Here is a 576716-nt window from a genome sequence, read left to right on the forward strand (position 1 = left end):
TATATTTGTGTTTTTGTGTATTAGTGCTTTGGACATATTAGGGTGCCTGGGTTGAGGGTTTAATCTGCCTTTCTTTTAAGGATCCATTGTGTTTTTCTCAGGCTAGAAGGATTTTCATCCTGTAATCACCACTAGATGGCCCATCATTCAATAAAACTAATTTAAAAAACCTTCATTCAAAACACATTTTGAGGAGACTGAGGGAGAGGGAGAAAAGACAGGATAAGGGAAGAACAGTGGAATGAATCTGTCCTAACTTTCCTATGTATATATATGAATATACCACAGTGAATTTCTCTATTCCATACATCCACAAGACACCAATGTAAGAAAAAACTATAGGTTAATAGCAGAAAGATAAGTAGAGGAAAGGGAACAGGAGGAGAGAGGAGAGGAGGAAAAGGGGAAGTACTGAAAACTGAATTAGAGTAAATTATATTCCATGCTTATATAATTATGTCAATATGAACCCTAATATCATGTATAACTAAAAAGAAACAATTTTTAAAAAAACAGTTTATGGAATAAGATTTTCTATATCATGTGAGTACTGTCATCAGAATTTTTAACATGTGATAACATACCACTGTATACTGTTTTTAATATTTTTCTTTAAAGTGGTTTACTTTTTGACTTAAATATGCCTATTTCAGAAGTAAACTGGAAGACGAGTGAGGGAAAAAAAGACAGAGTTATACATAGATGAAAAAGACAATTGCACTAGAGAGAATGAGCTGCTCCCAGAATATATGGGAAGGGATAGTGGGTCTAGAGCTGGGGAACTAGGACTCAGGGGCCAAGATAAGAGTAGGCAGAAAGATGGTCTGGGCAGGTGAGAGAGAAGGGATCAAAAACTGGGAGGGAAAAGCTAGACCAGAAATGGCAAGAGGTGGGCATGGAACCTGAAGGATAGGGAAACAGAAAAATATTGGTGGAAGAAATATATGAATCTACAACAGAGTCAAGCAAACCAAGAGCTGAAAGGAAAGTGAAGCCTAAGGAAGAGGTATGGAGGAGGACACTGATGGATGACAAGGATAAAGAACTGTGCCAAATGCTGTTTGGTTGCTTCCCCCGTTTTCCATCCCCCCTCCCTTTCTTCCTGCCTTTGGAGCACATGAAAACATACTGTTTAATAACCAAGCTCCAAGTCATGGCCCAATACACCACAGACTTACAATGCCTTACCTATAGACCTTGGGACCTTGGAATTCAGAATTGTTTGGATTTGAGAAAGGTACTATAAGCATATGACAGACATTGAGTAATATACCCAGTGAGGTCTGGGACAACACTCTACTATCAAACATTAATACTTTTGTAGTGAAATGTTTGATTTGTCACACTTGGCAGGATAGATGAGCACTATGAGATAGCCTCAGAGGTCACTTTAGGTTATATTTTGTCTCCAAAAGACTTTTGATGCCAAATAAAAATAATACACACACACAAAGTCTCTTGAGTTCTAGAGCCTTTTGGACTGTGCATACTGCCACTTGTGTCTTATTTTTGAAGTGAGGTTATGAGCACATGATATATGTCATATTACTGTTGATACTTTTTTGTATGTCTGAATTATGCCCCTTTTTTTTGGAACCAGGGATTAAACCCAGGGGCCCTTAACCACTGAGCCATATCCCTAGCCCTTTTATTTTATTTTTTTTTATTTTGAGACAGGATCTCACTGTTTCTCAGGGCCTCACTAAGTTGCTGAGACTAGTGTTGAACTGCCTCAGCCTCCTGAGCAGCTGGGATTACAAGAATGAGCCACCATGCCCAGCTGAATTATGTATTCTCAAAACCTTTGAATTATCCAGGTTCACATCCTTTCCAGGAGGACATACAACACACCACTGGATTCATGGCAGGCTTACTAAATACCTATTAAATTGAATCAACTTAGATCTAGCATTCCAACATTCATTATTTGCTATTCCTGCCTTCAAAAAAGCAACAGATGCTCTTCTGGTTAGGGAATTTCATCTTGTTATGAATATAAATGAGGATTAAGCTGGAAGAAGGGTTGTATTAGGAAAAATTCATTCATTCCTTTATTTACTAATTCAACAAATTTTTTAAGGATGATTCTGAAACTAGCACTGTGTTAAAAGTTGGGAAGCCATGGGAGGCACCACATAAACACAATTCTATCTCTGTGCTAGTAGTTTATAGTCTGTTGGAGAGGATAAGCTGCTCTCACTTTTTTGCAAATGGATGGGCAGAGTGCCATGGCAAGGCCACTGAGTGCAATGAGAAATCCAAGCAGATGTGTTCTTTGCCCAATATATGGAAACTGGTGCATGCCTAGAGGGCTTAAAACAGGAACTCGGATGATGGCAGTCTCCACACTTATACCATCAATACTAGCAATCTACTGTCTCTGCTCCATAACATATGGGGGCTTGGGGCTTCGTTAAATTAGATTTCTGAGGTACCCAGAGCTTTATCTGTACCCCAAAAGGGGGAAAATTGAAGGCTGTGTTAGATGTCTTCTGGTGCTTAAGGAGTATCATCTTAGATGGCCCACTGGAGCAAGGAATCATTGTCACCTGGATGACATTTAAAAACATTCCCTGACCTGAGAGTCCCTTATCCAAACAGTCCTGTCTCAATAACCTACTTCCTCAAAGTAAAGGCTTTTCCTGGAGCCCAGAGTCAGCTGCACTTCCTGAGGGTCTTGGTTTACCTCTTCCTTGATCTGGCCTATTTTGACTCAGACTGGGGGGCTCTACTGTGATGTGAGCCACTGAGTTCTTCATTTATAACATGGGAATAATAAATAAGTTGACATGTTTAAAGTAGTTGACATATTACTTGGCACATAATAACCTAGTCCTGCAAGAGTGACATTAATCTCTTTATTGGAGTGGAGCACCTCAAGGCACAAACGCCTCTTAAAGGTCCCACCACTTCTAAACATTGTTACATTGGCAACAAATTTCAACATGAGTTTTGGACGGGACAAGCCACTCCAAACCAAAGTGGCACTCAATATATGTTATCAGTTATAATTTATGATTATCATCTGGTCAAGATGTACTTCAGTTTCAATGGATCCTAAGCATGAATCTATATCTTGAAAAAGCTGACCTAGTGGAATCAAAGGATCTGTTTGAGAAGGAGCTAGTACTCAACATTATAAATCCCACGAAGTTGCCCTCAGAGACTAGAGAAGGAGACTGGGACAGGGATGCCCTGACCCATTTCAATGAATGACTCTCATGAAGAACACCAATGATCTCTTTGTTGGTAAATTCAATGGACTACTTTCAGCCCTATCTCCTGTGAACTTTTTTATCAGGCAACATTGGCACTGTCAATCCTTCCTTCTATCTTTCATGAGACAATGTCTTGGCTTACATGGTACCACACTCTGCAGGTTTTCCTCTTTCTCTCTGCCCATGCCTTTTGACACTATTTTACAGATCCTATTTCCTTCATCCATCTCTTTACTGCCGGGGATCTTCAGCATTGTGTCCAAAAGGACTTCTAGTCTCACTGGGCACCTGTTCCCTGGGCAATCGAATCCACATTAGTGGTTTCATTGACACATATGCTGATGACTCCTATATCTCTAACCCATATCTCTCTTTTGAGCTGCATACCTGTGGAACTGGCTGTCATTCAAACATTTCCACATAGATGTCTTACAAGCACCTTAGCTTCTACTTGGTCCTAATTCAACTTACTCCCAACCTCTCCTCCACAAATGAAGGACCTCACTCCTCCTCCCGTGTTCCCTATCTGCCTCTCCCACTTGGCCTACATAATTTATGTGTAGTCAGTTCTACTTCTACAATATATCCTGTATGCACACATTTTTCTCTGTTTCCACTGTTACCACCCAGTGGTGACAAGGCCACTATCATCTTTCACCTGTAAAACAGCTTTTTCCCCCTCTAGTCTGCACTCCACACTATAGCAGGAAGGAGTTTTCTAAAACAGAAAAAAAAAAAAAACACGGTCATGTCACTTCTTTTACATAAAATCTTTTGCCTAGCTGGGCACGGAGTTGTACACCTATAATCCCAGCAGCTCAGGAGGCTGAATCCAGAGGATCATGAGCTCAAAGCCAGCCTCAGCAACTTAGGTAGTCTCCAAGGAACTTAGTGAGGCCCTGATAAAAATAAAACTAAAAATATTTTAAAAGGGCTTGGGGATGTGTTTCAGTGGTTAAGCACTACTGGGTTCAATCCCAAGTACCAAAAAAGAAGAAGAAGGAGGAGGAGGAGGAGGAGGAGGAGGAGGAGGAGGAGGAGGAGGAGGAGGAGGAGAAGAAGAAGAAGAAGAAGAAGAAGAAGAAGAAGAAGAAGAAGAAGAAGAAGAAGAAGAAGAAGAAGAAGAGGAAGAAGAAGAAGAAGAAGAAAGAACCCCCCCCCAAAAAAAAAAAAACAAAAAAAAAACTTTTGCTTATGCCTCAGTTTAGGTAATAATAATTATAACTTGTATTTATATACTACTTAGTATGTGTCAGGCATTCTTTTCAGATTTTACATTGATAACATCAAATAAAGAAATGAGGCTTAGAAACAACTATGTGTGGAAGCATAGAACTGGATCATCCAGCCCCAGTTGAAACTTAAAATAACTACCAAAGGGTTGGGTTTGTGGGTCAGTGGCAGAGCACTTGCCTAGCATGTGTGAGGAACTGGGTTCAATTCTCAGCAGCATATATAAATAAATAAAATAAAAGTTCATTGGCAGCTAAACAAATATTTTTTTTAAAAAAGAATAACTACCCAAGCCACAGATAAGTCATTCCTAGATTGCTTACCCTTAGAAACTGTGTGAGATATTCAATGTTTGTTATTTTAAGCAGCCAAGTTTGGGAGTTATTTATTACACACAGCAGCACTCACCTGTCATCACAGAAACTTGGGAGGGTGAGGTAGGAGGATCACAAGTTCAAGACCAGTCTTAGCAATTTAGAGAGACCATGTCTCAAAATAAAATACTTTGGCAAAGCGTTCCCTGGGTTCCATCCCCAATATTGAAAAGAAAAAAAAAAAGAAATTGGTTATACAGCAAAAGATAATTAATATATCACTACTATATCACCTCAATCTTCATTTTATTCATTCATTGATTCAACCAACCAATAAATATTTAATAAACACCAATAAGTGTCAGATACTATGTTACGTGCTGAAAACTATTTTTTCTGTCCACCCTCTCTAACCTTTGTCCTTCCCCATGACAGTAGTAGGAACTACCCTTCATTCCAAAAAGATGATGTGAATTTTCCTATTTCCTTTCTTTTGAGTTGCTAAAGCTATTCTTTGCCCTTTTCTCAGCCTGGCAGCCTTCTACTCTTTCTCAAATCAGGTTCCAGTATTGTGTCCAGTCTGAGTTACATGCACGTTCTAGTACTCCTTTACCACTCTGTAGAAACCTCATTTATAGCATTTACCTCACTGTAGTATAGTAGATTCTTTCCTTGTCCAGCCAAACTGAACCTTAAGGAAAATCTGTCTTACAAATCTATCCAAACCCAGTGTGCCTGCTTAAGGGTTTATATAAGGAATGAACCCATAAGTGAATGAATGTAAATTCTAGGGAGGGCAGATGTTTTTGTCTTCTTTGTTCAATGATAAATCCCAAATGCTACACAATGTATGGTACATAGAAAATGTTAAATAAGTTTTTTTATATCAGGAATTGAACTCAGGAGCATGTAACCACAGAGCCACATCCCCAGCCCATTTTATATTTTATTTAGAAACAGGGCCTCACTAAGTTGTTGAGGCTGGCTTTGAACTTGTGATCCTCCTGCCTCAGCCTGCTGAGTTGCTAGGATTACAGGCATACAACACCACGGCCAGCAATAAGTATCTTTTGAATATTGTAGAAGGGTTAATAAAGAAACAAATAAATGGAAAACAAGTCACCTTGCATTGTCTTCCACCTACCTCACCAAAGCCTACATCTCTTTAGGTAGTGCCTGATATTGCAGTGCTACTCAACCCATTCTTCCTCTCTTTTAAAAATATGTTCTTTACAAAGGACTAATTTTGCAAAGATATCCTAGAAACCAATAAGGAAATGATCAACAATACAATTATGTCAGTCACAAGAAAATAGAACTGGAGACCCTAACTTTGAGCAAAGTAAATAAAACCCAGAAAAGTATCATATTTTCTCCCATATGCAGAAGTTAGAAGGGGAAAAACAGGGGGAAAAAGGATACCATGAAAGTACAATGACAATGAGCCCCAAAAGAAAAAGAAGAAAGAAGAAAGAAAGAAAGAAAGAAAGAAAGAAAGGAAGGAAGGAAGGAAGGAAGGAAGGAAGGAAGGAAGGAAGGAAGGAAGGAAAGACCACATTAAGATACAGGAAACGACCAGGGGGAGAAAGGAGGGGATGTGGGAAAAATATTAGGGAGTGAAATTTATCAGATTATGTTGTTATGTATGTAAGATTATGAAACCCACTTTTCTGTATAATCAATATGCATAAAAATTCCCACAATGCAATGGAAACTTGAGTAAAGGATATAAACATAGTATCCATAGAAAATGAAATGAAAATAGCCTTTAAACATATGAAAAGGTGCTCAGCCACATCCATGTCTAAATTAAAACTAAACTTACAGATTATTTCCCTCATACTCAATTTACCAAAATCTAAGAGTTGATGCAAAATGGCATGACCAGCACAGAGGGTAATTCATCAATATCTGTTTTGGGGAATTTTATCTTACAGGTAGACCTTCATACTTTAGAAATAACTTATGAACAGGGCTATTCATTTCAGTTTTGTTTATAATAGTGAAAGGTTGGAAACAACCCATCTCCATCTCCAGAGAACTGGATAAATAATCTATGATACATTGGTATAATATAGCATCATGCAGTTGTTTTAATAAGTGATTGAGGAAACTCAGTACTGATAATGAAATATCATGATATGTATTATATTGAGGAAAGCAAAGTACAGAAAGGAGCCTACAATATGCTACTTTGATGAAAGGAAGGAGGAAAATATGAAAAACTCATGCATATATATGCACAATTAATGAAAGTTTACATAAGAAGTTAAGAAAATTGGTTGCCTATTAGAAGCATTGGGATAGAACAAAGAATGTGGTGTATTAAGACAGGGTGGAAGGAAGACTTCTTATTGTATCTTTTTTTAAAAAATATTTATTTATTTATTTATTTTTAGTTATTGGCGGACACAACATCTTTGTATGTGGTGCTGAGGATCGAACCCGGACCGCACGCATTCCAGGCGAGCGCGCTACCTCTTGAGCCACATCCCCAGCCCTACTGTATCTTTTTTTAAAACATGTTTTAGTTGTAGATGGACACAGTACCTTTATTTATTTATCTTTATGTGGTGCTGAGGATCGAACCCAGTGCCTCCCTCATGCTAGGTGAATGCTCTACCTCTGAGCCACAACCCCAGCCCCTCTTTTTTATTAGTTCTTTTTAGTTATACATAATATTAGGGTTCATTTTGACATAATTATCAAATCATGGAATGTAATTTGCTCCAATAGAGTCCCCAGTACTTCCAGTTTTCCGCCCCTCCTCCCTCTCCCTATTCCCTTCCCTCTACTCTTTCTGTTATGTGTCCCTTTCAAATACTTTTGAATTTTGAATCATGTGAATGTACTGCTTATTTGAAAACACTAAATTATGAGAACAGCCTGGTTTTAGCTAGTTATATATTTGAAATGACAAACTTGCTACCTAAAACACATTAATGTGCTTCTCCCAAGGACATTTGCTTTCAACTAAAGGCCAAAGAAATCAAACATGAGTAGTGATGTTTTAGCCTCAACACTAAGCCCAGTGACAGAGAGGGAGGGAGTCGCTCAGTCCTTCTAAAGTCTTATCTCCTATTCTGCCTTTATGCAGGCCTTGCATTCCCTAAGCAAAGCCTCTGCTCTGATCCCTTTTGCCACCCTGCCAATGAATTCAGCAAATAGAAATGCCAAGCTAGGATCCTATAACCCAGGGCTAACACCAGACCCCTGTCTGTTCCAATATCTACAAATGCTGGTTATGGGTAGTGCAAATGAATTTCGTTTGCTAATGGAGAATCAGAGCTTTTTGAAGAAATATATGTAGAATAAAAATGCAGAAATGTGCCTTCGGCTTTCTGGGAAAAGAAAAAAAAAAGCAAAGATAGGAAAAGAAAAGGTTACAGTCATCAACTCCAAAGTTGGAGCCGTTTATATGGTGCAAATCCCATGACCATGAACGTCTCAGAGCTGTAATTCTGTCTGATTACCCTGTGCTGTCAGGGGGTGGAAAAATCCAGAAGATTAATGTTTTGTGTGGCAATAAGGTGACAGGCCTGCAACGCTGAGTTTCTGCACCATGAATCAGGAGCCAGGCTTAGATGTTTCAAGAGACAGTGGCATTTTAAAAAGATGTGTGTGTGTGTGTGTGTGTGTGTGTGAGAGAGAGAGAGAGAGAGAGAGAGAGAGAGAGAGAGAGAGAGAAAAGATCTGTCAAACCCAGATTCATTAGTTTCTACCCCACAATGGCTGCTTCCATCCACAGTCAGGATGAAGACCCCATGCACAATTTCCCTTTTTCAGTTTCTTTAGTGACATCAGAGTATCTATGGGTGGATGGTGTGTGTATGTGAGGGGCAGGACTGAATTGTGAGAGGACTCTTTGTGTATGAACTCTAGTTTCTAACCTTCTGCTAAAAGATCAAGGCCTCAGAAACTGCTGGAAAACTGTTTTGATGGGAAGTCAACTTCAGGTAATTGCTTGTGGTTCTTTCACAAGGCAATTAGGAAAGGGTAACCTACTTAAAACAAGAACTACTGTTCACTTGGCCTATCTATTCATCGAAAGAACCCAGAATTTAAGAACAAACTTTGTAAATCTTCCCCTTCAAATAGTAATATTATCCAAAATTGAATGTAGAGTTACACTACATATAAGCCACATGACTTTGGAAAAGTTACTTAACCTTTCTGAGGTTCAATTTATCTATGAAGTGGGGATAATATATCACTCTAGAAAATTTGTTGTGAGGAAAAAATGAAATAAAGTTAGTTACAGAGATTACCTGGCATTCATGAAATAGCCATCATTATTGTAGATAATTCTGTGTTCAGAATTAACACCTCAACTTACTAACCATGTGACTTTAGGGTTACCTAAATTCTCTAAACTTCAATTTTTACACCTACAAAACAGAGATGATAATACCCTGTGAGGTAGATACCCTAAAGCACAGGTCAAGAATTAAAACAGTACCTTGCAATATAATCATTCAAGAAATGAAAGCCAGTAGGAGCAGGAGCAGTAATAGAAGAGGAGGAGAAGGAGAAGAATGATAGAAATATGCATTAAAACCACAGGAAGAGGAACGAGCATAAAAATGACAGAAAGAGAAAAGAACTCAGGAACTCAAATTTTTTTTCAAAATAAAATGATAACCTTCCTCCTCCTCTGACCAAACATCCACATTCTCACCCCCCCACACACACACACCTCTCTTGCTCAAAAATCTATGACTCCAGCAAGGTGCAGTAGCACATGCACACTGTTAATCAGAGAAGCTCAGGAGACTGAGGCAGGAGGATTACAAGTTCAAAGCCAGTCTCAGCAACTTAGTAAGACCCTAAGCAACTTAGTGAGACCCTGTCTCAATAAATAAATAAATTAGTTAATCAATGACTCCATACTCCACACATAGCCTTTTTGGATATGTATCCCATTCCTACTTATTTTCCCAGCAACATCTTTTGTCATTCTTTCTTTCTTTCTTTCTTTTTTTAGAAAAAGTAAAAAAGAAGGTTTATTTCTTTCCTAGCAAAGGAGAAATACAGAAAGGCTGTGATTCTCTCTTTTGTCATTCTGTTCCTCTATGCTATTGCTCAGACAGGAATTTCCATGCACTTTCAAACATGGAGGAATATCTATAATATTCTAATATTATTATTTATAGTATTACACGTTGTAGTTATTGAGCATTGGTCATGTGCTAAACACTTTATATGTGTTATTTTCAGCAGAATGTAAGCTCCCTGAGGAGCAAGATCATCATCTCTATTTTTCACTCTACTCCCTGGCTAGCAAAGTGCCTGGAGGGTCCTCAATACATATTTCTGGGTACATGAATGAATCTAATCTTTACAATAATTCTACAACATAGGGAAAATATTCATCCCACTGTTCAGAAAAGAAACAATGTCTTAGATACATGAAAGAAGTCATAAAATTGGCCAACTATGAAACTAAGACTCAGACCCATTATGTCTAACACCAGAGGTTCTCATCACTACTCTCTTGCCCAACTTTTTTCCGCTAATAAAAATGATTTCTCATGCCTTCATTCCTCTGCACTTGTCATCTAGAATGTCCTTTTATCTCTGTCCTTCTAATTAATTCATCCTTTAAGACTCACTTCAAATATTAGTGTCTCTTTACTCTAGTAGTCCCCCTTTATCCAGGGATCCTCAATGGTTACCTGAAACCACGGACAGTACAGAACCTTATATATACTACTTTTTCTCATATATGCATACCTATAATAGTTTAATTTATCAGTTAGGCACAGTAAGAGATTAAGAGCAATAACTGATAATAAAAGTTATTAAAACTAATAATAAAAGTTATGTGATCATGGTCTTTCTCTCAAGATATTTTCTTTATTTTCAGACCACAGTTGACTCTGGGCAACTGGAACTGCAGGAAGCAAAACCACAGATAAAGGGGATATAGCAGTTTGCTTTTTATATTATATTTTATTCTTACAAATATTTGAGGTGATTTTTCAAAATGTACAAAATTAGAAAAAAACAAATAAGTTATAAAGCCATGGGCAAAAGAAAATCAAAGTTAGGGGGAAAAATCCCAAAACTCACATAGAGTTTAACCTAGAAAAAGAATGTATGCCACAAGAATCTTCTATTCCTAGAGTGGTAGACCACAAATTTATTTCTAAGCTTTCTGGCAACTACAGCAAGGATAGACCCTTGCTTCATTACAGGACTCACAGTGTCCATAAGTTTTAAAAAAATCCTCCCTTTCAAGGGAAGCTCAGAGGGTTTTCCTGGCATTTGAAAGAACATCTTCTTAGGATTCTCAGAAAGAGAGGTTACTGTAAAAGCTAGTGGATGGCGTCCTTCAGGACCATCTTTTTTTTCCCCCCCCCAGGACTGTTTTATAATAAACTTGATAATAGTGGATTCCTCTGAGAAACCTTTCCTAGCTACCACTCCAAATCTCTGAGGCTGAAATAGGGCCCTTCTGTGTCCTTCCTTCTATCAGGCTGCATTTCAGAGAGGTTTTAGAGGACAGGTAATATGTCTTGAGCATCTCTATGCCTATGCCCCAATTTACTTATCTGTGAAATGGAGATCATAATGGAACTGACCTGCTGAGACTGTTATGAGCAAGTGAGTGAATGCATGCCAAATGCCTGCAGTGGTGCCTAGTGCATGGTAAGCACACAGTAAGTAATAGCAATTATTTTATCTGTTGAGAGCCACAGCCAAAGGGGCCCCAGCAAACTTCCAGCTGCCGGCTAATGATTGGTTCACAGCGGCCCCAGCAACATCTAGCTGATTGGCTCCTCTGTGGTGATGTTCATTGGGCTGTTTCCCTGCCCTTCAGACTGCCAGCTGATGATTGGCTCACAGTGGCCCCAGCAACATCTAGCTGATTGGCTCTTCCAGGAGCTGCTCATTAGGGGACTTCTTTGGCTCTGCCTACGTGACCCAGCCAATCAGCCTCAAGAGCAGGAGGATTGTGGGAGGTGGTGAGGCTTTTGTGGGTGAGAGGCTTGTGGGAAGCCGGTGGTGGCAGTTGGGCTCTGAGGGTTTTTTCCTGAGGAGCGGTTTTGTTTGGCGTTTGTAGTTCTAAAAAATAAAGTTAGTTTCTTTTGACAAGTGGCTCCTGAATTGTGCCCAGCCAGACTGCGGCATTTATCCTTAGCAAATACAAGGCCTGGCATTAGGCATTCAATCAATAGGTTCTGAATGAATGTATAAATGGATCAATATGTGAGCCCAGGATAGAAGCTTATGGATTCTCTTTGCCTGAAGAGCCCTTTCACTATGGAAGAAAACCATTAGTGTTGATCTGTTTACCACCTTAAGTCCTTAATCAAAGGTCACACTTCAGTGAGGCTTTCCCTAACCCTGCTACCTGAAAATATTTTCCATATCCCTTTTCCTGTTTGGTTTTTTGACTTAGCACTATCATCTAACATTTGTTTAATTATTTATCATGTATATTTGCACCTTTTCCCATTAAAATGTAAGCTCCATAAAGCCAAGGATTTTGCATGTTTCTGTACAAGAACCCAACAAATAATAAATTATTAATAAATATTGATTGAATACATACTCATATGAAATAAGAACAGGGCAGGGACTAGGATGAAGCAAGCTCTCAGTACAGTGTGCCAAACCTGCTTCTATGTGATCTTTAGAGAATATCTTCATATTTTTTAGCCCAGGCACTTCCTGGTTCACCCTAGTCCTAGCCCTGAAGTAGAGAATGACCTAGTGAGGTTCCATCTAATCTTAGGTAGTAGTGTGCTGGTAAATGTTCACAAACCAGTTCTTTTGGGGATAAAAAGCTTTGATTGGTAATATTTGCCAATTTCTGTAGTATAAATATACCCACCATGGCCGATTTCAAGCTATCAACAGATGTCTCTGAACACAGTATTGGGAATAGATGTGATCAGTGAGCTCTTGTAAGCTGGTACAGTTGGCTCCAACACACTACTGGACAGGATTCTTGAGCTTGTGCTTAATGTAACTAGGGCCAACATAAAGATCTGCAAAGAGAAATTAAGAACAACGGATGGATTAACACTACTTATCTCCACCAATAAAAATTAGCTCAGAAGTACCTATTATAAATAGAGGACTAGTAGCATCACTTTCAGATTAGAGGGATAAAAAGAGGAAATCTAGTGTTTTTGAGGACTATGTCACAATTTCTCAGCAAAGTACATGGCTTCATAAAGTAGGACTAGTATAATCCTCATTTTAAACAGATGAGGAGACAAAAAGCATAAATACATATAAGTACATATATGTATATACAAAAGCGTATATATATATATATGTGTGTGTGTGTGTGTGTGTGTGTGTGTGTGTGTGTTTATCCCAAGTTTACGCACAGCAATGACAGATCCAGGATTCAAATAGAAACTTGTATGATTCCAAGGCCCATGTACTTTTCCTTACATAGCATAATGTAGTGCTGTGGTCTCAGAATATGGTGAAATTTCCATAGGTATGTACTGAGAAGCTTCCATAGACCTCAATAGATATCACAGATTGCAGTTCATGAATTGGTCTTTGGAGTTAGCCAATCTTCCATTGTCTTGTTCACTCCTTTATGCTCAGTGGCTAGCACAGTGGCTGATCCAGAGAAGCATTCAATAAACAATTCCCTAAAGAGGAAAAGAATAAGAAAAAAAGAGAAAGGAACTAAGTGGGGGAAAAGGAAAAAATCATTTCATAGGGATTTGTGTTTATGGATCACTTGAGAAGACTTTAGACAAACAAAAAATAGCATAGAAAAGTCACCCTTTACAACTTCTACTAGATGGAGTTAAAGTTAGAAGTGAATTTATTCTTTTTTATGTTCTTCAAGAGATTCAAAAGTATGTGGAATGTGAAATAAATTTTGGGATTACCTTCACCACAGATTTTCTTTCCTAACTGTTGTATACTTTGACTATAAATCCTACTGCTCTGTACTTTCTTTTCCCATTCCAGTATGGGTGAACTCATTGAGGAATGTATTGAGCATCAGAAGAAATGAGCTGAGATTTTAAAATTCCCTTGGCTAATCTATTGAGTAGCAATTCTTCTGTGGATAATGGAATCCTGACTGAATTTAAATACTAGCTAAGTCGAAGACCCTTCAAATCAGTAGCTTCACCTGAACATATTTCATGAGATTTTAAAAAGAGGTATAGAAAGTTGTCCCCAGACAATTACTCTATTCGTGAACATATAATCAGTGCCAGGCCAAACACTGCCCAAAGTTAATTACTATGGACTCATAAAAAGGAAAAACTCCTGTCAATTGAGATAACATGGATGAACCTGGAGGATGATAAGTGAAGTAAGCCAGGCTCAGAAAAACAAGTACAGCATGATCTCATTCATATGTGAAATTTTAAAAAGTTAATCTCAGAAGTGGAGAGTATAATGGTGGTTATTGAGATTTGGGGTGATGAAAAGAGGATGATTAATGGGGACAGGGGTGAAGTTGAATAGGAAAAATAACATCTAATGTTCTGTAGTACTGTAGGGTTGACAACCATTAATTGATTATTTCAAAATAGCTAATAGAGAAGATATTGAATGTTCCTAACACAAAGAAATGATATATATCTGATCCAGGTACAGTGGCTCATGCCTGTAATTCCAGAGACTCTGGAGGCTGAGGTAGGAGTATTACAAGTTCAAGGCCAGCCTTAGCAACTTAGCGGGCCCTAAGCAACTTATTAAGACCCTGTCTCAAAATAAACAATAAAAAGGGATGGGGATGTGGCTCAGTGCTTAAGCACCCCTGGGTTCAAGCCCCAGCATCCTCCCCCAAAAAACATATATATACCAATCACCCTAATCTAATCAATTCCCATTATATACATGTTTTGAAATTATTGAAATGCCACACTATACCCCATAGATATGTACACAATTACTGTGTGTATGTGTGTGTGTGAGTGTCTTAAATGTGAAAACAAGAAAATCAATTCATCATAATTGAAAAAAGAAAAAAAATTGGGCTGATGGAATTCCTGGGGTTGTGTAGTCCAATGCCCTCCAGCAGACACAGCCTGCAGTGTGTATGAATCCTAAAGATGCGTTTTGCTTGGCATGCTTAATATTTGAACATTACTATTCAATTAATTGATAGCATTTTAAAAAGCTGGATATTTTGTGTTAAAAATACATCAGCCCTTTTAGTTTCTCTTCAAAATTTGGAAGCTCTGACAACTATAGGTATGCAATCTGACATGTGGCAATACTGGGCTGGAAGTGAGTAGCAGCTGATCTATTTGGACAGAGCATACATTCACCTCCTAGTTTTCCTCTGTCTCATTACTTCATCTTACTTGCCCAGCATTGAGGCAAGCTGCCCACTGCAGTTTATTATCTCCCTTTTCACTGCTATTTCATATTTCAGATGGACATGTGATCTCCATTTTGTCACAGAGACCAGTATACTCCACCCACTAGATTTATTTCAGTTGTCTATCTGGCAGGCTAGTCCCTTGGTCTGTGTTTGAGTCTGTAATCCCTACTGTAATGGCACAAGGTTAGTCTTCAACCTGAGGCAGAGTTTGACACTGCCAGCACAGATTGGCAAGACAAGTTGCCATAACAAGTTGCCCCTCTGCCTCAAAAACAGCTTCCTCATGGCCTTCCTGCCTGAGATTCACACTATCACTCATTTCTTAAATTAAGAAACTTAGTCTTCTCTCAAAATGAAAATATGTTGTATATAATTAACAAACCTGTGTATATGCCTATACCTGGGCAACTATTTTTTCTGTAACTTGTGTGCAAATTGTCTCTAAACAATGTGTGATATCTATTTTGAAAAGTACAGAACCCTGGAATCAAAAAGAAAATATGTTGCCTGGAAGGGGCAACATGTTATCTTGTTATGCTAGTTGCCATAAACTTGAGGTTCTGTATGAGCAGCATTTGGGAAGGGAAAAGGCTTGCTGAAGCTGGCTCAGGTTATTTAGTTAGTCTTTAGCAATAGAAAAGGTCAGAGAATGGGGGCACTGAACAAGTACACTTTGTTGAGGGGAGGGCAAAGGGAAGTACTCAAGATCTTGAGGGCATGCCCACGAAGGACAGGGCCTGGTGAGCAAAGGGAGGGTCCTGTATATAGGGGAGAGAGATGAAAGGCATTGCTCCAAAGGAGAGAGAAATACAGATAGCCACCAGCCTTTTCTGGCCAGTGGGCCCTTCAGAGAAAAAGCAAATTCATTCTTTAGAAAGGATTGCTTGGTTGTGTATAACTCACAGGTGGTGTGAAGGCCGGAACTCTATAAACAGATCCTCTTGCAGTTACCAGAGGCTATTTTTGCTCTTTGCAACATCATGTGCCAGGCAGACAGTGGCCCTGTTGGAGTGTGCAAGAGCCAAGTGACACAGCAGTTGGTAGCTCCCTAGGGAGAGGGATTTTTGTGTTTTTTTTCCATTGTGGGCACACTCCTAACTGGCCCTTCTTTATTGTCACCCTACAATCCAGACACTTATTAGCTATAGACCTTCCCAAGCACTCTGGAGCCCTAAGTGTTCCACGTAAACCCCAGGGAAGTGAGGGTCCCCCAGGAGCCAGGCAACTGTCCTGCTTCTCCAGATACCAGTTGAATTCTAGAACTCTTCCTGGTTCCTCCACACTCAGCCTTCACACACCTCACTCAGCGGGAATTCTTTTTTGCTTCTTTCTCCTGGGCTTATGTTTTAATCAGCTTTTTTGCTGCTATGACTAAAAGACTTGACCAGATCAATTTTAGAGGAGAAAAAGTTTATTTGTGGGCTCATGGTTTCAGAGGTCTCAGTCCATGGTCAGCTGGCTCTATTCCTTAAGCGCTCGAGATGAGGCTGAACATCATAGCAGAAGAGTGTGGCAGAGGAAAGCAGCTCACATGATCAGAAAGCAGAGAGAATGACTTTACTCACCAGATACAAAATACACACACAAAGTCAGGCCCCCAGTGACCCACCTCCTCCAACCACACCCCTCCTGCCTTCAGTTACCACTCAGTTAATCCCATCAGGGGATTAGTTCACTGATTGGGTTAAGGTTATCATAATCCAATCATTTCAACTCTAAACCTTCTTGTGTTGTCTGACACATGAGCTTTTGAGACACCTAATAGCTAAACCATAACAGCTTGCTTTAGGGACTTCAATTACAGTGGGCTTAGCTCTCAAGGAAATGGCAGTTTCACATACATGAAATATGTATGCTTTGGTGTTTGAGGAGCCATGTGAAGTAGGGGCAAAAATGTGACATGACAAGAGTGAAGCAGTGGAGAAAACAAGGGAAATAGATGCAGGTGGCAGAGGGACCAGAAAAGGCAGGGGAAGGACTTTGCTCTCCTTCATCTTTCATTCTGACCCCCTTCCACCTCTCTCTGACTCTAGCTCAGGCTATGGCCCCTGTACCTCTCCAAGAGCCCTCCAAATTCCACTTTCACAACATTGTTCAGAGGCCCAGATCTTGCCTCCAATTTCCTCCTACTACCTGGGCACAGGCTGCATCATGCTGATTTACAAATTAGTCAGATGAACACTCAACACCCACCTCCCCTCAGCTTTGGCAGATTGCATTTCCATGAGAGTGACAAGAAGGGTGGAAATGCTTATTATCTACTTTATTTTATATTGAAGCCAATTCTCCCAGAGCCTATACTATTCCCCTCTGTCAGTGGTAGGGACTTGGAGAGGCCACATGAACTTTTCAGGCCTCTGAGAATGCTTGGGAAATAGTAATTTACAAAAGGCAGTCCTTGATTCCTCCCATGAATTATCCACTTTGTGGATAATCTGAGAGCATTGTGATTCTCTAAGTTGGCCTCCCCTGCCTCCCAGCAGGTTTCTGAGCTGTCTTTTCCTTTGCTCCCATGACAGCCTGTGGATGTATGCTTGAGGAAGCCAAACTTGAACACTTGCCTACGCGAAATAGAAATACAGAGGAAAATTAGATGGAGGAGGGGGGCAATCCTCTAGTTCTTTCTTATGCCAACCAGAAATTATTTGGGGCCTTTAGTTAAATCCAAAAATTATGAGTACATATTATGTGCAAAGGCCATAGACTAGCATCTGGAGAGGTCATAATTTTATCTTTTCCTACTCAGGTATTTTTGATGATGGTGTTCCTCATGGGTCCCAGGGATAGAAATGAGAATATTATTGACCCAAAATGGAAAAGACACATCATTACAATGATATCTAACACTTGCATAGCATTTATTATGTGCCAGGCAGAGTTCAAAGGGCTTTATATGCATGAACTCACCCATCACAAACTCTGATTTGAGGTATTACTAAGCCTGTTTTCAAGGCAAGGAAAATGAAGTACTGAGAGGTTCACTGACATGCCTAATATCACGCAGTTGCTATCTAGGCAGTCCTTATCCAGAATTCACAGCCTTGACACACAATAAATTCCTTCTCAGTACCCACTTTCTATTGTTGTAGTTTCCCATTGTTATAGAACTACCCACCAACTGAATTGCTTAAAGTCACAATCATTTTACGTGCTCATAATTCTGTGGGCTGGGAATCCCTACACAATATCAGTGGCTTGTCTCTGCTCCATGAGCCTCGGCTTGATGGTATTAACAGTTGCTGCATGATCAGGATGGCTTGACTGGAGGTATCTGTCTAGGACCTCAGTTCTCACTGTCTGATAAGCTTGAGCTTCCTTACAGCATGGCAGTCTCAAAGTAATCAGGCTTCTTACATGGGAGCTGGCTATCCATGAAAGAAAGAGGAAACATTTAAGCCTTGTGAAGCTAGATCTGGAACTAGGCATGGCATTACTTCCATAAAATTCTACTAGTCAAAGTAAGACATGAAACCAGACCAGATTCAAGAGGAAAAAGTGCACCCAACTCTTTGATGAATGGAGTAGCAAGCATGCATACATACTGAAAGAAGTAATTAATGTAGGCCATCTTTAGAGACTATCACATTGGCTATATATAGAATGAATATACCATTCTGATTGGAATGAGAATGCAACCACTCTGGAAAGCAGTATGAAGATTTCCCAAAAAACTAGGAATAGAACCACCATATGACCCAGCTATCCCACTCCTCAGTATATGTCCAAAAGATTTTAAATCAGCATAGTACAGTGATGCAGCACATCAATGTTTACAGCAGCATAATTCACAATAGTCAAGCTATGGAGCTAACCTAGGTGCCCTTCAACAGATGAATGGATAAAGAAAATGTGGTATATATACACAATGGAGAACTACTCAGTCATAAAGAAGAATGACATTATGGTATTTACCAGTAAATGTATGGAACTGAAGACTATCATGATAAGTGAAATAAGCCAATCCCAAAAAGTTAAAGGTTGAATGTTTTCTCTGATATGTGGAAGCTAATCCAAAATAAGGTGGATTAAAACATAGAAGAAAGATTATTAGAATAGTAAAAGAGAATGAAAGAAAGGGAGGAGGGATGGAATAGGGAGAGACAGTGGAATGAATCTGACCTAACTTTCCTGTGTACGTACATGAATATACCACAGTGAATCTACCTATCCAGTACATCCACAAGACACTAATTTTTTTAAAAAACTATAATAGCAGAAAGATCATTAGAGTAGAAGTAAGGGAATAGAGGGAGGGAGGAACAAAGGGAAAGAGGAAGTACTGAAATACAGCAAGTAATATCCCATGCTTTTATAATTATGTCAAAATGAATCCTAATGTTATATATAACTAAAAGGAACCAATAAAAAAGTAAATAAGTCCTAGATCACAGAATGCTTAAACCAAAAAGCTGAGGAGAATGAACTTCATTCTGCAGGCAAGTTGGAAAGAATCCTTACAGGATTTTGGACAAGAAAGTGATGTGGTAATCTAGTGCCCAGAATACTTCCATGTATTTCGAATATTTAATAATAATTATAGATATTTCAGTAATGATTTTTTCAGACATCACATCTTCTGCTAATATTTAGTCCCTCCATCTTCACAAAAGAAAATTTGTATCTCTTAAGTAGAATGAAAGCCAAATTTTACTAGGATAATTGTTCTACTGTTTTTGCTCTACCATAAACCCAACTGAGAAAATCATTATTAATGGATTTATTATTTACCTCAATTTAAATAACTATTCAAGAAGTTCATTGGATTAGACAAAGGGGAATGAAGGAAAGGAAGGGGGAGGGGAGTAGGAAAGGCAACCAAGTGAATTGGACATAAAGACAATCAAGTGAATTGGACGTAACTTTCCTATGTTCATATATGAATAAATGACCAATGTAACTCCACATCATGTACAACCACAAGAATGAGAAGTTATACTCCATGTATGTATAATATGTCAAAACACACTCTACTGTAATGTACATCTAAAAAGAATGAATAAATAAATAAATAAATAAATACTGTTCAATAATAATACCCAGGATAACTTTAGAAGAAGGAGCTCTATTAAATTAATACCTAAAATATTTTCACACTTGGCATGGCAATTGAAGTTTACTTTTTCATTATTTTTTAAATCAATAAATAGTGTTTTAAATGGAAAAAAAGAATATACACATCAACTATATTATATGTGTTCAAATATCATCTCATATGTTGGGGAGTGCATATGTGTCCATATATGTACAGATGCACACAGACATAGTTACATATCAACAGAAGAAGTGATTTTTTAAAAATTATTTATTTTTTAGCTGTAGTTGGACACAATACCTTTATTTATTTATTTTTGTGTGGTGCTGAGGATCGAACCCAGGGCCTCACACATGCTAAGCAAGTGCTCTACCTCTGAGTCACAACCCCAACCCAAGAAATGATTTTTATAAAGCCCAAAATTGCAGCTATGTTGACTCAGCAACCATTCACCCTACTTCAAAATGTTACACAAGTATTGAAACCCATTCTCAGGCCTGGATCCTCTTAATGTTTCAGTGCTCCCTCCAGTAGCTCAGTCAGATCTCTCAGACACCAGTAATTAAAAAAACAAAAACAAAACACGATTGTTGGACAGACCCTGGGCCTTATTCCCATGGAATTGTTTCTTCTGAGACAGGAACCAGGGAAGCTTCTCAACCAAGATTTTATACGAAGGCAGTGACTCACTGGGACCCACACAGGGACAACCCAGCCTTCCTGGCAGACCTTATTGCTATCAGCAATTGAAGGTTGCAGCTGTCTCTTAGCAAGAGAGGACCAGAGCAACACAGGAAACCTGAATATGAGTCCTGGTTCTGCCTCTCTGCATGTGAAAGGGAACAGATGGGAAGGAGATATGGCAGACATTTGATCCTGAGTTATCATATCATTTTATTGCCTACAGAACATAAAAGGCTGTGAAAAGAAATACTTAGTATGTTCCCTCCTCTGGAGATAACTTTTGTTGACTCTTCTCTTCCCCTCTTCACAAATGGCAGGACCAATGGCATAAAGGACCATATACCACTGCCATTTGCAATCTTCCCACCTCAGTCTATTCAGCTCCCTGTCCTGCCACCCAGAGCTCATTCACTCATTCATGCATTCATTCACTATTTATTGAGGGCTACTATGTTCCAGGTGCAGTTTGTTCTAGGCACTCAGAATATAGCAGTAAACAAATCAAATCAAAATGCCTGCCCTCAGGGAGCTTATATTCTATTAAAAGGAAATGGTCAGTTAAATAGGCAAAATGCACAGTACATTAATAAATGCCATGGAGATAAAGAAAACAGAAAATGAGGGTAGAGGAACAAGAGTAATTGGGGGATTACAGTTGTAAATAATGTGCACAAGGGATAGCCTCTCTGAAAAAGTGACATCTGAGCCAAGACCTGAAAAAGCTGAATCTATTCTCTTAGGCTGAGAATAGCCTGTAGGAGGAAAAGGAGAAAAACAAGGAGAAAGGTTAGAGACCATGATAGATTGGATTATTGTTCTCAAGTTTTCACTCTCTTCCTGTCATATAATATATATATATATATATATATATATATATATATATATATATATATATCTCCTTGTCATGTTGACATTACAGTGATGCCTTCTAGAGCAACAATATATTTTGCCATCACAATGATGCTGAACATGGCCATGCAACTAGCTATGTCTGATGGAATGCCATTTGATAAGATGCCAGCAGAGGTTTTTAAATATGTTTGTATGATTTAGTGTAGCTTATTGTGCACCTGCCATCTGCCAGGAGAAGAATATGTCCCAGCCAGCTGCTGATCCCAAACTGAAGAGATAGAAGGAAGGGATAATAACCTGACTCTCTGCCTAAAGCAGAGCCATCCCAACTGACCCCAGACCACTAAACAAGCAAAACACGTGTTTATTGTATGCAATTGACATTTTGAGATTGTTTGGCAATATCAGAGTAATAGCTAACAGCTAGAACAGATCATGCAATAATCCAGCCAAGAGTTGATGATGTTTTAGACCAAGGTGATAGCAATGGAAATGACTAAAAATAATCAGATTCAGAATATATTTTGAAGGCAGAATGCCAGAATTTGCTAATAGATCCAATGTGGAATCTGAGAGCAAAAGAGAAACAGGCAGAGGGAATATTCAAGGACAAAATGAAAATTTTGGGATTGAGCAGCTGGAAGGAGTTGCCATTTAATGAAATGGAAAAGGCTGAAGGTGGAGCAGGCTTGTGAGTAGGGGAATATTAGAAATTCATCTTCATTTGGTCTGCTTCTTCAATGTCTCATATCTCAGTGTTCCTCCCAGACTATCTTAGATTTTAAACTTCTAAAGAGTGATGAAATCTCCACCTGCCTGAATTATTTGGCAAAACTCCAAAGCTCCTGCCCCAGATTGACCAAGTCCTGCTCTTCTACATCTAATGGTAGCTTTGAGATTTTAATGTCGAAGAGGCTTAAAGAAAACAATTTGTCTAGAAGGAGGTTAAGGGACTTTTCTTAAAGATGGCTTTGCATAAAAAGAGCATAATTTTCACTTAAATTCCATGCTAAAAAGCAAGAAAAAGAGAAACTTTTTCTAAAGATGCTTTTGTTTATAAACTGAATAAGACTGGAAAAATATCCAATTTTACATTATATAAGTATGAACCAGGAAGAAGTTCTTATAGGCAAACTCACAGCACACATTAGAACAAAATTTCCTAACAGTCAAAGGCCACAGGGCACCATTGATAGGACAACCTACTTTGTTCCAGGAACTGTGCTAGGTACTGAGAATGCAGTGGTATAGCAGATTGTATTGTTGTTTAAATTTTTCATCAACCATCCCTGAGAGCACATTATACATCTTCACTCTGTTAAACTTAAGAGTGCCTATATGACTTGCTTTGTTCAATTAAATGTGACTATGTCACTTCCAAGCAAATGCTTTTTTTAAGAGCCAAAGAATCATAATGCTATGGTCTGCCTTCTCACTGCCATGAAAACATCAATATCCCAGATACTACTTTACCCCGTGAACGTGGCTCTCACAATGAAGACACATAGATGAGAGCCACAACAAATCCATAGCCAACATGGAACATGAACAAGAAATAATTGTGTGTGTGTGTGTGTGTGTGTGTGTGTGTGTGTGTTTTGGAGGAAGGGACATTTGTTACCACAGCGTTACCTAGCCTAAACTGACTGCTATACATTATAAATGAGATAAATATGGTCAATACCTTCATAGAACATATACTTAAATGGAGGATGCAATAAATAAGAAAATAAGAGATAATAATTATAGAATATAGTATGTAGTGAAAATTATTAACAGTATGTTTTGTTTAAATTTAGCCTCTTTTATATAGGTGGTCAAGTAAGGTAGATTGCTGAGATTTGACTCATAGAACAAAGCTAACACTTTCACTCTTCTTCTCCATCTTCTCCATTTTCCTCTTCTCATCTCCCACCATCAAGTCTCTATCTTACCTTCTCCCTTCTTCTCCTTGATTTCTTTTCTAGATTTTGTCCTTTTCTCCCAGTTCTCTACATTTGCATACACAGATATATGCACACATGAGTACATTGGCATGCACTCGCACACATGTATACACACAGAAAAGTAGTACTTCTGAGATTGAACTTGATAATCATAACCCTGGGAACCCTGCTTATCCTACCAGAATTTCTGCACTGCTTTAATTACAACCATTATTCATAACACCTCACACATTTTCTGTTTTGTTGACAGTATTTGGGAAGCAGCAGCTGCTCCCTTACTTTCACATTGATTGCTACTGTTTTGCCTTGCAAAAAATATTAAATATCACATTTAAACACAAATCTTCTTCAAGACAGCTTCTGCTCTCAGCCATGCAGATTCCATTTCTCTCTCTCAGCTGAGCTCTGCTGAGAACTATCAGATTGGCTCCTCTTCTCCAGTTATTTAAATGTCTTGCTTTGATTTGATTCCAGCCTTCTTTCAAATCTCCTGACATCTCTGCTCCTTCTGTCACTGCCTTCCTCACCTGTTTCCTTTGGTCCATTTCAATATAGCCTACCCCTCCCAAGCCAATTCTCTGTGACTTTATTCATGAATCTCATGTGATTTTTAAGGACTCAGGAAAAAATACCCTGGCTTCCATTCTATCATATTGTTCCTGACAACTTCTGGGCCAATGGTGTGTATTTTTTAATAAAAAGATCATGAGTTCATTAACTATCTGATTAGATCTGTGACTACCCTTCCTAGGACAATGTGCTTCCCAACATTTTGTAAATACTTTCATAAGATTGTTGGGTTTCCTAAAACCTATTCATACACCACCTCTCTAGAGATACAGGAGTTTCCGTTGAATTTAGCTGATGAGAAAATTAGACACCTGGCCAAGAGTCAGTATCCATTAGTGGGGATGAGTAGGAAAGATTAATTCCAGAGGTTTTAACAAAGAAGGTAAAAAAAGGAGGGAGGCAAATTGGACAACCCTTAAGAAGGGTTGTCTAATTCCAATTCTGCCTCTTCTTCCACTCTGCCTTCTCCAATCTGACCTGTGCTCAGGCTCTTTCTTTATTGTGGTCTTTTCTCAGAAGGCCCGATGTCCAAGGGTATTTTACATAGCACACAAGATGAACCAGCAGGCCCAAGATTTCCCTACATATTTTGAAGTCCAGGTCAGTTCCCAAGACTGGTCCAAGCACCAGCACTTCCTGAAGCCATTCTTTTTATTGCTGAGATCTGCATGTACTTTCAACCCAAGGTTAGCCTGAGGTGTGGCAAAAATGACAATGGACAGCATCCTGTGGTGTTTAACCTCTGAATACTTCTTTGTGTCCAACATTGGGTCCATCTGGACTAGTGTTAGCAAGCTGCTGATATTTTTCTGTGACAGGCAATCTCTGACAAATGAAAAAAAAATGATGCAGGTTGGAAATGGTGTGTTTCCTGTTCTGGAAGGCATTGTAAGACTTCCTTTGATTTTCATAAATAGACAACTCTGGGATAAAAAGAGAGATATACAGAATTATAGCCAAGAGGCCAGACTGAAGGAACACAATAGAGGAGGAATTTTATGTGATTCCACAAATCTTAGTGAGGCATTAGGGAGTGTGAATGTTGAGGACAACTGGTGGAAAATGGGAGGCTATGTTGGAAAGGATGGGGGATTTAGAGGGATTTCAGCCTCCTATTATTAACTCTGTAACCTTGAGCAAGCTATTCTCCAAGCCTGAGACTCAGTTTCCTAAATGTCATAATCTGAAAGATTGATGGCCCCTTATGCTTAATTATGTTATGCATGTGCTTCCTTAAAGTTCCCATTCGATCAAGCAAGTTAGGATGGCTGCCTTATTCAAAACCCCCGTTCCCTTAGGAATACCATGGTGAAATGGTTAAGAGCATAAGACCATAGAGCACACTGCCTGTTTTGTTACTGATAGCATAATAACACAGCCTGGGAAAGTTATAAAGAAAAGAGATTTATTTTGGCTTACAGTTCGGATCCAAAGTCAAGGGGCTGTATCTGGAGATGAACTTTGTTGGCAGAGTCCTCAGGCAGTTCAGGGCAGCACATGGTAAGAGACCTATCCAAACTGGAAGTTAGAGCAGACTCACTCTCAAGTTAACCCATTACTTCATTAATCAATCACATGAATGAATTAATCCATTCATGAGGGCAGAGCCCTAATCACCTCTTAAATGTTCTGTCTGGTCTCATCTCTTAATATCCCAAAATGAGGATTAAATTTCAACATGAGTTTTGAGGAGATAAATGATATTCAAACTATAGCACTGTCCAAGCCTCAAATTCCTTATCTGTAATATGAGAATGAGAGTATTCCCTCATTAAATTGTTGTAAAACTTAAATGAAATAATGTACATTAATACATTATGATTGGGCTGGGGATGTGGCTCAAGCGGTAGCGCGCTCACCTGGCATGCGTGCAGCCCAGGTTCGATCCTCAGCACCACATACCAACAAAGATGTTGTGTCTGCCGAGAACTAAAAAATAAATATTAAAGTTCTCTCTCTCCCTCTCTCTCACTCTGTCTTTAAAAAAAAGACATTATGATTGCTGTATGTATATAGGTGACTCTATGACCAGTGTGATTCTGCAATCTGTACAATCAGAAAAATGAGAAATTATACCCCAATGATTCAAATGTATGAATTGCCAAGATCATTGTAATGTCATGTGTAGCTAATAAAAAATAAAATTAAAAAATTAAAAAAGAACCAAAAAAAAAAAATGTACATTAAATCCTTAGATCAGCTCCTAGCATATGGAAAGCACTCAGTATGTGCTAGCTGTGATTGCTTTTCTCTGAGAGTGACTCATACATATGTATATAAATATATATATAGGTGCCCCTAATTGCCACATCTAAGTAACTCTGCCCCCCACCTACCACCTCCAACAATCATAGCTAAAAAGGCTGAAGTTGATCCATGCCTCAAATCAAGCCAATTAAATTCTCTCTCCAGGAAATGTGAATTTTGAATAGAGTAAAGCATAGAAAACAGTGGAAGTTGAGTCACTCCAGTGGCACCACTTTGAAGCAGAAGCAGCAGACATGTTTTGTTTTTTTTTTTCAAGCAGGGGTGCTCTTTAGAGTCTTGTATTTTTTTTTAATTTATTTAGTACCCAATATTTAAATCCCAGGGAATATCACATAATAATTTGCAATTCTGGTTTTACTGGATCTGGCAACATTGGGCCAAATTTCTGTATGGCAACAATTGACTACAAGAAAGTAAGCTTACCCCTGCTTAACCTTCAGAGTTGGTGATACCTTCTCTCCAAGGGCATGCTACTGAGATGCTTTGGCTTTTGCTGTTCCCCAGTGCTATGGTTTGAATAGGGTTTGTCCCAGAATGTTTCAAATACTGTAAGCTTGTTCCCTTTGTGGTGGTGTTAAAGTGATAGAACCTTTGAGAGGTGGAGCCTGATGGAATGTGATTAGGTTATTGGGGGTACCACCCTCAGAAGGGATTAATACAGTCCTTGAAGGGCTTTGGTTAGTTCCCATAAGAGCTAGTTGTTACAAAGAGAGCAAACCTAGGTTCTAAATTTTTCTTGTTTCCTGTATCATCATGTGATCTCTTTCTTGCACCAGCTTCCACCTCCATGCCACCAGCCATGTTGAAGGCCTTCATTGGAGGCAAAAAAGATGGACCCATCCAATCTTGGACTTTTAGCTTCCACAACAGTCAACTAAATAAACCTCTGTTTTGAATAAAGTACCTAGCATCAGGCATTTTGTTATAGCCAAAGAAAATGGACTAAGAAATCTGGCCTTAGTGTATCCCTCTTGCTTTGGCTCCATGAGATAACACAGGGTTCTACAAAGCAATCCCTTCCAAACTTTTTACTTTTCTTAACTACCTAAAGTGCAGTCTCCATTACTTATAGCCAAAATATACTTGAATAACTGGACTTCCATGATAGAAACTTCAAATGAGCTCCCAGTGTGATTGCTTCAAAAGTGCCAGCAAATTCCATGAAGCAGTCTTCAGACAGTCTGATTTAGTTCTTTGATTATAATCACAAGTTTCTCTACATAGATCCTACATACTAATATCTGATTTTCTCAGACAAATCTAAATTCAACCACTTCATTCTATTATTCCCAAAATTATAGCTGTACTTTTCATATCACGTGTCCTAATCTGAAGGGTGAAAAATACACTCACTATATACTTCAAATTGTAATATATCTTTAATCATTTGAAGTAGTTCTGAAACATTAAAAGAGTGCATAAAACCACTTGAAATAAATTTTAAAATCTTTTTAAGTTCTATTTAAAAGTGATTTTTAATAGATATATTCTTGGACATGAATAATATTACATTATTTCCACTTAGAATGCTCTACTGCCTTCTCTAGCTGAAAAATTCTCCTCAGGCTTCAAGGCTCATCTCAAAAGTTACCTTCTAAATAAAATTTCTCCCACCCATTCAGGTAGTTTGTGCACTTCCACCAGTATGCTCCCATACCCCTTCATATACATATTTGGTGGGTACTTAGGGTTGATTCCAGGGGCATTCTATTACTGAGCTACTTCCCCAGTTGTTTTTTGAGACCGGGTCTCTCTAAGTTGCCAGACTGTCAAACTTACAGTTCTTCCACTTCAGCCTCCAAAGTCACTAGGATTATAGGTGTGGACTAATGTGTATGGCTCTCTTTGTATCATTTGATTACAGAATTTATCACATGGTAGTACAAATATTGGTTTACTTATCTGTCTCCTTCACTCAACCATGGGGTAAAACTTCATATCTTAACCATCTTTGTATCCCAGCATCTAGTCTACAGCAGATACATAACCAATGCTTGCTATATTTGTGGGTGTTTGATGTTAAGTAAATTTTTAAATTAGACTAGAAAATATTTCTGAGAAAGATGTTTCCATGGAGGTGATGAACATCAGTAACAAATACTGAATAGCAATGAATATTGGAATATTTGGAGTCATCTAGACATGAAAAACAAATGGCTTATATCACAAAAAGATGGAGCGTTTTGCACTCAGAAAATATACTAAAAGGAAAATGGATAATTATTAGGAAAAAATGGAAAAAGTTAACATATAAATAATCATATTTCCAAAGTAGAATATTTTATAAACAATATTAGTTTTGTTTTCTTTTTTGTGGTGCTGGGGATTGAACCCAGGGCACTGTGCATTGAGGCAGGCACTTCTACCAACTAAGCTATATCCCTAGCCCCAATGTTAAATTTTTGACAAATTATTTTCAGGATTTGTGCCGCAGTCTGGCTGGGCACAAAATCACGAGCCACTCAAGCAGGAACAAACTTTATTTCCAAAACTCCTGCGAATGCCACACATGCGGCCTTCTCCTGGGACACACTACACCAACAGGAAAAACCTCTTCCGGAATTCCCTCCTACCGCACTTCCCCAACCAATGGGAACTCTCTGTGAGTCCCGGGAGAGCTCCAGAGTAGCAGGTCTAGGCGGACAGCAGGGGTCTAATCTCCAATTGAATGCACATCTTAACATAATCATTATCATCTCAATGGCTTGCTGGCCTCACCTTTCAACCAAAAATGCCATGTGTCATCCCTACTTGGCTATGGCTCTCAGCAGATTTGATCAGTGCATGCTGTATGCATGTGCTGAAATATTACACTGAAACTCATTACTATGTATGATTGTATATGTTATTCAAAATTAAAACAAATTTTAAAAAGATCTTAAAGATCTTGAAAATTGACAAGAGAGTATAAAATGTTTATTTTGTATGGAAAAGTACATATGCCTCCATTTGAGAATGACTAATTGAGAGCTGGGTGCAGTGGCCCATGCCTGTGATCTCAGCAGCTCAGGAGGCTGAGGAAGGAGGATCATGAGTTCAAAGCCATCCTCAACAAAAGCAAGGTGCTAAGCAACTCAGTGAGACCCTGTCTCTAAATAAAACACAAAAAAAGGGCTGGTGATTGGGTGCCCCTGAGTTCAATCCCCAGTGCCACAAAAAAAGAAATAAGGAAGTCAAAGGAAGGGCTGGTTTGAAAGAAAAGATATGACTCGAGGCTTCATCAAGTGATCACAGGAATATTTAATGCCCAATGACAATTGCTTTCAGAGACACCTGTGTAGGAAGAAACTCAGTCTTTCCTCAAAGATTCTTCCAGTGAAGTCTCCATCTGCATCTTACTTTAAGCTTAGAACTGTGTCCTCTCATGTCCTTTTAGTCCTGATTCCTTATAAAGGACCCTTGTCATTGCTTCTGCCTTCTACCACCCCATGAAAATACTTTGGACAGTGCCCAGCTGTCCTTTGCTGGTGACCATCCTGAATGACATTGTTGTCTGTTGCAGAGAAAGGGAGAAAGAAGGTTGGTTTTTCCGCAACATTGTGACTTACTTTGTCACCTAAGTGATGAAGTGGCACAACTTATGCTCAGAATCATACAACATACTTAGCTTTTTCACATCTATTTCTAACTGGACTCAAAAAAAAATGTCTATTCAATAGAATACACATACAGATCCCATAATTGAGGTGAATACTCTAAGATGACCCGTAACAATTCCCATGTCCTGGTACATCTTTGTGTAATGCCATCTTCTTGAGTATGGGCTGACTTAGAAATTTGCTTCTAACCAATAGAATATGGCAAAGATGTTGAAAAGCCATTTCTTTTCTTTTCTTTTTTTTTTTTTGTATTGAGGTTAAACCTAGGGGTACTTTAGGATCTCACTAACTTGCTGGTAGTTTCTCTAAATTGCTGAGGCTGGCCTCGAACTTGCAATCAGTCTCCTAAGCCACTTGGGTTACAGGCATGTGTCTCTGCACTTGGCAGAGAAGCCATTTCTGTGATTGTTACCTAAAATTTTAACTCTGTTTTGCTAGCTGATTCTTTCAATTAACTATGTTTACATTATTGAGAAATAACATCTATCTTGTAGATGTCATGGCTTGCATGGTTTGATGAAACAAGCAGCCTTGTTGGAAAGACTCACATGGCAAGGAATCAGGGTAGGTTACTATTCAACAGTCAGGAGGGAACTGAAGCTCTTTGTCTAAAAACAGTGAGGAGCTCAGTTGCACCAAAAACCACAGCATTTTGGAAATAGACCCTTTCCCAGTTAGTTTTTCCAATGAGACCTCAGTCCTGGCTGATATCTTTACTTTGACTTATGAGAAACCTTAAAACAGGAGACCAGTAATAAGCCATATTCAGATTTCTGACTTACAGAAATGGTGAGATAATGTTTGTTGCTTTTAGCTGCTAAGTTTATATAACTTGTAATGCAGCAATAGATATGCCTTTTCCAACCCCAAATCTCCATTATACCTATCAATTTATGTAAACTTTATGCCTTCAGGGATCATCAGCCCACTAGTTTTTCAATCATAGTTTTGGCATACTACTTGGGTCTAAAACCTGGACTAATAAATAATCCGTTATAAATCTTTGTCAATCACTTATGAGTTGAATATCATAGCTTAATTTAAAGCTTGATTTTTACCTTCTGGCTTCTTTCCTTCTTTTATCTTGATAAATAAATTTTCTCCTAAAGTTGTCCAAGGAAGGTGAGTTATTATGTCTAGTTTTTCACAGATGTCTCTATCAAAGCTCAACTGGTTTATTCCATTCTCTTCAGTTCATAGCACTATTGGGGTCTTAGTTTTGACTTTCTAGCCTCCAAGAAAGAGGAAGTCACTCTAGGTTTCTCAGATTATCTATGTCTCCATTCTCACTCTGAGTTAAATTTTCCAATCTGAAGGTATTTCTCAGACTTATACTCTTCCCCAAGCTTACTACATTTTATGATGAATGGCTTATTTTCATATACTGACTTCTTTTAATATAGTTGGCTATAATATAATTTTTAAATCAGTCATATTCTCTCTCTCTCTCTCTCTCTCTCTCTCTCTCTCTCTCTCTCTGTGGTACTGGGGATTGAACTCAGGGGCACTCAACCACTGAGCCCCTTCCCCAGCCCTATTTTTTATTTTATTTAGAGACAGGGTCTCATTGAGTTGCTTAGTACCTTGCCATTGCTGATGCTGGCTTTGAACTCGCAATTCTCCTGCCTCAGTCTCCCGAGCCACTGGGATTTTACAGGTGTGTACCAGCCTGACTTTCTTATTTCTGATAATTGTCATTCAGACTTGCAATCTTGTAACCAACTTCAATACGCTATGCTTTCTTAGAGTGATTGCTACCAACCTATTCAGGCTTTCAATCTTGTCAGATATACTAGTTATCTGCTGCTTCAGTTATAACCTAAGTTCAACTGCAAGTGACAGAACACTCAAAATGACAGTGGCTTAACAAGACAGATGTTATTTCTCACTAATGTAAACACAGACAGTCTGGGGCTAGTGTGATAACTCCACAATCAATGGGATCTGTAATTTTCTATGTTCTTTCTCTGTTCTTCAAAACACACACCTACACCATGTACGGATTCCTACCAGCAAGAAAAAAAGTGATAGAAAAAGAAAGAAGGTTACTTCCTGAATATTTAATTCACCATATAAATATAAATTATAGTCCATTGTTCAGAATATACTTGTATGACCACTCATGGCTCCAAATACAGCTGGAAATGTAAAATTTATTCTAGTGGCTATATTCTCAGCTGAAAATTGTGAGCTCTAAACTAAGGAAGGAGAATAACTGGTACTGAGGTACAACTATCAGTCTCCATCTTAGACTACCAAAATGAACTGGTTCTAACATTTCTCAAATTTAATTTAATTCTGATTTTAGAGCTAAAAGAAGGAACTTAGAGATCATGTGATCCAACCTTCATTTCATGAAAGAGGAAACTATGATCCAGAGATTAAGTAATTGTCCATCAAGCTAGTGGCAAACTTGAAATTACATCCAAATGAATTCATCTTCCTAAAGCCTGTTGTCATTATTCAGAGGTGTGAAGAATGGTTAGAAAAACAGAGAATGGGCAGTTAAGAAGGCTGAACTTGAAGTTCATTGGGTTAGACAAAGGTCAGAAAAGGGAGGTGAGGGGGATGGGAATAGGAAAGACAGTAGAATGAATCAGACATAATTTTCCTATGTTCATATATGAATACATGACCAGTGAAACTCCACATCATGTACAACCACAAGAATGGTTTATACTCCATGTATGTACAATATGTCAAAATACATTCTAATGTCATGTCTACCTATAAAGAAAAAGAGAATAGAAAAATGAAGGCTGAACTCAACTTAGTAATGCTATCAGCAAATTGTGTCCCCTTGGACAAGTCACCTAATACTTTGTATCAATTATGTTCTCTGTAAAATGATGAGATTAACCCATATGCTACATATTACTCCTTCCATCATTAATATTCTCTGTGAGTCTATAATCTGTCATTCAATTTTTCAGTGGTGATCTATTGCTCATTAAATCTAGGTATTAGAGAGCCTCCATGATCAATCACCAACTTACCATTGTAGATACGTCTCCACCCATGCCTCTCTGCACACCACACACTCAGATTCCCTGAACACATTCCACATGTCCTTTTTGCCCTTTGCTCAGGCTCTCCTCTATTTTTGTAAAATACACTACCTCACTAACCCCCTTTGTTGTTAATTATTTCCCCCATGTGACAAGGCTTAATTTACATAAATGAGTGAATAGATAAATAAATATAGTTAAGCACTTGCTATGTGTTAGGCCTGTTCTGAGAGCTTTATAGGTAAATTAACTCATTTAATATTTCTGATAGGCCTATGAAATACACCTATTATTACCATCCCCATTCTACAGAGGAGCAGACTAAAGCACAGGGGAGTTAAATAACTTGCTGTGGCACAAACTTTGCTATATGCTTGTCAAGTCTGATTTATCTTCTTCCTAGACAAGCATTTTCCATCTTCCTTTGTAATTTGACCATGACAATGTGGCTGGATTCTAGCCAACTGGTATGAACAGAAGTTTTGAAAGTCATTCCTAGGCCTAATCCTTAAAACACCCCATGCATTCCTCCTGTCTTCTCTTTCTGTTTTGTATCATACCCAGAGGTTATATGTTGATATGATGGTATCACAAGATGGTAGAGCCTCCATAATCCAGGGTTTTTCCTTCCCTGACTATACACTTACATGAGGCAGAGACAAAATATGAAGACAGGGGATGAGGCTCCAAAGTCCACATTCTGAATATCTAGGCCACAACATCTCTTCCTCCTCCTTTGGTGACTTTTCCTATGAAATATTTTTAACATTTTCCAAAAGCTGAAATGATGATATAATAATAAACTTCCATTTACAAATCATCCAGCTTAAAACCTTATCAACTCATGGTCAACCTTATTTCAACTCATGGCCAAATTTATTTCATCTATAGTCCCACTCACTAATCACCCTCTTACCTGGCATTATTTTGAGAAGTTTCTTTTGGCACTGGGGATTGAACTCGGGGCTTCACACATGCCAGGGAAATGCTCTATCCCTGAGTCACATCTCCAGCCCTACCCCTGACATTATTTTGAATCAAATTCATCAAGAAACCATTCTATCTATAACTATTCAGTATGTATCTTTGTAAGATAAAAGTTCATTTTAAAAAAGACATCCTCTCACAAAAGACATAAGCAGAAAGCTCTTAGGATCATTAAGCATCCATATGAGGAATGTGTATTCCTTGGAGTTTGCTTGAATCAGGAAAAATAAGATCCACATATTGTAATTGGTTGATAAGTCCCCAAACTGTCAACTAACCTCTAGACAATCCCCTTCCTCTTCTTTTGTTCTTTGTAATGCATTTATTTTTAAAAATCCTGTTTGTCCTATAAAGTGTCTCATGGTCTGGATTAATACCACCTTCTTGTGTTTTTTCCTATTTCTCTAATTGGGTGTGATCTCTTCTAAGAACTTTGCTCCCCACAGTAATGTCAAGGTTTCTCATAAGACAACTTTATATCCACACTAATTTTAGCCTACTTGGTTTTTATTTGCTTATTTAAAATTTTTTTTAGTTGTAAATGGACCTGTTTTAGTCAGCTTTTTCATTGCTATGACTGAAAGGACCTGACCAGAATAACTTTAGAGGGGGAAAGTTTTATTTAGAGGCTTACAGTTTCAGAGATCTCAATCCATAGACAACAGACTCCATTCCTTGGGGCTTGAGGTGAGACAGAACATCATGGCAGAAGAGTGTGGCAGAGGAAAGCAGCTCATATGATGATCAGAAAGGAGAGAGAAAGAGAGAGAGAGAGAGAGAGAGAGAGAGAGAGAGAGAGAGAGAGAGAGAGACTGTACTCACCAGATACAAACATATACCCATAGCCACAGTGAACCACTTCCTCCAACAACACCCCATCTATCTCCAGTCACTACTTAGTTAATCTCATCAGAGATTAATTCACTGATTAGGTTAAGGCTATAATCCAATTGTTTTTCCTCCAAACCTTCTTGCATTGTCTCATACATGAGTTTTGGGGGGTCACCTCACATCCAAACCAGAACAGAACCTTTATTTTATTTATTCATTTATTTGTGGTGCTGAGGATCAAATCCAGTTCCTCACACATGCTAGGCAAGCATTCTACCTCTGAGCCACAGCCCCAGCCCCTTACTTGGTTTTTAAATGATGTGTACTTGCTCTCCTGCAAGAAGGTATAGCACTGCTATCACCCTCTCCCTATGAAACTACACTTGCTTTCTTCAGGATAGGAACTCCATAATTATTTTAGACCATTAGATTGAATCAAGGGTACATTACTGTCAGGGAGGCAACTGGGCTACAGACCTGTTGTTTGGAGACAAAACTTCATATAGGAAGGAAGGTGAGAAGGTTTAGGAGGCTCTAAAGACAGACATACACATGTTTGAGGCAAAATTTCCCAATATTCTGACTAAGTGTCTTTGGGCTAGTAATTATATTTCTATTTCTCCATATTAGCCATGGTTCTTAGTTTCAAATCAACCCCAGTTGATTTAAGAAGAAAATGGATGTATTAAGACAGCTTATAGAATAATTGGAAGGGATGAAGAACAACACTGGAAGCAAAGAAGCCAAGAATGATATCCAAAAGCATACCTCTGAACTGGCCTGTTGCAGAAATCACTGCCACCACCATCACCAACTTGAAATACTAGAGGGTACAGTTGGCATCATTAGGATTCTTGGTCATTCCCACCTTCAGGCAGAGGTGTGGAGGCAGCGTTGCCAAAATCTGGTGACTGGTAGACACTGTATTTGGTATAGAATAAAGGTCATGTGAAACCCTCTGAACGTTCTTTATTAGTGTCCTGATCATTCCACTTCATTTTGATCAAATAAATTAGAGTATGGTCACTTTCAGAAAGAAGAATTTGAGAGATTCTAGAATAAAAATCCAAGTATTGGCTTTACCATTTATTTGTACCTTAAGGAATTCCAAAAAAAAAAAAAGAAGAAGGAAAGAAAAGAGAGAGAATGAGAAAGAAAGAGAAAGACAGGGAACAAAGAGAAAGAAAGACCAATAGAAAGAAAGAAATTCCAATTCCCCCTGTGGCTCTTCAGGAATTACTTCCAATATGCAGTTTTCTCATAAGACAACTTCTGAGCATTGGTTGCAGATGCAGATGGCTCCTGTCATATAACAATTCTCCACTTGGACCCTATTCTCTCCAAAGCTAAACTGGTCAATTAGGATGATCTAAGAGATTTGTGGTTTATAAATCATTGCTATGTAGTGTCTCCTCCTCCCCCAACCTAATAAGAGTTATTAATTCATTATTTATTCTTTTCTTTTACTCAGGAAACATTTATTGCACCTCCAGGCACTGTGGTAGATGTTGGAGAGAAATTATTTTGTATTTTTTCCTTCAAGAGATAGAATGCAATCCTCCCCCACTTGAGTGTGGGCTGAACATATTGACTCAATTCTAACAAGAAGGTGGCAGAAGTAATGATGTATGACTAGTGAGACTTGATCATAAAGACACAGCAGTTTCCCTCTTGCTTTCTTTCTTGGATCACTTGTACTGGGAAAAGCTGCTGCTATGTTATGACACTAAAGAAGTCTTATGGAGGGGCTGGGGTTGTGGCTCAGAGGTAGAGAAATTGCCTAGCATGTGTGAGGCACTGGGTTCGATCCTTAGCACCTCATATAAGTAAGTGAATAGAATAAAAGTCCATCAACACCTAAAAATATATAAAAAGAAGCCCTTTGGACAGGTCTATATTGCAAGGAACTGAAATCTCCTGCCAAAAATCTATGTGAATGAGACATATTCTAAACAGATTGTCCAGCTCCAGTAAAGTTTTCAGTTAACTACAGTCCCAGCCAACAGCTTGTCTACAACCTGAAGTGATCCTAGGTCAGAATAACCCAGGTAAGCCATTTCTCTCCATAGAAACTGAGACAGTAAGTGTCTGTTCTGTTAAGCCACTAAGTTTGGAGATAATTTGTTATGCAGCAAGAGATAATTAATAAAAGATATATGAGTGCTATGAAAAAGGAAATATCATATGCTATGTAAACATATAACATGGGACAATAATCTAATTTGGAGAATAAAATCAGTTCTTATGGAGGAGTGTTTTAAGCTAAGGGCTGAACAGGAAGATGGGAATTATCCACGATGAAGGAATTAGCAGAAAAAGAAAAGTATTCTGGACAAAGAAAAACTTACATGTAAAGATAGCAAAGAGAAAGTAAGCATGATGTTTCACTTCAATGGGAACAAAGAAAAAAATCTAGAGTCAAGGAGATCAGTTAGAAGACAGTTTCAGCCATTCAAATATAGGAGGATAGTGAACTGAAATAGGGAAATAGTAGCCAACGTGGTGATGCAGGCCTATAAGAGCTACTCAGGAGGCTGAGACAGGAGGATTGCAAGTTCAAGGCAAGCCTCAGCAACTTAATGAGATCCTGTCTCAAAATAAAAAATAAAAAGGGTTGGAAGAGTAGCTCAGTTGTAAAGCTCCCCTGGGTTCAATCCCCAGTACTACCCAAAAGAAGGAAAATAGTAAGGAGTGAATGGATTTGAAAGTTATTTGGCAGTGGAGTTAAAAGATCTTTCCTTCCTAGAGACTTGTTGGAAAGAAGTTATAGAAAATCTCCTCTGATAATGATCATCTTCTTGAACAGGAAGTGAGGTCATGTTTTGGGGTATAGAAGGGAGAGACAAGGAGTTGAACACTTGGAAGAATGTGGAAAAAGTTTGATATAGCTGGAGTTTTGAGTGAGTTAATGGTGAAAATGAAACTTTAGCACTGATAGGCTGCATTGAGGTTTCAGTTGAGTTGTTAGGCCACAAATTATGGAAACACCAATGTGCAGTTATTTGATTTTCTCTATATTCAGTAGCCCTGGTGCAGGAATTGATAAGATTACTTAAAGTCAATTAAAGTTGGAGGGTTTGCCTGGGCAGGTAAAGCAATGAAGCAAAGATCTGGGAGTATTTGAGCATAGTTGGAGTGACAAACAATGGTATATGTGCTGAATAAGGAAATAAATGAATACAGGAAGGAGGATAATGGACTAAGGTATAGTGAATACTGTGGTGTGTCATCTGATTGCTTTGCAGTGAAGAACTCATTTCCTTGGTTGCTAGAAACACTGTCAGAGTCTACCTTCAGATGTGTTGCCACGCCCTTCAGGAATTGCCTTATTTATACAGTCAGATGCCTTACCTAATCACATACCTTTCCTAATGGCCCACATCCAATGACTGAAACAGAAGTACAAAGGCCTAGCCATTTTGGCCCAGCTCAGATTGACTTTTACAGGGTACAATAGCTTTAGAGCATCCCTGCAGGTTTAGCCAAAGTTGTCATTGGGCCTGCATTACAGCCCAACTTCTTCCCAATTGTTTTCATCCTCTCCCTTCCCAGCTATTAATCCTGAAAGTACTTTTTTAATAACTGAGTGAACTGGAAGGACCAAAGGGTTTAGTAACAGATGAAATGTGCTAGTGTATGATCTTAAAGGTGGAGCAATTCTGGCCAACAACAAGGATAAGGGTGTGGCCAAGAGAGTAGGTGGATGAAATGAGATGAAAAGCAGGGTCACCAATGATGAGAAAATCACAAGGATGTCAAGGTCGCCAATAATTCCCTAATTCAAAGGTTATTTTTGAGAATCTGCTATATTAATACTTTATTTCTGTGCAATAAAATACAGAGGCCTAACATGATGAATATTTGTTACCTCACAGGAATACTCACTGGAATCTGAGTATGACTCAGTTGGTTGCCTCTGTCTCAGCATGTCTCACAAGGCAGCAGTCAAGTTATTGGCCAGGGCTACATTTCAAAGCTTGACTGAAAGAGGATCCACTCCCAATCCACGCAAGCACACACACAGCTGATGACAAGTCTCAGGGCTTCTTTGGTAGTTGACCATGGATATCCTTGCCTTGCTATGTAGGCCTTTCCATGGGGTAACTCACAACAAGCAGTTGGCTTCCTCCAGAGTGAGTGAGCAAAAATATTAAAGAGGATATTCAAGATGGAAGCCACAGTCTTTTTGTAACTTAATCTCCAAAGTGACATCCATCAGTTTTGCTGCATTCTGTTTGCTAAAAACAAGCTGGAGTCTAGCCCACACTCAAAGAAAGGAATTATACAAGGGCATGAAAAAAAAGGAGGCAGAGATCATTGAGAGCCATCCAGAGACTGCCATACTTGCTAAGTGGGGGACACTGTTGTAGGTGCTAGGAAAACAGCAGTGAACAAGACAGACAAAAACCTTTTTTTTTTCTTAGCACATTCAAGTTTGAAGAGACAATGAACAAGTAAACAGAAGTATTGTTTATTATAATAAATGCTGTGAGAATAATAAAATAGGACAATGTTAAGGAATGTGGCAGGGTGACATAGAAGTAGGAGGCTACCTTTATGTAGGGCAGCCAAGAAATGCCTCTGAAGGGACATCTTGTCTGTGAACTAGGAGGAAGAGAGGTAGCTATCCATGCAAAAGTTGGAGAAAAAAATTGCTAGTGGAGGGAATGAGTTTGATGACTTTAGGGACTCACAGGCTGTCCTGGCCAGAGCAGAGTTAGAGAAGCCAAGAACACTAGGGGAGTGACTAGAGGTATGTGGGAGCCAGATCATGCAAGGCCTTGTTATCTACACATGGTGGATAAGATAGACTTTTTCCCAAGAGTGATGGGAAGCCATTGAAGAGTTTTGAAGAGATGGGTGACATGATCTTTTATGTTTTTAAGATATCACTTTGCTTTCTTTGAGGAAATTTTAGGTAGGATTTCCAAAGTGCTGAGTAGAAATCCAGAAAAGATGGCAGGATTTGGGATGCAGTAGAAGGAAGAAAAGCAGCTGTCTATTCTCTGAATGCACAAGGGGAAAATGTAGTATTTCTGGCCAGAAGGCATTTCAAAGTAGTGGAGTTTTCAATGTGAAAGTGGAAGGACAGAGGTCTGGAAGAGCAACACAGGAACATGGATACTTACCTCTCCCCATGACTTAGAAGCTGGTAGGTTGTGAGGGAATGAGCTACCTCCACTAAAAAGGTCTGCTCAGGAAGCTAGGGTTCAGTTAAGGTATCTGGAATAAAGAACATTCCATGAGGTGATCAATGCCTTCACTGGATGGTGAGGAGTGCTTTTGTTATCTGGCATCACCAACCCTAGCAAAGATTATTCAGAATCCTTCCTTGATTTAAAGTACCCTCATGTATTTGAGACAGAAGCAAAGAGACACTATAAATTCTGAGAATCTGAAGGTGAATGTTAGCAAGATAAGCTGCTTTCCGAAATTAATTTAGACTTTAGGCTTCAGGCTTTGAAATTCTAATAGGGTTATTAGCTCAGTCACCCTTCACAAATCTTGAACTGCTCTTTATCCTTCAACCTACTGTTTCCCTCTAAATGAGTCAGCTAGGGCAATCTGCCTAGGAAAATGTTATTTTCTGGCTTACTACAGCAATGACCAGAGCAACAGGAGGCCAAGCTGGAAATAAGCAGCCTCAGGATTGAATTTGGCCTTGGAGTTGGAGGTTCTTTACTCTTCCCCTAACCCAGTGTTTCCCGACCTTTTCTTTTCATTATTGATCTATCAAAGAGAATTTTAAGGCATTTTTCTGTCTAAATCCCATGGAATTTTAATTCCCTAGATATAGTGTACATATAATTATCTACTGTTGCCCTTTGGAGGGGCACACACTACTAGAATATTTAAGATCCCCTTAACCCTAAGAGATAACAGCCAATTTTCACCCTGACTCTTGTGGAACATGTATGTCCCAGGGTAGAGTGCTTGCCAGCACTGAAGTGGGGGATATGAATAAGAATGTATGCCCTAATTTAAAGAACCCCCAAGGTACCATGGTGCTATGTTCTGGATTGGAGAACTAGAGGAAGTTATCCCTGCACCTAAACCATATCAGGTAGGGAACATGTACTGCTGCCGAAGGTAGAACTGCTAATTTATATTGGAGGTCTCATTTGGAAAGCAGTCTCCTACACTTTTTTACTTATCCTTGTGGATTCCACTGGAGCCCAGTGGTTGTTCTGGGAACTGACAGCTGAGTTGAGTTCTTGGGCACCAAGGTAGACCCTACCACAAAAGTAACCACTTTGCAGTACACTATTGTTCCATGAGAAAAAAAAAAAAAAAAAGAAACATGGCATGCCTCTCTTGCCACCAAAACCCAGGAATTTACACCTCCCTGCCTCCATTCCCCTGCTGTGCCTCCTGCAGCCATCTAACAGGAAGAACATATGCAGCCCTCCAAGAGGGCTGTGCTTCCAGCTCTTCAAAGATTGTTTATTAACTGCAACATTGCAGGGCAGAGGGGATTCTGTACTGGAGAGTCAGCACCTTAGAAAGCTTTCTCTGACTAGGCTTTGAGGAAGCCTTTGGGGAGCGGTGGCTGGGTAATGAAGCTGGGGAAGGGTGCCTGTCTCCCTCACACTCTCAGGCTGCTAAAACCTAGGCAGGCTGCCACGGCCAGATGGCCTGTTATTAACCAGGCTTTGCTTCACCTGAGCCTCCTTCCCCCCTGAGCAGCAGCAGGCTGTCCACCATCAGTTGTTAAGCCTATGTTTAGATTTAGAGGGCTCAGAGAGACTGTCCTATAAAGACGACCTACTGGACCATTGTATTTTCTCATCTCCCAAGTCTGCCTGACCTCCCAACATGCTCCCTGATATGGGCTGATCTGGAATAAAATAAAATCAATGTCAGCCTCATTTCTTGGAGCTATTCTAGGCCCACATGATGGATTCAAACGTCCTGTACTCCTTTGAGCTCACTGTTTCCCTTGGAAGGACTCCTATGGGAACTGCAGGATCCCATCCATTGACACAGGTAGGAATCTTCTAGCAGGTTCTTAACTCAGACCAAGTGTGATGTCCTAAATTTTACTGTGTATCAGGGTCCCCTGGGAAGCTTGTCCAGGCAGAAACCCCAGGGATTCTGGTTCACTAGGTCTGGATTAAAGGTTAGGGACTGGGTGACTCAGATATGCACCAGTCTGTGACTACAGTTTAGAAAGTAATGCCCAAGAGGTGTCATGAATGAGCATTATGAACTTCAGGGACCCCTGACAGTCTCTGTAAATTGTGTTTTGGTGCTTTTGTCCAGGAAGATGCCACACAATTAACGGACACCATGATAAGAGAGTAGTCTGACCACACTGTGCATTTTACAGGAAGAAATAATTAGTAGACGTTGATCAACAAAGGAGGCCAGTGGGTTCCTGGGGGAGGCTGCCTAGATGAGGTGAAAGTGTCACCAACCTGAAAGAATGGCCCTGTGGCACCCAGAGAGCAAGAGCTGAGGTCTTAATAACCAAACGACTGTTTCCCCTTAGAACACTCTTCTGTGAAAGAATAAAATGCTAATCAAATCACCTTTATAAACTGCCTATTTCATCAAGATTCAGGGTTCTACTAAATGAGCTATTTTGCCCTTCAACAGCACTATTTCCTTCTCCAGTGATGACATGCTTTGCTTTTATTTTAATCAAAGTGCATGAAAGGAAAAGAAATTGAAAAGCCTATTTAGATATACATATCAGAAAAGGTAAAGACAGCTACATGTGATTCTTCTCCTTCACACACACACACACACACACACACACACACACACACACACACACACACGCTTGTGTGGGTTTGGATATAATTGATTGACCACATGGAATAATTTGAGAGACCTATGCACAAGTGTCACTTTCCCCATTAATCACTCCATCTTCATGGTCTCATTTGAGTCTTGAGCTCTGAGATTTTCCTCTTTCAAATTTTCCTATCAGAATTCAAATGCTGTAGGGACTGGAGGTGTAGGTCAGGGGTAGAGTGCTTGCCTAGCATGTGTGAGACCCTGAGTTCAACCCATAGCACCATAAAATTTTAAAATGAGCCCAGAGTGGTGATGCATGCCTGTAATCCCAGCAGCTCAGGAGGCTGAGGCAGGAGGATTTGCAAGTTCAGACAGCCTCAGCAACTTAGTGAGGCCCTAAGCAACTTAGTGAGTCCCTGTCTCAAAAATAAAAAGGGCTGGGGATTTGGCTCAGTGGTTAAGCCCCACTGGGATCAATCCATGGTACAAAAATTTAAAAAATTAAATAATTCAATTTCAGATGAAGGTTGATACTTAAACCAGGGGTTTTAAAACCTGGATGTATGGATGTCCCCTAGTCTGTAGGATTCTTTAGTATGTGTTGGAATTATCTGAGTGTGTTTAAATGCAGATTTCATGGACCCATCCATTTGCAGAGCTCTAGGGAGGGGCTCAGGAGTTCTGCATTTTAAAACAAGATTTCTAAGAGGTTCTAATAGAGGTTTTCCTTAGGTCACACTTCAAAAAAACACTACTCCTAGGGCTGGGGATGTAGCTCAGTATGCATGAGGCCCTGGGTTCAACCATCTCACTGCACAAAAACCAACCCAAACCCCACTACTCTTTAGGAAGGTTGTGGACTCCCTAAAAGTAAATGCAAAGTTATAGGTGTGCTATATGAGTATACAGTTTAAATAAGATTCTTTGACTTGAAAAAGTCCCATAATAATTAACCAGGAACTATTTTAGCAAGGAGCCAGGTGCAATGGCACACACCTATAATCCCAGCAACTCAGAGGCCTAGGCAGGAAGATCGTGAGTTCAAAGCCAGCCTCAGCAAAAGCAAGGTGCTAAGCAACTCATTGAGACCCTGTCTCTAAATAAAATACAAAATAGGGCTGGGGATGTGGCTCAGTGGTTGAGTGCCCCTGAGTTCAATCCCGGTACAAAATATATATATGTGTGTGTGTGTGTGTATGTGTGTGTGTGTGTGTGTGTGTGTGTGTGTGTGTACACACTGTGATGCAGGTATGTAGACTGAAACTTCTGGATGAAAGGAAATTTTGCAATATGTATAAAATTTATAAATAATTAATCATTTGATATTGCCATTCCAGTTTTAGGAATTTATCATAGAAATATACTTCCACAAGTATAAAGATAATCCATTAGCAAAAAAACTGTGGGAGATCTAAATATCTATCAATAGGAGATTGATTAAATAATTTATGGCAATTTAAACAAAGGAAAAGTATGAAGCTATAAAATGGTGAGTTTCCTTATGTTATTATTGAATGTATCTCTAAGATGTACAAATCTAGAGAAAAAGACAAATGCTGATGATTTGTGTGATAGGATACCATTTCTGATAAGAATATGTATAAATTTGCTTGCATTTTTGGCTGGCAACTCCTAACAGAACACATAAGAATCTGTTATCAATGGTTAGACAAGGCAGGATTGCAGGAGAAAACTTACTTTTTATTTATATCCTTTTGCATCATTTAGATCATTTGCCTGTATTAATTTATTGAAAATAAATAAAATGCTTCAAAATGAAAACTAAATCAAGCAAGCAGGTTCTGGTTGCAGTGTGAAGGATAGGTTGTCACAAAAAAAAATGAGACTGGAGTGGAGATTATCATCAGAGCAGCATGGTCCTCTAAGAGAGAAATGGGGCCACATTACTGCCACTGGAGTGGAGTCTCTGAATCTCAACTAGGCTAGGCACAATGCATGTGCTCAAAACCATCTCACATATGAATTCCTCCATTATGTTGTTGTATATAATAAGATTAGAAACACCTCTCCTCACAAGACACCCTGCGCAGGAATCCCCTCTGGATTGCACCATAGGTGGCATGGGCCTTTAACAGGCCGCCTTCCCAATGAGTCATTTGATTGGCTCAGATGTTTGAAGGAATGTCTCTGACCAGCCAGGCATTTAGCAGATAGGACTCAGAAAATAGTCTTTGTTTCTTAGATATCCTTTCCAGATCCCTGGGCCTAGAGCAGAGCTGATACTCTTACACTTCCCCTCCTTCCTTTTCTGCCCATAGCAGGCCTCATTTATCAAGCACACTGACTTTCCTATTCAACCATGATGTTGCCTCAAAACTGCTATCTGTTCTCACAAGATAGCAACTGCCTACAAAATCAGCTAGGATTGGCACATAAAACAAAACCTATTTGCCATTTGAGGCCTAGAGTAGATTCATATCCCTTGGGCCAGAGCACCCTACCAGCATATTACAGAAACCCCTTCAGGAACATCAAGACTCCAGGCATATTCTAGGCCTACAAGAATATGATCGAGCCAGGCACACCTGTAATCCCCATGACTCAGGATGCTGAGGCAGCAGGATTGCAGGTTCAAAGGTAGCCTCAGTAGCTTAGTGAGGCCCTAAGCAACTTATCAAGACCCTGTCTCAAAAAATAAAATGGGCTGGGTATGTGGCTCAGTGGTTAAGCGCCCCTGGGTTCAACTCCCTGATACAAAAAGAAGGAGGAGGAGAAGGAGAAGGAGGAGGAGGAGGAGGAGGAGGAGGAGGAGGAGGAGGAGGAGGAGGAGGAGAGGAAGAAGATCTAGCCACTTGAGAACCTTAGATACTGAGGAGCAAGTCTGTTGACCCTGGCAAAGCTAAGCCCTCAGTAGAACTAGTGAGCACGTTTGCTCTGCTGCTAACATGCAGGTGACAGGCCACAGATAAGCAGAATCCAATTAATCAGAAACCTCCCTATCTTTTTCCTTTCTCTTACCTTCCTCCCCAAACAAAAATTCATTATACTTTTAGGAAGTAGAGGAGGAAACAAACTCCTATCAGGATTTCTGTTTCAAAGAAGCACTACCTGAGCATGTCCTGAGATCAGCCCACTCCAATCCCCTGAATCCTAGTGTGACTTCATTCCTACATCTGAGTAGTAATGAGCGGTGTTCACAATTATGATCTGTGAACTTGCAAGATCCCTTACCTCAGCATAGATTCAAACAATGGCCAATATATTCATGATATTCAACCTTCCCAAGTAGTTTAAACCAGGATTTGGCAAACTACAGTCCTCAGGCCAAATCCAGCTTACCACTTCTCTCTATAAAGTTTTATAGGGGGCTGGGGATGTGGCTCAAGCGGTAGCACGCTCGCCTGGCATGCGTGCGGCCCGGGTTCGATCCTCAGCACCACATACCAACAAAGATGTTGTGTCCGCCGAGAACTAAAAAATAAATATTAAAAAAAAAATTCTCTCTCTCTCCTCTCTCACTCTCTCTTAAAAAAAAAAATTCTCTCTCTCTCTCCCCTCTCTCACTCTCTCTTTAAAAAAATAAAAAATAAAAAAAATAAAGTTTTATAGGAACATATCCATGTTCATCCATTTTCATACCATTTGTAGTTGCTTTTATGTTATAATGGCACAGTTGTATAGTTGCAACACAGACCACCCATATGGCTGGCAAAGCCTAAATTATTTACTCGCTGGTCATTTGTAGAAAAAATTTGCAAATTGCTGTTTCAAATCACCCAAATGAAGAATTGGAGTTTCCTTCTTCCTGATCTTCCCTTCAACTCCCTTCTTCCTACTGACAAATGCAGACAGAAACAGACAGATGCATGTATGTGCACATGAACACACACACACACATACATGCACACACACTTACGCAGGGAAGCCAGCATCTGGCTGGGAACAGGAACAGAATGAGCAATCAGAAGGCAGACTCAAATATTCTTCCTAGGTCCAGCCACATTTATATGGAACACAGACCCAGGGAACTGGGCCCTTTGGGTTGTGCATTTGTGGGATTAGAGTCAATATGATAAAACCACATGTTCAAAATGATGCTTTTATGTACATGTAACAGAAGGTGTGTGGTCTATAAGAGTGTCACTAAATTTAGGGTCATTTGGAAGAGCTACATGTTCCCTTCCAACTGGAGCTACTTTGAATTATCAAGTTACATTTTCAGTTGGATTTTGGGGTATCAATAGGGGTGGTGTAGGACCAGACACATAGGGAAATTTTCGTGACACATCTCTTCTTTTTTCTTTCCCCTAACTAGTTCATGCAGCAACATGAGATGATAGCTATGATGGAAATACCACTTCAGGGAAGATGACTGGACAATTGATAAAATGCTTGGGTAATAGTGGGCACAAAATATTGATTTTTTTTAGCTCCTCTCTCTTACTTGGGATGGAACCCTGGAATACATGTCTTGTGTATACCAGACAAGAGCTCTACCACTGAGCTACCCTAGCCCACTCTTTAGAATTGTTTTAAATGCATGGTGGTGCACACAGGTAATCCCAGTGATTAAGGAGGTTGAGGCAGGGGGATTGAAAGTTTGAGGCCAGTCTCAGCAACTTATGGAGGCCCTAAGCAGCTTAGTGAAACCCTGTCTCAAAGTAAAGAAAATTAAAAGGACTGAGTATGTAGCTCAGGGATAAAGCATGCCCTGGGTTCAATCCCCAGTAGAAAAAAAAAATAAGAATTCCTTTAAGTGGGCAGTAGCTGATTCCTTCAAGTGAGCAATTTGGAAGCAGAACCTAAAGTCAGCTCTCTGCCTCTTGCCCACATTGTATTAGTCAGTAAATAGTGTCCCACAATCTGCTCCTGGCTGAATATGTCCTTGTTCTCACTTCTGTCAAAATTAGCTCTCTGAAATGGAATTAAAAGGGCTGAGGTTATATCTCATGTGCTTAGTATGTGTGACGCTGTAGGTTCCATCCCCAGCACCATGTATAATAAAAGGGAAATCAAATTGAGGAATGCTAATTCCAACTGAGGTGTGAAGATTTGGGAAGGCTGAATATGTTATCTCTTCCAGGGAGATTTTTTTTTTTTTAATTGCAGTACTGGGCATTGAATCCATGATCTCATGCATACTAAACAAGCCCTCCACAACTAAACCACATCTCCAGTCCTTTTTTTTTTTCTTATTTTGAGACAGAGTCTCCCTAAATTGCAAAAGTTGGTCTCAAACTTGTGATCTTTCCTGTTTCAGTCTTCCAACTACCTGCAATTATAGATGAGCACAAACATGCTGGCTTCGATAAGACCAATCGCCTTTAATAATGGGAATTCACATAGGAAGGAAGCTACTTGGGAGCATTCTACACACACAAATATATACATATTTTTTTTGGAATGTAGTTTTTATTTTGTGGGAAGTTCTATTTATTTATTTATTTATTTATTTATTTTATTGGTTGTTCAAAACATTACAAAGATTGCAGAATCACATCGGTTACACATCCACATTTTTACATAATGCCATATTGGTAACTGTTGTATTCTGCTACCTTTCCTATCCTCTACTATACCCCCTCCCCTCCCCTCCCATCTTCTCTCTCTACCCTATCTACTGTAATTCATTTCTCTCCTTGTTTTTTTTCCCATTCCCCTCACAACCTCTTATATGTAATTTTGTATAACAATGAGGGTCTCCTTCCATTTCCATGCAATTTCCCTTTTCTCACCCTTTCCCTCCCACCTCATGTCTCTGTTTAATGTTAATCTTTTCCTCCTGCTCTTCCTCCCTGCTCTGTTCTTAGTTGCTCTCATTATATCAAAGAACACATTTGGCATTTGTTTTTTAGGGATTGGCTAGCTTCACTTAGCATAATCTGCTCTAGTGCCATCCATTTCCCTGCAAATTCCATGATTTTGTCATTTTTTAGTGCTGCGTAGTACTCCATTGTGTATAAATGCCACATTTTTTATCCATTCATCTATTGAAGGGCATCTGGGTTGGTTCCACAGTCTAGCTATTGTGAATTGTGCTGCTATGAACATTGATGTGGCAGTATCCCTGTAGTCTGCTCTTTTAAGGTCTTCAGGAAATAGTCCGAGAAGGGCAATAGCTGGGTCAAATGGTGGTTCCATTCCCAGCTTTCCAAGGAATCTCCATACTGCTTTCCAAATTGGCCGCACCAATTTGCAGTCCCACCAGCAATGTACAAGTGTACCCTTTTCTCCACATCCTCGCCAGCACTTGTTGTTGTTTGACTTCAGAATGGCTGCCAATCTTACTGGAGTGAGATGGTATCTTAGGGTGGTTTTGATTTGCATTTCTCTGACTGCTAGAGATGGTGAGCATTTTTTCATGTACTTGTTGATTGATTGTATGTCCTCCTCTAAGAAGTGTCTGTTCAGGTCTTTGGCCCATTTGTTGATAGGGTTATTTGTTATCATATTATCTAATTTTTTGAGTTCTTTGTGTATTCTGGATATTAGGGCTCTATCTGAAGTGTGAGGAGTAAAAAATTGTTCCCATGATGTAGGCTCCCTGTTTACCTCTCTTATTGTTTCTCTTGCTGAGAAAAAACTTTTTAGTTTAAGTAAGTCCCATTTGTTGATTCTTGTTATTAACTCTTGTGCTATGGGTGTCCTATTAAGGAATTTGGAGCCCGACCCCACAATATGTAGATCGGAGCCAACCTTTTCTTCTATCAGACGCAGAGTCTCTGATTTGATATCAAGGTCCTTGATCCATTTTGAGTTAACTTTTGTGCATGGCGAGAGAAGGGGTTTCAGTTTCATTTTGTTGCATATGGATTTCCAGTTTTCCCAGCACCATTTGTTGAAGATGCTATCCTTCCTCCATTGCATGCTTTTAGCCCCTTTATCGAATATAAGATAGTTGTAATTTTGTGGATTGGTTTCTGTGTCCTCTATTCTATACCATTGGTCCACCCACCTGTTTTGGTACCAGTACCATGCTGTTTTTGTTACTATTGCTCTGTAGTACAGTTTGAAATCTGGTATCGCTACACCTCCTGATTCACACTTCCTGCTTAGAATTGCTTTTGCTATTCTGGGTCTTTTATTTTTCCATATGAATTTCATGATTGCTTTATCTATTTCTATAAGAAAATGCCATTGGGATTTTGATTGGCATTGCATTAAACCTATAGAGAACTTTTGGTAATATTGCCATTTTGATGATGTTAGTTCTGCCTATCCATGAACAGGGTATATTTTTCCATCTTCTAAGATCTTCTTCTATTTCTCTCTTTAGGGTTCTGTAGTTTTCTTTTTTTTATTGGTTGTTCACAACATTACAAAGCTCTTGACATATCATATTTCATACATTAGATTGAAGTGGGTTATGAACTCCCAATTTTACCCCAAATGCAGATTGCAGAATCACGTCGGTTACACATCCACAATTTTACATAATGCCCTATTAGTAATTGTTGTATTCTGCTACCTTTCCTATCCCCTACTATCCCCCCTCCCCTTCCCTCACATCTTCTCTCTCTATCCCAATGTAGTTTTCATTGTATAAATCTTTCACCTCTTTTGTTAGGTTGATTCCCAAGTATTTTATTTTTTTGGAGGATATTGTGAATGGAGTGTTTTTCCTCATTTCCGTTTCAGAAGTTTTGTTGCTGATATACAGAAATGCCTTTGATTTATGCGTGTTGATTTTATATCCTGCCACTTTGCTGAATTCATTTATTAGCTCTAGTAGTTTCTTTGTAGACCCTTTTGTGTCTTCTAGGTAAGGGATCATATCATCCACAAATAGTGATAATTTAAGTTCTTCTTTTCCTATTTTTATGCCTTTAATTTCTTTTGTCTATCTAATTGCTCTGGCCAGTATTTCAAGAACTATATTGAATAGAAGTGGTGAGAGAGGGCATCCTTGTCTTGTTCCAGATTTTAGAGGGAATGCCTTCAGTTTTTCTCCTTTTATAATGATGCTAGCCTGAGACTTAGCATATATAGCTTTTACAATGTTGAGGTAAGTTCCTGTTATCCCTAGTTTTTCTAATGTTTTGAACATAAAGGGATGCTGTACTTTGTCGAATGCTTTCTCTGCGTCTATCGAGATGATCATATGGTTCTTATTTAAGTCTATTGATGTGGTGAATAACGTTTATTGATTTCTGTATATTGAACCAGCCTTGCATCCCAGGGATGAATCCTACTTGATCATGGTGTACAATTTTTTTGATATGTTTTTGTATACAATTTGCCAGAATTTTATTGAGGATTTTTGCATCTAAATTCATTAGGGATATTGGTCTGTAGTTTTCTTTCTTTGAGGTGTCTTTATCTGGTTTGGGGATCAGGGTGATATTGGCTTCATAGAATGAATTTGGAAGTTCTCCCTCTTTTTCTATCTCCTGAAATAGATTGTGGAGTATTGGTATTGGTTCTTCTTTAAAGTTCTTGTAAAAGTCTGCTGTATATCCATCCGGTCCTGGGCTTTTCTTGGTTGGTAGTCTTTTGATGGCTTCTTCTATTTCCTCACTTGATATTGGTCTGTTTAGGTTGTTTATATCCTCCTGACTCAATCTGGGCAGATCATATGACTTAAGAAATTTATCAATGCCTTCACTATCTTCTATTTTATTAGACTATAGGGTTTCAAAATAATTTCTAATTATCTTCTGTATTTCTGAATTGTCTGTTGTGATGTTGCCTTTTTCATCCCGTAAACTAGTAATTTGGGTTCTCTCTCTTCTTCTCTTTGTTAGCATGGCTAGTGGTCTATCAATCTTATTTATTTTTTCAAAGAACCAACTTTTAGTTTTGTCAATTTTTTTGATTGTTTCTTTTGTTTCGATTTTATTGATTTCAGCTCTAATTTTAATTATTACTTGCCTTCTACTGTATTTGCTGCTGATTTGTTCTTCTTTTTCTAATGCTTTGAGGTGTAGTGTGAGGTCATTTATTTGTTGGCTTTTCCTTCTTTTAAGGAATGAACTCCATGAAATGAATTTTCCTCTTAATACTGCTTTCATAGTGTCCCAGAGATTTCGATATGTTGTGTCTGAGTTTTTGTTTACCTCTAAGAATTTTTAAATTTCCTCTTTGATGTCTTCTGTAACCCTTTGTTCATTCAGTAGCATATTGTTTATTCTCCATGTGATGTAGGATTTTTCCTTTCTCATTTTATTATTGATTTCCAATTTCATTCCATTATGATCAGATAAAATGCATGGTAGTATCTCAACTCCTTTGTAATTGCTAAGATTTGCCCTGTGACATAATATATGGTCTATTTTTGAGAAGGATCCATGTGCTGCTGAGAAGAAAGTGTATCCGCTTGATGTTGGGTGGTATACTCTGTATATATTAATTAAGTCTAAATTATTAATTGTATTATTGAACTCTATGGTTTCTTTATTCAACTTTTGTTTGGAAGATCTGTCCAGAGGTGAGAGAGGTGTGTTAAAATCTCCCATGATTATTGTGTTGTGGTCTATTAGACTCTTGAACTTGAGAAGAGTTTGTTTGATGAACATAGCTGCACCATTGTTTGGGGCATATATATTAATGATCATCAAGTCTTGTTGGTGTATGGTTCCCTTGAGCAGTATGTAGTGTCCTTGTTTATCCCTTTTGATTAACTTTGGCTTGAAGTCTATTTTATTTGATACAAGTATGGACACCCCTGCTTGCTTCCGGGGTCCGTATGAGTGATATGATTTTTCCCAACCTTTCACCTTCAGTCTGTGTATGTCTTTTCCTATCAGATGAGTCTCCTGTAGGCAGCATATTGTCGAATCTTTTTTTTTAATTCATTCTACTAGCCTATGTCTTTTGATTGGTGCATATAAGCCATTAACATTTAGGGTTACTATTGAGATATGGTTTGTATTTCCAGCCATATTTGGTTTACCCCTAAATGTAATCTGCTTCCTCTCTCTTGTGGCTTTTAAGATTCTCTCTTTATTCTGTATGTTGGGCATCTTCATTATTATGTGTCTTGGTGTGGATCTCTTATGATTTTGTACATTTGGTGTCCTGTAGGCTTCTAGTATTTGGATTTCTTTTTCATTCTTTAAGTCTGGGAAGTTTTCTAGTATTATTTCATTGAATAGTTGCTCATTCCCTTGGTTTGGACCTCTATACCCTCTTGTATCCCAATAACTCTTAGGTTTGGTTTCTTGATGTTATCCCATAATTCTTGGACGTTCTGCTCATGATTTCTTAACATTCTCGCTGAGCTGTCTATGTTCTTTTCAAGTTGAAAAACTTTGTCTTCGTTGTCTGAAGTTCTATCTTCTAAGTGTTCTATTCTGCTGGTAATACTCTCATTTGAGTTTTTAATTTGGTTTATTGTTTCCTGCATTTCCAGGATTTCTGTTTGTTTGTTTGTTTTTTATATCCTCTATCTCCCTATAGAGTTGATCTTTTGCTTCTTGGATTTGGTTATGTAATTCATTGTCAAAGTGATTTTTCATTGTCTGAATTTGCTGTATAGTGTCTTCATTGAGACTCCAGATCATCTGAAGCATGTATATCCTGAACTCTTTGTCTGACATTCCATCAGCTGCAGATATTACCTCATCTAATGTTGAATTGACCTGTATTGTTTGCGGTCCTTTCTTTCCTTGTCTTTTCATACTGCTCATGATTCTTTCTAGCTTTGTGAAACTGTTGTGCTAATATTTTTCCCCTTATATATTTGTATTGTTCTTGTATAGTTCCAAAATCCCTCTTTTGCGGAGAAAGACAATGTTAACAGTTCCCAATATCAACAGTACATTATCTAAGCACAAGTTTTCATTATTAATATATTTATAGTTAGATTCTAAGACTACAGATATTGGTTTTAATTATTACTAAAGAATACATTCATTAGTTTCATAAAAGGTGTACCATATCTGGTGGCATATAGAAAACTTAATTTCAGACAAAGGATGTTATACTTAGAGGGAAAGGAGTGAGGGTATGAGGTTAAACTAACTTAGCACCTTTGGAGAACTCTAACCACTAGACTGGTAATTTATGGAAGAATGTATAGACTCAACCTCCTATCTGAATTTAGATAGTTACCCTATGTATATATAGCAAAGGTTAAGAGATTGAAAGTGGGATAGAGAGAATACGAATGAAAAAAAAATAACAAGGAATAAAAGAGAAATAAGAGAAGGAAAAGGAAAGTAAGATAGAAATAAAGAAAAAAATGGGGGGAGGTGGGGTATATGCAATTCCTCTATATTATATTACTTTGGTAATTCGGTTGTTCATGCACAGTTCTTGGTTTCACATATGCTGAAGTTGTGGAAGAGAGAGAAGAAAAGAGAGAAAGAAAGAGAAAAAAAAGTCTCTCAGAACACTGTTTTCCTTGCTTCCAGTAGGTGGTGTTGTCTATTCCTAGCTTGAGCCTCTGTATTCAGGGTGGTGGGTAGAGCCAGTGTGAAAGGACATCAGCTTCCACCTGTATCTTCCCTGCTCTAGTCTCTGAGGTAGAAACCAGGTGCCTGTAGAGTTGTTGTTTTGCGTTGATAGCTACAACCCCAAAAAGCTTGTGGGAAATATTTTGAGTTATCGCAGCTAAGGGTGGGGGAGTTGGAACCCGGGTACCTGGATCAGCCGCAGAACTGTGCTGGTAGCCACACCCCCTTTTTATGGGTTTTAAGGGTTGATGGGCTTCCTCCCGGCTAGCACTCGGGGCGGGGCCGGACTTCCTCCTCCGGTCTGGCTTGGCACCAGGCATCTTCCTCCTCCCGTCTGGCTTGGCGCCCTATATACATATTTTTTTAGGCAGCAGGATGGCAAGTTTGAGGGCAGCCCAAACAACATAATGAGACCTCATCTCAAAATTAAAAATAAAAAGGGCTGGAAATGTAGCTTGGTGGTAGAGTGCCCCTGGGTACAATTCCCATTACTGGAAAAAAAAAAAAGACTTTGATTTTTGGGTATGAAATGAGAATTGAGGGCAAACTGTTTAGCATAGAATCTGGAACATGCATTCTTAATAAGTATTAGCTGTCATCTTATGGATTTATTAACTAAATCTTAAAATCATAGAAATTGTGGAATGGTATTCTTCTTAATCAGTTCAGTCCAGGCTGATATAACAAATGACCATAGAGTGGGTGGCTTATGGGACAACAGAAATTTATTTCTCACAGTGTGGGGGCTGGAAGTCTGGGATAGTCTAGTTCTATAGAGGGCTCTCTTCCAGGTTGTACAGGTTGCAGACTGCCAACTTTTCCTTGTATCCTCACATGGTAGAAAAATAGCAAGATAGCTCTCTGGGGTCTGTTTTATAAGAGCACTATGCCCATTTTGAAGCTTCATCTCCATGACCTAATCACCTCTGAAAGGCCCCACCTCCTAATGTCATCACATTGAAGTTTGGAATCTCAGCATATGAATTTGGGGGGAACACAAACGCATATAACAGAGTACCCTATGAAAAGTGTCCAGATCAAAACTACAATGATAGCAAAGGCTAACACATATAAAATAGTTACTGTGTACAAGATAATATTCCAAGTAGGTTACCTGTAATAATTTATTTAATCCTCATAACCACTGTCTAAGGGAAATATTACCAATACTATCATCCCAACCTGGCAGATGGAAGAGACTTTGGCACAGAGAGGTTTAGTAACTTGACCAAAGTTACACAATTAGTAAATGGAACTGGGATTCAAACCCAGACATCCTGGCATCAGTTCATGTCATCTAACAATCCTGCTGTTATCACAGGAGATAACACAGGCCTGAGATTAAAAGTAGCTTGAGAGAGGCTGGAGTGTAGCTCAGTGGTAGATCACTTGCTTGGTATGGGTGAAGCCCTGGTTCAATACTCAGCACTTCAAAAAATCATAAAATAAAATACATGCAAAAATATTTTCAAAATTATCTTTAGGAAGGGATCATGCTATTGTCTGAATGTTTATGCCCCTCCCAAATTCATAGGTTGAAATTCTAACCTCCAGGTGATGATATTAGGAGGTGGAGACTTTATTGGGGGGGGTAATAAATTACTTGGATTAGTGTCTTTATAAAAGAAACTCTAGAGGACTAGTTAGCCCCTTTTATTGTGAGAACACAGGGCAAAGGTGCTATTCATTATAAGATGGACCCTCACCAGACATTAGATCTGCCAGTGCCTTGACCTTAGGCTACCAGCTGTTTATAAGCAACCCAGTTTATGATACAGTTGAGTCTGTATTCACAAGTTCTGCTTTCATGGATTCAACCAACTATAAATTGAAACCTTTCAAAAATATTATATCTGTACTGAACATATACAATTTTTCTTGCCATTATTCCCCAAACAATAATGTAACAACTATTTACAGAGCATTTATGTTATATTGGGTATTTTAAGTAATCTAGAGATGATTTAAAGTGTAGGGGAGAATGTGTGTAGGTTGTAAGTAAATGCTAAGCCACTTTATATAAGGGATTTTTGTGTCTGCTGATTTTGATTAAAGTTTCTAGTTAAATCTCAAGCTGGATCAACTTGTTTTATTCTCTTTCTTGGCTACTCTTCCTCTTCTCTGCTACAGACAACTGTCTTTCAGTGCATCTCACCATAAAACAAGGCAATAACACATGATTAGTTTGGTGCAAGTTCATTCCTCCTCCCGAAAATAACAAAAATGATCATGAACTACAGTTTTTTTATTAAGCACTTTCTCTTTTTTAATGTTTATTTTTTAGTTGTAGTTGGACACAATACCTTTATTTTATTTGTTTTTATGTGGTACTGAAGATCGAACCCAGGGCCTCACACATGCTAGGCGAGCACTCTACCCCTGAGCCACAACCCCAGCCCTAAGCACTTTCTCTTCTGTCCCTGTACTGCCTGGGCTGTATCCCAGCTGCTAGTAAGGAAGAATAGCAAATGCCATCAAACATAGTTATAGTTCCATGGGCCTATCCTGGGCCACCAATAAGTTCTTGCTGTTGGCTTCGATTCTTTGTGGTATACAAAACACAATTAATTTGTGGTAAGACTTGGGAGACCTGGGCTGGAGTTGTAGCTCAGTGGTAGAGTGCTTGCCTCACACGTATGAGGCACTGGATTTGATCCCCAAAACCACATAATAATAAATGAATAAAATAAAGGCACTTTGTCCATCTACAACTAAAAATATTGTGTTTTTTTTTAAAGACCTTGGGACACCTATGTGAGGGCTCAACAGAAGCATATAGTTGAGAAAGCTCTGAGAGAGACTAAGAGAATCTGTTTTCCTCTCCTTTGCAGGACAAGAAAGATCTCAGGATACAATATTCATATTGGGGATAGAGGCTGGGAATCTGGGTTGAGCTTAGGGTTATACCTACCTGGAGACTTCAGAGCTTAAGCCAAAGGTGATCTGTGAATCATTGATTAGAGGAGAAACTGAAAATGAAATCCAGGCAGACAGTCTAATTGAGATGTCAATTCCAATGGCCAGACCAGAGGGACAGAATCTGAACTCTGCAAAGCTAGGAAGAAAACCAGACACAGCAGACCAGGACAAAATAAGTCAGAGGCAGAGCCCATTGACAGTCTCTGAGCTCTTAGGATAGAGTTGCAGAAACTTTTCTCTGGGTGATCTGGCATTGGTCTTGAGTAGGTTTGACCTCTGTTCCACCACCAACAAAAGGAGGGAGTATGTGGAGTGCTTCGGAGCAAAGACTATATCATCTGAATGCCAGAATGTAAACCTCAGCTGCCATCCTAGATCACCAATAAGTCGTGCTTATTAGCTGTGTGACCTGTGGCTAGTCATTTAACCCAGTTAAGTCTCACTTTCCACATCTGCAAAAGGGAGATAACACTGTAGTTAGTACTTTTCCTATTGGGTTGACAAAAATAAGCAAAAGGATGTGTAAGTGCTTAGCATACATAAGCAATATATTTTTGTCTATTATTATTATTATTGGTACTGGGGATTGAATCCAGTGGCACTTTACCACTGAGCCATATCCCCAGCACTTTTCTTTTTTTTTTTATTTTTATTTTGAGACAGGGTCTCACTAAGTTGCTGAAGCTGGCCTCAAACTTGAAATCCTCTAGCCTCAGCCTCTCTAATAGCTGGGATTACATATGGGTGTATGCCATCATGCCCAGTTAATATTTTAAAAGGGCATCAGATTGAGTCAAAGGATAAACATAAGCCAGCATCAAGCAAAATCTGCATACTGTCCACACCCTGATTTGAAATCTTCATTTTTTAAGAGAGAGAGAGAGAATTTTTTAATATTTATTTTTTAGTTTTCAGTGGACACAACATCTTTATTTTTATGTGGTGCTGAGGATTGAACCCAGTGCCCTGTGCATACCAGGCAAGCACGCTACCACTTGAGCCACATCCCCAGACCCCTGATTTGAAATCTTTAAACAGGTTTCTTGAATAAGAGGCAAGAAGGATGCCACTACTGTCAGTCTTCTATGGCTGACTCTGTAAAGGCCACCAAAACTTAGGCCTATTGGCAGTAGGGTTGGGGATGCAGGCAAATGAAACCATTCTTTCAGCTTATCCTTCAGAGGAGATTTTCTCTTTCCCCACAGTCTTTATTCCTCCATATGAACACTTCCTGCTAAATGGATCCTATAACAGAAAAAGTTGCTGACACAGTCATACAAATATAAACTTTGGAGACCTGTTTCCCACTGTTGAGAACTTTCAGAGTTTCTCAAAGAAGGTTTGCTCACATCACCAGAAGATATAGAAGGTAGAAAAGCAAGGTGTGGACTTGGAAGCCTTGTAATTTCAGAGTGATGTGGTGCTGCTTAGGAGAGAACTTGCTAAATTGAAGTCCCTATCATATGCTGTAGGTATCTTTGCCATCCTTTCTGTTTTGCAAAGGGTTTAGATCAGTGTTTCTCAACATATATTTCAACTACCACACACATCAGAACCTACTAGAGAATTTAACTAAGAATGCAGATTCTGGACCCTGAGTTTTGATTCACTAAGTTCAGCCATTTGCATTTTAATCAGCTCTCAAGTGGATTCTGTTATTCTATTTTATTATTTAATTTTTGAACAGATGACAAATTTACATGACACTAAACTTTAAAAATATAAAACGATATAGCATGAAGCCTTCTCCAATCCCTGTCCTCAGGTGCATAAAAATTCAGGTAACCACTGTTAATTATTCATCATGAATCCTTTCAGAGTTTTTTGCCAGATACCAGTAAATGTAGGTTATATATGTGTGTGTGTATATATGTGTATATGTATATTTGATTTATAATATAGATTATAACATACAATCTATATTATTATATAGATATAATCATATAACAATTTATATATACTTATAGATTATGTAACATAATTTCATATATAGATCACTCCCCCAAATTAACATATTTTACACACTGTTCTGTACCTTTAAAAATAATGTGACATAAAGGTCTTTACCTGCCATATGCAGTGTCATGCACCTGTAATCCCAGAAACCTGGGAGGCCGAGGCAAGAGGATTGCAAATTTGAGGCAAGTCTTGGCAACTTAGCAAGGCCCTGAGTAACTTGGTGAGAACCTGTCTCAAAATAAAAAATAAAAAAGAGATGGGGATGTTGTTAAGCACCCCTGGTTTTAATCCACAGTACTATTAATAATAACAATAATAATAATGTATAAATGTCTTTATCTGTCACAAATAAATTTTTGCTAGTTTTCATAGCTGTTTAGCATTTAATTATATGATTTAACCAGACTTTATTGAACCAGTTACTTTATTTAATCACAGATGGATACATGGGTAGTTCCAATATTTCAGCAATACAACGAATTCACATAATGAATTACCTTGTGCACACATCATTTTGCAGCTATAGGATAAATTTCCAAATGGGAGTTGCTTCCCTAGTTAATTCTGTTGCACACTACAATTTAGGAACCACTGGCTTTGAGGTTGCTGATGTGATACAGCAAATGTACATTTAATTAAAACTTTATATGAAGATTTATAGAGTGGCAGGTGTGGAGAGGCCCTTAGAAAGTTTCTACCTTAGCACACCTGTAATCCAAGCTACTCAGGAGGCTGAGGCAGGAAGATTACAAATTCAAGGCCAGTGTCAGCAATTTAAGCAAGACCCTATCCAAATAAAACTTAAAAAGAAAGGGCTGGGTTTGTAGCTTAGTGGTAGAGCACTTGCCTAGCCCATACAAGGTCCTGGGTTTGTTCAGTCCCTAGTATCTAAAAAACTAAGTAAACTTCCTTGTTTTAACAATGAGGTAATTTATTCTCAGACGTGATAAAGGATTTTGCTGAAGGTTACACAACATGTTTAACAGAGCTGAACTGGAACCCAGGTCTCCTTACTTATAGGCCACTGTTCTGCTGCCTATGATTATCTTCAACAAATGTACAGTACCCTGTGCAGCATACTATGGTCTCTGGCTGGGGCAGATAAGGGCATACGTTGGAAGGCTAATGCAATGTAGCCTGTGCTAAATACCAGATATCTATAGTCATGGAATGGTAGAGTTTTATAAAATAGCAGAATTAAGCAGACAAACTGCTCTGTAAACATTGTCAGCCCTTGCCTTTTTTCCACAGAATGGAGAAAGGTCTGTGATTCCCTCTGTATCTAATTTACTATAAATTCGGAGAAAAACAAAACCTTTGGGTCTTTGTGCAGCTTCTTTAATGGGCTTCTTGGAGAAGGGAAGGTGTCACTAGTGACTTGTTACTGAAGACCAAACTCCTAAGGCAGATGATTTGGGTTTGGTAAATCCCTATAGAGGCCCTGTTCTTATTCTGTAGATCCATTTCATAATGTCAAAAAAAGACTCCTTGAGCAAATCAGGGTCTTGCAGAAGGAATAAGTGACAATTCAAAGTCCACCCTCCCAGAATCTCTTTACTAACATTATTTTTTCAGTCATCATCTGTATGAGAAGCTGGCTGTCTCTGTCATTTTGTTCATCATGAAGGTAAGGTAGAATGAAGTCTAAACTAACCACTGAGCCACACCCCCAGGCCTATTTTGTATTTTATTTAGAGACAGGGTCTCACTCAGTTGTTTAGCACCTTGCCATTGCTGAGGCTGGCCTTGAACCCACGGTCCTCCTGCCTCAGCATCCTGAACTACTGGGATTATAGGCATGCACCACTGCACCCAGCCAAATCTTAAGTCTTTATAGATCTTTTGGAACAACTTCAATCTTATTTCACTGTCTTAGCCAAATAAAGGGGAAATGCTTTTTTGTTGTTGTGTTTGTTTTGTTTTTATTTTTGACCAGGTCAATCATTCCATGGGGTCGTATGAAAAGATGAGGGCTGGTTTCTCTATTGCCTCTATTTCTGATCTCAGCTTAAGAGGAACAAATATCCTAGTTGGAGAGTTCTGGATAGACATCAAGGGAGCCTGAGAAAGTACCTTCTTTATCCCATTATCAGCCACTCTACAGTTCTAATTTTGATGAGAAAAAGACAATTGTTAAGTGGAGTGCTCCTCACTTAACAGCTTAATCAGCCATAGCCATAACAGCCTCATCTTTGTCTGGTCAGCAATCATTTGTCTCCTGAGAGAGGGAAAGAGAGAAAGAGCTTTCAGAAAGTAGCAGGTAAAAGCAGCTGAAGGAAATTAAATTGTAAATTTTTTTCTTTAACTTTCAAACATGCATAGCCTAATAGAACTGAAAAACTCCACAGCTAGGAGCCTTTCACCTGCCATCCCCATTTCCAAGCAAAAGAATGAACTAGGATTTTTGTCACTCTCAGAGGATTTAGCTGAAACTGCTGGATTATTAAAATCCTCTGACAGCTTTTCCCCAGGCCTTATGTATACATTCTAGGGTCCTAGTCCAGTCTTTCTCGAAGTATAATCCTTGGATCAAATCTATTAGAATCACCTGGAAATTTTGTTTAAAAATGTTTCATCATTTTCAAACTGGCAACGGGGACCCAAAATCTATATATTTTTCAAATTCATTGGGCAAACCTGTTATGCTGCCCTTACTGGGAAGAACCTTTGTTTGGTATTTCCAGCTACTTCTGTTCAAATAGGCTCCAATGATGTGGGCACATATAAACACAATGATAATGGCAACACATATTTACTGAGTACTTACTATATGTTAGGCACTGCATTAAGTGACTAGGGCATATTTTTGCAGGTTTAATCCTTGCAGTTACCAAGTGAGGCAGGAGATATTATCTGTATTGCAGTGATAACTAAATTGAGACTTGGAGAAATGAAGGGAAAAAGGCTATTTAGTGTCAGAAATTGGGTTCAAAACTAGCTTTATTCATTTCAAAGGCTATAACCTAAGCTGAGCTGTTGCTGTACCATTCCTCCAACGACCGTTCTAAAACTGTAAATAGGACTACTAAGTCCTATTACAACTAACTATAGACTACACCATACAAAATGATAAGATGAGGAGTTTTCTCTACTGTGAAGGAATGCAGAGTATCTCTAGCTCTGTAGCATTGTATTTATTTTGTTTTGTTTTGGTACAAAAAAACAAACCCAGGTGCACTTAACCACTGAACCACATCCCCAGCCCTTTTTATATTTTATTTAAAGACAGGTCTTGCTAAGTTACTTAGGGCCTTGCTAAGTTGCTGAGGCTGGCTTTGAACTCACAATCCTCCTGCCTCAGCCTCCCAAGCCACTGGGATTACAGGGGTGCACCACCGCATGTGGTTTGTAGCATCTTTTTATAATCATATTTTTTTTTCTTTCAAATCATCTTTCTCTGTCCCAGTATAGTATCTTTCTCATTCATTCCTGATTGCTGAAAGTAATGTGGCTCCTCTGCCTACCTTTTGGATAATGATGTTGATTTGGGTTGGTGCTCTGTTATAAAAATGAGTTAATTCAAAACATTATTTCCATGTAATAAATGCTTGATGTATGCACTGAATGCCTATCATACAAGTGCCAGTCTCACCAACTCAGTGTTTACTTCAACCAAGTTCTAGAATAGTATAGTATAGTATAGTATCTTTCTCATTCATTCCTGATTGCTGAAAGTAATGTGGCTCCTCTGCCTACCTGAGCTTTTACCTTTTGGATAATGATGTTGATTTGGGTTGGTGCTCTGTTATAAAAATGAGTTAATTCAAAACATTATTTCCATGTAATAAATGCTTGATGTATGCACTGAATGCCTATCATACAAGTGCCAGTCTCGCCAACTCAGTGTTTACTTCAACCAAGTTCTAGAACTCCCTACAATTACAAAGTCACTGCCGGATATTTGGCTGAAAACTTATGCTGAGTCACAGAAAAATTGCAATTAAAACATCCTTATTATTAAACAAATTGGGTGCCAGGATTTTATAGTGTAATTAGTCACTACACAATATGATTTCTTGTCAAAATATTAACCACTGCAGTTCAACAGTATTCTGGCTGCCATGGACCTGCTTTTAGAAACTGGCCCCTCTGAGCCGGCACGATAGCACATGCCTGTAATCCCAGCAGCTCCAGAGGCTGAAGCAGGAGGAGCACAAGTTCAAGGCCAGCCTCAGCAATTTAGTGAGGCCTTAAGCAGATTGGCAAGAGCCTGTCTCTAAATAAAATATTGAAAGGGCTGTGAATGTGGCTCAGTGGTTAAATGTCCCTGGGTTCAATCCCCAGTGCCAAAAACAAGCAACAACAGCAAAAATGACCCATCTGGAAACAATAACAAGTTGAGTTCAATAATTCTATAAAAGTCATTTATTGTTGGCCTCTAATAATGCTAAGTACATAAATGAAGAGAGTATCTTCCCTGGGTAGCAACAGAGTAAGAATCCTTAAGCCGAGTTAAGTGTGCAGCCTTGGACAGATCCTTTTTTCCTCCTGGGGTCTCATTTGAAATGAGGACCTTGGACTAAATAGCTGATAAGGGCCTTTCTCTCTCTAAACATTCATAGCAAAACCTCTGAAGTAGCTATTCTTCTGGAGTAATCTTCCTACTATTTGCCTATTTGTTAATTATACTCAACTGTTCTAATAAGAGAGTCCAAACTATTAAATGAGACAGAAGTTAATTTTTCACTCAGTGGTCCAAGGCTAGTATGGAGGTTGGATAAGATCTTATTGCTTCCCAAATTGTCAGTGTTTCAACCTGGAGAAAGGGAAAGCAATAGGCAGTGAGAGGCATGCATCTTTCTTTTAAGGGCACAGCTCTCCTTCCACTTCTGTTTTTGAGGCTGGGTACTGTGTCTCACTGATATTTCATGTCTTGAAGATAACCCTCAAATAGAAAGAAGATGGGTGGTAGACAGCAAGCAAATAAATCAAAAAGTAGACAATGGTCTTTATAACCTCCTACCGTGTTTTTCAAACTGTAGGTGATGGCATACTATTGTGTCATAATTTTCATTTTGCAGCTGTCAGATTCGCTTTTTGTTTTAATTTATAATAGCTTTGAGGTATAATCGACACAACTTCACAGAAAGTTTGGTAAGTTTTGCCATGTATATACCTGTGAAAGCATCAACACAATCAAAATAAGAATCATACCAAACACACTCCCCCACACACATACATACAATTCTCTACAAATCTTGCCTCTGCCCACTCTGACTTCTATCTTTCCCCTATCCTCAGGCAACCATTAATCTTCTTTCTGACACCATAGATGCATTGGCTTTCCTAGCATTTCACGTAAATGGAATCATATAGTATGAACTCTGTGGCATAATTATATTGAGATTCATCCTGGTTGTTTCATGTATCAATCGTTCATGATTTTTGTTGATGAAATTGTATTTCATCATATGGATATAACACAATTTCTCTATCCATTCACCTGTTGATGGATATTTGCATTATGGTCAGTTGATATCCTCAATTATTCAATTAAACAGAAACCTCATGAAAGTATTTTTTGATATGATTAATGTTTGCAATTAGTTGACTTTAGGTAAAGACATTATCCTACGTCATCTGGGTGGGCCTGATTCAATCAGTTGAAAGACCTTAAAGGTGGAACTGAGCCTATCCTGAAGAAAACAAAATTTCACCTGTGGACTGCAACTTCAGTTCATAGCCAGAGGTCCAGCTTACCCCAGTGGATGTCCCATCCTATGGATTTTGAATTTGCCTGTTCAGTCAATTCCTTTTAATAAATCTCCTAATGTGTGTTACCTACTAGATCTGTTTCTGTGATTGAACCCTAACTAATACAGGTGTTACCAGCTTTTACATGTTGCAAATAAAATTCATAAACCTTTGTTTATCATCTTCATATGGATATGTGTCTGATATGGTTAAATACTTCAGAGTGAAATGGCTGAATCATATGGTAAATATATGTTAAAGTGTGGGAAAAACTGCTGGACTGTTTTCCAAATTAGTTCATCAACTTACACTTTCACCAACAATGTATAAATCTTCCATCTTCTGCACATCTTCACCAATACTTTGTATGATCAGTTTAATTTTAGACATTCTAATATTTGAAAAATGATGTCATTGTAATTTCAATTTGCATTCTCTTAATGACTAATGATGTTAAGCATCTCTCATGCATTTATCTGTCAAATGTATAACTTCTTTGGTAATATGTCTGTTCAAATTATCCCCCCATTTTAAAAACTGGTTTATTTATTTTCTTATTGCCAAGATTGGAAGGTTCGGTACATTCTAGACACAAGTGCTTGATCAGATATATAATTTGAAAATGCTTTCTCTGCAGGTGCATGTTGCTTTTTCAATCTTTCAACAGTGTCTGTAGAAGAACAGAGGTTTTCAGTTTTGGTGGAAACAAATTTGTCAATGTATTCTATTATGAATCATGCTTCTGGTGTTATATCTAAGAAATCCTTGCCAAATCCTATGTTGTCTTCAAACTTCCAGTTTAAGATTTTTTATTTAGATGTATGATCCATTTTGTGTTAATTTTTATTTGCAAACAGGGATATAGATCAAAGTTCATTTATATTTATTTGAATATCTAATTTTTCCAGCACCATTTGTTGGAAAGACTTCCCTTTTGCTACTGAATTGCTGTTTCACATTGTCAAAAATCAGTTGTACAGGGGCTGGGGTGGTGACTCAGTGGTGGAGTGCTCACCTAGCATGTGTGAGGCACTGGGTTCGATCCTCAGTACCACATATAAATAAATAAAATATTGTGTCCACCTACAACTAAAATTTTTAAAATCAGTTGTACATATATGTATAGGTCTATATCTGCTCCCTTTATTTTGTTTCATTGATCTATTTATCTTTATGCCAGTCTGTCTTGATTCTTGTAGCTTTTATAACAAGTCTTAAAATCAGATAAGAAAAAAAAAGATATCTATACCAGGTACTACTCTTTTACTCTTCTCCCTTCTACTCTTTCTCCTTTGTTCTTTTCAAAGTTGTTATGTCTATTCTAGATCCTTTGCATGTCCATATGATTTTTGGAATCAGATTATCAAATTCCATTAGAAAGATTTTTGAAATTTTTCTTTTTTTTTTTTAATTTTTTTTTTAAAGAGAGAGTGAGAGAGGGGAGGGAGGGAGAGAGAGAGAGAGAGAGAGAGAGAGAGAGAGAGAGAGAGAATTTTTAATATTTATTTTTTAGTTCTCGGCGGACACAACATCTTTGTTGGTATGTGGTGCTGAGGATCGAACCCGGGCCGCACGCATGCCAGGCGAGCGCGCTACCGCTTGAGCCACATCCCCAGCCCCTTGAAATTTTTCTATTGGAATTATGTTGAATTTTGAAGAAATTTGGAGACAATTGACCTCTTAACAACACAAACCTTCTAATCCATCAACATGGTATAATTATAATTTATTTAGAGAATTTTAATTACTTTTTTAAAATAATGTTCTACAGTTTTCAGTACACAGCCTGCACACCTTCTGTCAGATTCGTTACTTAGTACCTCATATTTTTGATTTATTATAAAAGGTATATTTTTTTAAAAGAATTTGCAGCTAGAAAACCAGCTCTTCAAAACATCCTTGGCAAAACATTACAGGAAGAGGAAATGAAAAATAACAATGAAAACCAACAACGGGAGGTAGTACAGTAAAGGAAAAACTAATCATAGAGGAAAAACAAATCATGTTAAGTAACATACATAATCAAATATGGCTGGAAATACAAACCATATCTCAATAAAAGGTATATTTAAAATTTAAATTTCTAATTGTTGAATACTAGTATATAGAAATTCAATTGATTTTTTAAAACATGTTTTTAGTTATAGATGGACACAATACCTTTATTTTATCTATTTTTAAGCAGTGCTGAGGATTGAACACGGTGAGGATTGAGCAAGCGCTCTACCACTGAGCCACAACCCCAGCCCCCAATTGATTTTTTATATAGATCTTGTATCCTTCAAATTTGAAAAATTCACTTATTAATTTAGTAGCTGTTTTGTAGATTTCATTAGATTTTCTACATAGATTTTCATGTAACCTATGATTAGATACAGTTTTAATTTTTCTTTATTTTCTTAGCTAATTGCCTTGGCTAGAAATTCTAGTACAACATGGGAGACAAGTGGTGAGAGTGGACATATTTGTTTTTCTCCTCATCTTAAGTGGACAGCATTCAATATTTTACATAAATAATAAGTTTTATTGGGGGCTGGTGTTTTGGCTCAGCAGTAGAGCGCTCACCTAGCAAGTGTGAGGCCCTGGGTTTGATCCTCAGCACCACATAAAATTAAATAAAATAAAGGTATTGACAACTACAACTAAAAAAATATTAAAAATAATACGTTTTATTATAGATATGCCTTTTAACAAAATGAGGAAATTCCCTTCTGTTCTTGGTTAATTTTGACTCTTTATCAGTATTAGATGCTAGACTGTTTTTTGCATCTTCTGAGATGATCATATAGGGTTTTTTTTTTTACCTTTGTTAATATGGTGAATTACATTGATTTTCAAATATTAAAATATTATATTCCTAATATAAACCCCAGTTGGCTATGGTGTATTGTCTTTTTTTCTTCATAGTTTAGGATTCAATTTAGTAAAAATTTTCTTTAGAATCTTTGTATCTAAGTTCATGAGGAATATCAGCCTCTAATTTTCTTGTACCAGCTTTGTCTGATTTGAATAATGCTGTTCTCACAGAATGAGTTGGAAAGGATTCTTCCCTCTTCAATTTTCTTGGAGGGTTTGAGTAGAATTGCTACAAATTCTGGAGTTGGCTGGACCTGGAGTTCCCTTGGGGGAAGGGTTTTTACTACAAATTTGGTTTCTATAATAAATATAGTGCTATTCAGGTTATCTGTTTCTTCTTGAGTGTGCTTTTATAAATTGTCTTTTCCTTTTTCTTCCCCTGGTACTGGGGATTAAATCCTTTTAAAAAATCGAGACAAGGTCTCACTAAGTTAGCCTCAAACATTCTATCCTCTTGTCTCAGCCTCCCAAGTAGCTGGGACTGCAGGAATGTGCCACCATGCCTGGCCCATAGATTGTATTTGTGTTTAAATACTTTTTTAGTGTTGATGGATCTCTATTTAATTTATTTATTTATATGTGGTGCTGAGAATTGAACCCAGGGCCTTACATACCCTAGGCAAGTGCTCTACCACTAAGCTACAACCACAGCCCTAGATTGTCTTTTAAAGTATTTATTCATTCCCTCTAAGGTGTTAACTATTAAGGAATACATTGTTTATAATATTCCTCTCTTTTCATTTTAATATCTATATTGATGTCACTTCTCTCATGAACTAGTGATTTGTTTTCTTTTCCTGATAAGTCTGGCTAGAGGTTTATTGATTTTTTTAATCCTCTCAAAATACCAGCTTTTGATTTCATTAATTGTCTACATTTATTATCTATTTTCTACTTCATTTTTTTCTGGATCAATCTTTAGTATTTCATTTCTTCTGTTGACTTTAGTTTTCATAGTCTCTTCTAGCTTCTTAAGGAATAATCTCCAAATAACTTGATATTTCTTTTCTAATACAAATGTTGAGTGTTCTAAATTTCTCCTTAAATACTGCTTTGACAATATCCCACATATTTTAATATGTTTCATTTTCATTTTCATGCTCTTCAAAATGCTTACCAATTTACCCTTGATTTCTTCTCTAACCCACTGGTCATTTAAAAGATCTTATTCAATTTTCAAGAACATGGAGAATTTCTGGATATCTTTCTTTCATTAATGTCTAAATTAATTTCACAGCAGCCAGAGAATACACTTTTTATGACTTGACTCTTTTTAAATTACTGAGAATTATTTTATGGCCCAGAGTATAGTCTATTTTGGTAAACATTTCAAGTTCCCTTGAAAAGAATATGCATTGTGTTTTTGTTGGATGAAACATTCTATAAATGTCAATTAAATCCAGTTGATTAATGGTGTTATTGAGTTAAACTATGACCTTATTGATTTTCTGTCTACTTATTCTATGAATTATTAAGAGAAGTTATTGAAATATCAAATTAGACTTGTAGAATGCCTATTTCTCTTTGAAATTTCATCAGCTTTTACTTCATGTATTTTGAAGTTCTGTTATTAGTTACTGAGACTCTGTTCATTTTTTTCCCAGTATATTTTTTCTCTATTGTTCAGACTGGGTAAATTGTGTTGTTCTATCTTTCTGTTCACTGATAGTTCTATCCCATCCATTCTGCTATTGAGCCCATCCACTGAGGTTGTTTTTGGTTTTGTTTTTTATAATTTTGTTCTAATGTTCCATTTGGATCTTCTATATATCTTCTGTTTCTTTTCTGAGACTTGTTTTTTTTTTTACATTGACTGCAGTCATTTTTGTAATTGCTTATTGAAGGATTTTTATGATGAATGTTCCAAAACCATTGTCATATAATTCTGACATATCTGATGACAATGTTGTGTTGGAAACTACTGATTGATTTTTTTTTATATTCAAGTTGAGATCTCCCTAGCCCTGGTATAAGAAGTTATTTTTATTGAAATTTGGATATTTCAGACATAATGTTCTGAAACTAGATATTATTTAAACTTCTGTTTAACCTACTTCTTTCAGAAAGTGAAGAACTGTGTTCTACTGCTGTGTTACTACTGCTGTGTGGGGTTAATAGTCCAGATATATATATATATATATATATATATATATATATATATATATATATATATATGGTTCATTTTGGTGTAATCATGCATACATGTATTATAATTTGGTCCATTTCAATCTTCAGTAATTCCACTTTCCCTCCTCCCTCCCCTGATCCCCTTCCTCTACTCTGTTGGTCTTCCTTCTATTTGTTTTTTTTTTAAATGGTGCTGTATACATATGCATGAAGGTGGAATTCACTGTCATACATGTGCATAGAATAATCTGGTCAATTTTGTTATTAGTTCGTCCCATTTCCAATTTCTCCTCCCTCCCCCTTGGTCCCATTTCTGTACTCCTTGAAAGATAATTTCACTTGGTATAGAATTATAAGTTGATATTTTTGAATGTTTTAAATACATTGCTTCAGTGTCTTCTCATTTGTATTGTCTCTCATGAAAACTCTGTTGTCATCCTTTTTCTTTTTCTTTTCTTTGGGGGAGGGTACCAGGAATTGAACTCAGGGGCACTCAACCACTGAGCCACATCCCCAGCCTTATTTTGTATTTTATTTAGAGACAGAGTCTCACTGAGTTGCTTAGAGCCTCGCTGTTGCTAAGGCTGGCTTTGAACTCATGACGCTCCTGCCTCAACCACTGGAGCTGCTGGGATGACAGTCATGCACCACACCCGACATCCTTATTTTTCTATTACAGACCATGTTTTTTTCTTTTTCTTTTTTTTTTTTCTTTTTCTTTATTTCCTTCCCCTTTTTAACATTTCACTGAAAATGTTTTATTGGGCTTTTGGATAGACAGTAATTTATTTTCCAGGAACAATGATCCCATCATAGTTCTGCTGGAGCCAGCACATGTCCTCCTCTTTGCTGATTCTGTGTTTGGCTCCATTGCAGCCGGTCCTGAGCTTCTTGTCTGCAGTGCTAAAACCCAGCCTACCCAGCACAACATAGAAGTCCAGGTCATAGATCCCAATGCTTGGATCATATTTGATGCCCAGATCAATGTGTTCCTAGGTCCCCAAACCAAAGTTGCCAATATCTGAGAAATTAGTTTTCCTTAATTCATACTCCTGTACATTTAGACCTTTCTCCAATATTTCTTCTGCTTTGGCTCCACAAACTGTGCAGTGAACAGCAATCTTTTCATTTATTCTGATGTCAAAGGATTGACAGCATATCTAGATTTAAAAAACACAGGAGTCTGGCTGGGGAGTTGCTCCAATACCTTGGCAGCCCAAGTCAGTCTTTCTCCACTCTCCCCCACACAGATATTGAGGCAGAGCTTGCAGGTGCAAAGTTCCCACATGGGGTTCTCATTTTTGCCTTGATCCTGTTCCATGATGGAGAACAGGAAGAGCCCATGTCCTTTATCTATGTTTGAAATTTTCTCTGTTTCACCAGTTTTGAGCAAATTGATTATGATTGTTTGGCATGGTTATCTTTAATCTTTCTTGTGCTTGAAATTAGGTGAGCTTTTTGTATTTGTAGATTTATAGTTTCAATCAAATTTGAGACAATTATTTCTTCAAATATATTTTTCTCTCTCTACCTTTTCTTTCCTTTGGGCATCCAATGACACACATAAGTTGTCTCACAGCTCACTAATGTTGTTATTTTTATAAACTATCTTTTTGTGTTTCACTCTAAGTTGTTTCTATTGCTGTGGTGAACAGCTTTGAAAATGACTTTCAATGATCCTCACCTCCTGGTTTCATGTTCTTGTGTAATCACATCCTTTTGAGTATGATATGTATCAAGTGGCTTTCTTTTAATTAATAGAGGAAGGAAAAAATGATGGTATGTCTTTTCTAAGATTAGGTTATAAAAGGCCATATGCTATGTCTTGCCCACTCTATTTCTGGCTCTTCTTCTATATATGTCTGATGGAGCAAGCTGCCAGGTTGTGTGGTTCAAGTTCTCAACCGGGAGGTTTATGTGGCAAAGAACTGAAGGTGGTCTCTAATGAACAGCCAGTGATGACCTCAGATCATCAATCCAATAGCTTGTGAGGAATTATATCCTTCCAACCATAAGCATGAACTTTGGAGCCAATCCTTGCCAGGTCAAACCTTGAGATGACTGTAGCCTGTGAGAGACCATGAAAGAGAGAATCTGGATAACCTGCATCTGAATTCCTGATGTAGAGAAACTGAAATTGTAAATATTACTGTTTCAAGCTTCTAAATTTACAGCTAATTTGTTATGCAGTGATAGGTAACTCATACATATTTGGGTATTGGGGAGTGAAGCACTACTTAACAAATTCATAAAAATGTGCAAGTGGCTTTGGAAAGTGACAGTGAATAAAAACTTGAAATTTTTGAGAAGCATGTTAAAATAACTGTAATAGTCAGGCACAGTGGTGCACACTTATAATCCCAGGGACTTGGGAGGCTGAAGCAAGAGGATCACAAATTCAAAGCCAGCCTCAGCAACTTAGCAAGGCCCTAAGCAACATAGTGAGATCCTGTCTCAATTTTTTTAAAAAAACGGGCTGGGGTTGTGGCTCAGTGGTTGAACACCCCTGGGTTCAATCCCTGGGACCAAAAACTAAAATAAAATGACCCAAATTGCCTTGAGAGGCAAAACAGAGAAACTGGAGGAAGTTGGATCCTTATTATATAGTGACAGAAAGTTTAGTGACATTGTCATTTGCGGTCACATGGAAAGCAAAGCATGTATGTAATGTACTTAGTGATCTAACTAGAGATTTGCAAGCACAGTCTTGAAGAGTCTACTTGGTTTCTTACTGCTATTTTAAGTGAAATATGAGAAAAGATAGATAAATTGAGGGGAAAACTATTTAACAAAAAGGAGCTAGAAATCAATGGTTTTAAACATTCTCAGCCACTCCAGAGAGAAAACGATGCTCCAATAAAAAAATGGCTTCCTGGCACTCTCAGGAAAAATGACCTACAAATATATCTGAGTGTATGACTGTACAACCTTTTGCTAAGAAATGAGATTATTCACAAAATTAGAAGGGAAACCAGTAAAGTAGAGGAAGGGGACCAAAGGGAGGGAGGAGGGGAGAAAAAGGGGAAGTACTGGGGAAGGAAATTGACCAAATTATATGCATATAAGTATATATCACAATGAATCCCAATATTATGTGTAATTGTAAAGTATTGATAAAAATCACTTAAATTAAAAAAAGAAATAAGGACATTATTCAGTAACACCAAGGACCCCACTAAAGCAATTAAATGTGTGCTCAATTCTATGGATCTTCTAATTGAGCACTGGGGGTTCTAGAAAGCTTAAGGACATTTCCTCTCTCAGCTGGCCTGGCAGAGTTCCAAGATAGAGTAAGGTTTATTTTAAAGATTTATAGTGTGTGTGTGTATGTGTGTGTGTGTGTGTGTGTGTGTGTGTGTGTGTATGTGCGTGTGCATGTACACGTGTGTATAATGTGGTAAACCCCAATAAAAATCATAGAAACTGCAAAACTATTTTGAGAAAAGTCTGCAGAAACACTGGCATATTTGACTTAAGTGGGCACCAGTGGTACAAAATAAGGAAGCAGTTAGTCCACAATTGTATTGTCAGTAAATAGGCTGAGAAAACTACACGTCTACAGACATGTGCTACCTTTTATGAAAAAGAATCAGAGAATGAAACCAAAAGTTCAGATGTATAATCTAGCACCATGAAAAATTATCCCCAGTCCTTGAAACCTAATTAAGGAACTTCCAGCATTTTCTTGGCTGGATTTCAGAATTGTTATGCCAATGACCCTTTTGTGTCCAACTTCCACCCATTTTGTGCAAAGAGGTCTATAGCAATTATCCTATTCTGCCTGTTGCACCCTTATCTGTGGGAAGTTTGTGGTGAGGACAGACAAGTCTGACTCTTTAATTGTACAGATCTACAAATTGAGAGGAACTAGTTGATCCATGTAAGTAAGTATATCTGAGGAGACTTAAGTGCTCCTGGACGTCACTTAAAGTAAAAGAATCCTAAACATTGAGCTGATGCTATAATAATGGGAGATGAAGGAGACTAAGGAGTGGGTGAACATACTTTGCACGTGGAAGGGACATGAGTCATTGGGGGCCAGAGTTGAGACTATATGAGGTAGCTTCTGATATGACTCCTAATGACCCCTGGTACTCACATCCTTGGGTAACCCTCCCCCCTTAAGTGTAGGCTGAACTCAGTGACTTGCCTCTAACAGAATTCAGAAAAACTGAAAGGATGACCCTTCTAGTATTATGTTAATAATATATTGTAGCATTTCCCTCCTTTCTACTTTTCCTGGCTCTCGCACTAGCTTATTCTGATGAAGCCAGCTGACATTCCATGAAATTCCACATGGAGAGGATTATGTGGCAAGAAACTAAAGGTGGCTCATGGCCAACAGCCAACAAGGAACTGAGGCTCTCAGTCCAACAGCCTGTGACAAAGTGAAATTCTAACAATTGGTGAGTGAACTTGGACTTGAATCCTACCCCTCTTGAACCTTGACATGATCAAGTGCCCAGCCAACACCTTGTTTGCAGGCTTCTGAGAAACTCTGAGCTGGATGACTTGGCTACATTGTACTTGGATTTCTGATCCACTGACATTGAGATAATAAATGTGCTCTTTTAAGTGGCTGAATTTAGGGTTTAATTTGTTACTAGTAATAGAAAAGTAATAGCAGTTACTGTGTTTTCAAATTTGCTAATTGTTTTCTTCTGCAATGTTAATCTGCTATTAATTTCCTTCAGTGTATTTGTCTTATTCCTCATTTATTTTCTTTTATCAATACAGACACAGTTTACTACTTATTTCTATGTATTATAGTTACTTTCATTATTTATTTTAATGCTCAAAATGTCCCAGATTGGCCAATGGAAGTTCCTTCAAGTTCACATATTTTTTTTTTGACATGACCCCATCTGTTTTTGTTTGTTTGTGGATTTGCTTGGTACTGGGGATTAAACCCAGGGGCACTGAACTACTGAGACACATTCTTAGGCCTTTTTATGTTTTATTTTGAGATAAGGTCTCACTAAGTTGCTTAGGATCTCACTAAATTGCTGATGTTGGCCTCCGATCTGAAATTCTCCTGCCTTAGCCTCCCATATCACTGGGATTATGTGCACCATCACATCTGGCCCCCATCCTTGCTTTAAAATTCTTTTTGTAGTTGTAGATGGACAGCATGCTTTTATTTTATTTGCTTCATTTTTATGTATTTCTAAGGAAACCCAATGCCTCACACATGCTAGGCAAGTGTTCTGCCACTGAGCTATAGCCCCAGCCCCCATCCTTGCTTTTTAAAAGCACAATGAAATGTACTGGGGGGGGGGCTGGGGATGTGGCTCAAGCGGTAGCGTGCTCGTCTGGCATGCGTTGTGGCCCAGGTTCAATCCTCAGCACCACATACAAACAAAGATGTTGTGTCTGCCGAAAACTAATATATATATATATATATATATATATATATATATATATATATATATATATATATATTTAAAAAAAAGAAATGTACTAGGCTCCAGTGATCTAGCAAGACCTTGGCTCAAACTTTAAAGAAATGTAGCTCACTGGTAGAGTGTCCCTGGTTCATCCCTAGTACAGTCAGAACAAAGAAAAGAAAAAAAAAAATTAAAAATAAAAGTTCCAGACTTATGTTGTACTTTTTCTGCCACAGCCTTGGAATCAGTCATTTCCTGAAGGAACCCTAATTGTCTTACTGCAGAATGGCTTTTAGAATCCAAGATCTATATGTTATTTCATACATATACATACACACATATGTGTAAATACACATTTACATTTACCTCCATATTTAATTCTCTACCTATCCACATGTATATTTGTACCATGAGTGATAGGCTTGAATAACTCTCTCAAAAAACCCATGTCCTAATATCCAGAGACTAGGAATATGTTCTCTCAAAATGTAAAAGGGAATTTGCAGATGTGATTTAAGGATCTTGAGATGGACAAATTTTCCTGGATTACCTGAGTAGGCCCAATGTAATCTCAAGTGTCTTAGAAGAATGAGATGTAGAGATTTGACTTCAGAAAAAGATGTCATGATGCAACCAGAGAATCACTTTGAAGTGGAAGAAGAGCACAAACAAAGGCACACAGGCAGCCTGTAGCATCTGGAAAAGGTAAGCAAACACATTTTCCTCTAGAGTTTCCAGAAGGAACACAGCCCCACTGACACTTTAATTTTAGACTTCTGACTTCCACATTCATAATGGAATATATCTGTGTTGTTTTAAGGCACCAAATTTGTGGTGATTTCTTATGGCAGGAAATAGCTTTGAGTTCATATAAGTATCTCCAAGTTCAATCCAGTGCCACGAGGTTCATTCTTGTTTTATACCTTTCTTTATTTTAACTCCCTTTTGAACAGTGAAAAACCTGGCTTCCTTTATCAGAGTTCTGTATGTAATCAGTCTCCCATCTCTACTATCAGTGTTTCCCTAGAACATATTCTCTTCTCATACCACACATACCAATGTAGATGAATCTCACAAACACAATATTGAGCAAAAGAAGGCAGATACAGAGTTTGGTGGTGCACACCTATAATTCTAGTAGCTTAGGAGGCTGAGGCAGGAGGACTGCAACTTCAAAGTCAGCCTTAGCAACTTAGTGAGGACCTAAGAAACTCAGTGAGACTCTGTCTCTAAATAAAAGATAAAAAAAAAAAAGGGCTGGGGATGTGGCTCAATGGTTGAAAACACATGGATTCAATCCTCAGTACCAAAAAATATGCAAATACAAAAGTATGCAAAGTGCTTGATTTTCTTTAAAAGGAGGTATAGAATAGAAATAATAACTGATGATGGTATAAGCCAGAATTATATATTTTTTTGGAGATAGGGGGTGGAGACCAGGAGGAGTATGAAGAATGAAGGAAATGTTCAATGTCTTAATCTGGGTAATGATTACACATACACACACACACACACACACACACACACACACACACACATACACACATGTACATTGAGCTGTCAGACAACATAAAATATTTTTTGTTGAACTAGTGATTGAACATAAACTATCTTTATAAAAGCAACTGCTATGTTTCTTTTCAGAAATATTTTGTGATTATAGAAGGTAGCTGAATTTACTTCAAAAGCATCTTTCTGAAGGTGTTCCAGCATTCAAAGTTTCAATAATTCAGGAAAAATTCTGAGAAGGGCTGGGGATGTAGTTCAGAGGTAGAGCACCTGCCTAGAATGCACAAGGCCCTGGGATCCATACCCAGCATTGAAAAAAAAAAAAAGACAGTTTTACTGGGGCTGGGCATTTAGCTAAGTGGTAGAATGTGTGCTTAGTATGTGCAAGGCTCTGGGTTTAATACCTAGTGCGCGCACGTGCACGCACACAGACACACAAACACACACACACGACAAATAAAAAAATCTGAGATAGTTTAACAGTGATTTTTGTTTAACAGAGTTAAACACAGTTTAAAATTCCCTTCACCCATCATCTTTAAAATTGTCATGCTTGACAATTTTTTAACTTGGCTATAGCATTACCTCAACTATTTCCGATAACAATTTGGGAAGCAAGGAGGATCATAACTTCAAGGCCATTCTCAGCAATTTAGCAAGGCCCTCAGCAATTTATTAAGACCCTGTCTCTAAATAAAATATAAAAAGGCTGGGGACATGGCTCAGTGGTTAAGTTTGACTGGGTTTAATCCCTGGTACAAAAAAAAAAAAAAAAGGAGGAGGAGAAGGAATAAGAAAAAAAGAAAGTGAAAAAGAAAGTTAATGGTGGTAGGAAGAGAATAGAGCTCAGGAGACCTGGTTTCTGTTCTTAGATATGCTATGAGTTTGTGGGTGACCTAGAGAAACCCCCTACTTCTCTCTGGATCTCAAACTTTCTTCTAGTAAAGGAGAGCGTTGGAATCACATCCCTTGCAACTCTTCCTTGTTGCAGCAACAGTAACTGTTAGCATCTATTGACATTAACATTGTATCCAGCCAGGTACTGTGGTGACCACCTGTAATCCCAGCAGTTTTGAAGGCTGAGGCAGGAGAATTATGAGTTCAAAGCCAGCCTCAGCAATTTAGCAAGACTCTAAGCCATTTAGTGAGACCCTGTCTCTAAATAAAATATCAAAAGAGCTGGGGATGTTGCTCAGTGGTTAAGCACCCCCAGATTCAATCCCTGGTACCAAAGTAAAATAAACAAACAATGTATCCAGCCAAGTTCAGTCAGATTGCATGCAGTGAGTAATTTAATTCTCACCACAGTTCTATGATATAGGCAATTTTCTCATCATCCCTATTTACACGTGAGGAAACTGAATCCTATAAAGGTTAAATGACAGAGCTGGATTTGATTTGATTTGATTTTTGTACCAGGATTGAACCCAGAGAGGTTTATCTACAGAGCCACATCTTCAGCCCTTTTATATATTTTATTTAGAGACAGGGTGTTGCTGAGTTGCTTAAGGCCTCTCTAAGTTGCTGAGGCTGGTTTTGAACTTACCATCCTTCTGTCTCTGCTTCCAGAGCCACTGGGATTACAGGTATGCACCACTGTGCCCAGCTCAGAGCTGGATTTTAAATCCATAGTTGTCAGTCTCTAGAAGTCATATGCTTAACCAATACTTCATGTCATCAGAGCCATACTGCTTTTCTGGCTCATTTTGATAGAGACGTGTCAACCACTCTGGGCCACTCTGTTCTGTGAGTTTGTAGGAACCTGGAGCTTAATGACCTTTTTTGTGTGTGTGTGAAGTTCACTTGGAGCACACTATTGTGACATTTGACATTTACAGTGTTAGGTACTGGCTTCCTCGAATTCTTCCCACATTTCTCCTTATCTCACTGGGGGCATGATTTGTAAATAGCAGATTTCCTTTATCCTTTTTTGTCAATCTCCTCCATCTGTCTATTCTCAACAGATATTTGTGTCATCTCTTTCTTCCCAATAATTAGTTTAATATTCTTCTTATCCAAGTGCTATTTAGCATGACACACAACAAAGAAATTGGTGGAGTATTTTATCACTATCACTAGGCAATAATCAATGTTAAATTTCCCCCTTTGAGACCATGCCAGTAAAAACAAAGCCCAACAAACTTTCTGCCCCTTTGCAAATTCCAAGAATTCCTGATAAGAACACTGTGGAATCTGCTTGGTTCTTTGTCTACCACCCCTAATTCTCCTCTTTTCAAAGCCTACCCCCACCAAACACTTGACACCAATCTACAAGCCCAGTGAGCTCCATTACATCCCTAGATTCAATCCTGCACTTCAGCAAGATGAATTTAAGGGTCTCTAGTTCAATGCTCAGGTTCCAGGCAAGTCCAGCTATGATACTAAGGTGATGAGTTATCCTTCATTGCAAGTCCAGGCTCTCATAGCTTTGTTCTATTCTGGCCTTTTTTTTTTTTCTGGAGTCTTTGTTCAGGCCTTGGAAATCCCTATAACCAGGAATCTGCCCTGTTCTTTCCAGTCCTTGCCCCCACCCACTGCTTCCTTAGCAATTGAAATTCTTCTCCAGGAGCTATGAACTTGCTGCCTGTTCATCTGAATCTCTCAACACTAGCTGCTTCTGAAGCTCCCAGAGCGCTGTTTAACACACTTGTCAGGATATCTGAAGTCTTGGTGTCTTCTAATTTGCTCCACTTGCTGTAAGTAACCCTTTGATCTAGACTTTGTTACATAAAAGGACAGAGGCCAAGTACATGTTACTATTTCCCTGACAGTGTATTTTATATTAAGAACAGTAGCACCTAGAGCTTTTCAGCAATGCAGAAAATTTATCTAAACCCTGGATTAGAACCAGCATTTTAATATATGTTCTGCCTAGTGCAGTAGCTCACACCTGTAATCCTAGTGACTCTAATGAGTGGGGCAGGAGGATCACAAGTTAGATGCCAGCCTTGGAAATTTAGCATGACCCTGTCTCAAAATAAAAAATTGAAGGGCTTGGAGAAGTGTCTCAGAAGTAGACCACCCTTGGATTTAATCTCCAGTACCAGAAAGAAAAACTGTGTGTGTGTGTATGTGTTCTGGGACTATCATCTGATCTACTACCAAATCAATAAAACAGCACTTTTTATTAGTTGTTGATGAACCTTTATTTTATTTACTTACTTTTATGTGGTGCTGAGAATCGAACCCAGTGCCTTACACATGCTAGGCAAGTGCTCTACCACTGAGCCACAACCCCAGCCCCAGCACTTAACTCTTGTGATTATAAGATCATTTACTCCAGTGCAATTTAAGATTCAGGAAGAACAGGGAACTCATGTGTCTTGTTCACTGCTGTCTTTTCAGGACCTAGAACTGTGACTGACAGATGGAAGTACTTAATAAATATTTGCAGAAGGAATGAACAAATAAAAAGATGAACTTTATTGACTGGATGGCATTAGGAAAGTTTCTCTAACTCTCTAAGCCTCATCATTTTCCTCATTTATAAACTAAAGATTCATATCACTTCTTCTAGGTATGAGGGTCAGGTATAAAAATCAGGTACAGAGCTATCAATATTTATTCTGATACATTTTTTTAATTAAGAGGTGCATCCATTTTGTTTCTGGATGAGATAGACTTTTCAGCTAGTTTGCCTAATATTATGGAGGGCTTGTTCTGTATGACACTGTTTGAAGAGGTTTTGGTAGAGAGATTCATTCATCCATTCACTCATCAATTGTGCAAACATTAATTGAATATTATATGTCAGGCACTCTTCTAAGTACTGGTGAGCAGAGCAGTGAATAAAACCTCTAGAAATTTACATTCCAGGGGGGAACATAGACATCAATCAAATAAAACTATAATATACTAAATGGTGATATTTCTTAAGGGAAACAATAAAGTGGTTACAGGGAAAAGGGAGTGTTGTCAATGTATATAAGGACAAGAGAAGGACTCTTTAAGGAGAGAACATTTGGGGAGAAGTCTGCAGGAAGACAAATGGATATTCAGGGATAGCATTTTCTAGGCAGACAGATAGCTAGTGAAATGGCAACATGGGAACATGTGTGGCATGATAAAGGGATAATTGAGGAGACCAAAATGACTGGAGAATAGTGAGAATATAGAATGGTGGGGGGACTAAATCAGTTAGGAGTTTACAGGTCATTTTATGTACATGGGTCTTTACTCTGAATAAAACTGGGAGCCATGAAGAATTATCAGTGAGGAATAATGTGATTTAACTTAAATTTAAATGGCTCAATCCAGCAGATGTGTTGAGTGAGACTAGACACGAAATGGTTAAAGGCAGAAACAATGAGACCAGCAGGTGAGAGAGGATAGTGGCCTGAATCAGGTTGGTAGTGGGGTATAGAGAGGCCTGCTAGATTTCTGATGATGTTTTTAAGAAAAGTTTGACATGTTTTGCAGATGTCTTGACTGTGGGATATTAGAGAAAAAAATAAGTTAAAGATGACTCTAAGATTTTCGACTTCAGCAACTGGAAGGATAAGGGCTACCATGGAGAGATGGGAAATGTTTAAAGGAGAACCAGGTAAAGGGCAAATCAGATTCTGTGTGAACATTATCTTGGTCTATGTGTGCTGCTACATCAGAATATCTGAAATTGAGTAATTGGTAAATAATTAATTTACAGTATTAAGTCTCCAAATGGTGGAGTCATATTCAGAGAAATGCATTATTAGGCAATTTCTCAATTGCACAAGTATCACAGAATGTACTTACACAAACCTAGAAGGTAGAGGCTTCTACATACCTCAGTTAGCTACATATATTGCCACTGTCATATATGCAGTCTGTCTTTGACCAAAGGGTTGTTATGTGGCACATAACTATATTTCTCACAATTCTGGAGACTGGAAAGAGCAAGGCATTAATAGGTTCAATGTCTAGTGAAGGTCAGTTCTGTTCTTTCAAAATGGTACACTAAGTGCATGGAAGAGGGCATAACAAGGTCAGAAAAGGGCTGGGAGAGCCAAGCGTGGTGGTGCATTCCTGTAATCCCAGTGTCTTGGGAGGCTGAGGCAGGAGGATCACAAGTTCAAAACCAGCCTCAACAATTTAGCAAGGCCATAAAGCAACTTAGTGAAACCTTGTCCCTAAATAAAATATATAAAGGGGCTGGGGATTTGGCTCAGTATTTAAGCACCCCTGGGTTTAATCCCTGGTACAAAAAAAGTGGGGAGGGGCTAGGAGAGGCAGCTCTGCAAAGGATTTTTTAAAATAAGCTTATTAATTTCATTGAAAAGGATCAGACCATCATGACCTCCCAGAAGCCCCAACCCCTAATACCATCACCTTGGTAATTAGGTTTCAACCTACAAATATTGGAGGAACACATGCATTCAAATCATAGCCAATGTGTTATACTGAAGATGCTTGTTAGATCTCCAAGAGGAAATGCTGAGTAGACAGTTGGATAGATTCATCTGGAATAGAGAGAAGAAATCTGAAGCTCACATATAAATTTGGAAATCTTTAACAAGGGGACAAAATATTTTAAGAAGGAGAGTGGTTAATATGCTTAGAATGATGCTGAAATGTCTAGCAAATTAGGAATGAACACTAAGTACTGACCATTTGATTTGAAAACATGGAGAATCATTTGAGACCTCAAGAGGTGTGATTTTGGTGGAGTAATAGACAAAAGCTTGATTGAAGATAATTTAAGAAAGGGAGGAGAATAATTGGAAATAGTGAGTATAGACATCTCTTTCAAGGAATTTTGCTATAACATGGAAAAGAAATGGACAGAAGCTGGAAGGGGATGAGGTAAATGGAAGGTTTTATTTTTTAATATAGTAGATAGGGTAACAGAAAAGAAGGTCTTGATGCAAGAGAGAGATGGGAATTCAAGGAGGGTTTGTTGTTGTTGTTGTTGTTGTTATTGTTTGTTTGTTGGTCTGTTTTTTATTTTGTTTTTGTTTGTACCAGGGATTGTACCCAGGGGTACTTAACCACTGAGCCACATCTCCAGCCTTTTTTATTTTCTTTTATTTAGACAGGATCTCCTTAGGACCTGGAAAAGTTGCTTAGGACCTGGATAAGTTGCTGAAGCTGTCTTTGAACTTGTGATTCTCCTGCTTAAGCCTCCTAAACTGCTTGGTCATGGGGTTATTTTTAATTTTTGCCATTCTGTGGATTGAACCCAGGGCCTTGTACATGGCTTTCAAATGCTTTACTACTGAACTATATTCCTATCCTGGAGTCATGTTCTTAACCCATCAAGTTCCAACTTTTCAATATCATGTATATTTCAATGAAATTGACACAGGTGCATTAAAACAGGTTGTAAATCACAATCTAGAGCTTTTAATATAATTTATTAGCATTCATAACATTAATGAATATTATCACTAATCAGTCACTTATTGTTTTTCTTAAAACAGTAAAACTGTAAAAACATAAAATGTATTCCAAAGTTCCCACAAGTGGTATATTTTTTGCTCCACTTGAGTTTTTTAGGTACTGCATTAATTTTTTTATAATTAAAAAAATATTTTAGTTGTAGATTGACATGATACATTTTATTTATTTGTTTGTTTATTTTTATGTGGTGCTGGGTATGGAACTCAGTGCCTCGCAGATGCTGGGTAGGCACTCTACCACTGAGCTACAGCCTCAGACCTTGTATTAAGTTTTCTTAGGATTGTATTAATGGCATGATAGGACATAATGGGTAAGTAGGTGAGAAGAGGTGGATTGAAGGGCATGAGTTGAACTAGTAAGTGAGGGAACCAGGATTTGAACCATATATCTCTTATTCTTCTGGCTCTCCTGGGATATGCCAGCAATCCCAGCTACTTGGGAGGCTAGAGCAAGAGGAATTGCTTGAGCCCAGGAGTTGGAGGCCAGCCTGGACACATAGCAAGACCCTGTCTAAAAAAGATAATAACAATAAATAAATAAAAATGTTAAAAGGATACGAAAGGAAACAAAATGAAAGAAAGGAAACAACAAATCTCTCTTCAAAGCCTCTTACTCTCAAACTGTCATGCTATAGTGCTACTTAGACAATACCCATTAAGAATCTCCAGGCACTCAGCACTGCATTTTCTATCACATACTCTGGTAACTGCTTACCTGGGATTCAGGCCACCGTTTCCACTTGCTTTTTGATTGGAGGAAGAATTAAATCTATAAAACATAACTCTAGCTTATCTTCTGATTCCCTAAAACCTCTCCCTTTCTGCTTCTGATTTCACTTGTCATTATAGGACAAGAACTCTGTAAGAGAGGCCAGTGATTGCTTGTGCTTTTTTGTAGTGCTGATGTGATGGGTAGAGGACACTATTCTCTCCCTGCCATTTTTCCTCTGCAGACGTCTAATGTTGCTTTCACTGGTTGTTACAGCAATTCTAGAAGCAGTAGTCATTTCTGCAAGTGCTTTATCACCTGCCCAGAGAAACAGGCAAGAATATTGGCTGAAGGGAATGATAAGGAGGGTGGAAAGCAGGGAAATTTTATAGCCACCTTTTGTAACTGTAGTCCTATGTAGGGTTGGAGAACACCCAAGGGAGCCCGCTTAGCATAGCAAGTCATTTTCCCCACCTAACTTTTGCTAGCCACAGGTAGCAAGATTCAGATGTACTCTGGAATGCTTGGAAAAATTATGGGCCTTTCAAGGTGTTGAGGATATCTAACTCCAGAGAGGTGACCAGATCCAGAGAAGTAGGAGCCAATGATGGGAGACTAACAAAAATACATGCCAACTTTGCAAGTCAGGTGGAATTGCTTAAATATTTGTAGGCAGCTGGGCACAGTGATGCATACCTGTAATCCCAGTGACTTGGAAGGCTGAAGCAGAAGGATCACAAGTTAGAGACCAGCCTCAGCAATTTAGCGAGGCCCAAGATAACTTAATGAGGCCCAACCTCAAATAAAAAATGAAAAGGTCTGGGGATGTGGCTCAGTGGTTAAGTGCTCCTGGGTTCAATCCCAGATAGATTGTTTTTAAAAGTAAATGCAATTCTCTGGGCCAGAGGAAAGGAGAAATAGAAAGGGACAGGATGAAGAAGAGAAAAAAGATATAAGTAAGACTGATGGAGCAGTAAGAGATGTTGGAAAAGTATAAGAAAGAAACAGGAAGTAAAGACCCAGGCTTGTCCTGCTTATTGCTAAATACCAAGCTCCTTGACCATAGGTGCAAGCTATAAAAATAGCATATCTGCCCTCCCCACCCCAGCATGCACAAAGACACACTTCAGTGTAAAACTTAGGACTTTGAATGTTTACCTCAGAGCAAAAAGAAAACCCAGAAGCCTTTTTTTCTGCTATAAATTTAAGTTATTTCCTCTTGTCTTCTTCCTATGTTTGCAGGGCCTGCAACCAATGTAGTACTCAGCGTCTTCTTCTAAGAACCACCTTGGCTGGCCTCCATTAAAAATGTCATATATTAAGAGCTCATGTAGTGCAATTGGAGCACAATATTATGTTATTCATTTCTTAATCTAATCTACTGCCTTTAGATACTGGAAATGAGAATTAGTCAGAGTCTAATCTCTCCAGGGATGTTTTACTTTCCAGGCAAGCCTGGTCTGTCTCCTATAGAAAACAGGATGAAATCCAATATTTAGATGATGTGTCAGGAAAGGAAAGGAAAAGAGACCAACAGGGTTGAGAAAAGCCCAGAGGATGCAAATGGCCCTAGAATGGTGATAAATGTTTTTCTAAAATAAACATTTTAGGGAGCTCCCTTCTGTGTAGAGTCCACATCACCAATCCCAAGCAGATGATGTGGCTCAGTTAAAATTAGCTTCAGTGATTTCTTTGGACCCAACTAAAGGAAAAAATTTAAATGGAGGGGAAAAAAGAGCAAATAATGCCAGAGTTAGAGGGTAAAGCTCAGTGGTAGAACACTTGCCTAGCATGCATGTGGCCCTAGGGGTTTAATCCCCAGCATAGAAAAGAAAGAATGAAGGAAAGAAAGAACCAAAACAAAAAATAGAGGGAAGAATGAGATATTTTTCATGACACTTAATTTTTCCCAATTCATTCATTTCTTTCTTTCTTCTAATTTAAAACAATTGAATATTCATTAGGATATGTTTTTTGCACTCAGAATCAGAGTTATTCTGACTTTTACTTTTTGAACTCAATTATGAATTGGTCTCTTTCATTTAGAAATCTTATATATGATGATTTTCTATTTGCTGTAAGCTATTTTATTTATTTGTATTGGCTTTTTGTTATAAATGACAGTAGAATCAATGTTGGCATAATTATAAAAACACAGAATATATCTTGTTCTTATTCAGATCCCAGTACGTTTCCTTCCCCTTATTATTTTTTTTTATTTTTTGGTACTGGGGAGTGAATCCAGGAGTACTCAACTTCTAAGTCACATCCCAAGCCCTTTTATAGATTTTATTTAGAGACAGGGTCTTGCTAATTTGCTTAGGGCCTTGCTAAGTTGCTGAGGCTGGCTTTGAACTCACGATTCTTCTGCTTCAGCCTCCAGAGCTGCTGGGATTACCAGTGTGCACTACCATGTCCAGCTCCTTCCCCTTATTTTTTGAAACGAATTTCTTGTGGATATACACAATGGTGAGAGTCACTGTGATATATTCATATATATACATAGAAAAGTTATGTAAACTCTTTATTTGAAATAATTGTAGACTCACATGCCAGTCGTAAGAAATGCTGCAGAGAAATTTCATACACCTTTTACCCAATTTTATTTTCTTTTAAAAGTTCAGGTAGAGTTTATTATAGTGAATTCCTCACTCTTTGTGAAAATGGTCAAGTTCATATAATATTTTGCTGTATGACCTCTGAAGACCCAGGGAATGCCAAGGGCAACAGCCTGTCAAAGATGGCCCATTCCAAAGGAAAACAGAAAACTCCATCTGAGTCTCATGCGGTCACCGAAGCTCATTACTCACCTGTCTTGGTGACAAATTGCACCTTTCTCTACATAGAGTTTCGGCAAACTGTTCTAAGTCAGATTAAAGGAAATATCAAATATGGAAAGGAATGGAATCTATTATTATGATGTGGACTGATAGCATATCACGAGCTGTGTGGGTCACACACACGCCATGCTGTGTATCCTTTATAGGGGAAGGAGGGCATCTGGAAATGAAATCTGGAGGAAAGAACAGATGGAGGCTTGAAGAAGAGAAGAGGTGGAGGAAGGCGGCAGGAAGTAGCCCTGAAGTTTTTAAAGCTCTGCTATAAAGAATAGTGCAAAGTGGAGGAGGCTCTGAAAAGTGGCAAGAATGCATGGAGATGAACAAAGAATCGGCATAAAATATTCATTTTTGAACCTATGTTGTATACATGTGATCAGCATGCTGGGGCCTATCCAAACAAAATCGTGACTCCTGTCTCTTAATTCCTCTTTTTTTTTTTTTTTGCCTCTTTTTTCTTAGAAGCAAACCCATCAATATCTGGAGAACCCCATCCAAGAAATAACTGCTCTGAAGCTATTCAATCCCCAAGTGCTTTGAAAAGCTGATGCCTGCTATGTCAAATGAGTCCTTGAAAGAGCAAAAGCACTTCCTTATTTGAAGTAGGAAGTAAAAAAGCCAATCTTTCATGAAAGGAGGAGGTATACCCAACTGCTCAGATGACTCAAAGAATGAGACTAAGATCCTTGGCTGGAACCCTCTGTGGCCTGTTCACTTCTTTGCTCTTATCCCCAACAGTAGACACTGCACCCCTATCTACAGTCAGGTCCTCCACACCTAGCCAATCATCTTGCAGGAATGAGCCACAATTCATATGAGATTCTGGGCAAGAGGCAGAGCAGTGTATGTTCAGCTGGACAGACTCTACATTTAGACAAGTCAGGCTTGGAAACTTGCCCTTCAACTTACCTCCAGTGGGCAGTAAGCAAATCAATCAATCTCTCTCTCTCTCTCTCTCTCTCTCTCTCTCTCTCTCCCCCCCCCCCAGTTTCCTCCCAGGGTTGAGATAATTGAGCACATAACTACTTAATAAATGATAGCTGTTACTATTTTTATCATTAATAGTGGGTGTAGTTTGAGATCCAAATATAAATTTGGAAGCTGATTACTACTGCTATGCTCCCCTCCAGAATTCTCAGAAGAGCCAGGCATTATATGCATGCCCATAATCCCAGCAGCTTGGGAAGCTGAGGCAGGAGGATCCAAAATTCAAAGCAAGTCTCAACAATTTAGCAAGGCCCTAAGCAACTCAGCGAGACCCTGTCTCCAAATAATACACAAAAAAGAGCCGGGGATGTGGCTCAGTGGTAAAGCTCCCCTGGGTTCAATCCCTGGTATGATTTAAAAAGAAAATAAAGAATTCTCAGAGGAGATACAAATTCACCTGGCCCTGGGACAACCTTTAACTCACTCCACAAAGAGATACTATTATCAATAAGCCTTAGCAAATCTCAAGTCAAATTAAATCTACCTTCTTTCCCCAATCTGACTCCAAGCTGGAATCATGAATTGAAGTTTTTGGCCTCCACCACAGGGAGGGGCTGATAATTTTATCTTCACATGTAACAAGAAGGAGATAGTGACCTGAATGCTCATTTCACACAGTACTGGGGGAGGATAGGGGACTTGCCTAGAGCTGGAATGGATGTGGCCAACAACTCTCAGAATCCTCCAGGGGTTCCAAGCTAGCTTTCCCAAACTGTTTGCAGCATATTGATTTCTGACAGCGTTGCATTTCAGGAAAAGAGCAACTACAAACTGCCAGCTTGCCCACATCTCAAAATCATTTGCACATGTAGCAGATGCTTGGGTTTCTTTTTAAATTTTCATCTTCCTCTCCCTGCAGGAAAGTGTGTGGTTTCTAATAACATTCCTGCTATGTTGTGGCAGGACAGGATGTCAGTTCCACCTGAGGCTACAGATGTGAAAGGGTATACGACAGAAATTTACCCACTTGATCCACTTGGGGTAGATTTGATTTCTGCCTCTGGATTAAAACATGAATGTTTGAAATTCAAAGTGGGAGAACCCCTAAAGTAAGCAGTTATTGAGTGACTTACTTGCCAGACAAGGAGCTATCTACTTTACATACATATTATCTCATTGACCCTCACAACCACAGTGCACAGAAGATACTGTGAACAGCATATGAGGGAAAGGCTCTGAGAGGTTAAGCTACTTGCCTGGTGTTGCAAGAACTCATCATTGGCAAGAATTTGTCTCATATCTCTCTGATTTCAGGCCCAAATTATTCATATAGTTTGTTATTCAAATGCTGATTCATGAAATAAAATATTTCTTTTCTTTTTTCATTCTTTCATAAGGGGGATTAGACCCAGGGTATTCTACCACTGAGCTATATCCTTGCATCTCCCCCTTTTTTGAGACAGGGTCTTACTAAATTGCTACTATTGGCCTTGAATTTACAATCCTCCTGCCTGAGCCTCCTAAATAACTGGGATTGTGGATGTGTGCCACTATGCCAGGAGCCATATTTATTTTTATGTTAATTTCAGCATCAGGAACTTAAAACATTTCTTGCAACATTCAACCTCTGTAAAAGCAAAGATGTACATTTATGCATCCTAATGCTTGAAATATATGTAGTCTGTGAAATTTTAGCTATAAAATGTTTGTTTATACAATATTATTTGGAACATAGCAATAATATAAACATGCTTATTAAAATAAAAACAATGATAATAATAGCAAAAGATGTAAAATACAGTCAGTAGCAATGAGTCTTCCTCAGGAAGATACTAGGTCTTCCATCTTCCATGCATCTGTGACTACCTTAGCCTGGAATGAATCAGTTTATGTCTCTGTTCACTGGAGCACTTCCTTCATTACTGTATCATGGTCTAGACAGAAAAAAGATAAATGAGCTAGGAATCATGGGTTCTAAATGGCAGCCCAAATTTTAAGGCCAGTTCTTTCATATCAACTTTCCTAGTTGTTTTGAAGGAATGTTAAAGCTAGAGGGAACTTAGAGGTGAATGATTGAAATTCTTTGGTTTTCAAGAAAGAACAATGAGCTAGGTGCAGTGGGGCATGCCTCTAATCCCAGAGCCTTGAGTGGCTGAGACAGGAGGGTTACAAGTTCAAAGCCTGCCTCAGCAACTTAGCAAGGGCCTAAGCAACTCAGCAAGACCCTGTCTCTAAATAAAATATTTTTAAAAGGCTGGGTTTGTTTCTCAGTGGTTAAGTGCTACTAGGTTCAATTCCTGGTACCAAAAACAAAACAAAACAAAAGGCTGAGGCCCAAAGAGTGACTTGTTCAAGCTAGTCAAATTCAACTTGGGTATTCTCACCGGTGACCAGTCACCTCGTATACAGTAATCACCCCTCATCTGGGATGTTGATTTCTGTTTTTATCACCTACCTATCATCAAACTCAGTTTGAAAATATTACATGGAAAATTCTAGAAATAAAAAATTCATAAGTTTTAAATCATGTATCATTCTGAACAACATGATGAAATCTCATGTCATTCTTCTCTATCCTGCCTGGAACCATCCCCTTGTACAACATATCTACTGTGTATATGCTATACACCCCATTAGTAACTTAGTAGTTATCAGATGAACTATTCTGGTACCACAGTTTTTGAGTTCAAGTAATCCATATATTTTCAATAATAGCCCCAAATTACAAGAGTGGTCATGTTGGCAATTTGGAAATAATGATGGGAAGCCATAAAGTGCTCACTTTGCATGAAAAGGTGAAAGTTCTCAATAAGAAAAATATATAGCTGAGGGAAATAAAAAAAAAGTATGCTGAGGTTGCTAAGGTCTGTGATAAGAATGAATCTTCTGTGAACATGTGAAGAAGGAAAAAGAAATTTGATAGTTTTGTTGTTGCACCTCATGCTGCAAAAGTTAGGATCTCAATGAGCAGTAAGTGTCTAGTTCAGATGGAAAAAATTAAAACATACACATATAATCTCAGGATTATAATCTGAAAACATACACATTAAAATTGTGTATGTTTGAATAAGAAAAAAAAAACATAGAGGTCAGTACAGGTCTTAGAATGTATCTCCCACAGATCAGGCAGACTGCTGTATTTCCAAGTACTTGACACTGTTTTCCATCAAGGCTTTCTTCAGCTGTTTCAAGGGCAGGGAGAGTCCTGAAAAGTTCTCTGTTTTGCCCAGTATGCCTCAGCAAGTTTTTGGCTCTGCTTGAGTCCATGACATTTAACCACAGACTTTTCTTGGAACCCCTGGAAGAGAGACAACTGCTTGATTGCTTCATGATTTAAATAGCCAAATAATGCCAAATTGAATTTCTGATAACAACGTTAAGTGGTACCTTAGGACTATATGCTAGGAAAGCCTTTCCCCAATGATAATCAATTAATGAAATTAAGAGAAGATTTAACTTTGGAAGCTTGAGGAATAATTTGTTGGTATGAAGCTTTTTCTTCTACTTGGTTTGGACATTCTAGATTATAAATAAATGGTTTAATAATGTTGGTGTCTCTTTAAAATTAGTTTACCCCAAACAAATCTTTCCTGGGCTGCTACTGAAGGTTTTATTTTTTCAGTATGTACCTGATACATGGTCTTCATATGGTCTCTCTTTGAAAGCATTATTGTATTAAGATTTATGATGACTGTAAAAATCCCAGTGACTTGGAAGGCTGAGACAGGAAGATCACACGTTTAAGGCCAAGGCCAGCTTCAGTAACTTAGTGAGACCCTGGGTCAAAATAAAAAGGGAGAATGCTGAGGATGTAGGTTAGTGGTGGAGCACTCCTGGCTTCAATCCCCAGTATAACACACACACAAAGATTTAAAGATGGCAATTATCTTTCAATTTAACAAATCAGCAAGATTGCAAAGAGCCTCATGTATATAATCTCATTTGTTCGAGACACATTATTTTTTTAATATTTATTTTTTTAGTTATAAGTGAACACAATATCTTTATTTTATTTTTATGTGGTGCTGAGGATTGAACTCAGTGCCTCACACATGCCAGGTGAGTGCTCTACCTCTGAGCCACAACCCCAGCCCTAGACATATTGTTGTGAAGCAGGGAAAGGTTAAGATTTGTGCCTTTCTGCCAAATATAAGGAAAAGAATGTAAGTCAAGGTCTCAGGATTATAATCTGAATAGTTTCTGTCTCCTAACATAGTATATTTCTGAATTACTGGGTCAGATATCTTTTCAAGTAACACAGTGGAAAATAAGTGAAAATTACTGTTAGGGGGATCAAGTAGGTAAGAAGTTAGGGGTCTAAATAATGAAACAAACAAAAACTCCACCAGATACTAGGGAATCAAACAGAAAAGTTAGCTTCATATCTGGAGACTATGGGAGAATTTACAAATAAAGCCCAAATGCAAAAGGACAAACTTATAGAAAGAAAACTTTTAAAATGAAGCCAGGATTATAATGGCACACACATGCCTATAGTCTCAGCTACTTTAGATGCTGTGGTAGGAGGATTCCATGACCCCAGGAATTTAAGGCCAGCATGGGAAACATAGAGAGACCTCATCTCTTAAAAATAAATGAATAAATAAATAAGGGCTGGAGTTGTGACTCAGTAGTAGAGCACTTGCCTAGCACATGTGAGGCCCTGGGTTTGATCCTCAGCACCACATGAAAATAAATAAATAAATAAATAAAGGTATTGTGTCCATCTATGACTAAAATAAATAAATAGATAAATAGATAAGATAAATAAATAAATAAATAAATAAGTAAAATCAAGCTAGAAGATAGTATGCAAGAGTTGTAGTTTTCTACTTCTAATGGTTTTGGATTTGTTTTGTTTTTCTTTCTATGGTGGTAGGGATTGAACCCAGGGCCCTGCACATGCTAAGTGCATGCTCTATTACTAAGCTATACCCCAAGGAAACATAACTGATTAAGGAACTCTGTACATTGTGGGATCTCAAGTTTATATGTTGCCTCAAGCTTAAGAACCTAAATGGAGAGGAATAAAAATAGTAAAACTGCATCAATATGACTAAACCCATTAAAAATGATTATAAAACTGGGTGTGATGACACATGCCTATAATCCCAGCAAGTCAGGAGGCTGAGGCAGGAGGGTCACAAGTTTGAGGTCAACCTCAGCAATGTACTGAATACCTGTCTCAAAATAAAACAAGCAAACAAAAAGGGCTGGCTATGTAGCTCAGTGATAGAACACCTGTTGGTTCAACCCCCAGTACCAATAAAAAAAAAAAAAAACTTATATGGTTTCTACTATGGAAAGAGAGCTATCTTGCAGCAATGAACTTTAAAACCTTAGAAATTTGAAATATCTTACAATAATAATCAAGCAAATGAAGGTGAGAATCTGAGATTAACTTGGGGTGGAAGGGAGGAGGAAGGAGAGGGGGAATATTTGTGCCCATGTGGTATTGTTTTGGGATCAATCATCCAGGGCTTTTAGCTCAGTTTTGATTGGGGAGGATGAGAACTTTATTGAACAAAAGTAGGGGTGTACCAGGAATATTAATTCATTTTTGTTATTATAATGAAATACATGAATTATTCTAACTCTATAAAGAAAAGAGGTATCTTTACTGCATAGTTTTGGATGCAGAAAGTCCAAACAGTATGGTGAAGGATGTGGCCCCATGACATGAAGCAGGAGCTCATATGAGAAGAAGAGATCCACATGACCAAACGGAAAACAAGAGAGAATATAAGAAGCTGGGCTTGCTCCTTTTATAATAGCCCAGTCTTAGAAACTAGTTCAGTGTCACAAAAGAACTGGGGTCCTAATTAGAGTAAGATATATTCCATACTTGTATAATTATATCAAATGGGCTCTACAGTCATGTAGAACTGCCTTAAACCCTTCCAAGGGCAGGACCTCCAATAATCTAAGAACCTCCCAGTAAGCTCCCCACCTTTTAAAGGTTCTATCACCCCCCAACATCACCACATTGAGGACCAAGCCTCCAACATGTGAACCTTGGGGACAAACCACATCCAAACCATGGACCAGGAATGACCTCCTCTTGCCCAGCCCCCACCCCTTATACACATGTTAATTGTGGTCTTGGAGATCTTTCTGCAACTGAGAGGATCAGAATTCTTCCTGTGCTCCTGGAGTCCAGAAGCTGAACTCACTGCAGCACACACATTTCTCTTACACTGGAAAGCTGGATTCTGTTGCTTCCTAGATTGTGTGAGGTCGATGTATTCTAAGAGTCTTTGAACAATTCTGTGGGACTGTGGAATGAAAGCCCCCCTGTTAATATCAGCTATGAGAGAACAACTGAAACTCTAGCTCTAGAGGTAGAAGAGAAGGACTTCCCAGCAACAGTAATCCCCAGCCCCTCAAATAAATTCCTGAGCCTTGGTAGGTGCTGAGTCTGATTGGTTTAGCATGTCCTAAACTCTTAGTATTCATTTTGTGACATAAAAAAATAATCTGAGGAACCTCAAAGACAGAATGTTGAGAAAAGTTAGTCAGACATAATAGAGTACATGCTGTATGATCCTACTTATATGGCATTCAAGAAAAGGCAAAATAAATCTATAGATATAGAAATCAGACCAACTCTAACCTCTGGAGGTGGGATTGACTAGGAGGTGGGCATGAAGATCTGAGTGGTGTACAGAAGTATATGTTTGTCAAACTCATGGAGCTGTACACCAGAGACTAATAATGCCTCTTAGTTATGTACGTTAATGCTTGATTTAAAATAAAATAAAATTAGCTGGCCATGGTTGTGCATGCTTGTATTCCCAGCTACTCTAGAGGCAAGGCAGGACGATAGCTTGAGCCCAGGAGTTCAGGGCCAACCTGGGAAACATAGAGTAAGACCCTGACTCTGTTTTGTTGTTGTTGTTACTAGGGATTGAACCCAGAGGGGATCTACCACTGAGCAATATCCGTAGCCCTTTTTATTTTCAGATAGGGTCTGGCTAAGCTGCTCCAGCAGGCCTAACCCTATGATCGTCCTGCCTGGCCTCCCAGGTTGTTGGGATTAAAGGCATGTGCCATCATGCCCAATTCCCTGATTCTTTAAAACCTAAGAAAAATATTAAAAGCACTGATATCTTCATTGACAGCTAGTGAATCTACCAAAAACCTCTGCCTATACTTTCTCAGTGACATGGTCCACTGAGAAGCAATATTATGTATGGGTTTAGGTAAATGGATTTGGAGTTAGCAGATCTGGGATGAAATCCCAGTTTCAGCATTTACAAGCAGTATGATCTGAGCTTCATTTTTTCATCTGTAAAATGTGTATCATAATAACAATAATTACCTCTAAGGGTATTTTGTCATGAGGCTTAAATGAGATACTGTATGCAAAAGCTTTTGGTCACATGGTGCTAGATACTTTTGTAGTGACTAAACACATAGTATCTTTCAATCTTGGTTTTAAGAAATATTTATGTGTTATGATTTGGGTCTTAAATATCCCCCAAAAGCCATGTGCTAAAGGCTTGATTGCCAGCCTATGTTGCTATTGGGGGGTGGTAAAATCTTTAGGAGGTGGGGCCTAGTAGAAGGAAGTAGCTCACTGGGGGCATGTCCTTAAAGGGTATATTGGGCCAGGCCTGGAGGCCCAAATCTGTAATTCCATTAACTCAGGAGGATCAAAAGTTCAAGGTCAGCCTCAGCAACTTAGGAGGCCCTAAGCAATTTAGGGAGAACCTGTCTCAAAAACAAATAACCCAATCAATAAATGGGCTAAGGAACTGAATAGACACTTTACAGAAGAAGAAACACAACTGATCAACAAATATATGAAAAAATGTTCATCATCTCTAGTAATTACAGAAATGCGAATCAAAACTACTTTAAGATTTCACCTCACTCCAATCAAAATGACAATTATCAAGAATACAAGCAATACTAACTGTTGGTGAGGAGGTGGGGAAAAAGGTACACTCATACATTGCTGGTGGCACTGCAAATTGGTGCAACCACTATGGAAAGCAGTATGGATATTCCTTAGAAAACTTGGAATGGAACCACCATTTGACCCAGCTATCCTACTCCTTGGTCTGTATACCCAGAGGACTTAAAATCAGCATACTACAGTGACATAACCACATCAATGTTTATAGCAGCTCAATTCACAATAGCTAAACCATGGAACCAAACTAGATGTCCTTCAATAGATGAATGGATAAAGAAAATGTGGTACATATACACAACAGAATATTACTCAGCCTTAAAGACCTCAAATTATGGCATTTGCAGGTAAATGTATGGAACTAGAGAATACCATGTTAAGTGAAATAAGACAATCCCAAAGAACCAAAAGCTGAATGTTTTCTCTGATAAGATGATGCTCATCCATAGTGGGGTGGGAGGATAGGGAAGAATGAAGGAACTTTGGTTTGTGTAGAGGGGAGTCAGGGTAAGGGTGGGGTTGTGGTGATAGGAAGGACACAGAAAGAGAAAGACATTATTACCGTATACATATGTATGATTACACTAGTGGTGTCACTCTGAACCGTGTATGGCCAGAGGAATGAGAAGTTGTGCTCCATTTGTGTATTATATATCAAAATGCATTCTACTGTAAAATAAATAAATAAATAAATAAATTTAATTTAAAAAATAAAACTAAGTATTTATAAAGGGCTGAAGGTGTGGCTCAGTGGTTAAGTGGTTAACCCTTGGATTCAGTCCCCATTACCCCCCCTCAAAAAAAAAAAAAAAAAGAAAAGTATATTGGTTCACTGGCCGTTTCCTCTCTTTTTCCTCCCAGATGCCTTAAAGTAAGCAGCTTTGCTCCACCTCACACTCCCTGCCATGATGCTTTGCCTCACTAAAGGCCCAAAGTGACAAGGCCAAGCAACAAAGGACTAAAGCTTCTGAAACCATGAACTGAAATAAATCTTTCCTCCTTTTAAGTGATTTTATCAGGCATTTTTTTATAGCAATGAAAATCTGACTAACCCAACATCTTAAGAATCAACTTCCAGAGCTTCTGATTATATTGGTCTGGTGTGGATCCTAAGTTCAGTATTTAAAAAAAATGTCTTCATAATTCTCAAGTACAGCAGAGCTGACAACCACAGGGTTAGATATATTTACATCCCTACTCAAATGCTGCTTCTTCCTCTATGTAGTTGTTCCTGGCAATCTTAGCTTCTGTTTTTTCTCTCTTTTAAGAACTATTATTCATTTGTTTATTTCAGTACTAGGTATTGAACCCAGGGGAACTCTACTACTGAGCTATATCTCTAGCCCTTTGTATTTATTTATTTTTGATTTGGACACATGGCCTCACTAAGTTGCTAAGACTGACCTTAATCTTGTTCTCCTCCTACCTCAGCCTCCTGAGTAGCTGGAATTATAGGAGTGCAGTTCTGAACTCTTAAAATTGAGGTATCACTATCATACAGTACAATGTACAACTCTAAAGTATGCAGTGCACTGGGCACAGTGGCATGTGACTATAATCCCAGAGATTTGGAAGGCTGAGGTACGAGGATTACAAATTCAAAGCCAGAGTCAGCAAATTTGTGGGACCCTAAGCAAATTAAAAACATCCTGCCTCAAAATAAAAAGTAAAAGGGCTGGAGATACAGTTCACTCCCTGGGTTCAATACCCAGTCTCTCTCTGTCTCTGTCTCTCTCTCTCTCTCTCTTTCTTTCTCTCTCTCTCTCTCTCACACACACACACATACACACACACACGAAAGTCTGCTTGGCTTGAGTTTATACCTACTTCATGCATTGTTATCTAACTTTTCTTGTTTTTTAAATTTTTTTGGTATCAGGAATTAAACTCAGGGGTGCCTCACCACTGAACCACACACCCAGCCCTTTTTTTATGTTTTTATATTGAGTCAGGGTCTCACTGAGTTACTTAGGGCCTTGCTAAATTGCTGAGACTGGCCTCAAACTGGGATTACAGAATGCACCATCACACTGGGTTTAAAGTTTTTTTTTTTTTTAAGAGAGAGAGAGAGAGAGAGAGAGAGAGAGAGAGAGAGAGAGAGAGAGAGAGAGAGAGAGAGAGAATTTTTTAATATTTATTTATTTTTTTTAGTTTTCAGCGGGCACAACATCTTTGTTTGTATGTGGTGCTGAGGATCGAACCCAGGCCGCATGCATGCCAGGCGAATGCGCTATCACTTGAGCCACATTCCCAGCCCTGTTTTTGTTTTTTAAATATATGTATTTTTTAGTTGTGGATGAACCTTTATTTTTATTTATTTTTATGTGGTGCTAAGAATTGAACCCAGTGCCTCACACATGCCAGGCAAGCACTGTACCACTGAGCTACAATCCCAGCCCACCTTTTTTTGTTTTTAAGTCCTCTCTCTATCTGAATTTCAAGCTCCTCTAGGACAGGAATTGCCCATAGGTCTAGCACATTCTTATTCACAGAATAGAGTCTCAGTGAATCTGTCTGAAATGAATGCTAGTGTTGAATGAATGGAAGGGGGAGAAAGAGTAAGCAGATAGTGAGATCAAGACAAAGGCTTCTCTCTTTATTCTTTTCCAGTTTATTATTACTGATGACACTTCATATAAGATTGGGATTGTGCATTGTTATCTGCTTGTGGGAGATCTGCATGCATTTGACTTTCAGGTTCCATTGTGGATAGAAGAGCAGGAGTGTATGCAAAGAATAAAGTGCAGGAAGAGAAAAGGTCAGATGATCAAGTCAAAAAGAAAAAAAGCTTGCTCTGACCCATAGAGTTGAAAGAATACTAGATTTAGAGAACACCATGTTCTCCTCCTTGCTCCTCTACTATTTTGTGTGACATTAAGTCAGGTCACTTTACTTTTCTGAGTCTCAGATGGTTAGGTAGCTAGTCAGGCATGAATGAGTGAGTAAGGAAAGGACAATGAAAGAGGACTGAAAACTACAGGGAACCTTATCTGACAGGCAAGCTACTGGAAGATGGGGGCTCTTTTGTTAAAACTTGCCCCAGCCATAATTGCATCCTCTTATCATAGAAACTGCCACAGCCCCCAATTATCCTGGCAACCCAAACATTAAGACCCTCACAAAGAAAGCTTGCTGAGGGCCAGTCAAAAGGCTGATAAACTGATTAAGCGGGGCAGGAAATTGAGGTAAAAATAGGGGGACTCAATTTCCTTAAAAACTCCAATTCTGTGAGCACCACACCATCGTCTCTTGGTGGCAGTCCATGCAGTTCCTATGCTGTCAGTCCAAAATCAAAAGGTGGAGCTATGTGGAAATCTCTGGAAACTTCTCTGTAACCCAATGATTCTGGAAAGCAGGAGAAGTGTACTGTCAGAGAGGACCCACTCTCTTCCTTGAGAGGGTCCCTTCTTTCTCTTTCCTATCCCTTCTAAAAAACTCATTCCTGTTACTCTGAGCTACATATCTGAAAATTTTCTGGCATGTTCACAAGAATTGTCCTGTGTGACTGCCTCAGCTTTGGGATATGCCTATGTCCTATAACAAGATGTTCAATGGTACAATAAAGATAATGAATTCTGCTGGGTGTGGTGGCACACGGGTGTAATCTCAGCAGCTTAGGAGGCTGAGGCAGGAGGATCACAAGTTCAAAACCAGCTTCAGCAGCTTAGTGAGGTCCTGAGCAAGTCACCAAGACCCTTTCTCTAAATAAAATATTTAAAAGGGCTGGGAATATGGCTCAGTGGCTAAGCACCCCTGGGTTCAATCCCTGGTACCAAACACTAATAATAATTTATGTATTTCATATGACACAGCACTCCATAGAAGGTTACCTGGGCTCAAAACTGAGAAAGCACTTTGGCAGAAAGAATTTAGGGCATTGTCTGCACAGCAGAGAGGTGGCTTATATCACTAAGTCAGGTAGACAAGTTGTCTGCTTCAAGATTCCAACAAAGGGAGGGAGGCTGAGTTCATAGACTCATAGATTAGAGCCAGCAGGGATTTTAGAGACCATTCTAGTCCAACCCTTTCATTTTGGTTGGGAAATCATCCTCAAGGTCTCACTGAACTCAGCCTGGATTTCAGGTTCCCTTTTCACTGTGTGCCATAAGACTCTCCTTTAAAAAAGCAAAGTTTGCTCTTGTCCATGTTTACAGACAAAAAGTCTCTGTCTTGTGTCCTAGTACAGAAATGATGAGGACAATGATCTAAAGTTTTGCTTTGTGTTTTTCTAAGGTCTAACACGCCATTTCAGCTCAATTCTGGCTTGCCTTTTACCTAGGGGGACAACAATCCCCTACTATTTTTTGTTTCTTAATTTTTTTTATAGTAGTAGATAGACACAATGCCTTTATTTTGTTTTATTTTTTATTTTTATATGGTACTAAGGATGGAACCCAGTGCCTCACACATGCAAGGCAAGTGCTCTGCCACTGAACTACTTACTGCCCCAGCCCTCTCCTACTTTTTTTTTTTAAATTTGTAATTACAGATGGACAAGTATGGCTTTATTTTATTTGTTTATTTTTATGTAATGCTAAAGATCCCACCCAGTGCCTCACACATGCTAGGCAAGCCCTCTGCCTCTGAGCTATAGCCCTAACCCTCTCCTAGTGTTTATTTAGTGCTTACTATGTTTTTGCCACTCTGTGAGGTACTGTGGAGGTTTGGAAAAGATTAAGTAAGACCCTTCCCTGGCTCTCAGAGAGCTGGGCGTGGGAGGCAGGACTCACAATGTGAGAACAATGGAAGGCAGTATGTGATTCAGAATACAGTGAGTAGTGCAGGCAATAAATGCTGTAGAAGTTGGGAGGAGGGAGAGAGCTCTGGGAGCTGGTGGGGAGGATTGGGGAGAGTAGGATGTTCCCTGGGCTTTGAAGGATGGTAGGATTGTTTATTCAGATATGGGGGTGGGCACTGAATTTGAATACATGTGTATGCTTGCTTGCTTGGGAGTGCACACAGGTTCACATACGCAAAAGCACAGATGGTTAACAGGTAGCATTTAGTGGGCACTTTCTATGTACCAGATACTGCATAATTGTCTACAAAATTCAATTCATTGAAATCTGCATATGTCTGTGAATCAGATAATAGTATCTTTCCATGAATAGATAAGAAATGGAGGCACAGAGAGGCTGAGTAAATTACCCAAGGTGACACAGCAAGTAACTGGCATAAATGGGATTTGAATCCCAATCATAGAGACACTTTGCTATTTTACTTAGGTACGAAGAAAATGAATTTGTGGCTCAGGTGAGGAAATTAGCCTGGCTATAGTCATTGAGAATAGTCACTTTGCAAACGCCGGAACAGCTAGGCCAAATTCCCAATTGAAGGTGAAAGGAAAGCGAGAGATAAGTGAGCAAGAAATAAAAGATGGAGACCAGGCAGAGATACATAGGAGAGAGTTTATTTGTCAAAGCTGACAAATAAAGGAACATCCCTCCTTAGTGGAGAGAGGCAACACAGGCTTGAATTCTGGGGCTTTTATGGGGGAGGCTCAGGGATTAGTGCTAGATGGGTCCTAATGTGGATGATTAAGGGTGGGGTTGGATGCCCTTGGGCAGAAAAATGGTGGCTGTTATTTAGGATGGTGGCCCAGATGCTAAGTAAGGACCTTATAGAAGGGAAAGCGAGGAATGAGAGACCGGTAAGTGAGAAATGAAAGATGGAGACCAAGCAGAGATACGCACAAGAGTTCATTTGTTAGAGCTGACAAATAAAGGCCATCTCTCTGTAGGAGAGAGAGGCAAAACAGGCTTGAGTTCTGGGACTTTTATCCCGGAGGCTCAGGAATCCGAGCCCTGCGGGTTTTAAGGCATCGGGTTAAGGGTTGGGTTGGTATGAGGGAGTGGTGAGCCTTTCTCAGAAACACCTTTGGGCGGAAAGCGAAACCTTTTCCTTAAAATGGTGGCTGTCACTTAAGACATCCAGAAGCTAAGCAAGGACCTTATAGCAATTGAAGTTCAGCATGGAAATTGGAGGGATTAGTGGAGCCATTTACTGAATGCTATATCCTCATTCTTAATTTGAAGATAGGAACTTGAGGTCTCTGAACACTGCCCGCCATTGCCAGGAAACCCCCAGCTTTGTCCTTAATATTCCTTGGTTATGTTGCTGAGGATTTAAGAAACGCCTAAGGGGAATGAATGAGTGAGCCTCTGAAATCAATTTTTGTTTTTCTTTATTAATTAGCCACTTAAGAGAATTGTGCTTATGGTAGATACTGCAAAATACTCGGAATTAGACAAGACTACCTTGGCCATATTTGTAGGAAAACCAAACTTGGAAAGGATGGGAGGGCAATGGCCTGATAACATAATAGATAGTATTTTATGTTTTGAACCTGGCTTACAGCCCAAATCCAAGTGTTTCCTAGGCAAGGTGCCTGTGTTTTTCTGGATATTCTTCTAACTCATTGTGAGTCTTCAATAAATATTAAGTCAACATTAGGTAGACTCTGTAGAGATCCTTTTCCTACTCCCTTGTCCCAAGGAAAGTAAATGCAGTTGTGGGTAGGAAGCAGCAGTGAAGAGGGGAACCTGTGCCTCTGCATTCACATTGTCCTGGATGGCTTTTTGCAGCCGCTCTCTTGCAAGGAGAGGGAAGAAAAAGGCAAAGAAGCCAGAGGAAGCTCCTTTTCTTCCAGCTTGTCTACCATTGAAGGCAGGTCTGCAGATTGGGTAGAACGAGGTTGAAGGAGAGGGAGTGGCAGTTGGCAGATTGGGTAGAGGAGAAATCACAAGACCTGAGCAGGAGGGAGAAGAGCAGGGCCAAGAAGACTTTGTCCTAGGCACTGAAGTGTGTGTGTGTGTGGGGGGCGTAGCTGTGGCTAGAAAGGTGAGAGAAGAGGCTGTGGTCCCGCACACACCTTCCATTTCATGGCAGAAGGGAGGAAACGGGAAGAGAAGGCCATACCCACCACACCCCCAAAAGCCAAGGTTGCTCAGCTGCTCATCACTGGCCAGGCTTCCCCATTCCACCAGAAGTTAGCGAGGGCCGGCTGACTGCCTACTATGTGCCAGTTATACAAAGAATTTTCATGGAGAACAGGGTCATGGAAGGCAGAGTTAGCGAACGCAAGGAGACGAATTCTGCACGGGGTTGTGGAGGGCGGCTGTGCACGCGTGCAGTCTCCTCGAAGAGTGCAAAGTGAAGGCAGGCTGGGAGGAGGAGGAAGGAGGCGGAGATTGAGCCGCAGGAGGGAGGCGGAGGGAGCTCCTAGGCGAGGCAGGGTGGGAGGTGTGAAGGGTGGACGCGGTGGGGGGAGTCGGCGGCGGGCGGGAGAGGGACGCAGGCGAGGTGGGGTAGTGGTGGCCTGAGGACGTGATGGGTGGGTAGGGGCGAGAGGTTGCACCCGTCGGGAGGAGGGACGCGGGAGGCGGCGGCGGCCGCGAGGGGGAGGAGAGAAGGAGGGGAAGGAGGAGGAAGCGAGCGCGGTTGCTGCAGGGGGAGGAAGACCGGGAGGAGGAGCCCTGCGCGACGGCGGCGGCGACAGCGGCGGCGGTGGCTGCGGCCACCAGGGGAGCCCAGCGCCGGGGCGCGGGGAGTGCAGGAGCAGAGCGGTGGCCCGAAGCAGGGCCACGGGCCGCGCTGCCGGTGAGTGGAGCCCTGAGGGGCGCGGCGGCCCGTCCCCAGGGCCGGCGGGAGGCGCGGGAAGATGCGGCGGCGCCGGGGCGGAGTGGGGGGGGGGGCGGCTGTAGTCCAGCCCCTGGCTGGCCCGGCCTCCCGCCCTCCCGCCCTCCCTCTCAGCTTCCTCCCGCCGCTGCCCGCGCGAGGGGGGCAGGTCCCAGGCGGGCCGCGGGCTGAGGGTGGTGCTGCCCGGAGGGCGGGCGGCTGGGGCTGGGAGTGGAGCTGGGGGGCTCGGGGGTGTACCCGGGGGCGGGAGGCTGGACCGGGACGGCTCTAAATTGGCTGGAGGGGCCCGTCGGCGGCGAAGTTGCTAGCTGGGGGCAGAGACGGCCACGCGGTTGCAGGAGTAAGAGATCCCCCTGTGGAGTGCGTGAGACGAGGACTCCGGCGTCCCTGCCATCCCAGTCGCCCTCCCCGCCTGCCCGGCCCCGGAGCCCCTCTCCTAGCCTCCACGTGTCCCCTCGCTCTCACCCGCTTTGCCCCCCATCCCGCGGTTCCCTCAGGCGGCACTGCAGGGTCCCCTCGGCCCCCGCCCTAACCCTCTTGGCCTTTGGCTTCCCTAACCCCTGCTTGCTTCGCCACTGCCCCTGTTCCCCTTTTCTTCCCTCGCTAGTTACCCCTCCCTCCCCGCTTCGTTAATTCCCGATGCAATTGCCTCTTTGAGACCTTTTTTTTTTCCTCTCCTTCCTTTTAGATTGGCCAACGGCTCCTTTCAACCCTGCCTCGTTGGTGGCCACTGGAGAAGCGCGGGGGGCTCCCCAGACAGCCGTGGGGACAAGTTAGAGCCAGCACTTTACCCCGGGCCTCGCGTGTAGATTCCCTTCCCCTGCTCTAGGTGCCCCCGTGTCTGGAGAGGGGTGCAGGGGTGTGCCCTCCTTACATGTTCCAGTACCCGGGCAACCCTCTGGGCTCGTGTTCCATCTCGCTCTTGCTTCCTGCACAGTGGTCAAGGGGAACCACTTTGCATCATGTCCCGGTATAGCTACCATAGTCTCCTGGACTGGCTCTATGGGGGCGTGGACCCCAGTTTTGCAGGCAATGGGGGCCCCGACTGTGCTGCCTTCCTCTCTTGGCAGCAGCGGCTGCTGGAAAGTGTGGTGGTCCTGACCTTGGCCCTGTTGGAGATCCTGGTGGCCCTGCGGCACATCCTGAGGCAGACGGAGGACGGTAGGGGTGGCAGTGGCAGCCAGCCACAGCAGGTGACCCAGCGGCCCGATGAAGGCAAGGAGAGCCTGAGCAAGAATCTGCTCTTAGTAGCCCTGTGCCTGACCTTCGGGGTGGAGCTGGGCTTTAAGTTCGCCACCAAGACCGTCATCTACCTGCTCAACCCCTGTCACCTGGTCACCATGATGCATGTGAGTCTGTTGACTTTTTCCTGGGCAGCCTGAGTGATACAAGTCATTTGTGTGCTCAGGACACTCGGTAGTATAGAGCACCTCATCCCTATGGGAAGTGGGACCCTTAAAAATGATTTTTCCAATGAGTGGCTGCCTTTGTGCCCATTTCAGATTTGGCTTTGCACAATGTGTGGTCAGCCCCGCAGTGGAGGTGAGGAACCTTGTGTCTCAACCTGAGAACCACTGGCACTCAGGCCAGCGGCCCCTCCTCTCCCTGCCCTAGCCTGGCCTTTTACAAGCAGGAAGTCCTGCCCCAGCCAGGTGCCCTTTTTGAATCACAACTGTGGACCATGGCCCAGCCCTTTTGCCTTTGGTGATAGTTCGATTCTCAGTGGCCTGGTGACAGTCTTTCCCAAGGTTGTCACATAAGCTTCCTTGTCTCCACTGTGGTACTTTGGGGAAGTACTTTTACAGGTTTCTCTTAGTGACTCTTTTCATTGGGGAGTTTATGTTCTTGGGGGTGAGGTCTGCCTTTGAGTTCTGAGGCACTGGAGCTGCCCCAGGCTTCTACCAAGTGCTCCCTGAAACAGGCCCCAGGCCGACTCATGAACTTTGGGCTGGTGATCTCTATCTGGTGAGAGGATATTTACAATTTTCAAACTTCTCCATCTTATCACTCTGTCTCCTGTGGTTATGGTGCAGGGGTGCTCAGAAAGCTGATTTCTTTACCTCCTCGGCTTCTACCCATTAGTGATGTTAAGGAAAACAAAAGGGATTGAAAAGGAAAGTTGCCAGATACATAAAAATAGTCTGGGTGAGGACCAAGTGTGAGACGGTCTTTCTGTACTCAGCCTGTGCAGTGTGCAGAGAGATATTCCGAAGCTATAAAATCATGGAGGAGGAGGAGGAGGAGGAGAAGGAGGAGGAAGAAGAAGAAGGGGATAGGGGGAAAGCAATCTGTCTTTAGATTTCAGGCTGAGAAAACCTGGTACATTTTCTTTAGGGGCAGTTTTGAAACCCGTCATTAGCATCTTTATTGCTTTTGTATTTGTAGAAGGTTATTCTCAGGAGACTTAGACAACCATGTGTGGGGCAGGAGGTTGAGATTATTATCTCCATTTTACAGCCTTGGCAGCACTCAGGGATGGAAGGTCACTTGCCTGTAGCCAAAAGATGAATTAGCCTCTGGGATGGAAAGCAAACCCATCCTCTGGAGTTACAAGCTGTCAATCCCAAAGTGGGGGTGTCAGTGGGTGGTGGGGCAGTCCTTTGGAAGGCCTGGGCAGATAAACATGGCAGATGAGCATACATTGGCACTGTCTCCTTGTGGCTCAGATACTTGCTAGCTCTGGGTACAGTGCCTGACTCAGTTTCTCAGTCTGTAAAATGTGGTGAACGATCTGTGGCCTATTCCCATTTTGCAGATGTGTCAAGAAAGTGTGAATAGTTTTGGAATAAGGAGGCTGTTATTGATTGGGTGACTGTAATCATGGAACGGAGCTGGAGTGGGCAGCAGTATTTCAGAAAAGGTTTCTTGGAAAGTGATGCTATTCACCAGAAGTCCAGGGCTGTCCAGCTATACCTGCTGTATAAATTTGAGCCAGTCTTCTTTCCTTTTCTTTTTTTATGAATGGGCTTTTTGTTAAAGAGAGAGAACAACGTACCTCAGCCGCTGTGTGAGGCTCTCAGGACAGGAGTGTTTTTTAGGATGGCAGGTGGTGAAGGTCAGAGGGTAGCCTTTTTACAAAGGGGTCTTGAGGCCTCTGGCTAGAAAGTCAACAAAGGACTAAATTAAGCCTCACTGGGACTGATGCTGGTGTGAACATATCAAAGATAGCACCATAGTTTTTAGAGGAATGATTTTTAGAGGCTTTTAGAAGACTTGTGAGACCTAGGTATGGCATTAATTGGTTGTATGACTTTAAGGGAAAGTTGTCTTCCTGGGCCTCAGTTTTCCTATCTGTAAAATGAGGCAGAGTTGCACTTACAGCTCTTGACAGTCATGTGTTGTGATTCTTTCATTCATAAGAAGTAGATGGGAATGCAACTCAGAGCTAGTGTGAAAGGTTTTTCACCTCCTTCTGCCAAAAAAAGAAAACTAGTTTCTTCTCTGTGGAGTTTAGTTAGCCAGTCCCTATTCATCTTTTTTTAAAAAATTTGTTCTTTTTAGGTATACATGATAGTAGAGTATATTTTGACATATTAAACATACATGCAGTATAACTTATTCAAATTAGGATCCCATTCTTGTGGTTGTACATGATGTGGCATTTCACTGGTTGTGGATTCATATAGGAACATTCTACTGTCTTTCCTATTCTTATCTCTACCTATTTATCTTTTGCACTGTGTGTCTCCCCAGTAAAGTAGGCTCGACCACACCACTCTTGGACCCACATTCAGAGGATGATGATATTTGGGGGAGAGGTGGATATTTGGGGAATTGTGAACTGATTCCTGTCACCTGTGCTTTTTCTACTGTCCTGTGCTTAGTTTAAACACTGAAGCTGTAAGGTGGGGATATGAATCATGAATGGAGTCATGCTGAGGAATTTTTGAGCCTCATCAGGATTATAATCCTATGCTGATGACCCCTAAATAACTCTTTTAATGCCATTTAAATAGTGACCTCTGGCCCATGAGAGGACCTAGCCTTTGATATCCAACTTTCCATACCTTCTGTGTGGCTCTTCCCTGAAAGCAGGAACATATAGATTTTTAAAAGTTGCTGTGTGTCCTAGAAAAAATTAAAAGACGGTTGGGAACAATTTTCTGACTTGGTTGCAGCAATGACTAATGATAATATGTAAGGTTAATAATACCGTGCATTTATCTAGCATTTTACTATTTATAAGGCACTTTCATATGCATTATATTATATGGGGTTGTGATAGATCAGCTTGAGACTAGAGAAAGAGATGTTAAAATGTTTCTTATGACTGTATATTCCAAGGGGAAGATAGTATATATAAAGAAATGCTTTGGTAAGTGAATCAGCTGAATTAGGCTATATTGTAATAGTATATTCTGTGGAGTTTAGAAGTCCAGAAAAGGAAAGGGAGATGTTAACTGAAGTAAAAGGAGTAGCTTAGCAAAGGACATTTCTCTCTCTCTCTCTCTCTCTCTCTCTCTCTCTCTCTCTCTCTCTCTCTCTCTTTCTCTCTTTTTCTCTCTCTCTCTCTCTCTCTGCAAGGGATTGAACACAGGCTCTCATACTAGGCAGGAACAAGGGGCATTTCTGCTATGTGACTCCAACCCATTGACTATTTTGGTTTTGTAGAAAGGCCTTTTTCCTCAGAGTCAGTATAAGTTTGTAACAAGGGCTATATTGCTTTTGGGATAGGAACTAGAAAAGTTGGAGGGAAACTGGTTATTTTCTCCATCTCCCATTTTTCAGTCTGAAAAATATTCATTCCCAGTGCCTTGTCACACAGACCCTCATCATAGTCACGCTGCTGTCAGGTGACTGCCAACTGTAGTAGCATAAGGAAGGGCAGTACTTACGTCTGAATTATTCTTTTTTAAAATATGCCAATTTTTAAAACTTTATTTTTATGTGGTGCTGAGGATGGAACCCAACCACTGAGCCACATCCCCAGCCTATTTTGTATTTTATTTAGAGACAGATCTCACTGAGTTGCTTAGCGCCTTGCTATTGCTGAGGCTGGCTTTGAACTCACAATCCTCCTGCCTCAGCCTCCTGAACTGCTAGGACTACGGGCATTACATCACCACTCCTGGTCGAATTATTCTTGATTACTCTTCCTGCTGCTGGGTTTCTGTTTCGTCTCATCAGATTTCTCAGGGGTCCTGGGACTATAGACTTATAGAGGGTTGTAGGATTGAAGTAGTACCGGATCAACAGCTCACCTACAGCCTGAGATGTTTGGGGGTTCTCACGATCAGCAAGTATCAAGGATATCATGCCACTGTTAACACCCCTTGCTGAATATCGATGATGTCTACCAAATGTACCAGTATGCATGGCCAGTCACTCCCCTTTTGCCTATGATTTTGGCCGGTATGTGTGATAGGAAATGAATGTACTTGATTGTGCTATTTACCCCAAATCCCCTTACAGTTAGTAGCAGAGGTGGCCTGAGATATTAGCTACTCCAGGGAGAATCTGGACTTAGCAGGAAGAGATTCTATAGCTATTTAAATCTTAAAAATCATGTACAGGTATGAATATATTAAAATGAATCCCACTATTCTGTGTAATTATGTGCCAATAAAAATTTTTAAAAATCAACTGCAAAAAGTAGTAACTAATTCACAAACATGAATAAACATAAAATTAAACATCTATGTTGAAAATACATTTATTTAGTATTCAGTGACTGTTTTTCAGGCTAGTTTTATTTATTTATTTATTTTTTGAACTTATAATGACTATCAAAATAAACTGAGTTCTTGGACTTCAAAAAAATTCTATAGTTTCTCAGCAGAAGGGTTAAAATGCCAGCTTAGCGAAAAGATTAGTGGCCTTGATTTAATGGCCCTGTATCTTCCTTGAGTCCAGTTATGTTGTTTTTGTCTTAAGAACTTAATGAAAAGATCCCTTTTTGGATGTCTTGTTTAACTGCCCAATGCCTGATGGTTCTGTATGTATCTGTGCCAACAGCTCCTGGTTAGGCATTGGACTTAGGAGAGCATACCATATGCCATTTAACTCTTAATGCCTTTGTACATAAAGCCAGGTTGGACATTTGGCAAATAGTAATTGATGCCATTGACCCTTTTAATCCAAGCTACTGTCTTTTGCCAAAAATACTGAGCCCCATTCTTTTTTAGAATTGCCACTCCTATTTGACTTTCTGTCTTCATTATAACAATTAGAAGTTTGATTTCCACCAAATATGACTTATCTGCTTTGGGTTCACCATTTGATTTTCTTATTTACTTCCTCCTCTTTGCTAAAAGTGTAGAATGGCATATACTCAAAAAATTCTGAGCTTTTGGTAACATCCTTTGTAACTCAGTAAATATACACTGGTGCATTCCAGTTACCATGTGATAGATTTGTTTTAGAGAAAACCTGATGGATTTGAGGACTAGGCTTTCTCTTTTACCCTTTGGGTTTAGACCAGACACATACCTCCTCATTCCCCATCTGTTGTCTGGAGCACTGATTACTCTTCCTGCTTGGAATCAACATTGGTGGGTAATGGGTTCAATGAGGGATCCAACCATCTGCAGACAGCTTATCAGATGTACTGTGTCTGTATCATCAATCCAGGGGGATGGGAGGGGATGGTATTTATATGGGCCTTGGCAGTGAGGCATGATATTCCTTTTTAGTTTGTTTTATTTCTCCCTCATCAAAGGAAATTTGCAGAGAATTTTCCCATCTTTCACTGTTAGAGTCGTTTGGGGGTGTTCATTATAAAGAAGGGTCATGTGGATTAGTTGATTAAACGACCCACAGACAGCACTGGAATTTAAAATTATGACAGTTGTTTTGCTCATGGCTTGCTGTGGGAACCTGAGCAAATTATTTAACCTTTTCCTATCCTAGTCTTCTCTATGAAATGGGCCACATGGAGACAAAACATTTTAATCCTCTGAAGAACTATAATCACTTAAACAGAGAAGCTGGGAACCGGGGTGTGGAGGCACATGCCTGTAATCTCAGCTGCTGAGGAGGCTGAGGCAGAAGGATCAGGGGTTCAAAGCCAGCCTCGGCAACTTAGTGAGGCCCTAACCAACTTAGCAAGACCCTGTTTCAAATAAAAAATAAAAATGGCTGGGAATGTGGCTTGGTGGTTCATGAGTTTAATCCCACAGCCAAAAAAAAAAAAAAAAAAACAAAAAAAAAACAAAAAAAAAAAAACAAAGCAAAAACAACACACACATACATACAAAACAACAAAACCAAAATCAGAAGTTGGGCAGAGCTGATTAAAACTGACAGATGACCAATGCAGTTTTACTGCAGATTCTGACTAACAAACCTCATCTCCATTTTACCTTTCTCAATAGCTGCTAGAAGTCATTCCTGTAATGATTTCAGTTGCTTTTCTCTGGATTCTTGCCCATGTCTGCATACTCTTGTAATGCACAGCATGTAAAACTGGATGCCGTAACTCTTACCAGAGGTCCAGCCTGCACCAAGCAGAGAGGAAAGATTTTCTTCCCAGCCTTTTCATGCCATGCACCTGTTATTACAACCTAGTATCACGCTTGCTTTTAAATAACCGTATGTTGCTGGCTCCTACTCAGTGGGTGATCCACAGGCTCCTTGGAATTTTGTCCCTTTGCCATAGATGTACCACCTTCTCAGTCTTTGTGGGATTTCTTTTGGATCCCTTCCCTCTGTAAGTACTCTTCTGAAGATTCTCTATGAAAACTTTTTAGATGATTCTGACCTGAATCCAGTCATTTGTATCATTCTAGGAACACCTTTTGTCCTCCTTTTCCAACCCTCTGACTACTTCTTAGAGTATTGGGTTCAAGAATTGGGAATAGCTCAGTGGTAGAGTGTGCACTTAGCATGTGTGAGGCCCTGGGCTTTATCCACAGCAATACAAAAATGGATCTTTAATGTATACCTTTGTGTGTGAGTAGATAATTTTGTGTTTGGCTCGGTTGCCTGTTTTTACATGTTTCTTCATTCTCTAGTGTTAGCAGGAGCAATTTTTACAAGAAAAGGCATATAGCAGTGTAACTCCCTGCAGAGCTGAATATAATACTGTACATGTACATTAATTGTTTAATATGTGCTGGATAATGATGACTGACTGAGTGATCGAGCTGAGTTTTTACTTTTCTTTTTTCTTTCCCCTCTGGTGGCCCTGTCTGTGTTCCCTTGAGTCCTCAGGGAAATAGTTCCTGGGTCTGTTGTGCCCATTAAGAGAATCTTTCTGTCTTTTGAAATACAGGAGAGAGGCAGTCTCAGCTATAGCTCACATCTTTTTGTAGAATTTCCATCACAAAGAACTGGTTATTAAAACCGTAGCCCATTCTCACCCAAAGTATCTGTTCACTTTCATTTTAATCAGGAAATTATGCTATTTGCTCTACATCTTAATCCCTTGGGAGACATTTGGACAGGCCAACTTTCTTCTCTTGCATCTTAATATCATATAAAGAAAAAGAATGTTATTAGGTCAGTAACTCCCTTTTCCTATTTTCTCCCCTTCGGTACTTTTCAGTGGGTATCTCATTGTCAATATGCTTTATCAAAATATTCTCTACAAGAAGCACTGAATTTCTCAGCTTCTCCTAGTCTTTTGTATCTTTTTCAAATGTAATTTTTTTTTTTGTGTTGTTGTGCTGAGGATGGAACCCAGGGCTTTGTGCATGCTAGGCAAATGTTCTGCCATGGAGCCACATCCCAAGTCCCAGTCAATCCCACAGCTTTTGTTACATTGAAATATCTTGTCTCAAATGTTCTTCTCCCTGTAACTGATCAAATGGACACAAAGAAACCATGAATGTGGAGACCACTAATTGTGGAACTCCCTTTATGAAAGAAATGTTTAGAATCTGGTTAGAGTACAGATGACTGGCTTTTTGCATGGCAATTCTGAGCAGGTCCACGGTAAGGATGGGAATCTGTATTTATAACAAGCTTCTTGGTAAATCGAATGTTAGGGAGCCTTGGACCCACTTTAAGAGACATTATCTGCTAGCTGAAGTATTAGGCGGGAAGTTGGCTCAAGTACTCCTCCCTGCCTGTGTGAGTCTGGGTGGCCTATGGGCTAGGCATTTAGTCTTCTGGCAACACCATCATGTAGGTGTTAGATGGTGTGTTTCAAATTAGAGATTGAGCTCCCCCAGTTATTGTAGGGTAGGTTTTAAGATTGTTGTGGAGTATCATGAGTTATGTCATCAGTTATTTCAAGCAGGCCTCCTTTGACCCCTTTAGGGCCTTCTACATTCCCTTCCTCCCATCTCTAGGATCTGTAGGGATTAACAAGAGGCAATGTTGACACCTGGTTGTTGTAGGTTAACTCTGTTTTCAAGACTCTTGTTTGAAATGCTCATGGGAATTTATTTATTTTGGCATTTAGTCAACAAATGCTCACTGAATGCCTGTTATATGCCAAACATTGGAGCCAGGCACTGGATATTCAAAGATAAATAAGAATCAGTCTTTGCTCTTGTGTTGCTTACAATTGAAATGAGAAAGACAAGAAAACAGATCAACTGATTACAGTATTACATGCACAGTGACAGATTTGAACAAAACACAGAGGGCCAAGGGTCTTTTTTTCCCTTAGTGCAGTTAAGCAAAGCTTCTTAGAGGGGGTGACATTTGTGCTGGCTCATGCAGGAGGTATGTTAGCTCCATGAGAATAAGGACTCTTCTTTGTCTTGTGTTCTGTTTTAGTGCCTAGAACAGGGCCTGGCTCTTATACATGCTCTACAAATGTGTGTGAATGAATGAGAACAGTGGAGGAAAGAAGGGAATTCAAGGCATAAGAAACAACATGTGCTAATAAGGCATAGAGTTGTTTCCTTCTTCACAGGAAAGTGTTTCAACTGTAACCTGGAGTCATTTGCATTTTATTGCAGGGGCACGTTTCTTATTTCTCCACAAGCCAAGTGAAACTCTAGGAATGCTCTGTCATCTCTGGGATGTTGATGAGAGAACCACAGATGTTCATGAATTCTCAATAGGAGACCTGCAAGATAGAAAATTGTGTTCTCTTTGTTGTCCTAAGGAGGGCCCACATTGTCAAGGCCTGATGCATGGAACATTGAGGTTAATGAGCAGACCTTAAATATGGGAAGTTAGCAGGTATCCCACATGCAAACAAGAGATGCCTTTTAGTGGCTCACAGGATAGTTTCTGCCCTTAGTAAGCTCCATAGCAGAACTGATGAAATAGGCATGTCTTCCTTCCTTTCCTCCCTGCCTCCTTTCCTTTTTCCCTCTCTCCCTCCCCCTTCCTTCCTTGCCTCCTTTTCCCCTTCTTAACTTTCTTTTTTCTCTGAGATTGGTGCTGTCTTTTTACCTTTCTTTTTCATATTCTTCTGTTTCCAAGTCTCTCCACCTGACCCATCTCATCCAAGTTAGCCTCCTTCCACAGTATTCTTTTTTTTTTTTTTTTTTTTTTGGTACCAGGAATTGAACCCAGAGGGGCTTAATCACGGAGCCACATCCCCAGCCCTATTTTGTATTTTATTTAGAGACAGGGTCTTGCTGAGTTGCTTAGGGCCTTTATAAGTTGCTGAGACTGGCTTTGAACTTGCAATCCCCTTGCCTCCATCTCCCAAGTCACTGGGATTACAGACATGCACCAGCATACCTGGCCTTCCAGAGTATTCTGAACTCCAAAACAACCCCTTCTACAATTCAAACTGCCCATTTCATCAGAGGAGGTGTGACATGTGTCAGAGAATTGGCAGGAAAGCAATCCCATTGAAGAGATAACTGAATTGGGAATTGCACATAGACAGATTCCACTGGACATCAGGGACAGGATGAGTTTTAGAAATGGCCTTTTTACGTAAATTTGATCTCTAATTGGTGGGCTGTATTGAGTGTTTTTGAGCAAGTGGCTTTTCCCTTATTCCTTGTCCAAGTATTGGCCTCTTTTCCTCCCCTTTTCTCCTAAGCAGGAGAACTGGGGTCATTAGTATCTTTCCATCCTGTTTGCTGACCCCCAGGGTATATTAATTTAAGTCCCTCTCCAAGGTGCTTGGATGCAGTGGTTACTCTAAAGGCAAGGGGAGGACCCCTCCTCTTCTGGATACCAGTGCTCTGTGCCCACTTAGCTCTTTCCCAGCTGCATAGGGCGGGGCTTACACATCTGTCAGTGCATATTGTGTTAAAACACTTGGAACCATTGCCAACCTGAGGAGGGTTTGGGGACTTCTTGGTTGGTTTTGCTTCCTGTATAGTAGCTGCTAGAGGAAGTGATAGAGGGAGGAAGGTAGCATGAGTCTCGTCCTGGGTTGGGTGGTTCTGAGGGAAGGAAGTAGGAGCCAGGAGGTGAGAGAAGATTGGCCTGTTTGGCAGAAACAGTGCAAGCTGTGGCCTGTGGCAGGTGTTTGGGTGGATAGGGAAGTGAGGAGTGATATCATGTGCAGTGGGGAGAGAAGGTAAGGGGAAGAATGAGCCCATCCTCATTCCATCCTAAGCCCCCCCCCCCTCATCATAGAGCAGTTGTATCAACTTGGGGTGTATTTTGCCTGTGAGTTGAATTGCCTTTGCCAGTCGACCAGCTGTGTTTGCAGAAAGACTCTGGCTGACTGTGCTTTGGCTGTTGCTAGCAAAGAGACATTTCATTCAGGTACTGATTAAATAAGGCGCAGAGCCAGATTGCACATTAAGACCCTTAACTATGGCTCTGGGAGCCCTGGGTAAACACTTATTAGATGTTCTGGGCAGAACATTAGCACAGGCTGGTGGTGAGGTGTTATCTTCAGAAATCAGGTTGAGGGGAAATGGGGATGAGGAGACACTTCTAGAAAGTGGTTTAATCATCTTTTCCTAGATTAACCAGACCTAAGTTGCTGGCATGTATAGGAGGGGTACACAGGTGTCCTCATTTGCATTTACTTCCCAATTTCTTGCAAGGACTCTGCAGGTCTGCATTGGGATATAGCAAGCATCTTGACTAAGTAGGGCACTAGAAATACCCTCTTTTCATAATGCAAGTAAGTTCAGCTTAATGGAGAGTGTGTTTGGATCATATTTCCTGGGTTTGGATTTGAGCTCCATCACCATGTGACCTCAGGCATGTTATTTAATGGCTCTGAATCTCAGTTTCACACTTCTGTAAAATGGGAATACTTATAGTACTTACCAAATAGGGTTGTTATGAGGATTAAATGAAATAATTTAAATAAAGACTTGAACAGAAATTCTGGCTCATTCTGTGCACTCAATAAATGTTAGTAGGTTTTAATAGTGGTAATAGCATTGCTGTACATTTCAAGAAAGCACAGGTACACTGGGCAAGAATACAGGCTCTGAGGTGGTCACGACCTGAGTTCAAATCCTCCCGACTATCTCATAATCCTAGGCAAGTTACTTAACCTCTCAGCCAGTTTCCACATTATAAAATAGAATAATCATACTTAAACAAACCAGACTTCTTGTGAGGACTAAGTGAGAAAATTGAGAAAATATTAGGAAAGCACTTGAGATATCTGGCATACAGTGCATATGCAAATATGTTTTATTTAGCTGTGATAATGACCGATGACAGTGGTCACTGCCACTGCCACCACAATGATGATGGTAATGATGACAAATGTTGTCATTATCACTATGGGTGCTGCTACCACCAGCTTGGGTGCCTGGTATTGGGATAAAATGGTAGGGATTTGAAAAGGAAGGCAGATTTAAGAACCTCAACTAAGAAAATCTTCCCTGCCATATTTGTTTCATGCAAAGGGCAAAAACACTGGTTCTGTGATGATCTCTATTGGGCAAAATTGTGTGACCCTTTGAAGCCTAAGATCAGTTTTATGGATAATGTGAAGGTTTCCTTTTTTTTTATTGGTTGTTCACAACATTACAAAGCTCTTGACATATCATATTTCATACATTAGATTGAAGTGGGTTATGAACTCCCAATTTTACCCCAAATGCAGATTGCAGAATCACGTCGGTTACATGAAGGTTTCCTTAAGTTACCCAGTACTTTTCGAAGAATTTGGATATGGCTCTCAATGATAGGAAGCTTGGCTTATTACTGATGTTCCTTATTACTGGGATGACTCCATGGTGCAAGCTGCCTTGAGGTGGGTAGTATAGAAGACCAGTGAGTAGATGAGACAAGTAGGAAAGGTGGTTTTTGGTGGGTAGGGTGGGAATAGACAGATGAATGGGTTTACTTTTTCATTAAAGTCTTTATTTATTTAGTTAGTTTTAAGTGGACACAGTATCTTTATTTTACATTTATGTGGTGCTGAGGATTGAACTCAGTGCCTCAAGCATGCTACGTGAGCACTCTACCACTGAGCAACAACCCCAGCCCCAAAATTCTTTTTTTGTGTGTGGTGCTGGGGATTGAACCCAGAGCCTTGTGCATGCATGCGAGGCAAGCCCTCTACCAACTGAGATATATCCCCAGCCCTTCATTAATGTCTTGAGAGAAGTTCGACATGTTCCTTTGCCACCTGTTAACAAGGTTAGGTAATTATTAGAGGAGAAAGGCAGGTTATTTATTTATTGGCACTGGGTGTTGAACCCAGGGACACTTAACCACTGAGCCACATCCCCTGCCTTTTTAAATTTTTTTATATTGAGACAGAGCCTCACTAAGTTGCTTAGGGCCTTGCTAAGTTGCTGAGGCTAGCTTTGAACTTCGAGATCTTCCTGCCTCAGCCTTCTAAACAGCTGGGATTTCAGGCATACACCACTGTGCCCAGATAGTATTTCTTTATTTCTTTCTTTCTTTATTTATTTTGCAGTGCTAGGGATTGGACCCAGGGCCTTGTGCTAGACAAGCACTCTACCACTGAGATATATCCCCAGCCCCAAATGGTGTTTTTTTTGTTTGTTTGTTTTTGATTTTGTTTTTTGATACAAGGGATTGAACCCAGGCATGCTCTACCACTGAGCCAAGTCACATCCCCTGAGCTTTTTTTTTTCTCTGAGACTCACCAAGTTGCCCAGGCTGTCCTGGAACTTGCTGTCTTCCTGCCTCAGCCTCCATAGTTGATGGGCTTACAGGTGTGTGTCCCCATGCCCTGTGAAAGACAGGCTTCCAGTGGATCGATATCTTAGCTGAAGGGGATGTGGAGCACAATGGAAAATGTACACGAGGGAGCCCATTTCATTGTGTCTTTCCTTACACATCAGCAAATGGACAGAAAAAAATACACAGTGCCTCTTACATCTCTGGGATATGGTGAACCTCTACTGTGGCCGGGTAATCCCAGTGACTTGGGACGTTGAGGCAGGAGGATTGCAGGTTTGAGGCTAGCCTCAGCAACTTAGTGGGGCCTGCCTCAAAAAAAGGGACTGGGGATACAGCTCAGTGGTAGAGCACTCTTGGGTTTAATCTCCAGTACCAAAACTTGTAAAAGAAGACCTGCGGTTGTGTTTTAGAATAGACTATGCTCAGAGGCCTAAGCCATCAGACTGTAGAGGAAGGTCCCCTTTAAGTGCAATGTTCCAGGGCCTAGACCTTTTTCAGGTGACTTTACAGCCTGGGGGTGGGGCTGCTCTGGTCCACCTAGGCCACTGAAAGACCCTTGGGTATATCCCCAAGCATTGTGGATAAATATGCAGTTTCTTAGTCTTGGAGTTGAGGATTGAGAAGGCTAAGGTCATATTTTCTGTAATAATCCTGGTTTCCTAGGAGGAGCTGATTTAGAGGGCACATCTAAAACAAACAACCCAAAGAAACAGCACCTTTTAGAAATTAGCTGTGGGAGTTCAATGCTTCGAAGACCCAAGGAAGATTGCAACAAAGGGTCCTCTTAATATCAGCACTTGTTACTTCTTAGTTCGCATTTGTTAAGAGTTTCCTTTTTAAGCTCCACACACTTGAGAGAGAGAGAGAGAGAGAGAGAGAGAGAGAGAGAGAGAGAGAGAGAGAGAGTGTGTGTGTGTGTGTGTGTGTGTGTGTGTGTGTGTGTCCTGGCCCTTTATGCTTTTTGCTTGCACTTTATTCTCTGCACTCTGCAGGAATGTCGCTAAGGGTCACGTGGACAAGTGCCTCATTATCTTCAGTGCCCTCACACTTGGCCCCTAGGGCAGCCTGCGTGGGCATTGTTCCCTATTTCCTGGGCTCCCAGTCCCATGGGAAAGGTGGGCACCCTGAGGAAAGGTGTTGGTTTTACCTTTAGCTCTCTGTTCTGTTGTGTGGCAGCTCACTTGACTCTGCTTTGTAGTTCAGATTTTAGAATAGGCCCACAAGCCAAGACCAAGTGCCATTGTTTGCTTGTAGGGTTTCTGGCCAGTTAGCGAAAAGAAATGATTGATCCCCAGCCCTGTGACTGTCCTCCATAGGCAGGCCTCTTAGGAGGAGTGCTGCCTTGGGTGAAGTAGTCGGATGACCTTTTAGGTCTAAGGCTACATTAGATTCATGGAGAAGAATGTGAAGCCTGACGTCTTGCAGGGTCTCCTGACTGGCTAGGTCATGTTTGGCCATATCTCACAGCCAGTGTTGTGTTTGCTCAGATGGACACAGGTTGAAACCAGGCTAGGATCAGCTTCCCAAATTTCTTACTCCCTGCTTTGGGTCTGTCCTGAAAAACAATTTGCAAAGTACATTGTGGCCTGCACCTGTTTTTTTTTTTTTTTTTTTTTTTTTTTTTTAATCACTCTTTTGCTCAGTCGGTGGGTGAACTGGGATTCAGTCCTGGCTTCTGCCACTTGCATTCTTTCTTTGTGTCTTCCCTTGATGTAGGGTTCTGATTTTCTAGTCATAATGGTCTGTGGACTTTAAGGGCATAGACTTCAAGGATCCTGCTTACTTAGGGCGTCCCTCAGACCTGTGAACCCAGAACAGATTCAGATGTGCAAAAAAGTATCGAGTTTAGGATGAAGAACTGACTGTAATTTTTGGTTATTTTGTATACTCTGTGAAAAGTTAGTAGCAGTAGTGATAATAACACTTGTAACATTTTCGAGCACTTATTATATATGCTCCAGACACTGTGCTAAGTCTGCTGCCTGTATATTACCTCATGTGCAGCCTTCCATAAAGGTCATTTTATTTTATCTAATTCTTTGTTTTGCTTCTGGCTCAATTCCCCTTTTGTTGACTTGTAGACACAGGATGTTCTGGCAATACTTTCTCAGATTGTTGAAACAACAGAGTGATATGAAGTCAAAGCTGAAAGAAACTTCAGAGATCAGTTCAAGAGATCTCCTTCATCCCTTCTCCTCATTTTCCACTGACACCCAGAGAGGTAAAATGATTGCACAAAGTAACACAGCTAAGTTGAAACAGAGCTGAGTCTCCTGACTTCCAGATTGTGCCTGTCTATAATGCCACACCTGACTGCTTTCTATTCCAAACCATTGCAGCATAAAAGAAACTGGACTTTTGTTCTTATCTACTTAGAGAAATGAAAATCCTGTGGTTTGGGGGTTTTGGTTATGTAGAGGATCAAATCTAGGGCCTTATACATGCTAGGTAAACTTTCTTTTTTTTAAAAATATTTATTTATTTATTAGTTTTAGTTCTCGGCGGACACAACATCTTTGTTGGTATGTGGTGCTGAGGATTGAACCCGGGCCGCACGCATGCCAGGCGAGCGCGCTACCGCTTGAGCCACATCCCCAGCCCGCTAGGTAAACTTTCAACCCCTGAAATATTCTTCCTGTCCCAGAAAGCTTATTTTTTTTTTGAAAATTTTGTTCATTGCAATAGTTTTGGAGGAATGATACTGGAGATTGAATCCAAGGGTGCTGTACTACTGATATACATCCCCAACCTTCTTTCTTTCTTTTTGTTGCTGTTGTTCTTTTTAGATATACATGACAGAAGAGTATATTTTCACATATTGTACATACATGGAATATAACTTATTCTAATTAGGATCCTATTCTTGTGGTTGTATGTGATGTGGATATTTCTTTTTATATATAAATTTTGAGATAGGTTCTCACAAGCCACCTGTCTACCTGACTGGTGTTGTGATTGCTTTTTCAGTTTGGTTTTTCTGTCTCAGATTCCTCTGTTTCACAGAGGAGCCTGCTCCCAGTGCCATTATTGCTTGCAGCTTGCCTTGGGCAGGTGATCTAGGGAGACATGTATGCAAATAAGCCTATGTGTAGAGTCAGTTAGACCTGTCTTCAGATATTGGTTGTTTAGAAATGAGACCCATTCAGCAGTACATATAAACTAAGGTATCACCTCCTCCAAATAGAGACCTGCATCAAACTGTTTGAGGCTTCAGGGCAACATATCAAAATCAGAATCCAGAACATTTGTCTAGCCAAAGCGACAAGGGCCAAAGAAGAAAAAGGTCAAAAAAATATCCTGCCAGCCCAGTGGGAGAGGTCAGTTTATAATTAACTGGTTGACAAAAATATGTAGTTTTGGCTGGCCAGGTAGCCTGTCTGTGCTCTAATCTTATATAATAAGACATGTACTGTACTAGTTAAGTGTGCAGGCTCTAGATCCAGACTACCCAGTTTTAAATCCCAGTTCTGCTGCTTTCTAGCTGTGTGGCCTTGGGTAAATTAATTGACACCTCTGGACCTGAATTTTTTCTTTTCTGATGCTTTCAGAGTTCATTATTTTTTACTGTTTGTTGCCACACAAATATACCTAATGTCTCTGGGCCTGTTTTCTTATCTGCATAATGGGGATAATTTTACCATCTATTTTGTGGGGTTCTTGTAAAGATTAAACTGCATGTGAAGCATTTGGAACAGTGACATATAGCAAATGTTCAGTAAATATGAGCTAGGGTTTTTCTCATCTGTAAGATAGGGATGATCTCTACCCTTCTTTTTTTTCAGAGATTAAACACAAATCACCATCTTTTGAGAGCATGAGCAGTCAAAGCTTTATTAGCCTGATATTTTTGTACTCAGATGTTGGTGGTTATTTCCTTGGTAGTCTGGCAGAAGAGAGAATGGTGCCTTTATAAGTGCAGTTGTGTAAATGCTGGGAATGTCAAGCAATGTGGAGCCTGCTTTTCTCTCCCACTGTCCTCTAGGGGCCTTGAAAACTATGCATCCCCAGAAAAGTTGTTGGAGGGTTTGGAAAGAAAAACAAGGATTGTTATAATACTCTTCCTAGAATGCTCCTGTCTTAGTTAATGGCATTGAAGTCCATCTAGTGACCCAAGTTAAATCCCTTGGGACCCTTGCTAATATTTTTCCTCCCCTTCTTCCTCCCCTCCATCTCCACAGTCTGAGTCATCTTGAAACTGTCTTTCATTATCTCTTCCATCTGTCTCTTCCTTCTTTCATTCTTCTGCCCTGGTTGTTTTGTTTATTATTATTATCATCATCATCATCATTATCATCCTCCTCCTCCTCATCATCATCATTATTATCATCATCTATCTTATTATAGTAGTCTCCTGATTGATCATCCCTCCTCAGGGCATTTTCCTGCTCCAGCTTTTGCACAACTGCAGAAGGATACAAGCAAATTACATGTTGGGTCATGCCATTCCTTTCCTCAGAAGCCTCCAATAACTCCCCATTGCCTTCAGCAGGCATGACAGATACAGAGATGCATACTTTATGGTATCCCTGGCCAGCTATGCCAATTAGCTATAGGCATGCTTTCCCAGGGAGTACTAGGTTCAAATTTTTTTTAGCATAGCTTTCTAGACAGTCACTTATCAATTAGACAGAGCTGACAGACTGACAGATAAACCCTTTAGAGGAAATCTGAACTTCTTACACTAGGATTCAGGATCTTCTATGCTTTACTTCCAACATTTTCAGCCTTGTCTTCTAATATCTATTTTTTTTAATGTGTGTGGTACTGGGGTTTGAACACAGGGGCACTCTACCACTGAGCTACATCCCCAGCCCTTTTTAATTTTAAAATAAGGTCTTGCTAAGTTTCCCAGACTGGCCTTGGACTTGCAATCCTCCAGTGTCAGCCTCCTGGGTTGCTGGGATTACAGGGGTGCACCATTGTGCCTGTCTGTTCTAGTTCATTCTTCCATGAGTTCTTGATCTAGCCACATGCATGGTGTACTTAGAGTTTATACTGTGTTCATGTTGCACCCACAATCAGAAGTATTCTTTCTTTTCCTGTTGAAATTCTAGTCATCATTCAAAGCTCAGCTCAAACACTCCAAGTAAAGCTGTCTTCTAGCTTCAAAGCCAGATTTAGTTACTCTTGTCTATTTGGCCTGATATTATGTAATTATTTATGTAGAATGTGTGTTCCCTAAATGCAAAGTCTGATTTTTATTTTTTTTAATCCCCACAACTTCTGGTACATTCTAGACTCCTAATTTTAAAACAAAATTTAAGGAAGACTAGTCCAGTCCTTTTGTTTTTCAGATGAGTAGACTGTGAGTTAGAGAAAAAAGTCATGAGTTCATTTTCAGATTCTTTAAGTTTCAGATGTTTGAGACGTGGAAGCTGGAATGTCCCAGGGGCAAACCGAATTGTGCTTGTGGCTAAAAATGTCCATTTAGGAGACATTTGCTTAGAGAATATAAAGGAGAAAATGAGGGCATCTTAAAAGCCAGAGAAGAGAAAGAAGAACATTCTAGGAAATGTCTACTTTTGGAGGGCAGAAAGAAGGCTCAGTGAAGGAACAGTCATTGAGGTAGTAGAATGAGGCCCCAAAGTGGAAGTTGTTTCAGGCAGCAGGAGCTAGTCCTCTATGTCATGTGGGGCAAAGAGAATGAGACCAAGGAGGGACTGAGGAAAGACCTGGCCCTTATGGCCAGCTTCCCCATCCAATGTTGATAAATAGAGAACATTGAGAAATAGCCTATCAGTAATAGAATTGGTAAATTTTTGGACAGTGGAGTATTATCCTGCTTTTAAAAAAGGGAGACTGAGCTGGGCATGGTGGCATATGCCTGTAATCCCAGGGACTCCGGACTTGGGAGGCATAGGCAGGAGGATCTCAAGTTCAAAGCCAGCCTCAGCTATTTAGAAAGGCCCTAAGGAACTCAGCAAGACCCTGTCTCTAAATAAAATATCAAAAAGGGCTGAGGATGTGGCTCAGTGGTAGAATACCCCTAGGTTAAATCCAAAGAATTCTCTTCCCCCCAAAAAAGAAAACATGAGGCTAATGTGTGTTTTAACTTTGAAAGATATTCATAATATATTGTTAAAATCTTAAAAAAAAATCTAGTTGGAGAATAATAGGTGTGATGGAAACCCGTTTTCTGAAAAAACCCAACTAATTCCTTTATATGTGCATGTTTATGAACATATTATAAAAGTCTAGAAGAATCTATATCAAACTGTGCTTATTCAGAGTGATAAAGGAAGGGGGACACTCTCACTTATTACATTCATTTTTGTATTGTTTGAATTTAAGTACAGGTTAGTAATTAAGAAAAATATTTAAAGAAAGCAGGCTAGGAGTATATAGCTCAGTGGCAAAACACATGCTTAGCATGTATGAGGCCCCTTTGGGTTCAATCACCAGCACCAAAATAAATATGTCAGTAAGTAAGTAAATAAATAAATATAGAAATAAAGAACAGAGATGATTGTCAGTCTAAAGGTATAGTTTAGTAAATGAAATTCAATGGATGAAGGTAGCCAACTAACAAGAGGAGATTTGGCAACTAAGAAAACATCATGTGCCTTAGTAGCTGGTGGGGGTGAAGCCAGGCAGGGCCATGGAGAGGTTATGCTGGATTGAGGCAGTTAGTCATTGCCAGGAAGTTCTGCTGAAAGGAGAGGGGATAAGTAGAAGAGTAGCTAAGTGGCCAAGAGGCAGGCAGAGGCTGATCAAGAAAGAATTGAAAAAGCAAACGTGTGTGTGTGTGTGTGTGTGTGTGTGTGTGTGTGTGTGTGTGTGTGTGTATGTGTGTGGAGAGAGGGAGAGAGAGGGAGAGGGAGGGAGAGAGAACAGAGAGAGACTCAGTGCAGAGCTGCAAAGGGAATAGGGAGTGCTCCTTGCTATGAGGAAACATCAGTATGAATCAGGGAAGAGGGCTGTTGACATGATATGATTCAGCACTTTGAGGAGTAGGATATCTTCCAGAAAAGAGATTTCTTTTTTCTTTTTTTTTGGTACTGGGGATTAAACCCAGAAGAACTTAACCACTGAGCCACATCCCCAGCCTGCTTTTCATATTTTATTTAGAGACAGTGTTTTGCAGAGTTGCTTAAGTTGCTGAAGCTGGCTTTGAACTTGAGATCCTCCTGCCTAAGTTTCCCAAGCTGCTGGGATACAGGCCTGTGCCTAGGCTGTGGAAGAGTTGGGACATAGTCCAGAGAGGACTGGTTGATAACCTTCCCTGACTAACTGAAGGTTAAGAGAGCCCCTTTTGGGCTGGGGTTGTAGCTCAGTGGTAGAGCACTTGCATAGCACATGCAAGGCACTGGGTTTGATCCTCAGTACCACATAAAAATAAATAAATAAAATAAAGGTATATAAAAAAACTATTATAAAAAAGAGAGCCCCTTTCAAGTTTGGGGTTTGAAACTTGAAAGTTTCAAGATTGATGATTGTCAATGCTTTGGCTGTGGCAGTGTATCTTGTACTGGCTCAGAGACTATGGTGTGAGTGATTGAAATGGAATTTTTGTGACTCATACTGTCCTCCAAGTCATCTGCAGGACCTTCCAATAAGTTCGGGTATAGATGGAGATGGAGAACATGGAAGCCAGCATCTTTAACCCTGGACCTCTCAAGTCATCTGGTCAGCATGAAATTAAAAACAAACAAACAAACAAAACGAGCCAATGCCTGCTCCTCTACCTCACTCTTAAATAATTGGTCTGGGCTGGGGCCTGAAAATTGGCATCTTTTAAATCTCCTCAAGTAATTCTAATCTGCAGACAGATTAGGAATCACTAGTGCAGAAAACTAGGTTCAATATGTTATGAGCCTAAACTAGTCCCTAGAAGTGCGAATGTATGGGTGTGCACACCTGTGCGTGTTTGTGTACTGAATAACATGCAAATATAGCTGTTTCCTCCTCGGAACCACCAGAGCCTTTTGGAAGCACTGCTACTCAAATGTTCTTCTCCTTGCATGTCAGTTAACTGTATATCTGCCAAAAAAAGTGATCTGAAGGGGGCTGGGGCTGTGGCTCAGTGATCGAGCACTTGCCTAGCTCCTGGTAGGCACTGGGTTCCATCCTTAGCACCGCATGTAAATAATAAATAAATAAAATAAAGGCATTGTGTCCATCTGCAACTAAAAATATTTTAAAAATAGTGATCTTAGCTCTATGATGTAAAATTCTGGAGTTCTCTATAATAGTAGCTGCCTTTCTGGGCCTTGTACCAGGCTAGGTAAATTGACTCACTCTGAATCATATAACTTGTAGTATAGGTGTAAGTACCAAGGCCCAGATCAGCTCCTTTTTCCTATATAAAGCAGAGTGCCTGCCACCTAGGTGTTCAATCACTGTCACATGATATGACAGGTGCTTTGTTTTCTTGTGCAGTGCTTCTTTTTATTAAAATTCCAGGGGTGGCAAAATCTATATTTGAAAAATCTGGTGGGAGAGGTTTGAGGAGACCTGCCCGGCATGCAAAAAGCTTGGATATGCTAGGTACTTGGTGGCAAATCAAGATCCCTGAACATTTATTAAGCAATTACTCTGGGCCCAGCATCACACTTGTGAAATACAAAAGAAATATTTTATGCACTTTCTGCCCTAGGGAACTTATTATCAAGGCTCATTTACAGTCAGATTACTGCATTTTCTGGTGACAAGTGTATACAAAATTTATGACCAATAAATCCTAGAGGTCAAGGGAGTTTGAGTTCATGACCTTTGTTTTGCAGATAGGCAAAGAAGCCCAGAGGGAAAGCTACTTGGCCCAAAGTCATATTTGGGAGTGGCAGAGTGAGGATTTGTGTGTAAGCCACCACCCTTGAAGTCCTATTACACTATGTTCTGTCTCATTTGAAGGACAAAGGAACCTAATGGTCCATATTAAAATTTTAAGATCTGGTTTATATTTTATGCTTCCAGACTTCCTTATGGTTTGAGGGAGGCTGGGATGGGTTTTAGTCTACAACTAGGTAACCCACTGCTGGGTTAACACTGGCTCAGGCCCATGAGATCTAAGGATGAGTAATTTCCCCTTTACTGACACAGCCAGTGACTCCAGTTTCCCTGTGTCTATGATGCTTTTCTACTCCTTTTAAGAGGCTTTCCCAAGCTTAGTGTTTATGACATTTCTGCCTCAGTTGCGTTTTTTCCCCTTTTGTGAAACTTATATTAGAGGCAAGAGAGGTTTCTGGTTTTATGAGTGGGCCTGAGAGTTAATTCAGTGGAGCCCATTCCTAATGCTAATAACACCAGGCTGAATTTTTTTGGCTCTATTCCCTGTCACTTAAAATTCCGATCCAAGTCTCGGGCTTTCTTGGAAGAGACAGGTGTAATTCAAGGTAAAGATATTGGAGTTGCTCTTCCCAGAGACCTCTCCCCATACAAACAGGCTGAGGGTAATAATCACAAATAACATTTATTGAACAGTTACCATGTACCAGGCACTTGGGGTGCTATAACTGGCATTCCTATTATACAGATGAGGAAAATAAGATTCAGAGAGGTTAAATAATATGCCCAAGGTCATACAGCTAGAAAATGGATATGTCATTCTAGCTGCTTCCAAAGCCAGCATTGTTAATTATAGCTTGTATATTCCTTATTTGAAATGGCTTGTGAACAGAAGTGCTTCAGATTTCAGAGGTTTTTGGATTTGGATTATTTGCATCTACTTTATTGGTCAAACATTGTGTTGGCACACAGAAGGGTTTGGATCTTGAAACATTTAGGATTTCAGATATTTGGATTAGGAATTCTGAACCCATAACATACCTGCTAGTAGAGCCAATCATTAAAGGAAGTTGCCAGTTAAAATTTTGTATCAATGAAGATTGACAGTTTTCTGCAAGCCTTTTCAGGGAATTGGTCAGAACAGAAGAGTCTTGCACACAGAAATGTCCCCCTAGCTTACTGTGAGACCTCAAAGTCCAGTAACTCACTTTCCTTCTCGGAGATTTAGTTTCTACATCTGTAAGTGAGAGGATTGGACTATGTTATAACTAAGATCCCTTTGAGCTCTGATATTCGGTGACACTTTGGTTTATTTCCTGCTTCCTAACAGAATGAAAAAACCTGAGAATAAAATGAGAGAAAAAATACATCAGAAACACAAAAGTGGGGAGAGTGAAACAGTGTATCTTTGAAAGGTCGGTTAATATCAAATGGCTTAGCCAGTTACATGTTGGCTCTGTTTTCCTGTGGGAATTTATAATGAAGTGAAGTTTCTTTTCAGTTAGCTCCTTACCCACATCAGCAAGTACTTTTTAAATTTTTTTGGTACCAGGGGTTCAACCCAGGGCACTTAACCACTGTGCAACACTGCCAGCCCTTTTTTATTTATTATTTTAAGACATTTATTTATTATTTATTATTATTTTAAGTTGCTTAGGGCCTTGATAAGTTGCTGAGGCTCATTTTGAACTTGCAATCCTCCTACCTTATTCTCCTAGATGCTGGGATTACAAGCATGGGACACCAAACCTGGATAGAAAATACTTTTTAAAAATGGCTGTTATTTAATTTTCAGCCTTATAGTCTCTAAAAATATTTGTAAACATGGTATAAAAGCTGAAAAGTAACAGGACACTTAAATATGCATGAGATGCACATATTTTATTGTTCTATGTTAGAATTACTAGAATTTGTGTTCTGTTTTGCAAGAGGGCTTTGGTAGATGGTAGTTTCTAGAAGAGAAGCAATCTGAACAACAGATTATACATACAACTTTTATTTCCTTGCAGAATTTAAGAGCATGTAGATATACACCTAGGTCTAATGTAATTGACCTTTCAAGTTTATCTGCTTTATCATGAGAAGATCTGGTTTTGAGGAACATCAAGATTAATAATCTATAAAACCTAACTGATACTGCAGTTAGAATGGTAGTTTTGATCTTCAAGATATTGTTGTTATGATTGGGGTGTGTGTGTGTGTGTGTGTGTGTGTGTGTGTGTGTTCTCGAACCTGGAGGCCCTTATTGTGGATCACCTTGCATCAGGCAGGGGTGTAAGAGGTGACCCCCAATGCCAGGCTCTTTTCTCTCTCTTTTTTTTTTGGAGGGGGGTACAGGGGATTGAACTCAGGGGCACTCACTCAGCCACTGAACTGCATCCCAAGCCCTATTTTGTATTTTATTTAGAGACAGTTATTTAGTCCCTCACTTTTGCTGAGGCTGGCTTTGAATTTGCAGCCCTCCTGCCTCAGCCTTCTGAGCTGCTGGGATTACAGGCATGCAGCTCTGCACCTGGCTTTTTCTCTCTTTTGTTGGTTCATGTGTGTCTTCAGGCTCTCCTTGGAAGCCCAGATTAGCTATTGCCATTAGGAGGAACGAAAATTATCTACCTGGGGACAGGAAACAGAAGCTCTAATAGATGGGTCTGATGGCAGTAATGCTTGGAATATGATCATTGCCATACAGCTTTGTGTTCATGCTCTGAATGATACATCACTGGTGGTGGTGACTCAACTACCTTGGTAAGCCCAGCAATGTCACCACATGGAAGGGTTAAAAACCAGGTGGCATCTAAATCTAAGCTACCTGTGCATCCTGGAGAGGGACAGGAGAGCTGCAGAGTTGCAGTGTTTTTCTTTTCTTTCTTTTTTTAATAAATATTGCTCAGACATGCCAAAAAATGGCACCAGCATTTCATCTGAGCACCTGACAGATACTAACTTGGGTACCCTGCTGGTTTGCTGCTTTTCAGTCTTCTGTTCATATAATTACTGTTTGTATGCCTATTCTAATTTTGGCCTGTGGGTTTGGAAAGGAGAAGAATTGAAATCCTAGCTTCACATAGAGTGTCCACTATCCTTGTTTCCCTCTTCATTTTAGGAACTAGCCTCCTTTATCTATCTATCTATCTATCTATCTATCTCTCTCTCTCTCTCTCTCTCTCTCTCTTTTTTTTTTTTTTTTTTTTTGTGGTACTGGGGATTGAACCCAGGGGGTGCTGTACTGCTGAGCTCCACCACAGCATTTTTTACTTTTTTTAAAATATTTTTTTCTTAGTTGTTGATAAATCTTTATTATTTATTTATTTATTTATTTATTTATTTATTTATATGTGGTGCCGACAATCAAACCCAGTGCCTCATACATGCCAGGCAAGTGCGCTTCCTCTGAGCCCCAGCCCCAGCCCTTTATTTTTTATTTTGAGATAGGGTCTTACTAATTGCTGAACCTCACCTCCAACTTGCATCCTCTTGCCTCAGGCTCAGGTTGAATTTTAGTTTGAAGCTAATGTCTATCATTCCTGGGCCATATGCCTTTAAACAAGTCAACTAATCACTGATATCCTGTTTCTTATTCATAAAATGGGCTAAAGATTTTATTTTTCTCATTAGGTTATTGAGAGAATTAAGTAAATTCATATTTATAGTGCCCTAAGAACACTCTATGACACATAGTAGCTATTCAAAAAAATATTATTGTCTCACTCCTCTTCAAAAATGGAACTAAAAACAATAGCCTTTCTTCTCATACTTCATGAACTTCTCTTGGCACCAGTCCAGAGGGCCTGAGGTTTGCCTTTTCTTTTGATGATGAAAAATGTTCATCAGGCACTCTGGATTTTGTCTTCACAGAAAGCTTGAAGTTGTTGACTTGAAGAGTTGGTAAGATTGGGGCAGAAATCTCCAGAGAAAGGGTGTGTTCTTTTGCTAATTACTGTGCAGACAACAGGGTATTTGGGTAATGAGCTGTAAGCTGTGCGTGGGAGTTCAGTGCCTAGCCTTCAGAATACATGGATGAGTTTCACTGGCTCCTGTGACAGGTGCCTCTCTGACTCTTTACCCTGGAGATGTCTTAGAGTCCAATAGTTAGAACCTTATAGCCCTGAATAATAGCCCTATTAGCTACTTCTCCATGGTAATAACAATAGCTCCCATGTGCCAGGGACTGTTGTAAGTATTTGACATATATTAACTCATTTAATTATCATAAAAATTCTAAAAGGTAGGGTACAGAGCTTGTCCAGAGGTACACAGCTAGAGGGATAGAGCTTGGATTAGAAACTAGATAGTCTGACTTCAGAGCCTAGGGGCTTAACCAACTACTCAGTAGAGTCTCTAATTATTTCCTTTTCTTTTTTAACTGACATGTTATAATTTTGTCCATTATTGGTATCTATAAAGGAAATCAATTGCCCTTTATCATGCTTGCATCTAGAAACCTTGCTAAATGCTCTTAAGCTAATTATAATTAATTTATCTGGGGATTCTTTTGAGTTTCTGTTTTTTTTAAAGAGAGAGCGAGAGAGAGAATTTTTTTTAAATATTTATTTTTAGTTCTCGGCGGACACAACATCTTTGTTGGTATGTGGTGCTGAGGATCGAACCCGGGCCGCATGCATGCCAGGCGCGAGTGCTCACTGCTTGAGCCACATCTCCAGCCCGAGTTTCTGTTTTGATAATCATACGTATTTGGCAAATAATGAAACTTTCATCTTGTTCTTTGCAGCCATTATATATATTTGTTATATGGCTTTTTCTTACCATCATTCAGTTAAGATTTCTAATATAATGTTTAGTAGAAGTGGTTATGTTTTTCCCTCTAATCTTGTTCCCTGACTTAAAGGATGTGTTTTCAGTGTTTCATCATTATATATGATGTTTGCTGTAGATTTTTTCATTGATGTTCCTTATTAGATTGTAGAAGTTCCTTGCTATTCCTGAGTTTGCTAAATTTTTTTTTTCAAAAAATCATGAATTGATGTTGCATTGTATCAAAGGCTTTTTCTTTATCTATTGAGGTGAACATATGGCTTTTGTTTTTTAAATATTTTAGCATGGTGAGTAATACCAATTGATTGTTCAATATTAAACTGATTTTATATTCCTGGAATCAAGTCTCCTTGATCATGATGTATTATCTTCTTTATTATTCCTGGGTATGGTTTGCTAATGTTTTATTTGGTGCTTTTACAGCTGGGTTAGTGAATGAATCTGGCCCCATTTTTCCTTTCTTGTAGTCTCCCTGTAGGATTTAGTATTAAGTTTATTTTAGTTTCATAAAGTAGATTGTATAGCGCTTCCTCTTTTCCTAAAGATGGGAAAATTTGCATGAGACCAGAGTTGTTTATTTCTTGAATGTTTGCTAAAACTTTTTCATAATACTATCAGATTTGGTGTCATCTTTGTGGGATAATTTACTACTGATTTAATTTTTTTCTGCTATTGGGGATTGAACCCCAGGGTGCTGTACCACTGAGGTATATATCCAGCTCTTTTTATTTTTATTTAATTATTTTGTGCAGTGCTGGCCTCATGCATGCTAGGTAAGTACTTTACCATTGAACTACATCCCCAAATCCCTTTTTAAAAAAAATTTTGAGAAAGTATCTCAATAGTTTGAGGCTAGCATTCAACTTGAGATCCTCCTACCTTAGCCTCCCGAGTCACTGGGATTACAGGTATGCACCAACGTTCCTGGTTCTGATTTAATTTTTTTTATTGGTTAGATTTTTTTCAGGTATCCTATTTAGTCTTTTAATAACTGCTGATAGTTTATATTTTTCTGGGAATGTGACTATTTGGTCTAAACTTTCAAATTTATTGATTTAAAATTGTTAATGGTCTGTTAACTATAGTAGCAACATGGTTAAAAAGATGTTCTCCTTTTCTTTTCTAATTGTTTATTTTTAAGAAACCTCACTAGTAGCTCATGAGTTGTCTTTTTTTGTTATATGAAGCTATGTAGGCTTTGTTATTTTTCTTTTATATGTCTGTTACCTCTTTTGCTAAATTCTGTTTCTTTTAACATTTATTTTCTCCTTCATGTTTTCTTTGGCTTTTTGCCTTTTGCTCTTTTTCTAATTTAAACTGCATGCTTAGCTCATTTATTTGACTGTAAATATTAAAAGCTGATGATTTTTGGTACCTTCTACTTTAGCTATATTCCATAAATTTTGACAAGTTATAGCATTTTATTTAGTCAAGATTTTTGTAATTTGTATTGTGATTGCTTAACCCATGGGTTGCTTAGAAGGATTTCTAAAAATATTTCTAAATCTTTTTAAGCTATCCTTTTGTTATTGGTTTCTTACATAGAAGCATAATCAGAGAATGTGATCTGTGTGTTCTGTTTCTTTGAAATTCGCTCAGACTTATTTTATGGCTCAGCATGAGACCAGTATCTACTAGATCAACCTTATTAATTGTGTTGCTTTTTAATAACCTTGTCTGATTTTTTTGTCTATTAGTCTATCAGTTGCTGGAGAATTGCTAAAATTTACTACCAATTTATTTGCTTCTTTCAATCCTTTCAACTTTTTCTTTATATATTTGGAGGATACATTATTTGTATAATAAGCTAATTGTTTTGCATTTCTTTATTATATCCATTGATCCAATGTTCAAGATAGGGGTTCCACAGCAAGTTAGCCTGTGGGTAGATCAATAAGGGTGATGATATGATAACAAAAGCATCCCTCTAGGTGAAATGGGTAAATTGGATTTGGGTTTTAGGGAAGAAACACATTTAAATCAGAATTGCACCTTCTGGGTTAAAGAATTACAGTAAAATTTTAACTTTGACATTGTGAAACAAAATTAACACCCTCATATCCTCAAATGCCAGCGGCTTTTATCAACATTAAAATGGTTTTGAAAGCTGAGTTCCTTGGGGTTGGAAAGGATTTGGGAAGGGGAGCTTGATTCCGTTTGCAGTTACTTGAGACTGGCCAGACAGGGTTCAGATCCTTAGTTATTGCCAATATTTTTCTGTGGGACCTGGCTCAAACTCTGTTACCTCTGTCTCTTCTTTTTATGTTCAATGACTGTAATTATGTGAGTAACTCTTGTCCTCCTTCTATGTGACAGGAGGGAGGTGTGGAGAAATTGAGATAATAGTTGCATAGGGGTTCTAAATATTTTATCAGCTTCTCTGCTCACTCTGCAGAAAAAAATCTAAAGTCTATAGGAGACAAGTGCACACAAGGACCAAGCAACAGACATGATGGCAACTACTGTCCCTTTTATTAGATTTTCGAATGAAATCGGACTATGTGAAGCTGAAAGTCATACAGAGAGACAAATTAAATACATTTGGTCACATTCAAGTGGGAATGGAACTTTTCAGCTCTAGCTCCTTGAGCCTATGTGGTGCTGTGAAATCTTATTTTCAGGCTCTGTTAGAGCATCTCCTGATGTTGATTGCATTTCCCAAAGAAGCACTCTGAGCTCGTCATCTTCACTTAGTTCATCCTTCCCTCCCAGAGAGTTTCAAAGATGGGGAAGCAGGTGAGCTAGTTAGGGTCCTCTGTTCAGGTATCTTTCCCCTTAAATCCAACCATATTCCTTTGTCTCTTTGTTTTAAAAAGTAAACATTTTATTTTTTTGGTACTGAGGATTGAATCCAGGAGCACTTAACCACTGAACCACATCCCCAACCCCTACCCCCTTTTGGTACTAGGGATTGAACTCAGGGGCACTCAGCCACTGAGCCATGTTCCCAGCCCTATTTTGTATTTTATTTAGAGACACGGTCTCCGGGAGTTGTTTAGGGCCTCACTTTTGCTGAGGCTGGCTTTGAATTCATGATCCTCCTGCCTCAGCCTCCCAAACTATGTGCGCCATTGCAGCAGCCCCAGCCCTTTTATATTTTATTTAGAGACAGGGTCTTGCTGAATTGCTTGGGTCCTCAATAAGTTGCTGAAGCTGTCCTTGAACTCAAGATCTTCCTGTTTCAGTCTCTGTAGCTGCAGGGATTATAGGCATGAACCACTATGCCCAGCAAACCTTTTATTTTAGATTGTAGAAGTAATATAATCATGAATAAGGAAACTAAAAATATAGGAATATATAAAGGAACATTGAAATTTCCTGATAATTTTGTCTTTGTGCCCTGTTTCTTTTTAAACACCTTGATCAATGTCAAAGATTCCTCCCTCCTGAGAGATCTTTTCCTTCTAGTTTGCATTTTTCACTAGTGTGAAAAAAAGATTCAACTTAATGGGGGAGGAGCTCTAAATGTTATAGACTATGAGTGCATGAAATGATGGTCAAGGCTTAAAGGACTTTCAGTTGGAAACACCAATTATTCATCCTTTTTTTTTAAATGGATAAACTATAAAGCAGAAAATAAGGTTTTAGAAACACCCACTGTGATCCTGCTGTATTTATCCATATGGGAAAATGGGTGTATAAGAGATATAGTTCACATTAGATCACTTTTGTGAAACTGCTTTGTGAACTGTAACATGCCCTATGCATGAAAGATTAGCATTAATACTGGTATTGAATGTGGCATGTGTTCTCATGTGTTTTTCTAAACAGTAAATATCTATCTGTGGGCTGTTGCAGAAGTCACTGACAAAATGATACCCCTTGCCTCTGTTATTGTTTCCCTTTGCAATTCTAGTAGCTTATTTAATTACCCTCTTTAGCTTAATATAAACCCATCAAAAGTCCAGAAAAGTAGAACTCAACCTCAGGGAAGGAAGGATAGAAGAAATGTAACTTACTACTGATGTGCACAGATAAATAACCAGCCTGATGTAGGGAATTGATGGAGAATATAAGCATCATCCAGTATTGTCTCAAATACAATGAAGTGGATGACAGCACTCTATAAACTGTTAAAGCTGGGTAATAATGCTGAGGATTGTTGTCATCATGACTATAAAGAGTAGCTGTCACCCAGCGACTTAGCTGTGATATTCTTCCAGGCAGTTCCTGAGAGGTCCTATACAGGTGCTACAAAGTGCCATAGAAATATAGTCTCCTGATGATTGTAAAAGCCAGGCAGCTAAATTTAATAAGACATTTGTCAAGAAGATGGAAGATAATGACCAATTTTTCGTAGACAAAGAGTTGCCTGCTGAAACAAAGCATGTATTGAACTAGTTTGGAGTAGGAAGAAGCATTGCTATGACAACAAATTACTTATATTTGATTTAGAAGGAGGAGAATAGTGTGGCTTAATGGTTCAGAAAGCTCATGAGAACAATTGTTGGCACAGGTATATATTAAAATATAAAATGTTAACTATGATCTGTTAAATTATTGAGCATCTCAATGCATTTTGTCTCTTTTCTTTCTCAAACCAATGAAATAAAACATAAATAAAATTAAAGGGGGAAAAAGCAAGCATAGTTACACAAAGATTATTTCACTTTCTAAGTTCAAATGAAATACATGTGCCTTAAATGAAATTCACAGCCTTGATATGCAGAAATACAAAAAAAAAAATCATGTGTTTAAAAGAAAAAAGAAACTCAGAGACCTGTTCAGTGTTTTTATGCCATGCAGACTTGAAATTATGGTAGTTTGGAGTTTCTCATTTTGTAGATGTTTAATCTTTGTGATTGGTAGTGTGTTTATTTGAAAGGAAACCACTTGTCAGAGCATTTCCATTCCTTTGTGTTCATGCTTGAGAGAATGAGTAAACAGTCATTTGTATGAACTGGTTATATGCAGTGCATCTGGGGAAATAGGCTTGAGGCAGGTGGAGAAAGCATTGAGAATCTGGAGGAAGCCTGTGGATATGGAGGCATTCTTTTCTTTTTATCTGGGGGCGGGGTACCAGGGATTGACCTCGGGCACTCAGCCACCAGAGCCACATCCCCAGCCCTATTTTGTATTTTATTTAGAGACAGAGTCTCACTGAGTGTCTTAGTGCCTCACCATTGCTGAGGCTTGCTGTGAACTTGAGACCCTCCTGCCTCAGTCTCCTGAGCCGCTGGGATTACATGTGTGTGCCACAGTGCCCAGTGGAGGTTTTCTTTCAGAGAGTCAGCTCTCACCTTTTTCTAAAGACAAAACCAATCAGATGGCCCATGTTCACTGGGGATAGGTGTCAAGGTCTTCAAAACCAGGCTCTGTGGGTGGGTGGATCCGGGGGCACCTTGAGGGCTCTTCAGACAGAAGCTTCAAATGCTTTCTATTTACTCTCTCCCTTTGTGCCTTTCCTGCCCTCCTGTTTTTTTTTTTTTTTTTTTGGAGAATTTCAAGATGTTTTATTTATTTATTTTTTAATTTTTATTGTTGGTTGTTCAAAACATTACATAGTTCTTGATGTATCATATTTCACACTTTGATTCAAGTGGGTTATGAACTCCCATTTTTACCCCATATACAGATTGCAGCATCATGTCCGTTACACTTCCATTGATTTACATATTGCCATACTAGTGTCTGTTGTATTCTGCTGCCTTTCCTATCCTCTACTATTCCCCCTCCCCTCCCCTCCCCTCCCCTTCCCTCCCCTCTTCTCTCTCTACCCCCTCTACTGTAATTCATTTCTCCCCCTTGTATTTTTTTTCCCTTTCCCCTCACTTCCTCTTGTATGTAATTTTGTATAACCATGAGGGTCTCCTTCCATTTCCATGCAATTTCCCTTCTCTCTCCCTTTCCCTCCCACCTCTCATCCCTGTTTAATGTTAACCTTCTTCTCATGCTCTTCCTCCCTGCTCTCTTCTTAGTTACTTTCCTTATATCAAAGAAGACATTTATTTGGCATTTGTTTTTTAGGGATTGGCTGGCTTCACTTAGCATAATCTGCTCTAATGCCATCCATTTCCCTGCAAATTCTATGATTTTGTCATTTTTTAATGCAGAGTAATACTCCATTGTGTATAAATGCCACATTTGACAATAGTACCATCTCCCTGTTTTCCTGTTGTACTTCCAGAATAGGAAAGTAAAGTGGGATATAGGAAAAGCTTGTAAATGGAAGACTATTTCAGGAAGACCGAAATACTACCCTAAACTTCAAACTGTCTTTCCAGGCAAAACTCACAATTTTGTTTTGATTACAATTCTGTTGGTCATTCCTTCAGGGAGGGGGCTATGTCACAGGGTTCGTTTGGAGGAGGAAGTTTGAAATCAATAATGAGTCGAATCTTAGGCACACTTATAAATGAGGAGGAGTGGCCCAGAATCACAGCTGTTGATGAGTCATAGAATTTGCTTGGCATACATTATGAATTATATCTTCTGAAATGACCTGGAGTTCAGTGTTTTATGAGTTGGCATCATGCCAAATCATGTCCCACCTTCCTCAGAAACTTCTAAGTGTTCCCTGTTGTTTATAAGATAAAATCTGAAATTGTTAGCCTGTTCCTAAAGTACCTTCACAGTGTGGAAATGCACCTTTTAGAACAATTATCACCAAAGTAACACTCATTGTAGAAATTTGTAAGATACAGAGGTTAGAAAACTTTGTATAAAGGGCTAAAGTAGGAGGTGTTACAAAACTTTACAGGCAGTGACACAACTACTCAACTGTACCCCTGAAGCATAAAAATGACCACAGTTAATGACAATATGTAAATACACAAGTGTGGCTGTGTTCCAGTAAAACATATGTGGATCAATGGGCCACACTTGGCTCATGGACCATAATTTGCTGACTCATGATATAGAGAACAAAAACCATCCGTGATAATATCACCAAGATGTTAACATTTTTGCCAATTTTTCTCCTGCTTTCGTATTGTTTTCCATAGTTGTGACTATACTGTGTATCACCAATTTCATGCCATGATTTTTTTCATTTAACATTTTCATAAGCATCTATGTCACTGAAAACTTGTCAGAAGCATAATTCATAATGATTATATAGTACTCCATCCTATAACTAGATCATAATTTCCTGCAATTATAAATAATATTACAAAAAACTTTGTGCACAGATCTTTGTTTCACATTATTTCCCAAGTCATTTTCCTTGAAGTGGAATTATTGAGTCAGAGGATATGAATGTTAAGGAGCTAAATATTGCTTTCCAAAAAGGTACTGCCCATTTACATACCCATCATCAGTGGGAACTGAAAGAGCCTGTTCCATCTTGTCTTTGCCCACATCAGATAATCTCATAAAAGCAAAATCTTTTTAAAAAATGGCATCTAAGGGGGCTGCAGTTGTGGCTCAGTGGTAGAGCACTTGTCTAGTATGTGTGAGGCTGAGTTCTATCCTCAGCACTGCATATAAATAAATAAATAAATAAGGGGTTGGGGATTTAGCTCAGTGGCAGAGCACTTGCCTAGCATGTCCAGGGCCCTAAGAGTTCAGTCTTTGACCCTGGAGAGGGGCAAGAATGAATGAATGAATGAATGAATAAATAAATAAATAAATAAAGGTATAAAATGCAATAACATTATTAAAAAATAAAGAACATCACAGTGGCATCTAAGTTTATATATAATTTTTTCATTATTAAGGTAACTGGGAAAATATTTCAAATGATTATCAGTTATCATAGCTTATTTGCCTCCATTCTCCATAAATGTACCTAGGGTCCTAACTTTCCCCCTCCTTTTGGTCACACAGTTTTTCCCTTTCTTCCCTTTAGCTCTTTCTGTCAAGATTTCACTCATTCTTTAGTACCCATTCTAGACCTGAGTTCATCTACAGTCCCTGCAGTGCTTCCTAGATTCTCCCACAAGATATATAATCTCTGTCTTTGAATCCCCACAGCACTGTGTGCCTCTCTTAGGGCACTTATCTCTTTCTGCCCCCTGTTGTGGTTACTTGTGAAGGGGCTTTATTCCCAGGGCAGAGACTGGGTCATGTTTTCTTTGTATGGACTCCCAGACCTTAGCAGAGTGCTAAGTTAATAGACTGACTAGTCTATTGGTGCCTTGTTGAAAGGTTCCTGAGGTCCTCTGCTTGTTATCTTTTTTCCATATGTGATGTTACAATCACTTGTGATGTTTACAGATCTGGTGGATCCCTGATAAGAGATGCTTCACTAGTCCCTTAAGGTGGGCTGTGTCCCTTAGTCCTAGTCACTCCCTTGTGTGAAATCTGGTTCATCAAGTTTAACAAGTGATGATAAAAAGCAGTTTGAGTATACAGGAGGCTGCTATACTCTTGCATGTGTGATATAATATTGCATTGTCTGGGGGAAGTTTCAGTGATGATGGCAATTTTTTATATCTATTCTGTTCAATGTGTGTGGTACCACATATGGCTATTGTGCACTTGATATGTGGTTTCTGTAACTGAGGACCTTATTTCTTCATTTTATTTGATTTAAAATACTTGAAATAGCCACAGATAGCTTGTAGCTACCATACAGAATATTTAAGGGTATAGTCCAAATTTTAGTAACCTATAGTAACATTGAAGTTGTGACTGCCTGGAATTTTGAAGATGAAGGCCAAACCTTGGTAGAAACATGGAGGGAGAGAAAGGGGGAGAGAGAGAAAAAAAGGTGTGTTTGTTTCAAAGTGGAAACTGACTCCAGTGGGTGATCCATGTTGGGAGAGAAGAAAGATGGAGCCAGATTGGTAGGATGGAAATAAAGCACACTAAGCTGGAATACTAAGATGATGTTTGCGTTTGATACTAATGGGGTCTATTGGGGAACCATTAAAGATCCATGAGTGACAGATAAGAAAAGTGTTGCAAGGTTACTTTGCCCAGGCATGGGAAGCTACTAGAAGGAATGTGAATTGGTTTCTCCATTATTAGATAGGCCTAGGTAGTAGTGTTTCACAAACTCCACCAAAAGTAGCCACATCAGAAAACACAATGATTTATTTTTTGCATTAGCTTCCAATTATTGTGTGGCTCATACACCAGTGCAGAGTGCTGACAGCGGGTAGTTGAGGAGTGGCAGAGAATGGCTGCCTATGTGAGGGGAGGAAGGATAGTCTCCTCTGCTTAACCACAGGCACAAATGCCATTTGTGACCCTGGTACCTTGAAAGGTGTATCTTGAGTGGCTCTTTCACTTTTTAGAAACCAGAATGGGTATCTACTCATTCCATTCCAACTTTCCTTCTTTCATTAAGGACCAGAGGAAACTTCTAATTTTATTATTAGGAGAATATTTTTCAATCTCATTTTTAAACTGATTTAGGCTGAACACTTATATTTCTTTCTTCTACCTATTCTTTACTTCCCTCACCCTTTCCTTATTATGTTGCTTATAATTCCATCCTTGTGTCATTACTTTAGCACTTGGGCTTAATAATTAACCATCATTATCCTAAAGATCTCTGGACTCATTGTAAAGGAAAACATTTATCAAAGAGACTCCTTCTCTTCACACTTCCCCACATATCTGGCTGACTCAGCCACTCCTATTCTCTTCCTTCTCTCTACTCTCAACTCCAGGCCCACCTTGAATCAGGGAGATGGCCTAGCTCAGGAATAGGCTCCCTTTTGGGAAAACATTTTCTAGTTAACTCATACCTAGAAATCTTCATAAACACTTGACCCAGAGGAGCCTTGGGACATAGCTGACAGTTAAATATCCATGGGTATGCAAGCCTTGCAACTGAGAATCAAGTATACTTTGCTTATATTTGGTCAGTTGCTGAGAAAAAAAAAGGCAGCCTTGTGTGGGCTTCATTCACCTCATTTCCTGCTCTTAAGAGAGAACTAGAATAACTGTGACTAGCACTTTTTTCTCTTGGCATAGTGAAGCAGCTTCCTTACTGATGCCTGATTAAAGGAAAACTCATCTAAATTGCTGTGGGAGGAAGGCGGGGAAAGTACCTTAAACTGTACACTTTAAACTTTTGCAAAAGTCAGTTGTCTTTGAATGATTTCTCTGCTGATATTAGAAGAGGTTAGTAGCATAGATTTTTTTTTTTGACCAGGGATTGAACCCAATGGTGCTTTACCACTGAGCCACATCCCCAGCCTTTTTACTTATTTATTTGGAGACAGGGTCTTGCTAAGTCGCTTAGGGCCTAGTTAAGGTGCCGAGGCTGGCGTTGAATTCATGATCCTCCTACCTCAGCTTCCCCAGTTGCTGGGATTACAGGCATGTACTACCGTACTAAGCAATAGCATAGATTCTTGCAGTATATCTTTACAGTGAGATTCTGCTAGATACCTAGAGTTAGACACTAATAAATTTGAATTTTGGTTTGTCACCTGTTAGTTGTTTGAGCTTGGGCACTTTTCTTTACTTCTTTGAACTTCACTTTATCCATATGTCAAATGAGGATGGTAATGCCTGCCTTGCATAGTCTTTATATAGTGTGTCTGTATAGCAAGGTTGCTGAGACCTACCTAGTCAGGACTCAATAAAAGGTAGTTGTTATTTGAGACAGTTCATTTATGTTTGTAATAACTACAAGGTTAAGCTCATGATCCAACTCACTTTTGTCTTCCTGAAACTGAAAATACAAATCCCCAGAGCAAGAGAAGATATTGGGTGTGAGGGACTTAACAAGACATATTTTCTTAACAGAGGGAGGGTTTCTAGGTGTGAGATGATCAAGGAAAGTTCTAGAGTTGTTTTCACCAATGAGATCAAAGTTAACTACTACCTGTTTGAGAGGTTTCTGTCTTATTTCAGGGCAGAGGTGGGGATGGGGGATCAATGGATGGATGGATGGATGGTAGATCCTTCTGACAGGCCTTGTTAAGAATAGATTCCTGGGAAAGTGGCCTCTACTTTCTGCAGTGGGGTTGGGGTGGATTGTTTTTGATTCAGGGAAACTTTGTGTTTCATATTTGGGGGTCATGATCTTCCACCCTGGATATCTCTGTTGGCCTGGCTTTAAGGAAAGCTTTCTAGTTGATCTCTTAATCTTCAGAAATAACACCAGAAATCAATTACTCCATCACCTCCCTTACAAAAAAAAAATGACTGGCTTTCACTTAACAGATTTGTGCTTTACAGATCCAGTGGATCTGGATTTTGATTTTCTGTATTATCTGAGTCAGAATTTCTGAGAGTGATACATGCCATGTGTGGATGAGGGAGGGGTCAGGTGTGGCTCAGAGAGGGGGGCTTTTGTAGCACTAACATGGAAATTCATTAGGGAGGCAGAGGGGCTTTTCATATCTACTGCTACTGGGAATCTTGGCAAAGAACAGGGCGGGATCATCATGACTAACCCAGAGATAAATCACAGATATCAAGTAAAATGTTCAGAGAACTTCCTTCTAAGAGCCAGCTCAGAAGTTCTTAGATTTATTCACTTCTGTTGCTATTTCTTTTGTGAGAGTGAGAAGAAATACATTTTTGAAAAAAATTGCTAGTGATACAAAATCTGTATGTCAAATCCTACTTGATGTTTAGAGAGGCAGCCGAAAAATTCCTTTGTTAATATGAATTATGGATTTTGAATTATGATTTTTATGTATTGGGTTTGCCTCAACAATTTACCTATTTTTCAGGGTACAGCTTCCTTGTAGTGGAATGACATCTTCCTTTATAAGATGTTCAGGAAAATGGAACCAGTGTCATCGTCTCCCTTGATCTAGGGTCCCCCAGAGACTAAGACCTTGGAGTTGTAGCAGCAGCTCTATTAGATGAGTTAGCATGTAGATTGCCAGCAGCTTTTCTCTCTCTGTGTTTTAAGGAGTTGTGTACAGAGTCACTTTTCATGTTGATAAAATTATGATTTAAAACAAAAGAACTGAATGAATTCTTCACTTAGTTCCTTCTGTTAAAACCTCCTTTGCCCTATGTGCATCCACCCTCTGGAGTTACCTGCTACTGGGGCTTAAGGCCTCAAGTCCTGAGCTTAGTAGCAGCTATTATATTTCCTCTGTGGCTAGAGGTCACACCCCAAAACTGGAAATTTGGGCTCTGACTTGCAGCCTGGTTTAAAGAGAGATCATTTAAATATGTCATCTTTTCCCCTAGATCCATATAGTGAAATTTGACTCTGACCTTTTAGATAAATCACCAGGGAAAAGCAATAGCCTAAATAGGAAGTAGATCTATGAAACAACCCATTAATAGCATTACCTCATTTTGTTTTATTTTTGCTTTTTTTGAAAAAAAAAACATTTTTGAAAAAATTGCTAGTGATACAAATCTGTATGGGGAGGGAATCCAGGTGTGCTTTACCACTGACTGATATCCAGCCCTTTTAAATTTTTTGTTTGAGATAAAGTCCTGCTAAGCCATGGAGGCTGGCCTTGAACTTTGGGTTCTCCTGCCTCAGCCTCAGCTTCCTGAGTACCTGGGATTTCCTGGGATTATGGGCGTGCACCACCACACCTGGCTAATAGCATTCCCTAGTAAATGAGTAATAAATACCTTAACCCTATCCCTGACCCCCCACTAGTCCCTAGAGCCAGAATGGGAAAGTAGATAATTTTTTTGTCCTTTCTGTTATGATTTTATTTAAAGTGAATTCTCAAATCAGACAGAACACTATAGAGAAGTTTCAAAAATATGTGTTGCAAATTGCCCTTAGCTGATTTGGTTTTCCACAGTTACTATGTTCTCTTCTGGAGTGGATATCACTAATCTGTAGTAGTTAGAAATAGCTGAAAACTATAGCTTTCTATTCCACAATGAGTATGTTAAAGAACAAATTCTTCCATGTAAACATTTAATAATAATCAAACACAAAATATATATCATATGGCCTGATTTGTATACTCAGAGACATTCCAGATATTTTTTTCCAACAACCATTTTGTGCAAAAGATTCACTGGTGGTAGGTGTGACAATATTCTAGCAGTTGGATTTTGCTAAACTTTTAATTAGAAGGCACATCCAAACCCTCCATTAAGTATGTGGATGTAAGATTTCTTGGGATATCTGAGCCTTAGGTATCATCCCAAAGGGGTGAAGGACATTAGGCAAATCAGAATCTTTTATCTCATTTCCTCCAAGGGTGGAGTGACTGAATAATATTTCTAACTGATCTTTCTTGAACACCAAGCAGTTTCCCCAGTGAAATATCATTTTTAGTGTTCATTGTTATAATGAACAAGCTGTCAGAAGTGTCTCAAAGCTGAAACATTTGATTGTAGCATTTTATTCTATTTTAAAAAGTTAAAGTATATTTTACCTGCAATAAAATTTACCCCCATTTAGGCTGGGGATGTAGCTCAGTGGTAAAGTGCTTGTTTAGACTTCACAAGGCCCTGGGCTCAATTCACAGTGCTGCAATCAATCAATCAAAAATTCCACCCTGTTAGGGTTCAGTTCTGTGTGATGTTTTTGTTGTGTTTTATTTTTGCAATGCTAAAGCTTGAGCCCAGGGCCCTGTTCACGCTAGGCAAGCGTTCTACCACCAAATGACATACTTAGCTTTTTAAAAAAATATTTTGAGGCAAGGTCTTGTTAAGTTGCTGAGGCTGACTTTGAACTTGTGCCACCATGCCTAGCCAGTTCTGCAAGTTTTGATAAACACATACAATTTTATATATACTATGATCAAGAAGGAGAATACTTCCATCATCCCCAACTCCCAAATTCCTCTATGCCTTGATTGTTTTTTTTTTAATTTAATTTTTATTTTTTGGTACTGAGGATTGAACCCAGGGGCACTTAACCACTGAGCTGGATCCCCAGCCCTTATTATTATTTTTTTTAAATTAAAAAAAATTGGTAATGGGGCTTGAGCCTCGGGACATTTTACCACTAAGCTACATCCCAGCCCTTTTTATTTTTATTTTTTTTTTAATTTTGAGACAGGGTCTCAGTCAGTTGCTTAGGGCCTCACTGAATTGCTGAGGCTGGCTTTGAACTTGAATGAGTAATCCTTTTGCCTCAGCTTTCTGAGTTGCTGGAATTACAGGCATGAACCACCACACCCTGCTTGGGCTTTTTTTTAAAGCAGCTTTTTTAAGATATAATTGATGTATAGTACCCACTCAAAGTATACAACTCAGTGTTTTTTTGATATATTACATTATGAATTTCATAGATTGTGGTGAGCTGGAAGTGGTGGTGCATGCCTGTAATCCCAGGTCCTTGGGAGTTAGAAGCAAGAGGTTTGAAAATTTAAGGCTGGGCTGGGGATGTGGCTCAAGCGGTAGCGCGCTTGCCTGTCATGCGTGCGGCCCGGGTTCGATCCTCAGCACCACATACAAAAAAAAAAAAAAAAAAAAACAAAGGTGTTGTGTCCGCCGAAAACTAAAAAAATAAATATTAAAAAAATTCTCTCTCTCTCTCTCTCTCTTTAAAAAAAAAGAAAGAAAATTTAAGGCTAACTTCAGCAACTTGGTGAGATCCTGTCACAAAATAAGAAAAAGAAAAAGGTCTGGGGATATAGCTCAGTAGTAGAACACCCCTGGAATCAATCTCAAATGCCATACACACACAAAAAAAAATGATTGTAGTAAAATATATGTGATGTAAAACTTACCATTTTAAGCATATTTAATTATATAATCCAGTGGCATTGATTACATTCACAACATTGTACAACCATCACACTATTCCAAACACTTTCTCACCACCTCAAGTTGAAGCTCTTTCTTCTTAAGCATTAAGCAATGACTTTCCATTCCTCCCTCCCCAGTCCCTGGTAACGACTGTTGTATTTTTTGTCTCTATGAATGTGCCTATTCTAGAAACCTCATATAAATAGAAGCATACAGTATATATCTGGCTTGTTTCACTTAGCAGAGTTTTCAGTGTTGTAGTATGTATCAAAGGTTCATTCCTTTTTAAGGCTAAATGAGATACTCCATTGTATGGATATGCCAAGTTTTGTTTATCTATTTATCCATCAATGGACACTTGGGTTGTGATCACCTTTTGGCTATTGTGAATAATGCTGCAGTGAACATTGGCCTATAGAGAGCTGTTTGAATCCCTGCTTTTGGTTCTTTTGGGTATATGCCTAGGAGTGGAATTGCTGAGTCATGTGGTAGCTCTGTGTGTTGCTTTTTGAGAACTGCCAAACTGTATTCCACACCAACTGGATTATTTCACATCTCCACTACTAATGTACAAGGGTTCTAAATTCTCTACATTGTAACCAGCACTTTTTATTCTCTACTTTTAAAATTGTAGATGGCCTAGTAGTTGTGAAGTAGTATCTCATGTGGTTTTGTTTTGCATTTTGCTAATGATAAATGATATTGAACATCTTTTCTTACATTTTTTGGCCATTAAAATACTTCTTTGGAGAAATGTCTCTTTCTCCAAATAGACAAATTTGCCCATTTAAAAAAATACTTTGTTGGTTTTCTTTTTGTTGTTTACTTTGTAGTTTTTTTTTTTTTTAACCAGGGATTGACCCAGGGGTACTTAACCACTGAGCCACATCCCCAGCCCTTTTTTCTATTTTTTTTTCCTTTTTTGAGACAATCTTGTTAGATTGCTGAGGCAGGCTTTGAAATTGTGATTCTCCTTACAGGTGTGTGCCACCATACCCAGCTCGATTTGTAGTAGTTATTGATGGGGGGTTTTGATTAGAGATTTCAGTTTGCTAACTAATTGCCCCTCAAGTGTAATTAGGATTCTTCAGATTTTGATAGTGATGTGCTGAAAAATGTTTGAATCCCCAATTTATAGCAGTTGCCAATTTCCAAGGTCAATTTTGTGCTATCAATCTGTTTACTCAAGTAACAAAGCAGAGCTGGGAAAAGATATGCATAATCAACTCTTTCTAGCCTCTGTTATAAGGCTCCCCAGCACACCACAGAATGTCAACTGACAGGGTAGAATAAGACACACATATTTCAGTGTCTGTACTGAAAGTGTTCAGAATAAATTACATATATTATAACTAAAAAGAAATGATTTTCTATTACAACATTTTAGCTCCCTCTAATAAAAGTACAAATGGCTATAGTTTGTTGGGCACATCAGGTGCTAGAAGGATCCAAGTGTTTAATAAACATTATGAATAAGCAGAGGAAGAAACACAGCGTAGGTTAGTATATGAGGGATTTGAAACCAGACTTCAGAGCCCATGTGTTTGACTTGTGTGCCATACTGTATTCTATTCCATTATTGGGATTTATGTAGTGCTAACTACCATAAACAGAGTGAGTTGCTTTGTTCTAACTGCTTGGGTTCTTTCTTTGCTACCTTTGGTCCTCTAGCCTCTCTAAAACCTGTTCAAATTGAAAATGAAAATTCAAGCTGTGATGTACCACCTATCAACAAACTGGAAGGAGTTAAAAATATCCTTGTCCTGGTTGCAAAATACCCCCCATGTATTGTAAGAACAATTTCAGCAAGCCAGAAATGGCAAAAATGAAAAGTGAAAATCTTCCATAATCCCATCTGCTGGGGGTAATCATTATTAATAACTAGCATTTATCCTTTATTGGCTTTTTCTTTACACATTTTTATTTTATTTTTTTTACAAAATGTAATGATTCAATATGGTAGGAAAATTTTCTCTTAATAATATGGATGGATTATTTTCTATGGCAGTGCATATAACTATTTCTTTCAACAGCTATAAAATATCCCTTGTATGAAAGAAATGTAAGGGATTTTGAAAGGCTACTCTGAAAAAGGGATGATAGGTGACACATGGACAGTAAAGTTGATAACCCCTGTTGGGTACCAGCAACAGAGGCACCATACTGTCCATTTGTCTCTCCACAGGCTACTATAACTTACTGGGAATGGGAAGATACAAATCAATTAATACTCTTAAAAAGAGTTACAGGAAGTGGCTGGGGCTGTAACTTGGTGGTAGGGCATTTGCCTTGCCTGTGAAGCACTAGGTTAGATCCCCAGTACCCCATATGAATAAATGAATAAAAAATTTGTCATGACAAAGACAACAATTAAAAAGAGTTACAAGAAAACTTTTAAAATAAGCTACTCAGGCATAATTAAGAGGTAAGAGGATGACTGAATTCTTTCACATGTCTTCAGGGCTTTGAAGCTCTGGTCTTTGAAACCCTTTGGAATCTCTTTCTTCATCTCCAGTAGGCACTGTTCAGAGTTTGAGGAACATCATTTTAATGGCAGTACAACCTTTTAATTTCTCTTAATTTGTTCCTGATTTTGCAAGATGGCCACCACTAGGTTTTATTTTGATCTGTCAATTTTCAATGATTGTCAATGTTTCTTTGTTTTTTCCTTGGTCCTGGGCAGTTGTCACTAGTAGAGCTCCTGTCGACCTTATCAGGTGTGGTATTTATGACTGTTGCAACAGAAAATCGATAGGAGAATATCTGGGAGAAGGGTTAGCCAAGAATTAGTAGAATATTGACAGCTATTATTGGTTGGCTGTCAAAATAACTGTGCTTTCTTTTCTGGCATGTATCATTCCTGGGAATAAAATAATCCAAGAATGATAAGCTGTCAATTACCATCTGTTGGTTTGTGATGCTGCTTGCCTTGTTCTACTTAACACTGGACACTGACCTAACTTGGCACTTGGCAAAATTTAAAGGAAGATAAGGTGATCATAGGGTGTAAAGTATAACTGACTGCTTGCAGAGAGATAGGCTAAAGGCCATTCGTGTCACTTTATCAGGATTTGTTTATCTTATGCTGTCTTTTCCTTCCCTCTTTATCTCAGGGAGCCAGCATCATAGTGTTATTAGTTTCAAGAAGTAACTTTAATAGGGGTGATAGAGGGTAAGCTTTCAGGGTTGGGGTCATGTGCTGTCTTTTATCTTAATTAAGAAGGTAAAATTTGGGGCCAGAGGTGCAGCTCAGTGATGGAGCATTCTCTAGCATGCATGAGACCCTGGGTTGCATCACCAGTACTGAAAAAACAAACAAAAGAAAGAATGGTAAGATTATGGTTGCTTGGTGATCATGAATGACATTTCATTATCTTTCAAATTACATGCTAACCATCCAGCTTGTAACATATATATCACACTGTGCCTTTTGGTCTGTATCCCTTTTTAAGATAAACCTCTCCCGCCAGCTCTGCTATGAACAGTGACAGAGACCCTACCTTCCTGGCTTGGGTTGATTAGACTAAGAGTAGGCTACCTGACCTTTGACAGCTCATCCATCACCTGGATCAATCAATATGGGCTTGTCAAGAGCAACTGAGCCATGTGTGTTCCTTTCCTAGGAAATTAGAATTGGGAGTGTAATAGGCTAAATAAGGCAGTTTGCAACAGAGACAAGAGCCAAAAGATGATGTGGAGGCAAGCGGTCCTGATGGACTGTGTTCAAGCTGGTGCTGTGAGGATACAGATATCATGAATAAAGAGAAGGAACTGGATAGGGAAGTATAGACAGACTATTCTCCACAACCACAACAAACCCAGGAGCAGCAATCCTGTTCTGAGGCCCAGCTTTACCCTACCTAGGACATCCATGGGATACCTGTATTCTTAACTACCAGCCTCCCTTTTTCTTGAGTTGGCTTTAATAGGACTGGGTTTTCTTGGAATGAAAAAGACCAGCTCTAGGCCCCAGCTTTTACCATTGTAGATGTCTGGGTTGAGCCAACAACAGTAGTTAGTTAACTGTAAAGGTTAAATTATGTGCTGAACACTTTTCTAGGTATTATAGGGAAGAGTGGAAAAACACAAGATACCTGATTATTTCTCTGATGCTTGGTGCTGACGCCATGCACTTCAAGTTCTTGTTCCTGGCAAAACAGTGTGAATGAAAAGAGGCAGGGATCCTGACTGTTCATTTATCACCTCACAGCTCTCAACCAGCAGGGGGTCTTCTTTATCCTATTTAACCTCTCAGCCCAGTATTTGCCTTTCATTTGTTCCCCTTTCCAGTCAAGTCCTGATTATTTACGATTTAGAGAAAAGCATTAATGTGAATAATAGAAGGCTGCTCCACCTTGGCCTCTCTTCCTGGCCACCACAGAGCATCAAGCCCCAGAGATGGAAACAACTAGAAGGAGAGGTAAGAAGGCTGAAACACATTGGGGTGAGGTCAGGCAAATTAACATTGTTCCTTCTCTCATTTTGATTCCTTTCTTCTACTTCCTGTTCCGTGTTCTTTTCCAGGTACCTGTAGGAGACTGCTGTGCTGGTAATGCCAATTTATCTGATAATAGTCAAAGTATAGCATTTGCTTTTTGAAAAAAAAAAAATATTTGGGGACAAGTTGTCTAGAATGCTATTTTCTTTCATCTATTGTATCGCTCCTTCTTATTGACTCGGTTTAATGTTGGGCTCTTAGCAACTATTCTCATTTCAGGATTTGGGATCAGCTGGGTAAAATATCCACAGTAATGTTTCTCCAAGTGTGGTTCTTGACCCACTTGCCTCATAGTCACTGTGGGCACTTAATTTATTTTTTATTTTTATTTTTATTATTTTTTAAATTTTTATTTATTTTTTTAAAAAAAATTTTTGGCATTTATTTTAAAATGCTGTACCCCAAACCTATTAAACCCAGATATTGGGAAAAAGGGAGAGGAATTGAGGTGGGAATCTGAATTTTAACTCACTCCTCTTGAGGTGATATTTATGCACACTTTATGAATAATTACTGTATAGAAGACCTGAGAAGTATTTGGTAGGTAGTTCTGGGAAATTACTAATGTTTCTGGGGCACCCATTATTAGTAGAACAAGTGAGTGAGTGGGGAGAAAAAAGAGGGATGTTCCAAGGTGTTAAAAGGGGTTTTCTAAATGCACATACATAAGTACTTTTTATTGGAAGGAAGGTAAAGAAGAATAGAGATGCCACCATGCAGAATTAGATGACTCTTAGCATTCACATCTTTGTTGAGTTAATGCCTGGATAATTAAGAGTTGATTGGGCAGGGACATAGGAAAATTTTGTGTACATTAGACTTGGCTTGCATCCATGTTTCTTTCTAAAGAGAACACCCTTTTCTCCATTTTTGGCATTGTTTTTATTTAGAGTGAAAATAGCCTAACATATTTGAGGTTTTGTGGTAATTTAAGTCTGTAACAGGCACTGCATAATGTCATTCAATGGTTGTACCTAAATATAACCCTACTAATTAAAATGGGGATATTGTGTTTATTTTAAGAGATTGGTTATAGTGTTCTGTCTTTTTTTCAAACACTGTCTCTATGGAGTAAAGCAAGATCCTGTGTTTCATTGCTTTCCAGGCATTCCTAACAACTGTTGAATGGATTTTGTTCCAAAAGTTTCTTTGGAAGTCTATTTAGAATTCAGATTGCATTTTCCCATGGACACAATATTCTGCTTGTGGGTCAGGTTCCCAGAGCAGCTGGCAAAAGTCTATTTAATCAGAAGTGGATAAGAAGGGATAGTTCTGTAGAGCCTAACCAGAATTCCTGAAAGTAATTTTAATGGGGAAAAGCATCAAGGTGTAGACCTGTGATCTTAGGCTACATCCCAGCTTTATTCTCTGACCATAATTATAGGGATTTACTTTGGGAGAGAGCAATTAAGACTTCTTCACAAGATCTCCTAGGCTTTGTGTGGTCTGTTTTCTGCTCACTTCTCCAGTATCACTTCTTACCATATTTCCTTTGGCACTCTGGCTTATCCAGGCAGAAGGAACTACTTTGTGTTCCCCGAATGTGCCTTTGTAACCTCTAGACCATTTAAGCCTGTACCCATGTTTTCTCCTTTGCCTGGAACTTTCTCCCCCCACCCTCCAGCCCCCCTTAACTAGCATCTGTGTTTTAGGCTTTCAAAACTCTGGTCACAGATTTTGCTATAGTGTGATTTAGATGCTTTATGTCATTTCTCCTAGACTGAACACTCCAAAAAAAAAAAAAAAAAGGGCAAAGATGTCTCCTTTACCTGTTGCAGGTATTCCTAGCACTTAGCATAAACTATATGGTAGGTGAATGAGTGATCTAGTCCAGGGTTCTCAACCTTTTTTTTGTAGCTGCTGCAGACATGATGGATGATTTTTATGTGCTCAGTTGACTAAGCTGAGTTCTGCATCAATAAGAAGATAATATTTAAGTTACGCAGAATTTCTAACTGATAGATCTGTAATTCAAGCCTTTTCTCTCTGACTCCCGAAGACATAGCAATGCAAGTGAGAAAGGGTATCATTGTCATACAAATGAATATATATGCAAATAAATTGCAAACCTTAGGACCTTATTATTTACAATACATTAACTTGCGTCACTTCTCACCTGATGAAATATAACCAAGATCTGCTGTACCATGCCGAGAACTCCCAATCTGGCAGAACCCTCTTCTTTCTCAGATGTGGTCTCTGAAATTTCAAGAGGGCAGAGTTTTTTTTTTCCTTTTGTTTTTGTTTTGTTTTATCTTTTTGTTCAAGTCCATACTTCAGTTAGCAGCTATTCGGGGGTTATAATAACCTAGGGCTTCTGACTCCAGACAATGGCGTTTCCTTCCAGAGCCATACATTCCATAATTCAAGTCTAAATACATTGGAACAACTTATTCTTCTCTGGGTATTTGAGACTGTCTCAAATCACTTGACCAAGGCCACTACTGGTGGAATACAGGGGACAACAGGAGAATGAAGTAATGCATAAAGTGCCTTCTATAATTTAGGTTTTGTTCATTTAATGCTGGGCCTGGAGGAGAGCTAAAGGAATATAGCTTACCCAAGGCACTGCTTATAGAATTTACACATGACAGATGGCTTTTCATTATTCTAGGATTTCACATGTGTAGAGTGTAGAACATAACTGAATGCTCAGTGGGTATTTCTTGATTGTGCAATTTGCTAAAATCCCTCTGCTAGTATGTTAGTAACACTGTTTTAAATTTTCTAAACCATTTGGCATTTAATAAGCATGTGGTTTGATAAATGGTGTTATTATTCATTTAAGTAGTGGCAGTAGTTTTATGCAGTTCTGGCAGAGCTAGGAGGAGGCTTTAGATCATTTGGTTTGTAGCCTGGCCTCGCTATTGAAAATTACACATGATAGGTTAAGTATGCTTAATCCAAAAATATGAAATGTTTTGAAATCCACAATTTTCTGGACTGATTTGATCCTCAAAAAGTTTGAGATTTAGTCCTTTTTTTTGGCAACATGTGTACCCAAATTGGAACAATACAAAGAAGATTATCATGGTCAATATACAAGGATGACACACAAACTAAGTGTTCATTTTTAAAATATATTTTCTAAAGAACTAGAAGAGAGGAGTTTGAGGTATACTAAGAGAAAGAGATGATAATATCTGAGAAGATGGACATGTTAATTACCCTGATTTGACCATTACATATTGGTTACTTGTATTGAATTATCAGTACCCTGTAAATATATACAATTAGAATAATTTTGAATGGGGAAAAATGACTGTATAACACCAGGAAAAAGTTGCAGATTATGGAGAATTTTGAAATTCTGCTTTTGAATTTTCAAATTAGGAATGCTCAAGCAGTAAAGTTCATACAGTTATTCCAAAATTTGAAAAACTTAAATCTGAAACACTTTCTAGTGCACAGCATTTTGCATGTGGTGTATCCATCCTGGACCTTGAATACCTATTGCCTTCTCATTGTGGTTCTTGGGGAGTTTCTCCTGCTCAGAATAGACTCTGCAAGAACAGTGATTTACATACAGCCTAATGGATCACCTTAGAGTTAAAAGACATTCAGGAGAAAGACCCATGTGATGAGAGGAAATATCAGTAGATCAAGAAGAAGGAGAAGGAGAAAGTGCTTTTCTGGGTGTAAGCCTGGGACTGATGAGGATTGGGTTCTTGTGGTAGGTTTGTGGCTGGCGGAGGGGATGGTGTAGCTCTCAGTACTCCACCTGGCTTCTAGTAGGATATGCTCCAAGACTCTCACCTCAGGCTGTTTTTTTCTTTTGTACTGAAGAAAACACTTTGCAGGTGACTAATTTAAAAGATCATAAGCACAAAGTGAACCTGAAAGGCTTGTGAGAACAAGCACCCTCCTACCAGGCCATGTAAAGTTCTCAGAGGCTGGTGGGCAACATTATCATTATACCTCTTTTTAAAAAATCATATATATATATATATATATATATATATATATAGAGAGAGAGAGAGAGAGAGAGAGAGAGGGGGGGGGAGAGGTAGATGGACACAATATTTTTTTTTAAAGAGAGAGTGAGAGAGGAAAGAGAGAGAGAGAGAGACTTTTTAATATTTATTTTTTAGTTCTCGGCGGACACAACATCTTTGTTGATATGTGGTGCTGAGGATTGAACCCGGGCCGCACGCATGCCAGGCGAGCGCGCTACCGCTTGAGCCACAACCCTAGCCCTGGACACAATATCTTTATTTTGTTTATTTATCTTTTTGTGGTGCTGAGGATCGAACCCAGTGCCTCAAATGTGTGAGGCAAGTGCTCTACTACTGAGCTACAACCCCAGCCCCTTGTTACACCTCTTAAAGGTAATATATATCTTTGTATTCCTTCAAGCCACCAATGGTTTGCTCCATCACAGATCTGCTTGTAATATCCCTTCTTTAATGTCACTCTGAATAAACTTCCATCTGTCTGGGCTAAGGGAACAGTGTCAGTGTAACAGGGCTGTTCCCAAATTCATGCATTTCCTTTCCCCTTGTGACAGCCAAACCACCAAACTCTGGGCCATTTGCATCTGTCTCAGTTTGTCTTCATAACATGTGGCAAAATGTGTTATGGTGTTAGGTACAATTTGAAACTTCCTGGAGTGAAGCAAATGTGAAAAATGCTATAATTTGAAGCAGTTTTCAGAAAAGAGCCCCTTCTGATACAAAGGCTTTTTTTTCCTTTCCTTTCCTTTCTTCTTTCTTTCTTTTTTTTTTTTTTTTTGGTCCATTTATGCCTCATCACATTTTGTCCAATTTGAGCTCATTGCTCACTGAATTTTCCTTTTGATGTCTGCTTTCTAGAATAGTCCCTGCCTAGGAAAAAAAAGAAAAGAAAGAAAAAGGCTAACTCCGATGCTTTCAATTTGCAGCATCCCCAGCCCTTTCATCCATCTGGGAGCTTCCCTGGTTGGGAACAAGACCCAAACTCCAGGGTCGGAGCACAGATGAGGAAGAACCCTTTTGAAAAATCCAAGCACATGCGGATTTCATGTTTCATTGTCATCCCACTTTGCAATTGGGTCAGGTACATGTGGGGGAAGAGAGAGCAGGCTTGGAAGAAAAAAATGTGTTTGCAACCTCCCCCCAAAGCAAACATTCCCATTTTTTCATAGATTCCATTGAGAAGAAATCAGGTTTTTAAAGGTTTAGTTTGCTAATTTTGAGTTGCTTTCAGCTTGTAGGGCATCTATGTCAAGATACCCAGTTTGAGAGCTGAAGCAGGAATTTGATGTGCTAACATTTCATTTTTCAGTGACTGCTTGCAGAACTCTATACTTTTTCCTCTGGCTTTGAATCATAGAAGACCTATCTCTTTTGTGCTCCCAGCTTGTTGTCTTGGTTACAGACTTCGTTGGCCTGCCTTTCTTTGGGGGAATATACTGTTTAAAGAAGAATTTTAAAAATAGTGACTGAGGCCTCTTTCTCTAAGGGTACAGGGTATTAAGCAGTGTGTGGAACAGCAATTTGCAAACCTGGTTATACATTCAAATCACCTGGGATACTTTGAAATACTGAGGCCTCAAGCCCGAGTATATGAGTAAGGATTTTGAGGCATGAGTCTCAGGATTTGGTATTTTTTTTTAAATAAATAAACTCCCTAGGTGCATTCAGGATTTAGTTAGAGTCACTGAGTTTTATAGCAAAGCCAAGTAGCTGGGTTCTGGGCTATTTGAGACAGGTAGGGGAAATATGAAAACCTTTTCCATACCTTAGTTTTACCTGCCCATAAAGCTTGGCAATGTAAAGAGGCTCAGTGTGATGATCCCTGTCATTACTGGTGCATACAAAAGAGTTGCCTTCTCTTCAGAAAATATCTAGTTCCCCAGCTGGCATGGCATCTGGGCTGTAACAGTGGCTTGAGGCAGTGTCAGGGATTAAAATAAATCTTTCCAGTTACTTGAAGACGGATTATCTGTGTGGAGCAATAGCAGTTTCTCTCTCTCCTGCATAGTTTGTTCAGAACTTTCCAGAGTTTTGAACCCCCTCCAACTTTCAGCCAACTTCCTTCTCATGTCCTAGGTGATCAGTAAAATCAAACTCTGGGTTTTGGAGGGTGAAGCTGCCTTTTAATGGTGTTTTTCTAACATAAAGGCAGTGCGTGCTCATTATCCAAAAATGAAAACATTATAGGAATATGACCCATAGCAAATAAAAATCCCCTATAAGCTGCTTCCCAGAGGTAACCACTGGAAGTTGTTTCCCCCTGAGATTTTTTCCCCAGCAAATGCTAAACATTTCATATTTTATGCTGAAAATGAGATATCTATCAGTATGTACTTTTTAAAATTGGTGCACTATATGCTTTTTTCCTTGATAATCATCTTTTCCATGTTAGCATGTACATATCAACTTCATTCTTAAGAATCCCTCAGTTTTTAGAATTTTAATCACATGTGGGCACCATCCCCTTCCCCTTCCCTCCAATAATTCACTTTCTTTTTTTTTTAAAGAGAGAGAGAGAGAGAGAGAGAGAGAGAGAGAGAGAGAGAGAGATTTTTTTTTTAATATTTATTGTTTTTAGTTTTCGGCAGACACAACATCTTTGTTTGTATGTGGTGCTGAGGATCGAACCTGGGCCACATGCACGCCAGGCGAGCGTGCTACCGCTTGAGCCACATCCACAGCCCTCCAGTAATTCACTTTCTTATGGAAAGTCTCTAATTTTGCTTGTTTCAGCTTCAAATAGAGCATACCCATCTTATTGGGTCTATTTATATTTGATTGTATACATTTTATAAACAACGTGAAAGGAAGAGTGGCATGTATGATTCTCTCTGATCCCTAATCCCAAGTCTACTAGTTCTTCTCCCTGTAAATCACCATTACCAGTTTCTTGAAAATCTTGAGTGGTACCCTGTGGATAAATAAAGCAGCTCCTTTAAAGTGCTTTTTGTTAGGTAACCAAGTATATCCATGCAGCATATAGATACCTGTGTGTCTCATTTGTTCATTCAGCAAGCGTCCTGTATGTTCCAGTGACTGTGTTATATTCTGGACCTACAGTGAGGAGCAGCACTCAGCCACATGCTCCAGGAGCTTACAGTCAGTGGGGAAGATCAACATTTAACAAAAACACAGCTACATATAAATGAGAACTAGTGGTGCATGCTGTGAAAGAAAAGAACAGAGTTTACCTGCTGCTTTTCCAAAATAGTAAACGGCAGAATCTCCTTCCCTAATTTTTTAATACAGAGGTGTGGATGGGAGATGGGCCACGAAGACCCAGAAGCAAAGATTTTTTTCTTGCCAGAAGTTTTCACTGTTTTGTTCCCCACCAGATTTTCATCTTACAAAATGGCCTGTGGAGAGATAGGGTAAGTCGCTTCCCAGCTTCATCATTGTTGATCGCGTACTCCAGATGGTGAGCTGCATGAAGACAGGAATTTTATCCTGCATCTCTGTGTGTACCTAGAACCCTGTAAGAATGAACTGATGCAGGTACTGTGTAGTAGCTGCGTTTTGGGCAGTCTCATTTTATACCTTAGCAGTTCTGCAAGTAGCATGCATTCATATTCCTGTTTTAAAAGATGAGAAGACTGAGCCCTAAACAGACGTAAAAAAACCTGTCTTCTTTCAAAGTACACCTATCCCACGCCATTCCTCACCCACTCTCAGAATGCTCACTAATTTTCATCATAGTTATACAGCTAGCTGATCTGTGCCAGATGCCTGCAAACATTAGCTGGCCCATGTGACTATGACCCTGACACAGTTGGTTGCCTTCCTGCAGGGAACTGGATACCATCCCTCCTTCTCACGAGTTGGTGTAGGCTGTGTTACTTCAGAGTTTTCATGAAGAGTTTCAAGGCAACCAGGTCATCCTGTTCTAAATATTTTTCTGGGATGGAGGTCAAGGCAGCAGCATGATCCTCTCTTAAATGGGTCAGAGGAAGAGGACTCCTGTGGCTTCCCCAAAGCTCAAGCCTTTTCATGCTCACTGTGTCCTCTTCCCTTCTCTTCCAGCTTGTTTCCTGGGTGGGGCTCTGGCAAGGGAGCAGGGGCACACTGGCCCATGTGTCCTGGAGAGCTTTTCTGTGTCAGACACCACAGTAGGCACTATGGGAGGGGTGGAGAGAAGGAACTCAGCAAATGACAAATTATCTTATAGTGAAGAAGAGGTAGTACTGTCTGTAAAAATGATCATTAGAATCACAGTTCTGGCTTACTTATTTGTGTGGAACCAAGGCCAAGTTATTTAACCTTTGTATAGCTCACTTTCTGCATTTGTAAATTGTAGTGATAATATCACTTACATGATAGTATTTGTATGGGGAATATATGAAACAACACATGTAAGATGCTGACTGCAGTGCTCGGCCCACAGTAAGTATTCAATAAAGAAAAGTTGCTAGACCCTGTGGCACACACTTATGATTCCAACAACTCAGGAGGCTGAGACTGGAGGATTGCAAGTTCAAAGCCAGCCTTAGCAACTTAACAAGACTCTGAGCAACTTCATGAGACCCTGCTGAAAAAAAAAAATTAAAAGGGCTGGGGATGAGACTCAGTGGTTATATGCCTGTGGGTTCAACCCTGGTATCAAAAAAAAAAAAAAAAAAAAGGTTGCTGCCAATTGTTGTTATTATTCAGAAGAATCAGAGAGGAATCAATAGGGGTGAGTAATAGGGGGGTGAAAATGACCAAAATATATTATATGCATGTACAAATATGCAACAGTGAAACCTATTAGTCTGTATAATTAATATGCACTAATAAAAAAAGAAAAAAAATATAGTAGTTCCCTTCATACACAGTTTTCCTTTCTACTGTTTGTTGTCATCAGTCAATTGTAGTGCAAAAATAGGAAATGGAAAATTCCAGAAATAAGTGAGTCTTAAATATAATAAGTCATGTACCATTCTGCGTAGCATGGTGAAATTGTATGTTGTTTTGCTCTGTCCCATCCCGGTTTCAAATCATTGCTTTCTCCAGCATATCTATACCATATATGCTGTCTACCCATTAGTTACTTAGTAGTTATCTTAATTGTCAGCTTGAATGTAGCAGAATTGTGCCTGTGTTGGGGGGATCATATTCACATAACTTTTATTATGCATTAATAAAAATTTTTATTAAAATATAACTTTTATTAAAATATGATACAGTACATGTTCTATTTTGTTATTTTTATTGTCCTTCTCTTTCTGTACCTAAATTATAAATTAAACTTTATCATAGATATGTATGTATATATGTATAGGAAAAACACATAGTGTATATAGGAGTTGGCACAATTGCACAGTTAGACCTCCACTAGGGGTTGTGGAATGTATTCCTTCCAGACAGCGGGGCAGGGCAGCTATACATATAGTACCAGCAAGTACCAATGGTGTTCAGAAAAGGAAGAGTGGGTTTGGGTGGGTTATGCAAGGAAGATCTAGAGTGGGTGGGAAGAAGTGAAATGAAATATGTTTGATAGAGCAAATAGAAACTGGGAGGCTAAACTCAACTAGAGTAGAGACAAAAAGAAGAAAGGAACCTAATGTCTGATGTGTTCTGACTATCACCAGCTGTCCTCTCATCATGACTCATATCCCCAGCCCTTCATGGTTCAGTTTTGGATAGTCCTGTGTTACTGTTGGTATGTTGGAGGTGCTTGGGAGAGGGGAATGAATTGACTGCTCTGGCAGAGCTCGAGGACATCTGAGCTTTGGTAGAGTTGGCATGGGCCTAATTCTGCAATTTGGTTCACAGGCTCAAAGCCAAGTTTTTATCAGCTTACCCAGGGGGGTTGATTTCTAATGGTCTGAGTCACAATCCCAGGCTTTATATAAGTCATATTGATAAAGTACAATGCCAATTGATAGATTGATAATGAGAATGAGACCTATATAGAAACAGTAACACTTGTGTCTCTTAGCCCTTTCTGATATCCAGATTCCTGAAGTCACTTCAACAGGGTTTGTTGGATAATCTAAAATCAGAATCTAATGGAGTCGAAGGGTCTTGTGAGAGTCCATGTAGGGATTGGTAGGCCAAGGAGAACTGTCTGGTTTTGCTTGTCCATACATGTTTGTAGTATGACCAGAATATATGTCCTTTTCTTTGCAGATAAAAGCACATCAATAACAATTTTCTCCTAGATGTTCCTGTTTTCTTTTTTCTCTTTATACAGGGTCTCACTCTGTTTCCTGGACTGGCCTCAGCCTTTCAAGTATCTTGGATTATAGGTGTGCACCCCTGAACCCTGCTGATATTCCTGGTTTTTTTCAAATTCCATGCAAAAACTGTGTGATCTGACCATGTTATTGTCTTGAGTTTCTTTTTCATCTTCTTGATAAGATTTGGAAATTGCCTATTTCTCAACAACAATATAGTTTATAGTGCTTGTCTGAGTGCAGCAGTATTATTATTATTATTATTATTATTATTATTATTATTATTATTATTATTATTATTATTTTGCCTTTGTTCCCAAATTCTAGGTATGTTTCCAAGCAGGGCTGCCACGAACGGTTATGCACTGCACAACCCTAGGAGAGGGTGCCATTCACATAGACTATAATTGAATGGCGCCACTAGGGTTGTGCAGTGCACAACCTACACAGCTATACTCGGCAGCCCTGACATAGTGTAATCTTCTTTCTTCATCAAGGACGGGGTTTTGGGAGGAATAGAGATTGGCAGTTTGGAACTGTTTTCAGGGACTAAGTAAGGGGGATAAAACAGTGAAATGCTGTGAATCAGGAAAAGAAGAAAGAAGTACAATTATGCTTTGGAAGGTTTATTCTCAGGCAGAGGCAGCCATTGTGTGGGAGAAACTACTTACCTTTCTTCTTTCCATAAGCAATGTTAGAGAACCTACTATGTAAGGGTTGAAGAACAGAGAACAGTTTGTACAGGAGGAAGCATTTGAACTGGGCCTTGTAATAGAAGCAGGATATAAACCTTTGAGGATGAATTGGGTGGAGAGAATCCTAGGGGGTAAATAGTGGGAGGAAAGACAGAGATAGGAACTGTATAGGGTATGGGTAATGGTGAAAAATTGATCTTGGCTTGATAGAAGGTCAGGTCAAAGGGAGTAGTGAGCAGTAATGCTTATTGGGGATTAAATGATGATGAAGGAGGAAGGGGTGACTTGAAAACCACATCAAGGAGCTTGATTTTTTTTTCCTCTAGGCAATGAGGAGCATTCCAAAGTTGTGGATTTTTAAAAACAACTTTATAGATATAATTCACACACCGTACAACTCACACGTTTAAAGTTTAGAATTGAATTGTTTTTAGTATATTCATAGGAATGTATAGCCATCATCATAGTCAGCTTTAGAACATTTTCATTACCCTAGGAAGAACCTATATTATCATTTGCTATCACCCTCACAGCCTCTTCTTCCTTTACCCCCAACCCTAAATAATGGCTAATGTACTTCATACAAACTCAATAGATTTTGATCCTTGGACATTTCATAAATATGGAATCCTATGTGATATTTTTTGAGTGCTTTTTCTTACTATAATGTTTTTAAGGATCACTCATATACTATAAATCAGTACTTCACTCCTCTTAGCAGGCAAATAATATTTGGTGTGGATATATGGCACATTTTGTATATTTATTTGCCCATTGATGAGCATTTGAGTTGTTTCTTCCTTGCAGCTATTAAGAATAATGTGCTATGAACATCTATTTATGAGTTTTTGGGTGAATGTAGGCTTTCATTTCTCATGGGTGTAGAAATAGAATCTTTGGGTCATATGATAACTATGTTTAACCTGCCAGGGAACTGCCAGGCTGTTTTCTAAAGTGGCAACATCATTTTACATCCCCACTGACAGTGTGGGAGGGTTCTACTTTCTCTACACCCTCTTGAACATTTGTAATTATCCCTTTAATTTTAACCATGCTAGTGGGTGTAAAGTGTTATCTCATTGTAGATTTGATTGGCATTTCCCTGATGACTAATGATATCGAACATCTTTTCATGTACTTATTGGTCATTTGTATTTTTCTTTGGAAAATGTTTATTCATATCCTTAGCCCACTTTTTAGTTGAATTATTTGTCTTTTTACAGTTGAACTTGAAGAACTACTTATTTATTCTGGATCAGATCATTATCAGATGCATGATTTGTTAAATTATTTCTCCCAGTCTTTGGGTCATCTTTTTACTTTCCTAATAATGTCCTTTGAAGCACAAAATATTTTAATTTTGATGAAGTTGACTTCATGCTTTCTTTTTTTACTTGTGCTTTTGATGTCATATGATAGAATCAATGGTCAAATCTGAGATCAGGAAGATTTATTCCTATTTTTATAGCTTTATAATTTTTGCTGTTACATTTAGGTCTTTGATTGATTTTTGGATTAACTTTTGTCTGTGGTTGTAAGGTAGGGATCCAGCTTCTTTCTTTGCATGTGGATAATAATAACTAGCAGCATTTGTTGAAGAGACTATTTGTTTCAACCATTGAATGGTATTGCCCCCTTGTTGATAATCAGTCATATAGGTTTATTTCTGTCCTTTCTTTGTGTGGTGTGTGTGTGTATGTGTATGTGTGTGTATGGACACAATACCTTTATTTATTTATTTATTTATTTTTATGTGGCACTGAAGATAGAACTCAGTGCCTCACACATGCTAAACAAGTACTCTACCACTGATCCACAACCCCAGCTCTGGACTTTCAATTCTATTCCATAGTCTGTATGCGTATCCTATGCTAGTGTTGCACTGTATTACTGTTGCTTGTGGTAAGTTTTGAGAACAGGTAGAATTCTTATTTTCAGGCTCTTTTCAGCTATTTGGGATTCTTTGCATTTCCATGTGAATTTTCAAATCAGCTTGTCAGTTTCTACAGTCACTGGGATTCTGATAAGGACTGCAATAAATCTGTCACCTGAAAATTTTAAGAATGAGCATAACATGATCAGGGTGCTATTTTAAGACTAGGAACCTGGCAATAGTATATGAACTAGACTAAAGGAGGAGAGAGATGTCAGAGAGCTGGAGGTCACATAGGAAACTGCTGTAGTAGTTTAAGAAAATGATAGGGGCTGAATTAGGAAAACAGTGAAGTCAGATTTGAGATATATTGAAGTAGCAAGATGATAGGACAGGGGCTGAGTACATGTGGGAGGTTGAGAAAGATGGAGGTATCGAAGATAGCTCTAAGATTTGAAGATAGGCTTGGTGATTGACAATACCTTTTTTAAACTTTGTTTTGTAAATGATTTTGACAGAGAGTTGTAAAGATAATACAGATAGTTCTTATATATCTTTCATCCAGGTTCCCCTAATGTTAACATCTTATATAATTATAATACAGTTGTCAAAACCATTAATGTTGGTATAGTGCCATTAAATAAACTACATACTCTATTCACATTCCATCAGTGTTTCCACTAATGTTCTTTTTCTCTTCTAGCATCCAGTCCAGGGGCCCATGTTGCATTAAACTTTTCTATTAGTGTCATCTAATCCATGACAGTTTCCTTACTCTTTTTCATAACCTTTATAATTTTGAAGAGTTCTCTTCAGTTTCTTTGTGGAATGTCTTCAGTTTTGGCTTATGTGATATTTTATTCATGAATAGATTAAGATTATACAGTTTGATTAAAATTATCATGGAAATGATGCACTGTTCTAGATATCATATCATGGTGTACATGATGACATGTGTTATTCCTGTGATACTAAACCCAGTCGCTTGCTTAGGGTAGTATCTCAGGTTTCAAACACCACTGCAAAATTTCTGTTTTTCTGTTTCTAATTAGCCAGTATCTTATGTACAAAATTGATAATACTTTCATTACTAATTACAGCATCTGTCAGCGGTTCTTGCCTGCAAGTTATTTCTGCAGTGTTTGCCTTTTGGTGACTTTGATTTCCTTCTTCCTTTTACCCTTCGCAGTTGGAGTTCTACTCAATGGAGGAGGTTCCTCTCCTCTCCCATTATAAGGAGCAATAGATAGGGAAGAAGTTAGGGAAAGAAGATGACAAGTTCAGATTTAGGCATGCCAGATCTAAAGTCCAAAGTGACACCTACTTGGAAATGTCCAGAAAGCACTTCATACCTGCATAGAATCAACAGTTGAGGCTTTGATACTACAGCTAAGCACTAATATTTATTTTAGTGCAGAAATGTGGGAATTGAGGTTCAAGTGAAAACCAAGACATAGTGAGGGATAAAACTGGCACGGCGTCTGGAGGCCACAATGTTGAGGGCTTCAATTACTTTGTAAAGGGCTTTGGACTTTGTTCAGTAGTTTACCAATGGCAATTTAAGATTTGTCAGGAGAGAAAAATTGGGAATGAGATCCTGGCTCTGAGTGCGACTATAACATTGTATGTAACAAGAGTGAGTCATCTAATGTCCCAAATTAAATGAAATCTCAAAACCCAGTGAGTACTTCGGTTGCTGGAGAAAAGAGATTTGGTGTCTCTTATTAGAAAAGGCCTAGGAGGTAAATAGTGGGAGGAAAGACAGAGGTAGGAACTGTATAGGGTATGGATAATGGTGAAAAATTGATCTTGGCTTGATAGAAGGTCAGGTCAAAGGGAGTAGTGAGCAGTAATGCTTATTGGGGATTAAATGATGATGAAGGAGGAAGGGGTGACTTGAATACCACAGTGGTATGGATTAAGGATATATATTTGCCTTCAACTTTATAGATATAATTCACACACCGTACAACTCACACGTTTAAAGTTTAGAATGTACAGCCATCATCATAGTCATACAAACTCAATAGATTTTGATCCTTGCATAATGAAAATTCCAAGTCTACAATCGTTATCCCAAACTAGGAAGGACAGATATATTTAAAAAATCAGAATCAAATTATTATTTTTATGGTAGAATATTTGACATATATTTTCAGGGGGCCCTGAAACAGCACTCTACAATCAACTATATTATCATTTGCTATCACCCACAATGCTAATGAGTGGCAGAGTCAGCACGTGAATCCCTGTCTGTCCTGATTCTAAAGCCTGTGTTCATAACCAGTTAGCAATACTGCCTGTGGTTGGCCAACTCCATTCCTTCCTAAGGTGTAATTCAAGCAGGTTCAATCTACTCTGCAAAGTAGGAACTCTTTACTTTCCTTAATCTAAATCCTTAAGGGTGAATGGAAATGGAAGGAGACCCTCATGGCTATACAAAATTACATACAAGAGGAAGTGAGGGGAAAGGGGAAAAAAAACAAGGGGGAGAAATGAATTATAGTAGATGGGGTAGAGAGAGAAGATGGGAGGGGAGGGGATGGGGGATAGTAGAGGATAGGAAAGGCAGCAGAATACAACAGACACTAGTATAGCAATATGTAAAACATTGGATGTGTAACCCATGTGATGCTTACGGGGTAAAAATGGGAGTTCATAACCCACTTGAATCAAAGTGTGAAATATGATATGTCAAGAACGATGTAATGTTTTGAACAACCAACAATAAAAATTAAAGGAAAAAAAATAAATAAATCCTTAAGGAAAGCTTATTTGTAAGCTGCTTACACTGACAAAAGTGGTAAATTCTCAGAAAGAGGTAAACTAAGGGAGGTACTGGATTACTGAAGACCAGCATTTAACCATGGAGTTTAGGGAATATTTCCTGGAGGAAGTGCTTAATTTTGCATTTGAAAGGTAAATAAGAATTAGCCATAATAGGAAAAGGCAGGAAGGCCATTGTGGAATCATGAACCAGAACTCACAATGATACTGTCTCTTGATGTTGGAGATTTAAATTTTAAAATTAAAATTAGGAAAACAATAGGTGACTCTATAATCCTGGGGTTGTAAAATTTTCAAATTGTGATATCAAAGTCCTACGCCAAATGGAAAGGAAATGACAAATATATCTGATTACATAAAGACAAAAAAAGTTCTCTACATAAAGAAAAAAACTACCATAAGCAGAGCTATGACAGTGACAACTTGGGAAAAATGTTTGCTAAATGTCATAAGTCTGTATTAAATGTTATTAGTATGTAAATAACTCTTACAACTCAGTAAGCAATGAACATATCAGTTGAATTGTAGACAAAGTGCACAGATGGTCACATCCCAAAAGAAAAAATATGCCTGGCCAATAAACACGTTAGAAAACAGTTTAATATTTCTGGTAATCTGAGACATGCAAATTAAAACAATAAACTCTGTGTATGTTTTGCCTTGAAAAGTTTTAATTAACACTTTAAATCACCTGTTAGCCAGTTTGCAGCAGAAGACACATTCTCATTTGTTCCTGGAGGGAGTATCAATTCAAGTAACTTTTCTAGTATGAAGTTTAGCATGATAGGGCCAAAGGCCTTAAAACAATATACAGCCATGTCCATGGGTTTCACATCCAGGGATTCAGTCAATTGCTGAGGGAAAATATACAAAGAACATAATTGTGTCTGTACTTAACATATATAGATGTTTTCTTGTCATTATCCTCTAAACAATATAGTATGTAACTATATAGCATTTACATTATATTAGGTATTATAAGTAATCTAGGGAGAATTTAAATATGCAGGAGGATGAGCATAGGTAAATACTGATAGGTAAATACTATTTCATTTTGTAGAATGGACTTGAGTATACTTTCATTTTGATATTTACAGGGATCTTGAAGCAAATCCCCCACAGATACCAAGAGACAATAGTATTTCATTTGAAGAACAGTAAAGTCTCCTGTGAATGTGGACTAAGGAGATAGTATAGGAACTAAAAATGTAGACCTCACTTACATGTGCAAAAGGAAGATATTGGTTAGATAAATTGTTGCATATCCATATAATTGAATAAAATGAAGCCATCAGAAATTAGGTCATAGAAGCATATTGATAAACATGAAGTACATTCAGGATGCAGTTTGGCATCACGCATAAGACTCCCATGCTGGGAAAATAGGTGGAACCGGGAACAAAGAAGGCCTTGTCTGCTGCACATAGGATCCTGAGCTTTTTCTGTAGGTACTGGTAAGCCATGGAAGGATTTAAAATGGCAGATCAAAGCCATTTTAGACAGATCCTTGTAGCAGTATGCCTGGAGGTTGGAGACTAGTGAAGAGATTATTGTAGTGATCCTGAGGGAGATGATGTGAGCCCAAACATCTGAACATTAGGGAAAAAGAGCCTTAGGACAGATTTTGGGCAGCCCAAGGAATTAATCTTTCTTTTGGAGGATAAGGTCATATGTACTTGTCTTTAGGAACACCCAGATAACTGGGTGCCCACATAGGAGGTAGAATAGAAGTACTGGTGCTAAAAGGACTGAGCCTGAGGAGGTTGTGGGCTAGGCTAAATAATACTCTTCTTTAGATGTCACTTTATTTACTTTTCATTTAGTTCCTTCATGTCCCTTCACTGCTTAACCTGGCTAACCCCACATTGAGGATGATCTGTGCTTACTGGGCCCTCTTTCCAATTACATTTCTCCTAGTATCAGCACTTCCTCCTCTGAACAAAAGCTTTCTTATTTAGGTGCTATGAAAATTGTGATATGTTCAGTCTGGTGTTGGGATAATGAACAAGCTTATGGGAAACTGAACAATGATGACAGTGAACTCATATGACTGGGGAAAATAATAGCAAGCAGGAAAAATGAAGGCTGAGAGGTTGGGTAGGAGAGGTGAAAACCTAGAGCCATAGCAGTTCAGAGGTGGAGGATTAACTGAGACAGCATCTGGTGGCTAGATTGGGTGCTTAGGAACTAGCTGCATTCACAGGTTTTGAGGCAGGAGAACCTCAGAGACTATGAGGACCTTTCCTGGAGAAACTAAAGGAGTATGGTATTGAATGGAACCTGTGGAATTTTCTGGGGGAAAATCAGCCCCAAAGACTTAAGTTTCATAAGGATTTAAGAATTACAAGCACCCACAAGACCGGGGTATGAGGCAGATTGGCATGATAATGAGCCTGCTTTTGCCGAATGCTGAACTCTGAAACTTATCTGCATAAATGTGACTTGCTGTCTTGTTCAGTTTGTATTTGGGGATGTCTTATAGTGTAGAGTGTAGATCTTGGGAACTGTCTGGTGGCATAGGCTTGAGTCATTGGGGTGAGTCCCTGAGCCCCATGTGGTCAAGGGACTGGGCTAGAGTCTAAAAAATAATAAGCCCTGGCCTGGTCTGTCAGACGTTAGGTAGAAAGGGCATTAAACTTGTAGTTAGGATATAGAGGGGTATCATCCGAAGGTTTGTTAGAACTCTCCCTCAGTGTCTTCATTTGTAACATGGGGTTTAATAATACAGCCCTGCCTACCTACCAGGCAATGGGGAAGTGGCAGTTCTTTGTAGGTTCCCTGCTCATGCCCTTTAATTCATGGGCTGAGCTGGACAGATTTTAGCATGAATATAGAGTAGCTAGTTGGAGCTGGGGTAGGCTCAGAGTCATGCCCATCTTCCTTGTTTGCACCTAAAAGTGCCCTCTCTTCCTACTTTATTGTATCTCAAGGGATAGTTTAGTTTTCTGTCTTCTAGTCTCAAATGCATGTTACTAAAATTTGGAGGTGATTAGAAACCAACCAAGGAAGAAGGCAGGGATAATCAGGCAAGGGCTGGGGTACTTTGGGCTTCTAAATTAAAATGTTATTTTCACAAGGCTCCGTTGGCTAATAGTGACTATAGATGTGACCCTAGCATGATAGAGCCAAGAGGTTCAATGTCATAAATTTTGAAGTTGCTAAAGGAGGTCTTAAGATCACTGAAAATAGAATATGATGATTTTGGGGTTCTTTTTCAGATCCACTCTTCTGTATCTGATTTAAAGATTGTACTCTTCATCTTGGTGATGGGAATAAACAGGCAATGAAGAAAGGCCAAAGTGCTGATTAGAATGACTTGGGCACATGAAAGTAACTACTGGAAACCTCATTTAGAAGCAAGACTAGATTAGCTGCCTCTAAAGAAGTTAGCTCTGTGACTGATGGAGGATAATAGGACAACCAACTGGGTTGGAACTGGAGGCTTATTCCCTGTAGTACATTTCTGGACATCTGGCAAAGGGAAAATGAGAACCAACCAAATGGAGTTATAGGGAAATTGGTCTCCAAGAATCTGCTTAGCCCACCTTACCTGTGGGTATAGAAAAGTAAGACTTAACTGTGAGACCCAGTGTCACATTTTTACTTCTCTATTTAGCATTTTGGAAGTTTCTGGGGGTATTCCACAAGCTCAGGAAGGCTTGGCTCTTTAGAGATTCCAGAAGTACTAAGGACCTTTCCAAGGTGGCTGGGGTCCCTGTCTCCTCAGTATACTGTAGCTTCAGAGTGTAGCCTTTGATGGGCCTGATGCTGGGTAACTATGTGCAGCCTTCAACTTGGTCCTTTGCCTAAGGTGAGTAACTTTACTGCTGGATCAGGGGTAAAGAATACCAGCTTTATTTCTTTCTTGCACTGCTCCTAAGGGGGTGGGCTAGGGAGTGGGAATAAGGTAATGTTTGCATAATGAAAATTCCAAGTCTACAATCCTTATCCCAAACTAGGAAGGACAGATATATTTAAAAAATCAGAATCCTTTGAAATTTACAAAGTCAGTACTATGCAAGGTAGAATATTTGACATATATTTTCAGGGGGCCCTGAAACAGCACTCTACAATCAAATTATTATTTTTATGGAAAATATGACTGTTTACCATGTGAGGTGGAAATAAATAAGGGAAAATAATAAATAAGGGTAAATAGCCTCACTTCCATTCAAGTCATGTTTTGCTACCACCTCCGATTTGAAAAAAAAAAAATTTTTTTCATTTTGAGAGCTTTTTGCATTTGCCATTAAAGGATTGTAGACCTGTAATTATCCTTGGCTTTGTACTTTTAATCAAATTGATCCACAGGGGGAAAGGCACATTCTCTCTTGATGGCTTTTTCGTTGGAGGGGTTCTTTGCTAAGGTATTGTGCAGGTGATGGACTCTGGGTCCTGTTCTTTTTAAGACCCCTTCTCTTCCATCCTTTTTCTTCTTCTTGGCAGGCATTCAAGCTGCCAAGCAAGTGTGTTTCCTTAATAATTTTCCTTATAGAACCCCCCTTTTTTTTCTAAATGTAGACTCTGAGAGAAGGAAATGTTAAAAAAACATACACATGACAAACCCAACTATTCCATAATGCAAATAATTCACATTCATCAGAGCTCTCAACAAGATAAGGACATATTTTAGTGATTTCCTAAATATCACCTTTGAATCCCTGTAGGTAAAGGAACTTCACAAACATGAATTTCATTCTTTTGTCTGCCTCTTAGTTCTGCATAATGTCTTGCACCCATCATAGTTCAGTCCAAGATCAAACATAGAGCTTATAGCAGGGGTTGAGCTCCTGGAGCTTTTATTAAATATGCAGATTCCTGAGGTCCCAGACTTGTGCAATCAGAATACTTAATGGGAGAACCCAGGGATTTGCATGTTCAACAGCAAGTTTTGCAGCAGATTTTTTTTTTAAAATCTCTTCATGAAACATTTGAGTTATTGCCACATAGGTGAACGTCAAAGGGCTGTGGGTTTTCAAAGGTTGTAATCCAGGTTTAGATCACACCAAGTAGCAGGGAACTGATTGGTGTCTTAGAAGTACAAGATTCTTTTAGTTTGGTTTCACCTGAGAGGAGAATGAAAGAGTAAAAATCATCTAGGCATGCTTAGAAACAAAAGAATCAAATCAGAGGGAGATTTGGAACCTGGGGGTGGTATTTTGATAGGGTTGCCACAGAAAATACTCAAGTTAAATCCAAATTCCAGATAAACAGTGAGCAATGTTTTAGTATAAGTGTTCAATGTAATATTGAAGACCAACTTTTACTAAAACATTATTCATTGTTTATCAGGAATTCAAATTTAACTTGGCGTCCTGTATTTTATTGCTAAATTTGGCAGTGCTGGGTATTGATAAACCCACTTTCCCCCACGGGAGGCAAACCAGATGGCATATGTATGCGTGTTTCATGCTCAGAATCTATTTTTATATGCCCTGGGTTAAAAGCTTCTAAGACTGACTACTTGTGTCATATTGAAATTAAAGCATTGAAGAATTGAGTCTTGTCACTTTCTCACATAGACACACATTCTCTCTCACACATTTGCACACACATGCGTATGTGTGTGTAAACACAAACATGGACTTTGGAAAACCACCTTCTTGCCTTTTAAATTTTTTACATTTATTTTTTAATTCATATATCAAACCATAAAATTTTACCTTTTTAATTTTTATATTATATTTTTTGTATATGTTAGCATTTTGGTTTTTTTTGTGTTATAAAAGTGACAGCATCTCACTGTGTCTAGCATTTCCCTTGCTAACCATTCTCAATTCTTCAATTGCAGATCTTCCTCCTGGCCTGTCCTCCAACTCCGGGAGCTATTGTGGTCTTCAAGTAAGAGAAAATTGTTTTTTGCTTTATTACCATTGCTCTTCAGTCTGTTTTGTCTATTTGATAACAAAGGATGATATGCTGTAAACACCTTGGCTTATACTACCTTATCTCTGGGTTTCTCCAAGGAAGAAAAGTCTGTAAGGGCCCATGGAAACAGGAAAATGCTCTATGTTGTCATGTGGTTTTTAGCTCTGACAAATCCTTTCTAGCCAATAGAAAGTGTCGAAAATGTATGACAACTGGGGATATAACTCAGTAGTAGAGTTCCCCTGGATCAATCCCTAATACCAAAAAAAGAGCATGGAATCTGGGATGCTGAAATCCCATAACCTCTGTGAGCCTCATTTGCCTTTCTGAAAAATGGAGATGATAATAGGACTGCATCCTTGAATTGCTGTAAGGGTGAACGGATTGATCCATAAAAAGGACTCAACAACAGTGCCTCATATTTATGTAAATGTGATGAAGTAAGAGCTACTATTACTGTAGAGACAAGGCACAAGGGATATGTAACTTGTTTTCCTTTATTTGGTTTCTCTGTCTTGTAAGATGTAAAGACATAGGAAAAACAGAAAAAATCAAATATAACCCCCTACCCAAGATTACAGACCTGAGTTTCCTGTACATGATAAATATGGAGTGTACAGTTTCCTGCAGTGATTGAAAGAAGGACTTCAGCAGTTAAGCACACAGGCTAGGTTTGGATGAGCTTCCTTATTTATAGCTCTATGTTCTTGGGCAAACCTCTGAGTCTATTTGATCTTCTGTAAAATGGATAGTAGTACCTACCATAGGGATATTTTCTTCTGGAAAAAAAAAACAGGAAAAGAAATATGGTAGTGGGATCACAAAAATTAAAGGGAGATCAGTAGAGTAGAGGAAAGGGACCAGGTGAAGGAGGAAGGTAGGAAAAGGGGAAATATTGAAGGATGATATTGGCAAAATTCCAAGTGTTACATTGTGTGTATATACATAAATATGTAACAATGAATCCCACCATTGTATATAACTGTAAATGCACCATAAAAATATGTAAAAAAAAAAACAGAAGGTATGATAGGTTGTATGGCCAAGGCTTGTTTGCTTGGAAGTTTTTGCCCTCCTAAATTTATTCTTAAGAGTGTTCTGGTGGCCAGATAGCATCTTTCCCCTGAAATGCTTTTGCAGTATGATCCATCTACTCAACTGAGAAAGTGTTGCTTTATATTGAAGGACACGGTTCTTGTTTTTATGAGTTTTTTCCACATTTTTTGTGGATGCATTATAGTTGTACATAATTGTGGGATTTGTTGTTCAATGCATACAATGTAACAATATAATTTGGTTATGAGTTTTATTTTCAAATGAAAGTTAAAATGAGAGAAAAATATCACCTTAATACAAGTCCTAACTCTTAAAAATAGCAAGAATCAAATCTATTAAAGTATTTCGCAAGCAAATCTTGTTTCTCTAAAGGCAAGTTTACTTAATGAAATTATCTAGAGTCCTGGAACCCTCATTTTAACCATGAATTGTGACCATCTCACTTATCAAACCTTTTATTGGAGTTGCTAATGAGAAGCTGAATCAACTGAATTAATTTCATCTCTTTTGCCCTTCCCTGGCCCCCATTTCGGAGCTATTCGTGAGCAGTGAAATGGCCTCAAGCCAGAGGAAGGGAACAAGAAGTAAAGAGCTTGGCAGATCCTTGGATAATTGAGAGTGGTGTAAATGGCTTTCTGATTTACTTAAGTCATTAAAGTGTTAGGGGAAAAAATACCCCATTTGCTGCTTCAAAAAGCTCTTTGAAATAGCCACTTAGTCTCTTGCCTTAGGTGAGTAACTTTCTGCTGGGTAAGGGGTAATGGATTCTGATTTTAGATATTTGTTACTTGGACAGCTTCTAAGGGATAGGGGATTTAACCCTGTCACCCTCTCCTTGATTTTCCAAAATGAGCTCAATTATTCTGTGTAATGTTTTTAAAGTCACATTTATTAGTATTATTTCATTATGATGAAAGAAATAATTCATATCATAGAAAATACAGACACAAAGAACTGAATAAACATCACCCCAATCTTACTCTCAAAAGATAATTTTGGTTATTCCCTTCCTTTTTAATAATCAGAGGTCAAATTGTATATTGAGGTTTTTATTGTATCTTTTCTAAATTTAATTTAAAATTTATTTATAGATTTATGCACATGTATGAATATATATAATATGATTTCTGGATGTATTTTTTATGGTGGTTGTTTTCTTTTCCTTTTTGTGATTGGCTCCTAGCTCTATCTTTCCACACCATAATTTCCAAAGCAATATGCATTCTTTTATGTTCTTCTTCATGGACATAGGAACACACACACACACACACACACACACACACACACACACATGCACACACTCATAATTGTGTAGATTGTGGTATATTTTTGTTGTTGTTCATTGTTCATCTTACAGTTAGAGTCTTATATATACCTTAACATATCTTTTTCCACTCAATAATATCTCATGAAATCTATCAAAGCCTATTAATATAGATCTTATTCTTTTATAAAGCTGCAAATTATTTCACAGAAATAATAATTTATCTAGTCATTCCCTTATTAATGAACATTTACTTTCTTTCCAGATTTCTGCTGCTAAAATCCATGGTGAAATAAACATTATGCATGTGGCCTTATATACTGTTGATTTAAACTTGTAGATGGATATATATGAATGTTTATATATAAATATGTTTGTTAACAGATGATGCCATATTGATTTACAAATCAGGCTGTTATACTTTAATTTTTGTTTTTGTTTCTAATATATGAGATTATTATTTTCTCTATCTCTGTAAACAATATGTGTTATGATTCTTTTATAATAGGACAACCTAATGAATGTATTTCCTTGGCTACTAATGAATTTCAGTATACTCATTTCTTTTTTATTGTTCAATTAAACTTATTCTTTGAATTCTCTATTCATATCATCTGCCCATTTTCCTATGGATTATTTATATTTTCCTCAATAGGTGAGATGTCCTTTACATTTTAGGTGTTGGCCTTTTATCTGTCATTATTGTTTGCTCATGGATATAGCTATATAATTTCTTTAAATGATGTAACTTTTTATAGCTTTATTTTATTCATTTATTTTTTTATGTGGTGCTGAGGATTGAACCCAGGGCCTCACATATAATAGATAAGTGCTCTACCATTGAACCATAACTTTGGCCCACATATAATTTTTTTTACATTTTTTTCATATCCAAAGATGATTCTCTTTATAACTTCTGGATTTCTAGTCATGTTTAAGATTGTTTTATCAAAGATGGAAAACAGCTGTGCTAGAATAATATATTAACTCCTACTCTGTAAACCGAATAGCCATCTTTGTCAATCATTAAATATTTTATATACTAGGGTCTATTTATTGACTTTCTCTTCCATTTTATCTATTTGGCTTTTTTTTCTTTTCTTTTTTCTTTCTTTCTTTCTTTCTTTTTTTTTTTTTTTTTGTGTTGGGCATCGAATCCAGGGGCACTTCACAACTGAACTACATCTCTAATCCTTTTTATTTTTTATTTTGAGACAGGATCTTGCTAAGTTGCTGAGGCTCTCTCTAAGTTGCTGAGGCTGACCTTGAACTTGCAATCCCCCTGCCTCAACCTTTCTAGTCACTGGAATTAGAGATATGCACCACTGCACCCTGCACTATTTATCTGTGTTTTATTTTAATCAAAGTCACAGTGATTTGATTGCATTAGCTTAAAATATTTTTGGCTATTCTTTGGCACTTTTTCCTAAATAAGCATTTTAAGATCATTTTAGCCACTACCCACCAAACCTATTAGGATTCTAAATATAATTACATTAAATGTATAATTTAGTTTTTTATTATATTGTTATTTTAATCTAAGAAATAGTATTTTCATCTATTCAGATCTTGTTTTATATCTTTCAGTTAGATCTGTCCTTTTCTTCTTATCTAATCTAAGCCTTTGTTGATTCATTTATTCCTCAAGAACAGCTGTTTTCTCTGTTATGCATGTAATATTTTTTCCCCTTTCCAAGTGCTTCCTGCTAAAATAGAAAAATATTATTAATTTCAAAATATTTATCTTATGTTTTATGTTACTAATTTTTTTGTTAGTTCTGCTAAATTTTTATTTTTTTCTTTCCAGTGGTTTTAAGTTATTTCATTTTCTTGTTGCATTTATATGAAACTCAAAGAGCTAATTTTTTCAAAAAGGTACTGGTAGACTAGTCTGCCTAAAAGTGATTATAAATTGAGATATTTTCTGTGTTCCTCCTTATTTGCTGTTGATGTTTATTATTTTATTATATTTAATTTATTTATTTACTGAAGATATTATTTAAAGAAGGGAATTATTTCTGTATTTTATCAAATGCTTTCTTAACATCTGTTGATCATGCTGGTTTTGTTTTTTATTTAAGTTTTTTGTTGTTTGTTTTTGCAGTGCTGGGGATGCAACCTAGGGTCTTGCACATGCTAAGCAAATGCTTTATCACTGAGCTACACTCCCCGCCCTCATTGAAATTTTTGATACAATGAATTACGTTGATGGATTTTCTTGTTTTGAACTACTCTTATGTTACTAAAATGAACCCACTGTTCATAGTGCATTATTATTTTGATACATTGCCAGAGTTAATATTTTATTTAGAACCTTGCTTCAGTAAACATGAGTGAGATTGGAGTCATTTTTTTTGTATTCTTTTCATCAGATTTTGAGGATTAAGTTATTGTGATTATGTAAAATGTACAACTGAGTGCTTTTTCTTTCTCTCTGGTCTATAATACTTTATTAACCCTTAGAAAGTATGTGTCCATTAGCCAGGCACAGAGGCATATGCCTGTACTAAGCAACTAAGGAGGCTGAGGCAGGAGGATCACAAGTTTGAGACCCTGGGGCTGAAGATGTGGCTCAGTGGTTGAGCAATCCTGGGTTAAATCCCTTGTACTGCAGAAAAAGAAAAGACAGAAGGAAGAAATTATGTGTTCTTTAAAGGTCAGATGAAATTCACCTGTGAAGCCCATCTGTTCTTGGTTCTCTGGACCCATAATCACCATTCCAGTGTTTTCTGTGATAATCTATTTAAATCGTTTTGTCTCTGTTTTGGCCATTTGTATTTTGCTAGGATATTATCTATTTCTTTATTTAAGTGTTTAGCATCTTATAATTTTAGAACTCTCTCTTCATCTGTAGTTCTGTCTTCTTTCTTGGACTTAATCTTCTCTATTTTCATGTTATTTCTTCTATGTTTTAAACAGTTGGTAAGCCCTTTTTGATTTTTTGGTCACTGCATAGAATCAGGTTTTGGATCTGTTTATCCTTTTTACCTTACTTTATTTTTTAATATTTGGTTTTTGTTTTCATCACTTCCCTTTTCCTACTTTTCCCCTATTCTCTAAATGAGTATTTATTCCTTTATGTCCTTTCTGCTTTGCAGCACTGGGGACCACCTTGCACACATTCTCCTACTAAGCTACATCCCCAACCCTTTGTATTTTACTTTGAGACATGGTCTTACTAAGTTTCCCAGGCTGGCCTTGAATTTGTGATCCTCCTGCCTCAGCCATGGCACCCAGATTACTTTTTGTCTTTAATCATAATTTTCTCCTTTGTTTACTCACTGATTTTTTTTCCTTGTTTTATTTCAAACTCTTCACATCATTTTAAAATCAAACTTTGTATTTTGATATTAGTATGTGATTTTTATTATATATGAAGACTATAGTATATATTGTATATACTATTATATATAATATAATGTAATATAATATAATATAGATGCAATTGTAAAAGCAAATACAGAGAAATCTCACATAACCCTTACCTAGTTTCCTCCAATGGTAACCTTTTACAAAACTATAGTCTAATATCACAGCTAGAATATCAACATTATTACAATTTGTTATTGTAGAACAGTTATGTTAACATGAGGATCTGTCCTATTCTTCTTTAATAGCCACACCTACCACCATCTTACCTATACTCCAATCCTGACCCCAGAAAACACTTCATCTTTATAATTTTGTTATTTTTTGAATATTATATGTGAAATCATACAGTATGCAACCTTGGATTGACTTTTTAAAATTCCTTAGCGCAATTCCCTGAAGATGAATCAAAGTTTTTACAATATTTCATTTTTTAAAATACTTACTTTTTTAGTTGGATTCAATATCTTCACTTTATTTTATTTATTTTTGTGTGGTGCTGAGGATCGAACCCAGGGCCTCACATGTGCTAGATGAGTGCTCTACCGCTGAGTCACAGCCCCAGCCCTACAATACTCCATTTTAACGGGCATATATTATTCCATTGTGTGGAGATACCATATGCATTGTGAAGTTGAGAATCCTTTTAGAAAGTAGACAGCTCCTATTTAAAATAATAACTCTGCCTGATATTAGTATATGAATTTTTATTGTTTTCAAAGTATTTTGTCTTCAATTAGCTCACCTAATCCTTTAAATGATACATTATGCACACTACAAATCAAGCAGTTGGGGGCCAGGAAAGCAAGCTTACTTAGTGGCAGGGTCAGCATTCCTTTTCTTTTCCTGTTAAGGTGCATAATTAGGTTTGCTGTGTGCCTAGGCATAGTGGGAAACACCCACTATGGACTATCTCTTTTAATCCTTCCAACGAACCTGTGTAGAAATACTAATGGTATCCTTAGTTGGATCAAGGAAACTGAGGCTCAGAAAGTTTCAGTGGCTTGTGCATGGTGCCTGTGGGATTTGATCCAGTGTCTCTCTGACTCCAGAGCCCATGTTCCTAATCACTACCTTATGTTGCTAAAGTGAATATTTTCTACTATTCTATTATTGTTTAAAGGGTTAAAAGCATGAAGTCAACTTATTTACAATTCCATACAGCTCAGTGCATGCAGATGGGCACTACTGTGGTTTCTATACCAGTATCTTGTGGGCTCATTGATTAGCATTGTCTACTGTCTCTTACTTTCTGCATTGGTCCCTTGCTGTGACAGCCTTGTATGATTTTGGCAGCTTCCCAGTGAAAGCAGGGTTTAGCATGTTCTTTGTGGAGACAAGCCCAGTTTCTGCAGGAAAGGCATTATGATACATGTAGCAACTTTATGCTCCAAGCAGGGATAGTACTGGCAGTTCTTTTCTGGGGTGTGCAAGGGGCAGGATTCTCTACAGGGTTCCTGTGGTACATTTTTAAAAATTTATTTCTTACATACATGACAATAGTGGAGTGCATTACATTCATAATTATCCATTCACAGCACAATTTTTCATAACTCTGTATATAGAGTATGTTCATGCCAAATTATGCCATTATACATGAGCTCTCTTATTATTATTTTTTGCATTACAATTCTTAATACACCTTTATACCACAATTTATCATATCTCTGTTTGTATATAAGGTATGTTGACACCAAATTCGCATCTTCATTCATGTATTTTGTATAATGACGACCGTCTCCTTCCACTATCCGTGGTACATTTGACAAGGGGGAATGACAGTTTTCCAGTGTTCTGGCTTTGTCCTAGGCTGTTTCATTTATGTGTACATTAGTTGAAACATGACTTGCTAAGTTCTCTTGTTGTAGCCTGCTGCTGGAAAGGCTGCCTCAGCTTAAACCATGCATGCAAGATATGCAGCTAAAATTGGAAGGGGTTTCTATGCAGCCCACCACCACATCAGTCTTGGGAAGGATGCATCCTTCCTTTTCCTGGTTCCTGACTCCTCTTTGTGAGTGCTCATATAGCAGCACCAGAATTATTTGTTGAATTGTGTCTGTACATGCAATGCCATTCTGTGTCTCTTTGAATCTAAGCCATTTTCTTTTTAGTCATTTGGATGATTTAAATGGCTCTTTCCTGAAGAACAATCCACCAATACTTTCAACATCTAACCACAGAATTCTTTCTATTACTCAATTCCCAGTAAAACCAATGCAGTCAGCCCTTCATATCTGTGAATTCTGCATCCACAGATCCAGTCATCTGCAGCTTGCAGATATTTGAAAAAATATTCATCTGTTTTGAATATTTTCTTGGCATTATCCCCTAAACAGTAGTATATAACGACTATTTAGATAGTTTGTATATTTTATTAGGTATTTTAATTGATCTAGAAAAGATTTAGTGTACCTTGCAGCAGGGTGTGCATAGGTGATATGCAAAAGCTACACCATTTTATATAAGAAACTTGAGCATCCATGGATTTGGCATCTGAAATAGGTCCTGGAACCAGTCCCCCAGGGATAATGAGGGATGACTAAATATTCTTAGAGATAATTTTGAACTCACTGTTCTACCTCCAAGTTTGATAAAAGTTATCTGTCTCATTGACTTTTAGAGAACCTATCCAGTCCCATTATATGAATCAGCTTGCCAGACCAGTTCTTAATAAGTAAGATTTGTTTTTGAAAATCCAAGGGAGAAGAGAGCCAAGAACTCCCTTAGCTCTCTCACACATCACTTGTATCTTCTCTCTTCTCTATGCTCTTTTCCTTAGTTCTTTTAAATTTCATTATAGAAAATTTCAAACATATGCATATTTATTATTCATATGTAGTCATTTTATTTTATTTTACTTACAGTACTGGGGATTGAACTCAGGGGTGCTCTATCACTGATACATCTCCCCCCCTCCTTTTTTTCATTTTTTATCTTGAGACAGGGTCTTGTTGATATACTGAGGCTGACCTCAAACTTATGATCCTTTTGCCTCAGTCACTGGGATTACAAGCATGTGCCATCATATCTATTTTTTTCTTTTACCATTTATATATTTTATTCTCGAGATGGTTAATTCATATTCTCAGTTTTATATTGGAGTATTTTTCATGTTGATTTGGATGAATTTTACATGTATAAACGTATAAATCCTCTATGACTTTTGTAATGAATGTTTTCCCTACATTGCCTCTTAATGAATGTTCTAATGATTCATTTTATGGATGTTAGTTTTGCATTTTTTGGTGAAATTGATTGATCTACAAACCCCCTTCAAACTATATTAATTTCTTCCAATGGTTTTTACTTGAAAATATTTCCCATTTTAAGAATAGAGAATTCAATTTAAAATGTGTTTTTATAAATACTCAATTTGTAAATCCACCTAAAATTCATTCTGTGAACAGCATGAAGTAGGGATATAGCTTATATTTCCCCCTAGTCATTTATTTGTGCACCACTGAATAACTGTTTACCTATGATTATCACTATTTCACTTGTAGTATAAATCTTTACATATGCTAGGATTTATTATAGAGACTTCTACTATTCTATTGATCTCTCTGTTGGGGTTGCAACCAGCTTTATATTCTTGTTTTTGCAACAAATGGTAGGCCAAATTCTCTGCCATCTCCTAAACCTACCACTTTACCTACAGGTTTTTCTTAGGTAGTATCAACCATTTAATGAACTTAAAAATGTTTTTCTCAGGTGCTCCCCTAAATCCTACTAGGATTTTGATTGGAGTTACGCCAAACCTAATATCATTGGCATTGTTACAACATTGAGTCTCTCCATTCAGGAAGAGACATGATTTATTTTTTCATGTTCTTTTATGTTCTTCAGTTGTGTGTGTGTGTGTGTGTGTGTGTGTGTGTGTGTGTGTGGAGAGAGAGAGAGAGAGAGAGAGAGAGAGACAGAGACAGAGAGATATTGATTGATTGATTGGTTGATTGATTGTGTGTGTTTCCCACATATTTCTCACCAACATCATTCCTGGGCAGTTTGTACTTTGTGATATCATTTATTATATTTCCCAAGTAATTATTACTGGTGCATAAGAAAGGTTTTGATGTTGTATGTTTGTTTTATATTTGGCTACCATGCTTATTTCTAATAGCTTTTCAGCTTTTTCCCTTGAATTGTTTTTTTTAAATTTATATAGGACAGCAGAATGCATTACAATTCTTTTTTTTTTACAATTCTTATTACACATATAGAGCCCAATTTTTCATATCTCTGGTTGTATACATAGTACATTCACACCAATTTGTGTCTTCATACCTGTACTTTGGATAATAATGATCATCACATTCCACCATCGTTTATTACTCCGTGCCCCCTTCCTTTCCCGAACTCTAAAGGGCAGAGGGGTTGAATTATTTCGAAAAGTAATCATCAAATCCTATATGGTAACTTTGTCTCCTTTTAGGGAACATTTTTTTTTTCTTTTTGCCTTAAGCCTCATTGAATTTGGCCAGACCTTCTGGTATAATCTTAAATAGTAATAGTACTGGCAGGGATCCTTTTCTTGCTTCTGCTTTTAATGGAAGTATTGTTAGTGTTTCACATTATTTGACTCAGATAGTTAGTTTAGATTAGATGTTCTAATATTAAGTAATTACCTTAAATTATCAAATTTTTTAAAGAATACTTTTTTTTGAAGGGCTGGGGCTGTAGCTCAGTGGCAGAGTGCTTGCCCAGCATGTGTGAGGCACTGGGTTCTATCCTCAGTACCACATAAAAATAAACAAATAAAATAAAGGCATGCTGTCCATCTACAACTACAAATTTTTTAAAATACTTTTTTGATAGTTGTGGGGATCAAACCCACGGCCTTACACATGCTAGGCAAGTGTTTAGCTTGCACCTACAGCCCATGAATGGTTAATAAATTGAGCTAATGCTTTCTGGGAATCCGTGGAGTGGTTCATTTGTGTTTTCTTCTTTCATCTTCTCATTTGGTGTATTATAATAGAAGATTTTCTAATATCAGCTGTGGTAGGATTTCTAAGATAAACTTTTCTTTTCCTCTGTATGCCTGTGAGAGACTCAGATTTATCTTTTGTAACATGATTTTTTTGCCTTTTGCAACCTCCAGTTTGAAACTTACTTCTGCTGTTACAATACAAATTTCTTTGAAATTCTTTCTTATTTTCCTCAGGTTTCTTTTCACCCTTGTCATTCCTTCTCAGTGTGTTTTATTCTAGTGGCTTTCTGTACCTCTTCCAGAGTCCAGGTTTTCTTTCATACTATTGAGGATACAAATAGTTTTCTAAACTATTTCTTGTGGGTCATATACTAAATTCAGACATTCATACTACTTCCAAGTCTATAGAATGATATGCCTCTCCCTTGTGCTGTCAGAAGTTTTCATAAGAACCATACTGTTTTTTATATGTCTATGAGTATTCAAAAGAGAATTTATGCGTAGACTGTAGTATTCTCATGTTCTCTGTGGTGTTGGTTAGAACCACTTTGCCCATCCATACTTGGCATGCAGGGTGGTGCAGGTGGCTTTTAGCCCATTTCCCAGTGTCTAATGGCTATTTGTGTAGTGGGTTCTGCTGGGCCAATATGGAATTATCTATTCCTCCTACTAAGCTCTCTGATACTCTGAATAGATAATGTAAAAACCAATAGCCTCCCACATGCATGGCTACCCGATTATACTCGTGTGGGTTCTTTTCCAGGATACAACATGCCAGCATCAGTTCTACCATATTCTACTCTTGATTTGAGGTAATTGCCATTTCTAAATGGATATAGACCAATTTGGGGATTGCTGATTTTCTCCAAAAGTAATAGAACTAATGTCTATCTAGTTTGCTGATTATTAAATAAACTCTCAGTTTGTAAGTCATGAGGCTGATGGTGATGGAAGGATTTGATATCTTTCTGTCTTTATCCTGGTTTCTGGAAGCTGCATCATGAATTGACCACAGATTTTTTTCTTACTTCCTATGAGCCATGTTGTGAATGGAGATTTCTCCAAGATTCTGGCTATAGTATAACAATCAGTTTAAGTTTTTAGTGATTTGGGGAACTTTATCTTTTTCTGTGTCTTCATAAGTATTTCACTTGTGAAGTTGGGAGAGACTAGGTTAAGTGCTTGTTAGCCAATTGCTATTTTATTTTATTTATTTTTAATATATTTTTAGTTGTAGATGGGACACAATATCTTTATTTTATTTATTTACTTTTATGTGGTGCGGGGGATCAAACCCAGTGCCTCACAAATGCTCGGCAAGCGTTCTACCACTGAGCTACAACCCCATCCCAATTGCTATTTTAAATTAGAAACTGTATGTGTATTTTGGAATAGAGAGAAGTAGGCATCTTTTTTTCCCATAGAGGTCCAGATAGTAAATATTTCAGACCTCAGGGGCTGTATGAGCTCTGTGCTTGAACTATTTAACTCTGTTTATAGCAAGAAAGCAACATGGCAATATGCAAATGAAAGAATTTGGCTGTGTTCAAATAAAAGTTTTATTTACCTAAGGTGGACATGGTAGCAATTACCTGTAATCCCAGTGACTAAGGATGCTGAGGCTGGAGGATTGCAAGTTCAAGGCCATCATGGGCAATTGAGACCCTGTCTCAAAAACCTAGACAAAAGAGCAACAAGACCAAACTTTACCTACAGAAAGACCAGATGCAAAAGTTCTGTAGATGGCTGGTGGTAATATTTGCACAATAATGTAAATGTAATTAATTCCATAGAACTGTACAATTAAAAATAGTTAAATAGGAAATTTTATTTATACATATATAATTTTATCACAGGAAAAAAAAAAGGCCAAATCAAGAAGACTGTATTTTGCTGACCCTGAGTTTAAAGGAATTAGATCTAGCACACATGGAGAGGCAGAAGCTGGTTCTAGGGGATTATTTGGTACAACAGGTCAGTGGCCTTGCTAATAAGATAGAAGGCAAGGAGAGAGCATTCTTGAGTATTTAAAAGGAGTACCTTAGCAGGGCTTAGGGAATTATGGAATGTTGCAGTGCACCCTAGTGATGTCATAATTTGCTCTTTAGGGATGGAAATAACAGTGTTCTTATTCATATATTTTTTTTAAAGAGAGAGAGAGAGAGAGAGAGAGAGAGAGAATGAATTTTTAAAATATTTATTTTTTAGTTTTTCGGTGGACACAACATCTGTGTTTGTATGTGGTGCTGAAGATCGAACCCGGGCCGCACGCATGCCAGGCGAGCGCGCTACCGCTTGAGCCACATCCCCAGCCCCGATATTTTGATATAAGAATCAGAACAAGGGTTTTCTCCTCTCAGAGGTTTGGGAAACCCCAGCCACCATCACAAGTGTTCATATCAGAGGTATCATTTTTATTTTATTTTTTCTTAGTATTTGATAGACCTTTATTTTTATTTATTTAATTTTTATATGTTGCTGAGAATTGAAGCCAGTGCCTCACACATGCCAGGCAAGTGTGCTACTGCTGAGCCCCAGCCCCAGCCCCATATTGGAGGTATCTTTTTTTTTTCATTTATCTTCAATTATTCATAGTTTATTTCACATCTTTTTTTTGCATTTTTTTTACAAGACAGTCTGTTTTTTATTGGTTGTTCACAACATTACAAAGCTCTTGACATATCATATTTCATACATTAGATTGAAGTGGGTTATGAACTCCCAATTTTTACCCCAAATGCAGATTGCAGAATCACTGGAGGTATCTTTTGAATAGATTTTTTCTTCCTTCCTTCCTTCCTTTCGTATAGGGAATTGAACCCAGGAACACTTTATCACTGAGCTATATAGCCCCTGTTTTTTTTTTTTTTTTTTAATTTTGAGACAGGGTCTTACTAAGTTGCTGAGGCTGATCTTGAACTTGTGATCCTCCTTACTCAGTTTCAGAGTCACTGGGAGCATGCCACTATGCCTGGTGTAACAGAGGCATCTTAAAAGTTAGCCAGTCCTTCCTTTGTGCTCACTGTTCAAATGGTGACTATCGATGCTTCCTATAGATGATCCTGATTCCTTCCAAACTAGAAAATCCTAGCTTTTTAATTGTTAACCATAATGGAGTCATTAACCACAATCCCCAGCTTGAGTCACCTCCTGGAGAAGATTCCCACTAGTTGGCTGGAGACTTGGGTCCTTCTATCTGGAAAGAGTGCTGCCCTCCTAACCCTAAGTGTTTTTTTTCTCTCAGTGGCATACAGAGGACACTCTTTACTTCTGAACTCTAGCCTCAGTAGCCCTGAACTTGACCAAGACCTGGAAAGGGCCTATATTCCAAACATGGTCTCTCATCTTCCCAGGGCTTGGGGCTAGGGGATCAAGTTTCTGTTTAATGTTGTCCTTAGAGGAGAGTGAACTGTATCCAGGCTCATTATCCTCCCTATTCTGAAGTTGGAGGAATGATAAGATCTTGAGACTAGGGGCTGAAGAAGCTATTAGTCCTGTGACTGCAGCCCTGGGTCTGAGAAAAGCTTTGTAGAGCTTGACAGTTTCCCAGTCTCCCTGTTGGGTCTGTTATCCATGCTGAAGGAGAGCATCGTCATCACATTGTGGAAAACATTCTCTCCCTTTTCCCAGTCTCCATGGATCCCACCAGCATAGAGGGCTCTAATTCTCTGCTTGGTCTTTGGTGGCCTGGTTGCTGTTTTTAGAGGACAGTTTCACAAAGGACCAGGAGCTTCTTAGATAAGCTAGCATTTGGGACTCATTCTCTCTGAGCTGAGATCTTAAAGGAATAGATGAAAGAAAAGAGAATGACAGGTAAGGTTTTTCTGGCTTTGGGTTGTGATCAGTTTACATGCCTTGTGAACATTCATCTCTTAATGTGCCAGGTTATCCAAATTTGTGCAGCAAAGATGGGGGGCCTCATGGAGTGAGTCGCTGAGTGGTGCAGTTTGAATGGCAGTGAACTCTTCCCCCACCCTGCTCTGGGTAAGAAAAGTGCATCACAGAGAGCTGACATGCATCCTTTGCCTCTGGAAGCATACTGTACCCGCCTAGCACTAAAATCTTGAAATCTGCTCATCTTCTTGTGCACATGGAGAGGAGTGGATTTGTGATGCAAGTGGGATTATTTGGTCATGAGTATCTGCTGACTCAGTCTGGAGAGGCTTTTGAAGGAGAAGAGATGAAATTTCATCTGTGCTGCAGGGAGGAGGAGATGCATGGAGAGAGCACTGTAGGCTGGGTGTGAGTCAAGGTAGGTAAGGCAAGCTTGGGGCTGGGTGAGGGGAATTACGGTAGCCTGACATATGATAATTGCATTGCAAGGTGGATACTCTGTTGGCCTTTGGGCCACATGATGTTAGGATAGTTCAGTAGCCCATTAACTCTTTTCTAGATTCTATTTCTTATATTCACCTACTTTTAAGCAGCATGACTTTCCCAGGGAGCCTGAGATCTCTGGGATTGTCCTGGGGTCATAAGATGGACTCAGGTTGAACCTGTGGTGTGTTATTGTCTGGGAAGAGCTTTACATCTCAGCACCCCTTTTCACAGAGCTCCTTAAACCAGCTGCTCTGGAACCTGAGAGGTCTCAACTTAGTTTGGGGTGATGTTAAAAAGACACCTTTGCCTCAGAGGTGGATGCTTTTAGGCTTACCTTTGGACTGATTGCTGAAAAGGGTGTTTGAGAAACTGCCTCTAACCTGAGTAGCTTAATTAATAGCCAGTTCTTGGCAAGAGAGAGAAAGTTCTACATATGAATGTTATAGATTTAAATGGGAAAGAGATCAGGGACTTAGAGGATTAACAATTCATGGATATCAATTCCTTTTTTCTGTGGAATGTCACTCAGGTGCCTTCTTTTCATGTGTCTGGGTCCTGCCTTGAATTCATATACAGACTTAATGCTTAGAAGAGGGAGGAAGCCTTCAGGTTCTTCACAGGTCTCTCTTCATCATCTCCACACAATGAAAGCTGCCTTTCTTCTCATATATGCATATTCAATTTTGTCTTCTACAAATTTTCTGAAAGCTCTCTGAAGATTTCCAGAGCAGGGACTGATTTTATTTTTTTCTTCCTCCTGGACTGCTATGCTTTAAATGTTTGTTCACATGGGAATCACCTCCAGGTAAAAGGTTGGCAAGAGATCTAGATAACTTTTCCTATCTGGGGAAACATGGAAAATAGTACTCAACAGAGGAAGGGGGACTGATCATTTGGGGCCTCTTTTTACTTTGTCAGTCCAACCAGTCCTTGTGGAAGCCAAATGAGGAATCTCATACATTGGACAAAAGCAATTCCAAAAAAGAGCAATACAGCATAATAGATACGATTTGGGCAAGATATGTAGGAATTGTGCAGTCAGTAATGAAGAAGTAGAAATGTTTCAGTTTTATTATAAAAGTAATCCATGCTTATAGTAAGGGAAGAAGTCAAACATTACAGAATACAATAAAGAAGACAATAATTCCTGTTAATATGTTGGTATAATTTCCTCCCAGTCGTGTGTGTGTGTGTGTGTGTATCCAATTCTTTATAAAAAATTTAGTTACATGTAGATGAACACAATACCTTTATTTATTTTTATGTGGTGCTGAGGATCAAACCCAGTGCCTCACACAAGTGAGACAAGCACTCTATCACTAAGCCACAACCCAGCCCCAATATATACTCAATTTTTAGACATAAAATAATGAGTATTCTATATGCTACTTTGTAATATTTAAAAAGTCAACATATCACAGTCTTTTTACCACCTTATTATATATTGCTCTAAACATTATTTCTAATAGCTTGTGAGTATTCCATTATTTGGATGAATGTAATGTAATGTATTTAAACAGTGCCCTGTTAATTCAACATTTGGTTTATGGGATAGATATCTTTTCGAGGGGTCTTGAATAATGCAGTGAAATTTGATGGGCCAGGTTATACTTGTGCTTCTTCTACTTGCTCTGTGATCCTGAGTGAGAATTAAAGCCCCAGTCTTCACTTCCTCATTTGAAAAGAATACTATTAATAATAACAACTACCTCCTTAACTAGTTAGTGACAATTAGATGAGATGACCCATGTAAATTTCTTAGCATGGAACCTGACATATACCAACTACTCAATATATACATATATATAGCATTATCCTTGTCTTGACATTACCACTTCTGTATACCTTACTGTTATAATTTGGGGATGAAAATTGCTTTAATACAGGTAAGTACAATTCTAGAACCTTTACGATTGTGTGGCCCCATTTAGTCCAGTACAAGAAGTGAGAAAACTTTGGCTGCAACCAGGGAATTGTCTTTGTGCCCACAAGCAAAGTTATGCTAGCTTTCCTGTTGTACTTGCCAAGTTTGTTTTTCCCCTTTCTCTGTTTTTTTATGTTCAAATTGTTATTCTGAAAATTTTCAAACATAAAGAAGAGTGAACAGGGCTGTCCACTGACTGACCATATGACCTTCATCTAGCTTTAGCAGTTCTTATGCTTTCTGATCTGTGAGTTCTGAAATGCAAGATATTAGTTGTATTTCCTGCTGAATGATAGGTCTGTGTCAGACAGCTGACAACAGAAGTATACTTTCATATCATGAGCTTATACAAAAAGGAGGCCAGGGTGGAAGGACCCTGGACTTTGTATGGTAGAACAGGTTTCTTGTATTTATAATAAAAATCACAAAAAGTAATCTCAATATATCTGCCAATGTGGAAAGAAAAGATGTCCATCAATATGACAGTAGATAAGTAACTGAATGTTGTATAGTGGTAAAAATCATCTTCATTCATTGACATAAGTAACTAGAGGAAGCCATGATGAGTGAAAAGTGTGATTTGCAGAAGGATATATATATATATATATATATATATATATATATATATAGTATCATATATTTAATGATATGAAAATGAAACAGCATGACACAGTTTGTGGATACAAATACAATAAACATATAAAAACATGGATAGAAAGAAAGCATACTACTTCAGAATTCAGGTTCCTGTTGGTGGGGAGTGGGTCAGATGAATGCTATTTAGGAAGGGTATACACAGAGCTTCAGTGGAATCAATAATATTCAGGCTTCCTTAAGTGGGTCAGAGGACACATGAGTGTACATTGTATGATTTTTTTTTTTAAAGAGAGAGTGAGAGAGGAGAGAGAGAGAGAGAGAGAGAGAATTTTTAATATTTATTTTTTAGTTCTCGGCGGACACAACATCTTTGTTGGTATGTGGTGCTGAGGATCGAACCCGGGCCGCACGCATGCCAGGCGAGCGCGCTACCGCTTGAGCCACATCCCCAGCCCCGATTGTATGATTTTTAAAATACTTTTCTGTTTGAAAATTTCAAGGAAAATTATAGAGTGAGAAAGCATTGTTTAAAAGGTTTAGGATCTTGGATCACTTTGTGGGTGTGAAAGAAGAGATTGGGAGAACTGTGTTTTGCTTCTCAAGTATATGTTGAATTTTATCATATAGTAAAATTGAGTTTTTCAGTATAATTTTGTGTAGATTTCTGTGACTGCCACCATAATCAGGGAATTGAATAGTACCATTTCTTCTAAGAACTCGTCATACTGTCCCTTTAGAATAATAACCACATCCATAAAACCTGGCAACCACTCATCAGTTCTCCTTTACTATAGTTTTATTGTTCAGGGAATAACATACATATGGAACCCTATTATATGTAATCTTTTGAGAGTAACTTTGTTCATGCAGCATAATGCTGCATGAGATTTATCTAAATTCTTGCATGTATCACTTATTCACTCATTTTTATTTATGAGTAGTTTTCCATGTCTGTGTTTATCACAGTTTGTTTATTTACTCATTGAAGAGCACCTGGACTGGTTTCAAATTTTGGCTATTACAAATAGAGTTGCTAGCCTGGGGTTGTAGCTCAGTGGTAGAGCTCTTGCCTAGCATGTGTGAGGCACTGGGTTCAATCCTCAGCACCACATATGAATAAATAAATAAAATAAAGGTCCATTGACAACGAATAAATAGAGTTGCTGTGAATACTTGTGTGCAGGTTTTTGCAGAAACATGAATTTTCATCTCAGGAGGGTAAATAAATATCCAGGACTAGGGTTATTGGGTCATAGGATACGTATTTTAATTTTCTAAATTTTATAAGACACTTCTAAACTATTTTCCAAAGTGGTACTTTTATATTTTATATTTCCACCAACATGTGCAGTTTTTCCGTATCCTCTCCAGCAATTGCTATTGTCAGTATTTTTATATTAGCAGTTCTATTGATAGATGAGGAGTGGTGCTGGGGATCAAACCCAAGGCCTCATGCATGCCTGGCTAGCACTCTACCACTGAGCTACACTCCCAACCCTATATATCTTTTGGAGAGGTTTCTATTCATTTTTTTAGCCCATTTAAACAATTGAGTTGTTTTCTTATTATTGAGTTTGAGCATTATGTACTCCAGATAAAAGTTCTTTTTTGGATCCGTGATTTACAAATAGTTTCCACATTCTGTATCATTATATAGCTTGTCTTTTCATTTTCTTTGAAACTATCCTTTAGGTAAAAATCCTTTAGCTTTTGGTTAAGTTCAGTTTAACATTTTTTTCTTTATGTATTGTGTTTTTGGTGTCATGTTATTCAAATAACTGTTTGCTTAACTGAAGGTCACAGAGATTTTCTCTTTGTTTTCTTCTAAAGGTTTTATAATTTTATGATTTCTATTTAGATTTAAGACTTAACCTGTATATAAGGTGTGAGGCTTAGATTATGGGTCTACATTATTTTACTTTGGAATGTCCAGTCGTTCCAACAGCATTTTGCACTATTGTAGAAATCAAATGACCATATCAATGTGGGTTTTATACTGGACTCTTTTGTTTTATATTCAATGTGTCTATTCTTACCAAATACTGCATTGTTTTGATTGCTGGAACTTTATGGTAAGCTTTAAAATTAGGTAATATGATGTCATCTAGCTTCTTTTTCTAAGCCTTTTTCATCTATTCCTGTTTCTTTGTCCTTCCATATACATTTTAGAGTCAGTTTACCTGTATCTATAAAATATCCTACTGGGATTTTGGTCAGAATTGCTTTGATTCCATAGATCATTTAGTCGAGAATTGACACCTTTCCTATGTGGAACCTTAGGCTATTACCAGCTAAGCTATACAAACCAAGAAGTCCTATAGATAATATTTGTGGCAGCAGTTAATGGCTGTTTTATATTTTTTAAAGGCCAAATTCTTTTTCTTCTTCTTCTTCTTTAGTTATAGATGGACACAATACCTTTATTTTATTTATCTGTTTTTATGTGGTGCTGAGGATTGAACCCAGTGCCTCACAAATGCTAGGCAAGTGCTCTACCACTGAGTACTTATTTTTTATTCTTTATGTAATCTTTATGCTGTTGCTGTCATAGACGAGGTCCCAGGGGCAGGGCCAAACTAAACTCTGCTTTATCCAGCTGCTATTTTGTATTCTTTTATGTGATGGCCAGTCAGGTATAACCATAAGAGGAGAAAAAAGGGGAAAACAAAGTTTATTATACTTACAGGGGCCTGTCATGCTAAGCAGTGCCACATGGGAAAGACACCAGGATAAAGCAGTCAGGAGGCAGGAGGCAGAAGGCAGAAGTAAGGGGAAGATTTAGGCCATCTTTGCTCAGTTGCTCACCTGTTAGGTGTGGTGTAGCTGTATAATCAAGGCAGTTTTGTCATAAAGCACAGAAAGGGTTCCATTATCTTCTGACATGACCCTATGGGTATCTTAGAACTGCTTCCACACATAGACATGCACATATACCATGAAGCAAATGTAATATTCATGCCACATATTTGAATCTGAATACAGTAGTAAAAACACAGACTTGAAACTTGGGGAGACCTGAGTGTGACTTCTGACTCATTCATTTATTATCTGTGTGGTCTTGGGGAAGTTACTTAATGACTTGGAGTGACTTGGTCACTCAGCTATGAAATGAAGCTATGTAATGAATAAGGTGATGATGCTAATTATAATAAAATCTGAGTGGGAAATGAATGCGATGATGTATCTAAATATTAGCTCAGTGATTTGCATGTAGAGTGGTCAGTACATCTTGGATATTTTTGTAATTGTTAGTGTGTAAGATTTCTTTATATATTAAATATAATTTACCCTTTCATATATATCTTGTATAATTGAATTTTGAGAACCCAGAACAAGGCTTGTCTTTATCTAGGAACTTATTCATTTTGAATCTTTTTAAAAATATTTTTTTTAGTTGTCAATGGACCTTTATTTTATTTATTTATATGCAGTGCTGAGAATTGAACCCAGGGCCTCACACATGCTAGGCAAGTGCTCTACCACTCAGCCACAACCCAGCCCTATTTTGAATCTTGATGTTCATTTTATCTGTTTTATCTTTGGCTTTCCTTGGGCCCTTGGAATCAATTCCATTGTTTTCAAGATATATAACTTCGTGTTTTCCTAATGTCTAATTGGCCTTGTGCAAATGCCAACTTTCTTTTGAGGTCAATGGTGAAGCCTGACACAAGAATCTAGCTTTATCTTAATCATCAGCATGATTTTTCCTCTCTCAGGAAGAGTCTTTATACTGTTGCTGTCATAGACGAGGGCCCAGAGTCAGAGCTAAACCAAACTTCTTCACCCAGGCCTGGAATTCAGAGCACAGGGCACCCTCTTGAATGACCCTCCTGAATTGGTATGGTAAGCTGGCCAGCCTGAGGTAGCAGGAGTGATATTGCATTACTGTGCTACCTCCACTTGGGCAAGCCAAGTCCTATTAACCTATAGGACTTTTGGGCTAGCATGGCCAATGAGTCTTCTCCCTTTAAATCCATCCCCTGAAAGCATATTAAGCTTGGTTCAGGGAATGAAGGAGGAGATAGGGAGGTTACTGGATCCAAAGGACAAAAGAGCATCCCTGACTTTCTAACTGAGGTCATATTTGGGAGGGCAGAAGGAAAGAAGCCTCTGATGTAATATAGCGGGAAGGATATGAAATTTTGGTATCTGGAGTCAGATAAATCTGGATGTGAGTGCTGACTTTTACCTGATACAAGGCATTGATCAGGTCACTTCATGTCTCTGATTGTGGCTTCTTCATCAACAGAATGGGAAAAGTCATCGTATCAATATCATAAGATTGCTATAAAAAATTGAGAGGGAGAGTTTGTGTAAAGCAGCTAATAAGATAACTTGACTAGAATACATATATTTTATTGGTTCTTTTTATATATGATAGCAGAATTCATTTTGATAAGATTATACAAGCATGAAATATATCTTATTCTAGTTAGGACTCCATTCTTATGGATGTTCATGATGGTAGGATTCACTATGGTATATTCATATATATACATAAGAAAATTATTTTGGATTCATTTCACTATCTTTCTTTTTCCTGTCCCTTCTCTCTCCCTTCCCTTCATCTCTCTTTGTCTAATCAACTGAATATCTATTTTCTCCCCAGTTATTGTGGGCTAGCTTTTACATATCAGTAAAAAATTCAACCTTTGACTTTTGAGGACTGGCTTATTTTAGTTAGCATGGTAGTCTCCAGATGTATCCATTTGCTTGGAAATGTCATAAAGTCATTCTTCTTTATGGCTGAGTAACATTCCATTGTGTGTGTGTGTGTGTGTGTGTGTGTGTGTGTGTGTGTATCACAAGTTCTTTTTCATTTATCTGTTGAAGATTGCCCAGAATATATTAAGTGCTCATCATCACTATTGTGAAGCTTTGGTAATAAAAAACAGTCTGGGGAAAATAAAAAGCAGTCTTGGGACCTATTTCTAGAAGAGACCTCTATTCTTTGGGGTCTCCTGGTAATGTCTTTTATAAACAGTTCCATGAACTGTAAGGAAAGAGCCAAAGTTTTAGGGTGATTCAGTAATGTGGCCTGCCTTTCTCATGAAGGCAAACTATACATTCTGGTAGGATTGCTGTGTCTCATACACACACACACACACACACACACACACACACACACACACCCACACACCCTAGCTAGTGACTTTAAGTCTAAGAGGCATGTTGACTTAGAGAATGATGAAAGAAGCTGCTTAAATCCTGTACAGAGCCCTTATAAAAAGGGTTTCTTCCTGAGTAAATTATTTTGACTTATGAAGAATTTCTACTCTGGTGTTGGGACTGAGAAATAGTATTACTACTCAGTGTTAGAGACTGGTGGTTTTCTTTTCCTTCATCTTCTTTTTAAATTTTCTTTTGCTTTTAAGCTACAGAGTCCAGTATGTAAAACAGAGTATAGAAAAACTGGAAGCCTGCCACACTTGCCCTCCCCACCTCCTGCAGCAACTCCTAAAGTAGTTTCTAAGCATAGGGGGAAACAGTTTGCAAAGCACTACAGTTGGCTTCCTGGGCTTTTTGTCCAGGTCTCTGGGAAAAATATTTGGTTATGACTGTGTAAATAGGTGACCATAGTCTAATAAATAGGCGTCTTCCATTACAACAGAACACTTAGATACTGCAGTTCCCCTTTCCTAATGCCTCAGCAGTTGAAGCCTCTGATTGGGGCCGACAGGATGTTTAGGGAGCACAGAGCTCATTATGTAATGAAGTGTTGTAACCAGAGTGTGTTCAGGAAGTGTTTGGAGGATTCAGAGGCACTGATAGTGCTCTTCAGAACATTTCAATTAGTACAAAATATGCTGCTTTTAATTTATCCTGTGTATGTGTTTTACACAGACAGCGGCTTGTATACATAACCCCCTCCCACATGGCCTGGCTTAACCTGATATATTTTCTTCTTCTACCTCTGCATCAGGGTCTTAGTGTAACCTGGATTTGTTCTTCTTTCTCCTCCAGGTTACAGATGCACATGTTGAATGGGGCTCTTCTAGCATTGCTTTTTCCTGTGGTAAATACCCGGCTGGTAAGTAGCCACTTCTAAAAATGTTCTAGAAATATCCAAAATAGTATTTGTTCTTTCCTTACATGTCCTCATTCTTAGCCAATATGCACATGTGCTTTACCACACACACACACACACACACACACACAAACGTGTGCGCACACACACACACACACACATACACATTAATGTTGAGGGGCTTTAAAATTCTTTTTAAGTGTATATGAACACATACATTTATTTATTTATTTATTTATTTATATGTGTTGTTGCTGAGAATCAAACCCAGTACCTCACACATGTTAGGCAAGTGCTCTACCACTGAGCTACAACCCCAGCCTTGATGTTGAGTTTTAATGCAGTATAGTAGAAATTGATGGGGTGAGACTCAGGCTGCCATAAGCTTTTACAGACAGGGCTGAGGATGTGGTTCAAGGGTTGAGTGCTTGCTTGGCTTACATGAGGCCCTGGGTTTGATTCCCAGCATACCCCCCCCCCAAAAAAAATAAAGAAAAATAAATTAGGACAGACTGAAAAGACTACTGAAACTCTTGGGGAGGTTTAGTGGAAAGATGGGGGACTTAGGCATGATCTATTAGACAGAGGCTTCCAGGTATTTTAGAATTATGCTAGGAAGTTCAAAGCCTGTCAACATTTTTCTAAGGGACCCCAGGGGCAAGAATTCAATTATTTTTCTATCCACTCAAATCCATAGAAAAGTGTGGGTCACACAAACCTCCCGTGACTAGCTGGGAGAATCCCACTATGACAGGGGCCTAGGTGATAAACCAGCTTTCAGAGAAGCAGGTGCTCCATATCTGGGTTGGGAGTGACTGGGCACTGCCCTTAGACTCCCACATGTGGGGCTCCAGAGGGATTAGCTAGCCATTAGAAAGTTCAGTAAAGAAATCACTTGTAAAATCATTTCTACTGCTTTCATGACTTAAATTTATTTTAGGCATAAAAATCAAGAGTTTAATTCTTGAAATCATAAGCTTGCCTTTTGGATAGCACTTTATAAGGCTTTCTCACATGGCAGTTGTATAACATAGACAGGGCAAGTATGTTGGTTTCTTGTTTTACAGAGGAAGAAACTGACATTGAGAGAGTCACATAAAGTCCAAGTGGCAGAGTTAGAAGCAGTGCGTGAACTTTTTGATCTTCAAACCACAGATATACTTTGTTCCTTCTGAAGAATGTAATCATCCCCTCCCCGTAGATACATACACCCCTATGATACTGTACTTTTCCAGCTGCATATTATACATCAGCAGATATTAAAATGGGAAGCATTCATCTTAAAGCAGTGATTTTGAACCCTCCTTAGGCCCTGGGATCACTTAATTAGCTTGATTTCATCATTCCACAGTGTAAACATATATCAAAGCATCATTACATTTTACCCCTTAATTATATTACACCACATTGTCTACCCATAAGTGTAGACAACTTTTTGTCAATTAAATATAAAATAAAATAACAAACAAACTGGTAGAAAAACAAACAATCCTGATGCCCTGCCCTACCCTTGGAGTGTCTAAGTTCATGATCTGTGACAAAGCTTGAGTATTGTTTTCAGAAGTATTCTAGTTCATTCTAACTCAAAGCCTGAGTTGAAGGCCACTGATTTTTTTTTTTTTTACAGTGGCTCTGAAACTTAATGCCCATAGAAGTTACTTCCAGAGACTTCTTCAAAACTGAAGCTGGAGGGCTGGGGTTAAGGCTCAGTGGTAGACTTCTTCCCTAGTATACATGAAGCCTTGGCCTCATCCCTGGCACTGCCAATAAAAACACTCCTGCTTTGGTCTTAGTTCCAGAGTGGATAATATCAAAGAATGATATTATAAATAATCTAAATTGACAATATAAATCTATACTTTAAAATATGTGGCTACTTTGACATGCCACAGCATCATTCCTTACTGACTCAGAGACATGGAACAATGTTGGAGCAGAAGTTACTCTCTGCCTGTAGAGGTGACCTGCCATGTTTTCTTATCTCTCTGCCCACCTTGTGTCCCTTTTCTCAGGAGATTGAGAGGTCAGCAGATAGAGAGCTGCTTTCTCCATTTTTAGCAGTTTCATAAGATTCCAAGAAAAGGAGGCACATCAGAAAACCTCTCCTTGGACAAATAGAGCCAGTGATTCTGAGTCTGAGTGCTTCCAGCCTATAATTCTGGCTAAATAGCCTCTGTCATCTGGTGGACATCCTTTGGAGTACATATGGTGCTCTAGACAGGCCACTTTGAACTCTATTTCTAGTGGACCTTTCCCCAGTGAAAAACAAATACCATTTTCCTTGAAGAACCATTGAGCATAAGCAAGAAGTTATGCTTCCTGTTGTAAGCATAAGACCACAAAGGGCCCAGTTACGTACCTAGGGTCATTTAGGAAGCTAATGGTAAGGTTTTCATTCAGTCAGCATTTTATATGAATTGTATGTTTCACACCAGGTATGCTAATGTTTTCTTAGGCCCTTTATTAATAACAGCAGCAGCATTATCAGCTGCCACTTCTTGAATGCTTATGCTGTGCTAGGTACTGTTGTGTTTTACACAGATTAATTTACTTAATCCTTTAAAATAGACTTATGAGGCAAGGTACTGTTATTATCCACAAGATCAAGATGCCAGCAGGATTGACTTCCTTTGAGGCCTCTCCGGCTTGCAGATGGAAGCCCTGTGGCCTTTTTACATGGTCATCATCTCCCTGCATGCATACCCATAGTGACTCTTTGTGTGGCCAAATTGACTCTTGCAAGAACATCCATAAGACTGGATTAGGGCCGATTCTGATAACCTCCTTTTAACTTAATCCCCTCCTTGAAGGCCCTGTCTCAGTACATTCACATTCTAAGGTGCTGGGGGTTAGGACTTCAATGTATGAATTTCGGGGGTATGCACTTCAGCCCAGAGCACCTGTACTACACTGCACAGAGATCACTGTTTCTCCCCTGTCACCCTATGCTTTCCTTCTCTCATTCTTTCTTCTCTCTCCCTCTCCCCTTTTCTCCTGTCTCATGGCAGATGTGCTGTTATATTTGTTACATTAACAGCTAACACTTTCAAAATAAATGTCAAGCTATAGACAACTGGCTTATTAAGCAGGTTCAGGTAACTTTCCTTGACACCAAAACTTCTTTGATGGGCTATCTCTTAACTAGGGATTCTAGTTACTCTGGTAAATCTTTATGCTCTTTTTCTAAGATGAAAGCAAGCAAAACTTGAGATATCTCCATTTAAATGTGTCATTGCAGTTAGTTTTGGTCTGGTTTAGATTGTTGTGACCCCTCTTGAAACACTTTGGTCTTTAGGGCTGTTTGCTTTGCAACTCTTTGCTTGAGCTCAGATTGACTTGGTACAAGACACAGGAAGATTGGAAAGTCTTTCTTCAACCTGATGATTCAATTAGGCAGGAAGCCAGCTTTGACTTTTCTTTGGCTTTTTCCTTCTTGGCCTTTTATCTTTTTAATCCTTTTTTCCTCATTAATAAAGATGAGGAAATAAGAAAAATAGAATGAGTTTATTAGTGTGTGTGCCAATACCATTGACATACATACATTTACATACATAAAGACAGAATAAGAAGGAGTTGGATGTAATGGTCATAGTCAGCTAAGAATTTGGGGTCATCAGTGAATTTCCATTTGTGCTATTCCACCCTGCGACCCATTGGCACCAGAATTTGCAGAACAGCTAGAAAATGCCTGAGTTTCAGTTCCTTCTAGTAGACCATTTTCAAAGCTGATGTCCTAGAAGGAGGTCATTCCAATGGCCCCCATTACAAGTAAGTGTTTGTGATAGCCAGGATCATGGTGGGGTGGGATCATTTTCTGGCTTCAGATGAAGTATATTAAAAGTAACTTCCAGCAGTATGTCCTCTTGTTTCTTAGAAGGAAGAAGGACAAACACATCATGGAAATATTGATTAGTAGATTTGCAGGGAGCTCAAAGTTTGTCTAATTTAATCTTATCTTCCAGAGGGGTAATTAGGGGGATGAATAACTTGCTGAAGGAGGTATGGTGGGTGCACCTGGAATATAAGTCCCCCGACTCAGGACTTCAGAGCTCTTTCCCTGTTCTGTGACTGAGATTCAGAGTGAGTTTCCATGTTGGTGAGGCAAGATGCTTAAGAGAACGAAAGAGAACCCAAAGAGAACTAAAGAGCCTCTTCCCTTCCAAAGGCACAAACACAGTTTTTTTGTATGTGTCTTCATGTGAGCCCCTGGATCAAATCCAGGGCTTCACATGCTAGGCAAGTTTCTACCACCGAGCCATACCCCCAGCCCACAAATACTTAATTTTGTATACAATATCAGGAGGGACAAAGACTGCCACCTCTCCTTCTTGTCCCCCTTCCTCCTGCAGGCCTGTCCATGGATCTGAATTTAAGATCCCCTTTCCCAGCCTGTCAGTAGTTCATAGCTTGGAGAATAGAAGCACTGTCTACTTTGCAAATTCCTTGTTATAGCCATTTATCCTGATGGTGATGCTGGGTTCCTTATCTGTGCCTGTAACTTTGCAAACAGGATCATCTAGTCCAGGCTAAACTAACTTCTTGAAAAATAGTGAAAGCTAAGAGAGGGGAGCCGAATAAATTACCCATCTTAGATTTTTAGTTACAAGTCTCACCTTGCAGAGCTGGTAATCTGGCTCAGGAATGAAGCACTAGGCCCATGCTGTATTTGCAGCCCACTGCCTTTTGCCTCATTTGCCCTCTGACCCCCATGTCATTTTCTTCTGAATGCAGAGTGTTCTGAGCAAGAAACTTAAATACAGTGTTATCAGCCCCCTTCCCAGACCCAAGACACTAGCCTGGCCTGCATTTGTGTTTGTAGTCATTTTTCTTCTCCTAGAATTATAAGAAGAGTGATAATGATTCTTTTCATCAGGCTCCTTTCTTCTTCAAGGCCCAAAGCCTGCAGTATGTTATTATCTCATTATCAAAATTGCCCATTATTGTATATCCGTGTTGATCTATTACATTTGTTCTTTTTTATCCCTTTACTACCCCTCCTCTTCTGCCCAGTCCTTTTTTCTCAATTGGATGTTTTTTTTTTTAATGTTCCTAACTCTCAGACCCAGTGGAGGGAGGTTGGTAATACTCATGAAAATCATCTCTGATGTTCTTGGGATGCAGTGCTGTCGGCACACCTTGTCCCCATGTGTGCTGCTGGGAAAACTTTGCTGTCACTAATGCAAATAGGCTTGAGAATCTCACTTGATGCTAATTGGCACATTGAAATGTGCTAATTGACCTAGAAGAGTTATTTCTGTGACCGGCAAATTGAGCTATTTTAAAAAGTTATAGTTTAAAGTTTGGACATGAACTGGGGACAGAATGTCCCTTTGCTTTTTTGAGGGTACTTAAAACATAAAAAGCTTGTTTTTAAGAAGCCTTAACTTTCTGAAGAATTGATTTAAGGCAAAATAGTTTCCTAGCCTTCTACAAAGGGTAGTGTGTACCTGATCAGATGAGTACAATGTGTCCAAGGATGTGGAAGTCTTAAGAAGAGTTTGGGGCTCCTGGTTCAAACCACATTCTAGGGATCACCCTCAAATTTGTCTAATTACTACTTATATTTTAAGATTAAGCTGTGAAGGTGGTAGAGGTCCTGCATCCTTCAGGAACCCAATCTGGAGCACACCAATCTACAGGTTCATTTTGAGTACTTTTTTTTTTGGTCAAGGATTGTGCTGTGTATCACAGGACTGAAATAACAGCCAAGGAGCATTCCTGGCCCTTAAGGAACTTGCCGGTTAGAGAAGGTATAAATGCCTGAGAAGTTATGGCAATACAGGGTGATCATCCCTGATCCCAAAATCTCAAAGTCAAAATGGTCCAAAATCTGAACATTTCTGAGCATCAGTGTTTTTCTACTAGCTGCTAGGATTTCATAGTTTGGTTGGACAATACATTCAGCCTATCCCCTAAGTTCTCTCTTTGGCTTCATATCTGTTCGCTGTGGGTGAGTACAGTATCTTTTGCTTTGTGACTGCCCACCTAGTACATGGTAGACATTCAGATATAAGATAGATAAATTCATCAGCTAACTGAGACCTCCATTATTGCTCAGGGAAATTCTGGGTACCCCTGTCATATATGTCCTGAGATCGTGGGTATGAAGACAGAGGTGATAGATGATATTCTCTTCCAGGTGAATTATTTTTTAACCACTTAAAATAATAGTTTTCCTGATTACGACAAAAGACATTTACTGTTGAAAATGTGTGAAATACCCCCCCCAAAAAATGTAAACACAAAACCTAAAATCACTAAGGTGGTTATTTTTCTACCCATTGAAAAACAACATAAATCAAGAGGCTTTTGTACCTTTTTTCTTTTAAATGTATGTATCTTTTCCTTATAAATGTGATCTGTTCATGATACAGAACAATAGAAAATACAAAAAAAACCCACAAATATTGTAAAGCAGTAATGACTGTTACATTGTGTACTAAATGTTTTAGTAGCCTTTTTGTCTCTGCATAGATGTTAAGAGTGAATATAGTAGGCTGAAGCCATAGTTCAGTGGTAGAGCACTTGCCTAGCATATGTGAGGCCCTGGGTTCAATCCTCAGCACTACATAAAAATAAATAAGCAAAATAAAGTTATTGTATCTATCTACAGCTATTTTTTTAAAATAGACTGAATACAATGTATTGGTCAAAAGTGCCAATGCTGGAGCCAGCTTGTGATTTAATGGCTGGCTACTCTGTGGCTAGCCATGTGACCTTGGATAAGGTTTGCCTTGCTGACCTTATTTGTTTATCTGTAAAATGGCACTCCACTGAATGGAGGTAAAGTGTTACCAGATTACCATATGCCATTACATGTATGCATACATTACATGCACCAATGCCTGGCACATGGTTAAGTGATCAATAAGCATCAAATTCTCCTGTTTTCAATGATTACTAATATTATCTAAGATATTTTGAGAGAGATTCTACTGACACCCCCACCCCCCATACACATGCTGGGAACTGAACTCACGGGTGCTCTACTACTGAAATATATCCCAGTCCCTTTTATTTTTTGAGTCAAGTCCTTGATAAGTTGCTGAAGCTGACCTCGAACTTGTGATTCTCCTGTCTTAGCCTCCTGAGTTGCTAGGATCATAGGCGTGCGACACCACACCCAAGAGTTGGCATGCCCTTTTTGATATTATTTTTCAGAGATTTGGCCCTAGCTCCCTGATCTGTGCAGTGACATGAAGGGGGCTTTGTTTCTGAATTAGCCTTGCTGAGTGAGATTAAAATTCCCTGGCAGGCTTTCTTGTCCACATTGACCAACACTGCCTTTGTATTTTGCATTGGTTTCAGAGACAGCCTGTTTGATTAGGAAACTGGCCTGCCCTCTCTCCTCCCTCCTGACAGGTGAATTAGGCCCATTCCTGTTTCATTTTGTTTGTGATTAAAATAAACTGTCCAGACCTCTTGTGTTTGTCAGTAGGCCCAAGCTCCTTAGCCCGTTTAGAGAATGGCAGTAGTGGAGTCTTTTCACCTTGAGCCAGTACCCCAAGCAATGCTTCTTTATGTAATTAAAGCCTTATCTTCTGAGTGCTTTCATTCTGCCATCTGTGGACTAGTGGTTCTCAGCCCTGGTTGCACAATTTGAATCCCAGAGCAGCTTTCAACACTTACACATTTATGCAAAAGCACCCCAGGCAATTCCAATGTGCAGCCAGCACAGCTCTGCTTTATACTTTGTATGGGGCTTTGAATGAGTTAATATCACCTTATCAAACATCAGATTGTCAAATAGGACTAGTAATATCTTCTCTCTCAGATAGGGCATAGTGCAAAAAGAACAGAGGTAATGAAAGAAAGAACAAAGAGCTTTGAAAAATTAAAAGCACTATACAAACAAGTCCTTGTCCTTGTTCTTTCTTTATTCAGTTCCTTTGTTTGGGAAAGTAGATTTAACTGAGATTCAATTTACACATGATAAACTTATCCTTTTAAAGTATATAATTCAGTGGATTTTAGTATTTTCAGTGTTGGGTACTATCCCTGCTTTTTAACATTAGCCTTTTATCACCTACCTCAAAAGAAGCCCAGTACCCATTAGTACTCAATGTCCATTTTCCCCCTCCAACCTCTGGCATCTACTAATCTCCTTTCTGTCTTTACAGTTGTATCTATTCCAGACATTTCATGTAAATGGAATGCTACAATATGTGCCTTTTGGTGACTGTGACTTATTTGACTTAGCATAGTGTTTTCAAGGTCTGTCCATGCTGTAGTATGAATGAGTACTTCATTTATTTTTTAAGACTGAATAGTACTTTTTTGTATAATATACTGCATTTTGTTTAGCCACCCATCCGTTGGTGGACATTTGAGTTGTTTCTACCTTTTTTTGCTGGTGTCAGTAATGCTGCAGTGAACATTGGTATAAAAGTGTTTATTGGAGTATCTGGTTGGGGTATGCCTCTAGAAGTGGAATTGCTGTGGCATATAGTAATTCTGTGTATAAGGTTTGGAGAAACTGCCAGATGATTTTCCAGAGTGACTATTCATTTTAAAACCTCTTCAGCAGTGTATGAGGGTTCTAAGTTCTTCACACCCTTACCAACACTTGTCTTCTTTATAATAACCATCCTAGAGGGTATGATGTGGTCTTTCATTGTGGTTTTGATTCTTGTTTCTGTGATAACTAATGATGTTAAACACCTTTTCATGTACTTGCCAGCCCTTTGTATGAATTTTGAGGAATTAAAAAAACATTTATCCATATTTTAGTTGTTTTAATTTTAAATTGTTCAATTTTAAGAATTCTTTCTGGATATTAGGCCCTTATCAGATATGTGATGTGAAATATTTTCTACCATTGTGTGGGTTGTCTTTGCCTGCTCTCCTTCCTTCCTTCCTTCCTTCCTTCCTTCCTTCCTCCCACCAGGGATTGAACCCAGAGGCACTTAACCACTGAGCCACATCCCAAGCCCTTATTTTTTTTGAGACAGAGTCTCACTAAGTTACTTAGAGCCTTGCTAAGTTGCTGCGGCTGGTCTCAAACTTAAGATCCTCCTGCCTCGGGCTCCAGAGTCACTGGTGTGAGCCACCATACTCAGTTGTATTTTCATAATGCTATCTTTTGAAGTACACTTTAAATATTTTTTTGAAGTCTCATTTCTCTAAAAAAGTCTCGTTTTATTTGATAGCTTGTGCTTTTGGTGTAACATCTAAGAAACTATTGCCTAACTTAAAGTCATGAAGACATTCCTTCCAAGAGTTTCACAGGGTTAAAGCCTACATTTTAGGTCTATGATCCTTCTTTGGTTAATTTTTGTACATAGTATGAGGAAGGGATCCAAATTAACTTTTTCTGCATATGAATATCTGGTTGTCTCTGTACCATTGTTGAAAAAATTATACCTTCCCCACAGAAATATCTTGACATCCTTGTCAAAAATCAATGAAAATAAATGTAACGGGTTATTTCTAAACCCTGAGTTCTGTCCCTATTGTGAAGACTACACTGTCTTGATTGCTGTAGCTTTATAGAAAGTTTTGAAACTAAGGTATGAGTTCTCCAAATTTCTTCTTTTTCAAGATTGTTTTGACTTTTAAAGACCCTTGCATTTCCATACTTATTTGAGAATCATAATGTAATTCTCTAATGCAACCAACTGGGATTTTCATAGGGATTGCATTGAATGCAGATTAATTTATGGAATATTGCCATCTTAACAATATTAAGTCTTCCCATCCATGAACACAAGATGTTTGTCTAATTACTCAGTGCTCCTTTAACTATCAACAATGTTCATAGTTTTCACAGTCTAGCTGGTACACTTCTTTTGTTAACTTTATACCTAAGCATTTTATTTTTTTGATGGTATTATTAATGGAAGTGGTTTTTGAACTTCATTTTTGGATTGTTCATTGCTATTCTGTGGAAATACAATTCATTTTCTTTATTGATCTATCCTTTCACCTTTCAGAACTCACTTATTATGATCTAATATGTATTTTATATGTGCATTTATGAGAATTTTCTAGATATAAGGACATGTCACCTATGAATAGAGGTAGTTTCACTTACTCCTTTCCAATTTGGGAGCTTTTTATTTATTTTCTTGCCCAGTTGTCCTGTCTAGGCTAGAAGTGGCACAAACAGGTATCAACCCTGTTTCGTTCCTCATTTTAGGAGAGAAATATTCAGTCTATCACCATTAAGTATGATTTTAGCTTTGGGTTTTTTGTGGACAACCTTATTGGATGGAGGAGGTTTCTTTAGTCATCTTTTTTTTTTAAAGTTTTTTTAGTTGTAAATGGACACAATACCTTTATTTTTTTAATTTATTTTTATGTGATGGTGAAGATCGAACCCAGTGCCTCATATATGCCAGGCAAGCACTCCAGCCCCAGCCCTCTTCAGTCATCTTTAATAAATGTTTGTAGTTAGGGAACTAGGGTCGCATAATATGCTTAATATGGAGGTACCTACTCATACAGAGTATGAAATTACATAGGCTGAGAAAATGTTACTTCTTCCCTAGGAAGGCATCATCAACCTTCAAGGGTTCAAGCCAGCTATGCTCAAATTAAAATAGGGAATATTAAACGTATTTAAAAGAATAGGCAAAGCTAGGAGTTTCTGTTAAATACAGTGATACTATATTGCCATAAGTGTATTACAGCGAAATAAAGTCATACTTCAGGATGGCATACAGAAGCAGCTCAACAAATTCTTTTGATATAGTTGGTACACTCTAGTAGGAGTATTAGCTCAGGCTGCCATAACAAAATGCCATAGACTGGATGTCTCAAACAAAACCTTCTTAAATTTTGGAGGCTGGAAGTCTGAGATCAGAGTGCTAGCATGACAAGGGTGCTCTATGGAGTTTCAGTGCCCTTCAAAGTGTCTTGATATGGTGGGATAGAGGAAGAGAAAGCAAGTTTTCTAGGATTTCTTAATATAAGGGCTCTAATCCTGTGTTAGTTAGTTTTCTATCATGGAGACAAAATATCTGTGATAATCAACTTATAAGGAAGGAAATTTAATTTGGCTCATGGTTTCAGAGGTCTCAGTTGATGGTTGCTTGGCCCCATTGCTTTAGACCCATGGCCAGAGAAAGCATCATGGTGGGGAAACACATGACAGGGCAAGACTGCTCATCTCATAGCATCTAGGAATCAGAAAGAGAGAGATGAAGGGGTTCTGGTCCCCTTCAGTGGTATACTCCTCAGTGATCTTCCACTAGGCTTTACTTCCTAAATGTTTATAGGCTGATGACCAAGTGTTTAATACATGAATCTTTGGGGAACATTCTGTATCTAAACTAACAAATCCCATCATGGTGGCTTCACCTTTGTGAGCTCATCTAAAAACCTAATTATATCACAAAGGCCCCAACTCCTAATACTTCAATATATGAATCTTTAGAAGACACAAAAATTCACTCTATAAGAATAGGTAAAATAACATATACAATAGGTTTGGCATGGGAATATTTGAAATTTTAGGATTTTTTTTTAATAGGGGGAGAGTATAGAAGGTACATTTGTGATAATTTGAACCATATACTAAGAGTCTACTCATGTGCATAGAACTGAGCTAAGTTAATTGCTTCTGTTAGCTCAGGTAATTCTCACAACAACCCTGAAATGTAAGCCAATCTCATTTGTACAGAGGGAGGAAACTGAGGCCCAGAGATGTTAAATAATTCATCCACAGGCCTTTAACAAGTGAGTGGTATAGTTACAAATTAGAACCTGTTTCTTTTTCAAAGTCTATTCTCTTGCCATGATACCACCCCTGCCTTCCCGGCTGTACCCTGAATGAGTCCTTGCAATTCAAAGTGTGGTACACAGGCCTCCCCTGGGGCTTGTTAGTAATTTAGAATCTCAGGTCCCATCTCAGACCTACAGAATGAGAATTTGCACTTTAACAAGATCTCCTGAGGATTGGTATGCATCTGAAAATTTAGGAAGGGCTGGAAAGTAAGATTGAAGGAAGACCAAATGAGTGATATAGTGTACACATGATAAGGCTTAGAAAGAGGGAATGACTATCCTAATGTCATGTGTTAGTCAGCTTTCCATGACTATGACAAAATACCCAAGATAATCAACTAAAAATGAGAAAAGATTTATTTTTGCTCATGGTTTCAGTGCATGTTCCCATTGCTTTAAGCCTTTGGCAGCCCTGTATGTCATGGCAAAGGGAGCACATGTCAAAGGAGTCCTATTCACCTCATGGTAGCCAGGAAATAGAGAAAGGAGGGGCTGGAGTCCCAACATCCCTTCCAAGGGCACACTCCCAATGACCTAACTGCCTTCCACTAGGTCCTACCTCTTAAGGGTTCTGCCACCTCCCAGTAATGCCATAGGTTGGTGACTAAGCCTTCAACATATGAACTTTCTGGAGACATTTATCCAACCTTAACAGATTGTTTAGCCAGCAAGTGACAGATGTCAGATTAGCATTCAGATCTTCTGACTCCCAGACCAGTGCTCTTCCTACCTTCCCTGCCACTTAAGTGCTGAATGGGATAATTATACCAACTTATGGAGTATAGCATGATAATTTGATTACATGTATATAGTGTATAATGATCAAATCAGGGTAGTTAACATTTCCATTAAATTTTTTTGATTAACACATAATCATACATATTTATCAGGTACATTGATATTTCACTGCATGTATACAGCATGTAATGATATAGTTGGAGTGTTTAACATTTCTGTGTCCTTATCATTACTTTGCATTTGAAGCCTTTCTACTATCAAAAATTATAAATATGGGCTGGGGTTGTGGCTCAGTGCAAGAGCGCTTGCCTACCTTGTGTGAGGCATTGGGTTTGAGTCTCAGCACCATGTATAAATAAATAAAAATAAATATATAAAAGTCCATTGACAACTAAAAATATTTTTAAAAAATTATAAATATATGCAAATGCACAGAAAATGTACCAGAATGCTTCTATCACTTGGTTTCATCAATTGTCAACTCACGGTACATCTTCTGTTTAGTTAGTACAACTCACTCCACCTGAAACCCAACTCCCCAACCCAAATACCCATTCCTGGATTATTTTGAAGGATATCTCATGTCATTTTAATTTTAATGTTTGATTATGTATCTCTAAAATGTAAGGACACACATATCACAATACTGTGATCATACCTACAATAATTAATAAAAATCAATACCTGATACACAGTAAATGTTTAGTAAAGATTAGCTAAGATTATTTATTAAAATAAAGAGTAGAGGAAGGGCATTGAGGTTGGGGGAGAAGGAATGGGAAAGGGGGTAAATCGTGGAATGAAATCAACCAAACTGTGCTATGTGGCATGTATGTCAATTAATTCTACTTTTATAATATAACTATAATGAACCAATTTTTAACTTTTTAAAAAAATTTTGGTACTGGATTAAACCCAGCAGTGCTTAACCACTGAACCACATCCTCAACCCTTTTTAAAAATTTGAGACAGGGTCTTACCAAGTTGCTTAGGGCCTTGCTAAGTTACTGAGGCTGGCTTTGAACTTGTAATCCTCATTCCTCACTCTCCCAAATCCGTGGGATTACAGGCATGTGCCACATGGCTAATAGATCAATTTAAAAAATAAATTAATAGAAGGAAAACCAATAGACTAGAGGAAGAGGATCAGGGAGAGGGTAATACTAGGGAATGAAATAGAGCAATTATTTCAAAATAGAACCAAAAACATTTGGGTTACTATACAGGTGTGGTAAATTAAATTACTATTGATTGGGCTGGGGATGTGGCTCAAGCGGTAGCGCGCTGGCCTGGCATGCGTGCGGCCCGGGTTCGATCCTCAGCACCACATACCAACAGGGATGTTGTGTCCACCGAGAACTAAAAAATAAATATTAAAAAAAATTCTCTCTCTCTCTCCTCTCTCACTCTCTCTTTAAAAAAAAATTACTATTGATGATTTTTACTTAGAATCAAGAGGCAGATTTGGACCCCAGCAAAGGGTTTTGTTTGTTTGTTTTTTGTTTTTAGAAATAACATTGTGGGCAAAATTTTTTTTTTCAAAGTGGCTCAAAAAGCTAAAAGAGAATATTGGTATCAATTGGGAAGTGGAAGTATAATCGATGGGATCCCTATAATTTCTCTTCACTGTGCATGGCTTTATTCCCCTTGAGGTTCCTAGTCATCCTGATAGAAGAAAGTGCATATTGAAAGGCTCTCCTCCTTCCCTGGAGGATAGAAGAGTTGGTTAGGGTGGGATTGCAAATGCTAGAAGCTATATAGGGCAGGAAAGAGCACAATAATGGAAAAGCTGGGGGCCTCAGATTCCTGGCTCAGGAGATGAAGCCCCAGGCTCCTCTCTGAATGAGGAATGGCATGAGCAGCTCTGTATCTGGCATGGAGTTTGGGGGAATGAAGCAGTCTCCCTCTGTTGTGTTGTCCTTAGAAATTCCCCTTGCTCTGGAATGGCCTGTTCCAGGCATCAGCTGAAAGCCTTTTAATAAAAATGAAACCCAGAGGAGAAATGATAAGGTATCTGATTTTAACCCAAAGTGAGAGAACACCAGATGTTTCATTCTGTCTGAGGGTTCGAGGGAGGAAAAGCAATTAGCAGCTGCTACTGATTTAGCAACAGACACCTGCTAAATGAAAAATCTGTAAAACAGGCCAGGCTTGGCACCAGAAGTGCATACACTGCTTCTCAGGCATTTCTGGGAATTGTAAATTATGTTGGCTTAAAATGGCAGTGGCAGGGGAGGGGGTTTAGGAGTCTGAATATGCTCATCTGGACCAGAAGTATGTTTTTCTAAGAAGGCAGCAACTTAACATGCAGCCATTTGGTTTGTGGATAGAGAAGAAGGGAAGAAAGTGAGTCTCCTAGAAGCTGTCTGGATACTCTGTGCTTTTGGCCAGGCTCACAGGCTGCCTTCGGGGACCATCCCATAGGTGCAGATAGGGCTGATTGAAGAGTGGTTGATCCTGCCTCTTCACCTTGCAGATCACTAGACAGTACACCTCTCCTCTCCACTGAAGGCAGTGAGTCGCAAAGCAACAGGAAACCTCAACCCCAGGGCAGTTGCACACTATTGGCTCCAGCCACAATTTGTACATCTGCTGAGTCTATGCTTTGCTTTGGCTGAAGAGGCTTATCTACGGCCTTTGCCTTCCAAGATTCTTTTCCAAGTAGACATTAACTACTGGTCTCCACATCCATTTTCCTGAGGCCCACAGTGAAACACAAATATTGGAAATATAGGAATCCATAAGGAGGGCTTTGAGGATCTGCAGTATAGTGTGTGTGTGTGTGTGTGTGTGTGTGCGCGCACGCGCGTGCGCGTTTTGAGGAGCAGGATGCAAGGTTCTACATGGATTAGAAAGAAGGTCGAATTGTAGGTCATCTATATGGTGTTGAAAGAATTAGGCACTACTGTTTGTACCTGGTACTACAATCACTGTATATAACTGCTGTTTTGCAGTCTTCAAGCTAGACAAAGGTTAGCTGTGACTTAGGCCAAAGGGATGGGCTCTCTTCCATTTCCAGGCTTAAGCAAGGGGATGATGACAGCTTTTCTTGTGGAGCAGGGCCCAAGAAGTACCATTGGCAGATCCAATGGCCAGAGCTGTCATGAGAAAATACCATCTGGAACATTATCCCCGCAAGGTGTCTTAGTGCAGTTGAAAATGAAACTCTACTTCAAGCATGGAACCCCAAACAGAGTCTTTGTCCTTTAAATGAGTAGAACTTTAGGCAAGAATATTCATTCCAGGTATACTTGTTTATTTGGTAAGTTTTTCTTTTCTTTTTCCCAGATATGTTTTAATTTTACTTCCTTTTCCTCACAGTGCCAGTACAGGAGGGGAAAAAATGAACAGGGAGTCCAGGGCAGAGGTAACGCTAGGCTCTCCAGTTTCCAGCCAGAATTGGAAGAGCTCCACCTTCCCTAGTCAGCAGAGGGACAGTATTTCCATCAATGAGCTCCAAGAGATGGAATAACCACAGCACCAATATGTATCTTCTAACACTAGGTTGCCCTAGAAAGAAGGCCAGGGACCCTCTTTATGGTGAGGTACATCAGTTGTAATCATGGCTCTTATGAAAGCTGCCCAGGCATTCATACACTGGGCCCTCTATCTGCACTTCTGATCTACTAAAGATACATTCCCATTTCACTCTTAGTTCAAACTAGCATGAGCACCATATTTCAGATGACCTCTCCACAACAGAATTGCCTGTTTTTCTTTAGAATCCAAGAACTATATGTCTCAACTAGTTTGAGAAATACATTTGGTGATCAAAAGGAGGTTGTCTTCTTGCAAGTTGGTATTTTCTTGGATGTCCTAAGCCTTACATAGGATTTTTTTTTTCCTTCTGGACTCTGAATGAAGAAGGTTGAGGAGAGATTGAGACCCTACTCCTTTCAAATTCCCAGCCTATACAGAAGAGCCTACTTCTCAGCACATGTGTGACTGCTGTGTGTCACTTGAATTGCCACATCAGGTTGCAAACTCCAAGTTGGAATATTTTGTCCTTCTCTCTTTCTTGTACTTTTAATTTTTCTGATTCAGTGAGTATTTTCTCATTCTATTTTACTCCGAATATGTAGAAGTTACATACTCTATTCATAGATTTTTTTCTTGTTTTGGCACTAGGGATTGAATCCAGGGGCACTGTACCACTGAGCTATATCCCCAGCCCTATCTGTCTGTCTGTCTGTCTGTCTATCTATCTATCTATCTATCTATCTATCTATCTATCTATCGTGACAGGGCCTAAGTTGCTCAGCCTGGCCTCGAACATTTTATCCTCTTGCTTCTTGCTTCCCAAGTAACTGAGATTACAGGTATGTGCCACCATGCCAGCTGTACTCTCTATTTCAATTATTTTTTTAGTGGTTATACTACCAATGTTTACATAAGTACCTAAGACTAAAATCAGTCTTTACTTTTCCCCAAATAATAAAAGGACCTTATAATAATTTTTTGATAACAGCTTTATTGAGATGTAATTTTGTATGAATTATATGTGTAAAATTCACTTAAGGTTTACAATTCAGTGCCTTTTAGTAGATTGACAGAGGAATACAGCCATTTCCACATAAATTTTAGAACATTTTCACCAGCACCTAATGAAATCTGTGCCCTTTAGTATCATCTCCCTCTCATTTTATAGTCCCCTAGAATTATAAGCTATAATTGATCAAATTTCTGCTTCTGTAGATTAGCCTGTTTTGGGCAATTTATACAAATGGACTCATATAATATTTGTCCTTTTGTATCTGGCTTCTTTCACATAGCATATTTTCAAGATTCATCTCTGTTGTATCATCAATTAAAATGTCATTCCTTTTTATTTATTAATAGTATTCACCTGTATGGGTATAACATTATTTCTTTATTCATTCATCAGTTAATGAACATTTTGATTATTTCTACTTTTAGGCTATTATGAATAATTCAACTTATAAACATTTATATATATAAATTTTGGGTTGATGTATTTTTAATCCCTTTTGACATACATTTTTAGTCTCTAGGAATATATATAGTATGAGGTAGAGGCATGATCTCATTCTTTTTTGGGGGGTGGGTACCAGTGATTGAACTCAGGCGGGCACTCAACCACTGAGCCACATCCCCAGCCCTATTTTGTATTTTACTTGGAGACAGGGCTCACTGAGTTGCTTAGCACCTCGATTTTGCCAAGGCTGGCTTTGAACTCGCGATTCTCCTGCCTCAGTCTCCCAAGCCCCTGGGATTACATGTGTGCATCACTGCACCAAGCACGACCACATTCTTATATGTAAATCCTATAATATTTAATTCACCACCCTCAATTTGTGTGCTCATGTTGTCTACAGTATCATTTGGTATCATTTAGCTTTTCTTTTTTTTAATTGGTTGTTCAAAACATTACAAAGCTCTTGACATATCATATTTCATACATTTGAATCAAGTGGGTTATGAACTCTCATTTTTACCCTGTATACAGATTGCAGAATCACATCGGTTACACATCCACGTTTTTACATATTGCCATACTAGAGCTTTTCTTTTTAAAATATCAAAAGATACTAATATTTTTATAATAAAGGTACATTTATATTTACCTACATATTTATTACTTTATTTGCTCACTGCTATTCAGTGACTGGGTGTGGTTGGGAGAGTCTTCCCAAGGCTTCATGTTGAAATCTAATCCTCATTGCAAAGTTTTAGGAAATTTAATCTGACTATGGGGTTTAGAGGTGGGGCCTTTGAAAAGTGATTAGGGTTAGGTAAATCCATTAGATTGTAGCCCCATGACTGAGTCTTGATGGGTTCATAAGAAAAGAGATAAAGTTTAGACACAAACACATTCCCTGTCTCTTGCTACATGATGCTCCGAGCTCCTTTGAGACTCATCCAGCAAGAAGGCCATTGCCATATGAGGCTGTTAGACCTTGTACCTCCAGAAGCAAGAGCAAAAATAAACCTCTTCTCTTTATAAAGCAGTCTGTCTAAGGCAATTCATTGTAATAAAACTAACTGATACAATTAACATTTTTATTGCATTTCAGGCTTTCTTTCTGGTGTTACTTTACCCTTGCTAGAAGTGTATCCTTCAGAATCTCTTTAGTGATGGTTTGCTAATGGCAAACTTTTGGTGGTTTTTTGTCTAAAAATATATGTCTTCCTGCTTCATTCTTGAATGATATTTTAACTAAATTAAAAAAAAAAATCTAGGCTCATAATTATTTTTCTCTAAGCACAATGAAGATATATTTTTACTGTATTCTATCTTTCATTGCTGCTTTGGAAAGCCAGTGGTCAGTCTTAAATTTCACTCTTTTGAAAGTGTCTCTTATTTTCAGGTCATTTTAAAGATCTTTTTGTGTTTAGTGTTCTTCAATTTTACTGATATATTTCAATGTTGATTTATTTTTGTTCTGTTTGAGAGTCTTTGACTTTTTTTTTCACTTGCTGGATATTTAACCCGACATGCTAAGCATGTGCTGTACCACTGAGCTACACCTCCAACCCCTCTTTGAGCTTCTTGAGTCTGTCCATTGATAGCATTTCTGAACATTCTCAGCTGTGGTACTTTCAACTACTGCCTCTGTTCTGTTTTTTTCTTCTGGAATGACCGAAATCTGTAAGTCCATCTTACTGTCTTCCCATTTCTTAATCTTTCTTTCATATTTCTCACTTCTTTGTCTTCCTAATGCATTTTCGATAATTTCATCAGTTCTGTAATCCAGTTATTATCTCTTGTGCTTAATTAGTGGTTAAACTTATTAATTGAATTTTTATTGCAATTTTATTTAATTTTCAAACATTAAACAGTCTTTAAGTAATAATTGCATTATTTGAGGTCTTTAAAACACTGTTTCTATGATTCTTGGCTTTTTTTATTGTTAATATTATTGTTTTTACTATAAATTGCTTATTTCTTTTTCTTTAATAATTTGAGTCTTGAATTCTTCTAGAGCATATTTATCTGTCTTTGTTCTTGCTAAGTATTTGAGGGCTGCCAGTCTGGAGTCATGCTAAGTGAAATTCTCAACCTAAGGCTGTTGAATTACCCAAATAGTGCAGATTCAGATTGCAAATCCATATGAAGGCTGGCTTGTGGTTCTGTGTTTGGGGCAGATACTGTCATCTCTCTCCACTAGCCTAACTTGGTGCAAAGATTGAAGAATGGATTTTTAAAAATATTTTTAGTTATAGATGGATGTAATATCTTTATTTTGTTTATTTATTTTTATGTGGTGCTGAGAATCGAGCCCAGTGCCTCACATATGCCAGGCAAGTGCTCCACCACTGAGCCACAACCCCAGTCCCTCAAGAATGGATTTTAAAAATATTTTTGTAGTTGTAGATAGACAGAATACCTTTATTTTATTTGTTTATTTTTATATGGTGCTAAGGATTGAACCCAGTGCCTCACACATGCAAGGCAAGTGCTCTGCCACCCCAGCCCAAGAATGGATTTTCCTTAACCCTCCAGGGGCAGAAGCAATTTGTATTTCTAGTACATCTTTGCACTGAGGTATAGCTTTTTGGGGTCCCATTTTTGTGGAGGTCATCTTTTATTAGACACTTTGGAAATCTTGGGTTTTGTCTTCCATTTTCTATGCCCCAGTAGGCTATAAAAAATTGAAGCTTAAGTTCAGCTGCCTTAGCAAATCTTTTGGTGAATACTGGATGATGTAGTACCCAACGTATTTCTCTGGGTTCCCATTTCACTTAGTCTCTAGTCAGCAAATTTCTTACATAATTGATATTTCATAGGCTTTGTTATTATTATTTGTTGTTTCTTTGAGTTGTTTGTATTGATACAGCCCAGGGATTCCTGAATGCTATGCAAGTGCTGTATCACTTGGCTACACCCCCTAGCTCTTGATAGTTCATAGATTAAAAAAAACAATTTAAAAAGTATTTTATTCAGGACTTTTTCAGTGGGTGATGTCTTTAACAAGTAGCATTTGATTTATCAGTAATGAATGCTTGGCTCTTATTTTCCAACCCATTTATAGCTGTGTCCTTACTCTCAGGGGTAGCCAGGAGGACATTCTAATTCTATCCATTGGTTGTCATTGCTCTCCTGAAATAGCTCTCAATAAGTTGATAAATACTTACTATGTGACTAGTATTGTATGAAGTTCTATGAGATTGGAAAGCCCATTTAACCTGTCATGTGGCTAAGAAAACACTAATAGTGTAAGGGTAAAATTTCTAAGCTGATTCTAAGCCGCAAAGCCTGAGTTAAAGTGTAAAAGACCGGGCATTGTAAAGTTTCCAAGCTGCAGGGCCTGAGTTAAAAAGTGAAGGACCAGGTATTGTTAAAATCCTCTGTTAGGACAATACTGGAACTGCCCAGTAAATATTCCCACTGACTCCCTGGTTGTCTAATAACCTGGGACTCTGTGTAGTTTGTCACATAGTTATTTAGGCCCTAAAACCAATCAGTTTGAATGTGTACCCCGCTTAGAAGTGACCAATCACCCCTGCTCAATCTGTTCCCGCCAATGAATGTACTAATCATGTCTCAGAGTTGTTGTTCAATTTTCCCGCACCTCATGATGATTTGTTCTGATGTATGCAAATCCCCCCCCCCCCCCCCCGCCCTCCCCAAAAAGTGTACTTAAGCTCTGCTTGACCTCTGCTCTGGGCTCTGGGCTGCTCTCTCTTTTTGAGCGAGTCTGCCTGGGGTCTCAGCGTGCTGAATTGGATCCTCAATAAACCCCTCCTGCTTATTGCATGAAGCCAGTCTCTTGTGGTCTCTTCCTCCGACACTTAGCCGGACCCTTACAATAGTAGTGGACTTGAGTCCTTGGAACTCTGAATTAAACCATATTTTCATTTCTGAGCACTTCAAAATCCTAGAAGTCAGCATTCGAAGTGAGTTTTATTTAAGACTGTAAGGTGTATGAAGGCAGGGACCACCTGGACCTTGTTGATAATAGCTGACACATAGTAGGTGCTCAGTGAATACTTGTTGAATGAATTGGTTGGCATCTGTTGGAGGTCATGAAGATTCAAGTGCTAATTTGTTTCCATGGCAATATAATTAGAATATTCCATATTTGCGCACATGTGGTAGGGGTGAAAAGGATGTCTCAGTAGCAAGAGGTCAAACTAATTATGTATTTGATTCATTTGTAAATGAAGTTTTAAAGTCAGTGTTCCCTCTATACCATAAAGGGCTTCTGTGTACATTGAGGTAGTGTAGGTCAATGGTTAGGATCATTGACTTGTGCCAGATTGCCTGTTTTATATCCTGTCTCTGTAAGAAACATTGTGCCAGAAACTTAACCTGTCTCTCAATTTCCTCAGGAGTAAAAGGAGGATTGAAGAACCTATCTTATGGAGTTATTATACGAATTAGTACATAGAAACTACCTAGGCCAATGATTGGCAGAGGAGTGATATGTATTAGCAGTTATTATTATTGTTACAACTGTTATTGTTATCTTTCTGTTGTTTTGAACATGAGTTGTTAATATCCTCAATATATTTTGCTGGGGAGCTGTTTTCCATTTCTTTGTGAGAATATCTTGAGTTTCCATACCTATCACTTAGAGATTTGGAAACTGCCCTACTATAATACTTCTCCAAGTATGAATTGAATACTTATATACCCAAATATCCTTAGGGAGCTTTATAAAAATACAGATTGCTAGCTGGATGCAGTGGTACATGCATGTAATCCCAGTGACCTGGGAGGCTGAGGCAGGAGGATCACAAGTTCAAAGCCAGCCTCAGCAACTTACTGAGGCCCTGAGCAACTCAGCAAGACCCTGTCTCTAAATAAAACATAAAAGGGCTGGGGATGTGACTCAGTGGTAAGCACCCCTGGATTCAATCACCATTACTTTAAAAAGATACAGATTGCTAGGTCCCTTCCCGATTGGTCCAAAGAAGATTCTCTTAAAAATTATGCAAATCCTTTCTGTTTTGCATTAGCCAAGAACTACTGCAGGGCTGAACTTGCCATATTTTAGTGCTGATGGAGAATCTAAGATCAGGCTTCAAGCATGGGAAGAGATAGAGAGAGCTAAACAACAGAAGAGAAGAAACAAATCAAAGTAGAAAGAGAAGTGAATATAGATGACTTGTGCCAGGGTGTACAGGTCAAGTACCATTCATTTCTGGTGGCCTCCAAGAAGACGTGACATTTGCCTTCCTTGATTTAGAGATTCATGAATGAACCTGGCTCTACCTCCTAACAGAGGTCATGAGACTAGTGGTGATCTGGAGGGGGTGTTGGAGGCAGGCCTCAGGAAAGATTGCCTGGCCCATTGGCTGCCTTTAAGCAATGGTCCCCAGGGAGTAGAAGATTAACCAGACTCTCTGCTTGGCTGGCTATAGGGTAGGTCCAGTGCCCTTGAGCTGTTTTGACTGGGATGAGAGCCAACTCCCAGAGGCTTTTATCCTTGCCTTTGCTCTATTGCTAGTGTGAGGTTGGCCTTTATATCAAGCCATCTGATGCTCAAGTCCTTTCAAGGCATTAAAATACGGAAGGAGGCTACCACAGACCACGTGGGCTGAAGAGGAATTGGGAGTTTAGTGCCTTTCCTCTCATACTTCTGCACTTGACATGGCTTAGATGTCAGGGTGAAATCTGTAACCCAGGCCAGGGGAGAACATTGCTGTGGCCCTGTCAGAGGTGGGAAAGGCCCTCTTTGAGCCCTCTATCATACTGCCTAAGCAGGAAGGCCAGCGCAGCTCAGGTCAGTCTATGGGAGCAGTTCGGCCTCCACACACAAGCTGATTTGCTTTTGACTTGCAGCTGCCCTTGTTCCTCTATAGGCTTTTTGAACCATCTCTCTCTCTCATTAGCCTTTCCTCTGAGCTCTGTTGAGAGAGGCATACAAATATTGACTTTCCCTCCTTGAGTAAAATGTCAATGAGTTCAAGGCTGGACTTCTAAGTCCTGAAGTACCTTCTTGTGTACTCAAAGATTCTCTCCTCCTTCTGTGTCATATTTGACCTTTGGCTCAGTCTGAAGAAGTGTAAATCTGGATTTAATGAATTCAGAGCCCCCTCTGTCCATTTTGATATGAAGGTAATGCCTATATCATGGTAGCTAGGTAAGGTAAGTCCCACAGTGTTCATAAAAGACCCTAATTCTTTTCCAGCAAGGGAGTAGGCTAAACTATGGAACAAACAACAGAATTTAAGATCATGGGTTTCTGAAGTCAGATTCCTTGGGTTCAAATTCTGACTGAGATTCTGAGTTTTTCTCCCCAACTCTGAAAAAAAAAAAAAAAGAATTAGATCCAATTTAAAAAGAGCAAAGATGGGTATACATAATTAGGGTAATCAAATTTAGAATCCTTGATTTATAACTTATTCCACCATTTTTTCTGTGAATAGTTTCATTTAATTTATGTGTGCATTTATTTACTTATGAATAACAAACGACTGAACCCAACCTAAGAACTAGTCCCTTAGATCATAACATATCTGCCTATTTGCTGCTTCCCAATCCTTCCCTACCTACCCCAAGAGAACTGCTACTCTGAATTTTGGCTATTACTCCTTTGCTTTTTCATAAAATAGAGTTTTGTTTCATTTGCACAGATATATAGATATGGATACATAGAGTCCTAAATAAGATATTATTTAGTTTTAATTGTTTGTTGATCCTTATAAAAAGGGTCCTATTTGTATGTTATCTTCTGGGAATTTCTTATTCTATGCAACATTAGATTACTATGATTCATTCCTAGTATCTAATGCATAGAATTCTAGTTACATTTTCACTGTCGTGTAACATTCTATCTTGTAAATAGGCCGTGATGTTTTTCTCTATTCTTCTTTGGGCATTTGGCTATTTCCAGGATTTTGTTATAACAAAACAGACAAACAAAAAACTTCTCTGTGTCTTGAGTCCCTTATCTTAAAATTGAGAGTAACAGCTGGGTGCAGTGACGCATACCTGTAATCCCAATGGATCATGCCTGTAATCTCAGTGGCTCCGGAGGCAGGAAGATCATGAGTTCAAAGCCAGCCTCAGCAAAATGAGGCACTAAGCAACTCAGGGATCCCTGTCTCTAAATGAAATGCAAAAAGGGGCTGGGGATGTGGCTCAGTGGTTGAGTGCCCCTGAGTTCAATCCCCAGTACCCACCCCTCCAAAAAAAATCTAATAAAAAACTGTAAAAAAAAAATTGAGAGTAACAAAAAGGAACTACCTGCCAGTCTCAGTGGCCTACACCTATAATCTAGAGATTTGGTTGGCAGGAGGATCACAAGTTTGAGGCCAGCCTTATCAACTTAGCAAGACCTGGTCTCAAAATAGAAAATAAAAGGGTTGGAGGCTGGGGATATAGCTCAGTTGGTAGAGTGCTTGTCTCGCATTCACAAGGCCCTGAGCTGAATCCCCAGCACCACAAAAATAAAATAAATAAAAGGGTTGGGGATGTAGCTCAGTGGTAAAACACCCCTGAATTCAATCCCTAGATACAAAAAAAAAAAAGCTACTAGTTGTAAAGCACAGTAGGTCAGTATATTAGTTTGCTAGCACTACCATAACAAACACCTTACTACAGACTGGGTGGCTTAATGTAGAGAAATTTATTCTCAGTTTTGGAAGAAGAAGTCTAAGATTTAAGATGTTATCAGTCTACCCCATCTACTGTAATTCATTTCTCTCCTTGTTTATTTTCCCATTCCCCTCATAACCTCTTATATGTAATTTTGTATAGCAATGAGGGTCTCCCTCCATTTCCATGCAATTTCCCTTTTCTCTCCCTTTCCCTCCCATCTCATGTCTCTGTTTAATGTTAATCTTTTCTTCCTGCTCTTCCTCCCTGCTCTGTTCTTAGTTGCTCTCATTACAGTAGATGGAGTAGAGAGAGAAGAGGGGAGGGGAGGGGAGGGGGGATAGTAGGGGATAGGAAAGGTAGCAGAATACAACAATTACTAATAGGGCATTATGTAAAATTGTGGATGTGTAACCGACGTGATTCTGCAATCTGCATTTGGGGTAAAATTGGGAGTTCATAACCCACTTCAATCTAATGTATGAAATATGATATGTCAAGAGCTTTGTAATGTTGTGAACAACCAATAAAAAAAATTTAAAAAAGAGAGAGAGAAAGAAAGAATAGGAAAAAATAAAAAAAAAAAGAAGCAAACCTATGTAACTAAATACATTGTTCTAAAACTTCCCAATAAAATTAACTTATCATCAGGGTGGGTTTCTTCTCAGAGTCTCTCTCTCTCTCGTCAATAGCCTTCTTCTAGTGTCTTCATATGGCTTTTCAGGTATCTCTCTGTATCCGAAACTATTTTTCATTTAAGGTCACTGGTCACATTGAATTAGGGACTACCAATATAACTTCATTTTTACCTTTACCTCTTTCAAGGCCCTGTCTCCAAATGCAGTCACATTCTGAAGTATTGGGCATTAGTACCAAGACTGAATTTGGGGATAGACAATTCATCCCATTAGAGTCTCTAAGTATTAGTCATTATTACCATCATTATGTTAATCACCCTCCTTTATCATTAAAATTCAGGAAAAAAATGCAGCAGTTAGGTGTGATATATTCCCTAGGAACAATCAAATATTAACTGTCATTCCTATTATTATTACTATTATTATTAAGCATTATTATTAAAACACTAGTGCTTTTTTCCCTGCCTTTCCAGAAATGACTGTTTGATAACTAGCAACAATATCTAAGAATAGTACTTGGTGGTTTCCCCAGGACAGACAGCAACTATTAAGTCAGTTAAAGGTGGGAGAAGACTTAGGAGGTTTCATTTTCATCCTGGTTAAAAAAAAAAAAAAAAAGAACTAAGGGCTGTAGATATAGCTCAGAGGTACAGTGCTTGCCTAGTGTGTATGCGGCCCTGGGTTCAATCCCTAGCATCTTAAAGGAAGAGAAGGGAAGAGAAAAGAAACAGCCTTACAGAACATCTTGGCTGATAGACCTGAAATTGCCATTCCATACAGTTTTGTGGGCTTGTCTGAACCAGGCAGGCAGGACTGGGCAGCTACACCTTTTACATCAGGAAGTGTGCTTGCCCAAATAGCTGTGCCACAAGAGCAAATGACATTTTTCATGGGCTCAAAATATTTTGTTTGATGTTGGGGCCAGACAACAGATAGTCACAACACTGCTCCTCACTCTCCCAAGGGCACTGTGCACAGGGAGGAAGACCAGAGTAGCCCTGATAGGGTTTTTTTCCAAATGGAAAGACCAGTGGCCCCACCACATCATGGGATGGAATAAGGTAGAATACTATATGCCTTATAGGGAGGGCTGTGGGTGTTTATCCTGACTGGAGGGGTACATATGTATCATTAGGGCAGATACAGTGAGATTATGGGATTTGGGGGTCTATGGACCCTTTTTACATATTACTTTCTTAATATGTTCAGATACTCTAAGAGAGGAGATTCTAAAAAACAAGAAGAAATTAGCACTATTTTTCACTAATAGCTTAATGTATCCCCTTGTTTTAAAGATTTCTATAATATAGAGATAAAAGAATCTAACATGAAATTTACTTCTTCTACTGCCCAGATGATAGGTAATTGCTGTTAGCAGTGTAATATATTCCTCTTTGGATTTTTTTCAATCTTTTAAAATATTTTTAGCACATGATTTGTAAGGGACCAGCAAACGACGGAGGAAGAGACCACCAAGAGACCGACTCATGCAACAGCAAAAGGGGGTTTATTGCAGATCCAGCGCGCTGGGGCTCCGTGCTCACTCAAGAAGGGAGAGCGGCCAAGAGCCCCAAGCAGGGGTTAAGCAGTGCTTAAGTACACTTTTTGGGGAGGGCGGGGGCTTTGCATACATCAGAGCAAATCATCATGAGGCGCGGGAAAATCGAACAACAACTCTCAAACATGATTAGTACATTCATTGGCGGGAACAGGTCGGGCGGGGGTGATAGGTCAGTCCTAAAGTGGGGTATACATTCAAACTGATTGGTTTAGGCCCTGAGGTGCCTACGTGCTGAGCTGCACTGGGTCCAGGTTGTTAACCAACTAAGTGGTCAGGGGGGATTCCTACACATATCTAATGGGCAGTCCCAGGAATTGTCTTAACAGCTACAGGAATTTCGGGCTTTGAGTGTAGCTTAGAAACTTAACAATACCTGGTCCTTTACATTTTAACTTTAGTTTCTTTTATCCTTTCAGATTAATAAATGCACACATTCATTTGTTGTAAAAATCTAGCTGTAAAAGGGTATAAATTCCAACATTAATGTTTCCTCTTCCCTTTTTCAACCTCTTGCCAATCCTCTTCCTCTCCCCAGTTTTGGCAAATCACACCTCAGTTCTTTTCCTATGCATCTACGTTCATCTAAAAGTATGCAAACGAAGTCCTTTTTCTCTTACAAAGAGAATTGTGCTTTATGCAGTATAAAGTTGTTCTCTTTTACCCAGAAATGGTAGTATCTCCTTTTGAAAAATAGAGTCAAGTGGTTCATCTTCTATGCTGTGTCTTATTTTTTGGTACTGGGAATTGAACCCAAGGGCACTGAGTCATTTTTATTTTTTATTTTGAGATAGGGTCTCGCTAAGTTGCTGAGGCTGGCTTTGAACTTGACATCCTCTTGCCTCAGCCTCCCTAGCCGCTGGGTGTATGCCACCATGCTCAGCTAGAGTGTTTTTTGATGACTCTCCCACTGATGAACAGTCAGGACACTTTATTATTTTTTTTGTTCACAAATAATGCTGCTGTGAACATTTTGTTCTAATGAAAATTCCTAGAAGTGAAATTGTTAAGTTAAAGTGAATGAGCATTCACAAATGTAGATAAGTACTGGCAAATTATTCTCTAAAAATTATGTACCTTGTTTTTATTGCCATGTAGTATATGTTAAGGTTTTGTCATAATTAGTTCATATAGATTGTGCCATTTAAATTTGAAATGTTCCCAATATTTTATTATACAAATATTCAAATATACTAAAAAGTGGAAATATTAGAATGCACAACTATATAACCTCCAGATGGATTAAAAATTGTTAAATGTCTTTTCACATTCTCTTACTAAGATCTCTGTTAAGTTTCCTAAATTATTGCAGTGAAAGCTATAGATACGTTAAAAGTTTAGTTCTACCTACTTCAGCCTATAGTTCCTAAAAATAAGGACATTCTTTTGTGTAAACCATAGTATTCTCACCCTTTAGGAAAAAAACAATGAATTATGTTATATCATCTATTTTATTTATATTCAGATTTCCTCAATTGTCCCCAAAACTTCTTTATGTACCTTCCCCCCCCCCCCCCCAAAATCACGATCTGGTTAAGTTTCAAGTGTTGCTTTGACTGTCTAGTTCCCCTTTCCTTCTTCATTCACGATATTGAAGGGTTTTTGCTTTTTTTTTTTTTTAACTAGGGATTGAACCCAGAGGTGCTTGACCACTGAGGCACATCCCCAGCCCTGTTTTGTGTTTTATTTAGAGACAGGGTCTCACTGAGCTACTTAGGGCCTTGCTAAATTGCTGAGGATAGCTTTGAACTTGCAATCCTCTTACCTTAGCCTCCTGAGTCCTTGGGATCATAGACATGCACCACCACATCCAGGATATTGAAGTTTTGGTGAATTATTTGTATAGTTGTTTTGAAGAATGCCCCACATTCTGTATTTGCCAGAATATTTCCTGTTGGTACTGTGTTGTTTTTAATGGCGACATGATATTCTGTTCTATGAATGTATGGGGGTTTATTTAACTAGTCCTATAGTGATGGTCATTTAGGTTGTGGGTATTCCTTTTGTGGATCCTCTAAGATTTAGTCCCAGGGAATCTGTGGCCCTAAGAGACCACAGTTTAAGAATGTGGTTAGTTAATGAAGATAAACTGTTCCAAAGCCAAACTTTATTGGAATGAACAACAACAAGAGCAGTTTAAACCATGGGTTGTATTCTTTCTCCTCTAAGGGAAATGGATTGTATATTTTGACTCCCTGACTGTAGTCTGGGGCTAAGCTGAGACCAGTGTCCTCTCTGTGCAACTGTATACCCTCACTTATCATTAGCCATGGACACTTCTGGTAATGGCAAGTCTCCTGGGGTATATGATGAGAGCTCCCTCGACTTATACCATGAACCCCTCCTTCATACAGATGATCTCACCTCAGCCTATCCTTCCCTCCTTATCTCCAGGGAGCCCAAGGCTAACCCTTCCATTTGTGTTTCAGGTTCCGTCCCCTCTTCCTGCTTCCATTCCTCTTGCCTTCTAATGACATCCTGCTTCTCTTGCTTCTTCACTCTCTCCCCATCTACTTGCTCTTTCCCTCAGTCTATAAATTATGTTCAAATTTCTCCTGTTCTTTTTTTCTCTTTTTGATACTAGGGATTTAACCCAGGGCAATTAACTACTGAGCCACATCCCCAGCTCTTTCTTATTTTTTTTTTTTATTTTGAGACACAGTCTCTCTAAGTTGCTGAGGCTGACTTTGAACTTATGATCCTCCTGCCTCAGCCTCCCAAGCCACTGGGATTATAGGCATGCACCACTGTGCCCAGCATATTTCTCCGATTCTTAACAATTATTTCTCTGTATTGTCACTACTTTTTAATTATGACTTCTTTATCTCTCTACCCACTTCCTCTTCAAAAAACTATAGAGGACCAGGGTCTGAAAAGTGGAGTGCATAAGGTGTTCCATTAGCATATTTGAAGAAAATATCAGCATTTCCAAACCTCATCCTTTTAAACTGACATGTTTATGTTTTCTGATGTACATCAGTATGTGTCTGTTTTGTAACATACAGTTATATATGTGTTTCATTTGCCTCACTTTCATCTCTTATCCTTGCTAGCTTTGTTGCCATCCAGGCCCACATTTCCACTGATTTATCAGCATCTGTGCCAGGCTGTCCTAGAAGCACCACAAATTCAGCATGGTCCCAGCGTCTTTTCTTGTACCTCACCTTCTCCAGTCTGTATCTTTGACTGTAGGTCCCAAGTTAAGAAGAAACCCCAACATCCTAACAATCACCTAAGCCATCATTATGAGAATCATCTTTTGATCTTTACCTTTCTTTTTCTGTATAACTCTATCCATTCCGTTCACTACTCCTGGTGATTCAGCATCCTGAACTTCTCCCAAATCTACCCATTCTCTCTTTTCTCACTTCCTCTGCCATAGGCTTTATTTAAACATTCCCATCACTAGTTTCTAACTGGTCTCCCTGCCTCTAGTAATATCCCCTGTAGCCATTTACCATTGGGAGCTCTCTGCAACTGCAGAGAAACTGCAGGAAACTGCCTTTCCTTTGCTTTGAAACAAAACTAGAACCCAAGCCAACACTTCATCTAAAGAGTTCTCATAATCTTTTGCTGCACTGATATTAATTTTTTATCTATTGGTCTTCTCAATTGCACTGTGGAGTCTTACAGGGCAGCTCTTATGGGAGCTACGAAGCTATCATACAAGATGCCTTCATCATTACCACATTGCAAGAGTAACCATGTTACCTACCACCCACTAGTGCCTCAGTAAGTGTTCCTTGGTTATTTGATGAGAATGAGGATAGGACCATCGTAAGTGAGAAGTATTGATGTTTCTTTGAGAAGCAAAGAAGATTCCAGTGAAAAATCCTGCCCTAGAGATGGGTCAAAAAATGGACTGGAAGCCTAAGTACCTGCCAAATATACAGATTTGTGACTTAGGGCTTATGGGGCAAGCCCAAGTGCCACCATCTCTTGCTTAGAAGCTCTTTTTCTCCCTGGTACAGGGAATTGAATCCAGGGGTGCTCTACCACTGAGATACATCCCCAGTCCTTTTTACTTTTATTTTGAGAAAAAGTCTTATTAAATTGTCCAGGTTGGTCTCAAACTTGTGATCCTCTTGCCTCACTCTTCCAAATTGCTGGAATCACAGGTGTGTGCCACCAATCTGAGCCATACTGGAGGCTCTTGCTAGGGCAGAATGATGAAATAAAACTCCAACTTTAGGCCCAGAGAGACCTGGTATTAAGTCTTGCTGACTGGGATTGAAATTCCAGCTTTACTAGTTACTGGCAGAATTAATGTAAAAGAAGAGGATAATGATTGTAACAACTAATGTTTATTGAGTCCATTATATGTCAGTACTGGACCAAGAACTCTATATGCATTATCTCACCTAATTTCACCAGAATCTGATGAGGTATATACTATTATCATCCCCATTTTACAGATGAGCCAACTGATACTCAGCAAGATTAAGTGATTTGCCAAAAGTTACATAGCAAGTAAATGAAGCTAGAATTTCAATCTTAGCAGCCTGATTCTATGCTGGACAGATTTATTTGTGAGTTAGAACTAAGAATTTGGATAAGATTACCTAAAAGAGGGCTGGGGATGTGGCTCAAGTGGTAGCGCGCTCGCCTGGCATGCGTGCGGCCTGGGTTCGATCCTCAGCACCACATACCAACAAAGATGTTGTGTCCGCCGAGAACTAAAAAATAAATATTAAAAATTCTCTCTCTCTCTCTCTCTCCTCTCTCACTCTCTCTTAAAAAAAAAAAGATTACCTAAAAGAGAAGAGAGCCAAATAATTAGTTCTGGGGCTTTGTAATATTTAGAGATGAGGGACATAAAGAAGATCCAGCAAAGGAGTTTGAGAATGAAAGCCTTCGAGATAGGGAAAGAATAAAGGAAAAGATCTGTGCTATGTAGTAGCCTAGTACTGGAAGTGTTTTAAAGGTGAAGGAATCATCAACTCTATCAAATGCTGCTTAGTTAATTGAGAAAAATGAGGCTTGGAAACTGACCATGACTGGCATATCCAGTTATACAGGTTGTCAACTGCATACAAGGGTGATTGGGCCCCAGATCTCTCTGACACACTGGCATGATTTGAGTCTTGGCAGTAAAAAGGCACCTACTTATAGTTCATGCAAAGACACCACATGTGTGTGTTGCCCGTTGGAATTAGCCAAATGGAACTTGTAGGTAACCTCACCAGAACAATTTGGGTAAAATTATGGGAGTGGAAATTTGGAAGAATTTGGGTAGAAGAATATTTCAGAGGAGAGCTACCAAGGGTTCTGAGTTAGACACAAGTCTTTTGAGGAGATTTCCTCTAAAGTATGAAGGGAAGCAGAGAACTGGAGGTAGTAGCTGTGGCAGAAAGTAGGGTCAAGAGTTTTTGTTTCTTTAGATGGAAGATAGCATTCTTTAGCCAGCAGCATAGGGCTTCCTACATAGAGGCAGGGGAACAGGCAGCTGTGAGCATGGATGCAGGGAGGAGGGAGACATGGAGGTGGGAGCCCATGTCCTACAACCCTCCCCCATCACCCTGTGAAATAGGCAAGGATGGGGAAGGTTTGAAGCAAATGGGAGAAGGTGTGAAATAGTTGCTTAGGAGAAAGGAGAATGAATAGCCTTAAAACATAGTTGGATTATAGGGCAACATTAGGAGTCTGCTCAAAGTTTGCTGTGGTGAATTTAAAGAGTTAACAGTGTGGATTTATTCATATTTTTCTCCAGTCATGCTTGCTTGCAGGCATATAGAGATGTAAAGGAAGACAGTGGGTTTAACCAGGAATGCAGTTTGGCAAGGCAAGCAAGGAAAAGGGAGAGAGAATGTCAGGAGAGTTCGTAAATGTACAGAATGAAGTGCTGCAGGACCTTAAACTCGGTGCTGGATGAATATAGAAATGGGGACATGAGGTTGATGGGGGAGGCAGTCAAGAGGCGGCAGGATCAACAGACTTGAGGTCTTGGTGAAGTTGAAAAAGTATCAGCTGGGGTATGAGGAGGAGGAGTTGGACAGTGGAGAGTAAGGTGCATTACAGAGGAGTCACAGATATTAATAATGATAGGTGTGACTAAGGGAACAGGGGTGAGGCAACATGGGGAGAGGAGATCTTGGGTTGAGTGAAAGGAAATGCAAGGAGAAGCCAGGGCATTACTAAATATTGAAAACACAGGGATTTTGAACAGGGACTGTTAGGAAAGCAGTGACTGGGAGGCAAGAGACAAAGTCTTTGAGGACTGTGGAGGGGGCCATATATGACTTCAACAGGAAGGAGTGGTGGGTACTGTAGTTTCATTTCAGAGGAGTGGTTAACAAAAAGGCAAAGAAAATCTAGAAGCTACAGTGAGAAGCAGAAAGGTGCCCTCCTGGTCAAGTGGCAGAAGGAGGTATTAGAGGAAAAACACCCACTACTCAAGAGGGCTATTGGGATAATAGTGTCTTAGAGCAGGGCTAAGTTTTTGGTAAAGCAAAATGGTAAATGGGCTATTCACAGAAAAGTTTGAGGTATAGGAAATTTTGCTAGCGAGAGCTAGGAGCTCAAGAAAATAGAAGGATTTAAAGTACTGGAAGACGGGGTGGATGATAGGACAGACTAGGATATGTACAGAGCAATACAGGGATTTGAGTTCAGGTGTTGGGGAGGGTAACCTGGGAATCTTGGGCTACTTTTGGTGGCTGAAATAAACAGGATGTAGGACAGTGAGATTGGTAGTCTTCATGGCAGAGGATGTTGGTGCATGTCACTGTCCAGTCCAGGTTGGGAGGTGGGAAGAAGCAGGGTGGGGATCTTGCCACAGACAGGGTCCATGTATCTGATGTTTCAGGCAGTCTGACTCCAGAGGTCTGGTTAAGTTTACCACTTTGTAATTTCAGTTCTAAAAAACATGTTGACTTGGATATGAAAAAGAAGTTAATGTTCTGTATAGCTTAAAATATTTTTTTATTTCTTTTGACTTTGAATTGCATCCATGTCAGATGTAGCCTTGGGATTCCTCCAGCTGAAAAAGAATCTGGCTGTGGACATTTAGAGTTCTTAAGTACAAGATCTTTAGGCTAGAAATGAATTAACTGAATTAAATGAAATTCTTCTGAAGAAAGTGTGGCATTTCACTTATATTGTTCATAAAATGGGGAAAAGAAGGTTGGGGAGACTCTTTGAGAAAGTTCCTGGAACTCAGCCTACACTCAATATCTACTACTCAGTGCCCTTTGCCCTCATCCTCCACGTCTAATGCTTCTTTGAGGGGCATTCTTTGACTTCTCTATGCCTTACTTTCCTCATCTGTAAAATGTGGATGATCATTGTCCCCACTCCACAGGAAAGTATATATAAATGTAGTTAGCACAGTACATGGTACATAATATAAGTACTTAAATTAGCTATTAAATGTCAAGTGATTGATTCTCCAGCTCCCTTTTGTCTCTTCTCTTTCAGATCCTTCCTTTTTCCCCTTCCTCTTTCCCCACACTACTTCTTTTACTATTTTCTCTTTCCAGACCCTGGCCCTGGTTGCCAGTGCCACTTGTACTGAGTTAAACACACTTTGTGCTTCCTGCTCCCAAGGTAGGGAACTCTTGGAATAGGAGTGAGGCAGCCATCAGAGGAAGGAAACTCTCATGGGGACACTCTCTAGACAACCCTCATTGAGGTCTCTGGCCAAGGTGACTACAGAGGTGCAGTGGGTCAGTGACAAGAGGCTTAGCAGCTGTGAGGCCTCTGTTCCAGGATAAGCTTGGCCATTGCATGATGTGGGGCTGGGACAATAGTAGGTAGAGCAGGCTGTTCAATCATTTGAATAGGGAGGTGCTGGGCCCACTTACCATGTGGAGGAACAGGGAAAGACATGCTCTTATACTGCTGTTACCACTCTGGTTATAGTAACAGTGGCTCTTCCCCATCTAACTCCACCTATGTGTCAGACTTTTGTGAGGGAGCAAGCAGGAGGAGCAGAGTACAATTGGCCTCTCATAGTCATGGATCATCCCCATACCCACAGATTCCCTATCCATATATTTAACCAGCCATGGATTGAGGATATTTGAAAAATGGCATCTGTAAAGAACAGGTACAGACTGTTGTTGTTGTCATTAGTCCCTAAGCAATACAGGATAATGGTTATTTACATAACCTTTACTTAACCTATTATTGTATTAGGTGTTATCAGTAAACTACAGATGATTTAAAGCATAGAGGAGAATATATGTAGGTTATATGCTAATACTATGCCATTTTATGCAAGGGGCTTGAACATTTGCAGATCTTGGTGTCTGTGGGGGTCCTGAAATGAATTCCCCACAGGTATCAAGGGAGGACGGACCTTATACTGGCTAAAACTATGAATTCTAGAGTAGACTGCTTGAATTTGAATCCTGGCTGTGTCACCAAATGAGTTGTATGCTCTTCAGTATGTTATATAAATTCTCCATGCCTCAGTTTAACATCTCTAAAATGGAGATAATGGGAACAGTGCAATTGTTATAGTGATTAGTTTAAATTAATGGTTTACAAAGAGTTCCTAACACATAAAATGTATAAGTGTTTGTTATATTCTTAAACATTTTAAATATTGTACACTAGTTTTGTGACAGCATAATAACTTCCATTTTACTGATACCAAAGCCAGGGCAGAAAGGTTGTATGATTTGTCCTGGGCCACAGGACTGATAAGTATCAGAACCAAGTCTAGAACACAAATTTGACAGACTCCAAAGTCCTTGCTTAGAATTAGAAGCACAGCACTTAACTGTGTCCCTGGACATGCAGGTGGGTGCTTTGCTTTCTAGGGGGCTTTAAGGGAAAGACAGGGAGGCAACCATTTTTAGTTCAGATGAGTAATTGGCCACTGGAATTGGAGATGTCAGTAGGGGGACTGCTTGACAGTGTGCTGGGACTATTGGCCACAGGCCCTTGGTATGGTTCTCTTCTGCTGCAGTGGGACAGCAACCTGACTTCAAGCCCATTTCAGGGAGAGGTCAGGGTTCTGGTTTATAGCCAGAGAGTTGAGCCTTCCTAAGACTTTTTCCTCCTTTACTATTTTCTGGGTGATCTCAGCAAAGAGTCAATTAACCTTTTTGTACCTTATGCTCCTTATGTGTCGAATACAGAGAGACCGAGTAGCTCATGAATGTGAACACATTTGAAGCAGTGTACATGTATGAATGTATAACAATAATCTACAATGTATAATCATATTGCACCAATAAAAATATGGAAAAAAGAAAAGTATATGGCCATACTCACATAAAATAGTAGGGTCATCCTGACCACATTGAAGGCCAAATATGGGCCTTTTAGGCCTCCAGACCTACCATGTGCTAGTAATGCCCAATTTCAGATACCATAACCCATTGCAGCATCTTCCACAGAGACACTTGGAACCTTATCTTCATTTCTGGGTTTTTATATTCACCTCTGTGAACATAAAGTAATAATTTAGCATCATCTAGGTCTCTGGAGATTCTCCTTTGATATGGATTGTCAAGAGCTAGAGCTGCTGTTCGTGCCCAGGGTCTACAGTTGTCCTAGCTCCCATTCTGGGAGCTTTGCCATCTGCCACAGTCTGGCTGGGCACAAAATCACGAGCCACTCACACCTTGTAGATTCAAACAGCAATTCTTTATTCCTGAACTGTCACCAGCACTCTACACGCACGGTTCTGGGGAAAATCCACTACCTCCACCGGGCTCTGCATCCCAGAATACTCTCTGAATCCCCAGAGAACTCAACAGGAACTCAAGAAGCGGGCGCCTGGAGGCAGCAGGATACACCTTAAACCTGGAACCGCCCTAAACCCTGATCGCCCTAAACCCGGATCCGCCCTGGTCCTTGAGCAAGGTCACCTTTCATGCAATGTCACTGCAAATGACCTGGGTCCAAGGCAAGCCCATTTCCACAATGGAGAGTCCTCCCTCTAAGCAACATGGGGTAGGCTGACAAGGAAATTGCCATGCGTCATTCTTACTTAGCTATGGCTCTCAGCAGCCATCTTTTGGTTTTAGCCCTTGGCACACAGTAGACTTGGGCTTCTGTGCCTGGGGGGCCTATAACTGCCTTCTCTCATTAGCACAATTCTTGATTATGTGCTTGCTCTGTAGGGAACAGGGAGGCAGCTGACACCTTCCCTTGGGTGTCCTTGTCTCTCTGAGCTGCCCTTGAGATCAGTGTTTATCCATTTGCACATGCATGCACATGTTAGTATGCCCTATAGGTAAGGCCTCTTGCCAGCTGCTGAAGTTCTTTTTCTCCCCCAAATTAAGTTAGCCACCCAGCTGTTTCCATTTTCTGCCTGTTGCCAAGCTCAACAGCAGGATCCCCATGCCAGGTTGAAACTATACTCGACTTTGGTAATCCATAGCTTCCATTTTGAGGGGGATTGGGAAAAGGGTGAATAAGTGGATATGTTATATGTCAAGAGAGAAGGGAAGTTCTTTTGGCTTACTATGCCAGAATTGGCCCTGCTGGCTGGTCTTCAGTCAAAAATAGGGCTGGGGTTGTGGTTCAGTGGTAGAGCACTTGTCTAGCACATGTGAGGCACTGGGTTCAATCCTCTGCACCATATGAAAAATTAAAAAAAATGAAGGTATTGTGTTCATCTATAACTAAAAAATAATAAAAATGATAGGTCAAGCCCTGACTAACACCCAAGTATCCTATGTGGAAACTTGTTATTTTTGGATCTAGACTTGACCAGATTTAGTAATCACTTTTTTTTCAATTTGGAAAATGAGGATAATAAATCCTCCTTCATATGTTCTACATGTCAAATAGTTCTACATGTCAAATAGTTTACCATCTACTTGCCAGGAGTAGGAAATGACATGAGGTTGTGTTTCTCCAAGTATATTCTGCAGAATCCTAAGTGTTCTATTTTTTAAGTCACTTCCTAAATACATTTAAGCAACTTTGGAGAAAAAAATATTAAGTAGGATTCTTAACTGTAGAGTCCACTCAAATCCTTAATGTACCAATACCATGCATGATGACTCTCCAAGGGAATATGTTATATGCAACCTTTATTAAATTTTTAACCAAACTTTTTTTTAGTGAAGTATTTTTTCAAGTATCATCTCAGTAAAATACACCTTGGAAGATTCTGTTCTAGGTCAGGAGTATATTCATCTTTTTTCTTTTTAATTGTGAAAAAAGAGGTGAATTGGTGAAATGCCTGGGTCTGCTAAAATGTGGATCCTGAAGAGCAAGGGCATTCAAGTTCAGAATCTCCTGAAATAAGTGCTTCCTTCTCTGAAATGCCTCTCTCCATCTTGTCTTCATAGCTTCCCTTTGAATTGGAGATTTACTACATTCAGCATGTCATGCTCTACGTGGTGCCCATCTACCTGCTTTGGAAAGGAGGTAAGGCCAGCACATAATATCCCTATGTCACCCCACACCTTGCCTCTCCCTCTGTTTGGATTTGGAGGAGTCAGCTATTTCTTGGGGGTCTACCAGCATCTTGAGCTGCTGCTTGGCTGGGTTTCTTCAGCATGTTTAATGGTAGACACTGGGGACTGGGGAGTTGGGCATGGATGAGGCCTGCAAAGCATCTGGAGGCTTTTCAGAAACATCTTTTGTGGGTTGAGCATGGCGCTGCTAACTGCCTGTCATAGGGCCTAGGCTTTGGGCTCTTGGCAGTGGCCTTAGATTTGCATGGTGTCCCCTACACTTTGTCCCTTTCTTGTGCTTGTGTCTGCCCCCTGCCTCAGTGTCAAGTATAGCAAGGACAAAATGGAGCACTTGGACCTTTATGTTCTTGCTCATTGCATCCATCCTCTCAGAACCCAAGAAGATACTGAAAGGGATTAGGCCTCAAGGGCCTGGGGGATTATGACACTGAGGGAAGAGGCAGGTGAACTAACAGAATCCTTCATGTAATTCTTCATGTAAAACCATTGCAAACTTTTTATTTGGTCAAGAGAAGGAGTCTGCCCACCTGGTAGAGACAATCTTGTACAAAAGAACCTGATCTATTTATGTTCACATTGCCCCTTAAATGCTCCCTTCTCTCCACTGTGTAGTTGACAAAAGGAAAGAGGAGTTCCTGGGCCTTTGTGGTCAAGCTGATCTTTCTTAGCATTCTTCCCTTCCTGAAAGGCCCTATAACTGGGAGACATTGTCTTTTAGTCTTAGTGACTAGTCTCTCTATCTTGATTGCTGGGACTTTTCTGGAAGACCCACCCTCCATACCTCAGCCCAGGCAGCAAGAATTTTATTTCTATTGCACTAAAAATGGCATGAGGCCATTTGGGCCCTTCACTTCACTGGAGGGTGGTCTGGAAGTTCTTCTGGATTCTCTTGCTTGTTGGTAGTCAAGAAAGTGGTCACCTATTCCCTGGTTCCTATCAATTAGGCCTCCTTTCTATACATTTGTCTAAATCTTCTTTGAGGCTGCTTTTACACGGTGTAGCCACTTGGGGTCTCACACTGCCAAAGAACACTTTCATTTAGTTACATTTAGTTAGCTTTAAGGGAGGTCTGAAGTTGTGTTATTAGTCAGTTCTGTCCTCTGTTACACAGGCAACGGACTCCAGATAATAGACAAGTCTCAGAGATAAACTGATTTTGAATGGAACCAGGACACCAGACCCTATCCTCATTGTTCCTGGCTTCTGATTTGTGTGGTAGGAATTATACCCAACTCCTTATGGCTATTAGTTAAACCTCTTTTTACTCTGAGGGAAACATAAAAAATTGTCAGCTGAGCTATAGACTGGTTGACATGGAAAATACCAAGTAGCCATCCCACCTCCCTCCAAAAAAACAATCGGGAAACTATGCCCTCTAGACTGGGCTGACTCTTCTGTAACTTTCTGTTGGTTCTGGTGCTATGCTATTTGAGGGAACTGAGCTGAGGAAGTACAGATTCTGAATCATAATTCCAATTTACTTCCTACTTCTAATGACTATCCCCCACCTTGCCCCCAATACCTGGCCCTGAGAAGAAGCTGTAGCAACAGGAATAATAAGCACAAAAAATATCAGTGACTAATATTTTTGAGACATTGCCCAGGTTGACCTTAAACTCAGGATCCTCTGGTCTCAACCTCCTGACTACCTGGAATTACAGGTGGACACCCCCATGCCTGGATCAGTGACTACTTTTAATTGAGTGCTTGTTGGGTACCAAGATACATGTGACAGTTATGTTTTGTGTATTTTCCTGTCACAAACAGCTGGTTGAAGAATCTACCTTCTGTGAAGGAGAAAATCAAGGCCTAGAAACATTAAGCACTTTGCCCATAGCCATAAACAATGGAGCCAGGATAATAGTTCAGTCTCAGAGATAAACTGTTTCAAAGCCCAGCCTAAATTCCTTCCCATACCAGGGGTGTTTCTCATACAATATGAAGTCTGAAAGGCTAAATTTCTCAGTCCTAACCACATCAGGCTGGGAGTCTCCCCTACCTCTTGCCCTGATTCACTGAATACATATTTTTTGAACATTCACTATGTGCCAGGCATTTTTAGTAGGAAATCACAGATAATCAGAGAGAGATGGTCTTTGCAGAAGGAGCCCCTGTCTATTAGGGAAGGTATACAATTGTCATACAGTCCAATAAGCACTGCAGAGGGTAGTGTGGGAGCAGGATCATTTCCAAAGCCTAGTTCACCTTCCCTTTTTCTTCACCATTTTTTGGGGGTACTGGGGATTGAACTCAGAGGCACTTGACCACTGAGCCACATCCCCAGCCCTATTTTGTAGTTTATTTAGAGACAGGGTCTCACTGAGTTGCTTATCGCCTTTCTTTTGCTGAGGCTGGCTTTGAAGTCACCATCCTTCTGCTTCAGCCTCCTGATCCACTGGGATTATAGGCATGGGCCACCACACCTGGCCCTCTTCACCATTTTGGGGAATATAATTGTGTCATCTTAGAGCATTTCCTGTTGGTAGCCTAGGTCCCTAACTGGTGAGGCAAGAAATAGTAGGGCTATGATGGGAGACATGATACACTGTTTTACTGCTGATACCTCTTTGACATCCTAGTTCAGTGAGGATTTGGCTTGCAGGACAGGTGTAATGATCTTTGAATCCAGGTCCTAGGTGGGAGCATCCAACACCCTCTAGAACTTGATGGGCCATATCACCTATTTGGCTGCCCTAGAGCAATATTAAGGATTTATCACCTTTCCCAGCTCTTTGCTACCATCTGCTGTTCACTAAGAAATGATGAACATGGAGAGAAAAATCTGAATTTTTTCTAGGGCTGGCTCTACCTTTAGTTCCAAGCTTGGACTCAAGGCCTTAAGGAGGGGGAATGGAACTGGAGTGAGGGTTGGGGAGATTATTTCCTTATATACCAATAAAGCTGAAACTTTGAGGCTTCTTTTCTGTAGAAGACTGTCAGAATTTTCCAGAAATAAATGGTTTGGGCATTTTTATCCTTAGGATGGTAAGATAGCTTTCCTATACATGCCTCACATTGTAGGAGCCCTATTTTTCTGAAAGCAAAGTCCTCCTTGAGCATAAAATGTCTGTCCCTGTGATATGGGGTGGGGATGGGTAGTGCTGAGTGGGGATTCCATCCCTCCCTCATTCCCATGTTGTTAGGCACCACCATAGTGCATGTGACTTTTCTCGTCTACACTGTTTTTTTCTTCCTCTTTTCCCTGTACCCTTTCCTGACATCTCTTTGCTTTTGGCTCTCTGGAACTATATTTAATTTTTTCCCTCTGTTTTGTTAAAGTGCTTATTTTTTTAAATATTCTTATTGGATATTGACAGATTATAATTGTATATACATATAGAGTGTTCAGTGACACTACAACATATACAATGTAGAGTGATTGAATCAAGCTCATTAACAAACTATATTTCTTAGAAACCCCCTCCATTTCTATCAGTAGCTCTCCACAAAATCAGAGTCCTTCATATTTTTCTTTTTTTTTTTAAAAGAGTGAGAGAGGAGAGAGAGAAAGAGAGAGAGAGAGAGAGAGAGAGAGAGAGAGAGAGAGAGAGAGAGAGAGAGAATTTTCAATATTTATTTCTAGTTCTCGGCAGACACAACATCTTTGTTGGTATGTGGTGCTGAGGATCGAACCCGGGCCGCACGCATGCCAGGCGAGTGCGCTACCACTTGAGCCACATCCCCAGCCCCCCTTCATATTTTTCTCTGGACATTTCCTCTCATGGAGGCTGCTTTTTCTACCCTGCCTCCCATCCTGCCCAGCTCCTCCTTGTCTCTTCTACATCATTATCTCTCTTTTTCTTTATGAGAAAATGCTTTCTCTTTTACCATTGTCTCTTTATTTCGCCAGCACTACCACCTATCCTCTTTGTCACTTCGTTCACATTCCCAGAAGTCTGTGTCCTGTGATTCTCAATATTTCCATTACAGGGATAACCAGCAGGTTGAGAGACTTCTATTAAAGACCTCCGATCCTACCCCTAGCTTCTCAATGTTTGGGCTTCTAAATTGCAGTGACTTTGATAATGTTTTCTCTTCTGCCACCTGGGCTTCATTTACCCCTAAGAGTTCTCTTTCTGAACTCAAACTGCTGGGGCCCTTACGTTTTTTAATATTTATTTTTTAGTTTTAGGTGAACACAATATCTTTATTTTGCATTTATGTGGTGCTGAGGATCGAATCCAGTGCCTCATGCATGGTAGGCGAGCATTGTACCACTGAGCCACAACCCTACCACTGCTGGGACCCTTTCTTTGACTAAAATCTCTACTTCTTTCAGCTTCTTTTCTTCCCAATAAGCTTGTACCTCTATGACTTTCTCCTCACTATTCTTGAAAAATGTCTTACCTTCTTGTCCCTTCCATCTGGGACCAATGTCCAATCCCTTTCCAGTGTGCTCACTGTTATCCTACTAGAAAAAATCTCTCAAGCATTCTGATTAGTATCACTAAAATTTCATGGTTCTTATTATAAGTATGCTTTCAACACCATTCACTTATTTTGCCTTTGGTCAGTTCCTCCATACATTGCCCTCAGAAGTCATGTGTAAACTTTCCATCTTCTCCAAGCTTCCTGTACACTATATTCAAATTTTCTGTCCTTTCTATTCATACACACACACACACACACACACACACACACACACACCTGAGATGTAGAGCTTTTCAGGTGGCAATTTCCTCAATACTTTACTTCCATAAGCTTCTTTACCTGTGTCTGCTCATTATGTTTTTAAGAGACAGATTTACCTTAAAAACTGGATAAACATTTAAGGGAGAATGTGGACTATTCCAGTGAATAGACATTTGGGGGGTAAAGTAAGAACTGCACACTCAGGGAGAATGCCAGCCATCATAAAGGTGCAAAGGAGAACATAGCCATCTTGAAAGCAAGAAACTTTTGGGGTAAAGCAAGGAATATATATTCAAGGGAGATTGCAGGCTATCTCCAGAGGGAGAGACAGCCTCCCATGTCCATCCTTATGTTCTTCTCTCCATCCTGGAAAAAGTGATGTTCTTCCTGTCTTTCACTGACCATACCCTTGTGTGGTTACTTCCCATCCCACCTACCTCCTCTGGAACCTCATTTTATCATTTGTTTTCTGGGATTTTCAACACTTCTTTTACTACTTTTTGAACAATAAAGTTTCTCTAGTCTTTCTCAAAATAACACAGACAGTATTTCCCAAACTTCAACTATTTGAGCACAATGATTTTTGCATTCTCCATGTGAAAAAAAGAAAAAAATATATAAAATCACTATATATGTAATATATACACTTGAATTTATTAATTTTTCAAAATAAAATGTCCTTAAGAGAAACCTTATTATATTCATGGAGACATGGCTTTGATTTACTATTTTAATATACTTTAGATATGTAGCTATTAAAAATAAAGTGTTTATCTGTTCACTACTTTAAATCACCTCATCAACATTTGGTAACTATGGAAGACACTGGTGTCTGCAATTGATGAGCCCACTTTCTGTTACTTTTTGTTTTTCAGAACATTCCATTCTGGCCCCTGCTCCCCAGCCAGGGTCGTCACTGAAATAACATCCATCTGACCAAACCTAGTGACTATTCTTTATCCAACTGAACTGCTATGTTGAACATTATTGATTAATTCTTTTGGAGATATTTTGCTTTTAAACCTTCCAAAGTCCCTCTTTCTTTTGGCCTGCTTACCTCAATGACCAGTGATCGTGCTTTCCCAAGTCCCCTCTACAAGTTCTTTTTCTACACTTCTCTGAAATGCTCCTCTCCCTGGAGTTTTGTTCTAGGCTTACCTTTCCCTTGAGTCCTCTAGCATGATCTTGTGTGCTTTTGTGGTTTAACTGCCGGTCTGTATTGTGATAGTTCTTTATCGTGATGACCACTATGTCAGTATCTACAGCCGTGACTTAGCAGATTCAGGTTCATTTAGTCTCCTCAGCATCTCCACCTGAATACACCAAGTACATGTCACACTCAACCTGTCTATGCCAGTTTATTACCTTCCCCACCAGCCCTTCCCTACCAAGTGTCACCACCCGGTCACCCTAGCTGTAGTCTGGGAATCATCTCTGCCCCCTGTGCACATTTGTTCATTCATCTAGACTTTATTGACAAATGCCTTCTTTTGCCATACTCAGCACTGGCCACCAGAGGTCTCTCACGAGCAAAAGTCAGACACCACCTTATCCCTCCTATAATCTTAAGCTAACTGGGGAAAATCATAGGAATCAATTACCGGAATGCACAGTTACAATAAGATGACTACTTTGAAAGTAAGGAACATGCTTTTATGACAGCTTGGAATAAAATAAGCTGAATTTACTAATCTGGGGCCTTGGGGGAGAGTTACCTGAGGAAGTGATATTTAAACAGAGATCCAAAGGTTGAGAGGGAATTTACTAAGCAAATGTAGAATTAGGGGAGGTGAACCTTGATATATAAGTGGACAAACTGGCATGTGCAATAACACTGTGGCAAGTGGGACATCAAGAGAGAGGGTGAGATGTAACACTAGGCCTGAGGGGCAGGGAGGGTCAGATATGAATGTCATTGTGAACCAGGTCAGAGGTTTGGTTTTGATTCTAAAAGCTATGGGAAGCCAGTGAAAGTTTTAAGAAGGGCCATGAATTTACCTTATTGTACTAATTGATTCTTTTCTTTCTTTACTTTTTTTTTTTTTTTTTTTTGGTGCTGGAGCTGAGCCACATCCCCCGCCCCCCTGTTTTTTTTATTTTTTTTATTTTTGAGATAGGGTGTCACTAAGTGGCTTGGGGCCTTGCTAAGTTGCTGAGACTGGTGTTGAACTTGCAATCTTCCCGACTCAGCCTCCTGAATCACCATGCCTGACCTAGTTGATTCTTCTCTTGCAAATTCAATTTCATTTACAAATTTTAGTTCAAAACTAAAATACACAAAGCAATACTGTGAAACATGTCCTTCTGACCCTTTCTTCCCCCGATCCACAGAGTCTCTCCCGCAACTCTACGGTTAAGCACCATTTTTGTTTTTGCATATCCTCCTAGAGTTTCCTTTTGTATACAAAGTCAACCCCAAATCCACATGTTCTATATCTGTGGATTCAGTTGATCTCAGATTGAAATTATTTTTTTTAAATTACATCTATATTAGCTGTAGCTCAGTGGGAAAGCACTTGCCCAGCATGTGTGAGGCACTGGGTTCGATCCTTAGCACCACATAAAAATAAACCAATAAAATAAAGGTATTCTGTCCATCTACAATGACAATTTTTTTAAAAAATTACATCTTTACCATACATGTACAGATAATTTTTCTTGGCATTATTTCCTAAATGATATAGTATAACAACCACTTGCATAGTATTAGTTACTATAAATAACCTAGAGAGGATTTAAATTATACAGGAGGTCTTGCATAGGTTATATGCAAAACACTGCCATTTTATGTCATAGACTTGATCGTCACTGATTTTGGTATCCATGTGCGTTCTTAGAACCAATCCCCTAAGATACTAGGGGACAATTGTGTAAGTAAAATTTTTAAAATATTTTACTTAACCTCCTTCTTAAGAAAAAAAATTCAAAAATAGCATATGTACAGCTGCGCTGCTGTTGTTACTTCCATGGGAAGTTTCCTCTGTCTTTTTCACAGCAGTGTAGTATTCTATTATGTGGATTCCAGAATATACCATAATAAAATACTGAAGCTTTCTAAAACACAGGCACATGCCTGATATTATTTCAAACTCTTCACCTTCATTAACGTATTAATTTCCACAACAACCCTGGTAGGTAGGTGTTTCTGCTGTCTTCCTTTTGCACATGAGAAACACGCTTATCCAATGGCAGATCCAGGGTTTGAACTCCGAAATATGGCTCTAGGGTTCTAGCATGAAATCATAATATGAGGCTACAACACTGTAGCATAATTTATTGATTGATGTACATTTAGATTGTTTACATCTTTTGCTAATATAACGAACACTGCATTGTAGGACCTTGGACCTAGGTCATTTGCATCTGTGCAAATATATCATTTGGGAAAATCTCTCAGTGCATCAAAGAGTATAGGCATCTATATGTTGGATGGATATATCCAAATTCCTAAGTGTTATAATAGTTCAAATGCTCTTTTTGTAATGTACAAGTGTGCTTTTTTTTAATACAACCTCACTAAAAGAGGACATTCCCAAACTTTTGTTTTATTTTCCATTGAATGGTTTATACAAATGGTATATCAGTTCAGTTTTATTCTGAACTTATTTTGAGTGAAGTTTTTTTTTTTGTTGTTTGTTTGTTTTTTTTTTTTTTGTACTGGGAATTGAACCCAGGGACACTTAACCACTGAGCTACATCCCCAGCCTTTTAAAAATATTTTATTTAAAGATAGGGTCTCACTAAGTTGTTTACGGCCTTGGTACATTGCTAAGGCTGGCTTTGAACTTATGATCCTCCTGCCTCAGTCACCCCAGCCACTGGAATTAGAGGCATGTGCTATCATGCCTGGCTCTTTTTATATGTTTACAGTATGTACATATTTATTGATTGATTAATGGTCCTGGGGATTGATTTTATTTTTATGGCTTTTGACTTTTGAGTCATGGTTAACTATCCCTTCCCTATCCCAAGGTTATAAGAAAGTCACATAGCAATCTTATCTGTGGGAGATATTTTCTAAGACCCCTTATTGTGTTTTTTCCTTTGCATACATATCTATGGTAAAGTTTTAATTTATAAATTGGCTACCACAAGAGATAATTAATAGCTAATAATAGAATAATTATAGCAATATTCTATACTAAAAATTCTGTGACTGTGGCCTCTTTTCCCAAAATATCATTTTACTGTACTCATCCTTTTTCTGTTTGTGATCATGAGAGATGATTTGATGCTTAGCTGATAACATGAAGTTAGGTGAATGATACAGGTATTGTGACATGGCATTGGACTACTACTCTGTAACGGTTAGTTTGACACAAACAATGTGATAACAGGACAGTCAGTCTGATAACTGAAATTGCTACTAGATGACTAAAGGGTTGGTAGAATATACAGCATGGATATGTTGGACAAAGGGATGATTCATGTCCTGGGCAGGATAGCATGAGATTTCATTATAGTATTCAGAATGTTGCACAATTTACAACATATAAATTGTCTACTTACTTATACTTTTAAATTGTTTATTTCTGGATTTTTTCATTTAATATTTCAGACTAGATCATTGAAACGATTAAAAGAGAAACTGAATGGTGGGGGTCTACTTTGTCCCATATTTTCTTCTGGCATATTTATAATTTCTTTTTTTTAACCTTTTAATATTTTACCCACTTGTAATTCATCCTGTTACATAGTGTGAGATAAAGATCACCAACTTTATTTCTGGATGTCTTCCTATTTGTCCCAACACTGTTTATTGAATACTCCAATACAGATTTGCTTGTGGAAAAGGTCCTACTGTCTGTTCTATGAGAAATCACTAAGTCTTCTTTTACTTCCTCAGTGTCTCTCAAACTAGGCCTTTTCCTGCTGTTTCTAGGGCCACTACCATTATGCAGGCCTTGGTTGTCATCTCTTCCCTCAATTATAGCATTGGCTGCCTGTGGTCTCCCAGATTCCATCCTGCATCCTCTACCCTCCTTAAAGTCCCATCCTTGTAGCTTCCAAAGCTATTTCTGTAGGATCACAGCACTTCCGTGTTTGGAAACTCTCGAAGCTCCTGCCTTGTGCAGTCAGTCCCCAGTGCACTAAACATGCTGTGTGATTGGTCCTCTAACCCCTTCTCCAACCTTGCCTCTTTATACTCTTTCCTTGTTCTTCACTTTGATGATACCCAAATCCTTGAGATTTCCTGAGCTTAAAGTGCAATTTTCATAGCCCTTTCCCAGCCATGGCCTGGGAAGTGTTCATTTCTCAAAACTCATCTTAGCAGTCCCTTTCTCTCAGAAGCCTTCTGAGAAACTATTCTGCTCTAGCCCCTTGCAGCTGCTTCTGTCCCTTCTGCTGTTGTCCTTCTCACACTGCAGAGAATTGTCTCTTTGCGTGCTGGTCTCCTTGAGGATAGGAAATTTTCTTTGTCCTTGGTCTATAGGGGCTGAATGAATGAGTGAAGCTTCCTCTGCTTAGGGATGTGTTCATGCACTGTATATCTATCCTATTACATATCTTGCAAGCTAACATTTTTTTTTTCTAAATTCTGTGCACTAGGCATTGGATGAATGTTTTACATGCAAAACCTTGATCTCATTTAATCCCCACATGTCTAGTAGCTTTATAGGAGTACATCACCTGGGGCTCATGACCTTGAATGAGAAAGAGAAAATCACATCTCCTCTGCATTAACTGTAACTGAAAGATAGTATTTCCTTCAATTATGAATGTTGACAACACACCATAGTTACATCAGAAGCACCTAGCATGTTGAGAATGTAAATCACAGATATTTTCCTTTTATACATAGTTACTGCAGCTAATCTTGAAAAATAATTCACATTCATCATTGTTTCAAAATTTAGAAATATATTTGTTTTTTTAAAAGAGATTTTGATAACTATATTACTTTTTTTCCCTTTTAGTACTGGGGATTGAACTTAGGGGCACTTAGCTACTGAGCCACATCCCCAGCCCTTTTAAATATTTTTTCTTTTTAAAAAATATTTATTTATTTATTTATTTTGTAGTTTTCAGTGGACACAACATCTTTGTTTGTATGTGGTACTGAGGTAATTTTCCTTTAGGCTCCAAGACCCCCTTTTCCTTGTTCTACTGTTTCTCTGACACTTTCTCCTCAAACTCCTTTGCCCTACCTACCCCATAGAGCCTGGTGGATAGAGCTATTGCAGGCTGGAGGGACACCACAGGTACTTCAAAAGTACCGTGTCTACAGTCAGACTTCTTATTTTTATACTTCTCCCAGCTTGTTCTTCTTCCATCTCCTCCATTTCCTATGTTGACTAGTGGCTTTCCTCTCCATGTAGTGCCAAAGCCAAAAACGTAGACAGCACTCAAGACCCCTTCGTCTGCTTTATCCCCTCCAGTGATCAGGCCAGAGGTACTGATGATTCACTTTCTCAAAATTGCTGGCAAATTCCTTTCCATCACCACACCCTTGTCTTATTCCAGATTTTCAGTCCTTATTAACTGGGTTACTTTGTCTTCTCACTCATCTCCCTGCCACTGATGGCCCCAAGCCTCCCACGCAGTCTGTCAATCATACTGTCGAAAGAATGACTTTTGTTGTTTTTGGTACCAGGGATTGAACCCAGGAGTACTTAAGCACTGAGCCATATCACAAGCCTTTTTTACTTTTTTTTAATTTTGAGGCTTAGGACCTTACTGCGTTGTAGATGAACAGACAGTATATTTATTTTTTATGTAGTGCTGAGGATCGAACCCAGTGCCTCATACATGCAAGGCAAGCACTTTACCACTGAGCTACAGCCCCAGCCCCCAAGAACACATTTTCTTAATGTGCCTTTTTCTTTGTCCTTTGGCCTTGAATGTATGAACTGCCAGAGCTGGATTGTTTGTGCTTCGCCACTAGGTGGCAGTATTCACATCTCTTTAATTTTTTCAGGAGAGGAAGATAGACAAGATGGGATGTTTATTATTATTTCAATTAAATCAATGAACAGCGATTAAATTAATAGTGATTATTATAACTGAGATGCTGTGGAATTGAGGGGGACTAGTGAAGTCTATGAGGCCTTTAGGATTTTGGCCTGGATACCTGGGTGGGGATAGAATGCCACTAACAGAGAGGACACAGAAAAAAGGTATGTATTTTTTTTTTCTGAAGTTCAGAATTTTTTAATTATTATTTTTTATTTATGTATGACAGCAGAATGCATTACAATTCTTATTCCTACTATGTGAAGTATATGTATAAAAAGGTATGTATTTTAGGGAGTGTCTTAGTTGGCTTGGGCTGCTATAACAAAAACTCATAAATGAGATAGCTTAGAAACAACAGAAATTTATTTTTCACAATTATGGAGGCTGGGAAGTCCAATGTCAAGACACTAGAACATTCATTGAGTAGTGACAGCCTGTTCTTCATAGATGGTACCTTCTCACTGTATCCTTACATGTGCAAAGGACAGATAGGTTTCCTTGAACCTCTTTTATTAGGATGCTAATTCAACTTACGTGGATTCCACCATCATGACCTGATCAACTCCTAAAAACTCACCTTCTATGCTGTCACATTGGCAGTTTTGGAGAACACAAGCATTCAGTCTGTAGCAGGGTGGGGGATGACTTTACTTGACTTCGAGGAACTTCTGGGATATTCAGGTTGAGATGTGCAGGAGACAGCAGGATGGAATATTCTAGAGCTGCTCAGGGGACTATGTACTAGAGGCCAACTTTGGCATCATCAATATGAAAGTAGCAGATGTAAGTCTTAGGGTCCATGAGGTAACCATTGGGTGGAGAGGAAATAGGACTTAGAAAAAGTCTTGGATAAAGCAATCTGTAATGAGTAGAAAAGAATGTGAGGATATTGCAGGAATGTCCAGAGTAATAAAAGGAGAATCTGGTTGTCCTGGAAGCTTAAGCAGTAGAAATTTTCACCGAAGCCATGTGGGATCTGAGAAGTGTTATCAAACGTTTGAAGAAGTGGGAATGTAAACAATAGAGAAGTTAAGGATGTTAAGAATGAGGGCGTATGTATATTCCAGAACCAATGGAAAGGGTCTTCTCCTCCTTTCTCCCTGTCCCCTTTTCCCCTTTTCCTTTAATTTCCTTTCTTCTCTGCCCCAGGTTTGGGCATCTTCAGATGCTAAGATGTAGGCCAGTAGCAAGAAGGAACTTCAAAGATACCAGGGAGAAAGGGAAGGGGATAAATTATAAGGTGGTGACAAATGCCAAGAAGGAAAGGGGTTTGGTGGTAAATGGAGAAGGATAATGACAAGAGGAGTAAATGCTGTGGGAAATGGGAGATAATTCTGGTCTCCTTCAGTGCTGTCTGGTAGAATTCTCCATGATGATGCAAAAATCCTATATCTCTTCTCTTCAATGTGGTAGTCACTAGCTACATATAACTCCCGAGCAGTTGAAATGTGGCTTGTGGGACTGAGGAATTGAATTTCTAATTTGATTTTAAGTCTAATTAAATTGAGTTGAATTTCAGCTACATGTGGTCAATGGCTGCTACATTACAAAGTGTAGTTTTGGAAGATTGGCAGCTAGTGTGGATGGCTGTTCTGAAGCAGGAATCCATGTGTTTTTCTGGCACTGATCTGAGCGGTTGCCCTATTTGAGGCTCAGCCAACCTGAGTAGAAGAACAGAAGGTCTGACTTGAATGGATGCTGTTGAAGATCTAGATAATGAGGGATGTTGGTGTTCAGGACAGAACTTTGGTAATCCTGCCACATATTTTCTTGCTTTCAGGTTTCCCCAAGGGCAGGTCATGTAAGGCATGATAGCAGAATGGGACACAGAGAGTCACTTTATTATTAGATGAGAGTTACCCAGTACCTTCCAACGTGTAGGACTTTTTTCTTCAGCTGGGTTAAAGCTTGCAGCTTTGGTCTTGACCCCTAACAGAACTTCTTGCACTATACCCAGAGAATATGAGGTGGCTAGGTGTAGAGCACACCCCACCTTATTTCCTACCTTGGCAAAGACACTGAGAAGCCATAGTAGTAAGGAAGGCGAGCAGGCCTGCCTGCCCCAACAGACAAATTGCACTGATGGGTACAATAAAAAGTTACGCTGCCCATCACAAAGCTAGACTATTTGCTTTCAAATTCTGGTTCTGTTCCTCACTGGTTTTGTGACTTCAGCTAACTTCTTTAACTTCTCTGTGCTTCAGTTTCTTCATCTGTAAAATAGGAATAATAGCAGCACTTCATCAGGTTAAAATGGCCATTAAATGAGATAATCTATATAAACTGCTTATCATACTGCTGTCACATAGTTGGTGCTGTGTAAGTTATCTATTATTCATATGATTTGTGCTTGCTAGGGTGCCATGACCCTGCCTACCAATCAGGTGAAATGTGGTCTGAGTGGTTTCTTAAGTTCTTACTAGCCCCTTTGGGAATGAGATAGTGAGGGGTTAGGTAGAAGTATGGGATGAGAGGGTTGAAGAGTCTCCTCTGCCCACCAAGGAATTGAGGGTACTAGTGCCATAATTCAGGGTCAAGGGGTGTAAGCTAGTGCAGAATAAGGAGGAATTTCATGGGTAGGGGAGGACAAAGGGTTTCAGAGAACCAGAGATCACCAGGAGGTCTAGGCACCTGTGAGCAGTAGGACTGAGGATATGAAGGTTGACACTATGGGTGTTTGTGGTCAGATGATTCCAGCCCAGGTGGGGCAGAATGATGACAGATGGCAGGTGGTAGGTAGTGAGGTGGAGCAGACCTGTGCACATGAGGAGGTTCAAGAGACCATGAGGTCAGGGCACTGGAAGCAGCACCCACAGGGATGTTGAAATCACCCTGAATGCTGCCATGAAAAGGAGTAATGTGGAAAGGAAAAAGGCTGTAACTCAAGTGACACTGGTCTGGGATGACTCTGACAAGGACATAGAGGACAGTGACAGTGACAAGTGGAGGAGCAGAACTTTCAAAGGAGGAGAAAGGGGGAGAAGGAACATGTAGAAGCAACAATGAAGGGTGAGAGGAATCTTCAACTCCCTTCCCCACAGAAGGATAAGAAAGAACAGCCTCTGCTCAGAGTACAAAGGCCCATTTAGAGTGAAGAGGTGAAAGGGACATCCTAGGGAAAGGAGGCAGATGTAGAAGATTTATTGATGGTGGTGCCAGGATTCCAGGGGTTCATGTGGGATGTTTGGGAGGGAAGTCAGGCAAGGGGTGAGCAGAGAGCACATCTCTGCTCAGCTTTAGGACCACTTCTTGGTCTCTGCCTGCAGGGATGATGATCTAGCTCTAGAAGACCCCTCTGAAAGTTCCACTTGTTTTGTCCTCATGGTGTTGGTTGTGGTAGTTTTTTTTTAGGCGGGGGTTGTTAACCTGTGGTCCATAAGTAGGATTGTAGGTGTTCATTAACTTGAATGGGTAAAAATTACAGAAATGGAAGGAGCAAGCACCAGTACAATTAGCCAGACTTGCGACTTTGTCAGTAGCAAATGCAGATGGCTTCCTATCATATTACAGTATTTGGAGCCACCTCACAATGCTGCTTATGTTTATCAATTCTTTGAAATTATGATAGTTATGCTGGCAGGTCTTATTAAATGCACTTATGAAGAAGTACAATTGCTATTGCCAAACTTTTGAGACATTTTGATAACTGTGCTTCCTTTGCAATGCTATGACTTTTGTCTTATGCATTTCAACATAAATGCATAAAATAAAAGCTGTTTTTTTTTTTTTTTTTTTTTCCCCCTGAGAAGGGCTTCTTTGATCTCCCCAGGCTACCAGAGGGGTCCCTGCCTCACCCTGCCTCAAGGCTGCTGGGCAACCCCATTCATTTCCACTAGAGGGAGCACTTGTTTCAGAATTGGGAGCAAGGGCCTTCCCAGACTTGACACTGTATGAGAAGGTTGTTTTTGAGTACAGGTAATTTAGATGTTCTTGGGGGACATTTCAGGAAACTGGGGTTTAAGATCCCCAGTGTTGACTGACTTGGGTAAGCCACATCTCCCTTGACTGGGCTTTCAACTTCTCCCCTGAAGGATGAGGATTGGGATGCAGCCCCTGTTGGTAGTTTCCAGGGTCTGTTACATCAAAAGCAGTTTGTTTGACCAGTGACAACATGAAAACTGGCCCAAAGGTCATACTAACCTCAGGGTCCAGGTTGGGCCTCCTGCTTTTCTTCCACCCCAGTGAATCCATGCTCACCCCTGCTCTTCATTGGAGTGCTAGATAAGTCCTCCTCTCTCATCTGGTTCCCTGCTCTGCTTTCCTGGTCACATGAAGCCTGAAGATTCCTGAGGGGTGAGTGGGTGAGAAAGGAGCTGGGGAATTTGAAAAATTGCCCAAGGGCTGAACCTTATGCAAGAGGGTAGGTAGGTGAGTTTGTGAAGACAATTGGCATTTCCTTGCTGAGGAGGAAGTCACTGGGGCTCAGGAGTCCCTTGTGGGAACAAAGGATTAAGTCAGGTGTTGTCTGCCTTGATTTTATACCTTGCATAAGATACTGCTCCTCACACCTGGCCACATTGTGCCTCCACTGGTAGCTTGTCCCAGGCCTCTTGGTACATAGTTTATCTCCAGGTTTCTCCCCAAGCCAGTGTTTCTCCTGTTTGGTTGGATGGCCCAAATGTCAGAATCACCCTCATGTGCTTGTTGCTAAAATAGAGAGTCCAGGGCTCTCCCAGACCTCCTGGATTCAATCTAAGGGAGCAGGGCCCAGGAATCTGTGTTCCACACATTCCCTAGGATAGTGATTTTCAAAGTGTATTCCCTGGACCAACAGCATAAGCTTAACTGGAGAACCTGTTATTAATGCATGCTCTCAGATTCCATGATCCTCCCCAAACTTACTAAATCAAAAACTCTGAGATGAGCCTAGTAAGCTGTGTTTTAACAGATCCTCTAGAGGACTGATTCTGAGGCACACTCAAGATTGAGAGTCTCTACCCTGGGGGAGCCAGATACAGACTGAACTTTAAGCCTCATTGCCTCAAATGATTCTTGCTTAAAGCTTACCAGAGACCCAGCTAATACTAAGTGTATAACATGGTATGGTACAGTGGTGTGTTATGTTTAAATAGCACTTCTCTCCAGAGTATCTTTATGCTCTGTTAGCTTTTCTGTTCCTACAAGTGCTCCTTTAAGATGGGGAGGATCTGGGCTTTTCCTGCTAGAGGGACACTGATGCTTAGAGAGGTTTTGATCTACATATAAGTTCCCATAGCAACTTGGTAAGAGTAGAAGCTGGAAACTGGGTCTGTGGACTCCAGTGCTGCTTCTACCAGGGCAAGTCCATCTGTCAGAATCTCTTCCAGTTCAGGGTCCTCACCCTGTGTGTAACTGACAGAAGGCTGGGTCTCTGAACCTCATGGGGAAAGGTTGGCTTTTAAGATGCCTTAGCCTTAGGCTGCATGGCCAGTCAACCCCCAGTGGCACACTGAGGGTAAAGCCTGGCCTAGTTCTGTCTCTCCAGCCTTTTAGGATAGGAAGTTGACCAGAAGGATCTCCTTTGGAAACACCTAACCCAGGACATCCCTCACCTCTGTATGTGGTAAACAGACTAGAGGATGGCATTCGTGTTGTCATGTACCTGGATCAAGAAGACTTGACTTGAGCCTACACTCAGTGAGCTGAGAATAAAGAGTTAAATGTTCATAATCATCTTGGGGTCATGCCCCTTAGACCTATTTCCTGGAGAACTAAAGCTAGAAATGGAGATCTCTCATTCATAGGGCACCAAAGATGCCATGGCATTGTTTTCAGGAAATAAACTTGTCATTCTCTTCCCTGCCTCCAAACCTGTACCTGCTCCAGTGTTGCCCATCCTATTGAGTGATGTCACTACCTAACTCATTAGGCCAGAAATCTAAAATTAATCATTGACTCTTCCTTCCCTCCTACACCTCACCCCCACCCAATCAATGTTCAAATCCTGTCCATTCTACCTCCTGATCATTTCTCAAATTCACTGCTACTATCCCTTCCTTGGTTCAGATCAGATGAGATCATCCTGACCTGGTCTATTGCAACAACCTCCTCTCTGGGCTCTCTGTATTTTCTCAGTCTGCTGCCAGAGTACAGGCTCTAGTCCTTGCTATTCAAAGTGTTATCTGAACACCAGGGAGATGGGTTAGAAGTAGAGAGGCTCAGGCCCTGCTGCAGACCTTCTGTAACAGAACCTACATTTTAAAAACATCACAAGGTGATTTGTTCTCTCTGAAATATCTAAGTCCTAAACAGAATTCTTGTACTGGTCCTCACCCTCACCTCTGCCCATTCCCCCATGTGTTAGTCCAGCGATAATGGGTTCTGCCAAGTTCATGAGCATGCAGGGCTGAGCACACCATTCTTTCAGTGAATAATTGTATTGAGTCCCCACTCTGGGTCAGGCAGTGTTCTTGTTGTTGGGGATAAAAAGCAGTGAGGAAACAGAAATATCCTTGCTTTCATGGAGCTTATGCTCATGTGGGAAGAGACAGTACAGAAACAAGGAACTTGTACAGTCCAGATGATGAGTACCATGAGAGAAGAGATACAGCAGAGTGAAGGGCAGGGTACTGCTCAATGGTTGTGGAGGGCTGCGATTTAAATGTGGTGGCTTCATTTAAAGAGAAGATTTCATTGAAAATGTGACATTTGAGCAAAGACTTACAGGCAAGAGAAGAAGCCAATTGATCTCTGGGGGAAGGATATGCCAAACAGAGGAAATAATAAGCACAGTGGCCCTGAGGAAGACGTGTTTCTAGACTGTTCCAGGCAAGTAACTCATTGTGGCTAGATCTGTGAAGGAAGGGCAGAGTGGTAGGACATGAGATCAGAGAGGTGATTGAGGTGAGAGGGCACATCACATGTAGGGTTTTGTAGGCCATCATAAGGATATTTTAAATTTTTATTCTTAGGGAGCCGGGAGGCCATTGTAGGATTTTGAGCAAGACTGAACATGATCTGATTTAAATTTTTAAAGGATTGCCTGGTTGCTATGCTGAAATTAGACTGCAGGTGAGCAGGTGTACAAGTAGGGAGACCTGTAGTGTTATTTGTAATAATCCAGGAGGCAGATGGATCATGGGGCTTGCATCAGGGTGCTGAGAATGGAAAAGGAGGCAGAGGCAGGGAAAAGTCATTGAGTTCTGGATATATACTGAAGGTTCAGCCAATAGAATTGACTGACGGATCAGATGTGGGGTGGGAGAGAACAGGGGTGAGGATGACTGTAAAATTTTTGACTGGGCTGAGGAGGCAGTTCAGTGGTACAGTGCTTACCTAGTATGCACAAGGCCCCGGGTTCAATCCCCAGTTGCAAAAAAAAAAAAAAAAAAAAAAAAAAATTTTTTTTTTTTTTACTAAAGCAAGTTATTGGGATAAAGAAGGTAAAGAGAAGGACTTTTGTACTTGTTTATTGCTTTTTTTGTGAGGGAGAAGTGCTGTTTCAGTTATCTATTACTGTAACAACCATTTGTATAACTTAGTAACTTAAAACAATGACATTATTTCCCACAATTGTATGGGTTTTTCATTATGTATTGAGTGTTTGTGTCCTTCCAAAATTCACTTGTCAAATCCCTAACTGCTAGTGTGATGGCACTTGGGGATCAGGCCTTTGGGAGATAATTGGGGTTATATGAGGTCACAGGGTATGGCTGTCATGATGGGATTAATCCCCACCATGTGAGGATACAGTGAGAACATGGCTCTCAGCCAGGAAGTGAGCCTTCATCACAAATCAACCATTTTGATGCCTTGATCTTGGACTTGTAGCCTCAGAACCATGAGAAAATAGTTTCTGTTGTTTGAGTCACTCACTCAGTCTATGGTATTTTGTTTTGGCAAATTGAACTGAGATCTTCTACTGGTCATGTCTGGGCTCAACTGGGATGCTCAGGCCTCCCTATCCACATAGTCTTTCATGGCATGTGGCTCTAAAGGCAGTATTCTAAGAATGCATGCCCCCAAAAGTGTTCATCAAGCCTGAGAGATTCTTTTTTGATGATTTCCTATTGGCCAAAGCAAATCATGTGACCAAATCAGTGTGGGAGGGAAACATAATAGGGGTGTGGATTCTGGGAAGGCATGATTCACTAGGAGCCATTACTGTCATGACCTACCACAGGAGTCAAGATCAGAAGTTTGGTTTAAGGTTGAGATGCCCGCTAGATATTGAGTGTAGGCTGTGAAGTATATGAGCCTGGATTTCAGGCTTGTGGTCCAAGCTGATACACCATTTTTATAGTTATTAGCATGTAGATCATAATTAAAGTCATAAAATTGGTTCCAGTGAATTATGGGATGAAAGTAGACAAGGAAAAGCTCTGAGTTGTGCAGTCTGATCCTATTCAGTATTTAGGGGTCAGAGCCATGGGGAGGAACCAGTAAAGGAGCAAGAAGAGAACGAATGGAGAGTAGCATGCCAGAAGCCAAATGAAGAATGTTTCAACAACAGAAAGGTACATAGGATGAGGCCAGAGAATTGCTCATTGAATGGTCATTTGTTTTATTAATGCATATTAAACATACAGAATAATGAGTTTCATTTTGGTATTTTCATACATGCATAGAACACACCTTGGTCATTTATACCTTCCATAACCTATCCCCCCTTCTCCATACCTTCTTCACCTTCCTTTCCCTGATCCTCTTCCTCTTCAGTAGTCTCCCTTCTACCAAAAAGATCACTTGTGACCTTGATGGGAGATGTGTTGGTACAGGGAGAGAAAACTGATGAGTTTAAGAGAGAATCAGAAGAGGGAAATTAAAGGTTGGGAGGATAAACAGATACAGTCCAATAAAAATATATGAGCCAAATATGTATTTTTGAATGTTCTAGGATCACACTAAAAATGGGTAAGGCAAACAAATGAAATTTATTTTAGTAATATACCTTATTTAATCCAGTTTATCCAATATTCTCATTCCAATATAAGCAGCATAAAATTATGACATATATATTATACTCAATTTCCTTTGAAATCCAGGATGCAGTTTGTACTAATAGCGCATCTCAATTCAAAGTAGCCACATTCTGAGCCCTGAAAAGCTGCATATAACTAGTAGGTACCATATTGGACAGATCAGGTGTAGATGATTATTTCAAGGAGTTTTGCTGTAAAGGGTTGTGGAGCAATGAGCAGTGGCTGGAGGAAGAAGTGAGGTCAAGTGTTTGTTTTGGAATGGGAGCAATTCCAGTGGGTTTAGTTTACATGGTAATGGGAATAATCTGGTAAGAAGGGAGGTTGTTCATGTAAGATAGAAAAACAATGGCTGGAGTAACATGGTTGAGTAGCAGAGAGAGGATGACATCTGATGTAAATACATCTGATGTAAAACCCCTAGCCTTGACTGGGACCCAGGGAAGTTTATCTGTGGTCACAGGGATGATGGCAGAGCAAATTTGGCTGTGATCAGGAGTGCTTGAAGAAGTTTTAATCTGATTCCTTTCTTTCTCAGTGGAACGGGAAGCAGAGCCATCATCTGAGAGTGAGAATGGAATAGAAGTATTAAGGGTTTGAGAAGAGCAGATAAAATATTAAATTGTGGCCAAGGAGAGTGAGAGAGTGAATGGAGCCAGGGAGTACGGTATGATTGCCTGGCAACATGAAGGGTGCACTTGAAGTTTGTGATCACGACTTTGACGTGAGAACAGCCAGTCCTGTTGTTTTTCTCTGGCCGTCTTCAGCTGTGTAGGGCAGGCAATGGGGAGAAAGAGATTGAGATTTCACTAGGGCTAAGGTGTTTTATTTCCCCAGGGGAGTATAATAACAAGGGGAACAGTAGGTCCAAAGGTGTCTGCAAGGGATAATTAGAATGATGGGCCATGGAATTAAAGGAGGGAAGAAGGAGCCAAAGAGGACAGCAAAAAGGTGGTAGGGCCAATTGATCTGTGACAGATTCCAGGAGGGTCAAATACTTTGGGGTCACAGACTGAGTTGGAAAGTGCTGGGTTTCTGTTCTCCCAACTAAAAGGCTCAGGGGTTACTCCAGATAAACTGGGCTGACTGGGCTGCGCAAAATAACCACACAAAAGACACAAATACCTTTTTCTTTGGGGTCACTGTGACGGCTCCTCTGACCTTAAGGGTCCACAGGAAGAGAGAGCTAGAGCACACACTGACCCCTTTTATTGAGGAGAAGCTATTCAAATGAGGCAAGGGGCCAGGTTTCAGGGGGCTGAGGCCAGCTTCATGATGTCCACTGTCAGCAGGTTGACTGACACCTGGGTAGGCCACACCCAAGGGCACAGTAAGAGAAGGGGACACACACAAGGCACTTCCATGGAATATTCTATCCTGAACAGGGCAGGGGGTTATATTACAAAGGAACTGGTGAACTTAGCTTCACCCATGGGGCTGTAGCAAGACATGCCCAGGCAGGAAGACAGTCACTGGAACCCTAGAAGAGTGGGGCAGTCTAGCAGCATGGGTGCCTGATGCCACATCGCCCAGCAGGAGAGTTAACTCAGTCACATGCTGGGTTGGTCTCCCACAGGAAAGATATTAATGAGGGTTGAAGAGGGAATGTTTGACTTTGAAATTAGGGAAAGGTAGAAATTGTCCCTAATTATAAGGCCTCAGGCATGACTCTGAGAATGAGTGACTGAGGTTTGGTGCTGGACCAGATCATCAAGGAGAGGAGGCTAAGGAACTGAGAACAAGATCCTGGAAAGTTCCTCCAGGCACATGTAAAAATTATCAAAAATTATGACAAATGGGTTTGGAGACAGTGGTACCAAACCAGGTGTAATATATTCAAGGGAATAGGGTCATGATCCATATGTCTGTAGATAAATGTAGAAGGGAAGAATGGCAGGTGGCATAGGGTGATATCTGTGGGGATTTGGGAAAAGGATCCAGAAACAGCAATGCAAAGAAAGAAGGTACTCTTTCTAGATAACATGAGCCAAATTTGAAAAATCAATCACTGCATTAGAGGGCTACAGATGAAGCAGGCTCCTTCTGGAGAGAAATAGGTCCAATAAAGACAAAAGGATGAAAGGGACATTCAGAGAAGGAATTGAGAATGTAGAGAATCTGACTAATCATTTCTCTGTAATTTTTGCATACCCTATTCCCTTTTCTGAAATTCTTTTCCTTGCACACCTCGAAAACATTTTATCTTTCACCACCCAATTCCTGGTTGCTACTTCCCTATAGAAAGATCACCTGTGACCAGCATGTTGTCAAGCCCTATGGTAGTGTTTGTCTTCACTTTACCCCTCTGGAGAATTGTGTCTCCAGTGGAATTTTTGTGGTGATGGGAATGTGAATCTCTTCATTGTCCAATATGGTAGCCATTAGAAATACATAGCTGTCAAGCACTTGAAATGTGACTGATGTGATTGAGGAACCACATTTTTAATTTTATTCAAAAGTAGTAAGTGTAAATGTGAGTCATCACATGTGGTTTGTAGCTATGTTATTTATTGGTCAGTTCAAGTAATAGGGCATATAACATTGCCAATCCTTTTCTTCTTGAAACTTAATATTCTCTCAACTTCCACAACAGCCCTCTCCTAGTTCTATGATGACCTCTTTCATTTTGTTTTTAGTTTTCTCTTTTCATGAACCCTTCTCCTTCTGCTGGGTACCTAATTCTTGCTGTTTTCAAAGCCCCATCCTTGGTCCTATAATCTCAATTTGGGGACTCTTCTTCATTTACCCTATCCACACTCCAAGCTCTGTTTGCAGGCCCTCCCCATTTCCTGAGTCCTAGTCCTGGAAATCAGCCTGTGGGAGACAGGCACTCAGTGATAACACTTCTCCCCTAAATTAATACCCCTCAGTTCCTGAAGTCGTAGACTGTGAAGTTACCCTTGATGTCTCCTTCATGTCTGGCAAATTTCCAAGTAATCTATGTCACTCACTACAGTCAGGTCTGGCCTTGTCTTCAGTCCCATCTCCCTCTAGTTTTTTGTCTACAGTGCTGTGGAGCAGCCCAGCCAACTGAAACAGAAAGCTGACCTTTTCTCTTTCCTGTTGAAACCCTTCCTGTGGCTTCTCATTGTGTATGGGATAAAGGTCAAGTTCCCTGGGGCTGGGGTTATGGCTCAGAAGTAGAGCGCTCACCTAGCATGCATTAAGCACTGGGTTCGATCCTCAACACCACATAAAAATAAAATAAAGATTATCACCTTACTTACTGTGCTTATCACACTCAGTCTTCCTTCACTTGTGAACTGCAGGGTGGCACTCAAGGGCAGGGTTTCTCTGACTTTCCCCACTGCATGCCATGAGCCCCATGGCCGTCATAGATGTTGAAGGACCAGGCAGCATGGTAAGCAACTAAGTGGAAGAAAGCAGGAAGAAGACTAGAGAATGGGATGCCACCCTACCCAGTCTCATCTTCTTGGTGTAAGCCCTTCTGGGTAGAATTGTAGGATGACACAAAGGTCCCTTGGGATGTCCCTAGGGATCAGTCCTTCCCACTGGTGGTACAATTGCTTTGGTTCCAAGTACTCATAAAGCTTCCTTCTGGCAGAAATTGATTTTAGAAAAAGCAATTATCTTGGTTTCCCCCTACCTTTAGAGATGACGTACTTCTGTCCTCCTGGGATAGAAATGCTAACAGAAAATGTCACATTTTTTCCTAAAGTAGAAAAAATAGTTTTATGTATTTAATTTTTCTGAAAGTGTTTAAGTTTCTGTTTTCCTTTACAAGCAATACTGTTTTTTTTCATTGGGATTATCCCAAGGGTCACATCCAGGTACACATTGAGGAGAATGATGTGGGTTTGCATACAATTTTCATGTAACCACAGAGACTGAATGAGTCATCTGTGCCCAGGGTGGGTTTGTTCTTTCTTGCTTGCTTGTTCGTTTGTTCTTTCTTTCTTTCTCAAAGAAATTGAATATTTGATCATTTTTGCAATGAAAAGAACTAACAATAGTGAAAGGGCAAGGGAAACCATAGTCAAAGAGCCCTTCATTGAAGGCCACCTCTTCACAACATCCCCTATCCTCTTCCAGACTTTTATAAGATTTTGCATGGCTGTGGTCACCATGGTACAAATACCAGCAGCCATTTCTATGCTGGGCTGGCTTCCATACATACTTTGTCATATTTCTTATTCCATTCATTATCCTTCAGAGGTAGATTCTACCTCCAGAAGGAGTTTAGAGAGGCAGTGTGATTTACTCGAGGTCACCCCCATAGATAGGTGCCACACTACACAAGGCTGTCGTTGAACCCATGGTCTTTGTTTTTAAGCTACTTGACGTTCTGTCATTTATACTTGATATTACCAGCCATGGACTGATCTCTTCATACAGGTACATAGTTTGGCTGTCATTTGAATGGCAGTGTACTATTGTAACAATATCGAGGTACCAATAGTTTACCTAACTCATCTCCCATATTTGGTTTCTTTCTGGTTTCTAAATATTGTGGATTTCTTTGGGCAAATAAGGATGGTTTATTGAGCTCTTTAGATTCTCAGTGGTGGTCTTCAAAGTAGTAAGTAGCATTGAGCCATAGGGTTAGACTTTTATGATTCTCCTAAAAGTCTGTACTGTTCATTTGCCCACACAGAGATTTTAGGTGCCTACTATATATCAGGTCCTAGAGGTGAAGAGGAGATTCAGAAACAGCCCCTCGCTTAGCAAACTCTGGTATAGGGCAGATTATGTGACATGGAAGGAATGATGCTAAAGTGAAACTTTGGACAAGGGACAGTGAAAGTACTTAGAAGCATGTCCATTGGTAGTGTCTGGCTGTTCTTTTACCCCAGAGCATGGAGTATGATATGGCCTGGGGCTGCCACAGGCAGGGTAGATGAGGGGGTGGGCCACTGAGTGCCCACCCCTGGTCCCAGCTTTCCCCAGGTCTATGGCTGCCAAGCTGCCTCCTGGATGAGGATGCCTCACCCCCCACACCACACACACTCAGGGCCTCTCCTGTAGCTACCACCTAGCATTGAAGGCCTATATCAGCTCCCACTAGAAGAAGCCAAGCAAAGGCTAGAGGGAAGGGACATTTGGGGAGCAATGGCTGGAGGCTCTAGCAGTGGGATGCATCCTTTCTGAGCACCTGTCAGTCCTCCAGGTCCCTTCTTCTCCTGTGTGCCCCTACGTGTCCCAGAACCCAGGCGACAACACAGTGCCCACTTCACACTCACTGAGCAGGCAGGCAAGTGCACACAGCCCAAGTGGATCACTCAGTGGATTTTCACAAGTAAAGCTCTGCTAGACTCTAGGGGCACACACATGGATCTGATGTGGTTACTGACCTGTGCTGTGCTCAGTCTAGAATGTAGGCAGACAAGGAAAGAGATGGTCCAACATGGTATGTTTGAGGCCTATGCAAGTGGTAACAGAAACACTGGGCAGTGAGTCCCTGAGGGTTGGTTTCCCCAGTCTTTTGCCAGAGTAACTTTGGCTGTGTGACTGCCCATCTCCCCGCCTCAGTTTTTCCATCTACAAAATGGAGGGATGATAGCTATAGCCTCAAAGGGCCTTTGACTCATATATGTCACAGTCTTGTTTCTTGTTCCTAGAGCAAGGCTGAGCTTCTCCCACAGAAGATCCCCTGGCTTTAGTTACCCCATCTCCTTCCTTTTTCTTCTCTTCATTCCTCTACCTTACATGGTATTTCTTAGTTTTGTGTCTCTGGCCTTCTTCCTACATATGGATGTTCACCCCATCCTTTTCATTGAATTTGTGACTCCTAAAATAAAAATAATCAGCATTTGTTAAATCCTGGTACTGTAATTATAGCATATTTTTTTTCTTCTGTCCAACAGCCTTGTGGATTAGGTAGTACTGTTTCATTTTACAGATGAGTTAAACTGACTTCAGTAGATACCAAGACTTGCCTAAGGCCCTGAAGCTGATAGGTGATAGAACCACAATGTGAAAACCTCCACTGGCTGGGCTCCAGTACCTACACTGTCATTCATCACCCTGTACATCCTAGAGTACATTCAGCCACCGGAGGGACATGTCCTCCCATACATTCTACAGATACTGCAATTTCAATGTCTAAAATAGACCTCCTCATTTCTGTACCCTCTGTACCCACCTGCTTTTTCCTCTTATCTAGTATCATCACCCCACTGATGCCCAAGCTAGAAGCCCAAGAGTCTCTGTGGTCCTTCCTTCCCCTTACCCCCCACCAACCCTAGACACACATCCAATATTCTACCATATGCTAGTGATATTTTCCTTCATTTTTTCTTCTGTAGCCCCACTGCTCTTACCTTCAAAAACCATCCTGTTCTCTCTACAATTTCCTTGCTAATCTCTCTGCCTCCACTCTCTGCTGCAGTGAAAAGGGTGATCTCTTATAAGCACATGTGTGTTTCTAGTATATTCTTGCCTCAGAGCTCCTTCTGTTTTAGAGCTCAAGCCTGGCCACCCAGGAGCTGAAATCTGTCCATACGACATGTTTTGTTTGATCCATCAGGCATTCTTAGCACATTTGGAATTAGTTGCCAACATTTAAAAATCAGGAAGTTCCACATAAAGTTTCATATTTCTGGCCACTCTTATAAAAGTGGAAAAAAGAGGTGGCGGGGCGGGGGGGGGGGTCCTTTTGGGCCATATCCTTGCAGGGCAAGGATTGGTGGAGTGAAGGGGTGTGGGCTTTCCGGTTTTCCAGTCTCTAGCATCCCCCAGTGTCTCTTAGACTGTGATTACACCCCTGCTTCCTATTACTTGGCCTGACACTTGAGGCGTTTGAGCTCAGGACCCTGCTGCATGGGATGAAGCCCAAAGCCCTTAGTGTAGCTCCTACTGTGCTACATGGCCCAGCCCTGCCAGCCTGAGTCTTCCGCCTGTTTATTGCCCTCATCCCACTCTCCTACTTAAGTCAACTGTGATTCTCTGAATTGCCTCACTCTGTCTGACTGGAAGTAGGCTGCTGCTTTGGAATCCCAGGGCCCCTCTTTAGGAAGTCCAATTCAGGACCACTCCCATACTCCCTCTATCAAGAAGCATCCTTTGCTCCACCCCATCCTGCAGGCTGATTTTTATCTTCACATTACAGCCACCCCTCTACCCCACTCCTTTATAATTGTTGACCATGAGTCTGAGGCTGCAGGGAACTTATCTTCTTAGAATAGTCTAGCTGCCTCATAACTATTGAATGAATGGATCAGTCGCTAAAGGAAAGACTTGGGAAAGTACTAGTCCAGGATATGATATCACCCCTGCTTCCTTGAGTGGGGGGGTTCAAGTCCCTTTCATTCTCAAGCCACCTCTTCTGAGTCCCCATTCAGAGTGACACCTGCAACATCCTATAAACCATGCCCCTGCTCTGTAAATTCTGGAATATGTCCAAGCCTACTGGGATCTATTCCCAGAAATAATAGAAAGGAAATATATTATTTTTGGAGTTCCTGGGGGGAGGCGTTGTTCAATAGTTCTTCGATGGCACCACTGTTAGATATGGCACGTCTTCAGTTCTTTGAATTACCGTGACAGCATCTTAACATTTCATTGAACACTCATGTTGTGCCAGATTCTGGGGCTACTGTTATTCCCTTTTTATAAGCAAGTAAATTGAGTCTTCAGGGAGTTTTAACCACTTTCCCAGGATCACATGGCCAGTAAGTGGCAGAGTTGAAGCTTGCACAACCAAGGCCATCTGACTTTAAAGTTAACATTCTCAATCACCACATCATACCTTTCCTCAATGATATTTCCCTCTAGAACTAAGAGGAAATAAGTGTAGAAATGAAGACTTTATAATTTTATACACGCACACACACACACTCATATATATAATCAACAATATATTGTACATGTATATGATTCCAAGTATTAATTTAAAAATGAAAGAAAATTATGAGGCATAGAAAAAATGACCAAGGAGACACAGCAGGCATTAGCAGTGATTATATTCTGGTAGTAGAGTACTGGGGCTGTTTTTCTTCTTTTCCTCTATCTTTTTTTCTACTTTTCAGCATTCTAAATTACCTTTAATGAGCATGTATTATTTTTATAATAAAAAATCATCTCTTTATAATGGCCTCAGCATCGAATGGCAGAACAGAGGTCGGGAAGGGGCTGTTCTGAGTACCCAGCTAATCAGCAAGGCTCTCTCTGAAGTAGCTATCACTGATGGGTAAAAGGGGACAATGAACAGGCTACAACTATGACCTTAGCATCCATGCCCTCGTGGGCAGAGGAAAGTGGGTCACTTTTTCCACAATCTCACCTTCTCCCATCTCCCTCCAGGTGCTTACACCCCAGAGCCCCTCAGCAGTTTCCGGTGGGCTCTTCTCTCAACTGGCCTCATGTTCTTTTATCACTTCAGCATTCTACAGATCCTCGGCCTGGTAAGTTTGGTTCAATCCCCTTCTCTCCCCTCTGTTTGGAGTTCTCCATAAATCTTGATAATCCTTCTTGGCGCTGGTGTATCATTTTGTTTTGAAAATACAAGATGCTAAAGGCCAGAATGTCAGATTGTTGTGTCTGGGTTGCTGATTTATGATCCACAGCCTTGGCCTCTCCAAAGAATTTTCTGAATCCTTCAGTAATGTCTGTTTTTTCATCCCTGGGGAGGCAAGGATGCCCTTCACTCCTGGCCACTTGGGTTGGAAACAGTGGGAAATGGTTTGCTGTGGACCTCATGGGGAGTTGGGACTCTAGCTAGCCTTGGTCTCCTGGGCCTGGGGCAAGTCTCTGACATTGGGTCTGTCTGTTCTGGTCCTGCTCCCGGGTTCTTTATTTCCCCTGAGCTGTGTGGCCATGAAAGTGTGTTGTTGGGGACCCCTATTGCATTCTGTGGTGTTCAGAACTGCCTGGAGTGTGGAGAATGGTTGGACTCAGTAGTTGAGTTATCCAGAGTCCAAGATCGCCGGTATTGCAAGGGTGGTTATTAGTGGTAAAGTGAGTCAGGAAGAGCTCAGGGTTGGGGACAGGGTCAGGAGACGCAAGTTGAAGTCCTGATTCTGTCTCTGCTCTAAGTGAGTCACTTTACCTTTGAGGGAAGAGAGTTTTCCACCTCTCTGTGACTTGGTATAATAGCCCTAACCTCCCTGAGAGGTGGTAAGGACTTGTCTTTAGCATGAGCAGACTTGTAGGGCTCTGGAAGCCAAGTGTTGTGGCATATCTGGTTTGGTGTGGGCAGCATTAATGTAACAATAGCCGTGTGAGCCTCGTGCGACCTTGTCCTTATCTTGCAGGATAAGAGCCTGTGTAACCGATGTCCCCAGTACCTTTTGTAGAATCAGTCACTTTTCCTCCCTTACCTCTCACTGCTCCCCACTGACATCCTGCATTTCCAAGGTGTCAGTGTGCTCATGTCACCATACATACCATGCTCTGGCCATGCCTCCTACAGGGAGGGCTCCACTCACCCCACTTGTCACCATTATCCCCTGTCCATCTTTCATGAGTCCATTCAGGTGCCACTTCCCTCATGAAATCTTCTCTGAGGACTCAGCCCCCATTCCATATGTTCCTCAGACCTCCTCATGGCGTGTAAACCTTGGTGGGCACCGTCTGGTTTGAGGTCAGATGTAATAAACCGATCGCCCTCACTTGATTGATTGTCAGTTACATGGAGGCAGGGACCATGCTGTTAACTACTCTTTTTATCCCATAATACCTCTCCAGGAACTAGGCACATAGCAGATTCTTAGGAATGGCAACAGGCTCTGGGCACAACTAGAAGTCAAGCCTGAGCAACACTGAACAGCTTTTCTCCTGCATATCCCTTCCCATCACCTCTAATGGGCTGTGGACTTGCTTCCCTCAGAAAACCCAGGGCAGGGAAAACCCGTTCATGAACAGGTGGGGATTGGTCAATCCCTCCTTGTCCTGCCCCCCATTAGGTAGAGAAGGCTGAAATGGCATAAGCCAGAGAACGCCTAAGGATGGCGAACGCTCACTCTACCTCCCTTGTCCCTGCAGGTCACCGAAGTGAATTTGAACAACATGCTGTGTCCGGCCATCTCAGACCCATTCTACGGCCCCTGGTATCGCATCTGGGCCTCGGGACACCAGACTCTCATGACCATGACCCACGGGAAGCTGGTCATCCTGTTCTCATACATGGCTGGGCCCTTGTGTAAATATCTGCTGGATTTGCTCCGGCTTCCAGCCAAGAAAATAGACTGAAGGTGCTTGTTTTTTCTTTTTTTTTCTCCTCCCCAAGGAAGCAAGTCCTGACTTGACTTGGAGAACACCCAGTTCTTGATGAAATCATGGGAGAGGGTAGTAGGATGTTGGTGTATTTCTTTTTTCCTCCTCTGTCCTTTTCTTCCACCACTCTTCCTTCCCCAGCTCCTCCCCCCAGGTTAGCTCCTTGCGCCTGGGGCATGGTGTGGGCCTGGATCTTCCCTTCTTCCTCCCCTTGGCTCTGTCTCCCTGCTCTGAGTGGCCTTATGAGGGGAGATGGCAGTCTGGCTCCCTTGCTCTGCTTGTTGGTGCTTTAACAACAGCTGGTTGAAGAGGCAGGGAACAACAAGCAGTAATTCTTGCAGTATCACAGCAGTGAGATCAGGTTGTGTTTCATTTCTCCACTGCCAGGGACCTCCATGCTCATGCTGGGATCCCCCTTTGTCTCCAGCACAGCCCCCACTGGAAGGGGACTCAGGCCTTTTATCTATACCAGCAGCAAGCCCAGAGCCAAGGGATTTCCCACATAGTGGTCAAAATAGAACTGGCCAGATTCTTCCCACTGGTGTCCCATGACTCAAAGCAGGGAGCTGCCCAGCCACTCCCTCTAGGATGCTGCCCGGGGAGGAGTGGAGGGCACTACCAGCCTTAGGGCAAGATTCCGCCAAGGGGCCTATTGAACTGTGGTGATGGTGAATCCACAGCAAACAGGGTGGAAATGTACACAGTACCAGGCAGGACCCTGTGCAAACTGCCCGTGAGAGCTGAGACCTGACCCACATCCCAATCAGAAGTGAGCACAGGAATTAAGAAATCAATCAATGGAAGTGGTAACTTGAGAAAACTGTGATTTGAATCATTCTCCACATTCATGTTGATAATAGATACCATCCAAATCTCCAGTGCCCCTTCAACTCGTTCTTGTCCTCTCTTTTGGTTTCTGTGTCTCTGTCTCTTAGGCAGCTTCAAGAAGAGTGAACTGGAGTTGGGGCTTGGGGTTGTTTTACTTGTTTGTTTTTGGGTGCTTGAGTTGGGAGAACCATTGCATCAGGGCCTATTTCTGGAAGGTCCTATAGATCCTTTTCTGGGGTTTCCAGGGTGTGGCTTCACCCTGGTTTGGGAAGCTGAAACTCCAGCCAGTGTTTTTTCCCCAGGGCCAGGTTTCTTCAGTACAGCCAGACTCTGCTGAATTGTTCAATGTGGGAAGTGTCACAAATTTCCCACCCTGCCCTCTCAAAAGCCCTTGTCTAGGTCAAAAGGGAGCTGTCAAGGGATAGGTCCCCAGGGGTTCAAGTGCTCCAAAAGGAGGAGCTTTTGTTGACAGACTTGCACTCAGTCATTCCTGCACCTCAAGAAGTAGCTGCATGGCTGCTGACACCTTGCTGACTCCTACTAGGGTCAGGTCTGCTTAAGAACAGAAAAGCAAGCTCCTGCAAGCCTCCCCTCCCTTCACCACTCTAGATATCCTCATTGCTCTGGGCCAGTTCCAGTATTTTAAGCTTTCTCGTATTAGACCTAGATTGTACTTCTGGCAAAGGTGGTCATGATTTTAGCAAATGGACCTCTAGGAGGCAGTGCCATGCAGGAGAATCTCTGAATAAGCTGAGACCCAGGGAAGCAACCCCAGGAGGGACCATCCATCAGAAGATGCCTGCTGGCAAGAGCACAGAGAGCAGCAGAGGAGAACATTGAGTGCCCATGAGCCCCTTGTGATCCATAACCTTCATTTCCTGCCATCTTGGAGGCGGGGCCACACTTTTCTTAGCGCCTCTCACTGTAGGGTTACCCTCCAGAAGCTGGATTCACCCTGCCCACCATCAAGCTGCTATATGTAGGAGTGACTAGTGAGGAAATGTGTGAGGTCTTGGTGCCCATTGGCCTCTTTAGAAAAGGTGAGGGTGGAAAGAGGTTATGAGAGGAGCCCCTGGAGACCTGGCCTGGCCCCTCCCAGAACGTGGAGCCACTATAGGCAGAGGATCTATGTCTCAACTGGGGATCAGCCCCAGAATGCCACAGTTGTGTGACAGTAGGCCCACTCTTCCTCCCTCTTTGTGTGCATGGCACAGATTTCCAGTCATCTCGGGCTTTCCCCACACTGCCCTGGTTACAGCTCAGCATCCCATTTTGGCATGTATTTACTGGTGCTTGGAAGGAAAGAAGAAAGTGAAAGCTACTTTCTCCTTATACCTGTTAGGTGAAGGGGAGAAGCAAAGAGGCAGGCTGGCTCATGAACATGGAAGTCGAAGGAACAGATAATGGGCCCCATCTACGGGTTCCATAAGGAGTCTTGCCCTCTATTTGGGGTATTGGGGAGCAGTAGGCATCAGAGCTGGTCCATGTCTCTCCCTTACCTGGGGCCAAGCCCACCTGAAGAGAGGTAACCTGATCAGAGGCAAGACAGCCTGCCTTGGGAGTGGCCCTCATACCTGTCCCACAGCAGACTGATGGCTGTCGGCTCTAGTACAGAAGTGAGGGAGAAGCCACAGTTTGCACACCCAGGGATCAGAGGGCCCTGGCTTCCCAGTTCCTCCTCAGGGCTTTCCTGTCTGAACTGAGGCTGTTCCCCAAGCACCCTGGCCCAGCTTCCAGATGCTGTCTGCCAGTGTGTAAGACTATGTGGAAGTGGCCAGCTGCCTTTCAGACAGCCCCAGGAAGGGAAACCAATGCTCGGTCAGGCCCCCAGGTGGCCTTGGTCAAGGATCTGAGCCAAGGAGAACAGTCTGTTGAGCTGGCCAACTTGCGACCTCCACTCTGAATAGCAGAGAGCTGGTCGCGTCTGCTTCAGGTCCTCCCCATAGTGTTTGGTTTTGTACACCAAAGATCTGGCACAGCTTGCTCTGCAAGGCAGTGATGTGCTCCTCTGTCAGCCTGTGGTGTTCTGAAGCCACAAACTCTGCCTCCCCAAACCTCTGTCTCTTTGGGGACTCAGTAGAACTCACAGAAGCTGTGTGCAGGTCCCTTGGGGTAAGCGGGGCAGCTGGCACACTTTACTGTACAGTACCTCAGTCCAGCCGTCAGATCATCCCTTTTGCTGTAGCCTCCATCAGGGTTGTGATATGTGTGACTATTGATGATTCAGTGTTTTGTGACATGGGCACAGCTCCCCACAGATAGCTCAGTGTCAGCAGGTCTCTGCACTGGAGTCAGGGATGGGGGATGCCCTGGGCATGAGCTGGGTACTCATGAGATAGCAAAAGTGCCCTTCCCTCTTCCCTCTGCCTCTTCTGGATTTGTGGGCAGTGACCTAGCACCATCTATCTTCTCTGGAAGAGGGGTTTCTAGATGGTTTCTACTGAAGGGGAGGTAGAGGAGGGAGGGGAAAAGGCCATGCGTCACACTGTAGGACAAGACACTGGTGTTGGTTTTGGTCAACTGGGAGCAGGCACATGGGAGGGACTCCTACAGGCCCTGCAGGCTCCTTGGCAAGGCCCACACCTTGGAAGGGGCTTCCCGGTTGCGGCTCTGCCCTCTTTGAGGTGGGGATCCTGGGAGAGGGCATGAGCCTTCCTCTTGTGTATAAAGAATGAGCCCATTTGTGCTCAGGAAAACCTAGTCTCTTGCTGTTCCCCTTGTCTGTAACATTTTTGTACACTGGCTTGCTACTGGGGCACTAAACGGATACAAAAAAATCCCATGAAAAACAAAACAAAACAAAAAGTCATTTCAAGCAAAAGTGTTGTTTTGGAAACTCTTTGCTTTCTTTTAGTATCAATGTTGTGTAACATTTTAAAGACTTCTGCATTTATATTGGTATTATTGTAGCAAACAGAATAAGATAGGCTGATATGTAACTATTTCTGCTGGGACATTGGCAAATGTCTCTGCCCCTCTTACTATTTCCCATCCTTCCTTGTTCCCAGGCTGGGATTGCTGTGCACTGGGCCCACCCCTCCCCCACCCCTCCTGCCCCCATGCAGTGCCTCCCTTCAGAACCAGTCTTTGTAACTTCCCTAGATAGCAGCAGGGTGAGCCTCTTTGTCAGGCTGGTTCTTGGGTGCTCTGTGCCCCTCTCCCCCCACCAGTTTCCTCACCTCTTGGGATGTTTTGTAATGTGTTTCCTCTGTTTTGTAAAACCTTTTTGATTGTAATGAAATGATTTCTGCAGTCACCTTTGGAAATAAATTGTCCTTAATTTGTGTATTTAGCATTCTGAATCTTAGTCTCTGATGTTTCTGTTCTTGAAGATCCCTGAATGAAAAGGAACCCTCACAATGGGACTTATTGCTACAATTGTTTTCTTCTTTTACTATTATTAAAAGACTTATGAGAACCCAGGAGTCCTGGCCCTGCTTCTCAGAATCCTTTAAGAAGGCCCTCTGCTTTGAAAAGTAGACAAAAGGGATCATTTGTTGGCCTTGCATACTTGGAGGACACCCCCTCCCCAAAGGGTGGCTGGCTCTCAGTAGAGCTCTGCCCTGGAGCAGTGTGGCTGCACTCCTTATTCCCACACACTGCCTGGCTTCCAGGAATCCAGTGGGCCATTTTCTCTTAGCAGGGTTTGCCTTCTGGGGACATTTGCTGGCCTCCTGGACTCGTGGTATTCTGGGCCAGGCTGAGGGACTGAGATCAAAAAATCAAAAGCATCATGTTCAGGCCCACTCCACCCAGGGACCTGTATGTCAGTGTTGGTAGCAGGGGATTGGGCTGTTCCCAATAAGGGTCAAAATATCACCTTGGGGAAGAGTGAGTGAAAATAACCCTGCCATTCAGGAAAAGTTAGACCTGCTTTTCCAAGGCCACTGGGTCCTACTGCCTTTACACCAACCAGACAGGCCCTGATCCATCTTTTAGCCAGTAGCGCTGCTTCCAGAAGGGTCACAGTTAAGCAGCACAACAGCCAGTGTAAGCAGATCTCACCATTTGCCAGTAGTTGGGCACCCAGCTCTGAGAGAGGCAGAGCTCTCCAGTCCTGAAGTAGAAAACTACCAGCTTGGGAAAGCCATACCCTCTCTCCCAGCTTCAGATTCTCCATCTGCAAAGCAGTAGCTACACAACTGTGTGCCAGGTGCTAAGTCCCTTTCCATACACACATGCATACCTGCATGTGCACCTCTGACAATCCCCACAGCCAGAGTCTGGAAGCTGTTTGGTAATGCTGTTCCTGATTAACATGCAGAATGAGTAAACTAAGGTTCAGTAACATATGGAGGGACTGGGACTAGAAAGTAGTTTCATTAGACCTCAGTGCCCATGTGCTTCTGGGCTCCACTGCCTTTTTGGTGTTCTGGGATTACTAGGTAGATCGCTGCTTAGGGGCCTCCAGTCTGTATTGAAGAAAGATAAGAATTGGGCAGTGAGGTATGGACAAGAGAGAGAATGGCGTGGGCCACAATTGCATGAGCAGGGGAGTCAAGGTCCAACCCTGGGCAGCCTCAGAACAGAACCAGAAGTGTAAGAGGAAAGGGGGCCATGTAAGAGCTAGGGAGACAAAAGAGGCTTGTGGAGAGAAAGCGAGGAAAGGTGGTCTCCTGGCTTTTCTACATCTTCCTTTTCAAGAAGAGAGCTTAAGACCAGCCACCAAGGCCATCGCCATCCCTCCCATGGGCTAGTGCTTCTGCCCTTGCTGCCCATCTCCACTCTGGTCTCTTCTTCTCTGCAGGCAGTGGTCTCAAATGCAAATGTGACTGCATTACTACCCTGCACCTTTGACTAGAGGATAGAGCTCAGGCTCCTTAGTGTGACACCCAGGTTCTGGGCCCTTCAAACATCTTCAGTTTCATCTCACCCCCATGTTTCCAAAAGAACCATGCACAGAGACACTTTGCTCCAGCCATAATGCACTCACTTTGTCACACCATGCCATTTCCTGCTTCCTTGCCTTTCTTTCCCTTTGCAGTGTTCTCTTAGCCACAGCCTCCTTCGTCCTCCTAATATCTCAGCTCCTCTGTGCAGCCCTCCCCAAGCTCCATTCTGTGTTGGACACCTCTCCACTTTGCCCCTACAGCATCTGATACCTACTTTGGGCACCATTTACTTCCCTCTTAAGTAACTCACTTCTGGACACTGGACTCCTTGAAGGAAGAGTGGGGTCTAATTCATCCTCCAGCCCTTGGCACAGGACCCAGTTCGCAGAAGGTACTAAGTGAGGAGCTGAGGGTGTAGCTCAGTGGCAAAGCACACACACACAGCCTGTGTGAAGCCCTGGGTTCCATTCTCAGCACCCCACCCCACCCCATGAGGGTATTCAGTGAACAAGAATCTTATCCCTGAATGCTGAGAAATAGTGGGAGATATTGGTACCTGAGAACCCTTGGTAGCATAACCCCTTGCACTTCTCATTGGTTTTCTTGGGCCACTGTGGTTTGCATGGGCCCCTCAAGCCCATCACTTATGAGCCCCATCCTGCTTTTCTGCAGGGCTCTATGTAGTTGGTATCCTGGACAGGGGGGTACTATTGTGAGGGAAGAGCAGTAAGGGCCAATAACTTTTCCACCTCAAGCCTTCCCAGACCTCTGTCCAGGTGGGCAGCCAGAGTGGCCAGCTGCTTTTCCATAACCTTGCTAGCTATTCAGTCACAACTGGGCCACCCTTTTACTTTCTCAGGGTACACAGAGTTGGTGTTTGCAATGGCAAAAGCCCCACCATTCCATGGAATGTGTCACCTACCCCTCAGTGGGAAAGGGTGCAGCTTGGGATGGTTACAACCTGATCTCTCAGTGAGTTTTTTCCAGTTTGTTGTGGTTTGCCAAGGCCAGCGGAGGAAGCGATACATAGATGCCACTCTGATGTGGCTTGCTAACATTGGCAACAGTCAAATCTGGCCTTATCCAAAGTCAAGGCCTCTGTTACTGCCCACACTCCACACTCGCCCCCTCCCACCATCAGCATTCTGCCCAACATGGAGATTGCACACCTTGGATGTCTTAGATGTTGGGCACAGGAGTTTACAAGCCTCCCATAGATGTAGTAGGAGGAGATGATGCCCCTGTTGCTAATGGGTGCCTTCCACAGCAGACTTAAGTCCCTTTCTGCAACTTCTGCATGGCAGCCCCCCAACAGCCTCTGAGTCTCACAATCAGGCAAGTCTCAGTGAGTAAGGCAGATGCTTTCTCGACATCTGTGTTGGCAAACAGTACCAATAGCACCAGATACTGGTCTATTCTGTTCCACAACTCAATCCTAGCCTCACCTCTGTCCCCTACTGGCTTCTACCCTTCCTCTCTCCATCCCAGGGGCCTGCAGAGGTGGCACCAGCTTGCCTTTGCTCTGCCTTTTACTCAGGAACACTAAGCTCATTGCTATTGCATTTTTCTTTTTTGGTATCAGGGATTGAACCCAGGGGCGCCTAACCACTGAGCCACATCCCCAGCCCTTTTAAAAATATCTTTATTTAGAGACAGGGACTCACTGAGTTGCTTAGCACCTTGCTTTTGCTGAGGCTGGCTTTGAACTCACGATCCTGTTGCCTCAGCCTCCTGAGCCGCTGGGATTACAGGCATGCACCACTGCACCTGGCACTACTGCATTTTTAAAAAGACCCTGGGTCTCAAGCATCCTGCCCCATGAGAACAGAGAGGATATTGTGTATACTCAAGGACATGCCATTAGATTTCAAGCATGCCAGAGCTGACGAGGTATCTCTAATACAGTGGCTTATAAATTTTGTTGCATATTAATCACCTGGAGAGCTTTAAAAATCTCAGTGCTAACCCTCACCCAAACTCATAACTCAAGCAAACGTTTTTTGGCATTTACTTCAATCTTCCATGTTCTGAGTCATCTTTTGACTGGACCTTACCAGTGCCTTTTGCTAAAGTGAAACCTTTAAGACTTACAAAAAATATGAATGTCTAATTCAGCTTAGGAAAAAGAGCATTACCAGTACACTTGAAGTCCCCTTCCTCCAGAGGATGAGAAATTGTTCCTCAGCACCTCAGAGATTCTAGGAAACTACCTTCGAGGTCTCCTCCATGATTGGGGAATTGGTGGGATCAGAGTAGGTGACTTATGGCCTTTCCCGTTGCTTCACCTAGAATAACTCCACTTATCTCCTGTTTGGCATATTGAGGTTTTGAAAGTAATTTTATCTGGAAAAGGTTTTAAAAGCCATTTATTCACATCCTCACTAGCTGTGTCCCTACTGACCCCTTCTTGTACTAGGAATTTAACCTAGTGATGCTTAACCTGTGAGCCACATCCTCAGCCTTTTTTACTTTTTATTTAGAGACAAGATCTCCCTAAGTTGCTTATGGCCTCGCTAAGTTGCTGAGGCTGGCTTTGATCTTGCAATCCTCTTGCCTCAGTATCCTGAGCCACTGGGATCATAGGCATGTGCCACCATAGCCAGCTTGCCTAGCCCTCTCTTGAATAGTGGCTATCTTGTAGAAGTCAGACAAATGCTGCAGAAACTCCATGGACAGGGCCTGCCATCCCTCTTCTCCCCCTCCTCAGTGCTCTGTGCCCTTGGCAAAGTCAGATCTCCCTGAACCTCCTGTGTATAAGGGTTATAAATACCCTTGTCCTGCCTGCCCTATAGGAGGAATCCTGTGAGATAACTGGGTGTTGAGAGGGCTTTACAAACTGTCCCACCTGTCCAATGTAAGTGGTCCTTATTTCCAATGAGCTTACCAAGCCCCTTCTAGTATAGAGGCCTGCTAGTTTTCTGTTTGTTTGTTTTGTTTTGGTACTACGGATTGAACCCAGATGTGCTTAGCCACTGAGCCACATCCCCAGTCCTTTTTTGTGTTTTATTTAGAGATAGGGTCTCACTGAGTTGCTCAGCCTCCCAAGTCATTGGGATTATAGGCATGCACCACCATACCCAGCTCCCTGCTGGGGATTTGACTACTCTTGCCATTGTGCTTTAATGTGTCCTGCATGATTGTGGGGTATGTTTGCATGCCACACACACATACACACACACACATACACACACACACACACACACGTGTGTGTGTGTGTATGTGTGTGTGTGTGTTGCTATCTCAGTTTTAAGGAATTTTTCTCTATTTTATTGACTCTGTGACACAATTTTTAATGTTTTAATATTTCTAAAATTGGGACATACCTTATAGTTACATGACATAGGTTAATCAGCAACTCTTTTTGTCTTTCAGCAGTATATAAAATAATGGGCATCTTACAACCTAAGGTGCCTAGAGTCAATGCAATAGTGTAATTGTTAGCTTGGATTCCACTTCCTCCTCCCCTATGAAAGTCACCTTCCTGCTAGAGGAAACTCCTTTGGAAAAATGTATAAACAAATTTTTAGCATATGGCCTCATTCTAACACTCCATCCTCTCTTTCTTCCTTGCCAGCATCCACCTAGGCCAGGCAAGCTTTCTGCTTCCTGCCCAGAGTGGGGCCCACTTTGTTGAGCTGTCTCTTGGGACAGATGGTTTGTGGAATGCGTGAGGGAGGAGGCAGAGTGCACCTGCATGAGGAAGCCCCCCATGACAGACGACAGGGAGGGAGTGAGACAAACTAGGCCAAGCAGGACCCAGTAGAGTTCTGGTTCATTATTTCCCAACCACAGCTTGGCCAGACAGCTCAGCCTGCTTCCCCCAGGAACTTTCAGGGCTAGTCATTGCCAGATGTGAGGTGAGCTGGCAGGAGTGGGGACACAGGGGAGTCAGGGCCCAGCCTGTCTGGAACCTGCTGGTCTGACTCGAGTGGCTGTCTGGCCCCAAAGAGGAAGACAATAATTTCCTTGCCTTCTCAAGTGAGGTATAGGAAGGTTAGTCTGTGGGCCTTTCAAGGAAAAACAGCACTTTGGCCTAGAACAGCCAGAGCCATGGGTATTTCATTGCAGTTGTAAACTGCCACCAGCCTTTCCTCAATCCTGGTAGCCACTCAAATTAAGCTCTGCCCTTGTAACCTCTAGGTCATGTTCTTCCAGAGGGGAAAGGGAGTGTCTGCAGTGCAGTCCAGGGATACTTGGATGCAAGAAGCAGCTTTTGGACATTTTTCCCCTAGAGAGCTTAGTAAGACATGATCAGCCCAGATTACAGCTGCCCTCATGTAACTGGGTTAAAGTGTTGGCCTACTTAGGCCCCTCCTGTGGTGGCCTCCTTCAAAGCTGATGAGGCCGATTAGGGGGCTATTTCTGAGCTCTAGTTGTATACCCAGAAGCCTGGGGGCAGTCTTCCGCTGACTAGAAAGACAACAACTAAGGCTGGACAGCCAAGAGCACAGTGTGCCCTGCCCATCAGAGAACATTGCCATCAGACCTCATGTATCCTTATAAAAGCAATAGCCAAATCATGTCAAGGTGGATACCCAGATTTTGAAATTCAAAGCCAAGCCAACCAATGAGACTCAGTCCCACACATTACTATCTCCAGCCCTAGGCAGAGATGGTGGATTGTCAAAATTAAGTCTTCCATGATGGTCACTAATCTTCCACTTGGTAGATTCTGTGCACTCAAGGGAGATGATACCTAACCTGAGTGTCCATTTACTTATCTATAATGGGGCAATAACAATAGTATATACTTCCTAGTGCTGTTGTAAGGATTGAATAGATAAAATACAGAACACAGTTGGCACAGTGCCTGGCAACACATTGTAAGCACTGCTTCTATGTTAGACACCACCACTACCATCACCACTACCATCACCACCACCACTGTCACCAGCACCGTCCTCATCAAGACAAAGAGTGGATGGTAAAGTGCTCATTCTCTGAAGCCCAACAAACTTGGTTTGAAACCTTATTTTGCCACTTTGTAGCTAGGTGACCATGAATAAGTGACAATTTCTTTAAACTGCATTCTTATTCATGGGGCTATTGAAAAATATATAGCACATGGTTCTTAGCTCATAGTAAGCACTCAATAAATGTTGGTTGTCATAGTTATTAAAAGGGGATGATCAAGGTGAGTCAGTGGTTTCCAGGTGTTGGGGGAGGAAGGTATGAACAGGCTAAGCACAGGATTTTTTTTTTTTTTTTTGGTTCTAGGGGTTGAACTCAGGGGTACATAACCACTGAGCCACATCCCTAGCCCCTTTTATGTTTTATTTAGAGACAGGGTCTCACTGAGTTGCTTAGGGCCTCACTAAGTTGCTGAGGTTGGCTTTGAACTCTCAATCCTCCTGTCTCAGCCTCCTGAGCTGCTGGGATTACAGGCATGCGCCACCGTGCCTGACTAACACAGGAACTTTAGGGCAATGAAAATATTCTGTATGAGGACTGGGGTTGTGGCTCAGAGGTAGAGCGCTTGCCTACCATGTGTGAGGCATTGGGTTCAATCCTCAGCACCACATAAAAAATTTAAAAAAAGATATTGTGTCTACCTATAAAAAAATAATTCTGTATGATACTATAATGGTTACTACTTTTCATAATACACTTGTCAAAACTCATGGAATGTGTGATACCAAGAGTAACCCCTAATGTAAACTATGGATTTGGATGATCATGGTGTGTCAATCAAGAATGTGAAAAAGACAAACTACACAAATAGAAAAGATTTGCAAATCATATATCTAATGATAGTTAAATATGACAAATTCTTAGAACTCAACAGCAAAAAGACAATTAAAAACTAGACAAAGGCAAGGCCTCATATTTAAAGCAACAAGCATTCAACAAACAGCTATTGAGCTATGTAACTGATACAGCAGTGGTCACTCCACTTATGAATCTAAAGTCTAAATGAATATAAAGCACACACATAAATTATTTTTCAAAATGATTATACTCTCAGTAAGTTGGTCATGATTTCATAATGAAACAATTTCTACTTTGGTGTAAATATGGAAATAAAGTTATTCCTGTTAATGAAAAATTGGGGCAAAGAACTTGAGTAGACATTTCTCTGAAGAAGATACTCAAAAGACCAACACCTCTAGTCATTAGGGAGATGCCAATGAAAACCATAATATGTTTGTCAGCTTCCTGTTACTGTACTGAACACCTGAGATAATCACTTTATAAGGAGGTAATGGTTATTTTGGCTCACAGTTTTGGAGGTTTCGGTCCATGGTTGGTTGGCTTGTTTCTTGTGGGACTGTGGTGAGGCAGCACATCACGGTGGCAGTGAGTGGTGGAGGAAGAGGCTTACCTCATGGCAGCTGGGCAGCAAAGGCAGAGGAAAGAGACTAGGTCCAATATTGCCTTTCAGCAACTGGACTTCCTTGCATTATGTCCCACCCTTCAAAGTTCCACCACCTCTCTATAGCGTCACAGGCTGGGAACCAAGCCTTTAACACATGGGCCTTTGGAGGACACTTATCCAAACTGTAAAAATTATATAATGACTTCACATCTACCAAGATGACATTAATTTTTTTCTTTTAACTTTTTTTTATAATTTTTGAAATTTGTTTTACTTAGTTACACATGTCAGTACAATGATCTTGACATATCATACATTTGAATCAGATGGGATATAATTTCTCATTTTTCTGAGTGCACAGGTTGCAGAATCACATTGGTCAGGCAGGATGACATTATTTCTATTTTTTTAGCGAGAGAGAATTTTTTTAATATTTATTTATTTTTTAGTTTTTGGTGGACACAACATCTTTATTTTATTTTTATGTGGTGCTGAGGATCCAACCCAGTGCCCCGCACATGCCAGGTTGAGCGCACTACCACTTGAGCCACATCCCCAGCCCCAGTTAATTTTTTAAAAAGGAAATAATGGTGAAGGTAAGTAATAGGATGTCATATACATGACTGGTGAGAATGCAAATGATGGAGCCATGCTGGAATGTAGTTTGGTGGTTCCTCAAAAAGTTAAACATAGAAGAACCATATGACTTAGTAATTTCACTCCAAAGTATGTACTCAAGAGAAATGAAAGCATGTGCTCACACAGAAATTTGTACATGACAGTTTATGGCAGCAGTGTTCCTAATGGCCAAAAGGTAAAAACAACCCAAATGTTCATTATGATGAACCATAGAGTACATGAAGTATTATTCAGTCATAAAAAGGCACATAGAACTAAAATATGCTACAACTTAGACAGACATTGAAAATATTACACTAAGTAAAAGAAGTTGCATACAAAGGTCATGCATTCTGTAACTACACACAAACACACACACACACAAACATACACACACACAGAATAGGCAAATTCAGAGAGATGGAAGATTGGAGGTTAATTTTTAGAGGTTGAGAGTGAGGGTTGGAGAGTGGCCTTTCTTCCTGGATATGGAATGTTTTTTTTTTTTTTTAATATGGAATGTTTTTATGGAGTCATTAATATGGTTTGAAAAAGAGACCTGGTGGTTGTATAATATTACAAATACAATAAATGATGAGAATTGTGTAAAATGACGAGTTATATTTTATGTGAATTTCATCTCAATAAAAGATAGTGTCCCCAAAAGGGGTTGAAAATAAAGGAGTTTCTTTTGTGCTTTCAAGTACCCTGTGCACCCTTCTCACAGGACCTGCTGTCTAACCTTCCCTAGAGCAAAGGATGTTGCATTCACTTTTTCAGCCTGGGGATGATTGTTTGCAATGTCTATTTGACCTTGGAGGCTGCAGAGTCTCCCAGAGCGGTACAAATCCAAATGGGGGACGAAGGAGCCAATTAGACCTATGTACCCTACAGAAGCAATTCCATCCAATTTAACCACTCCACTGGCCCCGTATTTCACTTTTAAACCCATCATTCATGAGTACCATGGAACACTAAATGTGTGCTAGGCAAGAAAAACAACCAAATCACCAAGGGGCAGCACTTTATGTACACAGGTCACTATAGCCACCCAGCTCTGCCCTTAACCACAATTCTGGGAAAGAGGCCATTGCTGAGGTCTGTGCCAGCAACGTGGCAATGTCTCCAAGTAGAGTTCCTGGAATTCATTTGGATGTTTGCAGTAAAAGTTTAGGGAAATGTTTGCATTACTCATACCAGTATAGTCCTTAAAAAGGTGGAGTTTTCCACACTTTCCAGTCCAAGTACTTTTTTATTCTGGATAAAAGACACCTTTTTAATTTTCCCAGGATATTTGGGAATGGGAAATATAATTGCTCCATCCAGCTGCCTGGCCAGACCCTATCTCCCATGTGAATACACACAGATCCACTTATGTATGTTGGCACATATGGTAACCTGGGATCATTCTGGAATACCACTTAGGTGGAAATACAAGTTTCATGACATGACTTAGCAACTCCTAGTTTTAAATCCGCCTGATGTTCAAGCAACGGCTGTGATTCTCCCCAGCTTTCTGTCAGTTAAAATGTGATTTAAACATGCTATTGGGTACCAGTTGTGCTTTCTGTTTTACAATATCCCAAATACTGCCTTCCTGCCCTTCCCACATAGCAGGCGATTCAGAAGGCTACTCTAATTTCCCTTTCCTTGTCATTTACTCTCCTCCTGCCCCACGTAAGGACTCCTCACCACCTGTGCAATGATTGTTTGACCAGTTAGTGTACTGTAAACTTTCTTCTCCTCCCTACGCCTCAAGGAAGCCTCTGCAGCAAATTCTGTCTCGTCTCTACCCTGGTCACAGGAAGGCCTGACGCCTCTCAGAAGGCAGCTTTGCAGTATAGAACACAACTTTCAGCTGTCATATGCTATTCTGCATGTCCATAAATATATTTCCTATACAATTTCCTAACTTCTCTCCCAACCACCTTGCACACATTCCTGCTAAGGAGCAAAAGAGACACATTGTGGGAATAGAAATGATCTCCTCCTCTAATCACAAAACATGTGGTGCTGCCATGTTGGTGAGCCCCCTCACCCCTGCATAAAAGGCCATTTCCCAAAGGGGCAAATACAACTGTGCCCTAGCAGCTCAGAGATGGAAGTCATTCGGTGAAACCCTGTAAAGCCAGCCCACTGTTGCCTGGGGCACAGTCTGAAGGACTTTTTCCAACTAGACCAAACTTCTTATATCCCCCTCCCAACTCTTAGCTCAAATAGTAGACTGTTAATTTGTCTTACGTAATGATACTATATTCATTCTGAAACCAAGCACGGTTCTGTGCCTCTTGGGGACAGGCACTCAATAAATATTGATGGATCACAGTGAGCCTGACATTTGGGAGGAAAAGGCAAAAAAAAAAAAAAAAACAACTGTCATTTCATCAAATAATGGCTTCCCAAAGGCTCTCAAAATAACTGGGAGTGTTGAGGCTCCAGTAATGGTTTTCAGATTGCCTTGTGAGATACTGGGTCCTGTTGGAACTGCTCTAAATTTTCTTAAACATATAATTCAGAAAACACATAATGTGTAATATTTTAAAACTGTAATAAAAATGGAAGAAAACACTTAACAGACACCTAATGTGTCACATCCAGAATAGCAATTGAAGACCACCAATTGTTAAGAGCTGTGAGTTGACTCATTTCTGTTTTGAAACCTTGGGAGTGATGCTTCTTCCTGTATGAATTTTTGCAAGCCTTGACTCATTGGTTCAGAATGTCGTGACTGCACTGGATTTTCACAACTTAAGCCTATATGTACCCACTTTTTTTTTTTTTTTTTTGGTACCAGGCATTAAACCCAGAGATGCTTAACCACTGAGCCACATCCTTTTATTATTTTGAGATAGGGTCTCATTAAATTACTTGGGACCTTGCTAACTTGCTGAGGCTGGCCTTGAACTTGCAGTCTTCCTCCCTTAGCCTCCCAAACCATGGGGATTACAGGCGTGTGGCACCACGCCCAGCTATGTACCCACTTTCATAAAATTATGCAAGTAAGATAGCTAGCTCCTTCTCTATGCAAATCAAGACCTTCTTGCTGTTGTACAATCAATTCAAAATATAGAACTAGAGTCCTGAGACTGTAACTGCCACTTCTACCCATCACCCCCATAACACATTTTTTATAGGCATTAAAACAGCCCTGTTGTTCTCAGAAATTGGCATATATTTGTATCTTATAGCAATGAAATCCTGATTTTAATCTCATGTTTTTAACATAATAAGGTATCATCTAAGATTTTGATGAAAAAATGAGTGTCACTTCCACCATGGAGGGAGATTAATGAGTGAAGAAATTATCTGCCCCTTGTGGTCTGGATGAATCCTGTTAGAATGAGAGCATGACCTCAAGGATGCCGTGGCGGTTGGTGAGCAGAGTCATATAATGCAGCCACTACCCAACTGCATGATCCAGCCTTAGCAACTCTACATCTCACCTGTGTTAAGTTAGGTAATCATCTGCCATAATGGAAATCTCCAAGGGCAGATCAGTGTTTTTGTAAAGCACATGCCCTACACCAGCTCTCTGGGTGGGTCTGTTGAAGCAATTTGAGATAGTCAATAATAATCTCCACCATGTGTATGATTTTGCTTTCTGGGATTTCAGTTGCTGCAGTCAACATGGTTCAAAAGTTATTATGTGGAAATTTCAAGAAATAAACAAGTATTGGGGTGGGGCGGCTGAGACAGGAGGATCACAAATTCAAAGCCAGCCTCAGCAAAAGTGAGGTGCTAAGCAACTTAGTGAGACCCTGTCTCTAAATAAAGTACAAAATAGGGCTGGGGATGTGGCTCAGTGGTCCAGTACCCCTGAGTTCAATCCCCAGTAGCCCCCAACGCCCCCCTCCCAATTCTTAAGTTTTAAATTGCATACTGAGTAGTATGGTGAAATTGCCTATCATCCTGCTTCCTCCTGCTCAGGATGTGAATCATCCCTTTTCCAGCATATCCACAATGTATATCCTACACACTAGTTGGTCACTTAGCAGCCATCTCAGTTATCAGATTGTTACAGTACTGCAGTGTTTGTGGTCAGGTAACCCTTATTTTACTTAATGGCCCCAAATATAAGAGCAGTGATACTGGCAATTTTATTATAGTATATTGTTATAATTGTTCTATTTTATTATTATTAACCTCTGTGCCTAAACTATACCATAGGTATGCACAAGGGAAAGCCCTAGTGTATATATAGGGTGCTACCTGCAGTTTCAGGCATCCCCTGGGGATCTTGAAATATATTCACTGCAGATAAGGGGTATCTACTGTACATCAAGGGGGGGTGATATTTTTTGCAGTGCTGGAGATCAAATCCAGGGCCTCAAACCTTAGGCAAGCACTCTATCACTGAGCTACACTTTACAGTCCTGAAGGTTTTTTTTTTTTTTTTTTAATTTTTTGGTGCTGGAGAATTGAACCCAGGGGCACTCAACCACTCAATCCCAAGCCCTTTTTGTATTTTATTTAGAGACAGGGTCTCACTAAGGTGCTTAGGGTCTTGCTAAGTTGCTGATACTAGTTTTGAACTCACAATCCTCCTGCCTCAGCCTACATAGCCACTGGGATTATAGGTGTATGGCATTGTATAAAGTTATAATTAAGTTTTGGGGATCAGAAGGTAAACTCACTTCTGAACAGTTCTTCTAAGGCTTCCAGTTCTTGAAAGATTTCTATCATTAGGCTTGGAGTCTGGAACATTAGATCATGCCATGAGACCGCATATATCAAGGAAGGCCTTTTCAAAAATATTTTTTAGTTGTAGATGGACACAGTATCTTTATTTATGTATTTTTATGTGGTGCTGAGGATCGAACCAGTGCCTCACAAGTGCGAGGGAGGTGCTCCACCACTGCGCTACAGCCCCAGCCCCCAAGGAAGACCTTTTAATGTAGCAGCTGAAAACAAAAACGTGCAGGGCTTGCCTCAGTAGCATTTTCCCATTCAGTGTTTCCTCTTGAAGGTGAAAAGCCTTGGCAAACAGATGAGAAGCTATCAGAGTTTAACCAACCTAAACCCACACTTGTCTCAGCTCATGCAGTCGGAGCTGCACAAATTGGGAAGAGCCAGTGGGAGTGGGCAGTCATTCACTGGTTCTCCTGGCTGGTAACTCTGAACTAAGTGTGATTTCCCCCACAGCACTTTCTCCGGCTCATGCTGATAGGATCCCATGGATATGACACTATTTTCCACCAACAGAAAGGAATTGCCTCATGCTACATGCTGTGCTTGCCCTCTGAAGCAGTAGAGCTATTTAAAAGGTGTCCAGTGAGGCATAAAATCTAAAGAGAAAATGCAGGGGCTGGGGATGTGGCTCAAGCGGTAGCGCGCTCGCCTGGCATGCGCGCGGCCTGGGTTCGATCCTCAGCACCACATACAAACAAAGTGTCCGCCGATAACTAAAAAAATAAATATTAAAATTCTCTCTCTCTCTTTAAAAAAAAAAGAGAAAATGCAGAAACTCTGGGAAGAATTTAGGTAGGTGAAGTGATTAGTGAAGTTGAAATCTGTCTAGACCATTAAGGGAACCACTAATATTATATCCTCAACACAACCACTAACATACATACATACATTATATATATATCTTTTATATATATTATTTTATATATTTATATATATTATATATTTCTTTTATATATATTTATTATTTTATATATTTATATATTATACATATTTCTTTTATATATATTAATATATATTTATATATATTATTTTATATATATTTCTTTTATATATATTTTATGCACACACACACATATATATAAAAAAATGCTGTGACCTCATTATTTAATTCCACCTGAACCTATTAATAGTCTAAATCATTTAAAAAATCTTACGTCCCATTAAACACAAATGATGAAAATGAATAAACCCTGAGCAGATGGCTGCCTTAATGGAGAACTATTCAAACTCACAGTAGTCCTCTTGGAGCTGAGATGGCTGATTTTAGCCACCGTGATTGAGATAAGCACATGTCATAAAATTGATATGGCACCAGGGGTTTGGGGCAATGTAACAGAAAATTTGTCCTTCATATACTCAACTAGCAACTAACCCTAGAATGTGCACAATGAAAGAGAGACAGCAAGTGATTCAGAAAGAGCCAGAAGTATTTCAACAATGTCCATAGAGAAAGACAGGGCAGCAGCTGCTGGCAGTGGCACCTCAAGAGCTTCCTTTCTGTATGCAGGCTCTTATCTGGCCCTTGCAAGTCAGTAGCACCAGTTGTCCTACCACACACTCAGGCATTTCCCTCAAGCTGAAGTTGGAGGTACCAATCCGGAACTTGAAAAGTAACTGGTACTAAGTCTATGTGTGTTGTGCCTAGTGTGTATATGAATGCATGCAGGCTCTGGGTGGCCACAACTTGGACATTTTCAGAGTCTGTCCTATACTCAAAAAATGGCCAAGACTCCCTTAATGGCAGAGGAAAGTGTTCCCACTTCATCGGGTGGTTTTCATGGACAGCACTGCTACTGTCTGCCACCAGCTCACAAAGGGCAAACGCCCAATAACCACTGACTGATTTGGAAGATATCCGATCAGGCTTAAGCACAGCTAAGCTCCCACCGGAATTCAAGTCTTATGCTTCCCTCAGATCTGTGGCCAGGTTAGATTGTCCAAATAAAAGTTAATCTGCATCACCAAGGCAGCATTCAGGACTAGGCAATAGGATGACATCTACAAATCAGACAGTAGGGAGCAGCTGCAGGCACGTAAGACTTCCCGTGTGCTATTTGGAACTTAATCAATATCAGTTCCTAACTGTATTATTTCAAAGTCTTCAGCTGTTAACCTTTGAGTCAGAAGTATTTATGAGACCAAGATCCTATGATGAGTCAGGTCAAATAAACAAACAACAAATGATAGCTTGGTTTTAACATTTTATTGAGTAAATGATTTTAAAGGTAATAACAATAGTGTCAAAACTACTACAATATCTTTCCACAGCCATACCTTACAGACCCATGTAAACCTTCTCATATATTTCCTTTTGCTCATTTTTGATATTTTAAAGCCATACATTTCATATAAAATGCCCATTTCCAACAGTTTCTTCAAACTATTAAGCAATTAAATGTGGAAGGAAGGAGGACCTAGTTATACTGGAAGGGGTTTCAGGTAATCTGTGATGTCTTACTGTAATCAAAAAACAGGTTACTAAGAAAGAAGGAAAAGAAGAGCTACTCCAGGTAGCTTTTTGCTCATTACAAGTCTCACCATTGCATCACCAAGAACTCTTTATGCTGGTGACCGATTCAAAGTAATTTGGGGGAACATATAAAACACTAAAATAACTTAGAAACTAGATCCAAATATTTCAAAAGTAATCAACTTTGATATACAAAAGCAGTCAGAGGTGGTTACAAAAGTTTATTTTCTCAGTGCGTCTATGTACCAGCGCAGTTACTGGGTCCAGAGCAAAATAAAAAGTTCATTTTCTTCTGAAACAGTTAATAAAAAAACAAGGAAAACATATCTTTGTATATAAAGAATCAATGCTGGTCTTAAGAATAATGTAATCAGAAACCCTTAAATTGAGAGGCACACAAAGGGTTTCTGCTTTTAAAAAATAAAAGGAAAGTCACCAGTTTATTTAAATGGAGGAGGTGTTCACACCCCTCAAATAAACTTAATTCAGTTTAACATCACTAGCAAAAATCACTTAGAAACTGTACAAAAATAAAAAAGTTAACACATTTAATCCTGCAAGGTTTTTGTAAGGACTGGAAGGCAGGCTTTTGGAGCAGCATTTGGGCATGGCTGGGGGCTTCTTTGGTTTGATCTAACACACATAAGAGATGGAACCTATTCCAGATGACAGTTTCAAATTTCCTGCACAAGACAAGAAGAGGCCAGTATACAAACTTCCGGTGTGCCGGCATTGGGACTGTATGCACTGGACCGAAAATCTTAAAACTGCTTTAAGTGGGGTGTGGGAAAGAGAGCAAGCCTTGCACTTCCTCCATCAACTTCACCGACCTCTCACAGTAGGGGAGACTAGAGAGGGTAGTAGCACGTTCTTGTGCAGTCAGAAGGCCACTTGAGGGGTGGGGGGACAAGTGTTCTTTTAGAATCTGGTACCTGGCTGACCCTGTTTAAGAACAAGAAAACCCTTCCAGAAGTGGAAGCCTTTTGCTACATACCAAAGTAAAATACATACTATTTTTCCAAGAGGAACCCCCCATGTGTTTGAAAACAGAAAACTCAAATAGAACTAATGAACATTGAAAAGGGGCTATGTAAACTTTGTGCTACTCAAATGAAGTTCAAGTATTACTTCAGAGCTGTTTAAAGATCACTGAACTTGTACAATATTCTGGTGATGAGTGCAGTTCACATTTGTGTTTCTGAACAAATAAACCACAACTGGCTAGAACACAACCTGTGCAATTAGAATCTTTGTCTGAGTTAAAGACACATGCTACATTTTTCAACATGTTCAAAGTTAATTCAAACCACATATTTAACAGCTTGGTAATATTAACGACAAAGGTGAAAAGGTCTAGCATTTGTTTCTTTGAAGCACACCATTAAAGTTTGTATAACACCCTTTACACTACAAAATCTTTTAGTCAACAGCTACTTAGGAGACAAAAATGCACTGTTCATCAACTTGAATACAAAAGGAGACAAAACTATCCTTTTCCCCCAAGCCATGGTGGGAAATATTGCTGACCTCGTCCTTTGAAGCCTGCAGGATGGTTATTTCTTCAGTATAACATTATTACACTGGTAAGAAAATCTGTATAACATCTGCATATATCAAGGATTTTAAAAAATCTGATATGATTTTAGAGTCCGCATGACCAGTCACGTGACCTGCTCAAGATTGATTAGCACCGTTAAATACATAAACACACATATGTATGCATGTATGTGTAAGTATATGTATACACACACACATATATGTATGTAATAGATCTTTTCTTTAAAAAAACTTATAACCATAAGCTCCACCCAGGACAAGGAGCCTGTTGAACTGATGAGATGATGGATGAGGATGGATTTCACAACAATATTGGTCTATTCTGTCTCTCTTCAGTTTGTTTCATTTACCTTTTTTTTTTTTTTTTGCAGCAGACAATATCATTCAGCATTGTGCTCAGTTTCCCCATAAGGGTAAGAAAAAGTTTCCATCAGGTAGCCACTTGTTTTTATAATGAAAGACTAATCTACTCCAAAATGCTTCCAAGTAGAAATAACAGGATTGCAAATCTCTTTCTAAAGCCCAACAGCTAACTTTTTCTGACTAATCTCTAGGAGTTCAAGGGAACAGGCTACCAAGATTGCATTTCAGGCTAACAATTGGCTTCTTAGTTTAAGGCATCACAACTGAAAATGGTTATTTCAACAATGGATGTTGTGGATGAAGGAATACCAACAAATTTCTAAGATCTCTCATCAAAAACTAAAGCAGTGTGCTTTGCCTTAGTGGCAAGCAGAAGGAGTTAAGCCAATTACGCACTTTTCACAAATTAGGAAAGAATTTTAGAATTCTGAACTAGCAGTCCATTACTTGTCACAAACAAGTACATGTATAAGGTATATCCTTTTGATATTCAGTGACATTTCTCATAGTTTTAGAATATATATTCTGCAGCATACTTTTATTTATCACTTGATATATTGATTTCCTATTTGAAAAAATTATATATTTTCCCAAATATATATACTTATATATATCTATATATACTACCATCAAATGAAGGTCATCTTTCTCCAGAATCATGTGTGATTTTTCCTGGGGAATCTATGTATGTACCTCCTATCGACATCAGTAAGTTCTCTTTGTACGAATCAGGAAGACTGGCCCTGCAAATGAGCCAGACTCTAATTGAAGCCTATCTGAATGCCAACTCCATCTTTATAGGTATAACATAGCATCTTAGCAACATAATAAACGTGTTTCTATCAAAAGTATGTAGTGCAGAAAGAAATTCAAGCTATTTTCTAGTATCTTCAGTATTGTCTCCATGACAGACAAACCATATGTGAAATGGCATGTATGAACTTTTCTTTCACTAGATTATCTTTACCATATCTTTAGATGGTAGTTAAATTGTCTCTAGCCAATTATGACTTATTGAAACCTAAAACTAACAAATTTAAATTAATACAAAATAGACAAATGTCTTTTTGGTTATTTGCTCAAAATAAATTTTTTTCAGCTAAAAAAATACTCCAGAGTAAGGAATTTGTCTAATCTGTTGTTTCACATATAGAAACAATAAAATTTTACAAGAATATTTCTCTAAATTGCCTTTTTTTCTAACCCCTCTTGATTCCACTTAATTATAGTCTTCTCAAAGGCACTAAATTCTGCATCTGTTCTCTTCCTAATATTTGCTGCTCTTCAAAATGATTTCTGTAGCCTATTTGAAAGATAGTTTGTACTTTCTTAAAACAGTGTTTTAGTTTGTAAATTGGTTCTGTAAAAAGGAGTTTTAGGACCAATGAGGCAGTCTCTCCTAACTACAATAACCAGCAAAGTAGGCATAAATGGTTTGTCTTTGTGACAAGCCCTATCATGGACCCTTGAATATTCACTATTAGAATGAAAGTTCATCTATTTTAACCATGGGAAAAACATATTCTAGTGAAGACTCAAATACTAAGCTCTCATAGCAAAGTGAAATTTAGGCAAATCCAACAGTAATATATGAATACCTGAATTTGACATGAATTACTCCCAAACTCAGCTATCAGAAATAACTATCTTACTGAGAAAAATTAAAGACAAGTCTCAATAAAACCCTCAAAAACTGCACAGGGCTGGGGATGTGGATGTGGCTCAAGCGGTAGCGCGCTCGCCTGGCATGCGTGCGGCCCGGGTTCGATCCTCAGCACCACATACCAACAAAGATGTTGTGTCCGCCGAGAACTAAAAAAAAATAAAAAAAAAATAAAAAAACTGCACAATTTCTTCCATCCACAGTTGAACGTAGGGAGGAACGAAGGAAGGAAAGAAAAGAAGAGGCAGAAAGGAACACAGGAAGAACAGAAACCTGACTAAGAAAGCAAAGCAAAATTCTATCTCATATTGTAAGAAAAGAAAACCCAAAAATTTATATATGCTGCAAAAAAATCAAAGATCTAAAATAATAAAACAGGATCTTCTTAACAAATGCCACTTTCCTACCCGTTACCATGATGATCTTAATTGACGATGTCGAAGCTTCACCATGGCAACGGAAACTATCATCATAAAATGGTACAGTAAAAGAGATAGCTAGACCAAGAAGGTGTAGGGTCTCCTGGGAAGAGGTCTGCAGAGAGGCCCAGTGACTGGTTGTGCGGCTCAGTGTCAGGAATAATGGTTGTATGGTGGAAGGGGATGCCCAATGCCATTTTGGAAGTGATGATGCTGGCGATGAGCAAGGTATTCAGCATAACTCAAGGTCATCTTTTCACTACGGTACCTGAAAGAAAGTCAGGGAAGAGAAAAGTTAACACAAAGTGATATGCCATTGTCAGAGATAGGAATGGCCTAATATAATTTTATAGGTCAGGAAATGGAGGCCTAGAGAGAACAAGTGACTTGCACAAGGACATGTGGCTAGAAAGTGAAGCTAATTTCAGAACACAGGTATTCAAAGTCTGAGTCTAATGCTCGTTCCACTCTACTCCTCTTTGTTTAAATTTTTCTAGAAACTTTATTGTCCCATGAGCCCTGGCTTGCTAACAGGAAGGAACAAGGAAAGGCCAACCTTTTACTATTATATATACATTGCATTCATTTGATGGTTTTCCTTCAGAGATCTTCCATCTCTCCTTTTGCCATTTCTTTCTCTGTCTATACATCTTACTTAGGTGTTGCCATTAACTGACAATATTTCCTAATGCTGGTACCAGAACCCTCTCTTCCCCATATCTAGCTTCTATAAAATGTCATATGTGGTTTTTGCCTTCAATCTCTTTCTTCCATTACTCTGCAGCCCAGTGCTCCCTGGATTCTCTTCCATGGAAACAACTGTCTGAAAGTTATCCTTGATTCTATTTGACCTTTCCAATGTGATACCCCTCATACTCTTTCTGAAGCTCTCTAGTCCCATCTGCAGAGAGGCCCAGTGACTCCACATGCCTCTGCTTCTCCCTCTGTTTCTTATCTATGAGTATTCCTCCTACCCATATCTTGTAGGATTTTCTATTTCTATCCTTAGTTCTTTTGACTCTATACTTTGAACCTCTCAGTGAACCCAATCCTTGTAGCTTCATCCATGACCTTTTGTGCAGCTGATCTTAAAGCATTATCTCTAGTCATGAGCACTATACATGTACATTTTCAGTGACCTTCTAGATGTTTCTGGATAGGTATCGAAGGAAGTACTTCAAATCTAGAAGTGACACATAAAACTTAACTCTTCCTATGGTCCCTATCTTGCTTCAAGGGATGATTGTGGTCCCTTTTATGTACATTAAAGCCTTGACTTCTTTGCTTCTAATTGGTGACTATATCCTTTCATTTATTGCATAATATTTTCATATCTGTCCCTTTCTTCTCATCCACCTGCCACTCTAGTTAAAGGGCCCCACTGAACTTCTATAGATTTTAGATTTTAGCAGCACTTCAATTTTCCTGTTTCCAATTCCAATCTTACACTTCTCCAAGGCCATCTGTTTGAAACCCTACAAGGGCTACTAATTGCCTATAGAATCAGGTCCAACTTCCTAGTCTAGAATATTAGACCCTCCACTGTCTGACTTGAACTTACTTTCTGGGCCCTATTTTCCCCCTAATGACTACCTTCTCTATGTGCATCACTGAAAGACCAGCCAAATCCAACTTTCACATTCCTCAGTACTTTGCACTTTGCCACCTAGAATGCCTTGACTTACAAAGTCTTTGGGGAATCCCTTTCCTCCCTTATTTTCTACCTGTCAAATATTCTACCCATTCCTCAAACCCATCCCTAAATCTACCTCCTCTTAGAAGCCTTCTATTCCCTCCCCATCCCTTCTTGGAATTCCTCTTTCCTTACTTTATGATCTTACGTCATCCAACATATTCTGCTTTATAATAGTAATTATTTTTGTACATGCCTTTCTATTCTCAATTGTGAATGCAGGGAGAGCAGAGATGGAGGTATTTTCAAATTTGTGACTGCTTAGAGCTGAGAATAGACCATTTTTAGACTACAGGCATTCAATGCAATTCTCTGGCATTAAAATAAATGGAAACAGCAACCCATTTTCCTAAAATGTTTGATATTTTCCTCTTAAAATAAGTATCCCTATTATTCCATGCTGAAATTTATGTAGCATTCAAGTTTAGCTCAATTGTGTTTTTCAACAAGCCTTCATGGTAGACTTTTATCACTGCCAAAATGCTAAGGTTAAATTCAAATTTGAAGACTGCTTATCAGAATCCTGGGGTTCTGCTAGGCAATGTCAAAAGCTAGCCAATAGCTAATTCTGGCACTTTCTCCAATAACGTAATCTAAAGTCTTAGAGGGCTTACTCATACACAGCCAGAGTAATCACAGAGAGCTAAAGTGGGAAGGATGGGCTCATACATCACATAGGCTCTACTGCCAAGCCGAGTTCCATTGTATTCACCCTCAGTATAGCCCTGCCATTCACTTCCACTGTTTCAGAAAAGAGAAGCAAGGGTAAGTTAGAGAGACCAAGGAAATAAAAAGGTTATAGTCATATGCATTGAAATGTACTAGCCTTGTACTAGAAAATGCCTTCTGTACCTGGTCAGTTTTATGGTTTTCCTGAATTCATTAGTAATCGGAGCTTTGTATCCTCCTTTCCTCAGTAAGGAGTCTATGGTCTGAATATGGTCCCATCCTGTGAAGAGTTGACCAGATGAAATATTGGTTAAGCACATGTAATAAGCACCTTTGGTTAAATACAAAATGACTTTTTTGATGTCAGCTATCACTGTCTCCAAATGCCATCAACTGCTCTGGTTCTAAAAACAATCATACAGAAGAGCTAAGATTGCATCCTATACAAAGGCAGGTTCATTACCACACACCTTAAATTTTAGCTGTGCACATGTCTAACAACATCGGCTTCCTTAGCTCAACTATATTCGAAGGTACGTAGTCTAAGGGACCGGGAGAATCTGCTCAGTTAGTCTGTAACAAACCACATCCATTGTATTCTCCAACAGTGAAATCTTCAAAAGAGAGGGAAAAGCCCGCATTTCATTGTGCCAACTCAGTAGTGTATAAGATTCTCACACTACCTCATGGTAACTGTTGGTGTGAATGGTATCTCTGTAATAAATTATATTTGTGGGCGGTATCCAAAGATATGTTTTTTTGGTTCTGACATGGATGATATCCTAATATCTCAGGCCCCCCTTCTCTCTTATGTATGCTTTATAGAGTCAGTAATACTAGAGGATGAGGATATTTTCTTTAGATAATGGACTTAAAGACTAACTTTTCTCATTTGGAGGTTTAATTTCACTATATTTTTATGTTAGATATCTTATATTTGTATTATCAAACATGATCAAACCAAATTTAAATGCTTTGTGATTAAAAGAAAAGCTCAACAAGGTAAAAATAGAGATTAATTTCAAATTATATGAGATCAGAATTTAGTGGTGGCTAGAAAAAAACAAATTACTACAAAGTCATGTTGTGTTGCAGTATTGGTTCATAGAGATACATTCATGGAATAAGAAAATGTTTGTTGGTTAGGAAGTGCAGACCCAGCATATAAAACATGAATGCTTTGTGTATTCATGATGCTTCCAATTTTAAGGGGAAACATACCATCTTAATATTAGCAGGATGAGTAATGGCAACCACCTAATAATGAAACATTAGATTCTGGCAGTGATAATGAACTATGTGGCTGTCAAACTAAAGGCTTGTTTATTCCACAAGGCTATTTACAGTACAACGGAATACCGGAGAAGAGTCTTTCAAATTAGTAGCAAATTATTGCCTAAATCAAAACCAACTTTTACAAATCTATGCTGTTTTGAAAAGTATATATTTTGAGTTTATGCTGTCAAACTTCAGTACAGAGATTTGGCTTGAGTGTAATTCACTGATTTGATACAGACATTGCAGTGGCAGTGATAGAAGAGTTGCTTCTTAATTTGACACTGATCAATTATTGGGCATAACTGCAAGGTCAGAAATCACATTTCAATTTGTATATTTGTTTAAATTCTTCACCAGATTATATGAAATAAAGTACAATAATGACCTTGCTCCTTTGCAACCTCCGGTAGGTAGGTGGCGGTGCGTTTTGATCCTTTTTCATTGATGAATTCTATTCTAATGCCATGTACACCCACCTGAAAGAAATCGGCAGTTTTATTAGTACAGTCTTCTTCATAGAAACAGAAAGAAATGGTTATAATTTAATTTTCAAGAGAATGCTGTTCTTTCTCTTCCCCATGTTTTAAGAAGTGCATATCAATTCTCTTTCCATAATTTTGACTTTGGATTTGAAGGCTATTATGATAGCCACGGAGACTGAAAATATTGATTTGCAAATGTAGCAGGCTATGCTATTCTGTTTGGAAAACTGGAACAACCATTCTGGGGATGTAGAGCAAGATAGTTGATGGCAATAATCCTGCTGCCACTCTCAAATTGTGACTCATGACACTAAGGAACTAGACAAAGGGAATTGACTTTAAAGAGATGACAAACAATCACCCTATTTTGCAGGTACACTCACCATTTCAGGTTACATTCCCAAACTTCCTGTGTTGACCCCCTCCCAAATGGTCTATTCTTTCTTTGTGTGTGTGTGTGTGTGTGTGTGTGTGTGTGTGTGTGTGTATGTGGTGCTGGGGATTGAACCCAAAGCATTGCACATGCTAGGCAAGTGCTCTACCACTGTACTATATTTTCCAACCCTTTTTTTAAAATTTATTTTTTAGTTGTAGTTGGACACAATACCTTTATTTTTATTTTTTTATTTTTTTATGTGGTGCTTAGGATCGAACCCAGGGCCTCGCATGTGCTAGGGGAGCACTCTACTACCAAGCCACTACCCCAGCCCCCACCAACCCTTTTTTTTTTCTTTTATTTAACTTTGAGACAGGGTCTCGATAAGTTGCCAAGGCTGGCTTTGAACTTGTGATCCTTCTGCCTTAGCCTGACAAGTAGCTGGGACTGTAGGCATGTGCCACCATGTACTGCTGTCCAGTCTTTTTGAGACCTTGATTTATATGTAGGCAAAAAAAAAAAAAATACTATCAGATGAGACTGAAAACAATATGAAAACCAGACATACATCACACAGTACCTTTCCATTTAAGAGCAATTAAGATTTCAACTAATTCATGAGCAAGGTATTTTTGCCCAGCATTTCTATTTTCCTAGCTTAACTTTTTAAAATGTCAAGCAAACTTTTGGTGATGACCTAAAAAAGATCATTTTCTAAGTAAGAGTGGGCTCTTTCTTGCTAATGTTTTTAAAAACTAATATGCTTGTCCTTTGATTAGCATACAATCAAAAGGAAACTGGCCTTTCCCCTCATATCTTACATAGAATAGGGTACACTAATGAAAGATCAAAGTTCTTAATCTCTTTGTGAACACTGACAATAAAAATAAAATTTCAAAAGCATAAACACCCCACTACATTCTCTCAATTCTGTGGATGAGTCAAATCAATGTTTACTAAGTGAAGTATCCAAGGTACAGATGTAAAACCAGGTGAACATTATCCCCCAGGATGGTGGCTTCTTGTCAGAGCAGGTGAGTTAAGTCATAGACCTTAATCTTTCCCTCTGTATGGAAGTAAAGATTTAGAAGAAGAAAAGGGGTGATTGAAAACCTTTTTACCTGCTTCTTCCCCTAACATGAAATTTTCTAATTTTTCAGGGAATAAAAACTCCTCTGGGAAATCCATTTCGTTTGATCCTCAGATCTCCAAACATCTATCCATTACAGCCTGTCAGATCTTCTCAGGAGTTTTATTATTATTATTATTAAAGCATATTTCTGTGGCTATTTCTTCTATCTATTTAATATCAACATTCTTATGAATCTCCTTCTACTAAAAATGCAACCAGGGCAGCTGTTTAAAAACTAACACAATAAGACCTCCCATACCCTGTGGGAAATGACTGTGGACAGCTGAGAAGAAATATGAGTGCTTAGCTATCAGGCATTTCCAGGATAAAGGACATCTAGTGATTTCTCTGGTGCCTGACATAGCACAGAGGCAATGACAAATTTGCAACATTTTCTGTATACTGACTTCCTGTTCAGTGACTCTGATTTTTTTCCTTCAACAATATCAGATTCTTCATAATTTATTTTTTTATAAAAAATATACAGCCTAAGTAATTTATGCCCCTTCATTCACTGAAGTGAATCTTGAATCTTTCATTCTATTTATCAAAAATCTGTCATGCTGAAATTGAAAAGAATTTTGGTGTTTATTGAGATGTCTAGTCAAAATTGTGAGAGGAAGAATGTCTATCTGTGAGATGAGAGTGTCAGACAAATTATTAATATTTAATTGGCATGATGAGGGGAAGAGGCTGAAAAGTTTATCAGAATTTCAAGAGGTTTTATGCTTCAGCAAGTAGACTTTGGAAAAAGAACAACTCGCCAGGTGATTTTTATCCTACTTGAATGAGGTGACCTCTAATAACCATCCTAGCTCTGACAAACTGTGGCTATGTACTGGAGTGGGAGAAGTGATTTAGGCAAATGGGAGTGTAATTTGGACTCATAAATCCTTCTTAGGAGTACAACCTGTGTTCTTCAACAAAAATGTCAGAGATTTTAAAGCCTAGTAATTTAACAATTAAAAGAGTAATTTAAAAAAATAATTTTAAACAATTTTCTAATTGTATGGTATGTTCATTATATCTCAATAAAGGTGTTTATATGAGATTAACTCAAAGTCTAAGGACATGTTGAGCAAAATGAAAATCATTCATGAATAAGACTGCTCTATTTGTATTTTTAAGAAGGCTCCACCATCAACTTTGATTTTAAAAAGTCAAAATTATCCCATTTTTCTTTCTTGCAACATTTTTAAATTTTAATTTTTGTTGGATTCCTATGATTCTGAACAATTGAAAGCCCTATAAATTGAAATGAAACTATAGTGATTTTAAAGTGAATCCTTTGTGAAAAATAACTTTTTCATAGGTCAAATATATACTCCACAAAGCCAAAACCAGAGTGACTAATTTTTTTTCAACCATCAGAATCAAGACAATAACATTCTTAACAGGATCAAAAGCATAATAACTTTTGTCACTTGTTGAGCGATAACATTTTCTTCACTCTCAGAATCACAGATGGTTCCAAATAGTCACACTGTACAACCAAAACAGGAGAGTGGAAAATGGCCTGCTGTGGAGAATGACTGATTCTGGCCACCTTGTGGAAATCACTGGCTTTTCAAATTAAGTCATGTCCACCAAAATGAGTATCCAAAATAGATTCCATATTGTTTCAGGGAGGCACGTGTTATAGCAGCAACTCCAAAATGTAATCTTTATGCCTAGTAATTGAATCCCCCCTTTTATAGATTGGAGAATCCTATAGTCCAACAGCATCCCAGGAAGCAAAGGCTATAGTTGGCATTTATCAGCTGGATAAGAAATCAACTGACTAGGGAAGTGGGATTCCCAGTTGCATACCTGCTATAAAATGCTATCACAGTAACTTTCTAAGAATGAAGAAGGAAGGCAGCACTTGGGAAAACTGTCATGAAACAAACCCTTAACTAATCCTTCATTGTGCAAAGTAGAGGCAGGTGAGCAACAAATGGTTACTTGCAAATCTAGCCTTATGGGAGTCTGCAGATCATTTTCAAAATTATTAGAAAGTCTTAAGAAAAAATGCTTTCAAGGTCCATCAGCTGTGATAATATTCTTTTAATCAAGACTGTACTTTTGCTAAGCAAAGCTATAAATCAATTCTAATGGTAGTAAATTAAATGTAGGACTTATAGATAAGAGGATATGGAATTAAATAGAGCTGTATCTGTGTGTGCTGAGAGAACATTAAGACCAGTTCAACAGAGTCCTATTTCATGCTAAAAAGAAAGCCATATTTATTCTGAACCATTCCACAACAAGTGATTTTTATTAATGCCATTATACAATATTTTGTTTTAACATTGTTTAGAATGATTAAATATCAAGATTAATATTAAAACCCTAAAATATATCTTGATTATTCTGGAGTTGATTATTCAGTTTGGGGATTATGCATCCCCAACTCCACCTGGTCTCAGCCCATCCTCTTTCCTCTTGTTCATTTCTCTATTAGAGTGGATGTGGGCAGAGAAAGTAGAGATACACACAAATTAATCAATTTTGCTACATAGTAAAAGGTTTGGTAGAAGAAGAGATTATAAATAATAGTTAAAATGAAGCTTTGAGACTGTCTGCAGATTTCATTTATCCTCATTATCTGGCCCCTTGTTAGAAATGTGGCTTCACTTAAAACTATTATCCTCTAATGCAGTGACCCTGAACACAAGAACATTAAAAAAAAGAGTGCCCCTCCCACCCTATTATAATACATGGTTCATATTATGTTCCTCACAATTGCATAGTCAAAGCTTAATACCTAATCTGTCTATAAGGCAAGTGTCAGTCCTGTGATCCACTAGCAGCACTACAAAAGGTGCTAACTTTTGCCTGCAAGCCTATTTAGCAAGCCTATGATCTGAATAGGCGGAAACAACAACAACAAAAGCCATCTGGCTAAAAACATGAATGTGTATAAAATGTGCCTTGGTTAAGTTGAATAGGCTCCATGCAAACCTGTGATCACACGGGTCCACAATTACTTCCAAAGTCATGACCCTCAATGCCAAATCTGCCTCTGATCATATTCTGGACAGCCAACAGAACAAGTCTACTTTCTCAGGTGGAATCCTGTCTTAGTCCATGCCACAATCAGTCACATTCAACCCATTTTCAAAACCAAATGATGGGTTGCCCTGAAAGAATAAAAATATTGCCATGGGTCACTCTACTCATTTTTATTGAATTCATTTTGAATAACATAAAAAAAACAGGAGGTCAAAGTAGCAAAAGTTGTTCAACATGCTTTTTGGACAAAATAATTTGACAAAACATACTATGTAATTAACAACACAGTCAGTTACTGGCCATTCACATAAGACTGACCTGCCAGGTTCAATGTGCCAATACCATTGAACTGAATGGAAGGTCTCTGATCCTTATGAGAGGAGCTCAGGGTGTTTGGCATACACCCTAACCTTTTGATGTTGGCATCATAGAAGATGTGCATGTGCTGTCACAAAATGATCCAGGCTACCACAGACAGAAACAAACATTGCATCAGACAGTTCAAACTTCTGAGCCAGAGTCTGGCATTTCTTATATAGAGGAAATAAATAAATGTGCTATTGCCCTAAAGAATACAAAATTCCCAGTGCAGCATATCCCCCTTTTATGCTCGTCACTGCACAGTACCTTTTGCTCCACCCCAGCTCAGCCTTGTGAAAATAGTGTCTCTTCCTTTGCCTAGTGAACACAAATTCAACATGAGTAGAAAATGCTTCAAACTTGGGTCTACTCCAAGTTTATACTCTTGAGTAACAACTCTTTGGGCAAGAAAAATTGAGATTTTAATCAGAGGGGCTGATAATTATTTGTACAGATTCTAATAAACCACTACTCCTCCTAAACCTGACACAACCCCCCCAATTTTTTTGGACTCCAGACTATCTAGGATCTGCCCATCAAATCCTCACAGTCATGACTGTGTCATTTCATTCCACCCACCAATTTAAGAAGCTAGCCAAAAGTTTTGCAGGTGCCCATCTGGTGAACATGATTCCTTCAGAACTGGGCCAAATTGTAAAAATTTAAAGAGTGCTGATGCAATTCTGCTATTTTTTTTGACTCTGTAACTTTTACTTTTGTAAACTTCAACCATGAATTATTTTTAATCTGTTCATGAAATAGTTTGTATATGTTATAAGAAAAAAAATCTCTTCAGAAAATTATGAAGGGAAAAATAAAGATGGCTTGTAATTCTAGTACTACCTAGATAAAACTCTTAGTGACTTAAAAAATATTTCTTCTCTTGAACCAACTGAGACACCACCAAGGAATACATTTTAGGTTGTTTTTATCCATTATCTGACCCATTCCTATAGCTGTCTTTGCTTTCAAATAGCCTTTGAGAAGATTTAGAACAAATACTAGAAACAAAAATCAAAGAGGATAATTGGTTGCAAGCCATCACTTAGACACCAGTAACCTTTTAACATATTCTATTATGAAAACTCTGACTCATCATCTACCTCAGATGAAGGGGTTTTTTTTCTCCCCTGGTTATTTTGTGAAAACAACTGCAAAGGTTCCCTTGACCAAGATACATTTGTGTGTTGTTCTCTAAAATCCCTGCAAATTAGTCACCTTTAGCTTAGAAATTAGTTCAGTCTCCATGGACCAGTTCTTGGCTTTTGCAGAGCTTACTAAAGGACTAATTAGTACCAATTTTGATTCATGTAGGAGATTTAGACATCTTGTCTATCAAGCCTGCCAATTTATTCACAATGGCTACTGAACAACAACCTGATAACATTTATTTAAATAACAACTGACACATAGCTCTAAAATACCTGAACTATCTAATAATCACCCCCACAAACTTTTAAAGCATTAGTAAGATTTTAAATAAAGCAAGGTTAATGAAGAGGTACTTTGAGAAGCTATGAAGCCAAACATGTTTATATATCATTTGCAATGAAAGAAACTGTTCTTACCCTAAGGTTCTGCAGAGAACAAGTGAAAACTCAGAGTATAATTAAGGAAAAAAAATCTCAGTAATGATTAATTATAATGAGCATTCCATGAAAACTGAACATCCTGATGTTTCCCAAGCAAAGTTCAGGCAACACAGGTGACCTTTAAATAAAAAGCCTCTTTTCATCAGAAGTTAGAAAACTACATTCCCACCATTTTTTTAAAAAAAGGGGATGAGGAAGGAGGTAAATTTATATATAAGAAAATCAAAGTTATAAAATTGTATCAGAATCTAGAAAGACTTATTTTATTTTCCAAATGCTAGGGAGAACCATCTTTTGACAGACATACTCAATATGTAGTAATGTTTACATGATAGGAAATTAAGAAAAATCATATTCAGATTGGAGCTGTACATTGATATCTGACTCAAAATGGTTCAACTCAGTCTACAAAAGAGATTTGTTTCTTAAAAAGTTATACGTGGGAACTCGGTATGGTGGTGCACACCTCCCAGTGATGCACACCTGTAATCCCAGTGACTTGAGAGGCTGATTCAGGATGATCACTAGTCTTGGCAATTTAGCAAGACCCTGACTCAAAAAAAAAAAAAAAAAAAAAAAACCAGGGTGGGGAGTACTGTGGGTATACCTCTCAGTGGTAGAGCACCCCTGGGTTCAATCACCAGTACTACAAAAAAGTTACATATGCATTTTATTTATATAAACGAATTAATCCTGAAGTTATGAGGAAGAAAATGAGACCCTAGAATGAGTCCTTATGCAAAGCAAAATATCTACTTGTAATGTGAATAATCTTTCCCTAATATACTTGCTTCATTTCAATATATAATATTGACTTAAAACAAGGGATGATGCAATAAAAATAGAGGCCTTAATGGTTTATAGTATTTTCCTTCCCAAAGACAATTCTATTGAGGAAAAGAAATCTAGAATATGTACAATTTAAAAAATTGAATCATTTTCCACTTTTGTTGCCTATGTTTAGGTTGACAATGGCCATTTTAAAAGTTAGGGACCTCTTCTTATGACTTCTAAATGGCTACTGATGATTCAGTCTCTGGATTTAAAATGAAATAGAAGCAATTTTTTTAAAAAGGAAGTCAGTCATAGAATCACATTCTGTGTCCAAAGAAATCTGAGGTATTAACTAGTCCAACCTTTTCAGCTTCCTGGCAAAACTGAACTGAGGTCTGGAAAGGTCACAAAGCTGGGCAGTGATAGTCAGGAACAAAACCAGGTCTTCTTATTCCCAAAATTCAGCACTTTTTATTAAATGCTGGGGTTACACACACATAGGCAAACACTACATAAAAGAATAGATCATAATGGCATTCCTTGGGAAGGAGCAGAAAAAGAGTTTATTATGAAGAAAGAAGCAGAAACCCCCCCACTGCCCCTGGCCAAAGAACATAGGAAAGCAGGAAGCCAGAGAATGCTCTAAGCTACCCATTTCTAAGGGTAATAACAGCTAATGAAAACTTCTTTGCATTAAATCACCTTCTAAGAAGTTACATTACACCAGGCATAGTGGTGCATGCCTGTAATCCCAGCAGCTCAGGAGACTGAAGCAGAAGTTTATCAAGTTCCAGGCCAGCCTCAGCTACTTATCGAGGCCCTAAGTAAATTAGAAAGACCCTGTCTCAAAATAAAAATTATAAAAAGGAGACCGGGGGTGTGACTCATAGGTTAAGCATCCCTGGGTCGAATCCCTGTATCCCCCAAAAAGTTACATTACTTAGTACAGCTTGCGTCTCCACTAGGCTTCTTATACACTGATTTGCTGATGCTCACAAATTCTTTGTAGATGGCCAAGAAATGTAAAGCACGTTCCCAGTGCTCCACAGCACTTGAACCAACATTTAGAATATCAAGATAAAGACTAAATTACCATGATAGTGATGTTTTACACAAAAATATCAAGGACTCTGGGAAAATAGATGTGAAGTACATTTTCTAGATGTAAAAGGCCCATGTTTTTTAGTGAGGCGGGAATTTTAAATTATAAGAGAGCAAAACATGGTATACCTCATAGCTGGGAAAATATAACCAAGGGAGGAAACAGAACGTATACAACTAGAAGTCATTTCATTTGCTGACTTTATGAGTCACTAACCATCTGTGTATGAATGGGAATTCTGTTTTCAGTGGTACATTAAAAGGAGCTAAAAAAAAAAAAAAGTAAACCTTTTTGGGGAAGTGAGGGTGAATAGGAGAACATTAACTTCTAAAATATATGGGAGATAATGACGGTAGCCAATTTGTTCATCTCATCTGTTTACTCTCATAAAGGCTGTTATAAAAGCGTCCTATTATTTACTGCAACTAAATACGTCAGAAATGGAGCTGCAATTGCTCAAGAGGAGTTCTTTAGAGGTTGCTTTTAAAGTGAAGTGTAGTTCTCTGAGTACCAGGAGTCTACAAGGCTCCTACAAAATGACAAATGCTTTGGTACTTTACGGACAGAAGAGTAGGGACTCAGAGATCTAGTTTTATACTGCAGGGACAGATTTTGGCACCACAGAAGAAACATACTGGCCAGTCCCACCTGAATGGGTCGATTCCATGTAAATGTCATATACTAAAAAGGAGCCAACACACTGTCTTAGGACAACAATGTATTGCCCAGGTGATGGCTGTATAGACAAGTGAGATATCAATGGTGCAGGAAGCTAGATACAAGAAAAATGTCTTCAGGTTTGGGAAGATGTCATTAATATACTAAAATATGATCTAAACATTTACTTTAGGATACAGAAAATGTTTCCTTCTTCATGCCTTTCTTTAAAAGATCTTGTCTCTATAGCTTCAAAGTAAAAGATGCCTGATTACAATTTAGGAAATATTTTGACTTCTGTCAGCAAAGTGCTATATTAGCTCCCACAAAATCACTGGTATCATACTTGTTATACAAGTTCTTCTACAAACAAAAAGCTTATTCATTTATATCATCCTGAAAATGAGCAGCTATGAAATAACACACCTAGAATTACCCCTCAAGTCAAACTCTAGTAATGTCACTGGATTTATACCCTTTCAGATTTCTTAAAAGGAAACATGATGCCCAAACAATTTAACTACACTAGTTCCAGGCTATTTGTCATTTTGGAGGGCTCCAACATACTCATGAGTTGTTTTTTTTTTTTTTCTTTCTAAAGCTCTGTGTCTGTCAATCATCCTGTCATTCAGAGTTAAGATAAATGTCCACTGAAGAGCTCAGAACAATGGTGATTACTTTTTGTGTTCAAACATAAGGCACACCATGTTGGATTTCTCCCTAGGGGAGCAATTCTTCTCATTTCAGAACCATTTTGGTCTTTTTAGGTAGATATTGTTATTTATCAGTTAATGAATTCTTTCTCCAAATTATTCACTCTTCATACTTGTATACCTACCAGGTTACTAAATAGATCACTATGTGGGTGATGATCAGAAACTCTTGGAAGAGTTAGGCCACTGCTCCAATCTATTTATAATTTATAGCTTTCTATGGGTAATTTTGTTGTCTTTAAATAACTATTTTGACTCCTTGAAAGGCTATCTATAGACACTCATTTCAAATGTTATAATTATTACTTTGTGGAATACAACATATGGACAATTCAATATTGACTTGGAATTAATTAGACTCACTTTTGAAACCATTTATCAAACATTTCTTACATTATAAAACAAGCACCCAAAACATATTGTAAAATCTTATTTTCCTACTAACTTCCATTATAAAACTAGAAACATGTTACCAAAGGAGAGTTCAAATAGATTTCTTTTAACTTTTGATGAAAAAGACAATAAGATGGTAGCCAGACCTGTGGCAGTCCATTTCTTTCCTGAACATCTGAAAATTAGTCGGCTTATCACCAATCACGTCCCTTACCCTCATGAACACAAGGATGTCTCTCTTTCTTAGCAAAGTTATCTACCTCTATGCTTTGGGACTTCTAGACATTGCCCTCTTTTTGCTTTGATTTGTGTGCATTTTTGTCCCTTTAACAAGGGACTCCACCACTATAACACACTTCACCAATAGAAGTCAAATTTCAAACCAGAAAATCCCTCTGTTAGAGGCTTCTGCTTATATAAAACATGTTCATTATCTAACTTTGACTTTAAAATTCTCTATTAAAAATTCTCTTATCAAATTTTCAAAATAATCTTTTTATTTCTACCAGTAGTGTAAACATATATAGAACTTTGCATTTTGGGTTAAAATTAAATATTATAGGGAATAGGATATTTTATCCTTAAAAGAAAAGGTGTACTTATTTGACAGTATAAAATTCCCCAAAGTGAAGGTATACTTTCATAAATATAGACTGACTTTTCACAAAGGAAATTCACAATATAAATAATAAACTTACACATACAGATGAACAATAAACAAAGATTTCCCTGAATTTTCTTTTAAATTATAAGTGAATATTAAATATGATCTCATAACCGAATATGTAGATTTACTGATACAAAAACACAGATAGAAAGAAATGCCACTGTCCCTTGGTATCTGTGGGGGACTTTTTCTAGGACACTGCCTCCAAACCATTATCCTAGGATGCTCACATCCCTTATATAAAGTGGCATAGTATTTGTATGTTACCAACATGCAAATCATCTCTAGATTATGTATAATACTTAGAACAATGTAAACAGCTATTATACTATATTATCTCAGGAATAATGTCAAGGAAAAATGTCTATTATTCAATACAGATGCAATTCCTTTTCAAAATATTTTCAATATGTAGTTGGTTGAATCCATGTATACAGAACCCACAGATATGGAGGTTCTGCCAATATTTTGAAATATTAACCATAGTTATCACAGAATAGTATAATTGTGAATAACTGGCATCTCCTTATTTACACTCTTTGGATTTAAATTTTTTCTTCTTCAATAAATTAAAATTACTATCATGGACCATCGTTATATATGTATAAAATTTATTTCCCATGTTTTATTGTGGTAAAATATACATAACAGAAAAGCAAACAATTCAGTGGCATGAACTATATTCACAGTGTTGTGCAAACATCATCATAATTTAATTCCAGAACTTTTTCATTACTCCAAATGGAAACCCTGTACCCATTTAGTCACTTTCCATTCACCCCTCCCCCAAAACCCTGACAACCATGAATTTGCTTTCTATTTCTATGGATTTGCCCATTCTGGAGATTTCGTATAAATGGAATCAGATAGTAGGTGGGCTTTTGCGTATGGCTTCTTTTAACATTATGTTTTCAAGGTTAACTAATGTTGTAGCAAGCGTTAGTACTTCATTTATTTTTATAGTTGAGTAAGAAGATATACCATATCCTATTTATCCATTTATGTACTGATAAACATTTGGGTTGTTTCCAGGTTCTACCTATCGTGAATAGTGCTGCTTTGAACATCTGTGTGCAAGTTTGTGTTTCAACACCTGTTTAAAGAACAAATTAAATATACAAGACCAAGCAGAAGCAATATAGAATCTTCTAGAAACTCAAGCTGGCATATAGTACCCAAAGAGGATATATTGAATATACAAGACTAACAATACATTAAATATATAAGACCAGGCAGATTATATTAAATATATGACTATATATTAAATATACAAGAATATTAAATATATTAAATATACAAGATCAAGGATAAGCAATATAGACTCTTTCAGAAACTCAAGCTGGCAGATGGTGCCCAAAGAGGATAAATAGAACCTGAAAGAGTACACAGTTCTTATTATTATGTGCTTTACTTCCTACCCTTTTAACAGAAAACATACCCATGTCATGAACATAAAAGCCCAATAACATCAAGGTTAATTTTAGCTGTAGATAATTCTTGGAATGGGCAAAAAAGATGATGGTGTACTCTGAGCTTATCTGTACCCATTTAATAGCCATTGGATTCTCCTGTTTTTCCTTCTCTTGAAATACAAGCATATATTCATACACTATACATTCAATATACATGCAAGAGATTGTGCCTTAACTGTACTTCCAATTCAGTGGCTTCTAGTAAGTACAGAAGTGTTTTTTAGCTTGGTCATCCCCTAGATTTTGGGCTTTTGCCTCTATGATCACTCCCACCTCTACATACACTGCACCCTGCAATCTAGAAAGCAAAACTGAAACTCCGGCTACAGAAGAAAAAGTGGCAGTCTGAAAAAGAAAGCAGCCTCTAAACTGTCATATATATTAATAAAAGGAGGACATGATTTGGGACCATTTAAAAATAAAGTACTAGGACTGGACACAATGGTGCACATCTGTAATCCCAGCAGCTTGGGAGCTGAGGCAGGAAGATCCCGAGTTCGAAGAAAGCCTCAGCAACTTAGCGTGGACCTAAATAACTCATTGAGGCCCTGTTTAAATAAAAAAGGGCTGGGGATATGGCTCAGTAGTTAAGTGCTCTGAGTTAAATTCCTAGTCTCCAAAATTGAGAGGGAGAGGGAGAGGGGGAAGGAGAGCGGGGGAAGGAGGGAGAGGGAGAAAGAAGGAAAGGAAGGAAAGGAATGGAGGGAGGGAGGGAGGGAGGGAAGGAAGGAGGGAGGGAAGGAGGGAGGGAGGGAGGAAGGGAGGGAGGGAGGGAAGGAAGGAAGGAAGGAAGGAAGGAGGGAGGGAGGGAGGGAAGGAAGGAAGGAAGGAAGGACGGAAGAAAGGACGGACGGATGGACAAACTGGGAAATATTTCCATAATATTGGTAAACTTTTCTTTAAGGAAAACCAAATAGGAACAACAAACTTAGAAACACAATAAAATAGGAAATTTTTAATTATACAAAATTCTTTACACATGCCAACTCTGTTAGGATCAGCATTATTGGATTGTTTTATTCCTTCCTTTTCCAAATTTATTTCTTCCACAAAATACTAAGATGCTTTCATATTTTGATAATGTTCCACGAAACCCAGAAGGAACTCCCTTCATCCTATGCAGAAAAGTTTTTAAATAGGTCTGGGAAAACAACAATAAATTCTATAACAAAGGTTTTTTTTTTTCAAATGAATATCAAGAACTTACAAATGTCTTATTCTGTACATGGAAAAAGTGAATCACAGTGAAATAAACTGCCCAAAGTCTCAGAAGAAATCAGAATAAAGCCAGAAATAAAACTCAAGTTCAATTAACTGTGAAGACAGTGATTTGGCCACAAAGCAAAATATTACAGTTGCCATGGGGGGCCAGTTCTTCTAAAACAGCATTAGAATTAAAACATGTTATATCACAATGATATAGTAATGCCATTTATGAGCGGCGTGAGAGAAAATGCTGTGTCTATGGCTGAATTTCTATTGTTTAATTCTGATAGAACTTATTCCTTCTTACTTTTTATACACATTTTTTCTCTACTATAGAACATAAGATGCTTTATAATAAGGAAAAAATTGTACCACTTTTGTATATGTAGTATAGTGCCTGGAACACAGTAGGCATTCCATAATATGGGTATGTGTGTGCATGCAAAATTTCATAGACCTACACTCAATCATCTCCTCTTAACCACTGAAGCAAATTAGGATGAGAATGTGTGAACTTAATAAGCCAACCCCACATACAAAAGAAGAATAAAAATATGATTGGTTCTCTGATAATGCCAAAGCACAGAGATACTCTCAATATAAATTTGTTAGTGTGTTCAGTGTGTGAATTGAGGTAGCCAAGAATGATTTATATTATTTAATTCTAGTTAACCAGTGCTTTGTCATGATGAGCTGATTTCTCCAAGTGGTATCTTACCCTAAATAACTTGCTTTTTGCTTCTGAGATGTATCCTCTGACCACCTAATCACTTGGTAGCAGCTACAACAAAGTGCTTTGGAATAAAAATAGAAGGAGAAATAAATTCCATTCAGTCCTTCTTACTACTTATTAACAGCTTTTTTATGAGATGCTCTAGTGAGGCAGTAGGACAAATATGAAAGCCAAATTCAGTTTATGGATTATAACAACACATGGCACTTTGCCTTTTAAAAATTCCATTATTCAAATCTCACTATTCAATGGCGAAATTTATTTATTCATAAGAATGGGTCAAATGAAGTATTTTCTGAGACTAGCTTTTAACATTTATCAGGGGTTACTTTCACTTGTTCTTTTAAAAGTTTCTTAATCTTACCTCCCAGTCCAAATAATCACAGACATCTTCAAAGTTAGTGAGTAGAGACACTGAGCAAAAAAGCCGTGGCAGCTCATCTCTTGTCATTGGGGGAAAACGGCTATCTTTAAGGGCACTGTTGAAAACAAAGCAAATATTAAAACAATCACTGAATAAGAAATTTCCTAATTTCAAATGCAATCATTTGAAAAAGGTAAGAGATTAAAAGAATCCATGAAATATCAAAGGTACCAATAATCTTTAAATATATTCAAAGCCCTCCCAAATTTTAGAAGTCATCCATTTTTTGCATTGACTAGATTGTTTGTCAGCCAATCCTGTGACCACTTTTGATTATAAAGAGTAGATGTACAATAAAATTTCCTGTACATCCATTTCTTGATATCTCTTTGTGTTACTTGTATAATCTGAGAAAGTTCTATTTTACTTTTGAGGGGAATAAAAACCAGACTAATGGAAACTTATTGGAAGACCTCTGGCTCTAGTGTTAATGGAAGTAAAAAAAAAAAAAAAAAAAAGGACAAGTATACAAAAAGTTATATATCTCTGGCTATGTGTGTGTGTAATAATCATATTGTACACAATAAAATAGTTTATACTAGTTTGGCCAGATACCACAGAAGACTCAGAATTCAAAAAAGATTTTAAAAATCATACAAGTTATAGACTAAATATACAAAATTTCATGTCCCTTGTAAATGATAACTCAAGATGACTCAAAAATTATGAAACTACAGGAAATAAGGCTAATCTGGGAAATAAAATTACAATTAGGAGATCATTAATCCCATGCAATGAATTTCTGAGTATACAATCTCTGATTGGATCCATTAACCAAGTGCTAAGTTATGGAAGGATCCCACTCTAAAGGACAAAAATTTTGTAAGGCCATACTTCTTCCTGCAATAGTGGAACAGACTGAAATATATATGTTTTATATAGTAGATAGGTTGGTAGGTAAGTAGGTAGGTAAGTAGGTAGATAGATAACACACTATGTGGGTTCCTTATATTTTTATAAGAAACCATTTCCTGATCAAGAAAAACAATCACACCTCTGATTGTCCAAAATATTAATGACACTATGGACATTCAAGTCATTCTTCTTCCAATGTCCCATATAGCAGCCAGGCTTAGAAAGTGTTTTCACAGATTAATCCTTAGAGGCCAAAAACTTAGACCCTACCAACTGTTTGGTCATAACAAAGTTCCATGGCCTTTGAAAATAATTTAATTCCCCTTTCAGTGACTTTCTTATTACTAAATTTTCTTCTTTTTTCATTTTCATCCCTTCATTTGTATTCTAAACTAATCCATTGTGTTTATATTTTCAATGCATTTTAGTGCTTATTCTTTCTCTCTTGTTATACAAAAGAAAATGATTTTAGGAAGATACAGAGATGTTATATATTTGTAAAGTATAAATGTTTCTCCTATTCAAGAAGCCAGGATTAACCTAGGAAATTGTGATAACTCATATTCTAAAATCAGCACTTCAATATTTTATAATTTAACAACATAAATTTCCTGAGGTTTAGCTTCTTTTATTTTTCTACTGGCAAATAAAGTTTGAATGAGAGCTTAAAAGTCTTTTTTAAAAGTCAAGATAAAGACATGTTTATATAAGCATCTCCCCTATACACACATACTGGAGAGAAATTCTAATACATAGTTCAGAAGAATCCCATGCATAAAAAAGGCCAATCACATTTTTTATTTTCCTGTTAAAAAGAAAGGAAAAAAAGCCTTGTACATTAGAATAATATGAAATGCAATTTTTTTAGAGTTATGTATTTTTATTTTGATAAATATACATAAATTAACATTTTAATCATTTTAAAATATACAGTTCCATAAGATTAAGTACATTCACACCATCATCACCATCCATCTCCAGAACTTTTTTGTTTTCCTCAGTTGAAACTCTATTCATTAATTACTAACTCCTCCTGGGTGTGGTGGAACACTACTGTCATCCCAGCAATTCAGGAGGCTGAGACAGGAGGATCACAAGTTTAAGACCAGTGTCAGCAAATTAGTAAGACCCTGTCTCAAAATAAAAAATAGAAAGAACTGGGGCTGTAGCTCAATGTTGGGTTTAATCCCTAGTACCAACAACTAACTAAACACTAATTCCCCGTTCCCTGCTTCCCTCAGTCCCTAGCATAAAACAATTTAAATACACTTTAGTTATACTGCTAAGTCACTGGTGCTTTGGGGGATTTTTTGGGGGGTGGGTACTGGGGATTGAACTCATAGGCACTCAACCACTGAGCTACATCCCAGCCCTATTTAGTATTTTATTTAGAGACAGGATCTCGCTGAGCTGCTTAGTGCCTTCCTATGGCTGAGGCTGGCTTTGAACTTGCAATCCTCCCTTCTCAGCTTCCCGAGGTGCTGGAATTACAGGCGTGTGCCACTGAGCCCAGCTATATATATATATATATATATATATAATATATAAATAAAACAGTCTTATTGAGATATAATTTATGTACCAGTAAATTTAATGTATACAATTCAAAAATGTTTAGTGTATTCAGAGTTGTACAAGAATCACCACCTCTCAATATTAGAATATTTCATCTCCTCAAAAAGAAATCCCCTTTCCCATTAGCAACCACTGCTCATGCCCCAACCCACAGGTCCTGGGAAAGAATCTACTTTCTATGGATTTGCCTATTCCAGACCTTTTGTATAAGTAGAATCCTACAGTAATTTTGCCTTGGCGTCTGGTTTCTTTCATTTAGCACAATGTTTCTGAAGTTTCACCCATGTTGTACCATGTATCATTATTTTATCCTTCGTGTTGCCTAATAATACTCCATTGCATGAATATATCATATATTGTTATCCATTCACAGATGGATAGCCATTTAGGCTGTTTCCATTTTTTGGCTATTATTGAATATGCTGTTGCAAATATTTACACAGAAGTTTTAGTGAGGACGTATGTTTTCATTTCTCTTATATAAAAACCTAGGAGTGGAATTACTGATTATAAAGGTAATTCTATCTTTAACTTTGAGGAACCAACAAATAGTTTCCCAAAATGGCTGCATGATGCAACATTTCCATCAGCAATGTATGAGCATTTCATTTTCTCTACATTCTCACCAAAGTTTAGTATTGACTGCCTTTTTTTATTATCATGCTAGGCCTCCTTAAATCTAGCTCTAGCTTTCTTATGAAAACTACATGTTCTAAAGTAGCCATACAATTAATTTTTTAATCTCCTTGATGCAAATCCCATTTTGTTTACTCTATTACTTAAGCAAACCAAGGAAAGTTTAATTTTAGCTTGGTGTATTTCAACCTATTTCTAATCAATAAAGATTTAAAATACCTAACATAACAGAATCAGGGTAGCAAGTTTTTCTCATGATATGGAACCTTGTTGCTCAATCATTTGTAAGCTTCAAAAACAAGAATACTTAGAATAATGAGTAAGGGAGAAAATGATAACAGATAATGGGAGAAAATGACAACAATGCTTCACTACACTAAGATTCAACATAGTAACTTCAAAGCTCAGAAACAATAGAGAAACATTAGTCATAATAGTCTGATTTTAGAGAAAACATTCAAACAAGACTTGATTCTTGGGATTTTCATCCAACTCTAGGTAACTTTTCATTAAACTCACAAGTATAGAAAAATTCCAAAGGTAGGAAGCCCTATGTGTCCCTAAATGCAAATCCCTAGGGAACCAAACTAGCAATGAAAGCCTAGCAAGGACTTAAGGGATTATAAAATGACGAAAATGCAGCTGGAGACTGACCTCTGAGCTGCCTGGCTGGTGTGGATAGACGATAAACAAGAGGATTCAGCTTTCCTCAACCAAGCTCTTTTTTAGTATATAGAACACGTAATGTTAAAGCTGAACCATTAGGATATTGCAGTTCCGAGTTGGTAGTGACTTGATTGAGGTGACCCAGATAAATTAATGATAGAAGTAGGGATACAATCCAGATTTTCTGATTCAAGTTCAAAATTCTTTTGAGTATCCATACTTTAGTTTTCACCTCTGAATGGATTCTTTTTTAAATTTTAAAATTAAATGCTTGCTTTAATTGGCAATTCTGATCTCATAACTACAGTGTTTTTGCCTGAAGATGATAAATAATAATTCAATGGCATTCATTAGTAGCCAATGGGTAAATAGAGCTTGACTTCCTGTCTATTCAAAATCTGCATGATAAAAGGGGTTTTCAAATATTAATATTGTCCATAGAAAGCATTTTATACCAAAGTAGTATCTGCCAATTTAAATTCTAGCAATCTAAGGAACTGTCAAGTGTATCTTTTAGTAAATTTATATGAAATTCTCTTTACTAGAATAGGAAGTCATTTCCTAAATGTTCAAATTTTACTAGGAAAAAATAAAACAAAACACTTATGTACAAAACTAGCTGCCTGCTCCATCAATGATAGATGGGTGAAGGTTTTAAACAACAATTTAGTTCACATACCAAATTCAAATATACTCAATTCAAATTGGCACCTTCCCAAGAATACACTTCACCTAATTGAGAAGCAGCAATAACATCTGTCAAAGTTAATGTCTAATGTTAAATAGCACTCTAATGAAAATGAACATTTTAAGAAAAGAAATTAAGAATTTAGCTATCAAAGAATCAAAGGGTTTGTGACAGTCCCTGGAAAATATGCTAAAAAGAAAAAAAAAACACTAGTTGAAAAGAGGCAAAACCTCAGCTATTACAAGGCTCATCATAAACAACATAGCATGCAACAGGAATGATTTAAGTGAATCTGTCTAGCCATTTATTCATTTGTTCATTCATTTTCTAAAACTTTGATGCCCTTAATCGGTTAACCAGTGGAAAGTTACCAAACTCAGAGGGACTTCATATTACACACAATCATTTTTTTTCAGGAAAAGGAAATAATTAAAACCAAAAAAAATCACTGTTTATATAGGCAAAGTAAAGCAAATGAACCATGCATCAGTCTAAAAATAAAGTTTCTTCATGGGGGGTTTCAGTCTTCAGGAAATCTCATAAACTGCCATTACCAATTAGAGCACATGGAACAGTAAAAACCCATGACATGTTTGAACCTCAGAAACTCAGAATATTAGAATCCCAAACCTACATCTGAAAAATTATAAATATGTTTTTGTGGGGTTTTTTTGTTGCTGATTTGTTTTTGTTTTGTTTTGTTTTGTTTTGGTAACAGGGATTGAACCCAAGGCATTTAACCACTGAGCCATATCCCTAGCCCTTCTTATTTTTTTTTTTTTTAATTTTGAGACAGGGTTTCACTAAGTTGTTTAGGGCCTTGCTAAGTTGCTGTGGTTGGCCTTGAACTTGGAATCATCCTGCCTCAGCCTCCTGAGTCACTGGGATTACAGGTGTGTGCCACCATGTCCACCTACATAAGCTCTTTTACTCATTAAGAAGCAATATTGGCTTCTACAAATTCAAGAAATAAGGGATACAAAACAAAATGCAAACAATTTGAATACTCACCAAACCTAAGGGTAGAGAGGAGCAACAAAAAACATAATTATATTTAGGGGAAAAGGGAAAAAGAATAGGAACCTTATTTTGGTGAGGATTGTGACTCCAAAGAAAAATTTCACTTGTGAGCCATATGTTCAGTGTTACTTAATTGGGAGATGTTTTTCCCTTTCCAGTTATAAATACAACCCACTTGCTGCTCAATGAAAATAATGTCGATTAATTTTAAGATATATGCATATTTAATGTGACATGATGAGTAATTCATGAGGAACAGAGGGAAGAACTAAGGGATAGGATGAAGTGAAGAGGAGGGAGAAAGGAAGAAAAGAAAAAAATTGACAAAGAAAAAAGATGGAGGTGAAGACAAAAGGAAGAAGCAGGAAAAGGAAGTGGGAGGCAAAGAAAGTACAAAAAGAGAGGGACCCCTAGAAAGGGTGCAAATAGAGACAAGCACAAAGGGACAAAGAGAGAAAGCAAGAAAGGAATAATGGAAGGATAAGAGAGAGAGGGAGATAAAGGGCAATGGGTTCAGTACATTTTTCTATTATTTGCCTCCTGTGAGATTCACTTAGCCTTTAAGGGTGTTATCACCTACTGCCCTCTGATTAGCCTACAGTTCTTGATTTGTTCAAGTCTTCAATTCTTAAAAGCCTCTACTCTCTATGAGACAGCCTACACTGCCCATCAGGAGGAAAAATGCCTTCTGGGCTTCAAGCTGTGATGACCAGAGTGGTATCATCAGAATCTGCCTCCTAGGCCACAAGTTCTTCCCCTCTAAATTAAAGGAATTGGTTGTGAATTTGATTTAGTGGAGCAGAACTAAAACTAGAAAATATAAGATACATAAAGGGACAGATGGCTAAATGTGTATATGGCAAATATTTCTCATTTCCTTCCACATAATGCTTTCTCTGTGGAATTTCTAGATTTACTCTATACTGTTTTTAGAAATGAACTACTAGAACCCATGTTTGCTTTAATTATTTTTCAGATGAAAATCCTTTAAAATATATTCTGCCAGAGTATAATGATCATAATTTTTTTCTTCATAACTCAAGTTCATCTTTAAAACTCAATATGATTTTGAGTCATTCATTACTATATGTGATAAGAACAGTACTGTCATGGTGTTGGAAAGGAAAAAAATGTGTGGGTTTGGAAAACAGATTATAGCATGGCCACTCACAATTTCCATCTGGGGAAATCTGAAAACGTGAGATTGTTTCTACCTTTAAAAAACTAACACAAAATAACCTGACATATGCTTTCAAATTTTCCAGGCATCTTATCCTTGTGTTCCCTAAGTTAGAATACTATAAAACTTAAGGAACTACCTCTTAAACTGAATTGGAATTTAGAAACCTCATCTACAACCCTGAATGAGTATTATTTCCCTAATGGCCATTAAAAGCATGTCTCTCGTGTCTCTCAGGTATAACAACAGCTTCCTGTGACTTAATGTCAATAATAGCACCTAAAAATGAAAAATTAATCATTAATATATAAGCACTATTTCACAGTTCTATAGAACCTAGCACAGCAGAATGATCAAGAGCTTGGGCTCTGAGGTCCAACATAATTTTATTTGGATCCTGGCTGTATTGCATAGTACTTATGCAACATTTAGGCAAGTATTAACTTATGCCAGCATCCATTTACTCATCTATAAAGTGGAGATAATAATAGTACCTAATTCATTGTGCTACTGTGACAATAAAAGAATAATAAGCTACAAAAGTCCACAGGAGAGAGTACATTCAGAAACTCCACAGAGAAAGCATTGTTTTTGTTTGTTTGTTTGCTGTTGTTTGTTTGTTTACTTCATTACAAATTTTTTGAGCACCAACATGACATTTGAAAAGTTTTGGCTTTTGGAGCATTTCAGATTTTGGATTTTAGAACAGGTATGCCCAAGTCTATGCAAATATTCCAAAATCTGAAAATTTAAAAAATTTTTAACATTTGTAGTCCTAAGAAGCATTTTCAGCTAAGGGATACTCAATATGTAGTAAAGAGAATACTAAATAATAAATGGACATGTATAAAACACTTATTAAAATCATATATAATGGGAATGCTGTGAGGAATGATTATATGAGCTCCTATTTTAGAAAAATCTGTTTTACACATTCTGCTATTAGCTTACTGGTAATCGCAGATAAATTTTACATAAATGAAATGATACATATTTGTTCCCAGAAACAAATCTATTTCATCACATAAGGTGTGCCTTCATAAAGAATTTCCATTATTTCTCAAGAACCCATTTGTATATTATTTTGAAACATTTTCTTAGGTTTTCTGAACTAGAGTTTTAAAATCTCTAAGGCAGGGATTGGATTTTTACTTCTATGCAATGAATTTTTATCAAGAAATGAAGTTCCCTAAATTCTGTTCAATTTATCTTCAATGGGTTTAGATATATTATTATCTATCATCCTACATACACTAAACTCATTAGGAAAAAATTAAAATAAAAATATTTTAGAAACCCAAACAACAAACTCTGTAAGAGGCAGGCACACAGTAAGAGATGAGAGACTCCAAAGGCAGCAACTGCCTTCCTCAGCTAAACCAGTGCTCTCCAATTTACTTTGAGCATTCTTATCAGCAAAGAAAGTTGAGCACATATTCCCATTATGTATGTTTATGAAGTACAATCATTAGCTAATATATCAAAGCACAATATACTCAGGGGAAGCTTTGTTCTTAAAGTTAGGAGGTATAAAAATTAAATAATGTACTTGACACTTACTTTCTTGTTTTGGGGCTGACATCTTTTCAGGTCTGATTAGATTATTTTTGTTTTTACTTTATAACTTCAGCCACTAACTTATAAGGTAGGAGAAATGTTACTTAGTTTCACCATTTTCTTACCCTTGCCTTGTACTTCTATTATTAGAATGACCATCAACTCATTTTTCCTTTACAGGAATCTTCTTAAGCTACTTTTCCATTCAGCATAGGTTAATTTATCTAACTTTAGATAACCTATTAATAATGGTCATATGGTTTAAGATGATGTACACAAAGATACTACAAACTGAACATAATATTAAGAACTATGAATCTACTTAACCAAGCAAATATAAACTGAAATACACTGCAGTATGTTGAAAATGAGTGAATGAATGTTGTGCCACTCTCAAACCCCACCAATTGGTGGATCTCATGCCTTCCTCACAGTCCTTCATTTACAATATGTGATAGTGACCCTCACATGGACCAAATTAAAGTACCAGGGTCAATTCAAATGTTAAATATTAGTAGATTTTAAATAGTTTCTTATATTTTAGATAAAATTTTCCTAAATAGAATTTCTAATATTTTCTTTGTACCCTACAATAGCTTAGCTGAGTGCATCCCTCTTGGAAGACTGCTAATCTAAAGCTCCTAACTAAGCTCTGGAAGACTTTTTCTAATATATTTGCACATAACATCGTGAGCAAAACCAATTTTAAATAACAAAAAGCCAGTATCTGTTGAGTACTGTTAGCCAGGTGTTATACATGCATCATCTTATTTAGTCCTCAAATACACCCATTTTGCAGATAAGGATATTGAGATTCAGTGATCTTCAGTGAGAATAAGCAATTTAACAAAGGTCAAAAATAGTAAAAAAGCTGATGTTTGAACTCAGCACTGTCTGCCTATAAAGCTTAGTCTGCTTTCCCAGAATCACTTCCAGAATGTAAGGAAAACAACACAAATAATCAGTTTTAAGGATCCCATGCTTCATGTTTTCTTTCAAGGAGTTTAACTGAAAGAAAGCTTTAGGTACAAGTGTGAGCAGATTCTGAAACTGTAATATAAATGGTATTGTGTGTGTGTGTGTGTGTGTGTGTGTGTGTGTATTTAAGTACCAGCTTGTTTTCATTCTCCTCTTCCTTCTACATTTTGATCTTGGTGATTCAGAGCTGCTGCCATTGAAAAACATCTGTTTTATCTAAACTTAATAAGCTCTATTAGTGGGATACTAAGCCTTCCTTTATTCTGAAGCCTTTCCACAATTTGAAATTTAATCTGTTGGAAATCATAATACAGTTACCAAAGTACCAGAATTTGGACATATCTAGGCTGGTGGGTCTGTTTCTGATTTTTAACTTTGCTTTTCCAACCTGAATGAATAAGTTGTCTCAGGCTTGTCATAAAATCATGTAATTTTTTTCCTTCCCTCCTTTCATGAAAAGCAAATGTATAAACAGAACTCTGTCACCAGCAAAACATACATTGTCACTCTAACTTATATGCCATGTTAGGGTGGTTGGCTCTTATCTACTGGTTTGTATTTTCTAAAACCACTGCTAGTCTTAGATGGTATGGGTCTGCTGCAAGATAGTCTGCTTCTTATTGTGTGTATTGTCTGTATTTTTACAAATGTCACTGGTGTGGGGACTAAAGGTAACCAAGGGAAAGACTGAAGTCAAAATTCATGATGAGGTACAAAGTAAACTTACCACCTCTATCATATTGAGGGAGAGAAGGAACCCAACTCTCCCTGCTACTTCACTGCAATGGTTTTCAACTTTATTTTTGTTAATTCTTCCTCACTCCCAGTTCTAGATGTTATCCTTCCTTTTTTTTTTCTCTTTCTACCTTAATAAGGTAATTAAGAAGAAAAATAAAATGTCAAAAGAAAGACATGAATTACAAAAAGGCAATCACTAAGACAAAGGCATACAGTGGCCTCCTGCCCTGCTATTCAGGATAATTCCAACAAGTCAGATGATGAGGCAGTTCCATGTGTTCACACTCTATCATTGAGTCAAAATGACCCTTTCCCTTTTGTACAGTTTGTCATATTTTATTTCAGTCTTTGGGTAATGATGACAGAGAAAAGTACTTGATCCAGAATGTATTTTTTTCCTAGGGATTTTAGGATAACTTTTACAGGCAGGAGGGGGATTGAAAGAAAAGTAGAGTGCCTCAGCCCCACAGCCTAGCTGCTTTACCAATTAATATCAACCAAAGTTTATTCAATCAGTTCCTTGATCCGTGTACTTTTAAGTGGCATATCTCACTACAACAAGTATAACCATGCATCTGTGTTTAAGGGCTCTGTAGTTTTAATTTATATTAGAATTTGTAGGTACTAGGTATTGAACACAGAGACACTCTCTACCACACAGTTACACAGCCAGTCCTTTATTTTTCACTATGAAATAGGGTCTTGTTAAATTGCCAAAGCTAGCCTTGTGATCATCCCACCTTAGCCTTCCATGTAACTGGTATTACAAACGTGTGCCACTGCACCTGGCTAAACCCTCTTGTAACTTGCCTCACATTCATTTAAAAGGACTATTTCAATTTTTATCATATTTTATATTTGGGGCAAAGTATCTTTTAACCATTTATATCATCTTCATTTTACAGAAATACTTCACAGAGTTTCCAAAGTACTTTCACATCTTTTATCTTAGCTGAACCATAAGATAGCCCCATAAAGTAAACAAATCTAATATATCATATTAGACACCATGATATGTGTCCTCCAAGAACAAGGCCCCCTTCAGTCATGGGGTAAGTGCTTAGAGATCAACTGATCTGCACCATTCATTTGACATTTAACATGGTGTGTCCACAAAATCACACAAGTACTTAATAACAGTTAGGACCACATGCTACATTTCCTTATTTCCCTTGTTCCCTCATCCACTGATTTTTCCATTACTCTTTCATAAATATCTTGACCAGATATCCTAATCCAATAACACTCTAGATCGGAGGTTCAAGAAGCAAAGAAGAAAATGATGCCTAAGGCACAAGGGAATTGCTAGAACAATAAAACAGTGAGCTGTTCAGCATAACTCAACACTGTCAGGCACCTGGCAATTGTCAGTATGCTAAAGTCAAATAGAACCTAGAAACGGAGCAGATAAGGGTAGGGCAGAAGCAGACTACCAACACTGCCTGTGACAAATTCAGTCTTAACATATGTCCCCCATTTTGCATTTCTCATCCACTCCTCTTTTTATCTCACATGTTTCTTACACACTCCTAATAGGAGGATCACTCTCCTTTTCTTTTCATTTTGCATATCCCTTTCTATTCTTACCCTATAGTTCATTCATTCTATCCCATCATTTCTCCTTAGCTGCTGAGTTACATAAATAATTATTCAATAGAAAAGTTACTTTTTTTTTTTTTTTTGGTGCTGTGGATTGGACCCAGGGGCACTTCACCACTGAACTACATCTCTAGTCCTTTTAAAAATTTTCTTTAAATCTTTTTTTAATTTTTATTTTTTTGGTTGTAGTTGGATACAATATCTTTATTTTATTTATTTATTTTTATGTGGTGCTGAGGATCAATCCCAGCATCTTGCACATGCTAGGTGAGTGTTCCACCACTGAGCCACAACCCTAGCCTCCCCTTGACCATTTTTTAAAATTACTTTTTCAGGGTTAGGGCTGTAGCTTAGTGGTAGAGCACTTGCCTAGCATGTGCGAGGCACTGGGTTCAATTCTCAGCACCACATAAAAAATAAATAAAGGCATGCTGTCTACCTACAACTATAAAAATATATTTTTCATTTTGAGAGACATATCAAGTTGCTAGAGCTTTGCTGCAGCTGACCTCAAACATGCAATCCTCCTTCCTCAGCCTCCCAAGTTGCTGGGATTACAGGCATGTGGCACCAAATTTTACACATTTAAAAAATCAGGGTATTAAATTCTTTTTATAAAACTTCAACAACTAGAAAATCTGTCCCTACATAAATGACATGGTAGGTTCTGCTTTTATGTGTATAAATATGTCAAAATTATAAACTGGTCAGGGCAAGATAACCTTAGTGCTCATTTTCAAGTAAATAGCACGATGCCATGTGCAGAATCACTGCAGGAGCGATATGTGGTTCTTGATGTACTGCTAAAGCTCTCAGACTTTAATCTATCTGACTTCCCAATCTCTCAACTTGGAACATTTACTTTACTTCTTTTAACAAATATGTTTAAAACAAGCCTGAGAAACAGAAAAGGACACTTTAACTCTTCATCTCTTATTCACTCATGTCTTAAGAACCTAATTTTCCAAAGGCAAAGAAAAATTCTGTCTGTATAGTTTTCCACTCTGTTACCATTAAAAATTACTTAATTCTCTCAATGAAAATGTTCTATTTCAAGTTTGTTCCATCAGACCAGGACATGGGATAATAAACTATGTTGGAAAAGCTTCATGATATGCTGCTGAAATAATAGCTATTGCTGATTCTGTACTATCGTACATATTAGGAAAACAACAATAGATAGTGAAATCATTTGAGGATGGAAAAATGCAATGAATAAAAGCCATGTGATTTGAATTACAGTCATGTTACAATAGCTCTATCTCATACAGCAGAAAAAGTAAGAGACACTCCTGATGATTATTAATAGAAAGGAATATCTATAGATATAACTGAATTATTTACTGAGTACCTGCTATGTGCCTACCACAAGTATATATCCAGGGACATAGAATGTTCAGTTTGAGTACTGCAGAACACCTGAGCATGAAAGATTTTATACACTGTAATAACATAACTAATGTTCATACAAGCTACTCAAAGCACTTAATGACAAGTTCAGATCTTATAAACTAAGTTACTTTTCAAAGGTTAAATCAAAACCAAAAAAGGGGCTGGGGTTGTAGCTCAGTGGTAGGGTGCTTGCCTCACATGCGTGAGGCACTGGATTTGATCCTCAGGACCACCTAAAAATAAAGATATTGCATTCATCTACAGCTAAAAAAATATTTTAAAAACACCAAAACAAAAAGGGTAAGATATCTAAGCTCACAAAGGCTTTACTTCTTAATTTTTATGGATATTAGCCTTTCTGTAGGAAAATATCCTTATAAAAAACTAACTTTTGATTATTTATACTCGTGTACATGTTGTATGTGTAACTCATTAGACCATAAGCCCAATGAATATAGTGACTGCTCATTTTTGCTCACTATTGTGTACCCAATGCCTATATAAATCAATATTTAGTAAGTATATATTTAGTAAGTATTTAATGAATGAAAGAACATGGGAACATAAGTTTCATATTTAATAAACATTTATTGGTAGTGTAATAAACATTTAGATGAACTTACCAGTTATACTTTATTAAATGGTCAATGTTCCCTTATATTCCTTTATTCTTATAGTCTTTGACTATCTTTCATTCATCAGCTTAAAAACTGTTCCACTAAAGTGTGTCTTCCTCTGTTTATATCTATTAAATGCCGTTCATTTAGAAGGCAATAACTGGTCTTTTTAGTCTTTAGCTAGATTACTGTGCATTCACAGTGTAGCAGTTTGGCAACATTTTTCTATCTAAAACTCATAGAATTAGACAATAAATAGATAATAGTCTTCCATGATAGAGTCACAGAGTTGCTTTGATCTCACAAGCCTTTCCCCCTAAGGAAAACACTGATGCTTTGCATCCTGAAGCAGCCCAGTGGCTTTTTATGTTTGTAGTGTTATTATTACTATTTTATTGTAGCTTAAAACATACAGGGGTCCATATTACCAGCCTATTTTTGTGCTTTTCTCACTTTCTTACAAAGGGAGAACTGGATGAATCATAAAACATCAAGGGCTGCAATAGAAAAAAAAAAGAAGCATAAGTAACAGTCTTGCTAAATGAACATGGGCCTAAAGGAAATCAGACATTAGTTCACAAATAAAAAATCCTTTCAAAAAGTCCCATGGCCACTTCCTGTTCTCTGTGGGATTGCAGGTTAGTAAGTATCCAAGGGGGAAAGGAGGCTTGTTGAAAATCAGGCCTCTGAAGCCATGAAAATTATCTAGTGGGAAGAGGCTGACTTTGATGAAGATAGGTGGGAGTGGTGCACATCTGGCGGGGCTGTCAGAATTTTTGTCAACTTACAATTTACCAGGCTGATGGGGGTTAAAGCATTAGTATGCACCAGCACACATTCTCTCAATCACATTAGACTTTAAAATTCCAAGGTCTGGTATGCCTTTTAGAAGAAATTATATTGGTTTCGAACACTGCTCAGAGCTTGCTCCACAAATCTGAGAAACCAGGTTATAGCACCTCGTTTTCCTTTACCCTTGCCATGTCCTCTCAACCCCCCGCCCACCCCCCCGAATGTAACTAAAAACCACTTCTTAAACTTTGGTAAATAACATTAAGGAAACTGAATGAATAATTTCTGTGGACTTAACTTTCCTGGAAATAATTATTAGTGATGGAAAATAACATTTTTGTAACAGTAAAATTTCACTAATTTGAGCTTCACTATTCCAAAATTTGGGAAAATTCAAACAGACCTAGACTAAAGGTTTCCCTTAGCAAGTCTGGAAAAGAAGGATCTGTGAAACAAATCAACTTTGTAATTAAAGTTATAAGAGAAATATAGGACTTGCTTAAAGACAACAAATTACCTTCTGGAATTTAGAATTATCCATCCACAGACACTATAACATCATAATTATAAATCTTTCATCTGTTAAGAAGCAAGTCTCTGGAGGACTTCTACCTGATAACACTGGGTTAATTTTGAGATATCTATGGTCACTAAACCATGCAAAACTATTTTTAAAGAAATATTTCATTAATTCCTTATATATTATACTGAACGTCCTACAATTATTTTGAATATAACAGCTTTTATTTTCACTTTGGTGTCGTTAGCTACTTGCCTACAGTGACAAAGACCTGTAAGTTTCAGTCTTATTGTAAGGTTACTAATAACTGCAACAGAAATACAGCTCAAGCCTTTTTGACTAAATTTGATTCCTTACTCCCTGTATCACTTAAGGAAGTTATAGTACCTTGGGATACATCAAGCCATAAAATAAGGGGGAAAAGGCTTATACCCCTGAAGTTACAGATCTATACACTCAAACAAAATGAAAAGCAAAAGCATCAAATAAAATCCTTCAGAAGTGTATAAGTTATGTACTAAATACCTAGTCATTATGAAATAAATATAAAATCAAAGTCCAACCAAGTATCACCACTGTCCAAAGGAAGCAATCCTCACACATCCACACTGACTCTCATTTCACTAGCACAGGGCAGTCTTCCAGCTCTCTACAACCACTCCCTCTACAAGCATGGCTCACTGCCTCCAAGGCTTAGTTATTACCTTACCATAAAGCAAGGTCTGGTCATTCTAATTATATTGTAGGCTCCTGGGTTTGCGCAGGTTTCCCTTAGCACAAGAAACACTAAACTAGAACATCATGGGTGCTTTACTAATTTTGCTTGGTTTAAGATAATCCTCCTTTTCATATACAGAATTGTAAATCTGAGCAATAAAATAAAAAAATGGCTCCAAAATTTCTTGTTTCTATGGAAACCTTGAAAATACCAGAACCACCAAATGTGTTTACTTAAGAAAATTTGGGACAGTAAAATTGATAGGTATCCTTTTGAAGACCTATACAGGAATACTGAATAAAATAATCATAGACCAATATTCTGACAAAAGTGAAATGCTAGCCAGTAAATTTATTTATGGGGGGGGGAAATCTTCAAAATGGTGTTGGGCAACAAAGTCACAAAAAAGTCTCCTCTCTTTTAAAATGTCTCTTTTATGAACTGGGTTAACTATCTGTGTCACTTCTGTATGGTTAGTGTAAACAAAAAGGAAAAAGAGCCCACAGTTCAAAAATAATCTACAATCGGACACCATAAGTATGTGACTCTTTAAATGAGAATTTTGCCTTTTAAATTATGCTTGCCTTGGGCAAATATTTAAGGTAGTCAGCAAACACAGGCACAAACCAGCTGCTGGGCAGAATGAGGAAGTTCAGAGTTGTTCCAGTAAGGGAGTTAGGGAGTGTTTTTCTATGAAATATAAAAGTTATAATCCATACCCGGCATAAAACTATGCATTGACTATGAAATTTCTATATAAATATTAAGAAATAAATGGAGTCATAAAATGATTTGGATGTTTGTCTAAAGTTGTTTCTATACTCAATACTAAACCATTACAACATATTTTCATTAAAATAAGTACTTATAATTTGTTATTTGAAATGTTTATTTTTGATAATGTAAATATAGTGGTAATTACCATGTCATTTACACTAAATTTCAGGGCTTATCTTCCCTTTAAAAAGTTCCTGTACCTACAAGGAACCATCTAAATCATGTTTTGGTACTAGTTGTTCATTTCCACTGCATTATATGAATGTTGCTCAAAACTTAGTAACGCCAGCTGATTGCTAGAAATGTTATTTTCTTTGTTAATATAAATTACTATAATGGGAGCTGGATTCTTTGCCTCCAGGAAACTGCTCCCCCCTCCCAAGTCTGCTCCCAGCAGCTTTGAGAGTCTAGGAAAGTTGAAAAAATCAAGGTATCACAGGGCACTCCTACACACACTGCATAGGACACTTTGGAAAGAATTACACCCAGTCTGAGTTTCATAGTTAGGACATCACTCAGCTACAATATAAAAACAACTCTTGTAAATTGAAATCATATTAACAAAACATCTGGAAAGTTCCCCAAAGGAGAATGATTACCCAAAAGTATTGCTAAATAGATGGAACAGAAGACACTGACTTTTATCATAATCAAAATTTAGTCAGTTTCCATTGTACTAGACAAACCAACAGATGTGCTATTTACCTTTAAGGAGGTCTGGAATCTATTTTAATTCAACCTTGAAACCCAGACGTGCTTAGGTAATAAGTACAGTTATTTAAATTCCATAACAACCACCCAATGTTTACAAACATTTATTTCTTTATAGATATCTCATCCACCAAATGTATTTTTGGTTACAAAGAGGAATTTTGAGGGTTCTGCTATACTTTTACAAATGTCCCAATATCAATGTTCCTGCAAGCTTCTAAAAATTATCTTTTAACTCTGATGGGGCAAAGGGGAGGGAGAAGTGGAGGTCAGGGTGTGGGGGTAAGAAAGATGGTGAAATGAGATGGACATCAGTAACCTAGGTACATGAATGACTGCACATATGGTGTGATGCTACATCATGTACAACCATAGAAATGTAAAGTTGTGCTGCAATTGTGTACAATGAGTCAAAATGCATTCTGCTGTCATATATACCTAATTAAAAAAAAAATATGTCTTTTATTTTACAAACTTTGCTTGTAGAACAGGTTAAGAGAATAACAACATCAAGGGTCTCTTCCCCTTTTGGGGGGTGTGGGTACCTGGGATTGAACTCAGGGGCACTCAACTATTGAGCCACATCCCCAGCCCTATTTTGTATTTTATTTAGAGATAGTCTCATCGAGTTGCTTAGCACCTCACTTTTGCTGAGACTGGCTTTGAACTTGTGATCCTCTTGCCTCAGACTCCCAAGCCACTGAGATTAGAGGTGTGTGCCACTGCGCCCGGTTTCAAAATTACTTTTGAAATCAAAATAAGTCTTTTACAATGTATTAAGTGTAATCCTCTTCCTGTGTTGTCTATTAGTTTTAATGGTATCATATTCCCCACTTCACGTCATGTAAGAAGGAACTTTTGGAGTCATCTTCAACTCCTCCCTTCACCTTAGCTCCCACATACAGTCTTATCTAATCTGATTACTACCTTGTCTCTGCTACATGTCTCTTTACGTCCCTCCTGGTACTAATCTAATTCAAGCCTATGCCATCTCTCATTTGAAATATTTAAAATTAGCCTCCTCTTTTGTCTCCAATCTCTAGCCTTTCCCTTCATATATATATATACACACACACACAGCCTGAGTCATCCCTGATAACCTTATTCCTCTGCTGACAATCTTTCAATGGCAACTCAATGCCTTTAGAGAAAAATATCTAGCCCCCCAGTCTATCTTTTTTCCTCCCATTGTCCCCCCATTGAGACCAAATCATGCAGGGTTACAGTCCCCCCCCCAATGACATGTTTCTTTCTCCTTATATTTGGCTCAGGGTAGTTTTTTGGACATATAATGCACACCTTCTCCATTTTCCCACTTTTAAAAAATATTTTGTTTTAGTTGTAGTTGGACACAACAACTTTATTTTATTTTTATGTGGTGCTGAGGATAGAACCCAGCGCCCTACATGTGCTAGGTAGGTGACCACTCTACTGCTGAGCCACCACCCCAGCCCCTATTTCCCCACATTGTTTTTTTTTAAATGTTCTAATTGTAGATGGACTCAATACTTTATTTATTTATTTTTATGTGGTGCTGAGATTTAAATCCAGTGCCTCACATGTGCTAGGCAAGCACTCTACCACTGAGCTACAACCCCAGCCCCCATTTCCCCACATTTTTAAATGTTCTAGTTGTAGATAGACACAATACATTTATTTATTTTATTTATTTTTATGTGGTGCTGAGACTCGAATCCAGTGCCTCACATGTGCTAGGCAAGTGCTTCACCCCATTTCCTCACTTTTGAATGTTGAAATTGATTCTTAATTTTAAATGAATAGGAGTTCAACTTAAATGTTAGTTTTTCTATAAAGTCTTCCCCAAATATTTCCAACCACAAGTTAATTTCTTCCATGTGCACCTGCACTGTATCTATATCTTCTGTAGTACTTATTATATTATACCTCCTTATAATTCTTTTGTGTATATGCCAATCCCCCTTACAAGACCACAAGTTCCTTGAAGGTAGCTACCATATATTGTTCAACTTTGTAGCTCCATAGAACCTAATACAATAACTTGCTGAGTTAAGTGCCCAATAAATGTGGAATTGAAATGAATAAACCTTATTTCAGCCCAATGTAATTGAGAAGCAAGACTGTCAGGATTCTATCTTTAACTACATCTGTGTTGCTATAATTGCTTCATTGAGAAAATTTGAATTCATCTCTCAATCAATCTTTGGAACTATAGTAACTATTCTAAGTTTGAATTACCTTATGAAGAAAATTAGTAGAGGGGATGGGGTTGTGGCTCAGTGGTAGAGTGCTCGCCTAGCATATTAAAGGCACTGGGTTCAATCCTTAGCACCACAAATAAATAAATAAATGAAATAAAGTTATTGTGTCCATCTACAACTAAAAGAAAAATATTTTTTTAAAAGAAAATTAGAACAGCAAGAACATTGAAATCTGTGGTACTATAATGCCAATGAAAAAAAGACCTTTTTAGAGTAGATTCAGCTGTACAAGTTCAACCAATAAGCCACAAAGGCCTTCTTTTTGTTTTAACTCAGAATACAAAGAGGGTAATATTAAGCATATTAATGAAAACTAGTTAGGAGACACTGGATAGAGTGCATTAATTCTGACTCACTCACTGCTCCTTGCTGCAGCTGGATTTGGACCTTCTCCCACTGAAGGGCTGAGTAGATCTGATTCCACTTAATTTCCAAGTCTGACAAAATCACAACTTGGAAGTGGCCTGACTACTGGCAATTGTTAAGTACAGTAAATCCCTTCTCCTTCTATAACCCCCTCAAATGTCCTACATTCACAACTTTTTTTTTTACACCAGATGTTTTGTTGAAATTTATACATTCCTATCTAATGCATATCAAAAAGACTTTTCCCCACTGCAACTGAGCTTTATTATATTAAGCATTCCATTTGACCTCCAAACTGTTTGTTACACAGACACTTACTGTGTGGTATTTATTGCATGGGGAATGAGGAGGAAAGTCAAGCTCAGAATAGGGTGGGATCCATTTGGGAATGAATATTTCCACAGTATATGACTGTTGACAGGAGCCCTTAGAGGCTGCTTCTCAAAAGAACTTTTTGGAACTTGCTAAATATAATGTCCCAATCCCTAGCCCAACACTCTTCCTTGGGAAAAAGATACGGTGTTCTGTTTTGTTTATTGAATTCAAGTTTTATTTCTTCATTAACATAGCCCTCTCTATGTGATTTCATCCATTAACAGCATAATTAACTAGATGTTAATAAATGGCACAACGTGAAGCCATAACCAAAGATTGCTCGCTCACCTGAAACTTTGGTCCTCCAAAAGTGTTCTGCCATTACAGAAAGATCATTTCTGGAAAGTCATCATCACTCATCCAACCTCTCTAGGATTAGGAAATATAAACAAACTTTGCAGAAATGACTCACTTTCTATCTCTGATGGGAATTTAAAAATATATAGACAGGGGCTGGGGTTGTGGCTCAGAGGCAGAGCACTTGTCTAGCATGTGCGAAGCACTGGGTTTGATCCTCAGCACCACATAAAAATAAAAAAATAAAATAAAGTATTGTGTCCAACTACAACTAAAAATATATAGAAAGACAGCAGAGCTACTGTGAATAAAATGTCTTCTGTGAAATAATTCTAATAAGTAACCTCATGGCATCTTCTCTTATAAATGCTTTTAAGTTGCAATCATGTGCTACATGTAATACACAGAATGATAAATAGCATCCTTATTTCTTTTCTTCAGGCTATTTCTTTTTCTCATCTATCTTATTTTCAAAATTAGTGTATATACCAAAGTGAATCTCACTATTGTGTCATCCATAAGAAATTAATTTTTAAAAATAACTGGGTAAGTGGCAGAAAGATCAATAGAGGGAAGAGAGCATGAGGTGGGGGTAGGGGAGGAAGGAAAGGTAAGAAAGGTCTGAATTAGAACAAGATATACTCCATACTTATACAATTATGTCAAAATGGATTCCACTATCATGTATTACTAAAAAGAACCAATAATCAGTGTACATATATTTAGGTTTCTTCATGTTAGCAAATCCAACTAGAATATATAAATAATTTATCTATTTAAAGCCTCCCATAAGAATTGAGTATTCCACTCATTTATTAAATCACAACTGATTTGGCTACAAACTAAGTAATGAATAAAAATTTCCTTAATTGTAATGCATTTTGCTGTCATATATAACAAATTAAAATTTTTAAAAAATTCCTTGATTTAAAATTATAAATAGATGACAATATACAACTACTTCTCACTTTAGAAGTAATTCACTAAAAATGAGAGTAAATCATTTTGCAAATCATTTTATTTTCCTATGACTTACATTTTCAGAGATGCTTTATTCTTAACTTTTTGCTTCCTTTATACAGGCTGTGTTTCCCAACACTTTCTTTAATTACTTTACCAACCTTGTAAACAAATACTTCAGTACACTGAAAGAAATGACTTGCTTACCCAAACACTATTTTCATCTATGCCCAAACCCCCACAGTTACTTAGGGGATGCAAAGATGTGAAAAATTTAGCATACATCCTCAAGGGACTAGCAACCTAAATAGGGAAGACAATCATGCGAGAAACTAACTAGGCAAGATAAAACAAGGGCTATAGCAGAAGGACCAGCAATGTTTTATGAACATACAAAGAAAAAGAAGCAATAACTCTGGGCAGTGTGAGGAAATTCCTCAGCAAGTCTTTTAGGAAACAGAAGAAGAAATCTGTAGTGTAAAAGTGTAAAGCCATGAATATTTACTGATTGATTTTTCTCTGGAAAGTTTTAATTTCCTTTCTGGAAGATTTTCTTAGTCTTGAACTTAAAGTGGGAGAAACATTATATAAGCAACAGAACAGCAGCAATCAATTTTAATACTCAAATACTCAGAATTTTGGCTCTTCCATGCCCTATCACTCTTTCCTTACACCTCCTTAGCCTACCAAAGACACTTAAATACATTGTTTAAGCTGGGTGTGGCGGCACATGCCTGTGATCCCAGAGGCTCAGGAGGCTGAGGCAGGAGGACCCTGAGTTCAAAGCCAGCTTCAATAACTTACCCAAGGCCCTAAGCAACTCAGCAAGACCCTGTCTCTAAATGAAATACAAAAAAGGGCTGGGGATGTGGCTCTGCGATTAAAGACCTCTGGGTTCAATCCCTGGTATCAAAAAAAAAATTGTTAAGTCTCACTTGAAAGACTAAAAGTATTATAAATTTCTAGGCTACATCTCCAGCTATTTGCTAGTTTTTCTTCCTCTGCATCATTAATTTGCCATGTTGCCATGATCAAGTATATGAGAATGAAATATATAAAATGACAACTTCTTGCCCTGATAAAATTCTTTGAAATCCTATTAAGAAAGATGTGGCACGGACAATGTCCCAACTAACACTGCTATTAATTTTATTCTAATTAACAGGCAATATGTGAATTAAAAATTGAAAGGTGTTTTCATTGTCAAATTTAAAAATACCTATCCCTAACAACAAGCTTCCAAATAATATTATTTGTTTCAGATAACAAAGCTTTTAAATAGATCAGGGGCAAAAGCAGGAGATATTCAATAATGCCTATGTCTCTAATACTAAATAGTTTTTATTACTGTTTATTTCAAAGTTTGAAAAGACAATGCATCCATAAAATACTTGTATACATTTAAAAAAATCTCCTTTGCCTTTCTAATAATCAGATTCCCAAATCTCAGCTATAGCAAGACACAATCTGGATTATTTTTCTGTCTTCTTAAAAATTGAACTATTCTAAGAAACATGTATATAAAACACAAATATATGCAATTCCTTCCTGAAATTCCTTTTATTTCTATGAGAAAAATGTCAGTAATGGATATATTTGTCCTCTTATATATGGAATGATTTCTTATTTTATGGGAAGTTGCCCCAAGAACCTAAAATAAAACCAAGGCAGTATATTTGGTGTCAATTACTTAGAAATTTGGAATTTGTTTCCTTAATTTCTAACAGATAGACTAACTTCTTATGCTCTGAATGATGACTCCCTTTGACCAGTTATAGAGAAGAGCAGAGTCAGGACTTTTATCCACAGGACCCCTTGAGGTAAAATTTCCCCCTGTCCTCCAATAATCATGGTACATTTCAGAGAGTTGGGCCTGCCTAGAACTCGAGGGCCAAACTAGTGTTCCATTAAAATTTGCTGATGTTAAATGCAAATGTATTGAAAGAAATCAAAGTTTGGGTATGTGCATGCAGAGATTATAAATTCTGATGGACTGAGAAGACAGATGTGAAGAGAAAATGTACATTCAAGAACACAGTGCCTCTAGCGTATAAAAGAAAAGAGAATCAAGGAGAATTTGAATGAGAGTAGAATTAATAGGCTGGGGTAGGATTAAGGGAAATTTTGGAAAACTGAGTTAAGAAACTGAGTCTCCAAATAATGAAAAGTCTTACTTAATTTTTTTCCTGTGAGCTGAGACTAGGAGATCCAGTTGAGTTAATGAAGAAAACATCTATAAGAATCTTTCATAGTAAATGGGGAGTGACATTGCTAGAGAGAAGCAGTATAGCACAGTGATTGGTAATACAGATTTTGGAGTTTGATAGATTCCAGTTCAAATTCAGGTTCTGTATTGTATTAGCTGTCATTGAGCAAATTACTTAACCTCTCTAAGCTCCAGTTTTCCTAATGATACTATAAGTGAAATGTTCATGTGGTTGTTGAAAAGATCAAATGAGGTAACTTATATAAAGTACTTAGGGCAGGTAAAGAACACAAAAAAATAGAAGTTTTTATTATGGTTAGAATATATAATCAGTAGTATGTTGGAGGTATGTTTGAAAAAAGGGAAATACAAGAATAAATTTAGGTTTGCTTTGCGTTTCTATAATACATTCTGTTACTCCTATAGTTTAAATTAAAAAGCTCTAAGGGTATTCTTCATTTTATGGAAATATGCCATCTTGATACAAGGTATCTTAAGAATTATTTTTCACATTATGAAATGATAATTTTATCACAGGGTTCCTTGAAACTATGTGTTTCATATATATTTATTTATTCATTCTAATTAGGTATATATGACAGCAGAATGCATTTCAATTCATTGTATACAACTGCAGCACAACTTTTCATATCTCTGGTTATATACAATATAGTGTCACACCTTATGTGCGACACATGTACCTAGAATAATGATGACCATTTCATTCCACCATGTTTCCTGCCCCCATGCCCCCTTTTTAACATAAAACTAAAATAAATAAATTCACATACTTTATGGATATTTTCTATTTTGGAAATTTTAGTGACAGGAGATCTATGTTCTAACCCTACTTCCACTTCTTCTGTGTCATGAAGTATCTAACTAAAATATCTGGTACCAGCTCTATCTTGAAATCTCTAGGCTCTATGGCTTAATCAACTCCAGAAGTCCAATGTAGGCAGGGAAAGAAGTTGTGATGGCAGTAGCTTCAAAGGTTTCACTAATAAGGGGTCAGTTAAAATTGTTATGGGTGGGTGGATGGAAGTCAATTGTAAAGCTGTATATCTTACCACTCTTGAAGTTCTAAAGACTCAGACATTACTCAGAGGGTAAATTTAACCACTCCTGGTTAATGAGGTTTTCCATAAAGAACGAAGCAACAAATACAGACAATCTTACCTTCTGGCATTTCAACTAACACTATGTGGTAACTTGAGCTATAGTAGTTAAATTTCCAAGTCAATGGGGATATTCAGATAGAAACTAGATGACCACTTCTTGGGAGATTTTAAGACTGATTAAAATATCTGATTGGGGTTGGGCGAGATTAATTCTAAGGATCTCTTTCAATTCTATAGTTCTATGGCAAACATCAATTCACATCGTGCTTTTTCAATCACATATAGCTCCTATAACAAGAGATCAACATTATATTAATCTGCTTTCTAAAGTGTCCTGTATAAGAATTCCCTGTCCCCTGGCTCAGTCTAATTCCAACTGGCCTTAAATCACCTTTCTAACTATTAATCAACATCAGCAATTCTTATTGGCTCAAGTATACTGGCAGCAGAGAAAGGTGACAGAATTAACAGCATACAGAAAGGAAAGAGAACAGAAATGGCTATCAGGATCAAGTAAAGTTGCTATGAAGCAATAAGACTAGTTTTTGTTTATCTGCTTTGAAGTAGCTTGGTAAACTACTGCTGAGAGTAATTTCAAAAGAGAGACAAACATATAAAATTAATAATTATAACCCAGTGTGTTATGTATTAAAATAGAGGCCCATAAAAAGTTCTGTGGGAACACAGAGACTGGCCAGTTTTGCTGAGGAGGGTTAAGAAAATTTCATAGAGGAAGTAACAAGCAAGCTGAGTCTTGAAGGATGAGTAGGAGCTGACTGGGTAGAAATGGGGTGAGGCATGATTGGCAGAAAAAAGTGTTCAAAGTCAGAGAGACATGAAAGAATATTTTTAGGAAGTGGTGAGTAATTGTATATGGTTGGATTGTGAGGTTAGGACCTCAGAGGAGGCCATGCTTAAAAAGGATAGGCTTTCCTCTATGTTGATGGGAAGTAATAATAGCTCCTTTAAGCAGGAGAGTGACATAGATTTGTGTCAACAAAGATAACTTTGGTGATTGGTATAAAATAGTTTTGAGGGGAAGCAGGTAAATTGGCGAGCCAGAATGAGAATTCAGACTAAGTGACATTGAGGCTGGAGAAGAAAGGATGGATTCAAAAGATATTTGGAAGATAGAACTGACAGAAAATATTGACTGACTGACAGCATTACACTCAATGGTCAGTTTTATGTATGTGTGGATTTTTCAACGGATTACATAAACACAAAAGATATGGTGACAGATTGTGGGGTGACCGATTTATTTTCTGATGATGCTCGTTTCTTCTCATATTATGAAAATCCCTGTTAACCTACATGTGTCCAAGAGAAAAAGAACAACTGAAATTGCTAGAAATTTATTTAAATTTCATTTATTGGCTTTGCTCACTGCTTAATTCCTTTCTGAAGTAGAAATAAGGAGCATGTGCCAATACTTTATATACATATGTCTCTTAATCCTCACAAAAAAACCTACCATGTTGATATTATACTCATTTTACAGATGAGGAAACCAGTCATTGGCAGAAATGCATTCCCTTTTCTAAGGTAACAAAGCTAAGAATTAAGGGAACCAGCACTTAAACCCAGGTATGGGTGACTTTAAAGCCCAAGCTCTTTCAACAACCTCACACTGCTCTTAAAAAGAACATAGAAAAATGTTTTAAATAAAATTAAAAAGCAAACATTATTATTTTAAGAATGGCTGCATCATTATAATATTCTCATATATTTTAATAAAAACCTGAAGGGAGATAGGGAGCCAAGGTATATGTACATCTGAGAAAAGATTGTTCTAGGTAGAGAAAATGGCATGTGCAAAGGCTCTGATATTGGACCATACTTGGTGTGTTAAAAGAAAAACAAAGAATCAGTCATGGCTAAGGCCAAGTGAATGAAGAGAAGCGAGAGTGGGAAATTAAGAAAGAGGCAGAGGCAAAGCAAAACATAGTGGCAATGTGGAATATTAACTTTTCTCCAAGTGAAATACAGGTCTTGTAATGACTTTGGCTTTTGCTTTAGGCAAGAAAGGCAGATATATAGAAGGGCTTGTGTCAGATATAAGGATTAACACCAACTGAGGAGTTTATCATGCCAATGAGTATGTTTATGCCCATGTTTATGCTCACTAATGTGGTAAGTGTGCTGCTCTGAGCAAAAATGAAACCTATGAAATGGAAGATGCAACAGCATGGGAGGGCACATATACTTGGACAATAGATACACACCTTAGTGAGTTGATATATGAGGCACAGGAAATATCTCAATTCATAATAGATGAGAACTTTAAAATGAAATCTTTTAAAAATGTGCTTTCAAAAAGATCAATTACATTTTATAACATATATTTACAAATCTGTGAATTTAACATAGTCATCCTTTTGCCACTGAAATATTTAAGATCTGCTTAAGCTGAAATCTAGTATTATCTTAGATGACTCTCATTCCTAGCCACAACTTTATTAGAGATAGAAACTCAGGAAAGAGGGAGTAATGAATTATTTTTTTCAGGTTGCTTTGAGGCCAGGTTTCCAAGCAGAAATCGCTTTTGTCCATAGCATTTTCAGGACTATTAAAGTCCAACCTGCATTCTCAGTTCTACTGCCATCCAAAGAGCTTTTTTAAAAAAAAATGTTTTAGTTATACATGGACACAATACCTTTATTTTGTTTATTCATTTTCAAGTGGTACTGAGGATCAAGCCCAGTGCCTTACATGCGCAAGGCAAGTGCTCGGCCACTGAGCCACAACCCCAGTCCCCAAAGAGCTTTTTTCTTTTTTTTTTTTTTTAACCTCCAATGTTACATTGTTTCTCTTCAGAGGGCACTTGAAAATAAATTAAAAATTTTAAATATTCTTGTTTTTCTTGTAGATTCAAAGCAATTATTATTACAACTATTGTTAACTATTCATGAGCTAGCTAAGTTTGGGGCACTCCAAATGCAGCATGCTTCATATGCCGAGTTGGTGCTGAAGCTTGTATTTGGTACTGAATCATCCACTTATTCTGTCTGAGCCCTGCTGTATAAATTGCCTGGGGTCCAGGGTGAAGTCTAAGATGTGGAGCAAAACAAAGTGAATTGGTCCAAACAGGGATTGAACTCATGACCTCATTAGCAGTATAAGTCTAACCAGCAGTATATAGTTGTTTACTGCTTTTCATATGCAACACAGCTCCACTCATTTCAAAGGCTTAGACTACTTCTCCAGACCTAGGTAGGCAAATCAATCCCCCTTTACAGGGGCAACAAAAGGTCATGTTAGAAGAACTGCTTAGGTTAAAAGCCGCCTGAAGAAATTAAAAAGAGATTCTCTTTCCTGCCAACTCTAGTGAAGTGGCTACAGTTGGAACCTTTTAAATCAGCTTTGTGGAACACAGAAAGCAGTCCTGAAGATAGCTGTGCCTAGCAGCAGGAAGTTGAGTTCTGGGCAGTCAATTTAATTAAAGCTTCTGAAGAATTTATTTTATGGCCTTTTCTAATTTTCTCTTTTAACACTAGAAAGGATACAAGCTAGCATTTCAATGTAGAAATTAAAAAAAAAACAAGGGTTAAAAATGGGGCCAATAACATGGTAATCTAATTTATATGATGAGCCTATAGTTTTAATGTAAATATTTTTAGGATAATGTGAGTTGAAATAAGATTGTATAAGCCATAAAAGTGAGTTTTCTAAACATAAGACCAATTGTAACTATACTTTATAAATCTAAATATATTTTCTTTACTTTTAGATTTTAAACATACTAAAAAGTTCACTGCTTATTTGATATCAATAATAACTGCATTGTTCTCAACAGAGGAGATTAAATAGTTTTCCATCTTTAAAAATTCCTAGCACTTATAAAATCTTTATTCTAATTGAAAATATTAAAAATCTACCATTTGTCCAAGTTTATTTTGTTAACCTGTGGGGTGTGTGTGTGTGTCTATGTGTATGTGTGTATGAAGTTTCTTTTGTTAACAATAAGCAGCTCAGATAATGCAACTCTTTAGGACAAGATTTTTATATGGAATATTTGCTCTTTATTTAAAAAGTGAGACAGTATAAAATAAACCCAGAAGTTGTTTCTATGAAAAATAAATTTATGATGTAAAGGGCCAACAGTAAATAGTTAGCCTTTATAGAACACCAAATTATTATCAGTAATGAAAAGGAAATTTTTTCCAAAAATTACTACTTTTAATATACACATGAGGCACTTTAAAGTTTGAGAGAAGGACAAAGATCATAGAGACAGGCTTATTTTCTTTTACCCTTTAAGGAAATATTTTCAAAAGTATTTTCTCATGCTCATAAAACCATAACTAAAAATTTAATATTAAATTGCTGCACAAAAATCTCAACATTCAATTATTTTAAAATACTCAAATTACTAGTAACATTGTCCCCTCGAAGTGGTAAAAGCATATTATTTGTGTGATATTCTAGACAGGAATAATCGCCTTGAGCTCACATTGGTATAACCACTTTATTTTTCCAGAACACTTTAAGATAAAAATCTTTTCTCTTGTTCATTGAAGTCCTAAGGACTCAACTGCTTTAGACACTTATGAATAGACACAATATTTATCATGCAGATGTTCAGACAAAAATAAATATATTTTAATGTCTACAATATAATTTTAGGCCACATATAATAATTTAATATATTATTTGTATTCTAATTTAGCTTTACCATTTCAGAGTTACATCTGAAACAATGATTCTCAGGAAAGGAGATAGATATGAGTTTCATTGTACTGAAGCAAAACGTGAATTCACATCATTTATTCAAGAGGAAAGTAGATCTAAACCATTAACTTTTTAATTTTCTTTATTCTTCAAGCATCAGGGCTATAATCCAACTTGGTTCTAGGTACTATTTGGTGGGCTGTGTGTGTGTGCATATGCACACCCATTTTCAAGAGTCTTATTTTAGAGGACTTTTTCCATTATAAGCTCACTTTCTCCTCTCAGAATCTCCCACTTCTAATACATAATTACTTCTGATAATAATTTAAACACACTCTTGCATTTTGATTTTTTTAACCACGTAGATAAAAACAATTTTGGATTTTACATGTAGTGAATAATGGATGGATTGATGAAATAATTCTGTAAATTGCTTTAAATACATTCCAGTTTTTATTACAGAAAAAGCGTAATTGTATTCATCCAGTATCATCTCCTTTGCCTTTTAGGCAAAAATCACATTCTACCTAAGACTATAATTATTTATATAACTTCTTTTCTCTCTTACTATATTATTAACTCCTGAGGCAAAATGTAGACAAGATTTGCAGGATGAACTGTTTAAACATGATTAAAGGGGGGAAATAGTAGCCTCCTCAGAGCAAAGAGTTTTGTAAAGTTCAGAGACATATGTAAGAATAGGGTTAATTTCTTGTACTTTACCCCCTCCTGATTAAATTCAATAGCTCTGACACTGGGGGTAAAAAACATGTTCAGCTTCCCTCACACCTTTTTATAGATGGTCTTTTCTACTTTTTTGTCCAACGGCATTGTGCCTGTGGCTCTTAATCAAAGCAGCAGGGACATTTCAACTGGAGACTGAAGATCTGAAAGAAGTGATAAAGAATAAGAATCTGATACACTCACTACACTTAATTTTGGGGCAGTAAGTGCTATATGAATTCAGACAATTCTCTATAATTCAAGCGCCACTACCCATACTGGGAAAGGTTCTTGCTCTTTAGTTTCCCCTTCCACATTCTGCTGGCCATTTTTTGGCTACCTCTTGGCAAATTAATACAGTCTTGGGATAATGAAGGAGTGCATTAACCTAGAAGCTAAAATGAAGACTCCCAATTTCTCCAAATAAATAGCTTCACTATGGTTTCCTATGGATAATGTGAAGTAAATAGCTTACAACAATACAGGTTCCAATTACACCTTAAATTAAATGCTTACAAAATCTGACATATATTTAATTAGTTATTTGGTAATCAATAAACAAACTATCAAATTATATATAAATTTTTATGACTCAGGCCATTCTCCCTTTTCTAAAAAGGCAACAAAATGTAGGTTTTAGACTAAGCTAGACTAAGCACTGTGTTTCAAATACATCTAAATTATTTCCCCAAAAAGCATACTTTAGCCAGAAGTCCTACCAGAGACACTTGCCAAAAATAGTCTAACCTTAACATCTCTAAATGAGCTTCCATGACAATAATGTACAGTCAGAAGTGACTCATGTAAAGCTTTTCTTTTTATAAGAAAAATTGATCTGGGTGATGCTACCAAAGGACTAATATTTTATGAGGAGGGGGACTTACTTAATATAATTACTCATAATGAGCCAAGTGTAGTTACTTTAAAAAAATGAAGAATAAGAATTATCACATAATAGCCTACTCCAATGAGAGAAATATAATCATGCTGTTTACAATGGTTTTTAAACACACACTGCTCTAGAAAAAGGTCAGAGTACACCATCAAAATATAGAAGCAATTTTGGTTTACAATGCTTCTAGTCACCCAAAAGTGCCCAGCCCACCTAAGACCTTTAGTTATTTTCAGTATCTTAAATAATCCAGCAGAAGTAAACATTTGTAAAGTGCAACACACATATAAAAACACCCCACTCACTTACTCACTCACACAGAACAAAACAAAGCAAACACATCAGCCTTTATGTGGTTACCCCGTTCCCTAGAAAAGACTAAACCTCCATTGCTAATTTCTCAGAATTAAGCAGCACAAAAGTAGCATAGTTCAGAATCAAGCTCCAGACGCTGCTAGCACCTGCATAATTATTTCACTGCCAAGAGGTCTAAATATGACAAAGTAAATGAGAAGTCAGGAAAGACAGACTTTTAAGTATGGTGACAGACCACATTCCTGTTTTCACTAAATAAGAACACATCTATTAATCAGTTTTGTATTCTAGAAAACTTACTACCAACTTGAATTTACATGAAGAAACAGATCTGTAGTCTGTGGTACAACTTCTGAGCCCTATGTTTAAGGAATCTTCCTCAACTGATATGTTTGTATTTATCTCTATTAATCATAACTCTCTCCTGTATATGTTTTATAAGTACTAAAAGAAGAAAAATCTCTCTGCTTTCTAACATGTAAAAGCCATAAATGTAAGTAAATTCAAGAAATATTGGTAAATAATATATTCTTCTTAACTGAGACAAAGAATATTTGCACTTTGAAGTCTTGAGATCTGATAAATACCTTAATTTGTATACTGTCATCAACTTTTATGGGCAAATTATTTAAATCATTTAATCTCAGTTTCCTCATTTTAAAATTGTGGCTATAAATATCTAAGAATTGTGAGGACTGTACATATAAAGCTCTTCAGCAATGTCTAATATATAATAAATTCTTAATAAATGGTAGCCACTAATAATAGTCATAACAATAACATGTAGAAAATAAGCACACTGTTAGACTAAAAACAGGAAATTGAAACTTCTTAAATTAATTTTATAGTTTGTGACTCTAAAATGAACCCAGGAAAAAAGATTAATTGCATTTTATAAGACTTATTTTCTTTTTTCATCTCTTCCAAATAATTTGATTCTTAATATGTTAATCAAATAACATTATGCTAAACAAAACTGAATAGTAAAACCAGGAATGTGCGTATACACACACACACACACACACACACACACACACACACACACATCCCTCTTTAATGTGCTATATACGATTTGAGGAAGTTGTATAGAAACATGAGAAAAAAGTTGGAAAGTAAACAGGAAGAGCCACAGACTAAAATAAAAATAACAAGGTATACAAATGTAGGCAAATGTCCAAGTCTGATTATCCGAACAATTCATTCAGATCCTATTATTGCCAGAAAAATACATTGCAATTCTTCTGGTAATACCCTTAGTGATAAAATTAAAAATGCAGAAAAGTTGGATATTCTCATCCCTCCGTATCAATGGAGACAAAATAATTTATTTTCCTTAAAACCAAGTTGCTACCAGCTACTACTACTGAAGATTTCTAAAGTGGATAATATTTAAGGCTGGGGCTGGGGCTCAATGGTTAAGAGCCCCTGGGTTCAATTCCTAGTACCAATAAATAAATAAAGAAATAAAGTAGATAATATTTGATAAGGAATTTCTACCACAATCTCACTAGAAAACACAAAGGGTCTCTCTCTCTCTCTCTCTCTCTCTCTCTCTCTCTCTCTCTCTCTCTCTCACACACACACACACACACACACACATATATATATATATTTTTACTACCCAGATATAAACTGAAATTCAAGTTTTATAACAGACTTGTATTTCCAAAAAGGTCTTCCTTTAAACATTAATGGCACAAGGCACTGGAATGAGAGGATAAAAGGGGTTCTGTAGTCAAAAAAGCTGTAGTCCAGAAAATGCTTCATTCTATATTTATTAGAGATTCAAAACACTAGTAAAATAAAAGTTTCTGGGAAATCCTACAATGAGTAGAACTGTTTACATTTTTTAATTAGTGCTTCCCAAACTTACTTGGCCACAGAATTCTCTTTTTCAGGCAATACCAAGGAACCAGTGTGCCTCATTTCAAATTATTTTTGGGAAACATGCAATAAATTAAGGAACCAGTGTGCCTCATTTCAATTTATTTTTGGGAAACATGCAATAAATTACCTGTGATTATTTATTAAACATGTCATTTCATGTGCACCTGTCCCAAAAAGGTAGTCACTGGCAGAATTTACTTAAGTCTCAAAATGAGCCTATTGTATTTCATGTAAAAAATAAAAAACTGACATAAATAGGCTAACATTTGCACTCTCTCTAACAAGTTGTAGTTATTTCTAGGATGCATATTTTGAAGCCTTATAGGCTATATGCTATTTGCTCAAATCCAAACACTCTGTGAAAAGCTAAAACCAAATATGACCCTCTAAACCATTGCTTTTTTTTCCCTGGATTTCACTGTAAGTCCACTGAAAAAATCTTGTAGCTGTGAGCTACTGTGCACCTTAAAATATGAGAATATTAAGTTAAAGTGCCTCGTTAGGAGTTTGCATTTATACAATTCTACAGTAAAATAATGAATGTCCACACATTAATCTTGAAGCAAAGTTGTAATTATTTCATTCCTTCAAGACCCCCCTAATGCCCTTATTAAGTATATAAAACAAAATGCTATAATTATTACTTCACCTATGGAGGTTAAGCAACTTGCCCCAAGTACCAACAGTTAGCAAGGACCAGTTTTTGTTGGATAGACACTGTGCATATTACAACTATAGAAATGGTGTCATATAATTGTCCTGAAAAATGAACAAAAACAGGAAATTCCTTTACCAATAGCTTATTATTTAAGGAATTTTCTTCTTTTGAAATAATTTTGGAACACAATTTGCTAGAAATCTTAATTTGAACAAATAAATCAGATGGCATGCTAAAATGTGGCATCTATACACAATGGAGTATTATGCAGCACTAAGAAATGACAAAATCATAGAATTTGCAGGGAAATGGATGGCATTAGAGCAGATTATGCTAAGCGAAGCTAGCCAAGCCCTAAAAAACAAATGCCAAATGTCTGCTTTGATATAAAGAGAGCAACTAAGAACAGAACAGGAAGGAAGAGCATGAGGAAAAGACTATAGTAAACAAAGACGAATGGGGGGAGAGAAACGGAGAGAGAAGGGAAAGCATATGGAAATGGTAGGAGACCTTCAATGATACATAAAATTATAAGAGGTCATGAGGGGCAAGGGGGAGGGAAAAAAAGGGAGAGAATTGAACAACAGCAGGGGAGGTAGAGAGGGAAGATGGGAGGGGAGGGGAGGGGAGGGAGGATAGTAGGGGATAGGAAAGGTAGCAGAATACAACAGTCACTAATATGGCATTATGTAAAAATGTGAATATGTAACAGATGTGATTCTGCAATCTGTATTTGGGGTGAAAATGGGAGTTCAAAACACAATTTGAGTCAAATGTATGAAAGATGATATATCATGAGGTATGTAATGCTTTAAATAATCAATAAAAAAAAAGAACAAAGTTTTAACAATTGTATGGAGGCTCTCATTACTTTGTCCTTGTGTTAGATGAAACAAAATAAACAAACTACAATTAATCCAGGGTAACTGTAGTTCAAAGTGTGAATGTGAATGATTATCTGCTAGGCTGGGGCATTATATTTTTTCTAGGTTCTCCCTTCAAAATCAAAAATACATAAAAGTATACAAAATGTGTAAGATAAAAGAGACATTAACTATTTTTTAAAAGCTTAAAAGGAAAGAAACAATGACTTAGTATAGAAATAATATTTTTGGTAACCCATGGATATTTGGTCATTGATTTTCAAGTTATAAAAAATGAGCTGGCCATTGTGGGGAGTTCAAAGTATCTATGGCATAATACATGTAACTACAGTATTTTATAATATGATAATATATATCAACAACATTTTATAAGAGAAGGTAATTGGTCAAAGAGAAGGAAAAACCTGACATGAAAGGAGTCAAGAATGTTGACAGTTCAGTAAAGGAAAAGGAGTTAAAATATCAGGCTCAAGTTCCATAAGATTTTTTTTTAATGTAGAAGCAGAGGTAACAAAAATTGGTCTTCACCTGGTAAGTGTGTACTCCCTGAGTCCTGAATGCAAATTCATGGCAGAAAAAGTACCTATGCATCCACGCAATCTTTTGTCTCGACCAATCTTCCATGTTACAAACAGTGGGCTGTAATGGAAGATAAAAATAGGGTAAATCAATCAATTCAACTCAAGCAAGTATTTATTGAGTATTTAGCATACACTAGGTTAGGTGCCCAAAAGACAGGCCCTCAAGGAACTCAATAGTACTATATTTAACAAAACTGTACATTTTATTGAGTGTGTCCTATATGATAGGTACCATAGTAAATGTTTTAGCCAACTATTTATGTTAATCCTCATCAATTACTCTAGGAGACTGATACATCCCTATTACAGATGAGGTAGTCCCACAGCTGATATATAATAAATTAGTTTTATTCAAACCTGGGCAACATCAATTACAGAGCCTTAACTCTATGTGATGGATGACTGATTCCTCATTTAAACCTCAAGTTACTGTTGATACATATCTCCAATTTGGAAAATCAGGGAGGAAATCAATAACCTCAATACTTCAATAAACATTTTCTGACAATATAGGGGCTATATATGTACTATAAAGAGATTATGAAAGATACATGGATACCTAAAGGTCTTTGCTCTCCAGGAGCCAGTACAGGAGGCAGGCATGTTCAGAGCTAACTAATAATATAAGGCAAAAGGAAACAATTACTATAAACCATATACAAAATTCCGCAAATCAAGTCACTAGTGTACAAAAACTTCATCAAACTTGATAATTCTGTTTGGCCTAGAAAAATCAGTAGAATTCAGAGAGGCAAAGGGCAATAGCAAACATTAAACTACTACTCATAAATTAGAAATTTTACTTTAATTTTTATGTAAACATATTGCCTATAAATCCAATCCATCAAGTATCAAAGAGCAAAGTGGCAATTATAATAAAATGGCCTGGGCCTGGGGCTCAGTGGTAGTGTACTTGCCTGGCATGTGTGAGGCACTGGGTTCAATTCTCAGCACCACATATAAATAAGTAAAATAAAGGTCTATCAACAACTAAAAAATAAAACAATTTTTTTTTGTTAAAAATGGCCTAAGTATAATGTGGTTTCAAATGAAATTTAACACAGTGTATATTTGGATTCTGCAGCAAACCATGACAGACTCAATTAATGGTCAAATCCAAAAGCAAATGTGTTCTAATTAGAAGCCACTTTATATGTCAAGTTTTTTTTTTTAATACTTTTGTTTTATTTATTTATTTTTATGTGGTGTTGAGGATCGAACCCAGGGCCTCACACACGCTAGGTGAGTGCTCTACCACTGAGCCACAATCCCAGCCCCTATATGTTACTTTTTATGAAATAAATTAATTTACATATTTTAGAACATTTCATAAAAAGATAAATATCCCAAGATGGGGATGATATGAGTAATACTAATATGAGTATTTACATTAAACTGGTATAATTTGCTACATAACTGTTTTCTAAGAATTTAAATTTTAGAGAGAGATCCCATATCATGTTTCTTATAATACACTGGTGAGTTAAAGAAAATTATTTCTTTAAAACACTCCAGTCAGTCATCAGCAGTTAGAAAAAAAAAAGATATTCCATTCAATCATTTCAATCACCATCCTCAAACATATGAATCATGCCATGTTCTAATAAACAGGCACAATGGTAGATATGTTCCTAATTGAATAAAGTACATAAACATGGAAGCAATACTAAGAGTTCCCTTCTACCAACAGCCAAATGTCCAATAGCATGGAAAAGGATGACTAAAGTATAACATCAAAGTTAGCATTCAAATAGTATATAACCTATGCTAATGTTATGAAAATGAAAAGCAAAAAGTAAATGCCAGGTTTTCTGCTTTCTATATTATAAGTACAAAATATAACTTTAGACAAGTTTCTAATTAATGTTCCATTTGGAAACTCTTCTCTAGTGTTGACTAACAATTGATCAGAAGACAAGAATTAGATAGGGTTACTTTCTCATCCATTCTTTTACATACTAGTATACTGGTATTATACATTATCTTAAAGTTGAATTTTACCTCTTCATTTTGCACTTTCTAACTTGGTAGAGTCAACATCAGAAACAATTTTATGGATATTAAGATATCAATCCTCTCCCATCACAAAGATTATACATAGTATTTCTATGTAAGACAAGTCCTTCAACAGCTTTTGCAGCCTCAGAATGAAGTGAATCAGACTCTAATATACATAATAACATGTCTTTAAAATAGCAATGATGGCTTTCTTGATAACAGAACTGTTATATAGTCTTTTCCTCAGTGACTTGAGAAACCTCTAAAAAATGTGAATTTATTTCCTATGATAACCACTAGAAATAAAAATCTTTTATAAGTATTTTATCTTTTATTCTATTATTTATTCCACTAAATTTTATACATAAACATTCATACTATAATACAACTTTATATACTCAAGTAAATACCCAAAATGTAAAGGATAAGCAAAAAAGTACACAAACTAAAGAATATACTGTACTATAAAATATGATGGAGGGTGTTCAAACATATGTAGGGGGAATTATATACAGTTTCCTATAATACCATGCTATCATTGATTTAACTTGGGGCATAAAAGTGCTAGAGGGTAAATTGCATTTCTGCAAGGCAGCCTGGGGAGCAAAGACATTCCACAGTAAGTAAGTGCATGGGAATGTAAAAGTGCACAGTATATTCAGGTAACAAGAAGTTGTCTGACAGTCTTGCTAACTTGTTATGCTGTCTTTTATACTTAATACTCTTTGAATTTTAGGAGCTGTTGAGTATGTGTTGTTAAGAACCCTCTAAGTAGATGCATAATAGTCTATACCCTACCTGTTCCTTGCCTGTCCCAGGCAACATCCACTTTTATAGTTGCAATTATGGGAAAATATCTGTGTCAAAGATAGATGAATTACTACTGAAACTCTCTATTATGTTTAGGACAGACACCTGAAGAGGGAAGAAATCAGATTTTAGTTGACAGAATAAAACTATTATTCAAAAATCTGGAACTCCGGTTTCTCATTTACAAATGCTCATCCAACATCTTTTATAAAAACACATACTTGGAACTAAAATTAACCAAAAGGTTTAAAAGCAACATTTAATGGGGTAAAGAACCCAGGAAGTTAAGAATTTTGAAGCAGACTGAAACATAAACATCACTGAGCACAAGAGATTGCATCTTGTGTGTGATAACTACTTTGTACAGGGCAATAACTATAAGAACATTAAATACGTATTATCTAAAAATAGCAAAAAAAATTCTTCACCAACACACAGAAGAAAAATAGGTAATTTCATTCTTAAATGTGCTAATAAAACATGTATGAGTTCCTAAAAGGATGTAAGACACCAGCATAATCAGAAAAAAAAATCAAAGTAGAAAAAGGTTTTTTAAGCCTGTTAAGAGGAACTGTTCAATGACAAGGAAATGAGAAAAATGGTTCATAGTAAAGAGAAGATTCAGTGTTTGGGGGAAATGCTTTTGCTATATGGTTTAAGGCCACCTACATACAATGAAAAATGTGGCATACTAAACAGGAGCACAAAATGAGATAATGGAAATGTTTATCTGAGGGTAACCAGACATAGATTTATAAGGAATTATCCTACTTCTGAACATTTTGTGCCATTATGTGCAGAGAAGCCTTTGAATGAAAATGAATCCGTTTCTTCAAGTCTGTAGACAGGAACAGGAAGTAACCACCTAGATGAATCTCGTCTGCCAACTGGCAGCCAGTATTGTCAGGTCAACAGTACCTCTCAGGGAAATTTAGATGCACGCAATCACAGAAAGTATAAAAAGCAACATAAATCTGCATAGGACACTCCCCAGTCCAAGTGCATGCCATTTCCAATGCTCTTCCTTCCAAGACTGTACTAGTGATACAAACCAAAACAGATCAGAAATATGTTTGTGGGAGTGGAGTAAAACTGAACAAGACCATGAAAAAGAAATATTTACTTAATAATAATGTGCCTTAGGGGTTGGGGTTGTGGCACAGTGGTAGAGCACTTGCCTAGCATGTGTGAGGCCATGGGTTCGAGTCTCAGCACCACATATAAATAAAATAAAGGTCCATTTTCAACTAAAATAAATATATACTTAAATAATAATAATAATAAGCCTCAAATCCTTTCTCTCCTGCCATACCGATGCAAAATTGGAAGTTAAAAAAAATAGTCTTAGACTACTGCAACCTCCCGCTCTAGCAATTTGCTTATCTTTAAAGTTAGATTCTTTAGAATGAGATTTATAAGTAACATTAACAAAATAATATAGGAACCTACCAATACAGTAATAATTTACTAAAATAGGTTTACACAATTAGGTTATTTATATTAAAGGTAGATAAAGGAAAAGAAAGAAGCCCTACAGCTTGGTTCTTTTCTTCTAGTACCAAATAACAGTTGTTTCTCAATTGCACTTGGATTACTTAGCAAATTAGCACAAAAATCTAAATATACTACTCATAACTTCTAACTACACTCAGTATCATAATTCTCCATGATCCAGAAGATTAAATAAAAATTGAAATAATGGTATCTTCTACCACCAGGTTAAAACCTTTCACTTCCTATTTAAATAAAAATAAATGATATATTTCATTTCCACACCATATAATTTATAGGTTCAATTCACAGAAACATACAAAATACAGTTAAATCTTGTGGTAGTTAGCAAGAAGCTATATATTTCATTTCTAAACCATATAAGCTACAAATTCAATTCATAAACGTAACATAACTAATGATTAAATGATGGTGTATTCTTTCCACCATCAGGTTAAAATGCCAAACTATCTAGTCTATAGGTTCAGTTCATAAAAACATAATAAATATGGTTAAATCTTACAGTTGTTATCAAGAAGACTATATATTTTATTTCTAAACCATATCAGCTACTAGTTCAATTCATAAAAACATACCTAATATGGTAAAATCTTATATTAGTCAGTCAGTCTAGCATAACAAAATACCATAGACTGGGGGGCTTAAATGCCAGAAATTTATTTTCTCAAAGTTCTGGAGGCTATAAATACTAAGATCAGTGTTATAGCAGGGTTTGGATCCTGGTGAGGGCTCTCTTCCTGGCTTGTACAAAGACTCTGTCCTTACATGGCCTTTCTTGTGTGCAATGTGGTAGAAGGGGGAATGTAGTGGTAAGGATGCTCTCCAGTGTCTTTTCTCATAAGGACACTAATCCTAGCAGATCAAGGCCCCATCTTTATAACTGTTCTACCATATTTACTTCCCTTTAGGCCCCTATCTTCAAATACAGTCACACTGGGGATTAGTACTTGAACAAATGAATTTGAGGTATTGGACAAAATTCCATCTACTACAAATCCCTAAAAAAAATTTAGTACATAAAGTTTACATGACAACATGTGTAACAAAGCCATTTGCTGAAAGAGCCTTTAAGAGAGGATCCATTTCCTTTTCATTTTACACGTGGAAAAAGAAAAGCAATCCAAGAAGACCAAGTAGAGTAACCAAGCTAGTTAGTGTTAGAATCTGGCAAGTTCTACAAATTTTACTACAGATTCAATATGGTTTTCCCCTGACACAGGAAAAAGTTGTGAGTATTAAACCTAGCCATTATCTAAAAGACCAAATAATAGGAAAATCCTACAAATGTTACAGTTACCATACAGATGAGCATAATAAGCTCACCTCCTACTCCTCCTCCTCTCAGGAGGGCAGAGAGAAGAAAGATTTGCTGAAAAGATACCAAGGACAAACCAGAAATTCCGGATCTGTCTAGAAATGCTAGCCCCAATTTATAATTTACAATGTCCTACACTATTCCCATTAGAAGCTTAGAGCAAAACCTACCATTTTACCTTTGATGACTTGCCAACACCCTTTCTTACTCCCTCTCAGCCTTCTTGCTTCATTCTTCCTGTTACTAAGCCAGGCTTCATCAAACCCAGGTCTTCTATTATCTATAAATGTCCTCCAAATCAAAATTTCCAATTACATTGGTTATCATCTACTCAGCTAGGTATGGGATCTGATTGTTTGATGAAGTTATTCAGGGGCTGGGAAAGTGGCTCAGGCGGTAGCGCGCTCGTCTGGCATGCGTGTGGCCCGGGTTCGATCCTCAGCACCACATACCAACAAAGATGTTGTGTCCGCCGAGAACTAAAAAATAAATATTAAAAAAAAAAAATTCTCTCTCTCTCTCTCACCTCTCTCACTCTCTTAAAAAAAAAGTCATTCATATTATGGAATGAATGAAGCTTAACTCTTCCAGATAATGTGAAATCCAAATCAATAAGAAAAAAAAATGGAAGGAGCTAATCTTGGGGAATCAGGGTAGAGAAGGTAAAGTTCAGATGCATTTGATGCTTTCTCATCACCAACATACTTTTACCACATATGAAGAAAATACACTTAAAAACCACTATAGCCTTATATCACACTTCTTCCAACCTTTGTAAATATCCTATATCCCATGGGGCTCAGGAAACTGAGGAGACACTGCTTAGACAGCATGGATTAGTATAGAAGACCACAAATATCAGAAAGTGGGAATTAAGAATTACCATCTTTCAATACTTTTCCTCGCCCATGTTCCCAGAGATTCAGTCATAGTGGCATTATACTCTTTTTTTTTCTCCCCATTATTATAATTGTAATTTCACTGGTAAATGCCAGAGGAAGAGAAGCAGACTAAAGTCTAACAGATGATTGGGAAGGCTGGATTTTTTTTTTTTTAAATCAAGGGTAATCACCACTGACATACAATCACCCAAATCACAAGCATACTTTAAGGGATTAGAGTGATTCTGCCAATTTTTAACTGAAAGTACCACTGCTCCCCCTTAGCAAGAATAAAGCAACAGTTTTCAGCAGACTTTAAAAAAAAATCAGTCACAGACTTGATATACAAAGATAATCTGTCTTATAATTTTGTTCTTTTAGATCCCTAAAAGATATAAACTATCTTAAATGAAAAAAAAATATCATATTTGCATGTGTTTTCCTAATGTATACTTCAGTGAGTGCTTAATTTAATATATGGTAACATTTTAGCTATTAAATAGTTGGGTTTTTTCTGATAATAGGAGTACACCACAAATCTTTATTACTTAAAAATCTAACAAATTTTAAGTAACAATTTGCTACAGATTTCAAAAATGAAATAATTCCTACTTGGAATTCTTATTCTGAAACTATTTGTTCAAACAGCTTTAAGGCATCAGACTCAGCTTTTACTTAAGAATTAATTATTTTAATATTAGATTAAGCCTAAAAAGATTTCTTAATGAAATGATAAGGTAAAAACTAGCAAAGACAGAAGCAGGTTTACAATGAATATTTATTGATAGAGTTGTGTCTTAGGATTGTATGTCATTAAAGACTTTTATGGGACTTAGTTTTTGGTACTTCCATGTGATTATAAAGGATGGTCAGAAAATTCATAACACTTTAAATGAAACAGTGAAAACAACTGAGTACTGTTTTTTTTTGTTTTGTTTTTTGTACCTATATCTTACCTCCTCAGCTAATGACCTATCTTCTACTATCTTGTCTTCCCTGCAGAGCCCACTTAATTAGCAGAAAAGGAGTAGATGGGAAATAAATATGGGTTGATTGAAATATCAATGTAAAAAGAGCTAGAAAAATAATATTCAGCTTCTTCATTCTAGATTTTTTTTATCTTTTTCCCATTACAAGGAGATCTGATGCAATGTGCCAGCTTAGTAAGACCTGCAATAAAACGGTGATATATTTGTTTTTCACATGTTTTCTGGGTTTAGAAAGGTAATTGTTTTGATTCTAAGGTCCTTGTATTGTACTACTTGCTTCCATGGAAGAAAAGAGCCAGACAGACTCAGCTTTAGAGCAGGAATTCAGCAAGCCCTTCTTATTTTAGGAGGAAAAAGAACCACAGAATCTAGGGACAAGTAGTCAACTGAGATTGTATTAAGGATGCTTGTATATACTTTTGATTTTTTCCTCTCCTTCTTCTTTTACCTTTCAGAAAATAGTTCAATCTCTCAAAAACGTCTACTATGAAATATCCAAGAGGTTGAGGTTTTTTTTTTTTTAATTTTGACATTCTTATTATTTTGTGGTTCTGGGGATCAAACCCAGGGCCTCACATATGCTAGGCAAGTATTCTACTGAGCTATACCACCAGTCCAAGGTATTTTTAGATGGAGTTGATACCCTTATCTCCAAAATGCTGCTGCTTTTTCTAAAAGTCAATTTTATTAAGGTATAATTTATATGCAATAAAAACAACCATTTTAAGTGTCAAAGTCAATTAACTTTGAGAAATATACACATACATGTAACCTAACTTAGGATCAAGGTACAATAGAACATTTCTATTCCCCTAAAGAGTTCCCTCATACCTTTTTGCAATCAACCTGCACTCTCCCCCCAGTTCTGGACCCTGGAAAATATTACTTTGCTTTCTGTCACTATAGTTTTGCCTTTTCTAGAATTTCACATAAATAGAATGACCCAATATGTCGTCTCTTGCATCAGTCTTCTTTCACACAGCATAGTGCTTTTGGTATTCTTTCATGTTGTGTGGTCCTGTTATTGCTGACTAGTATTCCACTGAATGGCTATATCACAATATTTTATCCACTGAACTGCTGATAAATATTTGGGTTGCTTTCAGTGTGGGGCTATCTGCATTATAATATTTGTGCTCAAATTTTTTAAATAGCTTTATTAAGATATAATTGACAAACAAAGAAACACACACATTTAATGTGTACAATTTAATGAGTTTGGATATATGCAAACAATTGTGATATCATCAAGGTAACAGACATATCCAATACCTCACAAAAGTTGTCTTTTTATTCCTTTGGTTTTGTGTGTTTTATGGTAAGAACACTTAACATGATTATCTACCCTCTTAAATTTTGAGGCACACAATACCATATTGTTAACTATAGATAATATGTTGTGTAGCAATCTTTCGAATTTATTCATCTAGCATTAAAAAAACTTTATATCTACTGAACAATTCTCCAGGGGCCTCTGCAACCCCTTGGTAACCACTATTGCATTATCTGCTTCTGTTACTTCAACTATTACAGGTGTCTCAGTGTAAGTGGAATCCTGCAGTGTTTGTCCTTTGACTACTTATTTCATTTAAACATAATGTTCTTCAGGCTCATCCATGTTATTGTGAACAGCAGGATTTACTCTTTAGTAAAGGCTGAATGATATTTCATTGTATATATAGACCATATTTTCTTTATTTATCAGCTGATGGACACTTGGGTTTTTCCATATCTTGGCTTTATGAAAAATGCTGCAATGAACACTGGAGTAGAGATATCTCCCCAAGATCCTGATTTCATTTCTTTTGGATATAGACCCCGAAGTGAGATTGCTGAATCACATGGTAGTTTTATTTTAATTTTTTAAAGGAATCTCCATACTGTTTTGCATAGTTGCTGAACCATTTCATATTCTCACCAACACAGTTCAAGGATTCCAATTTTGCTGGAATCACGGAATGAGTTGGAAAGAATTCTATTCTCTATTTTCTATAAATTTGGGGTATTTGTTTCTTAAATATTTGACAGAATTCAACACTGAATTCCTTGTAGGCTAGAATTTTAATTGTGGAATGGTTTTTAATAACAAATTTTATTTCTTTAATAGATGTAAAGCTATTCAGATTCTCTAGTCTTTTTTGAGTCCATTTTGGTAAGTAGTTTTTTTTTTTCAAGAAATTTCTCTATTGTATCTAAGTTGTAGAATACACTGGCATAAAGTCTTCCAGAATATTCCCTTATTATGCTTGTTTAAAGAATTTAACCTTTGTTTTTTTTTTTTTTTTTTTTTTATGTGGTGCTGAGGATGGAACCCTGTACCTCACCTGTGCTAGGCAAGTGCTCTACCACTGAGCCACAACCCCAGCCCTCCTTTATTATCCTTTCAATGCTTGTAGTATCTGTGGATATCTATTCTTTTATTCCTGACAATGGAAATTCACATTAACTTGTGTCTTTTCTTTTTTTCTTTATCAGTGTAGCAATAGGTTTATCATTTTCATTGACTTTTTCTATAAGGTGATTTTTTTAATTGACTTTTTTGGTTTTCTATTTTACTGATTTCTGCTTTTCTATTATTTCTTTTACTTACCTGAGATAATCTGCTCTTCTTTATCTAGCTTCTTAAAGTGAAAGCTTATTTAATTCCTCCTTGTTATCAAGCCATGTTTCCCTTTAAACACTGTTGGTTTCATCTTGCAAACTTTCACATTTTCATTATCATTCATTTAAAATATTTTCTAATCTCTCTTATGACTTCTGCTTGGACCCATGATTCATTTAGAAGATATGTTGTATAATTTCCTAAGATTGGGGGATTTCCCAGGTATTTATTGCTATTTCCTTCTATTTTAATTCTATTTTGGTCAGAGAATATACTTTATGTTATTTCAGTCATTCTAAATCTATTGAAGACTTGTTTTATGGCCCAGAATATAGTCTAGCACAGTGAATGTAACATGTTAATTTGAAGAGAAAATGTATTCTGATAGTGTTAGATCCAGTGTTTGTAAATGTCAATTAGGTCGAGTTAGTAGTGTTGATCATGTTTTCGATCTCCTTGCTGATTTTTTTTTCCTGCTTGTTCTATCAATTGCTGAATAAGAATATTGGCATATCCAAATCTAATTGTGGTTTTGTCTATTTATGCTGTCAGATATATCTTTTTTTCATGCATTTTGAGACTCTTAAATGTAGGATATTGCCTTCTTAAGGAATTGATCACTTTATTATTATGGAAAGTTCCTTCTTCTTCCTGGCAACACTGCTTGTTCTGAAGACTAATTCATCTTAGTGACACAGCCACTGTTGCTTATGACAGCATGTGCAAATATATTTCCATCTTTTTTACTTTTAACCTATCTGTGCCTATCATTAAAGTCAGTTTCTTATCTATGATATACAATTAGGTCTTGTACTTTGATGCAGCCTTTTAATAAGAGTGGTTGTATAACTTATATTTAATTTAGCTATTGGAATGGTTAATTTTACATCTACCATCTTTGATATTTGTTCTTGATATTTCCCATGTAATCTCTACTTCTCTCTTCCATCTCCTTTCGGGTTATATGAGTATATTTTAGTATTTTATCTTATTATTGCTGTTCACTATTATGCCTTTTTTTACTAGTGGCTGTAGAATTTATAGGATGCATTGTTAACTTACTGCAATCTACCTTTAAGCTATATTATAGCTCTACACATATAATTTAAGAACCTTAACAATATCCTTCCAATTCATCCCTCCTGTTCCTTGGGACTTCACACCCTTTACATATACATACCTTATAAATCCCATGACAGAGTATTAATTTTTCTCTCAAACAATCACTTAACTTTTAAAAAAATTTTCAAATGAGGGGCAAGTCATTCACATTTACCCTACACTTTCCTTATTTATCTGGTACTCTTCAGTACTTTGTAGAGAGCCAAGTTTCCATCTGGTATCATTTCTTTCAGCATGAAGAGCTATCTTTAATTTTCTTGTGGTCCAGGTATGCTGGTAACAATTTTGGTTTTGTCTGAAAAATATATTTGAACCTCATTTTTCTACCTTCATTTTTAAAAGATATTTTCATTTGTTTGATATTTGAAATTGGCAGTATTCTTCCTTTATTTTTTTTTACTTTCAGCACTTTAAAGATATAATTCCATTATCTTCTAGCTTTCAATGTTTCTGCTGAGAAACACATGGTTCTCATGTAATGTGTCCTTATTTCTCTCCCTAACAGATTTTCCTGTTTTGTTATGTTTCACCTTTTGGTTCTGGGATCAAATTCAGGGCCTCATGCATGTTAGGCAAGCACTCTACCACTGTGCCACATCCCAAGTCCCCAAGTAGCTTTTTAAAATGCTCTACTCCTGATTTTCAGCAATTTTATTATACTCTTAGTATAGTTTTCATTGTATTTTTCCTGTTTGAGGTTCATTGATATTTTTGATCTATGGGTTCATAGTTTTCATATTTGGAAAATTTCTAGGTCATTATTTCTTCAACTATTTTTCTGATTATTCTTATCTCTCCTTTCCTTATGGGACTCCAATTATGTGTATGTAAATCTGCTTGGTATTGTACCACAATCCACTGAGGGTTTTTTTTTTCTTTTCCATTTTGTGTCCATTCTGTTTGTGACTGGGTAATTTATATTCATAAGCATCCAATTTTATTGATTTTTTTCATTCTGTAGGGTCTAATTTGCTCTTTATCTTATCCACAGAATTTCCATCTCATATAGCATATGGTTCAGTTGCAAAAGTTCCATTTGGTTCTTTATGCCTTCCATTTCTTTGCTCATCATATTTTTGTCTTTCTTTTAAAACTTCAACATATTTTAATAGCTGCTTCAAAGTCCTTGTCTGCTTATTCTATAAGCATCATTTCTGGTTCTGTTTCTATTGACTCACTTCCTCCTGGTTACAGGTCACATTTTAATGCTTCTTGGAATGTTTAGTGATTTTGTGGATGCAAATATTATAATAATTACATTGTTGACGGTCAATTTTGCTCTCTTCCTTCAAAGAGTATTGAAGTTTTGTCTTGCAGTTAAATTGTTTGGGGATGACTATTTTTCAAGATGTAGCTTTAAGTTTTTTTAATTTTGATTTAGAGTAGCATTCACTCTAGGATTAGTTTAGTCATACGACTAAGTGGGGACCCTTCTAAGGTCTCTATTGTATGCACTGGGTGTTCAACAAGGTCTCACAACTCTTGCTGTAGGAACTCAAATGTCTCCTAGATACAAATAAGCATGTGGTTTGACAAATGTACACTCATATTCAGCCAAAGAGGATCATCTATGTAGCTTTCGGCCTACAGTTCCTATTAAGTTGGGTTTTTTGTTTTGTTTTGTTTTGTTTGTTTTTTGCCAGCCTGATGACTTGACAAGTGCAAAGATTCATATTCAGGAAAAGATAAGGGGAACATCTACGCAGATTTCTGAAGCTATTTTTCCAAGTCCAGTATGCAACTCCACTAATTCCTGCCACTTAGACCTCCCTGAGTTCTCCTCTCTGTCTCATCAATTCAGCAAAACTGTACCTCTGCTTTGGTTCCCTCTCACAAGGCTGTGATCTAAAAACTGCCTACAGTAAAAAAAAAAAAAAAAATAGGATGAATATAGAGCTCACTTTATTTGTTCTTTTTCTCTCAGAAATCACATGCCTGAGCTGCCTGCTGCTCAATGTCTGAAAAGTTTCATGTATTTTTTGTGTGTGGTGCTGGGGATTGAACCCAGGACCTTGTGCATGCAAAGGCAAGCACTCTACCAACTGAGCTATATCCCTAGTCTTGAGTTTCTTGAATTTTGCCCAGTTTCTAGTTGTTTGTAAGAGATATGAGTTGGAAAGGAGTGAACAAGAGTCTTGAACCAGTTACTCTTTCATGGACTGAATTGTAAGTCGCAAAGCCTTTTTTAACCCTAAGTCACTTTATCGGTCAAACTCCATGGTTTCACAGCTTAAATGTGGAAAAACCTGCCACAAATAATAGAAGACTATTGCCAGCAAGAAAATGGTTCACAAAGCAGAAGGCAAAAGGGACAGATCTCTTCAGCTTTGACAGGTGGTGAACTCTTAGAAGAATATGAAGTGACTCAACCAATTTCAGGGGCAACGCACTACTCAAACCCAAAGGTTAGAGATGTCACTCTTAAGAAATTTCATATCGAGAACTCTAACGTCCAAAGTAATGAAATAAAAAAAAAAAATCAAAGCAGTCAGGTAGAAACTGAACTTGACAAAAGTGTCAGTTAACAGTCACACTGATATTTCCTTCTTCAAGTCCATGCCAAAAATAACTCACTCCTCTTATTTTCCCTCCATGAGTTAAAAAAAAAAAAGCAAATGCAATCTGAACAACCTTTTTACCAACACTCAAAAAGTCTTGAGGAATTACTTGATAATCATGGACTATGTCTGAGGTATGTATTTTGTTATTGCTATTTTTAAAGGGTTTTTTTAAGCTATGACAATTTAAACACTCTCATGACACAGCTATTTACCTCACTTGTTGTCCTAAACACTGAATTTAACATAGTCTTACTAGAACAAATCTTCCAATAACAATGTCATATCTACAGAATAGTAGTCACTTAAGTCATAACTGTACAATAATGACAGCAGATATCCAAAATCCTTTTATAATGGAATAGAAAAAACAATGTGGTATCTACCATTAAATTATTATATCCAAAAATTCCTTTTTAAACAATTCCCCTATATTCTCTCTACCTTTATATCAGAAATGCACATAAGGAACTTCATACTCTACCCAGGATCTCTATACAGCTGTAGAATCAAAGAACAGGGGAAGCATAATCTCTTGTAGGGACCACCTCTTCCACCCGTTCCAATCAAAGATGCAGACTTATGGACTACATATGTCTCAGTTAAATATTTCTAAGGGTGATGAAAAAATCTTTGCTTAGGTTTCAAAGTGGTCCAGGGTCTTATTCTGCCAACACAAATATACCACAAAAGCACCTCATCAATGCAGTAAAGCTGAACAATGGTAAAAGTATTGTAATTGTCTAAAAGGAAGAGGTAATAAGTTAAATCCAAATTGCTTTTATAATAGAAACACATTTGTAGATTTTTTAAGGTAAGATGGTAAAATCCTCAAATTATTGTTTTACTTAAAATAGTTCTAATATTAGGCTATAAAATTATATAATACATTTAAATGTCTAGCCCAATGCCTGATTCAATAAAGGACAGCTCTTTTTTCACCCCAAATCTGTCTGGGAAGTTCAGTTTGAATTAGCTAAATGTGGATTCTAGAGTTTAAAAAGAAACAAATGTAGTTTTATCACTTTTAGATACACTGACAATTACCTGCCCAATCCCTCCTTCTCTACTAAAGTGGTACTTTATTAAAATAAATAATAGGTGAAAATAAAAATATCAACTTTTGTATTTAAATATAAATTCTTTTATGCCTTGAATGAAGCCAGCCTTTAATCTATCCATTCCACATGAGTGATGATCAATTCCAATAAAGGAAAGGAATATATGATTAGAAAACAAATCAACAAAATTTCTACTGCCAAAAATATGGAAATTTAAAAAATACTTTTAAAGCATAAAAGGAAATTAACTCTGAGAATGAAATAAAAATTTTCATTTTAAAATTACAATTGTGGGACTGACAGTATGTCTAACACATACAAGGTCCTGAGTTTGAGCCCCAGCACCATAAAAAGAAAAAAATACAATTATATAAAAGATAAAGACAGATATAAAGGAGAATTCTGCAAATGACAGCAATATTTGTGAGTATAAACACAGTATAAACATAAAAATCACAATTATGTAAAAAATAAAGACAGATATAAAGGACAATTTTGCAAATGATGATATGTTTGTGTGTGTGTGTGTGTGTGTGTGTGTGTGTAGAAATACAGACTAAACATAGTTAAACTTTTACTGACCATTTACTATGTACCAGGCCTTTTTATAACAATGTTTACATGTACTACCTCTTTTACATCCTCATAAAAGCCCAATGACGTAGATACTATTATTATATCCCACTTTAAAGATAGGAAAACCAAGGATCAAGAAAAACAGTTAATTTGTCAGTGATCACATAACTACTAAGTGGTGAGCCCAAATCAGATATTTGTAGCTCCAGAGCCAACTCTCTTTATCATATATTATTAATATTTGTGTGTTGTTTAATATAAACCACCTGAAAAAAGTAGTCCCAATGTGGAACTGAAATATTGGCTTTAAAGGCTAGGGGTTGTGGCCCAGTGATAGAGCACTTGCCTAGCATGTGTAAGGCACTAGGTTCGATCCTCAGCAGCATATAAAAATAAATAAATAAATTTAAAGGTATTGTGTCCATCCATAACTAAAAAAGTATATTATTAAAAAAAGAAATATTGGCTTTAAAGAACACTTAGAAATTAGAGGCAGCAGACAAACTGTTGACATTGTATATATCAAAAATTAAACATAAACATTATAAGATTAAAATATGAAAATTCACTAGAAAAAAGTATTTTAAGGTTAAATCTGGTAAAAATAAGTCATAATAAACGGACTAGATATTTTTTAAAAAGCATCTCACTGAGAGGATCAAAACATTTACATAACATTTTTATTCACTATGAATTTAATACATGCTTAGTATATTCTATTTGGAAAATACAGACAAGTAGAAAGAAAATAAAAACCACATTTAATCCACAACCCAAAGAAAATAAAATTTTACAATGTGTACTGAGTCTTTTTTTATGAAATATTTTCACATAGTTAAGATCATACTATATGGTTTTGTATTTTTTTAGCTGAATTGTATAAATATTTTCCTATTTGGTTAGTATTCTTCAAAAGTATTTTAATGGCTCCATGATATTTCATCATATGCGTGTACCAAAACTTAGATAATCATTTCCTTCTTGTTAAACTGTGGGGAACATCTCTGTGCATTATGGTTTATCCAGATCTTGAATTTATTTTCTAAGGATAGACTTTTAGGAAACAGAATGACCAGATCAAAGTGAATAAAACATTTTAAAGCTCTTGATGAATTTTACCAAGTTGTTTTCCAGAAAGACAGTGCCACTAAAAAGATTGACTTCATTGAGTTAAAACTTCAAGAATATTTATTTACAACCCGCATTTATGAATTATTTTAATTGGTGGCAGCTGCTTTAAATATTCTCATTGTTCAATCAGTAAAATACCACAATGGAAAGAGACTATCTTAATTTAAGGTCAAATGGCAGTAATAGTTTAAAAATTAAACTCAAGTATATATTTGCCTCATGGTAAGAATGGCTTCGAAGACTCCCTATTCTTCAAAACTCATAAAACACTTAAGTCGCAAAGAACTTACTCTATTGTCTTAATACCATAAAACTGGAAGCATCCAAGGAGGTTGCTTTTTATATCTTGTTTTGTTAAACACAGTATAAGTAGATATTTTAAAATACATCTATTTTCAGTGTTCTTGGTATAACATACTATAAGGCAAGACATTACATTCAAAAGAATAAAAGATGATAAACGCAATTCTAAAAGGATTAGTTGTGAGACTGTTACTCCAAAGGTGTTTTATTCCTAACAGCCTTCTTTTACAATATTTCTTTTTTTTAATTGGTTGTTCAAAACATTACAAAGCTCTTGATATATCATATTTCGTACATTAGATTCAAGTGGGTTATGAACTCCCATTTTTACCCCAAATACAGAACAATCTAACTTTCATCATTCCCTTACACTCCATCCTGATCAAGGTTGTCACAACCATACAACGAAGCAAGGGCTTGGCCCAAATAATGGAAAAGAAGGTAGGAACAGCAGAGGGATATCAGAGACAATGTTCCTTGTCTAAGGCCATCTTCCCAACAGCTAACATTTCAAAAGGGTCTATCAGAGGTCATTGATATCTATTATAATTTAGTAATATCATAGCTTGGAGAAAAATGTAAAAGTGTTTTATTTTTCTTCACAGTACCTCTCACTACCAGTTTGTATCCCCAGCCCCTGGCACATATTAAGGGCTAAATATGTTTGTTGAATGGAAGAATTAATGAAATAATTTAATCTAAAAGATACAATGAGAATATGTTACATTCAAAAAGAGTTTTGTTCTAAGTCTACACCTAAGAAAACTGTTTTTGAGTGTTTAGTGTTTAGAAGCACACAGAATTTACATCAAAGGGATAAACAATTTTCTCTGACCCTTTGATAGAGTTCAAAATTTCCACATTTTAGAGCTGTCTCTTAGGGAGATAAACAGTGATAAAATTAGGGGAAACCTAAGAAATACTTTGCTCATAAAAGTCTAGTTATTAAATAAATCATGTACCAGAACCTAGGAGTTCAAACCACGTGTCCCAGTAGGTAAAAGTGTTAGAAAAGGAGAGGATGTGGAGGAGTGCCAGAAGACACAGGCCCAAGGAACAACTCCACCATCCGGTTAGAAGGCTGTGAGGGAGTCACACAATTATCTTCATCCTCAGACATGCAAAATGGGAACTGCATGCTCAATGGATTGCTATAGGAATCTAAGAACACTATCCATTACAATCGTCCTGAAAACTGCCAAGAATTAGAATACCTATCAATAAAAGTGTAATTATTAATGTTATCACAATTTTTAGCCAATGAGATCTCTACTGGGAAGCTTCTCAATAACTGTTAATTTCCTTCCTTGGATACCGGGGAGATGTAGGAATATTCTTCATATTATAATTTATCATAATAAGCACAATAGGTGGTTCCATCAACAATAGGTGGTTCTTGAAAGGATTCCATACCTAGGAAATGCAAGATTCTGGTGCTGATGGGATATACTATGAGAGATTTTGCCTTGCCCAATCAAATGGTCCAGAAGTTAAGAACATCAAGGAGGAAAGCCAGAGTTAACAGACAGTGAGATTACACCAAGTCAAACACTACTGGATGCTTTCACATAGAATTCAATTTTAGCAGCAAGATTGGTTTACTAATACGTGCAATTTTTTATGATTTTATATACCTGTGTAAAATCATTTAAATTTTAAAAAGCCTTGTTTACTTGCCAAAACACTGCTAGTATGGGACAGACATGATACTACTAACCAGGGCTATCTGACTCCAAAACTACAGAAAATGTATAATTTCTAGATATGAATAAGCTTGTACATCATTTCTTTTGTTATTTCAGGTCATTCTTGTGGATTATATGAGTTATATGTGTTGACAAAATATGCTGGTCCATTCAATACCATCAGGAACTAAATTATTATGGAGAAAATTCTGAATCCACAAAGGAATGTGCTTCCCAGGCTGGATAAAGTAGCTAAATCTGGCTCCTAGGTGTAGATGGGTAGGAGATATCATATCTTGTTAAGCATGTACTGGGTGACTGTTCAAAACACTTCTCAAAGAAACTCAAAGTCATCTTTGCAAATCAGAAAAATCAATTTTCATTATTCCCCATCTGATAAACATCCTTCGATTCTGAAAGTTATGGTAAGTGACTAAGGGAGTCTGGTATCCAAAAAAAAGTACCTAAGCCAAAGAAAATGCTCACCTAAATAAACCTAGAGAAATACCTGGTGTCCTAGTCTGTTCAGGCTGCTACAATAGAATACCATAAACTGGGTATTTTATAAACAACAGAATTTTATTTCTCATAGTTCTAGAGACTGGAAAGTCCAAAATAAAGGCATCATTAAAGGGCCTGTTCCTTATAGACAGCACCTTCTCACTGTATCCTCACATGGTAGAAGGGATGAATGAGCTCTCTTGGGCTTAGGCATTTAGGTTTGGTGGGGTGTGTGTGTACGTGCATATACGCATGCATGAGAGAAAAACTGGGGGGAAGCTGGGGATTAAACCTAGGGCCTCACACATGCTAGGCAAGTACTCTACCACTGAGCTACATCCCCAGATTTTGAGACAGGGTCTCACTAAGTTGCCCAGGCTGGCCTTGAATTTATAAACCTCCTGCCTCAGCTGGGATTACAGGCATGCACCAACATGTCCAGTCCTTGGGTCCCTTTTATATGGGCACTAATCCTATTCATGAGGGCTCTGCTTCATGATCTGAATGCCTTCCAAAGATCCTACCTCTTAATATCATCACACAGGAAATTAGGATTCATTATTTGAAATTTGAGGAGACACTAACAGTTATATCATAACACCTATTAAAAGACCCTTTTCCTCCACAGAATCAGAATACCAAAGAAAATGTTCAATGAAAACAAAGTAAAACTGAACAGCAAGAATATGGTTCCAGATACAGGAAGGTTCTAAGCAAAAGCTAAAGGCAGGGAAGGCCCAGAGTGAAAAAGATTAAGTCACCAAACTTCAGGACTAACAATCTGAGAGCAAAAGATAAGGACAGCTGTATAGAAAGTCTCTGAATTGGGTCATTATGGCATGAAATAAAAAACCAATAATAAGATAAATCTTAGGAGATACACAAATATGTGGAAATTAAACAAAATGCTATTAAACAACAAGTCACAGAAAGAAAATTTTAAAAATTAAAAAATATTTTGAGACAAAAATATGAAAACACAACATAGCAAACTTATACGACACATCAAAAGCAGCCCAAGGAGGGAAATTAATAGCAATAATTGCCTACATTAATAAAGAATAAAGACCATGAATAAACAATCTAATGTTATACCTCAAGGAAATAGAAAAAAAGAACAAATCAAGCCAAACTTAGCAGAAGGAAAGAAATAACAAAGATCAAAGCAGAAATAAATGAAATAGACACTCAAAAAATAATAGAGGGAAAAAAATCAATGAAACCAAGAGTTACTTTTTTTTAAAGATTATCAAAACACAAACCCTGAGCTAGACTAACTAGGAAAAAAGAAAGACTGCTTAAATAAATAAGATCAGAAATGAAAGTGGAGACATTAAAACTGAAGCCACCAAAATACAAAGTGCCCTAAGAGACTACTATAGCAATTATATGCTTACAAACTGAATAGCCTAGAAACCAATAAATTCCTAGACACTCACAACCTACAAGAAAGAAGAAATTGAAAAATTAGAACAGATCAGTAATGAATTCAGTTACAGAATATAAAATCAATCTGTAGTATTTCTATATATTTACAATTAACAATCTGAAAAGGAAATTAAAAAACAATCCCACTGACAATATTAACAAAAAATTAAATACTATTGTAAATTTAACCAAGGAGGTAACAGACATTTCCACTGAAATTTTAAGATGCTGATACCAGAAGTTGAAAAACACAAATATATGAAAACGTATCCTATGTTCATGGGTTGGAAGAATCGATATGAGGATGTTCATACTACTAAGGCAATCTACAGATTCGATTAAATTTCTACCAAAATAACGTTATTTTTCACAGAAATTGGAAAAAAACTCCTTAAATTTGTATGGAATAACACCAGCACACAAAGACGCACCCACAAACCTGAATATCCAAAAGCAACCTTGAGCAAAAAGAACAAAGTTGGAGGCATCATGTTCCCTGAATTCAAAACACATTATAAAGCAAAGGTGATCAATACAGCATGGTACTGGCACAAAGGCAGGCACATGGACCAAAGGAAGAAGACAGAAATCCCAGAATTTTTGACAAAGTTTCAAAGAACAAATAAAAGGTAAAGGATAGTCTCTTTGGTAAATTGTTTTAAGAAAACTGGATATCCACATGCAGAAGAATGAAATTAGACCTTTATCTTACAAAATATTCAAAAATAAATTCAAAAGAACTAAAAAATTAAACATGAGACCTCACACTATAAAACTATGAGGAGAAAACACAGGGCAAAATCTCCATGACATTGGTCTGGGCAAAAATGAATTGGATAGGACCCTTGAAAGCACAGGCAACAAAGGTAAAAAGAGACAAATAAGAAGTCATCAAACCAAAAATCATCTATAAAGCAAAGAAAAAAATTAACAAAGTGAGGAGACAACCCACGTAATGGGAGAAAATATTTGCAAACTATACATCTGATAAGGGGTTAATATCTGAAATATATAAGGACCTCGACTCAATATCAAGAAAACAATCTGATTTTAAAATGAACAAAGGAGCTAAACAGACATTTCTCAAAAGACATACAAATGACCAAGAGATACATGTAAAAATGACTGATATCACTAATCATTAGGGAAGTCCATCAACAACCACAGTGAAATATTACTTCACATCTATTAGAGTGGTTTTTGTCAAAAAGAGGAAAGACAATTTTTGGAGAAGATGCAAAGAAATGAGAACTTCATTGTTGATAGGAATATAAGTTAGTACAGCCATTATGGAAAACAGTATGGAGGTGCCTCAAAAAACTAAAAAAAAACAAAAAAACAAAAAACAACAACAACAAAAAAAAACCCTACAATGCAGGGCTGCTCAGTGGTAAAGTGCTTGCTAAACATGAAAGAGGCCCTGGGTTCCATCCCCAGCACCAAAAAACAAAACAAAACAAAACAAAAAAAGCAACTACCATTCAAACCCTATTATCGCACTTCTGTGTATCTGTGTATATCACCCAAAGGAGATGAAATTGGTATGCTAAAAGGATATCTGAACTCTAATTTTCATTGTAGAACTACAGCCACAATATGGAAACAATCTAAGTGTCCATCGATGGATAACTATAAAGAAAATGCAGTACATATTCATAATATACATAACAGAATATTATTTAACCTTAAAAAGCTGGAAAAGGAAATCCTGTCATTTGCAACAGCATAAAGAAATCTGAAGGACATTATGCTAAGTGAAATAAGCCAGATATAGAAAGACAAATACTGCATGATCTCACTCATATGTGAAATCTAATAAAGTTGAACTCATAAAAGTAAACAGTAGAACAATGATGGTTACCAGAGAGTAGAAGAGGGGGAAGGGAGGGAATAGAGACCTCTTGATCAAAAGGTACAAAACTTTGGATAGAAGATATAGTTTCTGAGATGTACTGCACATCAGGGTGACTATAGTCAATTACAATGTATTATGCTAGGCATGATGGTGCACGCTTATATTCTCAGCAACTTAGAAGGCAAGTTCAAGGCTAGCCTAAGCAAAGTAGTGACATCATGTCTCCAAATAAAAAATAAAAAGGGGCTGGATATGTACTTCAGTGGTACAGTTCCCCTGGGTTCAATCCCAAGCAGAATAATAATAATAATAACAACAACAACAACAACAATAATAATAATAATTATTCCAAGTAACTGAGGGTAAATTTTAAATATCTATCAAAAATGATAGGTAAACCAGGTGATAATTACCTTTATTTAATCATGATGCAATGTATAAACATATCAAAACATTGTGTTTTACCCCATAAATGTATATAATCGTAATTTAACAATCAAAAATAATAGTAATAAAATTTTTAAAATTAAAAGAAAAAACTAAATGATTGCCTCAGGGTGTGGACTTCATGACAAATCAAAGGAAAAAAGTAATTACAAGGAGATATATTTTAATTTATTATTTTTAAAATGCCTGAAATTGTGTGAACTTTAGTCAACAAAACTAAAAGCAAGATCAGTTTTCTGTTGCTCTGCTAACAGAAAGCATCATCAGACTGCAAGAATTTGGGAATCTTTCTTGGAGGAACCTAACATTAGGACAGCTAGGGAGTTGTGTGGATTCCCACACAGACTCCCCTTTCTGGGCAAATGTGCTACCTGGCAATTAAGATAAGATCTTAAGGTATCACAGACAAATAGTTATAAGGTAAGGGAGGTGGCCATCAAAGGCAGGTTCATGAACTCAGTTCCTAGGTGCATATTTTTCTCAACCCATCAATACTTTGTTTACTTCTCCCAAATAAAATTAGTTCAGTCGTTTATCTAGACTATAAGCTTTATGAGAACAAAGATTCTGACTGAACTTTAGTGCCTGGAATGCCTTAAGTATGAAGTAATGCCTTAAGTATGCTGAATGAAAAAATGATTAGAGTGTAGCAATGATTCTAAAAGTGTGTCCCTAGACCAGCAGTATTGGTACCACTGGGAACTTACTAGAAATTTAAAGTGTCAGGCCCTACCCCAGGCCTACTGAATCAGAAATTATGGCTGTGAGGTCAGCAATCTGTGTTTTAAGAAGTCCTCCAGGTGATTTTCACACATGATCAACTTTGAAGAATACTGATGTATAAGGATGTACAAAAATTCACCCACCTATTGTGCAGAAATATGTATTTCCTGGTGATGGGAAGTATAAAGGAAAAACTTCTATTATGGGGTTGGAATCAAACTTAGAATTTTGGATGACCTGACCAAGCATTCCAGTGTTCATGTCATCCATAATCTAAGTATGTGCACAGCTAATATTTTATCTCCAGTGGATCTTGAACAATCAACCTCTCTAAGTATGTTTCCTATCTGTAAGAAGGGTAGTTAGGATTAAATGAGTGTTAAAAAACATTTTGCTCTAGTTCTCATACATAGTAAACACTCAGTAAGTGATAGTGATGGTGCTACTTCTTACTGAATCTGTTTTTCAAGGCCTCCGAAGATGACTATGTCACAGGAACAATTTTCAAGTTCCAAGGGTACTCTGGGAAAAAGTAAGTATGCTGATTTTCAAAAGGCAATATCTTACCACCAAAATGCTAGGATCCAAGCAGCTTTGTGAGAGTGTAAAGATACACTATTTACTGGACTCCAGAGGCAAGGAGCTGCCAAAGAAAAGAGATTAGTTAACTCATGAAGGTTAAGGAAACAAGATGGGAGCAAAATTAGAGACTGCTGACAGTGGGTGAGAACTGCTAGCAGTGAGAATAGCAGAGTTTTCCAAGCAAAGCTATAGGCTGTGATGGACTCTTTTCTCAGGTGGCAAGAAGGAAGTATACACACCTGGTGTCCACATTTTCCAAACCAAAAGCTGGCATTGAGTCTTGTGAATGTAAGATACTTCTGGACACAATGGGACAAAATAAAATCAAGGCCATCTTGGGAAATCCAGAATATACAGCTGCCGTCTGGAAACGGTCTAATTTTAAAAGAAGCCAACACCAGCAGAGCTAAAAGCTTCAACGATATCCTCATACAGTCTCTTGCTACAACTCATTCTGAACAATGAGGACTATATGGGCACATGACCCTTAAAAAATTAGAGCATGTATGAAAAGTTTCTTAAGGTAATCTCTGTCCTCCTGTTTCACCAGGTCCTTCTGGTTTCACAAATTCACTGACCATAACCTGGAGAGCCTTTTTTTTAAAGGACCAGGTTTATCCCTAGAATTATAGATTAACTACTATGTACTAAACTTCAATACCATTTCAAGGGTTCTTGAGGACTATCTGGTTACCCTTGATTATAAGGAGGGACACAAGGTTCTTGAACACTGAATCTTGTATATGAGTTAATAGTTTCTTGAGATCTGACAGACAGCTAAGTAGAATTTTCAACCATCAGAAAAATGGGACTGTTAAGAAGGGTTAACAACCTTACTGCCAATGTTTCTGTGAATTATGAAACCTGCTGCTATCCAGTCAATAAGAGACAAGTGAGTTTAAACAATTTACCTTCTTGTGAAGGTAGCAGGTTTGAGAAAGACACAAGAATTCCATTTACTAGAGTTCAAGAATAGGGTACCAAAAGAGGGGAAGAAGGATAAACTATCTCTTAATTTTGTGTCACTTTTCCTTCCCAAATAGAATCAAAGTGCAGAGATGTTCAAAGTGGTACAGTCACAAAAAGTGATTAAGACTGAGAAGGAGTTGCTGAAATAGAGGATCTTTGCCTTCAGAGAAATGGCTGTGCTTCCAGACCTAGTTATTCAAGAACTTTCAAGTTGTTCTGTTTTCCTCTTCAATCTTGAAAGAGAGAGGCCACCTTATTGTTGTTGTAGAGAGGATGCATGCCTATCAGGTCTCAGTCACAAGGACAGTAATTAGCATGACATTTTAATTTCTATCTGGAGTTCACAAACTTCTTAGATGACCAGGGACTCCCTTGTTTCCTGAGTTTCATCATTCTGCAGGAGAATGTATGTATACTGCTGCTCAGAATTCTGACTTCCATTATGTCTTATACTTCCAATTTTCCAGTTATAACCTACATGGCACTGTCCAATAGAGGGAACATTTGTGGGCACTATGCCATTGGAGGACTGTTACCTGGAGGCCAGTCAGAACTAGGTATTCAGAGAATAGAGTTGAATAAATTAAGAAAAACTACAAAGAAAGCTAAAAATTTTTCCTTGCCCCCTTCATTCTCGACAGACAGACAAGATGAGAATCCAGACTGCAGTTAATTTAGTTTAAGAAAGCATTATTAAGAACCTTCTGTACTATGTTCCATATACTGGAGATTAGAAATGAGAAATATCATCCCTACCTCTTCAGGAATTTGTAGTCTCTCTTAAGGAGAGAAACACATGAAGAGAATTTAATACAAATCAAAACATGGTAAGAAAATAGTTATGAATGAGGAGTGTGAGGAGAGCCACTTACCCAATTTGGACGTTCAGGAAAGCAAAAAAAAAAAAAAAGAGGCCTCTGACTGGATAAATTACATTATGTCAATGTATTATATTATGTCATTGTAGTATAAATGAAAATGCAGTAAAAGCTCCTGGTCAAACAGCAAAGGAGCACTGTGGCTTCTGATCTTTTTTTAGGTGACAAAGGCTTTAACAGGGTGGGGAGATTTCTCTCAGCACAGTGCCCACTCACCCACCCACTGGTATGTACACAGAAGAACTGATTTGATGGGGAAACAGGAAGAAAAGCAAGTATGTAAAACAATAGAGTACATGCCACATAATAGGTTCTCAGCAAACCTGATCTCTCCGTATTTCTCCCCATGAACTCTATCAGAATTCTAAGAGTCAGACTGTGCACTCCCAGGAACTGTTGGAAAACTGGAGATTACTAAAAGTATACCTGGAGGCAAAAGTAGAAACCCTATTCTGCAGAGCTTCATCAGTGTCTGGATGACCAAACTCTCCAAACTCCAGTTGGTAACAGCACAGTCCTCTTTGGATGAATAGTGCTAGCCTAACAGGAACCTCTAGATCGCTGCCCACATTATTCAGTCAAATAGCAAACCATGCCATGTTTTTCCTGTACTACTATTTGTATTTATTCTTTCATCTCAAATCTAATTTCATAGTTAATCCTTATGTAGATCAGAGTCCTTTCTGGGACAAACTAGTCCTATGTTCTCTTCAATAATGAGTGTGTTTTAAATATGATCATTCCTTGCTGTGATCCAACTATATAACTTTTATAGTATTCCCCAATAAGTGAGAAAAATCAAGTCAAAATGAGCTGATGTTTTAATTTTAAACCACTCCAGTCTTCCCTCTCCTGATTCAAGAATTCTCAAATATTCATTACATGATAGTTCCCCAAACAAAACCAATCTCCCAGCTGTTTATGATCCTCACTGACTAGAATGTCTACACCTTTTCCTCAAAACCAGATTCTAATTACTTAAGATTTAAAACATAATTCAAAATGAGTCCTTCCTTCAAAAATAAGAATTAACTTAAAAATGATTACTATGCCCTTTCCATTACCATGTATTATTGCAAATACCCAACTCCCAATTATCCGCATGTAGCACTTCCCCTCTTTCAGTTGCCCACTTATGGTATGGCCACTACAGAGAAGTAAATGGAGCAAAGAAGGTATATAAAGTCAGTTCATGGAATAAAGGGGAAAGTGAAAAAAAAAAAAGGAGGTAAGGATATTTCTATTTTGTACCATTTGCATTAGGGTCCCTCACAGAAGCAGGGATTATGTCAGGGATGTGTGTATGTAAGCACACATTTGATAGAAATTAGAGTTGTGTATATAAAACCCCACAATTTATATTAAAAATTGAAATATACCTCACAATCATAGAAATAGATACTTGCTTAGTTAAAATGAAAAGAAAACTAGCTTACTTTCATATATTTCAGTGAAAGAGTAAGTTGGTGAATTATTACATATATTGGAAGTCCATAGTTCAAGATAAATATAAAAATACATGTACATAAACACATATATGCACAAGGTAATAGCATCTATCCTATTTAACCCTGTAAGAAAGTTTGGTAAACCAAAGAGGCACTGTTCTATTCTTCAAACTTCTGTTAGTCCCCAGTGAACTGTTAAATACATAAATGGCATTCAAATGGTAGTTGATAGTGATCTTCAATACTAGCAGAATGGAAATCCAATCAGCCAAATTCAGAAGGAAATTAATTTTCAATCATAAAAACTCTAAAAAAAGCACCTGCATTTTTCAGCATTCTTATACTTGTACTGGAAGATATACTGTAATTTACTTAGTATAGCCAAGAATTTATAGAACCATGATTCAGAGCTGTACAGAATCTGATTTTAGCACTAACATTGAAAAATAAAAGCTATCAGAATCAACCCATCTTTCTTAAAATAAATACACATCATAGTTAACATCCAGAAAACCAGAACTTCTATAAAACAATGCTGTCTCATAGTGAATCCACAGTACTTTGTTGATTTTGTTACTAAAATATTTACATCAAATAATCATGGAATACAAATGTTTTCTCCAATTCTCTTTGAGTAACAGTCATTCCTTATAATGAAGAAATGCTTGTGGGATGCTAAGCAAAGCAATTCTCACTTGGAAATTCGTTGTGAACATTAGAACTAAAGAACATTTTCCTCCACGGTTTTATTCAGCACAGATCCCGCAGTACTTCCTTAAATACTGTACACAAGCAACCATAATTACCCAATATGGACATCAAGCCATTCACTGCCTCATCATGGGCTTAATCTGCAGATCAAACTATTTTTATAACTATACTTTTCACTTGTATAAGATTTATACTGATTAGATTGTATGGTTGGCCTGTCAATTTTATTTAGTTACATTGCCAATATAAAGTCTACACAATAAAAAGATGCATTAAAAAACAGTACATTTTCATTATTCTTTGTATGTATGTAGCAGTTCTGACATGTACCACATATGGTTCCAATGATTTAAGCTTTAATGAAATATTTAATATAATTAAAAATTCATAAAACATTTCTAGTGCTTAACAGTAATAAAAAAGGCCAGTGTTAAAAATGGACAATTTCCCTCCTAAATCAATGGCATATAGAAGTTAAGATCTGATGAAATTAGATATTTTTAGGGTACAAGATTTATGCAACTTCTCAGAATTGTATTTGCTCAAGAAATGCATATACTACATATAAAATATTTTAGTTTCATTCTGAATTGCATTTCAAAATGCTTTATTTTATCCAAACCAGTATGCATTTCTTTTGCACATTTTAAATCCTTAAAACATCTTTACAAAGGATTATTCCCATGTCTAAAAATTCAGTGGAACCAAGCCCAATAACCTGCTTACAATGTCACAAGGAGTTCAGCTGTTCTATTTTCTTCTTCTCAATACTATAATGCTTAATATTTTTGAAATTGCAGTATCCTATCATTAGTTGGTTAACTTCATAACACACCCTTTTTCTCTCCTACAAGTATGATATGTGTGGGCATTTTAATTCAAAATAATTTGAGTTTGAAATTTTCAAGACACCTTCTTGAAGTACTGAGAGGCAGATTTTTACATTCATTGTTCTTAATTTCTTTGCCTTAAGAAAAAAATTGGTCAAAAATTCACTCTGTACCTTTATACAAAACAAAATTCTAGATAGATAAAGGAGCAGGGAAGAAAAGAAAGGCAAATATAAAGATGAAGGCCTGATGTCTCTGCTGTCAAAGGAGCTTAAAATCCAATGTGAGAGACAGAAACATATACAAATAGAAAATGTACAATGCATGAAGTATTGAGGAGAGGTCATCAAAGCTACAAGTGGGGAAGGGATGTGCCAACTCTGAAAGGGACAAATTCAATGTTTCAAGATGGAACGATGATGCATGCTTCAGAATTCAGAATACACTCCATTATCGTGCATGTGGATTCCCACATAGGTGCAAACAGATATACACACAGAGGTGCTACATACAGTTATCCAGGTTGTATTCTGCTTTCTAAGCTATGTGCCTATGGGGCTACATCCACCCAAAGGGAGTATCATTTTTCTAATTCACACAAAGGCAGTGTATATGTTAGAAGTGGCTCCCCCAACAGAGATTTGCATTGTTTCCTGTCCTTCTCTATCAGCAATGCCACAATGTAAATGCCCATTAATAAAGAACAGGTTAATTAAAAAAAAACTATGATACACCTAGGCAATGAAATATCTTGCAGGCACTAAAAATTAAAAAAAAAAACACTGTATTCTAGTAGTTTATTATACTCTGGCAATCAATTGATTGGTATTGATAACATACTATAGTTAAAATATCACAAGTAGGGGAAGCTGGGAGACAGGTACATAAGATCTCTCTCTGTACTATTTTTGCAACTTCTTGTAAGCTTGTAATTATTTCAAAATAAAAAGTTAAAAGAAAAAATAGAAGACCAGGCATCTGTAGGTGCACTGATATTGAAGTATCTCTAAGGATGTGAAGCAACAGGAACTCTCATTTATTGCTGGTAGAAACAGAAAATGGTAGTCATTTCAGACAGTTTGTGGTTTCTTATAAAACCAAATACACTCTTACTGTATGATCCAGAAATTACACCTCCTTGATATTTACCCAAAATGACTTAAAAAACTTATGTCTACACAAAAACCTGCACATTGATGTTTATGGAAGCTTTACTCAAAACTGTCAAAACCTGGAAACAGCCAAGATATCCTTCAGTAGGTAAATGGATAAACAAACTCTGATCTATCCAGATAATGAAGTAGTATTCGACACTAAAAAGAAATGTGCAGCCAAGGAAAGACACAGAGGAAACTTAAATACAAATTACTAACTGAAAGAAGACAATCTGAAAAGGCTTAAATACAATATGCTTCCAACTATATGACATTCTTGAAAAGGTAAAATGATAGAAACAGTAAAAATATCAGTGAAGGGTCAGAGAGATAGCTCAGAGGCAGAGCCCTTGCCTATCATTCATAAGTCCCTGGGTTCAATTATTAGTACCAGGAAAGAAAAACTAATTTATTTTAAAAAATTAGTGGTTGCTAGAGATTTGGGAGGATGGAAGAATGAATAGGCAAATCACAAAGGATTTTTAGTACAATGAAACTATTCTGATAAAATGATGGACACATATCATTATACATTTATTCAAGCCTACAGAATGTACAATGCTAAGAGCCCCAATGCAACTATTGGTTTTGGGTGATAATAATGTGCCAGGATCATCAACTGTAACATATAAACCATTGCAGTGACAGATACTGATAGTGGGGGAGGCCATGCATCTATGGGGACAGAGAATATGTTATATTTCTGTACTTTCCTCTCACTTTTTCTGTGAACTAAAAGTGCTCTAAAAATATAAAATGTTATAAAAGTAACTCTAGGATTGACTGTTTAGTGCAAAAAAAGAAAGTGTAGAAATGTACAGAATGGGGGGGGGGGGCTAGGGAAGAATAGAGTTATTTTGGATTAGATAGAGGGGAATGATAAGAGGGAAAGGGATATAGGGGTAGGAATGATAGTAGAATGAATTGGACATTTATTACCTTATGTGTATATATGATTACATGACCTGTATAACTATACATCATGTACAACCAGAAGAATGATAAGTTATATTCCATTTATGTATGATGTGTCAAAATGCATTCTACTGTCATGTATAACTAATAAGAACAAATTAAAAAAAGAAATGTATATATAGGATGCTACCTTTTGTGCAAAACTAAAAGGTAGGTATGTGAACTTAAATGCTAGTATATACATAGACCACTCTAAAGATATGCAAGAAATTGGTAGCAGCATTGGTTGCCTCTGGGGAGGGACTGGTGGGAGGAAAATTTACATCTCATTGTCCTTGTGTTATTTGAACAGGCTATTTTTTTACATCATAAACTTATACTAACTCTTCAAAAGAAAAGTCCATTCTAGGCATACAGTTTCCCTGCCAAAAAGTTTTTAAGTATCCCTTCCATGCTTTTCACCCAGCTTATAAGGTCCAGGAAGCATGGGATGGGATTTAGGGATAAGTTCTTCCAGTGATCCAGCATTGTGTGTTCTGTTAGACTGTGCACTAATCAAGGGCAAGGGACCATTGTTATTAGCCCTATTGGTCAAAATGACTGACTCAGTTATGAACACAAATTTTCTTGAATTAATTTGACCTATTATTCTGATCATTCCTTTTGACCTACTCTTACAACTCCAAACCTAGAAAGACTCTTTACCAGTGACTGTCCACAGAATGATGTTTAAAATATTAACTTCTCATTAGCACAATTCATTCCCAGATCAATAATTGCCTATTCCTAAACATTAATGCTGAAAAAGATATAGGCTTATTTTTGTGAGGGCAGAATTTTTGTGGAAATATGATTTATCAATCTTCTTTTTATTTTAATGTGTCTGAATGAGATGACTCATCAGTCATCTTAGCTAAAATTTCCCATCCAGTCATCACCCTCTAACTTCTCCAGGCTTTGCACCTCTACAAGGCACTTATTTAATTCATATTTCAGTTATCTGAGTGCATAACATAGTTCTCTTACTAGAGTATAAACCTGTTAAGGACAAGGAAGCTTATATATCACATATTCCTCTCAGTAACTATTATTTGGGTCGATTATCTTTGAAGTTATTTCATTTAATTAACATTTCACAATTTAAAAATTAAATAACTTTATAATTTAATTTTAAACTGAATTTGCTTAAAATAGTACAGGTTTATTTTCAAGGTAAATAAAATATTTTTACAAACATACTGTAGAAAGAAATGATACTTTCATAACTACCAAGCCTCACATCTTGAGGATGTTGCTCTGATTTCATGGACGTGAGACCAGAATTTAATTTATTTACTAAAAGTGGTTCCTTTCTCCCTCCTTCTACCACATACAGCCTCCCTGTAAGCTGAAATATTACTACAAAATTGCTAAGCTACTCTCTCCCCAAACTTGGTAAACAAATGCTAAATATGGAGACCAAGATCCCTAGGGGGAGAGGGAAGAAGATGGTAGTCCCTTCTGAGAGCACCAGTTCAACAGCTTCCTACTCAGAAGAAATTGTCTGGTGGATATCCCTGGTCCTGACAGTCAGCAACAGAAGCATTAGATCCTTGCTTGATGCTACATACAGAAAGTTTAAGATACACTCAAAACTGTTCAGAGCTTTGATTCATTTTGTCTGTCACATCAGTTCTTTCTCAGATAAACAAAACAGAAAGAGAATCAAAGGAAAGCTGATTTTTCTCCTCATAAGAATAACTCTACAATGTTATAATGCAAATTATAAGAGCATTTATGATATGGATCTTTGTTAGTCTATTTTGTAATTCATTGAGTGAGTTAGGTTATAAGTTCAAAAAGGTTAGGTTATACTAAAACTCCATTATAACTCTTGATTTTTAAAATAAGCATTTATATAAAACAATCCCTTTTCTTCACATTATAACCCTTCACACTTATCTCTATTTTTTTATAGTTTTGGGGATTGAACCCAGGGACTCACATGTAGGCAAGACATGCTACCACTGAGCTACATCCCCAGACATTTTTTTTTTAACCTTGAGACAGTGTTCCCACTGAGTTGCTGAGGCTGGCCTCAAACTCGAGATCCTCCTGCCTCAGCCTTGAGTTGCTAGTATTACATGCATATGCCATGGCAGCTGGCCATAGTTGTCTTTAATAATGTCTTGATGAGGGCAAAATCCACATTTTAACTATCTTTTAATCTCTCATACTGCCTTGGATACAGAAAATTCTTTGAAAATATGTATTTGAATTAACTATTCCAAGGATACATTTACCTGTTAATTGACAGACAACTCGCTTCTAAAATTCAGATACCTCTGTTAAAAATACTTGTCATTGGGACTGGGGGCGTAGATAAGTAGTAGAGCATTTGCCCAGCACTTCTTAGCCCCTGATCACATCCCAAGCACTGGGGGAAAAAATCTCAAACATTGTTTTATTGATGTGACATTCTTATTTCAGAAACAAACATTTCCAGGGTTTCCTCAGAGATTCCACCTGATCTAAAAACAACTTTCTGGGTCTTACATGTACAAATTCTGTGACAGATTTCTTCACATAAAACTGAAAGTCTTTTGAAATTCTTTTGAAAGAAGAGGAAGGTCAGAGAGAGATTTTAAATAGTTGTCATCATTTTTAGGGGTATCATGAAATTCTTAAATGTTAATTTTAATATCAGATAACAAATATATGCCATTAAGCACTTTAGGAGAAAATGGATATGTTACTAAACCAATGCTTGAGTATTGCAACTTCAACAACATTAAAAATCATACTGGGAAAAAGTAGGCAAAGCTTTACATTCTCTTTGGCAGTCTTATCATCTTAAAAATTGGAACAAGAACAAACTCATATTCATTTGAATGTTCTTAGAATTGATAATTATGTATTGTTTTAAAATAGTTTTAGAGAGTAAATAGTCTGTTTTAGCAATATAATGTACCTGTTCACAACAAATGAAAAAATTGTTAAATAAAGCTTAGCTTTGGAAATAATCTATAACCTAACTCACAATCCAATCGGAGATTCTGAGCACACTGGCCAAAGCACTGAGATTTCTAAAGCTATCAATTCTTTATTTACTTTGAGTCATTATCTTAAGGGCTGCCCTGGGACTTAAAGTTAACATCTTAACTTTAAAAAATCTATTTTAGATTAATACCAACCAATGTCAATTGTATAAAAAAACTTCTACACCACATCTGTTACCTCTCTTCTCCTTTGTGCTACTGTCATTCAAATTACATATTTATAAGTGATAAACCTATCAAGAGTTTTATAATTAATGCTTTATGAAGATGATTTTTTAAATCAGTAGAAAAAGTTGTAAACAAAAGTAACTTTATGCTGTCTTTTATATTTATACAATTATCTTTACCATTGCTCTTTATTTCTTCATGTGAATTTAATATCTACAAATGCTCCTCAACTTATGATGGAGTTATATCCCAATAAACCCATAATAAATTGAAAATATAAGTTGAAATGCATTCAGGACACCTAACCTACCAAACATCATAGCTTAGCAACACAGTACACTGTAAATAGAATCTCAGTTGTTTACACTTATGATTATATGGTTGACAGGGAGCTGTGGCTCACTGCCACTGCCCAGCATCATGAGAGGACATCATACTGCATATCACTGGCCTGGGAAAAGACCCACATTCAAAATTTGAAGTATGGTTTGCACTAAGTGTTTATCACTTTGGTACTGTCATAACATCAAAAAAAGCATACATTGAACCATCATAAACTGGAGACCATGTATAATTTCATTTCAATCTGAAGGATTCCCTTTAGTATTTCTTATATAGGAGGTCAATAGCAACAAATTCTGTTTTTATGTATTTGGGAATATTCTAATTTTTTTTTCATTTAAGAAAGATAGTTTGGGCATATATAAAATTCTTGGTTGAAAGTTCATTTCTATCAAGCACTTTAAATATTTCACCCCACTGCCCTTCTGGTCCCATAATTTCTGATCAGAAATCAGCTTATAATCTTATTAAGGATACCCTGTTCATGTTGAGTCTCTTCTCACTTGCTGGTTTCAAACTCTTTCAACAAATTGACTATCATGTGTCTAGATGTAGATCCTTTTGAGTCTGTCCTAATTTGAGTTCATTAAGCTTGGAGGTTGCAGTTTTTTTCCAACCAATTTGAGAAGATTTTAGCTGTTGTTCCTTCAAATATTCTGTCCTTGTCCCCAAATCTGGGATAGTATTTGTATGTTGATATACTTGATGTTATCCCACAAGTCTCTTAAAATTTGCTTGTTTTTCATTTTTTTCCTTAAATATGATCATCTCAGTTAACATATCTTCAAATTTCTTGATTCTTACTTCTAGAAGCTCACCTCTACTATTAGATTTTAGTAAATTTTTTCCATTTTTCCATTTCAGTTATTGTAACTGTCAATTCCAGATTTTATATTTGGTTCTTCATAATTTCTGACTCTTGATATTTGGTGAGACATAATTACTATACTTTCCCTTAATTCTGTGGACATGGGCCCCTTTAGTTCTTTAAATTTTTGTCTAGTAAGTACAATGTCAGCTTTGTCAGAGACAGCATCTAGTGACTACTTACTATCCATACTTTCATATTTATTCAGCTGTATATTGATTTTCCATTGAAAACAAGACATTTTATATGGTATAATGTGGCAAGTTTGAAAATTAGATTTCCTCATCCCAGATTTTTTTTTTTAATTGGTGCTGTTTAGTGACTTTCCTGGATTAATTTTGTAAAGTTTATATTCCATTTCATGGACTGCTGCTAAAGTCTTTCTTCCCTAAGCTTAGTTATCAGCTAATGATTAGACAGGTTTCTGAAAAATTTTTGAATCAAGACCTTTCACCCTTTGCCAAGGGGCCCATGTGTTGGGGTGTACCTTCAATGCTCTGGAAGTTTATAATTCTGCCTTGTCCTTTACTTCCTGCTTGCTCAGGGTCTCAAAGTCAGACACCTCAGGCAGATACAGGGTTAAACAATTGTCCCTGATGGTTTTCAACAAACGTTCTGGGCTTTTCCACTGAGTGAGGATGAGTAAGATCAAATAAAGACAACTCTTGTGAATAGAACCTTTCCAGAGAGCTTCCAGATAGCTCAAATAGTGACAATTATTTGGGATAAGGATATCCGGGGAGGTTCCCCCCTCCAGTGCCTGCATATTTTCGTAGCTACCATGGTGGTCAGCTTGATGGCTTTTGAGGCTAAAGTAGAAATGAGAAAAGGGAGGTAGGACTAAGGCAGTAGATTAGGATTTAACACAACAGAGCTCACTATTCTTAGCAAAAATCAATTATCTTACTGAAAAAAAAATGCTTCTTGGGCTGTTGGAAGCCTTTGGTTAATTTTTTTAGATCTATGAAAAAGTTTGTTTTTGACAATTTTTGCTAGTTTCACATTGCATTTATAGAGATTTTCTGAATACTTTACTCCACTATTCCAGAAATCCCCTCCTTGAAAATAATTCTTGTATTGGTGTCTTTTTAAAAACAAACAAACCAAAAATGACTATAATCTTTAGCTTTTAAAATTGCCCAGCAAAATATATGGGATCCCTGATACCTCCACATAAACTGCTATTTTAAAGTATTCAAGAACTATAAAATTAGAAGAAATATGATTGACTTTGATTTGCATTCCTTTTTACCTTTGGTGGCTACAAGAAAATAATGTGTTTTTGGATAACAGATGCAATAAAAATGCATTTATTGTTATCAACACTTGGCTGCATTTCAAATGTTTTTAAAATAACTGCTTCTTTTTAAAGATTCATATTTTTTAATTTTAAATAAAAGATGATGAGAAACTAATCCTAGTCATGGTAGGATTGATGCCACAGCATCTAGTTCAATGCCTAAGAGTCATACCTAAACAGATGAAAGGTTGTTAAGGTTCCAATGTATTTCTTTGATGAAATGAGGAAAATGGAAACTATAAGCTCTAAGTGTTGACTTTTAAAAGAATCACAAACATTTTTTTAAGAGAGAGAGAGAGAGGAGAGAGAGAGAGAGAATTTTTTAATATTTATTTTTTAGTTCTCGGCGGACACAACATCTTTGTTGGTATGCGGTGCTGAGGATCGAACCCGGGCCGCACGCATGCCAGGCGAGCGCGCTACCGCTTGAGCCACATCCCCAGCCCTCACAAACATTTTTAACTCATTTAAATATTTACTACTTTATCCTGAGTGGTTATTTACCATAATGTTGGCAAGTCAAATTCAATTATGAAAAATTTTGACAACAATAGTAGAATTTTCCTAATAATTAGGAGATGTCAAGTTCTGGGGGGTGATGAATGATTTTGGTTGCAGGTATTACAACAAAATAATGTGTGGTTGTATGGGAAGAGAGAGAGCACACACAAGAGAGAAAGAAAAAAGAAAGAAAGAAGGGGAGGGAGGAAATGAAAACACATACTTCCTCTGCCACTCTTAACGTAGCACCTAGAATTGTAATGAGGTCTGAGTTTGGGATTTAAGCTGCAGCGGATAGAGTTCTGTTGAGGAAAAAATGTTGAGAATCAATGACAATGTATAATAACACTATAAGAGTAATTACAAAGTCATTAAGGTTTTTCTGGGAAACCAATTTAAATAGAGAAGATACTTAATATTGAGCATATCACTCATAAAAACAACACTAACAATAGTCTCAGTGGTATTTATGATGCTGTCAACTGTTCATATCTTCACTATTCTATTCCATCATATGTATTTTATAAAAATAGCATATGCATTATAATAAAGATATATAACATGGAAATTTTTATTACTATAAATCTTGAGAATCTATGGATTTGAAATATGCAATTTCAAGAACTTATGGCCAACCATTAAGGTCACTGATTAAATAATTTCTCATTTTACTAAGACATTAAAGAATTTGAGTCTCATGTACTTTAAGGCTAATGTGTACGAATGATCTACTAGGTTAGTAAGGCTATCCTATCATTTGACTAGGCTTGAATATTTTCTTTACATTGTAAACAAAGTATTAACGCCAGAAATGATAAACCTTTTGCTTTTAAAAGAAGGCCCCTCCAAATAAAGCCAATTTCTAGTGCTGGTGATTAATATAAGGAAATGATTTAAGAATTGTAAAGCAGAGTTGGTTCTCAGCCAAAATATATGAATTTTGGACAAGTTAAAAACTAATGTGTTGAATTCAGCTTCAACTCAGACCAAAGAAATAAATAAGTCTGCCATAAAACATTTTATGAAGGAAATTACATATTAAAATATTATTTGTGCTTTCAAGGATACCTTATAATCCCCTGGGGTCAGACTTCTTCAAATCTGTTTTCCTTCATCTAAATTATATTAATGTGAGAACAGACACATCAAGAATTTCCATAAAAACAAAGAACTGTAACTCCCTCTTGAAGATATTTAATTGAAAATAAAGATTGTAAATATTCAAGGCATACAATTAGATTATTTGATATACAGACACTGTATAATGATTATCATGATGAAATTAACATATCCATCACCATCCAAGCTGTATATTAGATCCCCAAATTTGTTCACATTATAATTGAAAGTTTATACCCCTTGATCAATATTTCCTCATTTCCCTCACTCTCCCCCAGACCCTGGCAACTACCATTCTACTTTTTCTATCAGTTTGAATTTTTTAAGACACCAAATATAAATGAGATCATGCAGTGTTTATCTTTTTGTCTCTGGCTTATTTCACTTAGCATAATATTCTCCAGGTTCATCCATATTTTTGCAAATGGCAGGATTTCCTTCTTTAATGGCTAAATTATATCCCTGTTGGGTATGTGTGTAGGTATGTGCATGTGTATCACAATTTCTTTATCCACTTTCCTGTCAGTGGATGCTTGGGTTATCATCTTGACTGCTCTGAATAATGTTCTAATGAACATGGGACTGCAGGTATCTTTTCAACATACTATTTGCTTTGGATATAAACCCAGATGTGGGATTGCTAAATGGTAGTCCTATTTTTAATTTTCTGAGGAATCTCAATACTGTTTTCCATAATGGGTGTACCAACTTACTTTCCACCCAATAGAGTACTAGTGTTTCTTTTTCTCCAATCCTTGGAAACACGTATTATCCATTTGTCTTTCTGATAACAGCCATCTTAACATGTATGAGGTGATTTTTTTCACTGTGGTTTGCTTTGCATTTTTCTGATTACTAGAGATATCAATCACCATTTTTCATGTACCTATTGGCCATCTGTATGTCCCACCTGGAAAGATGTCTGTTCAAGGGAAGAGGTACTCCTTTTTTTTTCACCATGTAGGGTATTGAAATGTGACAATAACATAATAGTGAATTAATAAGTGCACCATGGAAATCAGTTTTCTATTACGGTTATTTTTATCTGTGAAATACTCATTTGTTTCTAACATAGGATTGATTCTCAGTGATCCACAATCACTAAGCCAACAGATTCATTAGGCTTTCAAACTCAGGTACCATCTAAGAAAAGAAGATTAAAAGTATATATGGGTAGGAATTGCCATCAGTGATTGTGTTCGTCAGCTTTTCATTGCTGTGACAAATACCTCAGATATTCAACTTAAAAGGAGGAAAGTTCTATAGTGGCTCATGATTTTCAAGATTTCAATCCATGGCTACTTGGCCCTATAGCTTTGGCCCTGTGGCACCACAGTATATTATAGCAGGGAGTGTGTGGTAGAGAGCAAAGCTGTTCACCTCATGGAAAGCCAAGAAAAAGAGGAAGGGGCGAGGATCTCAGGATCCCCTTTAAGGGAATGTCCCAATGATCTAACTCCCTCCTACTAAGCCCTGCCTCCTAAAGGTTCCAATACCTCCTAAGAGTGACAAGTGGAGTATCAAGCATTTAATACATGAGCTTTGGGGAACAATCCAGTTCCAAACAATAGCAGTGGCCCATCATAAATGACAAATTTTTTGTTGTTTTATACTTTACCTTTGTGACTTTTACATTCTATGCCATAGTATATTTGTGTTTCTTTTAATATCAAATTTATGTTCTAAGCTTTATTTTTGGAAAAGTTGCCATTCCATGGAAAGATACCATATTTACCCTGTATTTTCATTTATCTTCTAGCACACCATCACATGTATTTATAGGTACCACCAATATGTTTAGACAAATGCTTCTTTCTTCCCTAGGATATCCACAGTCAGGAAGTCATCATTTGAAGTCCAAGGGCAGATTTTAGGAGTTTTCAGTAATGCCCCAGTTTGAGAAGCAGACCTTGATTTTCCCAGGCAGTGTCAGCTGATAATCTTGGAATATTCTTAACCCATTCCTTAACCCATTTTGTTCCATTGTCCCAGATGTGAAACACCTATGAAAACTCAAATTGAATATCACATATACCACTTATGGTAACTTTGAAATAATGTTGGAATATTTATTTTGTTTGTAGAATTAAAAAATTGGGACTTGTGTTAAAAGTCAGCACTACTGAAAACGTCTATGAAACCTTGATGAAACATAAAAACTTAATATCAGAAAAATGCTCTTACCCTCAAAATTTTGCATAAAATATCATTACATTTGCCAAACCCCTAAAGTCTACTCTTAGACACAAAAGATGTAGGCATATTAAGAAAGGAAGAAGCATTTATCTAAACATATGAGAACATATAGTTTAAAACAAGCAATAGAAAAAGCAGAAGCAATAGTATCAATAAATTTCCAAGCATTTCAATTTTCTGTAGAAATCGAATCAGAGTTAAAAATAAGCACAATTAAATCCTATCCTATATCTCACAGAGGTCCATAAACACATACCCTTACTCTCTGCATGCAGCTATATATATCCAAGTCAGTACCCAAATATCAAATTCAAAAAGATGTTATGATTTCAATTAAACACACAGAAAGAGATAATTACTTTCAGGTAAGGTACAGGAAGGAGCAAAATGGAACATTTCACTCATTTTCTAGAAAAAATCCTAGAAACTTTTCAGACTTGTGTTTCCCTGAATTCAAAATTGAACCAGTTAAATAACGTCTATACACCTTTAGATAATAAAATGCATTATTTGAAAACACTTGGAAATCATAAATTTACAACCTCTCCACCCCCATTCCACTACCTCCCCCAAATGGAAAACAAGCAGAATCAGTAAATAACTTTCAAGGTAATATAATATGGCAAACACTGTTAGAATTCAAGTGGCAAAAATTCCATAATGTACTTACTAACAGACTTTCAGATATTCAATATTATTGCTCTTGAAAATGGCAAAGTTCCAGAGAGAAATTATGTTGAGAAGGGGGGAAAAGAAGGCTCTTCCTTCATTTATTCCTCAAATATGAGGTGGAGAGATTGGGAGAGAAAAGTATTAAAATAAATATACCAATTCTGCCGGGTGTGGTGGCAATCCCAGTGGCTCAGGAGGCTGAGACAGGAGGACTGCAAGTTCAAAGCCAGCCTAAACAAAAGTGAAGTGTTAAGCAACTCAGTGAGATGCTATCTCTAAATAAAATACAAAATGGGGCTGGGTTTGTGGCTCAGTGGTCAAGTGCCCCAGAGTTCAATCCCTGGTACCCATCACAAAACACACACACACACACACACACACACACACACACACACACACACACACCCCAATTATGAGAAAATTAAAGCACCAGAGACCATACTAGGCTAGTGGAAATTATTAGTTGGCAAAGTGTTAATGGGGGCTTATTATGAGATGTTCAATAATTATAACTTCATGAAAGTGAAAGAAAGCTTCAAGACTAAAACCATTCCTCTTTGTAAGAACTGATTTGAATTTTTCTAGACTGAATTGAAATAAACAAACTATGGTTCTAATAGTAGCAGCTTGATAGAGGGAGGACCCATACACATTTTTTTCCACTTTAAAACAAGATTTACTTGTTCTGTTGCCACAGCCAAAATGGAAAGCCACTGACTTTTTTCAACAATTGTGTTGTACTCTATGGAGGTCATGTCAAATTAAAATGCACATTGTTTTAAGCCTGAGAAAAATGAAGTTGACATCTAAATGGTTCAACCCTGTATAAACAAAGTTACCTCCCTCTTCCCTGATGAGGTAACCACCTCTGTTAATACAGCATTAACCAGAGTTAATAAGAGTTATCAGGAACCTTTGTATGGTCTGTACTGAGAACTGCTAGATTACATTTGGCCTCCTATCCCATTACATAGCAAGGATCCAGAATCACTGCTTAGGTCAATATCCATATCTTCATCAACTTCTATTAAAAAGTATTTTCACTGTTTTTCTCAATACATATCATTTTGTCATCTCATTATAGTAATATATAATTCATATCACAGATTATTCATAATTCCAGCCTTTGACATGAAGAAGAGTTTATTTACTTATAAACATTGACTATAGAGAACACTGTTAAGTATGTTGACAAAATGTTAATGCTTATGTGGTTAGAACCCATCATCAGTTCCATACTTGGGAAGTAATTTCCCTATATTTTGAATCATATTCTGGGGAATAAAAAGGAGCTACTAAAATAATATTTTACAGTCATAACTGAAAAAAATTTTAGGTCTTAACCTTATGTCTTAATATAATTAAAGATATACCATTAGCTAATGGACTCAGAATTTTGTTCTTTTTCTCTTTAAAGAGTAATCATTACTCAATACAAAATAAAAATGTTGCTTTATTATAATTCAATAACTATTTTAGAATTTTGTTCCTAAATAATAGTATAAAACCTTTACACATTTTGCTTAGATATAGTGTGTATCAGGCAGAAGGATCCAAGTTAAAGCCAGCCTCAGTAATTTAGTGATGCACTCCAAAACTTTGTAAGACCCTGTCTCAAAATAAAAAATAAAAAGGGCTTGGGATGTAGTTCAGTGGTTAAATATTTTGGGTTCAATCCCCTGGTACCAAAAATAAAAGAGAAAGAGAGAGAGTTGTAGCAATCATAAATTGGGCATGCTAAGAACCATGAGGAACATACCCATTAGACTAATTGATGTTTCAACTAATTTCATAAATTGTATTTTTCAATAATTAGTACACAATCCTAACATAATTATTATAATTTCCAGTACCTACATTTTGTTGCTAAATTTTCAATATCCAAGTAAATTTTCTTTATTAATTTAGGGAGAAAAAAGTAGTTGAAACTATTAAGTCTATAATAACTAAAATATTTTTTTTAATTACATAATCTTCGTAGCTAGTCATTTTTTCCAACTTCATATTTGAGACACTGAGTTTAGAAGAAAAAAAAGAACACTGAACATAGAAGGCACTCAGGCAAGTGTGATACAACCAGTGTTACTCTGACTTGTCCTGAATGTGTACTGATGAAGCACTCTGTCTATATAGCAGATTCCTGCTTGTGATATTTCCCAGTCTCTTGTCCAGGCTTCACGACATTCATGACATTAAAGGAACTGCTGAAGCATAACTGAACAAAAAGGAAACTTTACCAAGAAAGAGGCAATTCAGAGGCCATTACTAGTTGAAAATTGTCAACTGGTAGAACTTCATTTCCGAATGCCTGAATTACAGTTAACTCCTGACAGGTGCCCTTTTTTGCTAGGTTCTCCATCACTTCAATCTATCTTTGATTGGTACCCACTGACCATTGTATAATGCTCATTCTGACCCCTGTTGTTTCCCTGCCTAGAATGCCTTTTCCATCGATGAAAGTTCTACCCAGCCTGAATCCTTCCTACTTTGTCACTGAAGCGCTTCTATGTAACCCCAGCCTACATTCATCTGTTCAAACTCCTACAGAACTCATTGTCTCTATCACTCTCATTCAGCCATAGAATCATATATGATTTCATAATTTGTTTCATGAATGTTGTCTCCTCAACATATCTGTAAGCTTTTTTAAGGACAGGAAGTATGGTTTATGCTTCTTTTATAAGCTTCTCACTTATAACCAAAAGGGAGCCAAGCAGAGTGCTCTGCCCATAACAACTATATTACTTGAGCTGAAAATATTTGAACTAGAAATAATATGAAGAAAGTATTAGCTTATAATAATAGGCAAGTACTGATGTAAAACACACCATCTTAAGATAATATTGGCAAATAAATGTTTGGCTTGAACAAATGTTCATTTTAAAATTCTATAAGCAAAGGAATAATCGTGGTGGAAATTCTACTTTCTTATTTAGAACTGTAAAGCCATCTCTGAAAGGCAGAAGTTAAAAAATGTTCCAAAACCAAAATTGATGCATTACAATTCACTGGTAATATTTAAAAATATGTGCATCCCTGCTAATGACAAAGAACTTCATGTTGGTTATACAGACAAAAAGACAAAAAAAAAAAAAGTTCAAGATCCATGACTTGACCACATCTATTTTTTTTTCACATATGCCACTGTCATATATAGATGAGAGCTTTTCATTAGAAACAAGTATGTAGACTATAAGCAGCATTTCAAGAAGTGCTTAACTAAAGTGGTTTATGTACACACGTACGGATTTAAAGATCTTACCTATTATATCCATTATGCAGTTTATCTTCCAATTTTCCATCCCTTTAGAAAGTACATTTGCTCAGAAATATTCCTCAGAAACTGTCAAAAATAATGTTCTCCTTTAATGCCTTAGTCCTTCCACCTTTAAAAGTAGGTGAACAAAGGCAAAAGCTTCATCTGTCAAAGATGTTTCCTTACATTATTATTAGCAAATTCATCAGAAAGCCCTAAAGAACAGTGGATAAGGAGAACAAAAGGTAGAAAAGTTCTTCTCAAATACAGATTGCAGAATCACATCTGTTACATATTCACATTTTTACATAATGCCATATGAGTGACTGTTGTATTCTGCTACCTTTCCTATCCCCTACTATCCCCCCTCCCCTCCCCTCCCCTCCCATCTTCCCTCTCTACCTCCCCTGGTATTCCGCTACCTTTCCTATCCCCTACTATCCCCCCTTCCCTCCCCTCCCCTCCCATCTTCCCTCTCTACCTCCCCTGCTGTTGTTCAATTCTCTCCCTTTTTTTTCCTCCCCCTTGCCCCTCATAACCTCTTATAATTTTATGTATCATTGAAGGTCTCCTACCAATTCCATATGCTTTCCCTTCTCTCTCCCTTTCTCTCCCCCCATTCGTCTTTGTTTACTGTAGTCTTTTCCTCATGCTCTTCCTTCCTGTTCTGTTCTTAGTTGCTCTCTTTATATCAAAGAAGACATTTGGCATTTGTTTTTTAGGGCTTGGCTAGCTTCGCTTAGCATAATGCCATCTGCTCTAATGCCATCCATTTCCCTGCAAATTCTATGATTTTGTCATTTCTTAGTGCTGCATAATACTCCATTGTGTATAGATGCCACATTTTTTTTATCCATTCATCTATTGAGGGGCATCTAGGTTGGTTCCACAGTCTAGCTATTGTGAATTGTGCTGCTAGGAACATCGATGTGGCAGTATCCCTGTAGCATGCTCTTTTAAGGTCTTCAGGGAATAGTCCGAGAAGGGCAATAGCAGGGTCAAATGGTGGTTCCATTCCCAGCTTTCCCAGGAATCTCCAAACTGCTTTCCAAATTGGCCACACCATTTTGCAGCCCCACCAGCAGTGTACAAGTGTACCCTTTTCCCCACATCCTGGCCAACATTTATTGTTGTTTGACTTCATAATGGCTGCCAATCTTACTGGAGTGAGATGGTATCTTAGGGTGGTTTTGATTTGCATTTCTCTGACTGCTAGAGATGGTGAGCATTTTTTCATGTACTTGTTGATTGATTGTATGTCCTCCTCTGAGAAGTGTCTGTTCAGGTCCTTGCCCCATGTGTTGATTGGGTTATTTGTTATCTTATTGTCTAATTTTTTGAGTTCTTTGTACATTCTGGATATTAGGGCTCTATCTGAGGTGTGGGGGGTAAAAATTTGTTCCCAGGATGTAGGCTCTCTATTTACCTCTTTTATTGTTTCTCTTGCTGAGAAAAAAAAAACTTTTTAGTTTAAGTAAGTCCCATTTGTTTATTCTTGTTATTAACTCTTGGGCTATGGGTGTCCTATTAAGGAATTCGGAGCCCGACCCCACAATATGTAGATCGTAGCCAACTTTTTCTTCTATCAGACGCAGTGTCTCTGATTTGATATCTAGCTCCCTGATCCATTTTGAGTTAATTTTTGTGGATGGCGAGAGAAAGGGATTCAATTTCATTTTGTTGCATATGGATTTCCAATTTTCCCAGCACCATTTGTTGAAGATGCTATCCTTCCTCCATTGCATGCTTTTAGCCCCTTTATCAAATATAAGATAGTTGTAACTTTGTGGATTAGTCTCTGTGTCCTATATTCTGTACCATTGGTCCACCTGCCTGTTTTGGTACCAGTACCATGCTGTTTTTGTTACTATTGCTTTGTAGTACAGTTTGACCTCTCGTATCGCTATACCTCCAGATTCACACTTCCTGCTTAGAATTGCTTTTGCTATTCTGGGTCTTTTGTTTTTCCATATGAATTTCATGATTGCTTTGTCTATTTCTACAAGAAATGCCGTTGGGATTTTGATTGGCATCGCATTAAACCTGTAGAGAATTTTGGGTAATATCGCCATTTTGATGATGTTAGTTCTGCCTATCCATGAACAGGGTACATTTTTCCATCTTCTGAGATCTTCTTCTATCTCTCTCTTTAGGGTTCTGTAGTTTTCATTGTATAAATCTTTCACCTCTTTTGTTAGGTTGATTCCCAAGTATCTTATTTTCTTTGAGGATATTGTGAATGGAGTGGTTTTCCTTATTTCCATTTCAGAGGTTTTGTTGCTGATATACAGGAATGCCTTTGATTTACGCGTGTTGATTTTATAACCTGCCTCTTTGCTGAATTCATTTATTAACTCTAGCAGCTGCTTTGTAGACTCTTTTGGGTCTGTTAAGTATATTATCATGTCATCCACAAATAGCGATAATTTAATTTCTTCTTTTCCTATTTTTATGCCTTTAATTTCTTTTGTCTAATTGCTCTGGCTAGTACTTCGAGAACTAAATTGAATAGAAGTGGTGATAGAGGGCATCCCTGTCTTGTTCCAGATTTTAGAGGGAATGCCTTCAGTTTTTCTCCGTTTAGGATGATGCTAGCCTGAGGTTTAGCATATATAGCTTTTACAATGTTGAGGTAAGTTCCTGTTATCCCTAGTTTTTCTAGTGTTTTGAACATAAAGGGATGCTGTACTTTGTCAAATGCTTTTTCTGCATCCATCGAGATGATCATATGGTTCTTGTCTTTAAGTCTATTGATGTGGTGAATAGCATTTATTGATTTCCGTATATTGAACCAGCCTTGCATCCCAGGAATGAATCCTACTTGATCATGGTGCACAAGTTTTCTGATATGTTTTTGTATTCGATTCGCCAGAATTTTATTGAGAATTTTTGCATCCAAGTTCATTAGAGATATTGGTCTGTAGTTTTCTTTCTTTGAAGTATCTTTGTCTGGTTTTGGGATCAAAGTGATGTTGGCCTCATAGAATGAATTTGGAAGTGCTCCTTCTTTTTCTATTTCTTGAAATAGCTTGAAAAGTATTGGTATTAATTCTTCTTTGAAGGTATTGTAGAACTCCGCTGTATACCCATCCGGTCCAGGGCTTTTCTTGGTTGGTAGTCTTTTGATGGCTTCTTCTATTTCTTCCTTTGTCATTGGTCTGTTTAAATTGTGTGTGTCTTCCTGTCTCAATCTGGGCAAATCATATGCCTTAAGAAATTTATCGATATCTTCACTATCTTCTATTTTATTGGAATATAGGGTTTCAAAATACTTTCTAATTATCTTCTGTATTTCTGTAGTGTCTGTTGTGATATTGCCTTTTTCATCCCGTATGTTAGTAATTTGAGTTCTCTCTCTTCTTCTTTTCGTTAGCATGGCTAAGGGCTTGTCTATCTTATTTATTTTTTCAAAGAACCAACTTTAATTTTATCAATTTTTTCAATAGTTTCTTTTGTTTCAATTTCGTTGATTTCTGCTCTAATTTTAATTATTTTTTGTCTTCTACTACATTTGCTGTTGTTTTGCTCTTCCTTTTCTAGGTTTTTGAGGTGTCGTGTGAGTTCATTTATTTGTTGGTTTTTTCTTTTTTTGAGGTAAGAACTCCAAGAAATGAATTTCCCTCTTAAAACTGCTTTCATTGTGTCCCATAGATTCCGGTATGTTGTGTCTGTATTATCATTTGACTCTAAGAATTTTTTCATCTCCTCCTTTATGTCTTCTATAACCCATTGATCATTCAATAACATATTGTTCATTTTCCATGTGATGTAGGATTTTTCCTTCCTTCTTTTATCATTGATTTCCAATTTCATTCCATTATGATCAGATATGGTGCATGGTATTATCTCCACGCCTTTATATTTACTAAGAGTTGCCTTATGGCATAATATATGGTCTATCTTTGAGTAGGATCCATGTGCTGCTGAGAAGAACGTGTATCCACTTGATAATGGTTGATACATTCTATATATGTCGGTTAAGTCTAGGTTATTGATTGTGCTGTTAAGTTCTATAGTTTCTTTATTCAGTTTTTGTCTAGAGGATCTGTCTAATGGCGAGAGCGGTGTGTTGAAGTCACCCATAATTATTGTGTTGTGGTCTATTTGACTCTTGAACTTGAGGAGAGTTTGTTTTATGAACGTTGCAGCTCCATTGTTTGGTGCATACAAATTGATGATTGTTATGTCTTGTTGATGGATGGTTCCTTTTAACAGTATATAGTGTCCTTCTTTATCCTTCTTGATTAACTTAGGTTTGAAGTTGATTTTATTCGATATGAGTATGGCCACTCCTGCTTGCTTCCAAGGGCCATGTGAGTGGTATGATTTTTCCCAACCTTTTACCTTTAGCCTGTGTATGTCTTTTCCTATCATATGAGTCTCCTGAAGGCAGCATATTGTTGGATTTGTTTTTTTTGATCCAGGTTACTAGCCTATGTCTCTTGATTGGTGAGTTTAGGCCATTAACATTTAAGGTTACAATTGAGATATGATTTGTACTTCCAGTCATGCTTCTTTATTTATTTATTTTAGTTTGGCTAGTTTTACTTTTTGGGTATTTTCCTCCCCCTTTACTGAGATACCTCCTGCTGTTAGTTTTGGGCACTATTTTTCAATTCCTCTTCTTGTAGTATTTTGCTCAAAATGCTTTGCAGAGCTGGTTTTCTTGCTGCGAATTCTTTTAGCTTTTGTTTATCGTGAAAGATTTTAATTTCATTGTCAAATTTGAAGCTCAATTTTGCTGGATACAGTATTCTTGGTTGGAATCCATTATTTTTCAGCGTTTGAAATACATTGTTCCAGGATCTTCTCGCTTTCAAAGTCTGTGATGAGAAATCAGTTGTTAACCTAATTGGTTTACCCCTGAATGTAATCTGCCTCTTTTCTCTCGTAGCTTTTAATATTCTCTCCTTGTTCTGTACGTTGGCTATCTTCATAATTATATGTCTTGGAGTTGGTCTATTACGGTTTTGAATGTTTGGGGTCCTGCAGGTTTCCAGGATTTGGCAATCCATTCCATCTTTCATCTCTGGGAAGTTTTCTAGAATTATTTCATTTAATATGCTGTCCATTCCTTTGGTTTGAGTCTCTGTGCCTTCTTCTATCCCTATGACTCTCAAATTTGTTTTTTTTATGACATTCCATATCTCTTGAATAGATTGCTCGTGGGATTTAAGCATCTTTTCTGTGTTGACTATATTCTTTTCAAGTTGATAAACCTTGTCTTCATTATCTGATGTTCTGACTTCTACTTGATCAAGTCTATTTGTAATATTCTCATTTGAGTTTTTAATTTGGTTTATAGTTTCCTGCAATTCTAGGATTATTGTTTGATTTTTTTTTAAGATCTCTATCTCCTGGTAGAGCTCGTTCTTTGCCATTTGAATTTGTTTAATTCATTTTCAAAATATACTTTTATTGCTTGGACTTGCTGTCTCATGTCTTCTCTAATATTCCTTTCCATTCGAGTTAGGTATGCCTTGAGTTCTTTCCCTATCCCTGTTTCTGATGTTTCTATGTCCTCCTGTAGAATTGAGTTGTCTTGCATTGTTTGTAATCCTTTTTTCCCTTGTTTTCTCATGTTGTCCACTTTACTTTCCAGCTCTATTTGATTGTTGTGTTTCTGCTCTCTTCAACAGATTTGTTTTGTTTCTGTATTACTCTGATGTCTCTCCTTTGTGTTGTTAAACTATGCCTGCTAACGTGGATTCCGCTGGGAAGGAATTCTGACGTCCGAGCTCCAGTGACGACACTACTCTACTGTGACGGGCCCCAGTCTCCTTGCCGGGGTGTCCTAATGGGGGGGTGTGACTGGACTGTCTCTGTTTGGTTTCAGCTCCCAGTCGCGGCAGGCGGGCGGTCTCCAGCCGCCCAGTATCACAGGCCGCGGGCAGGTGATCAGTCGCCAGCGGGCGGGCGTTCTCCTACCGCCCAGTTATGCGGGCAGTGGGTGAACTGTCACCAGCGGGCCTGCAGTTTACAGCCGCCCAGTCGCGAGGGCCTTGCCTCTAGTCCCCTGGTTTCTCCTGCTAGTCTTGGTTTCTCCTGCAGTTCAAACTGTACTCTGGGCCTGCCGTTTGTTGGGTGTGGAGGGTGGCTATTGGGAACCCCGGCACTCTATTGTTTTGTTTCCCTTGTGGGGGATAGAACTGTACCGCTTCCTTCCCCGTCTGAAATCCCGTACTCAGCCCGGGGGTCAGTGCGGGCTTGGCTGGTGGGATTCCACCGTGTCGCAGCCACTTATCTCCCTGCTTGCTAGTTAATCCCTTCTCTGCAGCGCCACGCCTTCTGTAGCCGCGGGGCAGGCCGCGCGAATCAGACAGCCTGGATCTCCGGGGTCACACAGTTGGCTTTTTTGTTCTTCTCAAATATAAGCAGTTGTTATTAAGTATATTAATAAAGTAAATGATAAATGTGGGGTTAAATACTAATTGAAATGCTACTAGTTTGAAACATTAAAAAATGGCCATTTCTGATTCTAATGCCTTTAATCTAGTTTATTCATAATTTTAGTAAATTTGGAAAAAATACCTCAAAGCCTAAATTAGGCTTTCTTGTAAGCAGGCTCTATGCATCTCTAGTACAAGTTTGTGAGACTAATTTTTAAAGAATTCCCAAAATTCATACGAAAGATAAATTGCTTTGAGTAAAGCCAATATCATGTACCTTTAAAAAGTAAGCTAAGCTTTGTGCTTAGAATTAACAACACTGTACACTTTAAGAGGGCAGATCTCATATTTTTTACCACAATAAAAAATAAACAAAAATCAGCATACATGTATATAATTAAACTGCTTAATCCAAAATGACTGAAACTCTAATTTTTCATAAGAATGTAGTATGCAATGTAATATGTAATGGCAAGTCCTGTTAAGAGACTCTACAGACAAAATACAGAAGATATAGATATGTGCCTTTGTCTAACTACATTCAACAGCCAATTAGAAATAACAGGTGAGGGATGGGACTATAGCTCAGCGGTAGATACGTGCCTAACATTTGGGCAGCCCTGGGTTTAATCCTGAGTACACTCCTCCCCCCAAAAAAAAGAAAGAAGAAGAAATTATAAGTGGAGCTATCCTTTAATATTATCTGTTCTATAATCTTGGTTATTACAAATAAATGGGAGCAAATTATATAACATAAACTTTGTAATAGATGCACAGGTCACGTGCTATAGCACACAATCATAATCCCAATGACTCAGGAGGCTGAGGTAGGGGGATGCAAGTTCCTAACCAGCCTTGGCTAATTAGTGAGGCTGTAAGCAACTCTGTGAGACTGTCTCAAAATAAAAAATAAAAAGAGCTGAGAATATAGCTCAGTGGTAAAGCATCCCTGGGTTTAATCCCTAGTACCAAAAATATAAATAAGTAATAAATAAATAAATACAACAGTCTAAAATTAGATATGTCTGAATAACTGACAATTTATAACTATGTTCATAGACAAGTTAAGAAAAATAAGAAATTATAATGACCAGAAATATTTATGCTGTTTGAGGTATACTAAAGTTATCTGTCTCATAACTCCCAAACTTGTGTACAGGCCTCATTCTGATGACACCATATAAATGGTTTTCAAGGTGGTCTGTTGGAAGTACTCAAAGGACCATAGCAAGCCCTTTTATGTTTTTGAACTTCAGGCTGTACATTCGTTTTTGCTAGAAATAATTATTTTTGTAACAGGTGTGTCATGGCCACTGGTCCTAAAGAAGGGCCATCTAGGTGTATATAATATAAAACATGCCCCTTAGAGCACTCCTCTCCTGGTCATATGTTCAGTATCCCTTTCTGCCCTGAATCTCTGTTTCACCTCATTTAACTACAATTCATTGTTCTCCTTCCCTGATTCCCAGGTGCCCTCTATTCCTGCCTCCAGTCCTATGTGACTATCTCTACATAGCCAATGCTTTTCGTGTTGAAGAGCAGACTTCTGCAAAACAACTCACTAGACAGGGCAGTAGCTGGAGGAGTTTGTGGAGTAAAGCGCACCACAAACCACAGATCACCTCATTAGTGTCAGAGAAATAGAAGCCATATCATTCCCATTTGTTCTTGTGAGGGTTTTTTGAACTGACAAGTGGCAAAGTGTAGGAGTAGACGGATCCTTGAGCTGAACACAAAATGTTAACCACTGACTGCCCCACATCTAGCCCTAACTACAAAGAGCTATTCCACAAAATCAAGTACCTGGCCAACGTAGTGGCAAGTTTTTTGTTTGTTTTAATACAAAAGAAGCCATCACAAGATTTTTTATTTTCTGTTTTTATCATGGGACAATTTATGGAATGTACTAAAAACACTACTATGGAGAAAGGTCAGAAGATTTCATGAGATTTTTCTTTGGTGAATAAATCACTAAATCACTAATACCATCTTCTACTTACCACATTAAAAAATTATGTAAAAAAGCACCATCAGGGGCTGGAGTTCTGGCTCAGTGGTAGAGCACTTGCCTGGCATGCATGAGGCCCTAGGTTCGATCCTCAGCACCACATATAAATAAATAAAAGATCCACTGACAACTAAAAAAATATTTTAAAAAAGAGCACCCATCATCTGACCACTTAGCTCACCATCATTCAAAATCAGCACACACAAGATATTAGCATTATGATAATGAGATGCTTACTGAGGTCCAACTTTTACCAGCTATCTAACTCAATTTGCACCCCAAACCACCTATAATTGCCTGTGTAGCTAAGCAATAATGATGTCACAGAAAAGAAGCACAGTAATGTGACTAGCACATGAGCATTTCTTTGACCAGGTAGAGTGCTGTGAGACCCCTAGAACAACAGCACCAAAATTAATTTTTCAGAGTCCATTCTGTAAGAACCACACAAAAATCCACTAACACTAGAAGCAAAGCAGAATAGCTGTTTAAAGATGTTACCACCTTACAGTAATCCAAAATCCCAAGAGAAGATGTTTCTAGAATTGTGTGTCAAATGCTTACAAATCACATTAAAATATATGGAATGGCAAGATAAACTATATAGGCTGTTAAGTCAGTCTCACTACTTTCCATTACTAGAGAGCTGGTCAGCATCTTCTGGCAGGATATTGCATAAAACAGTCAACTGTGCTCTCCCAGCATTGCATGTGGCTTTGGGTCACATTGTGGATTATCTGTAAAATCAAACAGATAGGGGAAAGGCAAGAATCATCAAGACTATCACAGACCTTATTGAAAAAAAAAAAACTAGTATTGGTAAGGCCTGGACTCCAGCAGAACTCACATTTGCCCATCCACTGATGACCGCAAAGACCATAAAGCAATATGGCTAATCCTATCTATTGATAACATCCATCCTTCATTATCAAGCAAAGCTGCAAAACAGATAAAGCTTGATTCAATCTATCTTAATTTCTAAACTTGAGAACCACAGAACCTAGAATCTAGTACCAGAATGCACTCAAAAATTTCCTAAGATGGTCCTCCACCAGGCTCTATTTTGCTAAAGGTTATTTTATGATATACACATAAGGAAATATAAGAATCACTGACTGCTTTACAAATTTATAAGCCAGTTATTTTTACTAGCAGTAATAAGCTGAAAACTCTCTCTACCCCTCTGAGCAATTCAATCAATGTTAGTTGCAGGGAGAGTAACTGAGGTGATCCCAAAAGACCAACCAAAACACCACAATAGCTCTGTTACCGCTCTCAGGTTATGCTAATTTAAAAAGAAATGACATTTAGTATCTGCCAACATTTGGAACTGCTCATATTAAGAATTCTGATTTCACCTGCCCAACCATTTGTTTTATTCCATTTTCCTTCAGTGGCACCACCACCCTCCTGGTTCCCCTGCCTTATAAACTGAAATTGCATTCAAGGCCTCTCTTTCACTTCCCCCCAGCAATGGGAATTTGGTAAAGTGGGATTTTTTTTTTTTTTGCTCATTTTCCTGCAATGCCTCTTACATGTAGGCCCTCATCTAAAAGCTATCCCCACTATCTTTATGCTTGAAACAAATTCTATAAGCCAACATGTCTTCTTCTTTCTCCCAAATTAGATGCAGTTGGGAATAGGTGAAGAGTGGGAGAGGAGGGTTCTTATACTGGTGATCAAATTTCATAGCCATTCCAACAGAGTTGTTTAACAAACTCTTCCTGAGCACAAGAATAGCTAGGCACAGAGCCAAGAAAAGAAAAGGCAATGATGGAAGCCAAAAAACAGGTGAGCTGCAATCTTTCCACTCCTACACAAAACCTGGCTCTGGAGCAGGATTCCCCACACATGCTGATAACTTCTTCCAATTCTTAATTTTGCAACATTCCTATATTCACAAACTCTGTCCCAGGACAGTTTTCCCACTTTCCAATGCCAGTTTTCTTACTATCTTAATAACCTGAAGCCTAGCTGGTCTCATCTATCTTAAAAATCTTCCAATCTACCTTCATTCTAGAGGACCCTTCTGCAAATGCCATTCCCTTATGAGTAAAAGAAACAATAATCAGATGCAAAATCTCCCATCCAGTCTTCTCAGAGGGTTCCCAAGACAAAGGCTATGTTTAATTCCCTTGAAGTTTTACAATCCTAGAGACCAAAGCAAAAGGGAGTGGGGTGAAGAATGCTGAAAGTGCAAGTTGCTGACTGAAGACAGCTGCTGGGAATCCCCAAGTGCTGTGGCAAGGGGTGTGGTGGTGACAACAACCGGTTTGAGAACAACCAAGTGAGATTTCAAGAACTACTGGTCATAGTATCTTAACCAGTAATCTCTGTATCTTTTCCATTTAAAAACTTGACTCAAGTTATCCCATACAAAAGGCCTTCTTCTTTACCACTCTTTTATTCCATGTCACGTCCATACTTATGCATTTTATCTACATCTTAATAATCTACAATTCTGCATATATTGCATTGTAGGTATTTTAAGCAACCTTATATTGGTGTCATAGCTTGAAAGCCTGTAACCTCTATGAGAAGAGGACCATTTTATATCTCTAATTTCCAACCATACACCTCAGCATAGTGTATATATTTTAAAAAACAGGCTTTTTTTTTTTTTACAGTGACATATAATTTCCACTCAGCTATTCAACACTAACATTTTTTTAAGGTTGAGCAAGTTTGAAAGTATGATACATTAAGAGCTGGAGAAAACACACCCACACATGATACAAAAGATGCCACTTATAGTTGGACCAAACATAAAGCATGCTCCACCCAATCAACTATACTATATACCATACTTCTCTTCCTCTGTTTTTTTTTCCTTTATACTACGTAAGATTGTAGGTCATTTTTGCTCTTAGTAACACTAACTACAGAATTTAAAGTCTAAATAAATTTACTGTTGGGAATCTACTCTTCCCACCTACACAACCACTGGCTTCCCACACTGTCTCCAATGTCCTGTGAGCAACTACCCAATTACTGATTGTGGAAAGACAGCTTACACATTGAAGGTCCATTCTCAGCAGCTACTGGGTTTTATTGCTGGTCCTCACTTAGCTTAATTGATTCAGAACAGTATCAAAAAGAGACATTATTACACAAGTTTGAAAAAGAGACTACTTAAGAAAATTTAAATGTAAAAGCCCTGGTCATTGTGCTGCTTTAAAACAGGCAAGCCTGGGTGACATGGAGAGAACAGAATAATGCCCATTGAAATCACAAAACTTGGGAACTTTGACTAATCTTGTAACACAAGTTTTAGTGCTTCCTACATATACATTCTCAAAGTAAAATTATCTATAATAGAGAAGTACAACTAACTTCAAAAACAATCCATTGCAGCAAAAAGGTTTCAGTGTTTATAACAAATTCAATTTCAAAAAGTATACAGGTTCTGAAAGACAGCAACGTGAAAGGGACTATGTTTCTGAGAAACACATACTTAGAAATAACAACTCATGCATGGGTTAACAAAACATTTTTACTTTTTCAGTAGTGGTCTTTCTTCACATTGGACTGGGAGATCCCATCAGATTCCCTCTTGGCTGCAACCCATTAATTGGAACCTGAACACAGCATAAACACAATTCATAAGCAGGAAGAATTATGCACTAAATTATCACTCCCTTTGGCCACATGGGGGAGAAGGTAAAATAAGCATTGGGTTTTTCTTTTTAAGTAAATATACTTTGTCCTACATACACCTATATGTATGGAAATATAAATAATTTTTATAATTTGTATTTATTCATCCTTCCATGTCAGCCATTGTCAGTTTTTGTGACATAAATGACAACTGGGGACATGCCTGTCTTCTTCTCTATCACTAAGGGATGATATCAGATTGTCTTCCAATGTAAATCACCATAGCTAAAAACACCTATATTATTCCTTCAAAAAGGCTCAATGATTTTTATGAAAAAAAATTTAGGGGAAACTATACATTATGGCCACAGAATAGAAGTCAGTACCATTATGTTAGTATGGATAAGGAAATTTGTCATGGTCTTGTAGCATCACCTGCAATTGACAGATAAATTTTCCAGTTATTCTGGCCAGTCTTCGTCAAAAAAAAAAAAAAAAAAGACATAATAGGAATATAATAGCTTTTGTTTGAGATGCTGATTTAATATTACTTTAACCTGAGCTGCATTATCAAATCATCTTTTGATAGTGCAATAGGATGGCTACTGTTCTGGTGAAACAAAGTGCCTATTCCCCTAACAACCCAACTCCTCCCAAGCACACTGAAAACAGTAATTTGACTAATGTGGCAAGACAAGAAAGAGTTAACTGTTCAAACATCTGATCTGAATCTCTCAAAATCTCCATGTCCCTAAGTATATTTTTAAAAAATGCTTTATTCATTGCAATAGTAAACCACACTTCCTGGTATTTAACAGTAAAGCACCTTCTATGTGCTATGGTCTATATGAAATGATGCATTGCATTAATTTCAAAGGTGGTAAGAGGATTAAAATGAAAAGTTCATGGAATATGTGACACACAACACAGCATCAAAAATATAAGACTGAAGGCATGTGGTGTCGCCCTCCTGAAGATGGTTCTTGCGCTCATTGAGCAATAGGAACACTGTCAAATCTCCAGAGTGGTTTTCTCTAATGGTGGAATTTCAGTAGATAATATTTTTATGTTTTTATGCATAAATGCTAAATTAATTCATTTATGGCCCATCTTCTTTCTATGGAGCGAAAGAGGCTTACTAAAGGACACACTCAGAAGTATTTTAAAAATAAACTATTAAGATGGGGGGGGCACTGAATCTTAAGCAAGATTCTTTTATATTTCTTTGCTAATAGGGAAAATTCTTAAAATGAAACCTAGCAAACATAAAACACTTTTAACATTTTATCAAGTTATTTAGTTTGTGGGAACAGGAGGGGACTTTACTTATCAAAATCAACACAACTCATTTGAAGATATCCTATTTATGTTGCTCTTAACTACTGAAATGTACTCCTCACATATAACAATTTCTGAAAGAGGAACTAAAATCATACCAAGGGTTACCAAGAATCATCCTACCCTCCATCCCCCAATGGAAACCATCCCCAGAACCTCAGACTCTTATGCTCTTGGCAGCACTCAACTTCCCAGATGATAGATGAGAATGAACATGGCAAAGGATAAAGATATAGAAAATGGAAGTTTTTATATTGGAAACTGGCAGCCCAAACTGCCATTCCCAGTTACTCAAACACTTATTCAGACCCTCACTTCTCTCTAGCCCAGTGGTCTTGACCTGTGGCCCTGGGAACAGTAGCATCAGCATAGAGGTTGTTAGAAATGCAAAATTCATACTCCCACCCCACACCAACAGAATCTGAAACTCTGAGAATAGGGCCCAGCAATTTGTTTTAACAGGCACTACAGGAGATTACTATGTATGCTAAAGTTTGAGAGCCAGTCCTCCTAAAACTTTAATGAGCATAAGAATCACCTGGGGAGCCTGTTAAAATGCAGATTCGAATTCATCAGGTCAGAGGTGAGGCCTGAAAGCCTACCTTTCTAACAAGCTCCCAGGTGACATCTTCGCAGACCAGTTACAAGTGTTACACAAATCAGTTGTTCAGCAAAATTACCCAGGATGCTCATAAAACACAGCTTTCCAGGATACTACCCTAGGCCAAATTAATCTGAATCTCAAGAGAATGATATAGAAGATAACCAGAGGTTTTCGGCCCTTGCTACACAATGAAATCACTTGGGGAGCTCTTAGTAATCCTGATTCCCCGGCCCCTCCACAAGATAATTAAATCAGAATCTCTATGCTGGAACCCAGGCATCCATATTTATATTAACTTCCCAGTGATTCCAATGTGCAGCCAAGGTTGAGAATGACTGCTATGGAATCTATGGAATCTAACTGGCTCAACACCTGGCACAGTGGATTTCTTTTTAGTAACAAACAGGTTCCTATGAAATGGCTATCCAGTCAGGCGTGGTGGCACAAGCTTGTAATCCCAGCGAATGGGGAGGCTGGGGCATGAGGATCACAAGTTCAAGGCCAGCCTTAGCAATTCAGTGAGACCCTGTCTTAAAATTAAAAAAAAAAAAAAAAGAAAGAAATGGGCTGGGAATGTAGCTCAGTGGTAAAGCACCCCTCAGTTCAATCCCCAGGACTTCCCTCCAAATGCTAACTGAGCTCATTCACATATAAATTCAAGAGCTCTGGGTTTTGAATAGTAAAATGCACCTAAAGTTATGTTGTCCTCATTCTGCAGCCTGATTTCTGTGGTCCAATGTGTTCTCTGTAATAGGGTATGCATTCAAAAAGAGCAACAGTAAAGAATTTGTATTTACACAGTTTGTTTATATACTTACATCTCCTTCAACCCTGAAAAACATAGATGGCTTGAAATTTCTACTAACCTTTCAGAATGGAAGGGTAATCAGTGGATCTATATAACTTCAAAACCTATAAAAGTCAGATTTCACCATTACAGATATTCTGACAAAAAGGTCCTGGGAAGGAGTGGAAATAGTGTGCTTTTACATATAAGAATTGGAAGTTGCCAAAAACACATATTCTAGTGGACAGAGAGAGGACCTGAAACACACTACTCATGATGTGATACTAATAACTCTGAGAAATAAGCCTAATATGTCTATTCATGCCTTATAGCACCTAGCACAATGCTACACTAATAAGCATACCATACTATTAGGTATGTGAAACAGAAAAATGTGTGGTGGCTTCTAAGACATTGCCGAATGATTAGTTATATAACTCCCATAATCAAGAAATATTTCTGAATTTTATACAATTCACACCAAAAATAAGCTTAAGAAATGAAAATAAGACACAGTCCTCTTTCCACATAAGTGACCTTTCTCTGCTTGGGCATATTCAGGGTCCACTCAAAATTAGCTGTTCTATAAAATACACTACACACTCAAGATCTACTGATTGATAATAGTTATTATTCTCCCACCACCATTTCAACATATACACAATGGTCAAAAGTGTGTTTTCTTTATCTGCTTAATTCCTTGAAAAATAAATTCACCAGTTGGGGTATTTAAAATTTAAAAAAGCAAATAATGATATTTCAAAGATCATTTTCTGTATGAACTGGTCAAGCTCACTTTCCTCTTAAAATTTTTGTTATTCAGTTAACCCAAACTCACTTTAAAACGTGTGAAAATAGCACCTTCTGAAAGTGTGTTCTCATATGCTTTGAAGCAATGGAGCGTGAATACTAAAACAGCCTTTGCCAAACTCATGTAACAGCTCAAGAACTAAACAGGAGTGAATTTTTACAGTCCCATGACTTCGCATAGTCAATCTAAGTTATCATCCCAGGACTAGTTTTGATACATCACAGACATCCAAGAGAAGACAGAAAAGTCACAAATAAGTGACTCAAGCTAATAAAGATTTCACAGATTCTTTGGCAGTCTTTTCAAAATGAATTTTGCTTCTCAACCAAAAAATAAATTGGCTAAGGTGTAGAGTTAGCATTTAAGTTCCTAGAATTAACACTGAAATTTATAAAGATATTTTATTTATTTGAAAAAAGTATCCACCTGGATGCCTTTTCATACATTTCCCATGAATAATGCCCCAAGATGAACCAAGTCTAAAAGAAAGTGCATAGATCACAGAGGAATCATACGAAATTAAAGACAATTAAAGTATCCAAGCCAAAGAAAACAAATACAAATGCACAATTTCCAGGACATTTTATTGCAATTTCCACTTTACATATTAATATTTTTAGTCTAGGCAGAAGTGTTTATACTTATCAGTAGTTGTTCAATTCTCTAATCTCACAAAATGAAAAAAAAACAGTTAAAAAAGAACATCAATTTAGGTATTTATGATATGGGAAACAAGGGGCACTTGTCTTAACTAGAAAAAGGGTTAATGCTTTTCAATATGAGTTCCAATAAAATTTTTCATTTATTTTTCTTGTGGATGCTAACTACTCATAATTAAAACAATCGTCCTTTTCCCCATCCTGCCCTCTCTTGGTCTTTACATTCTGTCTAGCATTTAACTCAAAAAGTCAGTTTACGCTCAGTTTACACATTAAAAAAAAATATGCCTATCTCCCACACATCCAAATGGACAGGGATTAGAATTAACCTGGCTTTTAGTCGTAAGAGTGCTATTTTAAACAATTCCAACCACACACTTGAAGGGTAAAGTAAAATACAAAACCAAAGGAAACCATAAAAATGCTTACACATTCACTATTGGACTGTTTATTTCTCGAATCGTTAAGTATAACAGATTTCTTAAAAGTGAAATCGACACAAAAGCGAATGCACGTTAAATGTACAAACTGACAGTGGCTCTGTGGGGACAGCTCTCTTTGAATGAGCTATTACCCAGACAGTGGAACGAAGGGAGGAAAAAAAAAAAAAAAAAAAGGTCTCACTCTTCAAATGTGAGGAAGCCGGCGGTGCGCTCACTTCACTAGAAACACATTTTAATGGTTATGTTCGGATAAAAATAGGTAGTAAGGGGAAATGTGTTAAAAAAAAAAAAAACTCCCCGCTTCCAGGGCACAAGGGAACCTACAGGAAAAGAAGGGTAACCCTCTCAAGCTTCGGAGCCAAGTTCCATCACTAGCAGAATGGAAGTTTGGATGGTTGCTATTTTTCACCCTGCATTGGGATAGTAGCTCTCCATGTGCAAGGTACGCGGCGTGGGAAGACTGGCGAGGCTTTCACACGGGGTTAAGGAAACCAAAGTAAGGAGAGGTCAGCACCTTGAGTAATCCAGATCTCCCAAAACCGGGCAGAGTGGGAAATGAGGGGAGGCAGAGAGAGAAGAAAAGGGTCAAAACTCCTCGAAGTTATCGCAAAGAGAAAGCATACACCTCTGAAAGCCAGGGGGCCATCTCTAGTAGCAGCAACCTGCTCCAAGTGTGGGGTGCTTGCCTCGTGGGGAAGAAAACGCGGGGTGCCCATACTTAGGACGAGTGGCTCAGGGGACCCGGGCATCGAGAGGGGTAGGGGCAGCCGCCAGCGGGGAGGCGAACTCGCACTTTGCCTCAACTCTGAGCCCCATCCCGAGCGCAAGAGAGAGGGTGACGGAGGGCACGGTACTCACTAGGGCTCGTTGGTGAACCGGGGGGTCCGGGGCTGCTGGTATCCATACAGGTGACAGTAGAGCACATCGAAGCAAAAGCAGCACATCTCCGCTGACACCACCATCTTCCGGGAGCCCGGCGATGAGGACGAGGCGGCGGACGTTGAGGAGGGCGAAGAAGCGGTGGCGGCGGCCGGTGTAGAAAGTAGGGTCCCTACTCCACAGCTGAGAGGTGGCGACAGGGATATCCCCCCGCCGCCGCCGCAGCTCTGGGGGGGAGAGAGGGTACAGCCGCTGCCGCTACCTCCTCCGGTTAGACCGCCCAGCCCGTTGAGCCGCGTACCGGCGCCTCCTAGTCCCAGCTCCCCAGCTCGACACTGGCTCTCTCCGCTGCAGTGGGAGGAGGAGGAGGCGCCACCACCGCCACCCGAGCCAGAGGGGGGCGAACTGGACAGTTTCTGCTTCTTCACCCCACAGCAACCCGCCGCCATCTTGGAACAGTCTCCCCCACGCAGCGCTTCCGACCCATAAGTGAGGCGAGCTGGCGGCGGGGGCGAGCACGCTGCGGCCCCGGCCGCCGGGGGCGCGCTGGGGGCTCGCGAGGTGCGCGCGCGCCGCTCCCAGGCCTGGCTGCCGAGCCACGCGGCTGCTCGCGCGCGCCCCCATCTCGGCGCGCGCCACGCACTTTCGTGGCTCGGCGCCTCACGCCTGTCCCGCCCGACTTGCGCCTCCTCAGAGACCAAGCGCTTGGGCCCACAGAGGATGGAAGACAGGAAACCAGATAGAAAGGAAGGTGAAGGAGACGAGAGCGAGACAGTGGAGAGTGGGAGCAAAGGGAGGAGGTGGGCACGCCGGGGGAGGAAAGAGGGAAAGGAAAACTAGTGGTGGAGGGGGAGGGAGAAGAAAGGAGAAAGTCCGAAGTGAGCATCCAAGTCCCAAAGCACAGCTCGCTGACCCTACTACCCATAGTGCTAGTGACATTTGAGCCCAGTTTCGTGGAACCTGAGCCACCTGGCCTCAAATACGCTGGTTTCTGACCTGTTGGGGTGTGAGCAAGCAGGTGCTCCTCAGAGCTCCACACCTGAGACCGCCCCTGTAGAGTATATACAAAGCAGACCCGGGAAAAGCCACAATGGGTTGTCTTTAATACCAACCTAAGCGTACACCAGGGGTTTTCCGAGCGTGTGGTAAAAAAAGCAATACTCTTTCCTAATTGGCAAATATTAAAGCCCAGTGAATCTATATGTGTTCCCCCAATTTTTGCTCCTAGCCCTGTGAAAGCGTTCAGAAGTAAAAATTAAAGTCCTAAACAACACCTCGCTGGTTCAAAGATGTTAAATGAGCTTTGAGATTTGTATCAGTGGGCTTTCTGTTTGGTTTTTTTTTTTTTTTTTTTTTTTGAGGGGGGGATGGCTTTGGAACAAAGCAATTCAAAATACATCTGTAGTGTACAGATCTTAGAGGTAAATAGAGAAGGCAGTATATTTAGTCACCAGTTCGAAGATTTTGTTCAAGTATGTAATTAGATAAATCTTAATATTCATTTTTTTTTATTTTCAATTTAAAAATGCTTGGATGAATGAGAAGGCATATGAGTCAATCCCATTCTGGGCACCTCGATGCAGCTTTAAAATGACAATAATAAGTGCTGGGGTTGTAGCTCAGTGGTAGAGCACTTTAGCATATATTGGATCCTCAGCACCACATAAAAAATAAACAAAATAAAGGTATTATATCCATCTACAACTAAAAAAATGTTTAAAATTACAATAATAAAATGTTAAATTTCAGGGCTGGGGCTCAGCGGCAGAGAGCTTGCCTAGCATGTGTTAGGTACTGGGTTTGATCTTGAGCACCACATAAAAATAAACAAAATAAAGGTATGCTGTTCATCTACAACTACACAAAAAACTTGAATGTTAAAATTCATAGAAATAAACTTGACAGAAAGTATATTTACATTGTGTCTATCTATACCATGCCAAAACATCTCCACAAAGTCAGGTATCTGCATATTTCTACAGAGCAAAAGATTGATTAATTCTGACATCTTTGATCTAAGTGTGTGGGATCTTGCAAATAGCTGGGGACTGTTCTTTCTGTTCTGAAAAAAAAAAGTGTATTCATTGAGTAAATATTGAGCCTCTGCACCATACTATGTTCACAACACTGCATTTCTGTTGAAATCCAGGGCATACACAGGAAGTATGCTTCCCACTCTCAAGGAGTTTATAAATTGTCAGATTCAAGCACATAATCAGAAAAATAGCAACTATTTATTGAATGCTTTCTAGTTGCCCAGTACCATGCTTTGTCTTATTCCACAGTCCTTCAAAATAATATCTCATTTGCTATTCACAGCAAGACTCTGAATTTGCTCATTTAAACCTCAGAAGTAAGTTGTCCAGTGTTACACATCTAGAAATTGACAGACTAGAGATCTGAATGCAGGCATGTCTGATTCTAAAAATTATGCCTTATGTTACCCTGCCTCTCAATAGCAATATGTAATAATAAGTTTAGTGATGGGCAAAGGATAGTGACATTAAACTATAGTAGGTGGAACTGAGGTTAAACAAAAATAAGAACCTAGTTTTTATGAAAAGATTGAGAGACACTAAAATATGTTACTAAGCCAAGATGAATAATCTCCTTCCAAAAAGATTTTATGAAACAGATCAACTGTCTGGAATGATTACATGTAGCATAAAGACAAATAAAGATGGTTTAACTGGTTTGTGAAATGTGATTTCATCTCCTCAAACCTTGTCATCACTTTTAGAATTAGCCTTATGTTTGAGGCAAATAACAATTCATTGTCAACTACTACTGGAGTAAACAATGCATTATTTTCTTACAGATTTTTCAGAAAAGAAAGCAAATTGGTTTCAAAAATTAAAATTTTCACAATAACTGATATGTTGTTAGGGTGTTCTGTAATTTATCTTTAGTTATCACAATGTACTTCTTAAATTTGTTTGAAACTGGATCAACATTACATACTGTATATGTGTGTCAAAATACAATACTGTACTCCTTAAATAAGTTCAAATATTACATATAAATTAAAAATAAAAATAAATTTTTAAAAGAAAGAAAAAGAAAATGTTAATTCTGAAGTGATGAGTACCTTAATTAGGTTGGTTATGGTGATCATTTCACAATGTATATATATACATATATTAAAACATCAAATATATACATATATTAAAACATTAAAACACATGAAACATATACAACTTTACTTGGCAATTACACCTCAATAAAGATAGAAAAAAAGAAACTGGATCAAATACAATATTAGACAATAGGAACCGATTTTCTCCCCACCCCACTAAAAAGTGATCACTTGTAGAGCAGAAAACCAGAGCCATTTAATGACATCACACTGCAGTTTAGCACAGGAAGCAAAGTAGGATACCATGGATGGCTGCTTCTGCAAGGGGAATTTAAGAAAGCAGAATGTAATCTCCCAATTTAGAATTTGGCCAGTAGACAAGAGTCTAACGCCCCTACTCTAGTGAAAATAGCAAGGAATCTTTAATAAGCACCAGAAGTCATGTCCTTAGTTCTGCATTTAATCTAAAAGACAAAACACTATCATAGCTATGGTACCAGACTAAGGGACTGATGCAATGGGAAACCCAAAGACAAGGACATTACAGCTGAATTACAAAAATAGCTTTTCTCCCAAGGATTTTTAATTCTGATTTCAAACCTCACTAGCATAAAGAAAATAGACAAACCAAATGTAATCATTGCAGAAAAGACATCATTACCTGACCGCTAGTGGTTATTCATCTGAAATGCTTTGTTGTACAGATTGGCTAAAAGGCAGGGGATGGGAACTTCTAGCCTTTTCCTCTATGTTAACTTCTCCTAAGCTTGGCTCATCTCCCATCCTAACCTTGAGTTTCAAGAAACTTTATAAATCCCCTGGCAAGAAGTGGCAGTGGTGGTGGTGGTGGTGGTGGTAATACCTCTTTTTAGCCTTTGAGGAAACGCCTTTCCCGGCCTTGTTTTCTTGCAGTGTCTCCAGCATAGAAACAAACATTCATTTAAACATAAATGAAATCCACAGAACAAATTCTGTGAAAATGTTTTTTAACAACTATACAACGTGCATATTACATAGGAAAATTGATCTTGTCAGGATACTATTGAAGTATAAAGGTCAAAGTATGATAGAGCACATGTGTTTCTACCCTTTGCTGATACTGGAGTGCAGTGATAATACCCTCCAGAGGAGACATTAAGGTGCCTTCTGCTCTTTGTAACTGTCAAGCTGTCAGCTGAAGATTCCACATTTCTTTTTTTTTAATTGGTTCTTTTTAGTTATACATGACAGTAGAATCCACATTTCTTTTAAATAAAAACATAAATAGGTCATAGTCTCTTCGTCAACAAAGCACATTCAAATTGTAAGCATTTCTGCTTTTGCATCTACCTCTAAATTGCCATTAACTCTTGTCAAAGTCTTTGTTTTTACAACTGTGGAAATGCTACTTGATCAGAGGTTATGCACATTATTTACTATGTGGTAAAACTGGAAATTGAATTTCAGAAAACAGGAATAATTATAATTTGATGAGATAGTAAACATTAATGTTGTAAAATTAGTTTCTTCAGTTTCTGGGGGTGTCGGTGAGATGAGAAACGTTCACATAGTTTAATTTTTTAAAAATCTGCCATTTATGTCCAAACAAGTGTTATTTTTATCTTCTGCCATCAAACTTACTCAACTGTCATCCATGAACAACCACAGAATGTAATATTCTTAGCTACTACTTTGATCTAACCTTATACACATATGACCAATAGTTGTGATGGTAGAGGTGGTGATTAGCTCACTTTTATGTTTAATGAATATTGGAGTAAATTCTGAAACTCTTTACCTACTTTTCAATTCAAATTGATGCATCAGTTTTTGTTTTCCTCATATGAAGCAGTTCTTCCCTTTCTAAACCCCTGCTTTATCTAATGAACACGTTTATGAGCCAAAGCACCAAGATTTGCCTTGAATGGTTTTCTAGTTGTTTCATTTACATCTTCTATCATCAACTTGAATACAAACTAATTGAATGTTGTTTTGCTATCTGTTTCCTTGAGACAAAGTTTTATAAACTCTTTAATGAGATTTACATAAGCTAATATCTTCACTGAATGTGAAAGATATAACAGAGCTAGCTAGTTGTACATTAGAAAATAAAGCTTTTCAGTGAGGAGATGATACAAAGGAAGAGTTGTAAGCAACAAAAACATGAAGGTGTCAACTATAGTTTGGAAAATCTTTACTTGATTGTTTTTGTCTTGTCCCTTTTCATTAAAGAATTCATCTACTATTCCCTATGCATCTATTGAGGTGTGTATACTATTATACTCCACCTCCAAATTTAATTATAAAAATATACTTGTTTTCCTACAACTAATCTCATCATGTTCTGAAACACCTACCTCTTCCCGTTGATTGGAGGCACAGGTTGGGCAGGGTGAGGATTAAAACTGTTAATTAAAATGTAAAAGTCTGCTCTGAATTAAAAGTCTCTTTTATGCAAACATTCAATTTAAATTTCCAACTCACTCATGGTGCTGAGGAGCAAAATCTGAGCCCCATAACCTCTGTTGGATATTAGCTGAAGTGTAGCTCATTTTGTCTCACACTCTCCACTACTTAAATATCCATCATTTATGGCTCATTCTCTCAGCATACTTAATGCACAATTGTCATGTCAGGAAGTTTTGCTATCTCTTCACATTTACTGTCTAGTATTCCTATCTCAACTCCTAGTGCTGCTGCTAACCCTCTAAACTTTAGTCATATCCTTCATCCAGGCCCTTACTTTGGCTATCCACCTCACAGACTCTTCTTTGGGGCTGTTTCCTTATACCACAGCAACTGCCTGGTTGGTAGGTTGCCACTTAATCCTCAGCTGCCTTCTGCATCCTCCACAGAATTCCACGAGGGATTTTAGATTTCTTTCATGAATCTTTCTAACTAAAACCCCCAAGCTGCCATTTCTACTTCAAATGTTTCATAGTAATATATGGCTTTTTTAAAGGGCTTAAAATTTCCCCTGCTATACCTGCCCTGTGGATCCTCAAAGTTTTCTCATTATTTCTTATTGAGATGTAACTCATAATGCATATAATTCACCCATTTATATTTTACAATTCATTGTTTTTTAGAATATTCACTCAGTTGTGCAACCATCAATATAATCAATTTTGGAACACTTTCATCACCCCAAAATGAAACTCTATACTTATTACAAGTTACTGTCTATTCCTTCCCATTCTCCTCAAACCCAGGCAACCACTAGTCTATTATCTGTATAGATTTACGTATTTTGAACATTTCATATAAATGGAACCATAAAATATTTTCTCTTTTAGGTATTACTTCACTTAGTGTTTTCAAGTTCACTATAGCATCTGTCTACCAGTACTTACTTCCTTTTTGTGGATAATTTGTGTTCCATTATATGAATATGCCCCATTTGTTTATTCACTCATCAATTGATTAATACTTAGGTGTTCACACTTTTTAGTTATCGTGAATAATGCTGCATTGAATATCTGTGAACCAGTTTTTGTATAGATGCATACTTTCATTTCTCTTGGTTATAAACCTTGTAAAATGGCTGGGTTATATGGTATCTCCATGTTTGACCTTTTTAGGAACTGCTAAACTGTTTTCTAAACTGGTTGACACTTTTTTTTACCTTTTATAAATATTGTTATTATCATTGCAGCCATCCTAGTGGATACAAAGTAGTGTCTTATTCTGGTTTTATTTGAATTTTCATGAAGACTAATAATGTTGAACATATTTTCATGTGCTTATGGTTATTTGTATCTCTTTTCTGGAGAAATTTCTCTTCAAATCCTTTCTCCATTTTTATATTGAGTTGTCTTCTTATTAAGTGTAAGTGTTCTTTATATATTTTGGATAGCAGTCCTAAATTAGGCAAATCAGTTTCAAATATTTTCTTCCATTCTGTGGGCTGTCTTTTCACTTTTATAACAGTGTTCTTTGAAACAAAGAAAGTGTTTATTTATTACATAGTCCAATTTCCAGTGCTTTATTTTGTTGTGTATAATTCTGCCACTATATGTAAGAAACTACACTCAAATACGAGGTCATGAAGGTTTATACCTCTGTTTCCTGGTGCTTACATTTGGATAATTGATCCATTTTGAGTTATTTTTGCATAGCATGAGGAAGGTATCTAAACTTATTTTTTTGACATGCAAATATCCAGTTGTCCCAGCACCATTCGTTAAGGACTCTCCATTCTGCTCTATTGATCTATTTGTCTGTCCTCTTGCTAGAACCATACTATCTTATTAATTACTATAGTTTTTCAGCAAGTTTCAAAATTTGGAAGTTGGAAATCTCCAAATTTGTCCATCTCTTTCAAGATTGTTTTTGGCTGTTCTGGGACCTTTGCATTTCCATATGAATTTCAGGGTCATCTTGTCACTGTCTGCAAAACAGCCAACAGGGATTTTGACAGAAGTTGTACTGAATGTAGATCAATTTGAGGACTACAACTCTAACCTACTTACAAAGGTCTTCTTTAATTTTTTCAACAATATTTTACAGTTTTTAGAATAAAATTCCCCACAGGTTTTTTGCAGTAGTGGTGATTGAACCCAGGGCTTTCTACCTGCTAGGCAAGTGCTTTACCACTGAGCTATATCTTCAGCATTTAAAATTTTATCTTGGGACAGGGTCTCACTTAAATTGTCCAGACTGCCTCAGCCTCTCAAGTACCTGGGATGTGTGTAACTGTGCTAGCTTCTTTTGTTCTTTTTTTTTATTATTGGTTGTTCAAAACCTTACAAAGCTCTTGACACATCATATTTCATGCATTAACTACAAGTGAGTTATGAACTCCCATTTTTACCACAAATAAAGATTGCAAAATCACATCGGTTACACATCCACATTTTTACATAATGCGATATTAGTAACTGTTGTATTCTGCTACCTTTCCTATCCTCTACTATCCCCCCTCCCCTCCCCTCCCATCTTCTCTTTCTATCCCATCTACTGTAATTCATTTCTCTCCTTGTTTATTTTCCAATTCCCCTCACAACCTCTTATATGTAATTTTGTATAACAGTAAGGGTCTCTCTCCATTTCCATGCAATTACCCTTTTCTCTCCCTTTCCCTCCCACCTCATGTCTCTGCTTAATGTTAATCTTTTCTTCCTGCTCTTCCTCCCTTCTCTATTCTTAGTTGCTCTCATTATATCAAAGAAGACATTTGGTATTTGTTTTTTAGGGATTGGCTAGCTTCACTAAGCATAATCTGCTCTAGTGCCATCCATTTCCCTGTGAATTCCATGATTTTGTCATTTTTTAGTGCTGCGTAATACTCCATGGTGTATAGATGCCACATTTTTTAATCCATTCATCCATTGAAGGGCATCTGGGTTGGTTCCACAGTCTAGCTATTGTGAATTGTGCTGCTGTGAACATTGATGTGGCAGTATCCCTGTAGTACGCTCTTTTAAGGTCTTCAGGGAATACTCCGAGAAGGGCAATAGCTGGGTCAAATGGTGCTTCCATTCCCAGCTTTCCCAGGAATCTCTATACTGCTTTCCAAATTGGCTGCACCAATTTGCAGTCCCACCAGTAATGTAGAAGAGTACCCTTTTCCCCACATCCTCTCCAGCACTTGTTGTTGTTTGACTTCATAATGGCTGCCAATCTTACTGGAGTGAGATGGTATCTTAGGGTGGTTTTGATTAGCATTTCTCTGACTGCTAGCGATGGTGAGCATTTTTTCATGTACTTGTTGATTGATTGTATATCCTCCTCTGAGAAGTGTCTGTTCAGGTCCTTGGCCCATTTGTTGATTGGGTTATTTGTTATCTTATTGTCTAATTTTTTGAGTTCTTTGTATACTCTGGATATTAGGGCTCTATCTGAAGTGTGAGGAGTAAAAATTTGTTCCCAGGATGTAGGCTCCCTATTTACCTCTCTTATTGTTTCTCTTGCTGTGAAAAAACTTTTTAGTTTAAGTAAGTCCCATTTGTTGATTCTTGCTATTAACTCTTGTGCTATGGGTGTCCTAAGTGTTTTTTTATGCTATTGTAGGTGGAATTGTTTCATTAATTTCACTTTGGGATGGTTCGATGTATAGAAACACAACTGAATTTTTTTACATTGATCTTATATCTTTCAACCTAGCTGAAGTCATCATTTATTAGTGCTAAAATTTTAAAAAATAAGATTCTTTAGGATTTCCTGAATGTAAAATCATGTTATCTGAAAATAGATAGTTGAACTTCATTCTTTCCAGTCTGGATGCCTTTTGTTTCTTTTTCTTGTGCAACTGCTTTCACTAAAACCTCCAATAAAATGTTGAATAGATTGAGTGAGAGCAGAAATCTCTATCTTTTTACTTTTTTTTAGGGGGGTGGGATGGAGGTAGTACTAGGGATTGAACCCAGGGGTGCTTTCCCACTGAGCCACGCCCCTACCCTTTTTATTTTGTATTTTAAGGCAGGTTCTCACCAAGTTGCTTAGGGCCTTGCTAAATTGCTGAGACTGCCCCTCAAACTTGCAATTCTCTTTCCTCCGCCTCCTGAGCTACTGGGATTGGAGGTGTGCTCCACCACACCCAGCTCTCCTGATATTAAAAGAGGAAAGCTAAAGTTAAAAAGTCACCATTAGGACTGGGGTTGTGGCTCAGCAGTAGAGCACTCACCTAGCACGTGTGAGGCCTTGGGTTTGATCCTCAGCACCACATAAAAATAAATAAATAAAAGTATTGCATCCAACTACAACTAACTAAATTTTTTTTAAAAGTCACCATTAACTATGATGCTAGTTGTTGGTTTGTCATAGATGTCTTTTGTTAGTTTAAAGAAGTTCCTTTGCATCCTTTTCATTCCTCTTTTATTGAGTGGTTTTTTAATATTAATCATGACAGGTTTTTTCCTTTTTTTGGCAAATGCTTTTTCTGTATCTATTGAGAGAATCATGTGGCTTTTGTCCTTTATATTGTTAATATGGTGTATTGTATTGATTAATTTTGGGATAGTAAACTAACCTCCCAATCAGAGAATGAATCCTACTTGGTCATGGTTGTATAGTCATTTCTTACATGTTGCTGAATCCATTTACTAGAATTTTTGATGATTTTTATATCTATATTCCTAGGAGCTAATGTTCTGACTTTTCTTATGGGTTTTTGTCTGGTTTTAGTATCAGGATAATTCTTGTTTCATAAATTAGTTGGGAAGTTGTTTCTTTTCTGGAGCTTGGGAAGGATTTGTTGTTAATTCTTCTTTAAATGGTAGTACACTTCACTTGTGAAACCATCTGGGAGGTTTTTAGAAAATTATTGATTCAATTTTATTGCTGTTTGGTCTGTGAAAATTTCTATTTCTTCTGGAGTCAGCTTTGGTAGTTTGTGTGCTTCTAGGAATTTGTCCATTTCATCTGAGTTACTCATTTTTAATGTTTTATATTTCTGTAAAGTTTATAGTAATGTCCTCAAAAGTTTTTAGTAATATCCTTATTCATTTCTGATTTTAGTCATTTTGTTCTTCATTCTTTTTCTATTTTTAATCAGTCTAACTAAAGGCTTGCCAATTTTACTAATCTTTTCAAAGAGCCAACTTTTGGTTTTGTTACTTTTTCCTATTATATGACTTTAATGCTTTTAAATGTTTGGAAGCTTATGTTATGGCTTAACATATAGTCTTATCCTGGAGAACATTTCATGTGTACTTGAGAAAATTATTTCTGCTCTTATTGAGCAGAATGCTCCATAGGTATATATTAGGTCTAGTTGGTGTATAGTGTTTTTCAAGTCTTTCATTTTCTTATTGAGGAACAAGAATGTATCAGGCATAGCCATGACAATAAATTTGGCCTTTATTCAAAGAGCAATGGGAAGACACTGGAGGATTTCTAAGATTAATTTTGCTACTATGTGTAGAATGTAATGATGGAGAACATAACAGAAGTAAGGAGACAAGTCATGAACTTCATAATCCAGTAGCCTGGAGTCTAGGTGGTAGCAGTGAATATGAAAAGAAGTGAGAGATTCTGTGTAAATTTTGGATAGAATCAGCAGGACTTACTGATAGATATGTTGTTGAGGTGAGGAAAAGGGAAGAATTAACAATCATGAGTACATTTCCAGTTTAAGTAATTGAGTAAGTAGTAATGACATATAAAGATAGAAACACAAGGACAGGAGCATTTAGGGGGAATATTAAGAATATTTAACATAATACATTTAAGGTGTCTACTGAATAAGGAGTTGGAGATATCAAGGAGATATACAATAGGCATGTCATGAACTCAGATTCAAGTCTTTGACTAGAGAAATAAATTTGAGAGTTATCATAATATAGATAGTTTTAGAAGGCCTGGTCTAAATGAGATGACATAGAGAGGGAATAAAAAGAAAAAAGGACAGACCAGGATTGATCCCCAAGATACCATAATAATATTAAGACAAATTTCCCAAGAAGACTGAACAAGAGTAGGCAGTCAGTTAAGAGGAAAGCCAGTAGAGCATTGTGTCACAAAATACAAAAGAGAAAATGTATTAAAGGAATGAATGGTTAATAATGAAAAATGCTGCATGGTGTTTAAATAAAATGAAGATAGAAAAGTATCTATTAGATTTGACAACATGGAGGTTGCTGGTTACGATAATATGAGTAGTTTTTTTAATATTTTTTTTTAATGTAGGTGGACATCATATCTCCATTTCATTTTTATGTGGTGCTGAGGATTGAACCAGGGCCTCACATGTGCTAGATATGAGTAGTTTCATTGGAGGTCAAAAACCAGCCTGGAGTGGATTGAAAAGTGAATGGGGGGCTGGAGTATGTGGCTCAGCGGTAGAGCGCTTGCCTAGCATGTGCAAGGCCCTGGGTTCAATCCCAAGCACCACATAAAAATAAGTAAAATAAAGGCATTGTATCCAACTACAACTAAAAAATAAATATTAAAAAAATAAAAGTGAATGGGGAGTTGAAGAACTGCAGATAGTGTGTACAGACAATTCTGTTGAAACATTTGTCTCCAAAGAGGAACAGGAAAAAGGATTGTGATTGGAGAGGAACACTGGATCAAAGAAGGGCTGTTATTGAATTAGTGATAATTTCTAGAGCTATTTTACCTAGTTGTTATTATCATTATTAGTACTATTTCTTTCATGGTCATCATTAAATTCTTCAGTGAAGTATATTTACAAGCAGTTATTGGACAGAAACGCTTCTATCTTGAAAAGCATGAATACTGAGATCTCAAAACATCTATCTTTTCTAATCTCATAAATGGGAAGATAAATAATATAGGTCCAGTTAGGAAAGGAGACCTGACCTAGATGGAAATAATGAGCACTGGGAGAAGATAGATAATAAGATGCTTTAGTTTGGTGCTGTTTCTACAGTGTTTGGCTCAGAGAAGTAGACAACTAAAAAGCAAAGAATGTGTATATGAATTTTATCAAGTGGCTTTGAGGTTCCAGTGAAAATTTTGATGTCATGATGTTTTTACTTCTTTTTTTTCTAACTTTTGCTCCCCAGAATCACAACAGGGTCTAGTGATTGCTTTGGGCATAGCTTGGCTGGAGTTTTAGCAAACATCTATTCTTCAGCTTGATCATACCACCCAATCATCCATTGCTCAATTTCAAGCAAGTTACCTAGCCTCACTTTTCTTGTCTGTTAAACTGCATATCAGTCTGTGCCTCATAAAATTGTTGTAAAAAATTAAAGAATGGTTTTAGAGTGCTTAGCATGGTGTTTGTATTAGTTAGGTAGACTAAATGCTCAAACAAGTAGACCCAAAGATATAATGCCTCAATTAAGGGAAAGTCTATTTCTTACTTACCTAACAAACCTAAACGGGTATTCTTCTCAGCCAGGTGGCTCTCTCAATGGGGTAATTCAAAGACTCAGACTAGATCCAGTTTGTGGCTTTGTCACCCTGTTAGCCCCATTGCCATCCAGCTGGCAGAAGAAAATGCAGAATGTGGAGATGTACTCTTTTTAAAAGCCCTAGTTCAAGTGGTACACATTATTTGTGTTTACTTACATTGCCTGAAAATTAGTCCTATGGCTACATGTTAACTGTAAAGAAGGGTAGGAAACGCAATCTACAGTTTGTCTAGTCAAAGAAAGGGAGAAAATTATGGGGGTGGTGAAGGGAGGTCATGAAGCAATCTGTGTTATGTATCTTAGTTTCCTGACATACTAAATGGAAATAATGATATTTCCCCATAGAACCCTATCTTAAGGATTGAACAAGGTCATATGTATAGAATCTTTATCATAGTGTCTGACGCAGAGTAGGCATTCAATAAATGTTAGCCATTATTATTATTATTGGAACCTTTAAGTCTGGACGAAGTTCCCAATCAAAGGAACCTTTCTTACTAACCTTTATTGAGTGCTTAATATTCAACAGGAAGGCAATGTGCTAAGGATTTTAGTGTAGTATATTATTTTATTCTCATTATAGCTCTCTGAGATTGCTATAATTATCATCATTGCAGTTTTACAAAAAACCAAGGCTCAGATAGTCTAAATAGTTGTCCAAGATCATACAGATAGTGAGTATAGAGCTGGTTATGTCTGTTCTGTCAAAGCTGTTTGTTTTTAGCTGCATTCAATACTGTCTTGATAAAATCTCATTTTACCTTGACAAGTCTATTTTTTTCAAGCTTTTCTAAGTAGAGGCTTCTTATAAACACATTATCCCAACATCTTACAGTGAGGAGGTAGGATCCACATTATCATGTCATCCTCAACAGTGTCCTGAAGCTTCCTTTTATTTTTTTTTAATTTTTATTAGAGCGTCATAGTTATACAAAATATTGGGGTTCATTTTGACATAATTGTATCAGCATGGAATATAATTTTCTCCGATTGAATCCCCAGTACTTCCTCTTTCTCACCTTCTTTCCCCTCACTGACCCCTTTCCTCTACTCTACTGATATTTCTTCTGTTCATCTATAGTTTTTAAAACTCATGCTTCATATATATATATATATATATATATATATATATATATATATACATACATATATATATGCACATATATATGCATACATATATACACATAATTGTGAAATTCGCTGTGGTATATTCATATACATACACAGGATAGTTTGGTCAATTTCATTCTACTGTACCTTTTTTGGAAATCCCTCTTGCTTTGGAGGGCACACCATAGGGTTATGCTACCTTTTTCTGATTTCTTACTGTTTTCTCCTGACCTCTAGACTAGTCTTCCCCATTTATGAGGGAATCTTGCACCTAGCTTAGTGTCTGCAATGACTCTTATAACCCTGAAAAATTTGAACATCCTTGTGGATGACTCTTCTGCATCTTGACACAAGTTCCTTGACCTATTGTAACATCTTTAGTTCATACAATTCAACAAGCATTTGCTTACCATCCACTTGTGTACCAGACCCCATAATAGGGATGTAGAGATAAGTAAGGTGGTTCCCTGTCCTGTAAGATCTTACACGTTAGTATACAGTAAAATGACTTACAAATAGATAATTAAGAGGGCTCCACACATTTCAGCAACACACATGGTCACACCCCAAATGTGTTTGTTTAGAACTGTTGAAACTCTTCAGCTGAAAAATTCCATGTTGATCAAAGACTTCTATCTACCCTGATTCCCTCATTACCCTTAAACTGATTTTTGACCTCAAGTCCCTAGACACATTGCTGTCTCCAATCTTCTTGATATTCCTTCCTTGCCCCACCTCCACTTCACTCCCCTTTTCTGCTCAGCTTGATCCCCATTACCAATCCTTTTGAACACATTTTCACTAGATTCCTCAATTCCTTATAGTCATTAGTTTTGACCACATCTACCCAAATAAACCCTAATGTTGGATCAACTTTGCCATATATTTTCTTTTGATTTATTTTATTGTTTTTTGGTAGTCCCTTAATATGGATGCCTAGCTCTTTTATTTACATCCTTAAATTATTATAAAATAGAAACATTTTCTGATATAGTTTTACCCTAAGTATCTGTTTAATTACATCACACATGTTTTGATAGGTGGCATTTTCATATTCAATTCATAGTATTTTATATTTCCAATATGATTTCTTCTTTGACCCAGGGTTTACTTAGAAATGTATTTTAAATGTTCAAGGATATGTGGTTTATCAAGTTATTATTTTGCTGTCATCTGGCTTTATTGCATTGTGATCATAGGATGTCATTTGTACTATTTCAGTGTTTTGCTTTATGACCCCATCTATAGTCAGTTTTGGTGACTGTTCTCTGTGGGCTTGAAAAGAATATGTATCCTGTAATTGTTTGGTTACATGTTCTATACCCTATGATCGATTTTGCAAATTGTGTTATTCAAATCTTTTATATAATTATTTATTCTGGGGGGTCTACTGTTTTATCTTATCTGAGAGAGATGTATTAAAATCTCTCATGATTATGAACTTGTCCATTTCTCCTTGTAAGATTTGTTGATTTTCACTTTATTCTGAGGTTATTATTAGGTTCATTCAATTTAATATTTTTGTATCTTTAGTGGTACTTTTTTTTGTCTCAAAAGCTATTCTGTCTGAATTAACATAGCAGTAACATAACCAGCTTTCTCCTGGTTAGTATTCATGTAATGTCTATTTTCGTTGTTTTACTCTATATTTTTATGTTTCAAATGTAAGTATTATAAAGAGTATATGATTGGAAATTTTTTTTTTTTTTTGCATCAGGGATTGAACCCAGGGCCACTTAACCACTGAGCCACATCCACAGCCTGTTTTTTTTTTTTTTTTTTGAGACAGGGTCTTGATGAGTTGCTTAGGGTCTTACTAAGTTGTTGAGGCTGGATTTGAACTCATGATCCTCCTGCCTCTGCCTCCCAAGTCACTGGGTTTACAGGCATGCACCACCGTGCCCTGGTGTGTGTGGTAGGATTTTAAAAATTTAGTCTGACTTATGTTTTTAGAATATTCTTTTAGGTACCAGGGACTGAATACAGGAGTGCTTACCCTCTGAACCACATCCCAGCCTCCCCCCATTTAGCAAGGTAGGGTCTTGCTAAATGGTATAGGGTCTTGCTAAGTGACACAGGGTCTTGCTAAGTTGCTGAGGCTGGCTTTGAACTTGTGATCCTCTTGCCTCAGTTCCAAGAGCCTCTGGGATTACAGGCCACTGTGCCCAAATGAATTAATTTAGTTTTAACTACTACATGGAAACACAAAAATTGTACATATTAATGGGGTACCATGTGATGTTTCAATCATGTGTCCATCATGTAATCAGGTTAAACATTATCTCTGCAAACATTTATCAAATTTTTATGGCAAAAACATTTAAAAACCTTTTTTATAGGTTTTTGAAATATATAGTACACAAACTGTATCTGTAATCACCTTACTGTACAATTGCATACTCGAACATTTTTCTCCTAACTGTAAGTGCTCATTGATCAACCTTTTCCTCATCCTCCCCCACTCTCCTCAGCCTCTGGTAATCACCATTCCACTTACAACTTCTTTGATAAACATTTTTTGAGATTCCACATTAAGTGAAATTATGCGCTACTTGTCTTTTGGCATCTTCCTTATTTCACTTCACATAATGATCTCCAGTTCCATCCATGTTGTTGCAAATGATAGGATTTCATTCTTTTAAAAAAAATTTAATTGTAGATGGACACAATGCCTTTATTTATTTATTTTTATGTGGTGCTGAGGCTCAAACCCAGTCCCTCACACATGCTAGGCAAGTGCTCTGCCACTGAGCCACAATCCCAGCCCCAGGATCTTATTCTTTTTAAAGGCTGAATAGTATTCCAGTATGTATGTATTGGAATATATATTTTATATATATATACACACACATATACATACATATACACATATATGTGTGTGTATATATAATATATATATCACATTTTCTTTATGCATTCATCAGTTGCAACTTAGGTTGTTTCTATCTCTTGGCCATTGTGAATAGTGCAGCAGTAAACATGAGCATGCAGATGACAGTTTATCTTTTAACACAAGCATTTAGTGAATTTGTATTTATATATAATTGCTTATATATTTGGATTTTAATTTATATTATGTTGTAATTTATATTTGTCTTATATATGGTGCCTTGTTTCATTGCATGCTTAGTGAATTTTTAATTAGATCTCCTTATTTCTTTGGAAACTTATTTCAATTCTCTCGTGAGGATAAGTACCAGCAGTGAGGATTTACATTCTTCCAGGTGCCTAGTAACACTGCCAATCTGAGTCTACTTTAAACTACATTCAGAGCTTGAGGTACTTGGGAGCACATAGGTAATAAAAATTTAGGCTGCAAATCTTTATTAGATGAAACTGTGTTTGCAAATTCTCAGGGTAGCTACCTCCTCCCACTCATTTAGAACCAACGCTACTTTCCTCAAGGACCCCGTGTGTATATGAGTGTGTAGGGGGTTATATCTGATTCATCAGTGTGTTGATGGTTTAGCTCTTAGTCACTCTAGTTTTATCTGGGGAGGAATCTTATTAGACTTCCCACCTTGGATAGACACTTGGCTATGTGTCCCTTATGGTTTGTTCCCTGAAGCTTAAAATAGGTTCTGTGAATGTTCTCAGAGAAGTAACTTCATATCTCTGCCTTCATTTAGATCTGGGCTTATGATTTCTTACTGTATTTCCAGCCCTTAGATACCTTTAAGAAGATGCTTGTTGCACTTTATCCAACATTTTTAGTTGTTTTCCGTGGGAGAGTAAGTTTGCATACCTAGCCCACTACTTTACTAGAACCCCGCCATCTGTTTTCTCCACCCCCTGCTCTGAGGCTGCAAAACTGCTAGGGAAAATCACAAAATTGAACTGATTGGCTCCATAACAAGTTTATGCTTTCCAGCCTCAGCTGAGCCTTCTATATTGTTTTACAACTCTTTTATTCCTCTTTATTTAGTTCCATTTCTCATTTCCCACAGCAGCTGTTTCAACGTTTTACTACACTCCTCCAAGCCTCTCATCCCAACCCCTTCATCCTTACTCATTTCAGAAAAATCAAGCTTCCTATTTCACTATCAAAAATTACATTCAGGTGGGAATCCCCACAACAGCCCTTCATCCACTCCAAGGGTTTTTCTCTGTTCTCCAAACCTTCCCTACTTTCCCCTTTTCTTGGAAGTAGGAACGTTCTTTCTTTCCTTCTTTCCAGGGCCTTCTACCTGTGGACTTAAACAGTGCTATTCAAAGTATGGTCTTGGATCCTTTCCAAACCTCAAACTGTTTGATACTGTTCTACAACAATATAAGCACTGAAATTGAGAGTAAGAATTTAGAATCTTCTATAGCAACTCAATAAAGTAATTTTATGTTCACTGGATTTTATAATGAAAAATTGGGGCTTATATTTTGAATGTCTTTGTTTTTGCACAGCATTTTTTCTAGCAATTAATTTCTATTATATTTTACAGAAGCACCAGTCTGTGACAGATTAGAAATTTAGAAAGTTGATTCTTCACTACAGATAATTTGAGAAGTAGTCGACTAAAACCCATCCTTTGCTAACTTATCTGAGACTAGACTCCACATACTTATTAGCCTCTCCTCTCACTCTGTATAGGCATTCACCCATATTAAGCAATCTTTCTTTTAAGTCTGCCTTTTGTGCTGCCATCTTGTGTGTGTTGAGGTGGAACTGAATCCAAGGGCACTTAACAACTGAGCTACACCCTCAGCCATTTTTATTTTTTAATTTTGAGACAGAGTCTTACTAAGTTGCTGAGGTTGGCCTCAAACTTGCAATCCTCCTACCTCAGTCTCCCAAGTTGCTGGAATTACAGGTATGCACCACTGGCCTTGGCCATGCTGACATCTTATATCTTACTTTCTGTTTACTGCCAGCTTTTTTGAAAGAATGATCCTCACATATTTGTTTTCCCTTTATCATCTCCTCTTTAGACCTGAAACCACAGCAATCTGCCTTATGCCCTACTGCTGCTCCAACAAAAGTCATAAATGAAATCCAAATTTCTTAATTCACAGTGACCCTTCCAGTCCTTATTCTATCTGACATCCACTCTGAATTTGTTTTTCAGATAAAATTTCCAGGATATCACTTTTCCTGTGTTTCTCTTCTAACCCTCATCTGATGGTTTCTTCCCTATCTTTTAGAGTATTTTCTTATTCCAATTACCTGTCCTTCAGGCCTCTATCCTCAACCTTTTCTTTTTGATCTACATATATCATCATCAGATTACTTAATACCTGTATGATGACTACCAAATACCTTAACTCTAACCTGACTTCTATAGCTAAGCTGCAGGCTGATTTTTCAGATAGCTTTTTAGATAGTTTCTCAAGGATATCTCCAAGACACCTGAAATTCAACATAACTGAAACACAAACCCGTATTACACAACCCTGGCTCTCTTTGGGTATTCTCTATTTTAGCTAAAGTCTATTATATTTTACAGGACTGGGAATCATTTTTAACTCTTGTCTGTCACTTCTTGTACTTACTCTTACCAATATTACCTCAAATGCATTACATTTCCTTGGCTTTATTTCATCAACTCCCACCAAGAGCCACATGTCTTACTTTCTCTGTATGCTGTCTCACTTTCCTCTAGTCCATCATTGGCACATCTATCAAAAGAAACACTCAAAAAATACTATCAGAAATTGTCATTTTTCTGCTTTAAAAACCTTTGGTGATTCTTCCATTGCCTATAGGAATCCCAAATGCTATAGCATTTCATATAGGAACATTTATAAATACACCCCAGACTAAAATATCTAGCCTTGTCTCTCACCATTGTCCCCACACTTACCTTGTACTCCAGCAGATTTTTGACAGTTTCATGAGCAGCTATGTACATTTACTTCTCTACTTTGATTTTAGTGATTTATTTGATTCCCTTCCTTGGCCATGCTGTTTCCTCTTTCTGGAATGTTCCTCCCCACTTCTTTTTTAGTAAACTACAAACCATCCTTTAAGTCCTAAGTTAAACCTTAACTCCTTTATCAGATCCCTATAATGTTATACATCTGTTGCTTCCTCCACCTAGTTTCTATTTCTCCTTTCTTTCTTTCTTTCTTTCTTTCTTTCTTTCTTTCTTTCTTTCTTTCTTTCTTTCTTTCTTCTTTCTTTTTCTGGCACTCTGCCAACTGAACTACATCCCCAACCCTACTTTCCATTTCTTGAAGCAAGACCAGTTTTATACATCTTTATATTCTTGGCCCCATGACCAGCATATGTTTATTGAGTGAATAAAAGAAGGAGAAAAGAAAAAAGAAAGATATCCTCCATAAAAGGCATGCTCTAAAGAAAAACAATTCTATCCAGGTGTGGTGGTGTACACCAATAATCCCAGTGGCTCAGGAGGCTGAGGCAGGAGGATCATGAGGTCAAAGTCATACTCAACAACTTAATGAGGTCCTAACCAACTTAGTGATACCCTGTCTCTAAATAAAATACAAAATGGGCTGGGGGTGTGGCTCAGTGGTTAAACACCCCTGGTTCAATCTCTGGTACCAAAAAAAAGTATTCATTTCTTTAATACTTAAAAAAGAAAGAAAGAAAATCCTAGGTAGAGGTATATGAAATTTAGCACCAACAGATTGTCAAAGAACACTGTAGGGATCATTTCTTTACATCTCATACACAAAAATCACAACCTTGTCTTCTTACATGTACCATACAATACATTATACATACATAGTATACATACATATATAGTAGGAGCATTGTGTATAGTTATTAATACATGCAGAATTGAAATCAACTATGAAAATGTAGATCCATAGTTACTGCAGACTTTTGAGTAACATTCTGAAAATTTAAAAATGCAGCAAAAATTGTAACAAGATTTGTGGCAGGATTATATATTGCAATATTAATTTTAATAATTTGTTCCCATTGTAGTTTTTTCCCTCTATCAAATCAAAATATAGCCATATGTTTCTGTCTCATTTTCTTGAGAGCCTTTGTTTTACAATGCAGAAGCAAAAGTTGTCGAGCACCTAGAAAATCACCTGAACCCAGAGTTTTTGGTTTTAAAATCCTAGGTTTATTGAGGGAAATTATACTGATTTGTCCCAGAGAATTAATAGGTGAGTACTTTTGAGTAGAAGTGGCAGAGGGTGCCTGTCATAGAAGTTTAGCTTCTCCAGAACCAGAGAGGAAATGGGAGTAATGGAAGATTTCATGAACATCAAGGACTAACCTTGTTCCTTTTTAATGCCCAAAGAGACAAGTTCTCAAAGGAGAATGGAACCATGGCACATGTAAAGGAGGCTAGATACTAGGCCATGAGGCTGCTAACCTCAGCAAAAAAACAAAACAAAACAAAACAAAACAAAAAAAAACTCCACAATGACTACCAATTTGCAAGCATGGACAAAAGCAGCTGATTCATCTACCTTCAAGGGGATTTGCATGACAAACAGATCAGCAATGACATGTATAGACAAAAGGGCAGAAAGCCTACCCAGAAATTTCCGGTCCTGGTATGGTTTTCCTAGGGCCTTCACATAATCTTGGTAGAGGGAGGGCTTCTAATAACTGTGAGTGAGATTGAATTTTTATTCAGCTGGGAAGGTGAAAGACACAGAGCAGATTGAATTTGTTGTAAGGATATAAAGAAAAATGACATTTTTGCACCCTGGTGGTATGGGCAAGTTTCACTGCTACAGTTCTAATTTGGTGTTCTTGGCAACTTACTTGCTCACTTTGTACCTTAAATTTATACTTTTGTAAAACAAAGATAATACCTTCCCTCCTCTACCTTACAAGATTTTTATGAAACAAAAATGAAATAAGGTAAGAAAAATTGCTTTGAAATGGCACTAACAAATAAATACATTCAGTAAAATGCAGAACCAGTATAAGAACAACACATATTTTATAATTTTGAGTTCTATATTGAACCTAAAGGATATGTTATGATAAAACTGGTAGCAAAATATATATTTATTATCTTAATCTGAGTTTCCTATATTGAGATATGTTTTTGATATTTCTCTACAAATGCAGTAGTTGTTTTCCTCAGCTTTTCTTTAATTGCTTTGTGTTTAATCATTGTCAAATGAAAGAAGTACAAATATATACTGTTTCCTCTTAAACTGCATCTTGACTATAGTTGTTCCTTTTAACCAAGTTTTCTCTTTCAATGATTTCAGTTTCTTGAGGTCAATTAAAGTCTGAAAATATTAAATGAAAAACCCTAAAGATAAAAAACTCTTAAATGTTAAATTGCTTACTGTAATAAGTAGCATGATTAAATCTCATGCTACCCTAACTAGAACATGAATCATCCCTTTTTCCAGTATATCCATGCTGTGTACACTACCCATCCATTAGTCATTTAATAGCTATTTGGATATCAGAATGATGGTCAAAATATCACAGTGCTTGTGTTCACACAATCCTTATTTTACTCAATATGGTACTTGTTCTATTTTATTAATAATAATTGTTGTCAATTTCTTACAGTGTTTAATTTATAAATTAAACTTTATCAGGTATGTATATATAGGAAAAAAACATAGAGTTTGGTACTATCTACAGTTTCAGGCATGCACTAAGAGTATCCTCTACAGATAAAAGGAACTACTGTAATTAGAATTTTACTGAGGACAGTGTTATTTCTAGGGTTTAATGGACTATACCAACTGCTCCATAACTTGTATCTGCTGGTATCTCTTGTTCTAGACCACAAAGGGTTTGGAAACTTCTGCCTACCTCACTGCCATTCTCTGCCAAATGCTACAACCTGAGAGTGTCTGCAAAGTTACATTTCCTCAGAGAAGGGACAATATATGTAATACATAAGAGGTGCCATTGCATAGTCATGGTTAAGGACAATGACCCTGGATAGTGATTCCATTACACAAATCCATACTACCATGACAATTACATGATATTAGGCAAATAATTTGATATAAGTGGGCTTTGATCACTTAGAAAAATGGGTGTAATAATAATATCTTCTTTGTGGAGTTAATGGGAAGATTCATTATATAATGCATGTGAAGCCTCATCACAGTGGCTGACATAATGCATATTCAAAAATGGTAGCTATCATCAATATAAGAATGTCGGGGGGTGGGTAATTCCAAGACCATGTTCAGAGCAAAGATCTGATTTTGTCAGAAAGTCAAAGAATCATTAGAATTTGCCATGTGTGGGGAAAAAAAGGATGTAAAATTACATGCCTGGTCTTTATTTGATCCTCATTAGAGGGCAAAAACTTTGTCCTGATTATTGCTTTATTTCAGTGTAGAACAGTGCTTGACATATAGTAGCAATCAGTAAACATATGTTAAATAAAACAAACTGGAGATTATCAATGGCATAGGCTACAGAACTCAATAGCAGCCAGTCCACAAATGCACAACTAAACACAATGTCCCAAACACAGTAAATGCTAAATGAATGGTGCAAATACATCAGATAGTTTTATACCTTCCAGTACCCATTTTACCTTAGTTGGTTTACCTTAGTTCAGATTTCTTTGTGTTGCCTGTTTTATTCTGTCTATGTCCCTACCCCAACTTTAGAATCCCTAGTTCATGCTGTGCATTCACTTGACTCTTTGATAATTTACTACATTTTAGGCATTATGCTATGCTAGCTCCCAGAAACCTCCTGGAGCTTATTATTTAGTGGGGGAGTCAGGCAGTGTACAAGTCAACAGACATGACAGTTTCAAATAGTGATAAGTGAGTGCTGTGAGAAAAATAAAACAGGATAACATTATGGGGGGGTCACTTTAGATTGAGTGGTCAGAAAAAGCTTCCCTAAGGATATGACACCTGAGCCAGAGTTTGAAGACCAGTAATTGTGGAAATAGAAATAGCTTGCTGTCTTGCAAGTACCCAGTTTCTTCTGAAAAACTGTGAAAAATCTCCCATAAAATGGAGAACAGTGAAAGCAGAGACTGGAGACTGCAGGAGGGAAAAATTAGCAAGGGTTGGCAAATTACCATCCTGCCCAAACCAGTCTCCAACTTTCTGAATTATTTTTAGAGGTCATTTCATTGAATGTCAAGGTTAGAAATTCACTTAGAGATCATCCATATCAGTGCTTTCCTATAGATGGTATATGTACTCCTCATGGTGCATGAGATGACTTTGTAGGTGCTCACAGATGTACAATATTTATTTTGATATGTATTTAAAAGTACATCTAATATCAAACCCATGATTTCATTATTATTATTGCTTGAAATGAGGTTAGAGTAGGGCCATTGGAGTTCACTTTCCAGAGACCAACTTTACTAAGAATGGATACTGGTTAGGTTCATAGGTTCCCAAAGTGGGAAGGCTGCCATCTCCAGTTCTATGGAATGAGAGACAACATACCCCCACCCTGTATTTGGATATTGCAACATTTGTTTAGTTTGTACACAAATGGAAATATTGATTTGACTCCTGCCTTTGAATCCCTTCTGCAAAGAAATTATTTTGAGTCTATAAACATCTAAAGGAATATCACAACCCTTTAGTGATGTAGAGAAAGGCCCTCAAAGTTAGTCAGACCTGGATTTGAATCCCAGCTCTGCCATGTAATTGTTATGTGATCTTGGGAAAGTAATCTCAACCTTGCTTCACTTTAGTTTTCTCACCTTCAGGGATAGGGTTTCTAGAACTTCTTAGGATTGTTGAAAGAATTAAATGAGATAGTATCTTTCCCAATGCCTGTCACATAGTAAGTACTCAAAATACATTATGGCTATAATTATCCAAGTTTTCTGGGGCAGTCCTGATTTGAAATATTCTGTGCCATTTCCAGACTATTTGTTCTCATTTGAAATTCCAAAATGTGATCACTGTGCATTTCTCTTCAGTATTTGAAGGAGACTTTGTTTTTTCAAGTGTCAAGACATAAAACTGCTTTAACTCCCTAAACATGGTTTGAAAACCTCAATCCTAGTCAGAGACATTTTATTAAGACCCAAAGCAGAGGATGGCTATATCAATAAATAGAAAATAACAAGTGTTGTCAAGGATATAGAGAATTTGGAACACTTGTACTCTGGCAGTGGGAATATGAAATGGTACAGCTGTTGTGGAAAATAATATGGTGGGCTGGGGCTGTAGCTCAGTGGTAGAGCACTGGCTTCACATGTGAGGTGCTGGGTTTGATTTTAAGCACCACATAAAAATAAATAAAATAAAGGTCCACTGACAACTAAAAAATATTTTTAAAAAACAGTATGGTGATTCCTTAAAATTTTTAAAATATAATTACACATGTAATCCCAGCAGTTCTACTTCTGGGTATATATCCAAAAGAATTGAAATCAGGATCTTTAATTAATAATCTCTACTTCCATATTCATTGCTACATTACTCACAATAGCTAAAATGTAGAAGCCACCCAAGTTTTTATGGACAGATAAAGAAAATGTGACATATTATTCAAACTTTAAAAAGAAAGAAATCTTGCAATATGCTACAACACGGATGAACCCTGAGGACATTATGTTAAGTGAAATAGGCCAGTCCCTAAAAGGCAACTATTGTTTGATTCCACTTATATGAGGTACTTAGAGCAGTCAAATTCATAAAGACAGAGAGTAGAAAGGTGGTTGCTAGGGGCTTTGGAAGAGGACAGAGTGAGGAATGGCAGTTACTGTTGAATGGGTAACACAGTTTTAATTTTACAAGGTGAAAGAGTTCTACAGATGAATGGCATGGTAATTGTACAACAGTATCAATTTATTTATCACTGAACTGTACTCTTAAAATTTGTTAAGATGGTAAATTTTACTTGTGCATATTTTAACATATTAGAATATTTTGAGGGAAAAAAAGACCTAAGGAAGATTTGTATGTATTAAGAATGAAGAAGGCTGAGGATGTGGCTCAGCGGTAGAGTGCTCACCTAGTACGTGTGATGTCCTGGGTTCAATCCTCAGCACCACATTAAAAATAAATAAATAAAATAAAGGTATTGTGTCCATCTACAACTAAAGATATGAATATTTTAAAAAAGAATGAAAAGAAGAAGAGGGGTGATGTTGATCCAGGAAATACTTAGTAAAATTTTGAGTTTTCCAAAGAAGTACATATGCAGGGATAGACTAGAAACCAGGATGTGGGAATCCTTTCACTTGGTGTAAACTTTAATTTCCAGTTTAGTTGAAAGGTTTTCTTTAATTAACACAAAGGTGAAGTTCACATTGTAGTTGGTCTGACATTGTTCACAATCCTTTTTCTGAATTATCCAAACCTCATTATCAATATATGTATAAAATGTTCTGTATTAAAGTTGCATTGTAATTACATTATCAACAACATCAGTATTCAACCTGCAGGCTACAGCTGCCCTCTGACATTCATTATAATTGGGTTTCACCAGTTTACAAATGGCAGCATGGGTAAATCCACCCAATAGGTTTTGTCCTGGAATCTATATGCCCACTAGGGTCAGCCAGAATGCATAGAAAATTGTCTTTTAATATTATTATCCAGTGTATACTCTCAATGCTTTATCAATTCGTTTGTTCTGCATACAATTGTGAAAGCCATTAGATCCATCCACTCCTCCACAGCCTTTCTGAGACAAAGAAGAGGATTAAACAATGGGCCAGCAAGGGAATTGACTGGGGGTGTCAATTTAAAATGGGTGTTTAAAAATCTCTGGGATAATTCATAAATATGGTTCTAACTAATTTGGGTTTCTGTCATTCCTTATTAAAGTAATTGGTGAGGTGGAAATTGGCCTTCTTTCTCACTAAAGAAGCTAGGGCCCTTGAGTAAAAAATTAAAAGCAAATACAAGGCAGCTCTCACTGATGCCATCCACAACATTTTTGTGATGAACATATGCAAGTCAGAGGGTGTGCCAAGAATGGTGAGATTAACAAGCTGAAGAGTTGCTTAAAGTAAACAACTCTCTATAATCAGCTAAGATCAGGAACAAGGGGTTTCTAATCTAAATTTTTAATTTTTTGATATACCTCCCTACAAGTCACCTGGTTTCGAAAATTGCAAAAACAAACTGAAGATAGAACGATGACTAGAGAAAAGTGGAAAATAGTTTTGTTTTTGTCAAGAAAATATAACCAAAAAAGGATGGGAATTCTAAAATCTTTTAAATGTGGATTTACAAACTATCCTTAAAACTATTCCTCTAAGTTACCACCATCATATTTAGTTTTGAGTGACAAAACAAAACAAATAAAAATAAGAAATCAGTAGATTAATATGCCAATTTAGGATTTTTCTGTGATTGAAGGCAATCAAACATAGGGTTTAAGCCCATAGACTCAGGTATCAGCCTACCTGAGCTTAAATACTGGTTCTGCCACTAATTATATGATATTGGTTAAGTCACTTAACCTTTTGATCTTCACACGTGAAATGGAAACCATGATGATAATGCTGTCAACTTCTCAGGAATACATGAGAGAATGCATGAAAAAAGTGGTTATTAGCACAGCTCCCAACACATGGCAAGAACTCAATAAAGGGTAGCTGTCTCTTATTATAAGTATATGAATTCTCTATTTTGAATGTAAAGTAAAAGGTCTACATTTCTATTAATAGAACCACAGTCTTTCCCTACTCTCATTAAATAAATGTTGAACAAATATTGTAGATATGTAAAATTGAAGAGGCAACAAAACACAAGTCTACTTGGAGCATCCACATGTTTCATCAGTGTGGCTGAGCAGGATAGTACTGACAAAATCAAAAGAACAGTACACTTTTTTATTGGTTGTTCAAAACATTACATAACTCTTGACATCTCATATTTCATACTTTAGATTCAAGTGGGTTATGAACTCCCATCATTACCCCGTATACAGATTGCAGAATCACATCGGTTACACACTTTTAGCGTTGGAAAAGCTGTATTTAAGTTCCATATCTCCCTCTTAATAGCTACTAGTGTATTATTGTGGCTGTTTAGAAATCATGTAACTTCTCTGAGTTAAAATTTCCTCCTATGGAAATGGGGATACTTATGTCATAAGTCAGTGGTAAGGACTGGAAGAAAGTTGTATGTTACAGCATCTGGCACATGTTAGGCATTCACTGAATGTTGTTGACTCTGAATCACAGAGAGAAAATAATTCTATGGAGATTTTAATACTTATCTCTCATTGAGAATGAAAGCGCAAGTTGCTGAGCCATACAGGTATTGCCTCAAATTAGCTTCTGCCATTTCTCGTGAAAAGGTCAGTATTGCTGTCATATCCACAAAGCTCTAGGACCTAATTGTGTATGCCTGCTAAGATTTTGTAAAGCAGAGTGTTAAAGTTTGGCTTAGATGCCAGTGCAGACCTTTCTAATTATATATAGTACTGAAAAAATGCTGAAATTCTGAAGATGCTACTATTACTATCAACTTCAAGAATGATGGAGGGGCTGGGGTTGCGGCTCAGCAGTAGAGCACTTGCCTAACACATGAGAGGTGCTTGGTTCGATCCTCAGCACCATATAAAAATAAATAAATAAAATAAAGATATTGTGTCCAACTACAACTAAAATATGTACTAAAAAAAAAGAATGAGGGGCTGGCATTGTGGCTCAGAGGTAGAGCGCTCGCCTAGCATGTGTGAGGCACTGGGTTCAATCCTCAGCACCACATAAATAAAATAAAGTTATTGTGTCCACCTATAACTAAAAACTAAATATTTTTTAAAAAGAATGATGAAGAAGTTGATGATGGCAACTATAGTAATATCTTTTATGTTTTTATTATGTTTTATTTTCAATAATTGGCAATATTATAGTTCAGTTCATTCTCTGTTGATTTTTTAACAATATTGAACACTCCCAGAATCTGTTTGACTATAGCATGAACTAGTTTGGTGTACATAAAATTAGATTTAATGTATTAACAGAACATATAAACAGCATCAAAATAATTCCAATATATTCATAAGCCTTAAAAAATATTTAACATTAGGGCTTGGGTTTTGGCTCAGTGGTAGAGCACTTGCCTAGCATGCACAAAGCCCTGGGTTCGATCCTCAGCACCACATAAAAATAAATAAATAACGGTATTGTGTCCAACTACAACTAAAAAAATAAATATAAAAATATTTAATATTAACTTTACTTCTATTCTGACAGTTACAGAACAAACTTATCTGTCTCTAGAAGCGCCTACTTGAATATAATATTTTCAGATAGGTAGCACAATAATATATAAAGAGCTGTTGCAAATCAGTAATAGAATGACTAGTAGGAAAGTACTCATACAGTGAGCAGATTATTTGAAACACAATTATAAACCACTATCTAGTCAATAAACATATGCAAAAGAACCCAATCTTACAGGCACTCAAAGAAATAATATACCACAATAAGACACTATTTTTACTAATATTAGATTGCTAAAGATATTTTAAAATATGCTGTTAAATGGATCAGAAAAACTATACAATGTTGATACAATTTTTTCAGCAGGAAAGTATATGTCAGTACCTGGTATATAGTATGATATCAATAAATATTTCTTCAATGAATAAATATGTTTTCTGGCATTGGTATACACTTTTAGACATTCATAAAAGTCTTAACTACAAAATGTGTCCAAAACTTGAAGATAGAATTCATGGATTGCTATTTTTGTGAGTGCCCAGTTTTGAAACACATAGAAAACTCATGCAATTCATTATAACTATTTTGATGATATGCCTTGGTACAATGCTCTGAATTCATAAAAACTACCACTGAATCCATATAATGTAACAGTCCTACTATCATTGGCTCCCAACCTTCTGGGAGTTTATAATACCCTGCTATTATTGGCTTGCTTTTATGCCATCTCTCCCTTTTCTTCAAAATGCTTGGATGGCATGTATTTTTTTAAATTAAAGTGACTTATATTTAATTTTGTTTTGAGAAGTTTTCAAAAAGCTCATGATGATCCTCAGGATAATTGTAGCTACCCTAGAGGGTGGCAAATTTAGGGCTGGGAATCACTGCTTTGTAGCCATCTGTATGATACTTTTCAATAGCTCTTCACTAGTTCTGTAATGTATTATTCTCACAATGTGAACAGATCTTTTCTATCAATAAGGAAAGCATAATTTTGTTAATGATAGGTAAGCACCTTATTATCTGTATTTGGCAGGTTTAAACATATTGCTGTCTTTTGGAGAAAAGTAGCTGTTTCCAGATGTCATTAAAGCCAGCATTACCACTGACAAAGCTTTCTCACAAAGTATCTTACAACAGTTCTGTGTGCTGTCAGCTGCTTGTACCAAAAATTCTGTGGGAGTAAGGGCCCTGTGCTTTCTAATTGCTAACTGCTTTGATTACAACCTCCTGCTCAGATATTACAGTGAGTGACATTTCCATCTATACCACGTGATTCCATTGATACACATTTTCTTCCCTTAGAACCACAATGCTTCAGTGTTATGATACTTTTGAACTTTGTGAATACTTGCCCAGAATTCTGCCACCTCTATCAGAAGCATGTATAAAATTTGGGCTGTTGAAAACTGACACAATGTGTTTTGTTTAATCTGGAAATATTAGATTTAATTTCTCCTTTATAGATTTATTTGTGTGCATATAATAATTTTGAATAGATACCATTTTTGGCATTTCTCATTTATTTGGGCCAGTTTATCATCCAAAAGAGTAATTTTGTAGTAACTTTTCAGAATAAATGATTATTATAGTAGCATCTCAGTACAAAAGATTAATTATTAAAGTAAGTTCAGTATATTTTGCACCAGATCCAACGTTACTTTTTTATTTAGTAAAACCATGGCCCAAGATCTTTGTGGAACTGATTTCCCTTCCAGTTCTCTTATTCATTTAGACTTTTAATACTATAACCCATCAGGAAAACAAAATTAAAAAGCTGGTAATAATTTAGGTGACTTACTTTTTCTTCTGACCTATCTGAAGAAGTCCCTTTCTGCCTGAGCACTCAGCTTTCCTTTCCACCCCTATAACCTAGAATCCAACAAAACAATCATGATCCATGCCAACTATGAATTTGCTTTAAGCTGCAATTTACATACTGTATTGCTAAATCTGAGTTTTAGGGGGAAAAGTGTAATTAGAGTGTCATGATACTATGCTGAGAATATGATTGTTGATTTTTTTTAGTTGTAGATGGACACAATACTCTTATTTTATTAATTTATTTTTATGTGATGCTGAAGATCGAACCTAGTGCCTCACACGTGCTAGGTGAGTGCTCTATCACTGAACTACAGCCCCAGCTCCATGATTGTAGATTTTTGAAAGGCAAATTACTGATGTATCCATCCTACAGATTACTGAATAGCCATTGAAAAGAATGGTCTTATTTCTTTAACATTATTTTTTAAATTTTTATGCACATTTTATTGTTTTGTTTAGATATGCATGACAGTAGAATCCATTTTAATATAATAATAAAAGCATGGAATATATCATGTTCTAATGGATGTACACAATGGTGAGATTCACTGTGGTATATTCATACATGTACATAGGAAAGTTGGGTCAGATTCATTCCACTATCTTTCCTTTTCCCATCCTCCTCCCTTCCCTTTGGAAAGATGTCAAAGACATAATCTTGGGTAGAATTAGAAAATCACAAAACAGTATGCATAGGTATAATTTATGTAGAAATATATATGTATTATTATGTACAAATTCACATGTATGTATACATAGGATTTGGATATAAACAAAATTGTTTTTTGTTGTTATCCATGGGAAGGGAAATACAATGGGTGGGGAAATAGGTGCAAGGAGAGATTTTTACTTTTAGTATGTACTTTCGTAAATTTGAATTTATTTCAAGTATAGATTACTTTTATTGTTTAAGAAACAATTTTCTTTAAATGAATCCCTTTATGAATATTCACTCTTACCATCCCCAGCACTAAACTATTAAATGAGCAAGATAATTTCAAGACTTTGTTGACCTCAAAATAGTAACAATGATGCTGTCATTTGTTCAATGCTTGTTTTAAGACTTTTTCACATGAATTATTTAATATATTCTTTCTAATAACACTATAAGATAAATTCTGTTCCCCAGCTCCCCAAAAAACAATGCTGATAGATTGATTTGTGAAAGACCATATAGTTGATCTCTTAGTCTGGTCAGGCTGCTATAGCACGAATAAAATGGACTGGGTGGCTTAAACCACAATTTAATTCTCAGAGTTCTGAGGCTGAGAAGTATCAGGTTGCCAATTTGCTCAGGGTCTCCAGTGAGTCTACTTCCTGGTTTCCTCACATGGCAAATCCACTTACCTCCAAAACTCAATTACCTTGCAAAGACTCACCTCCAAATAACACTGCATTGGAGATGAGGGCCTCAAAAAGAAATTTATGGAAGACATAAACATTGATTTCATAGCAGCTGGTAAAATAAGTTGAGCAGGGGTTTCAATTTGGATGTGTCTGGCTCTTAAACTTTGTTTTTGTTACTGAACACCATAACCTAACTGCAATTACATAGAGTTGCTATGGTGCCAGTGACTGTACAAAGTACTTTGATACTATATTCATTTTTTCCTCACAACAACCCTAAACGTTACATATTATCATCATCATCTTTATTTTTATTATCTCCATTTTGTTCAAGTGAGGAAACTGAGATGCATAAATATTATATTACTTGCCTAAGGTGTAAATGATAGAGCCAGAATCGGAACCCAGGCAATCTTATCATACATGCTACTGCATCTCTAGGTATCACATATAAAAGAGTACTCTGTCCTCTCCTCCAATTCCCTCATTCCCATTCACCTATCAAGGACATTAAGAAAATGATGATGTGTACAAGCAGAAACTTGACTTAATCAAACTAAATATACTCATGATTCAAAGAAATCCTGCTCTCTCTCTTTTTACAAATTAACTCTTAAGAATGTGTACAATTCTCATGAGGATTTATTTCAAAACACTTCCATCTGAAGTGAAGTGTTCCCAACTTGAAATCTAGAATAAGGTAAATGTCTTCTTAAGTTATCCTTGTCCCCTTTTGAGAATATGAAACAGTAGAAATGTACCAGAAAAGAGAAAATACAACCGGGCTTGATGTTTTTATCATTGATAAACGTCTTCCAATTTCAAATAAAATTTACCTTATTTCTTTTTTAATTGTTTTTTAGTTATAGGTGGACACAATATCTTTATTTTATTTTCATGTGGTGCTGAGGATTGAACCCAGTGCCTCATGCATGCTAGGTGAGCACTCTACCTCTGAGCCACAACCCCAGCCCTTTACCTTATTTCTTAACTTGATAAAAGACAATTACAAAAACTCCACAACTAACACCATATTTAATGGGGACCAATGGAAAGCTTTCCAACCAACATTAGGAACAAAAGAAAGAAGTTCACTTTCTCCACTTCTACTTAACATTATACTTGAAGTTCTTGCCAGGGTAATTAGGCAAAAGAAAGAAATATAAGGCATCCATATTGTAAAGCAAGAACTAAAACTCTTCTCTACTCACAAATGACTTGATCTTATACATAGAAAACCCTAAAGAATTCACAAAAATAACTTTTAGATTTAATAAAGTCTTTGGAAAATTTGCACAACTAATATTTAAAATTCAGTTATGTTTATATACACTAGCAATGAAGCATTTGCAAATGAAATGAAGATAATAATTCACTGTTTTCAATAGCACCAAGAAGAATAAAATGTTTTTCCAATAAAGTACAAATTTGTGCACTGAAAACTAGAAAACATTGTTGAAAGAAATCAAAGAAAACTTAAGTACACGGAAAAACATTCCATATTCATGTCTCAGGTGACAAAACTGTTAGATAGCAATATAACACTAACTGATCTATAAACTCTACAAAATCCTTATCAACATCCCAGCTGAATTCTTTGCAGGAATTGACAGTGATTCTACAATTCATATGAAATACAAGGGACATGGAATAGCCAAAACAATCTTAAAAAAAAACATAGCTGGAGAATATATACTTTCAATGTGGTGCTGGCAGAAGGATAAAAACATAGATCAACAGAATAGAATGAAGGGTCCAGAAATAAACTTTTAAATTTATTTTAGATTAATTTTTAACAATTGTGCCAAGACATTTCAATGAGGAAAAGATAGTATTTTCAACAAATGATGCTGGAAAAACCTGATATTCACATGCAAAAGAATGAGTTTGGACCCCTTCCTCACACTATATATAAGAATTACCTCAATATAGATAAACGATTCAAATGTGAGAGCTAAAACTTGAGTTCTTCTAGAAGGAAACATTGATATCAATTTTCATGACCTTGGATGAGGTAATACTTTCTTAAATATGATACCATATCACAAGCAACAAAAGAAAAAATCAATACGTTGATGACATCAAAATTGAAAACTTTTTATGAATCAAAGAAAATAAAAATCAACCCCCATAATGGGATGGGAAAATGTTTTCAAATCATATATAAAATAAGTCATTGACATCCAAAATGTATAAAGAATCTTTTAAATTTTTTTTAGTTATAGATGGACACAATATCTTTATTTTGTTTATTTATTTATTTTTATGTGAAAAAAAAAATGGGTCAGCCCAGCCAGGCATGGTGGTGCACACCTGTAATCCAAGTGACTTGGGAGGCTGAGGCAAGAGGATCACAAGTTCAAGACTAGTCTCAACATCTTAATGAGGCCCTAATCAACTTAGTGAAACCCTGTCTCAAAATAAAAAATAAAAAGTGTTGGGCATGTAACTCAGTGGTAAAGTGACTCTGGGTTCAATACACGGTCTTCCTGACCCCCCAAAACTGGCAAGATCTGGGGCTGGGATTGTGGATAAGTGGTAGAGCACTTGCCTAGTATGTGTGAAGCACTGGGTTTGATTTTCAACATTGTATATAAATAAATGAATAAAATAAAGGTCCATCAACATCTAAAAAAAGATATAAAAAAAACAGGCAAGGGCCTCTCAGCGTCACCAGTTGCTGTGTGTGCATGTGGAGGACCGAGCTAGCTCGCAATAAACACCTCTTTGCTGCTTACATCGATCTTGGGTCTCTGGTGGTCTTTTGGGGGTCCTGAATTTGTCCATAACATATGGGGGCTCGTCCGGAATCCCCCTAATAAGCTTACCCAGACACCCTGATTGAGAGGTGATTAAAACCCGGCCGGGCATAGAGAAGATTTTAATGAACGAAGAAGTCTGAACATCTCTTGTAGAAGAATAAGAATTAGATTTGGTGATTAAGTAAAGTTAAGCAGAAGAATTGTAGAAATTAAGGAAGAGGAATGTAATTAAGGAACCTAATATAACACAATTTGCCATCAAGAGTCATGTGAAAAACAATTGGAGCTAAAAAACTCTGTTAATACAACTTGATAATACAGGAAAAACTCTCAGAGACCAAGAGTGCCTTTGGATATCTTTCCCTCTGGGCTCCTGAAATGCTTCGCTGGAACTTAGGTCTGTTCCAAGAGAGCCAGCTCTGCTGGGTGTTGACACTACAACTGAATAACAAAATGATCACTAGGCAATGCTGAGCTGACGTGGATCTGGGGCGAACAGTCTGGGCCTCTCAGAAAGCGCACTGAGCCCGGATCGGCTGAATTCAAGCTCCCGTTCGCCTGCTTCCCGCAAACAAACAGCTGTGACTCAGCACTAATCCATCCGGCTGAAACAACTGGTCAGCCCTTCTCATCCTACGGAGGTAAATGCCTACCAAGCCTTCATAGGTAGTGGCCACAGGTTTGAAACGGGGCTTGGGAGAGACAGTCAGGACCCACCCGTTGCATTGGTCGCCTGGCAAAGGGAAACGAACTGTCGCCATTTGCAAGAGACACCACCATGGCAGAGAACTGACGTCATCAGACTGCGGCGGAGGAGATAACTTCATTGAAACCTGCGGCTACAGGTGTGTAATTCCCTAGCCTTCCCTCTCCACACATCGGGGAAACCTTAAGGGCCCCTCCCAGCTCTCCCGTAAGGGCCCCTCCCAGCTCTCCCATGAGCGCGATAGCCAGACCGAGGGAATCAGAGGTGGCGTGGGACCCGCGGCGCAGAACTAGCGCTCCCACCAGTGCTGACAGCTGAGGTCTCTTGCACCAGCTACCGGGGGCGTGGCTACCGGAGGGCAAGTAAAATTCACTGAGGATTATCAGCCCCAAGCTCTACAAACTTAGGGTCTGAGGGAATGGCAAACTGGGAGAGTGTGCCCAGTCGTTCATGAAAACAGGGCTACCGGGAGCAGCAGACCTGGCGTGTAACCAGTATTGTGGTGAGCAGCACCCGTGAGAGGGGCCTGGCTAGAGGAAAAGTGGGAAGTGACTAGACACAAGAGGAGGCCCTAGGCACTCAGGATTGGAGACTCGCTCAGTCTGGGAGGAGGAGCTGCTGCACAGTGATTGGTTCCCGCGTATTGACAGGAGAAACTTGGCCTGGAGGGCACAGCGCCACCTACTGGAAGAGAAGTTAATCAAACTTTAAGACTGCATTTATTAGTTTTTTTTTCTTTTCTCTTTTTTTTTTTGATTTGGGTTTTTCTTTCATTTTCATTTTTCTTTCTTGTTGTTTTTTAAAATTTTTTACAATTTTTTAAAATTTTTTTCTTCTAATTTTAATTTTAATTTTTTTTATTATTTTTTAAATTTTTTTTTCTTTTTTTATTTCCTATTTTTTTCTTCTTTTGTCTTTTCATTTCTTTTCAATTATCTTATCCCCCCTTCCTTGAATTCTACCTGCTTACTCTCATTCTCTTTAGTGACTTCTTCCCTTCCCTTCTAATACCTTTCCTCCCAAGCATCTAATAAATTTATAGGAGTAAACAGTAACTCATCAGTCAAACAGAACAAGAAGTAACATGAGCAGCTTCAAAAAGCAAGGAAGAAAGGGAGTACAAACAATGCAGGACGGCCTAAATATTCAGGAGGACCTAGAGTCATCAGAAAAATGGTCATATAAAGAACTCAAGGAACACCTTAGACAGATGGAATGGAACCTTAAAGAGGATACAAGACAGCAAATTCAAGCAGCGAAAGAACACATTGAGAATGAATTACATAAACAGATAAAAGAAGAAGTTAAGCATCTTTATCAGGAGATAGAGATTATAAAAAATAATCAAACAATAATTCTAGAAATGAAGGAAATGATAAACCAAATTAAAAACTCAATTGAGAGTATCACTAACAGAGTGGAGCAAGTAGAAGCCAGAACGTCAGATAATGAAGACAAAATATATCATCTTGAAAAGAGTATAGCCAACTCAGAAAGGCTGGTAAAATATCACGAGAAAAACATCCAAGAGTTGTGGGATAACATAAAAAAACCAAACTTACGAGTCATCGGGATAGAAGAAGGTACAGAGATTCAAACCAAGGGAATGAGTAACCTGCTGAATGAAATAATTACAGAAAACTTTCCAGAAATAAAAAAGGAAACAGATATAAAAATTTAAGATGCATACAGGACACCGAGCACACAAAATCACAGTAGACCAACACCAAGACACATTGTTATGAAGATATCCAATATACAGAACAAAGAGAAAATATTAAAAGCTACAAGAGAAAGGAGACAGATTACATTCAGGGGTAAACCAATAAGGTTAACAACGGATTTTTCATCACAGACACTGAAAGCAAGAAGGTCATGGAACAATGTATTTCAAACATTGAAAGACAATGGATGCCAACCAAGAATTCTGTATCCAGCAAAATTAAGCTTCAGGTATGACAACGAAATAAAAATCTTTCATGATAAACAAAAGTTAAAAGAATTTGCAGCCAGAAAACCAGCATTGCAAAGCATTTTGAGCAAAACACTACACGAGGAAGAAATGAAAAACAATAACCAAAACCATCAGTAGGAAGTGCCTCGGTAAAGACAGAGGGCAAGGGGAAAGACAATCATGGAGAAACAAACTAAATTTGTTAAAAAAGGATAAATAATCAAACATGGATGGAAGTACAAACCATATATCAATAGTAACTCTGAATGTTAATGGCTTAAACTCTCCAATAAAGTGACATAGGCTGGTATCATGGATTAAAAAAACAAATCCAACAATATGCTGCCTCCAGGAGACACATCTGATTAGAAAAGACATACACAGGCTGAAGGTGAAAGGATGGGAAAAAATATACCATGCACACGGTCCTCGTAAGCAAGCAGGGGTGGCCATCCTCATATCGAATAAAATCAACTTCAAGACTAAGTTAATCAAAAGGGATAAAGAAGGACATTATATACTGTTAAAAGGAACCATTCACCAACAAGACATAACAATTATCAATATTTATGCACCAAATACTGGTGCTGCGACATTCATAAAACAAATTCTCCTCAAGTTCAAGAATCAAATAGACCACAACACAATAATTATGGGTGACTTCAACACACCTCTCTCACCATTGGACAGATCCTCCAAACAAAAGTTGAATAAAGAAACTATAGAACTCAATATCACAATCAATAACCTAGACTTAAATGACATATATAGGATATATCAACCATCATCAAATGGATATACTTTTTTCTCAGCAGCACATGGATCCTTCTCAAAAATAGACCATATATTATGCCATAGGGAAACCCTCAGTAAATATAAAGGGGTGGAGATAATACCTTGCATTTTATCTGATCATAAAGGAATGAAACTGGAAATCAATGATAAAAGAAGGAAGGAAAAATCCTACATCACATGGAAAATGAACAATATGTTACTGAATGATCAATGGGTTACAGAAGACATAAAGGAGGAAATCAAAAAATTCTTAGAGATAAATGAAAATACAGACACAACATATCGGAATCTATGGGACACAATGAAAGCAGTTTTAAGAGGAAAATTCATCGCCTGGTGGTCATTCCTCAAAAAAAGAAAAAACCAACAAATAAATGAGCTCACACTTCATCTCAAAGCCCTAGAAAAGGAAGAGCAAAACAACAGCAAATGTAGCAGAAGGCAAGAAATAATTAAAATCAGAGTGGAAATCAATGAAATTGAAACAAAAGAAACTATTGAAAAAATTAACAAAACTAAAAGTTGGTTCTTCGAAAAAATAAATAAGATCGACAGAAATTTAGCCATGCTAACGAAGAGAAGAAGAGAGAGAACTCAAATTACTAACATACGGGATGAAAAAGGCAATATAACAACAGATGCTACAGAAATACAGAAGACAATTAGAAATTATTTTGAAAACCTATATTCCAATAAAATAGAAGACAGTGAAGACATGGATAAATTTCTTAAGTCATATGATTTGCCCAGACTGAGTCAGGAGGATACACACAATTTGAACAGACCAATATCAATGGATGAAATTGAAGAAGCCATCAAAAGACTACCAACCAAGAAAAGCCCAGGACTGGATGGGTACACAGCGGAGTTTTACAAAACCTTTAAAGAAGAATTAATACCAATACTTTTCAAGTTATTTCAGGAAATGGAAAAAGAGGGAGCTCTTCCAAATTCATTCTATGAGGCCAACATCACCCTGATTCCGAAACCAGACAAAGACACCTCAAAGAAAGAAAACTACAGACCAATATCTCTAATGAACCTAGATGCAAAAATCCTCAATAAAATTCTGGCGAATCGAATACAAAAACACATCAAAAAAATTGTGCACCATGATCAAGTAGGATTCATCCCTGGGATGCAAGGATGGTTCAACATACGGAAATCAATAAATGTTATTCACCACATCAATAGACTTAAAGATAAGAACCATATGATAATCTCGATAGACACAGAGAAAGCATTCGACAAATGCTTTCTTAGAAAAACTAGGGATAACAGGAACTTACCTTGACATTGTAAAAGCTATCTATGCTAAGCCTCAGGCTAGCATCATTCTGAATGGACAAAAGTTGAAGGCATTCCCTCTAAAATCTGGAACAAGACAGGGATGCCCTCTATCACCACTTCTATTCAATATAGTTCTGGAAACACTGGCCAGAGCAATTAGACAGACGAAAGAAATTAAAGGCATAAAAATAGGAAAAGGAGAACTTAAATTATCACTATTTTACAGATGACATGATTATATACCTAGAAGACCCAAAAGGGTCTACAAAGAAACTACTAGAACTAATAAATGAATTCAGCAAAGTGGCAGGATATAAAATCAACACGCATAAATCAAAGGCATTTCTGTATATCAGCGACAAAACTTCTGAAATGGAAATGAGGAAAACACTCCATTCACAATATCCTAAAAAAAAATAAAATACTTGGGAATCAACCTAACAAAAGAGGTGAAAGATTTATACAATTAAAACTACAGAACCCTAAAGAGAGAAGTAGAAGAAGATCTTAGAAGATGGAAAAATATACCCTGTTCATGGATAGGCAGAACTAACATCATCAAAATGGCAATATTACCAAAAGTTCTCTATAGGTTTAATGCAATGCCAATCAAAATCCCAATGGCATTTTCTTATAGAAATAGATAAAGCAATCATGAAATTCATATGGAAAAATAAAAGACCCAGAATAGCAAAAGCAATTCTAAGCAGGAAGTGTGAATCAGGAGGTGTAGCGATACCAGATTTCAAACTGTACTACAGAGCAATAGTAACAAAAACAGCATGGTACTGGTACCAAAACAGGTGGGTGGACCAATGGTATAGAATAGAGGACACAGAGACTAATCCACAAAGCTACAACTATCTTATATTTGATAAAGAGGCTATAAGCATGCAATGGAGGAAGGATAGCATCTTTAACAAATGGTGTTGGGAAAACTGGAAATCCATATGCAACAAAATGAAACTGAATCCCTTTCTCTCGCCATGCACAAAAGTTAACTCAAAATGGATCAAGGACCTTGATATCAAATCAGAGACTCTGCGTCTGATAGAAGAAAAGGTTGGCTCCGATCTACATATTGTGGGGTCAGGCTCCAAATTCCTTAATAGGACACCGATAGCACAAGAGTTAAAAACAAGAATCAACAAATGGGACTTACTTAAACTAAAAAGTTTTTTCTCAGCAAGAGAAACAATAAGAGAGGTAAATAGGGAGCCTACATCCTGGGAACAAATTTTTACTCCTCACACTTCAGATAGAGCCCTAATATCCAGAGTATACAAAGAACTCAAAAAAATTAGACAATAAGATAACAAATAACCCAATCAACAAACGGGCCAAGGACCTGAACAGACACTTCTCAGAGGAGGACATACAATCAATCAACAAGTACATGAAAAAATGCTCACCATCTCTAGCAGTCAGAGAAATGCAAATCAAAACCACCCTAAGATACCATCTCACTCCAGTAAGATTGGCAGCCACTATGAAGTCAAACAACAACAAGTGCTGGCGAGGATGTGGAGAAAAGGGTACACTTATACATTGCTGGTGGGACTGCAAATTGGTGCGGCCAATTTGGAAAGCAGTTTGGAGATTCCTGGGAAAGATGGGAATGGAACCACCATTTGACCCTGCTATTGCCCTTCTCGGACTATTCCCTGAAGACCTTAAAAGAGCATGCTACAGGGATACTGCCACATCGATGTTCATAGCAGCACAATTCACAATAGCTAGACTGTGGAACCAACCCAGATGCCCTTCAATAGATGAATGGATAAAAAAAATGTGGCATCTATACACAATGGAGTACTATGCAGCAATAAAAAATGACAAAATCATAGAATTTGCAGGGAAATGGATGGCACTAGAGCAGATTATGCTTAGTGAAGCTAGCCAATCCCTAAAAAACAAATACCAAATGTCTTCTTTGATGTAATGAGAGCAACTATGAACAGAGCAGGGAGGAAGAGCAGGAAGAAAAGATTAACATTAAACAGAGACATGAGATGGGAGGGAAAGGGAGAGAAAAGGGAAATTGCATGGAAATGAAGGGAGACCCTCATTGCTATACAAAATTACATATAAGAGGTTGTGAGGGGAATGGGAAAATAAACAAGGAGAGAAATGAATTACAGTAGATGGGGTAGAGAGAGAAGATGGGAGGGGAGGGGAGGGGGATAGTAGGGGATAGGAAAGGTAGCAGAATACAACAATTACTAATAGGGCATTATGTAAAATTGTGGATGTGTAACTGACGTGATTCTGCAATCTGCATTTGGGGTAAAATTGGGGGTTCATAACCCACTTCAATCTAATGTATGAAGTATGATATGTCAAGAGCTTTGTAATGTTGTGAACAACCAATAAAAAAAGTTGTACACAATAAATGAAAATTTAAAATAAAGTAAATCCTGTTTATGTAAAAAAAAAAAAACAGGCAAGACCAAATACTTGAGTGCACATTTCTACAAAGATATACAAATGGCCAACAAGCACATGAGAAGACACTAGTCATTAGGGAAATGCAAATAAAAACTCAATGAGATACTGCTTTATACTTCCTAGTATGGCTATAATAAAAAAAGACAGATAATAAAATCTGTTGGAAAAGGTATGAAAAAGTTGGAACACTCATATACTGCTTGTGGGAATGTAAATGCCGAGGTAGAAAATAGTCTGGCATTTTCTCAAAAAAGTAAACAGAGGTTTACCATATGACCCAGCAATTTCACACTTATATATTTACCCACAAGAAAAGAAAACATTCCACACAAACATTTGCACATGAATGTTTCTAGCAGCATTGTAGGCCAAAGTTGAAATTACCCAATGTCCATAAGCTAATCAATGGATAAACAAATGATATATCTACATAGTCAAATAATATTTGGCCCTGAATATGCATGAAGTGCTGATACATTTTAGACTGTCTCATTATAAATTTTGCATTCTTGTATTTAAATAATGAAATAAGCTTAATATCTCTTTTAAGTATTATTTTTTCAAAAGGCTTCATTTCTTTGGCTATAATTGATTGTAGTAGTAAGAATTTTGCAAATAAAAAATGGAAACAGTATTTATATATTAGGATACACCTATTAGTGTAGATTATACATATATGAGATTTAACATTCTATTTTTGGAATATTTAAGTAACATTTATTTTCAATTTGTGAGACATTAGATGGGAAAATCTAAGTTTTAATATCTAAGTTTTAAAATAATGTATGTGTGTCTAAGATATTTTAAAGTAACTGTTGATACGTGGTGTGTGTGTGTGTGTGTGTGTGTGTGTGTGTGTGTGTGTTTATCAGGAAAGAAAAAGCAATGACTTCATAAATTGTGGGATTTTTATACTTTTTGTTTTACACTTTTCAAAATTATTGAAGTTTTTATTTTATTTGATTAGAGCCATTCGAGAGACTAATTCCTTGATGCGAAATGCAAGAGTACTTATTAATGATTATAATTGAAGCCAGTTTTTGCCAGCAAACAATTAGCTTTGGGAACAAACATATATAAATAAGATGTTTGATAACCATCCTTTTTGCTTTAGACATTAAATAGTATTTGATATTTAGGTTTTACATATATTTAATCCAGTCATTAATTAGAGTTGCATTTTCAAAAAAAAAGACAAATCTCACTGAGCACATTTCTTCAATTGTGTTAAGGATGAAGCTTATCCAACTACGAGAGAGAAATCTTCTGTGATTAATGTGTGGAGGAGAAAACAGTATGTTCTCCCCCGGTGACTGCAGGACATGTTCTTACACACCCACTTTGTGTGGGAGGCAGAGTGGTTATACTTGCCCTTCTTAGATTTCTTCTCAAAGCAAGGCCTTGACCTCATCTTCCCAACTTACTTTCCAGTCTACTTCTTAGAGCAGTTGGGCTTACCAGAGTCCCTGGGATAAATTTTGCAAAACATATTTGCCTGCCTTATGTCTCCCCACTGCAGATTTGTCTCAATAGGATGATTATTTCTGTGGTAAATCCAAGTATGTGCATTTTGAAAAAAATTCTTGCCATTTTGTGAGAGGAATTATATTTAATATTTTTTTTAAAAAAATATGTGATATTGATGCTTATCACAGGCTAAGAGCACCCAACTGTCTTTGAGGCACTAGCAGAAAAACTGAACTGTGTGACATACTTAGAATTGTTGGTAGTTTTTCCATAATTTTTAAAAACTGGGCATAAATATCAAATTGAGTATAAATTTTAGAAAGTGTTCTGAGCTTAATGGCTGTAAGAATTTTTTGCACCTTTTAGTTTGGAAGGGGTAAATTATGTTCAAAGAGCTATAAGATTACTTTCTAGAGCTGGGAAAATCAGTATCCATAATCCTAACATTTATTAATGATAAAAGCTAACATTTTTGAGTGCTTACAATGTGCTAGGCCCTATGCTGAATGCCTTATGTCTGTTTCCTCTTATGAGCCTGAAAACCACCTGTAAGATATCATTTTACAGATTAGCAAAGCTGAGGATGAACGATTGATTTGTAGGAGGTCACCCGTTGGCCATTTGCAAGGCCATGATTCAAACTCACTTTTGCTTGATTACAGAGCCATTGCTCTTAAAGATTAGCCACAATGACTATACTTGCTTTTGAAGGTTATGGAGCCCACTCCTATCTGTCCTCATGACAAACTTTATTAAGTATGAGAAAGGCTGAAAAATGGAGAAGAAATTTTGTAAGATGGAAACCTGATGTCCTTTGAACAATGAGGTAGGCCAAGCTCCGAAGATAGGCTCTAGAATTTGGAAAGGGGACATGCCTTCTCCTTGCTCTCAAGGAGAAACTCAGAGCTTATGTGGGTCCTGCTTTAGGCCTAAGGAAGAAGTTTCAGTCATGTGATGGAGCACCTCCTGCCTGGCAAGTTGTAACAAAGCCATTGTTTTGTCTAAGACACCCTTCTATAATGCATAGGCCAGGCAGTGATATGCACTGCTTTAAGCACCTTATAAAATTAACTCTTAAATTCTATAACAACTCTTTAGAAAAGGGTACTACTACTACCATCCCTGTAATACAAAACAAACTAAAGATCAGAGACATTAAGTAATGTGTTCAAACTCATACAGCTGATAAGTGCCAGAGCCAGGCTTTGAACCGATGAGGTATGCTGGATCTAGTGGTTATGTTATATACTACGTCTTAACACAGAAACTTGATTTTCCTTTCTCTTATGCTTGCCATTCTTTTTCAACCACTTTTTGGCAAGATGGTGATGCTAGCAAATTTTCCTGACCCTACTGGGTTTTTTCTTCATCCATGTCTTCCCAAGTATTTTGTGCAGTGTCCTTGAGCCTCTTTCCTCATTATTTGTATTGCCATTAGTCATGTAAAACACAATATTTTTATTTTCCATTTTTATACATAAATTATCTCATTTCAACATGGGAAGTGAGGATGAACAGTATTGTTCCTATTTGGTGAATGAGGGAATTCAGACAAGCAACTTGCCTAATGTTTCAAACAACAAGCAGTGGCAGAGTGGGCTACAATCCAGGTTCTCTAACTTTTAATCCAATGTTCTTTTCCATTGTGCTATTGACCAAATTTACAAATCCATTCATTCAGCTATTTGTTCACTCATTAATATTGCAAAAACATATTGAGTTCCTTGGTGAATGCTAAGGCACTGTGTGGGAAGGATAGTCAGTATAAATATCCTTGCTCTCAAGGAGCTGAAAGCACAACTGAGATAGGGTATTACCATAAAACGTTCAATAACAGTACACAATCACATATTCTAAGATCCAAATGAGTATTCTACTACAGTTATGTATGAATTTTGAGACTGGATATGTAGCATCAATGATAGTTTTATCAGGAAGGTGGATCTTGAATTTGGCATAGAGAAAGATGCTTAGAGCTTAGAGAGGACATGAAAATAGAAGGGAGATCAGTAGAGTAGAGGAAGGGGACGGGGTGGGGGGAGAGGAAGGAAGGGAAAGGGAAATGAAGTTGACCAAATTATGTTCTGGGGGTGTACAAATATGTTGCAATGAATCACACTATTATGTATAATAATAGTGTACCAATAAAAATTAATTTAAAAAGAACTTAAAGAAGAGTAAGAAGGAGAAAGGAAAGTGGTAAGAAGGATTTGGGGGTTTCAAATTTGAGCAAATGGCTATAAATGAAACTAAGATGCAGAACCCAGGACAAGTAAAGAAATGTTTTGGAGGGGAGAGTTGGATGAGATGATGAGTTTGAAGCTGACATTTAGAGGTAAGGATACCAGTTAGGAGACTATTGCAAAAGGCTAGGTGAGACAGGATAAGAGCCTGGATTGGGAGGCAGCAATAGGAATGGAAAGGAAATGTTGAGTTAAGAGTCATTATAAAAGGACTCTGGAGTTGAAAGGTAGAGAAAAGCTAGAAGCCTTAAATCTCTTCTGTTCTCTATCTTCTTGGCTGAAAATATTATTTCTAGACTGATGACTCCCAGATTTGTATCTCAAGCTTGGAGCCCACCATACTTTTATATCCAACTGCCTGCTCAACGTATCAACCATGGACAAAGCTGAAATCCTGATTCTCCTACCTCCAAACCTGCACCAAAACCCAATGTACTAGCCAAACCTGCTCTTTACGGTCTTCCTTGTCTCAGTAAATACTAACTTTATTCTTTCTGTTGCTTAGGCAGAAGATCTTGGAATCATTCTGGATTTTTCTGTTTCACAACCTACATTTATTCTATCAGAAAAATCATGTTGGTTCTACCTTCAGAATATATCTAGAATCTTTCTATTGTTCATCACCTCCATTGGTACCATCCTGGTTTATATTACAATGATCTATCTGCTGAATTATATTGTACTAGCCTCCCAAGTGTTCTCCCTGCTTCTGTCTTTGTCACCCTCTTCCAAGGCTATGATTAACTCATTGGTTTTAGGAACCAGACCAGTTTTATCATATGGAAGTTATATCATATTGTACCTCTGCTCAAAACTCCTCCAATTGCCTCCCACTTCACACATAGTAATAGGAAACTTCTTGCAATGACCCACAATGTTGTATACAACTCACTCCCTTACCTTCTTCAGGTATTAGATAAATGTTCCCTACTTGGTGAGATCATCTTTGACTGCCATGTTTAAAATTTCAGTAGCCTTCTTCTCATTCCCTATATGCCCTTCCCTGTTTTATTTCTTTAAACCCTGAAAATGACTTGACATTACGTATTTATCAAATTGTTTGTTATCTCTCTCCTTCTCCTAGAATAGGGATCAGCAAACTTTTTCTGCAAAGGTATGGAGTGTAAATATTTTAGGCTTTGTGAGCCATACAGTCTCTGTAATTTATACAAAAAAAATGGCCATGTATAATACATGGAAGAATGATCACTATATTTCAATAAAACTGTAGCAACAGGTAGCAGGCCAGATTTGGCCCATCGGCCATAGTGAGCTAAACTGTACTAGAATGAAAGTTCCAGGAGGGCAAGGATTTTTGTTTACTGCTGTCTCCAATATCTATAACAGTGTCTGTCATATAGTAGGTACCTGTTATATTTTGTTGAATGAATGAATAGGAGACTGGAGGACTATGAGGTCAATAGAATTATAACAGCACAATTGATGGCACAGAATGTCGAGCAAGAGTTGTTTGACTAGATTTACAGCATAGCAAGTTTTCTTCCTCCCTTCCTCCTCTTCCCTACACTACTGCTTAAGCATGTCACATGAAGTCAAAGTTGCTTTCATTGCCTGTGAAACTCTCCTGATGTATGAAATTTCATCTGACTTCCTTTAATGTTGTCATTTGTCTACTCAATTTTCCTGACTCAGGCTCTCTATAGTAACAATAATAATTTAAATATCCTGCACTAAAGCCAGACTGCTGAAATCACTATTTTAATTAATTTAAAAACAAGTGTTAGCAATAGCTTCTATCGACAACTCCATACTTTTCAACATTTCATCGTATTTTGAAGTACTCTCAGAAATTAGGCAACTGTTACTGTTATGATAGGAGATGTTATTTTCCTCCCATGCATTTGATGTGAATGGTTTGTTCTGATAAACTTCACTTGGAACTACTCTCAACAGTAGGAATCACATGGTAAGAAATATGGTAAATGAAGTATTTACCAGTCCTGACTATTTTTTCATCCCCCTGGATCTCTAACAGGCAGTAATTTTTGTTTTCCTGTTGAACATACAGATTTACTATTTTGTATAGTCCTGCACACATTGCTAGCATTTACTGGACATCCACTATGTTTGTGGCCTTGTGCTGAGTGCTTATATATATTAAGCCATTGAATTCTGTTTTAAAAAAAAATACGTATTTTTTTAGTTGCAGGTGGACATAATACCTTTATTTTATTTTTATGTGGTGCTGAGGATGGAACCTAGTGCCTCACACATGCCAGGGGAGTGCTCTACCGCTGAGCCCCAGCCTCAGCCCTTTTTGTTTTGGTAACAGGGATTGGGATTGAATTCAGGGGCATTTAACCACTGAGCTGCATCTCCTGCCCCTCTCCCCATTTTTGTATTTTCTTTAGAGACAGGGTCTTACTGCTTTGGGACTCACTAAATTGCTGAGGGAGGTTGGCTTTGAACTTGTGATCCTCCTGCCTCAGCCTAGTGAGCCACTGGAATTACAGGTGTGTGCCAGCATGCCCAACCCCACTGAATTCTTATAAAGCACCTAGGAGGTAGGAACTATTATCATCATCATTTTACCGATGAAAGAACTGAGGTACTGAAAGCTGAAGTAACTTGCTCAAAACCTCACAACCAGCAAACTAAGGAAGTCTCTATAAACAGGTTGGTGAGAAAGTGGGTATAGCACTAGGAATTCACAGCATTCTTAAAAAGTAGAGTCAGAGGGAAACAGACTGAAAGGGAATAGGGCCCTTAAGTCCAGAGTTAAAGTCAACAATTAGGACATGAAAATGCAACTATCAAGGACTTTAGCAGATAAAATTGCTCACTGCAGAAATGGGATTGGTTGCCCACAGCAAAGTGTTTACTGATAAAAGGCCAAACCTCCCCATATCTCACTAGGAAGCGATGTTCTAAAATGTAATCAATGGAAAACACCACTGTAGATAAACGTGCTATGGCTGGAAAGCCCACCAAACTAAGAAGGGGTTCATTATATCATGACATATATAAACAAGTTATTTGAACCCTATGGAAATAAAACTAAAAATAATTAGAAGGAGAACTTGTTTTTCTGAGTCTGTGTCCCAACTTGCTGATGCATTTACTGTCTTTCTAACAGGGGACTGGATGGTTGCATCAGACTGTGCATGAACTGCATGACTTCATCTTTTCAGATCATCTCTCATGCTATACTATCTCTTCACTTGCCAGTAACAGCCACCATATAGCAAGCACATACACTGAGCCAAGAAATTTACATAAATTATCTTCCATCAATCCTCATAGCAACCCTGTGATCAAATAGGGTTCTATTGTGAGCCTCATTTTCAGATGAGGGGACTAAAGCTCAGAGAAATTATGTGAATTACCAAGCCCATAAAACAAATTGAGTGTTATATTAATTTTGAGACTGCCATAACAAATGACCTCAAACTTACTGGCTTAAAACAACACAAATTTATTCTTTCACAGTTCTGGAGAGTAGAAGTCTGAAATCAATGTGTTGGCAGTGCCATGCTCCCTCTAAAGGTTTGAGAGAATACTCTGTTTCTTGCCTCTGCCTTATGTGGTGATCCCTACCTTAATTACATTGTAATTAAATATTTCAAGTAAGGTCATTATGTTTTGTATAGAAAGGACATTTAGCTTTAATAATAAAATAATATAATAAAAGACTTGAACACATCCTTGACCAAAAAAAAAAAAAAAAAAGATATACAAGTGTCAAATAAACAACTAAAAAATGTTCAAGGAAATACAAACTAAACAACAATGAGATACTTCCACACATGAAAGTGGCTAAGACTTTAAAAACTGGTCATAGGAAGCATTGACAAGAATGTATAGTAATTGGAACTCTCATACACTGCTGATGAGAACACCAAATAGTGCAACTGTTTGGCAAACAAGTTGGCAAGTAGTTTTTTTTTTTTAGATAGGGAGTTCCTAAATTGTCCATATAACTTGGGATCCTCATGCCTCAGCCTTCAGAGCTGCTGGGATTACAATCATGCATCATTGCGCCTAGCTCAAATAAGTTCACATGCTGAGGTTCCAGTTGGACATATCTTTTGGGGAAACACCATTCAGCTCACTACAAGTAACCTGACTGGGATCCTAAACACTGGCCCTTTTCACTAAAATAAGCTGCTTCTACCAAAGAGCCCTTTGTCTTTATTTGGTCTCCTTAGTAGATTACCTACAGGGAAGAGGAAGTACTAATTGACCTAAATTTGATTTTTATTATTTATCAAGTTAAATCAACAAATTTACATTTGACTTCTAAATATTACCTTGTGAGTTTATATTGTAGGCAATTTGTGCTCCAGAACCTAATCACTCCCTGGTTGAAACTGACAATATTGAATTTTGGAACCTGCAAAATTGAGGATTGGCTTTTGAATAAGGACCAAGAACCATTTAGGATAAAGGCATCCCAGAGTTCAACAACCTTGCCCATTTCTTTACTATGTAAGTGATCACAGTATAAGAGGATACCACAAAATTCTGAGTATATGAAAGAATTTCAAATCACTTAAGACATTCAGGAGGAATTTTACACCTACCTCCATACTATATACCAGAAAGATTCTTCAAAGCACCTACTATGTATGCTTCTGAACCTAGTTCTACCATCAATTCACAGGGAAGGACATATCTCTAGAGAGTTCATTATCACATTAAGATGAAGAATCTGTAGAAAAATGGAAACCCAGAAACAGGACCTCCTGTGCCTATAAGTCAGTGTCTTTTCAGTGATTTGCCCCAGATGACCAGTTAATATCAGCCTACTGACACCTTGATGATGAAGAGAATATTCCTAAGGATGTGTTTCTCAGATTGTGGTCAGTTTGTGCACCATGCATAGCCGTAGTCCCAACTGAGTGCCATTGAGGGAGCTTGTTTAAAAAATGTCAATTTCTGGGCTGGGGATATAGCTCAGTTGGTAGAGTGCTTGCCTTGCATGTACAACGCCCTGGGTTCAATCCTCAACACCAAAAAAAAAAAAGTCTATTTCCTGGTCCTTTTAACAGGCTTACTTAGTAAAGATAGTGTCCAGGATCCTGGAGTAATTTTGACATAAAAGTAAACTTGAGAACTAGAGCATTCTGGCAAAATCAGACTTCTATAATATTGAAAGAGATTGAACTCCAAATGTTCATTTGCAATTCCAGCCAATAACCAATTACAGTATTGCATTCTTGCAGCATGATCTGTAGGCTTTAGTTCATGTGACAATATCATTTTATATGGCTTGATTTAAATCAAAGCAAAGGCAGTTATGGCAAGATTTCTTAATCTCACTCTCCTGAGACAACTTATGTAATAACTTTTGAGGAGAATATAATAACCTCTCCCTAATATCTTAAACTCATCTCCATGGTCCTTCTTGGCTCCAACATTCTGATTCTATGAATGTTTCTAGGGCTTCAAATCTATTTGTGACAAACACATTGCTTATTACAGACTAAAACTATTTCCCTTCTTCCACACAAGTTTCTGAAGAAGACTGGTTGCTGGAAATCTTTCTTATTATTTTCTAACAACATATACCTTCTTCCAGTATTGTTGTGAAAAGCATGATAATATAAGCAAAGTGTCAGGCATAGTGCCTGATTCAAGGAAGTGGTTAATAAATGTTCATGCTGCCTCCAGTGCATTGTTACAATAATATCTCTTGAATTATTGAAAATATAAAATTGGAGAACTGCAACTGAATGAAAACTAAGGAATCAGTTGTATTGACAATATTGTGTTATTTGCCTTTAGGGGAACTACAAAGAACCCAAATCTCTGTGGACTGGCTCAGTTTTAAAATAGTGTGATGGTCTGGAGAGGACACAGGTTCCTGTCATACATATAGCCTTAAGAGAAAAGCTACAGTGATTCTGACCCAAGCAAAAGTTTGTCCTAAGGCTCAGCTTCCAATCCTTAACATGCTTCCCAAGTTAGTATTTCTCAAAATATCTTCCATAGAGTATTAATCCTTGAGAATGTACTTTGGCAGTATTATATAAAAAGGGCTTCATGGACAAGCATGTTATTCACCACTGGATTTGCCAATGTGGTTTCTCAGCTGCAAGAGTATTTGGAGTCTTTAATGTGTTAACAGGTAATGTAAATCTTCAAGAGATATGTGGGACACACTGGGGTTTGTAAGTACTTTTGACTTCACCACAAGTATGGTGGTTTTGAGGAACATAATTATCAGAACACTGCTCCAAGGTAACTAGTGACCTCCTACTTGCTAACAAAAATGGATGCTTTTCATTCCTTACTTGACAAAAAGTATGTTCTGAACTGTAGAGTACCATCTGTCAGGCCCCCAGTGTCCTCATTTTCTTCTTTGCACAGCTTAGAATCTTCTTCTAAAGAAAAAAAAAATGAGATGTTCATCATTATAACCCCCCTTTTTGCACTCACCTTAGCCTCCCTTGCCTCTCTTGGCCTTCATGATATTTATTTAAATAAATATGACAGATATCTAATCCCAGTTAAACCCAAGTTTCTGTCTATTGCAAACCCACCCCAGCTGCTGAACAATTTTGGATAAATGATTGTAACCTTCCCTCTCCTCAAACTTCTAACACCACTTTCCTCATTCTCCCTCTCAGCTGCAGACCTTGCTTCCTATTTTACAGAAAACAGAAGCAGTCAAGAAAGAACTCCCTCCATTGCATTGGTAGATGCATCTTTATCCACATCCCTGCCTTCCTTCTTGTTACTAAGCTGATCCCTCCACTTATAGTTCCTGACCTGTATTTTTTCTAATCAAAGTCATTGGCCTGATCATTTCCCCTCTTTATGAGACAACAGCAATTTTTATATCACCAAATCAACACCTTCAAAAAAGCAAAAACCTCTTCTCTTCACCCAAAATACAGCCCCATTTTTCTCCTCTTCAGAGGAAAAAAAAATTCTGGAAAAAATTGTCTCTCCTCAGGTCCCATTTCTCTTCTCCCATTCTTTCTTTAACCCTCTCCAATCAGCTTTTTACTATCATTGCTTCCCCAAAATGGTTCATGAGAAGGTCAACAATAACTTCTCAGTGTTAAATTCAATAGTCATTTTACTACTCTCATTTTATTTGAATCAATAGCAGCATTTGACACTGCCAGTTACTCCCTTCTTGAAACATATTTTTTCACTTGGTTTCTAGGACACCACACATTCTTGGCTCCCCTACTTCACTAGCTGCTCTTTCCTAAATAGTATCTCTTATAGGTTAAGTTTTCACCATGAGGACATGATAAATATCCGAGGACATAGATTTGTTTAACTTCATTTAAACATTATACAATGTATGTATGTATTAAAACTCCCATGGCACCACAGTAATATGCACATTTTTATATTATAATATCTATATTAAAACAAATTTAATTTAAAAAGTAAAAAAAAATGTTTCTCCAAGACCAAAGTGACCATTTTACTAAATACCTCCTTCTCCTATAGCCTTCTTTTTCCATTTTTTCTGGCTGTTCAGGACAAAGTTTTGGCATCATTCTTGACTCCCTTTTTTCTCTCATATCCCACATCTGATCTATCAACAATATTTTCCAACTGAATCTTTTAAAATGTATTTAGAATTTGACCATTTCTCACCATTTCTAATACTACCGCTTTAGTCCAAGCCAGTATCATTTCTTACTTGGATCATTGTGGCATTTATTAAACATGTAAACCAGATTATGTTTTGCCTGTGTTCAAAACCCTCTATGGCTTGTTATATTGTTTACAGTAAAAACCAAAGTCTTAGAGTGACCTCCTTGACCACTGTATTTAAAAATGGCCACTCTCTACATGCTTTCTATCACTTTACCCTGCTTTGTTTTTATCTATAGCACTTAGTTCCAGATATATTAATGTTTACTTGTTTCTTTACTATTGCTACCATTAAGCTTCAGGAAGATATTATGTCTTTTTTATCACTACTTTGTCTTTATTAGCTAACACAGTGCTTGGCACATAATAGGTGCTGGGAAAACGTCTGCCAAACCAACAAAGAATGATTCTAAGAACAATGGAGCTCTAAGTTTCCTGACATCTTCAAGTAGACACAGACCTCACTCATCATCTAAAGCAACCCCCTTTCCAGTGCAGAACTCCTTGGTAATATTTATCTGGTGGGTGGATTTAGTATTTACATGAGGATTTCCTTGAAGTTCCACACATTGAAGCAATTTCTGGGAAGATTTTTTCCAAGGGTCCTTTTGGGTACACAGTAATTTTGAATAAGCATTAAATATGCATGATATTAAATGCTGAATGATCAAAGGGCAAGTAGTGAAAAGTTTATTCTATTACCTCTCACTGCTACCACCCTATTCTAAGTCCCACCCATTTTTAAAATTTTTAATTGTAGATGGACACAATACCTTTTATTTATTTATTTTTATATGGTGCTGAAGATCAGATTCAGTGCCTCACAGGTGCAAGGTAAGCACTCTACCACCCCAGCCCCAGCCCAACACTCAATATTTTTTTTAACCAGCATTATTGCACAAATACCTTAGAAACCTAAATCCAATAATTCTAAGACCAAACTGAGGCATCTCATTTCACTCAAAGTGACAGCTACAGTCTTCCTCTGCCCCCAGGCATCAAGTTTCCCTCCCGGAGGCAACCACTTATATTAGGTATTTCTGGAGATAGTTTACACTATATACACATTGTATGCATATCATTCTTTTTAAAACTATACATACTATTTTGTATCTTTCTTTTTTCTCACTTGATTCTATCTCATTCTTTTTAATGGCCATATAGATATCCACTTTATGGCTGCTGATTCTCAAGAAATTCGTCCTTCAAGTACATGTTCATGAATCTCCAGAAAACTGCATGTTGATATTTGTGTGTATGTATATACAGTTGTCTCTTTGGCATCTGTAGGGCATTGGTTCCAGGATCCTTTCTCAGATAACAAAATCTTCAGATGCTCAAATACCTTAGGAAAATGATGTAATATTTGGATATAGCCTACAGATATCCTCTTGTGTACTTTAAATCATCCTTGGATTACCTAAATAGCTAATAGAATGTAAACAGTTTTATATGTATTAATTAGGGAATAATGATAAGAAAAAACTGTGCATGATGAATATAAACACATTTTTTAAAATATCAGATCTGAAGAAGTTAACTCTGTGGATATGGAACCTATGAGTGTAGAGTCAACTACAGGTACATCCTTCAGCAGAGAAGGCCCATACTTCTTATTAAATTCTTTTTTAAATTATTTATGTATGACAGCAGAATTCATTACAATTCTTATTACATGGATAGAGCACAATTTTTCATATCTCTGCATACAAAGTATATGCAACCAGAGATATGAAATTCATGTCTTCATACATGTACTTTGGATAATGATAATCGTCACATTCCACCAGAAAATAGTTAAGAATTTATGACCCTAATTCTGCTATTTGGAACAGTCCTATCAGAGACTGACACAGAGAGGATGTACAGAAGATATTTGTCAAAGAGAACACAAAATGAATCTACTCCCTAGCTTTTGGTTACTTTGAAGAAACCATCATGTCCTTCTCAGTTATCTCTTTCCTTTGACTTTTTCTAATTTGACATGGTTTCCAAACACATAAACTTTTCCCTCTCCTGGGCACTCACTAATATGAGTTTTTCTTTCAAAAGCTTTCCGGGGCAAGTAGATAATTTGAAAATGGTTAAGTAGACCAAGTGTTAGATGATGGCCAGAGGTGGGACCTGAGGAGTCCATGCAGTTGTCCAAATATATTTACATTCAAACTCATTCATAACACACACAAACACACGACCAAACAAACAAAATTTTCAGACCAATTTTGACCCATGGGCTGGCAGTTTGCAAACCTAAGAAACTGGAAGTCATATAGTTTGTCAATACTCCTTTCACATATTCTGCATTCTATCTCCCCCTTTTCACCCATATACCTGTCCCTGCTTCTCAAACATCCCTTATAATTCTACACTATTATTCCTCTCTCTGCATAAATTGCTCATGTGGAATATTTTAAATATTCTCTATTTAACCCTCCAGATCCGCTTTTTAAAAATAGATTTTTTGAAGCAGTTTTAGGTTCACAGAAAAATTAAGAGGCATATACAGAGAATTTCCATATACCTCTCAGAGATCCACTTCTCCATCCTCTTTCTGTATTTTCAGAGGCTAATGCTGATGGACTGTGTTAACTGGTGTTCTTGTCCTCTGGATTCTTTTTGGATATGGCCAACAGAGTGCACTAGGAGGGGACTATAGATCAGAGAGTCTTTTCATTGAACTCTATTCACTTACCCTCTTGAGTGGTTTCATACTAGGCCTTTAAATATGAGAATGTCTACCTTTCCCTTGTATATTTGGTGTATTTCATCTTGTTTAGGTCTCAGTTCCTCTGTGAAACTTCCCTAAGTGTCCCTCCCTCTGAGAAAGTTCGGTATTCCTTCACCTCCTTGAGAACTTCCTTTTTCTTTCTCTCTTTTTTTTAGTTGTAGATGGACACAATACCTTTATTTTATTTGTTTATTTTTATGTAGTGTTGTGGACCAAACTAGGTGCCTTACATGTGCCAGGCAAGCAAGCATTCTACCACTGAGCTACAGCCCCAGCCAAAGAACATTTCTTACAATACACTGTGTTCAGATCTTGAAATTCTTATGTCAGGGAATGAAACTTATTCATCATTATATTCTCAGGTCCTAGGCAATTAGATGCTTGGTAAATGCATGTGGGGGGCAATAAATCAAGAAGGAGGACTATTTGTTTTTCTATTTATTACAAATGATTTCATTTTTTAAAAAAAGACTTACATTATTTTTTTTAAATTTTAAGCTAAAGGAAAAAAGTAAAGTAAAAGCAAAACTCTATCCCTCACATCTATGCTAGAGGTAACCATGGTGATAGATTGTGGTTTGCATCTTTTCAGTATCTTTTTATGTACATAAAGATATAAATTTATATAGGCTCATGTATTTATTTCTTACTTCTTTCCTTTTGACTTAATAACATACCTATCTTTTTGTATCAGTTCATGTGGGTATATAGACCTACTTCATTATATTTATAGCAGCATTCTGTTCCATTTGACGAATGCATTGCAATTTATTTTACAAATCCCTTATTGTTAGATTGATTATCTAATATTTCCACCATTATAACCAATGCAACCTAAAGCACAGAGGCACAGTGGATCAAATTTAACCACAAATATATATATATATATATATATATATATATATATATATATATATATATAGTTGAACTCAAGATGCAAGAAAGGAAAACCTCCAAGTTTTCCCAGAAACAGAAAGAAAATCAGATTCACAGTAATAAGCATGAATTGAAGTTATACAATTCACAGAAAAAATGGGACCAGATATATACCTTAGAGGCTGAGGTATTAAGTTCTTTGTAGGTCATGGAACTGAGTTAGAATTGCATCTTCCTATACAACACAAAGAGTAGACTAGAGATATCCTACATATGAATTGAAACCAGATTTGCCAAATTGCCAGAGGAACAATAATAAGAAATCCTATTCAGTACTATGTGCCAAATACCATTCTACATGTTTTCCATGTATTAATTCACTTTTTAAAAATGTTTTTAGTTGGAAATGAATGCAGTACCTTTATTTTGTATGTTTGGGTTTTTTATGTGGTTCTGGGGATTGAACCTAGAGTCTCACATATGCTAGGTAAGCATTCTACCACTGAGCCACAACCTCAGCCCTGTTTTAATTAATTTAATACTCATAACCCCCATGAGGTAGGTACTATTGTAACCTTCATTTTACAAATAGGAATATAACATTCAAGTAACTTGTGTAAGGTCACAAAGCTAGGAAGGGGCAAATCTAAGACTCAGTCCCAAGTATCCTGACTCCAGGGTCCATGGTTTTTTAAAAATATAAAATATGCTATATTGCTTCTGTACAAATAGGTTCTGGACCATTTACCCTAAAAAAGTATAAAAATAAGCTCACTTATAAAAAGTTTAAAACTCTAAACCTGAGCTATACACTGGTGTGAGACCCAAATTCATAGTATCCACATAATGCAGAAACTCTAAACTGAGAATTTGGTTTAACTGGCCTAGAACTGTGAAGACCATAAAACTCTTGCAGTCGCAAATGAAAATATGCCCATAGAGACCCCTCTACAACTCAGTCAAATTCTCTCAGAAGGGTTTTCTCAGAAGACAACTTCTGCAGAAATAAAGGTCACATGCAAACATGATAAAGCACATGAGGGAACTTACTAGGCCGAGAATTAGTGAGAATATAAAAGAAATGGAAGAATTTTGTTCCAAGGAAGTATAGATGATATGACTATCCTAAAGAACTCTAAAATATTGTTTGTTTAAAGATTTAAATATAGAAAAGTGAATATAGTACATAAAACAAGAGCACAATTCGTGTGTGTGTGTGTATCAAAGAAATATTCTAAAAATGAAGAATATAGAAAGAAAATGATGAGCACTGGAAGATCTTAGTTCAAATCCCATTTGCAATGTTTAAAAAGTCAATTGACAAGTTAAACTACAAATAAGGCAAGAGTAAAGAGAGAATGAGTAAAATAAGAAATAGAGCTGAGATAATCATAGAATGTAGCACATTATAAAAATACTAAATATGAAAGAGAAAATAGAAGACACATATAAGCTCTCTATATATCTAATAGAAACTCCAGAAAGAAAAAAATAGGAAGTGGTAATGTTCAAAGAGAAATGGCTGAGAGTTTTCCAGAACTGAATAAAACATGAATCCTCAGGTTAAAATCATGTACTGAATTCTAAGCAGAATAAATAAAGACAAATTGATACCCTGTAGATGTGTCATGGTAAAACTGCAGAACATCAAGAATAAGGGGAAAAATCTTGAAACCAACAAGAGATTTTTTTAAATGCTGCAAAGTATTTCTGAACAAAAGATTCCTAAAAGTGAAATTTCTGGGACAAAGAATGTATACATTAAAAAGAAATGAGCCAGGCATGGTGGTGCACACCAGTAATCCCAGCATCACAGGAGACTGAGACAGGAGGATGGTAAGTTCAAAGCCAGCCTCAGCAATTTAGCGAGGTCCTAGGCAACTCAGCAAGACCCTGTGTCAAAATAAGAAATAAAAAATGGCTGGGAATATGGCTCAGTGATTAAGCACCCCTGGGTTCAACCCACCATAGCAGAAATTTTAAAAAAAAGAAGCAGTGAATGAGTTTTAAGTGAAAGAATGAGTGAGTTAAAGAATACAGTAGTATTTCCCTTGATCTACTCATTTTTATTAGTAAGCCTGTGATTATATCCCTCAACTCTCCATTTATTTATATATTTGCAACTGCATCACCACTATTGATTTATATTGAGCATGAGGCCAATTAAAATCCCCAGGACTTTTCCAAATGAAAGGCTGTCAAAAGAGGTCCTCTTTAGCATTTACTTGTGCAATTAAATTTTAAAACCCAGATGCAGAACTATTCGGATATTGGTGAGATCATTGAGAGCTAGAGTCATTAAGGAAAGTTTCATAAAGGAAGTAGGACTCAGGCAGAGTAGGATTTATTTTAGGTGGAATTGACAAATGAGAGCTTCTAGATTTGTGGGATGGTAGTAAGAAAAACAGGCCATAGGATAGAAAAGAAGCTTGGAGTAGATATGTGGAGGGTAGAGGAAGAAAGAGACATGGTTTAGAAACAGGGTAAGACCATGCTATAGAGGACTTGAACAGGCAGAGTGTTGAATTTGACATTATCCATTGGAAATTGGGAGCCTCTTTAGCCTCTTAAAAAGGAAATGATACTATCTGGCCAGCCAGACAAAGAAAGGTTCATTAACCCAAGAAAGAGCAGGGTGATGGGGTGAAATCATAAAGCAGAAGTCTTTCTGCTTCTGAGTTCCTAGACAAGTTATATAGACAATAGTTCAGCTTAGTAAACAGCTTAAGGACACTAGGATGACTTGATGTTGAATTACCTGACTAGTGGGGACTAAGCATAATAAAAATAGAATGGCAAGACTAAAGCTGGTATTCTGGCAGAGGAGTCTACTAGCAAATTCAAGATGCCAAAGACCTAAGTGGAAAGTATGAGAAAGGAAGATGCTGGATGCAGGCCAACAAGAGACAAAATGAAAGGGTGGGATATACTTGGAATGACCATCAGCAAACCTCAGTTCTACCTCTCACTAATGATGTAGTTTTGTGCGATCCAAGTATGTTTGCAGATAAAGAAACTAGAAAACCAAGGCTAGTTTCCTCATCTGAAAATATACTAGAAAATAAGTTCTATAGGATTGTAATCAGGTCTGCTTCATTTGCCATTGTTTCCTAAGTACAGGGCCTAGCACAAAGTAGAGGCTTAGCAAATACTGGTTGAACAGATGAGTGAATGAATGAGCTAATGTGTGCTCTGCCTGCCTTCAAGAGCTATGGTGAGCTTCAAATGTGATAAGAGATGAGAAAATATTACAGGAAATTAAAACACTAAGTTATTTCATGGTGAAATATATATTTACTACTGATAATTATTTTAAAAATTAAATTAGAAGGCTACTTGCCATACTTTAAGGGTGAATTGGTAAGTGGTCTAATGATTTCAAGTTTTCTTAGCATAGAAAGCAAGAATAGTGAACATATAGTACGCTTTAAGTGAGGAAAGGAATATCAGGATCTGTTCTATCATTTTGCTCACTGAGCTCAAGTTAGGGGTAACAGTGGTATTAATTAAAGTTACCATTCATTGACTACAAAAAATATGCTAAGTCTGCCTGTCTTTTTTAAAAAAAAAAACCTATAAATAAGGTAATAGTATGGTAGCCCATGCCTGTAATCCCAGCAGCTTGGGAGGCTGAGGCAGGAGGTTGTGAGTTCAAAGCCAGCCTCAGCAATGGCGAGGTGCTAAACAACTCAGTGAGACCCCATCTCTAAATAAAATACAAAAAGGGTCTGGGAATCTGAGTTCAATCCCAGGTACAAAACAAAACAAAACAAAAAAACCCAAAAAACATGATGAAGAGGTTGTAGAGATAGAAATTTTATCCCAGTACGTTTGTCTCTGAAGCCAGTAGGAGGAAATTTGTAGATAGATTTTTTTTCATACTATAAGAATGCCCTCGCTAAGAGACAGAACAATCCAAAGACGGAATGGGCTGCCTTCAGAGCTAATGAGTTTCTCATCACTGGAAGCAGGATTACTACATAATTTGCAGGGCCCAGTGCAAAATGAAGACAGCCTTGACTAGAAGTCTTAGAAAGAAAAATTTAGACAGCCTCCAGACAAGGATATTAGAGAAGTGAGTGTGAAGATGACACATAGGACAAGATGGCTTGAATCTTTGATTTTATGATTCTATTCTAAGAGCCCAAATAGGTTAGGGTAGCTTCCCAAGGTGGATGGCATGATACCTTACAGTCCTTCAGATGGGAGAGAATTCTGCAAGTGAATTCAGGGAGACTGATGGTGCTGAAATCATATGGGGCACTGAAAACATGTTTTGCCTGTGAGAGAGCATAAGCACCAAAGAGAAAATGAAAAAGAAAAAAATTTAGTGGCAATGAGGCATAATGGAAAGAGTCACACAGATATGGGTTCAAATCCTGCCTCTGACACTCAGTAGCTAGTTCTGCACCTTTGAACAAGTCATGTCATCCTGTCCAAGACTGTTTGTCATTTAGAATATGATTGCTGTACCTGCCTTGTAGGGGTGGGTGAAAGTTTCAGTGAGACAGTGCAAGTCAGGTGCATCCAGAACTTGGTAAGCCCTTAATAAATGTTAACCATTGCTTGTTTTTTTTTTAATTATTCGAAGGAGGCAGGTATAATATTGTGTCATTTGCTTCTCCTTGAGTCCGTACTTGCTGTCTTAGCCAATTTCTTGGTATACAATAGCTGAAATGGGTAATTAATAAAGGAAAGTTTTATTTTGGCTCTTACTTCTGGCAATAGGAAATCTAAGAGTATGGAGCTGGCATCTACTTGGCTCCTTATAAGGAGCTTATGTTGTTTCTTAGCAAAGCAGAAAATGGAAGAGCAAGCAGGTACATGTGGAAGGGAGAAAGGGGGCCAAATTTTTATGATAGCTAATCCATTCCCAAGAGAAAGGCATTAAGCCATTCACAAGGGCTCAGCCCCCATGACCCAAGCATCTCTCACTAAGCCCCACCTCCAAACACGTGCCATGACAGCACATTTCAACATGGGTTTCCAAGGGGACAAATCAGATTCAAATTATAGCAATGGCCCAGTACCCAAGATCCACTTAGGGAACATGGAAACTCCTTTATACTTCAGTTTTTTCTCTCTACCCTCTCTCTCTCTCTCTCTCTCTCTCTCTCTCTCTCTCTCTCTCTCTCTCGTGGGGATTGAACCCAGGGGACCTTAACCACTGAGCAACATCCCCAGCCCTATCTTTTAGTTTATTTAGAGACAGGGTCTCGCTGAGTTGCTTAGTGCCTTGCTTTTGCTGAGGCTGGCTTTGGATTTATGATCCTCCTGCCTCAACCTCCTGAGCTGCTGGGATTACAGGCATGCGCCACTGAGCCCTGCCCCTTTTTCTATTTTATTTTGACACAGGGTCTTGCTGATTTGATGAGGCTGGCTTTGAACTCACAATCCTCCTGCCTCAGCCTCCTAAGTGCTGGGATTACAGGTGTGCACCACCACACCAGGCCCACACTTTAGTTTTCCTAATCACACCACAGTGGTGGTGGCAGGCTGTGGGTGGAAGTGGAGGGGGACCTCTAGTAGATGATAATAATAACCTTTAAGAAGAACGGAATTCACAAGGTTTTCCACCTAGTCCTGAAGACACTCCCTCACAGGAGAGAAATGTTTAAAGCCAAGCTTGGAATTCTGCCAAGTGAATGTTTTACCTACACTGACTTTTCACAGGATCAGAACTAACAATAGCATTCACTCCTACCCAGCAAAGCTAAATGTATTAGCCACTTGGAACCTTAACAACTTTGTTTGTCTGAAAGACCCCCTGTCCCACCTCTTCACAATTCTGTGAAACAGCATGCATACTGGAGCACAGATACCGACAGTTTTCCAGGAACTTCATTGTCTCTTATGTAGCACAGAAACAATGGTATGAGAATGAAGGGAACATTGCAGTAAATCATTGAATAGCTTGGTTTCTTTTTTGTTGCTATTAATAATAATAAAAAACACACCCAAATCAAGCCATTAATTAACCAAGCAAAAACACTAGAACTATTATGGACTAATCTCTCCCACCCTCTCATGTCCATGTGCTGTACAGCATTTTCTTACTCAGGATGGATGCAACATTTCTTTTTCTTTTTTTTAATTTTTTTTTTAAAGAGAGAGTGAGAGAGGAGAGAGAGAGAAATTTTTTAATATTTATTTATTTATTTATTTATTTATTTATTTTTAGTTCTCGGTGGACACAACATCTTTGTTTGTATGTGGTGCTGAGGATCGAACCCGGGCCGCAAGCATGCCAGGCGAGTGCGCTACCGCTTGAGCCACATCCCCAGCCCCTGCAACATTTCTTTTACTTTCATTTGAAAAAAGGATTTTTTTATTTGGCCTCAGGCTCATCTCATAACTTCTCTTTCCACTGTATTGCATAAACCATACATCTGCACAATTTTTTATGTGTACAGGGACTTTGAATTTTAATATCTACCCTCACCTCCAATATACCTCTCTACCTTCATTCTGTTCTTCAGGACACTGATTTCCTTGTGGACATTCATATTGACATCTTACAGAGTTTCTCTGCCCAGGTTTTTTGGTCTACAAGGCTCAGCTTTGGGGTCATACATATGAAATATTTCTATTATAATCAGTCTTTGGCAGTGAGAGGTTTTTAAGGTTGAAAGTGAAACAGAGTAGGCTGTGGAAGTTCATTGTATAATTACTTATTGTAATAGACATTACATTTCTCTCACAACTCCTTTCCTTTCTATCGCCTACATTACTACCCTAGTCCAGCTCTTCATTCCCTTTTCTACTGGACTATTTTTGTAGCCTCCTAACCAGTCACTCCACATTCAGTCTCCCTCTTCTGAGGTACCCTAAACATAGCTACTAGTCATCTCTCTAAACCACAACTCTTGACTAAAGATACTTAATGGCTCCCTCTTGCCTAATGAGTAATATAAAAGTTCCTCATCTCAAAATGCAAAGCTCTCCATAATTATATGCCCATCAGTCTTTCCAGCCTTCTCTTCTTTTACCTTTCCACACATGGATTTGGCTTCAGTCAAACTTGACCACTCCTTGTTTCTACAGGACACTGTATTCTTTCCTGATTCAGTGCTTCTTCCACCTAGGAATCAACTAGCTTCAATAGAGCTCTCTGTCCACCATCCAATTCATTCTTTGATCCCCATGTCAAATGCTATCAACTGCCTGGAACCGTTCCAAAATCCTTGAGCTGGTTACAACCTTTCTTTTCTGTGAATTTCCACATCATTTAGCACTTTTATGGTACTTCTCATTTGGTGCCTATTATGGCTATATAATTATTATTACCTTACATTTATTGAGTGCTTACTATGTGTCAGACACTGCTAAATTTTTTTTCAGGTATGAGGTATATGACAGGTTCTCAGATCTTTTGGCCTCAGAATATTTAATGTTTAAAAATTATTGAAGATCTCAAAGACTGTATATGAGACACGTATCTGTCAATATTTACCTTATTAGTAATTAAAATAGAAACTGGATGTGATGGTGCATGCCTGTAATCCCATCTATTTAGGAGACTGAGGCAGGAGGATTGTAGGGTCAAGGCTAGTCTCAACAACTTAGTGATACTTGTCTCAAAATAAAAAATAAAATGTGCTGGGTATGTAGCTCAGTGATAGAGCACCCCTATTCCACAGCAACATATACACACATAAAAATAAATTAAAAGATATATTTAAAATATTTATTAATATATTAAAATAATAATCCTATACCAGTACATGTTAATATACACACTGTATTTTAATGAAAAATAACTATTTTCATTTAATGAGAAATAACTATTTTCAACAGAACCCCAATAGAGTGAGAATAGCACTGTTTTCTAGTTTTGCAAATCTCTTTAGTATCTGGATTGGCAGAAGATACAGGATTCTTGTATCTGCTGCTGCATTCAATCTGTTTCAATCTCACATCACATGCAACCTCTGGATAACTCTCTTGTATACTTTTGAGAGGATGCAAGTGAAACAAGCAAAACAGGTCTCAGTGTTATTATGAAAGTAGTTTTGACCTCATAGGTCCCCAGGGGTCCCTAAACCAAGCTTTGAGAACTGCTGGTCTCCATTAAAGAGCTAATATATATGAAGTCCTTAGAATAGTGCTTGGCACATAGTGAACAATATGTAAGTGGTTGCTATCATTGTCTTCCTGAATTCTTATAGTCCCCAGGGAAACTAAGGTGCAGAGAAATTAGGTAATGTGCTTATGTATGTAGCAACAGACTGAGGTGGATCTGAGATTTGAAGTGACTTTGTCTTTCCCTGCCACCTGGGCTCCAAAATATTGGCTAGACTGCCTCTCTTCCTGCTTATTGAAGGAGTTAAGGGCAAAGGCTATGTCTTATCATCTCTGTATCCTCACAATCTGTCTCAGAACCTACTGACACTTGAGTAATCCTGCCATTCATGAATGGCCATTAGACAGTCTAAAGTTAAATCTTGAGCTGGGCACAGTGGCTCTTGCTTGTGATTCCAACTACTCCAGGAGACTGAGGCAGGAAGAGCACAAGTTTGAGGCCAGTCTTGGCAATTTAGCAAGACTGTCAGCAATGTAGTGAGAACCTGTTTCAAAATGAAAAGTGCTGGGGATATAGCTCAGTGGCAAAAACATCCCTTGGTTCAACTCCACAGTATAAATAAATAAATAAATAAATAAATAAATAAATAAATAAAAGTTAAATCTTGAGAGTGATGCAATTGACCCTATATATTTGTGGAAGGCCAAAACATGAAAGAAGAGAAATGTATGGACTTGTGAATGAGACAGACATGGATGGCTTCTAATGTCAGTTTTGCCACTAAAATTGAGTAATCTCATTGTGTAATCTTGGTCTGTTTTTTTAAGAAATTTTTTCACAACACCTTTATTCTATTTACTAATTTTTATGTGGTGTTGATGATCGAACCCAGGGCCTCACACATGCTAGGCAAGCACTCTACCACTGAGCTACAGCCCCAGCCCTTGGACTGGTTTTTAATGTTTGAATCTTAATTGCCTCTTCTGTAAAATGGTGATAATAACCGTTCTCATAGGTGGTTGTTGTGAGGGTTAAATGTGATGCTCTACATATAGCATCTGATATAGAAAAGATATTCTGTAGCAGTTGGCTGATTTTCTTCTTTGACCCCATTAGTATGTACACTCCACAAGGGCAGAGAATTTGTCTGTTTTGGTCACTGCTATATTCCCATTTCCTATAATGCTTCCTGGCACATAGCAAGGGTTCAATAAATTAATGAATGAATCTGAATGGGCTAGCACAGTAGAGGATACAGACCAGTTAGCTCAATATTATGTTAAATTTACCGAATTGAATAGTAGTTCTGATTAGAGCCAATATAGTTCCCCCAGGCAATCCCATTTCCATCTATAACAACTACTTATGGAGACCCAGTGGTGGGTACGGTTATGTCTACAACTACCAATCAGTTACCAATTGGGCATGCCATAATCACTACCCAGTTCCCTCCTGTGAATTATTCTTTGGGAAGGCACATTTGGTCCTTAGTAACTGAAGTGGCAGCTAGGGTCCCCCAATGCTGTCTTTGCCATTTTGGTGAAAATGGAACTCTCCTAATTGCAAACACACCTTCTTTGTGGACCCTGCTCACTCTGGTTCTCAGTTCCCATCATTTTTCTCACCACTCAGGTGAAGCTTGGAGGCCCTTCCCTGGTTTTATCTTAACAACAAGCTTGCTCTTTCATGAAACTCTGTATCATACCACCCCCATCCCCTTTTCATTGCACCTTTGAATTGCTCTCCAGTGTTCCATTCTTGATTGCTTTCCATCTCCATGATAGCTTTTAGGCAGAGCCTTTACTTGGCCTACTTTCTTAGTAAATGCTTTGGTGAGATTATGATTTTCATCTGATAATAACTCTTTCTCCATGAGGGACAGGAAAAAAGGAAAATGGTTCCTGCTTTCAGCTGTTCTTTTAGTCTTCTTTTAAATCATAAGTCATCGAAGTCTTCTATCAGGCTTTTGCCTTCATTTCAAGGACTTCTGCCTCCTTGACAAGTTGTGACTTTAGAACAAGAGAACATTGTAACTCTTTTTAGCTTTGTGCACAATCCTCCATTTCCCCTTTGGGCTCAGTCTGGGTCCTCCTTAGAGTGAGTGACTCTACTTCCCTAGCATCTGATTTTATCTATTTTGAAAAGAATATTTCTCAACTCCTTCTAAAAAACATTAGTGAAGCAAATACCCACCTCATCTCTAAACACACACATACTTACATATGTACACATAAACGTATTTTTGATGAATGACAGAAGCAACGTTAAGTGGGGAAGCAAAAAGTATTATTTTCATTTAGATATATTTCCCAATTCTTATGAATTAAAATACAGGGATTTATAATTTGAGGTGCATGGATGACTTTTGGGTAGTCTGCAACCCTCTGAAACATATCCATTCAATAATATTGATCATCTACAATGCAATGGGCACTACATAAGTGTCTCTATGTCATAAATCAATTTCTCACTACAACTTTAAGGAGAGTTTATTATGATCCTCACTTGCAGATGAGGCAACTAAATGTTAGCAAGAAGAAATGACCTGCCCAAGATTGCTCAGTCACTAAGAGTATATTTGAGTTTGAAAGGTGGGTCTGATGCATTATCAACACTAGATCTCCCAGGCATGAAGAGGCAGTTAGCATTATGACACATGAGTAGAAAGCAGGGTGAAGAAGATAGAATAGATAGTATAAATCCCAGGTATTTTTTGAGGTTATTGTGAATGGGATAACTTTTCTAATTTCTTTTTCAGAAGATTCATCACTGATGTACAGAAATACATTTGATTTATTGGTATTGATTTTATATCCTGCTACTTTGCTGAATTCATTAATTAATTCTAGAAATTTTGTGGTGGAGTTTTTTTGGGGGGTCCACCAAGTATAGAATCATGCATTCAGTAAATAATGATAGTCTGAGTTCTTCTTTTCCTATCCATATCCCTTTAATTTCTTTCATATGTCTAATTGTTCTGGCTAGAGTTTCAAGGACTATGTTAAATAGAAGTGGTGAAAACTACAGAACATTAGAGAAAAAAACTGAAGAAGATCTTAGAAGATGGAAATATCTCCCATGCTCTTGGATAGGCAAAATTAATATTGTCAAAATGGCCCTACTACCCAAAGCGCTATACAGACTCAATGTGATTCCAATTAAGATCCCAAACTCATTCCTTATAGAAATAGAAAAAGCAATCATGAAATTCATTTGGAAAATAATAAGTGACCCAGAATAGCCAAAGCAATCTTTAGCAAGAAGAGTAAAGCAGGAGGCATCACAATACCAGACCTTAAACTATACTGCAGAGCTATAGTAACAAAAACTGCTTGGTATTGGCACCAAAATAGACATGTAGACCAATGGTATAGAATAGAAGACACAGAGACAAACCCATATAAATACAGTTATCTCATACTAGACAAGGCACTGAAAACATCCAGTGGAGAAAAGATAGCCTCTTCAACAAATGGTGCTGGGAAAACTGGGAATCCGAATGCAGCAAAATGAAAATAAACCCCTATCTCTCATCATGCACAAAACTCAACTCAAAGTGGATCAAGGACCTAGGAATTAGTCCAGAGATCCTGAGCTTAATAGAGGAAAAAGTAGGCCCAAATCTTCATCATGTTGGATTAGGTCCTGACTTCCTTAACAAGACTCCTAAAGTGCAAGAAATAAAATAAAGAATTAGTGGGATGAACTCAAACTAAAAAGCTTCTTTTAAGTAAAAGAAACAATCAATGAGGTGAACAGAGAGCCTACTTTTGAGGAGCAAATTTTTGCCACACACACATCAGATAGAGCACTAATCTCCAGGATATATAAAGAACTCAAAAAACTTAACACACGCACACACACACACACACACACACACACACACACACAAAACAACAACAACAACCTAATCAATAAATGGGCTAAGGAGCTGAACAGACATTTCTCTGAAGAAGATATACATTTGATCAACAAATATATTAAAAAATGTTCAACATCTCTAATAATTAGAGAAATGCAAATCAAAATTACTCTAAGATTTTATCTCAAGCCAGTCAAAATGGCAGTTATCAAGAATACAGACAACAATAAATGTTGGTGAGGATATTGGGGGAAAGGTACACTCATACATTGCTGGTGGGACTGCAAATTGGTGCACTCAATATGGAAAGCAGTATGGAGATTCCTTGAAAACTGGGAATGGAACCACCATTTGACTGAGCTATCCCACTCCTTGGTCTATATCCAAAGGACTTAAAATCAGCATACTATAGTAACACAGTCACATTAATGTTCATAGCAGCTCAATTCACAATAGCTAAACTGGAAGCAACCTAGATGCCCTTCAGTATATGAATGAATAAAGAAACTGTGGTATATATACACAAAGGAATATTATTCAGCATTAAAAGAGAATAAAATCATGGTATTTGCTGGAGAATATCATGCTAAGTAAGCCAATCCCAGAAAACCAAAGGCCAAATGTTCTCTCTGATAAGTGGATGCTGATCCACAATGGGGAGGGAGGAGGCATGGGAAAAATGGAGGAACTTTGACTTGGCAAAGGGGAGAGAGGAGAAGGAAGGTGCATGGGGACAGGAAAGATGATGGAATGAGATGGACATCATTACCTTAGGTACTTGTATGACTGCACATATGGTGTGATGCTACATTGTACACAACCAGAGAAATATAAAATTGTACTACAATTGTGTACAATGAATCAAAATGCATTCTGCTGTCATATATACCTAATTAGAATAAATAAATTTTTAAAAAGAATAGGTAGTATGAATAAAGGTACAGATGTGGGCAAGTTCATTATAGTAAAGTAGTAGTAGTTAAAGCTGCAAAATTGGGTTGGAACATAGAAGGTTTAGAAAATTGAACTTCTTTCCATTGAGCTGAAGGAACAATGAAAGATTTTGAAGTAAGACAACAGTATAATCAGGGGTGTACTTTAAGAAAATTAATCCAATTCAGGTCTGAATCCATGACTCCTCTATGCCCTTGATATTTAAAAAAAAATTATTTACTAAGAATTCTTTATTCACTCCAAGCCTCTGCTTTGGTCAGAATTCTTTGTTTTTGAATACTTTAATGAAAATTCAGAAGGCCATGTGGAAAAAACAGAAAGAGAAGAAACAAACCACACACAAACACAATATAATTATGTACAAGTCTGGGAAGAAAGCACAGTGGGTCATGATGAACTTTATTGAAGGGAAAGTGAATAAGCAATGTCCCAATTGTAAAGGGAGAAAAACACAACCAGCAACTAAAACACCACCATCAATAACAAGAAGCAAAGGCCACCAGGATCTGGGAGACTTGTTTGAAGGTTGTCTGAAATGGCAGTTTCAGACATTCCAAATCCCTTTCTTACAAAAGCATGAGGAAAACTAAAAAGGAAGCAGGAGAGATCTGTGGAATTGAGGGTTAGACTAAATGAGCAAAAAACAGAGAGGAAACAGGAAGTAGGTTATGACATAGCTGGTTTTGATGTATCAACCCAGTCAGACAATCAAAGCAAGCTCAATGGCTTTAGAAGGCCACACCAAAAATAGACAAAGGTTGTAAACAAACTTCCTACTGGGAATTCATTTGGCAAATTAGTTGGTAATCTCTGAGAGACCTCTCTCCTTCTCTCTTTCTTTCTTCTTCTGTATTCAATTTGTTACCAAGTTCCTATGAATCTACCCCAGCAGGGTCTCGTGAATCAAGCAAGGCTCTTCCCTCTATTCCCACTGACAAAACACCTGTGTCAATTAAATTCCATATCCTTCCTTACTACTTCAGGCCTCCATCTGAGCCTCCAGATACTCCCCTGCTTATAAACCCTCTCTGGTGGCCCATTGCATATAGGATTCAGTGGAACTCCCTTAGTTTTGCACAACTTGGTGGCAAAGGCACTGTAGGAATTTCCAGATCCAAAGGCTTACCAGATGAAGTAGGAACTAGGTCTGGGAGGAGAAGCTCTGGAAATGAGTAAAATTATAGCTTCTTTCTCCTGATCTCAGAACCCAGCCTTCCTCCCAAGGTGTGTGTACATAGAATATGGGTGGGTGTTGGGTAAATTATTTTTGCACCCAACCTAACAGAAGGTTTTCTGTCCCTTCAATTGAATATATGAGGGTCTTTCTCTGAGGAGATTTTTGCATTACAGTCTTCATTCTCACCATAGCCCATCTCCTTTCCAAAGAGAACATCCTGGAGGGACGTAGCTCAGTGGTAGAGTTTTTGACTAAGAAGTGTGGGGTTCAATCCTCAGTTTGAAAAAGAGTACAAATAAACAAGCAAAAACCAAGAAAATTCAACTCCCCCAAGAGCTCTCATCCTTGCCTAGCAAAACCAAGTTTCTAAGCTTAGAGAAAGGAAAGGAACCTTTTTTTCTTCAAAAGCAGGGGTCAATTTTAAAAGGTAGAATCTTGTAGAACACAGCTATTAGAGCTCATCTTTATTAATTGTTCTATTGTACATAAGGCTGTTTACTTTCTGATTACCCAGCCTACTCTACTAGTCTCATCTTGCACTTTCACTTCTTCTCCACACCCATCATAATCCTCACATACCCTAGACTCCAGTCATGCTGAACCTTTCAACATTCCTCAGATAAACCAGACTTTTGCAGAAATTCATGTACATGCTGTTCCCTCTGTTTAGAACACCCTGACTCTTCTTATCTTGCCAATAAATTTCTATATTTCTTTTGCTGAAAAAAATTGTTTTAATTTTCTTTGGGTACCAGGAATTGAACTCAGGGGCACTCGGCTGCTGAGCCACATCCCCAGCCCTATTTTCTATTTTATTTAGAGATAGGGTCTCACTGAGTTGCTTTGCACCTCACTTTTGCTGAGGCTGGCTTTGAACTTGTGCTCCTCCTGTCTCAGTCTCCCAAGCTGCTGGGATTACAAGCATGTGCCACTGTGCCCAGCAATTCCTATCTTTCTTTAAGACTCTACACAACTATTGCATCTCCTGAGAACCCTTTCCAAACTGCCCCTCAAATATAATTAATGGAATCCTCCATTGGACTCCTGTAACATTTGTTTTTCCTACTCTTATTATATAGTACCATACCTTCTGTGGCAATAACCAAAAGTATGGGCCTTTGAGTTGAACTGCATGGGTATGAGTTCTGACTCTGCCACTTAAAAGCTATATGATATTGGGTCAAATGTCACCTCTCTTTGCTTTGGTTTCTTCACCTATTGTATGGGTAATATTTGTAAAGCTTTTAGAACAGAGCCTGTCACATTGTAAATGTTAATAAACATTAGACATCATCTTTCCTTCCAGTGTTGTATATGTGTGTGTGTATACATACTTTACTATCATATTATTTTTGTATTATTATAGCACTATTTAACTTTTTTTGGTACCAGGATTTGAACCGAGAGGCACTTAACCATTGAGCCATATCCCTAGCCCTTTTATATTTTTTTATTTAGAGACAGGGTCTTGCTGAGTTACTTAGTGTCTGTAAGTTGCTGAGGCTGGTTTGGACTTAAGATAATCCTGCCTCAGCCTCCTGAATAGATGACACTATTTATATATAGTCTTTATTTATATCTTGTTTCCCCAGCTAGTTTATAAGTATTTTGAGAACAGGACACAATGTATTACCATCTCCCCTACAGTGCCTTGTGTAAATGTGGGCTCATTAAACATGTGTCAGAGGAAGTATATTATAGTGCAAGAGTGCTGGTATCTTGAGAGATTTGGGTTTGAATCATGACTGTATTCTTAATTATTGCATGAGTTCAATTTCCCTAAGCGTCATTTTCTTTATCTGTAAAATGTGGATAATAATAATAATAATACCTACCTCTTAGGGATGTTTTGAGGATTAAATAAGTGAGTACATGTATACGTTAGCAAAGGATAAGTACTCACTGAAAGGTTGTTATGATCAACTTAACATAGCTTACTTAATAAATACTTGCAATAGAATAAACCCAACTGCCTTAAGAAACCTGGAAGTCAGGGGATCTAGGCAGATATCTCCATTGACTCCTAGGAATCCAGGGGAAAATGTGAATGATCTTTATTCTGCTTCATGGGTCACTCTGAGCCAGGGCACCATCTTCCAGAAGGCCAAGGATGTGACCACTAAATCATTGTCAGAGCCTTTTGGTAAGACTTGTCCCCATCCCTGGCCATACTCATTGGATGCAGTATGCATCATAATAAGGAAGATAATACTCTTCCTGCAATGGACAGAAAAAAAGAGTTGCACAATTACTGCAGAGCCAGAGTGTCTATGAATGTACTCCTCTTGCTTCTCCTGTAGCCTCTTCCCTTTTCTTTGCTAATCATTTTCCTTGTATTCACGTTCTGTTCATCCAGGTCTTTGCAGAGAAAAGATATGCAAAGCCTCTAGATTATGGCTCCAGCAGAACAACAGAGAAACGATAAGTATTGACTACTTAGGTCCATTATATAGCACTGTGACAAAGACCATACACTTCTGACCCAGAAGACAGGATTTGAAATCCAGTTTCAGAACTTACTAGCTTTAAGACCTTGGGTAAAATCACTTAGCATTTATGTACCTCCATTTCTCCATCTGTCTAATAGAGACAATGAAATTATCTACCTGACAGGGTTTTCATAAAGGTTAAACAAGTACATATAACACCTTTAGAAGAGTAGGCAAAGCATGGTAGGTGCTATATGAATATTACCTATTGATATTTTTACTGGCTTTATTAAGACCTAATTCACATAAAACCATAAAAATGTGTCCATTTGAAGTATACAGTTAAGTACCTTTTAACATAGATTTGTGCGACCACCAACACAACATAATTTTAGCACATCTTCATCACTCCAAAAAGGAAACCTGTATTCAGTGGTGGCCACTTCCATCCCTACAGTCCGTCCATACCCTGCCAGCCCTAGGTAATCTATTAATCTGTTTTCAATCTCTATAGAGTTGCTTCTTCTGGACATTTCATATAAATGGGCTTACACAATAGGTGGTCTCTTGTGACTAGCTCCTCTCACTTATCATAACATTTTTAAGGTTCATCCAGTTCATCCATGGTATAGATTATCTTAGAACTTCCTTTTTACAGCTAAATGATAGTCTATGTATGGACATATCACATTTTGTTTATCCATTCATAAGCTGATTGACATTTGGTTTTTTTTTTCATTTTTGGCTGTGATGAATAATGCTGCTACGAACATTCACTTACAAGTTTTTGTGTGAAGATATGTTTTCAATTTGGTAGGGTGTATACCCAGAACTGGCATTTCTGGATTGTATGGTAATGCTGTGATTGATTGTTTTAAGAACTACCAAACCATTTTCCAAAGAGAGGTGCCATTTTATGTTCCTGCCAGTGGTGAGAATGAAGTTTCCAATTTCTTCACATCTTCACCAATATTTGCTATTTTATTTTATTATTATTTTTATTATGGACACCCTAGAGGGTGTGAAGTAGTATCTCATCATAGCTTTGGGCCACATTTCCATGATGGCTGGGGAGGTTAGGCATATTTTTATGTGCTTATTATAGATTTGTGCTCCTGTCTTCTTTGCAGAAATGTCTACCCAAATCACTTGAGTTATCTAACTTTTTAATTATTGGATTGTGACAATTCTTTATATATTCTGGATACAAGTCCTTTGCCAGATATTTGTATGTGAATGTTTTTGATCATTTTATGTGCCCTCTTTTTCATTTCTTTTTTTAAAAAAATTTTAAAAATATTTATTTATTTATGTATCTTTTTAGTTTTAGGTGGATACATTAGTTTGTTTTTATGTGGTGTCGAGGATCAAACCCAGTGCCTTATGCATACTAGGCGAACACTCTACCACCGAGCCACAACCCCAGCCCCTCTTTTTCACTTTCTTGAAGCTGTTATTATTAAATAAAAATTTACAACTTCATATGTGGTAAGAATAGACTGTATTGGAAATGATGAGATTTAAAATCAGTTGAGAGATAGCCTTAGGTACACTACCCTGCTCTATTGCTCTCCTTTGAAATTAAATCCCAAACAGATCAAGCTTCTACTCTGTGCCAGGCACTGTGGGGAATAAGATCTGGCTTCTATCCTCAAAGAGCTTACCAACTCAGGGGGAAGAGAAGGTGCAAACATGTGGAAACTTAAATAATTATAACATGTTTAAATAGCAGTTCAAGATCACAATAGAAAAGATGACACAAGGCACTGTGTGATTAATTGCCAAATAAATTGCATAAAAAATAATTGCTATGGGAACTCAAAGGAGGGAGAGAGCACTCGGGGCTGGGGTGGTCAGGGAGAGCTTTAAGGAGGAGGGATCTAAGCAGTCTATAATTGACTGCAGCCATGCCTGTGTAATACTAAACAAAGGCTTGGCGAGAAAAAAATATTGACACTGTTTGTGGTGAGGTTTCTTAATGATTAGATTGATACCACCATTTCATTTCATCCTCTGCGGAAACCCCCACAGTCCTACTTTCCCTATGAACACCTATGTGGCCTGTGTCTAGTCCAGAAGTTACCAATTAGCAATGTAACAAGCCACATCTGGCTCACAGATACATTTAGCTTGGCCCAATTAAGTATATATATAATTAGCTGCAAAATTTAATGGGTAAATTTCACATGAAATATTTATTTCCAGTTTCTCTAAAAATGTCAGAAGAGCTGGCAAGCCTGCATTAGAGAATGAACTCTCTAGGACCATGGTCAATTTCACCCTTCCATTTACTTGCAGAATTATCAGTTTGAGACTTTGCAGAATCATAGATCTTCGACTAAAAGGTATCTCAAGAGTGCATCCGTTTCCATTTCCTACCTTTGGGTATGTATGATATTATTACCCTTAATTTACAAAATATCAACTAAAACCCACAGAGTTTTCCCAAAATCACAGGACTATTGAAAATTTTAACTAAAACCCATGTTTTCTGCTTCTCAACTCCTCAGTGTTCTTTCACAATATGTCTTTCTAGTATAGATGCATACTGCTTAGTAGCATTCTTCTGGCACTTTCTAACCACTGCTAGTGCTATTGGACAGTTTTTTTTTAAATATTTTTTTAGTTGTAGTTGGCCACAATACCTTTATTTTATTTATTTATTTTTATGTGGTGCCGAGGATCGAACCTAGTGCCTCCCACGTGCTAGGCAAGCACTCTACTGCTGAACCACAACCCCAGCCCCTGTTGGACAGTTTTTGATAGGATAATTCTCTCTCAGATGACACTATAACATCCAGAGTGCAGAGGGGTCTACATCATGTTCTTCTGTAAAAGCCCATTGCTCAGAACAAAAAACTTTGTGTTGAATTGGACTCAGGAGATTATGTGTTGGCTTGTTGAGGGATGAGATTGTGAAGAGTTCACAATGTAACCTTCCAAACACCCAAGCTAAAATGTATTTATTGTTCAGAGACAAATATGTCCAGTACCTTTAAGAAGTTTCAGCATTTCATGACTTGGTTGGACAAGCTTCTTGAAGTACATAGACTGTTTAAAGGACAATAATCTTCACAAATTTCAGGCAAAGATTTTCATCCCAAATTAAATATATCAAAAGAAAGAATGAGTAATTTGTTTGCCAAAGAAGTTTTTTTTTTTTTTTTGTACTGAGGATTGAACCCAGGGTTGCTTAAGCATTGAGCCACATCTTCAGCCCTTCTTTTTAACATTTACTTTTAGTTATTGATGGACGTTTATTTTATTTGTTTATTTATATGTGGTGCTGAGGATCAAACCCAGTGCCTCACACATGCTAGGCAAGCACTCTACCACTAAGCCACAACCCCAGCCCCCTCCCCAGCCCTTTTTATGTTTTATTTTGAGACAGGGTCTTGCAAAGTTGCTTAGGATCTTGCTATGTTGCTGAAGCTGGCTTTGAACATGTGATACTCCTGTCTCAGCCTTGTGAGTCTCTGTGGTTACAGACATGCGCCACCCTTCCTGGTGTACTTTATATTTTTTTGGAGGTGTTGAGTGATAAAAGATGAAATAATGACAGGTGTATGGAAAGTGATTAAAACTTTTCCTTAGAAGATTAGTGATTTTTAATCTGAGGGTATATTAGACCCTACTGGAAGGCTTGCTAAAACACAGATTATTACATCACACCCTAGAATTTCTGATTCAATAATCCTAAAGTGAGTGAGGTGTAATAATTTGCATTTTTAACAAGTTCTGAGGTGATGCTGATGCTACTGGTTCAGGGACTACACTTTAAGAACTATTACCTTCGATTAATAAGAGTTACCAGCTAGAGAAACCTGAGATACTGCTAACAACTGAAATTGAAAAGAGTGTGGGGAAAGCATGTGGTATATGCATTCCGAACAGCATGGACTGGCCAGAAAACCAGAAGAGGTGGATTTCAGTGCTAGGGGTATCATATCTCCATAAGCAGTAAATACAGTTCTCCTGGTTCACTTGACTGGTATTTCTCAAGTTATGCACTGCAGAACTCTATAAGATGTTAATCGTTATCCAATGGACTAAAAAAAGATCCATAGTCAAAGAAGTTGGAATATTTTGAGTTAAATAAAATTGAACAGAATTCTTTACTGAGAGACTTCTCAGAGCCTTTAAAATGCTAGTAATGCACTACAAATCTCCAAGGAAAGAAAAAATATGTGGTATTTTATTTATTTATGCAGACTGTTCAAGCCAAATTGACTAAGGATTCCTTATTAACCCCTGGCATGGTTTATGTCCAGAATGCCAAAATATTTTATCAATGGGTGAGACTGATTATTACAGTGGACATTCTGCTACTTAGGTCTGTTGCAAGTTTACTTGCTCCCATGAAGATGAGTGTGACTGAAATTTATCATTCTCTAACAAGTGGTGGCATCCAGTAGCCTTAGCCAAAAAGGAAAAAGAAAGTCTCATGTAGCACATTTTAAAAAAAATCTAGAATACAGCATGTCCTCAGGGGTGTCCAATCTTCAAACTCAGAAAAGTATAAAACCTTATGTTGAGAGTTTGGGAAGAAAGGGGAAAAAGGGAGAAAGAGAGGAGGAAGGAAGGAAAAAAAGAAAGTCAGGTCTTTGTGGACCAAAGTTCCAACTGGAAAGAACAAGCTGAAAAGCCACAGACACATCCTGTGTTTATTTGATTCCTGGCTCTCAGAGAAAGTTTTGTTTCCCCAAGACACTGAGTCAGCTTGTTTGTTTACCACAGAGTATTGGAAGTGTGTTTGTACCCCCAATTAATCATTAGTTGCTTGCTTTCTTTCCCACTTGAACAAAATACAAACTTGAACTAATGGAGAAACATTGTAATTTGTGTATATCAGGATGCCACAAAATATTTACATTGATATATAGATACAATACATGTGTGCATTAAACAATTATTTGAAAAGAAACTGATGGGATTTAAGATTCAATGAACACATACCAAATCCTTACAAGGCACAAAAATACAGATGCTCCTTGGCTTACTGTGGGGTTATGTCTCATTAAATCCATCATTAGTGGAAAATATAAGTTGAAAATGCTTTTAATACATACAACCTACTGAACACTGTAGCTTAGCAACATGGTAGACTGTGGCTATCTGCCACTGCCTAGCATCACGAGAGAGTGTCTTAGTACATATTACTAGCCCCCAAAAAATCAAGCTTCAAAATCCAAAGTATGGGTTCTATTGAATTCATACTGCTTTTCACCATTGTAAAGTAGAAAAATTTAACCATCCTAGGTTGGGGACTATTTGTATTCTAATAACTCTGATTACCTATTTGATTATAGAGAAGAATGACCATGAGAACACCAGCACTGCTTTTAACCAAATTATTTGAGAAGCAGCAACTCAGAAGTAGCTTTTTAATCTTTTATCTTGAAATCAGATCTCAGGTATATCTGGAATCGATGTGAACCGAACATGCTCAAGGAGTCTCAGAGGAGTCCCCAAAGCTGTACACCCAAAAAGCACAGGGTTAAATAGAAGTCATACTTGCTGTTATATACCAAAATAAAAATAACTCTGTTGAGTTTTTAGATCATGTCTAGCTTTAGGAGGGCTTGAAATGTATTGACTAAATTGTCTGGTCACTCAAGCCAAGCAGCTGATTAATCCAGTTGAATGACCTTATCAAGAAGATGAAATTGGTTTTTCCCATAAGGGCTTTCAAGAAAGAAGCTTCTTGAGTTTCCCTTGTAAACCCTTCTTGTAGCATTCCCCTCTTTCTTGTGACTGTTGAAGGTTATTTACACTCCAGCTAACCTCAGTAGTGAAGAGCAGCTGGTTGCTACTGTCTATACCTACTTTTTGTCAACTGGAACAATGGCTATTCAGGGTAGACTCATCTTCAAAAGGAATATGGTTTATTCTGGGACTGGGAATGGAGACAATCATTTTGAAGCCTTTTCTATTTCTTTCCTTCTATGATTTTGGATTATTTTCTATTGATCTGCAGTTTTTAAAGGTGTTCTGAGAACTCTGCTCTTCTGGGATGCTTTTCAGTGTATCTATTGAGCTTTTCTGGGGGTTTACTTTCATAGAATAAAATTCCCTTGTTTGGTTTTCTCCACATTTATACAAAGGCCATGGCTGTCCATTCACTTGATTCAGAGTTGCAATTGAATAGTGTGTTAAGAGTGCATGTGATTGTCACATGGGCCCTGGAGTGCTGAATGCGTGGGCAAGTCTTTGTTTCCCCACCCAACATCCTCAGGCATACTACATCAGTCTAAGGTGAGTATAGATTAATAAGCCCTGACCCAGACTGAATGGTTCTCTGATAAGTGCTACACAACTGATGCTTTCTCTTTTCTCTATTTTTTTTATAGTAACCACAATTTTCTACACCATTGTTGCAATATTTCAGTACTTTAAAAAAAATTAGTTGTAGGTGGACACAATATCTTTATTTTATTTATTTATTTGTGGTGATATGGGCCTCACACATGCTAGGTAAGTGCTGTACTGCAGAGCCACAACCCCAGCCCTTTTTCAGTACTTTTAATGTACACATCTTGTAAACTCCTGTCTATGGCCTTTGCTCAGGCTTCAACTCTATGAAAGTGGCAGAACCATTTTGGAGAATGTCTTCTGTCATAATTTTTCCTTGGTTCTACCCTTTGCACTTTAAATGTCTGGTTGTTTCCATATATTCCCTCATAAAAAAGGCATCCAATTTGTCTTTAGTTGGGAAGCCATCTATATACCAGAGCTATAACATGTGCATTAAAAGGAAATACTATCAACCCTCTCACATCAGACACTCAGATGTTGGCAAGTAGAACTTGGACCAACAGCCTAGTCATTGAATAATATCATCTCCTTCTTTTCTATCCATCCAGATGTTTTGTCATCCCGCAGACATGGCTAATTTTTACCCATGATTTTGTCAAAGACTGATAAAAAGCTTTTCCTCTGATGAGCAGTTACCAATCAACTCTTTGTTCAGAAGAGAAAACAGATAATGTTTCATTTATAAAGACCAATAATATTGAATTAAAATAAAATGCCCATGAAAGTATATTTTACATTCTCATGAATCACGGATGAGTTTATTATGATCCATGCTTGCAGGAAAGAATGACAAATGAATTCATATTGATTAGACATTTAAAAGAACATGTCTAAAAATGACAGTGGCACATTAAAGATCAGGCAATTATTCATCTATCTGTTTCAAATTTATGTGGAAGAAAATGGGTCTGAAACCCAAAGTGTAGGAAAAGACTTAAGAGTTCAACTTTCTGCTACAATTTTTTAAGAAGCTAGAAGTTTACATTAATCCCTTCATAAGAGCTCCTGCAATAGTGCATTTTGAGTCTGCATTGGTTTGGAAATGTACAGTCAGATAATTGGGCCTGGAATACATCGACAGTACCCATGGTTTAGAGCAAAGTGACTCAGCTGAAATACAAAAATATTGGTCACTTCACCCCTCATAGGGGCTGAGAGGGCCTGGGGCAGTAAGGGCTTTTGGGTCTTAAAATATAGTTTTCAATGTGTTCTATAAATTAAAAAAAAAAAAAAAGCCGAGGAGCACTAAGGAAGCATCAACAAAAGAGATGATAGTATGGGGATATGTGAGTTTAAGTGTGTGAGCTGAGGTTGGAGGGGTTGTAGGCATATTGGGAAGCATATGGCTGAAGATATTTACAAGGGATTTCAAGGCCTTGGTTTGGCCTCCCCTCTAAAATTTCTTTATGGGGGTGTGTGCTCAAAAAACCTTGTTTCCTGGATTCAGATCCCTTATTTTTTTTATAATACAATTGTGCTTTTCTTTATTGTGGGTAGATCTTGAGATATAATGTTGCAAAGGGGAAAAAATCAAAACAATATTTCAAGATCTGAACAGGAATTTTTTTTCTTTTTGTTTTAATTTGGATCACTTTTGTACCATTTTCACATTGCCCCTTGATTCCCATCCTGCCTCCCAACAGAGACCACATGTCCTATGAAAACAGAGGAGCAGCAAAGAACTTAAAGAGGTCTGGATGTGAAGTCCAAGTGCCTGTGTTCAAATACTGGAATGATCACTAATTTGTTGGGTCATCTTGGACCAGTTGACTTCCATGAGCCTCACTTTTCTTACCTATGCATGGAGCTAGTAACAGTGCTTACCTCATAGTTATTACAGGGAATAAATGAATGAAGGCAGATAAAGCACATACCCCAGTGCCTGGTATAGAACAAGCACCCGCTGATCATCAAAATTATTGAGCAATTGCTATGTGCCAGGTGCTTTATCTTCCTCCTTGATCCATACAAAATCCCATAAGGCAGATACTATTAGTCCTTATCTCTGTTTTACAGGTGAGTGAATTCAAGGTGACACAACCAGGAAGAACAGAAACAAGGCTTCAAGCCCCTCCCCCATGGCTTCCAAGACCCATGCTTTTTGACTAAGTATCACTCCATCCATGCTTCTAAAGTTTTCTCTGCCACATTTAAATCTATGGCCAAGTCTTCAAAAGGGGATTCTTCTAGGAATCATTCTCCTTGTCTCCTCATCCTCCCTTTGGCCTTCCCTATGCCAAGAGCTGCCTTGGCACAAAGCTATACCCAAAGATAGGCTGGCTGGAGGAATAGAAGGCTCAGCCCCTTGCCACCCCTCCCTCATGCATCAGATCATGGTAGATGACCCACTTAACCTTTCCATGCTTCTGTCTCGTCAACTGGAAAATAGAATCTGCAAACTGTGACACCAGGGTTGCTTCTTTGACATTTTATTTAGCCTCCAGGGAGAGCAGGCCATCTATCTATATGTCCACTCAGCATATGTGGAGCAGTTAGGGGGCTGTGTTGCGTGCCAGTACTTCCAGATCTTGAGATATTAGGTGGGGCTTCTCCATCAAGAGCAGTTGCAGGGTAAAAAAAAATCTGCTTAGTTCAAGGGCTACTTCTTGGTAACTGTCAGTATGTGGGAAAATATTTGGTATGGAAGGTGAGGAATGGGTGTGGGTTTCTTCAGAGGATGCTTTGTTAGAATCAGCTGGAAAACTTTGGCATGGACTCAGCCCTGGCTTTTCTTATTGGATTTTTTCTAAAATTCCAGGGTGTCCCCACACCAGAGGATCTCTATCTTTAGGGTTTCTCTAGCCTAGTGAGGTGAATCAGGTCCTTTGCCTCAGGGCCCTTGTTAAGAGTTCCTTTGTGATCTGAATCAGCAAACTGTGACTCCAAGAGACCTCAGTTTGTCTCCCTTTTCTGTTTTCACCAGGATGGAAGACAGATTGTTTCCATTCTTCTCTCTTACCAATAGCAGTGCCCATTTTTGGAGGGCATATCTTGTACCTGGCACTGGGCTAAGTACTTTGCCTACATTTTCTCATTAATCCTTACAAAACCCTGTGAAAGAAGTACATTTTGTCATGCTCTTACAAAAAAGGACAGGGAAGCTCAGAGTATAGAGGTGACTTGCTCAAAGTCACAGTAAGTGGTAGAGCAAGGACTCAAATACAGTCCTAACTTTTGAGATAACCTATTTTCCCACCTTATTTCAACTACACAATCCCGTGTAGGTTTGAGGGAGAAAGACAGATGAGGGAGGCAGAGGGCAGTTTGCTTGTGACCTAAGGAGGTCCTACAATCTCCTGGTAATGAGGAATGGATGGGCCTAGGTGAATTGCTCTAGGAATGCAGCCTGCATGGATTTCAATGGTTCCTCCCAGAGGAGAGCTTCTGGTCTTCTTAGCTACTGACTACTGTGCAGATTATTTATTTATTTATTCATTTTGGTACTGGGGATTGAACCCAGGGGTGCTTAACCACTGAGCAACATCCTCAGGCCTTTTTAATATTTTATTTAGAGATTTAGAGACGGGGTCTTGTTAAGTTGCTATAGGGCCTCACTAATTTGCTTAGGGTGGCTTTGAACTCGTGATACTCCCATCTCTGCCTCTGAGCCTCTGGGATTACAGGCCTACACCACCATGCCCAGCTGTAGCAGAGGTCTTAAAAAGAGAGTTCCAAAGTACTTAGCTTGGGGTGGCGCCTACCTCCAGGATCTACGGAAGAACTTATCAAAGAACACTTTAGCCTTTCAAACAGAAAAGTACAGTGGAAAGAACATAAGAGAAGTGAAGTGGATACTTGTCATTTTCTGGCCATAGAATATCTAAATGTTTTTCTTATACTTAAGAATCCTGATTGGTCTGTTTGATGCCCCCTCTACCCACCAGCGCTGAGTCAAAGTGCTGGGCCTGGTATCCACTCTTAGCTATACATATTTGGTGTCTGAATGAATGGGTTCAAACCCAGATCTGACTCTAAAATGTATGCTTTAATAATGTATCATGAAAAATTTCAAACACATATGAAGTTTATAGAATATTATAACGGATCCCTGTGTACCCATCACCCATATTCAACAGCTATCAAGATTTTTCCTATCTTTATCTATTCCCCTTTCTTTTTCTTTTATGTTTTGCCTGAACATTCTGAAAGAAATCACAGGCATTATATCATTTACCTCTATGTGCTCAGTATTCACATCAAAACAATTAAGGATATTTCTGTATATAATGACAATACTATTATCACCCCAGAACAAACTAACAGTAATTTCTTTAAAATCATGCTTTTGAGTACCACACTGTAGCCCCTCCATGCTGCTGTTTTTCCCAGCCCCCAGTAGGAAGCATTCCTTGAACATCTGCTGTTGTATCTCTGCAGAGAGAGAATTGCATTTTGATGTACACTGGGTGCTCACAATGTACTCTTTTAGGTAAGCAGGGGGCCAGACTCCCCTCTCCCTGCTTTACAAAGAGAATGAGAGACACAGAGCTATTAAGTGCCTTGCACAAGGTCACACAGTCAATTAGTGGCTGATGAATGGAACTCAAGTACCATGGCTGGGTCTATACAGCCCCAAACACAATTTGCAAGGAAATTAAGTGAAGGGACTCCTGTCCTGGGGATGGTACTGCATGGTTTCTGTTGCTGTTGAAGTCATTGCCACTTAGCCTCAAGCAAATCCTTTCCCTGGGACAGTCTGATAATGGTCCATTAGGACAGACTGATTGATGGGATCGCTTGGACTTCTATGTTTGTTTACCCCCATCTGACTGGATTGAAGCTGCTATGTACAAGCAGGCCAGTGACATCCTGAGCTCTTCTCCTCTTCTTTCCTTGTTCCTGGAGCTGATTCTAGGGACATCATTTCTCACCTCTTTCTGGCCTTGGACTTGTTTTCTCTCAGTGTAGAAGGCTACCAGAGTACTCACAGGTCAGGAGAGGGCAAACACAAGAAGCAGCAGGACTAGCTTAGCTGCTTTTCTGTTCTTGCCCCGTTACCATCTCAAAGTGTTCTTAGGTGCCGGGCTCTCTTGAGCATGACCTCCATGTCTAATTCTGCAGACTTCTAATTCACTGACCACCCACCCAAATTTTCCAGATAATACTCAGAGCCTTGCATCCCCAAATGGAAACTAGATAGTAGAAAGAAAGAATCCTTGCTGTTATCTGATGGAAGTCTGATCAGTCTAAGCCCAGCTCAGGAAACAGAATCACTGAGTATTTAAGGGAGAAGGAATTCAATGTGGGGAATTGGTTATACAGGGAATGATAGAGCTGCCATGCCAAGAGGGGGACAATGAAGCAACCTGGAGACTGATCACTGCAGGGAGCTTCTACTGCTACTACACTAGAACCTCTGGGCTGGGCCATTTGGTGGAAACTGGGGCCACAGTAACTTGGTCACTAGTGCCAGAGCCACAAAAGAGAAACAGTCACTGCTACGGACAACACAAGAGGCTGAGAGGGAAGGAGAGAAATACCCTGATTTCTCTTTTCTTGTTTTCTAATGTCCTATCATTACATTCCATTGGCCAAAACCAGGAGAGGCTGGGAAACAACCCTTAGTGTTCAATCTTCCCCACCCACTTCTCTCCTATAACAGACAACAGAGAAGGAAAAAGAAAGAAATAGATGTGGGGGTCAGATGGGCTTTGAGACAGCACAGATATCCTCCTACCCAACATATTTGAATCATCACACTGTATCTGGAAACAATGCTTTGGCCCAAAGGTATGATTCTAAAACTGACAAGAAGACTTTTAGGTATGAGGATGTGGAGTGGAGCATGAACCTACTTCCTTAACTATCTACGTGCAAGTCTCACTATCCAGATTCTACTACAGTTCTCTTCTTTCATTTCTCCTGCATGGTCCACCTACCCCCATCACCACCAAGCAGACTCAGAGTCCAACAAAGAGAGGCAGACAGTCACACCTTGCTTTCTGGCAAAGTGTGACACATTCATTGGCTCCCAGTCTGTGTAAAAACCAACCTCGCCTGCAGGGCTACAGCTTGGCAGCAAGGTTGTCAATGTCAATGCTGCCAGGTGTTCTACAGGTTTGAATGTGTAGGTGAAGGGACCTGCCTTGGAGGAGAATTTAAAAAAAAAGGAATCAAGCTATATACTTTCCCACGCCTTATTTAATTTACTCTCCACAATTCCTCGAGGCAGTTTCCTTCCTGCCCATTTTTCAAAAATAAACTTTTAATTCTTATAACAATTTTGGATGTACAGGACAGTTGCACAGACAGTACAGAGAATTTCTGTGAGTCCTTTACTTGATTTCCCCCAATGTTAACATCTGTTATGTAACCTTCTTATGTCTGCTTTTACAAATGGACACTGGGGCTCAGAGAGGTTAATTGACTTGCCAAAGGTTACAAAGTTAGAACACAGAAGAAGAAACAAGCATAAACCCAGGCAGATCTTATTGCATCATACAAAGTTGAATTATTTATTATATCATATTGTAATATTATTGTTATAAAATTGTTATATTATCTCATTATATGGGAAGTCACTCTCCATATCTGGAACTCTTCATCTCACCTCCTAGTTGAGTTGCAAGCACTATCATAGAGCACTTCTTCTGCAGAGCCATAGAATATTAGAACTGAAAGGTACATCTGAGACCATTTAGTTCAGGGAAGGCAAACAAGCTTCATTTCATTTGCCAAATTTAATTGAGCAATAGAAATAATTTGGAACCTGGTATCTAGAATGATTTTAGGTCTATGTCTTTGTTCATTAGGAAAGAATGCTGTGACTGATTATCGATGCCTGCTATGGATGCTGAAGAGGAGAGTGACACAGCCCATGTTACCCATTAGCTATCACTCAGCAAATCTCCTCATTTTGTAGACAAGGTTTCTGCAAGGGAACAATGCCTTTGACTCATTAGTGGTACAGCTAAGAACAGAACTTAGGCTCCTTATTCACAGTCTGCTTTATTATAGACTCATGATAACAATAGTAATAATAATCACCATTTAATGAGTGTTGACATGCTAAAACACACTTGCTGTTTTTGCATCTTACTGTTAATCCTCCCAACAATCTCAAAAAGTAGGTGATTTGAACTCTTTTAGTAACACAGAAACTTAGGATAGGTTAAGTTCAAAACATACATAAGGCTCATAGTGAGCAAGTGGTAAAGGTAGAATTTAAACTGAAGCTGGCTCCAAAGCTTCAACTCTGGGCTCTCACTTCTTACAAGTACAACCTTGAATTTGTCCTCACATTCTATAGCATGTGAAAATGAAGATTGTCCCAATGATTTGGTTAAGGCTAAAGTGAAATGAAAATCATTTTTGTTCTTACTAATTTTCTAAAAAAGATTTGCTTGCAGGTCCTTACCTAGGTGGAAGTGATTTCTTCGGGCTATTTTGTATTCTATGTGTTAAAAATTGACATGTTAGGAGAGCTGACGTGAAAGGTGACCTAGTTCACTTACAAATAAATGATTAATATAACCTCATTGTGTCTCACACATGGGAGGTGCAGAAAAACAAGAGGTCAGACAATAAAATCCATGCAGTATGAGACCATAGTGTGGGATGACCATGGATGAGTCAGGGAGAATCAGAAGATAATTAACTAAGAGATAGTTCTATGGAGTCTAAAGATAATGAAAAAACATTCCTTCTATAACCTAAAAATATCTGACATTATTAGCAAAGGCAATGAATAGATAAGGGAAAGAGGTGAGTTAATTAGAATTATTAGATACAACATTTTAAAGAAATTGATAGGGATCAAATTTCAAAGGGAAGGCATTCAATTCAACCAACTTCATTAGAGCAATTTGACATTGATTAATGACATGGTATATGCGTAGCTGTGGCCTATGTACTTAGGAAAGTTGTTAAACGCCTATGCTCTTCCTTCCTGACAATCTACTGAATAAATAACCAAGTTTTGATAAGGTACTAACGAATTTCTCATGCATAGATATAGGTGCAACATACAAACTTGCAATGGCAAAATAGTAATCTATGCCATCTTATACATGTTTTGCATGCCTGATATTTCTGTCAGGTTAACTGTTCAAACAACATGGGAGTATCAGTAATGGCAAACCCATTAATTATCTACCTATATTCATTTTGGTTACCAAAACTAATCTAAACATAAGAAATCTTTTTCTTAGTGGCTCCAGTATGGCCTTCCTTACTATTCTCAGTCTTTTATGATTGCTTAATGTCCATGTTGTACTGGTTATGATAATTTTTTTGACTGGGGATTGAACCCAGGGGGTACTTAACCATTGAGCCACATACTCATCCCTTTTTATATTTTATTTAGAGACAGGGTCTTGCTTTGTTGCTTAGGGCCTCACTAAGTTGCTGAGGCTGGCTTTGAACTCATGATCCTCCTGCCTCAGCCTCCAAAGCTGCTGGGATTACAGGTGTGTACCACCATACTCGGGTGATTATTATAATTTTGAATATCATTTCACTCTACTCAGAGCCATCACTAATAATACTCTACCCTTTCAAACTCTTCCACCAGAGTAATTGATCGCCAGAGTCCCCACCATATCCTGAATTCAGCATTTAGCTCCACATGAACTGCCATGTTTTGTTCCTTAACATGCTATTCCTTTTTCCTCTTACACATTTTTTCCTTGTCTGCCTGAAAATTACTACTTGTCCCTTACATTCTCTATGAAATATTTCTCCTGTGAAGCTTTCTTAATATCTTCAGTCACTCTCACAGTTCTCCCAGATTGATTATAATGTATTGTATTTGTATGGCAATGTTTGTTGGATCTTTGCCCATATGCATGTGAATGGATAGTAATATTTTTATCACAGGACTGGATATGTTATTACCAGATTGGGTTTATTATAAAAGTGAGTCCCACCACCACCCCGTGTACTCTCCTATTCTCTTACCATTCCACCTTCTGCCATGGGATGATACAGAAAGAAGGCCCTTACCAGATAGAAACCCCTTGGTTGTAGACTTCCCAGCATTTGAAACTGTGAGCAAATAAATTTCTATTCATAATAAACTACTCAGTTTGTGGTATCCTGTTTTAGCAACACAAAATGAACAAAGAGAAAAAAAATGGTACTGAGAAGTAAGTGGAGTTATTGCTATCACAAATACCCCAAAATGGGGAAACAGTAATGGACCTGGGTAGTGGGTAGAAGCTGGAAGAATTTAGGGGAATAAGTTGGAGAAAGCCTAGATCATCATATATGGAACAATAACGGCAGTTCTCATGAAGGCTCAGAAGAAAAGAACTAGAGGAAGAGCCTAAGCCTTTTTAGGAAATATTTAAGTCATTATAATCAGAATGTTGGTAGAAATATGGACAGAAAAGGGCATTTCTGATGAAGTTTCAGCTGGAAATGAGGAACAAGGTATTGAAAACGGGAATAAAGGCCATTCTTGTTACACAGTTGCAAAGAATTTGTCTTAATTGTGTCATGTCCAAGGTCTTTCTGGAAGGCAGAACTTAAAAGTGATGGACTAGGATATCTGGCAGAAAAAAAAAATCTAAGCATTAAAACATTCATGTGCTGAATTCTTTTGACCTCTTATATTGAAAAATAATTTAAAGATGGAATTCATAACTAAAAGGGAGGCAGAACAGAAAGATTTGGAAAACTCTCAGCCTAGCCATGTAAAGAATAAAATTCAAGTTTGGGAGAGAATACTAAGCAACTGTTTGCTAAATAGGTTAATATGAATAGAAGGAAGCCAGGTTCTATTCATTAAGACAGTGGAAGGCCAGGCACAGTGGCACACACTGTTAATCCCAGAAACTTGGGAGGCTAAAACAGGAGGATCAGGAGATCAAAGCCAGCCTCAGCAATTTAGTGAGGCCCTAAGCAATTTAGCAAGACCCTGTCTCAAAAAAAAAAAAAAAAAATATATATATATATATATATATATATATGGGGCTGGCATTGTAGCTCAGTGGTAGAACACTTGCCTCACATGTGTAAGGTACTGGGTTCAATCCTCAGCACCACGGTAAAAATAAACAAAGATATTGTGTCCATCTACAGCCATATATATATATATGGCTGGGGATGTGGCTCAGTGGTTAAGTGCTCCTGGGTTCAAACTCTGGTACAAAAAAGAAACCCAGGCAGGCCGCTCCAGACTCCAAGCTCTTAACTCTGGTCTGCCTCATCCCACTCCTCCTCACTGTCATCTCCAGGGGTGAAAGCTTGGTCAGGCCACTCTCCCTGTAGTGTGCTCTCCTATGGCCAGACAATACCTCTGACATGTGATTTGAGGGAAACAAAGCTAGACTCAAGACATGTCCAAGTTACACAGAAGGCAGATTGGACATTGAAGCTTCTCCAAAGCCTGTGTTTATCCACACTTACATCATACTTCTAAATGCCTCTTGATACATGTATGTCTGGAGTAGAGAAATAAAAATGTAAGAAAGAAAGAGTTGTGTACTTCACATATGTTAGCTGTTTTCTATTCTTGTATAAAAAAATAATCAATGATCTTATCAGAAAAACAAAATAAAACATTTATAGTAAAAAAAAAAAAAGAAAAAAGGCAATGCCATTTCAGAGATCTTTGAGGCAAGTTATGACTTTGAGGGCAAGATTTCCAGAGATCTGTCCATGGAACTTCAGAATTTGCCACCTTGGGACTTTTCTCCTCACATGCTAGCATAGCACACCTCAGGCTGCCCCGGATGTGGTTCAAATGGACCCAGGCACATCCTGCCACAGTTCTAGAAGTTATAAGCAGTAAATTTGCTGGCATCCATGTGGCACTGAATTTGCAGATGCACAGTACACAGGAGGTCTCTACCTAGATTTCAAGGGTGTACTGGACATCCTAGGTGCTCAGAAAGAAATTCATCACAGGGACAGAACCACAGCTGACAGCCTCCACCAGGGCAATGCCTAGTGGAGCCAAGGTCATGTCAGAGAGCCCAGAATTGTAAAGTCCCCAGTGTGTAACACCAGCCTAGAAGACCTTCAGGCATGAGACTCCAACCCATGGTAGCTGCTGAACATGTTAAGCCCAGCAAAGCCATAGAGTGGGCCACCCAACACATTAAATGCCCAGACTTCCCAGTGTGTTCAGGAGGTGGCATGTGGAATAAAAGACTATTCTGGAGTCTTAACATTTAAAGTTGCTCTGTTGGGTTTTTGGACTTGCTTGGGGCCCGTTATTCCTTTCTTATTGCCTGTTTCTCCTTTTTTGGAATGGGACTGTATATCCCATGCTTGTCCCACCATTGTCTTTTGAAACCACAGAACTTTGTTGGATTTTGCAGGCTCACACATGGAGAGGAATTAGCTTCAGGATGAATTATGCCTCAAGTCTCACCCATATCTGATTCAGATAAGACTCTGGACTTTTGAGTTGGTGCTGGAGTAAGTGAAGACTTTGGGGTTATTGGTATATAATGAACATATTTTGCATGTGAAAAGGCCATGAACTTAGGGAGCCCTGGGTGGAATGTCTTGGGTTGAATGAGACCCTCAAAGCTCATGTGTTAGCCTCTATGATAACTTGTTAGATTGTTGATGGAAAAAAACATTTTTAAGACATTGGTAAATTCTTTTCTTTATATAAGAACACTTCAGATGTGTAAGAAGGAAAGAGCTGATTCCATGGTCCCACATGGAATCTGAAGGTACCAAGAAGGCTCACTCTGTCTACAAATCTTGCCCTCACCTTTTTTTTTTTTTTGGTCGTTGTTATCTGTGAGTGATGACCCTGAACTACCCTCAATCCACAATTTCCTTGAGTCAAATTGTAAGAGGTAGTCTGGCAGGGGTGCCCAGTAAGGCAGGCTTATTATTTATATCTCAGCTCAGATTCCTTTATCACAGACTTTCCTGTCAGGGAGAGGAGAGGGAAGGGTTCCAGGAAACTCACTCCCCAAGGAAGAGAGAAACTGTGTAAGCAGGGGTGGGGCATGGAGGTGGGGGAATCAGCTGACTGAGGGCTGTGTCTCCAGATCAATTTTGCCTAGGGTGGGCCGAGTGTGTTGCAACAGATGTGTGCTTTGGAATCACCAAGGTTGGGAAGCCAGGCCTAGAAGGGAGTGGTTATAGACTGAGCTCATTCTGAAATGATGTGGACTTGAATTCCTGGAGGGCTGACAGGAGGACCAGGCCATAGAGGAGGATGGAGCAAGTCTAAAGATGAAAAGAGAGCTTTAGTTTCTTTGAGCTTAAGTTTAGGTGATGGTTACGAGTAGGTGGTAGAAGAAAATGGTCCTTGAAAGGGATCTCCATTTTCTTATTGGGAACAGAAGAAAAGGAGCTCAGTAACTGCCTCCTTTTCTTCAGGAAGTGAACAACTTCTGAGGGTGTGGCAAAGTTCACTGGGTGTTCCCCCTCAAGGGAGGTTGCCCCTTAAGTGAAGCTGCCCAACTGGTAGAGGGTAATTGGGTGTTCCCCAATCCAGATAACCAGAAGCTTGGGTGCCCCTCCCTGTAGGCTTTTCAGCTTTATTATTTGCCATGCCTTCCACCCTCTGGAGTCTCTGTGGGAGAGGAAGTGGGGCGGCCAGTCTCCCCTTTCTGCCACTTTTCACAGAACACAACTTAAAAAGAAGTCCAGAGCACCCTTATGTTTTCACGATATCCTGTTTTTTTATTCCTTTTTTCTCTCTAGTTTCTGCATATGAGAGAAAACATTTGACTCTTGATTTTCTGCATCTGGATTATTTCACTTAGCATGATGTTCTCCATTTCCATCCATTTACCGGCAAATAAGAATTTCCTTCTATGGCTGAGTAGAACCCCATTGTGTGTGTTTTTGTGTGTATAACATATATATGTATATGTGTTTTATATATATATATATATATATATTTATATATATATATATATATATATATATATATGTAAACACACACACACATACACACGAACATACACCACATCTTCCTCATCCATTTGTCTGTTGATGGTCACCTAGGCTGGCTTCATAGTTTGGCTCTTGTGAATTATGTTATTATGAACACTGGTGAATTAGAAGTGGGGGATCAAGAGGGAGAGAGGATGGGAGGAAAGGGGGAAGAAATGGGGAATTAGGTTGACCAAATAATATTAGTACATGTATGAATATATCAGAATGCATTCCAGTTTTATATATAACTATAATGCACCAATTAAAAATAAATGAATAAACAAAAGGAAGACCAATAGAGGAAGGGCATGGGGGAGGAAGGTGGAGAGGGAAGGGACTACTAGTAGTGGGGACTGAAATGGAGAAAACTGTGTCATGTATTTGTGAATGTATAAAAATACCTTACTATTATGTACAACTATAATGCACTAAAAAATAAAAATAACAAAATGTAAAAAAGGAAGGCCAGAGACGTGACCATCCCATACAGCGATTCTATCTTGCTTTGCAAACCTCACACAAAGGTGCTTATTCTAAAAATTCTATGAGCATGCTCATAGGGACTATGGGACTAAATATTTGAATTCATAATAATGGTAAGAACCCATTCATTGACCATTTGGTTAATAAAGGTCCCATTACTTGGAGGCATATTGCCAGGAACCATTTCATATTTAGGTTCTAAAATCATACTTGACCTGAGGATCTACGGAGAGATTTCCCCTGCTTTGCACATTTGTGCACACACACACACACATACATACAGGCACACAAACACATCCTCCTCAAAACATGTCCGTGGTCCTCAGGCAGCACAGTTGTGGCACATTAGAGACACATGGTCCTCCCACAGTCTGAAGCTCTCTGTCATTCCTAGGGTCTGATACTGTGAGGGGAGTTTTCCCCTCACATAGGCCCTCAGGCCCATATATCTATCCTTCCCAAACCACAAAGAGCTCTGAAAACTGAGAGCCTTTGTAAGTTGAGGACAAACTCATTTGGCAGCAAAACTTGAACTGGCATGAGACTATTTATAGTCTTTATGTATCACACCCGGAGGTGAATATTCATGTGTTTTAACTTCAGAAATATCAATGAACTTGATGACTCAGGACTGCCTCAGACCCCACTGGAGATGATATATAATACATGCTATTGCCATTTATAAATTTATTTATTTTTGTGGTGCCGGGTGTGGAATCCAGGATTTTGCCTAGCTAGGCAAGTGATTGGCCCCTGAGCCATACCCCTAAGCCTTATTTGTTTATTCCTTACTTTAAGATGGGGTCTAAGTTGCTGAGGCTGGCCTCAAACTCTCAATCTCCTGCATTAACCTCCAGGGTATCTGGAATTACAGGCATGTGCCCCCACTCCTGGCATCCTATTGCATTTCAAAAATCTGAAGCATTTTAGTTGCTTCTTTTGATAGTGTGCTTTCTACTGTCTTGTTATGGTCGGTTTTGTGTGTTTCCGTCATGACCCTGTGAACTTCTTCTCCAGTGCCCAGCACACTGTTCAATATATGGGTTGGGCTCGAGCAATGTTTTAGAAATAAAGAATAAATTGTCTTTAGTGATTAAGGAGACTTGTCCTGAACTTTTTTCCATCTAACCTAAAATGTCTCATGTTGCCATTCATTTATTCAGTGTCATCAATAGCAAGAAAGAACAGCTGCTGAGCCTCCATTTTTCTTCCTCTTGGGGCTAAACCATCCTTATAATCCTAATACCTTTAACCTTTTCCCCTGGATCCTCTTTTTCAATCCCTTGATCATCTTCATTGCTGTCTTCTGAAGCCTGCACAGGTTTGTTCCTTTGGAAATTGGTGCTTAAGACAGGCCTACAAAGAGTGTGGCTGTTACATGTAATAGGCCTCTCGTTTCTATGGTGCTTTTCCAATCAGTTTCATTTGTCTGCGCTAAGAAGCTTTGCCTTTTAAAATACACTTACAGGGCAAACTTGAGGGGCTAGGAATGACTTTCTCCTGAGCATGCTGGTTGGCAATAGGAAGGGAAACCAGCATGGTCTGATCATAAGAAACTGTAATTACAGAAAACTGAAAGCAACAGGTAACACATACAATGGGAACCTACGTGCAAAAACACAGTTGCTAATTACAGTGCCTAGGTTATTATTTGTACCTTGGAAGAACCAGCCTTGTTTGTGCGCATCATGTGCCTTTTCTCTAATAAGGTTGGTAAAGGCCATTTCTGACCACTTACTTCCCATTAAATGCAGGGAGTGAGCCGGACTCTGTCAGGGTTGTTGCAAAACCACTGGATTAAGTTAAACTCCTCACTAATTAAGTCCATTAGACTTCCTGTAACCCACAATTTTTCTTGGCAGAAGTAAAACATTCGACTCAGAGTCAAAATGTATTGTATTAATAACCAGGAAACAACAAAATACAGAAGGTAGCATTTTAGGAAGCCAATTCTGTCATCCTCATTTTCGTCGGAACCGCCATTATTATTATTTCTCATAATAGCCCAATGTGTTTCCTTTTTGGGTGGAAACTACACACACTGAGATGGGGATTCAGAGATAATTTTTTTTTTTTTGCCAGTTAAATTAGAAAAATCCATTCAGGTGAGCTTATTGCTGCTCCCAACCATGAGTCAGAGCCTTTTTGGGGATTTTGTGTTTTTGTGTATGCATTTTTAAAAGGTGTTGTTGGGTTTTTGCATACAGGTCATTCATTTTTTTTAAAGGTCACATTATAATGTTTCCTTTCTTGTGTTGCTTTCCTCAGGGAAGAAGATGTAGGATGCCAAATTGCAAAGGGAGTTTGTAAAGAGAGGAATATTGAAATTGGATGACCCAGAGTTCCCTGAAAGGGGCCTCCTTGGTGAAAGGGAAAATAGGTAACAGCATAAAAGCCAGATGAACCTGGGGAGAGGAGGTTTGGAACTGTTATAGGGACATTTTCTTTACCTCCTCATCCTTCTAAGCTCAGTTGGCTCTCATTCTTTTTCAAGAATGCTTGTGTTCCAAGGAAAGGAGGAGAATTTACCCCCACTGCTCCTCACCCTCATTACATATAGGAGAGGTCACAATTTTCTTTCAGAATTTCTAGATGTTTTTGGCCAATGCCAATGATGGTCATTTTCTGTCTTTTAAAGAATATAGTAAACTACCTTTTCAGGGAATGTTGATGTGAGGTAGGGTTCATGCTAAGTGCTTTATCTAAGGTATCACTTTTAATTCTTATGATGCTTGTTCAAGAAAGGTATTGCTATTACTCTTCAATTTCCACAGGGGCAACCAGGGCAATGTCAGCCAGCTAGGAAGTGGCAGGGCCAGAGTTTAAACGCAGACCCATCTGACGTAGAAACCTGGTTCTGAATCATGCTTTGTGACTCCTTATAAAGTCAAACAGCCACCTTAATAAGCTTGACTATATTTTTTCTTTTACCAAATAGCAGAACATCTGCTCTGCTTGATTTTATGAGACTGTAATTACAGCAACTAAAAGGATGTTGGCTTACTCTGAAAACCTAGCAGAAGGGCTTTCTATTGCTTTGTATAGGGATTTATCCTTCTCTCCTCATTAGATAGCAAGTTCTTCAAGGGAAGGTTCTAGACAGTCTTATATTCTTTTTCTTTTTTTCTATTGCCCTCATAGTGCCAGGCACATAGCATGTGCTCAATAAATATTGAATAATTGATGAATGTGTGCTGTTCTATTCAATAGTTTCTGGGTTGTTCAAGACCCTTCTTAATGCTAAGCAAACAGGTTAGAACCTGTCTGTTGCTTTAATCTAGCTGCTTGCACTGAGATGACTTTTTAATATCGTCTCTGCACAGAAGCTGAATGCTTTCTTTGGCACCTGGATGATTGATGGTGTTTTTCCCTTTTCCTCCGAAAGCTCTGGCATTGTACAGACACTACTTTAGGTGACTAACAATGCAGCCAAATTTTCCAGCCACCTCTTCAGACAATTCTTGAATTTTATAGGGAAGGAGGGACCCTATTTAAGGACAGTGCTTAGTTAATTCTGCTCCCCGATCCTGCTCTGCTCAATGGCCGTATGTCAGATTTTCTTTGTGGAATGAAACAGGGTAGGAAAAAAAGTCCATTCCTGATGTCTTAGTGGAGAGTCTTTAAGATTTTAGCAGATCAATAATTTTCATTGAATGGAACTTCAACCTATGATGCAGATTCATCCTGGTCAGCTACACAGAAACATCTGCCTTGGTCTAGAAGGTGAAATGAAAATATGTAGGATGGGACAATTCAAATCAGGAGGAACAGAATAGTAACAATAACAACTATTTATGGGGGGATTAGTATGTGCCAGGCACTGTGCTATGTTCTTATAAGCATTCATTACTATCACCATTTTCCAGACGAGCAAACTGCAGCCCAGACAATTGAAGACAACTTCCTAGATCAGACCCTAAGCAGTTTAAGGTAGACCCTGGACTTGAGCCAGGGCCTGGTTCCAGGACACTTGCTCTTTGAAAAAAAAAATATTTTGTGGTGTGGGGGATGAAATCCTGGGCCTTGTTCATGCTAGGCAAGTGCTCTACCACTGAGTTACATCCTCAGCCTCCAGGGCACATACTCTTGGCTACAATTCCCTGCAAGCAGATGGACCAGCTACTCAAATGATTTGGGTCTTTCTGGTGTGATGCCCTCAAGCAAGCTGTGTGAAGACTGTTAGAAGAAAGCCCTCAGGGTGGCTGACTCTCTTTGTATTCTGTTTGCAGGGAAAAATTCTTTCCTATTTCAGTATCCTAAGGGAATTTAGCTGCAGGCAGAAAGCCACAAGGATCTGGTGAGGCCCTCCTTGGAAGCTTGCTGCAGTTGGACTTCTTCTGAATAGCAATAGTCTGGGGATGGGGGTGGAGTAGGGAAGAGTGGGAAGGCTGACATCCGCAAGGAAACATACCCCTTAAGATGGGGCAGGAGACTCAGTGGCACTCAAAGACAGTGGCAACAACAGATTGCTACCTAAGAGAAGCAGTTTGACTTTGATGGAAGCTGAAGTCCTGCCCAGCTTAGCTGAACTGATCAGGTGTGGGTGAGGCCTAGGAATCTCCACAGACACTGGTAGAAAGGGTGGGACTCCAGGGCCCTGCAAAGGAGATTGGAATTTAACCAGAACCAGGGGAAGCCCCAGTTTGCCAGGAACTGAATGAATAGACCAGAGGCTCTCAACTGAGACAATACTGCCCCCTAGGGGACTTTTGGATAATACATGAGGGTATTTAGTGCATCAGAAATGGGGATACCAGATGTCTTGCAAAGCCCAGGACACTCTTTTAAAATGAAGAATCATTCAGAATCTCACATGATTTTTGAATGTTATGCTGAACTTCCATGAAAGCTTCCATGAAAGCAAAAACCATGCTTATAATTATCTGAATTTATATTCAAATACTTTACGTATAAGCACTCAGGGTTTTGCTATTCACTACATACACACAGTTTTAAAGCAACATTGTATGAAGAGTTGGAAGATTGAGATATTTTTCCTCAGAGGTTTACTGAGTCATCTACCATTTCAGGAAATCATATCAACAATTGTGATGCTGCTTTGGTGATTAGAGTAGAAAGACAGCACCCCGTATCTGTTTGGAGCTGTTGCATTCATAGGGATTCAATGTAAAAGCACTTGCCTCTGCCTACTTCATTTAGTTTCTGTGTAGTACTGCATGAACATTTACATAGTTAAAGACATAGTAATTTATTATGGATTACCTTCATTTTCTCTTTGTGTGGCAGGACATCCATCTATGTTTAAAATGTATCTATGTGGGCAGGTAATAATAGTGACAAATTTAAATTCAGAATAGTAAAGAAGTGAAACAAAAACAGATTTCTTTCTAGAAAGGGATAGCAAGTCTGATAAGGTTGACAACTACCAGACTAACCTGTCGGTTTCCTGGGACCAGGACCATGTCTGCTTTGCTTCCATTTGGCCTAATTAACTGAGTGCTGGGCCAGAGGAGGTGCATAGTAAATAGTGGGCAAATGAATGATGAATAATGAATGCTGACTCAAGCACGGAGCTCGAGTCAGGGATCTAGGTCATCATAGTGTGGGCATATACAACTGGCAGGAAATGGGGGCTCTGGATTACCAAGTGAGTGCGGGATCCCAGTTATTGGAAAATAGGTGCTGGTTCAGAGCTTGCCCCAAATCTAGAGTGTTCTGATGTCAAGAATCAGAGCTTCTTACAGTCCCCTGTTGTCTGAAGACATGCCGGAATCCAGGGACTGAATTCAGATGGTCCCAGTGGTGGAGAAAGGGAGTGATGTGTCCACATCTTACTTGATATCAACTGTAGGAGCCCTAATACTAAAAGGAAGGCTGTTTGCCAGCTTTGCTGTACCTCTTTCATTGTTTTGTGTGGGCTAAGACAGGATGCCAGGGGAAAAGAGCTTCAGGTATTGTTTTCTTTTCTTTAGTTGTAGATGGGCACAATATCTTTATTTCATTTATTTACTTATTTTTATGTGGTGCTGAGGATCAATTCCAGTTCCTCACACATGCTAGGTGAGCACTCTACCACTGCGGTACAGCCCCAGCCTCCAGGTATTGTTCTTATAATCTTTCATTGTCCTCCATGACTATAGTAGGGTCCCATGCTGCCATGGCCTTCAGGCAGATCCACTCCCTCGCTTTTCTGTTGTCAGTGCTGCCATTTATCACTCCTTTGACCTTCTTCTCTATCAATAATGTATGTATCCTTCATGGAAATGGAGCCCTGTAACTTCCTACTGTATATTGGTGGTGGGTCTGTATGACATTATTAGCATGAGAAGAAGGACCTTTATTTTCATGACAGAAGTTGCTTTGCACTCTGCCTGTGCATAGGGGCCAGAGGAGATGCTAAAGGTTGTTTTTACCTTATTACAAGTCATAAATTTACTTCAGGGCTTGGGAGAGAAGCAACAAAATATCCACCAAGGTGAGTAGGACAAGAAGAACTTGCTAATATCTTCGGCTGTCTTTCCACAGAAAGCCAAGTGAAATAATGGAGGCAATTACCTAAATATTTGGTTCAAACACTTTGAACAATAATCTCCTGGTATTTGAGGAGAAATATGAACTTAAAACATGTTGTCTCAAGTAGTCTGAACGACTTCGGCTTCCACTTCCCGTTCTTTTTCCCTTGCAGATACTCTCCTAGTTGGCTGTCTCCTGGGGGTGTGAAAATGTCCACCTCCATTGGGAAATGTGGAGCAAGAGGGGAAACCCTCCATAGGGAACACCTAAAATACCAGGCTGGGCTGCCTTGGTGGTGGTGTAAGCACCTGTCCTTTCAAGATAACCTTTTGGATGTGAGGTCTGTTCTAGCTAGGGCCTTGGGATGAGTGTCTGCAGCTTCCAAACCACCAGATTATTGCTTTGGCATGATCCAAGGCAGTCCCTGTGGAAGGCTCTGGCGATGGCAGCTGTTCTGTCAGCAAATGAATGAAAACAATGCCAAATTTCTTTATTTAGAATAGTCACTTCCTATTTTGGTTCCTAAATGGCAAATCTATCAGCTCTCTGCCCTCAGCCCTCTGTGGCCAAAGCTGACTCAATATGAGGTATTTCAGCAGCGATCAGCAGGTGTCTGGCTATTTATGAGTTGCAGAGCTGCTATGGGTTCATACTCTCCTATCTCTGAGCAAGAGAGGCTTATGTTAAGGGAACATGTGATGGCTGCAGACAGTGAACCACCTCGTGGGTCAGCAAGAGCAGTTGAGTGCATCAAGGCATGGAGCTGTGGCAATTCCAGTAGTGTATCACTACCTTGGGTATCAGCAACCTTAGGACCTAGGAATAGTTTCCTTACCACTAATTTGCTACATGATCCTGGGCAAGGCTCTTCCCTTCTCTGGACCTTAGCTTCACAATTTCTGTGGAAAAGAATACATCATTCAATACACAGTGCCATTTACTGTGACAAACAGCCTGCCATCAGAAAACATAAAGCTGAGTATCTATCTTTACTCCTATTCCAAAACATATTCCAACCAGATCAAATATTTATGTGTTAAAAAGAGAAACCATTAAGAGTACAAGACAGCATAGGAGGATATTTTTAAAATATCAAGGTAGGGACTCTTTGCAAAGCAATAAAAATCTCTAGAAGCTGTACAGAAAAAGATTTGAATATACAAAAAGTCAACAACTTTGGTATCACAAAAGATATCTCTTGCAAAGTTGAAAGACAAATAATCAATGTGGAAAAAGTCACAAAAGGAAGGCAGACAAGGGTTTACAGATGTTCCTTGACTGATGGTGGGGTCACATCTCTATCAGCCCACCATAAATTGAAAATGAAATAAATTAAAAATGCATCGGATACATCTAACCTATTGAGTATCATTGCCTAGCAACACAGTGCACTGTATAATGTTGGTTGTTTTTCTTTATGATTCTGTGGCTAACTGGGAGCTACAGCTCGCTGCTGCCACCCAGCATCATGCCCAAGTATCAGACTGTATCTTGCTAGTCCAGGAAAAGACCTAAATTCAAACTAGGATTTTTACATTTCTACTGAATACATATTGCTTTTATAGAATGATAAATTTGAAATTCATAGTTGAATTCTTATAAGTCAATTACTATAATATTATTCATAATAGAGAGCTCTACTATAAGAAGTACATTATTTTCTTTACAGCATTTATCACGATGTACAATTACATTATTAAGCTCTTGGCTTGTCAATTATCTATTTCCTTTACTTACATCTGGCTTCATGAATATTGAGGTTTTACTTATTCACCATTGTATTCCTAGTGCTAGGACAGTGCCTGGCATACACTAGGTGCTCAATACAAGTTTGTTGAAGGAATGAGTGAGTGAGCTTCTATAGGCCAGTGAAAAAATGATAAACAATCCACTAGAAAAATGCTCAATGAACAGTTCATAGGCAATTTGTAAATTGGTCATGGTGGCACATGCCTGCAATCCCAGCACCTCTGGAGGCTGAGGCAGGAGGATCACAAATTCAAGGGCAGCCACACCAACTTAGGGAGGCCCTAAGAAAACTAGTGAAATCTTATCTCAAAATAAAAAATAAAAAGGGATGAAAATGAGGCTCAGTGGTAATGCCATGCCCCCCCCCCCCCGTTAAATTCCTACTGCCAGAAACAAAATCCCCCAACCAAACAACAAAACCCCAGGCAATTCATGGAGAAAACACAAAAGGGTTGTGCCCTTTAAAATGATGCAGTAAGCAGTAATAATTAAGATACACAAATGAAAATAGTATTGGGATGATGAAAATGCTATTTTCCACGTCTTGGAGGGGTGAAAAATAAAAAGGTTGCTAAAACTTCGGGTTTGTGAGGATGTGGTAAAACAGGCAAATTCATTCTGAGGCACTGACTTCTGGAGAGCAAGTAGAAATGTCATTTGCCCTCACAAGTCCTCTCTTAGGAGTTTATCCTTTTGAAATGCTCCACGTATAAGGATGTTCATTTAAACATTATTTGTAAGTAGCAACAAATTGGAGTCAAACTAAATGACTTCAATGAAGGTCTAGTTAAATCATTATACTACATATAATACAGTATAGTACATATAGTACTTTAGGAATTATACTATAATACGTCTCCTCTACCCCTTCTGTCCTATTGTAACCTTGACCAAGTTTCTAAACCTCTCTGCACCTTGATTTTCTCATCTGTAAAATGGAAGCATTAATTAAACCTTCGTCATGAAGTTGTGAGAAGTAAACAAGATATGCCATATGAAATGTTTAGATATCACCTGTCACAGAGTGTTTAATAATTGCTATATTTTCTATTCCTACTCTAATGACAACAATGACAATGTAGCCATAGAAGCTAGATCTTTATGTACTGATATGCATTCCTGTCTCCAATAGAGTATTGTGATATAAGCATTTTGCAGAAGAGTTAAATCTAGCAGGAACTGATTTTTGTTAAGGATACTATATGGCATACATGAGAATAAAAAAGGTTGGAATGATAGACAGAAAACAATGTTTACTTCTGGGCAACTGGATGTTGGGGTAGATTTTCACTCCAGTAATGATGAGAGTTGTTTAAAATAAGCACGTGTTCGTTTTAAAATAAACAAAAGATGTAAAGGGAAAAAAGCTCCATTTATAACGGCGAGGACAGTTAATCCCACCAGGCCTCACATCCCCCTGTCCTTGGCCACAGCCCAAGCCTTAAGCCTCCCTGCCCTTCATGTGTCCTCTCCCATCCCATCCCACACTGCTCTGGGAGCCCATCCCCACCACTCCTAACTCATCCATCTCCACACCATCGCCCTCTCCCACTCCTCTCAGTGCCCTCTGAGAGGCCTCACAATAACAATTCCCTCTATATTCTGGATAGACTTCCTCAATGAATGCTGAGGTCTGCTACCTCTGCGCCTCAAGTGCTGAAACCTGAGTCTTCACGAAGGAGCTTACGGCTTTGCCCGCAGCGCCCTCTAGTGGACACTGTCCACACTCCCACACCACAGGCACCCTAGGGCTGGGAGGTGGGGTCTGTGCTCTAGCTTCCCCTGTCTGCTTCCAGACCGTTAGTCCTCTATCCTCGGCCAAGATACTCCTCCTTCCCATGCCATCTGGCTACGGCACCCACTTCTCTCCTCTCCTCGTCGACTCTTCTTTTTGGTCAGCCCCCCACCCACCCCCATATTCAAGGAAGCGTTCAACATCTGGCTCACTGTCTTCTCTGCCCCAAGTCCTGACATCATTCTGGGTGAGTTTGACATCCATGATCCATGTGCAGCACACACCTCCATCCCAGCCTTACCATGCTTCACCATCATTCCGAACCCCCACCATCCACATCATCCCGGCTGACCTCAAAACTCCTCTTTTTTGCTTCAGGAAGATCTCCAAGCTTTTTAGCCCCATTCTCCCACCTTACTTCCTTTCCTCTCCAACTTCAAAACTGATTATGATGATAAGAATAGCAATGAATATGTATGTGCCAGGCACATATTAAGAATCTTACTACATCATTTCAATAATTTTATGTCATCCTAACCATAACTTTATGAAGGAAGTATTCTTGTTGTTTTTTTTTCAAATGAGATAACCAGGGCTCAGAGAGGTTGAGTGACTTTCCCAAAGTCCCACAGCTCTGAGTCAGAGATGAGATTTGAAGCTAAGTCTGTTTGCATAACTCAAGGAATGTATACTTCGGGATCTTGCTGATACCCCTAACTCCCTTGCCACATCCACGAGGCAAAATCCCAAGTCTGGATAAGTTTAACTGACAGTCTCCTCCTCTGTGCTTACACCCAGATGGAGGAATACTGCTGGAGAAAATCCCATCACTTTGTTGATTAGTCCCACTAGAAAGTCATAGTTTCCAACCTCAGCGGGGCCCTCAATTCAGCTAAACAATCCTTCTAAGTAACTGTCCTGACAACAGCACTTTCAAACTTTCTCCACTGCCCTTTGGAGTCAGACTGTCTGGGTTAGAGTCCTGCTCGGCCACTTCCATGATCCATACCGTGCCAGTCTTTAAAGAAGGGTGAGGCAGAGGAAAAGGGATGAGGGGAAGGGGAAGTAATATGTATCGAGTGTCTTCTGGATACCAGCCACTGTTCCAGGTGCTTTGCATGCAGTATCTCATTTAATTCTCCCAGCATCTCCTCACAGGAGATGCTGTTGTTATTCTTGCTGTAGAGAGGAGGAGACTGAGGCACAGAGAGGTTAAGTCACTTATTAAGGTGACACAGTTGGTAAGTGAAGAAGTCATCTCATTTATTTAGACCCTCTTTATTTTCATGGATTACTGTGATAGGCTGCTAAATGGTCCCCATAACCTGTAACATGCCCTGTGATCTACCTTTTCTACTGTTGTTGGGGCAATCTTTCAGAAATGTGTACATCTCACTGTGCAACTACCTTGCTAAAAGTCCTTCCAAAGCTTCCTCCAGTCTTCAGTGTGAAACAAAAATTTTTAATCTTAACCATTTGGCCCCCTTCTTTCTTTCTCAGTGCATGCCCTACCACCTGCACATGATGCAGCCTCATGGAACTTTCTAGCTACCTGAAGACAGCTATTTTTTCTTTTCTCTGACTCCGTACCTTTATATATGTTCCATCTACTCTCCCCCATCCTCTGCACCCATTCCGGTCCACTTTAAATGCTCCTCTTCTGTACTTTCACAGTATTCATGCATTGATCCTGGTGTGCTGTTGTTCCCCATTAACTCACATCCCCTACTAAACTGGGAGCTGCTTGAAGGCGGGTACTATGCCCTAGTTGGCTCCATATTCTCCAGAGCATAGCAGGAGACTCTAGTTAAATCCCCGTTTGTTGAATGACTGACTGACTGAATGAATGGAGTGAATGAGGGGAGAAAAAGCCCTCAGTTGGAAACTTTAGTGACATGAGCTGTACGGTATCTGGTTCTTGGCTGAAGCTGCTGCAGTTTTTCCCTATGACTACAGTGCTGTAAAAATATGTCTGCACGTGGATAAAGACTGGAAGAGAACTTTCCACACAAAATTAAGAGTTGTGTTAGAGTGGTGAGTTGATGGATGCTTTTTTCCCCCCCCCTGTTTTCAGAAATGTTCTTTAGTACTGTTTTCTGAGCGATTTGGCAAAGTAGCAGACATTGTAGAAATGGGATCTGGGATTCTCGTGGAGGAATCGACAACCAACATGTATTGATGCCCAGTGGACCCTATGGGATCTAGGTGCTCTGGGGAGGCAAGTGGGTAAAGGCGACTCATTCTGACTCAGGTTCACATGGCCAGGAGTCTTGCCAATTCTGTTGGATTTGCTGGAATAAAATGAGAACTTTCAAGAATTTTCCAAGCTCCTGGGTTGAGGTATTTTTTTTTTTCTCCCAAAGCTGGGCAGCAAACAAAGATGGCTTTTGTTTGCAGTAAAACATTCATTTCTCTGATTTTGTCCTGCAAAGTAACTTTCTGCTGCTTTGGGGGTTCAGGTTTGCTGAGTGGGGAAACTGACTGGGTGTGCTTGGTTGGTTCAGAAATGACCAAAAATGTTTCCCTTTTCTGGCTCTCAAATAAGATGTTTAGGAATTTCATTGGCAAAACGATGAAGTTGTTCCTTTAGTGCGGCAGTATTTCCAAAACTACATATTGTGTGTTAACCCAGAAGAAGCAAAAAAAAAAAAAAGGGGGGGGCAGCAAAGTGCTATGCAAGATTCAGATGATGAATATTCTGCCTTTATTGGGTGCTTATTCACCATATTGTGTCAGGCGTTGTGCTCAGGACTTTGGAGATATCTCATTTAATGCTCACAACAGCCTACAGAAAAGGGACTGTTATTACCCCCAGGTTAGAGATGGGAAAATTGAGGTTCATAGACGTTCAGCTCTGAAATCATGAGACCAGGATTCAAAACCAAGCTTGACTGGCTCCACAGGTAAGCTCTAACCATTCAGCGACCCTGTTTCTAGGCTGGTCTGTCTACAGAGAAACAGAGGCATATATTTATTTTTATTTAATAAATAGTTGTTTAGTGTTTATCACGTGCCAGACACATGGTAAGTGCTTTATAAACATTAGCTCAATGAATCCTTATACACAACCCTGTAAGAAGGTGCTGTTATTAATGCCACGGGACAGATGAGATCACAGAGGCATAGGGAGGTTAAGTCACTACCCCAGAATCGGGCAGGTTAGCATGGGACAGAGCCAGAGTTACAATCCAGGCAGCCATATTCTGCTGTTGGGCTCTTAACCTTCACTCTTTGCTGGATAGTGCGCTAGCTCTGTGTCCTGTTTACACAGCTCTGGCTCAGAAACACTAAAGACTTGGGTCTCTTTTTGCCGTTTTAAAGCAAGTTTGTATTTTGGGGAGTATTTTCCCCCATCAAAGCCCTGTGCTCTGTTCCCAGTGGTCTTGTGGAATGGAGCATGGGGGAGGGGTGGTAAATATACACCTCTGTCCTTCCATAGCAAGACTAGCCGAAAGGCAGGTTTCCAAGTGAGCTTACCTGTGGAGCTGGCTGAACTTGACTTTGAATCCTGGTCTCCTGATTTCGAAGCTGAACCTCTCTGAACCTCTGTTTCACCATCTGTGCTGAAGAAGGGAGCTTTCGTCTGATGCCTTCATTTACCATACTTCTGATTTTCAGTATTTTGGGGAGAGGCAGTTATCTTCTGCAGTTAGATGCTGGGTTGATGAAGGGCTTTTGGTGTGTCACCCCTTTTCATTCAACGGAGGTTTCAGGCGAGTGCCCTTCAAAGGTAATTTGCTTGAGGTCACCAGGAGCAGACACAGAGTGCTCTCTCCTACCTCCCTGTCCCACTTTCCCCTCCCTACCTCCTCCTGCTGCCCTGCTTCATTCTCCAGAGCCAGGCCTAGACAATGGCCGCTGCTCAGCTCAAAGAGAGGGGGGTGAAGGGGCAGCAGGCCCAGCCCACCAGCTTGAAAGCTTCATTTGACAGGGGAGGAGGCACATCTGGTTTGGGTTTTCGATTCAATTCAACAATGATTTATTGTAGGCCTGCCAGCTGCAGAGGTTCTGGGCTAGGCTAGGCAGCAAGAGATGGGAAGATAAGTAAAATATTGTCCATGCCCTTAAAGGAGTTTTCTAGGTTGTAGAGGTGTGTAGACTAGAATAAGCAATTGCTAAGCAACAGGCCTGGTGCCGAGTGTTGTACCTTGAGTACATTATGTCTTTGAATCTTCCCGACAGGTTCGATGATGAAGGTGAGGAAAGGATTATTGCTTTATTTTTCATATGAGGAAAGTGGCCCTCAGAAAGGAAGTGACTGACCCAAGGGCATGGAAGTGACCAAACCAAATCTGGAAGCTAGCTGTGTCTGGTTCCCAAGTCTACACTTTGAATCATTCTGCTTTCCAGGGATGATGAAGAGGATGTTCATAAGTAACATTTCCTGAACTTTGCAGGCCCCATCTTTTTTTTTTAAATAGTGGATGGTCTCAATACCTTTATTTTTAAAATTTATTTATATGTGGTGCTGAAGATCAAACCCAGTGCCTCACTCATGCTAGGCAAGTAATCTACTACTGAGCCACAACCCCCGCCCCAACACCGAAGGCCCTATCTTGTGAGTGGGTTGCAGATATTATTTCATGGGAAATTTCCAACACCTCTTTCCAGAAGAGAAAAACTGAGGTTGCATTGGGAAGTGATGGAGCTGGGGTTTAAAACTAGGCTAATCTGTCTCACCAGCCTATACCATAAAAGAGGTAGACCCAGGGGGCCAGGAAAACCCGGATGGTAAGAACAATCAATTAATTGTGCTTCAGAAGTCTTCATAGAAGAGATGGTATTTGGACTTCGCTTTGAAGAATGAGTTGGGGTTTTGACAGGTAGAGCTTGGAGAGAATGCCTTCTAGCCAGAAAGAGATGCTCTAAGCAAGGGTCCCAGAGAAATGACTCAGTGGGGCATTGTGCTTGAGTGGTCCCAGGCTCATTCATCTTGCCAGAAGGATACTGTGTGTAGGGGAACAATGGGAAGGGAACTGGATACCCCTGAGGGTTTCCCACATTTTTGTCAAGTTGAAGTTCTTGTTCTTCAATTAAAAGCAGGTACTCCATCCAAAAGGCTTTTCTAATCATACTGTCATGCAACCCATGGGCAAATACACAGGAGACACAGTGTGTCTATATAAGAACTGTGCTGAGAACTATGGGGAATAGAAAAAATACTCAAAACCTCAAGCGTGTGCTGAGGGCCCCCGTGTGGTTGGGGTGACAAGATACACACATGGGAAAAAAGCAGCATGCAGTCCAGGCAGTTTCCAATCAAGCCAGATGAGGTTTCCCAACTGTCAGATTTCAGGGATGGGGAGGAGGGACTGCAAGGAGGAGGCTTCAGTGAGAGGGTAGGTTTGGGCTTTGAGGCATGGAGGCAGAGGAAGGCAGGAAAGCTGAAGCCTGGGTGGCGTGACCAGTGTGGCTAGTGTGTAGGGCTTTGGAGAGTCTCCAGACTACTGTTCTCCCCCTCCATGCCTTAATCTCCAGGAGTTGGTTCCAGGATATGGGACTGGATGGGATCAGATACAGCCTGTTGGAGATGGGAAACAGGGTCGGGTACCTGATATTCCTGATCCTCCAATTTTCTACAGTTAGCCTCAATTCCTGGCAGCTCCCCTAGCTGCTGAATTGTATGTGTATGTGAGAGCCGTATTTTAAATTAAGCAGTGAGTGCTTTCAGCTCATCATAAACATGCTAAAAAGCTTCAGCCAAGGCCTGAGCCCACCCCCACCCCTTACACACAAGCAGCAGCTGGGGCCACTCGACCCCCGCACTCTAATGCGCATTGCCTATGACTCACCAAAAAAAAAAAAAAAACAACAACAAAAAAAACCCACTGTATATTTCAGTCTCCCTGGGTAGCTGATTCCTAGTTGTGGTGGGAAATCTCAGTCTGAATTTGGAAGGCAGAGGGCCTGAGCCCCGCCCTATTGACTGAGCATTCTACAACTTATGGAGTGTCTACTATCTGCAAGGCACTGTGGGTAAGTCTATTAATCTTTCTGGGCTTTCTCAGCTTCGATATACATGCAATAATATAATCCTGCCTGCTTTACCTCACTACCAGGGGTCTGTCTCAGTCACACTGCTCTTTTAATTTCTGGAACATTCCCAAAGTCTTTTCCTGCCCCAGGGCCTTTATGTATGCTGCCTCTTCTGCCTGGACTGCCTTTGCTATTGCTTTCAGCATGGGACGTTTCTTTACCATTCAGTCTCTGCTTAAGTGTTACCTCCTAAGAAGAACAGTTTTTGGCCACCTACATTTAGTTCCCTCCTGCCCCTCCCTCATATTCTTTTTGTGGGCAATGCTTTCTTAATTGTACTTACTTCTCTGGGTAATTATGTCTATTTATATTTTCTGTTTTTGGTATGTCTCTCCCACTGGAATATAAGCTCTAAGAGGACAGGGACCTTGTCTGTATTGCTTAGCATTGTGTCCCTCTCATCTAGAAAGGTACTTGGCACATAGTAGGCTAACATAAGCAAAACCATCTGGGAAATATTTTCTCCCTGTGGTTCTTGCCAGACATATGGTTGCTGAGGGGAAAAAATCATGGTAGATCTGTGTCATTCCATATGAAAAAAAAAATTGGGGCTAAAGGGAGGAGTTTGTTGAAAACAGTTCTGTTTTAGAAACCAGTCCTTGGAGTCTCATCACCAGACACAGTCTTACGAAATTAAACAAAAGGAATAAAAAAGCATTAAAAAACTAAATTTTTATCGGGTGCTTACTGCATGCCAAAAACTGTTCTAAGTGTTCTATGCAGATTATCTCATTTAGTCCTCATAATAACACAGGGACATAACTTCTATTATTAGCTCCATTTTACAGATGAGAGAATTGAGGCTCTGAGATGTTATGTGAAGAGCCCAAGGCCACGGATTGAGGGAGAGGCTGAACCAAAAGTTGAACCCAAGGCACTCTGAGTCCACAAACTAAATCATCTATAGCACCTGCAGTCCCTACCCCACTCCACCCTTGGATATGTTTCTTTCACAACACTAGTCACACTGAAGAATAAGGGTTTTGTTGTTTTTAACTAGGCTGGGAACTTCTCAAGCTCAAAGGGAGGGTGGGTCTTCTTTATTTTGCTTCCCCTATGCCTGGAATAGAGCTTGCTACAGAATGGGTACCTATCAATATCGGTTGAAAAAATGAATGAGTGAGGGAATCCATGTTCCTTTATTTTTGTCAGGCTTCAGGGTGATGGGCTCATGTTTATTTCCCTGGCAAAGTGTAGCACTGGGGACAGGAGTGTTCTGGGGGAAGAAGTGTCTCTCACCACAGGGTACAAGGAGAACTAGCTTTGACTGAGAAAACCAAAGCAGTGTTCTACACAGCAAGGCACTTGATCCAAAGGGTTTCATTTTGTCGTCTGTTGAAAAAGTAGCTGGACCTGTTTAGGACTTAAACAAACTTTCAGTGTTCAAATCCCATCTCAAATCCTTTGCAGAATGAGGCAGGGTGTGGGGCGGCAGGGCAGGGGGGGGAGTTATAAATAAACAAATACCCACAAACCGGCTGGATTTTTAAACAGAATTTGCTTCAATCATCGCTGCGCCACATTTTCCCAACTGGCCTCCGTCATGAGAACAAGTGGGAACTTTCATACTGAATAGCTTTATTTTTTTTTCCGACTAGATGAATGGCAGGAGTTTTGGCTCGGGAGGCTGGTTTCCAATCCCCGGCACACAGTTTGCTGCCCTACTGTGCCCCATCCATCACACGCAGTGCCCTGTACAACATACCCAGTCATCATATCTGCTGCTGCAGCCTTCAAAAAGAATTGGGTCATTGTTTTATTACACCACTGAGAGAACTGCAAGCCTGTTAGGATTATGTCATTGATATTTGCGTGAAAAGGCAATCATGATATGCTGGTCATTTAACACAGCTGGGAATGCAACTGTGTTGTCATTGTCTGAGGTTCTCTGCCAGCCCCTCTGACTTCGTTTCCCAGCCCAGCCAGTGGAAATGGATCTCTCTGATGTATGTCACCTTTGAAATGCTTTCTAGCCCTTCAAAGAACCAAGCAGGATCTAACTCTTCATGCACTTGGACTTTTCTGCTTGTAGGCACCGCTTTCTGCAGGTGAGAGCAGCTTGCTTTCCATGAGTGTGGGAGTTATACACTCTAGTGGTAAGATGCTGTAATACAGTATCATTTGTTCCCTAACTTACAGTTTGGGCTCAAGAACAAATGAAGGATGTTGTATGTGGGGAATGCCTCCATGGGAAAGTCATGTTTCAGAGTCTGTTGTGACTTCTATTGTGTGCTTGTTTTGGTAGGACCCATGCTTTCATTGTGGTTGTTAGTGTGCTTAAGCAGGGGTCTTGGGCACCATAATTCAAGTATATTTGCATTTATCAACAGGTTTTTATGATGGCAGAACATCTTAGTTCCAAAGGAGGAAATAATTAGCATTGATTACAGAAGTATAAACAGAGCTCAAGTTCATGTGCCAACTTTTCTATTGCAACTCATCGATTGTTCTGCCATTGATATGCTAGCTGGGGTTTTATGGCATATGGCCATTAAGGGACTCCTCAAAGGAATCTATGGCAGGGCACCTGTTCATTCCTCTTCTGGTTCCAATCCTTGCCAAACCACCTGTGCTCTTGCCAGCCACTTTGAGGTGTGACAGTCAGAGCTGGCCTGATAAGGGAGCCAGCCAAAGGGATGGAGTGCCTTAGCTAGAAATCTCCAAATCCCAAATGCTATGGCCATAAAGAACTCAGATTCTTGAATATTTCTTGGCAACTGACCCCAAGTACTTTGCCTTCTGAGTGCTTTGGTATTTGTGTTGTTCCCCATTCCTGGTTTTGATCTGTCTTTTCCTTTTGGCCAAGTTTCCTTTTCTGTAAAATGGGGCTCTTGCTGGGATTAAATGAGAGAACATATCCAGACCTGGCATAGTGCCTGGCACAGAGTAAGTGCTCAATAAATGGCAGCTGTCATCTCCTTTTCCATGTCCAGGTTTCTCCTGGCTGTGTTCTCTGGACCTCCAATATTGGCCTGGACCAGGGCCTGTTCTCTCCCCTGACTGGCAAGCCAGGTCACCTGTCCCTCAGTCAAACTGGGCTCCCTTCTCTGGCAGTCTTCTGTTGTCCTTACCTGTCGCCATGTGGCACTCACTGTAACCACAGACTGCCCTCTGCCAACTTCTGACATTAACCTATTGAATCCTGGCAAAGAAGAACCAGTTTGCAGACAGGAATTTGCATGTGTGGGCCAGGCACAAGACCAGGAGGCAAAGCCATATTTCCCTGCCCTCCCCAATTGGGAGCAAATCACCCACATTCTGGTTAAAACCAGATGCTTCACACCCATGACTGCAATGCCACATATCCAACAGTTGCCTATAAGAAAAATAGAGTGGTTTTCACATTAGAAACATAACTTGCAGGTCACTTCTCAAATTTCCAAAAAGCAGCTACCAAACCTGGGTATTTTTCCCCTTGAAAACGACAAACCTGTTCAGTGTCTTGTAGGGACTTTCATTTGAAAGCCCTGGGAGAACTTATATGCTCTTTCCAAGGGGGTCTCTGGCTGCTTTAATTTTCAGGAAGTTAATATATTGGAGAAGATAAAAGATCTTCCCCAAGCTCACCTGTTCCTTGACAATGCTATGTAGTCACCTTGGCAAACAGCCAGTCTGAACACTAAAAAAGAGGGAATGAAGGAATCCTGAATGCTATACTCCATGCATGTCCAAACAAGGATGGTGTTTTGGGGCAACCGATAGAGGAGAAAAGAGATTTTTCAGACGAGGTGCTGTGAGCTGATCCCACCCTATTATATCCCATCCCACCAAAAAGAAAAGAAAGGATGTGTGGTAGCATTGTGATGCATCGTGACAACAGACTTCCCTGCTAGGGTCAGTTGCTCAACCTGAGAGACTCTTCATGCTGGGTAGCCACACCAGGGTCAAGAGCACAAGGTCATTTTAATGAGGTCATTACCATGGTTAGTTCTTATTTTTCCCCAATTTTCATTTATTTTTGGCTCTTGTGGCAATGAACTCTTTTCAATAAAAATGTGGAACACTTCAACAATTGGTGTGTCATCCTTGCGCAGGGGCTATATGCTAATCTTCTCTGTATCATTCTAATTTTAGTATATGTGCTGCGGAAGCCAGCACCCATGATCAGTTCTTAACCACTTTGACTCCATATTTTTTTGTTGAGGGCTTGTTGGTTATTGGTGCATTTGTTTCTAGCCCCTTGTAAGGAGAGTGAGAAGGGCACTAACATGACCAACTATTCTATATGTATCAGGCTTTGACACTCAGTCACATTCTGAGGGACTCACTTAGGTCCAGCAACTGTGTGGTTATCATATGAAACAGGAGCTTCTTGCTATGTATTCAGGAGGAGTATGCTAATTTTCTAGTGTTTTCAACATTAGATTTTTTTTTTTTGGTTAGAGAAAGGCAGTTAAGTGTTGAATTAGTTCTTATCAGGAATTATCTCTTCCTCCTTCAAATCTCATGCAGATGCTAAATGGTTTCATTCATGTCATTTTACTGATGAATCAATACATCAAATAGCTTTTTTGAGTCTTCATAATGGGTAAGGTGCTGCATTTCTAGACTATGTCTTATTTCATTTTTATTGCAAAGCTATGAGGTAGGAACTGTTATTATCTTAATTTTACAATGAAGAGACTGAAGCTTAGGGAACATGATACAAGATCACAGACAATAATTGGGGAGCTGGGATTCAAACTCAGATTTATGTGCCTCAATTAAACTATACTTCCTTCAAGTAACACATTGTAGGCCCTTCACAAAATTCAAGCTGGGGGCAGTGGTACACTGGGAGGCTGACTTGGGAGGCTGAAGCAGGAGTATTGCATGTTTGAGGCCAGCCTCAACAATTTAATGAGGCCCTAAGCAACTTAGTGATACCCTGTCTCTAAATTTTAAAAACTAAAAGGACTGAAAGTGTAGCTCAGTGGTAGAGCACCCTTGGGTTCAATCCCCAGTACTGCAAAAAACACAGAATTCATCTACTGCTGTTACTCCTCCTCCTCTCCTTCCTCTTCACCTTGCTTATTCAGCACTGCATTTGTCTAACAGGTTTTGGTGCTTTATACCCAGCAACCAATTGTAGAGTTCAAAGCCAGGCCTACATGCACGCATTCCATTTTTCTGTGCCGCTTGTAATGTAACACAGAGATGTGGGGCATATAAAGCTTGGGTAGTTTATTGACAGCCTGCTCAAAATTCACCAAACTTTAATTGAACACATAGTAGATAAGCAAGCTAGAATTCCTGTGCCCAAGTTGCTCATAAGACCTTGCAGGCCTACAGATATGGGAAGCATACATTTAAATGTATTAAATTTTCTTCATTTGAAAAAGGGATGAACTTAGTATGTAGACTATCAGAATATGTGTAAACAGGGACTGTAAAAGGCTTTAAAGAGGCAGGCCTCTTTAAAGGAAAAAGGAGCAGAAGCCTTAGCCACCAAATAGCTATGAGTGTTATCCCTTTCTGAGCTTCCATTTCCTCATCTGGGGCAATAGTCACAGTCACCATTTAGTGAGCACTTTACTGTGTACCAGGCACTGTGCTAGGTGATTTCCATTTAGTCTTAATGATCATTATTTCCACTTTTCTCTTTTTAGAGCTAAGGCTCAGAGACATTAACTAACATACCCTGGGTCACACAGCTTTTCAGTGGTGCTATTTCTCTCTCCAGAATCCTCTTATAATCACTATGTTATATAGCCTCTCTTGTGTCCTGACTAAGCTCCATAGTCAAGTATTTTCTACTACGTTGCCTTAAAATAAATATGAAAATCACGGACAAACTTGCTTAACTGAGCCAAGAGGATAAACATTAGAAATAGCAATTAGTAGGTGAAATGTTGCCAGGAAGAGCTACACAAAAGCATAGAAAAGCAACAAGGGAGTTGACAATGATGGGAGTGGTGTGTGTGTGGCAGGAATTGAACGTTGATAGTTAATTGGATCCTCTCCAGCTCTTACCTTTCTCCTTCACCTTTCTGCTCCACAGTTTCTCAAGCTTCTCTAGAGAGCACAGCCCACTTAGATATAGCCCAAGCTGCCACAGGATGGCATCAGGCCAGAAATGGTAGGCCTAGGGCAGTGGGGTGCTGGGCTAGGAACCATAAATAACCATGTTAATGAAAACCAGCTTTGGCCCAAAGCCTTGTCCTTTCTTAAGACATTCTGTGCCTCTTGTAATGACCTAGTTAGTTGAGAAAGGCCTAGCCTAGCATATACAACAATAAAAATAGCAGTTGCCCTTTAGTGAGCACTTACTTTGGGCCAGGACTTGTAGTAAACACTAACTAATTTAATCCTCACACAGCTGTGGAAAAGCAAGTATTAATATGTCTCCCACTTTGCACAGGAGGCAACAGGCTCAGAGAGGCTGTTATTTGTGCAAGTGCATACAGCTGATTGGAGCAAGAATTTGAAGCCTAAAGTGTCTATTTGAAGGGCTAGAGCTCTTAATTCCCCTACTTAATGAATGTCTGTTGGAGGAATAAACAGAAGAATGAATAGACTGATGTATTAATTCATTTCACTTTGCTCTGCAAACATTTAGTGAGTGCAATGTACGTGTCAGCCTCTGTGCTAGTCACTGAGGATTTTAATATTTAAAACACACACACACACCCTACATGGACCCTGCCCTCGGAGAGTCCACAAAAGCGCTCTCTTATGCCATGACTTCTGGGGAGGAGTCATTTGAGTTTCTTGAACAGCAGTTTTTAATGATGCTATTAAATTCAACCCAAAGCAAAGGTTGTGCACTGGTGAGCAAAGGGTTTCAAATGAGAATGCGTCTTTGATTTATCATCGATTCAGCCAGAGAATTGTTACTACGAGAAATGGAGCTGCAACTCCTATCACGTTAGTGAACTCTTCCTCCATCTATCATGTCTCTACCCTGTCGAACCCTCCCACGGTACAAAAGTTATCTGTACTCTAATGGACAATTATCCCATCCATCATTTCTGCTGGTCTTGCTGATTGCTGGCAGTCTACTTGCCCACAGAGGAGACTTACAAATAGTTGCAACCGATGATGTGCTGGAAAATTGCTCATTTTTATACATTTTAAATCCATGCAGAATGAATTCCTTTGCAGGCTGTACTTTAAGCATTTGTTTTGTTGGTTATATAAGAGAAGGTTATGAATTCCTTACCTGGATGTGAAACATGACCTTCTACGACTATTTCAAAAGCCCTCTAGCAGTAGCCTTACAACTATTTGTTAAAATGATGAATGAATGAATGAATGAATGAATGAAATAAACATACCTAGGGTAATAGCAGAGGAGCAAGGATTGTACCTGGGGCTTGGGGGGATGGTCTTTGCACCAGCGTGATCATCATCTTCCTTTTTCATTCCGTGTATTTTAAAAAGAGTCCCAAGTTGATTAGGTTGAAGTGAAAACTCAATGATGCTGAAAGGAGAAGTTGAGGGACAGTGAGAGGTGCCTGTTGAATTCCCTGGGACTATTGCTATGAGATTTGAGGGTACAAATATTCCCCTTCCCCATGTTCCACCTCAAGCCTGGTAATATATTTAACTTTTTTGGGGGGGTAGTACTGGGGATTGAACCAAGGGGTGCTTAACCACTGAACCACTTCCCCACCCTTTTTAACATTTTATTTAGAGACAGGGTGTCACTGAGTTGCTTAGTGTCTTGTTTTTGCTGAGGCTGGCTTTGCACTCATGATCCTCCTGTTTCAGCCTCCCAAGCCACTGGGGTTACAGGCATCCACCACTGCACCAGGCATATTTAACTTTTTATTTTATATATATATATATATATATATATATATATATATATATATATATATATTGTTTGTTTATTTTTATGTGATGCTGAGAATCGAACCCAGAGGCTCAAACATGCAAGCTGAGCACTCTACCACTGAGCCACAACCCCGGCCCTTAACTTTTGATTATAATAATCAACATCAGTACAGAGTCACCAATTGCCCAAGGCAAAACCCCAACAGTTGCCTTTCGTTCATGTTTTTTTTTTGCATTCATCTTTATTTCTTAATTCTACATTCAACCACTCACTAAGCACTGCCAAGTCTACATCCTAAGCATTCCTTGAATGTGATCCATTTTCTCCATTCTTCTGCCACTTCCTTAGTTCAGGACAGCACCCCCATCATCTCTTGCCTTAATTCCTATAATAGTGTCACTTATCTCACTTTTTCTCTTTCCCCACTTTTGTGAATTCTTCCCAAAGTGGCCTGAGTGATCTTTCAGATATGCAAATCTGATATTTCATATCCTATCCCCTACACTTGATCTTCATAAATAGCTTCACTAGAGACCAGAGGCATTCAAAGTGTGGCCCTAGAAACAGCAGCACTGGCATCTCTGACAAGTCATTAGAGTTGAATCAGAAACTTGGGGATGCCCACTCCCAACCTGTGTTCAGCAAGCCTTCCAGGTGATTGTGATGAGCATATAATTTGAGAACTCACTCCCTAAAGCAATGCTTCTCAATCCTGGATGGACACTAGAATAAACTGAAAGAACTTTTAAAAATTCCAGTGCCTCCCCAACAGATTAATGGAATCAGAGTCCCTGGGGTGAGATCTAGTCATCAGTATTTTTGACCCCCCCCAGATATTCTAATGTAGACTGAGGATGAGAACTACTATGTTACAGGATGAAGCACAAGCTCCTTAGCTTGGTATTTAAGGTCTACTTCCTTGGTCACATCTTTCCATGCCCTTGCTTGTTCATTCTAGAATCCAATGAGGGAGACATTTGGAATTCCCTTAGAGTCACACGCAGTCTTTTACCTCTGTGCATTTGCGCATATCACTCCCAATGACTTGGCTTCTCCTTCCTCCCTCCTTTCACCTAGCTCATATTTTCTCATTTATGGTACATAGCTCAGAAGACACTTTTATGAAAGAGATTCCTTTGATCCTCCATTCTGGGTTAGATGTCTCTCCTCTATACTCCTACAGTGTCCATATCATAGCACTAGATACTTAGTCTTGTTGTTCTCTGGTTAGTCATCTTCTTCCCCTTCCCACTTAAGAGCAAGGATTCTCATCTAAAGTATGGTGCCTGGCACATAGTAGACATTTCATAATTCTGTGCATTTTTGTTCTCTATTCCTGGGGTGCTCTTCTGTGTATCACCCATGACATGGATTTCAACTCAGCCTTCAAGATGCAGATAAGATATCACATCTATTTTTTTGGGGGGGGCTACTAAGGATTGAACCCAGAGGCACTGAACCACAGAACCACATCCCCAGCCCTTTTTATATTTTATTTAGAGACAGGGTTTTGCTAAATTGCTGAGGGCCTTGCTAAGTTGCTGAGGCTGGCTTTGAATTTGTGATCCTCCTGCCTCAGCTTCCTGAGCTGCTGGGAACAATTTTTTTAAAAATTTGTTCTTTTTAGATAAACATGACAGTAGACTGTATTTTGACATATTATACATACATGGAGCATAACTTTCCATTCTTTTGGTTGTACATGATGAGGAGTTTTGCTGGTTGTGTATTCATATACATTCACTCTACACTCCAATTCATTCTACTGTCTTTCCTATTTCCATCCCCCCTCAGATGTCACATCTTGAAAAGCTATAAATCCCCTTCATGGGTTAGGCAGCCTTCCTCTGGATTCCCATAATATCCTAACTGCAATCCTATCCTAGCCCTTAGCACATGAGGCCATCATAGTCTGTTTGCATGTCTGCCTCCCCCACGAGACTATGAGCAACTTGAGGTTAGAGGCAGAGTCTGTACATTTCTGTATTCCAGATCCTAGAACAATGTCTGGTACATGTCAGGTGCTCAGGAAACCTTTTGTAAATGGATAATCGAATAAATGAAGACCTTCATCTTCTTCTCCATGTCTTCTGCCACTACTCTGTCCAGGCTCCCATTGCTTTATTTCAATAAATTTCAGACTGCTTTCCATTTCTCCTTTCTCCAGTCTATCTGAACACTTCCCCATTCCCAAGATGTGACTTTCTCAGTCTGTAGTCACCATATCCCTTCCCTACCCAAAGGCTTTCAGTGATTCCTCACTGTGTGTGTGGAGCAAGCATGAAAGAAGTATTAAAGAACTTCCTTTCAAAGAGTCCCCTGCCTTTCCAGCCATCCCTCTTCCATTCCCCTGTGTAGGACCTGCCCATCATTTGTGAGCCCTGATGCAAAATGAAAAATTGGAGCCCCATGTTAAAAAATCATGAAGGATTTCAAGATGGCAACAGAGCAATAAACCAATCTGGGGTCCTTCTGAGTATTGGGCCCCATGTGACAGCACAGGCCTGCCCCTACAAGTATCCAGTGTGCTGGCCAAAGGCACTCACTCATCATTCAATTGCTCTGCATGTTCACTTTCTCTGTGACTTTTTTCTGCCTCTTCCTAGCCTTCTCTACTCCACTGGCCAATCTAAAGCTTCTCTTTCCCACGGGTCCACCCTGTTCTTCAAGGACTTGTTCAGGTGTTACCTTCTACCATTCCAGACCTTTAGTATTTTTTACCACACACCTTGATATTAATAGTTATTTTTAGATGTGTGTAGTCTGGTCTCTGCTGAATTTTAAGCAACTTGAGCACAGGGACTCTATTTGGTTCATCTTCGTGTTTCTTAAAGACCTAACACAATACTAATCTTACTGGTTGAATGACTCAGGGAAGAAAGGTCACAGCTCTGATCACTGAGTCAGCCAAAAGAAAACAACATTGAAAACCCGATTTGAGTCCATCCTAATATTAGTTGTGTAACTTTGAAGGAGTCAATGTTCTCTGAGCCCTAGCTTTGCCATCTATAAAAAGATTATACTTAGAAAAATAATGTAGAAGAAGTTACTTTCTGCTAGTATCTTGTTCTTTGCTAATGTTTTCAAAATCTTTTGTTTTTTAATACTCATAAGACTTATTTTATATTTTATATCACATAATTGCAATACCTGAGGTCTTTGAGGATCTAATTCTGTTTTCGTTGTTTCTGGCTTCATTGTGTGCTTTGTAATTTTGGATTATGAGTTCATGTTCAGCCAGACTTTATCCTTGGTAATCCTATGAAAACTGGGTTGAGGGTGTGTTCCTCCAGGGAGGATTTGTGTTTGCTTCTTCCAGGTGCTTCAGGGCACTATTAATCCAGGACTGCTTTAGGTGAATTGTTTAGTTGTAAAGACAGGGGTCATGTCTCCTTTGTCTATATGACTCCAGATCTTAGCACAGGGACTTGTAGATGCTCAACATGTATTTGTTGATTGAGTAGACAAATAAAGAAATGAATAAGGCATTCTAACAGTTTCTCTTAGACACCCAACAAGAGATGTAAATTCCAGTGTTAACAAAGGATAGTAGGTACATCAGAAAAATAAATAATTACTAACATTTATTGGGCATCTATTATGTGCCAGATATCATACTAAGTCCTTTGTGTGTATTAACTCATTTAATTTTCACTCAATGTGATATGTACTATTATTGTCCTCAATTTACAGAGGAGGCACCAGACAGGCTGAGTAACTTGGTCAATGTCATACATCTGGTGAATGGTGGAACTTGAATACGAACCCAATCACCTTAGAGATAGTCCTAATCACCACCTTATATTGGAGAAGTGTTCAATAGTAGTGACATAAGTGACAGAATGGAAAATTTCAGTACTGTTGAAGGGATTGGGAGAGTTACACAGGCCACACGAGGCATGGGAAGGGACTTAGCATGGTCTAGTATCATTAGACCTTGTATGTAGGTCAGTCTACCCCAATGATAAAAGGAGAAGTTTGATGGCAGGCATTGTGGATTATTGCTCTTTGAATTGCTCAATATAGCTTTGCTGAATCTATTGAATGTATTAAAATTAATCACAGGGATGTTTTGAATAAATTATTTCACATCTTGTGTATGTGTGTCAGATGGAAAGTTGTGATCAATCTTTCATATTTATTAAAAACTTGAAAATACCTAGATGTGACCATAACATGTTTGGGTATAATGACATCTTGCATTTGTACTAGAGTATGGTACCCAGGACCCTGGGAATAGGAAGGAAGAAACTTGGATTCTGCCTTCATTGGCCCCAGAGGCTGTCAGGAACCAAAAGGCCACTGTGTTTGTAACCCGTTTTTTGGCTACTTTCCAAATTTAGGAGGCCCTGGAGCAAAGAGGGGCTTTATTTGCTCTTATCCTTGCCAAGGCCAGGAAAGAATTTGAGTGTGGACTCTTAGTAAACATTCTGAGTCTTCTTCCTAGCACTACTCTGGTGGAATGAAATTCCCAACTTTCACCAATCTTGGATCAATATTTACCTGGGGGTTGGTAGTGAGCCTGGGGGCAGGGCTTCAGAATGGAGAGGAGTGGAGTTGGGGGGTTAGGGTTAGGGCTGTGTGTGTGTGTGTGTGTGTGTGTGTACTGGCTGAGGAACGGTGGAGATGGTTCGATACAAGGATTGTGAAACAATGAGAGTAGGGTTGGGAGAGAGGGTGTTGGAGAAGAAATAACTCACCAGTTTATGTTGATTTACTTTCAAGGGCTTCTCTTTGCAGGAACAACTTCTCTGGTTCTACTCTTAGAGGCCCGAATTGGGCAGTTAGCTCCCGTTTGGCAGTTAGTTTCCAAATTGGCTTTCCTTATAGGTGGGAAGGGGCAGTAAAGAGCGCAAAAGGGGGCTGGGGTTGTGGCTCAGTGGTGGAGCACTTGCCTGGCATATGTGAGGCACTGGGTTTGATCCTCAGCACCATAGAAAAATAAATAGATACATTAATTAATTAATTAATTAATTAAGGTATTGTATCCATCTACAACTAAAACTTTAAAAATTCTTATTTTTTAAAAAAGAAGATGAAAGAAAGGATTTTGGTTTCCTGTTGTAGAGAAGCCCTGAGATAAGGAATTGGCCCTGTCCTGGTAGGAGGTTAACTACAGGTCCCTCTCTCCCCAGTCCTGTCAGCAGACCAGGACTGGCTGCTAGAAATCCCCTAGGGAGGTGGTTGCTGAAGACTTTATCATGGGGCATGTTGGGTTTAAGGCAGCAGGGGCGGGGAGACTGGGCTGGAAAGAGATTTGGGAGTTAAGAGCATATAGGTAAGAGTTGAAACTGCCCAAAGGGAATATATAGAAAGAAAAGCAGAGGAAAGGGCTTATGGAGTTTTAGTCTGAGAGGTGGGAACGCAGCTTGAGAGTAGAAAGGGTTTGAGGAGGGTTGATGTCCATCATTCAACATTTATTGAGTTTTATGCCAGATACAGAGTTGGAGAGGAAGTTAGGGATTTAAGAGGGAGAAGGGTTAAGAGGGGATCCCTGGGTGGATCCAGATGAAGGGAAAGGGAGGGGCTAAGTGCCTGGGCTCCCTCTTGCCAGGAGAGCACATCTGTTAACACAAAGCTGCATCTGTGTCCCAGCCAGCTCTCCCCCGCTTCACAGCCTCCTTTCTACCCACCCCCACAAGACAGAGAGGCACATGGTGGCTTCCTGCTCCCCTGCACTCCCCCTCCAATGTTCCTTCTAGGCACTTAGCTGTGGCGCTAGCAACACCCCTTCTGAGAGCACAGTCAATTCCCAGGGGTGAGTCGTGGTAGTGGTAGTGGTAGGGAGGGTTGACAGTTTCGAGAGAAGAGCCAGAGAAGACGTTGTCTGTCTGTAATTAGCTCCAGCTGCTGTTGGGAGGCAGCGTTGGGGGCCGTCAGGAGTGTGAATGCATGTGCATGAACCTGTGTGCGTGGTGCCTCATTGCTATCACTCGATTTTTCACTGTACTCCACGCTGCCTGTGGCCTCGCTGCTCTGCAACCCCTCCTGTCCCTGAGGATCCCAAAGGACAGACTGTTCCACAGGCAGCACCAGCTTGAATCACTAATGCTGCTAAGCAGGAGCACAACAAATATAGGCCCCCATATGTCCTGGATACATAAGCCCCTGTTCTCCCCCACAACCTCCTCTTCCTGAATGTTTCCTGGTAAGTGAAGCCCTGCCACTTGAAATTAGCAACTCCTCAATTCTGCACAGCCTTTTGGCAAAGAGATTTTGCAGCTGCCATGCTATGCATTCTCAGACAGCAGTTTACAGGTGAAGATCCTGAGGCCCCAGATAGCGGGGAGATTTGCACCTAGTCACCCAGATAGCGCATGTATGTCCTCAGCCTCCTGTCCTGCTGTCACATTCCCAGGAAAGTGCTTCAAAAGGACTACTACTGGTGGTTCTGGCTATTCTTCTCTGTGTGCTAATGAGAACCTGTCAGCTGTGATCCAGGACCTTCCTCAGCTACTCAGGGCTTCTCTGGCTTACAGTTCTGTTCTCTGGGCAATAGGAAGCTACTGGAGGTGTCTGTTAATGCAGGGGAGTGACACTCGATGATTCTTACAGCTCCAGGACAGGGAAGGACTGGAAAGGAGAGAGGCGAAAGGCAGGTGGCCCGACTGGCAGGCCATGTCAATGCTCCAGGCAAGAGTGGAAAGTGCTCTGAACCAGGACAGTGGCAGCGAGAGCTAAGAGGAGGGGATGGCTTTGGGGCACATGCCAATGGTAGAAACTACAGGAGTGCCCACGGGAAAAGGGGAAATGACCCCAAAGTGCCAGCCTGAGTCCATGGTGCTGTTAACAGAGGTGGGGAATAAAAGACTATTGGGGGGGGGCTGGGATTGTGGCTCAGGGGTAGAGTGCCTGCCTAGCATGTACAGGGCCCTGGGTTCAAATCTCAGCACCACATAAAAATAAATGAATAAAGGTATTGTGTCCAGCTTCAACTAAAAAAAAAAATGTTTAAAAAAAACTATTTGCAGGGTGGGGAGTGATGGAGACAGGTGACGAGTTCAGTTTGCACTTGGTTTTGGCATGCCTAGGGGACTTCCAAGTGGACACGTCCAGCAGGAAACTGGGAATCTTGGCTTAGAGCCCAGGCAAGATATGGGAGCTGGAATCCACCAGGGTCCAAGTGGTATTAGTTGACCCCTTGTGACTGGATGGGATTCTCTCTCCTCCCATTTACTCCTCTAGGGCAAGGAGCTGGGACAGAGTCAAGGAAATTGGAGACATGATGGGGACACTTGGCCAAAGTGAGAAGATGCCTTTATCTTGCTCTTCACAGAAATCTTGTCCCCTTCTTCTTCTTAGGATCATGGTCCTCCTTCCAGGGCTGCATTTAGAAAAAAGGAAGGAAGGAGGGGAGATACGGAGGAAGGGAGCTGATTGTGTACATTGGCCATGAAGCAAGACAAGAGAGTCAGTTCCACTTTTTTGTTTTTAATCAGGGGAGTATGTTCTAGTAAACTCTACTAAATTAATGATTGAGGATTTGGGATAGAAAATATAGATACCACAACTATAGAATGACCATTGGAGCCTTTAGTGCTGTGGAGTTGAGGCTGGGAGTACATAAATGGTGGCATTTTCCAAGCTCCATTCTGTGCAAACCATAGCCAGTCTCCTAGGAGTTCTAAAACTTTAATTAGACCTACCAGGTTCCAGAATCAAATCCCATAATCCCATAAATCTAATGCAACAAGTTAAGCATGATATTCTTAGTCACACACTGAATATAGGAGACACCAAACTGCCATCTTCTTTCTGTGCCTCAGAATGACCCTTGCCCAATCTCTTCCCCCTAAATATTGGTCTATGATGGCATTGGCCTCCCTTAGAATCTCAAGGTCTTCTCTTGATTTCTTTGTGAAATCTCTGGGAGCACATCAATAATAGTTCTGAACATATCACATATTAGAAGTTCATTGGATTAGACAAAGGGGAATGAAGGGAAGGGAGAGAGATGGAATAGGAAAGACAGTAAAATGAATTAGATATAACTTTCCTATGTTCATATATGAATATACAACCAGTGAAACTCCTCATCATGAACAACCACAAGAATGGGAAGTTATACTCCATGTATGTATAATATGTCAAAATACATTCTACTGTCATGTATAACTAAAAAGAATAATAAAAATAATAAATTCCCCAAAATACTATTTATAGTAACAAGGATAACAGATAATATTTGCTGAGTGCTTAATGTAAGCCAGGTATAGTTCTAAACACATTACATGAAGTAACTCATAATTACACATGAACAACACTATGAAGTAGGTATTAGCTGTATTACTAACCCCATTTTACAGCCGAAGAACACAGACTAAGTTACTAAAGGTCACACAGCCTATGAGGTCTAGGCTGAGTCAAACTTTGCCTATGTGGCTCCAGTTTGTTATCAACCACTAACATCTTCTATAGCTCCAACTAGCTCAAAATGACTCCAGATGAGGGCTCTCAATCCATTTTGAACCTCAGACTGGTAGCATCTGCAATTTGGTCTAGATATTTGAAATGTTTCAGAGTTTTGTAAAGCATCCTAGGAGCTGCTGCTTGGACAAGGTAGGGTCAGGACTCAGAAGGCATTTCCATGTGCTTCTGGAAAGTCATAATGTAAGGCTGGGGTTCATAATAAGAATAAGAGCTGTGGTATTTCACACAAGATGGGGTGCACTGCTTCTTAAGGTGTGGCCCAAGGAGAGTTTTTTTAATTTTTCCTTTTAAAGAGTTTATTTTAGGGACTGGGTTTATGGCTCAGTGGTGGAGCGCTTGCCTAGCATGTGTGAGGCACTGGGTTCAATCCTCAGCACCACATAAAAATAAATAAATAAAATAAAGGTATTGTGTCCATCTACAACTAAAAAAAAATTTAAAAGTTTATTTTAAAAACAAGAAGAAAGCCACGGTGGCAAGGAGAAAATGAACTGCTTTACTCTCAGAAAAACAGTTTCAAAAAGGCTGGGGGAGTGTGTGCGTGTGTATGTACATGTATATAATTTTATAGGTTGTGTTTTGCTCTTTGTGTTTTTAATTAAAAAAACTGGCAGAGATTTAGCTCTCATTATCTCAGGGAGAACTTTTTAAACATGCAGATTCCAGGGCTGAGGCCCAAACCCAGAGACTATATCTCTATGGAGATAGTTGCATTTTGGCCAACTCTCAGACTGAATTAGTTCGAGAACCACTCTCGCTTAGTCTTTGAGAAGATATAGGCCTGTTTTCTGATTTCAAGAGTTACTGACCCAAGCAGGCCTAGGAGTGCTTCCTCCTCCTCCCCCTGCCCAGCAGAGAAGAGGGGCAGCTAGAATTCAGAGAGCAGGCTGAGGGTATGCCTTCACAGAAAGCATAGTTCCTTTCTGCCAGCACGCCCCTCCAAAGAGTGAACTCTATCCCCAAGAGAGGGCAAGGAGGGGCAGAGAGAGAAAGCTAAGGAGACTCTTACCTCAGCACCCTGGGGCTCAGACAATGGAGTCTCCGGAGGGAGGGAGAGAGCAGCAGTGGTTCAGTGCTCACAGGGTCAGGGAGCCACAGTGACAATGGCTATGGTGGTGGCTCCATGTGGACGCCAGCACATCTGCAGGGAGCTTTACAGGGACCAGAGATTCCAGTTTATGTGGGACTCCTTTTTCTTTTGTTAGTGCTGCGAGAGCTGCACCCTTCTGGACCCCACCCTCCCAGAAGTGATTTCATTTCACCACAAGGGAGTGGGTAGCAAAGCTCAGTCTGTGGCTGGGGAGAGCCAAAGAAAAGACTTCATGAATCTTTAGCAGTGAATCCATTTGTTTAGTTAGCTGTGGGGGATGGAGTGGTTGCAGAATCAGTGGGAGGAAGAGCTTGGGACTGCTCTCTTTGAGTGAGATTGGGAGGAAAAGGTGAAGAGGGCCACTTTAAATGAAGGAGATGATGAGCCCCTGAACCCCTGGTGGCGTTAGACCTGCATTGAGCAGGACCACCTGCTGCTATAAATTGTTCTCAGATGCTGAAGCATATAGCAGAAAACCAAGAATCTTAATCATCGCTGATTCTTGTGAAGCATTTACTTGGCAGTAGGCACTGTGCTGGGCTTTAGATGCATCATTCCATTTAATCTTTAAAACACTATATGATAGATCCTAGGATTATGTGTCCATTTCACAGATTAAACTCAGAGAGGTTATGTGATTTGCCCAAGACCACACAGCTAGGAAGTAGCAGAGCCAGAATTTTAACCCAGGTGGTCTTATCTGTCCACTAGGCTCCAGAAGGAACCCACATGGAGATTAGGGATGCCTGTGCCTCTGTCTAGGTAACACTTCTTGGCATCTTACAGCTCTTGGTAGACAAGGTATGCCATTGTATCTACTCAGGACAAGGAGAGGGTGGGAGGAGAGTCTCAAATTCTAAGTCCCTATGTATTCCCCCTCCTTTGACCTCTACCCCTGGGCTGATCATATGCCATGGTGGTGGTACATTAGATCTGTTTGATTTCTTTCTCTTTTTTTTTTTTTTTTTTGTGGGGCTGGGGATTGAACCCAGGGTTTATATGCATACAAGGCAAGTACTCTACCAACTGAGCTATATCCCCAGCCCTTGTTTGATTTCTTATACTGAGGCCTCTTAACATTTGGGGAAGTCTTAGTTTAGTGACTCAGATCACTTAGCCTAAAGATAATCCTTGAAAGAATTTCTCCTACATTGTATCCAGTTGATTCTTTCTCCTTCTTGCACCTCAGTTTTATCAAGAGGATTATCTGTCCCATTTCTCAAATCCTGAGTTGCTGCCTCAATAAGTTGCTTTGGACCTCATTTTAGCAAGAACAAAACCCTCCTTTTCTGCCAACAAGAGCTTCTTGGTACCTTTGTCCTTGACCTGGGTCTACTTTCAGGCTCCTACTCTGAAGTTCAAGTTTGTACCTATTATGATCTCATGTTCCTCTTCCCTCTTCTTCCTTGTATCCAAATCTGCTGTCAGGATGGGATGTGTCCAGATGAGGTTTAGCAGGTTGACCCTCCCAAGAGGTTGGTATTTTAACCAATGCCAAAGCACTGAATAAAAGGAATTATGTACTTAAGAATTTTCAAGCCCTCAGGAGTGGATAGGGGGAGATTTAGAAGGCCCAAGGGAACATTCTTAATGCTCCTGGAATGCCACAAGGTAGACATAAAATTCAGGCTACCACCAACACTCAAGGCTTTGACAAAAAGCCTTCCAGACAATGAAACTAGGATCCAAGCATCGTTTTCTCAGCGCTTCTCAGAAGGAGGAGGGCTGAGGAAACTCCATGCGTTACCTAAGATCACACAAACAGGCAGTAATCAAGGCAGAAACAAGTTCCCCCTGAGACTACTTTTGTTCTATAGTCTGAGAAATAATCTGTTCTCCACTAGACACAAGGTAAATTTCCTTTCTTGATTTCTCAACCACTGATATCAACATTCTTCTCTTCAAATCCACTTCACAGGCAGCAGTCTTAGGAATACAAATAAGAAGCTTTTTATTTTGCAAATCAGAGAAAACGAAGGTAGCCAGCCTTGGATAGATGAATGTCTTAATACTTTTTCTTTGCTTAAGAACAATGTTCTTTTCATGGTACTGCGTGGAAAGCAAAAGGCCAGATATGTTTGCCCTGTCCTGTTCTTTAAGGAGGTCTTTAGTATGGGTCATGGCTTCTTCAAATGGCTTCCTGGCAGAGACATTCCTTACTGTCACCTCCAAACAAATTGTGTACCATGGGAATGATTTGCTATTGGTGTTAGGGGAAGGGGGTGCGTGGCAGGCCTGGCCCAGTCATCCTGGGCTATTTTGAGGAAGCTCTAACACTCCTCAAAAGAAGGGAAGAAGGGCTCTCCCTTTTGGAGCAGCCATTGGAGCTGCTTCAGGGACTGACAAGCTGGCCAGAGACAATGACTAGTCTCTAGGTGAAATGGTAAAAGCATCAGAAATGCTCCTTTCCTGGGGAGCCAGCAGCTATTTTGGCCTTTCTTTCCATTAAAATAGGAAGGCATTGAAAGGGGCCATCTCTCTGCATAGCATGAAGCCTCCTCATTGGGGCAGCATTTCTAACTGCATTGAGAATTAACCACATTGCTCTTCTTTTTACCATGGAGAAGTTCCTAGATTCTCATTTATACCCTCCTGCTTACACCATCTTTCATAGTTTCAGTAAATTGCTGTATAAAAGATGGAGAAGCCAGCAGGAGCTGTGCCCACAATAGTAGCTGTGGTTGCATTTAAGAAATTCACATGCCAAGGGTGCACTTCTCCCATTAAGTTCAACATGAGAAATCAGGTGTGCCCAGACAGTATTGATGAAAAGAGGACCCCAAAAGACCGGTGGGGTTTCTGGTATGCTGTGTGGGGGGTGGGAGAAAAGAAAAGGAGGCATTTTCATTTTCCAAACTAAGAAGCAGTTTAGGGGTGAGGGATGTCGGAAATTCTTCTAATGTCATGGACCTGCCTACAACTGAGTGAGATAATGATAACCATCACTAGGCCCTGCCCTCCTCTCCCCCTCCCCAAAAGACAGCATGAACATCAGTGAGCCCCGGTACTTACAGGTGCAGAAGATTTTAGAACAGGAAAATGGAGCTCACAGGCTCTTGAATGTCTGCCGAGCCAGTTGCATCAGATTAGGAAGTGATGATCGTAGGAAGAAGATGTTTGGAAAATCTTGCCTTCCTACCTCCAGCCCCTCCCCACTTTGTCTTCTCAGCCTACATCCAAAGTCAGACCACCCCCAGGAGGCCTCCCATCCTGCCAAGGCTGCCTGGTGCCTCTATGCCCCTTACCATGAGGGTGCTGGCAGCCACATTGCATCTTTGAGCCTGTGACCCGGCAAGGTAGTCAGGCCCCTGGGATTAGGTTGGCAGGAGCAACTGTCTTCCAAGCGATTAGCCCAGAGAAAGAGAGAGAGAGAGCAGGCAGACCAGGAAACGGGTCCAGGATAGAGAGCTCCAGGTCCTCAGCATGTTCCTGGCGTATTCCGAAAGTGGCATCCACAGCAGAGAAAGTGTCCCAAAATAGCTCAGGCTGCCAATGCCTTGCTGAAACCTGAGAAAGAATTGCTGAATTCAAAGATCTGGGTCGCTGTGGGTGTGTGATCAAAGTACGGATTTGTTGGTAGCAGGAACTCAAGTCATGAGTTTAGGAGTGACATGAGGTCACCTGGGTCATGGCCTGCCTTCTTGTTTCCAACTTGCTTAAGTTGGAGGCGATGTTAGAAAGCTCCTCTGTGCTGTGGCAGGGGACTTGAAAGAGGTCCTAGGGATGCTGTTTCCATGCCCGTGTCTCTGATGCGCTAACAATATGAAATAGCAGTGCTCTGTTTTCTGCATTGCAAACAAGGGAGCTGATACTGTGCAAAGGTTTCTTTAAGATATAGCTTCATGACTGATGAAATTCCCTTTCCAGTAGATTTTTCATTTCTTTTGGCCTTTGGCATAAGTAAATGTCAGCTTCTTAAAAATAAACAGAGAAGAGCAAACAGTAGGGTCTCTGTGATTTTTCTTGGGATTTAAGAAATCTCCCCTCAGTGGCTTCTGACTGGATGGTGTCTGTACAATGCGGCCTATGGTCCTGGGAAGCATGAGGTCCACCCAGACATGTTGTCTCATTTTTATATTTGCTGAGATCTTGAGAAACTCTCCTTGCATCAGGTATGTTGACAACGTTAGCACTGCAGAGAGTGAGGGTCAGTATGTGGAAAGGTCAGCATATGTCATTCTTGGACTGTTTCTGGGGTTTAAGAAGAAACACAGATTTTGGTTTCTGCTTTCAGCTCTGCCTGTCTCTTGGTGTGTGGATTTGAGCAAGTAAGTTATTTCTCTTCTCTGGGCCTCCATTTCCCCTTCTGTCAAAAAGAAGACAATAGTCCCTGTCTTAATTCAACCCAACACTGGATAGCAAAGAATAAGGCAAAAGAGTGCAAGTAAGGGTAGAGTTTGTCATTCTTGACAGATGGTGATGTTCTTCAGTTCTCCAGGGTACCCTGATGGGTAGCCACTATCTGCATCAGAATGCCTATAGTAAGCTCAGTGCATAACACAATACTAGGCACTATGGGCTACATGTCTAATGGTGAACATTGCTTCTGCTTTTGAGTTGTGGGACTTTTGCTAACTTGTTTAAGGTTCAGTACCTCAGTTTTCCTGTCTATCATGTGAGTATACAAATTACAAATAATACAGATTCATAATCCCTTATCTGGAACCATTAGAGCTAGATATGCTTTGAAGTTTGGAGTTTTTGGACTTTTGAAAAACAATATGGACATATAAGCTACATTATCTAACACCCCTTAGTGGGATCTGAGGAAGTACCCTGTGGAAATACATTAATATTTCTAAACAGGATAAATTAATAATCTCCTGTCAATTCAGGTCCAATTTTGCCACTGAATGAGCTTGCCACAAAATGTCAGTTTTCATAAAGTCTGGGATGTCAGACAGGCACATAGGGAATTACAGATAATCAAAGAAGCTAGGGGGTATTTAGTGCTTGCTGTGGCTGGGTATTGCTCTAAGTATGAATTTACTCATTTAGTTGGCCCAATAAAGCCTATGAGTTAGGCAATAATATTCTTATCATCCCCATTTTACAGATGAGGAAACTGAGATGCAGAGAAATTAAATCACTTTCCCAGAGTCCAAAAGACAGTTAAGAAGCAGAGCTGGGATTCCAACTAAGACAGTTGGGCTTCAGAATCTGAGCTCTTAACCACTTTGTCTACCTAATCCTGGGAGTTAAAATGGGACTTCAGATGCCCACAGGAGCCAAGCAGGTGATTGAAAAAGTAAAGGTAGCTGGATGGATACTGTGAGCATATGCCCCACAGGCAGCTCCAGCTGACTATTGCCATGTCTGAAAGAGAACCTACATCTGTTTTCTCAGAGAAGCCAAAAATTCAGCTTTTTATGTGAAATCTCCTGACTTCTCAATGTTGGCAACTAATTAAAAAATGTTAAAAACATTGTATGGGTCAAATAAAATCTGTCTGCAGTCTGGATCTAGCCTGTGGCTGCCAGTTTGTAAATTCTGCAATGAGGAAATAGATGTGAAAGTGCTTTGGAAACTTAAAAACGTGTTTTAGAAACAGAAGATCTCATTTTAGGGTTAAGTCCCCCCCACCAAATGTGGTCTAGATTTTTTTTGAAAACTGGTGTTCCTGGCCTGATGGAGATGAAAAGTCGGAATTAAATAGAGACTTCAGTGAACTTGAACGCTTCATTCCTTTGGCAGGCTGGATAAATGAGAAGCCTAGGTGTACTGGATGGGCTAAGCCTCAGAATTCCTGCCACACCCACGGGCCCCTTCTAAGGAGTTTCCATCCACAGACCCTAGCTGAGGGAAGGAGCAGTTTCTTATGAATAGGTGGCTATGTTTGGTACCACGTGACCCTGCTTCCCCCAGGCAAGAGCCGATTGAGCCAGGAGAGGGCATCTGATCCAAGAGCAGTCATTCTATAGGCTGGCAAGCAGCCTACATTGGAACCCTGGATGAGGACTTTGCCCAACCGTATAGTGGTGACTAAATTTGGACCAATGAGAGTCTCTCTCTTGGGGAGTTTGAATAGCAGACCTAGAAAGACTGAACAGTTTGGTAACAGGGGCAGAAGCTGAACACAGAGAAGGCAGGCATCAGAGCCCATGAATAAGCAGGACCAGGAGAGATTACTGAGCTTCAACTATGTGCCAGACACTTTACACATGTTGTTTTGCTTAAAACTTTTAAAGAGCCTGCCAGGTAGGTACTGTGATTATCCCTGTTTTACAGATGAAGAAACTGAGGTGAAGTAACTCGAAGTGTGGGGATTTGAGCCCAGGCCTGTTTCATGTTAAATGTAGGGTGTAGGAACCCCTAAGCTAGTGGTGCTTCAGAATCACTTGGGTTAAAATGCAGATTCTTTGTCCTCACTCCAGACCTACTGAGTCTGACCCTTTGAAAGTGGAGCCCCCCTTCATCTGCATTTTAGTGGTCCTCTCAGGGGGTGGCTGATGCAGGGGTTCCCCATCATGTTTTTATTTTGAGAAACACAGCTTTAGAGGGTACGTCAAGAGTGTATACTGTGTTGTGATTGCCTTCAGAAACCAGGCCAGTGTTAACAGTTATAGTCAAATTTTGATTTAAAGTCTTTTGGGAAGTAGAGCCATTTCTGCCAAGAAGAGGACATCAGTTTGTCCTCTTTTCTCATCAAGGAAGTCACCATGACACCGGTTATCTGAGGGAAGAAGACAGGATTGAGATGGATGCTCAGCTGTTGCACAGAGGACCCAATCTGCTCTTCAGGGTGCAGAGCTCATAGTTAGCATATGTTCACTAAGCATTTTCCATGAGCAGCACAAATTGCAGGAACTTAGTGCACTGGCAACAAAGACCATGAGAGAAAATGACCAAATGCAGACAGACATATTGTAAATGATGGGCCTTAAAATGTAAACCTTCTTGCGCTGATCACAGAGGTGCTCTAAGCCCTAGAGAAGTTGTGTAAAAATCCTAACCATGCCTTTATTGACACTACTGATAAAGAGGTGGAACAGGGGAGGATTGAGGTTAGGGACTTTCTTTTAGGTTGTTACAGAACTCTCATTCTGGCAATGGTATTCCACTAGTTTTGAATTCATCTGTCTTTAGGAAGTTGGCCCTGGGAAGATAGGTCATAGTCAGAAAGTTGCTTGGAGATCCTCAAGTCGGAAACTCACTTGTGGTCCAAATGCTTAGTGACATCAGACACTTATTCCTACAAGGGAGCTGTATGATCCAAGGGGTGGCACAGGTCAAATGCATTGGCCAAGTCCCGCCTCAGCAGGGCTTGAGTCTGCACTTGGCAACTTTTATTTCTCTACCTCGGTTCCTGTGGACACTTTCTTTATCTATGTGAATGTCCTCACTTAGGCTAAGGTCAAACTGTATTCTTCTGTCTTCTGGCCAGAAAGACTTCCTGTCTTACAGGTATCTGATCTTATCTATGTTGATGTTTTAACTCAGAGTGATTCCTTAAAGCAGGTCCTTGGACAAGTTCCCATCCTCCAGGAAAACTGCAGCAGTCCCTGTGCAAGGACAAAGCCTGGGGACTATGTAGTAAATGTTTTGTAAAGAGAAGAGAAATCTATTTAATTTAGAAGACTTTCCTTTATTCTAAGATTATTTCCCTTTCTTTTGGTGTTTAAAGAAAGCCCTTTCTTTTTTAGGAAATGGTAATTGGGGTTTGTTTTCTATTGTTTCTTAATACCTTTACTTGGAAAAATAAAAATCTAGCAACCCACTGTTGGTCGCCTGGTTTGGGGGCTTGAATAAGCTGCAAGCCCTAGAACCTGGTCACATTTTTAGAGTTCTGCTTGGACCTCTAGGTATCCCCTATTGCCACTTACAGTCTAAGTGCTTATAAATTACCTGCTTCATAATCTGCGGCAGAATCTCTTCAAGGATTGACATCAAGCTTATAGCTCTGGAGTTTACAGTATACCGGTCTGTAGTTTCCTTATTTAAGAAAATTGGGACACTGCCCATTTGCAGTCCTCCGGTATCCCTCCTGTTTTCTGCGATTGCACAGATCCTTCAGGACGACACCTAACGCAAGGCAGTTCCGTTTGCTCTTCTTATAATGTTCTTTTCCCTATAGAGTTGGACATGCATATACATGTTGTTTGGGGAATTTGCAGCACATCCAATGAAAGCATAATTCCCAACTAACAGTCAAATCCTTTTCTTTGGAGCTACCCAGAACACACCTACCCTCTCTTCCATATGACAGCCCTTCAGAGACTTGAAGACAGTGTGTGACTCTCCCGTGAGTTAAGAGCACCGGCTGAGTCAGACCGACCCGAGTGACAAGCCCAGCTTCACTCCCTCTCAGCTGTGAGAGCCAAGGTAAGTTACGGAATTTTAATTTCTCTCTACTTCAGTTCTGTAGCTGATTTATCAAATGGGGGCCAAAACAGCCACTTCATTGGTTTATTGTGCAATAAAATAATGTATGTTAAGTGTTTAGCACGCTGCCTGGCATAGCAAGCGCTGAGTAAATGCTAGCAATTTGCCCCCTCTGTATTTACAAGAAACCCGGTGGGCATTTTAAGTGTCGAAGCTTTTGGAGAGCAAGACAGCGGGAGGGTGTCTCCTCCCCTGAATGATCTGGGCAGGCAGAGGACCCCAAAGTAGTGCAGGTATTGCTTGAGCCTTAGCTTGTCTGTTTTCAGTTAACTGGGAGCCTGTTTGCTAGGGCTGGGGGAGAGGATATTGTTGAGAATCTAGAGAAAGGCTTATTTTCAACAGCTGGAAAGCGATTTGTTGACATATTGAACGGTCTCTTGTTTATTCTTATTTCCCCAAGCAGCTAGCCATGCAATCCCCCAAACTCAATTACCTTTTGTGAGGCAGCAGGAGCATGACACCTCCTAGCCGTATTGATCAGCACAGACTGGGTGGGACGTGAGGGACCTGAGAGATGGTAAGCAGCAATTTCTGGGCTTTTCCTTCCTTCGAAGGCCTCCCTTCTCTGTGTTCCTAGAGACTCTCGCTTTAATCAAACAGAAGTCTATGCTCCAAATGGACTGAGCATGCAAGAGCCCTCTCTCAGTAGTCTCCTTAGAGTCAGGCTGATGAAAACAGTCACAGTGGACCAGAACTTGGAACCCTGGAGTGACCAGTGCCAGAATGGTTTTTCTAACTGTAGCTTTTTGCACACACTGGGTTTTGCAAGCATTTGCATGAATATAAACTCTGAATGCCATTGCAGCTAGAAAAAGTTTGGAAGGAGACACACCCAACTGCAAACAGACAGAGGAATGGGACTTGGAGGGGAGGAGTAGTCTCAGGACTTTAGCTTTATCTGTATGGAGGATTTCAAGGTTTTACCCCGAGAATAAATTCCTAGATTATCTGTGTAATTATTAAACACAAAGTTAAAAAAAAAAACAAGAGATCATTTTTAAGACAACCTCCAAATACCAAAATAAAATCAAGCCATTGGAGACACTTTTTCAGGGTCACTTCTGACCAAAGATCCAAGTGGTGCAACTGCTAAGTTTGTTGGGGGAGAAAAGTTGTTTTGGTGGAGGGATGTTGGGTGTGTCTAGAGAGCTCATGCAGGAAGAGGTGCGAGAAGAGCTAGAGATACAATCAAAAGGAATCATATATCTCTTTAAAAAATAAAATTAACTTTTATTACATTTTTCATACAAGTATAAAGGGTGCATTATAAGTGAATGTGAAAATACAAATAAAGAAAATGAAAATACCACCCCCCCTGTTCTTTCACCATTCATATATGGTCAATGTGAATATTTTGGTATATATCCTTTCAGATTTTATTTTTCTGTGCAAAAAAATTTTGATAATTATGTCCATAGTAGAATATGATTCTCAATGGCTAAATTGGGGACATTATAAGCATAATGATTCATTTAATCATCAAATTATGTCACAACTTTTTTAATACTGGGGATTGAACCCAGAGATGCTTTACTAGTGAATTACATCCCTAGCCCTTCGTATTTTTTTTTTTTTTAATTTTGAGACAGGGTCTTGCTAAGTTTCTCAGGCTGGCCTTGAACTTTCACTCCTTCTACCTCAGCCTCCAGAGTCTCTGGGATTGCAGGGGTGCACAGTGTGTCCGTCCTGATTTTTAATTACCGTAGACAACTCTGCTCTGTAGCTGTGTGACATTGGGGAAGCTAGTTAATCTCTCTGGGCTTTGTGTTTCTGATCTGAAAAATGAAGTTGATAATAGTGCCTGTAACAGGGATGTCATGAGTATCAAACAGGATCATGTAAGTAAAGTACTTAGCACAGTGTTTGGTGCAGTAACTTCAGTTTTAATTATTAGGTATGTTAATAATATTAATAACAGTTGTTTTGAAGCTGTTTTCTAAGGCTTAGTTTTGGTTTAGGGGTGATGGGTGAGCCAATGAAACTTTTCTTTTGGAGTAATATATATTATATGAGGCCTGGAGTCAGACAGAGCTGTGGGCTCACCTCACTGAGGCTCAGTTTCTTTACCCATTAACTGAAAATTAAAAGTGCCTGCCTGGCAGAGTAGTTGTAAAGATCAAATGAGATAATGCTCACGAAGGCCTCAGCATTGTTCTTGGCATATGGGAAGAGTTTAATCAAGGTCAGCTGGTATTACTACTACTACTACTACTACTACTACTACTACTACTACTACTACAATGTTTCAGCCATTTGTAGTGAGAAAGTTTCCTTTCTTGGTGGTGTGAGGGCAGATGGCAATAAGTGGAACAGTTAGAGTGTTTCTAATCACCTGTCTGATTACATAGAGAGAAAATGATTTTGGAAGCAGACTGGGGCTCAAATCTGTGCTTGCTATTTTTACTAGCTCTGTGTCCTTGGTCACATAAACTTTACCAAGCCCACTTCTCCATTTCTGAAATGGGAATGCCAGTTCCCACCTCAGGTGATGCTGAGAGGTCTAGGGCTTAGACCATGTACTCAGTTATTGTTGGTTGTTACTTTTTTAAAAAAATGTTTTTATAGTTGTAGATGGACAGCATGCCTTTAGTATATATATTTATTTATATGTGGTGCTGAGGATTGAACCCAGTGCTAGGCAAGTGCTCTACCACTGAGCCACGATCCCAGTCCTGGTTGTTACTTTTGAGGTGCCTAATGACTTAAATGCCTCCATCCTAAACTCTGAGTCCATATAACTGGGCTACTTGAACTTCACCTGAATGCTTTGCCCTATCCAGAACTTAGAGTGAAGGGTTAGACTGAAGGGTTAAGTGGCAGTGATTCAAAAAGACGGGAGGGAGGACACTGGCAACCTTTCCGCTGCTTCTACTCTGACCTTGAGCTCTGGTTCTAGAAAGCAGGTTAAAACCCCAGTTGTATGATATGAGTCTTACCTGGTATGCTCAAAACTAGCATATTTTTCTTTTTCTTTTTTTTAAAAAAATATTTTGGTCATATATGGACATAATAACTTTATTTTACTCATTTATTATTTTTTTTTAATGTGGGGCTGAGGATCGAACCCAGTGCCTCGCACATATTAGACTAGCTCTCTACCGCTGAACCACAACCCCAGCCCCAAGACTGGCATATTTTTTTTTTTTTTGCAACTGTCTGAAATCCATGGACCCTTACTGTTGAGTCCTTTCTCCATGGCAGGAATGCTGGTTACCAGGTTCCCCCCTGTGTCTCTCTTTTTTTTTTCTTATCACAATTGCAGGGCTCTATTGAGGTCTCTGTATCTGTAGCTCCACTTGATCTCCAGCCTGAGTTTCCTTACCTCCAATGCCTAGCCTGTGCTTCCTGGGCATACCAGCTGTAGTGCCCAGTTCTCAGGGTTCCTGTGTCTGCCCAACCCTGCAGAGGGTATATGTCTATTTCCTGAGTGAGGACTCTTTCAGTCTCATTCCTTACTTATTTCAATCTCTTTTTCTCTATGGGGCAACCAGAGGTGGGCATAGTGGGGTTGGGACTATTGGTGGTGAGGGGAAACAAGTTGGCGTTGGATAGGCCAAGAGCTGAAGTGGAGTTTCTAGAGGGCTGTCAAGTGAAAGGCGGCCAGAGGCAAATGTCAGAGCCTATATAGAGGCAGGAATCTGGGACCAGAGAGCCAGAGCAAGCACTAGCAAGTTAGGAGCAGTGGGGCGGGTGGGCGGGCAGGCTGGCTGGCTGGCTGGCGGGCAAGAGGGGGGCGTGGCAGGGGATAGCTTAGGGAGATTGCAGAGAACAGCTGCTGGTATTGGGTCCTGCTTTAATGAACTGGCACAGGGTATAAGTCAATTGGCCAGACTAAAAGAGCTAAGGGTGCAAAGGACACTCTATCCCTCTTCGCCATAACTGACAAGGTAAGATCCTTCTGAGTTTTGCCTAGTGGGAAACTGTGACATGTTTAGAGATTTTTCTGAAGATAGGAGGTAGAGGTCATGAGTGCTCTTTTGACTCATCTTTACCATTGCACCAGTTATTAGGATAACCAAAGTGTTAGCAGGAGGTCAGGATTTCTTTTATGACACCCCATCTCGAGGTTGTCCAAGCTGGAGACAGAGGGAAGGGTCTTGGTAATGTGACTAAAGCAGAAAGGTAGATCATGATAGCTCAGTGATAAAAAGTGCAGGTAGCAAGTATTTGGATGGACAGGGGGATCTATGTGATTGCAGGCAAATTATTAAGTTTCTCTGGGTCTTCATTTTTCATTTGTAAGATAAGAAAGAGGACTACCAAAATCTCTGTGTTGCTTTGGGGACCAATTGAGATGATGTGAGTAAAGTGCCTAGCAGAGTGCTTGCCAATCAGTGGGTGCTCAAAAAAGGTTTGCTGTTGGTATTTTGCTGCTGGTTTTCTCATTATCACGGACGCACAAATACCATGAGGTTGGCAAGTTTTGTGACATTGTCCCAAAGTAAGCTGTCTTCCATTTCTGGCATGGACAGGCAGTGGGGATGTGTCAACCTTGTGTAATGTCTACATTACACTGTTTTCAAGTTGTGTGTCAAAGAGCTACTTCTGTGACTGCTTATAGGGGTGGGTCAGAGGGGTGAGGCTGTAGGATTGCTGACCCCTGTTGTCATCAGAGAAACTTGAAATTTGTACACACAGAGTGTGCCCTGGTGTAGGATATCAAAGAAATGTCTAAATTTCAGTGACATGCACATGCAAAGTGAGCAATAAAGAGTAGTAGTGGTGGCTGTTGTTATTAGTATTATTATTAAGGATGATATTAATAAGCAGAGTTTCAGTTTATGGAATGTTGTTCCCAGTCATTGGTCAGATAAATGCCTTACTTTTCTTGAGAAGGACATTCAAGGACATCAGAATAATAAAATGGGGACTAAACCACTGGCAGGATTCCATGAGCCCTAGGAACCAATGATTATCCTGGGGCAAAGGGCATTTAGTCTCGCCAGTTCCTTGGCTGACTTGGGAGTGCTGTGGTGGGATAGAACAGAAACCAGGAGCCTACACTTTTCACAGTTGGCCAGAAGGTGGTGCTGCCACCTCATGTGAGCCAGAACTGTTCTGGCTCATGGCTTCCTGAAGTTGCTAGCTTTTATAAACAGAGGCTGTGCTAAGTTACTGAGAGGGTTGGTTGGAAAAGGACAGAGACAAAAGGGATATTTGTTCCAGCTTCAGAGTTATGCATTGCTGCACAGCTTCTTTAACCTGAGCGGCCCATCTTCAATGCCATATACTGGTCAACACATATAAGCACATCTGCACCATGAATCATTTGTGTATTTTCCAATCTTTTTGATGTTGCCTTTTGATCTCAAACTTGTTTCCTTTTTACAGATTCTCCTGCCACTTGAGCTTCATCAGGACCCCTGATATCATCACTTTAGGGGCTCTCTCCACACTGTGGCCATGGCAGATATGTCAATACCTTTAAATTCACTGCAATTCAACAATATGATGAGGGAGGAAAATGTTGACCCCCAAAACAGGGGGACAGCCTTAGCTAGACCAATAACAGAGACAGGAGAAGAGGTCCAAATTCTGCATTCTCATGTACAGCTGCCTATAGTTGCAACTTCAGCCTCCGACCCTGGAGGGACACCCACAGAGCTGATGACATCCCCAGCCTTTGACACCATGTCCACACCTCTTATGGGAGCACCAAACTCTGGAGCATTGTCCCCATCACTACTGCCATCCTCAGACTCTGGAACAATGTCTCCACTGCTAATGCCAACTTCAGACTCTGGGGCACTGTCCCCATTGCTAATGCCAGCTTCAGACTCTGGGACACTGTCTCCACTGCTAATGCCAGCCTCTGATTCTGGAACATTGTCCCCATTGCTGTCCACTTCAGACTATGGCTTAATGTCCCCAGGGATGATGACAATTCCTGACTTTGGGACAATGTCCACAGCACTAATGGCAGCACCAGATTCTGCAGAGGTATCACCATTGGCAATGCCAGCTCCATCCTCTGGAGTGATGTCTACACCTATAATGAGTGCCTCATCCTCTGAAGCAATGTCCACACCATTAATGCTAGCCCCAGATCCTGGAGAAATATCCCCACTCCTAATTCCAGATATAAACCCTAGGGGGATATCCACACAGCCAATGGCAGCTCCAGGCTCTGAAGCAATGTCTCCATTGCAAATTACAGATGAAGATACTGAAGCAATGTCCAAAGTGCTAATGACTGCCCTGGCCTCTGGAGAGATATCTTCATTGCTAATGTCTGGCACAGACTCTGAAGCGATATCATCACTGATAATGTCAGCTCTAGCTTCTGGAGAAACATCAACTCAGCCAACAAGCACCCAAGACTCTGAGGGAATGTCTACCATGCTCATGTCAGGCCCAGACTCTGGAGTCATGTCTTCACTGCTAATGTCAGCTTCAGACCCTGGAGCAATGTCCACACCGCTTCTGTCAGTCCCAGAAGCTGGAGAAATGTCCACATTACCAAAGCCATCCCCAGAGGTTGAGGCAATGTCCCCGCTGCTAATGACAGGCCTAGGCTCTGCAGTGATTCCTGCCCAACTGATGCCAGCCCCAGTTTCTGGAGTGATGTCCTCACAGTTAACACAAAATCTAGACTCTGAAATCATGTCTCCTTCATCAATGAGAGCAACAGCCTCTGGAACAATGTCCACACTGCCAGTGAGAGTTTCAGACTCAGGAGTGACATCTATACCACTAATGAGAGCTCCTGCTTCAGGAAGTATGTTGACATTGAAGAAGACAGCCCCAGCCTCTGGAGCTATGTCTGCCCCACTGATGGCAGTCACCAACTCTGGAGTGACATTCACAGAGCAAATGCCAACTACATCCTCTAGAGTGATGTCCACACAGTTACTGATGGCCAAAACAGGATCAACACCCACAGGCTTTATGAAAGGTATGGCCAGTGAAGCAACATCCACACAGAGAATGAGAGCCTCAGCTTCTGGAATGATGTCCACACAGCTAGTTACAGCCACAGCCTCTGAAACAACGTGTGTGCCACAACTGACCGCCCCAGCCTCTGGATCGATATCCATGCATCAAATCAGAGCTCCAATTTCTGGAGCAATGTGCATGTCACAGATGAGGAACACAGTCTCAGGACTGACATCTACACCACAAATGAGAGCCACAGCATCTGGAGCAATGTCCACCCCACTAATGACAGCCAAAGCCTCTGGATCAATGTCCACACCTTTCATGAGAGATGGAACCTCAGGTGTGATGTCCATGCCACAAACGATAGCTCCAGCTTCTGGAGCATTGTCTAAGCCACTAATGACATCCAAAGCCTCTGGAACAAGGTTCATGCAACAAATGACAATGGCATCTTCTGGAGTGATGTCCACACCACTAATGAGAGACATAGCTTCTGGAACTCTGTCCATGCCACAAATGACAGACACAGCCTTAGGAGGCTCAGAAGGGATGTCCACACTGCTAACAAGAGCCACAGCCTCTGGAGCAATGTCCACATCACAAATGACAGTCACAGCCTCTGAAGATATGTCCATGCCTCTAATGAGAACTCCAGGCCCTGAAGCAATGCCCACATCATTAATGAGAGCCACAGCCTCTGGGAAGATGTCCAGTCATCCAATGAACATCCAAGACTCTGGAGGGATGTCCACATCTTTCATGAGATCCATGACCTCAGGAGGGATGCAGATGAGAGCCCGGGCCTCTGGAGCAACGTTTACACCACTAACGAGAACCTCAGATTCTGAAGGGATGTCCCCACTGCTCACAAGAGCTTCATCCTCTGGAGACAGGTCCCTGCCACTAATGAGATGCCCACCTTCTGGAGAGACAGCTACACCTCCAAGAGCCACAGCTTATGGAACAATATTTGCTCCACAAATGACAGCCACAACTTCTGGAATGATGTCCATGCCACAGGTGAAGGCTTCAGTTTCTGGAGCAGTGCCCACGCCACTAATGAGATCTACAGCCTCTGGAGGGATGTCCACAGCACCGATGAAAACTCCAGCCGCTAGAACAAGGTCCACGTCACAAATGATACCCACAGCTTCTGGAGACATTTGCACACTCCCAATGCGAGGTCCAGCCTCTGGAGGGATATCCCCACCACTAGTCAGAGCACCAGTCTCTGGAGTCACTTCCACACCACTAAGGAGACCCTCAGTCTCTGGAGCTATGTCCACAGAGTTCATGAGAGCTCCAGTCTCTGGAAAGATGTCCACTGCACCACCAACAAACATGGCCTCTGGGGGGATGTCCAAGCAATCAATGAGAACAACAGTGTCTGGAACAATGCCCATGCCTTTGTTGTCAGCCATGGCTTCCGGGGAGATGTCTGTGCCGCTAATGAAAACCATGGCCTCTGGAGAAATGCCACAAACAACATACACAGCTTCTGGAGGGATGGTTAAGCCACCAATGAGAGTCTCAACTTCTGGAGCAGTATCTACACCACCTATGAGAGCCTCAGCTTCTGGAACAATGTCCACACCACTACTGAAAACCATGGCCTCTGGAGGGATATCCATGCCACAAATGACAGCCACAGCCTCTGGAGGGATGTCCACACCGCTAATGAGGACCCTAGCCCCTGGGGCAATGTCCACACCACAAACAGCCTTTGGAAAGATGAACACTCCGGAAATCAAAGCTACAGACACTGGAGGGGCATCTACCTCTCACATCAATGCCACAGCTTCGGGATCAAAGTCCACACCACATACGACTGCCTCAACCCCTGGAACAACAAACCAGCCACCAAAGGAAGTGCCATCCTTTGGAATGTTGACCCCAGCACTCTGTTACCTCTTAGAAGAGCAAGAAGCAGCCCGGGGTTCATGCTCTGTGGAGGATGAGATGGAAATTGATGAGGAGAAGCAAATGAAGGGATTTTTGAATGATTCAGAGAAAATGGCATTTCTGGTGTCTCTTCATCTAGGGGCGGCAGAGAGGTGGTCCATCTTGCAAATGGAAGTAGGAAATCCCCTATCAAATGAAAATAAATCTTTCCTGAGCAGATCACAGGGCTTATATGACTCTCTATCTGAGATAGACATCCTCAGTGCTGTTCTTTGCCATCCCAAGCAGGGCCAGAAGTCAGTCAGGCAGTATGCCACTGACTTCCTGCTGCTGGCCCGACATTTGTCTTGGTCTGATGCCATTCTACGGACCAGGTTTCTGGAAGGACTCTCGGAAGCTGTTACCACCAAAATGGGTCGGATCTTCCTGAAGGTGGCCGGCAGCCTAAAGGAGCTGATAGACAGATCTCTCTACACAGAGTGCCAGCTGGCTGAAGAGAGGGATTCCCCAGGCAACTCAAGCCAGGTTTTGCCGACAGCCTGTAAGCGGAATAATGAGGAGGCCATGGAGAATGAACTGAGCTCTCAGCAGCAGACTGAGGAGGTAATGATGGAGAATATACCCTGTTCTTCTCAGTAGAGTTAAGAAAGAAGCAAGAGGGAGGTATTGAGCCCCTAGATAATAAAAACCCAACCTGGAGTTTTATCAGTGAATGTAGATGAGTAGTTATTTTGGGTGGATTAACTGCTTTCAGGAGCAATGCTCACCCAAGTTAGTGAAGTTGTGGGATGGTTAAAGTACTAAATCTTCTAATTATAAGGGAACTGGCTGGATTGGGTCCTAAATATTTATTCCAAGTCCAAGTCTAAGGGAGACGTAGCTTCTAAGGGGCTGGGTCCCACCTATAACCATAGGCATTTGTAGACTCAGGTCACTAAAGGGATTTGGTTACCCTAGCCCTCTTGTACATTTTATGTGGGTAAATTAGCCAAGTTCTCTAATCTGTTAAGTCGGTGAATTTAGTTAGACAGAACACCCTTTGTCATAGGAAGTGTGATTCTTATAACTGATGATTTTTTTTCTCACTCCCAGCATCAACATGTTCCCAAACGCTGTTACTACCTGAAAGAGCATGGAGACCCACAGGAGGGACTTCATGACCACCTTCGACAGAGCATAGGCCAGCAGAAGGCCCCCACCAACAAGTAGTGCTCCTGGGACTCTTCTGTGACATCTGACTTGGCTGCTAACTTGAGAACTGGTCCCTGGACCCATTCCATTCAACTACATCATAAACCTTGTTGCCTTCACCCTCTAGCCTCCCCCTCTAGGCACATCCCACTTTATCTCCCACTTGGCTGCCTTGACCTTCTCTTTCACCCACATGCCTGTGACCTGCCCTGACAATCAGAGTGTGAACTCCCTTTACCATCAAGGCCAGTCCTATTCATTGGTCCAGGGAGAAGTCTAGGCAGGAGAAATCATGTCCTACCTCAAAAACACCTTAGAGTGTCTTGCCGTATGTCACCAGGCAAACTTGAGGAAACCCTGGTTCCATTCCACCTGGCAGGGGAGCCTATAAAGAGTGATACCCACTTGTGTACCATCCTTTTAAACCAGTTGACTTGCCCTTGTATGCCCCAACTCATAGTACCTAAAATGGGTCTTCAGGGTCCTTACCCTGTTTATAGTTTCCATCCTGAACCATTTGTTTTGACCCATAATAATAATAATGATAATAATAATAATAGTGATAGTAATGGCTAACAGTTATTGATAATGTACCATGTGACAGGTACTGGGCTAAACTCTTGACAAGCATCATCTCACCACATTGTTAAAGTAACCCCACTTGTTCTTGTGTTGTAAGCTTCTGACCTCTTGATCTGTTGTTTATTGCCCTTGTCTTGTCCTTCAGTGTGTAATCTCTAGCTCTGACCTCTTGGTGACTCCCCTCAGTTGTTAGCTGCCCTCACTCTCCTTGGCTGTTGTGCTTCGTGGCCAGCATTCTTGATAAGGGTTTTGGTCTTTCAACAGGCATAGATGTTAGAACATAACATGAGCAGTGTTTGCCTTCAGGTGGTGGGGTTATGGGTGTTTTTTTTTATTTTCTTCTTTCTATTTCTCTATACTTTCCAGATTCTCTACAGTAAGCATGTATTACATTTGTAATCATAAAAGCAAATAAAGGTCATTTATGAAAAAAGGATTCAATTGTGGCTACAACAATTTGATTTCTTTTTAATTTTTTAATTTTTTTTCTTTTTAGTTATCCATGACAGTATCATATTATACATACATGGAGTTTAAGTTCCCATTCTTGTGGTTGTACATGATGTGGAGTTACACTGGTTATGTATTCATATAAGAACATAGGAAAGTTCTATCTGATTTATTTATTTATTTTTTTAATTATTTTTTTTAATCTTTTTTTTATTGGTTGTTCACAACATTACAAAGCTCTTCACATATCATATTTCATACATTAGATTCAAGTGGGTTATGAACCCCCAATTTTACCCCAAATGCAGATTGCAGAATCACGTCGGTTACACATCCACAATTTTACATAATGCCCTATTAGTAATTGTTGTATTCTGCTACCTTTCCTATCCCCTACTATCCCCCTCCCCTCCCCTCCCATCTTCTCTCTCTACCCCATCTACTGTAATTCATTTCTCTCCTTGTTTATTTTCCCATTCCCCTCACAACCTCTTATATGTAATTTTGTATAGCAATGAGGGTCTCCCTTCATTTCCATGCAATTTCCCTTTTCTCTCCCTTTCCCTCCCATCTCATGTCTCTGTTTAATGTTAATCTTTTCTTCCTGCTCTTCCTCCCTGCTCTGTTCATAGTTGCTCTCATTATATCAAAGAAGACATTTGGTATTTGTTTTTTAGGGATTGGCTAGCTTCACTAAGCATAATCTGCTCTAGTGCCATCCATTTCCCTGCAAATTCTATGATTTTGTCATTTTTTATTGCTGCATAGTACTCCATTGTGTATAGATGCCACATTTGGAAATCCATATGCAACAAAATGAAACTGAATCCCTTTCTCTCGCCATGCACAAAAGTTAACTCAAAATGGATCAAGGAGCTTGATATCAAATCAGAGACTCTGCGTCTGATAGAAGAAAAAGTTGGCTCCGATCTACATATTGTGGGGTCGGGCTCCAAATTCCTTAATAGGACACCCATAGCACAAGAGTTAACAACAAGAATCAACAAATGGGACTTACTTAAACTAAAACGTTTTTTCTCAGCAAGAGAAACAATAAGAGAGGTAAATAGGGAGCCTACATCCTGGGAACAAATTTTTACTCCTCACACTTCAGATAGAGCCCTAATATCCAGAGTATACAAAGAACTCAAAAAATTAGACAATAAGATAACAAATAACCCAATCAACAAATGGGCCAAGGACCTGAACAGACACTTCTCAGAGGAGGATATACAATCAATCAACAAGTACATGAAAAAATGCTCACCATCTCTAGCAGTCAGAGAAATGCAAATCAAAACCACCCTAAGATACCATCTCACTCTAGTAAGATTGGCAGCCACTATGAAGTCAAACAACAACAAGTGCTGGCGAGGATGTGGAGAAAAGGGTACACTTGTACATTGCTGGTGGGACTGCAAATTGGTGCGGCCAATTTGGAAAGCAGTTTGGAGATTCCTGGGAAAGATGGGAATGGAACCACCATTTGACCCTGCTATTGCCCTTCTCGGACTATTCCCTGAAGACCTTAAAAGAGCATGCTACAGGGATACTGCCACATCGATGTTCATAGCAGCACAATTCACAATAGCAAGATTGTGGAACCAACCCAGATGCCCTTCAATAGATGAATGGATTAAAAAATGTGGCATCTATACACAATGGAGTTCTATCTGATTTATTCTACTGTCTTTTCCATTGCCATCTTCCCTCCCTTCCCTTCATTCCCTACTCTGGTGAACTTCTATTCTTCCTCCCCTTATTGTGAGTTAGCATCCACATGTCAGAGAGAATATTTGATCTTTGGTTTTTCTGGGACTAGCTTATTTTACTTAGCATGATATTCTCCAGTTCCATCCATTTACTGAGAAATGCCATAATTTCATTCTTCTTTATGGCTGAGTAGTATTCCATTGTGTATACATACTACATTTTCTTTATCTGTTTATTTGTTGAAGAGCACCTAGGTTGTTTTCATAGCTTAGTTATTGTGAATTGAGCTGCTATAAACATTGATTTGGCTGCATCAATGTAGTATGGTGATTTTAAGTCCTGTGGGTATAAACTGAGGAATGGGAAAACTGGTCAAGTGGTGTTTCAATTCCAAGTTAAGCATTTGATGTATTGAGTCTTTCATTCAGCTCATATTTATCACCTTACATATGTCAATTGCTGTTTGGGGAACAGGCAGATAAGACCCCTTGCTCATGCAAAAATTACATCCCAACAAAATGGGGGGGGGGAGAATAGACAATAAGCAAGGACACACTTAAGTAAGATAGATTGAAATTGTAGTGAATACTATGAAGACAAGAAATTAGAATAATGGGAAATTTGATAAAAACAGGACCAGTTTGTTTATTTAATAATAGTCCAAATAATTGGTTTACTCAAAAATCTTTCAAAAACAGAAGTGGCAAAATTAGAAAAATATTTTAGAAAGATAACTTAGCAACAGTTTGTAGGCAGGGTGAGGGAAGGGGTCAGAGGTCGTTGAGTCCCCATTGCAATCTAGATAACTTGATCATGGGTGGTGGCAGTGGGGATGAAAAGGCAGGGACAGTGGTCAAACCCTCTCTGAGGACTCAAGTCTACTGCTCTATTACCCTAAACATTGGGTCTGATTCCAGGAAGAGGAAAATTATTCTCAGGAAAAACAAATATTGGCAAACAAATTGGCAGCCTCAGAGTACTGTACATAAGAATCTGGCTCTAGAAGCTGCCTGGAACTGCATTGATCACCAGTGCTGTTGCCTCAGGAAAATGAGGGCTCTATAAGTTGGGCAACACAACTTCCAGGTGGGGGACACCCAGCCTCTAGTAACCCAGCTTTCCCCCTATTTTTTATGCACACAGACTCCCATGTGGCCCAGTCCAGGCCCTAGGAGAGTGTGGACATCCATGTTTGGCCAGAATTGCTCTTAGCTTGGAAAATAATTTGTCAAATTTTCTCCCCACTGAAAAAGTAATTGATGATATAGAAGTCACAACTTATGCACAGGAAATGTATACAGGAAGGAAAATGTCTTAAAAATGAAACTGATTTTCTTATATCCATGATAATGGAGAACAATAGCAATTCTTTTCTTTTTTTTCTCCCTAGGCATTCATCTTCTTTTTGCTTTTGCCTCTCTTCTCCTTCAAGCTAACATTGCCAGAAATAAATGGAACAAATGAAGTCCAATCATACACTGTCAGAGCTCAGTCCCTGTTCTACCCACCCTAAAGTTATATTTAGACACGTTTCAAGAGCCACTCAGCCTCTTCATGGAGCTGGGCTATCATATACCAAGTACTTGAGACAATTTTGTCTCTGGAAAATGGTGTTTCATGTGTCTCTAGGTTTCACTGGCCCATAAGCAGGCAATATTCAGATGTCACTCACCTCTGTTCCCACCTTTATGTTACAGGACCTCGACCGCTTGAAGCTTTCCTCCAGTCTATTGGGAGAAACCTAGCAGTTTCATGTACTCTAAAATAGTCCTTGCCAGTTCTTTGACTGCTACCCTGCCTAATGGAGGCCAGACGCATACATAGCCATTTGAGGGCAGCTTTTTGACCCCACTCCAGCTACTGATGTATACTTCTGGCTATGGGAACATGGAAGCCCTTGCTGGAAGTGGGGGGGGGGGATGTGAATTAATTCTGGGGCACTCACAGCTACATAGCAAGGAGAGGCCTAAATGGTGCCACTCTCCCTTTGGCAGCTTTGGCTGAAGGCACTGATAAATTTACCCAGAGGGTGAGAATGCACTTTTTAGTTGTGTGTCACACTTTTTGCCTGGACACTGAAACAGCAATGTTTCTACTATGTGTCTTGGCAAGGCCCCTGTCAAAACAACAACAGCCCTGAAAAGTAGGTGGTCTCATTAATATTAGTTCACAGCCCAGGAATCTGAGGCTCAGGGAAGTTAAATAATTGGCTCAGGGCTACCGAGCTAAGAAGCAGACTTCAGATTTGAACACAGGAATTCTGACCCTAGAGCCTCACTTACACAAAGTGCTCCAGTATATGGGCAGTTTTATTATTCAGAGACAGTTGGTCCATGTGAAGACTTGCTGAACAAATTTTTCACCAAACAGTGGCCAGCATTGGAAGCTCATAAAGTTGGAGGTCTGAGCAAAAATGGCCCTGATTGCCCCCACTCCTTACCCAATTGAGATCCAGATATGAATGCTCCTGGAGGTACTTGGGGGAAAGTCTTCTATATTCAAAGAAAAAATCAATAATTGCGGAGTGCTATTAAGCTCAGGATGTTCTGCCTATGGTTTAGCTGTAGGTTCACAGTAGAGCAGTTTCTGTTCTAAGCTTTGGCCTGAGAAGGAAACTGAGATTCTCCCTTGAGCATTTTCCAGTTGAGAAGAAATAAATCTTGAACCCAGGAATCTGCAAGTGCAAGGGATTTTTATGGTTACACCAAAAGCTGGGTCCTCTTTCTCAGTACTTATTTCCCCTCTTTTCTACTTTTCCTTTAGGAAAAGGGAAACATGAATAAAGAAGAAAGGTGATTAATTGTTTAGATACTCCATAACCCTACCTTCAGCACCATACTTCTTCCTTGGAAGGTAGTTCTGGCTCCAACATTGGAGGAGAATACATACACTAAAAAAGCATGGGCACTTCTGGTTTCCGTTATTTGATAGAAATAATCTAGAGTGGTTTTTCCCCTTATAAACTCAAAAAATGCTGGATAAAGTTTGGGAAAAAACCTGAAATAAAGAAAAGAAATTCCCCATGGTAAAAACCAAATGTTGATCCTAATGGTATACCAATAAGTTCTTGACCTCTCTAGGGTTGCTGTGGTGGAGTCAGAAGAAATCTGGGCCAGCTGTAAAACGAATACTTACACAGTGACTGTGGAGCAAAACTGAACCTCTAATTCTACATACATGCTCAACTACCACTCAAGAGTCAGTACAAAAGAAAGATATTTTCTTCTTTTTTAATAGCAATTATAGAATGCTGCATGAATTTGTATGTCACCCATAATGGTTTGCATATTAGTTGTCCCTGAAAAGCTCACGTGGCAATGTAGGAATACTCAGAGGTGAAATGATCATATCATAAGACTTATAACCTAATCAATAGATTAACCTATTTGATTGATTAATAATTTGAATGGATTACTGGGTGGTACCTGTAGGTAGGTGGGGTGTGACTGGAGGAAGTAGGTCATGGAGGGCATGGCCTTGGAAATTATATCTTGTCTCTAACTCTCCTTGGGTTCATATTCATTGTCTCTATCTGTCTCTCTGTCTCTCTCTCACACTGTCTCCCGGGTGCCATGAGCTGAGCAGCTTTCCTCTGCTACAACATACTCCCAAGATGTTCTGCCTCATCCCAGGCCCAAAACAATGGAATCAGCCAACCATGAACTGAGATCTCTGAAACTGTGAGTCCAAAATAAACTTTTCTTCTGCTATGGTGGATCTTGTCAGGTATTTTTGTCACAGTGATAAATAGCTGACTAACATATCATCTTTGTGCAGGATCATGCTAATCTCCTCTGTGTAATTCCAATCTTAGTGTCCATGCTGCTGAAGCTAGTACAGAACAAAGATGTTTTCTGACAAAGAAATAGATAATTTACCATTCATAGAAAAGGTGTGGCTCTTAGAGCTAGGCTGGACCTGGGGAAGCTGGCAAGATCGGAAAAAAAGCCCCCATCCTATGACAATCTTTGCTGAGAATTTCACTTATCTAAATACTGACATAAAAGTGAGTATTGAATACATTGGCCTTTGCTTTTCTCAATTTCCTCTAATATGTTCTAAATTTTTTTTGTAACAGCTTTATCAAAATATAATCCACATGCCATATAATTCACCCAATTAAAGTGTATAATTCAGTGTCTTATAGTGTATTCACAATTTGGGTAATGACCACCACAATTTAATTTTAGAACATTTTCACCATCCCACAAAGAAACTCCATAGCCAGTAAATAGTCACTTCTCACTTTCCTCTCCCCACAGTCCCTGGGAATCATTAATCTACTTTCTGTCTCTCTAGGTTTAACTCTAATGGTCATTTCACACAAATGGTGTCCTATATTATATAACCTTTTGTGACTGGCTTCTTTCACTTAGCATAATTTTTCAATTATGCTATATTTTTAAATTATGCATTATGTGTTATAGTATATGTTTGTACCTGATTTCTTTTTCTAGCTGAATAATATTCCTTTGTATGTATACTCTGCAGGTTCTTATTTTTTTTAACTTATACTTTTTTAAAAAAATAGTGTCTTGTGGGTGTACATGACGGTGAGATTCACTGTGGTATATTCATATATGTACATAGAAAAGTTAGGTCAGATTCATTCCACTGTTTTTCCCTATCCCATCCCACCACCTTTCCTTTCATTCCCTTTTGTCTACTCCACTGATCTTACTTCTATTCTTTTTTCTTACCCCCCCCCATTTTGGATTAGCTTCTGCATTTTGTTTTTACATTCTTCAGTTAATTGACATTTGTGTTGTTTCTATCTTTTCATTATTATGAATAGTGCTGCTATGAACATTTATGTAGAAGTTTTTATTAAACACATACCTAGCAGTAGAATTGCTGGAGTATGTGATAATGCACCATTTGCATAATTGCCAAACTTTTTTCCAAAATGGCTGGACCATTTTTCTTCCTACAGTGTATGAATATTCCAAGATCTCTATCTCCTGGTCAACACTCCTTAGTGTTTGATTTTTCGATTGTCACTATTTCTGTGAGTATGAAGTAGTATTTCAGTATGATTTGAATTCATGTTTTCTCATGGATGATGTTGATCTTCCCTCTAATATACTTTAATTATAAACTCAACCATCCTGTAATATAGTACCATGAATACTGTTGGAAGACTCTGGAAAAAATGCTGGAAATATGCTCCTCTTGTTTTCCAGCCCTCCCAAACTGTGCTATTCTCTTAACCTTTTCAGGATCAGGTGCAGGAGTTTAGAAACACAGATTCTCCCCACTGTCTGAGACCTGCAGCAGCTTTCTTTCAACTGCTGCTATTTGCAACAATAATTGCCTCAGAACGAAGGTGAGTGTGGGCTTATATTTTGGGATTTGCTGAAGGTCCAGAAACCCTAGCCCCAAATAGAATCCACAGGGAAATGTGGTTTCTGTCTTGCAGATTCTTTCTCCTTTTGTCAAGACCTAAAATAACCTAAACAAATAATTCATTGCTGTTGCAATGACTCATTGGGCTAGGACCCTTTCTTCTTCTGACACCACTCAGAGTTTCCCCATAACCTGACCACCAGAAGTTAATTACCTCTATCCTGAGAGGGAGAGACAAAGCAAGAGAGTGAGAAGAGGAGAGGGAAGGAGAAGAAAATAAAATGAAAATCTGGGTTCCAATTCCAGCTATGCCTGTAACAACTTTGTGATTTGAGGAAGTCACTTGGCCATTCTAGGCCTCAGTTACCTCATCTTTGCTACAGTTAGATTCTCATTAGGGAGACAGACTAGGTGATAATTGCTATTCTATTTAGACATGCTATGAATGTGGGGAGGGATTTAAGTGGCCTGGGGAGAAGACTGCTGGGGCCAAAGTCCAGTCTGAGCTATTGCTAGAGGGCAGCATTGTATCAATAATTACTCTAATAATGCTGGTAGGGTGTAGTCATCTCAGCATAATTTAAAACTGTAGTTTCTTACTCTCCCATAAATGACATTCTTCTGAAGGGAAAATAGTTTTGGAAAAAGTATAGACAATCCAGAGGGAGAAGGATGTTTCTTACCCATACAAATTTTGTTATTCATTAGCAAATTCAAGACAGAAAAGAATTAGCTTTTCTATTTATTATCAAGCCTCTTTTTTTTTATTGGTTGTTCACAACATTACAAAGCTCTTGACATATCATATTTCATACAGTAGATTGAAGTGGGTTATGAACCCCCAATTTTACCCCAAATGCAGATTGCAGAATCACGTCGGTTACACATCCACAATTTTACATAATGCCCTATTAGTAATTGTTGTATTCTGCTACCTTTCCTATCCCCTACTATCCCCCCTCCCCTCCCCTCCCAACTTCTCTCTCTACCCCATCTACTGTAATTCATTTCTCTCCTTGTTTATTTTCCCATTCCCCTCACAACCTCTTATATGTAATTTTGTATAGCAATGAGGGTCTCCCTTCATTTCCATGCAATTTCCCTTTTCTCTCCTTTCCCTCCCATCTCATGACTCTGTTTAATGTTAATCTTTTCTTCCTGCTCTTCCTCCCTGCTCTCTTCATAGTTGCTCTCATTATATCAAAGAAGACATTTGGTATTTGTTTTTTAGGGATTGGCTAGCTTCACTAAGCATAATCTGCTCTAGTGCCATCCATTTCCCTGCAAATTCTATGATTTTGTCATTTTTTATTGCTGCATAGTACTCCATTGTGTATAAATGCCACATTTTTTTAATCCATTCATCTATTGAAGGGCATCTGGGTTGGTTCCACAGTCTAGCTATTGTGAATTGTGCTGCTATGAACATCGATGTGGCAGTATCCCTGTAGCATGCTCTTTTAAGGTCTTCAGGGAATAGTCCGAGAAGGGCAATAGCAGGGTCAAATGGTGGTTCCATTCCCAGCTTTCCCAGGAATCTCCAAACTGCTTTCCAAATTGGCCACACCAATTTGCAGTCCCACCAGCAATGTACAAGTGTACCCTTTTCTCCACATCCTCGCCAGCACTTGTTGTTGTTTGACTTCATAGTGGCTGCCAATCTTACTGGAGTGAGATGGTATCTTAGGGTGGTTTTGATTTGCATTTCTCTGACTGCTAGCGATGGTGAGCACTTTTTCATGTACTTGTTGATTGATTGTATATCCTCCTCTGAGAAGTGTCTGTTCAGGTCCTTGGCCCATTTGTTGATTGGGTTATTTGTTATCTTATTGTCTAATTTTTTGAGTTCTTTGTATACTCTGGATATTAGGGCTCTATCTGAAGTGTGAGGAGTAAAAATTTGTTCCCAGGATGTAGGCTCCCTATTTACCTCTCTTATTGTTTCTTTTGCTGAGAAAAAACTTTAAGTTTAATTAAGTCCCATTTGTTCATTCTAGTTGTTAACTCTTGTGCTATGGGTGTCCTATTAAGGAATTTGGAGCCCGACCCCACAATCTGTAGATCGGAGCCAACTTTTTCTTCTATCAGATGCAGAGTCTCTGATTTGATATCAAGCTCCTTGATCCATTTTGAGTTAACTTTTGTGCATGGCGAGAGAAAGGGATTCAGTTTCATTTTGTTGCATATGGATTTCCAGTTTTCCCAACACCATTTGTTGAAGATGCTATCCTTCCTCCATTGCATGCTTTTAGCCCCTTTATCAAATATAAGATAGTTGTAACTTTGTGGATTAGTCTCTGTGTCCTCTATTCTGTACCATTGGTCCACCCGCCTGTTTTGGTACCAGTACCATGCTGTTTTTGTCACTATTGCTCTGTAATATAGTTTGAAATCTGGTATCGCTATACCGCCTGATTCACACTTCCTGTTTAGAATTGCTTTTGCTATTCTGGGTCTTTTATTTTTCCATATGAATTTCATGATTGCTTTATCTATTTCTACAAGAAATGCCGTTGGGATTTTGATTGGCATTGCATTAAATCTATAGAGAACTTTTGGTAATATCGCCATTTTGATGATGTTAGTTCTGCCTATCCATGAACAGGGTATATTTTTCCATCTTCTAAGATCTTCTTCTACTTCTCTCTTTAGGGTTCTGTAGTTTTCATTGTATAAATCTTTCACCTCTTTTGTTATGTTGATTCCCAAGTATTTTATTTTTTTTGAGGATATTGTGAATGGAGTGTTTTTCCTCATTTCAATTTCAGAAGTTTTGTCGCTGATATACAGAAATGCCTTTGATTTATGCGTGTTGATTTTATATCCTGCCACTTTGCTGAATTCATTTATTAGTTCTAGTAGTTTCTTTGTAGACCCTTTTGGGTCTTCTAGGTATAGAATCATGTCATCTGCAAATAGTGATAATTTAAGTTCTTCTTTTCCAATTTTTATGCCTTTAATTTCTTTCGTCTGTCTAATTGCTCTGGCCAGTGTTTCGAGAACTATATTGAATAGAAGTGGTGGTAGAGGGCATCCCTGTCTTGTTCCGGATTTTAGAGGGAATGCCTTCAACTTTTGTCCATTCAGAATGATGCTAGCCTGAGGCTTAGCATAGATAGCTTTTACAATGTCAAGGTAAGTTCCTGTTATCCCTAGTTTTTCTAATGTTTTGAACATAAAGGGATGCTATACTTTGTCGAATGCTTTCTCTGCATCTATCGAGATAATCATATGGTTCTTATCTTTAAGTCTATTGATGTGGTGAATAACATTTATTGATTTCCGTATATTGAACCATCCTTGCATCCCAGGGATGAATCCTACTTGATCATGGTGCACAATTTTTTTGATGTGTTTTTGTATTCGATTCACCAGAATTTTATTGAGGATTTTTGCATCTAGGTTCATTAGAGATATTGGTCTGTAGTTTTCTTTCTTGGAGGTGTCTTTGTCTGGTTTCGGAATCAGGGTGATGTTGGCCTCATAGAATGAATTTGGAAGAGCTCCCTCTTTTTCTATTTCCTGAAATAACTTGAAAAGTATTGGTATTAATTCTTCTTTAAAGGTTTTGTAAAACTCCGCTGTGTACCCATCCGGTCCTGGGCTTTTCTTGGTTGATAGTCTTTTGATGGCTTCTTCAATTTCATCCATTGATATTGGTCTGTTCAGATTGTGTGTATCCTCCTGACTCAGTCTGGGCAAATCATATGACTTAAGAAATTTATCGATGTCTTCACTATCCTCTATTTTATTGGAATATAGGTTTTCAAAATAATTTCTAATTGTCTTCTGTATTTCTGTAGCATCTCTTGTGATATTGCCTTTTTCATCCCGTATGTTAGTAATTTGAGTTCTCTCTCTTCTTCTCTTCGTTAGCATGGCTAAAGGTCTGTCGATCTTATTTATTTTTTCAAAGAACCAACTTTTAGTTTTGTTAATTTTTTCAATAGTTTCTTTTGTTTCAATTTCATTGATTTCTGCTCTGATTTTAATTATTTCTTGCCTTCTGCTACATTTGCTGTTGTTTTGCTCTTCCTTTTCTAGGGCTTTGAGTTGGAGTGTGAGCTCCTTTATTTGTTGGTTTTTTCTTTTTTTGAGGAATGACCACGAGGCGATGAATTTTCCTCTTAAAACTGCTTTCATTGTGTCCCATAGATTCCGATATGTTGTGTCTGTATTTTCGTTTATCTCTAAGAATTTTTTTATTTCTTCCTTTATGTCTTCTGTAACCCATTGATCATTCAGTAACATATTGTTAATTTTCCATGTGATGTAGAATTTTTTCCTTCCTTCTTTTATCATTGATTTCCAGTTTCATTCCATTATGATCAGATAAAATGCATGGTATTATCTCCACCCCTTTATATTTACTGAGGGTTGCCCTATGGCATAATATATGGTCTATTTTTGAGAAGGATCCATGTGCTGCTGAGGAAAAAAGTATAACCATTTGATGATGGTTGATATATTCTATATAAGTCAGTTAAGTCTAGGTTATTGATTGTGGTATTGAGTTCTATAGTTTCTTTATTCAACTTTTGTTTGGAGGATCTGTTCAATGGTGAGAGAGGTGTGTTGAAGTCTCCCATAATTATTGTGTTGTGGTCTATTTAATTCTTGAACTTGAGGAGAATTTGTTTTATGAATGTCGCAGCACCATTATTTGGTGCGTAAATATTGATAATTGTTATGTCTTGTTGGTGAATGGTTCCTTTTAACAGTATATAATGACCTTCTTTATCCCTTTTGATTAACTTAGTCTTGAAGTCGATTTTATTCGATATGAGGGTGGCCACCCCTGCTTGCTTACGAGGACCGTGTGCATGGTATATTTTTTGCCATCCTTTCACCTTCAGCCTGTGTATGTCTTTTCCAATCAGATGTGTCTCCTGGAGGCAGCATATTGTTGGATTTGTTTTTTTAATCCATGATACCAGCCTATGTCGCTTTATTGGAGAGTTTAAGCCATTAACATTCAGAGTTACTATTGATATATGGTTTGAACTTCCATCCATGTTTGATTGTTTATCCTTTTTTTATAAAAAAATTTTGGTTTGTTTCTCCATGATTGTCTTTCCCCTCGCCCTCTGACTTTACTGAGGCACTTCCCACTGATGGTTTTGGTTATTGTTTTTCATTTCTTCCTCATGTAGTGTTTTGCTCAAAATGCTTTGCAATGCTGGTTTTCTGGCTGCAAATTCTTTTAACTTTTGTTTATCATGAAAGATTTTTATTTCGTTGTCATACCTGAAGCTTAATTTTGCTGGATACAGAATTCTTGGTTGGCATCCATTGTCTTTCAATGTTTGAAATACGTTGTTCCAGGATCTTGTCGCTTTCAGCGTCTGTGATAAAAAATCCCTTGTTCACCTTATTGGTTTACCCCTGAATGTAATCTGCCTCCTTTCTCTTGTAGCTTTTAATATTTTCTCTTTGTTCTGTATATTGGATATCTTTATAACAATGTGTCTTGGCGTTGGTTTACTGTGATTTTGTGTGCTCGGTGTCCTGTATGCATCTTCAATTTGTATATCTGTTTCCTTTTTTATTTCTGGAAAGTTTTCTGTAATCATTTCATTCAGCAGGTTACTCATTCCCTTGGTTTGAATCTCTGTACCGTCTTCTATCCCTATGACTCGTAAGTTTGGTTTTTTTATGTTATCCCATAACTCTTGGATGTTTTTCTCGTGATTTTTTACCAGCCTTTCTGAGTTGGCTAGACTCTTTTCAAGATTATATATATTGTCTCATTATCTGACGTTCTGGCTTCTACTTGCTCCACTCTGTTAGTGATACTCTCAATTGAGTTTTTAATTTGGTTTATCGTTTCCTTCATTTCTAGAATGACTGTTTGATTATTTTTTATAATCTCTATCTCCTGATAAAGATGCTTAACTTCTTCTTTTATCTGTTTATGTAATTCATTCTCAATGTGTTCTTTCGCTGCTTGAATTTGCTGTCTTGTATCTTCTTTAAGGTTCCATTCCATCTGTCTAAGGTGTTCCTTGAGTTCTTTATATGACCATTTTTCTGATGACTCTATGTCCTCCTGAATATTTAGGCTGTCCTGCATTGTTTGTACTCCTTTTCTTCCTTGTTTTTTGAAGCTGCTCATGTTACTTCTTGTTCTGTTTGACTGCTGAGATACTGTTTACTCCTATAAATTAATTTGATGCTTGGGAGGAAAGGTATTTGAAGGGAAGGGAAGAAGTCACTAAAGAGAATGAGAGTAGGCAAGTAGAATTCAAGGAAAGGGGGATAAGAAAAATGAAAAGACTAAAGAAGAAAAAAATAGGAACTAAAAAAAGAAAAAAAATTAAAAAAAATAATAATAATTAAAAAAATTAAAATTAAAATTAATAGAAAAAAAATTAAAAAAATATTTTGTAAAAAAATTAATAAAACAACAAGAAATAAAAATGAAAATGAAAGAAAAACCCAAATCAAAAAAAAGAGAAAAGAAAAAAAGAAAAAGAAAAAAGAAAAGAAAAAAGAAAAAAAACCCAAAAAAACACAAAAAAATTAAAAAAACCCAAAAACGTAATAAATGCCGTCTTAGAGTTTGATTAACTTCTCTTCCAGTAGGTGGCGCTGTGCCCACCAGGCCAAGTTTCTCCTGTCAATACGCGGGAACCAATCACTGTGCAGCAGCTCCTCCCAGACTGGGCGAGTCTCCAATCCTGAGTGTCTAGGGCCTCCTCTTGTGTCTAGTCACTTCCCACTTTTTCTCTAGCCAGGCCCCTCTCACCACAATACTGGCTACACACCAGTCTGTTGCTCCCGGGAGCCCTGTTTTCATGAACGACTGGGAACACTCTTCCAGTTTCCCATTCCCTCAGACCCTAAGTTTGTAGAGCTTGGGGCTTAGAATCCTCAGCGGATTTTACTTGCCCTCCAGTATCCACTTCCCCGTAGCTGGTGCAAGAGACCTCAGCAGTCAGCCCTGATGGGAGCGGTAGTCCCGCGTCGCAGATCCCGCGCCACCTCTGATTCCCTCAGGCTGGCTGTAGCACTCACGGGACAGCTGGGAGGGGCCCTTACGGGAGAGCTGGGAGGGGCCCTTAAGGTTTCCCCTATGTGTGGAGAGGGAAGGCTAGGGAATTACACACCTGTAGCCGCAGGTTTCAATGAAGTTATCTCCTCCGCCGCAGTCTGATGACGTCAGTTCTCTGCCATGGTGGTGTCTCTTGCAAATGGCGACAGTTCGTTTCCCTTTACCGGGCAACCAATGCAACGGGTGGGTCCTTACTGTCTCTCCCAAGCCCCGTTTCAAACCTGTGGCCACTACTTATGAAGGCTCGGTAGGCATTTACCTTCGTAGGATGAGAAGGGCTGACCAGTTGTTTCAGCCGGATGGATTAATGCTGAGTCATAGCTGTTTGTCTGCGGGAAGCAGGTGAACGGGAGTTTGAATTCAGCCGATTAGGGCTCAGTGCGTGTTCTCGGATCACTTGGATTTTAAATTGTCACTCATCAGCTGTTTCATTTAACTTGGCAGCTCTATGGTGCTCCGTGGGAGGCGGCGGCGGCGGCGGCAGCGGCCTTCGGGACCCCCGGGGAGGGGGTGCAGGTTGGGGGAGGGGAGGCGGTGCCTCGGGGCCACGCAGGCCGGGTACCAGACAAGCGGGAGAGCGGGCGGGGTGGGGGAAAGAAATTGAGATCTAGATTTAGAGACTGAGCTTGGGAGGAGAGACAGCTGGGGAGAAGCAAAGCGGAGAGGCGGAGAGGAGAAGGAGAAGGGGCCGATAGAGCCATGCAGCTGGGGCTGCAGCCTTACTGCTCGCGCTGAAGTTGTGATGGACTCCCTCCACCTTGGCTGGATTCGTGGCAGATTCACTCCACCTAGGCCCCTTTCTTGACTCGGTGCTGGGTTTTTGTCAACAGATCTCCTTTAATGATCTTTACCTCATCTTTTCAGACGCGGCGGCGCGGAGCACGGAGCGGCTTACTCACTTCCCGCCACCATCTTTTTTCCTCCAGCAGTAACCTCTATCAAGCCTCTTTGCTTTAGGTCTCCTTTGGATACAGCTACACAGACACGTTTTCGTCTTTGGAAATACCGCCAGGACTACCAGGGAAATGTTCATATACATTTGAACCTCTTCCAGAGGTTTGAATCACAAATTTGGTGACAGAATTTCTTACCAAAATAATAATTATTTTATTTATTATATTTAATATTTATTAATATTTAGGTCCAGCCTAGTCTCTTCCTTCTTGACTTACGCTTATTACACTTATTATGGAATACTTTACGATATGGATACATTAGAAAGAATCATCTGGAAGTTTCCATATTAAATCTTTTGGTTCTCTATATTTCATAGTGTTTGGGTAAGTTTCTGCATGTCAATGTGACATCCCAAGTCAACCCAGAGTGAGGACAACAAATATATATGGCTAAAATCTATTCAAAACTAATATTTCTGAAGTTCTCTCTTTGGCTATTGCACATTCTTTAGTCCCTTATGAAGTTGTGCTCCTTCTGCAATCTCAATATGTACATGGGCTATTTCTAGGACAGGCAGGGGATGCATCACATGTGACTTTTACATAAAGACAGGTCTCTTATTGCTCATAAAATAAAAAAAAATAAATTGCACACATTGCAACTATCAAGAAGGGGTATACATTTCTACTCACATGTGTATTCCAATTACTGGTAGTGGCTGCTTAGTGTATTGGTAAGAAAGATTATTAGGTCACATTTAGGATATATAAGAGAGAGGATAAGTTAGCAATTACAGAGTTCCCAACTTGGAATGTCTGGACTTATGACTTTCAACTTTATAAAACTCATATTCAATTCATATGAATTAAGTAAAAACTATACTTTCAATTTTGAATTTGGAACTTTTCTCAAGATAGTATATGTGTATTATACTCTCTCATGATGTTGGGCAGTGGCAGTGAACCCCAGCTCCCAGTCAGCCATGCAATCATAAGGGGAAACTTTGATACTCTAAAGTGTACTGTGTTGATGAGCTATAATGCTTGGTAGGTTAGGCATATTAATGCACTTTCAACTGACAATATTTTCAACTTATGATGACTTTATTGGGATGTAACCTCATTGGAAATCAAAGGACATCTGAAATTAGTAATCTGTTAAGAAGAGGGATGTAGATACACAAATTGAGAAAATTGTCATCTGTAAGGTAAAGTTATGCAAATAGCTTTAATTTATTAATAATGAAAATAAAGAAAATAATTTAAAAATCAAACTGGAAAATTACTGAAAGAAAACTGAGATATCTCCAAAGATCTAGAATATGGCTTTCCCTGGAGGGCAGTGTAAGTGGTCCTCAAACATTCCTAGAATCAGGGACTTGAATGCCACCATTATCCTTGTTTTGTTTTTTAAATATTTTTAGTTGTAGATGGACACGATATCTTTATCTTATTTATTTATTTTATGTGGTGCTGAGAATTGAACCCAGTGCCTCACATATGTTAGGCAAGTACTCTACCCCTAAGCCCCAGCCCCAGCCCCAGTATTCTTTTTTTAAAATTTCCACTTCTCTTCTCTGCATCTCTGTTTACATTGACTTACTTCCTTTCTCACTACAAGGTGAATTTTTCCACACAATGGACAATTTGGCTCTCTAAACCTGTGCTATCCAATATGGTAGCCACCGGTCACATGTGGCTATTGAGTGCTTGAAATGTGAATAGGCCAATGGAGATGTACTGGCTGTAAGTGGAAAACATGCTCTGGATTTTGAAGACTGAATACAGTAGGGAAAAACAGAAAATGTCTCATTAAGAAAACGTTGATAACATGTTACATGTTACATCAATAATATATTGGATGTACGGAGCTAAGAAAAACATAATTATTAAAATTAATTTCACATGTTTCTTTTTGAATGTGGCAATTAGAAAACTTAAAATCATGTACTTTGTTCACATTATGTTTCTCTCAGATAGCACTGATGTACAGCAATACAACTTTACAGCTACTTGGAGAGTGATTGTATTTTCTTTGATCAAATCCTAAAAAGTGAGAGAAAAGGGCCTTATTGGTGAAGCTGATCCAAATGCATAGCTAGAGAACCTTCCTTTGTGGCCCATGATGTAGGGCCATATGAGTATGTAGCAGCTTCTGCTGGGACATAAAATTGGGGTGGGCAGAGAGACAATGCCAAGAAGAATAGAGGAGACTCCTGGGTAGATAAAACAGTAGGTATCCTCCAACCTGGAAATACACTAAATGCCTTTTCTTTACCCTCAAGCCTCCATGGCCAATTATATATCAAGTTCCATTGATTTTACCTTCATCTACTTTTCTTAATGTATATATCACTCTGTTAGTTCTGTGACTGTTATCTTAGCTAGGGATAAGGCAGTCACTGGCAAGTAACATTTATTTATTTATTTTTATTTTATTTTTTATTTTATTTTATTTTTTATTTTATTTTATTTTTTATTAGTTACACACGATAGTACAATGATCTTGACAATTGATACATTTGAATCAAATGGGGTATAATTTCTCATTTTTCTGATTGTACAGGTTGCAGAATCACATTGGTAGTACAGTCACCCATATACATACAGTAATAATAATGTCTATTTTATTCTGCTGCCCTTTCTATACCCCCATCCCCTCCCCTTCCCTCCCATCCTTTCTCTCTATCCAATCTAATGTGACACATTTTTTTCTTTTTCTCCTCACAACATCATACATGTAATCTGTATAATGATGAGGGTCTCCTTCCATCTTCCGTGCAACTCCCCTTCTCCCTCCTTTTCCCTCACAGCTCTCTTCCCTATTTAGTGGTAATCTTCTTCTCATGCTCTTCCTCCTTATCCCATTTTGAGTCACCCCCCTTATATCAGAGAAGACATTCGGCATTTGTTTTTTAGGGATTGACTAACTTCACTTACCATAATCTGCTCTAATGCCATCCATTTCTCTGCAAATGCTATGATCTTGTTATTTTTTAGTGCTGAGTAATATTCCATTGTGTATAAATGCACATTTTTTAATCCATTCATCTATTGAAGGGCATCTAGGTTGGTTCCACAGTCTAGCTATTGTGAATTGTGCCGCTATAATCATTGATGTGGTTGTGTCCTGTATGCTCTTTTTAGGTCTTTTGGGTATAGCTGGGTCAAATGGTTGTTCCATTCTCAGCTTTCCAAAGAATCTCCACACTGCTTTCCAAATTGGCTGCACCAATTTGCAGTCCCACCAATAATGTATGAGTGTACCTCCCCCCACCATCCTCGCCAGCACTTGTTGTTATTTGACTTCATAATGGCTGCCATTCTTATTGGAGTGAGATGGTATCTTAGAGTAGTTTTAATTTGCATTTCTATGATTGCTAGAAATGGTGAGCATTTTTTCATGTACTTGTTGATTGATTGTATATCCTCTTCTGAGAAGTGTCTGTTTAGGTCCTTGGCCCATTTGTTGATTGGGGTTTTTTTTGTTGTTGTTTAACTTTTTAAGTTCTTTGTATATCCTAGAGATTAAATCTCTATCTGATGTGTGAGGGGTAAAAATTTGTTCCCAGGATGTAGGCTCCCTATTCACCTCACATATTATTTCTCTTGCTGAGAAAAAACTTTTTAGTTTGAATTCGTCCCATTTGTTGATTCTTGGTTTTAACTCTTGTGCTATAGGTGTCTTATTAAGGAATTTAGGGCCTTCCCCCACGTGATGGAGATTAAGGAAGTAACATTTAAATAAACTTGATATTCAGCTCAATGACTTTCTCCCCACAAGGTAGGCATTTGGGAAAATATCCCCTTATTTCCAAGCAAAGTGGTCCAAATCACATCTAGATTGTGCCACTCATCTGAATTTGACCAGGGATAAAGATGCTTAGCTGCTTTGGGAGTCAGTATTTACATCTCTAAATTGGGAAAAGCATGAACCCTGCTTTCCAGACTCATTGATGATACTTGTGGAAAAGTTGTCAATAAGGATCCTTTAAAATGCAAAGTATTATTGACCTATCTCTTGACCTCCAGCCAGGTGTTGCAAAGTAGAAGTACCAAGAAATCTGTGTCTTCTCTAATGTTTTTGATCCAGACTTCACTTTTGTAAATATGGTTATATTCAAGAACTCTGAAATGATAATGATATTCATAGTTTTCTTTTGCAGTTTTGATCACATCTTCTCCTTCCATTTTATCCTTCCCTGATATTTCTAAATTATACTTTACTTCCCACTCTGAATCCAAGAATTTTATCCACCTTCTAAGATGTGAATTTATATTTTGTTTTCACTTATACTCCAACAGATTTGGAGAAAAATGGACAAATGGCAGTTCAATTTACTCAAGCAGCTAGATATTTCAGAAGCAAGCAATTCAATGCAAACCACTGGTTAATTGAAAAATTATCAGTTAGCTGTTTTAAACTCTAAAACCAGTTATTTGACATATCACCAACTTCTTTCCTCAGAAATCCTTTGGAACTCTAGACCTACCTTTAGATAGATGTAAAAGTGCTATTTTATTTCATACATCCATGCTGTCTGATAAAATTGTCTGATTCCTCACCTCAATTCAAGTACTTTTTTCCTAGGACCTCTGATTAGAAAATTCCCCATCTACCTTAAAATTATCAAGATATGTGATCTTTGCTACGCACCGTAGAATCTATAAGAAACTTCTGGAGATGGTTTAAGCAAAAGGTGTAGGCTTTACCTGAATGGGGATCTGAATGTTAGCAAGGCCGGGATCTCAACTTCTCTCATGGCCTTGAGTTAAGTCATTTTCCCTCTGGAAAGATACCTTTCACTGTTACCCAATACTGGGGAAGGCTCTAAAGAGTAAAAAATCTGATTCAGAGTTTAAACTGCTCCTCCCCCATGACTGGGATACAGATATATACTTGCATTCAAATATACTTGCACAAGGGAATAAAAAACATACTGGGAGAGAATTTATAATAGTGGAGAAGGGTCTAATTTGCACAGTCTTAATGTGGGAGAGGAAGATTGATTTGGAAGACATTGTGGTATCCCACTTTGCTGTGTCCTAACGAGGTACTCCTTTGACAGAATGTAAATAAAGTGAGAGACTTATTTCCTCCACTTCACCATAGAATTCCATGTAACTTTGGCATCTTGAGGACTCCAAGTGGGAGCTCAAGGGAAACATAAAAGTGGTCAGCAGCAGTGACAGTGCCCAGTAGATACACTGCTATACAGCAAAATCCTGTTCTAAAGGCAATGGAGTGGAATGTCAGAATGGATAAATGAGTGGTCAGTACGATAAAAGAATAATCCATGTTTTCCTGACTCTGGTCTCTAACCCTTGCAAAGCATTCTTTTTCTGAGAGTTCTGGACAGTACCTCACAGGTAGGAACAAAAAATATAGTTAGAAAGCATTTTATGTCTACAATCTTCTCCTTTTGTCCGCTAGTAGGCTTTTATAGACACTGCCCCAACCCCAACTCCTGAAATGAACACATAGATAAGAACCCTAATGGGAACAAAGATCATCCGTTGGCATTGGAATGAATATCAGGATTTCTAGACCTTGATTGAAATGGCCACATTCTCATGATCTAAAGTTCAAAACATATGAACCATGTGGGAAAGCCAAATTGATCTGGAAAGACAGATGTGGGGTGAAAACTGACCCAAATAGAAATGGGATTGTAAGGATTTGGAGCTGCAGTTCTTAAGTATATGGAGCCAAATGAAGATAGATTAATATACAGAAATAATTGCTTTGTGCTATTAATTTTGAGGGATTTTGTTGTGTAACATTTGGCTTACTGATCTGTTCAGCCTTCAAGACCATAGTTATGTCTTTGTTTCTGACACCAGGAGGAGGAGATTATGCATCCTTGAATGCAGCTCTCTGAAGAGTCCCAGAAGTCTGCTGCTATTGCTGCTGCTGCTGCTGCTCTCACTTGGCCTTGCTACTGAGGATTCTTCTCCTATTCTGGGCCCTCCAGCCTCTAACTTTTCCCCTTTACCCAAACTCTGTCATAGTGACTGTTTGAGTTGATAGAATATTGATGGTATGTTATTTCTAGGGCATGGATAATTCAGACGTGTGGAAAACTTGAGGAAACTCATATTCAGAAGCATATAATATTGAAAATATAAATAAAGATAAATAAAGCCTATTTTAATTTAAGCATTATGAAATGTATGTATGTATGGAACATTATATGGTACCCCATTAATATGTAAAATTTTAAGTTTGTAATGTAAAGAATATGTTAAAAAACATGTCAGCCATTCATTCATTGGACATTTATTGAACAACTAATGTATATGATACATTATGGTAGTCTATCATAAGTGTTTATTGACTACATACATAGCTAAATGAGCACCTAAAAACAAGTGTGTGCTGTTTCTCTTCAGATGCCTTGAAAATAAATAAAACTGATTTGGGTAATGGTATGGCTTGAATGTTTCTCCCAAAGTTTATGTGTTGGAAACTTAATCCTCAAATTCATATTTGGAGGTGGGACCTTAGGGAAGTACTAAGCTTAGATGAGGTCATGAGGCTGTGGCTCTTACCAGGGCATTAGTGGCTTAGAAGGGAAAGAGAGATTTGAATTAGCACGCTTGCTTGTTCTCACCACATGATGCTATCCACCATGTTATGATGCAGCAAGAAAGCACTTACCAGACATTGTCACTATATTCTTAAACTTTCCAGACTTCAGAACTAAGAGCTAAATAAACCTCTATTCTTAAAATTACCTGGTCTGTGGTATTCAGTTATAGCAACAGTAAATGGTCTAAGACAGGTATTTCCCTTTGGTATATATTCTTCTTTCCCTAGCTCCTCCCCCTTACATGCAGAATTCTTGTGGATAATAGACCCAAGTATGGTTGGCAGATACTAATGATGTCTGAAGTGTGTGCTTGGGGATGTTGTTGCCTATTTTTCCATATAAATGGAATGTAGAAGTTGACAGTGTGGAAATGTAACAGTGGTCCACTTTATGCTTTGAATATAGCTTTTGCTGCTCTGCCACTGCAATTTACTGTTAAAATGGACATGTTTCTTTCTCTTCCTCTCTCCCTGTTCCTCCCTAATCTCTCCCCCTCCTTAATCTCAGGTGAAACCAGAGTACCTTTCTTCCCCATCCTAGGCAGAGTTATCTGTCCCTGAGTACACACTCACCATAGGAATGAAGTAATCCAGACTTTGGGGATGGCACCAGAAGATCTCAGAAATGCCTATCTCCCAAATTAACAAGTGAATTACAACTCCAGCAGAGAACATGTGGAATATAGCTTTTGAATCACCTCTTTGAAAGCCTCCTGGTTCTTGCTGATGGGCAAAATCACAGCCTCTGGGACAGGAGTCCCCTGTGTTTCTCCTTTGCTAGAAAAGCAATAAAACTTCTTTTTCCTTTTTCTCAGGAAAAAAAAAACAACTTAATAGATTAAGGAACTGTTTAAATCAGTGATTCACAACCTTGACAACACAATATAATCACTTATATAGATTTTAAAATCCTGATACACAGGTTATTTACCAGACCAGTTGGAAATCTTGGGGTAAGCCTTAGGCATCAGTATTGTTTATAACTCCACAGATAATTCCAATGTAAAGTGAAACTGGAAATTATTGATCACAAAAATCTTATTTGGCTAAGAACAAACCCTTCTTACCTATTTCAACCAGTTTGTCTTACAAGGAAAGGTCAAAAGAAATGCAATATAAAGAACTTTGGGCCATGGTTAAGAAAGAAGAGCTTAATATGACCTCCTAAACACTTATAACAAAAAGTAAAGTGTGATCAAAGGCTTTCCTCTAGTCTCTATTTTGGCAGATCCAGCCACTTCTGAATGCCTTAGTATGTATTTCAATATAAAATGCCACTTGTTTTATTCAGTAAGAAACCTAATGGTCATTGGAAGAGGCCCGAATGTTGCTAAGTGAACCTTAAAAGGTGACTTATCAAGGCCTAACCATATAAGAGAGTAAAGCCAATTGAATGCCCAAATAAAACCATTATTCTCAGACAGCAGTTTGAGTTGAGTCTGTGTTACTAGGACCAGCCAGCTGCAGTTTTGAGTTCTGGGCATAGTAAAGTAAAGCTAAGAGATGTTTTCTGAAGAATGAGGATTAAAATGGGATGAACATGAGATTAATTGTATCTTTAGCAGAAGCGAATCACACTCTGAATCTAACTCCTCCTATTGACTCAGGCAGAATTTACTGTGGCATATTATTCATGACATATAGGTAACATAGAACCACATTAACTCTTTCTGGTTACTAAAGAACATGATATTGAATTTCCAATCTAATAAAGAAGGCATTATAGATTCCCAATTTTCTCTGCTTTCTTACCTGGCAAAAGGCTGATGGAGCACCTGGGGTTGTGGCTCAGTGGTAGAGCACTTGCTTAGCATGTGTGAGGCACTGGGTTCAATTCTCAGCACCACATAAAAATAAATAAATAAAATAAAGGTATTGTGTCCATCTACAACTAAAAATATTTAAAAACAAGGCTCATGGATTTCCATACATTAATGCAGAGTAAATAATGGAGAATGCAGAAAACACAGATATCCCATGTTCCCTAGGTTAAGGTTTGATTAAAGGCTGATGAAATGTTATCTATAGAATTGACTCTGAAGGACTGATTAGGGAAGAAGTGACCAGGACCAGGGGTGTTCTACAGCTGATTTGCACTAGTTCACTGGCTCTGATTATGAGAATCTCCTAATTTTGCATTCAGCAACATCACATTGATATCATCAAATCAGCCATGGTAGTAATGTTTACACCATAGAAATTGGCAAATGCTGTGAATCAATACCCTCCCTGAGAAAGCTGGCTATTAAATATTTACCAAAAAACTAGGCCTTGAAATACAACCAAACAAGCTGGGTCTGAGAGATGCATGGTGAATGAATGAGGAATGTTTTCCTTATAGAAGAGAAGACTTGGGTGGACATAATTGCTGTCTATGAGGTGAGAGCTCAGGTACTCTCTTTATTTATCTAAAAGAAAAATCAGAACCACTGTGCACATGTGCATGTGGCAGGGAGGATTCCATGGAAGTTGGATTCAACTCAACATTTAAAACATACCAATGTTCCATAATATTCAAAAGTGAAAACCTGTCTTAGAAAGCAGTGAACTTTCCCATCACTGAAAGTAAGCAAACAGCTTGAAGGATCTCTAGGAAATTGTATTACAGAGAAATTTCAAGTATTAGATAATAGACTGGACTGGACTAGTTGAACTCTATAGTCTCTTCTCACCCTAAGTTATTTTTCATTTCCTTGAAAAATAATTGATGAATTTAGAAGATTTTAAAGTGGTCTTATCATTGCTATGGATTCAAAAGCAGTGTGAGGGAAAATACTTTGGAAGAACTAAAGGGTGGATTTTCACCCCATTCATACCATCTTCCTTCCAATTGGGCTTAATTTCTCCCCATTTACACTATAGCAGCAAATAATGACAACATAGGCAGATAAAAAGTGTCCGTATATGCCATTTTAAAAATTCTTGTCTCTCTGGTACAGATGGGTATTGTTAAAGAGAATCTTTCCTCTGACTGGTTGATTATTTGTACCCTAGAAGAGAGCCTAAAAATACATTTTTATCAAGTGGCTTTGAATCCTAAAATGTCATCCCAAAGGGTTTCCTTTCAAAAAAACACATTAAATTAATCAGGCTATAGAAATTATTTTACTATATAAAGAAGAGTAGTTATATGTTTACATTGATGGAAACTATTCCATATAGTCTGCTCACATGTAGAAGTCATAAAAATAAATATGAAAGAAACAGAAGAGTTTTGGTATATTAAATGTCTTTTTGTAGAAGCTTCTCGTGATTCTCTTTAGTCCACTGACTGCTTTTACTAGGCCCATGATTTCTTTATGTCAGAAGACACACAGATTAGTAATGGTTTCTATGGTTTGGACAATTATCTACCTGCATGGGATATTTGAGGTATTCTCAGGGTGAAGGCAGCAGATAAGCTGACTTCTCAAGTGCCTCCTTTCTTTACTCCCATCCACATGGTTGTTGATAGAATGAAGTGAACACACATTCTCCATTTTCTCTCTCTCTCTCTCTCTCTCTCTCTTTTCCTGCCCCTATGTATATATATATATGTGTGTGTGTGTGTGTGTGTGTGTGTGTGTGTGTTATATGTATAATAGATCTGGTGATGCTTGGACTTTGTTTGAAATAAAAACAATTAAGGATTAAAACAGCTATAAGACAGCACTTCTGTATTGGCAGAAAAAGGACTTCCAAATACACATTCCTTAATAAAAGCAACAAGAATACATGAAAATTTGTCAAAATCAGGTTTTTAAATCTCTGGAAATTATCCAATGTCTTGTAGCAGTCTGAGAACTCTTTATTTAGAAAAAAATACCGATCTTGCTAAGAAGAGTGAGATTAGTAACATGCAAACTTGATCTATTCCTATTGATCTCTTCCCAGCTCAATGGTGTCTTTGAAAACCAACAGCTTTACAAGTATGGTAGTTATGTGAACCATTAGCCTGGCGGCCATCTAAGTTTTCAAGATGGGCTTTGAGCTCCCCAGTAGAGCCCTATTTCCAGAGAATTGCAATTATCATAATTTGACTTGCCTGACAGCTTCCAGTAAATTCCTACTTGCACATGACTCAGAGCACATTTACTGTCTTTGGTTATTGAGTCAATAGCCTTACCATTACAGATCTATTCAGACTGTATATTTCTTCATGATTCAGTCTTTGTTGGTTGTGTGTTCCTAGCTATTTGTCCCATATATATAAATTATCTAATTTGTTGACATACAATTGTTCATAGAGCTCTCACATAACACTTTTAAAGTTTTTTAGATTTAAAATAATTTATTTATCTAAGTTGACCAGTAAAAAAGTATAAATGGAATAAACATGATTTTAAAAACTTATTTTAAACTTATAAATAATAATTGTATAACATAATGTGATGGAAAGTGATATTTTGGTGTATATACAAATTGTGGAATGATCACATTAATATAATATATCTCACTTCACATACTTAATGTTTCTTTGTGGTGAGAACACTTAAAATGTACTCTTAATAGTTTTAAATATGCAATAATTTATTACCAACTATCATCACTATGTTGTGCAATAGATCACCAGAACTTATTCCTCCTGTTTAAATACGCTTTTTACTCTTAGGTCAACATCTACCACCTCCCACTCTCATCCTCTGGTGACCACAAATTAGATTCTCTGTTTCTATGAGTTCTACTTTTTGATGCCACATATAAGCAAGATCATCTATTATTTCTTTTTATGCCTGACATATTTCATTTAGCATAATGTCCTATAGATTCACCTGTGTTGTCACAAATAATGCTGCAATGGACATTATAGAGCAGATATCTCTTTGACATATTGATTTCAATTCCTTTGGATATATATACAATGGTGGGATTACTAGTTCATATGATGATTCTATTTTTAGTTTTTTGAGAACTTTCCATTCTGTTTTCCATAATGATTATGTTAATTTACATTCAAACCAACAATGTATAAGAGTTTCCTTTACTATATATCCTCACCTATGCTTATGGTTCATCTTGTTGATAACAGCCATTCTAAACATGAGGTGATATCCCACTATGGTCAATTTTCATTTACCTGATGATTAGTGATGTCGACCATTTTTCACATACCTGTTTGTAATTTCTATGTCTTCTTTTGAGAAATATCTATTCAGGTCCTTTGCCCATTTACAAATTGGGGTATTTGTTTTCAAGGTATTGTATAGTTTGAGTTCTTCATAAAATTTGAATACTAGTAACTTATCAGTATGGTTTGCAAATATATTCTCCCAATGAGGGTTGTCTGTTCACTTTGATGTTTCTTTTGCTGTGCAAAAACTTTTTTTTTTTTTGAGAGAGAGAGAGAGAGAGAGAGAGAGAGAATTTTTTAATATTTATTTTTTAGTTTTCGGTGGACACAATATCTTTATTTTATTTGTATGTGGTGCTGAGGATCAAACCCAGCGCCCCGTGCATGCCAGGCGAGCGCGCTACAGCTTGAGCCACATCCCCAGCTCAACTTTTTAAATTTGATTCAATCACACATGTCTATTTTTGCTTTTGTTGCTTATGGCTTGAGGGTTGTATTGAAGAAATCATTTCTTATACCCATGTCATGAAGCTTTTCCCCTATATCTTCTTCTAGTATTTCCATAGTTTTAGGTCCTACATTTAAGTCTTTTATCCATTTTGTGTTTATATTTCTAAATGGTGAGAGATAAGAATCTAATTGTATTCTTCTATATGTGGATATCTAGTTTTCTCAACATTATTGAAGAGACTGTCTTTTCCACACTGTGTGTTCTTGGCACCTTTGTCAAAAATCAGTAGGAGTAAATGTGTGCATTTATTCCTAGACTTTCTATTTTATTTGTCTGTATGTATGTTTTAATTCTAGTGTTATGGTCTTTTTATTTCTATAATTTTGTAGTATATTTTGAAGTCAGTGTGATGCTTCTAGCTTTGCTCTCTTTTTTTCAAGGCTGCTTTTACTATTCAAAGCATTTGTGATTCCAAGGGAATTTTAGGAATTTTTTCCTTTTATATAAAAACTGTCATTGACATTTTGACATATGTAAATTTTGAATATGTAAATTGGTTGGGTAGTATGGACAATTAAACAAAATTATTTATTCCAATCCATGAGCACAGGATACCTTTCCATGTATTTACATCTTCTTCAATATTTTTATCAGTATTTTACAGACTTTAGTGTTGAGATCTCTCACCAACCTGGTTAAATTTCTTGCTAATTTTAATCTTGGTATATATTTTACTATTCCTATACTTAGTAAAATATTACTAAGTATTTCACTTTTTTAAATTATATTTTTTTGTTTTCTTTTTTAGATAGTTCACTGTTAGTGTATAGAAATGTACTGATTTTCATATATTGATTTTATATCCTGCAACTTTAC

The 576716-nt window shown here is 38.6% G+C and overlaps 3 protein-coding genes, 1 long non-coding RNA gene and 1 pseudogene across 14 annotated transcripts; 2 read left to right on the top strand and 3 right to left on the bottom strand.

The window, feature by feature from the left end:
- Positions 1 to 70303: 70303 nt before the first annotated feature.
- Positions 70304 to 70839, bottom strand: LOC308639270 (large ribosomal subunit protein uL5-like; annotated as a pseudogene). Its single transcript has one exon. The product of its transcript is annotated as a large ribosomal subunit protein uL5-like (transcript).
- A 31675-nt stretch (positions 70840 to 102514) lies between these two features.
- On the top strand, positions 102515 to 293017 carry TMEM164 (transmembrane protein 164). 10 transcript variants are annotated; one of them, XM_081276981.1, is made up of 7 exons: positions 102515 to 102781; positions 103509 to 104169; positions 170540 to 170589; positions 194041 to 194107; positions 232529 to 232607; positions 261406 to 261506; positions 292730 to 293017. In XM_081276981.1, the coding sequence occupies exons 2-7, from the start codon at positions 103783 to 103785 to the stop codon at positions 292838 to 292840; spliced, it is 795 nt and encodes a 264-aa protein (XP_081133107.1). In that variant the 5' UTR covers positions 102515 to 102781; positions 103509 to 103782; the 3' UTR covers positions 292841 to 293017. The 10 variants fall into 10 exon arrangements, with proteins under 10 accessions (XP_081133107.1, XP_081133103.1, XP_081133108.1 ...); XM_081276977.1 differs by lacking the exon at positions 292730 to 293017 and adding an exon at positions 263086 to 264623; XM_081276986.1 differs by lacking the exon at positions 292730 to 293017 and adding an exon at positions 263086 to 264623 and having other exon boundaries at positions 102530 to 102781; positions 103891 to 104169.
- AMMECR1 (AMMECR nuclear protein 1) lies at positions 286833 to 403441 on the bottom strand. The gene is given in 8 exon segments (XM_081276988.1): positions 286833 to 287339; positions 289617 to 289713; positions 291097 to 291187; positions 305729 to 305843; positions 340931 to 341041; positions 402922 to 403043; positions 403046 to 403093; positions 403095 to 403441. Coding segments are annotated over 8 exon segments (996 nt in total). The 5' UTR covers positions 403392 to 403441; the 3' UTR covers positions 286833 to 287224.
- Positions 403442 to 478734: 75293 nt separating this feature from the next.
- RTL9 (retrotransposon Gag like 9) lies at positions 478735 to 548573 on the top strand. The gene is made up of 4 exons (XM_081276976.1): positions 478735 to 478811; positions 537559 to 537674; positions 543066 to 547118; positions 547608 to 548573. The coding sequence occupies exons 3-4, from the start codon at positions 543138 to 543140 to the stop codon at positions 547722 to 547724; spliced, it is 4098 nt and encodes a 1365-aa protein (XP_081133102.1). The 5' UTR covers positions 478735 to 478811; positions 537559 to 537674; positions 543066 to 543137; the 3' UTR covers positions 547725 to 548573.
- On the bottom strand, positions 509567 to 532764 carry LOC308639029. Its single transcript, XR_014019965.1, has 3 exons — positions 532365 to 532764; positions 519362 to 519475; positions 509567 to 509759 (listed from the first exon to the last, which is right to left on the bottom strand). It is a non-coding gene; the product is annotated as an uncharacterized lncRNA (long non-coding RNA).
- Positions 548574 to 576716: the final 28143 nt, after the last annotated feature.

Source organism: Spermophilus citellus (assembly GCF_964194105.1).
Source record: "Spermophilus citellus genome assembly, chromosome: X".
Taxonomy (NCBI): Eukaryota; Metazoa; Chordata; class Mammalia; order Rodentia; family Sciuridae; genus Spermophilus; species Spermophilus citellus.

Excerpts from the sequence above, each read along its gene's own strand:
- RTL9 (XM_081276976.1), top strand. The coding sequence starts at position 543,138 with ATGGCAGATATGTCAATACCTTTAAATTCACTGCAATTCAACAATATG. Across the intron at positions 547,119-547,607 it reads CTCAGCAGCAGACTGAGGAG|CATCAACATGTTCCCAAACG; the intron begins GTAATGATGGAG and ends TCTCACTCCCAG.
- TMEM164 (XM_081276977.1), top strand. The coding sequence starts at position 103,783 with ATGTCCCGGTATAGCTACCATAGTCTCCTGGACTGGCTCTATGGGGGC. Across the intron at positions 170,590-194,040 it reads GGAGCTATTGTGGTCTTCAA|GTTACAGATGCACATGTTGA; the intron begins GTAAGAGAAAAT and ends TTTCTCCTCCAG. Across the intron at positions 232,608-261,405 it reads CTACCTGCTTTGGAAAGGAG|GTGCTTACACCCCAGAGCCC; the intron begins GTAAGGCCAGCA and ends ATCTCCCTCCAG.